At 32.1% G+C, this 576,716-nt stretch overlaps 9 protein-coding genes across 25 annotated transcripts in view; 4 read left to right on the top strand and 5 right to left on the bottom strand.

Annotated features, from left to right (window-relative positions):
- The window catches only part of LOC143226199 (uncharacterized), a 14,883-nt gene extending 8,783 nt beyond the window's left edge, over positions 1-6,100 (top strand). The window contains exon 3 of the transcript XR_013014416.1: positions 5,626-6,100. The gene's annotated coding sequence lies outside the window, so the exon portion shown is untranslated. The remainder of the gene's footprint in view (positions 1-5,625) is intronic.
- A 30,588-nt stretch (positions 6,101-36,688) lies between these two features.
- On the top strand, positions 36,689-67,009 carry LOC143226194 (uncharacterized). The gene is made up of 8 exons (XM_076456843.1): positions 36,689-36,797; positions 41,527-41,619; positions 58,201-58,356; positions 60,445-60,699; positions 60,981-61,100; positions 62,390-62,725; positions 65,561-65,684; positions 66,492-67,009. Exons 2-7 carry the CDS (start codon positions 41,535-41,537, stop codon positions 65,668-65,670), a joined length of 1,062 nt encoding a protein of 353 aa, XP_076312958.1. The 5' UTR covers positions 36,689-36,797; positions 41,527-41,534; the 3' UTR covers positions 65,671-65,684; positions 66,492-67,009.
- Positions 67,010-74,053: 7,044 nt separating this feature from the next.
- On the bottom strand, positions 74,054-94,408 carry LOC143226189 (uncharacterized). 2 transcript variants are annotated; one of them, XM_076456818.1, is made up of 2 exons: positions 92,056-94,408; positions 74,054-74,465 (listed from the first exon to the last, which is right to left on the bottom strand). In XM_076456818.1, the coding sequence occupies exons 1-2, from the start codon at positions 94,406-94,408 to the stop codon at positions 74,419-74,421; spliced, it is 2,400 nt and encodes a 799-aa protein (XP_076312933.1). In that variant the 3' UTR covers positions 74,054-74,418. The 2 variants fall into 2 exon arrangements, with proteins under 2 accessions (XP_076312933.1, XP_076312944.1); XM_076456829.1 differs by lacking the exon at positions 74,054-74,465 and adding an exon at positions 80,451-81,498.
- Positions 94,409-111,889: 17,481 nt separating this feature from the next.
- Positions 111,890-180,602, top strand: LOC143226179 (G-protein coupled receptor 143-like). Of its 3 annotated transcripts, none has more exons than XM_076456796.1 (9): positions 111,890-112,034; positions 122,392-122,647; positions 132,060-132,154; positions 138,242-138,330; positions 139,746-139,835; positions 147,234-147,343; positions 160,527-160,635; positions 170,573-170,663; positions 180,315-180,602. In XM_076456796.1, the coding sequence occupies exons 2-9, from the start codon at positions 122,392-122,394 to the stop codon at positions 180,321-180,323; spliced, it is 849 nt and encodes a 282-aa protein (XP_076312911.1). In that variant the 5' UTR covers positions 111,890-112,034; the 3' UTR covers positions 180,324-180,602. The 3 variants fall into 3 exon arrangements, with proteins under 3 accessions (XP_076312911.1, XP_076312901.1, XP_076312921.1); XM_076456786.1 differs by lacking the exon at positions 180,315-180,602 and adding an exon at positions 173,258-178,740; XM_076456806.1 differs by lacking the exons at positions 111,890-112,034; positions 180,315-180,602 and adding an exon at positions 173,258-178,740 and having other exon boundaries at positions 122,521-122,647; positions 132,043-132,154.
- A 30,883-nt stretch (positions 180,603-211,485) lies between these two features.
- ATP8A (ATPase phospholipid transporting 8A1) lies at positions 211,486-453,125 on the bottom strand. 14 transcript variants are annotated; one of them, XM_076456687.1, is made up of 44 exons: positions 452,763-453,125; positions 451,567-451,639; positions 450,104-450,295; positions 435,044-435,145; positions 429,469-429,580; positions 426,352-426,451; positions 419,687-419,785; positions 416,654-416,699; positions 403,391-403,505; positions 397,384-397,453; positions 391,391-391,518; positions 382,160-382,230; positions 378,942-378,982; positions 370,101-370,157; positions 366,388-366,496; positions 357,166-357,293; positions 352,028-352,194; positions 345,259-345,316; positions 340,396-340,507; positions 332,900-332,982; positions 324,904-324,953; positions 323,824-323,893; positions 315,563-315,650; positions 310,239-310,291; positions 303,763-303,849; positions 302,405-302,452; positions 296,856-296,946; positions 295,817-295,881; positions 292,230-292,319; positions 289,520-289,602; positions 289,257-289,362; positions 285,763-285,840; positions 278,011-278,121; positions 269,919-269,993; positions 265,230-265,352; positions 255,369-255,447; positions 254,119-254,180; positions 252,822-252,878; positions 243,610-243,717; positions 238,498-238,586; positions 234,821-234,922; positions 228,945-229,024; positions 224,362-224,405; positions 211,486-217,937 (listed from the first exon to the last, which is right to left on the bottom strand). In XM_076456687.1, exons 4-44 carry the CDS (start codon positions 435,087-435,089, stop codon positions 217,884-217,886), a joined length of 3,435 nt encoding a protein of 1,144 aa, XP_076312802.1. In that variant the 5' UTR covers positions 435,090-435,145; positions 450,104-450,295; positions 451,567-451,639; positions 452,763-453,125; the 3' UTR covers positions 211,486-217,883. The 14 variants fall into 14 exon arrangements, 13 of the variants coding, with proteins under 13 accessions (XP_076312802.1, XP_076312794.1, XP_076312811.1 ...); XM_076456679.1 differs by lacking the exon at positions 451,567-451,639 and adding an exon at positions 438,959-439,093; XM_076456696.1 differs by lacking the exon at positions 452,763-453,125 and adding an exon at positions 452,500-452,754.
- A 14,983-nt stretch (positions 453,126-468,108) lies between these two features.
- Positions 468,109-481,131, top strand: LOC143226165 (G2/mitotic-specific cyclin-A-like). The gene is made up of 9 exons (XM_076456760.1): positions 468,109-468,227; positions 468,343-469,219; positions 471,760-472,036; positions 472,515-472,645; positions 473,048-473,271; positions 476,629-476,833; positions 477,300-477,413; positions 478,235-478,368; positions 479,786-481,131. Exons 2-9 carry the CDS (start codon positions 468,968-468,970, stop codon positions 479,838-479,840), a joined length of 1,392 nt encoding a protein of 463 aa, XP_076312875.1. The 5' UTR covers positions 468,109-468,227; positions 468,343-468,967; the 3' UTR covers positions 479,841-481,131.
- An 8,210-nt stretch (positions 481,132-489,341) lies between these two features.
- RpL21 (ribosomal protein L21) lies at positions 489,342-502,001 on the bottom strand. Its single transcript, XM_076456772.1, has 5 exons — positions 501,860-502,001; positions 497,026-497,168; positions 494,928-495,040; positions 493,182-493,332; positions 489,342-489,464 (listed from the first exon to the last, which is right to left on the bottom strand). The coding sequence occupies exons 2-5, from the start codon at positions 497,152-497,154 to the stop codon at positions 489,375-489,377; spliced, it is 483 nt and encodes a 160-aa protein (XP_076312887.1). The 5' UTR covers positions 497,155-497,168; positions 501,860-502,001; the 3' UTR covers positions 489,342-489,374.
- LOC143233251 (zinc finger MYM-type protein 6-like) lies at positions 499,065-507,762 on the bottom strand. Its single transcript, XM_076469250.1, has 2 exons — positions 507,747-507,762; positions 499,065-499,717 (listed from the first exon to the last, which is right to left on the bottom strand). Exons 1-2 carry the CDS (start codon positions 507,760-507,762, stop codon positions 499,065-499,067), a joined length of 669 nt encoding a protein of 222 aa, XP_076325365.1.
- Positions 507,763-512,889: 5,127 nt separating this feature from the next.
- On the bottom strand, positions 512,890-568,097 carry Clk (circadian locomoter output cycles kaput protein Clock). Its single transcript, XM_076456653.1, is given in 15 exon segments — positions 512,890-513,822; positions 518,652-519,002; positions 525,872-526,140; positions 527,576-527,769; positions 534,334-534,481; positions 535,121-535,227; positions 538,895-538,953; positions 538,955-539,106; positions 541,908-542,030; positions 543,718-543,829; positions 545,814-545,903; positions 546,357-546,448; positions 550,611-550,759; positions 556,912-557,100; positions 567,911-568,097. Coding segments are annotated over 14 exon segments (1,983 nt in total). The 5' UTR covers positions 556,956-557,100; positions 567,911-568,097; the 3' UTR covers positions 512,890-513,729.
- Between the last annotated feature and the right edge of the window lie 8,619 nt (positions 568,098-576,716).

Here is a 576,716-nt window from a genome sequence, read left to right as displayed (position 1 = left end):
TCCTTAAGGTGGGGTATTTACCATCTTCAGTTTTTCCCTTCTGTATGTGGCTTCCTTGCTTCTGGGATCTGCTAGGGTAGGACATTCACTGCTAATAGGGACTTATGGTCAGTTCTTTTGTTTTCACTAGTCCATTTTTAGGGCTGCTCCTGAACATAGTATGGCGTGTGGTATCTGTGATAATATATATTCAATTTTTTCTGGTTGCTCTTTTGTTGCATTGTGAAACAAATAAAGTCATCTTTTATTAATTTTACGTCTGCCATCTTCCCTTTCTATACCTGTCATATCTATAGATTTCTCAGGTTTCTCCATTAATTATGTTTGCTTGTTGCTGACTTTAGTTCTATATCAATTAGTCCTGTTTGTCTCAATCAGCTCTTGGGCCTTCCCTTTTTTAATATGTAGTTTTTGATCACATTTGTGTAGCTCTCTCTGGTAGATTGAGAATGTTCATGTTACACTTTATTTTCCATTTCTCTGGATTCTGCCTTAGGTGTTTTTCATCCAACCCTCACCAAATGGCTGGGTTTTGGATTGTAGTTGACATACCAGTGGTGTGATCCTTTTCCTACTCCTGTGTGGATGTCAGTTCCCTGCAGTTTGAGTTTTGGATGCAGTTGCCATGTACAGTCCATCATGGCCTAGCTACTCTCCAGTACCTGGAGGCATGTCCTTTTACTCTCACCCACGTTGATGTACTCTGGAGAATTGAGATTACGATATTGTATGGTTTAGATTCCTATTCAACCATTGTTCTCTCTTTTTTGAATGTGCTTCTCACAGTTCATTTATGCCCATGTCTGTGACATTTCTTTCCACACTGTCTCAGAAGTATACCTAATATAGAAGTGGTACAGTTTTTCATTTATGATCCTCTACTGCAAGGATCTATTCTTCTATGGTGTCCTTTGGACACTCTTGAAACATGCTTCTCTCTTTCCCTCACACCAGTCCCTCTACTTATTCAATATGGGATTCTAGCTATTTATGTGAGTGTCAGGAAAGCAGTCACTTTTACTGGTGTAGAGTTGCTGCATGAAGATTTGCATGCAAGATACATTTGAATCAGTCAGTGTTAAAGTATGTTGGAGCTCAAAAGCTTGTAGCATGTAAAAACCTTTTTGAATATAAAGGGTAGCACTGAATGAGAGCAATTTATGTAACAGGAGGTAAGCACATATCAGAAGTATATTTTTAGCATAAGAAAACTATTAACTTCTGTAAGACCTATGACTGTATCATATTTAAAGGACTGTTACTCTTGGACTTTGAGTTAAGCAGATGTGGATTTTGTAGCCATCCCCACTTATCTGTGACTCTTACAATCAAGGTCTTTTTTTTTTTTTTCAAAATACAGAGTTGCAGGCATTCATTTCACTGTATCTAGCATACCATTACTCCAGACTACCAAATAATAGAGCTTGGGAAATCTTGCCACTTCTGGGTCCCAGTTACTGGAGTGGTGGGCTGTGGAAGTTACCTCTGGAGTTGGATTTGTACAATAAAATAAAATTCACAGTTATATGTACTTTGTGAGAAGAGGGCTATTGTCATTATATTTAATATTATAAGGTATCATAATATGCACAACCCAAGATGCTTCTCCTGAATTTTTCTTTTGCCCTGGTAGAACATACTTGTTGATCATGAAAAAAACATTTTGGGCAGTATACTTCCACTGGATGTATTCTGTCAAGATATACTACACTTGTTATTCTCAGTAAAACACAATGCACTTTTCCCAAATATTTTTGCCCAAGCTGACCTCTCTTATTGTTCGCAGGGCACTTTGTATTTTTTATACTTAAATGGACTGCATTTGATATACTCTATAATATCCCAAGGCATTTTCCCTGGATGTTTTTATCCAGTCTGGCCATACTTGTTGATCACAAAATAAACTAATAAGCATTATGCAAGGTGTTTCTACTGTTGTTTTTGCCAAGATGGACTGCACCTGGGCTTTTCTAATGCCTCCAGAGGTGCTTCCTGTGGATGGTTTTTGCTCGAGCAGATAGCACTTGGCCTATTCTTATACATTTATGGACCTTTAGCTCTTGCCCAATATTCTCATATCTGATTATAAGCACCCTCAGATATAACTAAGATTGTGTAATGTGCTTATGCTTGTTACATATGTGGATATCTTGCACAGTATCTGTTGTCCACAGATGGAATCTATATTATAAAACATGATGCTTTTGTATTAAGTTCTGCCCTATGTACCTTTGTTCGTTACTGGATTAAGAGCATACCTGTTCCAGAAATAATGCTATACCCTCCAGTTATGCTTCCCTTTATAATGGTTGCACACCTGTTATTTTATGGTGTTTGTTCTCCACTTGTTTGATTACACTGGGGAACACTCATTTTGTTGCATTTAAAAAAAGACCTTTTTATAGTCAATTTGAGTGTGTTGATTTCAAATCTGAAGTCGGTTTTTGTCTGCAAGCTACAGATTTTATGCAATTTGACATTTTTATTTATTTTTTAATGTTTCGTTATTATAGGAATAGCTTATAAATTTGTTTGTGTATTTTATTCAGGTAGGAATTTGCGTTTGTAACTTTTGCGTTTGTACACTTCATCTGGACAATCTCGTTTAATGCTCCAGCAGTAGTCAGCCATCATACTTTTGTCCCAGCGCCCTTGGTAGCGTTCTTCCATGACCTTTAGGTCTTGGTGGAATCGTTCTCCTTGTTCGTCACTCACAGCCCCCAGGTTGTCAGGGAACTTATCAAGGTGGCTGTTCAAAAAATGGACGTGAAAATGCTTATACATGGTTTACACAAGTTCACATTTGTACAATTTCATTAACCTCAAATTGCATATAAACTAGAGCTTGTAGAGAAAAACTAATTTCAGATTTGAAATCAGCGCCTAAAACTCCTTCAGAATCAGTTAAAATATCCAATGTAACTCAGAGTTACTGAAAAAGTGTTCCCCAGTGTTATTTATGTACCTTTACTAGCCCTTCCACCTTTGCAGCATGTGATTCTAGCTTTGAGTGAGTAGAAGCTAATACATTTTCAGAAGTAAAATTTTTTTATACTGAAAATGTATTTCCAGTCGGTACTTACTTGTTTTAGCAATGTTTAGGGGGCAAATTAAGGTTCAGGTAGCTTTAGGTGAGGGTGGTAAGTGTCTTCAGATGTATTATGGGTTTTACCTCCATCTAAAGAATCTATATAGTAACTTATGATGTTAACACATTCACTGCCATACACCCCACTGGTGGGCCACAACCAACTTTTAGTTATGAACTGTGTGACACACCAGTGGGTCACAGACAATTATGTTTCAGAGCCAGATATTTCTTCTTGCATGTAAATTTGGTACACTGTGACTGCTTATTGGCACCTCTGGAATGTTTAATTTTATTTATTCTTAACTTATTATACAGAAGCAAATGTGCGATTCATCTTTTACATAACAACAAATACCTTTAAATATATTGTCTAATGCTTCATTCAAAGTTATGCAGTATCTTCATGTAAATGGTTAACTGTGGCACACATTTTGTGCACAGTTATGTGTGATCTACTATATACCTAAATACATAGACATTTGGCATATAGATTCCATAACAAATATCATCATATGCAGTTTAGAGCGTATCTTCATGCATGATGTCTGGCATGCACCTTAACACTCCTAGGAAAAGTGGGGCCTAATAGGCCCCAGAGCAACTTGAAAGGTTATTAATATTAGGCTAATAATTTTGTATTTAAATGAAATTGCCATAGGAGTGTTAAAATACCTTGTGACATTTGTAACTTCATGGTTGTAGTAATGAGTACAGGTAGCAAGTACATGTATCTCTACAAATGTAAGAAATATCGTGAGGCTTCATCATCAGGTACATAATCATATATATCACATAATTTCACAAACATGGTGAGATTAGACATAATTATATATATATGTGTGTGTGTTTGTGTGTGTGTGTGTGTGTTTGTTTTTGTGTATTATCATCTTTGTGAAGCAAATGACATCTACTGTTTACACAGCAACTGGTATCATCAGGTATATAGTGGCATGTATGTTAAGTTACAAAATGATCTATTCAATAATCTTTAAATGCTTAGTACATTGTGTATTAGGTTAATAAATATTATGATGTATGCCACATATCTTCATAAGTGTTGTGATGTGTGATATATGTTTTGGAAAATTTTAGAGATGTGTGGAATTTAACTTCATGTACCCTACATAATATAGTGTTATTATTATACTCCCTAACTGTTTTAATGTTCTGTAGCATTAACAAGTACAAAATGGTTAAAAGGGTCAAATAATGAGCCTGTTATAAATAATACTGGTTGAAATGCCTCATAGTGATCATGTAGTTGTGGTGTTAACATCATTACAAGGTAGAAGATGGGTAAAAACAACAACAATTTAAAACAAAATTCCAGTTTGTGAATAATTATATTCAGGTGAAGTAATCTTTTAGCTCCTTAAATGGAAATCATTAACCATTTTCAGTCTAAGCAATACTAATAATCAACTAATGCTAATTGTGGCAGTTTTGATTTGTAGAGTGTCTGACAGAAGCCAAACTTATCAAGAAATACATTAATTAAATAATTTATATATATATATATTCTCTGAGGCAATGCCATTGAGTTATGCATAACATAGTTATAAATGCAGAATGTGGTGATGCATTATTAATTAATCTCCAATTCAGATAATACCATGAAGTTGAAAGTATCAAAGAATAGAATAACTTATTTGTTTTCTGCACTTACAGCAAATCTTGTCATTTGCCTAACATGTAATCTCTAACAATCTCATGTACAAATAAGTTCCTCTAGTTGAAGCACTGTTTTTGAATTGCCAAATTAGAAAATATTGCAAGTGGCAGAATGGAAAGGAAGTGCACTATCATGCTTTCAGTTGCTGTTTTGGAATGGTTAGGCAGGAAAAGAATCAAAATAAATGATTGATATATAATGAAGAGAATAATCAACAACATGAAGAAGCAGAAATGCATTTTTAACTACTTCTAGTTAAGATGTGCCCTTACCAGCTGCCAGACAAGAAATGATTAGCATCAAAATATGTAGCTTATAACCAACTTCTTCTAGTTGCCATAGTTCTTTTGTGTAAAGAGACAGGAAGTGTTAAATATATCAAACAACACAATAATTTGATCATTTTCTTTTGTTGTAACAATACTCAGGAATTTGACAAGCAAAAAATGACTGAGAATTTTAATATTTGAAAATATCTAGTATCAATTATTTCTGGTTAAGACTTTGTCCTTCTGATGAAACATGGAGGTATTGAATGACTGTTATATTAGAAATTGAGCTCATTATTACTTGTTTTCAGTTGATATAGTGCTATCAAGTTGCCAGGTGTTGTTTTTTATAGTAAAGTTAAATGTATCATTGATTATCTCAGATTATGTTGTTAAGTTGAAAACAATTTAAAAGTTTAAAGATTAAAATACAGGTCAGGTGATACTCTGGACATGCTAATAAGAAAGATAGTTCAGAAATAAACTTTTAGTTTCAGTAAAAATTAATTTCATTATCCAGATTTTAGCTTTATTATTAAGTTAATTCTAATTTGCTTCACTCACCAGAATTATTTAAATTCTTCATGTTGCAGGTCACCAATAAGAAGATACCCATATCAAGAGATTGTTACAAGCAATGTTGCAGCAAAGAAATTTTGTATGTTAGTTTTACACATCCAAACTTATCTGAGAGTAATTATTGTTTTTATATGTCAAGAAGGTAGTTTTTGTCATTTGAATCACTTTGATCAGTTTGAGCCTGCACAATTAATTGTAGTTATGAATACTTATGTAATAGCATGTTAAAAATAGCATATATGATTATCAGCAAAATCACTGGCTTTTATTAGTGTGTGTGTGTATGAAAGGGATAAATAAATCAAACATCATTTTACTGAAAAAAAATTTGAAAAACATAAACACTAAGAAAATGTAATGTTTTTTCCTATATTGCATTTTGTTTATAGTGTATGATTTATTAAATTTTGTACATCTCCATTTTTTATATGCAAAATTTGTTTTTCTTTTGTGTATTTTTCCTAATAAATTCTATAATATTTATTTTTATATGTAAATTGTTTTCACCTGCTTGTAGATGAATAGGGGGAGATTAAGACTGGTTATGGTTTTACAGAATTTGCTTTTCACTTAAATGGTATTGGAGATAATAAGAAGATATACTGCAATTGCATTGTGCATATTGTGTTTATTAACAGAAAAATCTATATTAGCTTTGCACATTCTCTCATTTGTGAGACACAATTATGTTTAGAACCAAAACAATCTGTAACAATGTATTTGGAGCAAAATGTAATGCTACATGGGGTATGTTGTTACAGTAAAAATAGTAGATAATTTAGAAACAGACATAACTAGCAAATTACCAAATCATATTAATAGATCTGTTTAAAGTTATAAAATCTCAGTTGGCATAACACAAAACAATAATCCATAGTTACAATATATGATGATTGTATAATTTTTGATGACAAACAAATGATTATGTGGTTGTCATGAAAAGTGTTCTGATTATAATTATAATGGGTGGCCAGGTAGGTGAGTCATTTGTGGTTCGGCTTCAATAGTATTTACAAATTAAACTTAATTAATTTTATATATGTAGTTGTGAGTGGGGTTCACAAGTTACCAACTCAAGGAAGTTCAGTTACAATACAGAATTACCCTGTTCAGTGCTGTAGACAAGATAACTCGTCCAAGCCAATTGGTAACACAGTGCCACGGACGAGTTAATTCATTCTCAATAATACCTAACATCAATGCTAGATGTTAGCACCATACATGCATTTGACCTACTTACAAATTGTTTCACTTTCAATCCAAAATGGCATCACGAAAAAAGTTACAAAATGAAGAAGCATTAGAGTTGTATTGTAGCAGCTGAAATACTTGGCAGTCAACATGTTAATTAGGTGAATGAGATTAAAACACATAAAATATTTTAATATTTATCTACATTGAAATTATAGTATATCTTGATAAACTATATTAAACTAATCAAATTCTTCATTCTGAATGAGCACCCTTTCATCAATCAATTATTCAAAAACACTTATCAAGTCTCTTGCTAAAACAAACTGATTCTCAATTAAAATATTACATAAAATATGCTGAGACATAATTTATAAGTTTTCCTTAACATTACACATTTTGGATCAGTTTCTGACTATGCTATATAACCAGAGAGGGTAGCAATAATTGCTTGCATTGAAATTGTACATCATAGGTTTTCAATGCTGTGTAAGGTAGATGTCTTGAGAAGTTGAGACTTAATAATTCTTAGAAAACTAAAAAGCAACACAGGTTTTAGCTTGTTGTCTCATTCTTCAAGATCTGAATTTTGGTCCACAATTTTTTTTTTTATCTTTTATGTATTTTAAGATGATTCGACTAACTCTACATGCTTACTCTACAAGTAGATCTTCTGTCAATTGGTTGATTCCTTTGTTTTATCAATTCAGATCAACTAATTATTAATTAGTTATGGCCAAGAGCTGTTATTCAGCTTGTATTTCTCCTTGTCTTCCTTCTGATTGAAGTTCCACCAGGGAGTTTGGTATAAAATTAACATTGATAATATAAACTTTCTGTAGCCTTTCTGTCTGCTACATCTATTTATGTAAATAATAAGACAAATTACTAATTTATACTGTAGCATGCATCTTAGTATTTGTTTAATGTATACATTTCCTTCTTTGATGAAGTGTTTTAATGCAGTTTACATTAAACATACTTTGATATACCTGCCTTTCCCTCACTTGACATGTACGTATCACACTGAACATTTATGAAAATTATATTCTTATTATGTTAAAGTATTTGCAAGCCTCGTAAACTGTCTTAAACATATCATTTCTCCCCCTCTTAAAGAAATATTTATCCTGAATAAACATTTTACCACACAACCTCCATATTTCTATCTCTCATGTCTTGCTGAACAATGCTTATCATTATTCCATGAAGTTTTATCTCACTTCACATTACTGTCTTTTCATACTAATAACCTGCAAGTTGGATGATAAATTAGTTTTATAAAGTGGCAGCTATGGCATATACAATATTTTTGTTTTGTTTTTTAAACTGAAATCACTAATTTTCTATTCTGAATATTTATTTATGTTGTGGTTCTTGTTCTACATGGAGAATGATTCATCAATTGGCTGATAACAGTATCTGTTAACAATCTCAGTTATACTTTGGTCAGAAGTATTGGTCTTTGAATATATTACAAATGTGATTTAATTAATTGCTCATGTATTCCAAGACTAATAAGTTTCACTTTTAGTGTTTCCCATAATGTCACTATAACCTTTAGGTTGTGATTATCCTCACCATGTAACATAACAGGGGATTGAGTTAAATTATCATTGAAATACAATGTTTTTCTTGTAATTTCTTCAATAATGATTCATTTTCAAGTATTACATGCATATATTTAATTTGATGTGAAATCATTAAATGACTATAATATAATACAGTTTCTTCCTGAATAAGTACAACTTTTTTACTTGAAACATATAGCAACAAAGGAAATTGAGTTACATCTTTTAAATGAAAATATATAATAATATGCTCGCAACTTAGCAGTGTTTTATTAAAATCAAAGTTAAATATAAGTCATCTTCCAGATGCTGTAAAAGTTCTTATTTTCCGTGTCACTGTGAAACAGCTGAAGAAGATCCGAGTCAACAGTTGTAGATGTGTTCCAATCCATGTTGTTATTGCTCTCATCCTTCTTTTCTCCTGAAGTCAGCCCACTTTTGTTGAAAGTATTAAAAATAGTTGATTCTTTGACAGCATTTCATGCATTTACAACTTGATGGTAAACCTTGGCATGTATAGCTTTTTTCATTTTCCTACATGCTATGTGTATTTGTGCAGGCTCTCTCTCATCCATTTTTCCTAATCTTTACAGATCTTCAGTTTGAACACACTATTTATGGTGAGGTCAAATGATTGCAGTTTCTTTGTGAGTACTCCTCATGGCTGTTTCATTGTCAATTTTTTTTTTATTTCTTCTTGACATAGTTGCACTTATGGACCAAAATAGAATGAAGTACCAGGAGTGATTTTTCTTTTGGTGAAGAAGGCCCCTGGTTGCTGCCACCAGCTGTTTTCAGCTTACTCTTTCATTTCATCTTTATTTATATACCTCTTTTTGTTTTCCCTCACAAAAAATGGCAGTTGAGAAATTATTTTTGGGCTTTTGAAGAAAGTTTAATCTTGGTCCCATCAGTAAAACAGGACAGTGCCATGGTAAAATTTGTTTCTATATTCATGATGATAATGATTGATGAATTTTTTTGTTTCATTGTTTTGTCTTTGATGGTAATGCATTATGACTAATGGACACCTGGTCCATGTTACCAAGGAAATATGATGAATGGATGTCAAAGTTTGCCTTTTGCTTTTCAACAAACTCCAAGACACTTTCCAATTTCACTTTCCAGTCCAAGTAAAGCTTGTAGCCAGTGGTCATCCTGGCTTCCACCTGTGTTAATAAAACCATATTTTAGATTTATATCAAACATCAACATGCTGTTATATCATGTAATTCTAATAACAGTTCACTTACCTCACCCAGATACTTTTTAATAGGTTTCTTATAATTTTATAGTATTCCTATCTGCATTACTCTTAGTACTCTCAGAATATTTACTCCCTGATATGTAAAGGTTCTTATTTCATCATTTGTATTTGGTTTCAGACTTGCACTGGTCTTTTGGTTAAATTATTATTCAAGTGTTACTAATTCATTTTGTAATCAACTTAACAAATTGATGTACTGAGGAAATCGAATATCTGTGTCAATTATTCATTTATCACTAGACCAGGGGTTCCCAACAGGTGGGTTGCGACCCCCCAGGAGGTCGCGAAGCCTTGGCAGGGGAGTCGCGTAGCCTTGTTAGAAGTAGCTTGGGATAACATTAATTTTATTTCATCAATTACATTTTCAAGTTGCGAGTGCCAAAAGGTTGGGAACCCCTGCACTAAACAAAATTAAATTTTTATCTTCATTAAACACTATACTCACCTTATTTTCCACTGGACCAATACTTACATTTTGTTCAGCTATAACTTCTACCATCAGTTTCACAAGGATTCTGGTATACCCAAGAATATGTCTATTTTCAAATTGCATAATTATAATATTTGTGGTTAGCAACATATTATACATGCATTATATACAACTGTAATCTACTTATTCTAGTTATAAAATTTCAAATAGTTTATCATGTTATTAAATACCTCTAATACACTTCTGAGTAATTTGTTATTGGGCCTTGTGGCCTTAAATTGTATCCATGAGTCACCATGTCCACTTGTGTTGTTACAGGCATACTTATTAGATCTTCCAGTATCTGCACTATCCTGGCTACAGTTGTCACTGATTTGAGTACCTTCTGTAGTTGTAATCTCAATCATCTAACACACAACCATCTTCTTCTAACTTAGATTCTTCCATCTCTATTACTTTGTCACTATTAGAAATTAAGTCTCATTCTCTGTTTCTTTTGGTATATTCTCACTTTGATCATCTGTTTTAGTTTCATCAGTTAATTGTTCATGCTGGTAAGGTTTATAATCCATTACTTTCTTTAACATATTATCGTGTACTAACTGTCTGTATTTTCCATATGTCTTTTCTAATCTCAAAACTAACTAGTTTAATGATGCTGAATATTTCTTTCCATAGTTTTGCTAGCATTTTAGTATTACCTCTTTTAATTACAGGTGTATTCAGTAATACTTTATCTCTTAAATTTTTATTACCAGTTTGTGCCTTCTTATTTACTGACTTTTCTTTCTGTTCAGCAGCTTTACTGAAATGTTTATTACCTAGTTGAAATCAGTTTTAACAATTTTTGATTTGTACTCCTCATCTATTGCATAATTTTCCTAGGGATAATATCTCTTGCACAGGTAACATCACATCTTTGCCATATAACAGAAAAATGGGCTATTGGGCAGATTCATATTTAGCACTTCTGTATGCTAACAATAATAATCCGACCTGTTCATCCTATGTCTTCTGATCTTTTTCACAATATTGATCCAGTAAATTCTGTTAAATATTTCCACTAATCCATTTTTTGTATTTCTAGTAATTTACAGGTTTCTTTCATTAGCTCATAAACAAAATATCTTTCTATGCTTGTTAACAGATATTATAGTATGCTATATCTAGCTACTATATGGTTTACAGTGCTTCAGCAGTTGTTTCTGCTTTTTAATCTGGTAAGCATGTTGCCTCAGGAAATCTAGTCAAATAGCATGCAATTACTAATACATATTTATTTTCTGTGTATGATGTAGGCAATAGGTCTAAATTATCTATAGCTATTAACCAATTCATATCTGTATCTGTTTATATATCATATGATCTAAATCCCAAACTACTTTCAGGTCATCCTAACTTTACCTTATTTCTTTTGTTAATAATTTGTTTTTCTTTATTTTCTGCTCTTTCAATCTTAATTATACTCCAGGCATTGCCATCAGAATGATCTCTACCTGGTCTATGTAATACTTCAAAAACCATCATTCTGTAACAATAATGACTGCCTTGCTAATCTGGGTGATTAATCTTTTAATGTCATTAACCATCTTGAGGTGTATGATCTGTGATTATGGTAAATTACCTACTATACAGATAAAATTGAAAAATGTTAGTACCAAGCACAGAACAGTTTCACATGTTAACCCCATATTCATTTGTTTGTTTTTTATAAAATCTAGGCATTCAGAAAACATTTCAGATTTGGAGTTTAGTTTCTTGTTGTATTAATTGGAATTTTATAACATTATAGCCATTAGCAGCTCTCCAAACACTTTTATGATGACTGATAACTCAATGTGAATTCCATGATATCAGCATTTACATTCTTTACTCTGTATGTCTTCCTTTTGTCTCTTTATACCATATTTGGTTCACTAAAACTAAATGAAATACAAATAAATTTTCAAACTCATTAAAACATGCAACAGAACTTGTTATGGTAGCAGATTATGGTTTGGGCAAATTGTTACAATGTGTAACAACTTGGGTCATGTTGATGATATTACTTCTGGTCATTGGTCCAAATAGTCATCTTACTTGAATATAAAAATATATACAAGAGTAACATAAACATCATGTTGTATCTGATGTTGCAAATGTAACATTAAACACAATGTGCTAATAATGTAAATTATTACTAATAGGGGTCAAAATTTGACTTGCTCTCCAATCTTTGGAAGGCCACATTGGATTTCTGTACTGCTTACAAGGTTTTAAGATAGAACATGGCATTGTATTACTCATTGTTGTATCAGTCAGTTACTCTGTGGAATAGAAGCCTTGTTATAACTTGCTTCTATAACAACTGGTCCTGATCTCACCTACACTGGTGTATGAAGTACTGTAATGATGATTATTAGCATATTTTAGTATTCTTATCATAATACAAGCTTTTGTCAAACTATAAAAATACTTGTATATATCTTTCTCTCATATAGTTAGTTATTCAGTCAATAAATAAAAAATTATATTGTTTATGATAAAATCAGATTTTTTTTCTGAATGCTGAAATTATTTTACTCAGCTGTTTTCAAGTTGATACAATTTAAGGAAATATTAATTAGAAGATGCCGTAGTTTGTTCTGTAGAGAATAGTGCAGAGTATATATATATAGCAGTTTGTGTTCGTATAACATGTACAGCATGTATATCCTGATAGATCCTCTGAGTGTGTGTGCGTGTGCTTTACTTCTTTATCATATTCTTATCTTTTTGCATGTACTTCTCAAATGTTGGTTAGTTGAAAATCAATATGAATGAAGAAATGTTAAGAGTAAGTTTTGTTCTTGAAGAAAGTGTAAATAAAAGCCTAACAATGCAATTTTGGATAAACCACTTTATATAAATGGTATTAAAATATTAAGATTTTATGTAACATTCATTTCCATTATTGGCTCATAAAATGTTAAACAAAAACATATTTGTCTTCACATTTTATTTAATTCAACATCAATAAAAAATGTAATTTATGATTTGAGTAAATTTATATATCTGTTAAAATGCTAACCTAGGGAATATTTAGTAATCTCCATTTTTTTTAGAGGGGTAAAGTTAGTTTAGAACTAATGTTAGTTTAATTAAAAATCTACATGTGGTGTATTAATCTTTCAGAATTCAAAATAATTTGGAGTACCCTTAGCAGTTAACTTTCCCATATTATATAAAACATAAATTCAGCTCACTAATATTAATTTGATAAAATATTTTTGAGTCATTGATATATTAAATGATTGTCACGAACTTGCAGAAATTTTTTTTTTCTGTAAGAACAGCTGAATTTTCATTATTTTAATAAGTAAATCTAGATTTTCTTTATTAATCAATCATTTTTGACACAGATTCTGTGTGTAATGTTTTTCTTTATTTGATTTGTACATTGGTAAGTATGTTGTCACTGCTAACTTAGAATTAGCGTCTCTTAACTGTCGGATGTCAGTTGAATTGGTTAGACAAAATATCAAGATAAGATGATGTATATTCAATTAGCAATAGATTGTTGAAAAAAAAGTATTCATAAATTGAGTCAACAAAGGCAAACAAGGTTACTTGAAACCCAGCACAGGTGCCAACAAATTATATCACAGTTAACAAAAAGAAAATGGTTAAATTTCTGAACTGGAAATCATGCCAAGCAATTGAATGATTGTATTACATTTATGTTACAAATGTACTTTGCTAACAACAACTCTTAAACTTATACTCAAGCAAAGTAATGCTGCACAACTCACTCAAATAATTTTTGTTTTGAAGATAATATTGACTGCTTATTAGACCATCATTTATAAATATCTTTATTTTTCTTAAGGTGCTGACCATATTATAGAAAACCATATGTATCATATATACTTATTAGTAAAACAAACTGTGGTTTCTATATGCCTTTTGATACATGTAATGAATTGTGTCATTTCATATTCGATGAAACAGTTAAATGTAATGTATTTAACTTGATGTTTCCAGCTTGGCTGATTTCTTCTTAAATATTTTGTAGTGGTGTTTTACCAGATTTTTGTCAATAACTGTAGGAGTTTCAGGGTGAACTAGGAAAAGATTCTAACAATTTCTGAGTAAGTAACTCTTAGTGTATTTACTTTTTATCATTTAGCAGAATTCAGAATTCAGGAAATAAAACTGATGACTAGTTGAAAAGTGTGGCAAGAAGGGTTGAGAATTTTATATTAAAAATATAAAATTCTGGGTTGAAAATATGGTGCCCAGTAAACTCTTAATGGCCAGAAAAGCTGGTCAGAAGTATGATTAAGGTTATAATGGACACATTACAACAACAATCTGCACTAAAATTTCTTTTAAGAGCAGTGTTATAAAGTATTGTTATGATTTCTAGTAGGTTGTATGTACATATGTATTACTATAGACAGTATATAATACCCAATACCAATGAATGTCTTAGTCCACTAAGGCTTTGTTGGGCCTTGCACATGAATTCATCCATGCTTTCTGCTGTTAATGTACTGTGACAAAAATACACAATTATCTTGGAACCCATACTTCTTCTGTTACTGCCAACTTGTTACACAAATCAGATACTGAGTCCAGTGAGAATGAAATAGTGGTGAGACTGTAAATTTTAGTAGCTACAAAAGTAATAACGTAAACCTGACTGACCCCTAATTTAGACTTTCAGACCATTAAACTTCATTAACGTTAACATCTTATTTTGTATTTGTCTCCTTTCAGTTAAAAATCAGTCAAGCACAAATCATTACCATAGAGGTTTTGCTTCTAGTGCACAGTCTGCATTCTTATGCACAGTTCTTTTGATACAAAACTTTAATTATGTTCACATTGTAGCTTTTTTCAACTATTACTGTTCTCTGTATGTGCAATTTTTGCTTCCCGCTAGCCTTGATGCTCCTCTTATCTCTATCTGTTTTGACATAGTGCAGCCATACTGCAACATCTAAATAAGCATGGAACACAACTTACTACCACAGTTGACTCCCTCTATGCTGTAGAATCCAATCTTCATTCTCAGTTTAGCATTCAACTGAAACTTGTTATTGCAGAATTTTTTGTACCTAGTTTGAACTTTATTATTTTTTGCAATTCATTGCAAATTCAATTTCTTTTGTAAATTTGTTTTCTTGCTTAACTAAGTCATTATTTTGACACCAAAAAGATTCACTTGCAATGTATAACCCACTTGTTTTATTGTGGTAATACTGTAATATCACTACAACTTTAACTGCTATCTATGCCACCGAACAACCACTGGTTATTAGCTGAGAAGGTTTTAACTCTCAACTTCTGGGAATTGAAATCTTTTGTTGGATCTCTTGAACCTCAGTTGTTGGCAAGATTTGGACAGCCCTTTTCCTCCTCCCCCTTTGCTGTACATTCTCAATCAATACCAGTAGCAGCACCTTGATCTTCATCCAGTTTTCTGGATTTTGTAACACATTTGTGTTTTGTCATTGTTCCCTATGTTATCTTACTCCTTTCCTTCTACATGACTCTCCTTCTTCCATTTATTTTGTTTTGCTTCCCTCTCCCTTCATCAGAGTCCATATTGATCATTTTGCCAATCAGTTACTTTTAGGGATCAGCATGCCTCATCTCCCACGTACTTTTGAGGTTCATATGTTGGCTTCTCATCATTTTGCAAGTCCTTTCCTCATCTCTCAACATTTGTATTTGCTAATCCCTCTTTGGGATTCAAACATTGATATTAATTAAATTTTCCCAGTCTCAGTTCTCCTTCCTTTGGTTAACTCTCACCACTCTCCTTCAGTACCTGTCTTTTATTCATCTCTTATCCAAGACTATCCATTGTTCCCTTTAAGAGTTTTCAGTAGGCACACATTTCTTTTCACCATATTAGCTCAACTGTCTTAATCAGCCCTTTCATTTCACACCTGTCTTCTTTGTTGTTGGGATATTTTGGGTAGAGATGCACTTTCAGCCTGTGTGCTTCTACCCCCACATCTTTATGTGACTTATGTATGGCTACCTTTTTTGTGTCAATCCACTTTTGGGATTCTTGGGGTCTCAGGAGACGTCTGCTCACCTACATAATTCTTAGTCATTTTTTACGACTTATCTCTCACAACCTTCACCTGCTCCTGTCCCTGTTTCCCATTTTTCTGCTTTCACTCTCTTGTTTGTTCCTTCCTCAGATTTCAGTGTTGTTGTTGTACTGTGCATTACTGTTCTGCATGCTTTAACAGTTTTAGTAGCTACTGAGCAGGTACAGTTACAATTGAGGCAAGACTCTTCTGTTTTGTCCCTCTCAGGTGGACCTTTACCACAGATCTTTGGGTTATTTGGGTCTTGTCAAAAGAACTCCCTTTTTGCTATCTACTTCCTTATTATCCTTTTATGTTCCTTTTTCTTACTTCACAGGTGTTTTTCTGAGGCAATTTTGGACTTTCTTTTAAGGATGCTGTAGAACTGGTTTTTTCAGTCTCTTTAGTGGTTCTATTCCCAGTTGTTCAATTTCCCCAAGTGCAGGGACTAGCATACCTCAGTTTACCACGGTGTCTTTTGTGTCTCATAGACAGGTTTATACTCCAGATATTTGGATCACGAAGGTCAATGTGTTGGATGTATAAGTTTACGTTCATGTACATATTTATGCTTCATCTAATTTTTACTTTCAGTTTGTACACAAGGATTGTGCCTATCTATTCAGATCCCTTCTGCTTGGTCTGTCATCGGCTCCCTACATTTGTTCTTGAGTAGTATAGGGTTTCATCCATGTTTTCAATTATCAAGAGCTACTTTCCCTCATTATATTGATGACTAGCTTCTTTAGGCTTCTTCTCTTCTTATTTGTTTCGTACATACTCAGTTTTTCTTAGAAAAACTGCTGTTGTGGTCAAGGGTGAGAATATCTCTTAATGTTGTCCTGTGTACCCTTACATTCCCTCCTTTCATGTATTTGTCTGCCTGTTCACTTTACAACCTTTCCTGTATGTTGCATGCATGGCTTCCTTCCACAGTTTCTGTGCCTGTCTTTTTCTCCACTGAAATCCTTCATTATCTAGAGACTTTCCTCAAGTACTTTACAGGTTGGATGTGTCAACTTATTGTGGCTAATCTAAAGGATGATCATTGCCTTCTCTGTGTTTTCTCTCACCAGGTATGCCATTCTACCATGTTCTTGGCTGCTCATTTACATCGTCCATCTAAGCTTGCTTGTAGGCTACTCGTAACACTGTTGTTTTGCTTTATCTTCATCATGGCCATCTTTCCCTCTTCCAGATTTATTTTGTCTCCTATTGCCACCTTACAATCCTTGGTTCAACTGTGAATGGATAAGTTCCTTTTTTCAATATTTTTCCTCTGCAGTGATCTCCTTTTATTTTTTGTTGGATCCTGCTTTGTAGCAAGTGGTGCTTGTCTGGGTATAGCCTTTAAATCTATAATGCACACTGTTCAGATTGGGTATTGTTTATGACTGCCTGTAGCTTCATCCTCGTGTCGTTTTGTGTTATAACTATGCCTGTCCCAGCCTTGAACACTTTTGGACAAGCACAAATAAAGCAAGGAAGGGATTGCTTCCATCTCTCCATTCTTTGCTAGATACTCCAGGTTCAGCCTGCTTCTCAAAATAGGATTCCATAGTCACTAACTGGACTTTCTGTAGTGTTCTTTTTCCCCCAGGCTGCCTGGCTAGGTTGTTAGGGTGCTCAGCCTGCAAGCTGCAGGATATTTGTTTGAATCTCTGTCCCACAAAACATGCTTTCTCTTCAACTGTGGGTTGCTATAATGAATTAATTCTGATCTACAATTTCAGGTACCAACTGATTTTGAACTGGATGAATCCATCATATGCAGTTCAAACCTCTGGGTAGGAACCCTTCTTCCTACTGCCATCTGGATGTCAATTTCCGAATGTGCTGATATCTGGAGCTGGGCTAGCCAAGATAACCCCTCATAAATGTGTTTGGACTGGGATTCTACTCCTACTATAGATTGGATGAGAGATGACCCTTCATATTACATTTCACCTTCTTACCATTGTCCAGACGTCAGGTTACCCGGGGCCTGTTTTCGGTTGTTTATTGGGTCTGCACATATTTGCCAGCTTGAATTCTTGAAATGGAAGTCTAAACATCCACCCACGTGTTTGCCGTGCGTGGTGACCCGTGAAGGGGAGGAGAGAATCCTGGTGGTTGAGGGGTCCAGCCCTAACACACCACTTTGGCCTTGAATTCCTGTAAACGGGCGGCCTTGGGGTGGCCCCTTGGGTCAATCGGCTGGTCCACTTGGGCTAGGGTCAACCAAGTTCTAGTATTGGATGTTCTCAACAGGTGTTGTGGACATTGTATCTGATGCTGGTGTTTAGGTATAGTGCTCACGAAACCCTTGCGTTGCTGCAGTGTCCTTGTTTGGCATTGTAGTAGGTCCCCTCGTGTGGGTGGAGTTTGAAAACGATTGCGGGTTTCATGGTGTTGAGTAGCCATCATCAGGATGGAATTCAGCATAGTAAGGAACCAATATTAGATGCATCAACTTAGTATGTCCTGTATGTCATATGTGAGGCAGGTGACTTTCCTAGTAGTTGTAGGAACTACTAGAACATATCTTAATCTCTCAGCGTGTCTGATTTATATTCTCTAAAGCCCTTCATTTGACAACTTGTAGCTAAATATGATGGTTTTAATGAAATGAAATAAAGTACAATGCATACAAACCAACTTATCAAATGAACCCTTGGTTAAATAAATCCTCAGAGAACATTCAAAATAAAATAAAAAACTGTAAAATAACAGGAAATTATAATTATTAATTACCGAGTAAAAAATGAAATTGTTTATGGGACAAAGCACAGACAAAAATCAATCTCAAAACGGCTTGTACGGATATTAAAACTTTTATTAAAGGAAGTAGAGAACAACGTTTCGTCCTTCTTAGATCATCTTCAGGTTAAGAAGATGGCCTAAAAAGGGCGAAACGTTGTTTTCTACTTTATTTTAATAAAAGTTTTAATATCCGTACCAGCTGTATTGAGATCCATTTTACTTCAAGTAAAAATAAAAATAAACTTAATTCTTTATAATGAATTTAACAAAAATAATATGTGGAAATGATGAATAAAATCTATACAAAGCAAAATGTGTGTCCGGGAAAGAAATAAACTGTCATATGTTTTTTTATTTCATATCTGTTCCTTATACGTTTTTACATTTCATGATAAATTGGCACTAAACGATTCAGAATGAGATGAGGTAGATCATCACTCCATTACATAAATACTGGCTGCAGGACCATACTTCAAACCAATGGTACTGTACTTTGCATCCACAACACGAGAGTTAGAGAGCAACCAGTCTATTAACATATGATAGGAACTCATTTCATTTAGCTCACACAATTTCAAATATTAACAAACATTCACTCTGTACTGTGTAAAACTTTAGTCAAATCATCAGACTGAGGATGGTATGATAAAATAGACGTTTTCGCCATTACCAAAATTCTGCAAACAGTTGTTTTCGAAGTTTGCTTCCTGACGTATGTTCGTCTTAGGTGCTCCGAATCATGTTATCTATTGTACATTTAAAGTTTCAGTGATGGGCTGTGGTAAAATATGAACCGCTTGGTAAGCTTTAACTCATTTGGTGAAGTATTAAGTGGTTAATAATCGACAGTTACCATTTTTATGTTTTTAGTAGAGAACAAACATATCTAGGGTAGTTCTATGCTACCTACCTATATGGTCGGTCAGGTGGTTAGGGTGCTCGACTCGTAACCTGAGAGTCGCAAGTTCGAATCCTCGTTACACCAAACATGCTAGTTTTTTTCTGCTATGGGGCATTATAACGTTACGGCCAATTCCACTCTTTGTTGGTAAAAATGTATCCCAAGAGTTGGCGGTGGGTGGTGGTGAATATCTGCCTTTTCTCTAGTCTGACAACGCCAAATTAGTGACAGCTAATTTAATAGAAAATTATCAATTAATCAGTAAGGATTTCGGAATGGTTCAAATACTCTAAATGTGATACAGGTAGTAACTATATACATTATTAACCACTCAGTCACCAGCTCTCCAAAGGTAGGAAGTCTTCGATACGGTGTCTGAATTGATAACACTATATAACAAAAGTTTTACTTTTTCTTGTTCCTGGGCAGAAAGTGTTATTTCCCAATTGCTTATGACTAAAGTAAATGGAAAGACTTATTTCTCTCTTCAAACTTTGCTTTTGTGGCCTGGGTAATGAAATTTTCATATTTACCCATTTTCCAAAACATTTCAGGTAGATTCAATGCTGAGTAACTGAAAGAGAATTTTCAAGAATTTTCTAGAATATTGTAGTTATTACGAGAATTTTCAAGAACCTTTTAGAATTTTCTAGAACTTTCTATCGTAATATATATATACAGGAGCTTACCACTTCAGTTTAGTTCTAGCTGCCTGCCTAAGTAAACACATAGACCTATCTGATTTTATCAGAGATGGCATCAAGAAGCTGCAAGCATTCTCCAGACGCATTCTGCTATGTATGTGGCCAATTTATCAAGACAACAGCGAAAACGTACTTTGTGACAGCATCGGGGATCAAGACAAACCCTGGGTACCTCATTTTATCTGCAAGAACTGCAAAAAAAAACTCTACAAGGTAAGACGAACAATTTTTGCTTGCTTGAATAGTAAGATTTTATATTATACAAATTTGAGATCTTTTAAAATTTAAATATTTTTCGGTGCGCCTCAAAGAGGAATACAACAGCGTCAAGACCTTGCCAGAAGCCTTGAAGTATGGTGAGTATGGCTGGGAGGTTATCGGAGACTTCAAAATGGTGGAATTCCTCATGAGTTTCCAAGGTGGCTTTACCAAGTTTCCCTGTTATCTTTTCCTTTGGGACAGCAGGGACACTGCAGCGCACTACAACAGGAAGCACTGGCCACAACGGTTTGTTTACTTTTTGAATTTCGCGCAAAGCTATACGAGTGCTATTTACGCTAGCTGTCCCTAATTTAAGTGTAAGACTAGAGGGAAGGCAGCTAATCATCACAACCTACCGACAACTCTTGAGCTACTCTTTTACCAACGAATAGTGGGATTGACTGAAACATTGTAATGACCCCACAGCTGAAAGGGCGAGCATGTTTGGTACGACGGGGATTCGAACCCGCAGCCTCAGATTACGAGTGGAACGCCTTAACCCATGAGGCCATGTCGGGCCAGACCACAACGGACCGAGTTCTTTGTGGGGAGGCACAATGTCAAGTGTGAGCCATTAGTGGGCCTCCAGAGGGTGCTGTTCCGACCATTGTACATAAAATTGGGTCTTATGATACAATTTGTCACAGCTCTTGATAAGGAGTCTGCAGCCTTCAAGTAACTTCGAGACTTCTTTCCTAAGCTGTCTGAGGCAAAGGTCAAAGCTGGTGTCTTTGTTGGACCACAAATAAAGAAGATCCTGGAGTGCACAGAATTCCCCAAGAAGCTCAGTCGGAAGGCAAAAAAAACTTGGGGTAGCTTTGCGCAGTGGTTGAGGGCTTCTTGGAGAATCACAAGGCCGAAAATTATGTGGAACTAGTTGAGGCTCTGGTGAAGAACTTCGGCAAAATGGGCTGCAGGATGTCCCTGAAAATCCATATCCTTAACGCTCATCTTAATAAATTCAAGGAGAACGTGGGAGCATACTCAGAGTAACAAGGCGTGCGCTTCCACCAAGATATACTGGACTTTGAACACCACTACCAAGAAGCTTATAACGAAAACATGATGGAAGACTATATTTGGAGCTGATATTTGAAAGTGATTTACTTTGCAGTCACAAGTCTCAAAAAACTACTCACTTCTAAACATTTTTGTATAACTTTAATATAAATACATGTAAATTTTGATTCATATGTTGTTTTATTCACACCTTATGTTAATGAAAATGCCCAAATTTGCCTGTTTTTACATAGGAAATACGTTAATTTCTAAATTTCATTATCCAGGTCACAAAAGCAACGTTTGAAGGGAATAATGGCCAGTTTCTGTACTTGTACAACATAAGCAATTAAGAAGTAACACATACTATCCAGGAACAAAATTTATGTTACATAGTGTAATTAAGTTGTATAATATAGGAGTTAGCTAGACTGATACCTACCGAGTAGACCTCGAATGGTTTAAGTAAATTTTGTTGTCAGCAACCACTTCAGAATGTTCAGTTCCTCAGGTACAGTTTTAGAACCGGTCCTATTTCTAATATTTATAAATAATATATGCAGCTTAGTAATGGACAGACAGTTAATTGCCTTCGCCAAAGATACAGTCCTGCTTTGTGCAGGTGATAATCGGTAGAAGACCCTCAGTACTACATATCGAGAACTTAACAACATTAAATACTTGTTAGATACGAAATTATCACTTAATGTCATGTAAACAAATTATATAATATTTTCGCTCTTTAATACTGGCCAACCAACTCCTGAGGTTCTCAACATTACACAAATAGAATTGTACTGAATCCTACTCCCAACCATATAAGTGGTTCAAAGTAACTGGAATAGATAAAGATAAACACGTAAAAATTACTATATATATAGATAGCTACTTAAATTGGAGAAGGCCTCATATATTAGATTTAACTTTTAAAATGTGTTAGCAAACATATTTGTAAGAGTCAGAGAATTTTAGCCGATAGATAAATTAAAGATATTATATAATGGATAAGTTAATTTTATTTTTCAATGTTGAATCACAGCTCGGGGAACGGCCGCTGTCTCTATACAAATCCAGCTAGCCATACTGCAGAAAAATATGATAAGGGTCACTCTTAGAAAAAATCAGTGGAACGGTCTGGACCTCTCTTTAAGCCGCTACCTATATCTGCGCTAGCCGTCTCTAATTTAACAGTGTAAGACTAGAGGGAAGGCAGCTAGTGATCACCACCCACCGCCAATTCTTGAGCTACTCTTTTAGTAAAAAATAGTGGGATTGACCGTCACATTAAAACGCCCCCACGGCTGAAAGGGCGAGTATGTTTGGTGTAACGGGGATTCCAACCCGCGATCCTCGGATTACGAGTCGAGTAATTTAACCACCTGGCCATGCTGGGCCTAATGAGGCAAGGAAAAAACCCATTAGAAACCAAACTAGTGCATTAAATCATTAAGAATTACTAATAAGGAAAGTTTTAACTATAGTACTCAACTGTTGCATTCTTACTGCTTGTAAACAAGGCATACCCGGGTTTCACACAGCCCTAACTCTAGAATTATTAAATAACGTAAGACTACTTTCTGCGGTATTTTGTACAATATGAAACCCTCCTTTTGGAGTTGAACCCTTCTCTAACATAATATAAAAAAAATTATTATTAATGAAGCTAAAAGGATAATACATTAAATATTATCAGCAAATCATGTTTTAAATGTATTTTATTGAAGTGTTTTAATGAAAATAATAAGAAAAAGTGGGTGGTGGTTTCTTGTAGACCGATTTCCCTCTAAAGTAATTAAATAAAGGCTAGAGAATGGCTGGACGTTTGCCAGAAAATAAATTTAAAAGCAGCTGACTAAATGTTCTAGACTTTGACTAAGTCTGATGTAAAAGTTTGTTTGTTTTGGAATTTCGCACAAAGCTACTCGAGGGCTATATGTGCTAGCCGTCCCTAATTTAGCAGTGTAAGACTAGAAGGAAGGCAGCTAGTCATCACCACCCACCGCCAATTCTTGGGCTACTCTTTTACCAACGAATAGTGGGATTGACCGTTACATTATACACCCCCACGGCTGGGAGGGCGAGCATGTTTAGCGCGACGCGGGCGCGAACCCGCGACCCTCAGATTACGAGTCGCACGCCTTACGCGCTTGGCCATGCCAGGCTACCTGATGTAAAAGAATGACACTGGATACAAGTTTGAGCACATTTACCAATCTTAGTTATTGAAAGTCAGTCAAGTTGTAAAACCATAAGTGTAAAATTTCTCCTTTCACTGGAGAAAGACATGGATTATAGGCACTATTTGAGTGACATCTATACGCAAAATGACTGTTATTTTATCACTTAAATTGTCTCAGACAAGCATTATATGGAATAAAAACAATAGTACTGGTTCTCTAAAGCTGTTATTAGAATAAGGTTTAATGTTCTTGAGGTATCATCCAACTTGTTTGTTTTAGCGCAAAGCCACTTACGACTATATGCTTTATTCACCTTAGTAAATCAAACCCCGTATTTTAGCGTTGTAAGTCCACCAACTTACTGCTGCTTCCTCCATATCATAAATTTTCTCTTCCCCTTATTTTCAGTGTGGCCGCCCATCACTTGCTTTAAAAAATTAACTCTGAATAAAGTAAACTATGTGTTAGGCTGGACGGATTTCTGAAAAGAGGGTCTTGAAAAAACATCAAAGGGCATTTTGAAATAAAATTTGGGAACCTGATTTTTGCATATAATTCAGGTGTGTTGAAACCAAAAATTTAGGGTCCTGAATTTTGAGTTTTTGACCTTCTACATATTTGTAGAAAACAAAATTACCACCAAATTAAGATTTTTAAACACTTTCTATGTTCATTTCGAGCATAGAATTTTTTGGCATTCGAATCTGTTAAAGTAAAACTAATTAGTAAATAAATATTGACTAAATAACTTTGGGCATCATGGAATTATAATGAAACCAAAAATTGTGGCACATAAGTCACATTATGAATTACTGCTTTTCTTATTATGGAGTGCAAAATGGAAAGGACACGGTTAAGACAATTCCTCAGTGTAAATTCTGAATATTGCTTTTGAAAGATCCAGTACATACCAATTTCATATCTTACTGGTAATGTCGTTTTATAATTTGGAAGATAGTAATACTTTTACAGTTTATTTTCATAGGCTCAGAATTGTTTGTTTGTTTTTGAATTTTACGCAAAGCTACTCGAGGGCTATCTGCCCTAGCCGTCCCTAATTTAGCAGTGTGAGATTGGAGAGAAGGCAGCTAGTCATCACCACCCACCGCTAACTCTTAGGCTATTCTTTTACTAACGAATAGTGGGATTGAACGTTACATTATAACGCCCCCACGGCTGAAAAGGCGAGTATATTTGGTGCGACGGGGATGCGAACCCGCGACCCTCAGATTACGAGTCGCACGCCTTAACCCACCTAGCCATGCTGGGCCTTAGCTCAGAAAATAAGTGTAGTGTATAAGTTATTCAAGCTTATGAATAATAATAAATATTTCTCCCATACACCATGTAAGCGCCTATGTATGATACCCGATACATCAAAGAAATGGTGGTATATACTCACTGATGTTGTTTTCAACAACAACAACAAAAATTCAGCAACAGCTCTTTTACAACTCTATACATTAACAGGGTGTGATAAAACTTCTTAAATCGCAAAGCATGCCAAGCAAATATCATGGAAAGTCTTCAAAGAGCATCATAAATTGTTGAAAGATTGGGAAATTGGTGAGTTCATACAGCAGAGCATCAAATCTGCTGAGAAGATTGTCTGCAGAAAAGACAAGTATCCCAAACAAGCTCTGTTGGTGAAGCACGGTATATATTGTTCTTCAAGGTTGGTAAGTATGAAGCCATGCCACTGACAAGTGAATAACTTCACTTACTTCTGTGCGTATGCACCACCAATTCATGAAATGAAGAAGTGTTGCCTTTGCCATACAAAAACTTCCTGCACTGATGGACATGAGATGGAGAAATAGTGATCCACGTCTTCAACCCATTCTGATGTTACTTGAGTTTTATCTCAAACAGCTTCCCAAAAATGATTTCTTGTTTATGCCAAAAGCAATGCAGGAGTTCCATTTGCAAATCAGGGTCAAAATGTACAGCAGTGAATGCTTGGAAACAATAGAGTGGCGAACAAAATCCTTGCATGAATACAGGGTAATTGTTTCAGGCAGGCAATTTGACATTCCCGGAGGCTGTCTGTACTCACCAGGTTTGTTGATAGAAGCCCTTTTGGGAAGTGTCTGTAAGTGGCGATACTAAAAGTGCAATTAGTCAAAATTAGAGTGAGGTACATTATGTCATACAACACTGTAAGATGCAAGATCTCTTGCTATTATAAATTGACTTACTGATAGATATTATTAAAACGTGAAGTAAATTGTCATTGTAATCATATTAGCTTTTCTTTCTGTAATCATCATTTGTCAATATTGTATGTGCGTGACTTATAATAACGTCAAAATAGAGATGATTTTTTATTATTTACTTTCTGTAGTGCATTGAGGTGTTAAATTTGTTTTTTTCGCAGTTTTCTCTTTGCATTTTATATCTTCAGAGGACTTTAGCATTACTAAGAATCGTTACTATTTACTTTATTAAAACGAGATAATTACAGACTCTTTTATTTTGAAGTCTACCATGTCAAGTTATTGAATATAACAATTGAACATACAAAGTAAACACACAGCAAATCAAAATCAAGGTATAAAATAACGTTCAATTAGAAATACTCTCTTAATAACCTCAACAGGTGCATGTATAGAATTGTTTAGTGGCGTAAAGCATTACATTGTGTCCAAAATCAGTAACATAACGATAATTGTTTTTATTTGCAGGGTCAGAAACTCAAAATTCAACTTTGAAACCACCATTTTTGGACTCGGGGTACTCAAATTATACTAAAAAAGTCAGGTTTCGAACATTTACTCTAAAATATCGGACACTGTGTAATAATTGTGACAGTGATGAATGACACTTCTGTAGTCTGTATTTGTGGGTCCATGGCCTTGTTAGTAATTTATCTATAATTCTCATGTTCAGTAATGCATCTTCATCTATGAACTCTACTAAGATGAAAATGAGACCACCTTCAGGGGTTTTCATTACCTCTGGGTACTCAGGAAGTCTTGAAAGTTACCAAACAAGCAGCTTTACCTTCTATGGTTTATGGCACTACTGGTTTGAAATTCAGCACTCTAGAATAAACGTGCAGCACTTTATTTGAAAACAAGATAACTGGAAGTGTTAATAACTTGAACTTAAATAGGATAAGTCAGGAATGATTTAAATTTAAGGTCAATAAAACTCTAATTGGTCAGAAATCTCGGGCATTGTGTACTGCAATAATGTTAAGAAAATATTCAGAAAGCAGTATCTTTTCTGTATACTTCAGTTTGGATTACAGAAAATATTTCACTAATAACCAAATAAGGCGTTACATAAAGTTTATCATTGGTATAATAACATCTTCCGTGTGTGAATTTCACTTTCTGCAGTCACTTTCATCTGCTCACAAGTATGGCCCGGCATGGCCAAGCGTGTTAAGGCGTGCGACTCGTAATCTGAGGGTCGCGGGTTCGCATCCCCATCGCGCCAAACGTGCTCGCCCTTTCAGCCGTGGGGTCTTATAAAGTAACGGTCAATCCCACTATTCGTTGGTAAAAGAGTAGCACAAGAGTTAGCGGTGGGTGGTGATGACTAGCTGCCTTCCCTCTAGTCTTACACTGATAAATTAGGGACGGCAAGCACAGATAGCCCTCGAGTAGCTTTGTGCGAAATTCCAAAACAAACAAACAAACTCACAAGTATTTCAGTTCAATCCAATTGAAATGCTCTTGGTTAAAACTAGCAGAATGACAGACAAAGCTGTTTTCTTGTTGGTATAATGTGACTGCAGCTTTCGAAGAAATCCACTATAGGCCGAACATTTTATTATCTGAACTAAAACACCTACTCATTAGCATTAATGTAAATATCAAGCTAATAACTACAGCTAACTTCATATTTCGAGATTTTTAACATTAAAACCAAATATCTTCTTTTCTATTTAACAAACTTTGGTTATAACTTCTTCTTCAATAAGATAGTTTACATCACTTGTTTTACAAAAAACTTGTTGTTTCTGTACTATCTCTATATATAGTGGGCTTGTCTTGAACAAGTTTTATTTGTTTTGCCGAATTGCCACAAATGACATTGGAATATTGTCCTTCACAAACTACATGTTTATTCCATCGTGAATAAACTGTATAATTGCCTAAGTTCAGTAATAAAGTTTTCATTTTTATCTAATTTCTAAAACCCACTTCGGAGGCAACCATTAGAAAAGTTTTATTTCACAGCCAGTTTAATATTAAAAGTAAATTGACGTTACTTAAATGAATTGAGAACTGAATACACAAGAAATTACAGCTAATCTAGTTTGTTTATAGCTCGCAGTGCGATGTTCTGAACTTAAACAAGTATCGAACTATTATACTAGATTATTAACATCTTGACTATCTAAGTGACACAAGTAGTATTTGTTCCCGTGACGGTACCAACAATTTTGTAGTCTTTGGGAGCATTCCTTTTTATCATGCAATAAACAAAACATAGTTCAATGTTTGGTCCACTCAGTGATAACACGGGTGGTTTATTTCTTTAACAGCGATTTAGTGACAAACCCTCAAATGTGAAAAAAAAGTGCAGTTAACTCGATTTTCTATCATTTTTAAGCTTACTTGTTTTCCAATATTTTACTGCATTTCGGCATTTAAACCTAAATTATATTTTCTTGAAATACAGTGCTGAACTGAAGTAATAACTAATTAACTAATAAACTCACGAACTACCCAACTCACTTATTAATTCACTCAGTGAATAGCTTGTAACGTTTTGATTTAACTATTTTATGTTTATACAATATTTGTTTTTTCCAAATCCCATGAAATTTTTAAACGTCACATCAAATTTAAACACCTTGGATACTTTTATGTATCGTACATAAATAAAGTAATAAACTTATATTTACATAATTAAATATCAAGTCACTGTTTGCAGTTAACAAAAACTATTGTGCGTCAATAGACATTACCATTAAGTCATTATTTTACTGTTTTAAAGATTTTTGCTATCCAATTTTCCGTCCATTCTCTAAATGTTTTTGGTGGTTTTCTCTTCCGAGGCTTATAGTGTAAATATCTCTTAACCTTTTTTTGTTCTTTATCAGATGTAGTCTTGTCACTGGATTGATGTTCAAGGAGAAACACAAATGGCTCAAACTTTGGATACACTCTTGTTTGTTTTAAAGATAAGTAGCTGGCTGTTCACCTGTTGACGTAATTCTAAAAAAACGATCACAACACAACTTTTAGCTTGAATCATACATATTAATAGATTATGTTCTGTTGCACTCCAAGCCACCTCTCTCTGGTACCCTATGTCTCAGTTGTTGTTGTTACTGGAACGAAGTCTGACCTCTGGTAGTGTGATTATGTAATAAAATTCCCTCGTTTAATCTGACCTCTATGTCTCTGCATCAAGTCAATTCCCAATGTACATCTTTCCCTGAGGAGAGATTTGATTTGTAGACTGTTTTTTCGAACTGTAAAGTAATAATTTATAATGTAGCAGATATTTTTCCTTTTTTAGTGTCAATGGCTGATTTATCCCAGTATACGATGCTATGACCATGTTTTCTACAATGATAATAATTCCCGTCCACTGTTATCCTTTGAAAGTATTTCTTAATAATGTGGTATTTTACATTGCAGTTGAAACACCTTCAGTTTTATGATTTATATCACTTATTGAGAATAAACAGCTCTGTAATCAAAACTTTTCCTGCATTTATCGGCAATATGCTCTTTTAAGTTCCAACTGAAGCTTCTTCCCTCGCATTGTTTACTTCTTTCATTATAGGTTAACAGTTCTATTTGATCTGAAGATCCTATAGCTTTTAGATGGTGTCCTTAGCTGTATCTGTGACTTAAACTGATATTATATATTATAATTTAGCTCGGACGAGTCTCCCATTTATTATGTTACGTACGTTACATGGTTATATTTTGAATGATCGGAAATTCTTATTTTTATTTCGAAGTTAATTAAATGTTAATATGTATTAAATTTATTATATTCGCCTACAAGATTGATACACACCGTTTTCTTTTTTTACACAAATGTATTTTAATATATAAACAATAAAAAACAACAATACAATTTACATTAATGGTTATTACTAATAGTTATTACAAATAACGATTTATATACAACAGTTTTACAAACTTAAAGACAACACTGAGTCTTATATCTGTCTAAAACTGAATGTTTTATCGCTGATACATGTCCAAGACGAGCAAATTCATTCTGAATTGATACTGTCCTTAAAGTAACGCTGTCTTTTCTTGGCTAGCCTAACACCAGTTACAATCCTACCTCTTATAGAAGTACTGAGTCTTTTATCTACGGTTCACGACGAACGAATAATCCCATGTTGATATTATCACACTTCGCTTAATGGATAGCTTCACGCTGTTTACAAACTGTCTTTTCTTCGACTAAAATATTTAACAACCTCGTAGAAATACTAACGTCGGAAGTTAATTCACTGAAGTTAAATTGTTTGTAACGTTCGCAATTTACATACGTTCCTGGTCAAATATCTGTAGTTTTCCAATTAAGAAGCGTTTATCACAAATATAGCTTCTGACGTTTACAGTAAACTGATTCTAGCAAACGCAGACAGTGAAATAGATACAAAATAGTAAATCCATCACACTGATTTTGGCTCAATTTCTAACGAGATATGTTCCTATAACAATGCACATCTACTAGTTTGCAGATTCTCAACTATCATAACAGCCATAAATACAAGTACCTACCAATCCATAATTTCGTATAGAGCATCCAGGTAATAAAAACGAGTAAACCATTCTACATCTTCTGTAAGAACCACAAAAATTTGTTTGTTTGCCTATACTCTGCTCCTAAATCTTGCTTTAGAAAATTCCTTCTGGCTTATCAAATCAGTTTGATATGGCTTAATAGTTCTTACAACTCTCATCTGAAAGGTTGCTAAATGTTATTAAAGCTAGTTTTAAATGAACAGCAAGATGAATAGAATTTTGTTTACTATTCCATCCATTTACTTTGAAAATAATTTTAAACTGATCTTGATATGTCTCTCATGGTACCTTCCCATTATAGTCTAGTTGTTTTTGTTTTCGACTGACAATGATGTAGTCCAGTAAAGTACTGCAGTAATCAGTGGCATAGCAGTAATAGTGACCAATTATTACAGACAGATTATCTTCTCTGTATTTCACATTTAATGGCGTTTGAAGCTGAAACTCAAAGAGTTCGTGAATTTTGCTTTTGCAATTCTTTCTGCAATTTGGCAATTTTTTTATTATAATATTTCTACACTTTTTACGTATTTCTCATATTTCACCTCTTTATACTTTTCTAGTAGCTTTTTGAATCTTGTTTTCTATCAAATTATTTTTGGTTTTAGCTGATTTTTGTATCTTATGCCCCATTATTTTAACTCCTCTCTTAAATTCCTGTCTCTTACCTCTTGGTCTTTTGATAATTTTTTAAAATTTCTTTAAGATCTTCTCTTAATTCTTCATTTTCACTGTTTCATCATATCATATGTATACAAACTTCGAGCACGTGTAATTTTAAACTTTAATCTAGATTCCATTTAATTTTTACTAAACCAACCCCATTTCTGACATCAGTTTTTGTCTGTTTATATTATTGGCCAGGCTTATTTTTTATTGTATAAAACTAATGCAATGCCTCGTCCATTTAAGGATAACGAAAGCGATGTATTTCTCCAACTTACATTTGTACAGTTTACTAGGTTTCACAATCTAACATATGGGTTCAACAAACTCTCTACTTTGTCAAAATACAAATACACATCATGCCAAAAATTCCCTTACCAACTAACACAAAACGACTAAATTAAAATAGAAGAGCACAGTATAAACATATTCTTGCATAATTAATTTTGAATATATAATTTGTTCAGTGATATTCAGGTAACATCTTAAAACTTTTATGCGGGTATTCTTGCATATAGTTATCCCCAGTTAGGCCAACAATAAGTTTGTGGTCTTACAACACTAAAATTCATATTTCAATTCGCCATATTAGAAAGAGCATAGAGATCCCATTGTGGGGTTTTGTAATAAAAAGCAACAACAATCTATTTAGTATCTTTTTGGTAAATTGGATGTTTAAAAATCATAATAATACATTAATCCTTTTGCTTAGGCAAAGGCTACATATCTTGACAATTATCTTGTACGAAGGTTGATTATATTAAAACAATTTTGAAAAACAAATAATGTGACAATTACACTCACATAATTTCTAGGTGGAAAAAAATGCATTAGAATTACATTTAGATATTGTTTAGCGTTTATAGGTTGTGTGATGCCTACAGAATATCGAAGAGAATATGTAACAATTCTTTTTGAAGCAAAATGTACATACTTTCAGAACATAAAGATGTGTTAAGATAAAGAATTTACGATATGTAGGATGGAGGTGTTCCTTGTACTTAATGGCATTATAAAATTACCGAATGTGGATTAAATTAAAGAACCATAACATGGTAAAAAAATGTAATTGCAAGAAGTCGTACCTCAGTCGTGGTAAGCAGTATGGCATCTTGCAACAGATGAGAACCTCTGAACACAAAAGTCAGTGGTAAAGGCTGTCCTCATACCTCTAGTAATATTACGCAATATAACCAAGAAGAAGCTTAATTAGATAGGGGGCAAACAGGGTAAAGTTCCACTAAGATATAATTGATGGATACATCCTAGAGCTGGAGATTAAATATGTATTTTTGCTTTTCCAGACAAAGGCATCCTGGTTAATGAATACTGGAAAATAAGCATTATATAACTTATGGAAAGCCAACAAAGAAGAGAGGTATGCTTTGATGTGAAATTGTTGTGGCAGACCCTTTTGCACAGGAAACTATCTTGTAAGACTATATTTAAGATGTATGGCTGTTGGACTCGACAATATGAACTGTAATGAGAAGGCGAAACTCAAAAACTGTTTTAGTTTGACGTATTCGACCATTTGCAGAAGCTTCTACGAGTTTAACTGTGTGTATGTTTATAGCTTTAAAGTGGGGGTTAGCCTTAACGATGACCTAGGTCTGACATAAAATTATCCTCTTGGTCGCTATAGCTCTTGGTTTCATTGTGCTTTCTTCTTGTAGGCCCGGCATGGCTAGGTGGGTTAAGGCATTCGACTCGTCATCTGAGGGTCACAGGTTTGAATTCCCGTCCCACCAAACATGCTCACCCTTTCAGTCATGGAGGCGTTATAATGTTACGGCCAATCCCACTATTCGTTGGTAAAAGAGTAGTCCAACAGTTGGCGTGGGTGGTGATGACAAGCTATCTTCCCTGTAGTCTTACATTGCTAAATTAGGGACAGCTAGTGCAGATAGTCTTCGTGTAGCTTTGCGCGAAATTTAAAAACAAAAACAATTCTTCTGGTATTTAAATAATTTCTACTTTACCAGCTACTAGAATGTCCATACTGCATAAAAATTTGGCCAGCCATACGAAAATCTTTTCACTTGTTCATTTGCTTTATGAATAAACAAAATGTCGTTGGTACAGTTATGTATTTTAATATCCTTTGCTCTTCGCATTTTGAATGTTATCCTTCATTAATATTTAAACGTTCAGCTTTCTAGATACTTTAGCTGTCAGATATCATAATACGTCAATATCACATTGCGCAGTGAAGGAAAAATATTTTTATTTCACGAGAATAAGAATTAGAGGTGCAGGTTTCATCCCAATCCAAGTCAAATAAAACTCTGCTCTTGTTGACGTCTCATTTCTGACTGCTAATATCTTAGCAAGAGATATTAACCATAAAATTAAATAGTTTCGTTTTGAGTTCACTTACTAATTAAGTATCATTTTATTAGAAGTTACAGCTTTTACAGTAAAGATTTTTTTAGTCTTCCTCACTGTAAAAGCTGTAATTTGTAATAAAATAACAAAATTAAGTGTTAACCTCCATCGTTGTGAACTATGAGAAACCTCAATATTTAAACTGCTCTAATCCAGTCTAAATGAACTGAATTCAACATCTCGTACCAAACACTGATATCTCTGTCATTATAATATAGTGTAGTAATACAGTATGTGTGTCCATAAAACATTAGGTAAAAAACATTAAAAAAGGCTTTTGATTAAAAAATTATTAAATTAAATCTATCATTCAATTTCTTACTTTTCAATAAGTTCCTGGTTTCGGAGAATTTCACAACTCATCAAAAACCGTGGATAAGGTTAATGGAAAGATTAAGGGTAGGCTTCGTATAATGTTGTAGTGTACACATGTGAAGTTCAAAAAATATGATTTAAAAATACAGGTTTACTGTGTGAGTAAAATACATTTCAAAACATCGTGCATAAAAGTGTTTTGCCTTTAATTAAAAAATTATCTTGACGATTAAAACCTGTTCCAAGTTTAATAAGCGGTTATGGGCAAATGAATTTACTCAGAGCTTTTCAGAAAACGCATATCATTCTATTATAACTTAAATAATCGACAGTTGTATGCAATTACCAACACTTGCAAATACTCCTGGATTTTTCTGCTTGATATTTATTTAGCAATTTTTTTCCGTACCGTTTTGGAATTTAATGGTTAGTCCTTCATTTTAATCGTTGAATATTTACAATTAACTTTAGTTTAAGCTATGAAATTCTGTTATTAAACTACCCGCAGTTTTAATTTAAGAACATATATTGGTACAATATTTGCAATGTTCTGCAGTTTTTACACTTCCCTTGTACCCAATGAGGAAGTGTTGTAAATGGATTTTGTGTCGGGTCATTCACACCAGACTTTGATTTGGGTCAGTGACCTAAGTGTAAGTGAAAGCAGAAAATATACGTTCGATAACGGCTCATACAAAGGTCAAAACAGAAGGGAAAATAGTTAGAAAATACAGAAAACGTTTTTAAAAGTCAGAATTACAAAAATAGTTAGATTAAAAGAGTGTGGCTGTTTCTTAAATAAACATTTAAACAACTTCTGTTCACAATAATGAGTCTTTTGTAATTATGAAACGTATTATATAACGTGCAGAAGTACTTCAGTATTCAATATTTCATGGAAATAAGTTCATAAATAGGAGAAATGTCATACATATATAAGTTTAATTTAAACAGGTAAGTCAAATTGTTCTGATAATTTCTTCGATTCAAGTTTCCTCTGGTTTCAGTTAATAGACCGTAACTTCACGTACTCTTTGGTGATAATTTATATACACATACATATATTTCAGCTGGATTTTATTACTTACTCGTGTTTTTAACCTTAAAAATATTACTTGTGCTTGAACACTATCGTATGTATTCTTCGGTTTCTAACGTTGTAAGTCCGCAGACATACTGCTGTTTCACCAGGGGGGCTCATTGGACTACATTATTTATGAACAGTATAATGAGTCTTCTCTTGATACATAAATAATGTAGTCCAATGAGCCCCCCTGGTGAAACAGCAGTATGTCTGCGGACTTACAACGTTAGAAACATTATTTATACATTATTTATATATCAAGAGAAGACTTATTATACTGTTCATAAATAGTACAAACTTTAATTCAAAAAACGTTTCTTTTACAGTAATAATTATTATTGCATTTTAATTAATATGCAGCACTAATTTTACTTCATTTAATTTAATAATTTATGAACGGTTGTGTAAAATTAACAGACTTATTACCTATTAAAAACTAATCTGTACGGGTAATTCTTGGAGCAGAAACTACTATAAAGGAGCTCCAGATGTGTTTAAAAGTAGGTGAGTTTGGCGTTTTATGGCGCAAAGCAAATAAGCTATCTACGTCATGTTTTAAAAGATGTCTAACGTCAGTGAATTGTAAAACGCAAATTGTTTAGAAATTAATAGCGGTGATTATAGCTTCGAAGGAAATGTAGCGATTACATTATATATAGTATCAATAGATATGAAGTCGTTTACCCACAAACTCTTACGTGTGTACCAATATATTTTATTTAGACAAAAACAAATATTATATTACTAAAAGTGTACAAACTGTGGTATATTTTACTCTCTATCCGCTACTTTCATGATATTTCAAATGTTAGTTAAGATATACTTGAATCGCTACTGTTAGAACACATGAACTAATTCTAATATCGGTGCTCTACCCACCACGGGTATCGAAACCCAGTTTTTAGCGTTGTAAATACGCAGACATACCACTGAGCCACTGGGGGCATGTCTGACAACACTAAATCTATAAATTTACAACGCAACGATTCTTCTGTGGACACAGCAGATTGCCCAATGTGGCTTTACTATATAAACATCCACATCATCCTATAATTATAATAAAAAAAACATTAAAATTGATTATGTTATTTTTGTTACTGAGAGTTCATTATATCCCAAAGTGAAATGCAATAAATAAAATTCAACTAATGATAAGTTCAATAAGTTGGGGTTCATGACGTCACATCTGCCATAATTTTAAACGATATTGGCCACGTGCCGTATTTTTTTTAAATCCGGTATTGGGAATGTAGTATATAGGTTTCACTTTTATTTTAGATTTTTTTTCTCCAAATTTTAACTTTTACCACGAGATCTAAATATTTATATTGCCAAAATAATAAGTATCGAGGGCGGGTCGAGAGAAACAAAATTTCTGAGCGCCCCCAGTTATATCCGATCCTGAGTTTCAGCTTGAAGACAGATAACTTAAAACCCAAACTCCTGCCACGCTCTCTCTCTCGCGGTGTTAGATTTCCACTAACAGTAGTATTACTTTTAACCACTACAGAATGTAGTTTGATTCATGTCCCTCACAATAAGATAACCCGGAAGATAAACAGTCCAGTGAAAAGCCAAAGGGTTATTGTTCTTTGTGATTCGCAGTTCACTATTTCCTGAAGAGGGAGTTAGTTCTGTTGACGTCGATTTAATTGCTCTTAACTGGGTGCAGGGTGAAGTAGGTAAGACTGACTTTATTAATTTCCATTGTGATAGAAATATTAAATGCAAGTCGTAAATTGAAGTTAACATAGAAACTCCTTAACGAACACGTAGATATTTACTAAGTAGTAATAAAGATGCAAGGCAAGGTTGAAAATTGGAATTGGAAGATTTATAAGTTGGTATGTTAAGATGCTTAGAAATTATGTGAATCTCTTTAACAGTGTATCATACAACGTAACTCACCGTCACTCTTGTAATGTAGCAGGCAGAAAGTTCCATCGTCCGATGTAAATTACTGTCACTCTTCTAACGAAACTTACTGTAAAAGGTAAAAGGCTCTGTTGTAAAAAGCTTACCGTAAACAGTATACAGCTCTGTTGTCCAACGTGGCTTGTTGTAACTCTTGTAAAAAAAACTTACCGAAAAAGGTAGACGGCTCTGTTGTCCAACGTGACTTGTTGTAACTCTTGAAAAAAAACTTACCGAAAAAGTTAGACGGCTCTGTTGTCCAACGTGACTTGTTGTAACTCTTGTAAAAAAACTTACCGAAAAAGTTAGACGGCTCTGTTGTCCAACGTGACTTGTTGTAACTCTTGTAAAAAACTTACCGAAAAAGGTAGACGGCTCTGTTGTCCAACGTGACTTGTTGTAACTCTTGTAAAAAAACTTACCGAAAAAGGTAGACGGCTCTGTTGTCCAACGTGACTTGTTGTAACTCTTGTAAAAAACTTACCGAAAAAGGTAGACGGCTCTGTTGTCCAACGTGACTTGTTGTAACTCTTGTAAAAAAACTTACCGAAAAAGGTAGACGGCTCTGTTGTCCAACGTGACTTGTTGTAACTCTTGTAAAAAACTTACCGAAAAAGGTAGACTACTCTGTTGTCCAACGTGACTTGTTGTAACTCTTGTAAAAAAACTTACCGAAAAAGGTAGACTACTCTGTTGTCCAACGTGACTTGTTGTAACTCTTGTAAAAAACTTACCGTAAAAGGTAGACTACTCTGTTGTCCAACCTGACATGTTGTAACTCTTGTAAAAAAACTTACCGTAAAAGGTAGACTACTCTGTTGTCCAACGTGACTTGTTGTAACTCTTGTAAAAAAACTTACCGTGAAAGGTAGACTACTCTGTTGTCCAACGTGACTTGTTGTAAGTCTTGTAAAAAAACTTACCGTAAAAGTAGACTACTCTGTTGTCCAACGTGACTTGTTGTAACTCTTGTAAAAAACTTACCGTGAAAGGTAGACTACTCTGTTGTCCAACGTGACTTGTTGTAAGTCTTGTAAAAGAACTTACCGTGAAAGGTAGACTACTCTGTTGTCCAACGTGACTTGTTGTAACTCTTGTAAAAAACTTACCGAAAAGGTAGACTACTCTGTTGTCCAACGTGACTTGTTGTAACTCTTGTAAAAAAACTTACCGAAAAGGTAGACTACTCTGTTGTCCAACGTGACTTGTTGTAACTCTTGTAAAAAACTTACCGAAAAAGGTAGACTACTCTGTTGTCCAACGTGACTTGTTGTAACTCTTGTAAAACACTTACCGAAAAAGGTAGACTACTCTGTTGTCCAACGTGACTTGTTGTAACTCTTGTAAAAAACTTACCGAAAAAGGTAGACTACTCTGTTGTCCAACGTGACTTGTTGTAACTCTTGTAAAAAACTTACCGTAAAAGGTAGACTACTCTGTTGTCCAACCTGACATGTTGTAACTCTTGTAAAAAAACTTACCGTAAAAGGTAGACTACTCTGTTGTCCAACGTGACTTGTTGTAACTCTTGTAAAAAAACTTACCGTGAAAGGTAGACTACTCTGTTGTCCAACGTGACTTGTTGTAAGTCTTGTAAAAAAACTTACCGTAAAAGTAGACTACTCTGTTGTCCAACGTGACTTGTTGTAACTCTTGTAAAAAAACTTACCGTGAAAGGTAGACTACTCTGTTGTCCAACGTGACTTGTTGTAAGTCTTGTAAAAGAACTTACCGTGAAAGGTAGACTACTCTGTTGTCCAACGTGACTTGTTGTAACTCTTGTAAAAAAACTTACCGAAAAAGGTAGACTACTCTGTTGTCCAACGTGACTTGTTGTAACTCTTGTAAAAAAACTTACCGAAAAAGGTAGACTACTCTGTTGTCCAACGTGACTTGTTGTAACTTTTGTAAAAAACTTACCGAAAAAGGTAGACTACTCTGTTGTCCAACGTGACTTGTTGTAACTCTTGTAAAAAACTTACCGAAAAAGGTAGACGGCTCTGTTGTCCAACGTGACTTGTTGTAACTCTTGTAAAAAAACTTACCGAAAAAGATAGACTACTCTGTTGTCCAACGTGACTTGTTGTAACTCTTGTAAAAAACTTACCGTAAAAGGTAGACTACTCTGTTGTCCAACGTGACTTGTTGTAACTCCTGTAAAAAAACTCTGTTGTCCAACTTACCGAAAAAAACTTACCGAAAAAGGTAGACTACTCTGTTGTCCAACGTGACTTGTAACTCTTGTAAAAAAACTTACAGAAAAAGGTAGACTACTCTGTTGTCCAACGTGACTTGTTGTAACTCTTGTAGAAAAACTTACCGTAAAAGGTAGACTACTCTGTTGTCCAACGTGACTTGTTGTAACTCTTGTAAAAAAACCGTAAAAGGTAGACTTACCGTAAAAAAAACTTACCGTAAAAGATAGACTACTCTGTTGTTCAACGTGACTTGTTGTAACTCTTGTAAAAAAACTTACCGATGAAGGTAGACTACTCTGTTGTCCAACGTGACTTGTTGTAACTCTTGTAAGAAAACTTACCGTAAAAGGTAGACTACTCTGTTGTCCAACGTGACTTGTTGTAACTCTTGTAAAAAAACTTACCGATGAAGGTAGACTACTCTGTTGTCCAACGTGACTTGTTGTAACTCTTGTAAAAAACTTATCGAAAAAGGTAGACGGCTCTGTTGTCCAACGTGACTTGTTGTAACTCTTGTAAAAAAAAACTTACCGTAAAAGGTAGACTACTCTGTTTTCCAATGAAATTCAACTTTACTCTTCTAATGACGATTAACATAACATGTGTATAGATTAAAGTGATTGATGAGTTATACAATTGTATATAGTGTATAGTTCATCATGCGATTGAGTTTCTTCTTCTTTTAGTATACAACTCACCAGACAACTGAATTTCTTATTGTAGTTATATATGACGCATAAAAAAAATCCTGTTTCTTTGTACTGCAATGCATCGTTCATCAAACACTCGTGTTTCTTCGTGCTGTAGTGCATAACTCATAAAGCACTTGTAATTCTTTGCTCTGTGGTGTATAAGTAATCAAACACTTGATTTTTTCATGATGAAATATAATTCCGTGTATATATACACATAGAATATGATATAGTGTATGATCGTACAAAAAATAAGTAGCGGTTTGATGTCATATCAGGCTTTAAATAATTTATTTGTAACAAAGGTAATAATCTGAACCATTCATGCATATAGATTTAGCAAGAGTTTATAAGTGATTAAACACTTAAATTTTAAATACAAAATATTAATATCTTATATAATTATATTTGTCATATTTTAATATTTTATGACATTAGGGAAGAAAAGTGTGACAATTTGTGGATGATAAATATTTTGTATTACCAGACGTCTTAAGTAACAATGTTGTATACATGAATATATCAGGTTGAAACTAACGTGATAAGACATTTAGTACAAAACTTTAGCGCACATAGTCCTCATACAACTCATTTTTTATACTTCGTATGTAAATCAGACCTACCTTATGTCAAAGAATATCCAAGTTAAAGTTATAATATTTACAGCATTTAAAATATTTATATTGTTACCATTTCTTAACATTGGAGCAAAATTCATTAAGTTTGTTCTTTTTGGTATGATACATTCAACGTTCCGGTGCGTTATTTATACGTTTATTTCTGAAAAGTGACATTAGATATACACGTCGTTTTCACAATCCTTTTAATAAACATATTATGACTCTATACCAATGTCTGTTAAAAACAAAAGTTCAGATCTAGCCTTAGTGTGACACAAAACATTGCCCTGAAGTACTTTTTGTATGTTAATGTTTGTGGATGAAAGTAAGAACTTCGTTATTTCAGTCCACATTTTCTGTAATGCAAGAACTGATAGAAATTGTTTGTAAAAACAACCTTACAAAATGATTTCTGACAATGAGTACTGATACAGTTTGTTCTCTTCATGCAGTATCGTGAAACCTCTGTTTAATAAACAACTGTAATATCTGTATCGAGAAACAGCTTTAGCTCTTGCGTAATAAACACTTGCAATATTGCTGTCATAATATAGCTTTAGCACTTGTTTAATAAAGGTTTGTTTTTTGTTTTTTTATTTCGCCCAAAGCAACACGAAGGATATCTGCGCTAATCGTCCCTAATTTAGCAGTGTAAGACTAGAGGGAAGGCAACTAATCATCATCACCCACCGCCAACTCTTGAGTTACTCTTTTACCAACGAATGGTGGGATTGACCGTGACTTTATAACTCCCTCACGGCTGATAGGACGAGCATGTTTGGTGTGACGGGGATGTGTTTAATAAAGAGTTGAAATATTGGCATATGTCTTTAATAAACAGATTTAATATTAGTTTAATGAAATAGTTTTTGCTTTTGTTTAATGAACAGTTGTAATAGTAGTGTCATGATGTAGCTTTCACCCCTCTTTATTAAATTATTTTAATATCATTTTTATGATAATGGAATGTTATATTTATCATTGCAGGTTTAACAATGACAAACGTATTGCATTTTTACCTTTGGTTTTGGGTACTGTTACGCATAAATGCTAAACCGAATGCTGTTAGAGAACAAAAGTGTAAGTATTTTGATTTATTCTATCTTACGAAAATACGGTTACTAAGTGAAAAAAACTATTACCCTTCTAATAAAGAAATGTATATTAGTTTCCATTGTATATATTTAGATCTATAACTTAATATCTTTGAAAATATTTCTATAGTTAACCATTCAAGGTTAACTAATATTACTTCACAGCTATAAGAATTAAGTTCGTTAAAGGTAGATTTGTTTAAGATAAGGAATCATGGAATAATATTAATATTACTAACTAACTGATACATATGTACTAAGTTAAATAATGGAACTGAACAAAAATTAATAACATAAAAATAAGTATGTATCAGATCGCCGTATTAAAGATTTAGTCAGATTGGAGTATACAAGGTTTTGTACTGTACCTTATATTGACTCATCATGGTTTCAATGCCTGGATTTGTTTTGTGTTCATTGTCTTAGGCTTGAAGAAAACCTTGTATTTATTCTGTTGGGAAGGCATTACCACGTGACCAATCATTCTGAGGACTCATACTCAGATATTAACCTCTTGATATTACCTGAAAACCCACTGAAGTACATTATTGACTTGATACTTACATAAGATGAAGGCCCTCAACTCGCAATCTGAGGTTCGTTGGTTCGAATCGCGTCACAAAGCATGCTCAAGGGCATTATAATATGACGATTAACCTCACTATTCGTTTGTAAAGAATAGACTGAGAATTGGCGATGTATGGTGCTTATTATTTGTTTACCGTGTAGTTTATCACTTCAAAATTATGGGCAACTAGAGCAGGTAGCCCTTGAGTAAATGTACTCGAAATTCAAAACAAACAAGGCCGCATTTAGTAATGTTTTACATGGGTGGTAACAGGACAACCAAAGTGTAACAATAACAAAAAAACTCAACATAAAAGTAAATAAACCTAACAAGTTTCGTTAACTATCTTATTGTATGAAATATACGTGCATTCAGAATTATGAATTTTTCAGAATCAACATTAATACTACAAAAATAAAAAAGTTGTAAATCCCTGAACTACACCTAGGAAGTGTATGTTTATCAAGTATTTGACCCAGTGCAGGGATTATAATGCATATTTCAGATTATCAGTATTGGCCTAATAGTAGAGCGTGTTTAACACATATTTTAAATCATTATATTAACCACATTATGGGAAGAGTTTGTACAACATATTTCAAGTTCCCAGTATTTTTATCAGTGAACGTACAGTATATTAATATGTAATAATACTGGCCTTAGAGGGTAATATGTTTTCAGTATATTCGTATTGGATACCACTGACACCAGTTAGAGAGAGTGCCTGTATATCGCAATACTATTTGACATTAATAGTCCTAGTGTGGTAAATATCTATATTCAGTTAAGTCATAGCTGGAACCAAAGGATTGTTTGTTTGTTTTGGAATTTCGCACAAAGCTACTCGAGGGCTATCTGTGCTAGCCGTCCCTAATTTATCAGTGTAAGACTAGAGGGAAGGCAGCTAGTCATCACTACCCACCGCCAACTCTTAGGCTATTCTTTTACCAGCGAATAGTGGGATTGACCGTCACATTATAACGCCCCCACGGCTGGGAGGGCGAGCATGTTTGGCGCGACGCGGATGCGAACCCGCGACCCTCAGATTACGAGTCGTATGCCTTGACGCGCTTGGCCATGCCGGGTCTGGAACCAAAGGAAAGAGCATGGGTAACATCTGTGCAGTGTATATTCTTAATATTTAGAGCTAATATCAGTGTATCTCAGGTTAACCTGAAAATGACCTAAGAAGGTCGAAACATTGTTCTCTGCTTTATTAGTAAAAGTGTTAATATCCATACCAGCCGTCCTGAGATACATTTTCAAATTTTTAAGCTCACCATATATTTAATCATTTGCCACGTAAATCAAACAAAAGTGTGTTACCCTAACATATATCTGAGGTTAATTCTTAACTGTGATTTTTCTTAAGTGGTGTGATATTTTTAGCCTCCATCTTTTACCTTATACATTGAACCAAAATATGTCAAATAAAAATATTAAGAATATAAGTGCAGTCACATGGTAGAGACTCCTTTCCTTTTCCCACGCGGCTCAGAGTCATCTAAAACTTACATACACTCTTAGTCTTTAAATATCTTACTTGACTATTACTTGAAAATCCTGAACCTTTATAAAGTTTTTTGGAGTACAAAAACTGGTTACATTTTCTGTTTAGACACCAAACAATCTAAACTATGAGGCATCAATAAATAATGGCGACGTCAGTCCTCAAGACTATGACGCACGCTTTAGTTGGAATTACTACCTCTCTATCTACCTTTCCATAACTAAAATATGCTTATGATCAGCACAACTCGTAAGTTAGTTAACAAATGAATCCAGAGATTTAAACTTTTACCTAATAGTTGAAAATCATCACAGTTGGAAAATTTTTAGTGTAACTAAACTTAAATTCATAAAATTTTACCATTCTTTTTATTAGTACTTAAAGCATTGCACTGGTTAAAGCAGAACATAATTAATTTTCCAAATTAAAAATGCACTTTTCGTAATATATTTATGATAAACAAAAAAATCTATTCAAAGTTATGTAACAACGTTTCAGGGACATTTGTAGGATAGGTCGTAAGGCACATGCGCGTTTATGATTTCATCATGGTGTGACAAATAAAGTTGCTAAAAGCGCTTTACTCGACAAGTTAATCTGCACTTACCTACAAAGTCTCGGATTCGTCTCGAGTGGTAAATTGAATGTTTTGAATATTTAAATATATTTCTTTATATTAACATCAATTGTTGATTAATAAAGGTGCTTTGTAATTTAGTTATATCTAGTCTACCAGTTAGGTGTTCGCCTTTCCTGGATCTTTAGAGAAATTTCGAGATCTTGGTTCTAAGCCATTTAGATAAATATATTACCGTTCAAAAAGTTAACCGTAAAATATATATATATAAGTTAATTTAAATGCCATTTTTGTGAGTAATTAAACGGATAATTTAGCCCTTAAACTAGCTATTCAAATAACATTTCTTATTTTTACCATTGGTTAATTCATTGAACTACAAGTACAGATTGTAATTCCAAAGTTTCAACACTTAAGTTTCATAACAGGTTAAATGGAAAACATTCTGTTTCGATTTATCTGCTATATTTGTATCCAGTATCATAATACCAGACATTAGATGCTCATTGTGGATCATAATACATTGAATAATCATTATATAGGTCTTTCTCTATCCTCATTTGTATGAATGCATCGATCAGACATTGATGCTATCAATTTTTTGAAATTATTGAACAGTATTTCTTTGATTGCTGCATAATCTTCTAGAGTAAGTGCAGATTAATTGACTTCTCTTTACTAAAACTAAGTTTCCACTAGTGCCAGATGTGTTTAATAGAGACAGCATAGAGACTTCAGGTTGTTAATATTGTAACTTGTATGTATCACCTTTAATTACAACTGAAATGTTTATTCAGATTTATGCAGGTAAATGTTTCTGACTTTTCTTGCAGTTGTTCTATATGCAGTATAGCATAATTATTAAACTAATATGAAAAAGCTGTAAACATGCAAATCATTTTACTCAACTAAAGGTCCAAACACCGACGACTAAAATCTGATAACATTTTGACCCTGTATCTGAACTCAGTTGGGAGGGTCAACCCACTCTTAAGTGGGATAAAGGTACTTGCACAAATTGATACGAACTCTTAACACAGGTTCTATCGATTTGACCGACCACATGACCTCTTTACACGCGTGTAAAATCTTTATAGATTTGATATTACTATTCTCTAATATTGTACGTATATTTTCACAAAAATAGGTAGACTTTCAGTTAACATTACAAGTCTTCTGCATATAAAAAATCATATTTTTGTAAAGTATTCTAAATAAACTAAACAAAAGTGTTCATGATTATATGGAGCATTTGTTTTGAATAGTCGATGTGCAAAATAGTTTTCCTATTAAGATTTGAAAAATGTTTTTCATCTGAAAAATTTCGAATTTCATCTGCATAATATTTAAAACCTCCTAAATACATATCAAATGTTTGTTTTCAATAAAACTTAATATTTTATTTGTTATTTTATCTACCTTAAGTGTTACGAGGTTGGTAAGTTTGAATGACCTCTTAATCACCAAAAAGAAAAATCGAAATAAATCTAAATTATACTTTTTTCTTTCTAAAATAGCTTCAGGTTGTAGCTATATTCGTTTATTTTAAGTAGTTTTAAACTTGCAACAGCATGCACCTTGTAGTTAACAATAAATGTTTTATTGCCATTTGAACCTCGTATAACTACTGTCAGTGCCGTTATAAGTTGAAATTATTTAGGGTTTGTTTGTTTTGTTTTTTGAATTTCGCACAAAGTTGCTCAGGGGCTATCTGCGCTATAAGTCCCTAATTTAGTAGTGTAAGACTAGAGGGGAGGCAGCTAGTCTTACCTGAGACCCTCGGATTACGAGTAGAACGCCTTAACACGTGTGGCTATGCCGGGCCCGATATTTACTTACTCACATCTTTGGATATCAGGATGATGATCCTACACGCACTGTTTGTGAAATAAGATATATTTGTAGCACATTTGAAAGCAGTGGTGTGTGATATTCAGGTCCTACGATAATCGATAGATTGTTTTTAAAGCATCTGAAGAACCCAGATCTCAAAAATGTTGATCATAAAATAAATCAAAAGGGAAACATATTTAAATACTGAAATATAAGGGTATAAAACAAAAACAAAAACTTCACGCTAATTAAGACGTCAAGGATATGGCACGTATTACCTCTGTTGTGGCTTGAACTGGCTGCTATGGAAAAGACCTACACACGATCACACAGAAAGGTTTCTTTAAACTAAGAGAAGATGAACATACAATACCATGTAAAGTAATTTAAAATAAAGTTTATATCTTTACTTGAGATTCTCTATACGTCAGAACAGCATGAAACAGAATTTAATTTTCCACCATAATTTCAAGATAACGTTAAAATGAGGTATACCAGATTCTACTGCTGCATACGCTTCCGACTAATTCAAGAAGTATTTGTAGGGAAGAAAACTCTATCTCACCCTATCACTATCCAGTTGATAAAGGCACTCGATTCGTAATCCGCGACCCTCGGATTACGAATCCCCGTTACACCAAACATGCTCACCCTTTCAGCTGTGGCGGCGTTATAATGTGTCGGTCAATCGTTGGTAAAAGAGTAGCCCAAGAATTGGCGGTGGGTGGTGGTGGTGACTAGCTGCCTTCCTACTAGTCTTACACTGCAAAATTAGGGATGACTAGTGCAGATAGCTCTCGAGTAGCTTTGCACGAAATTCAAAACAAACCAACCCACTACAGGCTTCCCTTTCAGCGCATGTTACGACGTTTTAGTGACTTACATTCAAACGTTTGTCAATCTACAACTGAGTACCATCAATAACAGACAACAAGAAAAAAGATTCTACTAAAAACTACATTTCTTGTTTTTGACATTTAATCTTTATTTATTATTATAAAAGTAATTAAAATGTAGAATTAGGGATATTTTATTAATTAAAGTCAAATTAATTAAGTCAATTTAATTAAAGTCAAATTAAGTCAAATAACTAACAATATAATAAAAATGTTTCGGGAGCCTCTCAGCTTGGGCGTAATTCAATTGCCTAAACTGAACTCCACGTTCCTTAAATAATTGGCCCGACATGGCCAAGCGTGTTAAGGCGTTCGACTCCCGGTCGTACCAAACATGCTCGCCCTCTCAGCCGTGGGGGCGTTATAATGTGACGGTCAATCCTACTATTCGTTGGTAAAGGAGTAGCCCAAGAGTTGGCGGTGGGTAGTGATGACGTTGCTGCCTTCCCTCTAGTCTTACTCTAATTGAAAACGGCTAGCCCTCGAATGGCTTTGCGTGAAATTCAAAAACAAAAAGGTAAATATCATTACTGTGTGATGAACCTGGATGTTGTGGTACTGATCTTTCTTTACAGTATCTTATGTTTTGACAATATCGCTTATTCTTGTAGTAAAATGAAACAAACATTTAAGAAACAAAATTATACCATCGCCACATTTCCATTTTTTCTTTGACATTTAGTCTTAAAGTCCCTCGAATGTTCACAATCTCAATCCATTCAGTGGTATAAATTTGAATATTTCCTTGGTAAGGACTAAATTACTTAATTCAATCGCTTACAAAAATCTTACATTTAAAAGAAACTTTAACTTCTGTGTTTTTCATATTTTTTTGTGATCTGTTGAAAAGATTAAATACTTACCCTGAAATTTTAGCTTCTTTGGTGTAATTTTTCCAAGTAAAGCAAGAGCGTCCTCAGGGTGGGTTCAGAAAGGGGAATTGCGAACAGATCTTTTTTCAGATCACAAATAAATATTAATTCCATGAACTACCGTATTTACTAGTATACTTTGCATATACATACCGTATTCAAACGTACTGACGTGAAATACTGTGGCTTTGCTAGGACAAAAACACACAAATACCCGAACTATAAAATAACGTTTCTGGCTAGGACAACTCCTTAATGTTTACATTTAGAATGTGACAGCTAAATACGCTTCAGTTTACTTATTGGCGAATATAATTTTGCACAAAGTTACTCGAAGGCTATTTGTTCTTGCTGTCTCTAATTGTGAAGTGATAGACTAGAGAGAAAGTAACTAGTCAACACCGTTAACATTTAGGCTACTAAACGAATAGTGAGATTGACCGAAACATTGTAATGTCCCGATGGGGAAAAAAAACAAAATATGTTCGATGGTGGGTTCAAACCCGAAACCCTCAGATAGCGAGATGAATGCTCTAGCCACCAGGCCATGCCAGGTTTTACACGCTTCCGAATGATATGGCTGTTTGTTAACTCTTACGTACTTTTAACCAGTACGATATGGTGTTTAAATTGAAAGATTCAATTGACAGTATGTCTACCTTATATTGCGTATTAAAGTTCAAAACGGTTAATAACATATGCGTGAATGTGGCATGCGTTTCAATTAAGTAATGAGTGGATAATATATATTTTATTTTTAAAACATGCGTAAATATGTATTTCAACGTAATTTTTCGCTATCGAATACTCGTTATAATACGTGAATTTCTGTGTGTTTGTGCACATATATATGTTCATACACCTGGGAAAGATGCAGAAGGAATAGAAACATCCTTGTGCAACACAACTACCACAGAAAATTTTGTCGATGAAGCCCATGTAAACCACATTCCTGTAGCTGCTTTCGCTACCTTTCCTCTAGTCCAGGGGTCACCAAACCTTTTTTCACAGGGGGCTAGATTACTTGGGGAATGAGAAGCACGGGCCGCATGATCATTATGTTCAATACTCATAAGCTGGAACGAAAGTTCTCTGTAAAAGACTTAACACTAAGTTTAAGATGCCACGTTAGTTATGTGGGAGTAGCATGCAATACACACATATAATAAAAAACAAACAGAAATACAACCAACATTTTTATTTACCAAAAGGTTATCAAAGAAGGTGGCATCAACAAAAACAATTGTCATATCGCACATAGTGAGTACATATCTGAATTCCACTAAGCCGCAAAAATGTTAGTTAGATTTATGAAATTGGCGTTTGGCTTTCAGAATATCTTCAATGTTCGGTTTTGAATTGCTGCATCCAATCATTAGAATTGCTTTCAAATGTTCATCAGTCAACCTTGATCGATGTACCGACTTCACATACTTCATTTTTAAAAATGCTTGTTCACAGACATAAGTTGTTCCGAACACTGATGCCATACCAGATGCCAACTGCTTCAGTTTTGGAAAATCATCTTCAGGCATGCAGCTGTAAAATTCAATAAGTTGCCTCTCTCTGTGTTTCGCTTTCAACAAGTCATTTCAAAAGGAGAATGTCACTTTTGATTCTGTCGAGATCCGAAAATCTCTCTAAAAATGCTTATTTAAATCACCAATAATCTTTTTCTGAAACTCCAGGTTGACATCTTCTGTGATTCCAGCATGAAACTCATTGAAACACTGAAAATGAGAGGTTTCTTCCTTCCAAATGTGCTTCAAACAATGACATCTTTCTCCGAAATCCTTTAGTGATTCTATAGAGATCACAGACAAGGTTATTCTTTCCCTAAAATTTCAAGTTCAATTCATTAATGTGGGATATGATTTTAACTAAAAAATGACAACTTTGACAACCAGTGGATCGGCTCTGTATTTCTCGATAAGAAATATTTCTATTTCTCTTCTCAGCTTATAAAAACGAGACAAGACTTTACCGCAGCTGAAGCACCTCGCTGCCGTGTGATAAGGCAAGTCACAGAAATCCGAATCAATTTCTTCAAGAAACGCCTTGAACTGGCGATGATTAAGTGCATGACTCCGAATGAATTTCACTGCAGAAATGACTGATTTCAGTACGCAAGAAATATCTAAGTCTTTTCCACAGAGTGCTTGCTGATGTATGATACAGTGTATGAACAGAGCGCTCGGGAGTTGAAGATCTTCCAACTGTTTCCTGATCAGCCACACCAGACCCTTCTTTACTCCAGCCATGTTTTTTCCTCCATCAACTGTTACACCTCTAAGCTGATTCCACTGAAGATTATAGTCTTGCAAAGTTTTATGCACTTTCATGAAAATGTCTTCTCTAGTTGTTCTTCCGTGCATGCTGCAAACTGATGCCAACTCTTCCGTGATCTGAAAGTCCAAATTAAATCCACGAATGAACACGAGAAGTTGTGATGTACTCGAGAGATCAGTAGACTCATCCAGTGCCAGAGGAAGTTTCTAACTTTTTGGCGTATCTGTAATGTGATGTTCTCTCCAAGTTTTTCTGCTCTCTGCACAACTGAAGAAATTGGCTTTTTCAGGACACAGCTCATTTACTGCTTCCATCATACACTCTTTGATGAAGTTGCCGTCAGTAAAAGGTTTTCCTCGCTTTGCCATCCTATGCACTATTTTGTAACTTGTACGAGTGACAGATTCATTTTCAGCAAACTTTCTCGTGAAGAGATTCTTTTGAGGTTCAAAAACACGTTTTATGGATTCAAATTTCTCATAACGGAACTTTCCTGAAAATTTCAAATATGTTGATAGATGTTTTGTTTCATAGTGATGCCGAAGATCGTACTCTTTCAAAACGGCAACACTTTCGGTGTATTTATATGCAAAACGGCTCGTTTGGGATGAGAAAACACTTTACATAGAAGAGCGAACAACGTTTCGACCTTCTTCGGTCATCGTCAGGTTCTTTCGGTGTATATCACACAAGTAGCTTTCTGGTTTTTGTTTCCACAAAGAAGTACTTTTCTCCCCATTCTTCATTGAAAACACGACACTCAGAGTCCACTTTTCTTCTTTTAAAAGCAGCCATAACGATGGGTGAAAAAAACCAACAGAATCTGGAAATGAAAAACACAGAACGCTGTGAGAAAAGTATTGTACTGGTCCAAGCACGCACAAACAAAATATATTGATACGTACGTTTGCCACGACACTTACCTAAGAACGAGTTACGAAAAGCGCATAACCCGACTACTAAGAGAAATGAGGTTGCTGAAGCGGTAACCCTCGGCCGCTGAATTTACAAGACGAGTCGATAGGACGAGGGTTAAGTCTGTACTTGTTTTCGAAATCCTAATGCTTTCATAGATTCGTACCTCGATATGAATAAACGGGCAGCAAGAACGAAAGAAGAATTTTTCCTATTGGTTAAAAATGCGCGTGACAGCCTTGTTTCTTTTTATCATAATGTCTTGTGTTTTCCAGCTTAAAGCGACCATCGGTGTGATTTATTTTGTTATGACAGTCGGACATTTGATGAAATGCCACTTTTTATTTCCAAGCAGCTAGCTGCTGGCGGGCCGGACAAAATGACGGCCGTCGAGGGCCGTAGTTTGGTGACCCCTGCTCTACATCGCTAAATTAGGGACGGCTAGTGCAAATAGCCCTCGTGTAGCTTTGCGCAAAATTCAAAACAAACCAAACCTGGTTTTGAATACATGTTTGAAGGTGGTTGTGTAACTGAGTCTAGGAATGTAGAGGGCGTGGTTAGATGTTGGATATATTAATTAATGTAGGTATACATTACTACACTCAGTTACACAACCGCCTTCAAACTTGTGGTCAGCTATTGGTCAGTCACCTCTTTCTGGTTTTGAATAGTTTTTTAATTATTCCAGCTCGAAGGCAGTTGACGTTACATTCACAGCAGTTGTGGCATTCTTTGCAAAATTCTTTCCTTGTTATGTACTCTTTATTTATCCAAAGAATCTTACAAAATTACAGGTTTCTGATAAGTGTAACCGATGTGTTGTGCTTTTGCACAATACATCAGGTCATCCCTTAAGTTATATCCGATTTTAAGTTCAGATAAAGAGAAAGGATTTCAAACGCTTTTAATGTTATTTAATTAATAATGTATGCTCATTATTATAAATTACTTCCTGTCAACAATTCACAAACTTCTGAATGCCACTTCTATAAAATTATTGGGGTTTGGAGGAAAAGAATGCAGAAAGGGTAGTTTCGACACCTTCATGTGTTCTAAGCTCTTTTCCATCAAGATAGTTCTGCAAACTTTAAAATAGATTATAATCAGATGGGGCAAGGTCTGGAGAATAAAGAGAATGTGGAATATTTTCCCAATCTAGCTCTCCAATCTTTGTAGATGTAATCCTTGCTCTATGGGGCCGTGCATTATCCTGGTGTAACACAATACCTTTACGATTAATCAAAGCAGGCCTCATTTCTTTCAGTGCAATATTCAATCGCTCTAAATGTTGATAATAGAAGTCTGATTTAATGGTTACATTGAGTAGTAGCAACTCAAAGTTGATCATACCAACAATATGCCACCAATTCTTAACAAGACTTTCCATTTTGGGCTGTGCCTTAGCCAGTTTACCTGTACTGAGCCATTGTCTGCGGCGCTTAATATTTTTATAATATATCTATTTTTCATCTCCAGTGACTAACCTGTTTAGAAAAGTGAGTTACGTTCACGAGAGTGCAGAGAAGTGCAGATGTCCACTCTTGCTCTAAGGTTGGCTTTTGTCAAATCGTGAGGGATCCATTTTCCAAGTTTCGATACCTGTCCAAGCTGTTGCAGATGATGGCGAACTGTTGAATATGTTGAATTAAGTTTCTGTACTAGTTCTTCAACTGTTACATCACAATCTTTATCAAGTGCAGCCAGCAGCAAGTCATCATTAAACTCAACAGGACGACCTGAACGTTGTGCATCATTTAAGATGTAGTACCTGATCTGAAATTCTGAAACCACCTTCAGCATTTTCTTTCACTGAGAGACTCTGTACTGTAAACATCTCGAATGCTTCGTATAGTTTCTGCTGCACTGTTGCCTTTTTTGAACTCATAAAGTATTATATGCCTAATGTGCTCCTCAGATACATCCATTTTCATAAGGGTTTATTTGATTAATGATCTGAAAATTGAAGTTGGATTAGTTTCTTTTATTTGTTTCAATATTTTTATATATGTCCTACTACATATTTTAGTCATTAAAGCCTTCTACAATGACAGAAATGATGATGCACTTTCTGTATTAAATTTTCAGGCGTTACTCAGGGGATGATCTGATAGTTCTCTGTGCTTACTACTAATTAATGAGAATGTCCATTTTACGCGCGTTCCGGTATCCTTATAAATGTTGGGGACATTACACACACTACAATATGTTAAATTTTCAGAAAATAAATAAATGGGACAAAAATATTAAATAAAACAACAATTCGCCATCATCAGGTATTTAGCACAACGAAACATACTTGAACATCATCTGAGAAATTTAACTATCATAACGTTTGCTTGTTTGAAGTTAACCACAAAGCAACGCAATGGGCTGTGTGTGCTCTACACACCATGGGTATGGAAATTCCGTTTCTTGCGTTATAAGTGTGCAAGTATATCGTTGTGTCACTGGTGAGTCTGTCATAATAGAACAACAATTAATTAAAAACCAACACTGAAAATGTCCCGGTATGACCAAATGGTTAGAGTGCTTGGTTCATAATCTGAGCGTCGCTGGTTCGAATCCCCATCACATCAAACATGCTCGCCTTTTAAGTCGTTGGGGCGTTATTGTGCTATGGTTAGTCCGACTACTCATTGATAAAAGGGTAGCCGAGGAGTTGGAAGTGGGTGGTGATGACTAGCTGTCTTCCCTCCAATCTTACATTGCTAAGTTAGGGACGGCTAGCGCAGATGGCCCTCGTGTAGCTTTGCGAGAAGTTAAAAAAAGACAGTAAATGAAACAAACTGAAAGAAATCTGATATTAGAAAAACAAGGTGTGCATCCGCTTGAGTATCACGTTTTCTTCTGGCGGGAGCAAATGAGTAAATTACACAAAATAGCCCACACTTTAGTATCAAACAAGCTCAAGCATGAAATTTAATAATTTAACAACGGTTTAACAACGTTAAAACGCAAAAGTTTAAAACATTTTCATTGGATTGTGAAGCTTGTCATCTTATAACTTAACCGAATTAGAACGAATATCCCTAAGTTATAGCTTATCCTTTTCATTTAAGAATGCGAACCTAAATATAGACTTAATATCAGACATTGTTTAAGTCAGCCAAGGAGAAAAGTGAAGATGTGAACCTCTAACGAATTGCTTACCTAGTGCATTATATAATAACTTTAAAAGTGACAACTCATCAACAAAGAAATTGAAGTTGAACAACTATGGAATTAGAAAGTCAGGCAAAACGAACCAAATCGTTTATGAAAGAAAATTAGAAGGATTTCTTATGAAAGGACATCTTTATGAAAAATTGAACTCCAATCGATTACCTAAGGTGTCCCGCTTTAACAGACATTTACATACAGTTCTTGCTAATTACCTAAACATTTAAAAGAAGTTAAAATTTATTAATCCTTCCTTGCCATATGTGAAGGGTTTGCCTAAAATATCTAAAGAAGACAGTTCTCTGAGATCCATAATTTCTAACGTGATTTCTGTCACAAACCCTTTTTCTAAATGGTTGGCAGGATATTTATCCCAAGTTCGCGAAAAAATCTCATCGTCGAACATCGAAAACAGTTTAGATTTTACGAACAAAATTAAAAAGACTGATTTAAATGAAGTTAAGTTTTCGCATTGAAGCTTTATTTATCAAACGCGTCAGTTGAATCCACCATAGAATTTTTTAAAATAAAATTGTTTGGACTGGACATATTTTTGCCTGTTCCCAATGAAACTTTTATCTTTCTTATCGAAATCTGTATAACCAACAATGTATTTACCTGTCTTTGTCACTATTTTAGACAAAAATATGAAATGGCCATATGAAACCAATTGTCATCAATACTGTGCAACCTCTTTCTGAAATATTTTGAAAACGAATTAGTTCTTTTTATAAATATAAACCTTTTAAAAATTCTGAAGTTTCGATATGTTAATGATATATTTTTTGTGTGCCCAAAAACAGAAGTGATTTGGAAAGTAGTTTGGGCAATATTAATCAGCTTTACTCATCTATCAAGTTGAATCTGAAAAGGATGATCAACATCCTTTCTTGGATATTTTGATAACCAAAAGAAACACAGAAGCAGTCCTCTAAGTATATCACAAACCAACCAATTTCTTAAGTTATGTTTATTTCTTTTTGTGTCATTACAAACAAGTCAAAACACCTTTTTTCTTTCTTCATTTTTTCCTCGAGTACATAGAATATGTTACCCAACGATACTTGACATGAAATTAAAAATATTTTCTCTATTTTTTCTACAAGACGAAAAGTGAAGCTGAAGAGGACGCACGAATATGTTGAAGCTAGTTTCTCTCATATCAGACTTCTGACAGTTTTTCCATTTGCTGTGGTTTTTCACTTTAACTTTTATATTCTTCAGGTGAATGAAAATAATGACGCACCAAAATTAAGAAGTCGCAAGTAAGTTAAGAAAACTCTGCAGCTCTTCTGTGATTCAAGTTTCACATATATAATATATTTCTGTATACGTTTCTAGTAACGTTTAGCCTTGGCTTAGCAGCTCAGAAAATGGTTCCGAGTTTCATAAGTACAAAATTTCAAGCTCATAGCTTCCTCATATTTTGACCGATTTGAGATCTAATTACAGTTTCGGACTCAGGAGGTCAAACCCTGCTGACTGATTTATTTCACCACGCTCAAGGTCCCATAGATTAATTTACTTTAAATCCTGCTTAAAATAATTTCAATTTGAGGGTAGGCTGGTAGAGATCGTGATAAGCAATAAAATCGAATAAAGTACACATTGCTTCACGCTTGCTATTGCTTTAGCACAAAAATATAGGTGACAAAAATAACAAAAAAGGTTTCATAAATTAATATACTATACTTTAAAAGAATTTCAAGTACCGCGGCTATTGAGGATTCTCTCTTGTTTGAATTAATTTACTTTCAACATTTTGAAATGGCAACATTGTCTTGTACGGATGTTTTGATTTTGATTCTTGGTACATTTTCAACGCCCAACTGCACCAAAAATTTCAAATGTTCTTTGAGTCACATCATTTGAAACACTGTTTAAGTGCACAATACACATGAGTTTTCGTTATGTAAATTAATAATTTCTGCTTATTGTTTACAGCTTATTTTCGATTATGAGGTAATTCTCAGCCATGCTGAAACTTTAGTTCTCAGAATAATGTTAACATTTCACTGCGTGTCATTATGAGAACACGTATAAATTATGAAACCCACTCAATCCACGTGTATTGGTTTTCAGTAATTAGTGTCAAAATGATGTCATGATAATATTTAGGAACTAAATAGCTTTTTATATTATAAACACAAAATACATGAGTGTAACACAAAGACGCCATAATTATCTTGCCTTGGGTATTTGTCATTTTCATAGATCAGTACATACTGTTACTAACAGAACTGATATGGTAGTAATTTTCCTTTTTCTTTATCTTGGACTATGGTAATCAAAACTATTCATATTTTCAGTAAAGGTGCTATACTAGATCCTTATTTCACCTTTCCAATTTTAAAGGAATCCCTTAAGAAGTATGCGAGATGTAAGATCTCTAATATAGATTGGATTTTTGTATTTTTTAACCCATAGTACAGAAAAACGTACTTAACATTTATGTATTTATTTTCAAACTTATAGATAGATCTTTACAACCTACTGTTAGGTGTCAAATTCAATTTAAATATAAGCCACATATACAAGATTATTCAAACAAAAACTTCTCATATTTGACTAAAATGTTCGCGCATATTTACACAAAAAAAAAATCACATGATATACTGGTCTCAAGTTTTTACTGCAGCTTCATCTAAGAGTAAGAATGAACAGTGTTTTTTCATTCGGATTAAAGGTAGCTGATTTAGAGCAGCAAAACAGTAGGGTGAAAGGACAGACAGATACATAAGTATTGACTTGACCAAGCAAACTAGGTTATCAGTGTATCTCAGAACGGATGGTATTAACACTTTTATTGATAAGCAGAGAACAACGTGTCAACCTTCCTAGGCCATCTTTAGGTTAACGAACCTTGTTCTCTGCATATCAAGTAAAGAATTAATGCCCATATCAGCCGTTCTGAAATATATTTTTATTTCAAGTGGGTTTCTCGTCATTAAGAAAAACTAGGTTATCAGTTTCTAGCTGAAGTGGACGGGTATTATTCATTTCCAGCTTTTAAGCAAACATTGGCAAAATCTGTACGAAATTCTTCTAATTAAAGACCGTTTAATTTCACGTGATATTAGCTTCAGCAGTTAGAGTAAATAATGATGCTTGATACGGCGAACGCATGCGAATGGTTACTAAATCTGTTAATCTACATTCTATTACGTTATTATAAAGGAAGTTATGAACACTGTTTTAGAGAGAAATCCCTACCACCGTATCTTTGTAAGAATCTCATTGTTTCTGTAAATTATTGGTCAATTCCGAGTAATAAGATTACAATCCTAAAGATAATTAATGTTGGTTACCATCGGGTATCATTTTCTCATTGGCTGTAATTTGTTGGTGTGTATTGACCAAAAATCATGATATTTAATCAAAAACACCTTACGTCTGCATAAAAAGGTACCATTACGATAGGACTGAGCGTACGACTTAAATGAATGAAATCGATATTGGCAGCCAAACTGGTTGATACAGTTAGTAATAGCTTTGATAATAATTTTGCAGCAAATATTCATTCGTTACGTTTGTTTTTTATCCAACATCATGCCTCAAGTTGAACAAACAAAATGTAGTCTGGCTAACAAGTGAATGAATATTTGCAGTTAAATTATTATCAAAGCTATTACTAACTGTAGCCCTCCAGTGGCACAGTAGTATGTTTGCGGACTTCCACACTAAAAACCGGGTTTCGATACCTGTGGTGGGCAGAGTACAGATAGCCCATTGTGTAGCTTTGTGCTTAATTCAAAATAAACAACCAAACAAACAAAATAACTAACTGTAGCAATCAATTTGGCCGCCAATTTTTATTTCATTCATTTAATTGAGTTGACTTATATTTATGCCCCGATTCCCATATTATCCAAGTGTACTGTTGTCATTAAATTTGCTTTAATATAACCAACACTATAATATGTATGTATATATATATATTATTTTTAGCTTTCTTCAGCATTTTCTCTTTGGTTGACTTTCCTAACGAATTGTGCCAGACAGATGATCAGCTGGTCGGAACTTGTTACACCAAATGGGAATGTAAAAATCTGGGAGGTAAAGAGAGAGGCAGCTGTGCTTCAAAGTTTGGAGTATGTTGTGTATGTAAGTTGCAGTTACCTTTTCACGTATTAATAGATAAATCGCTATCTGATTTAAAGATTCTTTGCGGTACGTTTTACATTGGAATAGCCCAGATTTTGTTTTTATTTTCATTTTCTTTTATATTCAAGTTAGTGTCGTTTGCTTACACTCTATCACACCCAGTTTTACGAGGTTGTAACAACACTGGCGAACAGATATTATGGATTATTTTATTTGGCATACCTGGTATGGCTTAGGTCGTAGGTTCGAATCCCCGTCACCGAACATTCTCACCTTCGCAGTATGAGTGTTTTGTTGTTACGGTCAATCCCACTATTCGTTGGTGAAAAGTAACCCGTGACTTGGCGATGAGTGGTGTTGACTAACTGTTTTCCCTATTGTATATTACTATTAAATTAGGCACGGCTGTTGAAGATAGCTCTCTATTATCTTTGTTGAAATTCAGAAAAAAAAATTAATTTGTTACAACCTGGTGGAATAAACCGCAATACAGTTAAATGTCTATTGAAATTTCAGGATATATCCTTTTTGTATTACAAGTAGTATTACAAAATATTTTAAAACAAAACAATTAATTTCAAGTCGTAAGCTCTGTTAAGTTAAGGACGATTCTTAATAAAAACGGCTTCATATAACCAATATGTGCAAGAGTTAGCATACAATCTTATTGAAAAAAAAAGATATTGCTCTTTGCCATATAATCGCTCATAATGCCAGGTTGTGACAAAGCAATCGCGGTAGATTATGGCTTGTAGACCTTCACGACATTAAACAGTATATGATATCAATTCATACAAATAATTTGATGGCCTGAAGTTATGAAACTTTTATTAAAATCCTGGTTAATCACTATAATGTCAGATGTGTGTTCTTATTTTGCAATACACTTCAGTGCTTACAGTGAAAGAAGCATAACTTATTTTCTGTCAATAAACAAATATTCCATGTTAATGCACTTGGTATATTAACCACACTGAAGTTTGATAAGATGGGCTGGAATGTTTCTAATGACCATACCACTAATAATTTATCAAACAGCTATTGCTCTTGAAGATTCATAATCTCTTTTTCATTGTGTTTAGTTTGGTTTAAATTTAGCGCATAGCTACACGAGGGTTATCTGCGCTAGCCGTCCCTAATTTAGCAGTGTAAGACTAGAGGGAAGGCAACTAGTCATCATCACTACTCACCGCAAACTCTTGGGCTACTCTTTTACCAACGAATAGTGAGATTGACCATTACTTTATAACGTCCCCATGGCTGAAAGGGCAAGCATGTTTTGGTGCGATGGGGATTCAAACCCGCAACCCTCGGATTATGAGTCGAGTGACTTAATCACCCTGCCATGCCGGGCCTTTTTATTGTCACATCGTGATTCTAACTGTGTGATTCTGTCACAGTTTATAAATCATTTATAGCAAGCTATGTTATTCATGTGTAAATTCAATGAAGGACGTCTTTGTTTCTCTCTTAAACTTTTTAAATGGCCATCATAGTCAATTTTGTAGAAATTCTGGTCATTAATTTCTATTGAATATAGTGCTAAAGCTGGGAGAAAACTAAAACCTAAGAACTTAAAATATCGTGTTTGTTCTTTTATATTTTTGATGTTTTTTTTTTGGAGGGGGTTCATGGATTCTGGACAAAACAAATGCATCACAAACAGAGGACAGACAAATTGTAAATTGCAAGAATAACAAACATTATAGTAATAGAGAGATATCTGCAGCTGCCCAAGCCCACGATATTCACATCTAATAATTGGAAGCTACTAATAACCAATTCCTAACAGTAACAACAGCAAAATAAAGATAAAAACAAGTAAATGAAAAGTAGATTAACGGGTGCACTAAAACTTAAGTTGACACCCTAGTTACATCCCTTACTGGTCACATCTGTGTATAAATAGCAAAAGAGGAGTTAGTTGATGTACAGCATTATTTGTATTTGAAGGGCACATTTCACTTTTAGTTCATTTAATAGTGATATTGATCGACCTCGACAACTCATGTTATAAGTAAATAAATATTACGTAATATAACTCGCGTAATACCTGAACTATTTACAATTATGATTTATCTGTTACAGTCGAGGTGGGTTGCGGTGGTGGAGTTCAACATAATAACTCTATCATCCTAAGCCCCGGCTACCCTTCTACTTTCACTGAGACTCGCCGCTGTGACATCACCATTAAAAAACTACCTAACATCTGTCAGGTTCGACTAGATTTCGTAAAGATGACCCTCGCCCAACCTAGTCACACTGTATGTGTTAATGATCAGTTTTTTGCTCCTGGCTTCCTGAATATTCCAATAATTTGTGGCGAAAACAGTGGACAGCATAGTAAGTTCACTATCTATTAATTTATACATATGAAGTTCAAATCTAACATAAACTTACTAGTGTCAGTGATACAAAACTACTGTGCTCTCAATGTTTCATGAATGTTCAATTTACTATGCTATAACAGCGATAGTTGGAACCTAAAGTTTAGTTCCATCTGCTTATAAATCCATTTTTATTAAAATATTAATTCTGTTGGAGACAGTCAAACTAACTTAAAGATTTTCTTTTTATTAAGTACTATATATATATATATCAATATAATTATTTGTCCTTTACAGTTTATATCGACTTTACGGAAAACAACGAGCTTCCCTTAAGTTTCGTAACTGCTCGTGTTTCAGTGGAACGTATATGGAACGTACAGGTTATATTTATTGGTTGCGACAGTACTGAACGTGGTGAGGCTATACAAAATATTTATATATGTATTATGTAAAGGTATGATATACAAAACTGTCGTGATCACCTCTCTGTCTGTAAACCCACATTAACATTTTATAGCTTAGAGATTATATCCAAAAATATTTTTAAATGACACTGAAATATTAAACGACACAGAAAGTAAGTTTATTTGTGTTATTAATATTCATTGGAAAAAAGATTGAGGCGATAAATAAATGTACAATAAAAACTTAAGAGAATTTAATGAGCAACTTTTTAAATGTTGCTAAACGGAAATGAACTATTTTATTACAAACTTTAGTAGTATTTATTGCAAGATGAATAATACAGATTTTAATTCACAGAACATCTTTAACAACTTTAGAAAATTATTACAAAAAACCATCTAAAGAGAAAAATATCTTCACGTATTAGATTCTTTATTTTTTAGCCGCTATATGGTGGCTCATAGAGTGTCTGTGAGTACAAAATATTTACTTATAGCTCTATTGATCGATTGAGGGCCTGGCATGGCCTAGCGCGTTAAGGCGTGCACTTCGTAATCTGAGGGTCGCGGGTTCGCGCCCGAGTCGCGCCAAAACATGCTCGCCCTCTTAGCCGTGGGGGCGTTATAATGTGACGGTCAATCCCACTTTTCGTTGGTAAAAGAGTAGCCCAAGAGTTGGCGGTGGGTGGTGATGACTAGCTGCCCTCCCTCTAGTCTTACACTACTAAATTAGGGACGGCTAGCACAGATAGCCCTCGAGTAGCTTTGTGCGAAATTCCAAAACAAACAAAATTGATCGATTGAGATCTAATTACAGTTTTGAACTCAGGATGTCAAACTCTTTCTTTTGATGCATTTGACCACGCCCCAGATATCATAGATTAATATACTATAATCTTGCCTAAACTAATTTCAAATGCCGCGAATGTTGAGGATTTCCTCTTGTTTAACTACTATTTTATACAAGGTTTGATGTTTCATAAACTCGGGGGGGGGGGTATATAAGGCTCATCGTTTGTTTGCTTTTAGCTAGTACTTTATATAAGCTTTTATATAACAGGTGATATGGCTCAGTGACGGACGTTACTAGAATTAGAAACAGTACTTTGTAGTAGAGGTTTTTACAAGAGATTTGAAATAAGATAACTGTAATTAGTTAGTAAACTGTAAAGTTAATTTTCTTGAACATGATAGATTATGTAATGGTAAATGTGAGTTTAATTTTAGTGAACTGTTTATTCTAAGTTATTATAAATATAAATATGTATAAATTACTTTAACTTTCTCCTTTCTCTCCAGCTCCTGGTGGATGTTTGCAGTATTACAAACAAACGAAAGGTTACGTGTCAAGCTTTAATTTTGAGTCCACACTCCAAAACATTCCTCGCCACTTGAGTAACCAAAACTATGCAATATGTGTACAACCAAATCCAGGATTTTGTCATATACGCTGGACACCAGAATGTTTTGAGATAACTGGTTCAGATGGAACGGCCATGCGCGGAGAACAGTGTCAGTTCGACTGGGTTTCCATCCCAAATGCCTACAAAGACGGTGGAACTCTCACCTTCGATCGATTCTGTGGCACACGACTTAATACAATGAAAAAATCTTCTGAGAGTGTTTCTTTAATAAGTGAGTCCAAGTTTAATTTTAGTAATTCACTATTTAGTACATAAAAATGCTGGCACAAAATAATTGTTTGGTACCTTCAAAAACTTAGATATTAAGTATTAAGATGACCACTATTTACTGGACTCATCAGACAGCTCAATGTGTCTTTGCTGTATGAAAACAAACAAACCAATATTTAAGATTCACCAAAGCCAATGTTGGTAATGCTCAAATTACCTCAGTGGCTAAAATACCCAAATCTCAAGGAGAAATCATGTGTTCAAATATTACTTATATATAGTTGGATTTTTTTATTATCTTTTTTTAAAGAAGTGATCATGTTTAGAGCAAGATCTTTTAATATTTTGGAAAAGACGAGTGCCATAGTATTTTAAATAAATATTTGTGAACACTTGATTTCTGGTACTAGATCTCAAAGTGTGCCAATGGTTACAACACTTTAGTCTCCGGAGGAAGTCTCTCGTTCAAACCCTAGTTTAGGCGAGATTTTACTGTTTGTGTGTGTGTGTTTTTTGTTTTTGTTTTTAATAAATTACTATAGTTGCAGCAAGCTCTTTTAGTACAATTATAGAGGGAATCAGATATTTGTTAACATTCACATTTAAAGACAACATGTTTACAGCATCAAATCACCTCAGATTTCCATTTTAATTGAACACTCCTAATACCATTCACGAAATAATTCTAAACTAAAATTCCGAATAAAATTAGTTCGAAAACAGTGCAAGATTAAGTTGCTTATCAAGAGAAAGAAAAAGTAGATCCTCGTGTACTGAAGGGTACATCAAGTAGTGTAGTTATAATTTTCTATTTTAAAAGTGATTAGTATATATATTTCAAAACCTTAAGTTTATTTGTAAATTTGATTTATTTTTACTAGTTGAAATATTGCTGCTTTGTATACTGTAGTATTTGTTCTTTATGTACAATATAAAATAAAAAGATATGTTTAAGGGGTGTATAACTCCTTAATTATATAACATTTCCTTTTCACCTGGAGAGCTAAAAATATGGATGAATTCTTGACACATTAAAATGAATGTAATTCAAAACATAAGAAGCCTTACAGTTAATGAAACCTACTGAAAAAAAATGTTGGGATAGGGATAAGTAATGAAACTAAAATTATTTTCGTTTAGGATTACATAAACACACAGTGCTGAGTACGTCATATTAAAACCATTTTCAATATACAGGTCACATAATAATCACAAGCAATATAAATTATATAATTATCGGAACAACAATATGTACGAAAACTATATCTTTTACATTGCATAGTGGTATGTGATGCCACCGAAAATCTATCGGTTTTGGAAAGGGTTTCTAACAGCTCTTTCGATCACAAAATAGTCATACATTTAGATCATAAAGATGAGTTCAGAACAGAGATTTAGAATTTTTAAGATTGGGATATCCTTTGTACTTAATGGCATTGAAAAACGAAAGGACATGGATGAATTTGGAGAGAACAATTAAGAAGGGAACTGGCAACTTTAAAATAAATGAAACAAGGGGGACTTCTTGGACTTTGAACCTATTGTTTTGAGGAGTATATTTTACCATCTAAATTATCTTCCTCTTGATCACATGTAAGATTCTTTGTACATATGTAATGTGTTGTCATTGTTTTTCTCTAGCAAACAACTGTTACATTACAGTTCAGGTATTACAAGACCTTTCACAGATGTTTTTTTCAGATTTTCAAATAGGTTTTTTTAGTAAAGTTGGTAAGTTTTCGCTCTGGGGATCTTGTGATACGGTTTTTTGCATTTGAGATGATGGTTTTTTTGCGCTTGCTATATTGTTTTGATTGTTGTTTTTTTTCTATCAAGACGAAAAAATAGCTTCCCCCCTTTTGTTATAGGACATTAATCTTATTGTATCATCCTAAAGTTATAAGAACTCAGTGACGGATTTAAGGTTGTGTGCGCCCAGAGGATAATAATTTTTGTGGGCCCTACATTCCATGTAATTTTACATGGAATGAAATTATCAATGGACTCCCATTAAGAGTGTGGACCCTAGGGCTCAGCTCTCTTTAGCCCCTACCTAAATACATCACTGTAAGAATTGGGAAACTACATTTCATTAAATTTTATAAATATATTACATGTACAAGTAATTAACAAATAATAATAACATTTTGCTGAAATTTGTAAAAGTAATAGAAAGAATTTAATGACTCGTAATCAATTTGTATTTAAAATTTTAAGTATATGTTTATAAAATTAAATGTGATAGAAAAGGAAAACAAAAGCCGCGAATAAACAGATTATATAAAGCAGTGGATCGCTAATAAGTAAAACGTGGAATTTCAAAAAATGATATTGATTGGCGCGCTTATCCTGCTGTTCTTCGACAAGTCGTGAACTACTAAATATTTAGTGGCTACTTATTGTCAAGAGCATAACATTTTAGTTCTTCAGATGTAAATCTGTCATTATAATATTTCCTATATGTTGTAATGTGTGTGTATATATTTCATTTGTAAACTTCGAGCAGAAACTAGCAATAGATATTATTTGCAGTAAATAATTAGAAGTGTTAAATATTAAAATTATTCATACTTTTTGTTTTCTACAGTGATCTTATATTCCTTGGTAATTTTGACTGTTCACTGCAAGCCTTACAAACAACTACTGCTGATCTTGATGTACATAACACAGCAGGTTATAACATTTAATTTTATAACCTTCCGTTTCGTGTAAAATTGTTATTCTCCCCAGAAACGTTTACATTGTATTTGTTGTACTACGTTAAGAGGTATTTGTAAGTCAATGCTGGTCACCTACTTTAGAATGTGTTTCATGTATTTCTTTTTTATTATTCAAGGTGCTTCGATGCCCTTCACGTTACATTTTGTGACCAACACTAAAGAACTTCCAAAGAGCAAGAACAGAGGCTTTAAATTGAAGTATGAACAACTACCGTGTGTTGTGTAGGAAAACACAAACAGGTATTCATATTACATACTTTACCAGAAAAATACTAATATCGAGAATTTTGAAAAATGCAGGTTTTTGTTACGCAACAACATCTGTAACATTACACTGGATGCTTAGATAATTCTTTAACGAAACAAAAAACAGTTCTAGGAAAATGTATAGTTGTTTCTCATCCATTTCCTAAATATTTTGCAAACCACATCAAAGGAATTTTTGTTTCTAATTAGGCTGAACAACATATAATTCCCATATCCCTTAACTTTCATTAGTTTAGTTGAAAAAGGTCCGGCATGGTCAGATGGTTAAGGCACTCGACTCGTAATTCGAGGGTCGCGGGTTTGAATCCCCGTCATACCAAATATGCTTGCCTTTTCAGCCGCGGGGGCGTTATAATGTTACGGTTAATCCCACTATTCATTGGTAAAAGAGTAACTCAAGAGTTGGCAGTGGGTGGTAATGATTAGCTGTCTTCCCTCTAGTCTTACACTGCTAAATTAAAGACGGCTAGCGCAGATAGCCCTCGTGTAGCTTTTCGCGAAATTCAAACAAATCAAAACTAAACCAGTTATTTGAAGAAAAAAATACTATGGTGTTCTCATATTCATGAGTTACCTATTAATAAGAAAAGTGCTTTAAATAACTGGATGTTCGATTAGCGAATGTATAAAAACAGCTAGCAGAAACTTTTAATTGACTGTTCATGAAACAAAAACTAAAGACAATGTAGAATACAGTAAAAAGTAGTTTTTATTTCCTTACAACAGAAGCGAAGGATGAGCGCATGAAGTAATAATGAGCACTTCTTTCTTTCTGTTTAGAGATTTTCCCACAAGAAATCCTGGATGAAGGCTGAGAGAATATAGCTATTTATACTTAAAAGAAGAGATGTTAACGTTACCACATAGACGGAAACAAGAATATAACCCCCAAATATATCTAAACATAAGATTATGTTACTAGAGAAATTAAATACAATTAAACTGAATCGTCAAATTCGTCATTCATAAGCTCAAATATATTCAAGTGAGACAATATTTTAAATGTTTATTTATTACACAGAAATGTGGTAAGTAGTCCATAAGGCGGACTTCGATGTGTCATAAAAGTGCACATACCTGAAAGACTTGGAAAATTGTGGTAAATATTTATCTTCCAAAACTTAGAAAGGAAAATATAGTACCTCAAAGATCTATACTCTACCTTTTTTTTACTAGCAGTTTTCGACTGCCTCTTACCTAACATTTTAAAGCCCAACGAAATATCCATACAGAATCAAAAACTGCAGATCCACCATACTTCGGTAATACTTTATCTCTTCCTTCTAACAAACGCAAGATGTTTAACAATGAATACTTGAGCATAAAATATTTGCAAAAAAGATACAAATCAAAATAAAATCACATGATTATAAAGTAATATAGTATCACTTTATAAACGTATTTTTTGTAAAAATATGCTGAAAATACGGAGGTAAATATCCAAGTTAATGAAAATGAATTGAAAAGTCCTATGTGGGTTTCATTGTGCGTGAATATTACAACATTAAGAATAACTGATTGTTTGTTCGTGTAGTTAAGTACAAAGCTACACAATGAGCTCTCTGTGCTCTTTCCACCATGAAACCCGATTTCAAGCATTAAGTCCGATGAAGATGAATGTGGCAATCAAAGATAAAAAGTAATATCACATACTGCTCATAAACAGCCCATACTAAAATTATCGTGCTCTTCTCCCCCTCCGTCAGTGGCACAACGGTATGTCTGAAGACTCACACCGCTAAAAACCGGGTTTCGGTACTTGTAGTGGGCAGGGTGTAAATAGCCCATTATGTAGCTTTGTACTTAATTCTAAACAAACAAATTAAAAATTATATTAACCATTCTGATTTCAGGTTGAGGCGGATTCTCGCACATATTAAAAAAGACATTTGACTATACACTCTAGTAGTAATATAAAATGTAACTTTTGAAGTTACTAAAAATGAAAAGTCTAAAGTTACATAGGTGAAGGTTGTCACGTTATCACAGATAAATTGTAAATAAGTTGGTCACAGACAACGAAAATGTAGATACACTCTTCGGTATCGATATAGTATTTAACAAAGTAATTAATTTTAAACGATTTCACAAAGCAAATACTGATTATGAAGATACACATTATATTAAGTACACTATTTATTGTTAAAAAGAAGAAAGATATGTTTGCGTGTAACTCTTACTACAATTTTACACTTACTTATCTACAAGTAATTTTAAGTGGTTTGGGACATAAACATTTTGCAGCGTTAATTGTCAGGTTCAACCTATGTGCAAGAAAAACAGAAACCACAGTTATTTTGGACTTCAGATAGATTAGAAATCTTAACAATCATTTCCAATTTGCCAAGTTATAGCATCGGCTTCCTTAGCTATGCACCCAGTGGGTGATGCACAGTTTGCTCTGCAACAATGCCAATACAACTCAGCTAGATAGTGCAAATAATTATTACAAGACATCATAAAGTGAGGGTTACAGTTTCCATTCAGTTCAGCTTTTGAACTCATAAGAACTACGTGCAACCATACAAACTGGCGTGCATCTATTAACATGAGCTTCTGTTCAGTGGCAAAGCGTCTGCCGACTTATAACGTTAGAATCCAGGTTTTCGATAGCTGTGGTGGGCATATCACAGATAGTCCCTTTTGTAGTTTCGTAATTAACTTCAAAACAAGAAATGTTAATTAAATGGCTATAGCATGATGTAGTATATACATTCTATCATGAAGTTAATTAACTGGCTATAACAGGATGTAATATATACATTCTATCATGAAGTTAATTACATGGCTATAACAGGATATAGTATATACATTCTATCATTAAAAAGCCTGCACTAAGGTAGTTTGAGGCCCTGGCGCACTCTCTTTTTTGAAGCCCTTTGAATGGGATACAAACATATTTAAAGTTAATTATAATTAATAGATATTAAGCTAATTACAGAATATGAGCTAATTATTCAAAACAAATTGCAATATCATGCATCTAACTTTTAAGAATGACATATTAAAATTAAATGATAGTAACAATTATTATTTACTCGTACAACATGGCAAGTTAGAATGAATTAGGTGAATAAAAAACTATTGTTATTGTACAAAGTTATGGAAGCATGCAAAAACATTGCCCTAAAATTGGTTTTCCCTGCTTTGACAGAAGCTAAATCTCTAATTATATCTTCATAATCTATTTGCCTGAGCAATGGCACCCTCATGGCCACGTGGTTAAGGCACTCGACTCGTAATCCGAGGGTCGCGGGTTCAAATCTCCATCTCACCAAACATGCTCGCCCTTTCAGCCATGAGAGCGTTATAATGTCACGGTCAATCCCACCATTTGTTGGTAAAAGAGTAGCCCAAGAGTTGACAGTGGGTAATGATGACAAGCTGCTTTCCATCCAGTCTTACACTGTTAAATGAGGGACATCTAGTGGAGATAGCCCTTGTGTAGCTTTGCGCGAAATTCAAAACAAACAAATAAAACCTTTCTATTGTAAGCAAGCAAAAGGCATTTAAGGGTTCATTTAACATCAAAGCTCGTAATTCATTTTTTACTCTAACCATTTTGGAAAAAGCTCTCTTTGCAACGCAATTCACGGCGAGTAAACACAGTTATATTCTTACTACTACCCCAACATTAAGAACGGAATTCAGTTTGTGTTTCTGATTGTTGTGATGCATTGCTGGGAGGATGGTATTTCATTATCAAAAATTTTGCAAACTATACCATTTTATCAAGAAAAGAGCTGTCTGGAGTGTATATGTCCTCTAATATTTTCCAAACACATTTGTAATATGTCAACGACCAGTATTAACTTTTTTACGCAAAACTTCTGATATCCATAAAAACCAATTTCATGTTCAAAACTCTCATTGTTTGCCACTTCTTTTTTCCTCTTTCTAGAAATCTCACTCATAAATTGTTCTTATGCTATATTTGAAAGCTGATAAAATTAAATTTCGATTCTACTAAATTAATCCCGTCTGTATTGAATAAAAATAGATCAAATAACAGAAGAAATATGAAGATTTATTGAGAAAAAGATTGAGCTACACTGACGGTCCAGATTATCATTATAAAACCCATACCGCTTGAAGCCCTGGAGCAACTGAGCAACGATTAATGCGGCCTTGGTCATGAAATACCACTTCATAGTTGGAAAGTAACAAACACGTTATTTTAGCTGCTCCTCTACTGATTAACCTCAAGGTTATGGGAATACCAAGGGATCCCAATATTTGGGCCCTGCTACTTGATAGCAGAGTGACAAGTTGCAGTAGACAACTAGGTCCTTTACAACTCATTGTGGTTCTAGCAGCATGCCTCCCATCTCAGAGATTTTCTATATACAATGGATACCATCATCACCTTTTAATGCTCACTGCCTTTTCTGTCAGTGAAACATTTCCAGCTAGTGGAATTAGTGCAACAGTTGATACACCTACAGTAGTCATCAGAGGATTCAATTCCACTTCATTTTACTGACTTCAGACAGAAAGTCACTCCTACAATTTTCAGTCGTTCATGCTATCTGTCATCTGAGGATTATGTTTAAGGATGCTGTCTGGTAACAGTTCTATAGATTACAAGTTGTAGTTCTCATTTTGAGTTTGGAACCAGGTACATATTGGAGACGTGACTTTTTATAGCAGTAGCAGAAATCCATCATTCAGGAGAAGACTTTTCTTGCCCTTCCCCAGCATGTCTGTGGACTCACAGCGCTAGAACCAAGCTTTGTGCTTAATTCCAAACATTCAGTTGAAAAAAAAAAGAGAGACTTTTCATTGACTTTGCTACTATTTCAGATCATGGTCTCCTCAAAATTGAACCCCTCTTTGTGCATTAAACTTTTCGGTTCGAAAATGACATTTTCAGGTTTTATAGAAGTACACAGCCTATGTGACACAAGATAACAAAGACGCATGGAAAAATACATTGTCAAAGGTTAGCATAACTCTACAAAACAGCGTGGTCATAGAAAAAGATTTCTCTCTACTTTACTCCTGATATTTTAAGATTTACTGATTACCAGAAAGAACCGGAGATTTGATAAAAAATCCATCATAAAGCTATAAGTGAATATTTGACTATATGTGTTAAAACAAACACGATTTAAAACAAGGTAAAGTCAATCTTTATTTACTTACAAGATAAATCACAAACGAGTGCATGAAGAGGATATTCAGCACTTCTCTCTTACTGTATAAAGATCTTACCAAGAATAATTCTAGATCAAGCTTATATATTATAATGTTATATACCCAAAGCAGTAACGTTATTACTCTCAAAATGCAAATGCTTTCCATATTACTGATCATCTCATAGGTCAAAGAAGTAGGACGTAGCGTCCAAACATTTCTAAAGACGATGATGTTGATAGAGGATGTAGATACACAATCAACACTAGATTTTAATGAAATTATCTCTGAAAAAAATCTCATAAATATGTAACTGGGACACACTCCTAGACTGTGTAACTAGTACATGATATAACATCCTTAATTTTTAATGCGAGTTTTCTATATATGATTGTCTGTAAATACTAGGAAATATCGTATATCTTTAAAATATTCATTTACTAATCAGTTTAGTTTTCTAGTTAGAAAGAAAGGAAAGTATGATACGTTTAAGTTCTATATTTAGTAGATCAAGAAAATTTGTTGATCGGAAAACATTCTGTAACTTGAAATCTTTAAGACGTAGATGCTATGAGTTAAATGTAATTTTATTATTTGGAACTTATGAAAACCTTTCTGATACTTCTTGGCTCATTGTATACTTGTCTTAATAAGTCAATGGTTAATTTAACTACATCATACAAAAATGGTGAAAACATATATTAATTCTGCTTTTTTTTTTTTACTAAATGCTAATCGATTACCACTCTGAGAAGCATTTTCTCAAATATATTTATGAATTATGTAAATTAATATTCAAAAATATTATGTTATTCATAAATATACATAATAACTATTTTAATACTTATAACAACTTATCTTGAATAGTTCAAAGGTTTCGTGGCAAAAACAAAATTCAAAACAACAAATAACCGGTTTTTAGCAACTTTTTATGTCTTATAATGCTGAAATTTAGATTCAATACCTACAATAGGCAGCCCAAGAAAAAGATGAAATGAATAAATTGGTTCTCGCTGGATTCGGTACTATTCTGGAGTAATTTAAAAAATTGTATGTATAAGGTGAAAAAGAAACAAACTTTTAAATTATTGTTTTTAGTATTATATTATAATTCTAATTAAAAATAAACTTATTAAGAACATATTTCTTAGATTAATGCTTGTTTTCTTTCTATATTCTGTTTATTCATCAGCTTTTTTAGTGAAGTTAACGTAGAGGAAATAGTTAAAATACTATCATGTACTCGAGCATGCTTACAAAATGTATTGATGTTGCTCTCCTTTGTAATGTTTTTATTTGAACTGATTTCTTGACAAGTTTATTTGAGAAAAATACACACGAATAGCTGCAATTTGATTCATTGATTTAAGTAAGCGTTCAAAGTATTTGACTGAGTTTTTGGAATTAATGTGTAAACGAATGAAATAAGAAAGGATAAATATTTAAAATAAAATGGGCAAAATATTTGTTTTTAAAAGCTGAAGGTTGAATTCGTACTCGCATATAGTAATTGACATTACATATTCCGATTTATTCAACTGTTAATACTGAAGTTTTCCTTGCTGTGATATGGATAACCTCAATGCGAAAAATACTGATCCAGCTTCCAAAGTCTTTTTTCTATAAAAATGGGAACAAAATTGTTACAGAGAAAGCAGCTCGATTTAAAACATCAGAATACTTTCTTTGTCCAGTGAGCAACATCAATCCGTAACATTGTTCCGTGACAGCATTGGACAACTATCAGATTCAATTGACATCATAGTTCAACCTGCCTAACATTGCAATCCTACGAGGATGATGATTGTTAACCTTCCAATTGGATTTAGCACATCATGGTGGAAGTATCTGGGTTGCACTATCCATTGCTGGAGTTCTCACTGCAGTTATTGCTGTAGACTTTTTCCTCTCCAAAGGCTGGTTTGAGGTTACTGCTTAAAAGCATATGAGTTTGATGGTGTCCAAAACTTGCATGTAATATTACCTAAGCTCCTTGAGAAGTCCCTCATTGAATTTCCCATGTAAATGGCACAAATCATTCTCTGGGTGCTGATTTTTTTTCCAAGCTTTGAAATGGGACCAATAAACAATACAATTTTTCTCTGAGAGGAAATAAGTGATGTAGCTCGTATACGAAGAATTCCAGTTGTCATCAAGCTCCTTATCCATATGTTTGACAATATCATCTAAATTCAGAACCAGGTTTTGTACAGCTTGTTCCTGAGTCGATACATTTCAAGTAGTTAACAGACTGAAACATATAAGAAACCAATCCAAATCCCATTTCACCGTCATCTGAGTAAGTGGTCTGCTTGGACCCACTCAGAGAGTTACGTTATCTCGGACATAGCCTCTCTCTCATAATTTCAATGAATTCCAAGAACATTATCATCCTGAAAGGAACCTTGTCCCATGAATGCCCATTACCTTATCTACTAGGAAATCCTCTGACTGGCAGAATTCCTTTCACCAGTGACATGCCGAGCGTCTGTACATTAATTTTTGATAGTCTTGATCAGAGCTTAAGCATTATGACTAGTAATGACCTGAGTGTTAGTACCTCCCAACATAGTCTCAAACTCCCCAGATGTCAATCTGTACTTGGAAAACCTCAATCATTAGTGCTTCTCTTTTGCCATAGGTACTAATTGTTCAAGTAGTCTGGGTGCACCAGATGTGAGCAGGTTTCTCTGAGTCAGCAAATGTCAATGGCCGTCACAACATCGGCAAAATTCCTATGTTTTTTGAAAATTTCTATGTCACTAAAGCAGGTAGAAAACGGATGATATGCCTGCATGTCACATTGCAATAGAGATATACTTCTTTCATGAACCACTCATAAATTTAGTACAGCTATTAATTCACTGTAAATTATTTATGCACAAAATCTTCCTATATAATTTATTTTAGTCATTTATTGGATCCCTGGTGGCTAATGAAACCATTATTTAGGGTTTGATTTACATAGTACACTCTGGATAGGTAATTCATTGTATAGATATTTGTTAGAAAAATAATACATTTTGGAAGACCCTACAATACACTATTGCTTTATTTTCCGGTAAATTAATTTCCCCAAAAGGAAATATGTTAATCAGATATTTGATGGGAGGGACTATAAGGTATATTGCAGAGTAATGCTCAGTTCCCCTAAAAGTAACTGAATTTGTATTATAAAGTAGCTGAACAAGTCACAAACTGTAATGTACAATGAAAACAATCTTTATTAATTTTACAAACAGACACCACATGTCTACTTGATGACTGACAGTTGACTTTACTGGAATAGTGAATTGGTCAGGCTGGACTTACGTCTTCAAGATATGTTTTTAAATTGTACAATTCACTGAAGATGATGTTCCAATATGTCTCAACTTCACGTTCCTTATTAAATATTGATAACATTAGACTTATCCAATGCAACTTGTACTGACCACATAACACAAGAAAAGTGGTAAGCTCATCTACCATTAGAGGACAATAGTGCGTTTCACAGTCATAATTCTCATGGAAACTATGTTTCGTCTCCACAGGAAAGAAAAAAGATGAAAAACAGTTTGGAAAAAGGCATCTAAACGGATTTTTTATCACTGTATTTTATGCTAAAACTGCAAGTACCTGAAATAAAAGGAAAAATGAAAAACTATTAAAATGAAGTATAAGATATAGTACACCACTAAAATGAGTACATGTAAAGAACTGAATGTTTATATTATGAATACACAGAATAGTAAGATTATTTGAACATACATTATATATTGAAAATAAAATGTTGCAGTGTAATTTTCTTGCAACACTCTTGTGTGGGGTTAGAAAATAGAAGGTTAAAAGGGAAAAGGTCATAGGATGAGATAAATTACCACATGTAAATATAAGTATATTCCACTTTAATTTTGAGGTTGACACTGATGTATAACTAGCCAACATGATTATCTCAGACTAGACTTGACTATCTCTGAAAAGATCATCATTTTATATCAGCTTCTCACAAACATAACTTCCAAACCATTAAGTTGAAGCTGGAAAGAAGTCTGCTGAAAATCTCAAAGCAAACCAAAGATATAAGTGACAACATAAAGTCAGAGTAGCTGTCAAAGAAAACTAAGAGGCCAACAGATCGTGACTGCAACGAAATTAAAATAAATTTGAAGGACAAATTGTAACCTGAAGTCAAAATAAGGATGTTAATATATATATATAAGAATAAAAGCTCATGTGCAACAACTGTAACCTCCATTTAAGTTGCTGGGTGAATACACCCATGTACTGCATAACTGTAGATGATATGATAGTATCTACAAAATATAAATAAAAGCTGGGTAGAGTATGCAGTAAGTGAATATGTGTTGGACACTGTAAGGGCAACTTTAAACCAGAATTATACATATAAAAGGCTAAAATAATGAGGAAAAATAAAATGTAAAGATCAATATAGCGTGGGAACAAGCTACAAAGTTAGTTTTAATTATAAGCTAAGTTGTTATTGTTGTAACGCTTAAAGTATAATTTATAAAATGAATGAGTTTAAAACACTGGTCGGAATAGAGTATTCTGATGTAATAATAATATCTCATACTTGAATAAATATAGACACAATGGGAGAACTTATTTTAAATCCAGTGTTATAAGTTTTTAATAGGGATGGAATACCAAAAGTAGGGGAAAAATATCTTAATGTGAGTTACAACCTGTTCAAATTGAGGATATGAAAGCTTATAGCAATGAGGTTGAACCTATTTGGGTTTCTGATAGTGATTATTAGGGAGAAGAATTATAGTTGGAATTTATTACAAGCTACGAGATGAAACTGACAAAATTAATAAGGAACTCTATGAGGAGATAAAAAATTAAGTGGCTATTTTGACTAGAAACTGTACCTACAATTTAGTGGTGTCGCAATGGGTAATAGAGTCGCTATTATTTGCTTTTAATATTTATGTCCTTGTCGCGAGTTTTCTTACCGTTTCTCCAATGTATGTATCGTTGCAGAAAAATGGAATTTCATGGATGACGTTTTTGAGATTCTCTTTGGTAGGTCGCTGTTTGTTTTTTACCAGAATGAACCTTAAGGTATTGTAGGATTTCCACCGGTATTATATGTTGAATTTTTTGGCTATGCGTTTGAGTTTTTCACTGAAATGTTGTAGGTATAGTAGGTATATGTTATGTTATTTCTAATTAACGAGAATATCGTGAAGAGAATGAAAACTGTAATCAGAAAATCTGAATTGACAATGAAAGTTGTATAACGACCAGCTTCTCCTCTGACAATTCAATTTTCCAAATGTTTGTACACTAACCTGCAATGTAACAAAGCCTAATGTCTTACAAAAACATGTCTGCAATCTTAGAATGGCTATTTTGGCGCCAATACTATTTACAAGTTTGCATGTCACATCTGCCATCACACCTACAAGAATAGAACATATTGACTTTCTTTATAAATGACAATAAGAAAGAAGTGTGGTTGCAAATCACGTTTTACCTCATCATGGACAAATAAAACCTGACATAAAATCCACCATTCTCTGTGCATATCTTTACCAAAGACATTAAGTACACTGACAGAAAATTCAAAGCTCTTCCCATTGAACAACTACAACCATAGATGAAGATGGACAAAAGGATGGCGCCAAGAATTTTAAATTTATAATTTCTGTATTTTTATAATTTTTATCTTGTATTTTGTTATTTCAGTCTTTAACTTTGATAGAGTTTTTTTTTTGCTACAGGTAACTTGTAATTAGTTCAACAACTAACATATAGATAATCAATTATAACAAGGCAAGCACTACTATCCTCACCTTATAGCATATCTTAACCTCACTTTTTATAGCTGACTAAACTAAAAGTTTTAAATCAATATTGACTAACAAAGATATAGAAAAGTGCAGTGGGTGCAGTCAAACATTGGTAAATTCCATTGAGAGTCAACCAAAATTAGGTTTGTTTTTGAATTTCGCGCAAAGATACGAGAAGATTATCAGCGTTAGCTGTCCCTAATTTAAAAGCGTAAGATTACATGGAAAACAGCTAGTCATCGCCACCCACGGCCAACTTTTGGGTTACTCTTTCACCAATAATTAAACGTACATGATAATGTCCCTACAGCTGAGAGGGTGAACATGTTTGGTGTAACGAACATTCAAACCCGCGACTCTCAGATTAGTAGTCAAGTGCCATAACCACTTTGCCATGCCGGGCCCCGAAAATTAAGAATATTCATGAAATGAATTCGTATCGTATTCATAGAATAATAATTAGTAAAAGTCGGTTAGCGTTTCGGTAACATTATTTTCCAATGATGGCTGCTTTGCCATGTTGCTAGCAACAACAGTATAACCTAATACTGTCGTAATTCTATGTACTGGAAAAATATTTGTTTATTTCTAAATGTATAGTCTCCGTTGATTAAAGAGGTTTTTGTTTTTCACTACAAATGTTGGATGTAACAGAAATAGCCTAATTCAGAAACGACTTAAGTTTAAAATTTAATCGATATTTTTACTTTCATGATAAATTTGACGCACTTGGCTCTAGGCTAAGTGATCCCACACTTCGTCTTTATTTTAGGCCACTGGTTCCAAACCTATGCGCCACTGTGCCCCAGGATATTTCAAATTTTCGAGGAAAACACAGCGATATCGACATCTGTCGGACACTGCGCGAACTACTAGCTCGAGGTAGTTCACAGTTTTAGCAGTAGATAGCGCTACATTCCTTTCGATGACGTTCTCGAATGTTTGAGATATGTTTTTGTTTAATTATACTTTCGGCTACATCAGTAACTTCTTGAACTTTGTTTCTTAGATTTTGTACATAAATACCTGTCGACTCTCCGAGTCCGTCAATAATCCAAATAACTGAAGGGTTTGTGATCAAGAGTCTGTGAGGTCTAGCAAAGTTCAGTGAATTATTTTGTTGATTTTTAGTCCTTGTGCATAAAAATGAAAAGATTTTTGAACATTAATAAGAAGTTGGTCGTGAAGAAAAGAATGGCGAACCACATACTAGTGGCAAAGTTGTGAAAAAACGGAAATATGACGATAGTTATCTAAATTTTGGTTTTACTGCAGTAGATGTCAATCATGAAAGGTGTCCACAGTGTGTATTATGTCTAAAAGATTTGGCTTCAAAATGCATGCTTCCAAGTAAATTAAAACATCAGTTAGAGATCAATCATCCTAGCACGGGTAAAAAAATCCCGTGATTATTTTACCAGAAAGTTAAAGAAATGAAAGAACAAAAAAGTACATTTTTGAAACAAGCATCAATACCAAGCAATGCTTTTCCAGCATCCTAAAAGGTGGCATATAGAGTCGTGGAATGTAAAAAGCCTCAATGATCAGCTAATTGAAACAAATGAAAGGGAAGAAATTCGGGTTACAACTATATGAGGTGACAGATGGTAACAAGGAGGCTCATTTGATCTGCTACATGCAGTCTGTGGATGGTAACAAAATTGTGAAAGACCGACTTTGTAAAAGTATCACTGCAGGTACAAAGGCTCAAGATTTGTTTGAGATCCCTGACTCATTTATGTGTGAAAACAACTTAAACTGGACTAAGTGCATTGGCATCTGTACTAATGATAGTTGCTCTATGTCTGGCTGTTATGGAGGACTGCAGGCACTCATAAGAAGCAAAGCTCTTGATGCACTGTGGACCCACTGTATAATCCACAGGGAAGCCCTTGCGTCAAAACACCTGAGTCCTCCACTGAACCTGGAAAGTGTGTTGAAAGTTGTGAACTTTATAAAAACTCGGTCACAGAAGGCGAGGTTTTAAAAAAGCTGTGTGAGGACATGGGATGTGAGCACAAATCTTTGTTGTACTATTGTAGCTCGTGATAACTCTCCAGTGTGTTCGAATTACGACAGGAGCTCTACTCTTATCTCGAAGAAGAAAAACACGAATGTGCTAAAAACTTCTTGAATACTGATTTTTTTGCCAAAATTAGTGTACCTGTGCGATATCTTCGAAAAACTGAATGCGTTGAATCTCTCTCTGCAGGGAAGTAACACACACATTTTGAAACTCACAGAGAAGGAAAAAGTTACTACTATGGAGAAGAAAAATAAATGAAGATGGTGGCAAAGGCTGTTTCCTCCTCTTGCAGTGGTTTGTTACATCTAATGAAGTTAATTTGACCCACCAACTAAATTCTGTTTTTGAGGAGCGCCTAACACAGCTCAGTGACTGCCTTGAAAATTACTTTCCAGAAGATATGGAGAAGTTTGTATGGCTACAAGACCCATTCAAGGCTAAGGCCCCATCTGAATTTACCTCTGCAGAAGAAGAAAATATTGAGCTGTATTCTGACAAGACTTTAACAGCAAAATATGACAGCATGTAACAAAGGTTTGGATATCAGTAAAATAAGAATATCCACTGCTAAGTGCTAAAGCTCAGAGAATACTAATTCCATTTGCGACGTCATATCTCTGCGAAGCTGTGTTTTCAGCGGTTGCTGTGACAACAAGCATGTACCGCAAAATATTGTACGGAACAGGAAATGAGGGTGGCGGTGTACAATCTTATTCCAAGGTTCGGGAAGTTGTGCAGTGCCTAACAGACGCATTAGTAATTGTGGTTATTTAAAAATGAAATAAAAATATTGTTTTTACTTTCAATTTACGTGCATTATTCTTTCAAACGGCTACTAAGTTGTTAGAACATCATTACTTAAGTATTACGTTGCGTGGACCTAACTGCTTAATAAACGAAACTGTTAAGTTTTTCTCTTTGCCTAGGGGCGCCGTGAAAAATTACTGAGGCACTAAAGATGTCATGAAACGAGAAAGTTTGGGATACGCTGTATTAGGCTTATTATACCAACTCTCACGAGGTTTCGCGGCAGCACCCTTCTCCCCTTCCATACGTTAAAACATATTCAGAATATCTTTTACTTTGAATTGCACTAGGACTATTTGTGCCAGCCATCCATAATTCAGTAGTGACAGACTAGAGGGAAGGCAACTAGTCAACACCACCCAGCGAACACTAATGGGCTATCTTTTTCCAATGAGTAATAAAATTGACCATAATACATAACACCCTTACGACTAAAAGGGCAAGCAAATTTGGTGTGACAGGAAATGTAGCCCGCGACTCTCATATTGTGAGTTGAGTCCCATAACTACCAGGATATGCCAGGCCCCAAGCAAAGAAATAAAGATATATTAGGGATATAGAATATTGAAGAAAATATGATTACTATAACAATCTGTTTCAACTTTTTGGGATTAAATATATAAAACGAAAATATAAGTTATAACCTGAATTATGAATTAAATCACTTAATATTCCAGTTTATATTCAATGGATACAAATATTTAATGACAAAGAGCAATTTATATAATAAATAAACTTTATCTATTCTCGTAAGCTGCACTTTTACGGAAAATGATTTTCTCCTTAATGTCAAGTAATTGGATAGATGAGAGTACCAAACTGAGAATGCAATGAATTAAGGCGTAAGTTTGTGCCAAAGAAAATTTAATATGACCTGCGGAGGGTTTCTAAAATATAATAGTAAAACTGAGCAAACCGACTTGATAAAAAGCGCCACGAACACTAAAAAGTACACTTTTAAGTTCAAAGTTGTTAAATAATAAAGTTTATTTTTGATGTGTAATTTATATTACTATACAATCAATAAACATTTTTTATAAAAATAAAAAAATGATAAGCAAATAACTTTTATATGGTATATCGTCGTAGAATCACGTTGCCATTTCCTTTCTGTTGTCGTTGTTAGGCTAGTTTCCAGGCAACAGATAAAATCTACTTAAAGCTTAAAAATTCCTGTTGGCATTACAGATTAAATTCATATTAGATTAAGAAAATCGTACAAAAATTAAATACTTTATTAATAAACTAAGCATATATTTAAAAATTTTGAAACTTAAAAATTGTAACAACAAGTTTCACAATCACAGACAGCTTCAACTTCTAACAGAATGTTATTTATCATAAAAAATTGACTAGTTTTTACCTTAAAATTTAACTTGAGCAGTAGTTTATCCAGTTCAACTAACTTCATTTTAGTTAATAATTTATTAATTTTACAATAAAAATTTTGAAATAGATATAATCCCCTGTTCTACAAGTGTAACATAAAAAATAATATATCCTATAATTATTTCTTTAAAAACTTTATTAGTACTACTTTTATTAAAGAGAAAAAAATTATGAGCTAAAACGTAGTAAATAATGTTCCTCATACATGAAATATGAAGTTTGAATTTCTCATTTTAAAAACTATATTTAAAACAATGTAAGTTAATAATCCATACTTTGTTATTATTAAAGAATTATTAGTACTTGATTCTTTGATGATTCCCACATTATTTCTGCTTATTTTCATTTATAATCATGTATCTATATCATTATGTTTTAATATGAACACTGTTGGTTCACACTACAAAATTATAAACAATGACATATTTTGCCACAAATTACAGATTAAAGATCAACATTTTGCTACTAGTTAACTGAAATAACCAGGGCAAATACACTATATTTATAAAACAAAACTGTTATGTTATTGTTTCTGAATAATATTCAAGCATGTCCACTTCATTATTTTTCCACTCAATTTTTAGCTTCTCTCTCTCTCTTGTCATGGAATTATATTTTTATAGCATTCCTGAAAAAAAAAGTGCATTAAACAAAATTATTTTATTTTTACTATTACATTAGTATGTATTCTTTTAAACCAGTTCTTTGATTTTGTAACTTTTATAAGACTTGTATGGTAAGTGTAGTAGTTTTGTGAGAGCCTATTGTGTATAACACTGACAAATATTTATACATTTTATGAAAATGGTTTAACACTAACAAAGTATTAAAAATTTAAATATACTGTAATAAAACTAGTGATCTTGTAAAAAAATCAAAGATTTCAACCAAACAAAATAAGAGTAAGTCAAGTTCAAGAAAGTGAATGAATGCCAAAGCTGTTATGTAAATGTAACCCACAGTTACAGAACTTTCCAACAAATGGAGGAAATAGAAGTAAAATATTATAAAATATCCCAACTTTATATAAATATTGGAGGTTGCAATTGGACAAGAACAGGATATAACTTAAAAGAGACCTTCATCTTCTTTTGTACATGTTTGTTACAAAAGTAACTAATTGTGATTCAAGATTTGATCTTGAATCAAATGGGTTATTTTTTCCCAACATTAACACAATTGGTATGGATTATAGTTATATCAGAAACCTAATTCAACTTGGGTTAGTTATTTAACATATAACACAAAATGACATAAATGTATGTGAATATCACTGCACTCAGATTAGGGTCATTATAACATAAACTCACCCTCCCAAAAAAAGGAACAGCATAAAATGCACATGATATCCTTTTTTTTTCCAAGCAATATCACATTTACAAGTCAAAGGACTCTGGACCTGAAATCAATTGAGACTCAATCAAACATACAATCACTACCATTTAGTCACAATATTAACACTCACACCTTCACTGGCATGCAATCCCAGTATTAACATTCACACCTTCATTAAGATGTAGTTACAATATTAACAATAAGTCCTTCACTAACATGCACTTACAATGTTGACCATCACATCTTCATTAATGTGCAGTCACAATATTAATCCACTCAAAACAGCTAGGACATATATATTTCCCAATGCTTTAACCCTTTCACACTATAACTGTTACAAATGTTTCTCATTGTCAACAGTTATGCCTTTCTCTGCTGTATCCAGGTTCATCATCTTGACAATCATCACTAGATGGAGAGCTAGCATCCTCTTATCTCATTTTCTCTTCATTACCACATAGTTAAATACTACGTGACTCACTTTCACTACCTCCTAAGTTATCTCAATTAAATGGTGCTCTAACAATGCAGATATGGTTGGCGCACAGCTACTGTACGTTCTGCTTATGAATCTTGTTGGTTACTGAAGAGATGAATGGAAAACATTGAAGGAAACCACAAATCAACATTAGCTGGAATGCCAGTAAATATTATCCAACTCATTTTACTCCCATATATCATATACAGCAATTCAGATTGACAACAGGAAATATTTATCTCAGTTGCAGTACAAGGGGGTTGAAAACACTAGGAAACATAGGTCTCATTTGCATTAAAAAGATTAAAAAGCCTTCATTAGCACATATTCACAATATTAAAAACCACACCTTTACTAGTATACAAATACTATTAACACTGGCATCTTCATTAGCATGCTATCACAATATTAACAACTGCACCTTCACTAGTATGCAGAAAATTAACAATCAACCCTTTACAAGGGTGCAGTCACAGTGTCAGTAATAATCCTTCAGTAAGATACAATGACAATATTAATAAACCTTCACTAGCATGTACATCAAACACTTTAACAAATTCCATTTCATACAATATACGGAAACTGGCGTGAAGGTATAGAAAATGTATAATGATGATTTAGCTCAGATAATCAGGGTTCTTCAGGGAATTATTATGCCTAATGATATAATACGTAATATATACAAATATTGAGAGCCAGACCATCATTTAGACCTTTCTTATAAACCTATCTTCTTGTTCACCCTTTTGTTCTCATACCTTCAAAAAGTTTCTAGATTATCAGCCATACTCAACCAAAATAATTTGTCACATGTACATACACATCCCTATTATTTCAGAACTTTCTGAAATATTGTAATATAACAATAAACATTCAAACACCAGTAATGTTTTACCTGAAAACCTGTTTATCTCACTATTCATAAACAATGTGAATATAGCTGTAAATGTTTATTGTCCATATAATCATTTAAAGCATCACAAAATAAAGAAATAACTGACCCTCAAAATAAAAATGTAATAATATTCTCTCTGAAAAAGCACAAAATACTCAGATTTGCAGTTTTAAGGAATCCAGGTATTAGAACAAATAAGAAAAAAATAATGAAAAGCTTATGTGGTACTTTTGTCCTTTCAAATTGTTTAACTGTTATAACTACACAGTAAAATATAATCTAATACCCAAATCAATAAACCCAATTAATGAAGTTACATGAACACAACATTCTAATCTATAAAACCAAAGAAAATCCATACGATAAAACCCACTATATTACAAGACAAAAAAATAAATAATCATCCATTTGAAATTACTGTTATCAGTTATTCTATGTAATAAAGTCTCATGTGACAATACTCAATTAGCTGTACGTAATCAGTTAATGAGTGTGTAAGTTAACTGTTTATCAAACTCTGCCAATCCCCCAGCTCTATGATTGAAAATAAGAAAAATATTTCTACATGTAGTTTAAGGTGGGTTGTTAAATAGGAAATGGGACAGCTACTTCAGTGAATAAAATGTCCCATTACTTTCTCATGGAAATTAAATGTACATGTTCTATATGTTGTGGAAAGCAGTGGTATCACATATTGAAAATAAACACATTTTTAATGATAATATACACTTCTTGCTACATATAGTGAATTATCTTAACCATAATTATGTCACATATTTCAGTACAAGTATCATGTAGTTTCATATCTACTAAATATCAATATTAAGTCTTGACAGTTTATACATCATGTCCAATAACTTTGTTGTTGATTTTCTTGGCACTCAGCAAGCACTGGAAACATGAACAAAGGAACCAGAGAAATAATAACCTTTTACTGCTGTTTCTTTAAGTTGTTTACAGAAAGAAAGCAATGACAGAAAACTACAGAAAGTTAAAAGTTTAATTGCATTTTAACTACACATAACTTAGAACTCACATAGAGCTTTATCAGTTTGAACCAAATGTAAAGTAAAATATTATCTTTAAACTTTCTTATAAAGTTTAACAAAATGAAAATATTAGACAAGCAAAGCTATGTCTATATACTTAAAAAACTAATTTTGATAATTTTTTTTTCATGAGAATGCAAATTATTTGTCTATAAACCTATATAAAAGATGCCTGAAAATTATTCTAATGTATTATTAAAACTGATTTCTGGATGTGTGCAAGGTTTTATCAAGTATGTTCCACCCAACCATGATATTTCATGTACATAGTGATGTATGTCTTGACAGACTGTAAGGCCACCTAATAATCATTACAACACAAACAGGTGCAAGGTCTTTCAAACATATGTAATATATTTTGTTACTTTCTGTGCACATGCACATACTCATCTATTTAAATGTAAAATGTTATCAAACATTTGTTAAGAATAGTGAAGATGTTATGCACATACAGTTTGTAAGGTGTGACAGGTGCAAGAAAATGTTTTTAGCAACTCAGAATTGAAATGCATATTTAAGGAAACAAGTAATGAAGATGTGTAACTTGTATGTAGAGTGTGCATGGTTGAAGGAGAAATTGGAGGCTATCCTAACTAGGGTACAAGCAATGGCTAAAGAAAAAGTAAGTTAATGAGAAATGGCAGCAGGATTTAAAAACTTAAGCTGTTGCATGCCATGACTTTTAGGAAGTTAAAAACAGTAGTAACAGGACTTGTACTGGTGATTTAATTATAGTGAGTAGCTTCTATTAAGTAACAGATTTCAGCCTTTCACTTGTGCAGATGAGAATCTGTGAGAGGGAAAAATAACAAAAGAAAGAGAAATGAAAAACATAAGTAGATTATTGTTGTAGGAGATTCTTTAGTACATCATGTAGACAAATTGTAGAAACTAACTGGATTATGCTATCCAGAGTCTGGGGGGATGATATAATTGATAGAGCAAGTCATATAGTAAAAAGTGTTAACAGGGATGCAGTCTTTGTCATGTACATAGAGAATAATGATGTAGGGAGGGGTAGGTCAGAGAAATTTATATTTAAGTGCAACACATTTAAAGAAAAGAGCCATGATAACTTAATTCTGTCAAGGATAATGCCAATTAAGATTTAATTGTAGAGATAAAGTTATAAACAGCTCTTTAGAGCTGAATGCTAGGCTTAGGTTAATAAGTAAGGGCAAACAGGTTTGTTGGTTGTTTGTGTGGGATCAGTTTAACGGGAAGAGAGTGCTGTTTTTGAAATTGATGATTTACATTTAAACTTGGTACATGCTGGCTTGTTTGCAAAACTCAGCTTTGATGCCAGCTTCAAGCTGTGACAAGACAGTGGTGAAGCCAAAATAATTGAAATTAGTAATAATAAGAGAAAGATATAGTGTAGAAACAAAGTACAAAGTAGTTTTAATAGCAGGATAAAGTGCTATTATTCTAATGCTACAAGTATAAGAAATAAAATGGATGATTAAAGCATTGTTCAAAACAGATGATTTTGATGTAATGGGACAACTGAAACATGGGTTTAAATGTAGATAATTTGATGACAGGAATTAATTTGAAATATAGAGTTATAGATTAATAGGGATGCAATACTTGAAAAAAAAAAAAAAGAGAGTAAGGTGTGTAAATTCATACATAAAATGTGAGTTACATCCTGTTCAAGTTGAAGATATCCAAGCTAACAGAAATGAAATTGAATTTTTTTTTAATAATATAATATTTTGGAACAACAAGGAACCTATTGGTCCATTTTGGCTATTCTGTCATTCAAAGAAAAACTATTAATAAACCAATTTTTAAAAATCTTAAAGCCAGCCCTTATCATTCTTATATTTATCAAGCTTTCTCTAAAACTCACTTAACATCCAAAAGATAACTACCCTGTTAGAAAAATCAAAATGTTTTAACCAAAAATTATTCCTACCCTGCCAAAATGCATAATTGTGTTCCCTAGTCCTACTATTCTTACTGTTAAGTATAAAAAAGACAACACATCAACACTATCAGTTTCCTTGACAATTTTAAACACATCAATGAAATCCTCCTGAACTATTCTTTTTTTTAAAAAGAGAAAACAATTTGAGAGATTTCAACCCCTCCATCCCAGGCACTATTCTAGTAACCCTTTTCTGAACCCTTTCCAACAATTCAATGGCTTTCCTAAGGTATGGGGGCCCAAGACTAAACATATTCCAAATGTGACCTAACCAGTGACCTATACAATGAAATTATAAGCTCTTTAAATTTGTTCTCAATATTTCTATAGATACAACCTAAAATCTTATTTGCTGTACCACTAGCAACAACACATTGCTTTAATGGCTTTAGAGACTAATCAGTTATTACACTAAGATACCTTTGTTTCATGACACTGTTAAGCTTATTCCTATCCAAATTATAATTCAAATTATGATAACACACAAGCATTATTTTGCATTTATTATATTTAAAACCCATTTGCTATTTATTTGCCTAACTCATTAAATGATCTAAATCCTTTTGTAAATTAGCAGCATTCTCTTCACAGTTAGCAACATCCAAGACCTTATATAATCTGCAAGTTTGGATAATTCATTGACCATTCCTTTATTTATATTGTTGTAAATTAAAAAGAGCAAAGGTCCTAACAATGAGCCTTGAAGTTCCCTACATGTGATATTAGTCAAATTTGACTGAGCTCCATTGGTAACAACCCTCTGCCTGTCCAGCCACTCTTCTATCCAATTTGCTACTTCATCCCTCACATTTATAGAGATCTTTTTTTTTTAACAAGCCTTTTATATAGCACCTTCTCAACTACTTTCTGAAAAATCCAGATACATCCCATCTATACTCTTACCCTCAGCTACAAGAGCAGTTACCTTTTCAAAATATATCAAAAGATATGTAAGATAAGATTTTCCCTTCATGAAAATACATTGACTATCCAATAAAATTCTAAATTTTGTTAAATGACTTTGCAATACATCTTTCCTCAGACTTTTGAAAACTTGTCCAACAACTAATGTAAAACTAATAGGTCTATCATTACTGGGACAATTTTTATCACTTTCCTCAGAAAAAGGAGTTACATTAGCTAACATCCAATCCTCTGGTACCTACCCACTATTCTAGAACTGACAAATAATAGCAAAAAGTGGCTCACATATCCAATCTTTAAATTCCTCCAAAACCCTTGAGAAAATGTTATTTGGCCAAGGGACATCGTTCTACAAATTTCCTAATTTTTTCTTAACTAGCTCAGAATTAATGCAGTTGTCTTGTTCAGTCTCATCTCCATCTGTTAACTGTTCAAGACTTGGAATACGAATACTGCTTAAATATTCATTAGAAAAACTCAAAATAAAGCAAAATTTAACAACAAAGCCATCTCAATCATCAGATATGAGCCATCCTTTATAATCCCTTGAGGATCCTACCCTCATTCTTACATTTATATTTACCCTTAATGTATTTAAATAAATCCTTACCATTAATTTTTATATTTTAAGCCAATCTTTTCAAATACATTCTTTTTAATGCCCTAATTTCATGTTTCACCAAATTTCTTGATCATTTAAATCTTCTGTCATATCATTGTTCTAAAGTAATGTATTTTATCTCTCATACTTCTAGCATTACAACAGTGACAATCAAACCTTCCTTATGACTTCTATGCTGAACTTTTCTCTGTTTGTTATTCTTTTTGCATTAAATTCTTCCTGACCCTTACCACTCTGCAGCCCTAGTCTAAACTTCCCTTTCACCTGAGTTAATAGCTGTAGGAAATAAGCCACCCCTACCTTATTTAAATGTAAACCATCCTTTTGAAAAAAGCTCCCTTCTTCTAATGAACTGATCCCACAAGTCCAACCAGCCAATCTGCTCATCCTCACATACTAATATAAGCTTAGTATTTAGCTCTAGTGACCTGCTTATAACTTCATCCTCACAGTTAATTCTTGGCAGGATCCCTTACAAAATTAAGTAATGAGTTTTTTCTTTAAATGGCTTTATGAAACCTCCTGTACTTATTAATTGGCTCCTCTAACCTATCTTTTTCTACATCATCAGCTCCTACATGCACCACAAAAACTGTATCTCTACTAGCTGTCTTTATTATGTCTCCTACTCTGTCAGTTTTATCTTCCACCTGTGCCTCTGGGCAGCATAATACAAGTTTCTTCCCATTTATTCCACAGACTATCCTATTTCTATTTGCATATTATCAACTTCTTATCATCCACATCCCTTATGGTTATAAGGGTATACAGCTTTTAATTGAAGCTTTTCACAGACTACCAGATGAAATTAATAAGAAACTCTACAGTGAGATAAAGAATTCCTAATAAAATTATAATCAAGAAAGGTTTCAATTTCAGGCATAATTACTATAAATCACTAGGATTAAATCATGAGGAATACAGCTTTTAAAAAAATTGTAAAGGGTGGTTTCTTCACCAATTCAGTAAGAGAACCTGTACGGAATGATGTTATTTTAGATTTATTGTTAACTTCTAGCATAAAAATGGCTGATAGTGTGAAAATTGTGGAACATCTGAGTGTGAATGATCATTATTTGATTCAATTTGATGTTCTGCTGCATATAGATATAAGGAATAATGAGACTTTTGGTTCCAAGTTTCAAAACAAAGTTTGAAGAAATTAGGCAAGAATTATTGGCTATTACTTGAGTAACTGAATCAGTTGGAGATACCAATTGGAGGTGAACATTTTTTTCTATAAATTCTGAAATATTCAAGATAGACATGTTTCATATAGAAACAAAAGAATAGCTGTAATTAAAAACCAAGTTGGTTTATACAGAGTATTAAAAATAAAATTAAATAACAGCATTATATACTTAAGAGGTTTAAAATGACTGCAGTGAAGGGAGATTTGGATGGTTACAGAAGATTAAGAAATCAAAATAAATAAATGAAAATAAATTTGTCAAAGAATGTAAAAAGTAATAATAAGAATTTTTTTTACATATATAAATGGTAAGTAAAGTTTTAAGAAATGTGTAGGGCCTTTGAGAAATGATACAGGAAGGATAATGTGTGAGGATTATAGGATGGGTGGATTATTAAAGGCTTTTTATTCAGTTTTTACTATTGAAAATTGAAGCAGTATATATTCCTCATTCAGAAAAGCTCCTAGACAGAAGCAAGATAATTACATTAGTTCTGAGCTTGTTAAAAAAATATGTGGAGTTTAAAAACAGATAAACCTCCTGGACCAGGTTTTATTTACTCGAGGGTTTTCAAGGAGTTTAAGGATTAGATATGCAAGCCATATGGTACTAGTTTCTTAAGCTTTTGAATATTGGACAGGTGCTAGAAGATAGGAAGTTGGATGATATTGCTTCTCTCTTTTTACAGAAGGTGATAAAAATTTTCCCATTATTATAGGCCTGTTAGTCTTATATCATTGTGGAAGAAAGGATGGGTTGTGAATTCTTATAATAAAGTTTAAAATTTTATTGGATAGTCAGCATGGTTTCAGTAGGGTTAAAACCTTGAAAATCTTTGAAGTGGTTATTGCTTACATAGGTAAAGGTATGGGTGTGTATGTGTGTATCTGTATTTTCAGGAAGTATTTGACAAGTTACCACTTAAAAGGTTTGTTTAAGAAGTTATCTCTCTAGGTGTAGGGAACATGGTGGTATACTGGTTAGAAAACTCACGAAGTGGAAGAAAAGGGTTAAGTTATAAACATAGTTCTATTGAACTAGAGCAATGTCATAAGTGGGGTACTTCAGGCTCAGTATTAAGACATTTACTATTTTTGATTTATATCAACAGCATGGATGAAGGATCAGGCAATAAATTTTAAATTTACTGATGATATGAAAGTTTTGGGTGCTGTTTGCCATGAAAAAGATGCTGATGTTTTACTCAATGATTCAGATTACAAATAAATGGCAGATGGAATTTAACTATAATCACAACAAGAAAGTGTGTGTGGGATATCACAAGTTGAATTATAAGTATAATTTTGATTGGAATAACCTTAACAGTGTCTTGGAAGAAAAACACTTAGTGTTTGTTTTTTTCTGAATTTTGCACAAAGCTGCAAGAGGGCTATCTGCACTAGATGTCCATAAGTTAGCAGTACAAAACTAGAGGAAAGGCAGATTTTGCATGTTTTATTTTTATTTTAGAGTTTAATACACTGAATGGACCAGTGTAGATGGACTAACAATTTCACTGTTGTCCTTAATTCACAAATATATATATACACACACACATAAATAAAAAGATCGGTATTTGTGAATTACCATCATGATATTAAAGCATATTTTGATGAGTTATTTTTCTTCATATCAGCAGTGAAATCTCTTAAATGTCACTGAAAAGCTATAACAATGCAAAAAGAGTAAAACATAAATATTAATGAGAGATCAGCAAAACTATAGATCTGTTAGTTTGGTCTTTGGAAAAGTAAGTGCTTAATATGATTCTCAACATGGTTTTTTTAAAGAAATACTTTTCAGGTTTTACAAAGTTAAGTGTGTTTGGATAGACTTCACCTTTCTAGAGGATAGTTTGACTGTTGGTTTTCTAAACTTTCTGAAAACTCTTGATAATATATCTGTAACAAATGAATTATTATGTGGGATGTTTATGAAATTACTGGAAAAAAATAAGTGGATTAAAAATTTGTTTATTGAAAATAAGACTGTTTTTACTTTTTTCCATTTAGAACAGACTCTGAGGGCTCTTGTTTTCCTGAAACTGATTTTTTTGTCATCTGTGTCAATAATATTGATAGCTTCTTCAAAATTTACATTTAAAAATTTAATGATATTAAGATGTTGAACAGATCTTACTGTGTTGAATATATTTCTCTTATTTTTTTAACATCAGTCTTACTACTTTGGTCAGAAGGTGAGAAATTTAACATTGGGAAGTTCAAGGATATGGATTCAGAGAAGTAAAATCTCTGTTAGAGGGGAACTGGTATTGTGGAATAACAAAGGAGAAGAATAAATATCTAGGTGTTATTCTTAATACAATCCTAAAACTCTTAACTGATTATTTAATTGTGATGAAGATTGCACACAGTATTCATATTTATAAGATTTTAATTTAAGACCAAAAATGTTGTTATGATCTGGTACAAGACTCTGGTAGAGCTTCCCTGATAACACAGCATAATTTTGGTTTGTTTGTTTTTTCATAAGAAAAATGTTATCAAAATGTTTGAAAGAATACAGAAATAAGCTACAGAAACTGTATTTGTGTTAAGTAATTTGATCTATGAGAAGAAGTTTAAAGATATGGACATTTTTCAAAGAGCATAGAAGAATTATAGGAAACGTTATTTATCACCTGAAGTTTAACTGTTTGGGCAGACTTCATGTTGGGTGATGGTCTGTAAATGTATATTAACACTATACTAACATTGAATCTTTTAAGATATGAATTACTTCTTTGGCATACTTACATACTATTGACAGAGCACCAGTGTATGAAAATGCTGCCCAGTTTCTCCAGCTGACATTTGCTTCAATTAACTTCAACATTGCTAATCGGAGTGCTTTTGGACCATCTCTGTCTACCAGAAAAAAACGGTAGAAATGATCCATGAAATATGGTGTAGTAGCATCACTGACCAACCAAGGGGATGATACAACACCACATGCTCCAGCAACAAGAAAAGCTCGATACAGACCAAGGATACTATCCATGGTTACCTGTCCACTTCCTGTTTTACAGCAACTGAGGGTAACAAGTGATATATTACAAGAAAGGTACTGTAAATCTCTACTGCATAACAAACCATTACGTTGATTACCATCTGGTGAAAGAAAAAGACATCCTTTCATCAAATAAGTATCAGGAAAGAAAAGGTTCAAAGGATCTTCAACAGAGCAATCTACAGGTTCCACAGTATCTCCATGAGAAACAACATGCAAAATATCCACCTCTTTCATACATTTCATAATCTCTTCTTTAGTTGCTGCATCTTTCTCAATTACACAACAATTTTCTACACCAAAAACATTCTGAACAAATTTCAATTCACTTTCTGCACCTGGAAGTTCTTCTAGTTTCCAACAAGAAGCAGTTTTAGGGTTACCAATGGCAACTACTTTAAGCTTTCTGTTTTTCAAACTTCTTTCTATTTTTTCCAACCGACAACTGAGAATCAGAAAGGTTCGTAAACTTGGGGTATAACTTATAATATAATCTTGAATTAAGTATCTTTTAGATGGGCTAATAAGAGCACAAAAAGGAACTTCAAAGAGCCAGGAACTTGGAATTACAGTAATTCTTGGGGTATTATGATCACCTGGAAGGGGTAGGAACTCTGCAACTGGAGCAATACAAACATCATAGAATAGCCGTAATGCTTCACAGCTCTCATTTTCTATGAAATTAGGAAGTATAACACGTTCCATCTTTCCTGTAGAAGTGGCTTTCTTTTCAAGAGAACATTTGGCTTCATTTGACCCTTGGTAACATTCAGCAACTGTTTTTATCCTAAACTTCTTTCCTTGTGAACTTTGTGTAGAATATCTTGATATCTTAGCAAACAACCTGTCTCGCTCTGTCTTATTGTTTGGAAATATTTTATCCCCAGAAACTTTAGTACAATGGATACTGGGTTCACCTGATTTTAAGAATTCTGTAGGTTTAATTATCCAAATGTACAACCAAGGGTGATCAGCCAACATAACAAGAGAATATACCAAAAATGTTGTATGAAATCTGTTTGCTGTGGAAATGTAGATTGAAGGTATTTCCTCTTTAAGAAACGCATCATCCAGCCCTGATTTAGAGATTATATCTTCTTCTAACAGCCGAGTTTCAATTGTTGACTCTAAGGAGCTTTTAAACTTGTTAGCTAACATATCAGTTAATGCTCTACCATGAGATAGTTCTGAAACTGAAAGAGCTTGTCTACTTTCTCTTTGAATAAGTAACAGGTAAATCAAAAAACTGAATGCTGATATTTGTCTGTTATCAAAACTAGAAACTTTTGATGTATCATCTAGTCCAATTTTTAAACGCAAAGCTTCAGCTTCAATAATACTTTCTTTGGTGTGATACACAGCCTTTACAATGTCTCCTATCAAACTTAAATCCTGTGCAAAATAAAAATTGCCTTTTGAAATATGTGCTTGATCACCATATTGTTTCATTAATCTCAATGCTTTTGCATGAAATGAAACAGCTGTATAGTAACATTTCAAATCTTGAAATATAAGTCCAAAGTTTTCATAACATATTCCAATGAAAAAATTATCTTTTACTTTTTTACTCTCATACAAAGCATCCATTAAAACTCTAGATGCTTCTTTTAAAAGGCCTAGAGAAATAAAAAAATGGCCCATATAAAGTTTTGCCAATCGAGTATCTCTCTTAAGGCCTAAAAGTTTAGTCAAGTCATGATGAGTGGCAGAACATGCCAAAGCAAATTCAACATTGTTTTCTGAAGAACTTAAAAGTTCACTAGCATTTGCAAGATATGGAAGAGTTTTTGTGAATGTTAGAAGGTCTCCATAATCAACAGCAGCCATAACCAATTTTAGATGCCGTTTAAATGCATCATTGTTTCTTCCTTCCACAGCAAAAATGGATCCTAATGAATTTTCTAATTTGAGTTTCTCATACTTTGATGTTTCATTTGCAACAGCTTGCTGAAGAATGTTTTTACTCTTCCCTAAGTCATCACCAACATCATTTGTCATCAATTTATGTTTTAATATTTCTACACTTTTGGAAGAAAAGTTATGGCTGAATGAGGAGATTTTAGTCTTAGGTGACAGCAAGTCTTCAGTGCAACCTAACATATCAGTAACAAAGAAACTGAATATTGCTGGTTCATGTATTTTTTTCCAGGAGGAACACACCAGTTTTGCATGGTTTTTCAATTGTTCATTTTCAGATTTTCAAAGCAATTTCTTTTATTTTAAATATCATTCTTTCTGAATTTTCAAAATCTTCATCTGTTTTATAAAGGCAAAAGAGAGCTGTACAGACATTAATGTACATAACAGACAAATCTGCACCTAACCTGTTATACATCCATTCTGTAAGATCATATGCTTTTGTTGCTATCACCTTTGCAACTTGAATACCCTCAAATTTTCTGTACAGTTCTTGACATTTTATCAAAAGACTAACTATTTTGAAGCCTACAGTTTCCTTTTCCAACAACCGATCCACTATTCTGGCTGCAATTGGTACTGGTAGACTGTTTAAAAACACATCAAATTCCCTTTCATTGGAACAGTCTACATCACATTCATAGTTATAATTAGTAGTACACAAAGGAACTTCTTTTAGTTCAGCAAGTTTATTCATGATCATCTCCTTTAGAAATCTCATGTTCTCACGAGTTTTGGAAAGCTTCGATTCTTCATCCCCAATATAATCCATCACTGAAAGCTTGTGATTATATAAATGTATATTATATTGTGCACTAGGTTAATTAAATGAAAATACGGATCAATCAAAGAATGATTTCAAAATATTACTATTAGTATGGCTAATAGAAAGACTGAAGCGATACAATTAGTTGGTTAGCCGTATTATTGTTTTCTAGCACAAAGTAACTAGGTTATCTGGACCGAGGAATACAGCGCCATACATCACTTTTTCCTTGCTACAGTTCAAAATCAAAACATTAGTCACGTTTTAATTGGCAACATAATCCAGGCAATTTTTAAGTTAAAATTAATTGCACTTTTCCATCTTTTAGAAAATATATATTTATATCTATCCAACACATGTTCTGGATAATAAACAGGAGAGATCCAGCTGAAATTAATCACCAAAACTTGAGGCAAAGGAAAGTTTTATATAGTTGTGTATAAAAGAATCATTTCAGATTTACGGCATTTACTTCCTATTTTAAGTTATATGTAATAGAACCATATCACATATCAAATAAAACCGTGATAAGCATTTGAAAACGTTTAAATGTTGCTTTCGGAAAGTAATTTTATACATTTAAACTTAAGTCTTATTTTTACATATTATTCCCTTCCTATAACGATGGAAAGTCATGTGCTTTCTTTCTCCGATGACAAATGTCTGAATTAACAATGGTAGAGGTAGAACTTATGTTTATTTGTAGTAAAGCGCAAAGCTATAGAGGAGGCAATCTTTGCTCTGCTTTCCACGTGTATCGAACCCCAGTTTCTAACGTTGTGCATACCATAGGTGTGTGACCCATGAAAGCAGAGGAAGCAGTGCTTTCTTAGTATATGTTTAAAAAATTAACTTTTAAGTATCAGCTAAATATGACGTTATGAACTTGCAAATGATTCATACGGAGGTACTCCACTATAATGCGGGCCGGCATGGCCAAGTGGTTAAGGCACTCGACTCGTAATCCCAGGATCGAGGGTTCGAATCCCCGTCGTACCAAACATGCTTGCCCTTTCAGCCGTGAGGGCGTTATAATGTAACGATCAATCCCACTATTCATCGGTAAAAGAGTTGGCGGTGGGTGGTTATGACTAGTTGCCTTCCCTCTAGTCTTACACTGCTAAATTACGGACGGCTAGCGCTGGTAACCCTCGACTAACCTTGCGCGAAATTCAAAACAAACCAATACTATAACGTACATAATCACCGTGTACGTGCGAAAGCACTGTTGGGTGTGACGTGACGTGACACAGCACACACTGACATTTATGTAGGTTAGATAAAGTAATATATAGTGGTATCTATATTTATCTATAATGCTAGGGCCTGGCATGGCCAAGCGCGTTAAGGCGTGCACTTCGTAATCTGAGAGTCGCGGGTTCGCGCCCGAGTCGCGCCAAAACATGCTCGCCCTCCCAGCCGTGGGGGCGTTATAATGTGACGGTCAATCCCACTTTTCGTTCGTAAAAGAGTAGCCCAAGAGTTGGCGGTGGGTGGTGATGACTAGCTGCCTTCCCTCTAGTCTTACACTGCTAAATTAGGGACGGCTAGCACAGATAGCCCTCGAGTAGCTTTGTGCGAAATTCCAAAACAAACAAACAAACAAATCTATAATGCTCTTATTATTATCGTGTCCTACCTTTACGACTGTTTTATGTTTTTTAGAAAGTATGTGTCAATGTGTGTGTTTTGTTTCTTATAGCAAAGCCATGTCAGGCTATCTGTTGAGTCCACGAGAGGAATCAAACCCCTGATTCTAGCGTTGTAAATCAGTAGACTTACAGCTGTACCGATGAGGGACATTTTGGGAAATGAGAATATGTTTTAAAATATTTTTTGACTGTTTTATCATACCACAGTATTAGAGAAAGTGCCTGGCTTCGCTCGGGTTATTAAGTTGATAGCAATTGTGTGTGTATAAATACTTATATCGAGGGGTTCGAATCCCCGTTGCACCAAACATGCTCGCCCTTGCAGATGTGAGGGCGTTATAATGTGACGGTGAGTCCCACTATTCGTTGGTAAAAGAGTAGTCCAAGAATTGGCGGGGGGTGGTGATGACTAGCTGCCTTCCCTCCACTCTTACACTGCTAAATTAGGGGCGGCGAGCGCAGATAGCCCTCGTATAGCTTTGCGCGAAATTCAAAACAAACCAAACCACCGTTATTAGGAACCGTACTGTGATTTACTGATTTAAGTTGTGCTAATAAGCCTTAAATAGGTTTTTTATGAATTTCACGCAAAGCTACACGAGTGCTGGTTGCACTAGCATCCACAATTTAACAGTGTAAGACTAGAGAGCAGGCAGCTAGTCATCACCACCCACCGCTCTAACCACCTCGCCATGCCGGGCATCCTTAAATATGTGAAACTGTAGCTCACAACAATGGGTATAACTAATCAAAGAATATATTAGTCCTCTGTAGATCACCAATGTTAGCTTTAGATGGTCCTATGTATAGTGCCGAATAATAAATTTGACAGGGAATACTATTTATATGCCTGAATTAATTTAGGTCACTAAACTGTGAGTTAAATTTTAATAACATAAGTAAAAATATACCAAAAGTACCAGCTCTGTTATACTTGGCTGTACTACATCTTTTACACTCCCATTAGTTTTAAGTTACGTTACCTAAATTTGCTTTCTTTTCTACTATAATTCATAATATCTGAATATCACACTGCTCAAGAAAATTTGTAGCTTTCATGTTCCCAAGAGGTTAATTAGATCAAATGGTACCTTCTTCTCAAATTCTCTTACGGGAATAACAATGTGTTTTTAGTTAACACAGAGAGTTATTCTTTTGCGCGAATTGAGATGTACGATTTGAGGGTTGTCAAACTGCTGGCTGAGGTAACTGAGTTATAAGATAGGTGTGTATATGGGACTTTTGGTGATGCTGCAGAAGTTTTTGCAGGTTACCTCTCTTCAACCTAGTGTTAATGGGACTGAGGAAGAATAGTTACCTGGAATAATCAAAGTGCCTGATGAAGTCTTCCTCCTGAGGCTAAGCTATGGTAGTGGATCTAATAGAAGGGAAAGATAGGAATCCTGAGACCCATTTGACTGGTCTCATCAGAAAGTCTCAGCCAATACCAATACCAATCAACAGAGTAAAAGTCCCAGCCCTCGTCACTGTCTCTTTTGAGAACAGGACAAACTACATTGGTGGTGGCAAATTAACTCCTCCACCACGAATTGTTTCATTGATAGAAATACATCGAGCACTTGCTGATGAAAAAGACTGAAGGTTAGTGGGTTCGCAAACTGCTCTGAGAGATGAAGCCAATAATTGAGACAATAAGACAAGGGGTAACTGGGAAGGTGCATTCTACCACGAGGAAGGATTTTGCAATTATCTTAGACCATGGGACTCAACAAAAGTGAGCAACAATTGTTGGTAGTCTTGAGAGCTGCCCGAGGTAGGAAATTGCCTTATCAAACTGAGAATCAAAATTTACAATGGTGAATGAAACAGGGTACAGGGTAGGAACCATATCTGAGAATAGGGAGAATGGGCTGCTGAACCTTGAGTCACAGATGGGGCTGACGGTTGACAATAGTTACTAACAAGTTTCACAGAGTTAACAGATAAGATAGAAAGCCTTCACCAGATAACATAATGATTGATGGGTTAGACAAGAATCTCTCTAAGAACAGAATACCCAGCTGCACAACTATAAGAATGTAGGTACCACAGGTGGAAAAAGCCCACACACAAACCACTGTTATGAGGCAACACAACAAGCTCCTCCGTCATTTTAAGGTTAAATTTAGAAAAGCAGGTTCATGGGGTGTCTGGATGTTCGACCAGATCTATTGAAGAAACGTGGGTCACGTGTCACTATTCAGTGACTTCAGACCCTCAAGTCAGCAGTCACACAAGTTGTAGAATAATAGGATCGTGAAATCTCGAGAGTACCGCCCTCGTACCGTGGGTATGTTTAAATCATGCCATGTGACAATCCATAAAATATTCTCATCAAAACTACGTGAACTTATACATATGGTTAATACAGAATCAGTCTCACCTACTATCTTACAGGGAACAGCAACGGAGACCTGGTTCACTTCCTTTGTAGAATCCAGCTGTTGCCTGGAACCATTTATCACAGAAACAAACGATACAGTATTTGTTACTGTGACTGAAAAGTCCAGTCTTTAAAGCTGTAAAGCAATTATTGAAGGAAAGTTGGCAGACTGAAACTTGGTTGTGTTCAAGCTTAGCTAATAGATTGACTTGCTAAAAAAGGAAGCTGTTCATGGAACTAAATTTAAGGCTCTTATATGAGGTTTCATGATTTGATGATCCATACCATCCAAACTGGAAATCTATCCTACAATGGCAGCTGTCTATTACAAAGGCGTTTTACTCAACAAATTTAACAAGGGACTATCATGTGACATAATGAGATATACTTTGGCATTTACATTAAATAAGACATTATCAGTAGCAAATAAGTTTGAGATGTTTACAGTAGGCCAAATATTGCAGAAAAGTAGAATATGATAGCAGCAGCTTTGATAGTCCCTCCAAGTTTGAATAACTCAAACAAGGATGGTGTCTAACATCAGTCTTGTTCCAACTGAAGATAAAGCCACATTTGGCACCTCAAACGTTTGGCAGGCAAGTTTCAAGTAGACACAAATCTCCACATGTGTCAAAGTGGATGGTGGTTAGACTAGCTTTTTCTCGGCTGGATATGACTTGATATACACCTCCTTGAGAGCATGATGGGCTACGAAGTTGCTGGTAGACAATGAAGCTTCAAAACCCTTGATACACGCTGCTCTGGAATAGGCACTACAAGTGAAGTCACCACAGATGAACTGATTTAAGTGGAAAGTCTTTTGCATAGTGGGTAGATAGAACATAACTGGTGGAGGAATTTGTAGTACATCTAAACATGCAAATATAGTGTCTTGATTTACTGTAGACACAGTTGTATACTTCTATGCTATGAAATACAGTTGTTAAATCAATTAAGAAGCTCACATTCTTCTGTCTGACAAGCAGGTAGTTAAAGCCTGAGTTGTGATATGTATGTTTGGTAAGGGTGATGTATCCATATTGTTTTGCTACTGAAGCCCGTTATGACTTCAGCTTTCTGCTGGAATGATCATTAGCTTGACAAGTGTTGTAAAAACGGCTAACATTAACAATGGTTAAGCACAATAGATCTTGCCTCTGGATAGTAGCAAGTCAAATTGAGCAATGAGAACAGACCAAGGACAACTATTATCATTTGAGATGGACTGTTTGAGTTCAGAGACATATTAAATGAACAATGCAATGCTTCAGCTACCTTTAAAAGATTGATGGAAATAGCACTTAAAAGTCTACAGTGGGAGAGATGCCAGATATATGTTGTTGATATCTTTGTGTCGAACTGGATGTTTGAATCTGCTGTAATAGGCCTGTTCGTGATTCTACAGATAATACAAGCATCACAATTATGGCTAAATTCTAGAAAATGCGTGCTTATTCATACACCAGTAGAGGTTCTTGATCATATTGTTGGTAAAGTAGAACGTGTAAAGATTGTAAAAATTCAAGATTGGCCCCAGCCTGTGACAAGAGAGACGTTTAAAACTTCCTTAGGGTTGCAATGTTCTTGTAACGTTTTATGGTCGATTTTTATAAAATAGAGGTACTCCTGTGTGCATGCACTAAGGCCAAAATTCTCTCCAAGTGGACTGGTGATTGCAAGCAACCATTTCTAACCCTGAATTGAGCCTTAGTGGAGGCACCAATTCTGGATTATCTTAAACAGGGCTGTGAAATCCTGTTGAATACAGCTGCCAGTGATAGTGGAGTTGGTGCTGTTGCTAGCACAAGACAGAGTGGAGCAAGCTATTGCTTATGTAAACCATATACTGACTGCTCCTGAGCAGCACTGCTGCATTAAAGTGTTTGTAAAGCATTTCTGACACTACTTGAACGGAGGAGAAGACTTCTTGTTGGATTAGAATTTTGCGAAATACGGCATGGTCATATAACATCACCTGGGAGCTCAAAGTAGCAATGCTGACATATAATCTTCTTGCACAGTGACACCACATCCATTTGTTGAATGACCTAATCTGGAACATCGAGTCAAACTCATTACCGTTTCTGCTTTCATGATGCTGAGTTACTCAAACAGTGATTTGTCAAATGACTGGCTGTTGACACTCAGCCTTCAAGAGCTCCATAAGGTCATTTGAGAGATATAGAACAAGAAAGGCATTTTTCGTCATATTACAGTACTGCTACTATTGCTTATCAAGGTGTGAACTTCGACCTGTGCTGCAGGTTGCTATTCTGCACTCCCTTTAGAGTCTGATACTCTAAATCTTGCATGATACAAGGAATGGATGTCACGAGAATGTTATCGATATACTTATCATACCTTACAATGATTATACTAGTCAAACATGAATGATGACGTTGAATGCTGGTGCTAGCACTGTAACATATGTGCAGCACAAGAGAAAGCATTGTCTTACCAGGGCAGTTTCTAGTAACGTATTGCTGGTTCCCCCCAAATAATTGCTTGGACGTAATAGGTCTTCAATAGGAAGAAGAGATAAATAATCAACATATCCTAGTTGATTGTTGATTATTTCACAAAAAAAGTCATATATCCATTGGTCGACAGACTGGCACAATCCATGTCTGATCCATTTGCAGAGCAATGTGTAACAAGTTTGGTTGCACCTAAAATTTCTTACAGATCAGAAGACTAACTTCAACAGTCAGCTGTTGAAGTAACTATGCGAGGTTATCGGTGTGGGGAAAACTCATAGTTTAGCATACTACTCCAATCTGATGGCTGAACAGGTACTATAGATAATCAAACAATGCTTGACGTGTTGGTGAACTCTGGCAAAACTCAGATGCACACCTGTTATACATCATGATAACATACCATGCAGACGATAAAAATTTAACAGTTCACCACCTAATCATAAAGCACCACAATGTCTTAGGTATATGTAGAATGACTACTAACAGCTAATACCAATGGTTTGGTTTGTTTTGAATTTCACGCAAAGCTACACGAGGGCTACCTACGCTTGCGTCCGTAATTTGGCAATGTAAGACTAGAGGTAAGACAGCTAGTCATCACTGCCCACTGCCAACTCTTGGGCTACTCTTTTACCAACGAATAGTGGAATTGACCATCACATTATAACGCCCCCACGGCTGAAAGGGCGAGCATGTTTGGTGTGACGAGGATTCGAGCCCGTGACCCTCAGATTATGAGTCGAGTGTCTTAACCACCTGGCTATGCTGGCCCGATACCAATGGACATCAGTTGAAATTAAATAAAGATGAACCCAAATATTATGCTTGGAAAAGACGATTTTCTGACATATAAGTTATAGTAGTCTGAAGATGCATGAAAAAGCATCCAATATGTTGATAAATTGAAATAATATGTGCTGAAACAGCACCTCATGTCAAGTGAATCTGGGGAAGATAAAGCAATCAATCATCTTATCAGATTAGCCAAGATGTCAACAACAACCCCTTCACTGATGTAGCTGGAATTAAAACTCTTATTAAATAGAGAGCAGTGATTTGGTTGAATATCAACACGTGATAGGAAGGAGCACTCTCCTTGTTTTCACTTTGCCTTTGTGATCTTTTGGGCAAAGATCATCACTCAGTTGAATAGTAATAGTTTTTCCACTATCTTTGTAGAGTTTCTCCTATACAAGCTAGAATGGTGATCTGGTTAAAAACCAACAACTGGAAGAAACATTACATTCCCCTAATCTCCAAGCACCCATATGATCTTCTAAGCAAAGGTGATTTCACCATGGAGTGGCAGTAACTGGTCCATAACATAAGATGCTAACAACTGAAAGTGATGTTGCACCCATTTTCTTTCTAACACTAAAATGATCTTCTGAGTGAAAATTACCAGCCTTATCAGAAAAGTAGCAACTTGTTCAAACATACAAACATATAGAGGTATAAGACTTTTATATTATACCAGGGCTTTTGTTCCTCACATGTGTGTTAATGCGCAAAATGGTAACAAGACAAAAAGTCTTAGTACTGACACACGAATTTTGGTTGAACAGTGGCTCCAATAAATTACACTAGTTTGCATCTTTACAAGTCACAAAAATCTGGACCATAACGATTAAAAAACAATTTATAAAAGTGGCCTTCATTGGTGCTATGGTAAAGGCACAACTATCTGAGCTAATCTGTTTGAGCCTACTTGTGCGCGTGGCTACGCGTTTCAGTTGAATTCTTACACCTGTGAAAATATGTGTTTATGATCAGGTCTCTGTAAGGTGACACACATGAATGAAATATTATATAAAGTTATTAATGTGTTGATCAACACAAAATAAGTCAAGCACTGAGAACACAACAAGAGGACAACCTTTTTTTTGGGAATACAAGAGTTTGATCAGGGAGTTGTTACAAAATATGAAGTTATCTGTGAATGCTGACCTGCCAAGTATAATAAAAAAAACAGTAAAACCGCTAGTTTACGTAGTTTGTTTGTTTTTTGAATTTCTGTGCTAGCCGTCCCTAATTTAGGAGTGTAAGACTAGAGGGAAGGCAGCTAGTCATCACCACCCACCGCCAACTCTTGGGCTACTCTTTTACCAACGAATAGTGGGATTGACCTCACATTATAACGCCCCCACGGCTGAAAGGGCGAGCATGTTTGGTGTGACAGGGATTCGAACCCGCGACCCTCGGATTACGAGTCGAACGCCTTAACACGCTTGGCCATGCCGAGCCGGTTTAATTAGTCTAAAGAAGGAATAATGTAGTCTTGACACCATGCATGTATTTAGTTTTATATAAAGAGATGATACTGACATATTCGACCAGTGCATGTGCACGCAAACATGATCTGAAATATGTTTTGCAATTGTTGTTTCAGTTTTAATATAATAAAACATAAATGACGAAATGAAATTGTCTATGAAATGTGGTATTCTAGAGCAGTATCTTTGAGTATGACAAATATAAAAATAGGACAACCTAGGTTTTTTCGTTATGAAGGAATATCTTGCTAAGAAAACTTGGATATTATAAAAAAATCAGTTTTTAGACTTGTTCTCAACTTAAATCAGTATGAGATAAATTGTGGATGAAAATGTAGAATGCAATGCTAGGGATGAGATATAAAATCTTTGTAAGAAGTGGTTATTCTTTCTTAGGCGAAGTTTGTTGCTGATCAAAATTAACAGAAAAAAGAAACTAAGATAATATTGCATTTTCAAAGAGAGAGAAACCATGTTTACACCTGTGTGGTATTTGATCTTTATTGCTCACCAATGTGGATATTTTCATTTCCATACATATTTATTAATGGATCTGGACTCTTTAGTTAACAGCCAGACAGTAATAGTGAGAATGAGGTGGCGTATCTAAGATATCTGCAAATTACACTGCACAACAAAGTTTTTGCATCTTGAACACTGTTGGGTGTTCCTTATAGATTTTTGGCTGCTGATCACGAAAATCACATCCAAATTTGCCCATCACGTGCCGTTTCATCGAAATCTTGGTTTCACCAGGACATTGGTACAATTGAAAAACGATATGAGGGCAACTGGAATCAATCAATGTTTGCTGACTACTGTTGGACACTGCACCGTGATGCACCGGACATTGAATACAAACGAAATTCAAGAGCAAAACACTTTTAATTATGTTGAACTTAATATCGTATTAGAAACTTAAACGCAATTAAATACGTTATTGTCGGTAAACAGTTAACTGTCTATTTCTCAGAGTTCCTACGTGATGAAGAAAAACCAAAACTATATTTGTGCATACCCACCAGGTACCTGTCACAATCAACAAAAACTTTAAAAAAATTGTTGTGCAGTGTTATTAGTGAGGCTACACAACCTTTACAAGCAGCTGAGGTGAATGTTGAGTTCACTACTTGAGGGTGATTAAACTTGCAGGTTGTAACAATTGTGTTACGATTTAGATACACATGAGAAGATACAGCTCTACCTCATGCTATTTCGAGATTTCACTTTGTCCTTACTGGGTTTCCATCATGAGGCTTATTTTTGCATTGCAGGTAGCATAGCACAGATTGCCCTCGAGTAGCTTTGTGCGAAATTCAAAACAAACAAGTAGGTACCATTGTTTTAATCCACACTCTTTACCAGGTTCCTTTGGCAAATTGAAATTTATTTGATCCTACTCTGTCCATCCTGACATTACCTATTTTAGATCAAGTTCTTAACATTAAGTGCATCATTATTTGAAGTGATTACCAGTGTTCTGAGTATTCTCTGTTGCAGATACTTTCCTTGAATTGCTTACATGAGAGTAACAAGTTGTGAGTCTTTTCTGTTTGACTCTAGCAATACCAAAAGGTTACTGAGATTGCCTTCTACATCTGAGACTACATCTACTTTCATATTCTTAAAATCAATGGATGAAAATATATTGCTGGTTAAAGCATCAGACATATGATTTCTGAAGGCAATAAATATTGGTTCGGCCTTCTGAACTGTTTATTGTCCTAAATAATAATCAGTGACCTCACCATTGTTGTCACATTAATGGCATATACTAAGAAGCCAAAAAAAAGTGATTTTGGTTAGCGGACAGTGTTCAGTTTGTTAGCCACCTAGCTGTTAACTTGATATATAATGTATTTATGATGCCCCCAGTGGCTCAGCGGTATGTCTGCATACTTACAACGCTAAAAACCGGGTTTCGATACCTGTGGTGGACAGACCACAGATAGCCCATTGTGTGACTTTGTGCTTAATTCAAAAACAACAACAACTATTTGGCCCTGCATGGCCAGGTGGGTTAAGGCGTGCGACTCGTAATGCGAGGGTGGCGGGTTCACATCCCTGTCGCGCCAAACATGCTCGCCCTTTTAACCGTGGGGGCGTTATAATGTTACCGTCAATCCCACTATTCGTTGGTAAAAGAGTAGCCCAAGCATTGGCGGTGGATGGTGATGACTAGCTATCTTCCCTCTAGTCTTACACTGCTAAATTAGGGACGGCTAACGCAAATAGCCCTCGAGTAGCTTTGCGCGAAATTAAAACAAACAAACAAATAAACAAAAGTTAAGGTTTTTTGCACCGATTACTGGTGAAGTATATCATTCAAGAGTGCGAAAACATATTATACGGTATTGTCTTCATCAAATACATTTAACATCTTTTCATAAATTCAAATACATTTTTTTGATAAATAAAATGAGGAATCGTTTTGTTGGATCCTGAATTTTTGTGCTTACAGAAGGGGTGAAAATCTTTTCTTGAAAATGTAAACCCTTGGTATATAGTTGCAGTATTTACCATAAAAATATTGTGATTGCTAAAACGAGCCTGTTTATCAATGGATATAGAAACATTGTATTTATATGTGTATTATAATCATAATTTTTAAGTAAAAACAGAATACATTAAAATTAAACAAAATACGCTACATTTTTAAAGAAAAGATCCTAGGGTTCAAGCTACAACGTGGAATTTTAAAATGTATCCTAGGTTTTGGAGGTTACTAGAGAAGTTGGACCCACATTGTGGTGAGGATACACCGTCTATCAGTCTTAAACCTTCAATTCGCTTGTCTCACATAAGAAATAGACACAATTGGATTAGAAATTAGAAGAGCAAGATGTGGATGATCAAGCCCAAAACATTCCACATCTATATCACCCTTCTAAATTTAACTTCATTTAAATGTATTTATTTAGTTTCACTAATATATATATATATATATACACACACAGAAGATTAAAATATGACATCATACTATACATAACTTGCTTTATATTTTATACCCTCTAATAAGCCATACTCTATTACATTAAAAAATGTTGGATTAATATTTAAAAATACGCATCTCTACCGTTTCTGTTTCAATGTCTCAGTATACCTTCCACAGAACAATTCTTTAAATGTAGCGTTTTATTATAAACTAGAAGAATATACAAGAATCATATCAAATGTACAGAACTTAAATATATTTATATTGATATAAGCACATACTTTCATACACTTTTGCTCAAAAAGGGTGTTACGTGTTCGAAAAATGTGATTTTTGGTCAGTTATATCATTTTAAAACTGAATTCACTTTGTGTATTGTCCTTAAACTTTCAATTATTATTCTTCTACTACTCTGCATTACCTGAATTCATTTTGAGTCGGTTTATTCCCTTGAACATGGGAGTGTTCTGAGACTTGTCCCAAACGCAGTGTCTGGGGTGAGGTATAAAAGCCAGGGATTTTGGTGTTACTCTTGTACCCTACCTGTTGGCGACGCGTTTCCAACTCTGTAAATATTTTAGATATTATGCTAGGTCCTACTAACGTAGTTTTGAAAAATCAGACGGTTGCCTTCGAGAACGCTGGGTTGAAACAAGGCGATATTGCAAGACGATTTGGTGCATCCAGGCAGACCGTCAACAGAGTTCTCAGTAGAAGAGCTGCAACCGGAAGTGTGAATCCCAGAAGACGTATGGGCCGTCCACGTGCCACTACAGCAAGCGATGATCGCCGGATTCTCGCTATTGCTCGTCGAAACCGTACGATGTCCTCCAGGTCGATTGCTTCTGAATTACGTGCGCAACAACTGATCCGGATTTCACTCCAGACGCACCGGCTCATAATGCTCGCAATGTGTAAGATTTCTTGCAACAACGTGGTGTGTTGGTACTTGAGCAACCACCTGTAAGCTCAGATACCAGCCTGATAAAGCATCTCTGGTAAAACTTGGCCGTAGAGTCAGGAATAAGAACAATCCCTCTACAGAAGTTACGCCAAGCACTGACGGAAAAGTGGAACAGAATTCCAAATAAAAGACTCGTAACGTTAATTGAGAGTATGCCACGTTGCCTAGCGGACATTATTTCAGCATGTGGGGGCCACACAAGTTATTGAGTTAAATATTCTGATGTGAATTTAATTGTTGCACGTTTACTGAAAGTTTCAGATTGATAATAAATATTTTCACAAAATGACGGTCTTATTCGTTTTAACTTAGAAGTGAAGAAAAAAAGTCCATTTCTGGTAGTACAGATCTTAAGTTTTACAAAAATTTCCACAAAAAGGAGATAATCGTGAAATATTACACGAAGTTTCATGTTATAAACATACTTACTAATAATTACTAATAGAAAGACATTGCGCACATTAAAAACACAAGAGAAGTAATAAATAAGGGACAAACAAGTTCAAATATCACATGTAACAACCTTTTTGTGCAAGACTGTATTTCTCTAGAAAAATGTGAAGATAAATTTTGTTTCCCAATTATCTCCAAATTAAAGATAAATTTACTATCATTGCCTCATTCTTCAGCTGCAGCAGAGAGGCTGTTCTCTTTAGTAAACAATATAAAGGTAAAAAATCGGTCCCGGTTAAGTACGGAAACACTAAATGCCTTATTACATGGCAAACTTCTTTTAGAAAACACGAGACATAAAGAATGGCAACCGTCTAAAATGTGTGCAAAAACAATGAAGGAAACTAAATTGTGTACCAACGGAGAAGAAAAATCACCAAGTTTTTAATTATGTGTTTTATGTGTTTTCTTATAGCAGAGCCACATAGGGCTATCTGCTCAGCCCACCGAGGGGAATCGAACCGCTGATTTTAGCGTTGTAAATCCGGAGACATACCGCTGTACTAGCGGGGGGCACCAAGTTTTTAATAAAATCAGGTTAGTTATATGCTTTTTTATTTAACTTGGTATAATCCAAGAATTTTCGGTAAATTTTAGAAAATTATTTGGTAAAATCCAAGAAAATCATCTGGCAACCCTGCTACGGTGTAGTGGGCAAGCAGCTAAATCAGAAGACCTCTTAAGGCATTCTCAGGCCCCTTATCGGGAAAATTAAATAAAACTACTGTGGCACAATTAACTTCTTAGTAGCTTATTGGCACGGGAGTTCTCATCCCATCCAACATAAATAGCCCTGGCACTGTGGAAAAAGTCTTGGCGACACTATATAACGCAGTTGTAACGTTCTCTTATGTCTTATTCAGTTTCATTAATATCTACCATTAGTAGGATGCTGATAACGGCTGGTTAGCTTTTTTGTAGTCGCTGTGTAAACCTCTTTGTCCAGATACTGTAGCTTCGAGAATAGAGGGGGTTGTCATAGAGAAGAGGTTAAGATACCTGAAATGTTTTTCAACCCTGTAAAAGTAACCACATCTCTGTAGAGTCGGAATGTGTTTGTAGAGGTTTACGTATGCAGAAGGACAAGAAACTTGACAGTCAAAGAGTTAAAAAAAATATTATTTAGCTTTAATATAAAAATACGACACCTTGTACATAATTATAAAACTCTAACGATTTCGAAAGATTATAGGATATCGAATTTTTGTGATAAATTGATTTCTTAAATGTACATGTTTTTCATATAACTTTCAATATACTCTTCATATTCTTGACCAAACATTGTTTAATTTTCAGCTTTCTCTTCATTGTCTATTTTAACGTTCATTTTATTTTGATATTCTGTTTCATGCACGTTTTTAATTCACATATTTTTTAACCCCTGCCGCTGCTGTAGCTACAGCACATACTGACACTCATCCTCTTACACATACAATCACACACACGCATATATATATTGACCATTTTTTCTCCTTTCGACTTATTCGAAATTATGCTTAGATTATCCGCGTAAGGGGTCAAACTTTCTACAGTTACTACCATTCTTTCGAGTTTGAATTTGACCTGATAAATATCTGTGCTTTCTACTGGAATAAACCTAATGTATAACTCAGTAATAACTGTCTTGCAGTCCCACAGTTTCTCTTTTATAAAGTGTTCATGAAGTACAGAGCCAGACTATCTAAATCAGAACCATGCATTGTATGGCATGTTCCAGAATCTAGGTGTTTAAGTCAGTTACCAGATTGAAACACTTCAAAAAATTGTCGAAATCTTCCTTGAATGTCATCAGAGTGATTTTTTCACCTTTCTTACGAGAAACTATGATCATAGCTTACCAAATATTACCTGACTGAGATTACCTCAGCATCATAGGACAGCATTGCAGATAATTTTAGGAACCTTAACAGTAGCTGCTTCTAGATTTACACCATAAACCACTCAACTTTCCATTCAATGCTTACTGTTTCATAGTCTCAACACCTGGTAAATAGCTAATGTTAGCAGGCTTCATCTACCAGTGTTGTCTGCAGTCTCTCTCTGATGTTTTCAGATGGTTTAGACCAAAGTGATGCCTAAATTACTATGGTTGGTATAAGTGTGGTAGTCTTATGCAGGCTGCTCTACTTGTTCTCAGACTTCAAAATACTACAACACCAGAGTGATCCAGAGAAATACATTATTCTAGTGCAGCAGAAATTGAAAACTTTCCTTCTTGTGTCATCTTCTGTAGTGAGATAGAAATCATAGATTTTTGCAGCGTTTGTAGAAACTCAACATCCAGGAAAGAATTTCTACTAGGTCCACAACTATCTCAGACAACCATTTCCCTTTATAGAGGGGGTATAAAAACAAATATATCACATTCTTAAAATAGAATATGTTAATAACATTAAATAACAATAAAATACACAACCAATTACAATATTCAAATTATAATATACTGCCCGGAAAAATACTGTTGAGACATTTGACAAATAACAAGACAGTAAATGCTCACATAAAATATTACTGCAGTTTCTCGCACAGTACATAACCCTGTAGACCCTCATTCACCAAATGGTCATGACCCCTGTAGGTATTATAAAAGTCTGATAGCTTGTCTTTGAACTTGAACTGTAGGAAATAAAATAATTTTATTTTTAAGTCGAGCTTTAAAGAAAGTTACAAGATGTGCACAAACACCATGTTGAAATCTTAGCACGTCCAGAATATACCACAAAGTGGAACAGCTTGCTATGATGTGAACTCAAACAAGATAAATATCTAACCAAAGCCACCAATCGTTTATCTTGATCTAATAAAAGATGACCCAGACCTATCTTCAACAAACTAAACACCAAATCTTACAAATCCTGTACAATAGGATACTGAAAAAACGAATAGCATATAGTTTCTCAAATACGACTACAAAAGAAATGTAGCCCTTTCGGATGTCTAGACATGTGAAATCATTTGACATTTATGGTTACCGCATGATGCCAAAGAAGATAGTCTAAATTACAGTATCGATAGCCAACTATCGATAAAAAACAGGATGAAAGTTATTTAGCAATCCACAAAATATTCTCCTCAAAGAAAGTGTAGTGTTATTCTTATAACAAAGCCACCTCGGGCTATCTGCTCAGCCCACCAAGGGGAATCGAACGCCTGATTTTAACGTTGTAATCCGGAGACATACCGCTGTACTAGCGGGGAGCCTCAAAGAAAGACTCTGAAATAAAGTAAACTCTAAACCACTATTATATGGTTTTGGTTTGTTTTGAATTTTGCGCAAAGCTACTTGAGGGCTATCTGCCGTGGGGGCGTTATAATGTGACGGTCAATCCCACTATTCGTTGGTAAAAGAGTAGCCCAAGAGTTGGCGGTGGGTGGTGATGACTAGTTGCCTTCCATCTAGTCTTACACTGCTAAATTAGGGACGGCTAGCACAGATAGCCCTCGAGTAGCTTTGTGCGAAATTAAAAAAAACAAAAAACAAACTCAATAACAGCCTATTCCAGGAGAAAATGAAGTATAACCTCATAATAAAAATGTCGAAGTCGAATGACTCCCGAAGCAACAAATTAAGAAAAATAAAACGTCTGCCCATGGTTATTTATAAAATTAGGACTAAGAAATAAAGGTTGTTCCAAAATATTAAAAAAAATTATCAGTTGGCAGATGATAAAACCCGCCTGAAAAAAAGTACATTTAATAAAGTAATGTAAATTTAACGCTGACTTAATCTTACTTTTATTATATGTTGAAGGTGGCACTGTAATAATATTATTATCTCATAGAGTTGTAACTGTGTATTACTTACTGCTCGGGAGCTTTCGTGAATGAGAATTAATAATATCTAAACAATTCAAGTATAATTTCTATTTCTCACGACTGAACTCTTGGAACTAAGACTTCCTTGTAAGTATGAAAATTTTAAACAAATGTATTAAATGTTTGGATATTTTTAACATTGTCGGTGGTGTGAGTCTGCTACAGGAAATCGTCATTTCGAACAGGAACTGCATGGTTAGAGATGCTTCAGACTTGCGTCAAACTCGAGTCATGGTCAAGCTATTTGAATATAACTTGAGCAAAGCTTTGTTTGTAACGCAGAAAAGTTATTTAAATGTTTTTAATAGCACGAAATTTAAAGCGTATTTATAGACATACGTAACAGATAAAAAAATAGTTCTCTATATAAAGTCATTGAATGTCTCGGTTAGAATACTGTGTACAGTTTTATCGTTTGGTCTTTCTAGCTGAGAAAGGTACATAATTTGATAAAAATGATATTTAAGGACAGCAAAGGAACTGTTGGTTTAGTAATGAGATCTATACTATTCCTTCAGTTAAACTGAAGTACAAGTATTAAAATGGGATTATTGTTTAAATATTTATCAAACTTTCTCTTAAAGTTAACTACCATAAGCCTTTGAAGATAAAACATTTGATCAGGATCAGTTCAAATTGCTAAATTTGACACATGAACAAATGAGCTATGTATTGTTCTTAACCATTAGGGTTGGCCAGATTTTTTTTTCAGTTCTTGTTTTTTTTTAGAGTTGGATCCTTGAAAAAAATATATATAAATTTGTAGGGAGGAGGGGTCTTGGGATTGTAGGACCACCCTCTAAATCTGCCATTGTTTACTTTCAGAAAGATAAAATATTCTTAGATAAAGATGATTCCTACCTTGCCAAAACTTGTATTTGTGTCATGAAATACTACCATCCTCAAAATTAATTATTATGAAGTATGATGCATTTACACTATAAATTCCCAATCATAAACACCACAGTCAGATTCCTTTTAACTCTTCTTTTTCCAAAAGAAAACAATTTGTGAAATTTTACCTGTCCTTATATGACAACCATTCTGTCCAAAGTACTCTATAGAGTAACCCTCCTCTGAATCTTTTCTAAAATGTGAATGTCCTTCCTAAGGTAAGTACCTAAAACTGAACAGAGTGCACCAAATGAAGGTTAACCAGTAGAAAGTATAACATAATGTATTGTTTAAGAACAAGAGACCCATTAGTCCATCCAGGCTGTCCCATCATCTAAACTAAAATAAAACTATCAAATAAATAAATAAAAAATCCTCAAATCCAGCCCTTGTCATTTATATAATTATCAAGCTTTCTCTTACACTTACTTAAATTTACCACCTTTACAACATCTGCAGGTAACATGTTTCAAAGACAACCACCCTGTTAAAAAAAATAATTATTTTTGTTGGAGATGACTACAACCTTGCTAAAATTTATATTTGTGTCTCCTAGTCCTACTCAAGTCACAATAGCCCAAATTTTTGTATTGTGCTGTTCCTGAGAGCAGAACAATTTTCTACATATTTACACCCAGAATTTACCATTGACTTTGGACAGTCATTGGTGATAGTGCTACTGTCTGTCTTCACTGTTTTTTAGTTTTTTTACAAGTCATTGGCTTTTTTAAATTCTATTTAGGTTTTACCCTTACTGGGATTTGAAAAAAAACAACACAAAACCCCTATTTTAGTATGTACTATTTTTACTTTGTTTCTTTTGACTATTTGTTGCTGTGTTTTTATCGTTTTCTTTAACTTTTATACCTTTAAGTTACATCTATGGCTTGCACCCAGCTATATACATATGCATGTTGTAGATTGTTAGGCTTCAGAGAAGCCACAGACTACATTAAAACGATTGTGTGTGAAACATTTTACAGCTGCTGTTTTATCTTAGGTAATAGAAAAAGCTTACAAACTATCCTACAAAATTTGTAATGGTGCATTTAGTAGGTTTTGTTACAATCCCTACAGTAATTTTTGCTGTAGAATGCCAGAAAATAGGAAGTTAATAATAGTAGGGTGATCTGTGATGTCGAGAAAACCCACTTGCAGAGAAATATGTGTAAAAACGGCTCATTTGGGTAAAAAATTTTCTCAACCCAAACGAGCAGTTTTTACATATATATTAGTAGGGTGATCTATATTGTGAATCACTACTATGGATCCTGATAAATTAAATTTTAATGTTGTATAAGATTTAATGTCTTAATTTGCTAAGAAAATATTTAAATACAATCTTAAATGCACCATATATGACAATCATGACATAATTTCTCTGAGTCTTCTTTGTGTGATAACTTGCCATTCTTTTTGAAATGTAAAGTATAACATGAATTGGTGATACCACTAGATAATCAAATAAACTGAAAATATATCATACACAATGTGCAATAATGCATTTAGTGTTATTTTCAAAGTTTTATTACAATGCCTACAGCTGTATTTGCTTTAGGCTGACAGAACAATATTGAATGATAAGGAACATATAGGCAATTCCTATTACGAACCATTACCATGTTTTATGATAAGTGTATTAGAAGACTGCCATTCATTGCGTCTTTCATTACCTTGTATGTCAATTTCTTTCTGAAATAATTTATGTTGTTCTCACCTTTACCTTTCTTCACATCATGAACTATAGATATTAACAAGTATGGTAAACTAGTCATGCATTTGCAAAATAGTCAGTTGGCACAAAGCATTTTTATAATATTGAATACAGTGTTAAGTTTATTGTATTTAAACATACAAAAGTAATAAAATATTACAGAAAAGGAATTAAAACTATAATATTCTGAAATTATTATTAAAAATATAAATATTAAAGTTATTCTTTATCAAACTATTTTGTGATGCCACTTTGAAAAGTAAGGTCATTTGACACCATTAAATTTAGTTTAGTTTAATTTTGTAATAATGAATAAAATTTAATTGAAAGTTATGTGAAAAACTGAAGTGGAAGAAAAACTTCTGAAGAACTATAAGTAGATATTTAATCCCTTATGCTATGAAATAAATTTGTAATGTTATGTTAGATTGAAAGAAGTACAATTATAAAATTTGCTTATCTCAAATATACTATTTTAATACTAACTAAAACTTGCTACAACAATACTTAGGATTTTCTAGTAAACAGTGTGAAAGGTTAATATTTTACAAAAAACTACATCAGTAACGTTAATTTCTTTCATGATGTTTGATAAATATGTAAATTCAAAAAACGTAATTAGACAAAAATAAAGCAACCTGAACACTTTTTAAAGGTAGACCTTTTTGCATTAGAGTAATTAGAATAAACCATCAAAACTCCAAATTTTATATTTATGACTCATAGTTTGTGAAAACTAAAAACAAAAAAAAAGGTTGTGATTATCCTGATTTCAATTTAATGTTTTAGAGTAGATTTTCTCTAATTTTACTTTACTGTTCCCCTTGTAAGTTGCACTAAAGCTGAAAGATTTTCATTTTCACTAATGATGCAAAGTTCATGGCAGCCATCATACTGCAGCCACAAATCCAGAAAGAGGAATGATGTCTTTGTAATACATTCCGAATGGCAAACAAAATTCTCCTTCTGAGGTTAAGTCTTGGAAGCAGAGTTTAGAGAATTAAGAATTTTCAAGATAACAGAAAACCTAGAGTGTCTAAGAGTGAATGGGATGGTCACTGCAGGATTCCTACATATTTGTCAGGCAGAGAGATGCAATCCCACTTCTGGTCAACACCATCCACAGAAGAGAAAGAAGTGCTAGAGGTGGACAGGTTTAACCAGTATTAACTATTTTGCAGGCAGGCAAGACAAAAAAACAGTACTGGTTAATTAAATTTGTGTTTACCGTATAGAAGAGAAGAGCCTTTCCAAACTGAATAAGCTGAGATTCTTATACTAAGTGGTGCCAGTAGACAAGTTCACACATAAGAGCTGTTTTCCCAGCATATAAGATGGAGAGCCAGTGCAAGAGAGTAACAATCATTAGGGAGCTTCTCCATGAAGGGAAACACCTCATCATGTCAAGAGTCAAGAACAAGATGTCATTGGTGGAAGAGTTCCGCTTATATGTGTTATTTCGCAGTAGGTGAAACAGTGGACACGTGCATGTAAAGAACTGTTTGCAGTTATAGTATTCATAACACATTACTTGTATGCCATGAAATTCATCTTCAGAGTGGATAATGTGTTGCTGAAATGGCTTGTGAACTTTAAAAGTCTGGAAGGGATGATCACATGTCAGATCATGTTTTAGGAATGTGACATGATCATACAGCATCATTCTGGAGTACTACAAGGAAACACAGAGGAACTATCTCACTGCATTGAAAAATCATGTACATTTGTTTAACATCCTGAAATGAGTCATCAATTAAAAATGAGATAAAGGCCATTTCAGCTCTCACAATTCAGAGTCATACAATAAGTGATTTAACTGATGAATAATACCAAAATTCTTCTCTCAAGAACTCTAGGAAGAGTAAAGCAATTGTGAGACTCAGAACTAGCTTGGGCACTCTTTACCATGCAGCAACAGATACACATAGCCTGTGGAACTTGTAGTAGCAGGTAAAGATACACAATGGCATGTTATACCAATTTTATCAACCACTCAGATGTGGTAATCATCCTGCAATGCAGCTAGAAAGTCCACAACTCCTGTGGGAGCAGATGATTAAGATTCTCTATAATAAAACTGCAGGTCATCAGGATATTAAGTTAATACTAACATTGGGCAAAAATTTTGTTGACTGAATTTAAATTCCAAAAGTCACTGTGTGTATGCAGAACAGAGAAAGTGTTGGCCTGGACAACATCCAAGAATTGTCAGTTCTACTCTCTAGAGAATAGACCTTTTTATCACTGGAACCCTTCTAGAGTCCAAGAAAGTTAATTTATGTGTTTTAGTCATCATTGGTTACTTCATTAAGTGGGGTGAATCTTATCCATTGATAAACACTTTAGCACAATCTGTTACTGATGTGTTGGCAGAGCAGTGGATATCACATTTTGGAACTCCTCAAGAAATTCAGATGAAACCAGAAACTATTTACAACAGCCAGTTATTCTCCAAGTTATGGACAGTATTGAATACACTAAAGAACAAAGTCACTTCATATGGTTTGGCAAAATGCTTGATACAAATTATAAAGCATATACTTATAAAGTTTTTTAATTCAGGCCAAATTGATTGAGATGTACATTTGGTGTATTGCACAGGAGAATAAAGGTCGACTGGTTACTCATCCAGTATGTTTAGATGAGAACTAAAAGTAAAGATTGGGTTTAAATTGTTACTGTTCCCAAGGAAGAGTTTGCAGGGAATATCTTGAAAGAGCAAATGAAAAACACGATTATTGTCCATTGATTAACAGCATCACTTAGGATGGCAGACTTTGAAATAATGGGAATAACTAAGAGTTCAATTTCAACTGTTTTCATGACAAATCTCATTGAAATACAGGATTATAATTTGTTTAACAGCATTAGAGTACTAGTAGGAGGAGAAGGAGTGGCTTCATATATAAAATGTGAGTTGCATTCTGTCAAAGTTCAATATATCTCTGAACAGTATAATCTAATTCTTTTCTATGCTTACCTCCCAGACTATCTTATTCATGTTTCATGCTAGAGCAATAAACAAAAATACCTTTTGTTTCCAACCCTATATGTCATTTTTTTATCTTTCTCTTCTGAAGTTACTCATTTGTACAAATTAAAGCCTAAAAAACATTTTTTTTAGCCATTTCACCATATAATTATATTTTACAGTCAGTCCTTAATAAGTGTTATTTCTCCATGGAAAAAATTGTAAATAGTGTTATATTTCACTTTGTTATGCATTATGATATACAATACACATTTGAATTGTATATCTTGATGTTGTGGTATTAATAATCTACATGTATTATGATAAAAATATAGAAAATAAAACAGTCAGCTGATATTGCTGTGCATGAGTGGTGTGGGTGCCTCATATTGTCTGCTGGCTGAAGCCCAAGCTGAAAGATTGGAAAAGTTGATCCTACTACAAGTTACAATTTTTCCATAGACTACAGTCACCTTCCATGATAAAATGATTAAAATAATCTGCTCATTATAATTAAATCCACTGCCTCTAGCCCTTTTAGTACTGTTTTTAACTTCCTGAAAGTTATTAATACCCACTGTATCTTTTGTATACAAAAGTACATGTTCCTCTATAAATCTTGCAACCTTTTTTCACATTATACTCTTCTCTTTATTTATCATCTTTTCCATATTTAGAATAGGATTAAGTTTCTCCTCCAAGCTACAAAATCTACATACAAGTAATACCTCTTCACTACTAGCTTCCTTAAATATGCGTAGCAGTCCAGAGATCTTAAATAAAACTCCTAATGCGTCGCATCTCACAAGTTCTGAGTGCTTAAAATGTAGCCTGGATATAAATAATCAACAAAAACAAGTAGCTTATTGACATCATGTTGAGCCTAATTTTAGAATCAAGCAATTTTTTTATCACTCCTCCATTTTTATCATTGATGTGAATAAAAAAAATAGTAATGATCTTAAAATTAAGCCTAAGAAAGTCCTTGTGACATCAATCTCTTCAGTTTCTTCTGTCCAACCATTTTTGAATTCAATGACCCAACCTAACCTTTTCATCTGTAAAGAGAATTTTTAACAAGCTTTTTATGTGGCACCTTGTTAAATGCTTTCTAAAAAATATAAATATACCAAATTCAAACTAATTTGACTAATAACTAAGTTTTTATTTCACTCTAATAACTAATATTTCAATATTTGAAACCATTTATCTAAAACATGGTACAATTAGGCCTTACTATCTCAGTATACAGTCTTTATAATTACTCTTAGCTGTACCTATGATAATAAAATCTAGAAGTGTTCAAACTAATCTGAGTAAAATAAAATAGCTGCAATGAGATATAAATAATATCAATATGACACTTGTCAGAAAAAGATTATATTTTACACATTAAATTATTTATAATTTCTTTAATTGTAGTAGAACTCCAAAATCTTCTGTCTATAACTCATAAACAATGCTCAGCAAAACTCATTTTTGCGAATATACTTATCATAGAATTATATTACAGATAAAACAATTTCTATAATAAAGGTTTATTGTGTGGCCTTGACTTGTAGGCAGAATTCCTATTGTATAAATCCTTGTCCTTAGAAGATCACTTTAAATAAATTATTGCAATATGTTGAAACATCATTATGGAAAAGCCAAAAAAGGTAGAAAAACCATTATCAAAATGTAAGATGTTAAAGCAAAGAAACAGTAAGTGTTTTACAGTAAATTTCCATTTCAGAAGTTGGTTCTTTGTCAGCCACTTATTCTTGGAAGTCAAGTCAAGCTATCATCTTCCCTCCTACATGACTTAGGCATTCATCTTTGAGTAGTGACTTATCATTGGACTCAATTCCTGGTATTTCAGGTTGAAACTTTCCTTTCGATATCACCTTCTTGCTCTACCCACTCCTTGGTCATATTTTTTGCCTCATCCCAAATGAGTCTGTGATCATATGCTAATACTCATGGGGATCAATATGCAAAGAAATCATATGATCCTCCTAATGATGGAAGGCAATAGCATTATGACAATTATGTCACAAGTTATCACAATAACTTGCACAGGAAATGTCACAACAGTTGCATGCAAGGCAGCAGCCCTTAGTGGTGCAGAGAGGTATGTTTACATCTGAAGTATATTTTCAGCTATGGGAAAGGTTAGAAAGTGAAAAAGTGATATCTATATTAAATGAAATTTTACAAAAAAAATCTCTTTTTAACAGAAAACCTAAATTTACTACTTGAAACTTTTCTGTCAAGCTTCATAAAATTAAGTTTGATAATTTTACTATTAAGAAAAAAGATTTGTTGGATTTTTTGGCACCACATAATCCAAAAAAGGTCTGAAATGCCAAAAAAAAAGTATCTTGGAAATAATAATTCACATCAACTTTTGTATCTGCTAAGAGATTGGTTTCACTGAAGCAACTGTTATATGGTTTATGCACAAGTTTGCTAATGACCTAGCAATAGTGTGTGGAATTCATAGAAAACTCATAGCATTAAAGTTTGTTTTTACAGGATATTTTCATAGAATTCAGCTAAGCCTTTTTGTTTCAGTGACTTGATTAGACTAAAAAAATGCACAGAATTTGCTTCTTTGCATGAAAAATGAAGAAAGCCCCAAGAAAATGAATTTTTGTGTACATTCCAAATAATTGAAGGGACAGTCAGTAAACTGATATAAACATGATATTATTAACCTGATCCATCACTTATACATTGGACATATGCTTTAAGAGGTGGCCATATTAACATAAATATTACAGCGACAAAGATATTTTATCAGAAATATTGCCTTAAAAGTATTTTTAATTTGTGACATAGAACAAGTTCAGTATCCTACTAGTGGTCTTAACACAGCTTATAGAATTGTTAATGTGACACCCAGTTTTCCCTAAATGAATTGGGAGAATGAAAATGTAGTATTCAGGTATACACTGATGTTGCAAAATGCAGATTTAAGACAGTTAAGTGAGGAATAAATTGGACACAGAGAGCATATTGCAATAAACAGGTGCAAGCACAATTTGAAGTTTTAGGTTGTCTAAACAGGCTGGGCTCTTTTTTTTTTTTTTTTTCATGTGATAGTTTGGGTTCAGTACTACAAAACAACAAATAGTAGCCAAGAGAAAAAATCAAGAATCAAAGAAATCCAGAGACAAAACTGTGGAAATACTTACCTTAAATGTGTTATTTTGAAAGTCTACAGGTTATATCAATCAAGTGTACACTCAGTCTTAAGTCAGATCAGTTGTACAGATTTATAAATTTCCTGGTTGAATGGGCTATCTGCTGAGAATTTAATACAGAAATATGTACATGCTAGCTTCAGTCTTATGGATAACGTTTGAAATATATAGCTTTCGTCAATATCTGGTACTTCAAATAGTTTGGTTTCAGAGGATGTTTCACTTTTTCTCCCTTATTCTGATCCCTCCACCTGTTCAATGTGTATCCTACTTCTGTGTGAGATGTAAGGTACTTTGTTGGAAGTTGTAATTTTCTTACACTGAAAATATATTTCTGACAGTTACTAATACTGCTCACACTTTCCACCCTTCCTTCTCCATTCTCTTACAGTGCTTAGTTTTCTGCCTAAATTCAGAGTGCTAGTTAGATTGAATAATTTGAGTCATGTCTTTGAGAATCATGTCTATTGATGGAGATTTGTTCAATGATAATTTGTATGTGAGAATCATTTAAACTGTGAACCAATAGGGTATGTAGTAATAGAAGGCTTGTGGTTTGTGAAAAAATTATGCAAATAGAGGGCAGCACTGAAAAAGAGTAGCCATTTATGTAAGTGGAAGTATGTAGCAATTGGAAATGTTTTATTATAGGAAAAGTATAACACATGCAAGTTTTCATGGAAAAAATTGTGGATAAATATTATACCTAAAGAACAAAATCTGAAGGAGTGAAACACTGACTTGCATGTATGAATAATATTGATTTTTTTTATATATTTAGGAATTTCATTTTATTTTAGAATATCTTTTCATGTGCAAGGTATTTTTTGCAGGAAATTAAACGATTTATGAAATCATAGGTGATATAAGTATTTTAACATGATTCTATGTGTGATGTAGATGTTTTCATAGGATTTTACATGTATGAATAAAATATCTCTAATGTCATAGTTGGTACTTTATATTAAAGCAAGCATACAGTAGAGGTTAAAGGTTTACATCAAATTACTTTTCTACTGCACAGTTACAGGCTACACTACCAATTTTTTATATACATGCTATTGTAACCCTTAACTGTTGTCACGTTTGTTATCAAGCTCTGTTGTTCAGAACATTAATGGTAACCAGCACTTCACAAAAACGGACATTTACAACAAATTATGATACTTCTGATTCTGTGTTATCACAAAGTGTACATAATAATCCCATGAAAAGTATTTTTTGTGAAGTATTTTGTTACAGTAAGTTCTTATAGTTGTAATTATTGTTCATTTATGCTGTACTTTCAATTTTAATGAAACTACATTAGTAGGTCATTAATGATAAACAACTGATCTACATCAATACAGCTCGAAATACTTTTGCATGTATGTATTTTATTAATATTTTAAATTCATTTAGTGTTATTCAATACATACACCAGTTAAAGCATTTATTCAAAGTCTTAGACTTGCTATGAAATTATAGAAATACTTACTTCATTCCTATTATTATATAATATGCAGAAGAAGCTATATTTAACAGTAATACCTTGTTCTTTAGTCAATGTTTATGAAGAAACAGATGGATAGGAAGTGGCAACTAAATCATAAACAGTCTGTATTATTCACTTAAATGTTTGTATGTACATGACCATTACTTTCTTCTACATATTTTAATTTTTTTTGTATTTTTTAGATGTCTTCTCCTTCTCTCGACACATTTTGTTGCACTGTTTCAAAAGATCACCCAAGTCTTCAAAGACAGCTTCACTTCAGTTCAACTCCTTACAATATTGTATGTGCTATATCAAGCTTATTAGGAATTCTTGGTGCAACTTATCAGATTCTTCCTTCATCAGGTGATAGTCATTCCAGACATATTTCACTATCTGGTCAAAGGCAAAAACATATTATTACTTATCTTGCAGTAGCTGATTTATTTGCTTCTTTTGGTAAGTAAAATATACATTTTAATTATTGGGAATAAATCATTAAGTTCAAATGAAATATACATTATAAAAAAATTAACTGAAGGAAGTAGGCTACAATAACTGTTTAGTGAGCAAGCACACAATCTGTTAAACAAGTGCTCCTGCCATGCTTTAGAAATATGTACAAGTTATTTTTAAGTTCTAATTACATCTTATGTCAAATGTTTAGAGGTAGCTTCATATTTTGTTTAAAAGATATTCTTGTTTTAATGAATTAATATTAACTTCTGATAAAAGCAAGCTTTGATAAATAACTAGTTATATATATATATACATAGTAATGAACGTAACTAATTAAATATTGAGATTGTATTACTAATTACAAATTTGAAAATGTTGAAAACCACCAAAATATTGCTGACATAAACCAGACATATTTTTCAGACTAGTCCCATGAGTGTAAACTTCTTCAGGCTGTTTGAAATAGCTGGTGCATTATACAGACTAAATGGCATCACACAAATTTCATAAAAGCTGTTTCTTGTGCTAGAAATAGTTGTAACCTTGCTTTCATTATAAAGCTCAAGTTTCCTGTATCCAAATGCCAGAGACATGGTGTTGAAGCCATTAGGAGCTCCCTCACTCATCCAGACCTTCATCAGTTCATGTTAAAGGAAAGGTGTCAATGATATTTACCACATTAACCCATCTGAAATTAACACAGAGCCTTGGTATTACATCATTCTTCATGATAGTCACTACTGGAGATGATCAAGTACTCTACAAAGGCTGAATGACTCTGTCCTACACCAGAAGCTTTGACTTTAGTTGTTGTAAAAAGCTATAGCAGAAGTTGCTTTGTGGGATGTGTGTTCTTGTGTTTAAGTGATACTGTGTAACTGTTGCTTCATTCAGTTAGCCATCTGGTTCCAGAAATACATCTACTTATTTGCCAAACAGATCACTATATTAGGTCTAGACTACCAGCACAATTTTTAACCAATTATCTAAGATATATTTGCTTTCAGTTTCAACATGGCAGATGCAACTCCAGTGTACCATTAACATTGATTACTTCCACTCACCATGCCTACAACCATTCCAGCATCAAGCATAATACCCTATAATCCATATTTACAAAGCAACATTGGGTTTTGGATGAATAATTATCATGTCAATGCTGCCTTCTTTCTGGATAGGAAACAATTCATATTTAGTTACTATAACTGTATTATAGCATCAAGCATAATACCCTATAATCCATATTTACAAAACAGCAGTGGGATGTCATTGGGTCTTAGATGAATAATTATCAAGTCAACAATACTTTCATACATGGAAGGACTGTTATTCACTCTTCTATGTACAATTGTTTGGTCCACCTTTTCTAGGTTTGGTCTGATTGTCATAAGATGAATTTTTTTTATGGAACATCATCTCATTACTTGCATAAGTAAAATTTAAAGGTGATCTCCACAGTGCATTCATCCTAAGAATGCAAATTCCAGATCTAAGATTAGAAACAACTACGTTCATTCTGTAAGCAACATCTAGGCTGAGCCAGAGATGTACTTTCCCTCTAATGTATAATTTAGTGCTACTTGTCAAAACAAAGTTGGTAGTAACTGGCTGAATTGGTAATCTTATCAGCTGTAGAGGCAATGAGTTACTGGGTGTGGCTCATTATACAGCTGCATACAGATATCATGACCTGCCATCAAGATCACAGGGAATTTTTTGTTATTCTCAAGAATGATAGAGCTAGAGTCATGATTAACTGTCTTATGACACCTTAAGAGTTCTGTTAATTAACCCTATTGCAACAGGTCAAGGATTAAAGGCCATGTCATCATGTTTGTTGACTTGTATTCAAAATTTTATTTTTATTAAGTTATATTAATAAAATCAGTATCAAACTGTAGATTATAATTCAGATGTTAGTGTTATACATTACCCAATTTCATAATTTAAATTTAAATATTAAAAAACAGTTAAACATCAATTTTTATGTGTTGAAAGCAGCACTGGTTTAAATTAGATTTTTGTGATGTTGAAATCCTAAGTCTAAAGTTTTGTGTGGATTAGGAAGTCAAAGTACTAATTTAAAAGCTGGAATGTAAAATAAAATTTTTTTTTTATATGCTGAGATATCAATAATGTACTGAATCAAACAAAGTGGTCGTGCTCATCTTCAGTTTTTGGAAATGGTTCCCTTAAATACACTTAGTTCTATATATTAAATGTGAATAATCAATCAAAACAGGATGTTTCTCAAGTGGTTTCTCACAGCAATTTTCAAATATTATGGTATTGTCTCTTTCAAAACAAACCCTTATACTGGTAAGTTGAGTCTAGATTGTTCAAATTTTTTTTTTATTCTTTTGCCCAAATACATCTTGCTTACTCAATGTAATAAATTGTAATGAAATTCTATGGTATTGATATAGTTATTTATGATTTTTTGGGTTATTCAAATATATATATAAAACCTAAAATAAATTATTTCATTTCACATCTTCCACATATGAAGTTTCTTAAATCTCAGTAACCAATGACAAACAGCAACTGAATCCAGATGTCATAACTGGAAGAGATAATTCTTCGCTTTACTTCTTTATGTATTGTTTTGTATTTAAAAAAAATAAGTTTAAAAACATCTCTATAAATAATGACAGTGTGTATAAACATATATAGTGCATTCTCCTAAGTGTAACTGTATTTTACAAAATACTAGTCCACTAAAACACACAACAATAATAAATGTATAATGTTATGCATTTAAGCTCTTTGAATTGAACATTTGTGTTTTTGAGTTATAATTTGTTGTATTTCCAGAAAAAAAAAGCATAACTTATATTTTATAATTTTTTGTGGTGGTTACAAGATTGGTCAGATCTTTCAAACATATACAGAAATTCTGATTTGATGGTGAAAATAATAAAGTATAAATTTCTTCTTAAAAAGCATTTGATAATTATGTGGAGGCTATAAAGATCTCACATGTGAAATTTGAAAATTTTGTAATCCATACAAGTATTTTTAATCTTAAGATGAAAATTACTTTGCATTTTGCATAGTCAACATTCCAAAATAAAATATTTTTGAGAAAAACTTTAATTAAAATATCTAAATACTTAATTCAAAAACCTGATATTTTATGTGCAAAAGCTTTGTAGTGTTTACCAGTAATCTGCAAACTTTTGTAAACATATGCATACCTTCTAAAATTCATAGTATAATAACTCTCATGGATACTTTCATGATTGAGTTAGGTGCATTCCATCCAACCTGAAATGAAGGGGTTAAGACCTCCTCATTCATAATTAAGCTCTCCAGAGCCATTCCACTTCAGTCATCTATGCTTCCTTTCTATCAAGATTTATCCTGACGGTTACCATCAGCATAAATGGTCAGTATACTCAAGATACGAATAAATCCCTCTTTATTAGTGTTTACAAGCTAATCAATGCCAGAGACTTTCATAACATAAACAGGAAAAGTGCTTTTTCTTTGCCAACACATCTTCCTGTAGTTGTCTCTTTCCACCAAACCCCTACACTTGGTCACAAGTAATTTTTTTTAAGCATACCATTTTTTAATTCTAAAGAATTACTTTAAATTTTTAGCAAACTCAAATGACCAAGCAAGAGCTAATATGCATGTTATCAAAACAAAAACTGCAGTAAATCCTGTTTATGCACTAAAGGTTCCTTTTCCTCTGTACCTCTAGTTTCTTTTAGGCAAACTAATTTTCCTGAAATATCAGATAATTAGATCCACTTACAACATCAAATGGACTAGCAGATTTGTGGAATAGTCTGTTTGAAAACTTGACTGGGTTTTCTTGTATGGAAGAACTAATAAGACTAAAGTGTTACAAAATAAAGACAGTCTGAATGAAAAACAAAGAAAATGCAGCATATGTACTTGTGCAGACAAGATTATAGTTATTATTCACTTGGTGATGTTAATTCCCATAGATTTCACATTCTCAGTATAGATATCTACAGTAATAAAACACGGTGATTTCAACTATAATCTTTACCCTACTAGAACTGAACCATGAATGAAGAAGGTGTGCTTGAATTCAACAGGTAAACTCAGTTCCTTTGTCCAGTCATTAGTATCACTTCATGACCTTTGTTTTCTGTGATAGCTGTGATCAATTTGACCAGTAAAATGTATTAGTAAGTGACTTTTTCAGTATGATTGCTGTATTACTGCAGTATCATCTCTAGCAGTATAAGCATTGTCTAATGTATAGAACAGTGAAAGTAACTCAAGATTTTCTGCTGTTTGTTTATGTTAAAACTGCCCCAAAACTAAATGAACTGTAAGTAGCCAACATACAATAACTTTATTGACATCCCTGTTTACATTGACAATACTTTTAAATGTCTACTAAGGTCTTGAATCAGGTCATAATAACCTCTGTTCACCAAAGAAAACAAGCTTAATTCTTGTAACCTTTCTTTTCAATCTAAATGTTTGAAACTGGGAAATCACTTTTTGCAAGTAAATTAATATATTTTTCATAAAATAGAATAAAAACTTAACACAACTTCAGGTGAAACCTCACTAAAGTTTTGCCTAAGGTGGTGACGACACTCTCATTAACAAACTCTAAACTAAAATAAATCACATAACCCTCCTCCTTTTTTAGAATTTCCAAATTCAAAAAGGCTTGAAGCTTTTATTTGTCATCAAGCTTAAATCCTTCTTATTTTTCATGTCACTCACAAAAAGTAGATTTTTATAAAGTTTCTACTCTTGTAGGCTGTGTTGTTAATATTCTTAGACATTTTATACTGTTTGTTAGAGAAATTGTGTCATGAAATATTGATGCTGTGTAATGCCCAAAGGTTTGTTGAGTATCTAGATTTGATGTGAAATCTGAAATTTTCATAAGATTTGAGTGCAAGTAAATAGTTGTATATAAAAACATGAGCCAGTCAGTTATACAATGAATGATTGAGTTAGTCAGTTAGTCTTTTATGGAATTGATTGTCAACTTTTGTTGAATTCGTGCCTTAGATGCAAGAAGAAACATAAACAGTAACTAATGTTATACATGCAAGTTAGACCATAATGTGCAGAACTTGTGCAATACAATCAAAGAAATAAATTACTTTCACTACATGGTGGTGTGAAATTTGTATTTTTTGCAAATAATCAAAATTAACACTGCCCAATGATAGAAACCATCACAACACTGATATTATATGTGTGATTATTCTGATAGAAATAAGATGGAATCTAGACTAAATTCAAGATGATGGCCTATTATAGATGTAAGATAAATCTGCCAGAGTTGATGAAACATTTGAAAGAAGATTTAAGAGAAAACCAGCAATAAAGAAACAGAAAATTAGAAGAATGAGAGAAAAACAAAGGAAGCTTCAAAGTGCTTCTCAATTCTTGAAATTAAAGCATTAGCAAGTGTTGACAAAAAGAGCCCCATATAGACCTTAGTTTCACTTTGAAGTAAATGGGTCATATGACAATTTTGCATTCTCTGATAAAGTTTATATCCAAAAAGTTGAAATGTATGATGCACAGCTCACCACACACTGAACTCTTTTTTTTTTCCAGTATTATGTTTTCCATACCAACTAATATGTTGTATGTTGAATTCCACTGCATAGCATAGTCAGTTAGTCTTTTATGGTATTGATTGTCAACTTTTGTTGAATTCGTGCCTTAGATGCAAGAAGAAACATAAACAGTAACTAATGTTATACATGCAAGTTAGACCATAATGTGCAGAACTTGTGCAATACAATCAAAGAAATAAATTACTTTCACTACATGGTGGTGAGAAATTTGCTTTATTTTTGCCAAATAATCAAAATTAACACTGCCCAATGATAGAAACCATCACAACACTGATATTGGATGTGTGATTATTTTGATAGAAATAAGATAGAATCTAGACTAAATTCAAGATGATGGCATGCTCTAGATGTAAGAGTAAACTTCATCAGAAGGCCTGATAAACTTTCCATTTTCTGTCATTTTCATCCACAACATTTAAGTTATGCTTTCTTGCATGCATTATGCATTAAATTTATAAATTCTGTTCTACTTGGAAACAGTTTATGCAGACTGACAAACAAACTCACTTAACCATACTTTATTTGACCATCTCGTTATGAGCATCTTTTTCTGTACATATTGTGGTTTAACTGAGGTGCATTCAAAATTTTATTCAACTACTTTATGGTCATTGCACATGAATAAATACAGTATAAAACATGACTGATAATGCATATTTTAGTAGTTTTAAGTTCTTAAGTTTCTAACTTACAGAGCAACATTCTAATAAAAATCTTGAACTTTTAGGCATCTTCTCTACCTTATTCACCACTCTTCGAAGAAGTACAAAATTCAACATAAATTACTCATTATGATTTTGTCAAGCCAATGTGTAATCTAGACACTTTAGACAAAGGCCTTTGTAACATTTAGTGATAGCGAGAAAACCCACTTGTAGAGAAAATATGTGTAAAACGGTTGGTTTGGGTTGAGAGAATTTTTTATGCTCTATAAAAATTTTCTCAAGCCAAACCAACTGTTTTTATATATCTATTTGTAACATTTGACCAAGAAATTCACAAGAAAAGATCCAGATATAAGGATTATTCATTATAAAGATTTCAATTAATATATATTATTTGTTGATGTGATAGATACTAATGAATGGAATGTATCATCAAAACACTGTAATTTACCTGATTGCCTTGACAAAGTTGGATCCATTGTTCATAGTGATCTTGGTTATCTTATTTTGAACACAATATTTGATAAGAACTGCTTATATTTCCATGGCAATCTAATTATAGGTGTGATGACCAGTGATGGCAAGCACGGCATATATCCTTTTCAGGCTTTCTGAGTCAATTTATTACACAGTCACGTCCAGGTAGAATCTGTAAAAGTAAACAATAGATGGTAGACTAGTGAAAGCAGTATGGTACACAAACTGTTCACTTCAGATGCTAGGCTGAAGCCTATTTTAAATTTCATTTCAATATTAGGTGTTTTAAATTTCAGGAACAACAATGATTTTTATTATCTGTAAAGTGAAAAATGTTAATTTAATACAACTTGTTTGTTGCAGTAGCTCCGACAGTCAGCTGTGGTCACAAGCCATTCTTCTGTGCTGTGCTTCTTTTTTACTTAATCATTTTTCTGGACAAAGTTATTGTTAATTATGTGTTTGGCTGTAATTTCTTATTGTCACTGTAAATATACTTATGGAGCAAACACAACTTACACTTCATTTTCACTTCCAAAAAAACTCAAGATAGAGTTTTATGTAAGGCTAGAGAAGATTGCTGCCACAATCACTCACTGATAAAATGTTCAGTAACAGAAATATTGTTTTTATTGGGTTTTTTTCTCAGATTCCATTTTTACAATATTAGCTAATATACACAGCAGTGCTCATAACAGTAACTTCACCATGTAACATGTTTGATTGCTTTTCTTAGCAAAATGTGATGTAATTATATACAACATATTGTACAATTATACATTTATTATATTAAGAAATATATATATATATATATATATATTTTATTAATAATATACATGTCTGGAAACTTAACTCAATATCCAGTATGAAATATAAACTAGCTGGTTCATATAAGTATCTTGTATTATTAGTTGAAACGTATTAATCAAGAAGAGTTTCTACTTGAATTATGCAGCTCAGGAATACAAGAAAATATTTAACTATACTTCTAAACTACATTTTTGCATAAAAAAGTAGTAAACCTTTTAAATTAATATTAAATATAACAATAATATAAATAAATACAAAGCACACTTGATATATATATATATATAAATATATATATATTATGTAATATTTTGTCATGAATATCCAGCAATCTCTCACTACAGACTGAATCAGTTGAATATGCTAAGTAGTGTAAGCAAGTCTAAGTATGTCTGAAGCAATAAATGTAATATATTATATAAAATTATATAATTATACAGTTGTAGAAAATATAATTATATACAATATACAAATGATTATAAGTATATTTTCTGTTTAAACTGTTGTGAATAGTGCTTTGCATAGATAAAAAATGGTGTGACACTAACTGCAGTTGCTATGAATTTTCAAATATAGCATCAGTCCTCTAGTTGCTCATAGAAACAGTTGTGTACTTCATAGTTTGTCACAGTTTGGTGCTGTTTAAAACCATTTCAGAAGTAATCCTAGTTCTATACTCACCTTAAGAATGTGAAATTCTTGAAGTCAGTAGAAAAAGGCATGTGTAAAAATCATAAAATTTTAATTAATTGAATAGTGAGGAATAAATAACATTAGAATTTGAAAATCAGGCAGAACCTTAAGAATTATATTTGATTACCTTAAATGGTGCTTTTGAAGTTGTTCATTTTTTTAGACAGTTTGTAACTTTGCTTACCTACTTTTGTGAATTATGTTGTATTAGAAAAACATTTGCTGTCAGAAAATATAAAATGAGACACAGATTTTACTGTGATTCTGATTTTAAGTTATGATATAAAAAATATATGTATTTGTTTTAAAATTCTAAATGTTAGTTTGACATTGCATAACCTCTAAAACCACCTAAATAAATATCAGTCTTTTTTTGGTGAAACTATATTTTATTTATGTTTCTGCCTCAACTCTGTAAGGACTCAGTAGAACTGAATGGCCTTGTAACCACCAATTAGAAATATTTATTATAATAAAACTTGATTGTTCTGTATTCTGCAAATGCATGCACATCTTACTATCTGAAAGTGTATGCATGCAAACTTAATTTCAGTGAATGTAAATATACATCAGTAAATATTTTGTACAACAACATATTAAAAGCTTATCAAGGTTTTTAAGGTTTAATATTAGGTCATAACATTATAAGTTTATTTATTGATAGTATTAAGTATGGTTAAGTTTAGCCCAAACTAAACTTAAGCAAAAACAGTAAACAAGTTAAAATGTTAATTCATCACTATTAAACCTAGACCATACTTAACTTTATTATAAAGGCTTAACTAATGTTAGGTCTAGTACACATAGATTTATAGATTTGTGTCTGCATTTATAAATTTTTTGTATTGTATTATTCTTCAAATTCTATATTTAAAGAAGTGCTGTTACAATAAAAATACTAATGTGACTGCACATGTTTTGTGGGTCTCTGGTGGTATACAATAAAACTAAGTTTCATTGCAGTGTACTTGATTAACTTCAATAAAAATATGGAGAATATGGTACTTTTCTAATTGTCTTTAATTAATTTACCTATTTAGCTTGACACAGTCTGAATCACATCCAAATTTATTTTCAGGTGACAACACCTGATTTGTTATGTATAAGAATTTTTTTTATTTTGTTAGTAATTTTAGGTGTTAGTAATATTGTTATATAGATTTTCATGAAATCTAGGTATCTTTCTTCGGTCTATTTTGTGGCTAACTGAAAATGAGTGGATGTCCAACATTGATTCTGAAGCTGGAAGCTCTTTCTGTGCTATTATATCGGTATGTAATGGATAACTCAAGCTTTCTATCTTATTTTACTTAATACTTGTAATATGATGTTTAACCAGAGAGTCCATTAAATATTTTTTTCAACTGACTCTGTATGGTAGCCATTATATGTAACTATCAAGAAAGAAAATTATAATATTCATTAACTGTTATATGTAGTGTTGTGTACTAAAGGAGCAAAAAAGTGTATACTTTATTCCAAGAATCATTGTAGAAATCGTGTTTATCATTTACCATCTCCATTCATAAGATATATTTATTTGTGATTGTGTTAGTGTAATACCAAGCTGTAAATAGGTCTACTGTAGGTTGACCACACTAATTAATGTTTAAAAATATTTAAAAATGATAAATGTTTAGAGACATCTTATTACTCTGTAGTTTGTGTGTTATAGTCCAAACAGGTTTGGATTATCTGGTTTTCATTGCTATAAACTTATGATTCCTAAAATGTATTAATAATAATAAAAACCTGCCAAAGAAAGTCATATTTCAGGATTTTTATTAGAGAAGTTTCAAACAGTTTAGTTAGAGGTTTTCTTGTCTATGGAATGGATATAATTTCTTGTGTTCCTAATACTTTTGTTTAGGAAGTATGTCTCAGCCTTGTTACATTGAAAATGTTATTTTTTGTATTACTGAATAATTATGTAACTTTAACAAAAGTGTAGTTGTAGTAAAACTACATGTAAGGATATTTGAAAGTTTGATAGTGATGTTGCAGCTGTTGGCAGTACAAATTTAAAATGGTCAATATTATACTCAGTTACTCGTAGACATAGGTTTGTGGCATTTATAGTTTGTTAATTAGAGGAATTTGTTAATTATGTAATATGATTAGTATCATCATGATTTCATTTTACCATGTTATAGCATTGGAATAAATAAACTTTGAATTGGCTGTGTGTATTAATTCTCCTACAATATTTAGTTGTGTTTATTTCTATAGTTATAATCCAAATTAATGAGGAGAATAAGGTGTGTCCCACCAATACATGAAATTAGGCATGCTCAGCAAGTTTAGGTGTTTATCATCATAATAAATATATATAGCATACATATTATAAAAAATAAAACATTTTTATTATAGATGTACATGCCAACAACTACATAATTATGTCAGAAAAACCAATAAAACACTGAAATTTCACCATTTAATCACAAATATAAATAGTATCATTTTAAAGGGAAAATGTCTGTGGCCATTGCACCCAAAGCCATTGTAGATGTTCTGTCTATCAGCCATAAGCAAAATAACAGATGCAAAACTACAGGTTCATTAAGGGGTTAGGATCTGGATGCTATATACCACTACCACTCACTGTATTTAACTGGTTGTGGGTATGATAGTTAACCCTGGAAATAAAATCTTATATCATCAACCATTCTTAACTTCTATGACGAAATATAATCCAATCTCAACCCATTCTTTTATAGCTCTAAAAGTATGTGCTGTTTTGATCTCACTGCTATAATAATATATATTATAATATTAGATGCACTTCTGCAGGGCCTTTGAGAGCATTTATTTTCAAGATTAAATAAAACCAAAATTTTGAGTAACAATTTTTTTTATTGTCTGCTTTTGAAGTTCATGTCTCATACTGTGTTGTAGCTTACAGAGTGCACAAGTCTTCTCGTGATTAATGATATGCATACATTTTACTGGTGTCACAACAGTACAAATTGTAACATTAAGCATACTTTATGTGATTTCATTTTAGTGTCTACGGACTGACTGGCTAATAGATAGAAAACAAACTGTGGTGTGAATGGTTAAACATTTGACCCCTCTAGATGGCTTTTGACCCTTTTTTGAGGAAACAACCTATAAACCCACCTCTATAATTCTGATACTCCTACAGTCTGATCTTTCAAGTAAACTTGGGGGAACTGAACTGGACCTGTATTCTGACATAGATATATTGAAAGTTTTGTTATAAATAATGGTAGTTTAAGATGTTATATACTAATCTCCTCTAAAATAATAATATTTCAAGTTTGAAATTGTCACATTCAAATTGTTTGTGAAAGATTTATTTTCTAAGTTGAAAAATTCATTATAAAATTATTTTAAAGCATTTACTAATTTCAAAGCTATTGTAGCCATTAGATAAAAGTATATTTTCATAGCTCTACATTATATGTGAAAAAATTACTTTTTATTAAAGACTGTTAAATATTTTTTAATTTGTGAGATGATTGTACTTTTTAACAGCAAATATGACACCACATTGTATGGGGTTGGCATTCCTTAGATTGGAAATTTGGAGATGATTTGTTTGCTTATTCACACAGAGTAGCTTGAATCTCTTCTGCAACTATCTGTGAGGATAACATACCACTAACCATGAGCTAACTTCCACCTGAAAATCACATTTAATGTGAACTGCCCCAGTGACACATTCATCATATTACAATAGCCCTTCATCAACAGAATAGAAACACATCTCTTTATGGAGTATCTTCACCCAAAACAATTGCAGTCAAAATACTTTGTTTTTTCCTTGGCATTGTCTTTAGTGGAGATGATTTTTAAAGTAATTATTTAAGTATATATGAGTCACAATAATTAAAGAAACTAAAATTTTAATTAGTTTCTTTCATTACTGAAAGAAAAGAAAAAATATATTACTCCCCCTGCTTAACTATTACAAATTCTCTAGTGACAGCAACTATCATCCTGTAATAATGACAAACAATGTTACTTACATGGGACATGTGGCTAATGGAGGTTTGTTGTCTGAGGAGGACATGAGAGTCATTGTTCAACATGTTGGCTCCCTCATACATAGTGGAGTTGTTCCATTCTATCCTTCTTCACAATTTGAGCATGATTTGGAGAACAAGAATTTTAATCAACTGACCATTTCCATCGTGAAAGTTTGCCCTGGGTAGTGCTTTATGTGTGTGAGAAAACTCCCAATCTTCTAATCTTTTTCTTTACAAGCTTTCAGAGGTATGTTCTTTTCTTTCTTTGCCTGGTATTAGGTTTTATGCTGACTAATTTTTTTAATAGTACTTTTATACTAACATACTTCATCTTCCTCTCCTGTTTGGCTCTTTTGTCCTTGTTTAAAATATCCTTCTGTTTTTATTCTCCTGTGATTCATAATTTTTCAAATCTCCTTTTACCTGATTGGAGAAACTTACCCTTTAAATGATATTTTAGTTTTTTGTACCCACTTTTCAAGACTTTCTTTCTTACCATTCTCCTACACTACATCTTATCCCATAAAATATTTCTGAAACACTTCATTGTGCTGTTTTCTTGTAAGGTTTGGTCTCTCCATTTTACCACTTTAATCATAATACTATTACTGCTTTGTCCCTCTACTTGTTCCTTTGTTGAGTTGAGATGCTCTTCTAACATATGTTTGCCTGTTTTGCTCTTATCTCTGTGATCTTTATCATGTTTCTATTTTTTTCACCTGGATGTCTTTGAGAGTGTCCCTGATTTTCTTGGAGATCTGTAACAAGGCATCCCAGCATCAGCCTTTATTTTCTTGTTTGCTTTCTTTTCTTTCTTGACCTTGCCTATTTTGTTTTTTTTTTCCTAAGCCCATTCTCATTTCAGCTTTTTCCTGACCTCCTTCTTCCCACCTCCCAGTGTCAGGGATGTCTTTTTTCTTTCTCTTCAGAAAATATCTTTTTGGGTTACCTCTCTGTCTCACTATGCCAGCCTTTGGTCTTCATTGTTGGTCAACAGTTGTAGTCTTCAGGCCCTCACCCAGGACCTTACTTTCCAGTTTCTTTCTTTTGTCTCCCCATTTCCTGATTTCTCTACTTCTTGCTTTGACCCTATTTATCTTTAGGATGCAATCTTGGATCTTTTGCCTAAAAATGTCATTGGGAGGGTATTTGCCTCCAATCTAGAATAATACTCTCATTTCTTTGTGATCCCCAAGAAGACAAGACAGAAGGATGGCATCTGATTATTGACCTGTCATTTTTCAACCAATTTTTAGTTGTCCCATGGTTCTTGATATAAAGTTTCTTTTCTTTACAGTGGTCCTTTTCACCTGGTCTGTGAATGATTAAGGTTGACATGGTGGATGCTTTTTTAATATATTCTAATTGCTCCATTATTCAGACATTTTCTATATTCCATTCATTGAAATAGTCTTTCAGTTTCTACTTTTCCCTTTGACATTGCATCCACACCTTACATCTTCAGTTGGTTCATGAGACATTCACCTGTCATGTTTAAAGATAAGACTTAGATTTTATTATTATATGGATAATTGTCAACACTTTACCTCTTCTTAGGAGGATTTTTTTTTCTTTCACACTTAGATTCTTGTACAGGAGGTTGTTTGGCTAGGCTGTATAATTAAGCATTTCTGGTCTTTTTCTCACACCAACTAGTTGGTAAATCTAGGTATGTTAATCAACTCGTAGTTCAGTTGGGCTTAGCTTTCACCACTTTTCCTGTGAGAAATGGAGCCTCTTGTTACCAAGATTTGTGCTTCTCATTTACACCCTGAACATGGGGACTCTGATGAACCATTCATTCCTTTAGATCAGTGAGATCAGTGGAACCTCTCTTGAGATCTGTTGTTCTCAGTTGTGAGCCTTAGTTCTCAATGCTTTGCCTTTTTTATTTGACCACATGAATGCCATTGTGGACACTCCTTTGCTGTTTCTCAACTGGATTTCCATCTTTTTACTAATGTTTCACTGTCAGGCTAAGGCATATATGAACCACCACATATCTTTGGGGTTGTGGGTTCTGGAGGAGCATTCATTGTACATCATTGTACTCAATTTTTCAAAGTTCATCAGATGTGTTCCTGTTTTATCCCTCTTCTCATAGAATGATTGGTCTTAATGTATAGCTGTTTTTTATATTAACTGTCAGAAGAGAGAGCTTTTTCAGGATGCTTTTCACCTTGAAAATATATCTGCTATTTTGAACTCATTCCCATTTAATACATCTATTAGCTTGTCATACGCCTAGGGTTCTGAACCTGAAAGTAGATTGCCTTTCTTGGTCAGATCTGCTTCTACTCATCTATATCTCAGTTAAGCATGCCCCTCATTGATGCCCTTTACACTTATCACAACACTAAATTTACATTCTTCTGGTTCTTCAACTCTGGTAATCAATGTTTTCTGCCAGGAATAGTCTCACCTATGACTGTATACTTATCCCCTCTTGTCCTTCTCTTGATAAACAACACTCCTTTCTAGGTCCATATGTGATATCACTTTAATCTGCACAGCATGCATTTTAATCATGTGATTTCAAAAGTATGAATATGGAAGGTTACTGAAATTATCATGAACATATTTTTTTCATTTGTCAGTGCCATGCAATTTTTGATATCTTTGTTTATGCTACATGGCATACCCAAGCTAAGTATCAGGAAATAGATACTAAGACAATAACTTTAGCTAATTTGATTTATTGGTCAGTCCACGCAATGTAATTTTGCTGCCAATGTGGATAATGGGTAGAAAGAATTGAGGTAATAGTGAAATTAAACACATGCAAACTCCAATTTTTAACTTGCATTATTCTTAATATGCCCATGATTAATACCAATGTTAGATCTTTGACTTCTAATGCTTTACAAGCTTTAGGAATTTAAATCATAACTTTTATCAGTAAAATACTTATTTTTTTTTATTATTATAGGGCATGCATCAGCAATGAGGCTCTGAAGACTGTCATTTTTAGCTTAGATACACCAGTTTCAACATAAATTGAGCATCTTTTGTTTTTTAAGTAGTTTTTATAGAAAAACACCTACATATAATTAAAAGTATTTTTAATGATTAAAAGTACAACATGACAAAAAATGTATACATGTAAATAGGATATACGCTATTAAATTTGATACATGACGTAGTTTAGTAATACGCAGTTACATTTAATTCTAGAGAAGAAGAATGTTACTAATAGCAGGGCCAAAGTTTCTTGGAAAAACTTACTATTGGTCCTTTGTTAATGCCTTAAAGTCAAGGCCTGTTGTTAGGTTTTGTATACTTGCATCTGTTTACATCTGGATAAACAAAACTCTTAAATATTTGGCAATACTTTAATACAGATTTAACTGTAGTTTTTATATTCAGGGTTGGATCCAGTTCTGTTATGGTGCTACTTATCTCTGGACCCTATGTTATGCTATTGATGCACTGAAAACTGTAAAGCAGAAAATATGGTAAGTTGAGAGTTGAAAAATAAAACTTAAAGTGTATCTCTTGATGACAAGAAACCCACTTGAAGTAAAAATGTATCTAAGAACAGCTGGTATGCATATTAACACTTTTACTAATAAAGCAGAGAACAATATTTTGACCTTCCTAGATCATCTTCAGGTTAACAAAGAGTTTGCAACTGACTGTTGCTGGACACATATCTCAGGGATGAGAGTATAAGTGGGTACAGGATTGTAGTGAGTATTGTAGTTAGATGTTAGGTTATTAATTAGTATAGGTATAAAGGTATTCAATTTATATTGGTTACATATTGGTTTTAATTGTTGTATAAGTCTTGCTTCTTTGATTTTTCATTTATTTATATTTGTTTCTCTACTTAGTATCTGGTTGTTTTCTATGGTTATGTTTATATGTTTATTTGATTTGAAGTGTTCAAAAAAATGTGTGAAGGTGTTTTTTGAATCTGGTTTTCATTTTTCTACTTGTTTCTCCAATGTAGAAGTCATGGCAGTTATTGTACTGTATTTTATAAATAATGTTTGTTGTTTTTGTCAGTATAGTTTTTTATATAGTATGAACTTTAGTTTTGTCCCTGGTTTTTGAATAAATTTGGTGTTTACTGGAATGTTGTTTTGTTACAAGTTTTTTTCCAAATGTTGGTTATATTTTTCAGCCCCCCTACAATCCTCTACCCATTTATACTTTCATTCCTAAAATGTGTCCAGCAACAGTCAGTTGTGAACTCTTTGTTAACTTGAAGGAAGACCAAGGAAGAACAAAATGTTCTCTGCTTTATCAGTAAAAGTGTTAATACCAATACCAGCTGTTCTGAGATACATTAGAATATATCTATTACCTGCTTTTAAACTTGTTTTCTAATTAATATGAATTGATAATATACTTGTCAGGTGTTTGTGGTTTTTGGAGATTTTTTTATACTGGCTAAACAAACATCACAGTGTCAGACCTGGATAATGTATATTAATATATATGTTCTTATTTTTTTCTTGTTTATTCACCTTTTTTAACATACACATTAAATTAGCATGTACAGGATGTACACATGCATGGAGTTTTCACTTATCGTTTTACTAGATTGATATTTACTTGTCTTCCATTCCGCAAAAGCACATCTAAAACTGAAAGAAGAAGAAGAAAAAAAAAGAGGTTACTCTGAATGCAGGACAAACTACCATTATCCTTAAAGTATTTTCTTGGAATGAATCATTAATGTATATTTAAAAGTTTGTATGTTTCTAACACTGAACGGAAGTACACGTTTAATTTTAATCACATTGCTGGAAAATGGTATTTTGTCTTAAGTTAGAACTGTATTTCTATTGTGTTTAAAGTTTGTTTTGATTTTTTCTTATTTTGCTATTGAAATTTAACAATTACACTTTGATTATGTAACTAGGACTCCAGTCATCTATCATTGTGTAGCATGGGGAATTCCAATGATGTTAACCATTTGTGGATTGACTGTTCTGTATGCTCCAGACTTTAAGTAAGTTTACCTGTTGTGTACTTCACCAGTTATATAAATACATTATTAGTTTATTGAAAGGAAAAGCATTGTGTGACTGGCCTTCTTTGAGACTTAATTCTTTCTGTCTGTTGATCAATACATGACAGTAATTTTGATTTAAGGTCTTTCAGACCACTGAAACAGTTGTATTTCTTCAGTCCTGCATGCAAAATTAAGGTTATAGTTCATAAAGAAATGTTAAGGGCATAGCAGATGGTATGATGCATAACAATTTTTGAAATTATTTTTAAAGCATGTTATGACTGTACTGACTTCAGTGAGGATATTAAATGATTAATTCTCATGAAGCATCCATGAAAATCCATGTATTTGGAGAGTCTGTAGAAAAGCAAAGGAAGAAGAGTGTTGAAAATGGCTGTGGAGTAATGTGACAAGGAACATGAGCATGTGGTACATGCCTGTGCTTGTTTACCCACATGATAATGACATCAGCAGTTGAAGGCTGTTGATGATGACAACATTAGTATGTATTAAAATATTTTTGATTGTAAAATGAAAAACTACTTTGCATGTTGGCTAATCAACATGCAAAAATTAAAAAAAGGCATAAGAAAAACATTGCTTAACAAACCTTAATTCACACTTTCTAATTTAAAGTCACAACATGAAAGCTGTAACAATACAAAACAGTTACAAGATCAGTCCCAAGGACTGAGCTCATGCCGAAAGAAATGTAACAAAAACACTACTATACATAATTAGTCCTGATGAGGACTGTTTTAATGCAAAATAAGTTTGAAATTGGTGGCACAGAAAGAAACACAACTGCTCAGCTCGAATTCTGAACAGAAGATGAACAAACACAACTTTATTTTTTAGTTTTTTATTCTTCTTTTTTTGTCCTTTTTTTATAGTTACATTAGTTAAAGGTTCTGTATTTAACTTACTTTTAATCAATGGTTATTTGTACCTATGAACATTTTAAACACTATATACGTTTATTAAATCATGTGTTGCTTAAAATATTTAAGATGTATTCCAAAACACTTTTTTGCTACTCTAAGCATTGTTATGAACTCTACATTGTTTGTTGCAGTCTCTGTATTCCACATAGCAATGTGACTCCCCTCACCTATGTCAATGTGCCTTATATATCTGATTCCTCTAGTAGCTCCCTGTTATTTTGTTCTTATTCAGTGTTTTTCTATGACAGAAATTACAAGATGGTATTACATGTTTACTGTTGGGTTTTTTTTCAGTACTGTTACTACATTTCTGATGTTTTTAATTTTCAGACCTCTTTTTTTTTGGGGGGGGGGGCTTGAGTTTATTCTTTTCTTGATTTTATGGGAAAAATAAATTTTGAGACATTTTTCAAATATGAATACTTCTATTCATGTCTCAGACACAAATTGGCATGTTACACCTCCTCTACAACCTCACAAGCCTAACATTAACTGGGTGTTAGGGAGGGGCAAGTACGTTTCATGGAGGATATACAGTTTATGAAATGCAGAGAGGTAGAGTCTTGTATGCAGTTTCATGCCATTTCTCCTGATAGCTCTGAGGCTACGTTTGTAGGAGAACAAGGGCAGAATAATGAGAATTTAGATTATTTTCCAGCACCATCCTTTGTTCAGACAGTTTATATTGAACTTTGAATGGACATTGCAGCTTTTTTATAACTCATATTTCATGTTTGTAATGATTTGAGTATTTCTTCTGTGGCTTATGAATCTTCATCTTCTTTATTGGGAAAAACTGATTTGTTTGATTACTTGGTCCTTGCATCTGCACCATACATTGTTGTTTATGCAAGGAAATTCACAATTCAGTGTAGGGAGGATACTGCCATGCCTTGCCCTCCTCATTTTGTGGATCAGCATACCTTGGCTGTCCATTGCCTAAAGAACGTCTTTGGGTCTCTAGACAAGATGCCACTGTTAATCTTAATCAGTCTGTTTTCCAGAGTTTATCTGTTATTTACAACAGTTTTGCATTTTTTTATCATCTTTGCAGCTATTGTCTGAAGCTTATTGTTGATCCCCAACTTAAATTTCAGAGGATCTGAGTTATTTGCAGACATCCACTTTGGTAAGGTTATTGACTTCTGCTTTCTTCTTGGTTTGTTTGTTTGCATATTTTCTTTCATTATTGGGTTACAAGTGTTGACATTTAAATGTGTTGGAGCTTCATGTTCATGAGACACTGTACCATTCCAACTATGTTTTATTGTATCCAGACAGGACCTTTCTACCTAGAACTGCAGTAGCTAGGGAAGATAAGGCTTTTATTCCTATTCATCTTCCTTCCATTTTCTATTTATACAACCTTTTGGATATGAATCATTTTTTATGCCTTGTTCAGGATCTCTAATATTATGTGATGTGTGCTAGGGTCTCATTTGTTTAGTTCAACAAAGATCAATGTCCAAAGCAGCTTAATTTATAATGCTTGTCCACTGGAGAAAATGGTAGAGGCTGGTATGTTGAACAGACCTATATATCGCAAGTATATACAAGATTTAGTAGTCTCTTTCTTAGATGAGATTCAACCCCCCCCCCAGTGGCTATACTGCACACCCTGCCCTGATTGAAACAGAGGTGTGTCACTTCATTGTTACCTAAGGTAAATTCTCCTCAACTCTCTCTTATAGTGAAGGAAGGACTCCTTACTACTCTGTTTCCTGTTGAGAGAAAGCTAAATACTTTCCCACCCTTAACCCTGGATTTTTGCAGATGTCAGGTAGGGAGCTATTCCAGCCTACACAGGAGACCCCTCGTAATTCCACTTCAGAGATGACTCTTTGCTTATCCAGTTGTGTGAGGATGACCCTTCTTTTTGGATCATTTTCTTGCTTTTTATAATCATGGAAGAGGGCCCTCAAGTCTTTGTAATTCTGCACATGGAGTGTCGCATCCACAAGTCATTGATTGAACTTCATTTGTAATTTTGTGGGCAGGAGGTTTTACCTTACCTCCCTGGTTGAAGAGTTAGAATTTCTCTTTGTAATCCCAGGTTGAATTATTTCTGTTTTTTCAGTATGAGTGAGGTATGAATTACCTGTGTAATTCCTAATTCTGTTGTTGCTTTCTAAGCTACTTCAGACTGGGGGGGAAACTTGTCAGGTTGAATGTTGCTTTCCTTCCCTTAATAATTCCATGAATTATGGCTCATATGTGATATTTTGCAACTTTCAGATTTTGTAATAACCCATAATTCCAAGTTTGGTTTGTTGAATTTTGTATTTTTACAGGCTAGAGTGCAGATTTATCCACTTAGATGTTGTGTGCCTTCTCTTTGTAATTCTGGCAGCTCAATATACAACATCCTGTAACCTTGGGGTTTGTTTCTATTCATATTATATCCCTGTTCTACAATTGTATCATAATGTGGTTTTGATACCCTAGTACCTTGGATCTAGCTTTGCATCCACAGCTCTATTGTTCCAATAATGAGATGTGAAATCATGTCTGTGTGGTTGGGGCCTGCATAAATCTCATGGTAATAAACAATATTGACTCTGTAACTAGTTGGCCTTTATCACTCATGTTTAGCTGTCACTTTCTCTGAGCAAAGAGCATACCTGTTCCAGACATAGTACAGACACTCACTTATGTGCTTATTATATCTCAAATTTGCACACCTGTTTTGTTTTTTTATACAGATGTTTTCTGTATGGATTTTGCTCTTGCAGGCTCCTCAACCTGGTTTGTGTGAGATTGTAGCTAGCATGTGAGAGGAGGTACATTTGTTTCAGAAGTTTACTTTTCCACAACCAAAAATGCATTTCTGATAATAACTCCTGGCACACTGCCCTGCCCTGTCCTTTCTCCCAACAATAGCTGGCACAATCTGATAATCTTAACATTAAAATCACTAGGGGCAATAGATTAGATTATAAGGCTGAAGCAAATAAGGTATAGTTCATGATAATGCTTAAATGAGCAAAGAAGAGAGCCTTTGATTGGAATAAAACTAAACTGTGAACAGATTAAGTATTACCAGAAATACATTTTTGATATAGGAAAATGTAAACTTTTACGTGTTACAAATAAATATATATCGTTAGATTTTAAAGTTAAAAGTGAGAAATTCTTTTCTCTTAGCTAAAACATATTTGTATAGGCTTCAAAGTTTCAGTGTTTTGCAAAATAATATGCAGAAGACATTCAGTGTTAACAAAACATTTTCATTGTAAATAAAATGCTACTGTAAAGTTTAAATGCAAAGTTAGAAAAAATCAGCTACTTTTTGTACCTTTTCTCCTTCATGTAATTATGTAGATTATGCCATATGCAAGTAAAGATAAATTATCTAAACTTTATAACTATATACACTTAATAACACAAAATAGCTTCAGATTAATAACTCAAAATTAATTTATTAACATGTAAATGTTTCAAAACAGAATAAGACATTTTCAAATCTAAATATAAACAATGTATAGTAACTATTAGTTGCAAAAACTACTCCACAATAACTTAGAGAACAATATCATTCCATTATAGTAAATGCAGAATACAACCTGGAAGTCCAAACACCTTCAGTTGTAACTATTGTATTAATAAAGCTTCACTTTTACGTGTGTTTTGTTCTCTGTTTAGAATCTTACTACCTTGAAAATTAATGTTATGTGCATGTTTTACAACTCATAAATGTGAGAGATCTTTGAAGTGGCAAGGAAAATGAATTCCAACATTTTTTTTTTCTTCTGTGTATATGGTAAATTTGGTATACTGATCCATAATTGTATTATCTGTTTTTATAAAAGTCGTTTAATGGGTCTATGATTTTTAATCTCAGAGTTTGAATGAATTTAGTATTTATTTCTGCAGTTTGTTAATAAAATTATTCCACAATGGGGTGTAGATAGGCATGCTATGATGAGGATCTATTGGCCCTCATACTGTCTAACTGAGAAATTGGATTTCTGGTCTGTGGTTCAGCCAGAGACTCTGCCTGGAAAGTATTGGACTCATTAGGGTTCTTATCCCTGCAAGGGGGCTTTTCACTCTTCTTCTGTCCATAATTTGTACATTGAGTCTTATGACTCTCATCTCAACTCAGACATTTGCAATTTTCTTTACAATATGCTGTGAAGCTACAATATTTACAGCAGCATCCGACATGACATTGTGTCTTAATGCTTCTGTGAGCTGTGCTTTTTAACAAATCAATGAGTTAGTATTTCTGTGTTTGGCCTTCATATCCAAGAACAGCTGACTAAAATGGGTCAGACATTAGATGATATTGCAGAATCCAATAATTAGTTTATCCTACCATGGCTTATTACAATCCTTACCAGTGATATTTCTCTGATTCACCTGAAAAAAAACTCCTCACTGTAAATATTGTATTTTCTTTACTGAATATGTTTTGAACTATTCTTTTCCCAATTTAATGGATTGTTTAAGTCAAGTGATTTTCTATACTTTGTCATGGATCACTGTAGTTTTGTGGTTTCTCACAGGATCACCTCTACAGATTTTGTATTCATTGCTGAGTTATATGTCATTTCAGTTGTTTTGAATCATGTGGAAGCTAAGCAATACCCTAACTGTACATTTAGTATGGACTTGCTTGACCAGATAAATCCTCCTGTTCTTGTTTGGCTATCTAGTTCCTGTAGGATTTAGAAACAAAAAGTGGTATGGATATGTCTTCACATTGGCCATAGTTTCTTTATGCATTAGTTTCTTTTACAAGGGATTTGTCTACTAATGTATAGTTTGATGCATTCAAGTCATAATTACTTGCATTCAACTCTGACTACTAGCAGAACATATAGAAACATATAGTGATTCTTTTGAGACTGTTGATGGTCTTAGAATAGTTTGTGTACTTAAGAAACATTGATCATTTGATGTTTTAATTATACTTATCTTGAATTTAAATTTTTAATAAACCATTATTTTAAGCTAGTTTGTTACTGTGAACAACATACTCACCAGATTGATGAATACCTATAACTGATAATAAATTTCCTGTTTTCTGCATTTTATGCTTGTGTCTTTGTATTTGTGTATGTGTTGGTGTGTATATTTAGAAAAGCCAAAAAAGTATAAGAAAATGATACATCATAATGAAAGATAATACAAATCTTATGCAATATATCCAAATCTTCAATGAAATAGTGAAATGTAAATTCATAAGGGAGAAAGAAATAATACCAGTCACAATACAAACATCAAACACTAAGGTACAAATTACAAGTTCTTAAAGACCTTATTTTTAACTAAAAATAAATATTAGTAATTTTAGTAAAATTTATCTGATTTGTTTTTCTTTGTATTTATTACAGAATAATGTAATAATTTTATCTTAAATTTTTTATTAAATCCACTAACTATTAATTTTTGTATCAGTTAATTAAAAATAAGGTTATTTAAGAACTTTGCACTACTTTATGTGGATGTACACTTTGAGCCACATATAAAAGCACAACAGTCACAGTAAACTTAGTATATTGATGGGGTTCAATGTTGTGTTAATTAGTGCCTCTACCATATTAGGGGCAGGAATGCTAACTTCAAGAAGTTAGTTTCATCTTACTTACCCTCAAATGGTAGTACCTTGTTTCCTTATTTTTTTATTTTTTTAATCTTTTTCTTATTCTTATTTTAACTTGGGAGACCACTCACCTTCCCACAACTGTTTGCTGAAAGTGAAAAGTGATCTAGGTGTGGTCCATTGTAGGCTTGAGCACCCACATCTTGCTCTCCTAATTTCTAGTCTAATTGTGTCTCTTTCTTAAGTTAGACTAGTAAATTGGAGGTTAAGACTGATAAAAGATGTATCCCCACTGCAATGTGGGTTCTGTTTCCACAGTCACCTCCAAAACCTAGGGTACATTTTATAATCCAACATTGTAGCTTGTACCTTAAGATCTTTTTTAAAAAATATATTTTGTTTAATTTTAATGTGTTTTGTTTTGGCTTAAAAATTATGGTTGTAATTAATCAGAAGTTGGGATTTGCTGTTTCTAACAGAGTCCTTCCTCATGATTTTGTTTACTTATTTAACTTCATTTAAATGTGTTTATTTAATTACACATATAAATTTACATAAATTTTCTCCTGTAGTTGAAAAGCTTTCCTATAAATAATTTGATTGCTTTCTTTAAAAGCTTAGTTTTAATACAATTTGTTATGTACAGCTTTGTTTCAAGCTCAGATAAGGTTTCTGATTTGATTTGTTAGCTATCATTTTTAAGGATGTAATTTAAGATTGTAAAATGTTTTCTTTTTCTTTCATTGAGGCATGTTACTAACATAGCATTTGATATATAATACAAAAGATATAAGCAATTTGTGCTTTGACAGTGTTGCAGAATAACACTATAACCCACTTATACACACTTCAGTGACAGTTGTGAAGATCTGTTGTTTGATTAAGTTATTTCTGTCTTTACAGATGTCACTCCAATGTATTTCGTGTTTTGACAAATTATCTGACTACATATATTCCTATATTAACTGTGATGATTGTGAATCCTATGCTGTATTGTATAGCATCAAACAAAGGTATGTGCATTTAGTTGTTAATCTGTAGTATTACTCTATAGACAATAATACTTATGACCTCATATTAGTTCTTTTAGAGCTAAGTTAATTTAAAATATTTTTTCGAAAATATATGTTAAATTTATCAACACTTTTTATTGTATCCAAAGTTACCTATAACAAGTGTATTGCTTGTCTGCTTGTGCATGGTATATTTTCTGTACTTATATTGTGACCCCTTTCTTAATGTTTACACAATTATATTTGTGTATTAAAACCCAAATAAAGAAAAATAAGTTAATTTTAAAGGGAACTGGCTTTAAATATGAAATAGAACATGCTGCAAGAAGGCATGAGTCGGCAACCATTACGTCTTCACTCAGCTAAAGCAATGTGCTCTAGTAACTTTCTCTAAGAGGCCAGGTCCCATCCCAAATTGTGTGGCTTTAACAATTTATCTTGCACTAAAGAGAAGAAAAAAGTTTCTGAATGTCCTGGTTAGTTTTTCAGGCCCCAAAAATCCTTTTGAAGCTTAAAGGGTATGAAACTTAAATTCTTGCCATGAATTTGTTTTTGTTACAAGAAGGTAGAGATATTCACCAAACAAAATCAATATAGTATGAAATAGTGCATTACAAGAGAGTTGGAGTTTACCCAAAAAAAGGACTTTATTTGTTTAACAAAACAGTAAGGACAATAAGGGACCTATTAGTCTATGTAGGCCATCATATACAAATAATTAATCTTTTTGTGACGAGTCACAGATCAAAAGGCACTTCATCGTGTTCATTGAACTACTGTTTTATGAATTTATGTCAGTAAATTTGGATTATAATTCAAATTTAATATTATATATGAATTAATGTTTTAAATTTAAAAATAAATATTAAAAGAACACATTTAAATATAGCTTAGTGATTCACATGGTACATTGAATAAAGCACTGGTTAAAATTAGATGTTTATGATGTCAAAATACTAAGTCTATAGTTTTGTACAAATTAGGAATTCAAATTACCAGTATTGATAAGCTAGAATATAAAATAAGAACCTCATATTTTTTTATTTTGCCGAGATGTGTCTTATGTATTGAATCAAACACAGTGGCTTTGTTCACCTCTTTATATATTATTACAAATCAACAGCTCAGAATGCCAATCTAGTGGTTTTCTCAGCCATTTTAACCTGTGAAAAAAAAGCGATCATTTCTTTTGATCCGAGATTTCAAGGAGGAAGGTGCTGTCTTTAATTTGCTCAAAGTTACATTTTTTTTAGCCTAAATACAGATTAGTTACTAAGCTTAATAAATTTTAGTGGATTTATATGGTATTAGTATAGTTATTTATCATTTTTTTTGGTTAATAAACTGTGTATCTATACAAACCTAAAAAATTATTTGATACCTTCCACATACAAAATTTTAAGTCTTGGCAATCTGTTTCCAACAGCAGTCAAAATAAAATGTCATAGCTAGAAGAGATAATTGTTTGCTTTACTTACTTATTTTTAACGTTCTATATTTTAAGTAAATTAAGTTTCATGACTTATTTCTAAATGGTAATAAGCTGCATACATATATAATGTGTAATAATTTAAATGTTATTGCATAATACAAAATGCTTGTCCAGTAAAACACAACCAAAACCAGGTCAGTTTAATGTTATTGGATACAGTAACAAAAGTGCTTGTTAGGCATAACTAGAAGGCCAGTATAATAAAAAATAATAATTATATATACATATAAAACTTTATGAAACTTAAATTACTTGGACTAAACAGTTATTTTTGTGTTATAATATATTGTCATTACAGCATGAGAAAAAAAAATCATAATTCATTTTTTTTTTTTTTATGATGGTAACAAGGTCAGTTTGTTGACAGACCCTACATAGGGTACAGAAAATAACACAAAATATAAAGTATTACTGAGAACAAATGTTTGAAATGTGTTAAGGAGGTTTTAGGGATTACACAAATAATATCTGAGATTTTTGGGGTAAAGAATAGTTTTTTTAATCATAACATGAAATCACTTCTCATTTGGCCTAATAACCAAACAGACTCAATATCTTCACAAAAATGTCTTTGGTAAAAAATATTTCATTAGAAAGTCTTGAGCTCAAAAAACTTGTGATCTTTATTAAAAGTCTGTCAAATTTTGTGAAAACACACATGCTGTGCATCATAAGCAACAATGTCCAAAGAAAAACATGCTGGCAGCAGGTGGTTACAACAAGTTGCCTTCCTCCTAGTCATTGGCATTAATGGTGATGGAAGATAGCAATAGTAACTTTGCCACAAGAAGACAGAGTGATCAAGTTTGATAGCAATAAATCAATTAGTTGATTACTTTGTGACAACCAATCTTATCTTAACTTCAATTAATGAATAGTCGGAAAAGAATAAAAAAGTGGTATTTATTAGAAATTATAATTTTTATTAGTTGATTAGTTTTATGGAAATTGATATAATTGTAATTTTAATTAAATGATTGTTGGAATAATCTAAAACAGTAATAACTAAGAGCACTAATTCTGGATCATTTAGTTGTAATTTCAGTTAGTCAACTATTACCTGACAATAATAGAAGTAACTGCTGTTCAAAGATAACTGATTATATCAATTAATTGCTTAAATCACCAAGTTCTAGCAGCAAATATTGTCATCAACTCTATGGGCTGTTACGTGCCAGCTAACAAGAAATAAACCTGCTGTCCTTGTTGCCCTACAGAAATACTTTTATCTGATGACAAAGCAGTTTTTTCTTTGGGAGCACTAGCAGAGGTACCTAATTATTACAAACTAGCATTTTGGTTATAAGGTGAAGCTTCAAAGGTAACAATTTTCTTTAAGCTTGAGTCACATTTCAACAATCTAAAGCTCAAAGAAACTTATTATCTTTCAAGTAAATTTTAAAGCAGTAATAACTGACAGCTTTGTATTTGTTGGTAACTTATTTTTCATGACCATCTAAAACCTTTAAGTTACAAAACAGTTTCACTCATAAACAACTTTCTTCTACACCCATATGGCAACATATGGATTTGCTCCTCTATCAATAACAATGAATATTTAACTGTCCAAACTCAGAATCAGGCATTGTAATTTTTGCCTTTGTCTCCAGTTATTATGAATAATTACATGTCTGAAATGCTTCAGAAATGTCAGTAGGCTAATATGTTTTGTTTTCTTTTAGATTCACTGGGTAGTGGTAATGAATAAAGTATATATGTTCAGTTTCTTTACCTCTAAATGGTTGTAATATCACAACAGTTTGTCTTGGTGCTGGAGAACTCCAGCTGTCTGAGAAAATGGAAAATATGTACAAGACTGGCAGGGTGATGTGTCATGGGAGCATACACATCATTTTTAGGTCCTATATCCTTTATGGCCTTTATATGATTCATGGTAACCAATTTTCCTGACTTGTAAAGCTTTAGGTTGCACCAGGAATTAGAAGGCAAGATGCCTGTCTCTCCACCTGGTGGTAGTGCAGCTTCTCATAGTAGACTTCATTTTGGAGGGCTGTTTCAAGTCATTTTAGGATGTCTTATTATCAAGGTAATCAGGTCTAATTATCATCTTCTTTCATATACTCCTGGTAACCATGAGAGGTTGAGCAGGTTCTGCAATTTTAGATGGCCTAAGCTGCTTGTCCCAAAACCAAACTGAGAGCATGAATACAATGATACTTGCAATGAAAATCCTTTATGAACAAGTATACTTTTCCTAGACTGCTGCATTATCTGTTAGCCCATTATAATCTTGGAAATGACCTTTTTGTTTCAATGAAATAAAACCTAAACAATATACACAAGTGGAATGAAGAACATAAAGTATGTGAGACTTCAACTCCATTAAACCAAGTCTCAATTACATCATCAATAATGAAACTACTGTATTTTCTGCCTAAATTTTGGACCTGATTTTTGGGGGTCGGCTTATTGGCCGATCACTCCTTTCGGAAATTTCTTCTTCTTAGGAAATGTTTTTCTTTTGAAAATTACCATAGGCGGTAATTTTGTCCCATCAGCAAAGCACGTTAAGACTACAGTGAAACGTTGTTTCTGGAATTTCATTGGTTACCTAATTACAGTGAGTGGAGCCAATAACAAATGACATATTGATTCCATCTCTGTCTCAATACGACACGTTCTGCTTTACTACAGAACGCCAATGATCACACACAACATGCATGCTGACGCTGAAACGAGACTAAGAAATCATTTTGAAGAAACTTGTCACTTCTTAAAATGGCTTCGCTTATTAGGCGGTAATAAGCAAAAACCCTCATTTTCAGAGCTGAAAATTGGTCTCGGCTTATTCGGCGATTCGGCTTATTAACCGGAAAATATGGTAATTAATCTAGTTTATAACATTTAAGATGCTCTTGGCCATCAGGTAATTAAGTTGAGGAACAGTGAATGAGATAAATTTGACCAAAAATAAGCAAAGACCATAAAAAACTGTCTCTCTTTAAAGAAAATAATATATCTTATTTAATGAAAAAAACCAAAAAACTTTATTAATATGTTTGCTTTCTCTATCCCCTCAACAACTAATTGATCATCAACAATGTAAGATATGCAGTGATTCTAGACTACTTTTAACAAGAATAAAGGAACAAGTGCCACCAAAACTAAGAGATGTATCTATTATTGAACAGAGAAGATTTACAAAAATCTAATAACTATTAATCTGAAGCTTTTAATCAACAGTATTTGACATGCCTTCTTATTCTCAAGCTCCAAAACTGTTTCATTTATTTTAAATGAATAGCTTTAATATCACAAACAACTGAAAATAGGTTAATTTCTGAATGAGCTTACACGACAAAAGAATAGAAAAGCCTTGATTTATTGTGCATGTTGTTGGTCTTTGTTCCACACAGAATTCAAGATGAATTGTTTACTTTACCAGCTGTGCAATAAAATATGCAGAAACATTTTGGTATGTAAAGAACTGAAGTCTAAATGTGAAGTCTGCATAATTATTTACTGCTAAAAACATGCTAAAGTAAAAATTTCAAGTGTGGAAAATGTGTTTACAGATGTTCTGTAACAATATGCTTTAATGGTTTAAAAGTACAGCAAATAACTTCATGGGGAATTTTATCAAGAAGTATAATTCTTATGATTTATAAACTAGATTAAATCCAGCCAGTAGTGGCCATCTACACAAAGATACAATAAATTCTAAAAGACAATTGCACTTACAACTATAAAATAACATGCTTACTACAATTATTGTCTTACTGGGACAAAGAATAACTTTGTTTTCTTTTGTGGTTTCTCCTTCTTTGTTTTACTTCATATCAACATAGCATTTCTTCATGTACATTTAATCTCATATATCATCTTACTTAATACAAAGCTTCTTCACATGCATCCTTTCCACCTCATTTTTTGCCAACTTACTTTCAACAAAACCAGTATTTTTTCACACACATCCAGATTTCTTTGCACAAACACAATCTCACTTCTTACAAAGCTAGTATGTATTTGTATTCATCTTTTCTTATTGTTCGTGTTTCTTCATGCAAAGCTAGTATTTATTTACTTACACCAATCTTTCTTTATAACACATCTTACTTTCAACAAAATCAGTATTTACTTATATCCATCTTTGTTTACCACACACTTAGCTCCTTACAAAGCCAGTACATAGTTCCTTACATCCAACTCTTTTATAACACAGCATTTTGACATAATACAAAGCTAGTCTTCTCTAATATTAATTCCATTTTTCATGCAGTTTTATAGCTGGTCTGACTTGATACAAAGATAATTATGTGCACCATTCACACACCTTTTATAATATATCACATTATTATACACAAAGCCAGTTTTTTTTCTCATTCCACCCAACTTTTCTTGCAGTATATTTGTTTTACTTCATATTTCCAAGACTTAACTGTGGGGATTAAATTATAAGTAGATCACTAGGACTGAATGTGGGCTTATGTTAATATAAAATGAAGAGCAAATGGGCTGATTCAATATCTTGGATATATTTAAATACCATAAGGGTTGTTTTTTTTACAAGGTCTATTAGCTCAACATTAAAACAGTATTAGTCTGTGGTGGGGTATCAGAATAATAAAGAAAAATATGATGTTCAGAGAGGTATAGTGTGGGAACAAAGTACAAAGGTAGTCTTTAATTATCATAAGCTAAATATTGTTATTATTGTAATACTAGAAATATAACTAAAATAGATAACTTTAGAGCATTGGTAAGAATACAGGATTTTGATATAATGGAATAACTGAGATATGGATAAGTGCAAGCAATTTTAATGATAGGAATTTCTTTGAAATAGAAAGCTATGAAATGTTTAATAGGGATAGAGTACCAAAAATATGGAAGGAGCAGCTTTTTATGAAAAATGTGTTATACCCTGTTCAAAGTGAGGATATCAAAGCTAATAACAGTGAGGTTGAGTCTATCTTTCTGTTAACGATTATAAGGGGGACAAGGCCTTTAAATGGAATTTGTCACAAGCCACTTTAAAATAATGACTTTCTATAGATTATAAATATTAGGGTATTAAACATCAGAGATAATGTGACAAGTGGGCATGGTAAAAAGGTTTTAATTTTATATTTTATGTCTCTTTAACCAACTAAGATTAAAGAATTTAAAACTCATGCCTGCCTGAGAAATACCAATGTTATAATGAGTGATTCATGTTAAATTCCATAATTCCTAGAGATACAGTAAATGGGTTAGAGAAGAGGTATTTACCTACCAAGAAAATGTCACAATTCTTATGCTGGGGTGAAATTTAGGATACTTTAAGAACATTTTTTCTGTAATTGAATATTTGAGGCTTATATTAAAATTTGATTTATAAATTATATTTCTGTGCCAATTTTATTTGTATACCAAGAGAATAAGATACTTCAATCAAATTTTAAACGTAACTCTTAAAAAGTTGTGATGTGCACATTGACCTGCTTACTAGCACTGCAGGCTCTCACCCATAGAAACATTATGTTATTAGGTCAAGACCTTTAATTTCAGAAGGTAATATTTTTAAAAATCCTAAAGTTTCCCAAATGCGACTCAAGTGACACATTTTCGCTAGCTACCTTCTCATCTCTATTTTATCCCCCCTCCTGCCCAAAAAACTACAAAATTAAGTATAAATTACTCTATATAAATTTGTGATTGCTCAGACACACCATCATAAGTTTTATAGCTGTCAATTTTATTTGGTTACAGAGCTATCAAACAGAAAATCCAACCTCACCTGCCACATCCTCTCTTATGTGTAACTGTATGTTAGCTATAAACAATAGAAAGTCAAGATCAAATGATGTATTTTGTTACATTGTGTTCACAATAGACAAACATCAATTTCAGTTATAATGCAATTTTGGTTTACATGGCAATTGCAATGGCTAGTTTGGACATATTCATAACAGCTCTTGTCACGTAGATAGAAAGACAGAAAAATTTTTATTGTTAAAGGAAATTATCTAACTTTGCATGTTATTAGTCTTTTCTTTGGTGCATTATTTAAGGTACTACTACCATTAATATTAATAAAAATAGAGTGAATTGTCATTAAAATTAACAGCAAGAAAAAGAAGATTGGGTAAGTACATTATTTTTATGTTTTTCATGTTTATTCTTTATTTATTACTATAAAAGTAACTAAAATATAAAAATAGAGATCTCTTATATTAGATTAGCTAAACAATAATAATAATATAATAAAAATATTTCATGAGGCATGCATGCGAGCATCTTGGAGTAGCTTGTGGGTAGTGTAATTCAATCATGTAACTTAACATGAAAATCACTTTTCACTCTGATCATTCAAAACAATAAAACTTAATTATAAATAGATGTACATTTTTATCAGTTTATAGCTGCCTAGGATAAATAAATGTAATTATATGCTACATTTAAAGCCATTCTAGAAAGAAAAGGAGGTTAATATATTCAAGGACAAATCCTTTTTTTAGTTTATTAAAAAATACTTCACTAAAAATTATTTTTTGTATGTGAAAAGCTTATGTTTAATGAATGACTGCTTGATGTTATGAAAATGTGTACACTATTTTAAAAGTTAGTAGTATCATGTCTGTAGGCTTTATATGAGTAGAAAATGTCATATGGTCAGTCAAACTGACAGCCTGTGTGTAAAGAATTAAGAACTTAAAACTTGTATATTATTAAAATATGGGTTATTAGCTAAAATATAATGCTATATTAATTGATATAATATAATTAAATAGTAATTTCATAAACATTTTGAGTTTAAAAATTAAAACCATATCTCGTGCAATAAAGGACACCTATGGTAAGAGGGTTAATGCAAGGTAATTTGTTTTTGTATTATGCATACAGTATTAGCAAGCAGGGTAGTGCTTAATATGTAGGAATGGGCTACTGCAATCAATGTTTTACTTTCTAATGCTTACAGGTAACTGATGTTAGTTGAGATGTAGCAATCTTTGAGAGCCTCCATGCCATTACTGAGTGTTTCACAGTTTGAGACTTCTAGTATCATTGATAAGTGTTGCTAAAGAGGAAAACTGGGAACTAGTTAAAGAAACATAGTGTTCACCTTTTATTTTTATTTTCATATGCTAGCCAGAAATAGTGAATTATTTTGCAGTGGTTTTAATATGATAGAAAAATATTTTAAGATTACTTGGGAGGCTATCACTAAGCACAATAGTGCTTAGTATGTAGAAGTAGGCCAAGAAAATAATGACCACCAAATTGTCTATTACTGTATAATGCTTACAAATAACTGCTAAGTATTCTATCTATAACAATCATGATTTTTTTTGTTTTCCAATTAAGCACCTAATTATCATTATCAAGTGTTTCACAGCTTGTATAACAGTAATGTTCTTATGTTTATTTACCACACGTTTTATATGGGGAAATAATACAAAAGGAAAAGTACTACTTAGCAGTGAGTTCAGTTTACAAGCATATATTATTTCCATGTTTCATAAATAAGTTTAATTTATGTTCACTAAGTGGAAGTATAAATTGTTCTCATATAAAAAATGTCCAAGTTGAAAAATGCCAGTGTTTTAATTATCAAAACAATACATTATATAGCAGCCTACATTTCTTCAAATTTTCACTGAGGCCAAGCCTGGCAGCTGTGTGTGTATATGTAGTATCTACTTCATGGCCTCAAATCTGTATGATGTCTTCCCTGTTAATCAATATGACTAACAAGTGGTGGAGTTAGTTGTATGCACATGCAAGGAGTTAGAGCAAATTTGAAACATATGAATTCTGTAAATATCCCTTTAATCTTGATCCAAGATACTTATACTGTCATAGAGGAACCACTCCAGTTTCACTGGCCCCCAGTTTAATCTAAAATTAGAGAACATGACAAAACTGATATTATATTAATAAAATATATCACTTTTGAATTATAAAAGTACAACAAATAAGTGTTCACTTATCAACTTATTTCAATGAAATTGTTTTAAATGAAACATTGTGCAAACATTAAGTATGATGTAGGGATGGCAATGTCAAAATGTACAGAAAAAAGTTAGGATGAATATTCATAACTATACAAAAATCCCTACATTAGTAGCCAATAGCCAATGATAATTGAGTCAATCTTGCAAGCTTGAGATTATTAACTACTGGAAGACTATATAGAACTATTCAGCTTAAATGCTTTTATTCAAACCTGAATTCATACAACTGAGAGGAATACATTTTGTTATAGATAAAAGTTTTTCTTAGATGGTTTGGCTACTGATGTAGTTTTTTTTTGTATGGTCTTGAATATTCATCCTTACCTTTTTCTCTGCACTTTGTGGCAGTACCATCCCTATACCATACTTAATTTTTGGAGAAAAAAATATTACTTATTTCTTTTTAATTTAAATGTCTTCAACTATAATCTAAACTTGTAAGCAATTAAAAATGGCAGTCAGCTGTACAACCATTTAGTGTTAAGAAAAAAATAAATATGTAGTAAATGATATCCTTGTGTTTAACCAAGACTTTAAAAATACAACAAATATATATATTAATAAATTAACTTCATTTCTTTTGGTATTTATGTAAAGTGACTTTATGTTTACAAACTTACACTACAGTAGATGATAACTACTAGAAAATGTTTGTATTCACAAATCATTTCTTATATCTTTATGTAACTCTGCCATGACTTATGAAACACTCATTATCATTTCTGCTAATAATAAAGCTCCATAATTAACTTTGTCACTCTGTTTCTTTGAGAAAATGTATACACATAACAAAGTAATTAAAACCAAACAGACCTTTCTTTGGTAGTCTATACTGAGTTCATATTCTTAAGAGGGTTCTTAATTTAAGAATATATATAATTCTTAAATTATATATTTATTTATGTGTTTAGTTACTAATTTTCCCTGGTTTAGAATGTTACATAGGTATTCATATATCATATTTACTATATTAAAAAGTATAGTAATAAACATAATAAACTTACTATTCCCCTTTTGCCACCCATATATGTGTTTAATTATAAGCCTGAGTAAGCTGTTACTTTATTTTTCATCTTTGCTTTAATATAGAAATCCATACTCTCATACTTATGCATTATGTATTACTCAAACATCTGTCTTTCCAAACATTTTAAGTCCAGCTTGTTGTTGGCTCGAATAGATTACACATTTGTGATCCGAGCCACAGTCAGGCATTTAACACCTTTACTAAAATGTACATAGAATTGTCAAATGACTTTTGGAAAATTTAATGTACAATTAATACATCATTTTTTCTAATATATGAAGGGAAGACTGAATGATTTACCAGGGAGCCTTTCAATTATGTGCATAGCAGAAAACAACATAAAACATAATTAATATGTTAAACATCTTTTGCTAATTCCTCTTTGCTTTTACTGAAATCTTCATTATGCTAATGTGATCATACAGTTATATTAAAGGAAACTTAATCAATATTATTTTAGATCATTATGGACATTTTTATTGGCCTGTTAACACCAAAGAGTTTTTACGTTTGTAAATGCTTGGCATAAACTACTCATTAGAGTTTTAATAAACATGTTTAATTAATCTTAATTATAGTAAAAAGAAGCTTCAAGAAATGGAAAGTAGCTATTTGAAGCAAGGTGCTTCTCTTTTAATGCATTATAAACAAGCATCTATAAGAAAGGTGTTTCATGTGAAATATGTTACATGTTGCAAATAATTTTGCATTGCATATTTTACTGTAATGTATGGATAAAGACATAGATGCAATTATTTGTTGTAAGTATTAAAACAGTAATCAACAAAGTTAATAGAGTAGATATATTTTAGTGAAGTGACTTTCACTGATTAGCGATATTTGAGATTTCAGACAATGATGTAGGTGTGTTTGTCTGTAGTATTTTCATTGCATTGATGAGTATTTTATCTGTATGGTATTTTTTAACCATTTTGTTGTAGTTCCATTATCACTTTGATCAACATTATAAAATTATTTTTATCAAGACTTCTTGGACCTACATGTTTTTTAGCACATCATAAATAACATAATATTAACCATAAGTTGTTATTTTTACTGTAAACACTGTTAGGTTTCTGTGATTTTGTGAAAGTGTATATTACTTGATTTTTGTTTTGTATGGGTTCTATGATTTCCTTTTCTAACTTTTGGTAACATACATTAGAATTTTGTCTATTACTTTTTCTGTATGAATTTTTATAGTATACAGAGTTCAGTATGTTATATGAAAATAGCTTTAAATATGGAAATCAACAAGTTATCTGTGAACCATAGCTTATATAAAGTTATGAAGAAATGGTGCATGTCGGAACTATATCTTGACATTATTTGTTATATCATACATAATGTGAAACAATTGAAAATGATCTCTTTTGGGAGAGTTGTGTAAGAGACATTTTTGACAGGGAATAATTCATATATTTAGATTGTAAAGAGTTGTTCAGAATGGGATTTAGAATTTTTAAAATGGAAAGATATCCCTTCTACTAATAGCATTGAAAATCAAAGAAAGATAAATCAAGTTGGAGTCTTAAGACCAGCTAGTGAAAGACCTAAAATAAGTCATTCCCCCAGTTATGATAAGCATAGTATGGTGATTTGTAACAGGTGAGAACCCATGAACACAGAGATCATTAGCAAAAGCTGTCCATATATCCCAGACAGCAGTATGAAAAGCAATACAAGCCACATATCCAGGAAAGGAAGACCAACTCTAGAAAATTCTATGAATGGTACCCACCCAGGGATTAATGGTAGTGCACAGTTGTGTTAGATGAAGGATATGTGTACCTTGTTAAATGTAACAAGTGTCATTTTCTACTAGTCAGTTGGTGAAACAGAATTCCAAAATTGGTATATAACCTATTGAAAAATATTTTTAAAGGATGCATGATCATTGCTTGTTACTATACCAGGAATAAGATAGGAATTATGATGATAAATGCAAAAGTCAAAGTGAACTATGTTTACTGTCAAAACAAGATATTGGATTTTATAAACCATTCAGAAGTACTGGCTTTGTACTGAAACAAGGCCAGTAAGATATGGGCTCACTGAGGTAAGGTGTTTAGTCACACACCTAATCAACTGTTGCATTCCTCATACAGATGGGGAAGAAATTGGTTGTTCATGCTGTTTCATTTGAAGACATTTTGATCAAGTCATCAGAGTCAGCATCTATGGATTTCTATGTGATCAGACTATGGATGAAGTATGGAAAACCTCCAGAGAAGAGAGATTTGCTTTTGACATGACACCCTCACAGTGCAGCCTTTCTGCAATGGAAACTACTCAAGAGGGCTACTGTCAAGATAAGTAATTGCTAGATTGGACAATGTGTTGAGGTTACAAAATGACTTTAACGTAATGTACTCAACACTCTATGTGTTGACAAAGTAACCATGCTCAATTTGCCATCACAGAGTATTATTTAGTGTAATGAATAAATTAATAACATTTCTAAATGCATATTATTGCAAAATGTGGAAAACAAAATTATCTTAATTGTTTTACATTTGCTTGGTTATATATGTTTGAAACAGCATTGTAAATTTTATACTGTTCAATTGCATTTGATGAAGAAAGTTAATATTTTGTATTTCGTTTTCAACTTTGATATATTTTGGAAATATATTTTGTTTTTTAGCTAGATTGATCAGAAGAAGACAAATTTTATGTGTTAAATGTGTGAATGCTATGTTACAGCGATGCAATTGGTGAGCAGTCTGCTAGGAAGATTTACACAGCAAGAGAGACAGAGGATGAGTGCCTTGAGAGAAAAATTTTTCTCAATTGTCTTAGTGTTTTATGTGTGGTAGGTACAAGTCTTATGTTGAATATGTAGATTTGAAAAATGACTTTTTATGGTTTATTCATCATTACCAAATTTTGTAGGGGTTTAATCCAGGTTAAAAAATATACATATAAAAGCATTGTAATTTATAAGGGTCTTAGGCTGAATTCCCATTACCATTAAACTTGCTTGACCTGTCTTTATTATTGCAAAACTACTAAGTATGATATGAGGATGACAGTGCCAAAAAGTACAAAAACAAGGTATGGATTAACATACAAAACCAAACAAAAACCTCTTCGTAAGTAGCCTGTTGGTGATGCATGTCTCATTGAAAATTGCAAAACTGTATTCCTTTAAAGTAATATAAGCAGAGCATTGATATATGGGAAGGGTCCAAACCCCTTCCCATCCATTTGTTCCATAAATGAATAACTGTATTCTGTAATGTTGTATACGTGGCCTTGGGCCAGATGAGATGTTCAGGAGGAGCCTGACAACCACTAATTTTTTATAGAAATGAATAACATTATTTTCTGACGTTGTATAAATACGTACAAATCTGGTAAGCATGCAAATCTCCCTACATTTGTTTAAAAAATAAATGAACAGCCAAATCTCCTTATGCTACCATAGAGTACCAAAATTAAGCATAAGATGTTAGGGTTTTATTTATTTGAGCTATCAATTATTATAAAAGCTTTTGGCATGTTTTGAATTTAGCACAGCTGGAGTTTACAGCAGTCCAGTTAATATCTTGGCTAATACAAAGATATGAATGTCAATTAAATGTCATCCTAGTATATTTTTACACATTGCATTTTTCCAATTGGGGCTGGAGTTTCATTATTTCATTGATGATTGGCTTCTACTTGTCCCTTCTTGGAAGAGGTCTTTATCTTATACCTACATCATTCAGACAGCTGTTCAATCTATTCCAAAAACTTTTACACGTTTTTCACAATATCCTCATCTGTGGTGGAGTACTGCCTCCCAAAAGTCACTGAAAGCTAAAAAACAGGCCTGGATATGTTTCATTGGTATCTCACAATTTCAAACTACATTGCTCTCCAATGGGCCTATGCCCATGTGTAGCAGGTAAGACATCAAAACTAGAATTGGATTAAGTTCAGAACTAACATCTCTTCTACCACCAGTGACAAAATTCAGAAGGTCAGTGGGCAGTTTGCTTTCCTCCACCTTTCAATCTTGCTCTCCAGTGGCCAGGAAGTTGTTAATGCCTGGAGCATTGCCAATACATTTGGTATTAGCTTTTCTCGTGCATCTCGCATTTCTGTTTTGCACCCTGCCTTTTTGGCCAGCAAGTCTTGAGAAAAGCAGTTGCCTCTTCCTTTTCAGGCTGATTGTCTTTATAATAATATTTGCTCCTTTACACCTGTGAAACTTAAGCTAACTCTTCATCGGTGTGGCAGTACACCAGTTGGACCTGATGATATTTACTATGAGATGCTGCACCATCTCTCTCCTGCCTGTCTTGCTATTCTTCTGGTTGTTTTTAAGTAGATTTGGCAGGAGAATGTTTTTTCCTGATGCTTGCCACCAGGCTATTGTCCTCCCTTTATCTAATTCTGGGAAGGATTCCTTTATTCCTTTTAACTGCCATCCTTTTGTTTTGACAATTGTCTCTATAAGATCCTGCAGAAGATGGTTAATGCTCATCTTGTTTGGTTTCTCGAATCATACAACTTTCTCTCACCCATCCAATATGGGTTTCGATGACAGCACTTCACCATGGACCATTTGATTCGACTTGAAATGTCAAACAGAAAAGTTTTTCTCAAGCAACAAGTTGTGCTTCCCGTGATCCCTGAGCTTCTTGAGGCTTATCTTTGACCATAAGCTAACTTTTATTCCACACATCAATTAGCTATGTGTCAAGTGTACAAGGGCACGGTACATCCTCCGTGTCCTTTCTTCCACCTCTTATGGAGCAGATTGATGTTCTGTGTTAAAAACTATCATGCCCCAATTTGATCAAAACTAGACAATGGGTCTCTGGTCCATGGCTCTGCTAGGACCTCAGCTTTGAAAATGTTGGATCCTGTTCACCATCAGGGGCATCAGCTTTGCACAGGGGCTTCCCACACTTCTCCAGTCCAGGGTTTGTACACTGAGTCTCATGAACTTTTTCTCCACCTCCAACATTTGCAAGTATCTTAACTCTGTGCTGCAAAATTTCAATCCTTACCACAGCATTATCCCACCTGGGTTTGCATTTTCCTTCCTCAGTTGGCCATGCTTTTTCAGAATAGATGGTTTGCCACTGTTCCTTTTTGCCTTCATATCCAAGTGAAGATAGCTGAATTGGGTCTGTTTTTGCATGATGTTACTGTATCTGCAGGTCATTCCATTGCACTATGGCTTATTACCATCCCCAAATGTAACCTTTCTTAGAGACATCTGAAGAATGCAGATACTCCCAATTGGAAGTACCATTTTTCCTTTGCCAAACATTTTATGAACCATCCTTCCATTTCCATTTATATGGATGGTTCAAAATCAGGTGATTCTGTGGGCTCTACCATGGTTTGTTGTGGTTTGATGGTTGCACAGGATCCCCTCTACAGTATATGTTTAATACAAACCTGTACCCCCTCACTGTGCATTCCTGTATGTGGTGAGGGGAGCCTCCCATGGAAGGTTCTGTTCTTTCAGGTTACCTACTCTGGGATCTAAACATCTACCCACGTGTTTGCTGTGCATGATGGCCCATGAAGGGAAAGAGAGGATCCTGGTGGTTGAGGGTTCCCACCCTAACACACAACTTTGGCCTTGAATTCCTACAGATGGGCAGCCTTGGGGTGGACCCCTAGGGTCATTTGGCTGGTCCATATGTGCTGGGGTATACCGGTTACCCATTTTGGATGTTCTCAACAGGTGTTGTAGACATTGTATCTGATGCTGGTGTTTGGTTATACTGCTCATGAAACCCTGGCATTGCTGTAGTGTCCTTTTTTGACATTGTAGTGCATCCCCTCGTATGACTCCATGGTGGGTGGGGTTAGCGGGCACTGAAAAATTCTTTTTATTATTGTGGATCCTCCAAGTAAACACTTAGATAAAATAGTGAAAAACAGTCCATAGGTAAATGACCATTTAGTGAAGATTCTGATCAGCAGTCTTCAGCATTTGTAACACCTATATCTGATTTTCTTAATTACATTCTCTTTCAGACAAACCTTTAGGGCAGATTTCTCCCTTTTTCATTCAGAAGGGACTAGAGGGACTTCCTGGCTTTCCAAGATCAGTAAAGAAGCTTTGCTCTGGTGACATATTAATGGAAACATCCACATCTAAATACAGTGAACTCCTCTTGCATTTAAAGGCAGTTGGGGTTATACCCATTGAAGTTATGCCCCATACTACTTTGAATTCATTGCAAGAAGTTATTGTTGAGAGGGGTTTGAAGAACATTCCTGAGTCTGAGATTCTTGCTAGTTTCTCCACCCAAAGAGTTTCTGCAGTGAGGTGTATTTCCACTCGCAAAGATGGAATTATGATGCCGACCAATGTCCTCATTTTAACATTTACATCACTGTGTCCACCTGCCATCATCAAGGCAGGTTATCTTAATTGCAATGTTCAGCCATACATTCCATACCCTCTTAGATGTTTCCAGTGCCAACAATTCAAGACGATTGAAAACATTACTTACCCTGAGGCTCAAGAAGTATTTTCCACCACTTCATCTCGGACATACGCTGTTGCACTTCATTCCACTACTACAGTGGGAGTGCAGATGGATCTCTCTGCACCTCAAAAAGAATCATTCTAAAAACACATGAAAAATCTTTGGACCTCTGTGGTTAAAAACATTGATTAATCATAATCAACACCCATCTCTGTCCTTAATATTCATTCCAACAAATCCCAAGATCCACTTCCTTTGGTCCTGGGTATGGGCATTTCCTTGGGTACCTCTTATACTCTTGGCCAAAAATGCAAAAAATGATCATTTGTTCATTTCCTCAGTGCTGGAATCTTTTTGCAACAACAAAGACCTGTCCAATCAACCCAGGGCAGGATCCATGGAGGTCAAGAGACTTCCCTCAAGTAAAGAATATAAAGAAAAAGAGGAGGTCATAAACAGAAGGGTTCTCCACCCAATTTGCTGACACAAATAAGAATGGCTAATTTGATACAAAGGAACTGTCAAGGTTTTGGCCCGCTACGCCTTGACATGCTTGGCCATGCCATGCCCAGCTAAGGCTGGGAAGGCGAGCATGTTTGGCGTGACGGGGATGTTATAATGTGATGGTCAATCCCACTATTTGTTGGTAAAAGAGTAGCCCAAGAGTTGGTGGTGGGTGATGATGACTAGCTGCCTTCCCTCTAGTCTTGCACTACTAAATTAGGGACAGTTAGCACAGATAGCCCTCGAGTAGCTTTGTGCGAAATTCAAAAAACAAACAAACAAACTGTCAAGGTTAATGTTCTAATCTGAATGATATCAAAGCAGCAATTTCTTCCAACCATCCTGTATGTCTTTTCTTACAGGAAACATTTCTGAAACCTGCTGATACACTCACCTTTTGGCAGTTTTCTTTGTGCAGAAATGATAGGTTGTGTGATGGACAAGTGCATGGAGGGGTGGCACTGTTGGTTGATCAGCATGTGCCCCCATGTCTTTGCCATTCGACTTACCCTTGAAGGCCATAGCTATCCCTGCTTCCTTTGGTTGTACCATCATTGATTTTCTCTCTTCCTGCCTCCTGAAGATTCTTATGAGCAGTTAGACCTTGATGCTCTAATTAAACAGTTGCCATCTCCCTTTTTAATCCTGGGGGACTTTAATGGAAATAATCCCCTCTGTATAGGTACTGATATTGATGGGAGGAGTAGCTCTGTAGAGTGTATGCTCTCAGATCACAACCTTTCTCTTTTCAATACCAGTTCTTACATTTATTTTCATGCACCTAGTCAGTTCTTTTCTTCTGTTGATCTCTCAATTTGCTCCCCTTCACTCTTCTCCCATTTTCATGGAGGGTTGATCATAATCCACAAGGCAGTGATCATTTTCCTCTAATTTTGAGAGAGAATAGAATTGGTCAATGCCACCTGTTCTGCATGCACCATTGGAAGCTGGCTTAAGCCAACTTGCCCTCTTTCACTGCTCTCACAGAACTTGAGCTTGCTATCATCTGTAATCCATCAATAGACAACTGCATGGCATCAGTGACTGACTGTATCAGGTAGGTCTGTCCTTGGATAACATTGCTGTAGCCACTGGTTAACCCATCCCACCATAGCTTATTACAGTCTACATATGTGACCTTTGTTTAAGTCATCTGAGAAAAGCAGATATTCCCAATTGGAAGTACCATCTGTTACTTGCTGTACATTATTTGAACCATCCTTCCATTTCTATTTATACAGATGGTTCAAAATCAGGTGACTCTGTGGGCTTTGCCATGGTTTGGTGGCTGCACACAGAATCCCCTCTGCAGTTTTGTGTACTGCTGAACTGCACACCATTTCTTTTGCCTTGGATCACAGAAGCTAAGCAGTACTCAAATTGCAATATATATACTGACTTTCTTCGATCTCTACTGGCCCTGCAACTACTTCATGTTTGTTCTCACCCTGTTCTCACAGATAATCAAAACCGACTGGCCCATTTCTCTTTAACACCTATGTCTATCCAGTTTTCCTGGATACCAGGCACATTGGTATTCACGGGAATGAGCTCGCTGACACTGCAGCTAAATCTTTCTGCTCTGGCTTTATCACAGCTATGCGTTTCATCTTTGGTCATCTTGCTTTTGTAAGGATCAGAAAGAGGAAATTGTCCTAATAGACTATGCATTGGTCACAGTTTTTTAACTCGTTTTCTTTTATCTGGGACTGATGCACCAATGTGTTGTCTGTGTGACACTCAAGTCACAATAAGTCACATTTTACTGTCTTTCCATTGTTATGACTTTCAATGACAGCACCATGTTTTGTTCCAAGGTTTATCCATAATGTAAAATAGTGTCATTGGCAATGGTGACACTGTCCACCTTACAAATGTTTTTAGTTTTTCAAAGGCCACAAATCTTTTTAATGCTATACAAGTTTTTAATTTATAAATTAAACCTTTTTTAATGTGATTCCTTTTTAAGAATTCAAGTACAACTAATTTGATTTGAAATTAGAAAATGGCCATAACATCAAATAACTCAAAACTAGAATCGGAAAGGCCAACTTCAGGTGTCTAATGCTGATGTTTGAACTTCCCTGTTAATTATCCTAGTGAGTTATAATGAGTAAAATTATACTGCAAAAAGTCTTTTATAACTTGTATTGCTGTAGTTTCTCTCTTAGTGCTGTAAACTTGATATAAAAATTGCATTTAATACTGTTTCTGTTTTTAATTCAAAAATTAAACTTTTTATCTTGACTCCTTTTTATGAATTTTAATAATTTTACTTTAATTTTAACTTTTTACTGGATGTTTGGTGTAGATAGCCTAGTTGCTTTGCGCCATAAAATTCCAAACCAACAAACCAAATTTTACGACATTTGTCTTGCCCTGGATCACATAGAAGCTATGCAGTACACAAACTGTACTATTTATACTGATTCACTAAACTCTCTTCTGGCCCTGGAATTACTTCATGTTAATTCTCACCCTGTTCGCATTGATATTCAAAACTGACTGGCACATTTCTCTTTATCATCGTTCTGGAATGTGGGAATGAGCTTGCTGACACCGTAGCTATATCTGTCTGCTCTGGTGCTATCGCAGCCATACTTGTCTTATACATGGAGTATGGTTTGGTATTCAAGGATCAGCTTCTTGCCAGTTGGCAGTAGACTTCGAGTGAGCAATGTGATAACAAACTTTTCCAGATCAAATCTACTGTTACTCTTTGGTCGTCTTGCTTCCATAAGGATTGGAAGGAGGTATTGTCCTGGCTAGACTACGCATTGACTACTGTTTTCTAACTCATAATTTTCTTTTATCTGGGACTGATGCATCAATGTGTGACACTCAAGTTACAACAGCCCACATTTTACTGTCATATCATTGTTATGATCGTGAGTGATGACACCTTTTCAGACATATTTTTACTGTGGGTTTACCCTTGACATTGGACAGTGTCATTAGCAATGGTGACACTGTCCACCTCAGTTGTGTGTTTAAATTTTTAAGAGCTATTGGACTTTTCAACTCTATTTAAGGTTTTAATTCAAAAATTGGACTTTGTTTCATTTTTTAAAATAATTGCTTTTTATATATTTAATAATTTTAACTTTATTTTTAATTTTTTACCAGTTGTTTGCTGCAGATAGCCTACTTGCTAGGTTTTGCCAGGTTCTCGGCTTGAAAATGTTGGATTCTGTTTACCATCTGGGGCTTTGGCTTTTCACTGGGTCTTTTTTGCACTTACTCAGTCCAGAGTTTGTGTACTGAATCTTGCATACTTCCTTTTCACCTCTGTCACTTACAATTTTCTTTACAATATGATTCTTACCACAGCATCCTACTTAGGTTTGTGTCTTCCTTCCTCAGTGGGCCATGCTTTTCTGGGAAAGACAGTCTGCCATTCTTCCTATTGTCCTTTATGTCCAGGCACAGCTGGCTGACAGACCTTGTTTTGCAATGGTAGTGTTTGATACTGATAACAGTAACAACTTACATACAAAGTAAATGACACATTCTGATAAAGTACCTTTCTCTGCTCATGAGGTTAGGTTTTCCCTTTTTGTGCTGCCCTCTGTATGCAAACTTGTTTTTTATAGTGTATACCACAAGCATTCTCCCCCCCCCCCTGATTTGGAAGCAAAAACTCCAGTTGGAGTTGTTTAACTTGTACTTTATTTCATTTATTTCCAAGCAGTATTCATTTTCATTTTTTAAAGCAGTTGGGTGATGGTATTAGTATGCCTCATCCCTAATGGGTTTAGGATCAGTCTGCTCTCTTTTATCCTGGGCAAAATGTCATTATCAGTCATCATACTGCCCTATATCAATCTATAGCATTCATGTCCCATGCATCACCATAGAGTCGTACCTTGCCCTTCAATGGACATTTTCTCTGAGTCTTTGGACAACCAAGATGGATTGTCTCTAATGCTTATCTACATATTACCATTTTGGAAATTTTTTATCTTCTGTTTGTCCATGGTGGGGTGGTGTACTAATTTCATGCCCTTCCCTTCAGGCAGGCTTTAAAGTTGTATGTCTTTTGTCAAGTGGTATGAACCTCTGTTCTAAATCTTCATGCATTGAGGTTGCATTTTCACTTCCACATAAACATTTGGCTTCTTGTCACTCATTCTCAACAGGAGTCAGCCTGTCATACTCATCAACTCCTTCTTGAAGTGACTGGTGGGCTGGTTGATGAAATTGGAGAAGCCCTTCCTTTATTCTATATAGTATCTTATTCACTTGGGTATTTTCTTGCTTCAAATTTCATCTCTTTTATCCAACTTTGTGGTAAGTAGTGCCTGATCAAGTATTCTTTCTTCTACACAAATCTGCACTGCATGCCATGTTGATTTGCATGCTCTTTCTATGGCTCAGCATGCTTACCTTAGTGATGGGGTGTTTCACAAGATCACTAGAGGATCAATAACCTCATGATATATGCTTCATAAATGTGCTCATCGTGGACCATAACACAGAGATAAGCAGAAGGGGATAAGTATTTGTTCCTATCATGCCTTAACAGAATAATTCAATATGATCTGCAATTCAAAATAGGGTTTTATCAGCACCCATTGCACTGTCTTAGGTGTAGTAGCAGTCTCTCCAGACTCTTCTGTGCTCTTTTACCCCTTTCTTCCAGTGGACTGTAAAAGTCTTCACTATTTAGCAGTTCCAACCATTGGAATGGTTGACCATGATGACATTCTGGTGGGTGTGTTCCACATAGATGGCTATAACCATTCAGTTCAGAATAGTGGTGGTATTCTGCTGGGGTAGAAGACATACCATCCTGTAGATTTAATGACACTTACAACAGAGTAAGATATCTCAGTACTGTTCATCCCCTTCAGTTGGATGCCTTCATCCTACCCAATATCAATGTAGCATTTCCAACATAACTGATTGTATGGATTACACTGTCAAAAATTAATAAAATGGGTTTTAATTTGTAGGAACAATTTCTGTAATTCTCTATATTTTCATTTATGTCCATCAAGTTGAACTTGCATCCTCACAGAGATTCATGTTGGACAGAGCCTTCTATTGGTTGTGTCCCTAGGTGGCTGGCTACTCCTAAAACTGCCATTGATTCAGTATGGTTTGGCTCAAGTCATTTATTTGTTTGAACAAAATAAGAAGGTAATAGTGTTGTAAATCAAAACTTCAAAAATGAAGACAAACCAGCTGAACATGGATTATGTATAATATGAAAAGTCCTCAACTAAATGTTTATATTTGCTGTCATCCTGTTCTTCACGTCAAAATTATTTTTCAGTCATAATACTACCCTATTTCTTCAGAAGTAATTTACAATGTTACATTTATTTATAAAAAAATAATTTTATTTAGATTCTATAGTCATCAGTAGTCAATAAACCTTGTTTTTGTACTTTCTAAAAGCTCATGTGTGCTTTGTGTTCTATTGAAGTTACATTGGCAGAGTTCTCTAGCAGTGTAAGAGTCATGAAAAGAACTAAGGAATGTGTACCTGGATTGAAGTAAAATTTAATTCAGAGGTGGTTATCTGCACCTTAGGTGTAACCAACATTTGACCAGGAATCTTGGTTTTAAACAGTTTGATTATTGCTAGTGATATTTTATATTTTAGTTTTGGAGATAACAGTATGTGTATCAAACAAATTGTTGACAAAGTTGGAAGCCTAAGATTTCATAAAAATGTGGCACATAAAGCTGTGCAAATACAGTAAATTAGTCTGATTATTCTGTATTTCTAAAATTTAAGTTTTTAAATCAAGTTCCTTTCTACAAAGAAATAAATATTTTTTTTTTTTCTCTCAGTTGGTTACCTAATATTTTGAATGGGTTGCTGTTATGGACAACTTGGGGACAGCTTCCAAGAACATTTATAATAGGTCTATGGTATCTGATGGTAAGCATATTGTTGTTTTTCAGCTGACAAACTGTCAGTATATTTGAAATGTATGCTAATTCCATAATGTTAAATAATATTTTATCAAAGAGACCCAGCATGACCAGGTGGTTAGGGCACTTGAGTTGTAATCTAAGGGTCAGGGGTTTAAATCCCTGTCACACTAAACATGCTCACCCTTTCAGCTGTGGGGATGTAATAATGTGATGGTCAATCCAATTATTCTTTTGTAAAAGAGTAGCCCAAGATTTTTTGCAGTGGGTAGTGATGACTAGCTGCCTTCTGTCTAGTCTTACACTGCTAAATTAGGGACAGCTAGGGCAGATATCCCTCATGTAGCTTTGCACAAAATTCAAAAACTAAGAAACACCAAATTGTTCAAAATGTATATATATTATATATTCAGTTAGAATACTGTTACATGCTTCTGCATCCCTGGTAGTTTGAAAATATTGTTTATCAAGGTGATTTCTGTTATTACAGGGACATACGAATTGTTAAACTATCTTAAAAGTATGTTACAAGTTGAGTGAAAGGTCAGTTTAAATGTATCCTTAGTATGGCAACAAAAGTTTTCATTTATTATGTATTAAAAAAAACTTGTTTAAATATCCTTGCTAAACCAATCACTAATGTAAAAAAATTGCTGGATTTCAATATCTCAGGTGATTCAAATGTTTATTGATACTCTCTTGATAAATCTTTATACATAGTTGTATTAGTCATTTAGTTTTATTACTTAAATGAAAAAGTTTATTTTTTTAAAATAAAAAGCTAGAGATTGAGAAATTATAAAACATTTAAAAAAACTAAATGTTTTGTTTTTATTATTGCAAAGCCATGTTGCTCTTTTAAGCACCAAAATATACTCTTCAAAACAAGAAAAGTAAAAGGGATATTTTTGTTATTTTAAAGAGAAATATATGTAATAATGTTACAAGCTTAGAGTACGTGATGTTACACGTGTTAAGGCACTGATTGTCAGACCAAAATGACAATAAAAGTTGTGCACTTTGAAAACGGAGGAAAACATCAGATTTTTTGTCAAAACGCATGCATGTCAAATAAATTTGTTTCAGAGATCTGCATGTTCTGCAAGTGCAACATGTGCAAAATCCCTATAAAAGTGATGGGTTCTCGGTTTCCATAGCTCAGTGTTAAGCCACCGACACGCAATACAGTTACGCCAAGACTGACTGAAGCACAACGCAACAACGCCATTGGTCGCTTGGAAGGATGCGATTCTCAATCAGATGTTGCCAGAGCTGTTAATGTCCACCCAAGCACCATCACAAGGCTATGGAATTGTCACCAACAACATGGATCAACTCATGACTGTGCACGATCTGGCAGACCTCGTGTGACCATGCCAGCACAAGATCTCAACATTAGGTTACGTCACCTTCGGGATAGGACCACCACTGCGACATCTACTTCCTCAACCATACCAGGGCTGCGTAGGATTTCCAATCAGACCGTATGCAACCGTCTACGAAATGCAGGAATCCGACCTCAACGTCCAGTCAGAGGCGTCATCCTACCCCAGCAACATCGTCAAGCACGGCTGCAGTGGACTCGGGCACATCGGGTATGGCCTCATCAACGATGGAGGCATGTTTGGTTCAGTGATGAATCATGTTTTATGCTTCGTAGGCAGGATGGAAGGACCCGTGTTTACCGTCGCCGAGGTGAACATTTTGCAGCAAACTGTGTGCAGAATGTTGACAGATTTGGTGGTGGCAGCATCATGATGTAGGCTGCCATCGCCTACAATGCCAGAACAGACCTTTTGCACATTCGAGGGAATCTCTCGGCTCAACGATACGCCGACGAGATTCTTAGGCCCCATGTGCGACCCATCATGGTGAACGTCAACGACGTTTCTCAACATGACAACGCCCCGTCCTCACACAGCCCGACTCACTACTGTCTTCTTGAGACACCACAACATCAACGTTCTTCCCTGGCCCTCCAGATCACCAGATTTAAACCCCATCGAACATCTGTGGGACAAGTTGGACCGACGTCTGCGACGGTGATAACCTCAACTGCAGACTCTACCTCAGCTTGCAGCAGCTTTGCAGGCTGAGTGGACAGCCATTACACAGGATGTGATTCATCATCTCATCGCTTCCATGGGCAGGAGATGCCAAGCAGTTATTGATGCTCACGGGGGGCATACTCGTTATTGGCGTTAAGTGGCGTTAAACTTCACCTAGTGGCGTGGACTTAGCCTTTGCAGACTTTGGATGTTCAGCAGTGAATGTGCAAAGTTTCACACGTCATACAGAACTATCCGGAATAAACTTGTTAACAATATGTCTCATATTTTGCCTTTTGCGTTTCTTTTTTTGAAGAGTATATATATTTTGTTAATCTTGGCACTGAGCAATTTAAAACTGTAATTAATTGTTGAATAATTGTTTTCTTACAAGTATTTTGTAACTTTCATGAAACAGTGGACATGTTTGATAAAGATAACCATTTAATATACAAGTCGTAGAGATAGCTATAAATACAGTTTTAGTCTTTTGTATATGATTGTTTAGAAATTTAGTTAATTATACTGTAATGCTTCTGTGTATTTTTATCAGGCTATAGTTAACCCTTTGCAAGCTGTAATGAATGCTTTTGTGTATCGTGGCTGCCAAGACCTACGTACATGGTGCTGGACCTTATGGTCACTTAGGCCATGGTCAGTTACCAGTGGAGAACCTCCTCATTCATTTTACACAGAAATTGAAGACACAGACATAGCTGCTGACTCCCCCTTTTTTACAAGCTCTTTTCGAAGTGATGCCATGATATCTACATAATTCAGTAAAAGTTTTACAAACTTAAAACATGCAAAATCAACCAATACCTTTCTCCTAGAAACAGAGTAGCATTTTTAACAATGTTAAGTTATTGATAAAAGAATGAACACAATCTAAATTAGCTGGTATTATTGTGTATTATAAGAAAATAGAAGTATGAGCTTTCTATTTTACAAATACATATATAGCTGAAATTTTAAAGATATCAAAAATTAAGGCTGAAGAGCATTATAAATATTTTGAACTACTGAAGTTGAGTAATTAAGTCCAAAAATTATAAAAAACAAATTGTTTCAGCTGCTTAATTTTTTGTGTAGCTATTCAACTTTTACTAAGTTTTTAAACAGAGATAAAAATTGACTGCCATTTGGCAGATTGCTCACATTCTGTTATCAGCTTGAACAAACTGCCTAGTTTGTTCAAGTCCAATGATAAAAATGAAGTGGGTGGCTTTTTAGACATAAATACTGTTACTAGAATTAGTTCTAAATTGCCTTGTTGCATGCAGAATTTATGCTTAACTAAAACTGATATGTGAGAGTGGCTCATTGACAGAGGCAACTAACCATAAATCACTTGTAAATCCAATTCATAAATTCCTTAAAGTGTCATAGATGATAAAAAATGATCAACATAGAGTGAGTTTTTAGTTTTCACCATTTGTTTTAACAGTATGCACTTTCATACACTTGTTTATAGTTATATAGAATACAGTGTTCTTTCATAAGATATTATTTACACCTGTGAGACCATTAAGTTGGAGCCTGAATTGGAAATATGTAGAAGACATAATCCAATGAAATTAGGGAAGATCAGGCATTTTATAAAATTCTCAGAATTTTTATCCAATAACTGATAAATATTACAAATGAAAATACATTTTTTTCTAAATTAACTGTTATAAACTTCAGAACTATTTTCAGTCTTGTAATTTAGATAATATACATATCATAAATTACATTGTCATTTTGATTGATCTAAAGATTGTGATTGTTGATTGTAATACAAAATTCGTAGATGTCATAACGTGTTGCATTCATATTAAGCATTTATTCTTATATTTTTAAAAAAAGTGTTCTATTTCTTTTCAGTTTGTTGACGTAGTAAGATATCTTTTTACTTAAATGAAACTTGAAGGTTCTATTCTGAAAACGTCAAAGAAAAAGGTTCATTATTGGCTTTTGTGATACTGACCTATGCATCATTAGCATATTCTTTTATTAATTTGAATTTATTGAAAAAATTATTGTCACAATGCATACAAATTCATGCATAAATATGCATATTATTTTAAAATATTGAGTTTATAAATGATTGATCAGTAATTTGCACTAGTGAAAACTAATGTGATAGTTATTGTTTTAAAACTTCCATTTTTGTAAATAGTTGGTAGTGATTTGGAGTTAGTTTCTCCAAGTAACTTGTTGGTGTTTACATTTTTTGTAAAGTATGTGTTATTTAAAATCCCTTGTACACTCTTCTGTTGTAAAATACTAAACTTTATTTTTTCCCATTTTCTCTACCAAACATTTTGTTATATTCATAAGAATTAAAACAATTAATGAGAAAGAAAATATTTCTACCATCTTCCATTTGTGAACTTGTTTATACTCTATTAATGAATTATTTTGAGATCTTAAGGAAGGAACAAAATAATAGTAATAACAATAATGTGTTATTCTGTGATGACGAGAAAATGTCTCACAGTTCTTGAGACACCTCTAATTTCTCGAACAATATTAATTTGGTGCAACAATTTATAAGCAGCAATTTGATTTACTCATTCATTTATCAAATTACTGAAAAACTGAGTGATTACCCAAATTTAGTTAGATCTACAGGAAGTGGACAAAAAAAATGGCCCCCTTGAAAATGATAATTTGTTATATCTTTTATAAGATAACAGAAAAATAAGTAAAACTATTATGTTTTTAAAATGTACTCAGAGATCTGTTCAAATATGATCTGAAATCCTAATTTTAATTCTGGTTTTTATAAATATCTCCCTCGGTGTGAACTCCTGTATGAGGTAAGGGGACCTCCAAGGGAAGGTTCTGTCCTTTCAGTTTACCTCCTCTGGGATCTAAGTATCACCATGTGTTTGCTGTGCATGGTGACTCATGAAAGGGAAGAGAGGATCCTGGTGGTTGAGGAGTCCAACCTTAACATGCCACTTTGGCCTTGAATTCTGTAGATGGACAGTCTTGGAGTGACCCCCTTGGGTCAATTGGCTGGTCCATTTGGACTACAGTCAGCCAAATTCTAGTGTTGGATGTTCTCAACAGGTGTTGTGGACATTGTATCTGATACTGGTGTTTGGATATAGTGCTCATGAAACCCTGGCTTCATTATAGTGTCCTTGTTTGATATTGTAGTGTGTTTCCTTGTAGGGCTCCATGGTGGGTGGGGTCAGTAGGTACCGAAATATTCATTTGTTTTATGAATCCTCCAAAGAAAAACTTAAAGTAGTGAAAAACAGTCCATAGGTAAACGAGCATGTCTTGAAGATTCTGAGCAGCAATCTTCAACACCTGTAACATCTCTTGTACCTCATTTTCTTAAACTACATTCTTTTTGAGACAAACTTTTAGGGCAGATGTTTCCCTTTTTCATTCAGAAGGGACTAGAGGGACGTGCTGGCTCTCCAAAGTCAGTAAGAAAAAGCTTCGACCTAGTGATATATTGGTGGAAACATCCACACCTCAACACAGTGAACTCCTCTTGCATTCAAAGGCAATTGGGGATATACCTATTGAGGTTACCCCTTATGCTACTTTGAATTCATCATGAGGAGTTATTGTTGAGATGAATTTGAAGAACATCCTCAAGTCAGAGATTCTCACTGGTTTCTCCACCCAAGGGGTTTCTGCAGTGAGGCGAATCTCCACTCACAAAGATGGAATTATGATTCCAACCAATGTCCTCATTCTGACATTTACATCACCACGCCCACCTGCCACCATCAAGGCAGGTTATCTTAACTGCAGAGTACAGCCATACATTTCAAGCCCTCTCAGATGTTTCCAGTGTCAGTGGTTTGGTCACTCAAAGACATGTCGTAGTCCTTGATGTGTGCTCATTGCTGCAGCAAGGACCACAATGCCTATGTGTGTGAAATGAACCCTCATTGTATCAATTGCATTGGCTCTCACCCATCCTACTTTTGTTCTTGCCCTAAATGGTTGGAAGAAAAAGAGGTGCAGCATTTGAAAACGATTCAAAACATTACTTACCCTGGGACTCGAAAGTTGCTTTCTTCCACTTCATCTCTGACATATGCTGCTGCACTTCGTTCCACTACTACAGTGGGAGTGCAGACAAATCTCTGTGTGCCTCCAAAACAATCGTTCTCAATCCAAATGAAAAGCCTTTTGACCTCCATGGTTAAAAGAGTTGATGAATCAACTTCAACACCCATCTCTGTCCCTACCATTTATTCCAACAAATCCCAAGATCCACTTCCTTTCGTTCTGGGTATGAGCATTTCCTCGGATACATCTTCTTTCACTCCAAGATACAAAACGATCATTCGTTCACGTCCTAAGTCGCTAGAATCCTCTGTCGACCTCCCTCTAATAAAGAAAAAAAGATCTCATAAACAGAAGGGCCCTCCACCCAGTTCATTAACACACAAAAAAAAATAGCCACCTTGATACAATGGAACTGTCGAGGTTTACGTTCTAATCTGGATGACATCAAAGCACTGATTGCTTCTTACTATCCTATATGTCTTTCCTTACAGGAAACATTTCTGAAACCTCCTGGTAAAGTCACCTTTCGGCGATTTTTTCGTACAGAAATGACAGACTGTGTGATGGACGAGTGACACTGTTGGCTGATCAGCATGTCCTCACCCTGTCTTTGCCACTCAACACACCTTTGGAGGCCATAGCCATTCGTGTTTCCTTGGGTAGTACCATCACTGTTTGTTCTCTATACCTGTCGCCTGGAGAGACCTATGATCAATCAGACCATGATGCTTTCGTTGAACAGTTGCCATTTCCCTTTTTAATCCTGGGAGACTTTACTAGAAATAATTCCCTCTGGAGAGGTACTGATACTGATGGGAGGAGTAGCTCCATAGAGTGTATGCTCTCTGATCACAACCTTTCTCTTTTCAATAGTGGTTCTTATACTTATTTTCATGCACCTAGTCAGTCATTTACTGCTTTTTATCTCTCAATTTGCTCCCATTCGCTCTTCTCAAACTTTTCATGGAGGGTTGACAAAAATCCACGAGACATTGATCATTTTCGTATAATTTTGAGAGAGACTGGCTGTGGTCAATGCACCCGACTCGCGTGCCACGGTAGAAGTTGGATCAAGCAAACTGGCCATCTTTCACTGCTCTTACAGAACTTGATCCTGCCATCATCTGTAAGCCATCAATAGACAACTGTGTGTCAGCAGTAACTGACTGTATTATACAGGCAGCTGCTCAGTGTATTCCTAAAACCTCGACACATTTTCCATGATATCCTCGTCCGTGGTGAAATTCTGCCTGTCACATCGCATGGAAGGCTCAAAAACGAGTCTGGGATTCTTTTAGTACCACCTGGAATGAACAACGTGAAAACAAGCTTTTCCAAATAAAATCCTCTCTTGGACTTTGGCTGTCTTGCTTCCGTAAGGGTCGGAAAGAGGAGGTTGTTTTAACTATACTACGCATTGGTCACAGTTTTTTTAACTCATCGTTTTCTTTTATCTGGGACTGATACACCAATGTGTTGTCTGTGTAACACTCAGGTCATAATGAGCCACATTTTACTATCTTGCCGTCGTTACGACTTTCAACGACGGCAACATTTTAAACATGTTCTGTCCCAAGGTTTGTTTATAACGTTAGACAGTGTTATTGGTGATGGTGATACTGTCCACCTTAGAAATGTTTTTAGTTTTTTAAAGGCCGTTAATCTTTTTAATGCTCTTTAAGTTTTTTTATTTATACATTAGACCATTTTTAATGTGATTCCCTTTTAAGAATCAGAGTACATCTAGTTCAACCTGAAATTAGAAAATCGCCGTAATGTCAAATAACTCAGGACTGGAAAGACCAACTTCAGGTGACTAACAGTGGTTTTTGAACTTAACTGTTGGTCTTCCTGGCGAGTTATGATAATTACAATTATGCTGCAGAAAGTCCTTTACAACTTATATAAATGTAGTTTTTTCTCTTACCACTGTAGACTAGATGTAAAAATCGGGTTTAATGCTATTTATGTTTTTAATTAAAAAATAAACTTTATTTTGTTTTACCTTAATTTCCTTTTATGAATTTTACTAATTTTATTTCAATTTTAACTTTTTACCGTATGTTTGGTGCAGATAGCCTAGCTGCTTTGTGCTATAAAACACCAAACAAACAAACTAATCATAAATACCTACTTTTCATGATTTTAGGTACATTTTCTCATAAAATAGTGTCGTACTAATGAGTATCTTGGTTCATTTTCTTTCAATTAGCCAACAAAATGCTCAAACAATAGCCACTGCAAATCAAATAAACACAATATAAACATAGAAAACACCTAAGTAGGGAAACAAATATAAACAAACGCAAAATCAAAGAAGCCCTATTTATATAGCAACTAAAACAAAATTAAACCAATATAAAGGAACACCTTTATTCCGATACTAATTAATAATCTAACATCCAACTGTAACGCCCCTTGCAATCCCATATCCGTTTATACTCTCGTCCCTGAAACGTATGTCAAGCAACCGTCACTTTCAAACTCTCTTTCTTAATCTGAAAGTCGAAACGTTGCTCATTTCTTATCAGTATAAGTGTTGATACCTGTACCAGCCGTTTTGAAATACACTTATTTCACGTGAATTTTTCTCGTCATCAAGATTCAGCTAGTAGCATGCGCCATCTACATTATCTTTCTTAACCGAATAACAGGGTTCACCATCATTTTTGTACTGTGTTTTCAGCTGCATATAATGACTCGAGACTTGGACCATTCAATAAATAGTCTTACGTTTTATCTCCAAGACCACATCTACTAATCATTCATATATAGAGCTTAAAAATTATTTTGAAAATGAGTCTTGTCATAAACTCTATATGACGGTATTTTATATTTGTCATTAGAGTATTGAAAACAACAATGTGTATATTTTTTTATTCTAAAGTGTCAAAAATACAAATTTTTAATTAATTAAAAGCATAATCTTAGAAAAGAACGTATTCAGTAGTAAAGAAAAGCATAAATATCCAAGTTCATAATAATAATAATTTTCACTGACGTAATTATCTAATAATTTATGCTTTATTTAAGAATGTATCCGTATATACTTACTCACTACAACCTTCACGTTAGCTTTGTATGAAGTTTGTGAAGATATTTGAAATGTTTTCCAGTCGAGCTACTTGAAAGGAGTTCCTGCGTTTTCTCGTCTTTAACAGTTTTAATGCCAGAACACTTGTGAGAAGTAGTCTGTGTTTTTGTCGGTGACCGATGTTCTAAAGATGAGTTCATGAAGTTTTCATAAGCTTTATGAGTGAAGAGTCGCTTGGATGATTTGTTTGTCGTTGATGAACGTGCATTTTGTTGATTGTCACGCTGTAGACCAACAACCTTCTTTGCTTTTCTCAAAACAACCGGTGCTTGTTGAAGGGTATACTTGAGATATTTTTAAGAATAAGTAAACTGTCTAGGATATTTTGACTGACTACACGACGTCTCTTGTGATAATTGTTTGTTGTGGTGTTGGCTTTGGTTTCCTACTACAAAATAATCAAAGTCGCAGAAGATGTCTTGTAGACTTTGACACGACGTTTCTTGTATTAATTTTTTGTTGTAATGATGGCTTTGGTTTGCTGCTATAGAATATGTAGACTGAGAGAAGACTAGCGGACCTTGAGAAGAATAAATGACTGAATACATAGGAGAGTCCTCGGTACGCGATAAAGTGCTTTGATGTAAAGAAAGTACCGTTCTACAGCAAGCTGACCATACCTTTTTATACAGTTTATCACGAACTGAAACGTCTTTTTTACTTATAGAAGCATTTATTCTTTCTAATAACACTGCTGTGTTTGAACACGACGTGTTTGCCTCCCACACATTCAAGTTAAGGTTTTCAGACAATGAAGAAGAGGAAGATATCAACACAAGGAAGTTTGATATGTTAGGATCTAATGTTATGGGGTGAAATAAGTTTAACTTATATGACAGTTTTTGTGAAAGGAGTGATGGTAACTGTAATGATACTCTCTTCCAGTAAGATGTAGAAACAGATGAGAATTGACGTTTCCTGTTTTGTTCTAACTCCATTTCTTCCATATAACTATTTTTATCTTCTGACTTTGTTGGAAAATAAACATCTCACTATTGCTTTATGTGTGTTGACATCTTTATCTGTTTTGTTGCAACATTCACAGATGACAAACTGGGAACAATTTGTAATAATTAGTTCTCTGTCTTGAGTTGGTACAGAATCACAGTGAAGTCTTGACATTGTTTCAGTGTTTTTAATGGAAGTGAAAGAAAAAGATGAAGCTTCAAGTAGTTTAGACGAAAACTGGTTTTCTTCTAAATGGCTACTCACTGTTTCACTTACGTCTCTGCGTTTTGTAAATAAATCATGTGATATTCCAAATTGTATAATATTGGAAGTGCTAAATGAGTCTGGTTACTACCATCTAGATATATGAAAAGATAAGAATAATAGATTAGACTATGCGTCCAGTGATTAATTAATGTGAGGTACAATATTAGTTGATGAATACACACACACACACATATATGTGTGTGTATGTAAATTCATAATTTATATTCAAAAGTAATAAAAAATGTTTACAACATTTTTGCCTGTGTGAGTGAGTGCTATTAGCCCTTGAAGTATGGTCCGGCATGGCCAGGTGGGCAAGAGCGTTCGACTCGTAATCTGATGGTTGCGAGTTCGAATCCATGTCACACCAAACATTCTCGCCCTTTCAGCCGTAGGAGCGTTATAATGTGATGTTAAATCCCACTATTCGTTGGTAAAAGAGTAGCCCAAGAGTTGGCGGTGGGTGGTAATGACAAGCTGTCTTACCCCTAGTTTTACATTGCTAAATTAGGGACTGCTAGCGTAAATAGCCCTTGTGTGGCTTTGCGCAGAATTCAAAACAAACCAAAACCCTCGAAGTATTTTCACTACGTTCTGAATGTGTCATATTTCGCAGACCGCTGCTTTGAGAGATAATTAGCAATCCGTTCTAGTAAGAAAGAAGTAATAATTATGAATATATCGGACATGTCCTACTTGCTCTCTTAGAAACAAGAAATATCAATGAAATTTTAAAACACTTATAGAAAGAATTAGGTTTTTATCCATTATTCTTTATTAAGCATTTTTAGCTTTCAAAACCATTCATTGAACTATCATCTGATGGAAATTAAATTTCTCTTGGTTTTATCATGAGTTTACTTATGTTTTGTATACACAAAATATAATTGATAGTTTTCATATCATTTCCTTCATCTTTCTTTTGTGCTTAATAGTCTAGCAGGAGTTAGTCTTGCCGCATTTTATGAGTTATACGGTTACATGGTCTGTTGTAAATACGATAAATTACATTTTGTTGTTCCATTAATGACCATGAAACCAAAATAAGAAACATGCTCTGAATCATGTGATATTTTCATGTGTACTGTTACTACCTATACTAAAATGTATTAAAACGTATTGATGAATTAAACACGAAAGAATCTTCTGTTTCAGGTTGCTTTTCTATGTATGGAACAACCCCTGCTGAAAGCTAAATGACAAAACTGTAAATAGACTTAGAATTTGCAACCTTACGTGTACGTAGGTTAAACAACTAAGTCAGCAGCTTAGATATAATAAATTATAACCTATTGACTAGTGAGGAAGTATTCAGCTGGAAGCATATGCTGTTAAAATGATTTTGTCCAGTTTATTAAACTGAATAATGTAATTAGCATGGCCCACAGCCATGGATGCAGTTACCTATCTTATTGGTTGGATTGGTCTCCCTCACAATAATTAACAATGATTAAGAGCTCCCATGTAATTTTGTTCCAGTTGTAGCGATGATAATGGGGTTACAGGTGAAATTTGGAACATTTTGATTTGCGGACGAGAAAGTTAGCCAGAACTGTAACCTTAACATTGGTTTGAGAAAATATAAACATTTGACATGGAAATTTAGTTTGTTTTTTTATAATGATAAAAAGGGTTCTGAAAATAATTTGTGTAGCTGTTCTAAATATGTTTGATTCAAACTTTGCGTACTCTAGTTTATAAAACAGTAGTAATTTAGAACATGTGGTCGTTCATCGATTTAAACTATCAAACAGGAAAACGAGATTTATTATTCGTTGTCCACCATCTCAAGGAACTTGAGTCCATGTAAATGTGATTGAATATCCCAACTGTAAGGTATCCACAACTGAAAGTGCACAACTTCGGACTTTTAGGTCTTCGGGCCAGAATGTTTACCACTAAACTCGAGTACTTACCTTCCATAATTGAAAGAGCATAAGACTGATTCCAATCACCAGGCAAAACGTAATTCCAAAATTCATGACTATGAAGTTGTTAATGCACGTATTCGTATTTTCTTCTAGATATTCGTGACTATCATGATTGTGACTGTCATATTCCGGGTTATGAACACTAAAATGAATACTGTCAAACCATCACTCCTGTAATTGTTATTATAAGATATAAACAATCGAAATACTTAAGTAATACAACATCACCATATAACCTTTGTTTATTTATCATTAAGTATAAATTTGCAGAAAAGGTTATCTATAATGTACTCACCATAGGGTCGAATCCAAATTTTAGCGTTATAAGCCCTTAAGTTTGCTACTAGGCCAATAAAAAAGCGTAATGGTACTATTTCCTGTCAATATATATATATATATTGATTTACATCAAGTGCCTTGTGTTAACAAGAGAAGAAAATGTTAAATGCAAGAGAAAATAAATCACTGTTCAAGCTGAAAAGCGAAATAAACAAGACGGACGTAATTAAACTGTACGGTTATAAGATCAAACTTATAAACAAAACATTAGAAAGTCAATCTTTTTTTTTTCTTTCAACTTATCTTTTCGTCAAACATTTTAATTGGTGGGCTGGGTATTTTTTATAGCTTATTATACCCATATTGTAATAAAAATAATATAAATTTAAAACACAAAATACGTTATACTGATAGGAGTGCCGAGCACGTAATTTTGAATAACTTTCCACAATACTCCTTTGTAAAACTACATCATTAATCCAAATTAAAATTCAATAGAGATATTAATGTTCTAAAAGAGATAGGCTTCTAAATGTGAAACAAAATTGATAAACAACATTGGAAGATAAACTTCCTATTGTATAAGTCTAAAACAGTTTGTTCATTTTATCCCTAAAGTGTATAATTTCACTATGATATGATTCTAGTAACTGCTGTTGAAGTATATTTTAATGTCGAACATAATTTTATTTTTTTGTTCACATTAGTATGAATATATACGTTTTGAGTCTCAAAACATCATATATTAAATTCAAATATAAACCACATTTCTCCATAAAGTGCCTCATGTTCATAGACACTACCCAGAAAAATTGATGACCACCTAGACAAAAGACTTATGTTTTCACGACAATAAATCCATGACCTGAAGGTACATCACAACATTTTGTTGTGCATTCTTTATACTGTTGTACAACCAACATAAGTTTCATACTCAGATATAATATTGTGAAAAATCAATATTTAAATGTTGACCTAAATGTGTGAAAAAGCGTTTTTCTTGCCACTCTGTTCTTAAAAGTTGTCATATTTATAAACGTTTTACTGAAAGGTACAACCTAACATTTAACAAGACTTTCATTAAAATAATTCTTCACAGCTTAATCCATTATATACAACGAGGAAAATGAGTTAATATAAATATGATAAAAAATTGTATCCAATATTTCAATAAAAAATTCCAGGAAAGTCATATCTTTGACAATAATCAGTATTACATTCTGTTATATAGAAATATGATTTCAGAATACATTACTTACCCTAATAATTTCAAATTTTAATGTGCGTTTTCAATTCAAATTGTTATATTTTTTTTTTAATTTTATTGATTTTTAGGGCAAAAAATTTATTACTGAAACCGAATTTAACTTAATTTGCTACTTTTAACATTTGTTTCATTGTGATTTCTTTTCATAATCAAACTTTACATTTTGGGAAACGTGTTCTAGAGACTGTGGTATAGTTTCTTGAAAAGAGAGTGTTCAATTATCATTAAAACTATATTTCCTGTAGGGCAAGCAAATTTATGGACTTACAACATTAAAATTCAAAGTTCAGTTTCACAAAATGGATAGAGTGCAGATAGTCCATTGTGTAGTTTTGCTTAAAAATAACCATGTTAACATTAAGGTTTTGCCAGAGGGAAAAAAGCTATTCTTGGTTTTATGTATATAACAATGGATAAGTAACACAAACAAATATACAAATGGAAGCAACTTCAAAAAAAAAAAAAAAAAACTAAAAGAAAAGACAAAAGTTATAATAATAAGATGAACACTTAAATTTTGTTTAGTTTCATAGATCGTATTTAGCAATAAACTTTTTACCCACGTTTCTAAAATATGCTGAGCTCCATATACTCCTGTAATGAGCTATTTTCTTATAGTTAAATAGCGACCTAGGTAAGCTGATGGTAAACAGTGTTGCTGCTATTCTTCATGAAGTGGGTGATTTCCACTTACATTCTTCACATCAAACCCTGCTAAGTCTCTGTACAAACGTGAACATTTTTCCTTACAGTATGCTCTTGCTTCTGGTTATAGGATCCATGGCAAAAATCAGATAATCTCTGTACTTTTCTGATTATTCAGATATGCGGTATTTAATTTTCTTAATCCAACTATTTCTGTTGGTTCACTGGTGATAGGTGAGTAATTCATGTGGTAGAGTTCTGGATTTAGTGCTGAAGAGCCGAGTTTGGATCTGTGAAACACTACAAGATAATCTTTGAACTTTCAGGCGTTGATGTCTTATATAAATGAGAGTACATCCATTGATAAATGATCTAATCAAAAACACTACGTCACATAACACTGGCTATTATTAAGTTTAGATTGATTTGATAGGTATGTTCTGCCGAAACCTTCCTTTTCTTTTGGAGGTCAGCTTATATGTGTTGATTGGTCAGGCTCTTTAAGTTTAAATTGATTCTTAAGCTATAATCTTTTAACTTGGAGCTGTTTATCAGCTCATTTTCTGAGATAACTCAATCTTTTGACATCTTTGAGATATAGAGCTATGACACTTTTTATACCTGTGCCATATTTTTTTATTTTTTCTCTGAACGCTTGTCCTTTTAGAGTTTTTTATTATTATTATATATTTGATATACCCATTTGCATCATTTCCAGTGGACCCGTATAGATCAACTGAATATATCCAGTGTGCTATTTAGTTTCCTTCCATATTTTTACCTCTCACTGTTATGTTGACTCAGTCTCTTCCACATGATCCTTGGCATCCATTTCTTTTCTAACTTATTTGGTTGTATGTTCATTTATGGATCCCACTCTAGCTAGGTAAGTTAAAACATTGCATTTATTCAATTTTTCTGGTGTTGGATGTCCAGAGTAGTAGTTTCTCTGTGTCATTATTTTTAAATGACTATTTAATTGGTTTATCAACATCTTTGATCATTTCTATGTAGACATCTTATTATGTTCAACTGGTACAACTCAATAATAGTTTATTGCATCAATCAATAGGAAAAAAAACATTCTTGCCATCTCAGCTTTTTTATTGTTTAACTTTTATTTTGGACCCATGATCACAATATCAAGCTATCCACCTTTTTTAATTGAGAGGCTTGAACTTATTGGCTGTTTAATCCCCGCTGATTTCTTCTATACAATAGGCCCAACATCCTTTTGTTTTTAGCGCTTTATTTCCATTTCTGGAGTCCTCTTTTTACTCCTATCAGTACCAGTTAATTTTTCCCTTTTTATTCATCAGGCCCAAACTCTGTGGCCCTAGTTACGTAAGCTCTGAGTTTGGATTCTTGACTAGTCTAACCTCTTTCTGTATGTCTATCTTCCTCATCCCCGTCACACCAAACATGCTCGCTCTTTCAGCCGTGGGGGGCGTTAGAATGTGACGGTCAATTCCACTATTCTTTAGTAAAAGAGTAGCCCAAGAGTTGGCGGTGGGTGGTGATGACTAGCTGCCTCCCCTCTAGTCTTACACTGCTAAGTTAGGGACGGCTAGCGTAAATAGCCCTCATGTAGCTTTGCGCAAAATTAAAAAATAAACAAAAAAAATCTTTCTCTTTAACTCTGTCTTGGAGTCATGCTTCTAATTTGCAACATTTTTTGCAGATTGCCCATTAATTTCCACTTGATACACCAGTCATGGTTTCTGCTCCTTCATCAATTGGTGATCCAAAAGTTATAGCTTGGATGTCCATCTCTTATCGACATGCATTCTTCACTTTTTGTTCAAAATATTCTCTCACAACTGAAAAAAATACACTGACTACATTAAGTTTAAGTCGGTCTTTCCAAAGACACTGTCTGTGAATATTATATACTACTGATAATTTCATGTACTCATAAACATTTTGATTTTATCCAAGTGAAATATTTTAAGCAAAAAAAAATAGATGCAGCTCGGCTGTTATTTTAATCCTTCCCAAATATTTAATGTCAGAACTTAGGAAAACAATAAGTATTCTATTCCATGAAATAATACATTATTGGTCATTAACTGCGGTTAACCTTATATTACAAGGTTTTAGCATGAATATAAAATACTTTATTTATATTCATTTGTTAAATACTCGTGTTCTTTGTATAATTGACTTGTTTTATTCCACACTCATGAATGACTTCATGTAATGTTTCTAAATGCGTATGGGACAACATACAAATATTTATTTAAACACAGATATTACCACTTATAGAAATCTTCATTACATATCGTCCTATTCATCAATAGCTTACACAAAAACCGCCTTCCATTCCCACAGAATTACTTTATAATTATCTGTGGTTACTGTTTGAAGCTACTACTTAATATCTCTAGTATTGTAAATTGCTGTCATTTAGGAACCGACAAATTAAATACAAATTTTGAATGATATAATTTCTCAATGTTTTGGGTCCCCTAGTTGTAATGCAGGCTGAGAGCCACTGCTTATTAGTTGATAACTATGGTATTACATATCTTCCTACACTCATAACTGAGCCATTTGTCACAGGTATTCGATTAGCATTCCTCAATATGGGCTGGTCATTCTTTACCTTGCTCAACAACAGTAATTGCCCATGCTAAATCTGGGTAGAAGTCAGTGTAGACATTGAATTTTTCTGTTTCTCATGGCTTCTCACACCTCTCACCCACTCATTGGTGAGGTTAAGCAGCTTTGGATCAGCTAACAGCCACGTTTGAAGGACTCTAATATGCAGTCTCGAGGTACATTATCAACTGTAGCTTGGTATAGCTACAGATAGCTAGTGTAAAATGTCCTTTTTATTCAGAAATGATTGGAGAGGCTCACTGACTCTCCAAAAAAATAAGATCTGGAGATATTCATGTTCAAACGTCAAAACTAGAACAAATCGAAAACCTCTTGAAGTTCAAGAATTTTGGGGATTTGTCTGTGAATTTACTCTCTATGCTACCCTAAGTACACCTCGAGGAGTCATTGCCAAGAGGGATCTTTTTAACATCCCCGAGTTAGAGATTCTAGGCAATCTCTCCAGTCAAGAAGTTTTGGTTGCGCGACATATCTTCACTCGCATAAATGGAGTATTTTGGCCTACCCAAATTCTAATTTTTACGTTCACTTCTCTATGTGTGGAGGTAAGTTTTACACTGGAATGTTTGACTCTATATCTCTAACTTTCTCCTGTGTTTTCAATGTCAGTAGTTTGGTCACTCTCAGCCCTCTTGCTGTGCCTCTTTGTGCTGCGCCTGTTGTGGTAGAAAAGACCACGAGGCAAATCTATGTAATCAGTAGCTTCACTGCATCAACTGTGATCGCTCCCACCCTAACTGTTTACGTTATTATCTCAAGTGGATCAAGGAAAAAGACGTACAGAACTTGAAGAATTTTAACAACATATCCTATCCTGAGGCATGGAAACTGATTTTCCACGCAATCAAAAACATATGCTGCCACTCAAGTTCTACCGCTGTTCATACCTCTGTTTTTAATGGCTGCTGGGGTCCCTTTCCATTGGCCCCGATAAGCAAAACAGTTGCGTCTACAGTCACTAAACTCGCCATCTTTTGAAAGAAATCTGCCCACTTAACGACGGTCAAAATTCCTGGAGATCGATAGACTTCAGTCTTCTAAAGAGAAGCATCGTGGTCACAAACCAAAGACTTTTCTCCCTCATCTCCCATCAAATAACAATCGAAATGATGGAACTGTTGAGGATTACGTTCCAACGTGGACAGCATTAAGGTCATGACTGATTCATACAGTCCAGTCTGTCACTTTTTATCTTCCTTCATCCTGCTGGTGCCATCGCCCTTTGCAAGTTTGACCTCTATAGGAAATATAGGTTGTGTGATGGTCGAACTCATGGTGATGTGACTTTGCTGGTCGCCCAGCACATGCCTTCTACATCTGTGCTACCAGTTGCTCTACTTGAGCCTGCGACAATTCATCTCTTTTTGGGTCATATCATCACCATTTGTTCCATTTGCCTGTCTCCAGGAAAGACAATCAGTCGGACCTTGATGTTCTTTTAGATCAGTTGCCATCTCTTACTCTCATTTTAGGTGATTTTAATGGACATAGTCCCCTCTGTGACAGTGCCAACATTGATGAAAGGGGTCATTATGTGTAGCACATGCTCTCAGATCGTAATATCTAACTACTCAATGATAGGTTTTTATTTAATTTCATACACTCAGTCAGTCTTTTGGTGCTATAGATCTATCAATGTGCTCACTCTCACTATATTCTCATGTTTTTGGAGTGTGAAGAGTGGCCCATGTGACAGGAGTAATTTTTCCATCAATGCCTAGCTCTATTACTACACACAGAGAGAGATTCTGGAGTAAAACATGTATTGTATACTAAAGAAAAATAAAGGAATACAGGCAGATAGAACAAAATCAACTTAACAGCTTTCGCGATCACAAGATTTGTGAAACACACTTACACAAAATAATAAATTCACAATAAGTGCCATAATATTTCAAGCAAATAGCAGTACAAGATGTGTGCATATACCACAGTATTAAATAGTCTTAGTATTAATGCTAGACAATTTGTAGCATTCAGCCATTTTCTAATGGGCTCTTGGGGCATGCTTCACCAGAAATGTTTTAATTCAATAGAGAAGAATAGCGTGTTTCCTGGATCTATCTTGTTGCAGTGATCAACTAGTGAAGACGCATTATAAAAAAAAAAAATTCTAACATTTTGATCAAATTATTTTACTAATGGCTGTGAGCACGACAATAGTCATAGATTTAAGAGTCCTACTTGCAATGGTTGAGTGTTGTGGCTTTATCAATGCGTAATGTGCTCTAGCTTTATCTTAGTTTATAAGCATCATTTACCGATAATATTTTATTCTGTATTGATGGTATTTTCGGTATCACTCGAAAGTGAATTATTAAATCTGAAAACATATTATTGTTGCAAAGAAAATACATCACAGTCACAATGCATCAGTACCTCTAATTTTAGTATAGTACTTGAAATGGGCTTAACTATTTAAATATATGTTCAAAAAGCTTCTTAACAAAGTATTTTGTCTGAAGAGAAGTATGGATTTGTTGTTAACTTTTTCTTTATATCGAAGGAGAAAAGGACTGAAATAATTTGATATTAAATAAAGCCCCAGATGGTTGCACTTCTTTACAAAGAACGACACCCTAAAACGCACTCTAAAATATAAACTGTAAAGTCATAAAATATTTTCTATTTTAATAGTTACCATTGAAATATTTGTGATACATGAAAAACAAGCAGGGAGTGAAAACCACATATATCATAATTCAGTAAAACTGATTCTATAATACTGTCAAAAGTATTCAGTCTATACACAATGTAACTAGTTTATTTTGAAGGTGCAATTGAAAATCTTATATGATAAGCCCCGCTGGGACAGCAGTAAGTCATCGCATTTACAACACTAAAATCAAGGGCTCGATTCCTCTCGGTGGATGCAGAAGATAGCCCTATGTGGCTTTGCTATAAGAAACACACACAGGGATAGGTTAAAATCTATTATTAGTTTTAACTTATTTTCTCCTGAAGAAAAGGACTAGGGTTGTCTTATTCAAGTTACTAAAGTTTACATGATATTATTTGGGGAATTTGTAGTATTGACTTAAGGATGCTGTTGTTAATTGGCAATCTTACTTCTAATTTAACGCTAACAATTCAAAATAGGTCAACCATACGTGAAAAATCTTAAATTTCACTCTACAGTTTCAGGCACTTATCTTAAATTATGAATCATACAGAGTTTTTGTTATCAAACAGGAAATTTTTATTTCAACCATTCTAACTGTTATTAACTTCTGATCAAAATAAGCTACCTATATAGACCAAAATTAAAAATTAACCCACTAAAAATGTAGTTAATCTGCTGTTGTTACTTTTAATTAATTTTAAAAATAAGTAAAAATGGTTGATTGGGTAATGTCTGGGTGCAAGTGATTATTGCTCTATAAGATATATTTTTTTACTGTAAATGGAGGGTAAAGAATTATGAAATTTTCGTCAAATATTTCAGTAAAACGAATTGTAAATGGTTTTCCATTTAAATTTGACAACTGAATTGGAGCTTCAAATGAAATGTTGTCTAGTTTTTAAAAACTTAAATATTTAAGATAAACATGTTTTTCGAGAAAATTAGAACAAATATTGGTTTGCAAAAAATGTGAAAGATAAAGTTTAAAATGTTATAAATTTAGGAAGTTTATGACAAATGATTTAGAGGATTACTGAAAATCAATAAAGTTGGTCAAACAAGAAATTTGGAAATCTGAAAGGGTATACCAAGAAAAGTTATCAGACAATTTAAAAATTAATAGTAAAGATTTCTTTAAATATCCAAAGGATAAACAAAATATTATGATAAGGATGGTACCTTTGAGGGATGATACAAGAAATCTTGTATTGTTGGTTATGGGATGGTTGAGTTATTAAATCCTACATTTTCTTAAATTTTTACTAATAAAGATTTATATGATATTCCTCATCTTATATACTAAGTTGCTAGATGGAAACAAGATGATCACCTTAATACTAAGTTGTGAAGAAGAAATTAGTAAGCTTAATGAATAATAAAAGTCATGGGTCATATAATTCTCAGAGTTTTGAAGAATGTTAAGGACTGAATATTTGAGCTACTTGCTATGCTACTAATTTTGTAAGTTTTTTGAGTAGGGAATAAAAGATTTGAAGTTGCCTATTATTTCTATTTTATTTTTTTTACCAAGGGAGGTGATAAAAAAAATATCAAACTGTCTATTATTATATCATTGATGGGAAAATTTTTTGGAAGTGTGATAAAAGATGCTTTGCTTATTCATTTAACAAAATTGTGTTAGATAGCATGGTTTAACTAGGAGAATATTTTGCCTTGCTAATCTTTTGGCATTCTTTGAAGACATTATTGCTTGTATAGATAAGAGTGTTGCTTGGATTTGATGTATCTAGATTTTCAAAACGTATCTGACAAGGTGCTGCATAAAATGTATGTCAAAAATATCTATATGGTATGGGGAATAAATTGACTGACTGGATAGAAAGGTAGCTGGATGAAATAAAGCAGATTAGTTATAAATAGAAGTTCACTAAAACTTGACTAATGTCACAAGTGGGTACCTGAGAGTTCATGTTAAGACCATTGCTCGTTTACATAAAGGAACAGGCAATAAACTACTTAAGTTTGTTGATTATATTAAGGTTTTTGGTGTTGTGCTATGAGATGTTGGGATTTACTTTACAAAAGGATTTAGATCATCTTATAAGTTGGGCAAGGTAATGCATATGGGATATTATAATTTCTATGGTAAGTATAATTTTCTTTGATAGATTCTTTAGGCAAAGTATTCATGATGAAACTTTGTAGAATGAACAGCAACTGCCTGTTGTGAAGACACAAGTGTAGAGGATGACGTTTCAAAAGTCTTCCGCCTTTCGTCTTCAAGTCAGTGTGTATGTGCAAAACGCAAACTAACGTGGCAGGGGTTTAGTTTAAAGAGAGAGAAATCAGAAGAATTCTCTCTCCAACTGGGGTGTTCAGGAACGCTGTGGTTCCTCTTCGTCCCCTTTCGTGGAAGGTTATTGAATTTAGCTGGATTTTGTTTTTACTCTTTTTTTGGGTGAAGGAGTGAAGTTGGTTATAATTAATATTATTCATGAACGAGGCAAAGGTAGCACCGGAGAAAACAGCCAGAACTCGTCCCGAAAGGCAGATGGCATAGTAAATGTGAACATAAACGACCCGATTCAGGGCATGGCAATAAAGTTGCCTAGGCTGGGATTTAAAGATCCAATGCCTAAGTTTTTGCTGTGGGGGTAAACGGGAGCGCCCTGAGAAAAACCCACTTTCACAGGACAGGCGCCGAAAGTTTTACCTGTCCTGTGCCCGAGACCTGAAAAAGAAAATACATAATATTTACGCGAGTTTTGCTCTTTAAGTACTTTGTTGTGTTTTTTGTGATTCCTGAAATATGTTGTATGGTGAAATAAATTTGGTTGGTGAACTGGTTAATTTACAGAGTGATGCAGTTAGTTTGTTTCTGTGTTCTGCTTTTAAATATTATTTGTGTGACATTTCTGTTAGTCTGTTTCTTAGCGTTGGTAAGTTGCTGATTTGATGTATATAATTTACTGGCGTGAATGATGGTAGACTGAATGCAGATCTTAGTATTTTGTTCTGTTGAACTTGGATTTTCTGTAGTGTGTTATTTGACATATTATATGTGACTTGACATCCATATTCTATTAGTGGATGGATGTAAGACTTGTATATTTGAATAATGGTTTTTGGTGAGCATTTTGAGTGTTTGCTGGTTAGAGTCATTAAGTGTGAAATGCGTTTTCTAATTGATGAGTGTATGCTGTTAACATGTTTTTTCCATGTTAGTTTTGTGTCGAACGTGATACCAAGGAATGTGATGTGTTTGCTCATGTTAATGGGCGTATTTCCGAGTGATAATTTTACTTTTTCTAGAGTTTTTCTTTGTCTTTTTAGTTTCCTGTAGAAGGTGATTGCTTGTGTTTTGGTTGGATTTAAAACTACTCTCCACTTGTTACTCCAGGTCGAGACGTTGTTAAGAGATTCTTGCACGCGAGACATGGCCATTACTGGGTTTCTGTAGGTGCTCCAGATAGCAATGTCGTCTGCTATGTGTATGTGAACACAAACGCAAACTAACGTGGTAGGGTTTAGTTTAGAGAGAGAGAAATCAGAAGAATTTTCTCTCCAACTGGGGTGTTCAGGAACGTTGTGGTTCCTCTTCGTCCCCTTTCGTGGAAGGGTATTGAATTTAGCTGGGTTTTTTATTTAATTAAAAAAAACTCTTTTTTGGGTGAAGGAGTGAAGTTGGTCATAATTAATATTATTCATGAACGAGGCAAAAGTAGCACCGGAGAAAACAGCCAGAACCCGTCCCGAAAGGCAGATGTCATAGTAAATGTGAACATAAACGATCTATTCAGGGCATGGCAATAAAGTTGCCTAGGCTGGGATCTAAATATCCAATGTGAACCTGACGATGACCGAAGAAGGTCGAAACGTTGTTCGCTCTTCTACGTAAAATATTTTCTCAATCCAAACGAGCCGTTTTTTCATATATATTTCTCTACAAGTGGGTTTTCCCGACGTCTCTGACTAGTGACAAAATGTTTTAGTCATTGAATGTTGTCTAGTAATATATTTTCAAATTTTTATAAAATCTTGCAAACACTTTTTATTTGCCAGTATTTAAAATCATTATTTTCTAGTTCAGTTATACAAAACATAACATTATCCATAAAGAACTTACTCGTATTACAGTTAAAATCTTTGTAACAACTCTTTTTAGCATCATACAAGAAACTATACTACTCATGGTGGGAAGACCAAGGATGGGAAAATTAAATGCTCTTCTCTAATCAAAACTATTCAATTGTACTTTAACATTTACTAATTTAATATCAAAATCTAAATAATTATCATGTACATGATCATTGTTACTGTCTTCTGTTTCAAGTTATTTTGGCTATATTAAACTCAGTGAAAAGTGCTAATTATATATACTAATTAGATCACCTAAGTATATTTATACAACTTAGGATTTGAAATCCGTTTCATAAATGCATTTTCATAAAAATACAAAGACATATTGACTAAATTTGAAGAAAAGTTTGCTCCCTTTGGAATACACACTGTTTACATAACTGTTTATTAAAAGTAATATAACAATTATATTACAGAGATGAAGAACGTTTTTACACTGAATTTTATTAAATTTGTATGTAGGAATACTTATTTCAACAGTAAATTCAGTTGGATCTCTGTGATGCATAGCTAGTTTAATCTGGCTGTTATGGATCTCTGTGATGCATAGCTAGTTTAATCTGGCTGTTATGGATCTCTGTGATACATAGCTAGTTTAATCTGGCTGTTATGGATCTCTGTGATACATAGCTAGTTTAATCTGGCTGTTATGGATCTCTGTGATGCATAGCTAGTTTAATCTGGCTGTTATGGATCTCTGTGATGCATAGCTAGTTTAATCTGGCTGTTATGGATCTCTGTGATGCATAGCTAGTTTAATCTGGCTGTTATGGATCTCTGTGATGCATAGCTAGTTTAATCTGGCTGTTATAGATCTCTGTGATACATAGCTAGTTTAATCTGGCTGTTATGGATCTCTGTGATACATAGCTAGTTTAATCTGGCTGTTATGGATCTCTGTGATGCATAGCTAGTTTAATCTGGCTGTTATGGATCTCTGTGATGCATAGCTAGTTTAATCTGGCTGCTATAGATCTCTGTGATACATAGCTAGTTTAATCTGGCTGTTATGGATCTCTGTGATGCATAGCTAGTTTAATCTGGCTGTTATGGATCTCTGTGATGCATAGCTAGTTTAATCTGGCTGTTATAGATCTCTGTGATACATAGCTAGTTTAATCTGGCTGTTATGGATCTCTGTGATATATAGCTAGTTTAATCTGGCTGTTATGGATCTCTGTGATGCATAGCTAGTTTAATCTGGCTGTTATGGATCTCTGTGATGCATAGCTAGTTTAATCTGGCTGTTATGGATCTCTGTGATGCATAGCTAGTTTAATCTGGCTGTTATAGATCTCTGTGATACATAGCTAGTTTAATCTGGCTGTTATGGATCTCTGTGATGCATAGCTAGTTTAATCTGGCTGTTATGGATCTCTGTGATGCATAGCTAGTTTAATCTGGCTGTTATAGATCTCTGTGATACATAGCTAGTTTAATCTGGCTGTTATGGATCTCTGTGATATATAGCTAGTTTAATCTGGCTGTTATGGATCTCTGTGATGCATAGCTAGTTTAATCTGGCTGTTATGGATCTCTGAGATACATAGCTAGTTTAATCTGGCTGTTATAGATTAGCATTGACTGACTCTTGTGTTTGGCAGACATCTCACCGCGTAGCTAGATCGATCAGTAATATTTACACGGACTCACCGAGAGATTATAGAAAATACAAATGCTGAAACACAAGTAATCCTTAGTTCATACTTGCAACTTATACTTTATCAATACATGTATATGTAAGTGCGTACTTTTATAAAATTTTAAATTATATTTGAATTAAATATCCATTGATATAAAATTGTATTGTTGAATGAACATGATTATATTACACTTACTGCAATTTTGTAACCAAACAAGATTGAGGTAAAAACTGTATTATATCATTCCCCTTTTTTTTTTTTGAGACCATAGGAAGTTACTTTTAATATTCGTGGTTGGTTGATGACGCATATAAAGAGTGACGAAAGAGGAAAATTGAACGATAAGTAAAATGTCTACTAATGGTAGAAATAATAAAAATATGATTTTATATGCTCAGTATTTACTTACAACTGTAATTGTAGGACTGGAAAAACCTGTGAACGTCGACGTTATCTGACCATGTTGATAGATAATTGGGGTTGGAGGGGGTTACTCTTATTTCTAAAGTATTTTTTATCTCGTGGGAGAAATAATATTGAAAAATATTGATTTCACAATTAATACTGTGTAATAAATATTTAAAAAAAAACGGCAATATCAAAAAACGAGCGTTTCGCAACTGCTTCAAATTCCATCACCTTTTTTGTTGTCCAGCCACAAAATGATGCAGGTGTCGTAATTTTAAACAGACTTGATTATGTCTCCAAACTGGAAGACATTTTAAATTACATAACAAAGTTTAAACCCCTTGATAATGTTTGGCTTAAGGAAAATCTTCAATGGAATAATATATTTAAAAAACTGTAAAACTCATCTCTGAAACCACTTTTTCTGGTACTTTATTCTATAGATTTCAGCCCTTGCCTTAATATGGCTTAACGAAAATACAAAATATAAAAGTTTTACCTTCAGACCTATCTGCTCTTGTTTCCCACGTTTACAAAATTTCTAAATATATTTAATGTGCACTAAATTCACGAACTGGGAATGAATTTACTATTACATACTTTTTCTTTTGTAATGAAGATAACTAAGTTTTCTGATGCAAGTCTATTTTTTAGGGTCAGTTAGACATTCAGTGCTTATTCACAGTAACTGCGTTTCTCATGGTGAGCTTTATGACCAGATAGACGGGATGGCGAAACATTCAATAGTTTTTATTACTCCTTTCATAGGCAAAGTTTTATACTAAAAAATAGTCCAGACTTATTAACCACAAAATAGGTTACACGTAGTATTTAAGTCAATGCTTAGAATTAAAACTTGTTTAATATTAAAGAATGGATATCAATCCATATCTGCTCGTTGGTCGTATACAAATTATTGTTTTTCTTATAGCAAAGCTACATCGAGCTATTTGCTGGGTCCACAGAGAAGAATCGAACCTCTGATATTAGCATATTAAATCCGTAGCGGAGAATCGTACACAAACATAATTATGGTAGTTGTAAAATTAACTATGTTGGTAAAATTACATGTCACTTACAAATGCATGCACGCAAGTATATGGGAATTTTAGCCAGAAGCAGATAAAAGCTAACTAATCAGTCTCAGTCTTGTATCCAAAGTCTGTTGACACTTGAAAAAGGTTTCTATGGTCAACGTTTCAAGTCGAATCAGGTGGTCCACAATGGAGCGCTGTCATTTCCTTGCCAGATCCGATAAAACAACCAAAAGATTAGCAAGAGAGATCCCACAGTGAATATCATCAGGTCTTAGTGATGCACTGCCAGACCAGTGAAGAACAAGCTTAAATTCCGCCAGTGTAAAGGGGGCGATAATCCCGAATCTTGTCCAATATGATTTAGAACTGGTGGTAGAAGAAGCTTTTAAGTCTTATCTGCCGAGCATATGCATAGGTCCACTGAAAATCGATGTGATTTGAAAGTGTACGATACCTACGAAAGGTGTATCAGGCCCATTTTTGCTTCTGTGCTATTTAGCATGTAGGATATCACAGAAGATGTATCGAGGTTTTAGGAATAGATTGAACAGCTGTCTGGACAATGTAGTCAGTCACTGCTGCCAAACAAGTCGTCTATAAACGACTTACATACGACGTCAGTATCAAGTACCAAGAGAGCAGTGAAAGAAGGCCAGTGGGCTTTGTCCAGATTCCACCAGTTTGGTTACATTCAGCATGTCTCTATTAAACCAACTCTATTTTACATAGTTTGGTTACATTTAGCATGTCATTATTAAACCAACTCTATTTTACATAGTTTAGTTACATTCAGCATGTCTTTATCAAACCAACTCTATTTTACATAGTTTAGTTACATTCACCGTGTCTTTATCAAACCACCTCTATTTTACATATTTTAGTTACATTCAGCATGTCTTTATTAAACCACCTCTATTTTACATAGTTTAGTTACATTCACCGTGTCTTTATCAAACCACCTCTATTTTACATATTTTAGTTACATTCAGCATGTCTTTATTAAACCACCTCTATTTTACATAGTTTGGTTACATACACGGTGTTTTTATTAAACCACCTCTATTTTCCTCTTTCATGTGAAGTTAACAAGTTTTTACAATTTTCATCTATCAAGGTCTCCAAACTATACGTAAAATGCATTATTTTTGTACCATTTTGAACATATAACCAGGGATGTTAAATTTGATGCAGTATTGTAATATGATAATCCTCTATTAATTCGCATACTTTAAGATCACAGTTGCCTATCGTACACATCTAACACATCTGCAAACCCAGTAGGAAATGTTAAGTGATCGTTAATGGCATGCAAAATTGGTTTCACCTCGCACAGTGCATTTTCTTGCTGCTTTAACTTCATGAAACCGTTATTACAAGGGCAAGATAGTTTAACAGCAGCAAAAATAATTAAAAGTGATCTTAGCATACTTTTTGTCAAAAGATACTTTAGAAATTTTTAGTTGATGAATTTCTGGGATTGGACAAATTAGAGAATCTGTCAAATGTAATTATAAATTTAACTGTTGCATTACATCCCTTAAAGTAGAGTAAGATCAAGTCTTTATTGCAAAATTCTGTGACATTTCCTACACTTTAATTTAAAGTTTTTGCTTTTGTTTTTCTTCTGTAGTCGAATGTATAATGATCTTATTTCATAGGCGTAAGCCTTTTTGTTTTGCAATTTGTGCCAATTATTAATGAATTGTCATTTAATATATTTATCATATTCACTTTTTAAAATTGTCTCATATGCAAAAGCGTATCGGATGAGCTTTAGTATGGGGCGTATATAAAGTAGGACATGTTTTGTATTTTTCATCACTAGGCTGGAAATGTGTGACTGTAAGGTTTTTAGTGATATATTGACATTAAGTTATTTCTACGTGAAGAATTGCAACTTGAATAATCAAAACCAGGTGCTGGGTGTACTCTCGATATCTGCAAATATTGTAGGTATATTTTCATCTACAAGTGCTCGTTACTATCCTGTCATGTTATTAGTAAAGGTACAGTCAGAAGACACCTTTCAGTTGCTGTTTAAAGAAGCAATCAATACATCGCTGGCAAGAGGAATTGTATCGTCTTCTGTGTCTACACAAACATCAAAATCCTTAAGAAATGTCTTACCTTGCTCCTCCACGTCTTTCATTAGCCATTCCATTTAACACTAAAGACAAATAAGTTTAGTAGTTCTTTTTCGTTCTTTACTATTTGGTTCAATGCATTAAATTAATCTTATGTAAAGACTGGTGCCATATTAATGTTTTAATAAAACTTTCAAATAACAGATGAAAGCAAGTGTTAGTAAACTGTAGTATTTGTTGGAGTAAAATTGCATTGTCCAAGAAAGAGACTGCAAATGTTAAGGATACGGTATGAGAGTCAGTTTCTCTTTCCTATTAACAAACAGTAATCTTTTACAGATTTATAGAGAAGTATCAAGTTAATAACATTTGTAGATGTTAAATATTCTTCTTTTTTTCATATCTTGCGCTATAACCTTTAATGAAACAACATTTCACTTAAAGCGCCTGTTCGTTTATTGTAAACTTTTCATAGCTGTGCTCAAACGGTCAATTGTTTTGTCCGCGTTTTGTGGTTACAAGAATATCACTGAAAGAGTAGTTATGATCCAGAAGTACGTCATTTTTAGCATTGTTCTGTACAGATGTTGCACTTGTCATGTCAGCTTTCTGAAATTGATGTATTTCGTTATGATGTCCTCTTTTTAACAAACTACAAATAAATCACAACATATAATTGAGTCTTTAAATTATTAAAGATATTTATATTTTTCGTTTCCTTTAATAGGTGCTTTGTTAAACGGACAAGCTGTTTTATTGCTTGGCTGTCGAAAATATTATCATATTTCTCATTAAATATTAGTATCTAAAGATTTGTTTGTTTGTTTTTTGTTTAATTTCGCGCAAAGCTACTCAAAGGCTATCTGCGCTAGCCGTCCCTAATTTAGCAGTGTTAGACTAGAGGGAAGGCAGCTAGTCATCACCACCCACCGCCAACCTTGGGCTACTCTTTTACCAACGAATAGTGGGATTGACCGTCATATTATAATGCCCCCACGGCTATAAGGGCGAGCATGTTTGGTGTGACGGGGATTCGAACTCGCGACCCTCGAATTACGAGTCGAACGCCTTAACACACTTGGCCATGCCAGGCCAAAACTTTCATTTCCATGCCGGGAATTGAACCTGAGCTTCGTTGGTTAGAGCCAGGTATCCTAGCCACTAGACCACATGGGATCCAGTACCTAAAGAAATTCAATTGTGCCATTCAAAAGATAATTATAGTTATATATATATATATATATGCAGACATAGCAACGAGTATTCCTGTTGTGATTTACATGTAAATATTCATATCTTACAAACAGTAGTAATATTATAATTGCTTAGTGAATTTCAAGTATAATATCACTGTTTTCACAGAAATGTCACGTCCTTAACCACATACAGAATATACAACTATGTATGTATTAAGTTTCTCTTTATTGTCGGGGTGACAGTGTTATCCGGCATGGCCAGGTGGGTTAAGGGGTTCGAATCGCGGTCGCATCAAACATGCTCGCGTTGGTAAAAGAGTAGCCCAAGAGTTGGCGGTGGGTGGTGATGACGAGCTGCAGTCTTACACTGCAAAATTAGGGACGGCTAGTACAGATAGTACTCGAGTAGCTTTGTGCAAAATTCAAAAATACAAACAGACAGCATTTTAGGCTTATATGGATAGTCGCCGAGATTTTATAACTCTTAGTCATGATGCTCTACTGGGTTCGGAGTCACGCATTCTTAACTATCAATGGGAAACATTTTGTAAAATAATCTATTTAAAACATTAACCTGATATATTAGAGAGTCAATATCTGTAAAGATATTGTTTAAGGTATCCATCGTAATAAAAGATACTGTGGTTAAATAATTAGAATATTTCATTTTGTCATTGACAGTATAGACCTATTGCTAATATATGCCATCACAGATGGAGTACATTGTGTAATAATATGGCACAATTGAAGTGCAAAGCTCCACTGAATACAGTAAACGTAAACCATTTACTTATAAACCTCTTGCAGGCCGTCTGACGATTACTTGCTGTTTGGGTCGACACACGGTTCTGAAGGTCATTTCGCAGTGACTGAGCCGTAGTTAACCTGTCCCGCAGAGCGGTAGTCACAATGTAGCATTCCTCTTTAGTTATTGTGCAGCAATGACGGCCTTGACCTGGTCTCTTGCCATAAAACTTCACTCGCAAGCTTAAAAAATACACTTGTAGAAAACGGATATGTTTTTCATATATAAATTTAGTTATAATAAAATATACTGAAATATGTACTTGTTCCTTTGTTTTTTTAGCAGTATATTTAAAATATTCCATGTAATTGTATAACTTATAAAATGCGATAAAACTAACGACTGCTAGACTTGTATAACGTTACTTATTTTCATTTTTATGTCAAGTACTGTAAGTCTACACATTTTTAAAATTTTGCAACGACTCATATTAAGAAGCAATATAAGAAAAACAAAGGAAAAGATATAAAAATTATCAATTATATTTTATATGTACATAACGTGTGTAAACTAATGATAAAACCAAGCGAAATTTAATTTCCTTTAGATAATAGTCCAATGCTTTAGCTTTCGAAAGCTAAAAATGCTTAATTAATAATAATCGATAAAACCAAAGTAGGTTGTTTGATCCACAGCGTAGCAATTAAAATAACGCAAGTTCATCAACGACACGGAAATCATACAAGCAACTTTACACTCATAAATCTCACGAAAACGTCAAGAACATCAGTCAAGCAGCTCGATTGGAAAACAACTAAATATCTTCATATCTTCACAAACTACATACAAAGCTAACGTGAAGGTTGTAGTGAGTGAGTATATACTGGTACATTTTTAAATAAAGCATAAATTATTAGATAATTACTTTAATGAAAATTATTATTATTATCAAATTGGATATTTATGGTTTTCTTTACTACTGAATACGTTCTTTTCTAAGATTATGCTTTTAATGAATTCAAAATTTGTATTTTTGAACGTTTATAATAAAAACAAGTTTGTTTTGAAATTTCGCACAAAGCTACTCGAGGGCTATCTGTGCTAGCCGTCCATAATTTAGCAGTGTAAGACTAGAGGGAAGGCAGCTAGTCATCACCACCCACCGCCAACTCTTGGGCTACTCTTTTACCAATGAATAGTGGGATTGACCGTCACATTATAACGCCCCCACGGCTGGGAGGGCGAGCATGTTTGGCGCGAGTCGGGCGTGAACCCGCGACCCTCAGATTACGAAGCACACGCCTTAACGCGCTAGGCCATGCCAGGCCAATAAAAACAAATTATACACGTTGTTTTCAATACTCTTATAACAAATATGAAATAATATCGTCATATAGAGTTCGTTTTGACAAGACTCAATTTTTTATTACTTTTAAGCTCTACATATAAATGATTAGGAGTGACCTAGGAGATAAAACGTGAGACTATTTATTGAAAGGTCCGAGTCTCGAGTCATCATTTGCAGTTGAGAACGGTCTGTAGTTTCAGCTGACGACACAGTACAAAAGTGATGATGAATCCAGTTATTCGGTTAAGAAATACAATGTAGATAGCGCATGCTATTGGCTGGTTGTTCTTTCTCTCGTCAGTAATTTTAAATTAGGATTGACTGTGCCTGACCTCGTAGTCTCTGACTTGACAACGTTGTTAATATATTACAGATTGAAAAGATCAAATTTAGCGACATCTGTCATTAAGAAATTCTACTCAAATCTTTAAAACCTTCAAATGAAAGAAACGATGAGTGTATTGCTTGTCAAACACACGGTGTATGTCATATCCAGTATCAACGAGGCATTTCTCTGTATATATAACTGTAATTTGTACCGAAATGTTAAGAAAATATTCAGATAATTGTGTCCTTTTATGAATATTTCAATCTGTATGACTTTCCAGTTCGCTCATAACCAAATAAAACAGTTGGTGCACCAAGTTTAACTTTAGTATCATGCCCACTATTATTTGTACATTTCACACCACTTGGATGGTTTTACATATAAGCATTTCATTTCTGTTAACCGCTACTGGCAAAATAAGTTAAACTGTGGTTTGTGTCTTAATGTAGTGTGAGTATGACCATTACTCTTAGCGTTAAGAGTAATTACCAGTTAAAGAATTCAGTGTACATCTGCAATATTATCTCTGTTCCACATTAATGACAATCAAAGAAATGCTGTAACTTCAAATAATGCTTTAGATGCCCATATCTGCAATTAATTTGATACTTCGAGATTTCAACGTCTAAATAAATGCGTTTTCATCAAAATTTGTGTTCTCAATCTTTTTCATTTGTGTAATAAGGAAGATGCTATATGAGCATGTCTAACTCTTGCAAAATTGTGATTCAACATGTTATCAGTACTTCTGAGTGTTATAGTTGAACTATGAATGGTTCACCCAAAAGGTCTATTTCTTTTTAAATACAGGTAGAGATGAAAGTGCTTCACAAATGCTTCAACTACAGTCAATAGTTTGTCTCTCATGTAATATATATTTGTGAGATTTAAGCATACGAATTTCTTATACCATTACCTATTGTACTCCATTCTGCTACAATAATCCAAATATCACTTTTGCCGGGATATACCTCGCGGGAGCTTCCATTAAAAAACATTTTAGGAACAAGTGTGGTTGTTTATGTTCCTCAGTCCACCTAAAACGTATATTGGCTTTAGTGAGAACAGACTGTAATGCACCAAACTGAAGAAATTGGTTACAAAACATCAGTAATATGAAGTAAAACCAAAAAATCTTTCACTGCAAAGATACACGAGGACTATCTGCACTAGCCGTCCCTAATTTAGCAGTGTAAGACTAGAGGGAAGGTAGCTAGTCATCACCACCCACCACCAACTCTTGGGCTACTCTTTTACCAACGAATAGTGAGATTGGCCGTAACATTATAACGCCCTCACGGCTGAAAGAGCAAGCATGTTTGGTACGACGGGGATTCGAACCGGCGACCCTTAGATTACGAGTCGAACGCCTTAACCCACCTTAACTTAGTCTCATACAGTGCTGGGGTGTATGCTATATCATAATGTGTGAGTAAGACAATTCAAAAGATTATACAATTGATATGAAATGCCGCTTTTTACACTCCTTTGATTTGAAAATACGAAAACAAAAAAACTGCAGTTTACTTTATTTTTATCAAAAATTATAGGACTAGAGTAGTAAATTATTAATTAACAAACTATGAAACAGATTGAGATTCTTGAAATAACTATAAGAGAAAACAAAAGTAGTCAGAGAGATTGTATATCTTTATCAAGCCGCTCCTTTTCGAAATGCTCGCCCTTTTTATGTGTGCTAGCCGTCCCTAGTTTAGCTGTGAAATACTAGTTTGTTAATACCACCTACCGTCTTGTGTTACTTTGACTAAGGAATAGTAGGATTTACTATTACATCATAATGCCCCCACAGCTGAAAGGAAAAGTATATTCGATGAGGGGATTCGAACTCGCAGATTACCAGTCGCTCATCCTGATCACACGTCATGCTGCACTTGAATAATGTGTGTGTGTGTGTGTGTCGTTGAGTTAGTTCTTAATTTTATAATCACGTTTAAGGAATTGCAGTTCTAAAATTAGACTTCCATCCATCCAAAGGGCACATCGCAGATAATTAATTTATGTAGTATAACAGATTTACCATTATAAATTTGTTCATGTATGGTTTTCTTTTTTTTGCGTGTGTCGCATATATTTTTGACTGTGTATCGCGCAAGAGTCGTCTATTCTCGAAATGTATAGAGAATACTTGAATGTGAAAGCAACAATACTTGTTTGACGAAAGCGTGCGAAATTTTTGTCTAAATTTCTACAAACTCGCGAGATTCTTACAAAACACGACCGGCCGAGAAAAGGAAGAGAATGTTACTGGAGAGTTACGGTCAGTACGCTATAGACCTAGGAAGCTATAATTATGGTTAACGTCTATTAATCGGAAAACAACAGAATTTGACGAGATACAGATTTCGAACATCACAAATCGTTCAACTACAATGAACCAATTCGGACGTTAGAAATTCTACGAGGACATCAAATATCTTCACTGAAAGGAGTCAACTGTTACAAGATGTTAGGCCAATCAAGAAACAACAGCCAGTCATTTTAAACGAAATGTAACAAAATCAACTGAGAATTAATTTTCTCGGCGTGGACTTGAATCGTCGATCAAATATTTAGTTATAAACCGGATATAAGATTCAGTGTTATCTATAAGTTTGTAAAACCATAATTTGTAATAACTATTAGTAATAACCGTTATTATAAATTGTATTGTTTTTATGTTTGTATATTAAAATATATTTGTGTTAAAAAAGGAAATTGTGTGTATCAACCTTTCTGGCAAATAACATAAATTTGACACATTTTAACAGTTAATTAACAACTAAATTCAAATTTTCGATTACTTGAAGTAGTTCTATATTAACATACGTATTATTATAAAATGGAGATTCGTCCGAAAATGAATAATAACTCGTGACAGTAACTTTTCGCTAAAACATAGGTTTTAGACTTCTATTTAATTTTTTTCTGTAGATACAACCTAAACTCCTATTTGTTCTGCCACAAGCAATAACAGATTGGTTGGATCGCTTAATGGACTAATTACCCAGAACACTAAACTTAAAGACAGTATGGTTTACTTATTATTATACATATACTTTTTTAGTTTAACTCAAAAATTCTTAGTAATAATTAAAGTTAACCTTGAATGACCTCAATAATCACATCATAAAAATAGGACCACAGCACTTCATTCATACCATACCACTAACATTTATTTTCCTATATTTTTTCAGTTTAGAATTATATGGATCTCAATGAACCTCTGAGTCACGTATATGCATTGTTTTCTGTATATTCAATGACACACTCAAACAAAAATTATGAAAGATTACAATCAGGCAAGTAAACAATATTACTTGAAAATTGAGTCGTGTGTGCATTTGTTAAAGCCTACAGTGATTAGTTTAGCCCAAAGTAAGAACATTGGAATATTCAATGTTAGTTGAGCATATATTTGGTTCTGTTATAAACTGTATATGATTTTTTAAATCTATACCTCACCGAGTGAAAAACATCTCCTTTAAATTATATATTAAAGAGTTATGTTAAATGTCAGTGCTGGAGTTTGACAAAAATAAAATGTTAAGGCAAATAAATACATCAGTAAATGGTTTCTAGATTATTTGGACCTGAGTTAGAACAGTCTTCCTTTATAAGAAAAGAACTACAGTATTTCACAGTAATGGTTAGGAAATATTCTATAGCTCTGTATTGCAAACTTTCTTTGTTAATCTAAATATGACCTAAGAATGTTGACACGTTGTTCTGTACTTTATTTTAATTGAAGTTTTAATACCCATAACAGCCATCTTTAGAATGCATTTTCACTTCAAGTGGGTTTATCGTCATCATGAATTCCATAGCTCTGTTTGTTAATTTGATCTAGTATAACAAGCAATAAGTTAGTGTAGCTTCTCTTGGCTAAAGTTGCAGATAATCTAGTTTTGGAGACTTCCTCCTCATTTACTGAATACTTCTTTGAAAATTTCAACATTCAGCTTTGTATATCGTTGGCCTTCTGTATAAGTACATAATGGGCCTAGTCGGTATCAGTTTCACTTCACTTGAGCCAACTTGTTCTCTCTGTAGTTTGTATAACCATATCTGATCACTACATTGGAATCTAAACTTATCAGAACTTACATTATATGATTACATCATCATGAATGTTGATTCCATTTCAACATCTTATAGGAAAACTAATTGATAATACAATATTTATAAAAGTAATATGCATTCTGTATAGGTTTGCTTAGGTTCAAGGGCATCTTAAAAAATCCAATTATTAAAACATGAAATATTTCACCATAATCTATAGTTTTCATGTACTTATACTAAAGTGTATACAATAGCTTCACATTCTATGGTACAGTAGATTATAGAGATGAACTTTGGGTTTTGTTTTTTCTGAAAGTAGCTAAACAACAGTGGCGGCGCCAGGATATTTTCGTTGAGGGGGCTGAGGTGAACTGTAGAGGGGCTTCCCAAAATGCCATCAATATGAAGTATAGATGGTAAATTATAATAATGTAAATACCAAGGTACATTTCAGAAAGATGTGCTATTTTGAACTGCGTTTTCAATGCAGTTTTCATTGAAAACTCATACCCTGATTAATAATTCATTATTACAAATTAGAAATAATCTGTTTATGAAAATATGCGTACATGTAAAAGAGAAAGCTCACCTAAATTCCACCCAAGGTAATACATAATAATAAAGAAAATCAAGATTAGCTTAGATTGAACATTTAATATACCATTAAGAGTAAAGCTACAAATTAAAAGAAATATAACATAAAGACATAGTTTACATAGCAGAAACCATGTGAAGTTAACATACTTTGAGGAAAAGTAAGGTTATCAGGCTAACTATCTTTCATCATGTTGTGTTTATAATAAATATTACTTCAGAACAATGTGCCTGGTTCTGGAGATTGGCAGCAAATGTGTCTATAACAGTATCAATATCGAGTTGTTTTGCCTTCCTGGAGTTTACTGATATGACAGCAAGGTTGCTGGTGCGGTTGTTACCACTGCTGTTGAGCAAGTATGTCTTGAGAAGCTTCAGACATGAGAATCTTTTCTCACAGGCAGCTGAAGTGACAGGCGGGCCACAGCGATGCATACAAGTTTGTGGAGATCCATGAAGGCATGTATGACTCCAGCATGGTTGCAAGCCCCAATGGTGTGGATACTTTCGGCCCCTTGTCTTTCTTCCTGGCAATTAGTTGGTTTAACTGATGGACCTCCACTGCGAGGTCATCTTCTGCCACACCATAGTTTGCTGCCATTGAAATCAACGTGGTTGTCTAATCTTCGTCAAAGCTCAAGATAGAATGGCATTGCACAGGGAGCGGTAATACAGCGCATGAGTTTCAGAGCATTCCGTACGTTGATATGGGATGCATGATACATACTTCTGTCTTAATGAAGACGTTGAGTTCTACAAATCTATGTCTCTTTGATGTTAATTGTTAAGCAACAACGACGATTATGTTTTCCATATTTTATGAATATATGCAGATAACAATATTGGGAGGGGGGTCACAAGCCTCCCCTTAGCGCCGCCACTGCTAAACAAAATTGACTATAGCCACTATACTGATAAAATATTCTTTGTAAAGACTGGAAGAAAGCTTTTATCTAAGTTTCTTTTATTACAAATATTTTTAAACAAGTTACTAAACAATACAAAGTTTTGTTCTTAAAGTTTCATAAGTTATCTATATTGATACAAAATCTGTCAGCTTCTTTACTTTGTACTGCATACGTTTCTATCTACTTCCTAAAATAGTTTACCACTAGCAAAAGTGTATTCATTTACATCAGTCAAATGTTGTAATGAACAGTAACAACTACTCCTTCAAGTTTTGTTCTATAAAATATTTATGTTACTACCTCTTAGAAAATACTTTCTTCATAACACAATTGTTATACAACTAAGGCTTATCCAAACATGAGTGTTTTATGCTTTCTTGCCAAAGTTTTTATGACATCTAAGTATCTAGTTAATGAACACTTCTTGTTTTATTGTTATTTTAGGCTTCCTGTTAGGAAATGGTAACATAAATCTCCTGTATAAAAAATACATTAGTCTACTCACTCTAAAAATATCTTCCTCTCTCACTTTCAATTTATGTAATGATAGTCTCAATACTCCTATAATTAGCCTGAGAAATATACTTGTTATTAAAATGACTCATTTTTATTAACCTCCTGGATAAATAATTACAACCATCTTGATTATAAAGTTTCTTTAATATTGCATCAAAATGTCCAATTTTTTTTATTCAAAACAATGCAGTGCTAACTTGTACACAAAAACTCATGTTAGAAAAATATTTGTTTCCAGTTATGTTTACAAATTGATGATAACAGTTAGATTGAAACTGTGATGTTCACGCAAAGAATGAATACATATTTTCTCTATCATACAGATTACTTAGTATCCTGTATATGGTACTTACTTCTACCATGAACTGTTCCTAAAACAGCAATATTGGATAAAGTCAATAGTTAATAACTCTGGCATCAAATACATATGTATACACACTTTGGCCTTACCTATGCAAGTTAGAAAAAAATATGTTGAAAATAACTTGCAGCTCAGATAATGCCAAAGGTATGTTCTAAATTATAAAGATTCTCCTTTCTAAACAACTCTAGGTTTTATGAATTGTAATTTTTAATATAGACAAAACAGCTGTTACTGCCATCTTGCTGTGTTGGAGAATGACTTCACACAAAGAAACTTATGGGTAATCACTCAAAATCTTTTGGAATTTCAACCAACTTCTTCTATATGTCCCACAAAAAGTGCAATTTGTGTTTACAAAGTAAATAGTTTTCATTGTTTTTAGTCCTGGCACTGGAAGTCTATGCATTATGAACATGGTTTGGTAATCCCACTAAAAATAACATTCTATTAATGTTACAAATGTTAGAACAGAATACTAGACTGACAACAATATGCAGGTAGGCAATCTACCAAAAATAGTCAGAATCATGAAATAGTTGGAGTGTCTAAGTATTTATGACTATTTTCATAATAAGCCTGTAACATTTAGAGATTTTGACTTTGTTGTGGTATAAGTACACAAAGTACTGAATGTAGAAAAGGGTGAGTTACTGATGCCACATAAGATTATAGCTCCTTACAGTTCCAAGATGCTTCTCAGTTTCTTCTGTTGCATTTTGTTACCAATTACCTTCAAGTAGTTTTTGATATAGTTGAGAACAGGGTTGTTGCTTTGTAAGCTTGAAACTCTTCTTTATATAGTTTGTCCTACATTAGAAGCAATGAAGTAAATCTAAAGTCTTTACAATACATCTAGAGTGAAATTTTCACTTTACTTCATGTATACTGCATAGAGTGCATAATTATTACTAACCTTTTCAGCAAAGTCATTGTGGATACGTACTGAATTGTTAGTGTAGATTATTTGGCAAACCTTTAGTTCATCCAAAGTCACAAGAGAAGAATTCTTTATAAACAAGTACTATGTCACTTTAAAGAAAATCAATTGTTTCTTAGAGTATATTGAAGTTTGATAACTAAATTTATAGTGCTTTACTTTTTCAGACAACTTCTGAAGGTATTTTTCTCATAAAATGTTTAATTTTAAAACCTTTTATATTATTCCAAAACACTTAGATGGAGTATACTATAATGATCAATAACTATTGAGACTTCCTGTGATTAGTTATTGTCAGTTTGGTGACTTATAAATAAAAATCTCCATAAATGGTTGAACAAAATGTAGGAATTTATTAAAAGTGTAAAAAGAAATATTCATAAGATAAATTAAGGAAGTGTAGTATACAGCAGACCATGTATATTGTTATGTAGAAGTTTATTACACAAAATGTTGAATCACATTATTGTAAACTCAACTTACATGGAACACCAATGTGTGATATAATTAAAGTACTAAGTCATACTGTTATCAACAATCTTGTGACTGAACACAACTGGTTTAAGTTGATCAAAAACAAGAGCTGATAAAATACGTTAAGAAATAAAACTATTAATAGCACTTTATCATATTTTAGAGCAACTCTTAATAATATGAGATATTTCCAGATAAAGTTCAAACCATAAAAACATTTTTCTACATTTTTGCTAGTTTTTGAGATGCACATTTGGCAGTAAGTTAATATGATGAATTTAGTAACTTGCAATCACAGTAGTTGAGAAAACATTAAAGAACATAAACAAGAGACATGAAAATGCAATATTATTTATTTGAACATATAAGCCATTCATTGAAACAGAAAAACAAAAGTATACCACATTGTTAATTACTCAAAAATACTTTGCCAAATGAAACAGTAAGAAGTTTTATTTTTAAACTATCAAGTATTATTGAGAAATAAAATAATGAAAGAAAAAATGTTCAATTTAGTCAGTATAAACTTATCTGGTAATTTAAATACATTAAAAATACTTTACAGCAAATTGAGAAATGAATTTAATGCTAGAACATTTGGAGTAGCAGAAATAATTTTGTGAACGTAAATGCACAAGTCTGTTTTACTTTCTATGTATTTGGTAAGTAATAAAACAAACTAACACTGGTCAAACCTCCCTCCCTTTTTTTTTCTTTTACAGAAATACATTTACATGTAGAGCATACCACTTCCTCAGGGCAAGAGGATTTGTAAAAACATGTTACACAAAATATAATTCAAGTAATTGTAAACTATTTTTTGACTAGCATGTAAACAGTACCACAATATTCATCATTATGACAAATCAGAACTTCATATCAGTAGTTTTTATAATGAACAAAACTGACTATAACCACAATCATCTACAACTAGGGATATGATCATCAAGAATTAAAGTACACGTTTTATTACATTCACAATAAATATGAAATGTTGTTTCTAAAATAACATGTACATCAACAGTAGCAAGCACTGTTTTGTAGAAAATTAGTACTGCAGGTACTTCACACACACACATGTATACCACCAGCATTACTCTGTACAACAGAATATACACATCACTGAATGATCCAACAGATACAAATACAGTTGAGTACATAGTAAAATGAGAATAATTTTCTTGTTTTCTCTACTGAATTACAATAATAATTGAATATGTAATTGTACAGAAGTATAGCAACATATTACAACACATTTAAATGCCATCAAAGTAATAATCGCATATGAATATAATAGCTTTGTTATCTAACAGTCATATTCTTGTTTTGACAATTAAGATAACCATTCAGGTCCTGGTAGTGGATTTTCACATTCAATAACATATTTGACGTTTTAATACAAGGTTATCAATGACCTGAGATGCTCAAATTTTAATACGAATATTAACTATTATTTAGAATGTCACCAGCAATGGGTAGATTATATCAATGTACATCACATATACACCTACACTAAGTGATTATATTCAATCATAAAATGTGGATATTACATTCTGGTTATACCGCTCTGTTAAGTTCAGTTAGGCTTTCAAAAAATTCAATAAAAACATGACCTTAAACTTTATTTTAATTTACCCAACTAAGTTAAGATTTCAACAAAACTGTCTCATTTATTTTTTTTTAATACTTACAAATACAAAACTTGTAATATTACATAAAATAACTTTTGTACATACAAGAAATGCAAACAGTTAAATTCAGTTTCACTGTCTTATGATTTATTACATAAATATTTAGAAGTATTTGTAATTGAAAATAAAATATTATTTATTATTTTTGTGTGTGTTTCTATTTTTCAAATTCCAAGGAAGTGTAAAAAATTACTGATGACAGTTATGATATATAGTTGGAATTTAGAATTTAATAATTGCTATTTGTTCTATTTAAGAAATTTTACCCCAATCAGGATGCTAAACTTTAAACCTCACCTGGCCATTCAACTGAATACCAGAAATATCTTTGGAAAGATTATCATGTAACATATATTGTTCCTACAATAAACAAGGTATTGTAACACAGTAGAGTTAAAGGCAATATGGTAAGGCCTTAAGCAGCAAACTACAGGCCACCTCAGCAATGCACTAAAAGAAATACACAACAGCATGTATTACATTACAATTAAAATGTGTTTTAAATTTACAAGCTACTTTTTAACAAAGCACACTTATAAAACTTCTTACCATTTTATATTATTTACTTTAAGTCTTCTTTTGGCTTGTACAAAAAAGTTTTTTTACATTTATCAAATCATTACATCATTATCCTAACTTCAAATGATGTCTGTAGGTTACCAAGATTTACTTATAATTGTTCAAATTTTGAACAAAAGAATTTCACAAGCACTAAACATACCTTTCACTGATCTCCTTATTCAACTTTTGATGCTAGAAATTTTCATTAGTATGTGCTGTTTGAGTATCTAAAACCAATATATTTAGGTAATTGATGTGTTACCAAGTAATTTTGTTACTACACTTTATATTTTATGTACATTGGTAGTCCAAAACATATTTTTCTATGTATTTATACAGGTGTTTTTATTTTTATAATGAATGTTTCAGTGTCCTTTATAATATATGTGTAGGTGTTGTGATGGTCACTACTAATGAAAAGGACAGATAAATGCCTTAACGTAAAAATAACTTAGGCAGGTTAATATTAGTGGCATTATATTATCACATATAAAACCAAAGAGTTAGATTTTTACAAAGCAAAAAACAAAACAAAAACTTGTATATTTATGTACACAGCAATTTTTTGTTTTATCAAATATGATGAAGTAGAAAGATCAGCAAAAAATGAGATGTAATAAAAATCTGAAAAAAAATAGCAAATATAGGAGATAATAAGACTACTGTGGCTCACATGTACACAAGTTAACTGAAAGAAAATACAGAAATAAGAAGTTTGGAATGATTCATGGAAAATCCAAATTATTTTGGGGGAAGTAAAATAGTGTACAAAAGTGTTTTAACATGGAACTTGCTTCAAAAACATAAGGTTCCTTGTTGTATTACATAATTACTAATATTATTGTTCAAATTATGATGTGCTGCATACTTTACACTTTAGTGTCTTTTTGTAAATTTTAGTACAATTCTCCAAAGTAATATGGTGTTACTACAATACTTCTGTCATGAAATATCACTGAATGAATAATAAAATACATGATCTAGTTACTTGAAATAACTATAAATTGGAGATCCCCAGAAAAGTATTTTGTAATTCTTGTCATTAAAAACACATTTGGGTTTGTGAATCAAGACAGATTACTGATTGTTTAACTTTAAAAAGAGATGCAATTTGAATGTTACAATATTATTTTCAGTATTATGTGCCAAACATTTGCAGTAACCATATGTATTAGTCATTAAATAAATTATTTTGTAAAAATTGTTAACCATAACTACTCATTTGTAAGAAATAAACTGATACTGATAAACAGTTCTATGCCAGTAACAAACATACATTTAACATTCTTTCTTAGACAGTCACATTTTGCTGATGTACAAAACGGACAGATTAGTGGATTCATAAGCTTGATCAGTATCACAATAAATTACATTTCAAAACATCCTTACTATGAATGAGAGAAATAATGAAAAGAAATTACCACCATACAATGTGAATCATCTGCTCAAGAATGAAATAAAGTTTTGATCTCAACATATGCCTTTTCAGTACAAAGTATATTTAAAATGGTTTTGCAAAAATTCCTAATACTTTGATAAGAACTAAATGTGAGAAAACAGTCTAAGAGAGACATTTTTTAGTTCAATGTAAAATCAGGATTAAAAAAATATTAATATATTCAATGCTCAGCATAATAATAAAAAAAAACAACTGGAAGTCAACATACTGACAGAAATTTGTAAGTATGATCAAATATCCACATATTGACAAAGCAAAAGTTTATGGTAGTTTAATTCTGAGTGAACTTTGAATTTCCTTTTTGTACTTAAATTTGTGCAATTATAGATTAATTTGAAAATCAGATACTTGTACAATTAAAGTATAACTCACCAGAAAGAACAGCTGGAGCAATGAGTAAAGTATTTACTGCAAGATCATTTCAAAACTACTCTTGTAACAGACCTTAAGTATATTCATTAATTTTGCTTGTACAGTATCTTTCATTTTTTAGTTCTGTTGCAAAATATGGTCATAAACATAATTTATATTCTTAAGGTCAAAACCAACTCGCAGAATTTAAAGTTGTGTATGAAGGCAGTGAACTTCTAATTGACTTATGAAAACAGTTGAAAACAATACTGGAAAATTATGTATAAAATAAAACATGATATGCCATTAAAGCTGCTGATTCACTAAATTGTGAAAAAAAATACAAAAGTCTAAGTCCAAAATTCTAGCTGTGAAAGTCCTTATCTGAAGTCTCAATTGATTTCTATACTAAAATAATAATTATTTTTTCAATAATGAAAAATAAAAGAAGAGTTATTTCACTACTAATTTTTACATACAGGATAATGAGCAATAAATCTTACTGTGTAGCATCACTGCCAAGTTATAAAATTATAATACTGGGTTTTCTCGTAAAATGAAATGTGAAGTAAAATAATTCACTTGGTTAGATATATTCTAAATGAAACCTTTATTAACTTGAGCCCTAATTATTAGGTGATTTAATTCCAGTGAGAACTATTCAGTTGTTACAAAGAAAGATATAAACATCAAATAAACTCTCACCCAACTTAAAGGAGAACATGATAATTATCAAAATTTCTACAAGTCTCACATCTAAGGAACCAAATAAAAAAAGGATCATGTCCATTTCTCACTGTGTATAACAATACAAGCTGGATTATATTTACAAATTTATGTATATGTATATTGTTATAAAAAAACTGAACTGCTGAGATCTATAATTTCAAACACACTGCTTTGTGTACAAAAATAAACATGAAAGCTACTGCTGCATATTAATATTACTATATATATATAACAAATATGCAGGTCACTAATAATTATATCTTAAAACAATTTTATATAAATTATTACATCAGTGAAAACTACATAGTGTTTAAATTGAAATAGGTGTAAATGTATAAGAGCACAGATAAAAAAGAAAGTGTATACTGAATCTTGGGAAATGCTTCATGCAGCAAGTTTCTGATACTAATGCAGTTAGTACTTGGTATGGAAGACTGAAAAGCAGTAGTAAAATTCTGAAATTACTGGATCAATTGTTGGGTTTGCATTTTTAAACCTTATGGTGTACTCTTTCAGGGGAGAAAAAATCCTCTAACTAATTTTTAGTATTTCTTAGGTTTAACTATCAATTTATGCAGTTCTGCAAAATATTCTGACACATTTTCACACATTCAGGTAAGCTTAGTTCTTGAAAAAAAAAAAATTAAATGATTAAGAGTAAAATGATTGGTTTTTGTTGCTTCAAATAACAGAAAAGAAATATCACAATGAATATAATTTATATGACAGTTCTAGTGAACTTTATAAGCTAGAGAACAATGGTTATCAAAATGTGTTTGCATCAACTTTACAAGACACAGAATGCAGAATCATAGTGTTCTTTTCCCTAAAGTTAATATCAGTAAAACTTAAATATTTCAGAAAAATGAATGAAATAACCAGAAAACACTGTCCAAACTTAACAAATATCCTTCTCAACCTTGCATCTATGCCTATGAAACTTAAAGATAAATTATTAGTGATTACAAAATCTAATATGTGAAAAACTTTTAAATATACAATTATTCAAACAAAACATAATTATGTTTTTTCCTCTCAATTTCTAATTTTTATCAGCTAGCTAAATATTTCATCAAATTAACATTATTTTTAAAATACTTGCATTAATGTTAAACTGATTTATTAAATGGAGAAACACCTAAATCTGAGTGCTGTTTAAGTTGTCTGAATTACAACAATATATTGTTTTTCTGTTGTTTTTTTTTAATACCATAAAAAGAGTATAGTTGAAACTCAAATCAACAGCAATTTTAGTTTGGAGTACCACTTAGTAACTAAACTACAAGATACATTTTGTGTATCTAGTTTTTAGTTCTGCTTACAAAATAATTAATTTCAGAGTTGTAGTTACTAAGCAAATTGTTTAAAGTTGAGTAAGATGTTCTTATTAAATTTTATATCTAACCCTATATTCAATACTATAATATTTTCAGTAATTTTTATGTTATTATAGATGAAACTTCTTATTTCTGTGTTCAACATTTCAGACAAAATAGCTGGTACACTTATATTTTTCACCTGGTTTATAAAAGGTACATAAACAAATTTCCTGCATATTAGTTTGGTGAAATACTTTAGACACATACAATTATATGACACTCACAATCAACAACGATTCCAATTGTTATTAATGGTTCTAGAGAAAAAACAAAAGAACATTGACAGCTATGATAGGAAGTGAATGTATCAAAAAGGACATGTTTTTGTAATTTTTAAAATAGAGAATATTAAAGAAACTTGAGGGTATACATTGTTTTTAGGCTGTCAACCAAACAACATTAGTATAAAGCTTTCAAAATACTTTTGAAACATTAAGAACTGACTAGAATATAGCTAAATTAAGGTCCTTCACACAATCTTGTCCATAGCAACCTTCCTTCCTGTCTATATAGTGTAGACATACATGAAAAGGATAAAGCTAGAATATTTAGAAGCATGAACACTTCAAACTCCTTGAGGCTTGCTTTTGGTGGTATCATATGCACGGATCACTTCAGACTACAAATATAACACAGTTAATTCAGATTAGTAATATTCAAGACAAATGGCAAATTTCGTAAGTAATATTTAAACATGTTATTAAATTAGCATAAATGTTCAATGTCTGTATATTAACAAATGAAAATTCAGTAGTGAAAACAACAGTTAATCCTGTAAGCCAAGTAAACCACCCTAGAAACCTGCATCATTGACTTAGTAATCAAATACATTATTTATATATATATATATATATATATATATGCATAATAATTATACTGTTCAAAAGAAATTTTAGTTGTAAAGTAATAAAGCTTATATTACATATAATTTACAAATAACAAGGGACCTATGGTACCAGGACAACAGCCAACATGGCAACACTCAATTTTTCAACAATATTACCAGTTGACAGACAACTTGGTGACAAACCAGTTGGCAACAATATTATCACTTACTGACAGACTCACTGACATAGCAATATTTTTTTAATGTACCAGCAGTATTGCAGATAGTAGGCTAGGCGAGTGCTTATGGCTAGCTCAACTTTTTGGCAACCCTATAACTTTTTTACTGTATAAATCATTATTAGGACTAATAATGTTGTAGAGGGATGACATAACAAATTTAACAAAATGGTGAACAAGAAAAGAGTGTTGATGTTTTCACTGATGAACAAAATACAAAAGGAGCAGCACGACACTGAAGCTACTGTACTCTGTATAGATATTGGTCAGCAAAACTTACACAAAAAGACTGTAATAAAAAATAAACGAATGTGCAATGTGGTTACACACTATCAAGAATTCTAGGGCAATGCTCAGATTCTACTCTGTCTCGGCAGCTTGGAGTTATACATATACAATTAGACATCTCAATCTTCTAACTTTTTTTTCAAGAGAAAACAACTACAGAGGTCTTAACCTGCATCATATAACTACCTTTCCATCTCAAGTATCATTCTAGTATCCTTCCTCAGAACTCTTTCAAATGTATAGATGTAAGAGCATTGTTATATAGTTACTTAAAGACATGGTTTCAAAGGATGCTCTGCTATTACATAATCTGTAAATTTACATGTTCAAGATGTAGCCATGGTTATGTGGGCTCTATAGTTTGTTGAGTTCAACAATTAAAAATGTGCAAAATACTCGATATGAAACTGATATCATTCCTACATCCCAAGATTTCATTATACTAGGAAGTGTGCAGACTGAAAGAATGCTAAGAACAAAAGAAAGTCTGCAGATTCATTAATTTTACCCAGAACTGAATATCAATCAATCAGCTTCATCTTCATTTCTAAAATGTTTCTGTAAACTACTATAATATTTTAAGTTAACAGTATCTCAACATAACAACAGAATTTGTCATTTGTATGACTCTTTTATCTTTTAACTCTCTCAAAATGGGCTCGATTGATTTGATCGGCCATGTGACCTCTTTGTACTTAATTAAAATCTTTTTACATTTAATGTTTCTTACTTCCAATATAGTGTGTATATCTACACAAAATTTCTCAGTCTTTTAATTAACATTATAAATCTTTCACATATAAAAAAATCATATATTTTACAAAGTATTTTTAATAAAATAAAATAAAGATTTGTACATAAATATATTAAGTATTTGTTTTAAGTAGTCCATCTGCAAAGTAATTTTCATGTTAAAATTAAAAATACTTTTCCATACCTCAAGAATCTCAAATTTTCTTTGTGCAATCCCTAAACCCTCCTAAATGTATTTTAAATATTTTTTTCAGTAAAACTTTATAGCTTATCTGTTATTTTCTCTATCCGATCTTAAAACAGAATCAGTCAATTTGACCAATCTTGTAGCCACAAATAATTAAATTACCTTTTTCTTTCTAGAATGAGTTCAGGTTGTAACAAGAAACTACATTTGTTTATCCTATGGAGCTCTAAGGTTTTAACAATATACATTTATTTATTATTATATGTCATCATTTTATGGTCCTTTGAACTGTATTTACCAAGTTGTAAATCATTGTAGCTCATGTTATTCCATCAAATTACATCACTCACAAGCTACTACAAGCTGCTTATCTGCATGCACCATGAAATATATTTATTATATAATTGTTGCTATATATTTTACTTAATCTAATCTAAACTGACCTAAAAAAGATATATATTTCTACATTTTAGTTACTTTTATAATTTATATAAAGAATAAAGATGAAAAGCAAGAAATAAAATATGTAGCCAATCTTCAATTGTTGATGACAGTTAAACCCAAACTTTTAATACTAATCATTGTATTGAACTTAATAATTTTTATTCAATTAATTAATGCACCAAACAATACAAACCAATAACATGCAAAAAGTAAACAAATTCCCTTATCTATCAAACTTTTTCTGGGTTTCTAACTACGTCACAAGAGTCATTACAAACTCATCCACGCTAGCTGTTAACTTTTGTCATAGGAATGATGTAAAATTGACATTTAACCATTCAGAAAATAATGTTATACAATACATCATTGGATAGATGAAAACCTTGACTTTATATTGGCTATAGGTGATATATAATTGAACATAGAGCATGTGGCAGGAGAGGCCTGATTTTCTATTCAATAGCTCTGTAACCAAACAAAGTTGAAGACTACAATTAATGTGGTTTACCTGAGCAATGATGATTTATGTTTAATTTCATAATTTTTTTAGAGTTGGTGGATAAAATAAGGATGATGACATACCAAGGGAAAATGTGTCACTAAGGGAAATTCAGGATTTTTTTCAAATATTGCTTTGTAGAATTAAAAACTTAAAACTTAAATACTTTTAAAATATGAATTATTAGTTAAGATTTTATGTTATTCTAATTATTATAACACAAACCAAAAGTAGTTTAATAAAACTATGAATGTAAGACACTAAAACTTTGTGTTGTGCAGTAAATATAACTGGGTGGATAGGGCTAATTTAACCAAATCATTATTGTTAATTAAATTAACACATTTTTTTATCTCCTAAAGTATGCAGAATATCATTCTAAAAATAAATCTAGTCACCTGCAGCAAAACTCCAAATGGCCTTACTAAAAAGTATACAAAAAACTTAAGGCCTCAGACATTGTGTAAACATTATTTCCTCAAGCTGCAAGTCCTTAATTAGACTCTCCTAAATAGACATGGAGTCAAAGTGGATTGATATAATAACTGAAGTGCCTCATGGGTCAGTTTCAGGACCTTTGCTTTTTCTGATTTACATAAATGGCAAATATGAAGGAATGGTCAATAAATTACTTAAATTTGCATATGATATTTCCTCTGGACGTTGTAGAGACAGTAAATTTAAGTGACTTTGAGAGAACTTTTGATAACTAAATGAATGATAAGGGCTGGTTTTAAGATTTTTATTTGATTTACTTTTTTAATTTATAAATCTCATAGTTTTAGTTTAGTTTCAAAGATGAGACAGCAAGATGAACTAAAAAGTCTCTTAACTCTCAGTCTTCCTAAACATTATGTATAACCATGGCTTTGACAGTGATTATATACAGATATACTTTTGATCAGATCCCAAAAGTGATGCATTTCAACCCAGTGGAAACACAATGAGAAAGTAAGTAATACTGAAATGGACAAACTATTACTTTCACCCGAAGAAGTTCATAAAACAACATTCCTGGCTCGGAATGTTGAGACCAGGTGTGCCTTACTCAATCAAAGTAACAGAAAACATATAATTTGGAATTATGAACATTCATCCTCATTACCCAACCAAGTGAACAAGGAGCATTTTACTTGCCCATGAAATTATGGAGAAGATGTGAAACACTGTGCTCAACTAAGGAAATAGGATGGGACTACTTTCCATTCAGAATTATGAGGAGATGATGGACCTCTTTCCATAAACAATAATATGAAACTGGCATTGATCAGAGAGAATGGCCATGCACACCCAAACCAGAAAACAAGTATCAAATCTGAACCAGTATTAACGAGTAGATTCACACAGAGGCTGATGCCACTCTTACTTACATCTGGGAAAAATATCTAGAGACAAAGTAGGAGGGCCCCCAACCTTCCCCTTTTCTCCAAGAGTGGAGGAACATACTCTAACACTCTAAACGACTATAAATCAGTTGTGGTAAGAACATCCTAGCTCTACTAGTAAAATCTGGGGGGTAATACACATTAGAAAGTCCTGAAACAGTGCCATAGGTGAACCAAATACCCTAATTTTCTTAATTTTTTTAAACAAACCAACTCCGATTTATTCAATTCAATGATCTGCAGAATTTCCTTTAGTTTTAAACATGATAATCCAAAAGTGGCATTCCATGAAATTATGCTAATATCATCAGGTAAGCACCTAGGTGATCTTAAGGAATATCTCATTTATACAGAACCTGTTGCAACTGGTAGTAAGAATAAGTAAACTTGTTGCTAGTGATGAATTATTGTTAAAATTGCACCTGTCTGAACAAGACTCTCCACAGAGTAGGATCCAGTGAAAACAAGATGTAAGGGACCCTGAAAATAGGGACAAGATGATGAAAAAAGTACCTCCTCCTCCTTACAATCCAGCAGATGTTAAAACAACCATGGGGATAATGAAAATCTCCCATAAAAAGCTGTTATATCATATAAAGAATGCGAAATAAAGGCATTGGGAGAAGTCTGAATACCGGCCCAAAAAACGTCTCCCATTGGATAAATGAAATGGACCTTAAAAGACATAAATGTGCTGAATCTACTGAGATGTAACCCAGAAGATTCCTCACATGTAAAGACCAGAATATGCAATATGTATATTTGTAAATCCACCTATAAGGAAATGGGGAAAACCTTGGGAACTGGAAAATCCCAACAAATGCAGAGTCCAGACTATCACCATGAAAGGAGGTAAAGAGAGTCATATAACATCTCCAGGCCTGACAGGCCAAAACAAATAGTCTGATTAAATTTATTTGCAGAGCAGTAAAATAGACAGTAAAAGCATTGTGGAGAGAGATGTATCCCCTTCCATGATCGCCAGATATGTAGCAAAAAAGGACTTATCAGGGTACAGAAGGACCTAAGAGAAGAAACAAAGATGCCAATAACTCCAACTTGTTATCCCTATATCAGCAGCCAAAAATATTTATAGAGGGAAATGTAATAAACGGTACATGAGGTTGAAAACTCAAATGGCTGTCAAGAAAAGACATGTAATACCACCCTAATATTCTGGTTAAAAAATTGAAAAAGCCATTTGGGAATAATGCTGGATAGCATTGGGGAAATCTAAAACCTTTAGATGTTTAGAATAACTAAGAATGTTTGAAAAATTTGTCTAACTTAAACAACAGACAAATCTAGACCAAAATGAAGACCAGATCAAAACAGGATGTGGTGGACATATTTGGTAAAGTGGATACAAACTCCTTCCGAGTCACATCATATGCAACTTTATACACTAAACCACAATGAGTTTGGAAAAGTCTTGATGTACGATGTGAAATGAAGATGCCTGCCTCAAGAAAGATAGCCAAGTGATTAATTGACAAAAAGAAGTATGTTTTTGATCCAAATAGGACTCATGAGAAGCCAACTTAGTAAAAAAAAAAAAAGTATCAGAAAAAGTCCAACCCAGGATGAACAAAAAGGTAACTTCAGAAGTCTCAGGAAACAAGTGCCTGCTATTGGCTGAATGTATATCTTTATATCCCAAAAGATCAAAACACGGATAGCCTCAACTGAAAGTGATCCTCCCGACTGTAGAGAGACGCTAGATAACAAAGGAGGAATAGGGGAGGTAAAAGCTGTCACGTGGACAACAGTAATACAAGAATTCATATCTGCAAATATAATGTCTAATTTGTATATACATATGTATAAAGGAAATTATAATTAAACAGAAATTAACAAGGAAACAGTGCAAAAATTGCAATTTGTAATGGAATGGCACGCAACACTTCATCAGAGAAAACCATTTCCAATGCTTTGTTGAGAAATAGTGATTACATTATCTAAATGAGGTGCCTTATATACAGTACCAGGAAAAAATGCACTGATGAGAGTGGAAGAATTTGAAAATTAAATATTACCAAGGGCATTTAAGTGGAGTAGAAAAGACTGGAGCATGCACAGCTAATGGGTAGATAGGTAAAGTCAATATCAAAGAATATTAATAAATGGTAAGTGCATTTCAGAAGTAGCCTTATTTAATGAAGATCAGATATTAACATATAATACCATTTTACAATACAGTTTCAATAAATCTGTGAGCATCAACAGCTCTAGGAATGATAAAATAAAAACATACATATATCTTACATAAATCATATCAGTTGTTTTAAGATCTATATACTTCTCAACACTTGTGTCAATTTCTTTACAATACTTAGCATTGTGTGGATGATACCACACACCTTCTTATTCAGCTAACTTGATGATGTAACTGATATATTTCAGAACAATAAAATAATTTTACCTGAGGTACAACACCATGTTCTTCCTGGGAGAAGGCAAATCCATCTAAATGTAATAAAATATTTTCAATAAATAAAATACATTTCTACTATATCCAGCTCTTGGAATATGTTAAATGTTATGGGATATCCATGATATATGCAAATTCTCACAATGTTACAAGTGAAAATACATACATGCCACTTGTACTAATACTACAATCATTTTCTTTCACTTGCTTCTTAATGCTTTAAATTATAGTACACTATAAATAAATATTTTAGAAAACAGTAATAAATCAAGCTTTTTCTTTTTTCACTGGTGCATATAACAAATTCAGTAAAATTAAAATGCATGACATCACGTTTGTAACCTCACAAACAACTGAAGTAACTACTAAAATCTCATACTGAATAGTAAATAAAACTATTGTGTGTGATCTTATTATTAGCGTGATTCATCATGAAAATAACCACATACAGAATAAAAAATGGTGTAGTTTAAACATATAGTTTCCCTGGTTACAAGGCAAAATATGAGCCCCCTTTTTATGTCAACTGTTCAATTAAATAATAAAGGGCAAAATAAAAAATACAGTTTTGATAATTGAAAAGAGAACAAAAACTGGAAGCAACATACCTATGCCACTCAATACACACTGATGAACTACTTTTTCCACATTTTAACAGTTCGTATTAGTATTATTAAGCATATTGGCCCAAGTCATAATGCAAATCAAATGGATTTTCAACTCTGCAAAGTCACCAACATCAGTATGAATTTATCTAAATACCCAAAACTGCTAAGATAATCCACTTTATATTTCTCTATAAATTAAATGAACCATCTCATCTGGTGGCTGGTTTGATAGCACTCATCAAGCCAACAATTTAATCACATGCTTTAATAGATATTTAGGAACTTATAACTTAAAATTGAGAATGTTTTTTTTTTTTCATTACTGTTATAAGATCACATTAATGGATAAAGTAATTTCAAATTTGTGTACTGTTCATGATTTAGTGTACATTAGTCTATGTAAGAATGGTAAATATCTTAATGGTAAATATTCTAATAAGTCTGTGAGTCACATGCAAAATTCTATGATACTGTGACAATTTGAACATAATAGAGTCAAATTTGGGGAATAGTGGACTATAAAGATGCAGCCCAAAGGTGTGAAGCTGGTAAATGTTCCCAAGGATGTCATGATTAACCAAGAGTAAACCCCATGAAAAAACTAGAATGTTGAGACCACTTCTTCAATAGAATATGGATTAGTTGAGATAGGTGGTCTGCCATCAAGATATAAGATCTTGGCAAATGATATGCAAGAAGATCAACCTGATGTGAATGAATCCAGAGTGGTATGTCTAATACCTGATGATGAAGGAGCCTGTAACAGGAGCCTCTTGAATGAATGGTACAAGAAACAACTATATATGAGATTAAGTAAAACATGACCAAGTGAATTACAAGCAGGGGGCAAAAAACAGAAACATTCCCAAAGAATGAAGAGAGGATTGAGCCTGAGAATGTAGAGGAAATACACGATCAGCAACAAAACATCAGATGTTCTGCTCTCAACAGAGAGGACAGTGCCGAAGAACAAAGAAAGTCTGCGTGAAAGGCAATAAGCAAGTTCAAGAAGTTGTTTGAGCATGGTCCAATCACCAAAAGTAGAGATGCACACAAAGAAGAAAACAGGTACCAAGAATGAAAACAATGGGTATGAAGGTCCTGACTTGAAGATACATTAGTGCTTTCTCTCAGAAATTTTATTTGTTTGAATTTTGCAAAAAGCTACTTAATAGCTATATGTACTATCCACCAAAAAATTTGGAAAAAGTAGAATAAAAAGAAGGCATCTAGTCTACATCACCAACTCTTGGGCTACTCTTTTACCAACAAACAGTGGGAGTGAGTCACATAATAATGCCCTCTTGGCTGAAAGGGCGATCACGTTCAGTGACAAGGATTCAAACCCACAACAAGTAGATTGCAAGTCAAGCACCCTAACCAGCAGGTCATACTTAGCTTGGCAAAGGAATGAGGGTTCTAGCAAAATAACCTCTCATATAAGAATAGAATAAGAAGAAGTTTAAAACCTGGTGACTATATATGGCATAGTTAATAGGTGAAGATAACTATATTCAGTTGAGAAAAGAAACTTCCAACAGTACTAAACATTAAATGGGTGTGAGAAAAGACACAGATCCAAGGATAAGTTACCCCTCCCCCTAAATGAGTGAAGGAAGGAAGGAAGAGGAAACATTAAAAAAAGAACTAACAAAAAAGAAATACCAGCCTCAGACCATGATTATGGCAAGTGTAGGCCCAACAATGCCAAGGAATATAAGAGGGGCCAATTCTGAGTCAAATAGAAAAACCAAAAATAGTATAAACTATGAAAAGGAGGCACAAATAGAGAAAACAACGGTAAGACAGGATGAAAAAGACCACAGGTCAGGTTGGAGAGAGGTGAAAAAAAATGAGAAGAGAAGAACAGAAAGGAAAGAGAATGAGGTGGGGGAAAGGAAAGCAACTACTGACAGAAAGCGAGACCAACTACATGGAAAAAGATACATATCAAAAAACACATGAAACTGTCACTGATAATAAATGTTATGAACTTGTCCATCAGTACAGGAAAGACAAGAAAAGGATAATGTCTGGAATTCAGAATGGGAAGTTGAGAAAGAGAAAAATCTAGACAAGGTATAAAAGCAGAGTGCAAGATCAAGAAAGAGAAAAACATAACCTGGGAAGATATCAAGAACAAAAGTATTATGACAGCATTTCAAGTCATCAGCAAGAAAGAAACACCAGAGAAGACATCTGGGCAAAGAGAGGATGCTGGACAAAAAACATTGAAACAAGGAGAAGAAAGAGTTACAGGAAAATGGAAAATAAACCAACCTAATGAGTACAACAGTAAGGAGATAAATAATGGCAGGATAACCAGAAATGAAACAGACTAAACAGAGAAGAAAACAAATGCCTACAGAATACATAAGATACATGAAGAAGTGCATCAGATAAAAGGTAGAAGAAGGAAATGGAATATGGAAGGGTAGAGAGAAGATGATGAAAAACACTAAAAGATAAAAAAAAAATTAAAATGAAAGTTCAATTAAAATGCAAGTCTCATGAAATTCAACAAAGATTCAAGATTTTAAACATGTCTGGTCAATAAGTTGCCAAGGGAGATGTTGCAAATGGTATGTTGCCCCCTTACTAGTTGATGGTTTTCTTGGATTACAACACTATCATGCAGTAAAGCAATTCACATTAGATCATGTGAGACTGGTGTAAATTACTTCAAAGCTAATGGCATGCAAATGTCTAAGGCAGATGTGTGGAAAAGATAACTCAACTGTGTGAGGTGTTGTATAATAAATCTTGGAATTTATAAATATACTCTACTCCAACACAACAAAAGTTAACAGTTATAATATATATTACATTACAAATAGGCTAATAAATCTCAAATGAAAACACGAATTCATAAATAAATTCCAAGGGTATTAGCATTACACAAGATACTTCTGAATTTGCAGGTAAGAACCTTTACAACAAAATCTGGCAGCTAAATTACTTCAAATATTAGGCATTACAGAACAAAGAGTGAAGGTCTTTATTTTCTCCTACCAAATAAATTAAACAAAATTCGAATATTATACAATTGCCAGTGTATTTATAATTTCTATCATAAATTACATATTAGCAGAGGTCAAACCAGATTATACATCAAGAATGTTTTACACAATATTAGAAGCATCAAGCAGATCTTGTACAACAGTTTCATTAACAATTAACAGCACTTATTATTGTTTCTAATACCATTAAGAGAAGAATACTGGTTAACAGTTTTCAGTGACAAATACATTGAACATGAATAACAATAGCTTAATGCACTGATTAATTTGGAGCCTGTGATAATCTATAATCCAAATTTATGATTTAATACCATCTCTAATACTGATTAAAAATCTGAGTAACTTTGGAACCTAGTATAGTTCATATATGTTTCATATTTAACATTACAATGGATCAAAAATATTACAAAGCTCATGCAAATACTAACCATGTGACCGAGTTCACGATAACCAGCTTAGAACATTTTTTGTTGATTGGTATCTTAAGCAAGAGTATTTTGAATTTTTAATATTTTCTTTTTAATTTACTTTAGATTTTAAAATAATATCTGTTTATTAACTAAAGTGAATAACTCTGTAATATATGTACATATATGATATACGTTAATCATCTGAGATAACTTTAAAAAACAACCTAAATCTGTCTAATAAACCATTCACACACTTGATTTACAACATCAGTTTAAAGACAACAAAATAACTACATTTACTAACATAACAAAAGAATCTTGAGAAACAACCTCACTATATTATTTGTACCTTTTACATAGGCAACTATGGTTAACATTTCAGTTTTAAAATGACATCTCCAAATAGTTGAGGAAATAACTGAAACAACACATCAATGTAATTTTAATAAGTATTCTATGAGAAATTAAATAAAATAAGCTTGTGACAATCAACTAAAACACACTTTTTTCTTTTTTTTTATTATTACAATACTTACGTTGTAGTTCAACTTCCAGAGGAACATGGGTAGTAGTTCGTTTGAACACATTTTTTAATAAGCGAGCTGTTTCTGTCAGCCTATGATAACATAAAAAAGAAAGGCAAAATTAAACCTACAATTACTACCTTTATTTACAACTTTACTATATTCATAACTGAATCATCTGATAATATTCAGTTTTTGGAATTATTAACTGGACACAAAATTAAGGGAAGAGAAAACCAGTGACAGTGTAACAAGAAAATTTGTATGGTTTGCAAGTTTTACCAATACTTTCTTTACAGTTAGTTTTCAATAACAGCAGAAAATAGTTTCTATATTACATATTTTAATTTATTTTTAATTATATGATTATATGTATGTGTGTATATATATACATATATATATATATATATATATACACACACACACACTTATTAAAATTAGTTTGCTCTCTTAGTTTAATATCTAAATTTACAGCTATCTTATATGTTTTAAGATGGCCAAACCACGATATATTATTTATATTATGTCTGAAAATAATTTTACCAGAAAGGGTATTAAACTGATGAACCAATGCATTCTAACTGTTATAAGTTTTGTTTTATGACTTTGCACATTCTGATCTATATATGTAGCTTGCTTTTATCAGAAATTACTGATAAAAATGCACATTTGCAAAGTCATCAATGTTTACGTAACTGACAAATAATAAGAACAGCTGTATAAGAGAGGAGTATTCTTCTAGAGTTTGTAGCTACATTAAACTGATGGATGAAATGTGCTTAGAATATATTTTTGTAGAATGCTGATACAATAAAAAATTACAATAAAACTATTATTTATATTAAATGAACTACTTACAAATATATGGATTCATACATGGATTTATATTTTTAATGTACAGGTTCTTTGTTCAATCCTCAGACAAGTTTATTTTTGTATTATTCATGATTCATCTGTGTTTTTGCACATGTAATATATTGTTAAGGATGGTGAATTTTCACATTTCATGCTTGACCAAATGTTTCTAATTTTAAAGGATCAAAAAAAGGTATACAAAATAAAGGTAGGGCAGGCTAAGAAAGATACATAGAAAGTTGTCCATCATGTCAACTATAACCAACTGCATACCAAGTGAAAAAGATGGCAAAACTTACTCTCACAAAATTTTAAATAAACGTTGTATTTAATAATAACACAAGGCAAATAATGTTCTATAACTATTATAATTTCACTGACTTTCTAATAACAGCATAAGAGCCTTAAAACAACTCCCTAAGATTTTTGATCTTAACATTGTAAAGGAATATTTCAAATTTCAAACTGAAATCAAAATATACAACATTCTGTACTTAAAATATCATTACATAACATATCATTTAATAGATTAAAACTTCCTCTTTCGGTCGGTTATAAATGATATAAAATACCAAAAAGAATTACTGGCAATTTGTGAAAGAGCATGTGTTTCAGGTAGGCATGGCAAGTGGTGTCTGACTCTCACAAGTTTATGCCTCCATAAACAATGCAAATTAAAAGTTAGAAAAAAATTATACTTTTCTTTAGTTATATTTACATTATAATGAGTAATTTACTTCAGAGAGGGATAATCAAATAAATTACAGAATGGGTGAGACCTATAGAATAAATGTCAAAATTCTCATGTAAGGAGAGACTGAGGATTTATTTAAGTATCTCCTTTAAAATTTAAGAAATTAAAACTTATATTAAAGTCTGATTTATTGCCTGGAATTTGATGCTAAATTTATTTGTATACATTGATTATAAAGCTGTTTAATTAACTTTTGAATCTCACTCTGTAAAAGGTTCCATAACATTCACAATATAATCTACATGTTGCTATAGGATTAGAAAATGAAATATCAAAAAGCTACAACGAAGCTTACTCTCAAAGGTTATCTGACAAGTCTCTTACAAGTGGTCAGTCCAATGCTCATTTGCTACGGCCATGTGTGAATTAACATATGCAATAGGAGGTATTGTAAAAAGTTAAAATAATCATCTATAATAAAACAGTTCTTTTATTACCTACATTTTAGGCCTATGCCTTTTATCAGGCTTAGCTATTATAGTCCACACATGCATAGTGATACTTGAAAAAGTTCCTCACATTAAATTTTAAAAAGCCATAATACCGTTGAATTTTCAGGGTAATTAATTTACTCAAAAGAGTAATAGGCAGGCTAGTTTTATACTAGGAGGATCATCAGGATAAATAATAGTTCAAATTAGAAATTCTTATATTAAATGAAAGCAATCTTGACTCAAGTCAATGAACAAACACAGTGTGTCTGTTTTCTTTCTGGACATTGGAATGTTACTGCTACTAGTTAAATGATCAACAGGATTTCTTTCCATTAGCCAAATAACTTGAGATCATGTGTACAATGTTTATTTTCACACTTCTTATTTAAGTCTCTTATGATGGGTTCTGCCAGATCAACCATATTCATGACCCCAACTTGACCTTTATAGTCTCCATATTATAACTTCTAATATTTTTAGTACTTTCAAGAAATTTTACAAGCTTTCAGTGGTCATTAAGAGTAAGTTATGGACAAAAAAAATCATAATTTCTAATGTTGTATTTTTACTAAAAATTTCTCCAAGTGAAAAGTAGTTTTAACGTTAAGATTAGATATACTTTTCTTCATCAGAAATAAAATCTAATTCCATTTGTGTAATATCTAAAACTTCCAAAATAAATTTCATACTTTTTGTTTCAGGTAAACTTTATATTCTCTCTGTTATTTTCTCTACACTGACTATATAAAAGTTGGTTCAATTTCACTATCAAAAAAGAAAAAGCAACAACCAAATATATATAAATTACCCCTTTTTCTTTCTAAAATCACTCTAAACTGTAATAAAAAATCACATTTATCCTAACCATATTTAAATTAATAAAAATACATTTGTTTATAATTATATTTTATTATCCTTTAAATTTAATATTCCTGTCACAAGTTGTAAATCACTTGGCAAACACATAGCTCACATTACCACATCAAATTACATAATGCACTGGCTACTTGGGAGTTCCTTACAAGCTTACTTCATAAAAAATTATTATTATTATTTATTCCATTTAATCTAACCTTTATTTAGCTTAAAAAGGCTCTACTTTTTACATCTTAATTACCTTTATAACAATATTGACTGTTGATGAAATTTAACCCTACTTTTGTTATACTAATTGCTACTACTGTACTAAATTTTTTATTTAAACAAAAATTATCCAAGGAAAGCAAAATAATAACATGAAAAAAAGCGAACAATGTCCTATAACTATCAACATTTTTCTACTCTTCTAATTATGTTACAAGAGCCATTAAAAATTTCACAAAGCTTGTCAATGTGTTTCCCATGAAAATAAAGTTGGAGCTGGAAGCAAAATATACAGTTCTCTGCACACAAACACAATGTAATATAATACAATTTTCAACAGATTAAAACCTTAGATTTGTATTGTATGGTATAAATAGTACTGTATCAAACATGACAAAGAACTATTCACAATCTATAAGAGACATAATGTGACAATCGGGCATGGCAAGACAGGTCTGGTTTTCTAGCTTATGACTTTGTCACCAAATAAGATGGAAGGGCATAAAAAATTATTATATTTTGTCTGAGTGATGACAACATAATCTCCTGTCACATCTTCTCCTTCAGAATTTATTAATAGTTCCCTCTTTCATTTCATTCTATAACTAGTAAGAAGCAAAGACTTTCATCTAACAAATGAGGCATTTTGTTATTTTCTGGACAGAGATTTGTCACTTTCTCTATTAATACAAGCTTCCTTCCCACAGAAAAGATAACAACTAGCTTTAATGATTTTATGGCTCTTGTTGCATAGTTAGAAATCCACAAAAATTATAATAGAGGAAACTGTCTGCTTTTAACATGTTATTATTCTATGTTCTTTGGTGCATTATTTATTCAAATAAAAATTATTTGGTGCATTACCACTTTTAGTATAAAAAAGTAGAGTTATGTGTCAACAATAGTCAATTGCAAAAAAAATGCTTAAGTAAGTAATTTATTTCTTGCCTTTCATATTTATTCTTTATTTATTGTTAAGTTAATATTGTACAAATAGAATTTTCTTTATGCTAGTTTAATTGTCATAAAAATGTTTCATGAGGGATGCACATGAGCAGCTTGTGGGTAACACAGTTTAATCGTTCAATGTGAGCACCATGTTTCTCAAGTGATTTACAACTTATGATGGTGTGAACAGTAGACATACATGATATACATGTCAATAAAACAATAAAATTTAATTATAAATGTATGTATACTGTTACAAGTTTAAAGCTACTTAAAATAAATGAATACATTCTTATGTTACAATTTGAAGTCATTCTAGAAAGATAAAACAGGGAACTTATTTCAATTTTCTTTTTGTGGTTATGAGTTGTGAAATTGACCAACCTTGTTTAGAGTGAGGGTAAATAAAATAACAAATAAAATATAATGTTTCACTGAAAAACAAACATCTAAAATGTATTTAGAAGGTCTTAGAGATTACACAAATGAAATTTAAGATTTTTGAGGTGAAGAAAAGTATTTTTAATCTTAATGTAAAAGTTACTTTGTACATGGACTATTCAAAACAAATACTCAATATATTCATGAATAAATCTCTTTTTGTAGTTTGTTTAAAATACTTTTTTGTAAGTGATAAGCTTTGTGTATGAACTGAGAACAGTCTTTGGATATTGCATAAAAATTATTGTACATATTTATCTTAAAGATGGGGTTACTGTTGCATATATAAGATGTTTAGTTTAAGAGTTATTATTCAGTTTATTTTGTGATTTAATATTAATTGATTATTTAGCTTTCATAACACAAATGTTATGAATTGCTTATTTTAAAAGAGATAGTTATGACAAATTTCATTGCTTAGCTTTGTGAAAGTCAAAAAATATGTTTGCAGTTTAATTATTGTACTAGATTTTTGTAATGCTGTTGATTTCATTTTACTTGAAGCTTCTAAGTTTTTGTCATTATGTTTAACACTGTTGTTACTGAAGGGGTAGATATTTCTAGATTTTCCTGTCTCATGTTATAAATACATACAGATACAGAGAGGAAGTAATTAAGTGACAATAAAAGTAGAAAAAGTGAAGTCACACTGAATGATTGTCAGTTTAGCCATAATGAGCAATTTCTGAAGTAAAAGTATCATAGCTTATATTGCATCGACACAAATAGATAAAAATTATTTGCTTTATCAACTGGGTTTCTAAAGTACTTGAATCAGCTTGTGTTGGCCTTAGACATAACAGAGACAATTATTTAAAACTCTGAATACAACTGTAACAACCAACAGTATAACAAACTTTTGTACATCCATTTTACTTATTTTGAACATATACTATCTTAAAACAAGTGAACTTTGTGCTGTTTATTGTTGCCATTTATCACCAACTAGTCACAGACACCTACCATAAAAATACAGCCCTACAAAAACCTGACACAGATCATGTGAGTAGCAGTACGTGTAAAAAAGTTAGTCTTGTTCATATTATTTTCTAATATGTTATTTTCAATAAAGCAATAATACCCATTAACCTTGCAATAACCAACAGACTCAGTTTCTTTAGTTCTTCTTTTCAAATGTGTATTCTCTCTAAAGTTGCATTCTTTGATTGTCCAGCTCACATTATTTTTGTTGTGTCTAGTAATCTTGACTGTCTTCTGTATATCAATTTCACAATATCTTATGACTCTGGTGTACATTAACTTGTATGTTGAACAGTCAAAGAGCTTCCTGACTGTGTGTAAAAAACTTAAAAAACAGGAATGCTGCAACTGCTATTATAACTCTATTATCATATTAGACAACAAAAACTGACCTGTGTTTTGTGGCTCGAACAATGACTGTAGCTGGGTCAGTGTTGGCTATTTCACTCTCACGTACTGCTTCTGCCAGGGTCTTAAACAAAGTTCTCTTAATGCTGTAAGATAAGAACATTCCATGTATTTAAAAAGTTTGAGCACATGAAACTTGACAGAAAATAATACACCATTAATACATTACAAAGATAATTAATATGTAATCAAATCATTTTATATCTTTACAAGAAATGAAGCAAATTATTTAAAATTAACTCCCAATGTTTCCTTTTCAGTTAGTGAATCAAATCTTCAATGTCAACAAGCTATCTCTATTTATATGATAGATCTTTACAGAAAAACAACACCATATTTTCTACGTAAATAGTAACAGCTGTAGCATATAACTACTATGTGCATTTATAATAAGATACCTACTTCCCCATTTACTTTCAATTTATTAATATGCATAAAAGTTATGCTGTAATAATTTAATTTCCATAATAAAAACAGAATAGCAATTCAAACAGAACTATAATAAAACTGACATGTGTAAAAATAGTATTTTTCATTCACAAATAGCACTATTCTAACAATAGTACCAGTCATCCCTTAACTTATGTAACAAATTACTCATTTCAACATTGTGAAATATATACAGTGCTCTTAAAAACATTCTCTGATTATTTATCAATGTTTGAAGTGGACTGTAAGACATTTTTAACTTAAAACTTCAAAATATTAGTGATTTAGATAATTCAATGTACATTACAAATTCAAAAACAAGCTAACTTCAGTTTATAACACTAAAGCAAAAAGTATTATTTTACAATACAAATTTCATCAGTGAAGTGTAAACAAAACTTAGAGGATAATACATTGACACAGCACAAATCTTATACCTCCCTTCAATTTGTTCTTCAACCTTCCTAATTCTCCTTACATTTATGTACTAGACAAACTCAAACGTGTGCACTGCCTACCTTATGCTGCATAAAGCATACATACTTAGTACATGTTGCTTAACAAAAATATACTTTATGTTTTAAGGCTGACGATATTCTGAATTTTAAATTAACTGTTATATTGATCTTTTACTTTAAGAACTGTAAATCTACAAAAGTATAATTTAGTATCCATTGTACTTTATTCTGTACTATTTAATAACAAATAAAATACATTTTAATTTAAAATTTAAATCTGACAGACAATATAATATCATAAAAATACATTGAAGAATAATGACAGCAAGTTTTAAGGCAACTTATCTCACTCACATATTAAATAAATAACGAACACTGAGGTAAGGATACAGTGTAGTGTAGTTATGATAAAATTCAAGCTAGCTTTCACTTAACTAAACTTAAGGTAGTTGCTTTACAATTTTTGTTTTTAAAAAAATAATCACTGAAAGCAGATTGAATATTTGCCACATTCAATAACTTTTAAATAAATTAAAACACTCACTAACAATTTCAAGTTATAATGAAATTCTTTATTCACAATATATAAAAACATTTTTTACTGGATTTATATCATAAAATAATAAACATACACACAATTTCAGAGATATATATTTTTTTAAATAATTCAAAATGTTATAGATTCATTTGCATTTTATTACACAAGGTTTTTCCATTCTATTGACCTATTTTTACACTGTGGCAAGTATCCTGTTTAAATATGGATTGCATTTTCTTTGTCATGCATACAAGAAGATTGAATTTGTTTATTTCAAGTTTTGTTTTTACAAAATTCATGTATTTTAGATATATAGAGTACTGGAGACAAGTACTCTAATTTACCATTAACAGAAGTTAGCATAACCATCTCTGCACATTGCACAGTGTGAAAGTGTACCTTTCATACTGCTATGAAAACCAATACTTGAACAAATTAGGTTACCCAGAATAGTTTAAAACTCAGTTGTTTTGAGTATGATAACAAAGTGGTAAGAACCTACATTATTTTTATAAACCATTTTAAATATAATATACTAAATACGGTATTGCCTAATTAGCTAAAACTGAAAACAGTTTTCACATGATGTCTTTTTTCCTTTGCACAACAACTTCATAACTATTCAGTTAATAAGTACTTGAACAGTTCTTTCAAATTTGCTCATATCTATTCTCAGAGTAAGACATACTTGTAGTACAAACCAATCTACATTACCTGCACTGTAAGAACTAGTAACCTGTAAACACTAAATGTTTAAAAATAAAGTGTCTGACATGAATATTATAAATCAAATATCCATTGATATTTTCTATTTAAAATGAAACAAAGAAAGCTAATAACACTGTAAGTATAAATAACAAAACAACAACACTTTTAGAGCTCTTCCCAAGTCCCATACCAGTTATCATCTGTAACAAAAATTAGAAAATAATCTCTCTGTTATAACAATTTTCATTTTAAATTGGTTTCTTTTGGTTCATGCTGAAGTCAATTAGAATCCTCTATGTACATGAAACATTGTTTTAAAGACAGGACTTGTGAAACTTCTTTACCATTTTTCTGACTATCTAATCAGTAACTTTATAAAACAACAAAACTCTTTATTTATACCTCTAAAATGACTATTTACCTATTTCAGTTTCAAAGATATAACTTTTAGTTTGCTGTGATAAACAAAATTACAAGAGATAAACAACTCAACAACAATAAACACTTCAACATATCTAAACATTTCTTTGATATGAAACTTATTGGTTTCAAATAATAATAAAAAATTAAAACTTTGAAGTAAAAGAAGCTATATGTATAAGAAAAAAAAGTTGCAGTAGTTTGTTGTTTGGCTACATAATTGGTTGTCTATGCTTTGCCAACTATGTGTATAGGAACTCAATTTTTAGTACTATAACACTCAAGACTTACTACTGAGCTACTACAGATCACAGATGTAGATGTTACAAAATCTATTAATTTGAATGCAATATTATTTGATCCTCCTGTATTTTAACCCTGTTTTACATTTAACTCTACTGCAGTATTTAACTAATTATTAAAAATTAAAATCAGTAATATTTTTAAACTGTTTACTGTCTTCATGTTTGAGGATTCTTCTTACTTCAAGATGGTAGTATCTTTATATCATTTATGTGGTAATCTGACTAGATCTGATCATTTTCAAACTTGTAATTCTCTGTAATGTCATAATATTTACTTTGTTTCCTGAAATGAGGTAATATCTTCCCTTTGTTTTGAAAAGTTATGATACTGAAAACAACAGTTAAAATGTATTGAATTTACTAAAATGTTATGTTAAACCCTTTTAATGATAATTAACTATCATATGAGCAAAAAAACTACCTTAAAAATGTTAAAAAAGTTCTTACCTTCCACTCACTTTTTTACACTAAGGTTTAACTTTGCATTTTACTGACAAGGTTTATAATTAACAAGTTGTTATTTATAAACACCAGTAATTAGAGAAAGTAAATTATAGAAAAAATTACTCTTACTGATTATAATACTGGTAATAAAATATTAATACATATAAATTATTTTTCTCTCTCTTTTTTATAGTAAATATAAGCACGTGGCAACTTGGAAGAAAAAGTCACTGTTTATTATATATACTTGCTAAGAAAATTAAATAATGATAAAATGAAAAATATGGTTTTAATACTTACTATACATATTTATTAAAAATTGAATTATGATCAAATGAAGAATATGGTTTAATACTTACACTTTATAAGTGAAATCTCCCAACAATGAAATGAAGGGAATGATAAGAAGACCAAACCAGAACACACTTGAACTAAACACCATGCGATCCTATTTGAAAATAAAAAAATTAAAAACATTATGTGACAGCAATTACAAATCTAAAATATATTTATATAGTTCACGAGACAAAATTAAATATATAATTAATATGGTGTTAATGTACATGGACTTTATTTTGTTTGTTTTTTAATTTTGCGCAAAGCTACACGAAGGCTATCTGCGCTAGCCGTCCCTAATTTTGCAGTGTAAGACCATAAGGAAGGCAACTAGTCATCACCACCCCCTACCAACTTTTGGGCTACTCTTTTACCAATGAACAGTGGGATTGACCGTCACATTATAATGCTCCCACAACTGAAAGGGTGAGCACATGGACTTTGAATCAACCTATTGTTTTAATACAATGAAGCATTATCATTAAAACAGATAACAGCAAACTGCACCTTGATTAGGAATTTTTTGTTTTTGCACATTTGCATTTAGTTAATCAAAGGCTATCTGTGCACAGCTGTCCTAAATTATAAGTGATAGGCAAGAGGTGAAGACAGCTAGTCAACAGCACTCACCATAAACTCTTAGATTTATTCTTGTCTGACTGAATAGTCAGATTTTGCCACCATTATAAAGTACTTACAGCTTCATGATGTAGAGTGTCACATTTTTTGTGGTAACTTGATATGAATGACAGACCCTACAAATCTACAAACTTGCATAGTGGTTAGTATGCAAAACTGATATTTTGTTACATTATATAATTTCTTCGTTACTAATTTAGTTTAAATAACACTACATTACTAGTCACAGATAATGAAAACAGAAAAAATATACGTCTAGAATGTTAAGGATTAAGGTTTTGATAAAATGACCAATGATTTACAGGAAAACAATTGTAACAAAGTGAGTTCCTTGGCACTGGATATAGCCTGCATCAGTGGGGTGTACCTTCTGATCAGTTGCAATGTGAAGTTAAGGGAGATTCTGTTTCATCATTCAGTCAGTGTAGCAATAAGAATTTTGATGTCAGTTTCTTGCTGAAGTAGTTCAAATCACAATACTGGTAGTATGACATTGAACATAACATGTATTGAGACAAAGCTAGTTCGGACTGTCCATATAGGTCATACAACTGGGTTCAAAACTACATCTATGTATCATCAATCAGCATATACATCCACTGGAGGTAATAAATTTGTATTAATACAATAATATTAAAGCTTCCATACACAATAACTAAATCATTATACAACCTGATATGTTTCAAAATTACTGCACGAAGAATATAATCTCTGGATAAGAATCTGTCAGTCTTCTATTTCTGATTATTCCAACAAATGTCTGTATGATCTGTGAAATACTATGTGGTGTCCAGACTTTAAAAGTGCAACTCACAAAGTCTCTTTCTTTAGTATGGTCACTGCCAATCATCCTAGATGCTGTCCTGAAGTTCATGTTGGGATCAAGACTGGAGATTCTTAACAGCCATATTGTTTAACAGTCATTATATGGTGAATTTAGATTTCTACAAACCTTTGCAAGTTGTTTAGTGTAGAGATCAATCACTTCACTGTAAATCCTCATCCTTCCCACTACAAATATAGATATGTTAAATGACCTCTTGCCTTTTCTATTTTTGTCCATTTTCAATCTTTTGAACAGCTCTTGTGTTTCAATGAAACACAGTTGTATATAAACAACAGTCAAAACTTAGGCAATACCAAAACACCATATTTTCAAATTTGAATAGAACATTATGTTGTTGTCTTTCCACGATGTACAGAGTATGTCAAACATTTGTCTCTTGTAATTTTTTACAGTAATGTATGAGAAAAATTTATTAAATGTGTGACTAGAGAAATGTTCTGTTTTGTTTTCAAATTTCAAAAAGGTTGTAATTGTACCTATTGGCCCATGCTTTTGTTTTCCAAGACCTTTAAAGTGAGACATATAAATGTTGTTCACAGTTATTTGATATTAACAATCACATACCATGCTCATATCAAAATCTATTATTTTTGGCCAACTCCTGCTCTCCCATTTTCTATTATTAAAACTAGCACATTTGACTTCCTTTCATTTTATCGAAAAAGCTTTTTACTCAAAGTGTCTAACCACCTCAACTAATTTTTCTGTTTAGAAAACAAATTCCTATCTGAAATAACAGAGAAATGCCAGTAGTTGAATGCTTCAAATAAACATGACATATAATCAACATTCACATGCAAAAGGAAGTTAATAATTAACACTTCCAATTTGTACTACTTTAAGCTAAGATTTGTGGTTATCTAGTGTAAGCAAAATATCTCTGTCAGTACTTTCTAACATCGACAGGTATGTAAAAAAGGATCACTGTAAATCACTTCTAGTTACAGTTATGCTGATAAAGTTTCAACATGTGATCTCAGGTTTTCAGTAACACCTAAAAAATTGAATTGCTTATTTAAGAAGTTCTGAATTCCCATTACAGAAGTTAGTCATTACTTACTTTCTCAATAAGTATCATTTGAAAAACATTCTAAACATAGCATATCATTTTAAAAATTCTAGTCTTCCACTCTTATAAATCTAAAATTAAAATATCTTTATAATGTACTGAAAATACCTGAAACAATTAATATCTAAATATCTTTAAAAAGCTATTCTTAAACCTGATTAAAAATCTTTTACCATTTGAAAAATAAAACTGAATATACTGTGCATTTCAAGTCTTATGTGATAATACAATACCAAAAATGTAGAATCTGATCTTACTAATCAGAAAGATTAAAAAAAAAAAGATTACAGTATATTTTCTAAAGAATGATACTAAAGTAAATTAGCACTACAATTTTTCTAACTTGATGAGTGTTTCTTGTGCTAGTTTTATGTTATTTTCTCTTGATAAATACACTGTTCAAATACAAGTCAACCAGAGATGTATCAATCTGATTTTAAAATAATAATGTTAATCATTTAACTAATTTTGCATTTGTTCATTTTCTCAAACTTATTTTCACCACAGCCCCACACTGTATTAAATGGACAAACTTATGGTAAGACTGATGTTGTAGTAAGCTTATTTTTTTATCATCAAAACATTTGTTGAAACAATGTCACCAAAACTTTAGTAATATTGTTTTTAAATACAAAACTCTTCTTCAATCATTTATAAAGCACCCAAACAGTTAACATGCTAAACTTAATGTTGAAGAAAAAAATCAAGATTCTTTTCAAAGCCTTCCCATGTAATGATGAGGATGGCATGTTTTAAATCTGATAGGCAAGTCTCTATATACCACCTAACCAGGAATCATGTTAATAATGTTTTGTAGGACACTGATTTAACAATCTTAAGATGAGAGTTATCTTTCATGGGTTCAGGTAAGGATTTAATAAAGACATCTGTTTACACTTCAAGGATACTATTAATGAACAGTCTGTGTGATTAGCTATACTTCACAGTTCATACCAATTCATGTTTCAGTCTTTGACTACTGATTTCTGGTAGAGAGAATAGGCTTTATTATGTGCAATCCTCACCTCTTTTTCAGGGATATATCTTGCCTTATTAGCAAGAACTCAGCCTGGGTTTATTGTGTGCTTTCCAGGCTATATGAATATCACTATTCCATCAGTATGGTGTTGCAAAAGTTGCTTCCCTGGTTTTGCCCAGTGGTAAAGATACTTGAAGGTATGATGGCTGCTAGAAAGCATGACATCCTTGTATAGGTCTCTCAATTGTTTTATAATACTGTCTTCCTATGTTCACATGCTCCTCATACATAAAATAGTAACTGCTGACACTGTGTCCCCAATGCTGGGTAGAAATGACATTCAGGGGCTAAAGAAATGATAAATGTCTCTTTCACATTGGCATTCAGAAACTCTTGGTGGTTCACTCAATTTCAGCAGTATAAAATTGGTGGATATACTGACACTAGTTTCCTACTGCTAGATACACAGAAGTATGATCAATCATGAACCTTAAATTTTCAACTATAGGGAAATGATAGTTTGCTGCCTACCAACACATAAAAAAAAAGACAACTAAAGCCTAATGTAGTAAATTCTTCTCATATTACCAAAACAGTATCAAAGAAAGTAATGAGAAGTTACCCAAGCAAAACCTTTTCCAGTGCTGACATAAAATAATACTAAATATTAAAACACTTTTCATTACATTATAACATTAATAACAATAATACTATCATATATGATCTGTTATTCACACTACAAATGCAATATCCAACAAATGCCAAATTATCTCTCAATAAATTAAATTATACAAGTTTTATTGTATCAATGTATAAAAAATTAATAAAGTGTATGCTATGACTCTTCAGAATTCTAGACTTTCAGGCTAACCTTTCTTGTTGGTACAAAATAATTTTCCTCCGCTGCATTACTTTTTATGTTTTTTTCAGTCTTCACAAGAGATTTTAAAAGGCACACATAATATTTCAATAACTGAATCCACTTGAAAGTTTCAGCACATACACTGTGAAAGTAGCTGAATGCAGCAAAATGCATGTGCATAATATCATAATTTCTGTATTTATTGTTATCTAGTCTATTAACAAAAATATAAAATATAATAACATATTAATGTCTTCATTTTTCCTGTGTGATATCCCGAAAATTATAGCTTTGTCACATTTTTTAACCATAATCATAAAGACTGTTCCATTTGCAAGAGGGTCATGTTGAAGATACATGTTACTCCCAATTCTGTTATTGCAAAATATAATCTACTTGTGTGGGCTATACAGTAAGTTACTGATCCTACTATTTTTATGCAATAACTGACAAAATATATAACAATCACTTCATACTTTAAAATCTTGTAAAAATCAGTCATATTTAATGTTTTATTATTAATTTAGTTTTAACTGATAAAAACACAATATTACATACCTAATTACCATAATGGTGAAACGTCAGACAAATAATTTCACTATTAAGGATGAAAATTTAATATTATTACGTTGTGCTTCACGAGAAGATTTTTTTATGGTTCTGTCCTGACATTCACAAAAATGCTTCATCTGATTTTTAAAGATCATGTAACAGGTATTATGAAAATATATTAACTTACTATTCCTCTCATGTCTGGTGCAATAGGAAATGTTGGCCAGATATTACAGTAGAAAAGAAGAAAGATAAACCAGCTTCCAATGCTGCCCCAAATAGCCAAGTGTGTGAGCTAATGAAAGATATAAAATTGGTTTTTATAATCTCATTTAGCTTAATGTAAACATTACAAGTAAGCATGTCTGGAACAGAAATAGATTATTTCAACTGGATAATGGCAATAAACAATGAATGAGTATTTTACCACAGAAGCATGGCTTTTGTATTAAAAACAACAAACAAAATAATGCAAAAATGTCTAGAATAAACCAATATTATGTTTTGATTTCATTTATTCATACAAAGGTATAATTCATAAGTTCTTATTGAACCTAAATTCATACTGAAAATTATCATAATTAGAATAACAACCTTAATCAAAGATGATATTTCAAGACTTTAAAAACTAAAATTTGAGACTAAATGCTTCTATGAAACAGTACCTTAAAACATTGGCCACAAAGCATTGAATACTGTAGTATAGGAGTATACTATGAATTTCCATCTTTTTCTAATGTTATAGTATTTACTTTTATTTAATTCCTTGTTTTGCATATGATGTGCAGGTTTCACATAATAAGCAATCAAGAAAACTGTTGAATTTTTCTAGCCATCTTTGTTCCATATTAATGCAATACTGCATGTTGTAAAAAAAAAACACTAACAGCCATGTCCTTCAATGATCATTCACATTGCATCTAGAGGCTATGGTCTCATTTATAATGTAACGAAAATGATCAGAAATGCATGTAATATTAGTTACTCTAGTTAAATGTGAATTAAAAAAAAAACACTATGGAACACTGTAATTAAACAGCCTGGTGTAGGATGCTGAAAAAAAGCAGCTGACAAAGTCCAGTAAAAGCAACAGTTACATGTCAGGAAAAGCAAATACACACACTGTATTTGTGTTAAATATCATCATAAACATTTTACGTTTCACTCTGTGTCCAACCTATTATTACACTTTACATTCCTACTCATGTCGTAAGAGATTTAGCATTATTTTGCAATTAATATCTTGATCCACTTTCCAGTTATTGACTATCTGAAAGATTCAAGATAACTAAATTCTTCCTGGTTATAATGAAGAATGGACAAGTAGGACAGAATTTTGGTGCCATGACTGCAGATTATGATATTTTGGGATTTGCTGCATTTGCCCTTCACTCCAACTCCTGTGTGATTAAGCTTTAAAAGTTTTTATAGTTAAGTAGGTGGCACATCAGTTTTTGCTAAAGTTGTGAAAGTTCACTATTTCTGTTTCACTACAACAAAAACTCGAAATGAAAAACCAGCAGTATCTGATGAATTATAATGGACATCTAAATTCATACTCTAAAGATTAATCTTAGTATGAGGGAAACACAGATGACTAAGGATCGTCATGGTTGTGTGACACTTGGCAAGTCTTGAGACTGGGAGAGAAGGTCTGTATGGGACTTCCAGTCTTAGGCATAACAAAGTAATACATCCTCAGATCTGTTAAAGCCAATCACAAATACTGAATTAAGACTGGATGTTCCACTGGTGGACAATGTCCACTAATGAGAGCTATCTCTCTAGCCAGTGAGATGGTGATCAGCAACTGGATATGTAAGTGGATTAAGAGACTCCTTGAGCCAAGAAGTAATACTATCAAGAATGGAATGTACAATGGAAGAACTTTAGTTCAAGTTAAGCAGATGAACAAACTGTCCAGTGTGTTGTATCATTCTGCCAATTTATAGCAGAGGCCTATTACTCATCAGAAATGAGGACCCCAAGAGGCCCTACCATATTATGTTCATGAGGTCAAAAACATTTCAGCCAAGTGAAGCCAGGAAGGTGGAAAGTAATGATCATGGTTCCTGTTTGCGAGTTAAAACTGGTTATTCTGCTGATATTCAAAATGGGTGGGCCCAGGTGTTTAAATAGACTAGCCCTATGCCTCATCAAACACTTCAGTGAGGAGCAATTCTGAGACCACTAGACAGAGAGATTCAGAGTGGAAAACAAAACAATCAGTCAAGCTGAATTTAAAACTTGGAAGAGGGGTACTGGAAACTTTAATACTTTCATAGATGGTTTGTACTATCTGCATAGTCAGGCTTACCCTCCAACGAACTCATCCAGCTTGTGAAATGTTGTGGTATCACCTGGGCATTATCTTACCTAACTCTTACTGAAACAGCTTTTTTCATAATGCTACATGAAGTAGGAACCTCAAAATACTCACAAGAGAGTAAGAAATATGTAGCATCAATTAGAGTGACTTTATCTCAGACATACTATCCAACCCAACCATCCAAATCACACCAAGTTCAAACCCAGCTGAGGGTTAAATAAACACCAACACATCCTAGACATGGTCTTGCCATGCAAACACGTTAATATTTAGTGAATGAGTAGGATTATCTCAGTCCTCCCATGGCCTATGCTGCTATTACCTCCATAAAGACATTATCCACGAAGTGAGGAGTGAAGCACTTCTATTCAATTTCATCGTATGCTCCTACAAATTAGCACATTAACGTATCAGTAACAGCTGTCAAATGGATACAAATAGATACAGTACACATTGATCAACTGTACATGAACAATGCTTTTCTGGCAAATTGGCTTTGCCAAGAGTCAGAAAAGGAGATAAATGAGCCACAAGGATGATATCACTATTTCTCATCATTCTGAACCAGAAGATAAGGAGAAAACAGTTATGGGTTTTTAAATGGTTGTACATGATAAGTCAACTGAGGAAGCACCAGACTGAGGAACAAGTGTCAGCTTTGATGGTCCATGGAACTGCTACCAACAACTTACCAGTCAATGTGGTTTGGATTAAACCCAATCAAGAGAGCTAGGACATTCATTGATTGTAACAACACCGATCAAAAAGAAGTGATTATTTTTCTAAGCTAAAAAATTATGTTCGACATACAATGTATGCACTATGTTGTGTAATTTTAACTTCACTACCACAAAACTAGAGTGTTAGTAGGCTTAATGCCTTATTCATCCTCTGTTTATACAATTTAAGATGATAGCTAGGAGTTTAAAAATTCAGATGAAAGAATGTTGTTACCCTTGCTTTCCAAGTTAAAGTGGTACTGTAAAGTACATTGTATAATTATACAGTACTACACTGCATGATTACCATTTTATAACCTGAAGTTAGGATTTTTGTTGATTGCAAAATGAATGGGATAAAAATGACTTTGCAACCATTACCCTCTTAGTTTATTGAACAGAATGTTGTTAAAAAGAGATACCTGAAGAATATCACATGATAGCTGCTGAATTAACATAACTTAGGAGTTTGAAAATTCAGTTGAAAAGGCTTTAAAACTGTTTTTTATACAACTTTTTGTATGACAAAATGCCCAAGATGTTTCGCAAAAATCACTCACCTGATCCAACCAAGTGTCAAGAGCTTTACAGGGAACATTGTATAATCCTCACTATATCTTTACCAGTATGCCAAAAAAGACATAACTTCTCCATATGAAGTGAGAAAGTTTTGTTGTATGACTGTATAATGATATACATTAAAATAAGAGCACAAGTGTTAATCCTGACTTACAGGAAATTTGGCTGAAAAGGCTTAATTTAGCTGAATCTGTTAGTAATTATTTATTATGTAAGTTTATTGAACTGCAGGCAGCAGCACTTTACTCGACCAAAGTCACTGAGCTTGCTTCAGGAAGCAGCTCAAGACAGTTACGAAGTAGTTAGCAAGTGGACCAAAGGCAGTCTGTTCATAGCTATTAGTATATGTGGTGACTTGCAGTAGATATACATACATACATATATATGGTAGTATACTTGTCTAAATAAATGCATGTGCATGATCCCAGAGAAGTAATAATGAAAGAATTGGTGGAATCTAGTGAAGAGAAGAAAAGGTTTGCATCACTTAATCTGAGTCAGCTCATGTGCCTTAGATCCAGTTTTACTGTTTTAACATCATTCCTTTCCTACTGGAACTGGATACTAGTTACTTAACAACCAGGTGATTGTAGAAGGCATGGATATAGGTTGAAGAGTAAACATGCTGGCCAATATCTTGGTATTAGCAACAAAAGGCAGCATGGCCAGAAAGGTATGGTCAAACAAAAACCTAATAAGGCCAATAAACTGAAACATTCATGGGCACCTGAAATATATGTTCTACATGCAATTAGAGAATGAACATGTGAACCTTGTAGAAATGTTGCTCTACCAGAGTGATCCATTAATTATTCTGTCTCTAATGGTAGGTTTTATGCAGAAGTAATAGTTGTTACCGAATATTTACGACTTTTTCAACCTCTTGACTAAGTGGAATACATCCAATCTGAACTTCACTAGTTAAGATCTGTAATTATTATTTTGTCATTAATCAGCTATATGTATTTGTTTTTCTTCTTCTGCTTTGTGTTAAAATCTTCAACTTTCTATACTTGCCACAGTATGTTATGTCTTATGACATAATGTACCCCAGAGTTCCAGAAACTATGAGGTCAGCTACTGAAAAGATAATAAGAAACCAGCAAAAAAAAACATCTCCTGACAGTGTGAGCCTCCAAAATGCAAACTGAAGGTTGTCAATGGCTTTTTCTGTGGTCCATTGAAACAGTGTGAAGTAAGCATTAAGACTTTTCATACACAGGTTTCCAAACAGAGTTTCATGTAAAAGTAGACCCATCGCAGACCTTGCCCCAACCAGCAGCCACTTCTTTATACTAATATGACAAACACTGAAAACTAACATTACTCAATTATATACTTTGAGTGTACATAGATGTCATTCAAAATTCTCAAATTTGAAATGAATTTTCACATGAGAATTCATGTCAAAATAAAGCTTATTGCAAGTTTTTCCCCAAACAACTACCATACTGAATTCCAACACTGTCACAATCAAAATTCAGTCTTATGCAAATCTACATTTTTAGTGGGTTTTCTCGGGGTACTCCCGTTTCCCCCCACATCAAAATCTTCAGGCATTGGATTTCTAGATCCCAGCCCAGGCAACCTTTTGCCAGACCCAGAATCGTTTGATTTGATCTGAACTTGAATGAATTACATTCATGTTCACATCTACCAACTTTTCTTTTGAGACAGGTCCGACCTTTCCTTCTTTCCACTGCTACCTTTGCCTCCACCCAAAGACCATTTAGTGAGACATTCCTCACCCAAAAGTCAAGAATAATAACGATAATTAATTTATTAAAATAATAATAATTAAAAACCCACCACTTAATCTAATAACAATCCACGAAGGGACGAAGAGGAACTACAAAGTTCCTGAACACTAGTTGAGAGAACTCTTGGTTCTCTCTCTCTAAACTGAACCCCTGCCACGTTAGTTTAGTTTAGTTATCTACATTTTTAACCATTTCCATACAAATCATAGGCCAAAGACTATGTCATCACGTTTGTTAACTCTCATTCAAAATTTTATTGAACTACTATCTGATTCATTTACATCATTAAGTTTGGTATTAAACTGTAGATAATTAAATTTTTATATTATACATTTTTTAATTTAAAAATGTATATAAACAAAGATAAACATCAATTTTTGTGTGTCACATATGTTGAATGCAACATTGGTTCAAATATTTTTGTTTGTGATGTCAAAATACAAAGTATATAGTTTTATATGAATTAGCAACTCATGCTACCAATATTGAAAAGCTAGAATACAAAATCAGAACCTCCTGTCTTTTCTAACGTTGAGATATTGCTCATGAACTGAATCAAATACAGTGGCCCTAATCATTTTCTGTATGTAACAAGTGAATAATTAATTAAAAAACTCAGAATGTCTCCCAAATAGTTTTTCACCCATTTTCAAATATAACAGCAGTGTCTCTTTCCTTAGAGAGACAAATCTTTGTGTTGGTAAGTTGAGTCTTTAGCCTTTTTGAAATTTCATATTTTTGTTGGACCCAAATATAATTTAATTACTAAACTTTTATTATTTTTTTTGGTTATTCCAAAAAATAACATATAAAACCTGAAAAGAATTATATAACTTCACGTCCTTCACGTGTGAAATTTCTTAAGGCTTAGCAACCCACGACAAGCAGCAACTGAGTACAAAGATCATAAGTAAAAGAGATAACTGTTTGATTTACTTCATTATTTACTGTTCAAAGTTTTAAGGAAAATAAGTTTAAAACTTATTTTTTAATAGTAATACTGTACATACACATGAAATGTATTGAAATTGAAATACCACCATATTTTACAAAACACTAGTCCACTAAAACACAACCAAGACAGATCACTATGTAAAGATTAGTTTTATATACCTGGATACAGTAATGTGAGCATATTGTAGCTTCTGTGATGTTAGCCAGCAATGGCAGAAAGATCAATATAATAAAATAATAAATATATATAAATGTATAATGTTATGACATTTAAGCTATTTAGACTAAGTAAGTATATGTAAGGTCTCAATAAAATAATATATTAATCAAGATTTACATGTATTTATACTAAAGTTATACAAAAATGTTTAGTAGTGAGTAGTTTTTCGAGATTTGCAACTCTAGTGTAAATCACTTTCATGTATCAGCCCCAAATGTAGTCTTCCATCATGTTTTTGTTATATGCTCCCAGGTCACAAAAGCAAAGTTTGAAGAGAAAAACATGTCTTTTCCATTTACTTTAGGTATAAGCAATTGGGAAATAACACTTTTTGCCCAGGAACAAGAAAAAGTAAAAATTTTGTTACATAATGTAATAATATCATTTATACTAGAATTATGATTTTCTTCTTTGAATATTATTAGTTATAATAAAAAAAAAGCAGATATTCCATTTGAAACTATGTCACTTCAGTGAAATTGGTTTACACCATTGTTTTGTCTTTTCAACTGTCATGTAATAAAGAAAGAAGAACAATAAATTTAAATTTTTGCTATGATGTTTGTACACAACTATAGAACCTGTGACTCAGACATTACATTGATGCTGTTATGAAAGGAAACACTGCATAGTATTGTAAAGTTCTGATGACCTGTTGAGGAGATATTTAAAATACTATTTCAATAAATAATCCAAGCAATCCCTAAAGAGGTAGTGCTAACACCTACCTGACAGCATATGATGTACCAGAGCATGAAACAGCAGTCACCACTGGTATAACTTATGCTATAAGACATGCACGATTCATCTGAATACATGCATAATACATAACAATATAGACAACGTAAAGTCTAGCCCTACCACTGTGGACTTTCTAAACATTAATCTTAGTTGCAAATTCAGGCACACAAATATACAGTGCAGCACAGGGCAAGGAAGTCATGTAGTGTTTTCTAAGACCTTTGCATACTTTATTGTAAAAGCAGTCTCTGCTAGAGTTATCCATAAAAAATATCCAGCCTTGGTCTGGATGCTCCCAACCCCATTTACTTGAAGTGGTACATTATCTGTTCATACACTAATGACTGCCCCTATATATAAACAGCCTGATATGCAGCTTGCATTAGAGAGATGTTTTCTCTTGTTTCTATTCCCTGAGCAAAGAGCACTTGGTTATTAACTGAGCAAGTGCAGATGTACATTAATGCAGTGCACCATTCTATCAATGTATGATCCTTCAGCATGAATTATAATAGTATTACTGAAAGATTTGTAAATGATGTGGTCATTTAAGGGTATGCTACCCATATCTCAAATTTAGTTTCCTTTCCTCATCTAAGGAAGACTGACATAGCATGGTTGCCTGATGCTGCTACCTATAACATTCCCACTGTTTAAGGATTAATATGTAAAAAAATGTCAGAGTTTTGCAGAGAAATTACTCATATGCACTGGATGTATAACTTGTGCATACGAGTAATTTCTAGAGTTACATCATCAGTGTCCATTGTAAGTGGCAAATATGAATAAAAATGGTGTACTGGTATTAACTAAGTATCTAAAACTCTACATTCATTTCAAGCACATGGGTATGTAATGTTAGTTTTTGATAGTGATCATACAGGTGGCTGTTTTGGACAAGATCTGAAATGAGACTTATCTTTATACGAATCTTTGTGAATACCTACTTTCACACTTGTAATATGAACAATTTTGGATGCTTATCTGCTGGACTAAAAGGTTATATTAATGTACCTCAATGTGATATTATAAAGGTTGTTTAATGTTGTTTTTCATGTAAATATTATAAATGGCACATTCTCTGTTAGACTGACTCTGTAAAAGGTTTACTGAGTTTGTACAATTTGAATATTTTATTATTATAACAGTTAATTTTTTTTTTTTTACATAACATTATGATCTAAAGTTAGAGGTTTCAAAATTATAATTTTCACTGTTAAAGGTTTTATACTAGTGTATATGTGGTTCCAACAGTGTTAAAAGTCTTATTTTTATATAGCATATAGAATTATTTTGTTAAAGGGCCTTTCTGTCAAATTTGATTATGTAATGGTTTCCTTTGTTCAAATGTTGCGACACCTGTGTGGTGTGTAAGGGTAGAGAAAGTTGATGCACTAGAGTACAAGTTTTAAGTTGATATATGTCAATATAAAGTTAATTATCAGCCTGAAGACAAGTATGAAGTAAACAGAAAATTATGGTATATGAACAAGAGGAAAACTTACTTCTTGTTATTACTATCTATTTACATACATCTTCTTGATTTAGTAAGATATATAGTAACTCCAATATATGTGGAAAAATGTAAGCATGTTAATATGAAATAAACTTTTAAACAAATCTACCTTTAAGACTTGATAATGATCTTGTAGTTCTAATATATACATGTTTTTTGCTTCATTTTAACCTGAGGTTAAACTGACTTGTAAACTTCTGTTTGTAATTTTCTTATCTGTTAAAAACACATTTATCTCTTAAACTACGTGGTACCCCTTGGGTAACCACAGCATTCATTCATCCTTATTAAGTAATCATGTATTATCACTGCAATATAAACACTTTCTACCAATTAAACGTCTAATTATGCCATATTCAAACAATCAAATCCAGATCAGCTCTGAGAAATACTGTAACATGAACATCTTGCAAAAAAACAATCACATTACTGATGTCCAGTGATCCACTTTAAGTCCTGCTTTAAGATATACTTAAACAGTAACATCCTGCTACAAAACATAGCTTACCCATCTATAGCAATTCCTTTTAAATCCTGCATTAAGACTTATTTCAATTAGAACACCTTGAGAAAAAACTTACCCATGTCCAAGCATTCATTTCAAGTCCTGCTTTAAGACATACTGTGACAACAACATACTGAAAAACAAACAAAATGTTTTATTTTTGAATTTTAAGATAATTATTTCCTGTAAAAGAGACAAATTGGTCAAAATGATAAGAACGATTAGCTTCTCACACCACAATATGTGTCTGTGTCTGGAAATTCAATACTTGTTGTAATCACTACTTACAGTTCGTTTATCTGTGTGAGCCAAGTCTGGAAGTTTAATATTTTCTGTAATTGGTTCTTACTGTTTATGTTTCTGTGTATGCGTCACACCTGTATGTAATAACTAAAATAATTCCGAAACAAAGATTGCTTTCCTGACTTTCTTCTAAGAGTTTGGTGCAACTGTCATTTCTGCACAGAAAGGCTATACAAGTTTAACATCATAAATTTATTTATGTATTTTTAAATTATGATGATGGTATAGGAAAAGCTGAAACTCTGTATGTTCCAAAAAATATAAATAAGTAATGTACACAAGATAATTTACAGTTTTCAGCCAACAACTGAATTTTGAATGGCTACATACAAAATATTGCTTCTTTCATTTTTTTAGGTTTTTAGAATCTTTAAAAGTAGCAAATGAAACTTTCTGTAAGAAAAGTGCCAGTTGTAAGAGAAAACTATTTAATACACCATAGGCTATATTAAGTTTTCTGACAGCTTAAAGTTAGAAAACAATTATGTAATTTGAATGTATCAAACTTTATGAAATGTTTAGAGTCACTGTTGCCATCAAGACATAAAGAGTAATTTTGATGAAGCTTTTAAACTGCTGATCTAACAACAATGTTGGAAGAAGACTGTTGTTGTTTCATACCTGTTTATCAAATATTAAAACTGTTAAATCTTAAGCTTAAAGCAGCTGCTAGAGTATAAACCTAAAGAAGATGGTAACCAGACTCACAAGACTTCCTACAAAATCAAACTAAAACATTCTGTTCCAAATATGCCTGCTACCTAGCAATTATAATGTATCTTCACTAGTTCAAATGTTTTAAAAATTAAACTTTTCACTAAAAACTGTAGGCCTTGAAGTAAACTTTTTCTGCAAACAGTAATTTAATTCATAATTTAACCTTATAAAATTACTATAAAGTCTTTTTCTAAAGATCCAGAAATAATTTATATATTATCATCATAATTAAAATTATTGTAAAAAGTAAATATGACATGAAAATAATTTGAAAGCAATTTATTGAAGATATTAATTTGGAAATATGGCAGTCTTTCAACAGACAGTGAATTACACAAAAACAATATACTTACAGTATACACCATGTTCCCAAAAACTAAGTAGTCTCCACTCATTCCACTTCCCCATTCAATATCTGTGAGAAAATCGTTTTATTAGGTTTAAGCCAAAAACACAGTAAAGGTAAGTGGTAAAACCAATCCATGATATCTAATAATATACCAATACAAAAATAATAAAATACCATAATAAAAAATCTGAAGCTTTAAAGGAAACTAAATAGTAGTCATGAACCACAAAAGGTACTACTGTATGTGTATATTTACATGTATTAACCTTATGGGAATCCTATACTGCACATGACACATCGTTTGAATGTCTTAAATTCCAAATGTTACTAAACTGCTTTTTTCTTTATGCCATACCACTTAGAATTGCATAAAATCTTAGCTAATAATCCATATTTTAAGAGAATGTAAGTTTTAAAATTCTTAATTCTATAAAGCAATTTCTCCAGTGTGACACACATTTTCTCTTAGCATGTCATCTTCCCTGTTTTATCCACCACCCTTAGAAAAAGTATGAAATTAAATGTAAATTACTCTTTATAAAATCATCATTCTTCAGACAAACCATACTTTTTATAGTCTTCAATTTTATTTAGTTATAAAGCTATCATATAAAAAATCAGATCCCTTCTGCCACATCTACCTGTCACATCCTATCATTCATAATTCTTTAATTATTGAAGGAAAGTCAACTAGAAAAATACCCAACTCTACACATATACTAAAAGGCAGAACTGTAGAGCCTAAAGAGCAGAGGCATTTAGATGTCTTACATACATATTAAAGGAAGAGACTGCACACTTACATAGAAAAGATACTAATTCTGCTGTAAATGCAGACATTCTACAAGACCTTGAAAACCACAAAATACATATAATGTGCCCATAATATGACAGGCTATCCACATCATTATAGTCATGGAAGAGTGGTAAGTAACTTACCACACTAACATGAGGAATGAAAAATGTGACAAAATAAACTAATTAAAAATATCTTTTGATCATGCAATTGTATATTTACAAAAATATTAAGGATTTCTCTATTACGCTAAGGGCTCAATAACTTTGCACCACTACACTAACAAGTACATTTATAAGTAATATGACATGTAAATATTTTTAAGATAATTTTTTGTACTTTTTAACTTTGCTCATTGAATTTGTCTTCATTAAGGACATTACCAGATAATCTACTGGACTTATATTCTATATTTTTCCTATATAGTAAACATTTATTTACAATATTAGGTACCTTACCTTGATGTATACACAGCAATGTTAAGAAAAACAGCAGCACTGAGTGTAGTATTGCATCAAAAATCCACACCCAAAATACCTGGGAGAAACCATGAAATTACTTCTCACAAACTTCTACTAGAGACAACACTACAGACTTAGGTTGCTAAGTTAAAATAATGTGAGATAAATTATTGCATGAACTATTTCTTGTTCTTTCACATTACAATTTCACTCCTGTATTAACCAACAGGAGTGAACGCGTGAAATATTTGTGACTCTCTAAGTCTTATTAGATATTTCACAATTACTTTTCATAGATTCTTCACACTTGGGAAAGCCTAATGTAGCCTATTAATATATTTATACTTTCATTGATTTTAGATACCTAGACCTAGTGTCTAAGCTATGCACATGTGTTACTGAAATCAATGCAATGTTTTAGCCATCTGAAGAGCTTTTATTCTTCAAAAATCACTACATAATTTCTTAAGTTTAATCACAGATCTTAAAATTTACAAGCAAAAGGAGTGCAAATTCTTGTTGATTAAATATGATAGATATATTTAAGAAAAAGTAATGTTCTCGCTCCCCATTATCAAAATTAGCTAGAATATTCTAGAAATAAAAAATGTACATTTATTTCAACAAAAAAGTACAGTTAGTTAGTGAACCTATTCACTAATTGAATACATTTCTCAAGTAAAGTGTCAATGTATTTTGAAATCCTAGATTGCTTTATTGTGTTGTATTAAAGAGTCTTAAAAATTGCACTAATGCCTACGACAGTGAAGGGGATCTGATATCATTTAAATATCAAACATGAAGTTTCAATTTGTAGTAAACTTAATAAAATTGCCACATGAATAAGAATATATATGCAAAATGTAAAAAATACTTAGAACATATCTGTAATATCTATGTTGACCTTCAAGCAACAAGTCAAAATAACCTGGACCTTCATTAACTACTGAGACAGAGATCTTACACATACATAATATTATTGTTTTTTAAATTCATAATAAAGGTAAAGTAGAATAGTAAAAATATACAGAGATCATTTTCAATATTAAATACTTTTCCTTTAATTGCAATTTTATTTATTCCCTCATAGATGCATTCATAAGGGAACAATGTATTGAATAACACTAATTAATGTATCTGTGAAACACTTTTTAAAAACAGGTGTGGTTTCTAAGTAACAATACTAATGGTATCTGATATCTGGTATTAAAGTTGTTCACCATGTAGGAAATGCTGAAAATGAATTATGACAAACACAAAATTAAAAGACATAAATTAAAAAATCAAAATCTCTGCTCTTCTATAACAATATAAATGCCTTATGTACTCTGTTACAAGTTAAAATTACTTGGAGCAAATGATTATACATACTGTTACACTGGACTGATTTAAACTGACAGGAGGTCTAGTTTACTTACTTTAAAAGCACCAATGTTGACTTTCAAAGCAATCAGTAATTATAACCTGGACCTCCATTAACAACTTTATGAATTAAGTCTAAAGTATTATGTTTCTTAGCTTGACCAGACAAAGAACTTACCTAATGTTTATGAAAACAATTCTGTACTCTTCAACCTTATTTAAATAAACTCTTTGTTTGGCAAGAAACTGACGTCTCACAAAACTGAAGTACTGTTCAACAATAAATACTGGATATTAACACTATTTTCTCAGGAGTTTCAAAGAGCAAAAGATATGGTCTATTACACAGTGCCATTCAACATGACATTATGCATTTCATTTCAGAGTTATAAACTATTCATTTTACCCTATACTAGACTTAGCAATAGTTTGTAATGGAGAAGAGTAAATACCACATACAATAAATAGAGATAATGAAAACAATAAATATGCATTTCAGAGAGTGTACACATGATGCATATGCACTATGCAAACTATACCATGGATAAGTGTATTTTTATTATTCAATTACCATCACCTTGTACTTAAGATTTATTAGAATCTGCATCAGACTGACATTGTCAATTCACAGTAAATACTCTTTTTCATGAATGTGAACAAAAGCCTTGTACATTTTACTAAAAGTCTGTCAAGATTCAGTAGACACATTTATTAAATTCATAAATAAAGTCAACATTCCTTCACAAACAGAGTGGATGACCACATGCACATTCAATTTAAGTTTTCAAGTACAACCTCAACATGAAACAGAATTAAGAAAATAAAATCTACACAAAAGACAAACAATTATTCACAAAAAATATGTTGTATTTGGTGAAAGTGTAATATTACACCATGTCTGAAAAGTGTGAAGAAAAAACTTTGTTGAACACTGTCAAAATTGTCAAGGACTTTTACAGATATATTTTAAAAGATTACACACCTGATTGACTGAAAAGGTTCTGTACAGGATGAGTTATGTAATATTTTCTTTATACCTTTATAATTTTATACAAGGTAAAAAATATGCAGTATAGTTCAACTACAAATGAACTTGCTTAAGCTTTAATAGTTTAGTATTCTGAAAAGCTGTACTCAGAAAATGTGTACAGTTTCGAAAAATATTTTGTATGACAAATACCATAATACTGTCAAAGAAAAAAATTGCCAGATTTTTGTCTTTTATAAGATAATATCCATATTTTCCTCTATAAGAGATATTAAAATATAATAAGCACTGAGAATATTTAGTGTGAACTCAGATTTCCTTCATACGAATACTAAGTAACAACTACGTCACAAAATCAGTTTCACTTGTTTGTTCAGAAGCTACAGTTACCTTTCAGGAATTTTATTTTTCTGATAAAATCCTTTCCATTTTCTTATGATTTTCATCATGAGTAACTTTTTTAACTCCACACACAAAACTATATAATCTGAACATAAATGAAATATTTTTCTGAGATGATACCTCATCTCTACACTCAGAATGTCTTGACTCCTTCTCAAATCTGTTTATGAGCTTTGCATGCCACTAGCCTTGGGACACCTCTCACCTAAAAAACATAAGCGTAATATAAATTGCACTAGCACATGATGATTCCATCATATGACAACAGCCCTATACCAATGGAAGGGTAACATAGCCTCCTTGCACAGTAGTTCTCCCCCAAGTACTTGCATTCAAAATAACTGCAGAATGAAGACTACTTTGTTTTACCTTCTTCACCTGAAAAAAACAACCAAAAACATCAGACCCTATATCGAATTGTTTCTCAAATAACTGCACACCTTTGTAAACATAATCTACTTGTCTCTTTTATCCTGGATTACACATTCTTAATTTCTATTTCTCAATTCACAGTCTTTGTAATTTCTTTAACTTGCTTTTTAGTGATCGATTTTCAAGCTTTCATCTCTTTCTCACCACCTTACTGTGTTACCTATCATCACTTAACCTTATGTCTGAGATACTTCGTGTCCTGAACACTCTCTTCCTTTCATCACATTGGCATGAACGTTTTTTGCTCTGTAACTCATTATTTGGTTCATTTGTTGTTGTGGCTTCTTAGGATGAGATACTCTCCTTGTCAATGTATATTTTCCTTATGTTTATCTTAACCTTCACCGACTTCACTTCTTCGTTTAGAGGCATTCAAAGGTGTTTCCAAATCACTAAAGACTTAGACTGAAGCAATCCAACATCAGTACTCTGTCTGCTTTGGTTTCTTGACTTTCACAACCTTACCATTTTGTTTTTATCACTAAACCTGCTTAATCCACACCTCCTCATCCCATTCCAGGTCTTTCTTCTACTTCTTGTTTTTCTATTTCTCAATGTCAAGGTCATTACTTATGTCACTTATTACTACTCTGTTGGGTCTTTACCATTTCTGTCCATCAGATAAGTTTTTCAGGTTCTCTCCTGCAACCCATCACTCCTCCCCTTTTCCTTTTTCTGTTTCTATTATTTTTCTCTCCGATCCCTTTTATATCTAGTACCTTAAGGAGGTGGTCTCATCCAGCTATTAACTCATCATCTCTCAACTTGTTGTTGTTGGTTGTTTTTGTTTTTTTTAATACTATTCCTCAGTTTCCTTTCTCTCTGGTAGTTTTTCTGCCAAGATTATGGATGGTCAGGATCAATCTTTTGAATGCCTTTTCACAAATTCCAATTGCTCCATCTTCCAGATGTTTTCCTCATTTCATCCAACACAACCAGGTCTTCCAATTCTTTACTCTTCCTTTTGGCACTGTATATATTTATTATATCTTTAATTAAGCCATGGGGTATTCATTCACAGATTAGGGCTGAAGATCCATCATTATATGGATGACTGGCTTCTCCTCCACCCTTTCTCAGGAAGATTATTTTTCACACACCTACTTTGTGTAGGAGACTGCTCAGTTGAAATGGCTTGTAAAACTTTCCAAGGCTTTCCTAATGTTTACCCTGTATTTGATTCATCTGTGTGTGTTCTTCAGCTCCCACCATACTTGAGCTCAGCCTACACAACTTTGCCTATGATCAATATAATGTTTTCTCAACAAAATTTGTGCTTTTCTTGAACAACCTGCCTGATTAAGTACAGAACAATATGGTGAGAAGTAGGATGGTGGTAATGGTGGCAGCAGCACTATCTGTGTAGTGCAGGGCACCCCTGAAACAGCCAGTGTGCTCATATATTTGCAGCAGGATGGGTTTGTCATGCCTATCTGCCTTTCCAGTTGACCTGAGGTCAGATACACAAAGTAACCACACTATGCATCTTGGTTTGCCAACCACTAGTGCACAGATGCTTGGTTTAGTCATGTAAAGATTCCACTCATCCTTTTGCCTTCCTTCTCTTTCCACCTAGGAAATGGATAAACTATGTTTGAAACAAAATGTGGTCCACCACAAGTGTGCCTCTACGGAGCCAATGTCATCAGATGTCACATTCTATGGACTTTTCATCTGGGTGCTTTCTGAAAGAAATTCATCTAGGTTAATTTTTGAAGCATCTCCTCCACCATTTCAATGTGGGCTTTTAGAGATTCCGAGTGAAGAGGTAAAGTACCATCTCAGCCATTACATTTTCTTTACCTAAAAATGTATTTTCAAGAGATACTCACCTCTCACACCTTCTCACCCATTCTCCATATTTTCGGTGTATTTTCTTCTTCCTTTGTCTAAGAACGAAATTATTTTACATGTAAATAATTACGGTAAACTACTGCACAAAGAGATTATGCTCCTTTTCTACTGATGGAGGGCTATCATCACATAATAGTCATCACACACTAGCATAATTCATATTAAACAGGTGTTTAGGCTGGGAAGTGGCTTAAGGTTAGAGGCATACAAATTTCATAGGCAAATATGTGAAAAAATCAAGCTATACTGTGTGTTGAGGTGAATATCTGCATATTGCTGCTTGAAACTCTCCATAACTCTTATTGATGATGTTTTTCTACTATTCACATAGGTTTCTGTAAATCTTAAAAATTTGATTTAGAATAATGAACTAAAACAAATAAAAGTACAACATATAGCTTTATAACATACTACAATAATTAAAGGCAGAAAGAGAAAATACAATTTCAATCAACTATAATGTAGATTGAATTATATGCCTGATATGTTAGTTGAGAGACTTGTTCTTAATATTTCTTCAAAAATTAAAACTTGAAACTTGTATAATATTAAAATTCAATTTATTAATTATATTTTGATCCATTGTTTATACAAATACAATAATAATAAAGTAATTTAACACTTTCAGTATGGTGTCAGTCTGTGGAACTGACCTCATAACCATTTTGTGCTTGTTATAATTTTCATTTTATTAATTTTAAATTATTAAGCATATGTTCATGAAATTTGGGAAATTATCAGTACATATTACAAGGCTTTCATGTGCAAAATATCAGATTATTTTTTTATTAAGTCTTAAGATTTGTTAAACTGTGTTTTTTATACATGTTGCCTATTTGATACACAAAGTAAATTTTCTTTTTAAGATTAAAAATGCTTGTGCACCAGAAAATGTTTAAATTTCACATATGAAATCCTTATTTCATCTAGGTAGTTTAATCAAACATTTCTTATAAAACACTTTATATTTTATGTTGTTTTAACTAACAAATCTCTGTATGGGTTCAGTCAATTTGACCAATCTCATAATCACCATAAAAAATTAGAAAATTAATATAAATTATGTCTCTTTCATTCTAGAACGACTACAGACTATAAATCAAAAACATAAATCTCATACCATTATACATTTATAAACTTTATTATATTATCCTTTCAGCTGTGCTTTGCCTGGCTAACAATACAGAAGTTACAATGATGCAGCACACATGCACTTATGTTACCATATCCAACAGTATGAAACTGAACTTAAGTTTTTACAAACTGACCTATCTTGGCATTGTTTCAGTGGATTAGTATTTGATAAAATACAGTCACATTTCAATTATTATAAATTGTATATGTATATAGATTAACCCTATTTACAAACAGGTTCTTAAACGTATTTTTTTAAGACACAGAATAGTAAATAAAGAACATAATTATTTCTTCTAGTTATGACCTTTGTACTCACAGCTGCTTGTCTTAGCTTGCTAAGCCTCAAAACTTTTGCACATGGAGGATGTGAAATGATTTTTTTTAAGGTTTTATATATGTATATATGAATAACCAAAAAATCATACATTACTTCATTGATATTATACCATTATAATTTATCAAATTTAATAATTAATCTGTATTGCAATAAAACAATTTCAAAATTGCAAACAGACTACAGGCTCGACTTACCACCTCAAAGGTTTGTTTTGAAAAAAAATGGCTGTAAAAATCACTAAGAATTGGTTATTCACATGTCGTATATAAAAGTAGGTATAGATATAAGAAACTGTTTCCAAAAATGGAAAGAAGTGTTTGAGTCACTAAATATAGTGATAGCTCACCAAATAGAAATGACAAAAGGTTTTGTTTTTAATTTATACTCTAGCTTGTTAATATTAGTAATTTAAGTTTATAATTTATATAAAAATACACACTTCATAAATTTAACATCACAAACATCTAATTTGAACCAGTACTGCATTCAACATAACATGTGACATACAAAAATATATGTTTAGGTGTGTTTAATATCTACTTTTAAATTGAGAAATGGAGTAATATATAATTTGGAAATTTGAAATATAGTCTACAGTTTGATAACTTCATAGAATAGTAGTTCAATAAAAATGTGAATACAAGTTAACAGTGCAATCACATAACATTTAACCTCTAACCCATCTGGAAAAGGTTAATAAAATTTTGAAGGAAACTTTCAAAACAGTTGTGAGATGTGCACTTTGACCTGCCTGTAGTGAGAGGATTAATATTTCTTTATTTGTATTTGACATTCAGATAGCTGAAAAAATACCGTAACCAACTTCATACCAAGTTAGATGGAAAATGTAAATACCAAATGTATGATTTAACTGCAATTTGCTCACATAAAATATACATTTGTTATAAAGTGCTGTGTCTTCCAGATGCATAACAACGATAAAAATAACACAAAGAAAATGGCAGTACTCAGCACCTGGCCTTCGCCCAAATCACTTCACATTCACTTAAAAAATTCTATATAAAATATTACTTGAGAAACATTACAACAACTATAAAAAATATAACTACTTTGCATGAAATCTGTATTCTAGTGAGTCTGTTCATGATGCTAAAACTTATCCAGGATCACATATTAAATGATACACAAAACCAACAGCACAGGCACTTTCAAGTTAACTTTATTTCATCATTCCTCATTCAACCCTGAATTACAATCCAAAAACTCAGGTTTCTTATTTTGTAACCAAGTAACTTTGTGTCATCAGTCAGCTATAGGTATAATGTAATTTAATGTACAAGGCTCCCATCTGCAAAATCAAATTACCTTTATTTTGTCTATGTAATGCAATATATCTCTCTGCACACAATTTGTTACATATTTTACTTTGTTTCAATTAAAGAAAAATATAATATAAAAATTAAAAGATGTTGTGTGTGTGTTTTCTTACAGCAAAGCCACATTGGGCTGTCTGCTGAGTCCACTGTAAAATAAAAGATACTCTTATAAGAAAATGAAGGTTTGACCTATACATATGCATCATTTACACAAAATACTGTAATTAACCCTTTCCATATAGATACACTTTTTGTGTGTCACAGCCTTTTTATAGTTACATTCAAAATAAAATTAAACTACTTTATTATAAATGTAGGTGGAGCTAATGTGGTGGCTTCCTTAAATATAATGATATCTCAACAAACAGATATTGTGAAAGGCTCTTATTTTACATTCTAGATTGTCAATATCAATAATTTGAGTTTCTAACCCATAAGAAACTATAGACATTTTATTATAGTTGTCATAAAATGTAATTTTATAAAAGCTGAAAGCAATGTATCATGTGACACACAAAAATCAATATTTAGCTATTTTTTAATGTTAACTTTTAAATTAAGTAATTAACTAATGTCTAATACAAAAAGTTGAATTACAAACTTCAACTTAATGCCAGAATTATTAACATGTACTTATAAAATTGTAGTTGAATAAGATTTTGAATGTTAGTGTACAAACATGATGACATATCCTCTGACCCCTCTTTACCCCATAGGGATAAGGTTTAGGCAACTTTATTCTTTTTTTGTGTCATATGTCTTGAATTTATGTGGTTTTGAAACAGATACAAACAATAAAAAAACTTCTATATAGTTCATGCTCATGGAAGCACTTCAGTAAGTTGACTAAGAATCATGACATTAGTAATAAGTGTGTGATAATAAGAAAACAAATCACCTCTTTAACATTAATTCTTGCACTAAAACCACAGATGAAATATTTTTAATTTTTTAAATCTTCCACTAGGTTTAAATTTTAATTATGTATTCTTAGTTGGTACTTCCAAGATATTTAGAAAAGATCTACCAAAACTAAGCTTAAACCCCAATTAATCCAATAATTTAAAAAGTAGTTACTACTTAGTTTTATATTATGATATTTAAACTTTGCTTAAATAGGTAAAGCAACTATTAACATGAATTCATAAATGTATGCATAAGTACAATAAAATATTATTCAATTCAATAACATAAGATATGCAGTTTTCCACTTGACTTACTGTGTGTTTAGTGTTGGTTATGCATGAGTGACTACAAATCATTTTATTATGTCCAACCATTATTCTGCTCTAGCCAAAAGTAATTTCTTGACAGAGAAACATATAGAATTCTTAAAATTAATTCTTCAATGTTAATACATAGGACTTGTTCTTGGCATGCACACAGATAAAAGGAAATGTCTGAGCTCTTAATTAAGTCAAATTTGAAGGTCCTAGTTCGCTTTAATGATAAAGTGTTATTCTAGTGCACCTATATTTAAGACATGAACTCGAAAGTTACCATCTCTTATTAACAGCTAGTATTAACTCTTTATCGTGATTTAGCAAGTTAACTGTGCTTTAAGAGATATGCAACTTTAACATTAAACTTAGTAAAAACATATTTTTCAAAGAACCTTTAGCTAGGACTGATATAGCATAACAATATAACTAAAAATATGAATAATTTTGATGATGCTAATAAGAGGTAAGAATAGTGTACAAAGGTGTTGGCAAAAATAACTTCATTTGTTTTGCTAAGTTTTACTCAGACTTAATGCTTCATACTTAACTACTATCCATGTTTTATCATGCGTTTTAATCATTTTCCTCACATGAGGGCAAGAGAATTTTGATATGTTTGCAAAGGAAACATTTGGATTTTATTGACAACAAATGAGGATCACATAATAGTAAGAGTTTACAGGATTCAATTCTCAAGCAAAATCTAGCATCCATAGTTCCTTTATCAAATTGTTTTTAACAAATAGCAAAAGTTAAATAAAATGAGTAAACATAATAGTATTTTACCTTTACATTAAAGAGTTTAGCACTTTGTGATGGTTTATACAAAGATGGAAAAGTCATCATAGTCTCAGCACTACATGTTCGGTCAAATAATCCCATTGCTAGAGGAGGAGCTGCTGTAAATATCTAAAAATCAAATAAAAACATAATAATCAAGCACATTATACAACAAACACTGAGTGCAACTTTTATTATAACAAATATCTAAATACAGAATATTTATTGTCAAGATTATTCATAAAACATAGTAATAAGCAATGATTAATAGCTTTTGATTTGATTACACTTTCATCTTTTCAACAAAGGACATTATTTCAAACTTACTTATAGTAACTGCTAAAAACACTAGGGATGGTTGCAAGCCTGCTTTTCCCAATCAAATAGGCACAAGATAAATCAAAAGCTTCTAAAGCTGCATAAGCGACAAGTACACAAACTCTTCTTCCAAAAGATTTTGAAATATATCCTGTGCATGACAGATGGAAGTTTGTGTGAAATCAAAATGAAACCTGAATAAGTGCAACAAAAACCAGTCTCTTCACTACTGACCACAAGTGATAAAAATATTTCAACCCTCTGCAACTGGTTTATTATAACATACACAAGTTTGTATACACATTTGTACACGATAAATATTTACATTAAAACTTCTGATACAGTATGTGTATCTTCACAAAATTTGATACATTTTTAGTAAAGATTACAAGTTTTTATGTAGACAAAAATCAATTTTTTTAATGAAATATTTTTAATAAGTATTTGTTTGTGAATATGGAGTCTGTTTCATTAACAGTCTAAGTGCAAAGTATGTTTTAAATATGGAACAATAAATCAAGAATTAAAGATCACAATTATTTCTTCCAGCTACAACATCTTCACTCAGTTGATATTGGACATAAGTTGAGGATATCAAACAAAATGTATACAAGTTTAATAACCAAAATATTTTAAATAACCACACTGATACCATATAATTCCACTATGAATTATTAAGCTTAGTAATTAAACTGTACTTAAGTCCAATAAAAATATAAAACTTACAGCAGACTAAAGACACAACCTACTTCCTTTAAATCTTGGTTCCAAAGAATGTGATAGCCTTTTTACAGATTAAAATGGTTAAGAAAACTATAAGCAGGACATTCTAAGCTGCTGGTTGGCTATTCACATGTCATATATTGAAGAAATAAAGTGTGTAAAAGGGAATGTTTCAAAAAATGGAAAGAGAGGAATAGGGCCACTGTGTTTAATTCGGTATATAAACCATATCTCAACAAAATAAAAATATATGAGGTTCTTATTTGACATTCTAGTTTGTCAAGTATTGGTAATTTTAATTCCCAATTTGTTTGAAACTACAGACTTAGTATTTTGACATCACAAACATCTTATTTTAAACAGTGCTGCATTCAACATACCATGTGAATGCACTTATCATGAGCTTTTGTATATTTAATGTAATTTAACATGGCCTTTATTACCAACATCCATGTGCTATAGGTCTTAAGAAAGAGCATTAAGATGTATGCTCAAAGTTTAATAACTGATTAACTTTTGCAGATGCCTGATGAACAGAAACTGTAGTGTTAGGCAATAATACATTGTCACAGACATCAGACAGAGTATGACCAGCAAGAGAGATAACAGTTCCAAAAGAACGTGGTCTGGAATGTTGTTACCATACAGCTCAATTAATCTTCCACTTAAAAGCTGATGCTTGATTGACACAAAGTGTATCCAAGAAAGTTCCAAATTCTACACTCAATAAACCTTCTGTATGATATTTTATAATTTATTTCCTTCATCTATAATTAATTGAATAGAAATATGCCAAAAATTACATTTCAAGATTTCTGTACATGTTATATATAATATTCATCTTTTACTAAAGATCTGCTATTCATGTAAAATTAAAATCAATAATTTTGGAATTAAATACTTATTTGTAACTGATATTTGTTCTTTTTACCATCTTTTGGAACACAGTACGTGAGTTCTGTTGAACTCTGTGATGGGCCAGAGGTATAAGTAAGCATAATCCTATAATTTTTAATGTTGGAGACAGACTGGCATACACATATAATTTAATACTTGTATGGCTATTTGATTATCAATAAACATATCTCAAAGACCAATTAGATGTTGGTTATATAACAAGCACCGAGTTGTTTGAAAATGGAGGAACTTAACTCAATTACTAAACATGCAAAGTTGTATGGCTTTCCACACATGAATCCTATATACAACAACAGAGGCAGGGTCAGATGACAAAAAGGTTGGAGGTTGAGAAAAGACACAACCACCTGGGAAGATTATCATAATCAAACTGAACCACACTCATGTTCTATTATAAACATTACTCACTTCAAAAGTAATCTTCAAAATGGAACCAGGGTTAGAGCTGTAACAGATGCAAATGGCTTCCTGAGGTAGACATCAAGTCCAGAAAAACAGCAATTCGTGTACTTCTGACACCCAACACATGGAAAAATGTTTAAGGTAGAGAATATGTCTGATGGAGCATCAGTGACTGAAAATTAGTTCTCTTCACTAACAAATATGTAGGCCATAACTTTTAAGTTATTTCAGTTTTTATTTCTATTGTGATAAATCAATAAATTTCTATATCTATGTGTCTACTAATGTATTTACAGTTTGTGCTAAACTGGTTTAATATTTAAATAAAAGATGTTCATGTATGTGTGTGTGCATACATATTTTTATATGCCATGTTGCTACTTGTGGTTCATGCTCTATCTGATGATCATGCATTTTAAAAAGAGCCCTGCAACAAAGTTTATATTGTAAAATGATCCACTGTAAGATTGTGATATCCAAAGCATGCCACCACTACCTGAAGACTTTCAATAATTCATCTAGTTTATGGTTTCCTAGTGCTTATTTAACAGTCCAAATGCATATAAAATTCACAGGTGACTAAACTAATAAATCCTTGTAGAGAACAGTATGAACATCATTTCATTCTCCAGCTGCTTGAGGTATGTGACAGTTGAATGGATATGTAGAGGAAGCAGCTTGTGTTACTTTTCTATATGTATATCCTTCATCCCTATGTTATACAGTGTTGTCTAAGATACGTGAACAGCTTTTGTCAGTGACTTTTGTGTTTACAGATTCTGAACTTTTTAAATTGACACACATTGCTTGCCATGGTTGAAAGTACAACTTACTGTAGATTTAGTTTTACTTGTACTGGTGCCTTGTGTTGATACATAATTTTTCTCCCCAATATTTGTAAGAAGGAGGGATATCCCATCATAGAAATTCTAAATATGTAATATGAACATATCTTTATCACCTGACTTTTATGAATTTTTTGCATAAGAAAGAGCTTTACAGTCTGTTTCTAAAAGTGATCAATCTTCAGTAGTATCACAAAAACTACAAACAATGTTAAAGCATTGTTTTAATAAATGACATTATATCACAACTTTATATTAGCTGAGTTGTCACATAATTTGCTGATTTAGATGCTCAAAATCTGTTTAATATAATGTACACAACCTTTTGTTAAAGAGGTAAATAAAATTAAGTTCAAATAAATCACTTTGTTTGTGTTCAATGGCCAATTCAATGCAATAATATGGAAAGTTATTGACTCGTCAATTTCAAGGGATAAGGCTAATGAATTTTGTGTATTATAAGGTTACTTCCAACAGAAATTTAAAGAATGTATCAAATTTCTTAAGATTAACTAACTTTACAGTTACATTTAACTGCAAGTAAGATAGAACTGAAAGGGCACAACTGCATATCCTTAACTGTGCCATGTTATATTATAATTATAAATCCTTGCCCTAAGCATTAACGATTCAAGATTATTCAGTGGTTTAAAATAAATATCCTCCTACTGTGTATTTTAAGTTAAAGCTTTTTCCTTTTCTTCAAAAATTAAAATCACTTTGTGTACATTTAGCACACAGTTTTGAACTTATCATATCTATTAGGTATCTAGATCAAATAATTATTTCATTTACCACAATGAACATTTTTTTATTGTTACATTTGGGTTCTAGAATAATTAATGAGACTCTCACACCACAGTTGATCTAGAGAAATCTATAACCAGAGGTTGTCAACATTTTAAGGATAACACAATGTGACCCACTTCCAACAAAAACAATTCACTAACGTAAATGTACATATGATATTTCATGAAAAACCTGTAAATTATAAAGATCAACTGATTTCTTTTTCTAATTCAGTGTATAGGGATTGCTGTAGAACTTGTAAAATTTTCAAGACAATAAAACCATCACAGACTTGTATAATTTACTGTTTGTCCTTAAGTGCACAAATTCCTAAATTACATTTGACTGCCTAAGAGAACAGCAGCATATTATTATGGATACAATTAATTTAAAACTAAACAATAAGATACATTTAACAATTAGATCAAGTGCAATTAATAATTTCTGAAGAACAGTATACAACAAGAAATAAAATATAGTACTCACAACAACATTTTGACTGCTTTCCAATAAAATCAATAAAATATAGGACTAATGTGGCAAGTTAGTTTTAAAAAATTTAACATCTGGAAAGTTTCTGCTTTCTCAGAATTACTTTCCTTTAGTGGTGTTAAATTATATGATAAAATATTTACCACAACTACGTATACATCTAAACTCTGACTATAAACATTTTAAAATTATAGTAAATATTACTCACCACATTGTATAGACCAATGGTCCATCTCTCAAACAATGTTTGACCAGACCAGCCACAGTAGATAGCAAACCACAACTATAAAACATAAAAGTTAAAATTCTGCACAGAGAGCAATATTACTTCTTCTTGATTACTGGAACAAGAAATAAACAAAATACTAAACCAATTAAAGTTTATTTTGATTATTAAAAACTTGAGACAATTGTAATCATAAATTTACTACATTAAGCAGAACTTTCATCTGAGAAATCAGTCTATCAAATGCTTGCAGTGTTTTTGAGAGAACCAGTTATCGTGTTAGTACAGTAAAAAAAAACAACAAACAATCTTCTATTATGAGTTAAAATAAATACTTCCTAAGAAAAAAGGCATTTTTTATCTAACAAAACAAATCTGAGGGCTGTCAAACTACCATATAAAAATTCAAAATTGATGATGTTTTCAAATTTGAGCTTACTTATGATGATCTCTTTTGCAAACAAGTTCAATCATAAGCACATGTACTCTACAAATAAATCAATTAATTTGCAGTTTCAACCTGAAGTTTTTAAGGTGTGTGTGTACCTACCTGAAGTATAGGAGTGGTGAGGTCTTTATTGCACTGCTGAGGATTTGTGTTTTGGTTTGGTTTAGTGTATGAGATTTCTGGTGCATCTCTCAGTGTGGTTGTGTTGTTTATAAAAATTGAGTGTGTAGTCTAAGTGATCTATTTTCTGTCTGTGCAATAATGAGTTTGTAAAGTTTTACAGATATACAACTTTAGATGATGTCAATGTTTTAGTGATGGTAGGTTTTGATAAGGAACATTTTTTAACTCTTTATTGATGGATTTGATACAGCACTGAGAATTAATGTATATTCCAGCTGAGGGTATGTCTAGTGAAAGTTATGTTCAGCAAAAGCATATTCTTCAGCTTATAATAGTCTTGTAGTATCTTTATATATTTTTAATCTCTGATTTACAGCTCATCCAATTTCTCTAACATGTGAATCTCACACTTCACAAGAAGAGAATTTTGTTAAAAAAAATATTTTTCTTTGGTTTACAGGATACCTGTATTTTAAAGTGGAACAGAATTAGATCTAGGTTTTGGTACATTCACTAATCCTATACTGACTCAATAAAATCTGGTTTACTTATGACAATCTCATTGCCGTTGTTGAAGGTTAGATCTTTAGTGGATAAAAAAATCAACTTGAAGATGTGGGCTGTATAACACTGATTATTACAGAGATGTCAACTATTTCAAATGACTGATCCCTGTAGACAGATCCCTTTATCATTTGTGGCTACTAGGCCTGATCAATGTCTCTAAGCTGTTTATTATTATATTATTATTATAACTTATTATTTATTACTGCTATAGATTGCTCATTTATGACTGTGTTTTGTGTATTTAATAAATAAATTTAAAAAATTCTTTTGAAATTATGTCTTTTATTTAGTTCAGAGCAACAAACATACTGGTAAAACAACACTGAACATGCACAAACAGTAAGCAGAAAAAGCCTTTGTATAGGGACTAGTTTATATCATGTTTATGACACTTATTGTAATAGTTTTGCAGTTGTTGAAGCCTTTGCTTTCATGTGAACATGTCTGGATGGCTGGGAGTTATATCAACATTGTCCATTTGACTGCATACACATCTTGTGTGTTATAATACTGCTTAAAACTGAGGTGCTCAAGTTTGGTCTGAACTTGCTTTTGATTTTAGTCACTAAACTAAATATCCTTTCACTGTTAGCATTAAAATGGATGACTGTAAAATTCCAAGCATAACCCTGCATTCTGTATGTCATACTTCTGGTTGCCATTTCCATCCTTACCTATAGACAGCTGAACCCAAAACTTGTCAACATTCAACTGAAGGACAGTTTCTTAGAAAGTATCAATTTGATAGTTCAAATATTGCCCTTTCAACTTGTCAATAGTGTCATGCTCATGTGTATTGACAAGAACAGGATACCTGTCTGTGAAGAAGCATAGAGAAGAGAAATCTTCGCTGACTATCAGTTTTGGATCAACAACCTCTGCGTGAATCAGAAGTTCACCGTTTAGAGGGAAATGTTTCATCATGTAATTTGTAGCTGCAATATAGTATTTCTTGACACTGGTGTAGAAGCTGATCAGGTTCTTTTCATATTTAACAATGTATTCCTTGGCAGCATTTCCAATAGAAAATGCCTCATCAGATTTGTGTAAGGATTCATTGTTGTAGTCAAGTTCAGTGATGTTGCTCTCAAGATATTCTGGCTTGATGTATCTAACAAGTATATTTTTAACTTGTGTAATCAGAGTTCTATACATAATGTGTATGCAAGGTTCTTCTCTTTGCAATATCAAATTGGCTTGCTCAAATAGAGGAATTGCAGACTGAAGAAAAAGACAAAATAAAAAGTTAATTTTGTTGTCCAAGAAAACTTATCTAACCTGCTCTGCGCATAACTTTTTTTGGTTACTTCCTTGCTAGCTTTCGTTTTCTTCTCTTTTTTCATTGATTGTCTCTTCTTTACTTCAAGGTTAGACTGCCTAAACATATATTGAGTTATATCAAATGTTTCTTTGCTTTTGGAGACTGTTGTCTTGTGTCCCTGTGTGGCTGAGAGGATATCCTGACTGCTAAAGTCTTTCTGCCTAACTGAGCTGCACGTTTAGATCCTTTTGAATCTACTTTTTCCTTTTCACAGTGAAAATACTTCTTCAATGGCTTCCACATGTCCAATATTCTGTTCAGGCACACCCCAAGTGGTAGCCATCTTGTGTTAACAAATTATAGAAACTTTCTTGTTTCTTTGTCATACAATCCTTGAAACTCTTTGATATGTTGTTTTCTGCTAGCACTTTTGTCCAGAAAATAGTAGATATCTATCAATATATCAGAAACTGGGCAGAACAGTTCTCTGGAAGCTTTCTTGGCAGCAATATTCATGAGGTGACAGGCACAGCTCATGAAGTAAATGCTAGGCTATCGTCTTGAGATGTGTCCCATCACACCTTTACCTATACCAGACATAACTGAGGCATTGTCTGAAGAAAAACAGTCTGAAGAAGACAGTTTTCCCATGGAATTTTCCTCTTTGTCAGTTCATGGTCCAAAAACTTGAAAATATTCTCTCCCGTTGAAGCTTCTTTTCATTCCACCATTGTCAAAAGAGAACAAACAATTTTACCAAGCAAAATGTCAAGATATCGTACAACCACTGGATACAGTTTTGAGTCATCGATGTCTGTGGATCTATCTGTGGCTAAACTGTAAACACTGTTAGTAAGTATGCTTGAAATCATTTTGTCATCTTCACAACCAAACATTTGTACAATGGCTGTAGTTTTGGTTCTAGCACAGCCATATTTTTTTGCTACATCAAAGTCTTGGAATATTTTTCTGAACAGATGTCCTGCATGATTGGCTACAGCTAGGGGTAAATTATGAGCAATGATGAATTGAGTGAACGTCACTTCTGCATTTATGGTTAAATATTCTGAATTCTTACTCATAAATGTTGTTATCTGCATTATTTTTGTTTTTGCATCAACCTTTTGTTGGTGAAATGCCGATTTTGTATGTCTGGGACAATCATTTATCCCGTCATGCACCACAGAAAAATCAATGTGACAAATTGTATAAAACGCATGACTGTCATTGACTTTTGATGTAATGACTGGATATTCTGCACTACACTCTTTCCTAAATTTTTGATTCACAGTTTTAGTCCTTTTAGATTTGTCAGAAACAAGACAATCTGGTGAACGAGGCCTCTTTCTTTTCCATCTTGTGAACAATCGCATTGGTGTCTCTATGCCGCTTAGAAAACTAGAAATACCCATCTACGGTGGGGTTAATGCTGATTGGCTGACAAGCACTGATGACGTAACTATGGATTCCCCCACATACCCAGTATGGAGAAGCACCGCACTCAAACTATTGGCAGATGCGGAGATACAAATATTTTTTATTATTTCAAGCACAAACATGATTATCACAAGTAGCCATTTGGACTGTGTCTTTTATTTATTATCAAAATTTATTTGTATCTCACTAGAAGTTTTCTTTTCACCCCTTTCAAGTCCTGGGGGAACAATTTATCACTTTATTGTATAGGCCTATATAATATATAAAAATTTGGGAGTTGCAACAAGTCGTAATATTTGTCTGTATGAACGTATAGTTGTAATGTATACACCAAAATCGTATTGATTATGCTCAAATCATAATGGTTGGCATCTCTGTTATTAGACAAATCCAGAAATTGTTTATACACAAATTAAATTCTCTATTTATGTTTTCTTTACATGAATTTTTTTATAGTTCATTATTCTTTCATAGGATCTCCAGTTTCAACATTTTTTTCATTTTATTTAAATGCCTTTATAGTGTCTGTGGGCACTCTGGATATTTGAAGTGTCATTTTTCAAAATTGTCTGTATACTGTAATGGATTTACTAATGTATATTTAATTTAATATAAATGTTTGTTCTGGTTAAATATATATGTTTAGAAATACATGTAACTTATACTGTTAAATGTGTATTGTGAAATTCTTGTTTATTCTATAAATTTGTAGAAGATTCTCAAGTGTAAAAATTTACAATGTACTGTGTGTATGTAGAATATTAGTGATTGCCAGTATTATTGCCAACTGAACTTTTCAGAACCTTACCTTAAAGTTTATGAATTGAAGTGAGAAGAGACAGTTTTAATATTGTTGGTTGGCTACAGTTAGTAAACTATAAACTTCAGAAGGGGTGGTGAATAAAATAGAGAAGATGGAATGCCTAGAGAAAATGTCACATGTAAAACACTTTGGGAAATTCAGGATTTTTTAAAATATTGCCTCATTAAATGAAAAATTTAAAACTTGTATTGTACTAAAACATGAATTATTAGCTATGATTTTATGCTGCACTAATTCGTATGATATAAAAAAAAAATAGTAGAATAAAAATTTAATTGTAAGCCACTAAAACCTTGTGACGTGCAGTAAAAGAAACTCAAACAAAAAGGATAAAATTCTAATGTATCATATATAGTATACATACATAGATACACAACATATATCACAAAAATACTAAGTATAATAATATATATATAATATATACAAGTTATAGAATAAGAGTATAATTTCACTAAACCATTTATTGGGACTTAAGCTGATTAGAAAATTTCTAGTTTCACAGAGCATATTTTCCCACAAAATGTTATATTGGCTTGCAATTCCACAACAGGATGTAATTTCATAATTTTATTTTCCATGATCAATTTAGAAAAAAAAAATTGAAAATTTGTATTAAACATGTTTAGTTTTATATATGATACTTCACATACCTGCAGTTTTTAGATTATGATAAATTTTAGATTTTATGTATTATTAACTGAATGTAGATAAATAACTGTTTACAGATGCTTCTGACTTTTAGAATAATTACATAATCCTGCAGTGTGAAATTGTACCATCATGACAAAAACTACACAGGCAATTAGTATAAACTCTCTAGTGAATCTTAAAATCATGATGCTGGATACACATGTATAAAGTGGGTTGTAAACTGTTAAAAGCTTAAACTGTAACTAAGAGCAGAACATTCAGAAATTTTCTGCTCCCTTTTAATTAACCACAGTGGATCGGACTGATTTTATATGGATACTGGCTACTGAAATAGTGCTACACAAAAAATAATTTGAAATATATTATTCACATAATGAAAGCACAAGAAAAAGTCTTCATAAAAATATCACTGACAACAGGTTTTTCATTATTTCCTATCATATAACTGTTTTCAAAGTATAACTGCATCTGTACCTTAAGCCAACATTGATGAAGGTGATATTTTTCAAACTATATTTTTGATCAAGTTTAATTTCTCTTAAATAATTATGGTCTGTTTTTAATAAATTAATAAAGCATTTCTTGTACAACAAATGTACTATAATACTTAAATAAAAATCTTTTTTGTTATCTGAATAATTTATTGTCTCAAAACTTCTGGTTTACTATAGTCATTAGTGCTAAATATTCATACCTTATATCTTCTTATGTATAAATATTCCAGTATTTTAAAACCTATATAACAAAAAATATTAACAAAATGAAAGTACAAAAATATAACAAAATCCAAGATTAGCCACTTGTTCCTATGAGAACTTCTGCTACTCGTATTTTCAGAAATCATGCACTACATCTTACCCCAATGTTATTTATTTTATAACTCCATACAGAAACAGGAATGTTTTCCATCTAATAATATTTAGTCACTGATTCTATCTTGTTTGGAGATTAAAATGTATTTGCTATTATGAAAATACATTAGATGTTTTTTAATTTATCATAGATTTAGATAAACGTCTTTCAACACAGACTTCTTAGAAACAGTCACTGAGAAAAAAAAGTAAAAAGACACATGAATAACAAGAGTGGGTTGTAAACTGTTAAAAGACTACTTAGAAATAATACTAGGGTTTGGGTAAATATAAGACTATACTTTAGGATGGACAGAAAACAGTAAGAGCAATGTGTAAGAACTTTGTTAGATATTTTTCAAGTTAAAAAATGTAAAAATAGGGTTAAAACTACTATTTTTACTAAAACTATGAAATATTTTACACAAGTATATTCTCAGTGTCTTCTTAACCTTGAACAGCTGCCCACCTTCCAGAAATTATTGGAAATACTAATTTTGGTTGGTTAATTATTTTTGTGACATTAATCAATATGATAATAATTTCAATTAAACTATTATTTTGTGTACCATTAATTGATATAATTGAATTGTAGACAATAGGTTATATTGATTATCTGCTCACCTTTAACTTTCAGCAGACATAAGCTGAAGTGTTCAATGACTACATTACTTTACAGCTGTTGTTTTTTCTGAAGCTTAATTTTTTTTCTATTATATGAAGGTATTGGTATTATTATTCTTCTAACACAATTAATAATGTTATTTCCTGTCTAGTCATGTTAGATTCTTCCATAAAGTTTCCAGAAAATGAAATTCACTGATCTAACGAGGACAGTTGGAATTGTGCTAAAATACCATATACATATTACTAAATTGAAAGTGTAAAGAGAAACAAACTGTACATTACATAGTGTATTATCATAACACAGTAAAGAAGAAAAAAAAGGGCAATATTTTGTTTGTTTGTTTTTTGAATTTCGCATAAAGCTACATGAGGGCCATCTGCACTAGCCATCCCTAATTTTGCACTATAAGACTAGAGGGAAGGCAGCTACTCATCACCACCCATCACCAATTCTTGGATTACTATTTTACCAACAAATAGTGGGATTGACCATAACATTATAATGACCCCATGGCTAAAAGGGCAAGCATGTTTGGCCCTACGGGGATTCCAACCTGAGACTCTCAGATTACAAGTTAAAGGCCTTAACACACCTGACCATGGCAGGCTTGCCATACTTTGAAACATAAAAATAAACAAGCAATTTTAAATTATGTGTGTCTATATATATATATATATATAGAGAGAGAGAGAGAGAGAGAGATACAACACAAGTCATATCAAGAAATTTAATTTTTGTAGGTTTTTACTAAGGAAAATATAATGTTAAAACAACAGCTTAATGTAACAGAAAAAACAAATATACTTTAAACATTCAAAAAGCATATGTATCTATAACTTTTACATAATGAGCAGTTACAATGTTTACACTTCTCTGACTAAAAGCTGAAATTTACTAAGTATAACAAACTGAAAAATGATGAACATATTATAGTTCAGGGTTAAATACTCTAACAAAACATAATTCTACTAGATATATACCTACAACTTACATTACTATTTCCTTGTTTTGAAATGTAGATCAATCAAACAAAAACAAACTGAAGTAATCTAACATAAACTGCCACAGATCACAGATGAAAGTTTGCTATGTGCAGTTACACTTAAAACAAATGCTAAGTGAAATACTGAAGACTGAATATTAAATTTATCATGATAATATGTCAAATAAAATATGGTATCCACATTAATTCTAAGTGTCTTCCATCAATTGCATATATACAAATTAGAGAAAAATAATAATGTATAATGAAATAAAAGCTCTGAAAAAAACTAATCATAGTCACCTCAATAACATATAGGCAGATGTTCTTGTGAAATGAGTACAAGATCAGCTTGCACATTCTAGCATAGCTCCAGGCTCCATGGACAAACAAAAGACGGCCAAGAAAACTGAACTAGTTATAAAAAACACAAATAAACAAACACATTTTGATTCTCAACTGGCAAAAAAAAGACACTTCATTGAGATATTTAATTAAAAGACAGAAATAAATTAATCAATATTGTTTGTGTTAGCAAACTAGTAATTTTAATTAACTACGATAAAATATCAATAACCCACTGAAAACTGGTGGGAAAGGTACACAAGACAGCTTTATTATACTTGCAATCAGAAACTAATTTTTCAATTTTCACTTTTCTGTATCACCTAACTTATTCACTGCAACATTTTAAATTGCACAAGTCATATAATCTTTCTACTTCTCTTTAAGCTTCTGTATTTTAGTGAATATTAGAAATTTAGATAACATTTTCAAGACACAATCCCACTTTACAGTCTCCAATCATCTTATTTTACTTGTATATTAACCAGAGTGTTCAATCCACAACCTCCTACCAACTACATTCTTTCAAAAAATGTCACTAATTTTTTACGACATTACATTATCTATTACAAATGTATAAAGAGAATTCTTTGATTTACTACTTTAGGAATCATGCTATCTCATTTTCAAAACAGCTTTTAAGTTATTTGGTATACAGATTCAAAGCTGTTATTGCCAAATTCAGTTCAGCCAGCTTAGGGAATTGTTTTAACACACTCATAGCTTAGTTAGAAAGTCAGTCAAACTCCAACAGTTGTTAAACATTGTATGTTTTTTGCATGTTATTATTTTGTTTTAAACTAAATATCTGAAATTATTAGAAATTCAGTAAATTACTAACAACAAATGCAGAAAAAAATAGGGTTAGCTTTTACAGATATTTCAAGTTTTCAACTTCCAAAAAGTACAAGACCAACATGTAAGTACTAAATTTCTTGGTGTTTTTATGGAGATCTTTTATTTATTGCTACACAAGTAACTAAAATATACAAATCAGAAACTTATTAGGCTAGATAAGTAAACATAAACAAAAAAAATTGAATAAAAAAATAATGTATTCATTTCTCTGTAACTGAGTTATGTATGCAAGAATCTCTTATGTTAAATAATTCAACAACTAACTTGAACTATGCACTTCTTGGATGGTTTATAGTTTTCATGCAGATTTAGTAGGGAATAAGACAATAAAATTAAATAAAAAACAGATCCAAACTGTTAAAAGCCTGAGGCTGTTTAGGATACATAACTAACCTTCTGTCACAACATGCAGTCATTCTAGAGAAAAGTGGATACTTTAATATGTGTGCGTGCGTGTGTGTGTTTTGTGGTAGTTGCAAGTTTAGTTAAATAGACCAAGCCCATGGTGTTAGGCTAAAAAAACAAAACAAAAAACTTCAAATCCACTTAGGATGTTCTAAAAGTCGTGCACATAAAAGTTGAAAACTGTATGATGAAAAAAGGGTATTATTAACTTTAACATGAAAATTACCTTCTACTCAGACCAGTCAAAATCAGACTTGGACTCCAGAAATTCACACACAATTCTAAACTAAAAATATTTAATTAAACAATCTGATATTTTATATTCATAAGACTTGTATTGTTTACTAAGGGTTTACCAAAGTTTGTGAAGATACACTTACTATATTAATTATACAATACATATTAATGATAGAAAGTCAACATTTTAATTTATCAAATGATATATTGCATAATGTTGTGTTCTGAACAGATAATAGTCAGTTTCACTCAGAATACAAGCAGTGATCCAGGGAGAAACTCAATGACTAGCTTTAATGAATTTTAACAGCTCCTGTTACATAGTTAGAAAGCCAGAAAAACTGTGAGAGTTAGAGGAAATTGTCTACTTTTTACAAGTTATCAGTTTATGTTATTTGGTGTATTATTTAATTATTTAGTGCATTACAACCATTAGTATAAAAAAACAGACTTAAGTATCCTTGACAGTCAATGGGGAAACAAATGTTTGGGTAAGTTCTTTATTTCTTGTTTTTCAGGCAACATAAACACTGTAAAGAGTTCAAACTTGTGACCTTTCAGGCAAGTTTAAGGCAACAACAGGCCATTTTTACAAGTTATTAGTTTATGTTATTTGGTGTATTATTTAATTATTTAGTGCATTACAACCATTAGTATAAAAAAACAGACTTAAGTATCCTTGACAGTCAATGGGAAACAAATGTTTGGGTAAGTTCTTTATTTCTTGTTTTTCATGTTTGTTCTTTATTTATTATTACAAAATCCACTAAAATGTGAAAATAAGGATCTCCTTATGTTAATTCAAGTTAGATTAGGTAAAACAGATAATAAAAAAATAATAAAAAGTTCATACAGGATGCATGAGAGTTGCAAACTGGTAATCTAATTTAATAGTGTGATGTAAGTTGCACATGGCTCCACATGATTTACAACTCACACTAGTGCAGATAGTATTTAGACACAGTTCAAAGGACAATAAAACAATAAAATTGAATTATATATATAAATTTACACTGTTACGAGCTTAAAGCTACTTAGAATAAATAAATGTAGTTTCATATTACAATTTGAAATCATTCTAGAAAGGGAAAAAGAGTCGTTTAGGTTTATTTTGATTTTCTTTTTAATGATTATGAGACCATTCAAACTGACTTACCTCATTTTGCATTAGGGTTAAGAAAATAATAGATAAAATATACAGTTTTACTAAAATCAATGTTTCAGTTGTATGTAAGAGGTTTTAGGAATTACACAAAGAAATTTGAGATTTTTGAGATGAGGAGAAGTGTTTTCAATCTCAAAATAAAAATTAGTTTCTACACAGACTATTCAAAACAAATACTCAATATATTATAATGGACAAATCTTTATTTTAGTTTATTAAAAAGGCTTCACTAAAAAGTATGATCTTTGTATGTTAAAAACTTATTGTGTTAACTGAAAGATTGCTAAATTTTGTGAACATATACACACTGTATTGAAAGTTAGAAGTACTGCATCTATAAATAGTTTAATCAAATACAAAGAGATCATGCAGTCAACCAAATTGACTGAGCCCATGTTGAAAGAGTTAAGATTGATGGACAACTATAAGCATATCCTGAAAGAAAGAATGTGATGGGTAAGTGTGGCAGGAATGATCTGATCTTCTACTGATAGCTTTGTAACCAAGCAAAACTGAAAGCTCTAATTTAGCAGTGTAAGACAAGATGGAAAGCAATTAGTCATTACCATTCACCACCAGCTCTTGGGTTACTATTTTACCAATGAATAGTGGTATGGACCATCACAGTATATAACATCCCCATGACTAAAAGGAAAAGCATGTTTGGTGGGATTGGAATTCAAAGCCATGACCCTCATATTACAAGTTGATCACACTAACCACCTGGCTATGCTGTAACAAAAACTCAAGTCTATTTTTTTATATTAAAGGTACTACACCACTATATAATTTTTATTTAATTAAATACTGCACCCAAGGTCATAAAACATGCAAAAAGCATGAAACAATATGCTTTATTCATATAAAAAATGTTGGGGCAAGGGAAAGGAAAAGTGCTATCCACCTATCTTCCCAAGATATTTGAAGAGACCTTCACTAATGAAGACAAACTACAGTTTCACCAGTGGTATACCATTAACAAATCAACCTTAATAAATACAAAAGTGCCCAAAAGTACTGATATTGACATACTCTATGATACAATTGATGTGTTGTGTATGCAGTACTTTCACGCCAAAGCACCATTTCTTCACCATTGACTGGATAAAGCTATCATTTTACTTGACCTTGCTGAAAATATTTCTTTTGTTACTTAGGATTCTGTACAGAGTTATTATTGAGACAGTAGTCATGCAGTTCTTCATTCAGTTGTTATTTATATAAAGAAAGGAAAAAACCTTATTGACCATGTGCTTAGTGACCATCTGGAATATTATGTTAATGCAATATACTGCATCATATTATAAATTATGAAAAAAATCAAGGAACTTTAACAAACATCAATGTTACTAGCATGATTTTCAAAAGGAATAATCAGGCAACATAAACACTGTAAAGAGTTCAAACTTGTGACCTTTCAGGCAAGTTTAAGGCAACAACAGGCCATTTTCTGATCACACTACAGCTGTATTTATTTGCAAATGATATATTTAATTTGTTTCTTTGTGATCTGAAAAAAGATTTAAGAGCTGCTGTTGGGACATGGTCACATCACCGCTTTGTGCTCATTTCCCAAGAAAAGCTAGAAATATATTACAAAATGCCCACAAAAATGGCCAGAAAGTGTAACAGAAGAAAATATATTAAAGTTTATGATATACAGTCAAACAAATATGTAGCAGTAGTGTACAATAAAGAATGATACATTAAACTTGTTTTCCAACAAGTAGATGAATATGCTAATAATCAATTAAATTTAAAGAAAACAAATAATTAAACCAAAAAGTTTCTTTGGCCATACAACTCAATGTTGTTATTTTTATAGCAAACAGACCACTAATCAAAGGCAAGAGTATTCAACAAAATGAACATAACAATGTATACCTTAATAAATACACAGGATTTCAATAAAAAGTGCCACAAAATATTAAATGTTTTTCAAAAAGGATTTAATATTTTGAAAAATATTTTAAGTTAAATATCTGTAATTATTTCTGACATACAGACATCAAACTAAATGTGAATATATAAATAACTAGTTCTACAGACAGAATGGGAAAATGAAAAAAAATATAATCTCATGATTTTTAGAAATTGTTATTTTTTAATACCTCTATCTATCCGTGTTTTACTTGCAATTTTGGGATCTAATGTACAAATTTTAGCAAATTCGAGCCTTCTAGCTTCCAACCTTGATTGGATTTTGAGAAAATGGATGTCAGAGACCCAGGCACAGCAATATCTGTTACAGCTCTGACACTAGCAATTTGATACCCCCCTTCACTTCAAGGGCCAGTATTTTTGTTAGTTTATGTAACTATCAAATAATATGTTGCACTAATATGGCATATGCTCTGCAAATACTTCTTATCAAGCTTCATCAAAATCTGTCACAGTGTGATTACAAACTCTAGTTGATTTGATATGGATAGCCCCCAATGTAGATAGCCCACAATGGAAAAGAAAATAGCAAAACACTATATAAACACTGGAAGTACACGTCCTACAAAACAGCTCCAACTGAAACTTCCTTGAAGCACTAACACTGAGATAAATCATATGTTGAAAGAAATAATCAGTTAACATACACTTAGTGCTTGATCATCTCCGTGTTGACTGTGATTAAAAAAAAAAAGAGAGAGAGAGAGAAGAGAGGGTGTATTAATATTCTTTTGGACTTCAGGCAAGTGAATACATTAGCATGTAATGATATATTTCTGTTATTGCATACAAATGCATATGCATTTATCAATAAGTTGGAAAGTTCTACTAGTCCTACTAGTTCATTTCACTAGACTTTACTCCTGGCTACTTGCAGGTTGAGCAAGATAAGGAAGGAAAAATCATAACTGCTTTCATTGTACAAAAATGACTGTATGAGTTTTACAATATTCCTTTCAGCCTGTGAAATGATCAGCTATTGAAAAATTTAAGCATAGTATTTCAATGTGTGAGACAAATTCACAGGAAATTAAGCTAGAAAAATGTTCATCTATGCAAATACACATGGAGTTTCTTTTATATATAGTGAGTACAGACAGAATGTCTACATATCCTACTAAAATATAAGTCATAGTGAAGTAACCAGAATATAAATATGAAGTTATTCAGAGCTAGGTGTTACATCACACTATAAATACTTTGTAGTCCAGTATTTTCTACACCAGTATTGATTTCAGCATTAACTGTAGTCAACTATAACTTTATACAGCATGTGGACTATAAAAATTCATTTCTAACACATAAGGACTTTGGTTGATGTATCAGTTTTAACATATCCATGTCAGGGATAGTGATATCAGAGCAATGCTACTGCAAGTATATGATGATGTAATGAACATTTTAGCATGTGAAAGTTAAATGTTATTGTCCATTGAATGCCATTACTACACAATAAAGAAACTTGCATTTGTAGCATTTGTCAAATATCTCTACTGCTATGTGTAAAGTAAAAAAAATCTATCTCTTTTTTTTTTTTTTCCATTGAACCTTTATTATAGCTTTTGAGAGGTTGTATCACCAGAAGGGTAATAACAAATTGCTCAGACTTTGTTGTAGTCACTTAAGTAAACAAACGTTTTGCCCAGTGTGATGACGTACTTCTATTTATCACATCAGATGACAGCCAGTCATCCTCTGCAAAATTTGCTTTGGAAAAAGATCATGCTCTCTCCACAGGTCCTTATTAATAATGCCATTCTACTTACCTTGACTCTCGGTCTTTCATGTCATGAATTGGAATTTTCAACCCTAACAGTATCCTATGTACCTGTGGGCTAAGCACCAAGAACACAAGTATAATCATACATAATTCTGAACTACTGAACCACAAGAAAAGCTGCTAGCCTGCAGAATCTGTCACCACATATGTTTTTGAATCCAAATTTCAAAACTGATTTTAACTTTCATAATTCATTCACAGAAGAAAGTACGAAGAACATTCAACAGCATCATGCCTAAAACGAAAGATCCTTCAACCCATAGTCTGATACATTAACTACTAAATCACACTAAGCCTTCCAAATAATTAAAATGGTCAAACACTGTCATAACTTCATGAAGTAAGTACTGCAGTATTATTTTTAAAAAAATTTGAAGAATCTTGTAGACTTGCATATAAAAGATTATTTATATTTAAAAATGTGTAGTCTGAATTAAATTTATAAATAATAAACACTAAGGTTTTATGATTCCCCAACTTTCAGGTTACAAATTTGTTTAATATCAAATTAAGGATTTGTTTCATTTTTGGTCACCTTCGTATGGATTAAAACCAAAAAGAAAAAGAAAAAAAATCACACAAAGAATGAATAAACATAAACACAATGTCAAAATCAGAGAAAGTAATTCTTTGTTCTAATCATAATTTAACATTGAAATAAGCAGAGTTGGTTTTCACAAAGGTCCTCACTTTCAGTGTATACCCATTTCAGAGTGCAAGGAAGAAATTTTAAATCCTACTATGAATAACAACGTATCAAAAACTATTATACATTTTTAAAAGCTGGATCATTTAAATGACTTATTTTACTTAATGGTCATATTTTATAACTTGTTTTTCCTGTAATTTTAAAATTAATTTTATATTTGTCATATTTTAAAATTTTGTAAAGTTTTACTCTGATGTAATAAATTTAGACTTTGATAAGAATTTATATGTAAGCATGCTTTATGCTTTTAGAACATTTATGTACTTAGATATGATATTTGTTTATTTACTGTTGCAGTAATTCAACTGATCGTAAAGCTGTTTTTAATACAATGAAAGTGAAACCATATATTTTATTATTAAAGAATAATTTTGACAGTAGTTTTGTCTTTCAAAATTTTATATTATTTCAATGCTCAGTTTTCTCTTTCTCTTTCTTGCTCTACAAACACATTTCAGTGAAAATTCTGCCACCTTTTATTAAGTCAGCAATTTAAAAACAGAAGTAACTATTATGATTTTCATGTTAATATAGCATCCAACCACTATTTAAATAAGTATATGATTAAATTTCATTTTATGATTAAAAGATCCAGCTCATATAACTAAATCATACCTGTGCTAAAGCAAAGTCTGAGGAGCATGCTGCTTGAAGTCCTTCCACACCACTTATACCCACACCAATATTTGCAGCCTGAAAAAAACTGAATAGTTAGTTTTAAAAAAGTATGCTTACAAACGGTAGGTTACAAAACTAAATGTAATGAACCTAGCTGTAACAGAGCAGTTACTTCTCAATTTAAGTAAAAACAACAATAATAGCCCCTTCACTGTAGCAACAGATGTATTTCTTAAGCAGAACACCTTTTTTTTTTTTGGTAATTCTGACATAATATTGGGGTTCTTACAACATAGTTTCAAGACCACTAAAACAGGTTGTTTACAATTTCAAAGTACTCTAATTTGTTGTGCAACTTCATGTTCACTTATATATATTTAGCACTCAAAACTTTAAGAACACGACACTTTTAGGCCAACTGTTTTCAATTACATGATTTCTCTATGTTGACATATATAGATGCAGTGCATATTTTACAAGCATCCAGTATTCAAATCCTATTTGGGATAAACCTTGAGGCTACTCTGACATTCACTGCTTAAAATTTTCTGGTATTATATTCCACAAGTGATGACATGACTGATCCTCTTTTGTTTCTAAGATTTATCATGGTTAAATTGCATTGTGATAGCATATTATCCTGCTGAAATTATCCAGTGTTTGTACAATTTTGTCATGATCTAAATACAAGTTTCCTTTTTTCCAGCTTTTAAGCACAAAATAATCCAGTCCATTATTTAAATTAATTCCTTAGGTTGTTTATTCAGCTTCTTACTTGATGCAATAATCATGCTATATGTTAGTTAATACTGTATGTTACTAGATACTATTTTGATTTGATGTAAGAGTGACTCAATATTGTATTATCAAAACAGCTGGTATGGGCCTTAGCACTTTAATTAAAATAAAGAATAGGACAATGTTGTAACCTTCTTAGGTCATCTTCAGGTTAGCAAAGAGAAAATTTGCAACTGACTGTTTCTGGGTGCATCTTATGGCTTCTTTAATTTGCACATATTTGTTTCTCTACCTTGTATCTGGGTGTTTTCTATAGTTGTGATTATTTAATGTGAAGGTATTTTTTTGTGTTCTTTGATTCTGATTTCCATTTTTCTGCTTGTCTCTTCAATATAGAAATCATGGTAGTTTTTCATTGTATTTTATACATAATGTTGGTGTTGTGTTTATCAGTGTAGTTTTTACATAGTATTGTCTTTGGTTTTTATACCTGATTTTTGAATAAATTTGGTGTTTACTGGAGTGTTGTGTTTTAAGTATTTTCCAAATGTTGGTTATTTCTTCACAGTGTAATGTTTTCTAGTTTGTTGTGTCTTGGGATTTATTATTGTTTGTTTGTTGTTGACTGTGTTGTTGATCTAAGTGCGTGTGTATAATATTTTCAACAGATTTTGGAGAAAATTTGTTGATGTTGACAAAGTGTTGTTTTAACCATTAACAGCACTTGCAGGAGATTGCAACAGAACAAGAATGTTCGACAGATCAGCATCTACAATCACTAGTGCAATTATGGAAGATACAGGACAAATTGTAAAACAGAATAGTTCAACATATGAAAGAAAATGGCACAAAAGTAGAGCTAAATTACAAATAGAAGATTTAGATAAATTATATTCTGAAAGCCTATTCTTCAATTGCCAAAAAAACAAAACTCTGAAACAAGAAAAATAAAAAGTGCCAAATATTACAAAACAATAATAATGGAGGAGCATTTGGCACTACTTGAGGAACCTGGATGAAAGTATTTAAGACACACAACATCTGTGTCTGGCACTGCTGAATGTATCAAAATAAGTATCAGAATATTTAGTGGAAAACACCATAAGTACTGAAGAAATAGTAGCTACTGGATGTCAAGGGACTCCATTAAATAACAGACCACAAGAGAGAGTCATCTGACTGCTAGAAGAACATTTCAGAAAACCATTGCAATGGATAGTATGTTACCTCCATATAACTCAGCTAGTACTGTGACATCTCGATAGACACACTAAAGGACTTTACAGCTAATCAGGTCCTACTGGCAAAAGTGTGGAAGATTGTGAGAATCTTCTTGTTACTGTGTTCTAAAAAAGTCAAAGTCCAGCTACCATCAGCAGATACTACAGATCAGCTTTTTCTGTTAGAGATGGTCAAAGTCATTGCAAGTTGTCAATACTCAGTGGAATTGTTAAGAAAGAGCCCTGGCAGACTATCTCATGAGGATAATAACTGGAAATAAACTTCGTCTACATGTGACAACTGAAGAACTGTTCAAGTTTCTTGGGGCACCACAAGATAATTCCCAATGTCAATGAAACTTTTCAAAACTACTATACATCCTACATGAAAAATCTTCTGCACTAATGGAAGTCAAATTCAGAAGAAAAAAAAATTTTGTGAAACATTCACTCCATCTTAATGTCCAAATAAAAAAGACAAAAGTATATAATTCTTATACTTCACTAAAAATGTTTCATACTAAAACTGTATGAAAATTATTCATTAACAAAATCATTTAAGGTAATCACAATGCTCAAAATAAACTGTCTGAAACTCATAAAACTGATAAGAATAATTAGTAATGAACCGTGGCAATTACATACAGTAAATGTGATCATACTTTAAGATCACCATAATATTTGTAAGCATATAATTTTGCACACATTAAAAAATAAATTGACATACATGATATATTTAACTAAGGATAATCAAGATCCTATCCAGTTGTTCCTAATTCTATATGAATTAAATGCTCATTTCTTGCGAGACTTCGAACTCTTTCAAAATATTACAAATAGCTTTAAGTTTTTTAAATTAGTCAAACCAAAATGATAATCCACATGAAGTGATATAAAAATAGCACTATAGTGTATGGTCTACACAAATACTATCATCATTTTTTAAATTTCATTTATTTGCAATTGGAAACAGTTGCTATAATTAATGATTTTAAACTAATAACAAACAAAATACAATTACATAATAGTTTGAGTGCAAATATAATCAGAATAAATAAGTTCCAATAATGAAAATGCAACTGTCACCTAAATATAAGGTACTCTTTTAGTACACACAACTTATTAAATTATTATTATTTTCTGAACAAAAATGTGGTGCATATAAACCATTTAGCAAGAAAATATGTTTTAGTGAATCATTAAAATGTGTATGATAATATTATCTGTTGACCTCATGCCATATTATGAACATCTTTGTAGACTGCATGCTTTATTAGCACCTATATCTTATAGTTGTATGTTGTAGGTGACTAAAAGGAAAACAGTATGCATGTGATAACTTTAAAAATAAGATAATGTATTTATTTCTTAATATTCAACCAATATAACATTTTTTTTTATTTAAAGTACTAGAAAATATTAAAAGACATAATAGCATTTTTGTTATTCTCTAAATTAAATTGTAATAGATTTTTACAGAAAAAATAATACTGATAATTCAAAGATGCTATTTCTAAAATGTCAGTCACATACCTGAATCATTGCTACATCATTTGCCCCATCTCCAATAGCAAGTGTCACAGAGTGAGTAGCTGCCTTCACAACATTTACAACTTCTGCTTTCTGTATTGGGGACACCCTGAAGACATACATCAGGCATGTTAAATTCTTCTACATAAAGTGCAAAATTATTCACAAATGATAATCAGAAGAAATATTGCAGCTAATAGAAAAGCAGTTTCTTCAGCTAAAAAATAAAAATAATTTGTATTATACTGTACTAAGCAGATACTCACCTGCAGCAAATTACAGACCTGCATGACAAAGCTATGTCAACAAAATCATTCCTGACATCAGATGAAAGGGCATATTTCAAGGTCTAAATCACAATAAATGAAATAAATTAATTAACTAAAGAAAAGCAAGTTAACTTAAGATTCCAAATGTTTAACAGCTATAATACAGAAGATTACTAGTTTGTACGTTATTAATAATACATATATCATCAAAAGTGCTCAAAATTTATATCGATAACTTGAAAATCTAATTTCCTAATTTCAGTTAAATTAATTCAAAATACTATATTTTTAATAGTCAGGTGAAAATTTTGGATTAGCGAAAACACATATGAAATTTTCACATGCAACTTTCTTACAAACAAAAAATATAGAATTAAAAAAATTCAAAGGTTCTGTACATGTATTATATCAGATAATTCCAAATGTATGTACAACATAAATAACTATACCCAAATATTTAACATATGTCTCAAATAATCTGAAGAGAGCATTCTTTAACTTATTCCAAAACTTTCACAATGAGAATCAGTGACTCAACAAGCTTTCAAATGTGCAATGAACAACAGAATAGTTCTTTGTAAGGTACAGTTAATGAAATAGTAATTTATTAAACTACTGAATTAAATCAATAAGATACCAGATTTAATCAGGTAAATAAAACATTACACAACATTGATATAATAAACAATAATTCAGAAACTTTGTGTGGGTTATTACAAAGATTCTGTAAATATATCATTCACCCTCAAACCTAAAGGTTTTCCATGAATTATGTACTCAATAAGCAACAGAATAGAAAAAAATAAAATATTTGTCTGTATGGTAACAAAAAGATAACATTTAGCACAAAATTTGCAATAACTCAAGATTTGTGGGCCTAGTGTACAGAAAAATAAGTGCAAGGATTCAATTTAGAGAAAATGAAAAAAAACATGAAGTTTAACAAAATAAACAGTTTATTAACTAAAACAAAACAAAGAATGCTTGATCATAGAAGTGGTAGACTAATGCACTGTTTAAGGATTGCATTAAAATAATAATCTGTGATTTAAAATAAAAAAGATAATAATTTGGTAATAGCAGCTTATTTATTTACTAACCAATCAATACTACTACAGTTATTATAACTAAAAAAATGACAACCATAAAACTGAATGTTATGAAATGCATAAAAATATACCTTATATACAGAAAACCATAATAAGCAAAAGTAGCATTATTATGACACACACAACACACACACACACACAGTAACTTACACTAGTTGAGTGCACATACATTCACAAGACACCTGACTAGAAACTTATCAAACTCACTTCTAGCATAACACAAATGAATGAAAGTTACCATACTACTGCCTGCACAGGTGAAAACAAGTTTTTGTTACAGGGATTCTTCTGTGTACATCATTAGAAATTATTATACTACCAAATATAGCTTTGATTTTTCTTAAAACATTAAAAACATTATAGCTTTAATGATGGAGTATGTTGTTATGGATTTGATACAGAATATATTTATACCAACATACTATTAGATGAGACCATAGATTTGTGTACAAAATTTGTTATTAAAATGACAATAAAGAAATGAAATTGCACTAGTATGTGATTTAGACAACCAAATTTTGTCACCAGTCTCATGTGGAATTTGACAATGATTTATATCACCTAGAAAATGATGTTGCTAACAGCATTATATTATAGAAAATATCTGAATGACAGTTTTTTTTCTCCAGAGAAGGTTAACATGCAGAAACTGTCAAACTGTATTAACTAAAGGCATCCTAATATTATCTTAACAGCAGAATATCGATAACACATTTAACTTCCATTTTCAGACATCTTTATTCATAGTAAAGATGGTAAGTTTGAGAACAAAATTTTTCCTCAGAAGAACTTCACTGGTTTAACTTTTACAGTCTTTATCTCAGTTCCTAAAAGTCTAGTTATAATATTAGTCCATGTGATATATACATTAACCAACATATATAAATTGTTTATTTAATAAAGATTTAGAAAATATCAATAAATCTTCATTAAACATTTGTTTTTCCACTAGTCATTATATATCATAATATCTAAGACTATTTTAGTCTTCCTACACAACTGAATTTGAATATTGCTATACAAAACATTTCTTTAATATTGCCATACAGAGTCAAACAGGTTGTTTTTTTATTAAAAATTAGTTATATAAGTTATGTCATAGTGCATATCCATAGGTTGAATAATGAGAAATATCTTTAAACCTGAATGTATATTACACCATTTCTTCAGATATCAGGATCAAATACCTATATCCAAAACTTTAAATGTCACACATGAATATATAAATGTCCTAAATGTTCTTTCAGTAATACTGGATCCATTACTTGGTTGTTATTAGTTAGAATATAAGAAAATACATATTAAATTCTACGTTGTTTTCCACCATAGAGTTATTGTGCACTCTTCTTGCACCGAAAGAGTGTAAGAAGCCTATAATAAAGAACAACTTGAAATCCTTGCAGTAGCAAATAATGAACATGAACTGTATATAAAGGAGTTTATTGATAAAAAGACTCAAAATGCAAGTGAATAAACAAAACTGTGAGTTTGTTTGTTATTCAGTTTCTAATAACAAATCTGTAGCAGTACAGAAATACTAAAATAGTTTTAACATAAAAAATATTTTCAAAATTACCTATATACAAGAAGAAGCTTACCTTTCCATCAATAATAAGACCAACATCATTTTCTTTTCTAAGTTGATCTCCAAAATCTAACACATGGCGTCTCACTGATTCCCTAGTTTGCTAAATAGAAAAGTGAGCATAATTTAACTTTACTTTTTTTTTTCCCATTAGCATGAATCCTACTTCCTTCAATAGCTCTACATTCAGTTAAAACATAAATGTTTGAACAATATGATCAAAGTAATATGTACAACAATCAAGTTAATAAGCTAGAAGGAACATGACTGTTACACTATAACATGAAACAATAACAACCCCTTTTTTCATCTACACTCAGGACAACACACATTAAGAACATTACAGCTAGCAGTTAGACATGAATTAATAGTTTTCTCATAATTATTACTTTTGCTAATGCTAATAATGTGTGTAAATATTTATTTCCCAAAGCTTTGAACTGTAGTAATTATAACTGATTTCCTAAATCTTTGTGTATTTGTAACTCACCAAAATCGTTTTAGTTATACATCACTCAGGGCTGGATTAATTAGCTTTCAAGAAGCCCCCAGCTAAGATACAGCAAGATTACCCGTATATCTGTATATCTATAATACATATGGACCAACAGTAGTTTATACTTAACACTTCAAATGAAACAAACAAAAAAACAGCACTGCAACAACAGAAAAACATTTATTTACTTTTCCTGTGATATTTACAGACATTCCCATAACTTGTGACTCAGTTATTACATAGATATTGTCATAAAAGAAAACACTATATGGTATTATGAAGTTCTGGTGACCTACTGAAGAGAAAAATAAAATATCATTTTGATGAACAGTCTAAATCATCCCTTTATATGCAGAGCTATCACCCACCTTATACATATACAATACATGTATTTTTTAGAACAGCAATATATAAGCAAAATTAAAAATTTTGAAAATGATTATGATTTTATCTCTATGAGGGGTCCGTAAGTACTGATGAACCATCTGATCTACAAAAACTAAATAAACTAAAATAACCTTCCAAAAAAAGAAATTCAGCTATACATCATAAGCTTGCTGGTTACATATCTCACCTATCTATGCATAACCGGTAACTTGAAACTGGCAATTCAGAAAAGGGTCGAAAAATGAAAATTATGAATTATAAACAGCAATCATAGAAGATTTTTGCCAATTCCATGGAGAAACTTCAAGCTATAGCTTGATTAGATTGTTTAATAATCTGGCCCTGACATTTCTTATAATTTCTGTTTTTACACATAGAAGATTTCCAATAAAATTCAAAAGCTCAATTTTGTTTGGTACGCAAACCTCAAAAAATAAAGTCGACATTATTTTGTTTCTAAAATATGTTTTCACTGGGCACCAAACTACTAGATTTCTTAATTTTCCTTCATATGTCTTACAATTCAATGTTTACTGAAATTTAAGTAATTATGTAAAAATAGTGCACAAATATTCTTAATATTTCTGCTTGTAATAAATCCTTGATATATAGCTGCTTAAAAATACTTTAATTCTCTCATTCACATATAATTAAGTTTTTTTTTTAATATACAATTAACAGTTGTTATCATTTAATATTTGTTAATCCACTACATGTCTACTGAAAAAAAAAAATTAAAAAGGTTTCTGTCATATTAAGAAAAACAAAAAAGTTGTGGAACCAAAACCAATTATGTGAACTTGTTATTTCAAGAAACATGGATAGCCACGTTTTTACTTAAAAGAGTGCTACAATTAATTTTCAGTTGTGTTCAGAATGGTATTACTTACAAATTTCTAAAAGGTGCAGATATTTTAATAAAGCATTATTTAAGAAACTAGTTAACTTTTCCTTAAAAACAAAAGGTGCATTGTTCTGTTTTAAACATTGTAAAAAATTAACTTTCAAGGGGGAAGTCAGCTGCTTTATTTAAGAGACAAGAGCTCTGTTCATATATTCATTTAAAAAATAATAATTTCACACACACACACACGTGTATATACAAGTACTACAGCCTATTTCTGAACTCACATGAATGAAATTATTATGACAACAAACTGATAATATTACTCCTAACTATAGTAAATTGTTAATTCTCCAGTGAATTCCAAAAATAAATAAATAAGTATTGAGATATCAACACTTGGAATTTACTTCATTAACAGAAACTTATCATTAATTTTTCAAAACATCTTTGCATTGTATTCCCTGAATCCTTTTAGTGCCACTACTGTAAGGTTTTAAAGTTAAATTTATGACCAGTCTTTCCTTTATGAATTTGAAGTACTGCTTCTCTGCAACAATTAAACAATTAAATTCATTTGCAGAAGTCTGAAGTAATGAAGAATTTGTAATTTGAAAAACAGGTCCATGTTTGGAAACAACCATATTAAAAACAGCTAAAATTTACAGTTTGAAGCCATATTAGCTGTCATCAGCATATCTTAGTTAATAATAGAGATAACCATCTATTGAAGCTTCACATGAAATTACTAATGGCTAGAAGAACAGACTTTCCAAAACTATCTCTCCAGCTAAAATTTTAGATCTTTGGAAACCTATAAATATACATGCATGGCATACTAATAATTCAACTTTTACTCATAATTCTACCTAACTAAAACTACTTTAGGATAATCTAGTTACCAAAGATAATAAAAACTTCAAGCTACTTGCTTCAGAATTAAGTACAACAAGAAAAATATGTTCTGACAAGACATTGCAACTTGAAGGAAGACAATAAAATGTTATATTTTTATATAAGAAATAATATTTGATCTAATCCATCATCACATTTAATGAGTTACAATATCATCACTAAATAATTTAACATAGGGTGACAGGAAAATAGAGTATGTTGAAACATACCAATAATGGTATTAAAGCAGGGTGATTTACTTGATTCATATCCTGTGAAATAATCAATTACCCAAATAATCTTAATATTACATTATGGCTTTCTTAATTAATTAATTAATTAAAGTTTTCAGATTAATCAGTTAGTGTCATAAGTCATGAAAATAGTTGACTAATAAAAATCAGTTTCTGAACATTTATACTGTTAGTTATATGAACAATCCACGACTCATGTGAGAATAGCTGACCAGTTGAATGTAATTAGTTAATAAGCTCAACAATTAATTGATTAGCAAATTCCATTATACACATAAGTAACATATAAATTTTCTCCAACTTCTCCAGTTTGGGAATTTTTTAAAATTTCTCTTGTTTTCTTATCACACTTTTGCAAGCTTGTGGCCATACAGAAGATGTGAAAAATGATACTGAATAATTTTTGTTCAGTTGAAAATGTAATACTAGAAGATGGATATCCAATAGCAAAATAACATAAGATCATTGCTTATTTAGTGGAGATATGTGTATCTGAATACAATGATTAGAAACAATCTCACAAATACAACATCATAAGCATCACTGAAAATAAATTACAGCAAAAATTCAAAGGTTACATGATAGCTACATTGTCCTTAAACAAAACAAGCACAGATAATAGTTTCTCTTCCTTAGGCTGTAAATGTGATGTTATGTTTGTGGCAGTTATTACAGAAATTTACATAAAAAAAAGTAATAACTGAGGAAAAGATGTACACACTTACATCCAAACTGTCTTCATTTATAATAAGTAATGGCATACTCTGAGTAAGAAGCTTGGTTGAGTAACCTGAAGTCAGAAGAATAAGATCTAATGAGGAAGTAATTAACAAAGTAACAAAGAATTTTGAAAAAGATAAAGAAATGGTTAGATTTTAAGAGAAATATAATTTATTAAAAATATGTCACATATAAAGTGTTAAAAGAACAATATAATTTTTAGTTAGATAAATATTTCAATATCATCAACAATTAAGTATAAAGTTCATATTTATATATCACAAACCTTATAAAAGGCAAAAGTTAACATTAAGCAAAATCAAGGTTTGAATTATTCAATAACCTCAAATATTGTGTATGATCATAACATTATTATGTTTTAGTAAAAATTATTGACATCCATTAAACACATTTTAATTAACATCTTGTATTATTGTAACCACAAGGTATGGTTTATTAAAGCAACTTATTTTGTCAATGTATCAGAATGAAAAAGTTGCTAGAGAAAAACATATTTTATGTAATGATCAGTGTAGCCTTACACTATTGTAATATTCAAAGATGAATATCTGAAATATCATAGTTCAAAATGTAAGTTATAGTCTCTTGTTTTTTATTTCACTAAATACTGATTCATACTAACAGCATAATGATAATATAATTAACGTGAAATCCATTATTGGAAAAAATATACATTTAATAGAGCTCAGGTGAGCTCTATAAAGAAAAAGCAATCTTCTCAAAAGAAATGTCCATTTTTAAACAAACATTTTAGTTATATTGGATGAATAATAAAATTACAAGATTTTTTATTCATTTAGCTGCTTCACTTTCTAATTTATTAGTAGTACTTATATGTACTCCCAAACTAATTAATTTCAGATCAAAATGTTTAAATTAAATTTTATATTATGAAAAATACAAAATAGTCCAACACCAGATAAAAATCCTTGAAGGTGGAAACATGTTATAAGGCAAAAGTAAACAAAAGTTAATACTGAATAAGGAACAACACTATCTTTTACTGCAGAACTTCCTACTAACCTATGTTAATTGCTGTTTCTTGCTTATCACCAGTAAGAACCCACACTTTTATGTCAGCTTTAAGAAGGTCAGTTATAGTGTGAGGAACTCCCTATGCATAGAAATATAAAGTATGAAAACCATTTAAGGACAAAAGCATTATGAAGTTTATATTATATATCTCTACTAGTGACAATTCTTTTGTCAACACAACCAAAAAATATACAAAATTAATTCAAATATACATTAAAAACTCAAGACCTAAAGCAATATATAGCATTTAAGGATTCCAAAATAATACAAAAAATACTTCTTTCTGCCATCACATTTCTTTTACAACATAAAAGGAGAAAAAATATAACGGTTATTTGAAAATTTTCAGATAAACAAAAAAGAAACTAAAATAATTTTACATAACAGTATAATAAATTACTTTTAAAATGTCCTAAATAAACTTGTGTATTTTACCTGTATGCACTCCAAGTATAATTAATTCTTAAACTAGAACATTCATTATAAAAGTATCTTTACTTAGCATATTCACTAATCAAAAAAAAAAAATTAATGTAATAAGAACACATTAATTAAATCTCAACCATAAAAATTGTTACAATGTATAAATTGTTTCACTAGCTGCATTCAATTATCAAAAATATATTATGGATTTAATGATTTGGTAGACTTAATCTAATCTGTAACAATTTAAATTATAAAAGCTACCAGTAAAAGTTACCACAAAGTTTAAATTTCCCCAAATTAATGGACAAATATTAAGTATTTTCAAATCTGATGTATATACTGATGTTCTAATGACAAAATGTAAAACTGTGTGTATGCTGTTCCACTGTTGAAACTTAAGTTTATTCTTCTACAAAAGGCTTTAAGGATAATATACATGTTGTTGATTTTACCTCGTTATAATTATATTATTGTATTTTGGTGTGTAGTAATGTTGAGTTACTCACATATTTCTTTCAAAATATATGCAGAAGCTTTTACAACAAACCCTACTGGCTCATAAATAACCAAAATAAAAAAATATTCAGTTGCTCTAATTTAAAGTGAATTTAATTGCTTATTTAACATGATATCTTTGATTCTCACAACCTAATCCCAATACAACTATAAGGAAAAGTAAATGTATAACAAGACTGTAAATGCTAAGGTGACATATGTGAAAGATGACAACTACACAAAGATGCTACCTAAATACATTTTTGATCTTTAAAGCAAAGCCACACTCAACAACAAATTTTAGTATTGCAAGTATTTTTAGTATTGTAAAAAATGAATCAAGATAAAACTAAAAAACTTCAAATATCAAATAAAAATGCTTAAATAGAATTAAAAAGGCCATGTAAGGCATACAGTGCCTCCACTGCCAATGGCATGGCCAGCATCACTGGTAAGCCCATGGAAACAAACATCTAAAATAGTGCTGTCAATAACAGTCATAACATGAGATATTACAACCTGAGTGTTAAAAATGCCATATGTTTGTGCATCAGTCCCAGATGAAAGAAAAGGATGAATTAAAAAACTGTAACCGATGCATAGCCTTGCCAGGACAACTTCCTCCTTCTGATCCTTATGGAAACAAGATGACCAAAGAGCAATAAAGGGTTTGATATGGAAAAACTTATCATGTAGCTCACTTCAAGTAGACTGCCAACTGGCATGGAGTCGAGCCTTAAACACAGGACTGTAGTCCCTATATATGATAGACATGCAGTGATAGTACCAGAACAGATGGACTTAACTGCTGTGCCAGCAAACTTGTTCCCACAAATACCATTGTGGCCTAGTATCCAAAAAAACTGAATAGAAATGGAAGATAAAGAGAAATGGGCTAGTCAGTTTTGGATATTGACAAGAACAGGGTGAGAGTTAACACAGAGTGATTACAGGGCCAGAAGAGAGGGAAGTGAGTTGGTATAAACAGTATGACTGGTATACTGCATAGCTTCTATATGATACAGGGAAAGAGAAATGGCATACAATTCAGAAATTAGAACACAAACTATAGAGGAGATCCTGTATGCAACCACTGAACCACAACCAGTCATGACAGACCCCACAGAGTCACCTGATTTTGAACCATCTATATAAATTGGATTGAAAGGACTATTCGAAAGATGTTCAGCAAACAGAAGATGGAACTTCAAATTGGGAGTATCTGCCTTCATCAGATAACTCAAAGAAAGGTCACAGGTGGGGATGATAATAAGCCATGGTGTGATGAGCTGACCAGCAGAGACAGCAACATCCTTCAAAGATGAACCCAATTCAGCCAGCTGTGCCTGGACACAAAGGCCAAAAGAAATCTAGCAGACTGTTTATTATGAAAAAAACATAGCCCACTAAGGAAGGAAGACACAGCCCAAAGTGTAATGCTGTGGTAAGGATCGAGTTTTGAAGTCCAAGAAAGTTAGAAGTGGTAAAGGTGAAGAAGAGGTTCATAAGATTTGGTGTACAAACTCTGGGCTGGAGTAGTGCAGAAAGCACCCATACAGAAATAAAGCCCCAGATGGTGAATGAGGTCCAACATCTTCTGGGCCAAGATCTTGGCAGAACCATAGACCACAGACCCATAGTCGAGTTTTGATTGAACAAGGGCACATATAAATTGTTTGTTTGTAAGAAATTAAGCACACAGTCTGGGTAGATTTTTCAGTGCTCAGGCCGTGAAAGTAGGTTTTCTTGGGATACTCCCGTTTCCCCCCCACAGCAAAATCTCTGGCATTGGATTTGTAGGTCCCAGCCACATTCTTACATGATTCTGAAAAGAGCCGTTGATTCTTTTATTCAGTTATAGTTTATCAAGTCATAGTTAATTTTAAATCAACTCGCCAGCTGCCATTGTACTCCATCCTAGGTCTGGCTCATTTCACTTATGGCGCCCTCATCCAGTTCTCCCGTGTTTCTTATCAATCTCTATTACCCCACTCCACCCTAAAAATGTCAAAATTAAAATGAAGGAAAAACCCATGGAAATTTTAACAATTTCTCACATGAGAGGACGAAGAGGAACCACAACGTTCCTGAACACCCCAGTTGGAGAGAAGATTCTTCAAATTTCTCTCTCTCTAAACTAAACCCCCTGCCACGTTAGCTTGCGTTTGCATAATTAAGCATAAAGCTCTGCCCACCACGTGTATTGGGGTGGGGAACTTTAGTATAGAGCATCACTCCACTCTCCAAGAGATGGAAGAAAGGTCACAGAAGATGTTCAGTGCCATTATACACTTGAAGAATTGCTGCAAATATCCCATTAGTATTGAAGTTCATGCAAACGGTTTTAGAGAAAGAAAATATAAAACTGTTTACTGTGGTCCACTCCAACAAACAACTTATGGTAGTATGAAGTTGCCACTCAATAAACCTCATACTCGATGACTGACACGAGATGACACTGTGATGTCATTAATCTTCACAATGAAAAGTGTGACACTAGACACAGCTCTGAGGACTTCAAGCTCCGGTGGAAAAGAACAGGAAAGCACTGAGTCCACACAGATTTGGAATTGCCTGTTTTTTAAAAAGTTCTGTATAAAAGTGGATAACTGGCCATGCAACCCACATGAGTGGAGATCTTATAAAATGCCATACCTCCACAAAGTATTGTAACTCTTCTCAAGGTTAAAGAATACAAAAACAAGATGTTTTCATTTGAGGAAGGCTTCCTTGATTGACATTTCAAGCCAAATCAGGTGGTCCATAGTAGAGCACTGTCATCAGAACCAACAGTGGGTGGGCAAGAGAAGGTTTTTGATTCCAGGAACCAAACAAGATGAGCATTAACCATCCTCTCTCAGACCTTACAGACACAGCTCATTAACAGCTGGATGATAGTTAGAAGGAATCTTGGGAATCTCCCTAGTCTTTGATAAAGAGAGAACAATAGCCCAGCACCAAGTAGTAATAAAAACATTCTCCTGTCAAATCTTGTTAAAACTAACCACAACAACAGTAAGAGATGCAGGACAGAGATGGCATAGCATCGTGTGGTGAATATCATCAGGTCCAACTGATGCACTGCCAAACAAAAGAAGAGACATGCACGACAAACACATGGACAGATGTTTAAATCCTAGAGGAGATAAACTGAAAATACAGAACCTTCTCTGGAAGACCATTACTATGTGAAAAATCCACCTTGAGAGGCCTAAATGTAAATGACATCAAGTAAATGAATACTGTTTAAAAAAATTCTGAAATTTAAAGTGAGGAAATACTTATCTAAACAATAAACTTTCCAGTTTTAATGGTTCTTGAATAATAAGTTATAACTCAATATTTGCAATTGACAATCTGAATTTTTTTTTAATTTTTGAATTCAAAATCATTATAAGAAAAAATAAATGTGCAAAGAGACTGTGCAGACTGAGGTGACACATGAAAGATGATAAAAACTTGTATGTGGTTTTCATATATCAAATGATGTATTATCTTACATTGTGTTCTGAATGGAGAACTGTTAATTTCTCTGTTGATACAAGCTTTATTCAAATGCTAAAGACAATGACCATCTTGTATGAATTTGTAAAAGGTCTTGTCACATACTTAATCAGAAAACTGTGATAGTTCGGGAAAATTGTTTGCTTTTTGCATGTTAATATTCTGTGTTCTTTGTGACATAATTTAATAAAATAAAAAATATTTAGTTGATTACTACCATTCGTATAAAAAAGGATTAAATGTCATGAACAGTTGATAGCAAGATAAAAAGAAAACTGGGTAAGTAGTTTTTTTCCTTGTTTTTCATATTTGTTCTTTATTTATTACTATAATAACTAAAAAGTAAAAACAGGGATTCTTTTAGATTAGTTAAGGTTATAATAGGTAAAACAAAGAATAACACAAATGTTTCACAAGACACGCTTGTGTGCAGCTCATGGGCAATGTAATTCAATAGCATAATGTAAGCTCTACATTCCCCAAGTGATTTACAAATTATGACGACACAAATAATAGTTAGACATGATTCAAAGGGCAATCAAACCATAAAATTTAAGTATAACTAGATATATGCTGTTAAAAATACTTAAGATTGATGAATGTAGTTTCATGTTACAATATAAAGTATTTCTAGAAAAAAAGGGTGTTTTTTTTGGTGGTTACAAGGTTGGTCCAACTGACCAATCTTGTATAGAGTTGCTGTAAAGAAAATAACAAAATATACAGCTTGTTGAAAACAAACATTTGAAATATATTTAGGTTTTAATGGTTATGAAAATGAAATTTCAGATTTCTGAGATGAAGAAAAGCATTTTTAATCTTAACATGGCCTTGTCAGAAATATTTCTCAATAAATTCATGAACAAATCTATTTTTAGTTTATTAACAATATTTCACTAAAAACTATGACTTTTTATATGTGAAAGACTTATAATGTTTACTGAAAGAGTGCCAAATTTTGTGAATATATATATATATACACTGTACTAAAGGTTAGTACTATAAAAACTTTAAATGAGTACAAACTGGTCATGTGATCAGTTAAATACATCAAGACCATGTTGAGAGAGGTAAGTAATTTCAAACAAAGTTTAAAAATAAAATATACCCACCTCCTGCAGTTTATCTTCTATAGCTGTTGCTCCTAGGAGTTGCAAATTCTAGGATACAATAAACAATACAAAAGTAATGGTTAAGTACATTCATAAACATTTTAAACATATTACAAACAGTTTCAGGTGAAATGCTTATTTGACACATTCATTAAAATAAACAAAATATATTAAAGTGCACTTACACTTCACACTGTAACTTTTGTAACTCAAGTTACTGTTACAAATGAATTAAAAAATATGAAGTGGATTTAAAATCTAACCACAGTAATAGTTATGTATTATAATGATCACAACTACTTAAAAATATGAACTTAATTTCAACTTTAGTATTATCAATGCAAATAGGAATGGTTTAGTAATTCAGTTCAACTAATGTAACTTTACATTAGAAAACAATTACTGGTAAAGAAATGGGCAATCCAATAAAAAGACACATCTTAAAATTTGCATTTACCTGGTTGTGATAAAAGATGGATAAGATAAACATTATGTGACCTGATGATAATATTAAATCAGATTGTTAACAAAATGGCTGGCTGCTAATACAGATAAATTCTGGTATGTTTGTTAATTAACATATGCCTAGCAGACTTATAAATACACACATTAATAATAAAGGTGGTATTCTGTTTCAAGTTATATTCCATTACATGAACATTTGTCAAGTAAAATGTTCGTATTATAAAAACTTTACTAGAATTACATCCATGCAACAAAATACCAATTAAACCAAACAATCATGCTTTTACAAAATAATTATAATTTTGGCCCAAAACACTTATTACAAGAGAAATAATTTAAATATACATTTATTTCATATAATTACACAGATAATAATGCCCAACAATACTGTTGAATATATGGAAGTTTAATCCACCAATGTAAACTGCTGGAATGAAACTATAGTAATTAAAATGCCTAAATAATAATACTGGTATTTAGTGAATAAAATGGAAACTGTTGACACAAATAGAGTGATAAACATTTAATTCATCTTACATGTAAAAACAACATCCAATATAATGACTACAAATCACTCTGTTTAACAGTTTGTGATCACTATTAATTTATGTTGACAACTGACTTGAGTTCTTACACTTAAAAACTGTTTGAATATTTGTCTCACCCCTAATTTCAAACAACCAGAATAGTTTCTGTGCATGCCATATTGATTAAAAATAATTGATAATCTTCAATGGCATATATCAAATGATGATTAAGGAACCTGTTATGTTCAGAGAATGGAAAAATCATTCACATTAACTTCCAACTTGAATCTGCATATACAGAACCAAATACTTTCACAGTTCTTATCAATGAAGTTGGAAATTTGGAATAAATCTACCAATTCTTACTGTCTCAATCAACTGGGCAGCATCTTCTACTTTTCTTTCCCTATACTGTAAGGCAGTGGTGGCTCTGTAATATGTATTCTTCCATTCCTAATAACAAAAATATGCAAAAGTTTTTGAACAATGAATTTCATAACACTTTAGAAGGCTGATAAATGCACCACAATCAGGGCTTGAAATCTACATACAGCATTCATAAGGCAAGCTTTTAATTCTACTCTTACAGCCATCTTCAGATTAATGAATTCACCAATGTTAAAAATATTAAAAAAGAAAAAATAGGCATAAGGTCTATTGAACGTTTTTGTGCTTTACTTATAGTCTTTCATTCTCTAATTTCAACAGCAATACTGGGCCAATACGTGGCCAAGCATGATTTAGTGGTTAGCATCTCAGGACTATGAAATTGTGAATATGAAGGTTCATGATTCATAGCCTGATACCACAAGAACTCCACTCCACACTATGGGTGTTGCTGATGTATGCACTCTAAGAGTAATGGTAAAGTCTCATTAATTGAATAGAATCTATGGCAATAGGTACTGTTTACTAGTTGCCTTATCAACTAGGTTTTAAGTTCAAAACCTGGAATGCAGACATGCCTTGTATAATTTTGCAGATAAATTCTGAAACAAACAAATAATATTAAAAAGCAAAAATGAATAAATGATATTCTTTAGAAAAATTAATTTCAAAATATGTTCTCAATCATGGCCTAATCTATTTGATAATTTTCTGGCTCTACTAGCTATTTTCATCAAAATATTACCATATGTATGAAAAGATTATAAAACAGACACAGCTAACTATCTTGCTACTTGAACTTTGTCATTAATTCTGGTATTAGCAGCTTCTCATAACATGTGGTTAAGAAAGTTAAGTTTATTTTATTCTAAGTGCTTTTGTTTCTTGTCATGTTATTCATAAGTTTTTTGAGAATTTACAATATATTAATAAATATTCGTTATAAGCAATTCCTGAATAAGTGAGCCTGATGCTAGGTTCGTGTTCTTCCGTGTGTAGTTGTACAGGAGAGAGAAGAGTTTTTGACTATTTCTATAAGACATTCCCATGTATTAAATTTGTTATTCATAGCACACATTTTTTAACTGCCACTTGGTCTTGCCAATGCAAATGGCCTCAAAGTCACCACAGGTATACTGATAAATGACTCACAACGAAACATGGATTTTATCTTTAGAGTGAAACGACTTGTGAATCACGAGAGTAAATCCCTAAACAATTCATAAATTACTTTTGTGTTTTTTTCATAGTGAACGATAATGTTCAGCTAATTAGTGTGAATAGGTTTAACTTGGTGGTGGTGTTACATTTCTTTAAAATGCCATTGTTAGAACAATGATTTCACTGTTGCTACTCTGTTCTTTCAATTTAGATAATTCTTTTTGGAAGACATATCATTTTGTGAGAACTATAACTGTATAATGATGACAGGACAATGTTTTAAAAGATTTGTAAGTGGATTCTAAAGAAAAGCCAGTAATTGTAATCTCTGATTTTAAAGGAATGGAAACAGAAATTTAGACCCTCAGTTGAAGAGGTTTTTGTAAGTTTCATTTAATATCACATTAGTACAACTAAAGGTGAATGATAAGACCAACCAATGTGTTTAAGGATGTTTCAAGAGATAATATGGTAAGCTAAACATATCAATAATGACCAGTAGTTTTAATATTAAGGCAACATACCTGTTCTGTTAGATGACTATAGCCAATATAGCAGGCTAAGCTCTTGAGTTCTTTCATAATGGCATTCTATTGGAAATTCACTTGTTTAATACATTGATGTCTGAATTTAATTTTTTCATCTGGTAATTAGTGTTGAAAAAAGTAGTATTTCTGAAGAAATTTGAATATGTTGATTTGAAGTTTGAAATAGAGAAATATGGATATTTATGTGTTTGTAGGAATTGAAGGTTAAAACTGGAGGATAATGGTTGATGATACTTAATGGCTCTCTTACTCATATTTTGGTGAAGAAGCAATCCAAGTTCATGTTTTTTTGCCACAATTAGTATGGTTTGTCATTACTGTCTTTCAAACTTGTAGCACAGACAAAGAATATAACCACAACAGTCACATTCTATTCAGAAATACAATAAAGCTGCACAACTGGTGCAAAACAATTTTAAGAGTAAGTAATGCACACTGAAAAGTTTTAGGAATATTTGAAGAAAACAGATATGACATATTTCCACCAAATAAAACTTTAACATTCCATCAACTTTTACACAAGTTTATGACAGCCAGTGTCTGCCTAGCAAAAATATCATAATAAAAATATGTTAGTAAGACTAAAGATTCAAAGATTTTTATCATCAAGGTCCATGAACAATAAAAAATGAAGGGTATAATGTTCTCTATATAAAAACTGTCTGCTAACTTCTGATAACAGCCAAGAGGGAAAAAGTATTTAACAGGCTTAAAATGTGAAACATTAGTTGTTCCTCAACAGACATTGCTTTGGAAAAACATTTCAGAATTTAACTATCCCATGATAGACATTACAAAAACTGTCACATGGTAGCTGACAACAAATTCAAATATTATAAAACATTTAACTCAGATATAAACAGAAATATAGCTGTTAGATAGATAAAAAGCAATATATATATACACATGTATAAATAGTGGACAATGAATTACTAATACATGACATGTGACAAGATCTGAAATGTCATATACGAGATGAAACATAGTAATTTGGTTTGTTGGTGTGTGTTTGGTGCAAAGCAGCTATACTATTGGTTTCAAACAAGTAGTAAAATGAAAAGTAAAAGTCTATAAAAGAGAAAAATAAAAACCAAATAAAGCTTCAAAAGCAGGTAAAAAACTTAAATAGAATTAAAAAGGTCAACAGCCCATATGAAGTTAAAACACAATTAAGTTGCATAAGGTCACCACTGATAACGATATCTGTAGAAAAGACTTTTATAAAACAGTGTCACCACTAATAGTCATAAAGAAAGCATGACAGTAAAAAATGAGCTATTGAGAGTTGAGTGTCACAAAAAAACATACTGGTGGAACAGACCTAGATGAAAGAAAATTATGAGTTAAAAAACTGTGAACAATGTGTAGCCCAGTGAGGACAACTTCCTCCTTCCAATCCTTATGGAAACAAGATAGCCAAACAGCAACAGACAGTTTAATCTGGAAAAGCTTGTTATTACATTGCTCACTTCTAGTCAACTGCCACTTGGTGTGTGAAGCCAAGACTTGAATACGGTACCATAATAGACAAACTAAGATGCAGTATCAGCAAGGTTGTTCCCACAAATATCAATGTAGCCAAGTATCCAGAAAAACTGAATATTAAAGAAAGATGAAGACAAATGGGCCAATTATTGTGAAATACTGACAAGAACAGGGTGAGAACTAATGTTATGAGATTCAATGGACATTAACAGAAATAACAGTGTCAGTTTAAATTGTACAACAAGAGTACTGCTTAGCTTTATGATCCAGGGCAAGAGAAATGGCATACAATGCAGCACTGAACACAGAAATTCTAAAGGGGATCCTGTGAGAAACCAATGAGCTGCAACAAACCATGGCAAAGCCCACAGTGTCACCTGATTTTGAACCTTCCATAAAAATAGGAATAGATGAATGGTTAAAAAATGTTAAGCAAAGAGAAGACAGTACTTTCAATTAGGAGTATTCACTTTCCTCACATAACTCAAAGAAAGGTAACAAGTGGGAATGATAATAAGTCAGTGTAGGATGGGTTGATTGTTTGAGACAGCAATGTTATCTAGTGACAGAACCAATTCAGTCATCTGTGTTTGGTTATAAAAGCCAAGAAGAAAAGTTGTAGACCATCTGTTCCAAAAGAGCATAACCCACTGAGGAAGAAAGACACAACCTTAGGTGGAATGTTGGGGTAAGAACTGAAGTTTGGTAGCATACTGCAAAGAAAGTTGTAAACAGTAAAGTTTCATTGGACTCAATATGCAATTGCTGGACTGGAAAAATGCAGAAAGATCCAGATGGTAAATGAAGTCCAGCATCTTCAAAGCAGAGGCCTGGGCAGAAGCAGAGGCCAGAGACCCATTATCCAGTTGGAAAGGAATGAGGGCACAATAGATATTAAGCAAACAACATCAATCCTCTCCCCAAGAGGTGAAAAAAGGGAACACAGAAAATGTTAAGTGCCCTCATATACTTGACATTTAGTTGCTTGATGGAGAAATGAAAATAAGTTTACAGTCAAATATAAACCACAAGAACTTTGGCTTAGGGAACATCAGAAGAATAACATCACTAAGACAAAGATCAGGATTGGGGTGTAGACCCCGTTGGTGACAAAAGTACAGGCAAATGATTTTGTAGGGAAAAAAAAGGAAAACCATTTGCTGTGGTCCACTTTAACAAGCAACTGAGGGTAGTCTGAAGTATCCTCTCAATAAACCTCAGATCTGACAACCAATAAAAGATGGGGAAGTCATCAACACAGAGCCTGTTCTCAATAGTAGGAGGAAGTTGTGTAGTGATAGCATTTATCTTGATATTAAAAAGTGTGACAATCAAGACACAGACTTGAGGAACTCCAAGTTCCTGTGTGAAAGAACAGGAAAGGATTGAATACAGATTTAGAATTGCCTGTTCAATAAAATATTATCAATGAAAATGGACAAATGGCCATGCAACAACTATTAATAGAAGTCCTGCAAAATGCCATACCTCCACATAGTGTCATATGCCTTCTCAATATTGAAGAAAACAAAAATAAGATGTTTCCTCATGAGGAAGGCTTCCCTGATTGATGTTTCAAGTCTAATCATGTGGCCCACAGTGGAGCACTGTTCACAGAATTCATATTGGATGGACAAGAGAAGGTTATTTAATTCAAAGAATGGAATTAACCATCCTCTCTAATACCTTAGAGAGAGAGCTAGTCAAAACAAATGGACAATAATTAGAAAGAATCTTGAAATCCTTCCCAGATTTAGAAAAAGGTAGAACAATAGCCTTGTGCCAAACATTTAAAAAAATGTTCTCCTGCCAGATATGGTTAAAAATAACCAGAAAAAGAGCAAGAGCAAGAGAGACAGGAGAGAAACAGCACAGCATCTCATTGTAGAGTGACTTTAATGGGTATATCCCCCCATGACCTTTGAATTCAAGAGTCTGGTGTGTTTTGGTGTAGATGCTTACACCAAGATGTCTCCAGAACACAGCTTCTTGACTGACTACAGAGAGCCTGCAAGCCCCTCTAGTCCTTTTTGAATAAAATAGGGAGGAATTTGACCTAAAAGATTATCTGACTAGTAACAAAACAAAAGGGGGGTACAGGAGCAAGATGAGTTGAGAAGTGATGTTCAAGAGTTTTCAAGACACAGTCATTTACTAATGAACTGAGTTTTCACTATTTTGAGGATCAGGGGGATCCATTATAACAATGAGAATGGTTCACTGCCCACTGATGCCACCCACCATAAAGTTCTAAGAGGGGATGTACTACAATGCCAGAGCTTTGTGAGCACTACACTCAAACATTAGCATGAAACACAATGTCAATAACACCCACTGAGAATCTCCAACACCAGCATTCAGTCAACCCTTACCCAACAGGGCCAAATAAATAGAACTGGGTAGAAGCCACCCCAAGGCTACTCATCTGGAGAAATTCAAGGCCAAAGAAGTGTGTTGTAGTGCCCTGGACCCAGCTCAACCACCAGGATCCTCTCCTTCCTTTCACAGGTTGCTTTGCATGGCAGAAATATAGGTGGATGTTTAGACCCTATAGAAGGTGAACTAAAAATACAGAACCTCCCTGGTAGGTACCCTCACCACATACAGAAATCCACCTCAAGGGAAAATGGTTCAGTCAGTGTATATACATACTAATGGAATATATTTATAACTTTTAGATCTCAACATGATATGCAAAACTTTAAAGCATTACTTTTTAACTCTGTTATATTCAACTGTTTATAGCAGTTATATTTGTTATTTGCTGAAAGCAAATATTGCTACTCGTGGCATATCTATCACCCACTACTGTTTTATTGATACCTGTGTATTACATTTAAAGCTTTAATTGATTTAACATAAGTTTAGAAAGTTAGTCCTCAGTTAAATTGACTGTATTACATTTTTTTAATGCTTCTGAGAGGGACGAAAACTATAACCTCGACTCTTATGAAAGAAATTATTAAGAGGTTAAAACATATCTGTCATAATTTGTTATTCTATAATTAAATGTTTCAAAAGTTTCTCTAAACAGTAAAGATAAAGCAATATTTTTAATCAATTTTTAATCTTGCTCAAAGTATTCTAAACCAATCATTGTTGCATTCTAAAAACAGAAAAGTACATTATAAAACTATGTTTTATACTATTTTTGAATACATCTTAATTGTTACTTAAAAATACTAATGTTTAATTCTTTCAGTGCATAATTCAGTAGTCTATTTTTTAACAATTCAGTTTGGACAACTTTAAACTAGTTACCTCATAGAAATCTTCAGATATCTCAGCTACAGCACAACACAGTGTTCTTAGTCCTGGAAAAAACATAAAATAAATTAATAATGTACTTATTACTATCATTATTATCAGATAAATCACATATTTGAGCAAAGTGTATTTTCATTATCACTATACAACAAATAGAAGAGCTTTTGAAATAATGTAGTTATTAGTAACAAAAGGATGTACTGTGTGTTACAAATCACAATGCATTAGTCTTAAACATTGTCTGTCAACCACTCTTTAAAGATTTCAAATGAGGATTTCCACCTAAAGATTCTCAAAGTTACTCAGATTATATTTAGAACAACAAACATGAACATTATTCATGATGTCACAAAAGCATGAAGGTTCATGAAGTTTTAATATAAAACAATAAAAGCCCTGTGACCCAAGCACTTTTGAAAGGTGAACCCTTTTTACCTCAAAGTAAAAATGTTCAATTTTTAGTGGTTTCAGAAAAAAAAAAACTTATTTTGCAAAATGTTACAATAAAATGTTCAGTCTTCTATAAAGGCAGTATTAAAAAAAACATTAAAAATGGCTACATCACATTTGTTTATAACCACTGTTAAAAATAAAACTATTTTTAGGGTTATCAGTAAAATTGGGCATTAGGATGCTCTAAAAATATAAAAATGAAAAATTATTGTGTATGATATTTGCCTACATTCCCTTACCAATAACAATACTGGAAATAAAAAACTGAATATATTTGCACATACTTAGAGGTGGCATAACTTGAAAACTTAAATTCTTCTATATTCTTAAACATCATAGAGAGGAAGAAGCAAAACAGATATTATGATTTTATTCAGTAACAAAAAAACAAGCTGTAACAATCACTATCAAAGTGAATGGCATATTTAACAGTGTCCTGCATATCTGAACAGCATGTAACTATAATAATAATAATACAACTTATCATATCATTTATGGCATAAAATTTTCCTTTCTGGGGATCAGAAATGTCTTTTGGTGTAATGTGTAGATTAACTTTGAGGAAAAGATATCACTTTTGATCTTCACCCTTACTGACAGAAGAATTAAAGGCTTGAATCTGAGCAATACCTCTCCCAAAAAACCTGTCATGTTATCTGGTATGATGCTGAATTGCTGCCTTTTAAATCTAGAAATCATATGGTACATGACCCATTTACAGTGAACTGGCAAAGATGCCCAGCTTCACTTGGGAAATTAGATTTATATATTCTATATGACTATGTCAATGTGTGTATTCTGAACCTAAGACTGCACAGAAGAACAGTCAAAAATATTTTAAACGTTTTTGTTTTCCACAAACATAAAAACACTGCAAAAAAAATATAGTAAAACACAAATTATTTACTGCCAAAATACTTAATTTATTAAATATTTCACATCTATACTTAATATCACAAATTTAAATTTCATCAGAAACTATTTAATTTTTTACAATTGCAGTGCTTCAGGTTAGACCAAATTGGTTGTTTCCCCCCAAAAAGCACAGACAAGCATTCAAACAGGCTGTTTAATAATATTATTATAATTATTACAATATTATACTGTAAGAGGTGGTTCCTTGTATCACAAATCATAGATATAATCTTTTCAAAAAGGCAATCTAGCAAAAGAACACATAGAAAAGAAGTGGTTCCTTATATAACAACATCTAATGTATATAGAAAAGCTAGCGCATTTTGGTAACAATGCATTCCAACAATGGTTTATATATAATGCTGCTTAGAAATTAAAGTATAACCTAACATTGTAGTCAAGAGTCTATGTGCTGCAAGTATAAAATGAAATGTATAAACTGCAAAATTGAAAAAAATGTTTTCTCGAACTATGGCAAGCACACACACACAGACATGCATGTGCACATGCACACCTGTGTGTCAGCCTGTGATTTCTATTAGTAATATAAGGAACAACTTCTTTTCTATGTGGATTCTCACTAGCTTGCTTCACTAAAAAAATGTGCCTGCATATGCGCAAATGGATAAGTAATAATACTCAAGTGCATACCCTCAGGGTCTACACTTAGCACGTGTACAAAATTTCAGACTTCTAGGTTCTCTCCTCTTGACCACACCTACATAGGTATGCACATGTGTTTTTGTACTTGCTCACCTCATTAAATAGATATGCATGCACACACTTATACATGTGACATTTCTTTTCCATATAAAAGGATGAGTAGATGCATAACTCCATGTACGCAAATATGTAATAATATCCAGGTGCAAACCTTCAAGGTCCATTTAGTATGGGTGCAAAATTTCAAGTTTCTTGGTTCTTGTCTCTTGGCAGTCACGTGGTTTTTACCAGCTTGTCTCAAAAGAAGATGCACTCATTCATGCATGCACACATAATAAGTAGTAATGCACATTTGCACAACCTCATCATCCAATTAGTTAGTACGTGTGCATAATTTCAAGTTTCTTGTCTTTTGGAATTATGGCAATCACACACAGACACACATACATGCCCACTTATTATTATACGTTTTAATATACTGAACATAATAATATAACAAACTTACAAAATCATGCAATAGTATCATTGTTCACCAACCAATAAACAAAGGGTAACTAATAAAATTAACTAAAGATGTAAATTTATGGTAAATTTCTTCAACTTTATGCCACCCACAAATATTGATGAATTTAGTTCAAACTTGAGTCTTAGATCTGTCTCTATATAAGGAATGAGAAAAATGCATCAGGAGTTATTGTTTGCACCTTTTTTATTTGTTTTACAATATACACTGCTGGCCAAAATCTTAAGACCAATGAACATAAAGAAAAATATGCATTTTGCATTGTTCGACTCAACAATCACTTATATGATTAGAGCTTCAAAGGATAAAAATAAGAAAAGGGAAAATAAAAATAAAAAACTTTTTAGCATTTAAAAGGGAAAATGTGAACACTATGAAATTAGCCTAAATACTAGCTGCTCAAAAGTTTAAGACCATACTGAAATAAAACGTTAATCGGTAAACACGTAACAAAATTTAGTCATTTGTGTTCAAGCATCAGCGTTGTCAACATCTTCCACTGACATCTCCTGTGTTACATTCAGTAAAAACATGGCAAAGGCTAAAAAGTTGACAGAATTTGAATATGGCAGAATTATCGAGCTGCAAAAGCAAGGTCTCTTTCAATGTGCCATTGCTGGTGAGATTGGGCATAGTAAAACTACTGTTGCAAATTTCTTAAAAAAAACCCTGAGGAATATGGTACAAGAATTTCAAGTGGGCAGCCCAAGAAAATTTCGCCATCATTGAGCAGGAGGATTCAACAGGTTGTTTGGCAAGACACCAGCCAATGGTCAAACCAGATTAAGGCCCTTATGGATGCAGAATGCAGCTCAAGAACAATAAGACAGCATCTACATGAGAAAGGCTTTAAAAACTGTAAACCTCTTCAAAGGCCAAGCCTCCTTCCACACCACAAAACAGCTTGGTTAAACTTTGCTGAGAAGCACCAAACATGGACATAGAAAAGTGGAAGAAGGTTTTGTTCTCTAATGAGAAAAAACTTAACCTGGACAGTCCAGATGGCTTCCAACGTTACTGGCACAATAAGAATATCCGACCGGAGACATTTTCTACATGACACAGTGGAGGAGGTTCCATCATGATCTGGGGTGCTTTCTCCTTCCATGAAACAATGGAGCTTCAGGTTATACAAGGGAATCAAACAGCAACTGGCTACATTGGCATGATGGAGAGAGCATCCTTACTGACTGAAGGCCCTTGCTTGTGTGGAAATGACTGGGTCTTTCAGCAGGACAATGCTGCAATCCACAATGCTTGTAGGACCAAAGGACTTTTTCATGGCGAATAACGTGATTCTTTTGGACCATCCAGCGTGTTTGCCCGAACTGAACCCCACTGAAAGTGTTTGGAAGTGGATGGCAAGAAAAGTCTATAGAAATGGACATCAATTCCAAACAGTGCAAGATCTTCGTGAAGCCATCTTCACTACTTGGAATAACACTCCAGCCAGCCTTCTGAAAACGCTTATATCAACCATGCAATTGCAAATGTTTGAAATCATTCGCAATGAAGGCTGTGCAATTTACTACTCAGACCTCTTGTTGGGCATTTCCTACCCTGTTTAGGACTTCCTTTGATATGGCCTTAAACTTTTGACCAGCTAGTATTTAGGCTAATTTCATAGTGTTCACTTCTTCCCTATTAAATGCTAAAAAAAGTTTTTTTTATTTTCCCTTTTCTTATTGTCATCTTTCGAAGCTCCACTCAAATAAGTGGTTGAGTCTAACAATGCAAAATCAATAATTTTTCTTTATGTTCATTGGCCTTATGATTTTGGTCAGCAGTGCATGTATGGACCAGCCTACTGGACACAACTAGTTCAGCTGTGTTTGTCTATAATTTGACTCAACTTTTATTGTATCTTTATTGAATAATCCTATTTTTTAATCATCTTGCTCTTATGTTTGGTTTATTTTGAATTTTGTGCAAAGCTACATGAGGGCCATCTGCACTAGCCATCCCTAATTTAGCAATGTAAGATGAGGGGGAAGGCAGTTAGTGCTCACCACTCACCACCAACTCTTGGGGTTACTCTTTTACCAATGAATAGTGGGATTGGCTGTCAAATTACAATGCCCCCATGGTTGAAAGGGTGACCATGTTTGGTGTGATGGGATTCAAACTTGCATCCTTCAGATTACGAGCCCAATGCCTTAACTACCTGGCCATGCTCTTATGTAAGAGTTCAAAAGCATCAAGTTAGATGCCAATACCTTACATTTAACAAAGATTTACATAAAAAGTTTACTGAATAAAATTGCACAAACATTCTAATTTTAATATGTGATAAAATCTTATGAGATAATCCAGTAAATTCAAACTTAAACTGGACATAAAAAAGTATTATAGAATTTAAAAATATTAAATAATTGAACTGTTGAATATAGTTTAATTATTTTAAATATCTAAGAAAAAGAATATATGAAGTTCCTCACTGCACAAAATCTGTAATGAGAAATTGAAAATATACAGAAAAACAATACCACTTTTATTGTCAGTTAACACATGTAAAGCATTAAAACATTATAAGTAATGGCATCAGAACCAAACAGAAAGATTTGCTGTTTTATAATATTTTTATATGAAAACTAAACTAATGAGATCAGTCACTTTTTTTTAGAGGTACTAAATTATTCACAGAGAAAGAAATGAATGATTTTAAAAGGACATCCTGAAAAGGCTTATTTCTACTTTAAGTTGATAAACATCTTTTATATGTCTTCTCAGAACAAAACTTAAATAAAATACACGACATTTATACCTTCTGTAGCAAACTCTTCAAGATGACGAAGAGTAATGTCCTTATACTGCTGATGCTGTTCATCAAGTCTTTCATATATGACTGTATCCTGTCATAAAGATAAAAATAAATTTTAAACTAATGTCAGTGTTCCTAATATTCCAGCAAAAAGCTTAAAATTCTAATTTAAATTTTACAATAGTATATTATGATGGAATATATTCTGAATTTACATCAATCTCAGTTGTACATCTTTTATTATAATAAAAATAGTAGTTACTACTTCTGTCCATTAAAACTGATTAACAATATTTTGCCTCTGTTCATTGGGCAAAACACAATGCAAATAAATTGTACTAATACAAAAAAATATTGAGAGTAAGACTGTTGCAACAATCTTTTGTGTGAAGGAAATTATGAATAAAAATAGTAGGAATAAACTACAAGTCACAGGTTTCTTGCTTCAAGTATTCCTCAGTTACTGTTTTAAATGTTGTTGCCAAATGTATGTTAAAGTTGAATAAATAAAAGAAAAATAAAATTGGTAGGGCAGTACCAATACTGGGATTTATTTGAGCTGCTTTGTCTATATCTTTTTTATTTTTCAGAAACATGTCCCACTTCAACCAGCTGGTTCCTCTAAATTTTTTTTGAAACAAATATTACTAAAAGTAGAATCAGAACAACAAATATCAATCTAAAAGATGTTTAAGAATTGTTGCAAACACTTCTGCTCAAAAATATTGTTAATAAACTTTGGTTCAAATTACAATAAAAGAAAATAAAGGATAACAAAGTGTGTCAAAATATAAACTTTGTTCTACTTATTTTGTGTGACATTTCTAAAAGACTCCTTCCTTTAGGAGGAAAGTATCATGATACATGGAAACTAAGCTAATAAAAATCCTTAAAGGGTTAGAAAATACACAGATTCTAATTACTCATGTTTTATGTGAAACATGTTAACAAAATACTCATTAAGAAAAAGTAATAATGAGCTTTTCATGTAAACATAAGTAATTAGAACCTCAATATCTTTTAACCCTTTGATAATTTTTTCTTAGCTTTGTTCCTATGTAACACAGTATTTATTGCCTGAAAAACAGTATCTCCCTTAAACATGAAACAAAATAAAACAGTACTATACTATCACAAAAAATAATATCCCATAGAAGGTAATAAAACTTGGTGACATTTATAAAAACAAAAAAATAATTAGAATTTATATAGTGCTATTAATACTCATTTCTAATTACTTTTTGGTAAAAATATCAAAAAAATATAGTTGTGACTGTAGAACACATTACAATGATTATAGTTGTTTTCCTGGTACTGACTTTTGTAAAGAGTGTACAAGATGTCAGAAACCAATTAACTTAAACTAAAGTTAGCAAAACCACCCCACTGCTTCAGGAGGACAACACTCAGACTGAGGTGGAAAAGATTACAGAAATGTCACAATCTATGATCATTAGATTGTAGTGCAGACATCAGGCCACAGGACAATACACCAGAAAGCCAGGTCAGGCTCACAGAAGAGTTACAGGTGAAGCAGATGGCTGATATTTGCAGCATTTAGAAACTGTACTTGCAGTGCTAGGAGTCTCAGGAAACTCCTTTACCAAACCCTGTGTGAATATTGCTCATGGTCATGAACAGGTTCCATCCATGATACCATTTGAAGCCTTTGTCCTAACCCCAAGGCAGCAAACAGCCTGACAAGCATTTACAGAAAAACATCTCACTTGTATCCTTGTGCTGTTCACAGATTAGAGCAGATTCATTGTTTCTTCAACTGATTGTGTAAGGGTCTAAAAACATGAAGGAGAGTAATATTTGGCCCATAATGCTGTCCATCATAATGTCTTTATAAATGGCTCAATCATGATCTGGACTAGCATCTACATGCAAGGGTATACAGACCCCTACATGACACATGGAGAACCCTTGACAACAGGATCATGCAGAAATATTTTTCTCAGGATAAAGGATTAGAGATTCTGGACTGGCCTACTAAATCACTGCATCTAAATTTGATTAAGCATGTGTGAGACCTGTAACAAAGAGCAGTTAAAGACAGACAACCTGCTGCTACAACTGTCCAGAAGCTCAGAGTTGTAGAGAACTGTGCTGCCCTACCAAGTTAACTGAGTTATCATCAGCAGTATGGGAAAAAGATGTAGAAAGTCATAGAGATGGGCTTACCATCTACTAAAGATTCATTTTTAAAGTTTGTTTATCTTAATATTTTATGATTTCTTCAATATACGAGCAACCAGATATTGGCACTTATAATTCATTTTGCTTTTTCGTTACTTGTAAATGCATCTTTCAATTTGTTAAGTCTCATTTACTTGCATTTTATACTTCAAACTTTGAAAAAAAAACATATCAGAGTGTCACTATCCTTTGATTGGTTGGTTGGTTTGGTGTTTTATGGCACAAAGCAACTAAGCTATCAGTGCCAAACATCTGGTAAAAAGTTAAATTACTAAAATTCATAAAAGGAAATTAAGATAAAACAAAAGAAAGTTTAAAAAGCATAAATAGCATTAAAACCAATTTTTACATCTAGTTTACAGCAGTAAGAGAAAAACTACAGTAATACAAGTTGTAAAGAACTTTCTGTTGTATAATTCTAATTATCATAACTCACCAGGAAGACTAACAAGTAAGTTAAAAAACCACTGTTAGTTACCTGAAGTTGGCCTTTCCAGTCCTGGTTCCGAGTTATTTGATGTTACAGCCATTTTCTAATTTCAAATTAAACTAGATGTATCTCGATTCTTGAAAGGGCATCACATTTAAAAATGTATAATGTATAAACAAAAAAACTTGTGTAGAATTAAAAAGATTAATGGCCTTTAAAAAACTAAAAACATTCCCAAGGTGGACAGTGTCACCATTGCCAATAACACTGTCTAACGTTATGGATAAACATTCAAACAGAACATGTTTAAAATGGTGCTATCGTTGAGAGTCATAACAATTGCAAGATAGTAAAACATGGCTTATTCTGACCTGAGTGTTACACAGACAAAACAGTGGTGCATCAGTCCCACATAAAAGATAATAATAAGTTAAAAAACTGTGACCAATGTATATCTATTTAAAACAACTTCCACTTTCCGATCCTTATGGCAGCAGGAAGGCCAAAGTCCAGAAGAGGATTTATTTTGAAAAGCTTGTTTTCACATTGCTCACTCCAAGTTGACTGCCAACTGGCAAGGAGCCGAGCCTTGAATCCAGGACCATAGTCCATGTATGAATACCAACGTGGCTCCAGAAAAACTGGATAGAAGTAAATGTTAAAGAGAAATGGGCCAGTCGGTTTTGAATATCGGCAAGTACAGGGTGTGAACTAACGTGAAGCAATTCCAGGACCAGTAGAAAACTAAGCAAGACAGTATAAATAGTACAATTTGAGTACTGCTTAGCTTCTATGTGATCCAGGGCAAGAGAAATGACATACAATTCAGCAGTGGACACAGAAGCTGTAGAGAGGATTCTGCACACAACCACCAAACCACAACAAACCACGGCAGAGCCCACACAGTCATCTGATTTCAAACTATCTGTATAAATAAAAATGGAAGGATGGTTCAAAAGACGTTCAGCAAATAAGACAGTATTTCTAATCAGGGATGTCTGCTTTACTCAGATGACTTAAAGATAGGTCACAATTGGGGATTGTAAGAAGCCATGGTGGGATGGGTTGACCAGTGGATACAGCAACGTTATCCAAGGACAGGTCCAATTCATCCAACTGCACCTGGATACAAAGGCCAAAAGGAGCAATGGCAGATTGTCAGTTCTGAAAAAGTATGGCTCACTGAAGAAAGAAAACACAACCCTAGGTGGGATGATTTGGTAAGGAATGAAGTTTCAAAGCATTTAGTGAAGACAGTTGCAAACAGCAGAGGTGCAAAAAGGTTCATGAGACTCTGTGTATAAGCTCTGAACTGGGAAAGTGTGGAAAGCTCAAGTGCAGAGCCGAAGTTCTTGATGATGAATGAAGTCCAGCATCTTTAAAGCCGAGGTCCTAACAAAGCCATAGACCAGTGATCCATAGTCAAGTTTCAATTGAAGGAGAGCACAATATACCTGTAACAGGGTAAGTAATGTTTTGAATCATTTTAAAATTTGCAGCTCTTTTACCTCCAACCATTTAGAGCAAAAACAAAAGTAGGATGGGTGAGAGCCTGTGCAATTAATGCAATGAGGGTCCATTTCACACTCATAAACATTGTGATCCTTGCAACCGCAAGAAGCACACGTCAAAAAACCATGACATGATGTCTCCGAGTGACTGAACCGCTGACACTGGAAACATCTGAGAGGGTTTGGAATGTATGGCCATATCCTGCAATTAAGATAACCTGCCTTGATTGTGGCAGGTGGATGTGGTAATGTTAATGTCAGAATGAAGACAATAGTCAGCATCATAATTCCATCTTTGCAAGTGGAGATATGCCTCTCTGCAGAAACTTCTTAGTTGGAGAAATCAGCAAGAATCTCTGACTTGGGGATGTTCTTCAAATCCCTCTCAACAACAACTCCTCTTGATTAATTTAAAGCAGCATGAGGTGCAACCTCAATAGGTATATCCCCAATTGCCTTTGAATGAAAGAGGAGTTCACTGTGTTGAGATGTGGATGTTTCCACCAATACGTCACCAGAGCTAAGCTTCTTTACTGACTTTGGAGAGCCAGCAACTACCTCTAGTCCCTTATAAATGGAAAAGGGAGACATCTGCCCTGAAGGTTTGTCTGACAGAGAATGTAGTTTAAGAAAATGAAGTACAACAGATACTACAGATGTTGAAGATTGCTGCTCAGAATCCTCAAGACATGGTTGTACACCTATGGACTGTTTTTCACTATTTTATTCAACTTTTTATTTGGAAGATCCATAAAAAGAAGAAATATTTCAGTGCCCACTGATCCCACCCACCATGGAGTCCTACAAGGGGATGCAATACAATTCCAAACAAGGACGCTGCAGCAACACCAGGGTTTCACGAGTACAATACCCAAATACCAGCATCAGACACAATGTTTGCAACACCTGTTGTGAACATACAACACTGGTACTTGGTTGACCTTAACCCAAATGCACCAGATAATTGACCCAAGGGGGGCCACCCCAAAGCTGCCCGTTGACAGGAATTCCAGGCTAAAGTGGTGTGTTTGAGTGGGACCCCTCAACCACCAGGATCCTCTCCTCCCCTTCATGGGTCACCATGCACGGCAATAATGTGGATGGATGTTTAGATCCCAGAGGAGGTAAAGTGAAAGAACAGAACCTTCCCTGGGAGGTCTCCTCACCACGTACAGGAATCCACACCGAGGGGCACTATCCTTTGATTTTTGTGAGTTGTGTACTTATAATAACATTATATACATGACCATTAACTTGGCTGTCAAAACATTGTCAAGAATTGCCTTTGTCACAATTTTAAAGAAATGCAATAATAAATGCAAGTTAAAAATCACAGAAAACAGTATTAATTACAGAAATGTTAACACTTTATGTAAATTGATACTTCTCAACCAAAAATAATTTTAATAATTGAGTTAAAATCATATGATATCAACAAGATTGGAAATTTAATACTTATTATCACAAATAAATGACTTTTTTAATAGATGTTGCTGTTCGTTTTTGGTCAGATTATTTCCTACATGATCCAGTGGACTGAATTCAACCCATGGTAATATTTCAAAAATTCATGTATATTGTCATTTAATAATATATTATCAGCCTATCTCATGCACTTATAAATCTTCATAATAAAAAGGCAATTTTTCATATTGCAACATTCTGGTATAAATTTCTATATAAAAAGAATGCCAATATATTCCAGTGATTTACAACTTGCATAGTGTAAATATCAAAGGGAAATAATAAAGCAATAACATTTTAGTAGAAACAGATATATACTGTTATGAGTTTAAAACTTCACATTAAAATCTGAAGTCATTCTGAAAAGAGAAAAAGGATAATTTGGATTTATTTCAATTTTTTTAATAGATACAGGGTCTGCCATTGATCAACTTCATATATAGCTATGGCAAACAAAATAACAGATAAAATTTAACTGAAAAAAGTTTTAAATTTACTCAGGCAGTTTTAGAAATTGCACAAATGACATCTGATAAATTTAAGACAAAAAAGCATTTTTAATTTTAACATGAAAATCACACTGCACTTTAAGCAGTCAACACTTTGATTCCATAAACAAAAGAAATTTTTAGTGAAAATACTTCATCAAAAATTCAGATTTTTGTTCATAAAAAAGACTCTTAATGATTACTGAAAGATTGTGAAATAGTCTGAGGATGCATAAACTATATTAAAAGTTATAGTATAAAATCTATAAAGGTCAATTTGTAGTCATGAACTCAGCTTAATTGACTGAGCCTGTACCACGAATGTTGAACATCACTGATTAAATAAACACAAATGAAAAATAAAAGTTTAATTCCAGTATCATGATAAATTCATCCCTTTATGTTACAATTATATGAACATGCAACTGTAAGGAATGAGATGTAAGTGTGCTTTAATAACCATACTTTAAAATGAAATAAAACCTTTTCCTTCTTTTACCCCTTTTAGGTTTATCCATTGCAAAGTTAAAATTTTCTTAAAATAAAAATGTATTTCCAATCATTTTTACCTCTGTTGACACTACAGCTATTTCTTGATCTCCAAGGTTACCACTTTTTGTCCATCTAAGCACTGAGGATGCTTGCTCCAGTCTTTCATACCCCACATGAATGCCTTAGGCATTCTAATTTGCAAATTTCTCCACCAATTCATCCTCTATCTAGGTACTGTATATGAGAACCTCATCAAGATAATGTAATCATTTTTTCAGAACATAAACTGGCTTTTAGTGATTATGTAAAGTGGGAGAGTGTTAGCAGAGGTAAGTATTGTTGGAAATACATTTTCATTTTAAGGAAATGTTAACTTTGAAAACATACTTACCATCCACTGATAATACAGTTGTAATCCCATACAGAAAACGTTTATATAAATCTTGCCTGCACCAAGAGAAAAAAAAAAACTGTACAAAAGTGTGGAAGTCATGCTCTTCACCTGGAACTTAGTTTCAGTATCAAAAGCAGACCAGAATATGAGTAATCATCAGTATAAACCAACCCTAACCAGATAACTCATGTTTCACAACTTAAGGTTGGAATTAAGGGGTTGTGGTACCTATATCCCATGTTGGTGGCTACAGCTATTGGACTGCATTATATATATATATACACCACATATATATACATATTTTAGTAAAATTAAATAAATACATTTAAATGAAATTAAATAAGTAAATAAAATCATGAGGAAGGAAACAGCCTTAGAAACAGCAAATCCAACCTCTGATTAATTACATTATAACCATAATTTTGTAAAAACCAAATCATGCTGCATTTTATAAAACAATCCTAGGGTACAAGCTACGACGAGGGATTATAAAATGATCCTAGGTTTTGAAGGTGACTGAAAAGTAATACCCACATTTTGGTGGGAATGCACTGTCTATAAGTCTTAACCTCTAATTCGCTAGTCTCACATATGAAATAGACAAAATTAGACTAGAAATCAGGAAAGCAAGATGTGGGATGCTGCTGGCTTCAGCCCAGGCTCCAAATGACAAGATTGCACATGCTATACTTAACCATTTTAACAGAACTCATCCAGTCTAAAATTATAAACATCCATCATCACTCCCCAACCGAGTGGACAAAGAGTATTCCCCTTGCCCATAAAGTTATGGAGAGAATGTGTAACCTGTGTGCAACCAAAGACCTAAGATGGAACTACTTTGTGTTCAGAATTATGAGAAAACAGTGGGCCACCTTTCATGAACAATGTACCAATTAATTACAGAGAAGAACCATGCACTCTCCAAATGGATAGCATGGTGTCAAATCTACACCATAATTATGAGTAAGATTCCAAAGAGGCTGGTGCCACACCTACTGACATCTGGGAAAAATATTCAGGGGCCCTATTAGGAGAAACCACTACTTTGCCATATTCTCCAAGAGTGGAAGAACACAGTGACTGGAAAACTAAGGGTGGTAACAACTACAGAGCTCCACTAGTACAGTCTTGGCAGTTAAAACTTGTTGGGGAGTCCTGAGAAATAGTGCTCTGGAAACTTTTTATACAAGTTTCTAATTCTTTTAAACTTTAAAGAAACAATTCTATTGATAATTCTACTAGAATTTTCAGTGAATTCAGCTTATAACTTCTAAACTTACAGCTCCTTTACAGTAGAGACGGATTTTTCCACAAGGAGTTCTTACTATCACAGACATTCTTTTACGAGAGCTGAAATGCACACAATGTTTAAAAAACATAATCAAATTTTTTAAAGACAAAACTCAAGCAAATAATAAAAAATGCACTATTCAATAGAAAAGGCAAACATTTTTAAATTATAAATGTTAGTACATAAAATAATATTTATTCACAGATATATCAAAATCTTCATGATATATATTTTCTTCAGCTCATATTGTAATTTATAAATATAACTAGTAAAATTTTCATGAAATAAATAATTTCTTGCTTTAAATGTATGTTGATAAGTTTCCTAAAATGATTTGTGTTCAAGTTAAATGATTCATATGAACCTGTAATATTAGCATTTTAAATATTGTATGTCACAATTTTCTATTTAGAAAAATATACTTTTCTCTCAAATAAAATTATTAAAATTTACAAAAGTGTCAACTCAATCAAATACACATTTAAATTAGACTTAACTTGTATCAACTATATAGGAAGAATAAAAAATATTTCACAGATGCAGGTATCTAGAAAAAAACTGAGATACACAAAACATTCTGAAAGTTATAACATGGAAACTCTGATAGTCATCTTCGGGTTATGTGGTATGTGTAATCCATCAAGTCAGTATGGAGAGGTTAACAAAAGAAAATATCTCTGCATAATTTTGATAACCTCTCTGCTTCAGTGCTAAAAATATATTACTCCAATACAGTTTTTTTTAATAGTTATGCAGGTTTCATATTCCTGTAACAATTAATGTAATAAGTTATATAATCACATGCATGAAAACTTCTGTTAGTACATCACACAGTTTAGCAGCTTCATACATTTGTCTTTAAACTACTTGCTTCACTTGTTTTTCACTCAGTCATTCATATCTACAAACTTGAATGTGAGTAGATAACCTATCATATGTAGTATTTGTATGTCTGTAAAGGTGAATAAATATATATTTATTTGTTTTCAGTATATTTACTTTATATTTTTATCAATATTATTAAAAACTTTACAAACTAACTTTTGATCTGTTCTGGTGCATGCCTTACCTCGTAAATTCTAGCACATTCAAAATTTCATATTTTTCCTCCTTTCCCAACTGAAAAATTGTAAAATACAAAATAAAGTTTCTATTAAAAACATCAACAAATAAAGACATATATATATATATATTATATATGGTACAAATTAAATGATTTAAACAGATCTAAATTACCAAAAAATAAATAAAAGAGATAAGAAATACCATACCATTATTTTGGATTACACCAGTATTTACAAATCCATTATAACAATATCACTAAAATAGAGTTGAAATAACCAAAAATACCAAATCAGTGACAATACAGTTGTACAAAAAGTTAACAATATTTACATAAAATGAACAAATTAAAAAAGCAATATACAAAACCACTCTTGACTTATCACAGAGGAAAAAAAAAAGATATCTTGATAAAGAGGAAATTAAAAGAATGGATGAGCCAAAGGTGTGACATTATGCAGTTCATTTTTACATCCTTTCTTCCATCTTAATCTCACACAATCCCAGAAATATCTATTATGAATGTCAGTAAAGCGAATTACAAAGAATCATATAATCTTAATACAGAATGAACAATATAAAAAGTAGATCTCTACTGCACTTCTTTAACTGGATAATGTCAACATATTTTGGGAAAAGTAAATCCACAAAATCAGTATTTTTAAGAAAAAAAATAAGAAACACACAGATTATGTGATGTGATACCCAATAGTTTACTTTCTCCAGAATTACTGATTTTGAATGATGTAGTTGAATTATTACTTAGTCATTTCAAGTTCTACTAGTCTAATGATAGTTAAAAGTGGAAATCAAACAAGTGGTCCAAACAATATAAATCATAAAATAGCACTCTCTTTATAGGAACTTAAAAATCATGATTTCTTTTACATGTGTACAAGTACTCTCATTTGGTTTAGATGCATCTTTGCAAATAGATCAACTGTGACTAAAAAGTTTCATTGTCTCAGCTATTTTTACCAAAATACAGACTTAATCTGTATACAGCATTCCACACATTTAATGTATGCCATCACAGTGATGCTCCAGTGTGTCCATAAAATGAGTTTTGCAAGAGCTTGTTACAGTCCTGTCAAGTCTATCATAATGTCTGTTGTCTTGGGCCCACTACTTATTCTTTTATTCTTATCAATAGATAAATACTTTCTGTTTCAGATATTATTTTTATTAATGTATTGCCCACACACTCAGCTGTTCTTTGTATATACAGACAAACTCATAGATACCTTAATGTGACCCCACTGGCTAATATTACTTCAACACTTTAATTTTAATTGATATAGAATAGTGATCTTACACATGAAATAATATGACATTTTCAAACTACAATGTTGTATACAAACATAATTATTTGAAGCTGAGAAAGTCAGTCAATGTTTTAAAGTCTAAATTACAAGACAGCATTATGAACTCAACTAACTTCTGCAATATCTTAACTAATATTAAGTTGAAGATCCCAACTAACCTGCAAAAAACAACCACTATCTATAATGTATCGTGTGAATATAAAAATAATACAATGAGCAGACCAAACATCTACTTAATATCAGAATGAAAAAAGAAAAACAGAGGCATCATAAAATATATACTTTAGTTTTTACATCATCTCCTAGAGAAAACCACCACAAACACTGTCCTTAAGAATATGAAAATAGCATCTAAGAACTGTTATACTATTAAAAAAAAATTGAAGTAGCCACTGGAACAGCAGTCAATGAATGTGGTTCTCCTAAAAGCACTAATGAAAATCATATTTCTTAGCTACCTTTTATTAAAGAATAAAGCCATTCATTTCCTCTAATTCTGTAAGAAAACTAACCGAAATTTTTTTCTTCTCTCTCTTTCATTTTATTTAACTTATTTTTACTATTGTTCATGTCTTTCTAGCATTGTCTTAATATGTTATAATAATATGACCTGCAATAATTTAATTAGTATTATAATTTCATTTTAACTTATTAAGCTTCACACTTATCAAAAAGATAGAGGACACAATCTTGTTTTTGTTACTGTTAACTAAACATTTTCAATGAAGATAACAAACAACTTCAGATGTTTTTTCTACTTGATATCTTAAAGTTGGTTATTGTTTTCATTTTACAATGGTATCCATCCTTCAGTCTCCAATGAAAATTAAAAAATAATAATAAAATGCTCACTAAACATCTTGCACTAATAGAAGCCTCAAGTAGTTATGCTGAAAGCTTGTGTATTAAAAACTAAACAAAAGCTAATATAACATCATAATAGAAAAATAAATTAGTTAATATAAAAGACTTCTTTATCTTTTTTCATTTTTGTGTGCTTTTCTTTCCTTTGATGTTAAAGTTTGAAACAATTCTCCGTAGCACTAACACTGATCACCAGGTTCATTTTTAGTTTAGCTCCCAGTATGTAGCTCAGTCTGATCAAAAATTAATATTAATATGCTGGAAATGTATTTTGTGGATACTTTTAAAATCATATGTAAGGCATCAGTATACCTTAATATCACATACACTTATTCAAGTGTTGAAGTTGTGTTGATCTTGCCATGAAAAAAATGAAACTATAAAGAAAAAATGATGAACATTTGTTCTGTGGACATAATATACCTCAGATTCTCAGTAACTTGTCAGCTTTCACACTTTAGGTTCTTAAGCAATCTCCATGCACTATTTCCACAAACTAGAGATGCTTGAATAATGCAAAATATTATATAAATACATCACTGTGAACTTTTACCAGGCAGCTTAAATAATAATACCAGGCAGTTCATCAACTGTAAGCATAACTTCACATCTAAATGTTAGTGGGTTTGTAGAACAGCCAATGGACTACTACTCTATTCTGTAACATCACTGATATACTATAATAACATGTAGAAAGTGATCATCCTAATAAGTTCAGTCCAAGCTTACCCACTTACAGAACCTACATTATATAGTATGGAAAAGCTGCTCAATCAAACCATCAGAATGAGAAAAACTGCATCTTACACAACTTGGTAAACAGCCAAATGTTAAAATTTTTCTCATCAATCAGTGTGGAGCTCTTCACTGTTAGGCCAAAATATCTCTGTTTGAATTAATGTAATAGTGTGAGAATATACTTTTAGCTCATTTTTTAAATTAACTAATTTTTACCAGGATATAAAGATTACCATGTTCAGTTTTAGAGAGGGGTATTGTGATATCCAAAGCTGTTATCTGGAATGAAGACTTTACTGCAGAAAGTTTAGTGTGGTATATTAAAACAATTTTGAGTATAATATCCATGTTGGAAAATCAAGAGGTAACCACAGCTAATATAAAATCAAAATGGAACAAACTGTATAAGAACTACATTTTGATACCATCTGGCATTTCATGAGTAGTGTGATCCTACTGAAACTCACCACCTTAGGGAAAGTTATGTAACAGCCCTTACTGACGTAGTCTTCACGCACTCACACCATAATGATGTTTTCTGATCTTAAATAGAGAGATACTTCTGATCAGAGAACATCATTATGGCCACAGAAGACAATGTGTACAATGTGTGGCACCTTGTAACAGGTAAGAACTTATGAACACAAAGGTCAGTACCAAAAGCTGTCCATGTGCCCCAGATAACAGTATGCAACATAATAATAATAATAAAAAAAAATATCGACACATATGGAAATGATGCAATACTTCAATTAGCTAGAGAATAAATGGTCAATTATGCTATTGTACATGAAGATATAACAATAAATTCACTGGATGTAGCACTTATAGTATTCTGTGTGACTGAAGCAAGCACTGGGAAACCACTATTTTTGTACAGTAGAGATATTATGGTAAGCACACACAAACTGGTGTATTCTGGACATGACAGCTTCACATTGAATCCTTTTGCAATGGAAACTACGCTAGAGGACTATTGTCACAATGTATGATTGTCAGATAGAGTACAAATGGACACAGTAACATTGACTATAATCACATGATGATAAGGCTCAAGAACTATTTTAATATACCATATTGAATGTCACTACTGGCTGATGGTGTTTTCTCTGGTACATAAAATTTTATCTCCGAGTGACACAGGCAGTACACTATCTATACCATCAGCTTATGTCTATACAAGAATGTAACCAGTAAAACTATTCCAGTAGATTGTCTGTACTACAAGACACTTCCTGGTGTCCACTGATGTGCACATTAATGTAATGTGAGTAGTATGTAAAATCTGAGATCTAACTGTGCCACATTAGGCATCATGCCTTAACAAAAAATGCAGCAATGCTATAGCATTCCTTTCTGTACTTCTAACTGATCACACAAATGTCTGAGTTTACATGCTTCTATGTTCATTAATCTGTGGTAGATGCATAACAAATAGAACCCAGGTTAGATCTGATTGCATCAACTGCTCTTCTCAGAGTTATTCTTTCATTGTATTCAATATCTGTCAAATAGAGAAATTGTCAATGTTTGCTCGACTTGTTGCGATGTCTAAGACTTTAGTTTTGGTGGTAGCATTATGTTTATTAGCCAAACACTCTACTACAGAATAATCAACTGTTGTACAGTGAAATTGTACTCTAGCAACAAAGTGATCTAATATGTCACCACAACTTCTGGTCTTCAAAAGTTGAACAAACATTTCAACAAAGTAAGATCTACTTAGTAAAAATTCTAAGCTATACAAAACAGTACCAAAGATATTTAACAAATAACACAAAAACAGCCTACTTCTTATAGAACTGAGGAAAATTTTACATTTCACAAATATTTCATTTATTATACTATGGTTCACCAGTAAATGTATCACCAAGTTTTCTTCTTTTCACAGTAAAAGTGTTCAGCAAACATTAGCATGTGGCTCACACACCTTACAGCAAACTCCTAAACATTTTACACTTGCAACAGTAATGCATTAATTCCACTGGTGTTGACATCTAAATCCAAAATAATTGACAAATATTTCCTTAGCCAACACCAAAACATCTGTTAAGGCACATTTCAATGAGAAATATGATTTTACAATATTTGGTTTATCTAAAATGGAACTCTACTTTAACAAATACCAGAAGCAGCAATGCTTTTGTTTAAATATTTACCACAAAGTATATACACTTTCTCTAATTACTAACTACATTCAACTCAACATGCATCCAGAATATTTTTCTAGCCTCAGTTTCAGACCTGCCTGTCACAAACATTAAAACACCATAAATAAATTTTCAACTGCAGTCTTAAATGTGTAACCAAACATCCAAATATCATTGAAGAAAATCTGTCAAAGATTCTACTGCAAACTAAGAAATGCATGTTCCATCAACCGCTCAAAAGAAACTGACATACTGAAGACACTGAATGGGCATGACACAAAAATTCATGAATGTCTATTTTATGAGTGCTAAAATAGTCTAGATTATGCTTTCTTCATCTACTTTGTCTCAACAGTTGTCAAAAGCAAAATATATTGAACTAAATCAATGAGATCCTTCTAACTCACAGCAATGAGGTTTCTGAATCTCAGTAAGAACCATTTGAGCTGAGTCAAACCATCACATGCATCTTCATACACAATGACACCTGTTGAGGCTTCTCTTCTTCCAACACATTTATTGAAGTTAAGATCTCATACCTTGTTACCACAGGTACAACTTCAGATTAGATACAAGATACTTCTAACACACAAATGGTATGCTTTAATACTTAAGTGTTGTAGTTCATTGCTTGTGCAACTAAGTTGTCATAAGCACCACATGTACAAGTCAGGCAGTCTTCCTGAAAGATAGCTCTATTTGTATTAGATCAAATCACTGATGAAACTCTATGAAAATAGTTTCCCAATCACATAATCAAAAACGTTTCAGACTTACATAGCATCTACTGCTAGACCATCCAAATTACGCAGCAGATGATGAACCACTTGTTCTTGTGTACGAATATTCCAAGTGGCTATCTTGAGAAACCACCTAAGAAAATAACTTAAGCCCTTGAAGATAGAGTTTAAGTAACTTACCTTTCTGCTTCCTGCCAGTTGTACTAATGGCAACCTACAATAGTGAATGCTATTCTTTATGAATGATGTGAAACCAGTGTTAGCACTAACACTGATTTATCTCTAGAGCCTGGACTTATGTTATGACAAATGTTACACTTATGCTCATACTAATCTAAGCTACAAGTTATCATGGTAATGAAATCATAATGCAAGGTTGCTCAAGTATTAGGTTCTGATTGGTGTAAGGCATCAACAATAACCTCATCACAAGAGAGCTACAAGCTTCTCCAAGGTATATCATATACACAATGTAGTGGTGACCACAATAATAAAAGGTGGGGAAAGTCTGGCCAGCAAATTTTATTCACCATAACATCTCATCAGAATGCTGATCTGAGTAGCTCACCATTCAGACTGCCCCATGAACACTCAGTGGCTGTTAACCTTTCAACTCTTTCTAGACAGTTTTCCATTTATGTTATCCTCAGATTTGGCTAACCAACTTAAGAATGACTACCATTATCAGCAGTTTATAATTGATCAGGCAATGATTCAGTTGATTTAGTAGATGAATGGAACATGAACTGTGAAAAAAACTGTTCAATTATGGTAGATCACTCAAAAGACAACAGAGAACTTCTCAGTCAGGAAGGTGGGGGTTCTGGTCTCAACCTCAAATTAGTTTTGTTTTACTCTTTCTCTGCTAAATGCTTAGCCATAATTAATAACTATTGGTCAACAGCACCAATCTTTGTTTGTCAATGCAAGATATGGTAATTACAATGAAAAATGTAGCACACAGTTTCCTTATTTCTCTAACACCTAGAGATTTAAAAACCCAGCATTTCAACTTACAAGTGTCTTGATTTTTTGAATTTAGAATGAAATAGAGAAAACTCAGTATGAGGACTGAGACAAAGAATAAACACTTTAGTGGCTGAAAAATAACTGAGGATGAAAGATTGATGAAAAGGAGAATATTTCACTGTAATGAATTTAATGAATAAACAAATGAACTGCGGTACATAAAAAAAGATAAAGGATTGTATTAAAACAAGAAAGCATTTAAATAAACTTTATAGTAAATAAAAAGATCAAAAGAAGATAAATAGATTGAAACATTGATGAAACTTCAAAAGCACCTCTTGACTCTTTAAAATTAGAAACAAACCTATTTGAAAATACCAAAACTGTGTCGTCAATGAGCTTTCTCTTTGCAAATGACCAATTAGGAAAGTAGATCCTAAAAATACGTGTTCCCTGCGATTTTCATGTAGATGTCCTTTATACACACATTAAAACACCATGCAACTGTTGTAAGAAACATTAAACATTTCCCACAATTGAATCCCCACTACAAAAATAGTCATTCCTAAGACTGAAATGGGATTTAGAATGTTAAAAATTAGAACTTAATATTACAGGAGAGTAAAGGATGTAATATTTACATACAAAAGCTGATCAATAATTAAACTGTGTAACCCAGGCAGACAAGAGAACAAAGAATAAAAATCATACATTCACTCAAGTTCCTGCAAGAAGTATTATTTTATATTTTACTTTATCTTATTTTCAAAACCAAATGTAATGCTTAAATATAGTAACATGTTGTATTATTTATAGTTTCTATATTTAGTTCAACAAAATTTCATTAAAGAACACTAAAATAACTGATAACCCTTGTTCCTTCAGCAACTTATCACCAGTTTCCTATTCACATGCTATGCTGTGCTATTCTTCTCGTATATATATATATATATATATCCCATAATTCATGGAATTTGGTTATAATAATAATGTATGACAGTTTTTTCTCTAATAAATGTTTACTCATTTGATACAGCAGTTTTATCATACTAATTTAATGTGTCCCAAAGAAATATGAATAAAGATTTTGTTAGCAATATGCAATATAATAAAAACACAACTCTGACCAAAGAACTTTTCATTTTTTTTATTATTTCTATTACATCTATGATAAATTATTTTTTGGAGGATTGTGTAGATTTAAATAAAATACTTACAGCATTAACAATTATATATTCAGGTGTCCTTGTGGTAAACACAAAACCCAAGTCCTTGGCTGCTCTAACTAGCGCACTTTCATCTAATGGTTGAATAAAAACATTTTTACTTTTTGTAATGCATCTTTCTCAAGCAATGTTTTTTTTTATTTTGGAACATGAGTTATACATATAGCTTCATGTGCAACATGTTATAACAACTACTCTTTTTCTTCATTTACTGATTCTCATAAATCTCTTTACAACTGACAAACCATATGAATCTATGCATTTCACCTAAATGAAATTCAACTATATTTATTTTTACATTAATCATCATTCTTTAAAATTTATTCATATACCACAACAAACAGTTAAGATTTCAAATTAAAAAGCAACAAATTTACATATTTATGGAAAAACAATATTTATTAGGCAACAGTGCTTCAAAGTGGAGAGAGGAGCTGCTATGTAGTGGTCCTTGAGTATTACCTACATAAGATGTGAAATGAGCTTTCACTAATGTATTTTATTCTTTTTTTAAATTTTGATCCAGGTTCATTCTTATTTATTATTTTGTTATTTCTGTTTTTACATTTATATAATTAAAATGAATTTCAAATAGGTAATCAACTCTGAAATATTAAAAGCCCTTCCTTATTGAATTTGTTCCCAAACTGTCAACAAACATGTCACTACAGATACCGAATCTCCTTTAATAATGCAGAGCATGTCTCAACCTATTCATAGTTTCCTATTTTTTTATATATTCCAAGCAACTTTTTACATATTCATCAGGAAGATGCATATAATAAGCTCAGCTTATCTATCACAATTCAAGTTTTTAGTTGTAGCTATGCTGGAAAATCACATATTTTGGTTTCAGGGAGGTTGGTAGTAATATGTTGCACAAGTGAGTACCTGTTAAAAATTGACATTATTTCTGAAAATGTAAAATTCTTATCAGGAAGACATACCTCTGGAATATTAAAAGTCAGAATACCAACAATGAGAGTCCTAAAGACCACTTGTTCACCAAAAACTGGTTCTTTGACAAATAGGTAACAACCTAAACAACAATAACTGAAATGTAGTCAAGAAGAGTTTGAGTAGAATCCAGAATCAGAATGAAAGTCAATGAACTGGATTCATGGAATAACAAAGTGGAAAAGACAAGTGCAATAAGAAACTGGACCAAAAAGAAGGCATTAAGAAAGAAAAGGATTCACCTATGTCAGGTTTTTAGGTATATGTAGGAGCCAGATTCTTTACAGTAGGTGTTTGTGACCTGTTAGTGACAAATTTTAACAATAAACAAGCAGCTCACTTGATTGAAAATAATGTATTAAAATACGTAAAAAATACATATAAATGTTCATCAAACAATTAATGAACACAGTTGTATCCAAAGCTTTAAATAAAAATCTCTTTCCATCAAAGTTCACACAGGCTGGTTCAGTTACTTTAGAACACAACTGACAAGACAAATTAATTCTTCTCTATTGCTTATTTCAATAAAATCTGTGATAATTAACATTTGAAATCTTCACTATACATTCTTATGATTAAACTCTGATTCACACAGACTATACTTACCTCTCAATGTAGCTAGTTTTGTCTAACTAAAGCTATATTTTATATGCATACTTGCTGCCTGACCAAGACAAAGAACTTTCCACATACACTACAAAACATTATGATGTAATAATACACAAATAAAACAGTAATAAAATTAGAACATTGTAATAACATAAAACAATCATCAATTTACAACAACTGAACTACATAACACAGTTCACACACAGTTACACAAACAAATCTGCAATAAACTATTGCAAATTTAACTCTCCTGCTATACTAAACTTTCTAAATAATAACACTTGCATTACACTTAAACAGTCATGTATATCCAACAATCTAAAAACGTATACCATTGCCCTAGACAAAACTGAATAATAAATCAAGGAAGACATGCACATTCTTTGGTTTAATCACATAATGTGCACTAACAATCAGAGAAAAATACATTATCGTATCCCTATCATGAAAATTTCCAAAAACAAAACCTGATAATAATAAATGACAGGACATTCTCCTGGGGTTAAAGCCCCATTCATTTCATCTGAAAATATTAGCTGAGCCAATGAACACCCAGAGAAAATCAAAAAGACCCAGGACATTATATTCAGTAAACCTTTGACAGAGTAGTGAGAAATAAGGTTAAGAAGAGTTAAAAATAAATCTAGAAGGTGTTGCTTATTCTCAAATGTTACTGAAATATGTGCACACAAAGATGGAAATTATAATCCTCATCAATTACCAGATGACATCCATTATCCACTACCAGATAGTATCACCCCTTTATGAAGCACTAATATGGAAGGAATAATTTATCCAGGACACTCAAAGAGGTATATGTAACATATAAGAATCACAAATTAATATATCCATTCAATCCCATTATCATATTATACAGAAGAGACAATGATTTTTTTTCACAACATAATGATTACTCAATCCCAAACACTTCTTAAAACAATAAAAAAAAAAAAGAGGTGGTTGAGTAGGGGTATTTATACCTCAATGACCATGCAAGCAATACTGTGGATCCAAATCAATAACTAAACAGATAACTGTAAACTCACCAATCCACAGGTGAACAATTGTAATGAACAATTTTAGTAGCTCTTCTCATAAAAACTATTACATAACAGATATCAGAACATATTCTGCTTGATAGAAGTAATAAGAAAAATATGGTTTACTGTATAGATGAGAGACTGGATAACCTTCAAAGGGTTTAAAAAAGTGACAAGCCAAGAAACATAAGATTAAATCCATGTCCTGCTTAGAATAATGTTTAAGAACTTGGAATCATTGAAAACAAAGGCAAGAAAGAAACCTCTGAACTGTGGAGGAACAAAAAACTTGATGGTTTCCACGACATTTGAAAATGGTAAATAAAGAAACTCTATAACCACTATGAATGATACTGAAAAGCCACAACCATGAAACATATATAAAGAAAGAAGCAATCTGCTCAGAAAATGGTAATAAACAAAATATGTTCAATGCACTAATTTTGTAAGTTAGTTCAATGATATTGACTGAAAGCCAGAAGAAAACCATGAGGAGTAGCGAACTCGCATTTAAACTACACTGGAAGAAAATCTGATGTAATAAACAAAGAACCAAACAACAGTCAGCTATGAATTTGGAAATGTTGAATATTTCTATGCAAGATGGATGCATAAGTGCACAGATGTTTCTTGGTGGTAACAGAACTTTTCTTGCAAAAAAAGTCAGTGTAATAGAAAAACCATGTTTAGGCTATCCAGAGTGTAGCAATTAAGAAGAATCCAGAAATATGAGTATTTATTCTTGCTTAGTACTTAAATAAAGAAGGTAGACATGAATATATATTAGGAAGAGGTTTTCACGTATATAACTCTAGGTATCTACTGGATATGGAAATGGAAACCATTAGAGTGTAAGAAGGTGGTTCAATAACACAGCAATTGTATCAACCACCAAACAAATAGTCTCTGGTCTTTCACATAGCTATTGAAAAGCAAATGAATAAATAACACATTCCTTCAGAAGAAGAGAACAAACTAAAGAAAGAAGTGCATGTGTGCACACCCATAGGGAATGACTCTGTGAAATTAATCCATTATTTCAAAAGCAGAAAGAATATCTTTGGTAATAGAATTAAAGACAAAAGTACATACAGGACACTCAAGTCTTGCAATACAAGTCAGTTGAAATGTTAAACTCCTAATTAGCTCCTTTTGACATGTTTCTACTGAACAGGTAACTGTGGTTGATGAAAACATCCTGCAGAAATGAAGCTAAACTGAGGCCAGCTGAAATGGGGAGATGAGCATTTTGTAAACAGCATGATGAACTAATGTGTTAAATAGACATAAGAGCCACATAGTAGTATAAACTCCCTCAGCAAGGACCACCTCTAAAGAAGCCTACAAGGTAAAACCTTGATCCTAGCTAAAGGAATCATAATAGTACGAGCTTATACCTTATAATTATTTCAAAGAAAAAATTCACACAATGAGATAAATCATAATGTGCAGGCAGATAAATGGTGATGGGTTAAAGTGAAATCTTGCATAAAAAACAAAAATTAACTTGATTGATAATAACTTAAAAAGTAAGGTGAGTAAAGAAGGATATCCCCAAAGATATTCTATTACCATTTAGTTGCTCTTTAAAACTATAAAAAATTATCCAAAAATCACGACAAAGTGGAAAATATCAAGATTTAAGAACTGAATCATTCAAAATAACATCAGTGCCATCAGGCATAGCAAGTATGAATTCCAGGTGTCAAACAGAACAACCATCGGAAAAAAAATTAATAAGCAAGGCATCTTTATAATTAGGACAGGGTGACAAATGTAATCCTGCTATTCTAAAACAATGAATGCAAACAGATATAATCAAAAGATTAGTTTTTACTTCATCATGACAAAATAGTTGGTGTTCTACAATTAAGCATCGACATTACCACGAAAACTGCCAAGGACATCAGCAGAAAATTGGAAATTAATGGCATAAATACACTGATAAATAACAGTTAACAATGCAGCCATGGGATTTCTCTGCAAATATAATTAAGTGAATAAAGTGCTGAAAAAAGTTCCAGAATTTCTGATACTGTTAGAAACACTTGCAGCAGTAGGCTGAAGGCTTGGAGGAATTTTTAAAATGAGCATTCAAGAGTTGGTTATCACAGCTGATGATTTACTACAATGCATTTATGAGTGCAATGTAGTCAGTATTTTAGAATAAATTTGTATATGGAAGTGCACAATGATAAATAAAGCAGTTAGAGTTTATTTTTTGTCTCTTTTCTTGATAACAGATATCAGTTACTAGAGTTGAACAATTAATTTGATTAACTGTTATAAATGATGACTCACGAGGTTCAATTGAATACTTTAGTATCACATAAAACAAATAATCAAATAAATTATGATTAAACTGATTAATTTCACAAAAATTTATAAAGAAATGGATAATCAGCTGTTACATTTTTTTATTATTTCTCTAAACCACGTAACTGAAACACTGCCACAATGTTTTCTCATTATTATTTTTGATTAATTCAAGGTTCTTTAGCTTAATCAACCAGTGTCATTACACATGAAAATAATCAACTAATTAAAATTAGTGTTTACAATTATTACCATTTGCCATAATTCCACCTATCTATATCTTGTGTAAATTACCAATTTCCTCAATATAACCGATTAATGTGCCCAACTGTTAATCAATTAGCAAATTCCACTAACTGTCCAGCAATATTTAGTCACTGAGATGATTTTTGTTTGTTGTTAAGTGTACAGCTACATGATGGGTTAACCATGCTCTGCCCACTACAGGTACTGAAACCAGATTTTTAGCATCATAAACTCTCAGATTTACCACTGAACCATTGGGAAGCTACTCAGATGATAAGTGGTCAAGAAAATGGTAGAGTGACCAATCAACAACAGAATATGTTACTATTCCTACTAATAAAGATTCTGTATGACAGTTATCACTAGCTCCTGTGAATAGTTCTAAGGATAACTTACATAATATACCATATAACAGTAGGAAGTACTGATTTAATTTTGTTGTTGTTTTCTTATAACCAGAAATTCTTCCAATAGAATGTTATAGTACACATGCTGTAGTCAAACCAGGTTAGTTACTTAGCCACCAAGTTAATTGGAGGTAACTATAGGTTGGAGGGTAGCCAGCAGTAGGAGCAGATACTCCAGCTGCACCATAATTCATGCATCAATGTTTAGTTTTTATGTAACTTATCCTTGTATTTGGTATTAAGAATATAAAAATTGAAACTGGAGCTAACATCAATGTGGATTATAAAAATGGTGTAAACTAATTATATTTTTGAAAAAATCCTTGGTAAAGACATAATTTGAAATGCAAGTAGGATATTTTATGTATTAACTTTAACAGTTATATTACTGTCTTAAAAAATGATTGACTTATTTCCTTTAATAATTGTTTTAAAAGAATAGTTAAGACATATATTTTGTTCTGAGAATTATGATTATTATTTCCTTCTTCCTCATGTAAATTCAAGTTGAGAACCTTTGTAAAAATTAATAAATACAGTTTTCTAAAATGTTTAATTAATATTAAGTGTAACTGGTTTGTTATTTAACATTAATATATTAATTTGAATTGTAGGCAAAATAAACAGGGTGACTGCCAACAAGAAAATCTGGATAATGCTGAGAAAGAAAAAAGTATTACATGTTCTCCTGATGCATGTCCATATGCTACATTGAAGCTGGGAGAGTGGAAAACTATGGGTAAATTACTCATGCTCTGCATTATGTGAAGGGCATTCAGAAAATAAAGTACAAAGATTGTTGGCACCATGATAACAAGCCAACAAATACAGGTTTTTACTGTTTAAAAAGTAAATTTGTCTGATTTGAAAGTGTAAAGATAAACTGATACTATGCCAACTACAATACTAACTTCAAGAAAAAACACAGATGCTACTTTTATCAAATATGTTATTTCTAATGTGATATTTGAAAAGAACACTTAATTCTTAACGTGATAATTAACCAAACATTTTGGGCTAATATTAAGTAATCCAAATTTCTCTCTGTGCATTTTAATAATAGATTAAACTCACCATTACAAATAATCCTATTTAATATCATAACGAAAATATTCAGTGAAATACTTGTTCATAACTGCTGAAAACACCAACTCACACAGTATCTTAACAATACTGCAAAAATTAAATCAAACTTATTATTTCATTAGTTAATTTTGTAGACGAAAGGATACTTCTTAATTTATATACTTTACCATGATTAAAACTTTCCAAAAAGTATGCACATATGAGATTAAAATGTAAATCTCTCAAAGTTACTAACCTCTTCCTGCCTGATTTTTATATTTTTGAGAATGTTTACTTTTGACTGGTCATGACAGAAGCCTAATGAATTGAACATAGTGTACACAGAAAAAGAATTGTTCAAGTAAAATTAATACTAAGTTACACAAAAATTTGCAAATAGTTTAAAAATTTTAACACAGCAATGTAAGATGCATCCACAAATTATAAAATCAAAATATTTTGAAATGATCAGCAACTAACTAAAGATAACAATTATAAAATTTAAATGTAGAATACTTATACTCTAAATACATTTCTTTACAGGTCTGTAGAGCAAAAAATAAACTGTGCTGCAATATTAATAGTAATTTTCTAAGCACAATGATTATTTATAGTGTACTCCATTTAGTTACAAATATTCATAACAGCAGTTTGTAAACGTTTTTTAGGTCTTTACATAAGCTGAAAAATGATTTAATCACGTGCAATTTTTTAATACTTTACTTTCCTAATTACAGATTCAAAAACATTATCTCAAACAACTCAAGTATTACCAATTTCACAGGTAAAATAATAAGTTATATTATAAAGTATTTTTTAAAACCAAAACCTTTATTTTAGTTACCAGGAGATGCTGCTTGATAATGTATAGTTTCCATATCTGGATCATATTCAGGTACTGCTGTGTGGCATACTGCCAACAATCTTACAAACTCCTTTAAAATTGACAATGATGTCTGTAATAGGAAAACAAGAATATTTTAAATAACTGTTTATTCTGTCTTACATTTATAAATCTTTCATACCCAGTTTTGAGCAGTCCATTTTGAAGGGAAAATTGTAGACATTTTTCCACTCATTAAAAGAAATAAAAATTTCACAAGTTGAAACTTATTCAGTAATAGAAATATTATTTATTTACTTTTATGCATGTGTGTCAGTTTTTAACAAAAGAGTACTACATTTCACTAATATTTTAAATTATAATGTATTTTAACACTCTCACCATTGACTTGGTTGAACCAGCAGAACTGTAATCCCAGACTTACAGATTCCCTACTATAACTTCTATTACATTTTGTGTATATTCATGAAATTTCACAAGCTTTCAGCTATTCTTTACTCATTTGATGAAAGATTTTCACCAAAACTTCTTCAAATAATATATAAAGTGTTGAGGACTTCAACTAGAAAGTGATTTTTGTGTTAAACTGAAAACACTTTTCTTCATCTGAAAATTTTAAAATTTTATTTGTGCAGTGTTACTCTCAAACCTCTTGAACAAAGTTCAATTTTTGTTTCCATTACAATGTTTATTTTATCTGTTATTTTCTTTACCCCTGCCTGGCCTTGTAATCATAAAAATAAAAATTAGTAATAAAGCTACATTACATTTTTTTCCTTTTTAAAATGACTTCAAATTGTGGCATGAAACTACATTTGTTTATTAGCTTTAAGCTTATGTCAGTATAGATCTGTTTATACTTATATTTTAATGTTTTATTATCCTTTGAACCATGTGTAACTGGCATTCTCACCAAAAAAGTTTTAAATCACTTGGTGAACATGTAGCTCACATTTCCAATTGCATAAAGCACAAGCTACCCCAACTGTATCTCATGCAAATTTATTATTATTCCTTATTTTACCTAATTTAACCTTATCTAACTTAAATAGTTTCTGAATATTTACATTTTAGTTATTTTTACAATAACAAATAGAAAATGCACATGCTATCAACTGTCAATGAAACTTAATCCTAATTTTATATATTAACAGTAGTACTATACAATCAAGTTTTGATTTAATTGAATAATGCACCAAAGAACATAGAATAATAGCCTGCATAAAGCAGACAATTTCCCATAACTATCAGTCTGTTTGGCTTTTTAACTGTAATAAGAACTGTTAAAAATTCATCTAAACTAGTCGTTATCTTTCCTGTTAGAATAAAGTTTTGAACTGGAAGCACAATAGACAATTCTCTGTGCTGAAAACAATGCATTATAACATACTGTTTAATAGTATTAAACATCAGAGAGAACTTCTGGCAATTTCTGAAAGAGAAGGTATGAGAGGTGGGCATGGCAAGAAGGGTTTGATTTTATGTTTGATGGCTCTGTATCTAAATTAGATTGAAGGCTATGAAAATTATGCATTGTCCAAGTGATGAGAACATTATAATGAAAAATTTAGGTTACAATTTAGAAGTACATCTTGGAGGGGTGATAAATAAATTAGAAAGAGAAAATGTCACAATTTTCATACTAGGTTAATTTTTTTTTAAATATTGTCTTATCAAATTAAAACATATATAATTAAAATTTGGATTATACGCTATGTTTTTAGGCCACATTTACTTTTATGTATCATGATAAGAAAGTAGTTTAATTAAATTTTGAATGTAACTTGCTAACTCTTTAACATGTACAGTAAATATGCCCATACTAAAATTGTTAATCAATGTCAATCCTTTATTCCAAGTTTGTGTGTGTGGAAGGAAGGGGGGTTCTTTTTGGCATGCAAAATGAGTTTTTGATAAATATTTAAATTTAAATAGTATAATTAAAAAAAAACACACAAAAGAACAAGTTGTAAATTCCTGCATCTATAGGCTACTTAAGAATCATTTCTACTCAAAGTTTAGTATGTTAAATATTGTGGAATCAAATAATGTACAACACTACCATATGATAGAAAAGGAAAATATATATAATTCTTATCATGATATAAATTTTGGATGTTTGTAAACAAGTTGTCATACTTTCTCTTCTACATATTTCACAGTCATCCTTACCTCTAGTTATTCCCATCAAAACTTGTTCTTAACTACTCTGTTATTACTTTAAATGCTAATTCTGGGTGATTAACAACATTAACTTTAGTTACTATATCCAAAAAGTTTGTTGTTCTGAATGTTAATAAAATACACAAATCTGATGCTGCTGTTCATCTCACATAACTTATGTGCTTAGTCACTGTCTAATCTTGGTGTATTTTATATCCATGGACAAATGCCCAGGTTTTAAATCAGATGAGCATGGTATCTCTATGTTTTGGGTGAATACTGTTTACAATTACAGAAAGTATTTTTTTAATTCACAATTTTATGCTCCTCAGCAATTTTTTAATACACCCTCATGCAAATTAATTGAAACAAATGGTCATTTTACAATATTTTCAGCATGGTGGCCGGTGTAGGCTCACTGGACCCGCTGATTTCCTTTAATAGTCATTTTTTCACACAGACGGCATCATTAGCTGTGTTTTGCAGTACGTGCAATCTATTTTTGGGATATATGACGACATTTTGAGGAATATTATGTCATTCGAAATTGCGTTAGAAGGGCAAGGAGACCAGTCAAAAAACATCTTCTTACCAACTCAATGAAGAAAAAACGGTATCAATGGGGTCTGAAATACAAGAACTGGATGCAAGAACAATGTAGGAAGGTGTTATTCAGTGACAAGACTCATTTCTTTGTACAGGGTCAAAGTAGTCTGCATGTTCGCAGATCTCCAGGTGAGAAACTTTGAGAATCTCACATCAATCAGTTCGTAAAACATCCCTTGAAGAAGATGTTTTGGGGCTTTTTCAGCTACTATGGCATCAGAGACTTACATATCATAGAAGATATGATGCAAGGACCACAGAACATCGAAGTTTTGCAGAGAATTGAAAAAGGGATTTCCAGATGGATCTGGCATTTTTCAGCAAGATCTAGCTCCGTGCCACACATCGAAACTTGTGAAGAATTTTATGACTACAACGCGAATAAAGGTGCTGAACTGGTATGGAAACTCTTTGGACTTAAATCCTATTGAAAATCTTTGGGCAATTTGTAAAGAAAGACTTCGGGGAAAAACCGTACTACAAAAGATAAGCTAATTGAGGCCATAATTGAGATATGGTACCATGATCCAAAAATTAGTAAAGATTGCAGTCAACTCATGGACTCAATGCCAAAACAAATTAACAATCTTCTGAAAAATAAAGGCGGTCGTATCATGTATTAATTTATGAGTAATTTTTGGATTCTCAGAAATAAAATGCAAAAAATTGAAAAAAATCGTAATTTTCTGTCTTGTTTTAATTAATTTGCACAAGGGTGTATGTCTTGATTTATACAAATTCAAAACACAGAAATACAAAGAAAAGTCATTACAAATGAATCCCTCTAGATATTAATTTCTAGAAATAACAGGAAAATATGTGAAAACCAGTTTTTTCAAAGATATGTAAAACTGCATAATTTGAGAATGTTTTAGCAAAAATATACTCAGACACATGACCTTTGTTAAATTAAATGCACAAAGTTGCTCCTTACATTTGTTTTATCCCAAGTCTAAACAAGAAATTAATTTGAACGTTTTAACCATTTCTAGCAAAGTAGTAGTACATTGTCATATCTACACTTCCATGCACAAAAATTAATAACTCTGAAACACAGGCACAAGAAACATAAATCATGATTACCACTGAATGTTTTTGAACATTAATTTGATTCTGCTTGTAAATTTACAGATTATAACAAAATAAAGCACACATTGTGACATTAAGCAATACACCTTTAACTGATCTAAAAGCCAGGTTTTACAGGTTTATTCTACATTATATCTTTGCACAGTCATATTATTTGTTTTTTATTTATTTCATTTGAACAAGCCTATATATATCTGAATAGCAGCAAAACCAATCACAGGCTTAATGAATTTACACTCTGGCATACTTTGCTCAAAGATATTTACAATTAAATATCATAATACTGTTAAAACTAACAAACATATTTTTCCTTACCTTACTATATCTTATTTAAAAAAGTTAACTCTGCTACATTTTAAGTTTATACTAAGATAGACGTACTATAAGATTCATTTAGTTTCAAAATAACAAATGAAGTTCTTGTAATATAAAACTTGTCAAAGTAATGACTTCAACAAAATTAATTTATTACCTTTATATTACATAAAAAAACAAAAATTTTCATTCTAATAAATAGAAGGTTATAAATTTACAATCCATATAAGGAAAAAAGAAGAGCTCTAACAAATAGATTGAACAAAACAAAATAATTATAGCTTACACACAATATATTTACAATTTTCTTTGCTTTAGAAAATTAGAACTTGTAAAACAAAAAATGCAGTTAATTGAATTTCATAGTTCTTGAAATAAGCAACAAACATACCACAGATTTACAGTTATGCTATAAATATATTGACAAGTTTTATATGTTCAGACTGAAAGTTTAAGTATTTGTAAAATTCAAATAAAAATTACAATAGGGAAAACTGAAAATAAGTGTTAATTATTTTATTACTTTATTCAAACAAGTGTTACAATTAAAAGTTTTAAACATTAACATTTCAGATATAGTTGTTTTTTATACATTATTTGAAGGGTAGGATAATTACACAGCTTGTTTTTAAACTTCTCTTAAAAAAAGGTTGGAAAGGACTAACCTACATCAACTTAGAACATAATTACCTCTTCTTGCTTGAGATAATATAACAGCTGAGACCCATCAAATTGTTTTCCTGAACCCCTATACAAAAAAGTAATTCATAATAAAGTTCAGTTATAAAAGTAATTGCAAACAGTAAGTTTACAAATGACCAGTACAATCATTAGAAGTTACCAAACAGGATAAACTACCTGTCATTCATTAGAGAAACATACTTACATATTTGGTATGGAATGTAATTCTATTTATCTAAATCTTTAAGTTTTTTTGTCTGTTATTCTACTATTGTGGTCCAATAAATAAATCACCTCACGGTTAAAACTTATAAAGTATCTATTCAAAGTCATAAAATTTTAGCAGTCTCCCTGAATGTTGATGGAGCAACTAATATTCCTTGAGAAACTAACCAATTCTTCCCAGAATTATTGTATTTATTTTGTACTTGGAGTGACTCACATTCTCTCTACTTTTCTTTAGTACAATATTTCCTTTTAAGTGTGCTCCACAAGAAGATCTTAATTTTTTCAAGTTAAAAGTTTTCCTTCTATTTCTCTAAAAAGAACAGAAAATGGACATTATGATGGTGATATCCTATCACTTTTGTAAGATTTTTCTCAAGACTTCATATGATGAGATTTTGTGTATATCTAATTATATAAACCATATTCAAGAACAAGCAAGAATAATTTCATATATTGCTTACTATAATAATTTTAAATTTTGCTATGTTTACATGGTGAAAGCCAAGATTTCTGTAGTTAAGTTTATGGATAAAAGAACAACAGTAGATGACAATTTCTACACATAAGTTATCTTGCCATGACTTATTAGGTCCAAGATTTACATAATGTTGCCAAATAGCTCCGTAACGATTGCCCTAGTTTACATAATGCAAATTGTATATCCACTGCACAGTGTAAATAATTGTAGCACATTTGTAAACACTATAATTTTCTACACATTATACGTTTTTTTCCCACAATGATATGAAAGTTATTCATACAGTTCTGTTTTTAAAAACCAAAATTATCCTTATTTTATACCAATCATCTCCATCTGTAAGATTTACAGTTGAAGCATTTGCAATGTTTTGAGGCATTTTAAACTATTTTCAAATGTTTCAAGAAATGAGAAATAATTTAATTAATTTCCATGTACAGTATACAAACAGTAAATTCAAGAAAAGTTGAGCATGTTTAATGAATGCATATGAAGAATTACACAATGATACTTGACCAACCAAAGAAATGTGTATGTCACATATAAACTACAATGCATTCCAGATAGTACTAAGAATCAACTGTTTCTCTTATCTATAAACTGATACCACAGCAACAAAGAGAATGCTATGACAAAGTTTGTATTAACTTTATTACAGACTGGACACAACTTCTATAAAAGGAATAAGCAAGAAAATTAGAAACTCTGGGCAGAACTTTGATCTAAAGAGGATAATAAGAAATATATAAAAACAGGATTCCAACTTACCATCTTCAATCATAATCAATATTTGATTTATTTTTGGTTTTAGTTCTAAGAATTACAATGAGTCAACAAAATTCATCCAATTAAGTGACAGATCTTCTTATGAGTTGGATGAGCACACTATTTGGAGAATTATAAGAATACTAAAGAAATCTCTAAAAGCCCATGTTTAAAGCTATAAGTCAGTCTCTTGGCTGATTTAAAAAAAAAAACACTAATCCTGTTGCTGGAAGAAGAACTAACGCTGCTTGATCTAACTATGTCCAAACCCATAACAATGTTGAAAATGTCCAACACTTCCTGCTCAAACTCCTGGTAAGTAACTAACTATTACTATCTCTCCAAGATTCAAATAATACAATTAGAATTTGAATGTACAATGCTTAATATTAAAAAATTAATGAAAACTATATCTGAGAAATTTTAGTCAATGTGTTAATTAACAACTTACTAATAGTATTAACCCTATGGATATGAGTAGGAGTCATAGAGCATATCATAAAAGATGTACTTATATTCAAAATTTTCTTTAAGTATTATTTTATACATGTATGTTAATAAGTTTTCCATCATAGTGTATATCATTCAAATTTTAGTATTATACATTAGTTGCTTTTTTAGTTCGAAGGTATATATATATATATATAAAGAGAGAGATTAAATATTGATTTTTCTAGGACATGTAACACATCACCTTCTGAGTTTGGTCAGACTACAGTTTATTATGTCTATAATATAATATGTGTGGCTTCTTATGAATTAGAAACTCAAATTTCCAATATTGGAAAGCTATCACATATGATTTTTATCTTATATAAAAATCTCCTAGCATTTCTATTTACAACCTAAATTTTAACAAATCCACCATATTGGCTCCACCCATTATTTCACATTTGAGAAGACTGGTTTATCTACTCATACTTTTGTATATCAACAATTTTACAACAAAATGAAAACTCAATTTCTTCTAACTAATTCTGTCACTCTTTCTAAGTTATTTATGAGATAAAACTTCTTATATCATTGGAAACTTTGAATCAAAGCTATTTCTAATTCAAAGAAATTGAATTTTTTAGCCCAAAACAAAATTTAGTTAGAATGCCAAGTAAATTGCAGTGGATATTTTGGGTATTGAAAAAATAATTTATAATTATATTATATTCCAAAATCCATATACAAAGTCGACATTTTTTTTATTTTTCCATGTCCATACATTACTTTGGTTGAGGCTTTCTACAAAGCTTGCACATCTGACTCATCATTCAAACAATGACATTGTAACAAAGTGGCAGAGATTATTATATTTTATCTCACTTTTATAAAGTACTTAAGATAATTCTTGCTACAATCAATGTACTGTAAAGAAGCTAATAAATTCTACTATACTGTTTTCAGGGTCAGGATATTAATTAAGACTCTAAGAAACATCCAGTTATCAACTTGTTGTATCAGCCAGATTTTCTACAAAGTCATAATAAAAGCATCTTATAATATTTCAGACAATTTTCATTGAAACCATTATACTGTCAACAAGTTAATAAATCCTACTCCACTTTGTTCCCAAAGCAGGAAAAAGACAGACAAAAGACATTTTGTTTTGTCCAGTTTCTAAGTCAGTTCCTAAGAATAAAAGTACTAGAAAAAATAAATGTGAAAAGCATAAACTCTGACCAGAGGTTCTTTTTAAACTAGGTAACCAGTACTAACAATACTATACATTTTATTTTGCACTTTGCAACCTTTATTTTCATTATACACTTATAAGTTATTAACGTCTTACAACCTGAAGAACCAAGTTTAAAGTTACAGTAAAGAAAATAACAAATATACAAAGATTACTAAAAAGTTATTAACGTCTTACAACCTGAAGAACCAAGTTTAGGGTTACAGTAAAGAAAATAACAAATATACAAAGATTACTAAAAAGAGTATTTGATATTTAATTAAGAAGTTCTTATTTTTCTTTTTTTATTCACTACTACAAAGTGAAAAAAAAATTAAATAGAAACTTGTTAGGTATCCTAAGGATAAAAATAATAGTTGAACACTTCATGAGTTATACTAGCTAGCAGGTGTGCATTATGATATATGATACAGTAACATGAGCTGCATGTTAGTGTCATAATTTTCAGTTTATGGTAAGGTATTTTTAGCCAGACACAGTTCAAAGGTCAAGAAAACAAATTAATAGGTATAAATGTATATTGTTACAAGAATTAAGCTAGTTAGAATAACCATCTGTGGCTTCCTATTACAATCTGCAGTCATTCTAGAACAAAAGAAAGGGTAAGTTAGACTTATTTCCAATGAGAATGGTCAAATCAATTAACACCACATAGAGTTAGGATATCTAAGAGGTTTTAGAAATTTTGCAAATGAAATTTGAGATTTTTATATGAAGAAAAGTATTTTTTATTTGAATGTGAAAATCACTTTGGGCGTAGACTAATAAAGAAACAAAGACACTATGTATTCATAGACAATTCTTTTCTTAATTTATTGACAACGCTTCACTAGAAAAACTTATTTTTTTGTATAACACAGAATCACATTTAGGGACAACAAATGACCTGTTGGTCCTCCTCAGTTGTCCCATCCTGTAAATCAAACTAAAACTATTAAGTACAAAATAAAATTTATAGCCAGCCCTTATGATTCATACATCTGTCAAGCTGTCTTTTAAACTCACTCATATTTACTGCCTCCATAGCATCTGAAGGCAACCCATAGGCCAACCACCCAGTTTAAAAAATAAACTTGTCTTAGCTGAAGAAAGCTTCTACCCTGTCTAAATCTATATTTTTGTTCCCTAGTTCTGTGAAGTATAAAAAGTGTTGATGCATCAAAATTATCAATTCCTTTTACAGTCTTAAATACTTCAATTTGATCCCTTCTAACTCTCGTCTTTTTAAGAGAAAACAATTTTAAGGGTCTTCATCTCTCCTCCTATGACAACCCTTCCATTCCAGGTACCATTTTGGTTATCCTCCTCTGAGCTCTTTCCAATAATTCAACATCTTTCCTAAGGTAAGGATCCCAAGACTGAACTCAATACTCCAAATGTGTCCAACCAGTGACGTATACCTTTAGACTAGTATTCAATATTTCTGTAGATACAACCTAAAATCCTATTTGGCCTACAGATACTGCTTGGATGGCTTAAAAGACTGATCCAACCATTACACCAAGATCCGTTTCTTTCATGACACTGTTAAGGTTATTCCCATACAAATTATGATAACTTACATGCAATAACTTGCATTTATAGTACTTAAAACCATCTGCCTTTTATTTGCCAAACTCACTAAATCATGTAAACCCTTTTGTAACACAACAGCATCCTTTTCACAGCAAAGAATACCCAGACCCTAATATCAGTAGTAAATCTAAGTAACTTACTGACCATCTCATCATCTATATCATTAATGTAAATCAAAAAGAAAAATGGTCCTAAGACTTGGCTCTGAAAGTACACCACTTGCAATGTTCAGTCTGACTGAACTCCATTAGTAACAGCCCTCTGGTTTCTTCCATAAAGCCACTCTTCTATCCAGTTAGTTAACTTATCCTACATACCTACAGAGATAGTTTCTTTACAAACCTTTATGTGGCACTTTGTCAAATAAAAATCCAAATACAACAAAACTACACCCCTTACCTTCATCTACATATGCAGTAACATTTTGAAAAGATTTGAGAGGCAAGATTTTCCCTCAGTAAAATCATATTGACTATCCAAAAAATTCTACATTTTACTAAATAATTTTGCAAAGTATTTTTTATCAGACTTTCCAAAACTTTTCCCACAACTGATATAAGAATAATACGCCTAATATTAGGACAACTTGTATTACCTCCCAAAAATAACCAGGCTCTCTGAGGAAAATGTTTTAATCATGGGAAGTAATTTGCCAACAGTTAATGACAAAAGTTACATGCAGGTAATAAATGAAAATCAATAAAAAGTTCTTAATTAAACACACTTCTCAAAACTCTTCTTGGTTAGAGGATTTAGCAAAAAAAACAGAATGTTGTCATTTCCAGCTAGAGGCCAACCTTGCCATTTCCTTCAATTGCCAAGAGAAGTAGTCGCTCTCAAACCAGGTGGCTTGGGCCTCATTCCCTTTCACTTTTAACCAACCTCTCCCATTCGATGATTAAAAAGACGTGTAAAACACTTGTAATATTTACTGAAATTCTGCTAAATTTTGTGAAAAAACAGATCCTATATTAAATATTAGTAGTATCAAAAACTATAATGACTTTAAAAGAAAAGAATATGGTCACATGATCAGTCATTTGAACCAAGCTTGTGTGGGAAGAGTTAAATAATTTAATGGATACGATAGAAAGTTCAAAGGAAGGACAGTAACAAACTCAGATTGAAGATTTAATAGTTTTAACAGTGAAAGATTTTAAAATACCTTCAGTTATTTTGATATAGTCAAGTATCTTAATATATGGCATTAAATTGTTGTTTGTGTTCTGAATCTCAGTTTTTGAGTCAATTATTCATTTTAATTGCAAGTTTCTTCAAGTTAATGACTTGTGTACTCTACTTGCAACTGTAAATATGGATTTTAAATAAACCTATTGCAAACTAGATTTAGCTCAAACTCTAACTGACTAGACCACATGGTGTTCACTTTTCACATAATCATACTATGATTTTTATAAACTTTTGATAGCAAAATGTTTCAAAATATAAAGATAACCATTAAATATGATGAGAAAAGCGAAGAGAAAATGTAATATAATATATAAAATTTGGGTTTTTTGTAAAGACACACAAAAATATCTTAAATTTTTAAAAAATCCTCACCTTATCAGAGATTTAATTTATCAAATACAAGATGTTTAGAAACAAAATTGGAAAAAATAAAATTTCAATACATTTTGGAACTATAACATGTTTATATCACTGTCACCTTTATTTCAGAATTCATGAAAAAAATCACAATAATTAATTCAGGAAAACAAGAAAAATATTATATGCCACACTAAACAAAATTTATCGGGCTTATTTATAAGTCACATAAAAAAAGAAAATATCTTATTGGTAGATTCATACACCACCTACAAATAAATAAAGGAATAGAAAAAGAGAGAAAAACTAGTTCAGGTCCTACACTTAATTAAAAAAATACAGAAAAACTTCTAATGTTCAAAAAAGAAAAAGATCAGAAATACAACAACAAAACTTCCATACTATTTATGAAAAAAATCAGAGATCGATGAAGCTTCAGACAAAAATATTTAATGAATTTGTAAATAAACAAGTTATTTTGAAATATTTATTTGGCCTACCCATATATAGTTCCAGCAATTGAACAGCATTTGAATTCCATGATATTCCTAGTGAGAGTACCAGTCTTGTCAGAAAAAACAAATTTAACCTGGCCCAGTTCTTCATTAAGATTTGATGTCCTGGCCATTGCTGGAGTGTCTGTTTCTTCATAATACATCTCAGTATCCTGACAAAAAAAAGGTTAAAAAGTCAATGCATTTAAAGCTTCATATTTACTTTATATATATTCTGTTAAAATAATTTTTTTTCTACAAATTAACCTCAACCCTATGGACATGAAAGAGGTCAAAGAGCATGTCATTGCATCTGTAGACTTCTATTCAAATTTTATTCAATCTATTTTACAAATGCATGTCAATAAGTTTGGAATCTAACTGTTGACTGTAATTTTAGTATTATTCATCAGCTGATTTTTAAAGTTTAAAGTAAATTTAAAAAGAAAAATCAGTTTTTGTATGTCATTTGGTAGTCTTCTTTGGGGTCTTGTTGGATTTATTTTTAAGACACTTACAACACAATGAATATAGCTTCTTATGAATTAGAACCTCAAATTTCTGAAACTGGCTAACTAGAATGTAAAATAAGAATCTTCCACCTTTTCCAATTGCTGAGATATCTCAATACTTAGTGAATCCACCATACTGACTCTGCCAACCACTTCTGAAGTTGACAAGACTAGATTATCTACTCACACTTTTGTACATCAAAAACTTTATAACCAACTGAACACTCCACATTTATTCTACCTAATCCTGTCACTCTCCCTAAGTTCTTTACAAGAGAAAAATCTCTTATATTATATCGTTAAAAACTTTGAAGTATTACAATCAAGGCTATTTCCCAAAATGAAATTGAACTTTTAGGTTAAAATACAATTTAGTTAGGAAGCCTGGTAAATTACAGTGGATTTTTTAAGCAATGGTGCAGTAACTTACAATTTTTTGATATTCCAAAATCCATATATAGTCTATAAAGATTATTTTTTTCTATGTCCACACACAAATTTGGTTGAGGCTTACAACAAAGTCTGCAAGTGCAACTCACAAGTGCAAACTGCAACTTTGTAGCATCATAAGTGGTAGAGATTATTGTTTCCCAAATATTTTTTTTATTATTTACTGCTGTTTTATGAAAAATTACTGACCTTTAAATATTTATTTGAAAATAATAATATAAATACATATGTAATGTGTGGTAGCCAAAATGTTACTGTATTTTGTAAATACTGGCACACTAGCACTAAGAGTAATAAGAGACCTGTACTTTGCTTTATTATAGATAAGCATAATTGTTTAATGAACATGTGTTATCTTCCTACTCATTTTCACTGAGGTAAAATAAAAACAAATTATACAAAACTAAAGAGTTGACAATTCAGAAAATGTTTGTTTATGTAAGAAAATTAAATGGCTTAAAAAAGTCAATGAAATACACTGGTAAATGTTACATTTACCAGTGAAAAACTGATCTTAACAAATGGAAAGGAACATCTTTACATACAAGTGTGTACATCAAGAAAGGTTTGTATTAAAATGTTTCAGTAAAAACAAAATTAAAATAAGGAAATAATGAAAACGTTTTAGAACATACTACTGTACACTCAAACATAAATAATTTATAAATAATTTGTTTCTAAATTGATAAGCAACAAGGCTATAAAAGTCAGAAACTCTAGCTCAACCAAAATGGATCATATTTATATTATTGGAAACTACACATCTATTAGTTACTGTGTAAGCATGGTAAAATAAATTATTTTCCACCTATACTAACAATAAATCTCAACCACCTAGGAGGTTAAATAACATCCAAATACGTAACAAGTTTATTGAATTGGACACAACTTTGAATAAAACCATATCTTACATACATTCTCTCATATTAAAAGAAACTCTTAGGAATTTTACTTTGACACTTAATGATCCATACTGAAAAAAATAGCACTATTTATTTTGTTTTGTCTGGTTCCTAAGTCAGCTTCTAACAACAAACTTTCTAACGAAAATAAGTGTGAAAACATAAGTATAAACTTTAACCATAAGTCCTTTGAAACTTTGTGATCAATATTAATAATATACATTTTATTTTGAACTTTGCAACCTTTATTTTCATTAAACTTTGATTACTTGTCTTACACTGGAGAATCAAGTATAATGTTATAGTAAAGAAAATTAACAGAAAAAATATAAAGCTTTACTGAAGTGCATGTTTGATATTTAATTATGATTTTTTTTTTTTTTTTTGTTTCCTTTATTTATTATTATAAAAGTATCTAAAATGTAAAAACTAGAAACACATTAGGTAAAATAAGGGAAAAATAATATAAATCTTCATGTGAGTAACTTGTGCATTGCATTATTTGATAGGGTAATATGAGCTGCACATGCACAATGTAATTTTGAACTTTGATCAGGGTATTTCTAGTCAGACATGATTTGAAGGTTAATAAAACAAAAAAATTAATAAATAGATATATAGTGTTACAAGAATGAAGCTATTTAAAATAAACCTCTATGGTTTCCTATTACAATTTACAATAATTCTAGAGCAAAAGAAGAAATAATTTAGACTTCCTAATTTTCATAATGGTTACGAGGGTCAGTAAAATCAACTAATACCATATAGAGTACAAAAAATAGTACAGAAAGTTTTACTAGAAAAAAATATCAGTTAAAATGTATTTAGAAGGTTTTTGAGATTATGCAAATGAAATTTGAGATTGTTTAGGGGAAGAGAAGTGTTTTAATTTTAACATAAAAATAACTTTGCACTTGGATTAGTTAAAAAAAAAGACTAATTTTATTCACTGACAATTTGTTTTTTAGTTTATTAAAAACACTTCATTAAAAAAATCTGATTTTTTGTATGTAAAAGACTTGTAATGTTTTAGAAAGTCTTCCAAAGTTTGTGAAGATATACATACTATATTAAAGTTAGTAGTATCAAAACTATAACAACTTTAAACAAGCACACAATGGTAATGTGGTCAGTAAATTTTCTCCATTGAGTATATAAAGTACTTGTAATATCTAGTAATACATCAAAATAGGTGATCTGTAAAAAAGGTTTTTATTATTATTTGTTGTTTATTGAAGTTTAAAGGTGTAAAGTATAAATGCCTATCTGGGCCAAGAGTATTTTTGACAATATTTATAGAAACACATTAATTTGTAAGTTTTGTAAAACATCAAGTAAATGTAGCTTTTACTGAAATAAACTGTAAAATGTTTTATTAAATGTAACAATTGTGTGTTTTATGCTATGTATCAGAAATGTGAAGCTATGTATATTTTGGCATTTTAAAAATAGCACGTTAGGTTAATTAAACATATATTTCTGTAAATTTCAGTTATCCAATTTTCAATCTATAAATTGTGTTTGATTCAGTCTTTCTTCATTCAGTGACTATCAATGTCTATCTATTCCTTATTAACATCATACCAATGACTACACATGCTTCATCACAGCAGCACTGACTAACTTTCTCTTGGCTTTCTCAGCTGGCTTGGGGGTGGCATCCATCACTCTCATCAAAAACAACATGCTAGCACTTCTTAACATATTCTTTTAAGCCAATTGGCTAACTAATACCACAGCTCTCTTTGTGATAAATGAAGAGAAATAAGTTTCTGACCACACTGGGTTATCTTTCAAATCTCCAACCACTTTGGGACCAGAAAGAGTTCAAATCTAAGTACAATGTTTGGTAGTTGTTCATGAACTCCATTGCTCTGGTTTCACTAGCATTTGATGTTAATTATAAAACCAAATATGCTGAACATTTTTTTTAAAGTGCAGAAGCTGCAAGGTTTGTTTGTTTTTTACCAAAAAATTGTGACTTGATGATGAAAACAAATAAATGGGAAAGACAAACTTTAATATCTTATATTCAAAATCTAAGTTTTACTTTGTTTGAATTATATAAAGTAGATATTGAAAACAGTTCTTTGAAAAACACACTACTATTTCATCATTCAAGCCCTTACAGCTCAAGACTGGTTTTTCTTATAAAATTAGAATATTTCTTCATTTCTAATAAAAAAAATGACTAATTAATACCAAAAGAATTGTACTCACTAGAAAGCAACACAGATTAAAGAAAATTATGAAATATCTGTACACTAAATCTAAAAACTATTGTTCTCACCATACAATATAGTTTCTACAATTTGGAAATAGTAAATGCAAACACTAAACTACATAAACATCCACAGTGTATACATCTGTATTTTTAAGAGAAGTTTATTATGTCTATACTTTTATTTACCAAAAAAAATGTCTTTGGATTGATAGGATCAAACCTGCACATCAATACGATCTTGAAATCCTGCTGAAAAACAAATGTATTCTACCTAGAAAATGGTACTAAAAAGTTTGCGCACACAACCAAACATGTATCAACAAACAGGAGACCAATGCACTATACAAGTCTTGAGATAATGACCAAAACTTAACTTCTGAAGTTGACATCGAAGCTCTCATTTTTGTAAGTAAAGCATTGTTGGAGCTTAAGAGTATAAGGTCAATGTACAGTTTTGAATGAAGACAAGAAATAAAATTTGCATTTTTTAGTTATTAAGATAATATAGTACATGACAAACTCTTCCCCTAACGATCATGTTCTTAAAATTTTAAATTTAGCTGTGCAAATTATTTTAAACAGCCATGAATAATACCTAACATGCATGTGCTAGTCATATATTTATCAGGAAGCAAATTTTCAACCAGATATAACAGTTAGGATTTTTTGTGTAAAACTACATCCAGTACTGTTACACTCAGAGAAAGTTTCTATATTATTCCTCAATATAACTTACATAACAAGATTCTTGGTTATTTAAATTCCTGCAGAGGTTGGTATAATAAACTTCATTAGTCTGTATTGGTTTAAATCACATGGACTAAACCATGAATCCTTCAGTACAAATCCTCAAAATTACTGCTATGTTGCAAAGGAACTAAATATAATCCTTGAATATGGATCTTTTAAAGTACTTTCTGATTTAAGATGTTTAATCAATAACAGAATAATGTAAATTTTATTAAAATGACCCAAGTTTAAAAAAATAGATACAGCTATGTTCAAAAATCATATTCACAGATACCCAAAAAAAACTACATAAAAAACAGGACTTACCATGTTTATAAAAATAGCTTGAATGAAACGAACAACCTCTAGAGTTACCTGAAGACTGATGGGTATCAAGTTGTTGTACAGAACAATGAAAGTTAAGAATGTATACCCAAAGTTTATGCTGCTTAAATCTGTAAAAAATAATTGTGAACAGTATGTTTTGAGTTCACTACTAAATGAAACTAACATATGATTACAGAGCAATTAAAAATCATTAAAGATTACAAATATCATTCACTCTTACTTCTTACATCAATAAATCTACATTATAACACTGAAATCTTCTTGAAAAGGTGTTAATCCTACAATACAAGCATCCACACAGTTATGTTAAACTTATATTATGGGACAATTAATAATAATAATAATAAAGGTTTAACAAATGCATAATCAAACAAAATGTTATTTTACTTTTGAAAAAAATTATGTATACTACTTATAAATATCAATGCCATAATAAATAACTGAAATATGATTAAACTTATCAATATAAAAACATTATAAACTGCCTGTTTTAAACTAAAACACTATAACTATAATAAAATGTGGCTGAACAACATAATAAAATGGATACAATAAGGGTGTCACAGACTGAATGACTGAAAAATCTATATTTTAATATTACCAGAAATATTAAGGACATGCTCTAATTTATTAAGAAGTATTACAACACTAGAAGTAATCAGTATGCTACAATTACCTCAAATCTAAATATCTCTACACATATATAAAGCAGAGCTGTGTAATGCAATTAAGAGCATTTGTTACTTTTGAAAATGTATGAAAACATGCACATTCATTGGATATTAACTAAATACAAGAAACATTATGCAAGTACTTCTCCTGTGTTTATTTTGTAATACTAGAAATATGTGAAATGTTACACTATTTGCCTTACATTTACTCTATACTACTAGGATGTTTCAACAATAATCACTTTGTATCCCAATAAATACACAAAAATAGTTTTTGTCTTGATCTATGTTTATGTATAATTGGAAATATGTTATAGCAATGGTTGCTTTATACCACAGTACATCATAAGAAATAAATTATACCCAAGCTTTAACTATGTTTATTATGTATTACTTAAGACATAATGTAACAAACTTTGCCTAATGCTGACGTTATACTGATATATTTTTATAGCGAGTATTTCACTATTATCAAAGTTTTTTAGTTTCAAGAAAGCACAACTCCTCCTCACTTCTTGAACAAGCAGTCAGGCTCAAGGAGGTGCAGCTAAGGAAACCAGTATAGGGTTACAATGGTAACTTACAATGGTAAGAGAGAAAGCAGAGTAAAAAAAGTTGTAAAGTACTTACTCTAGCAAAATGGTAATGATCATAACCCACCAGGAAGACTAACAGGTAAGTTCAAGAACCACCGTCAGTCACCTGAAGTTGGTCTTTCCAGTCCTGGTTCCGGGTTATGTGTCATTATGGCCAGTACTAAAAGGTAAAGTAATAAAAGTGTTAAATGATATGCAGCAAAAGTGTAATAACAACTACAAAGTTGTAAGGTATTTACTCTAGCAAAATGGTAATGATCATAACCCACCAGGAAGACTAACAGGTAAGTATAAGAATCACCGTCAGTCACCTGAAGTTGGTCTTTCCAGTCCTGGTTCCGGGTTATGTGTCATTATGGCCAGTACTAAAAGGTAAAGTAATAAAAGTGTTAAATGATATGCAGCAAAAGTGTAATAACAACTACAAAGTTGTAAAGGACTTCCTGTAGCAGAATGGTAATGATCATAACCCACCAGGAAGACTAACAGGTAAGTATAAGAATCACCGTCAGTCACCTGAAGTTGGTCTTTCCAGTCCTGGTTCCGGGTTATGTGTCATTATGGCCAGTACTAAAAGATAAAGTAATAAAAGTGTCAAATGACATGCAGCAAAAGTGTAATAACAACTCGCCAGGATGACTAACGAGTAGTTCAAACAGCAGCGTTAGTCACCTGAAGTTGGTCTTTCCAGTCCTGGTGTCGAGTTATTTAATGTTCTGGCCATTTTCCAATGTCAAATTGAACTAGAGAGAATGAAATTGTAAAAAGGAAATCACAATTAAAAAGGAATAATGATTAAATATGCAACACTTAAATGAGATTAAAAAGATTTATGGCCATTAAAAAACTAAAAACTTTATCAAGGTGGACAGTGTTACCATCACCAATAACACTGTCCAATGTTACAGATAAACCCTGGGAAAAAACATGTTTAAAATAGTGCTGCCGTTGAGAATCGTAACGATGGCAAGAAAGTAAAATGTGGCTTATAGTGATTTGCGTGTTACACAAACTACACACTGGTGCATCAGTTCCAGATAAAAGAAAATGATGAGTTAAAAAACTGTGACTAATGCGTAGTCTAGTTAGAACAACTTCCTCCTTCCGAACCTTATGGAAGCTAGATGGCCAAAGCCCAATATAGGGTTTTATTTGAAAAGCTTCTTGTTGCGTTGCTCACTCCAAGTAAACTGCCAGCTGGCATGGAGCCGAGCCTTGAATACAAGACCATAGTCCATGTACGGAATAGACACAGTGGTGATAGTGCCGGAGCAGACAGATTTAGCTGCCGTGTCTGCAAGCTTGTTCCCGTGAATACCAGCATGGCCTGGTATCCAGAAAAACTGGATAGAAGTGGCAGTTAATGTAAAATGGGCCAGTCGGTTTTGAATATTAGCGAGAACAGGGTGTGAGCCAACGTGTAGCAATTCCATGGCCAGTATAGAACTAAGCGAGTCAGTATAAATAGTGCAGTTGGAGTACTGCTCAGCTTCAATATGATCCAGGGCAAGAGATATGGCATACAGTTCAGCAGTGAACACAGAAGCTGTAGAGGGGATTCTGCGCGCAACCACCGAACTGCAGCAAACCATAGCAGAGCCCACTGAATTACCTGATTTGGAACCATCTGTATAAATGATGTTCGAAAGATGTTCAGTAAATAAATCACGGTACTTCCAATCTGGAGTATCTGCCTTTTTCAGATGACTGAAAGAAAGGTCACATTTGGGGGCTGTAATAAGCCATGGTGGGATGGGTTGACATGTGGAATCTGCAATGTCATCCAAGGACAGACCCTAGTCATCCAAATGGACCTGGATGTGAAGGCCAAACGGAGCAATGGCAGATCGTCTGTTCTGAAAAAGTACAGCCCACCGAGGAAGGAAAACACATCCCCAGGTGGGATGCTGTGGTAAGGAACAAAGTTTTGAAGAATATAGTAAAGATAGTTGCAAACGGCGAAGGTGCAGAGAAGGTTCATGAGATTCAACGTATAAGCTTTGAACTGGAAAGGTGCAGAAAGCCCCAGTGCAGAGTCAAAATCCTTGGTGATGAATGGGGTCTAGCATCTTTAAGGCCGAGGGTCTGGCAGAGCCATAGACCATTGATCCATAGTCGAGTTTTGATCAAACAAGAGCACGATATACCTTTAACACAGAACATCGATCTGCTCCCCAACTTGTAGTAGAGAAGACACGGAGGATGTTCAGTGCTCTTGTGCATTTGACCCGTAGCTGCTTTAAGTGTGGTATAAAGGTCAGCCTACGGTCAAAGATAAGCCCCAAGAACTTGGTCTCAGGGACCACTGGCAGTGAAACTTCACCATTATGAAGTTCAGGATCAAGGTGAATACCCCGTTGGCAGCAAAAGTGCATGCAAATGGTTTTAGAGAGAGAGAAATTAAAACCGTTCACCATAGTCCACTTTAGTACACGATTAAAGGCAGTTTGTAGTTGCCGCTCAATGTATCTCATGTTCGACGACTAACATGAGATGTGAAAGTCGTCGACATACAGCCCATTCGCAATAGTGAAAGGGAGTTGTTCAGTGATGGCATTTATCTTTATACTGAAAAGTGTGACACTCAAAACACAGCCCTGAGGCCTCCAAGTTCCTGTACAAAAAAACGGGAAAGTGTGGAACCCACACGAACTTGGAATCTCCTGTCCATTAAAAAATTTTTAATAAACATGGGTAAATGGCCACGTAACCCATATGTATGGAGGTCTCGCAAAACGCCATACCTCCATGTTGTGTCGTAAGCCTTCTCAATGTCAAAGAATATTGATACAAGATGTTGGCATTTGAGAAAGGCTTCTCTGATTGACGCTTCAAGTCGAATTAGGTGGTCTGTGGTGGAGTGATGTCGTCGGAACCCACACTGGGTGGGCGAGAGGAGGTTGTTTGATTCGAGGAACCAAACAAAACAAGCATTAACCATCCTTTCTAAGGTCTTACAGAGACAGCTCGTCAAAGCAACTGGACGGTAGTTTGAAGGAATCTTGGGATCTTTCCCTGGCTTAGAGAAAAATAAAATAATAGCCTGGTGCCAGGCATCAGGAAAAACATTCTCCTGCCAGATCCGGTTAAAGACAATTAGAAGGACATCAAGCAGGATTCCACCACAGACGAGAATATCGTGGAAAACGTGTCAAGGTTTTAGGAATACACTGAGCAGCTACTTGTATAATACAGCCAGTTACCGCTGCCACACACTCGTCTATTGATGGCTGATTCACGATGGCAGGATCAAGTTCTGCGAGGGCAATGAAAGTGGACCAGTCTGCCTGATCCAGCTTCCACCGGGGCACGCAGGTAGGGTGGCATTGACCACGGCCAGTCTCTCTCAAAAGTATAGGAAAATGGTCACTGCCTAGCAGATGATTGTCAACCCTCCATGAAAAATGGGAGAATAATGAAGGGGAGCAAACTGAGAGATCAATAGCAGTAAACGACTGACTAGGTGCATGAAAATAAGTGGAAGAACCAGTATTGAAAAGAGAAAGATTGTGATCAGAGAGCATACACTCTACAGAGCGACCCCTCTCATCAATAACAGCACTTCCCCAGAGGGGATGATGTCCATTAAAGTCCCCCAGGAGTAAAAAGGGAGATGGCAACTGTTCAACGAGAGCATCAAGGTCTGATTGATCATATGTCTCTCCAGGGAACAGGTAGAGAGAACAAACAGTGATGGTATGACCCAAGGAAACACAGATGGCTATGGCCTACAAGGGTGTGTTGAATGACAAAGACAGGGTGGGCACATGCTGATCAACCAATTGTGCCACCCCTCCAGGTATTTGTCCATCACACAGCGTGTCATTTCTGTACAGAGAAAACTGCCGAATGGTGACAGTATCAGCAGGTTTTAGAAATGTTTCTTGTAAGGAAAGACACACGGGATGGTTGGAAGCAATCAGTGTTTTGGTATCATCCAGATTAGAACGTAAACCTCTACAGTTCCATTGTGTCAAGGTGGCCATTTTTAATGGTGAAGTGGCTGGAAAACCCTTCTGTGTATACCACGTCTTTTTTCCTTACTGTCCTTAGTCGGAGGAGGTCTATCAACCTCCATGGATCCTGCCCTGAATCAATTGGGCAGGTCTTTGTTATTGGAAGGGGTTCCAGTGACTGAGGACACAAACGGATGATTGTTTTGCCTCTTGGGGTTGGAGAAAAAGATGTATCAGAAGAAATGCCTGTATCTGAAACTGGAAGATGTGGATCTTGAAGTTTGTTGAAATGTATGGGAGGAACAGAGATAGGTGTGGTAATTGATTCATCAACCTTTTTAACCATGGAAGTCAAAAGGCTTTTCATTTGTTTTAAAAACAATTCTCTTTGAGGTACAGAGAGATCTGTCTGCACTCCCACTGTAGTTGTGAAATGAAGTGCAGCAGCATATGTCCGTGATTTAGTGGCAGGCAGCAATTTCCGAGCCTCAGGACAACTATTGTTATGAGTCGTTTTCAAACGCTGCACCTCTTTTTCCTCCAACCATTTTGGGCAAGAACAAAAGTAGGAAGGGTGAGAACCATTGCAGTTGATGCAATGTGGGTCCATGTCACATTCATAAGCATTGTGGTCCTTGCCACCACAATGAGCACATGTCAGGGAACCACGACATGATGTCTTTGAGTGGCCGAACCTCTGACATTGGAAACATTGGAGAGGGTTTGGAATGTATGGCCATACCCTGCAAATTAGATAACCTGCCTTGATGGTGGCAGGTGCACGTGATGATGTAAATGTCAAAACGAGGGTATTTGTTGGCAGTGTAACTCCATCTCTGCTAGTGGAGAAGCGCCTCACTGCAGAAACTCCTTGAGTGAAGAGACCAGCGAGAATCTTTGACTCGAGGACATTCTTCAAATCCCTCTCAACAATAACTCCTCGTGATTAATTCAAGGTAGCATGAGGGGTAACCTCAATAGGTATATCCCCAATTGCCGTTGAATTCAAGAGGAGTTCACTGTGGTGGGTTGTGGATGTTTCAACTAATATGTCTCCAGATCGAAGCTTCTTTACTGACTTTGGAGAGCCAGCAAGACCCTCTAGTCCCTTCTGAATAAAAAGGGGGATAATTGCCCTAAAGGTTTTTCTGAAAGAGAATGTAACATAAGAAAATGAGGTACGTGTGTTACAGATGTTGAAGATTGCTGCTCAGTCTTCAAGACGTGGTCACTTACCTATTGACTGTTTTTTCACTATTTTATTTAAATTTTTTGAAGGAGGATCCATAGGAAAAAAAAATTTTGGTACCCACTGACCCCACCCACCATGAAGCCCTACGAGGGGACGCACTACAATGTCATGCAAGGACAATGCAGCAACGCCAGGGTTTCAAGAGCACTATACCCAAACACCAGCATCAGGCACATTGTCCACAACACCCGTGGAGAACTTCCAACACTGGTACTTGGTTGACTCTAGCTTGGTTGACTAAAATAAGTTTAAGAACTTGTTTATATATAGGAATAATCTAAAACCATACACATATATAGTTTATCAGGTTCTTCCATAAGTAATGTCCAAAAATTTAATACAGAAGGTTCATCATCATTTCCATCTTTGTAGAATGCTTTTATGACTAAAATATGTTGTAGGACATGTATAAAAATGTTCAGACAAACAAAAGAAACTAATCCAACTCCACTTTTTCAGATAATAAATAAAATAAACCCTTACAATGGATGTTTCTGAGGAACACATTTGGCATATACTGCTTTATGAGTTTAAAAAGGCAATAGTGCAGCAGAAACCACAAAAAACATTCAAGGTGTTTATGGTGAGGAATCTCTCAATGAAAGAAAATATCGAAGCTGGTTTCAGAAGTTCAACTCAGGTAACTACAGTTTAAATGATGTGCCACATTCAGGTCGTCTTGTTTGGCTTAATGATGACTTGCTGCTGGCTGTACTTGATGAAGATTGTGTTGTAACAGTTGAAGAACTAGCACAGAAGCTTACTTCAACTCATTCAACAGTTCAACGTCATCTGCAACAGCTTGGAAAATTGGTCCCACCATATGACAGAAGCCAACCTTAGAGCAAGAGTGGACATTTGCACTTCTCTGCATTCTCATGAATGTACCTCACCTTTTTGGACAGGTTACTGACTGGAGATGAAAAATGGAAATTTGATAAAAACGTTAAGTGCTGCAGACAATGGCTCAGTGCAGGTAAACTGGCTAAAGCACAGCCCAAAATGGACCTCCAACACTAGGAAAGTCTTGTTAAGGGTTTGGTGGGATATTGTTGGTGTGATCCACTTTGAGTTGCTGCCACTCAATGTAACCATCACATCAGACTTATACTGTCAACAGTAAGAGCACTTGAATGTTGCACTGAAAGAAAAGGAGCCTGCTTTGATCAATCGTAGAGGTGTTGTGTTACACCAGGACAATGCTTGGCTCCATACAGCAATAATCATATCCGCAAAAATTGAAGAGCTAGACTGGGATAAACTTCCACATCCTCCTTATTCTCCAGACCTTGCTCTACCTATCATCTCTTACAAGGTTTGCAGAATTATATTCATGGAAAAGAGCTTTGAACACAAGAAGATGTCAAATCTACCCTCTCTACATTCTTTTCCTCCAAACCCCAAGAATTTTATTGAAGTAGCATTCAGAAGCTTGTGAATCATTGGCAGGAAGTAATTAATAATAATGGAACATACATTATTGATTAAAATTGGACAATACTTAAGGGATAACCCGATATAATAACTGAAATACGAATATATCTGGCCAAATACTAATCCACTAAAACACAGACAAGATAGAGCATTTTGTAAAATCCAATGGTCAGTTCTATATTATTGGATACGGTAACATAAATGCATGTGCCCTGCATCACTGTAACATCTGTATTGCTAGCCAGGCACAGCCAAAAGGTCAATATAATAAAAATAATAAATCTATATAAATGAATATTATGAGATTTAAGCTATTTAGTCTAAACATTTATGCTTTTGTTTTATAATCTGTAATCACTCCAAAATGAAAAAGCCATAATTTATATTGATTTCCTAATTTTATATGATAGTTAAGAGATTAGTCAAATATATGAATACATAGAGATTTTTCCAGTGAAAATAGCATGATATATAGTTTTTCTTAAGAAACATTTGATAAAACTATCTGGACATCAAAAAATTTTTCAATGTCAAAATTGATATTAATGTGATGCATAAAAGCATTTTTAATCTCAAAATAAAAATTACTTTAGATGTCAGATAGGCAACATGTGAAAATAAAAAAGACATAAGAAAAACATTCTTTAACAAAGCTTAAGACTTAATAAAAAGAATCTGATATTTTGAGTATGAAAGCTCTGTAACATTTACCAACAATTTGCAAATTTCGTTAATATGTACTTACTAATTTTAAAGTAATAGAGTGAGAACTATAACAAGCACAAAAAGATTACAAGGCCAGTTCCATGGACCAAGTCAATACTGAAAAAGTTAAATAATGTGCAAGTGAAATAGCACAAGACTAAGTTGAAAAACAAGTTCAGACCATATACTTGCAACAACAGCATTTACATCAGCATACTTTGTGTTCTCTACAAAAAAAAGAAAGAAAAGAAGAAAAAAGGAATTGGGATTATAACTTCTAAGACACACATTTGGTTCCCTAAAAAACAAGGTTTCTCAAAAGATATTTTTATTATTGTTCTTAAGAAGTATATTCTATGCTTCAGTCAATACATACAAACAAACTCTTTTGATCAACTTACCTGATAAATTTATACATATCAAATTTACACAAAATCTCTTTGGCAACAAAGTGAGAAAACAGACACATAAAAATAATTTTTAAACTTGCTAGAGCTATCAAAGAAAAAAACATTCACTGCATCAATTAGTATTATCACACTTAAAAATTATGTGCCTTTTAGATTACCAGAAACCTTTAAACTTACCATCTAAACCTAAATACCAATCTGACTGTACATGGGCTCTTGTCCAGATCTCACTAGCAATTGAGCTGATTAGGCACAGAATTACAAGCAACAAGAACATTGTCAGAATCTGAAATTTTATCAAAATCAAGTATTAGGTATCAATCAATTTTAAAAAAATAGATGTACCATCAAAACATTAAGATCAACACAAGTATAAAGTCTCCTAATTAAGGATAAAATCTTGCAATTTTTAAGATCAGTAAATGTCATGAGTGCAAATGAAGCATTCTCAACTGTAAATCACAACATATATCTCACTGTACTTCTGAAAAATGGTTTATTAAGTTAAAGCTTTCTCAAAAGGGTTGAGAAAAATATTCATTGTGGAGTATTTGGCTTGATTTGAAATGATCCTTTGTTGTTTTAAATGGTTTAGAGAGTTACTGTTTAAACACAGATAAGCATCATGTACTGGTAAATGCTGGGGGGTGTAAATAACTAAGTTCTTTGTTATTTATTCACTTCAACAGGTTTGAGCCTATGGCTTAAAATATGTACTTGGTACAAAACAAATATATCCATAAACATACAGAAATTAATATACATTAGACAAAACACATCAATATTTAAGAACAGGCTTTTCCCTGTGTAACAAGTACATATCTTTAATTTCTAGTTTTAATATAATTACAATATTTCAGAGCATGTTAGTCAGACTGAGAAATTGTACATATTATAACCGAACTTGTTGTGTATAGTTCAATAAATCTGGCTAGCTTGTAATTAATGTTAAAAATCTGCTATACACAAAAAATAGCATTTTTTTAAACTTTTTAACACCTCTTTTTATTCAACAGTTTACTGTAGTACTTTGTGCCCATTAAAGATATTCTTGACAATAGAGATATAAATCATAGTATTGATGGAAAAGAGCTTAAAACACAAGATGTCAAAACTACCCTCTCTACATTCTTTTCTTCCAACCCCAAGAATTTTGTAAAAATGGCATTCAGAAGCTTGTGAATCATTGGCAGGAAGTAATTAATAATAATGGAACATACATTATTGATCAAATAACATTAAAAGCATTTGAAATCCCTTCTCTTTTTCTGAACCTGAAGTCAGACATTACTTAAGGGATGACCTGATACATTCAGCAGGAGAAAGGTGAATGATATTTACCTCAATGCATAACACCAACCATGAGGTAATGAGATGGTTTTGGAGTATTTGTCTACTGAGGTGACAGGAGATATTTGCAAAAATAAATAAAATAATGGGCAAGCACAAGTACCATCAGATACTGTCTATAATGGTATACCCAGTAGTTTGTGTATTACTGATAAAGGATTCTACTACCACAAAGATAATGACCTCAAAAACTCATCTAATCTATGCAAAAATTACTTAGCTCAGAAAGAAACTGCTGGAGTCATTCAAATAATGCAATGAGAGTCCCAGTCTCAATCCAAATAAGCAAATCTGGGATCTGATAAATCAGAAACTTGACAAAACAAAAGTTACTTCCAAAGAAACTTTATGAAAATGTAATAGAGATATATGGAGTAATATCTCAAAGGATACTTTGATTAAATATGTTGCAGCAATGCCTGCAAGTGTGTCTGGAATCATTAAAACAAAAGCAGCACACAAAATATAAACTGTTTCCTTGAATCAAGCACTTCCACTAATTTTCTATTATACATAGTATAAAGATTAATAAATTTTTGATTTTTCACCTATGAATAAAATTTTGAAGTTTCACATGTGATTTATCTTCCATTGTTCTTTAAAAGTAGCCTGAAATATAATTATTCACTTATCACTTCTGCACAACACTATATTTTCAAATGTATACATTCTCCAGGAAGCATTATCTCTAAACAATCACCGTTCTGTATCAAACATGTAAATTTTGTTTCCCTTGTTGCACGCATGTTGGTAAGTAGCTGGCTGTTGTATGCTTCTGGATTGAAAAATACTAAATGAAAGCAGTTTATGTAATACTGAAGAAATACACAAAATTATATTGTAAAAACCCATGAGTGAAGTTTCATTTTTTCCAGATATTAAGATAGATTTTCTACCTTAAAATAATTAAAATTCCAGTTATGTTTCATTTAAAATTCATTATGCTGTTTAATTGAAAGTAAAGTTACCTCTTCTTACTAAGCTTACAATTTAATAATACCTGAGTTTTCAAAGATCTTTACTCACCACCATCTCTGAATTCTCAACCTCTCTCTTGAATACTGATTCACTCTGATTATTCTCTCTTTTCTGACACTGACTCACTTGTAGCTTTTTCTTAATCTTGATTAAGTTAACATTACTCTTGTACCTCTAGCAAAATCCCAGCTTAACTAATGTTTATATTAACCACATATTACAGCTGTCATTTAAAAACAACAATCAACTAACACTCACAAAACAATAGAATATCTTTCATAATCTCCAATAAAAAGAATTTACAAAATAAGAAATTTGTATGCTACTGTATAACAATATACATTTTAAGTTTTAAGATAACATATTTTGTCTATCATTTTTAGTGTTTACTGTGTTTACTTCCATAACAGAGACAACTCAAAAAACATTAGCAATTCAGTTGCACAACTTGTATGTTACAACACTGATTAATTATAAATTTTACATGAATATTTAATAGTCAAACACTATCTAAAATGTTTTATGTGCAGTATTAATTATGAATACAATAAATCATTTTATAAGAGTGATGACTTAAGACTGGAAAAAAAATTAATTATTTAGGAAACCTTACTTGCTAGGATTAATTATCAGTGTATGGCATTATTCAAAATTATTTTGTACATTATTACAACACCAAGTGAGCCATTTAGGTTTCCTTCATTGTGAACGGCTGCAGTGTTATTCAACATGTGAACATTTTCAATAAATACAGTATAAAATTAATAAAATCTGAATATTTATTAATATTTATTTTAAAATATTACTTAAAATTCCAGTCAATTATAGTTTATCATGAAATAATTTTGGATGGAGTGGAAAGATGCCTATCTTAAATGTTTTATCCTTCAAAACATAAAAATGTGGAATAACCAGTGCAATAATTACATTTACATTTAACTTATATTTCATCAAATGAAGTGCAAAAAACAAAGGTTGAATATTGATAGCTTGAAACCAATTTCTCAGCCTACAGTGTAGTTCATCATATTGGGTCCATCTCTCTACTTGTGACACATGTGGAAAACACCTCTTAAAAACCTACCTTATGAATTTCAACATTCCCCAAATTGGATCTTACAAATCCATAACCACACTATCACTGAACATCAGTTTTGAGTTCAGATGTTTTATTTCTTAAATTTGTCAAAAATCAGCTACCAGTTTCATGTACTGATAATGAATGCTCAATTTGTTTACATATTACTCAAACAATAACAAAAATTGGAATCATCATCTGATACATTAAAACACATGTCAGAATAGCAAGTTCAAAAAATCAAATACCAAATTACTTAAGACACCCCTTATATCACTTCTGTATGAACATATTTAGTGTCATGGTTAGTTTAATACTGCTTACAAAATTCATATATAAATATAAAATCATAACAATGTGTGTATTTTTATGCATTACAAGAGAATACAAAATACAAATCTCTTAAACAGTATTTCATCCACATACAGTTGAAACAGCACGAAGTATAAAAATGACAAGTAAAAATAATTACCATATATCTTACCTGAGTATTAGTGATTTTGTCTACAGATGATCTTTTCAAAGGAGCAGAGGTAGAATTCTAAATAAAGAGCACAATTCATGTTAATAAGAAAAATTAATATGTTTTTATTTTATAATTCAAAAGATGTTGTATGCATAGTAATGAGTGTTTAGATCCAACATTTATACCAATTTTAAAATGATATTTGTACAGAAAATACATTTATTAAGTTTCCAAATAAAACTTGAAAACTTAAAAATGTAACTTGTGGCATATGTATAAATTCAAAAATGTGAACAAAAATCATAAATAAAAAAATTATGATTCTAGTATAGGTGTAGCAAAAATACATTGTACAAGGCCACTAGGGTACTTGAGCTTACTTCTTCATTTCTATGATTACTGGGTCATACAATTTGCAGAATCTAATGTCACTACTGTAATACTTTGTTCCAAAAATAAAAATCAGTAGATGATATTATTTGCAATAACAACTTTCTTAAAAGTAGGTAGTTTCACAAATATAAAATATTTAATTTTAATTGTTTATTGGAAAAAAACAACTAGTTACTTTATCTTTTCTATTAAATTATGAAAAAATTTAGGTTATCATATTACTGTTAATGTTTAACCCTTTCACATTAACCTACTTGCATTGTAAGTAGGTTGGTTCAGTTGCTCTCACATTTTCTTCCAAAAATAAAGCCTGCATACAAAATTGTTTGAAATTTCACAAGAACCTTCCTAAAAGTATGTATTTTCAAAAAACTTAAATATTTAATTTTTATACCATTTCTGATAAAAATTTATTATGTAATTTGGTTATTTGCATTCAGACTCTTAATAGTTCACCCGTAAGATGATTTATGTTAAAATATAAAAAATACTGTTGTTTATCTTATATTTTCACATTTCATTTGTATAATGCCTAGAACATACTAAATGTACATCAAAAGTTTTTTTGAGGTAAATGTTATATTTTATTTTCTATTTTCTCTACTAAATCATTAACTATAGCTATTAGCATCAACATACAGTGTAACAAAATGTTCAAAGTTGAAAATGGAAATATGAACTTTTATCTTTTCATATTAAAATATGTTTTTTGGGTCATATGTGTAATTTCATGTCTCACTTTTTCACTTACAGTTTTTAATGTTTTATTTTTATTTCATGTTCTTTATCTTGTTATTTATGTCAACACACATCAAAAGGTAGGTGCCTGTTGGTGATATGATGTTAACATCAGTAGAGACAGTTTATCCTCTTGCAAAATGTTGTTTGCTATCATTTGCTAGGCATTTTTAAAAGAATTCTGAATAAACTGACTAAATTCAGTTTTTAATACAACTCAGTAACACTTTTTGAAATGCACAGAAAGGTATTTAAAAAGTTTAGCAGTTGTTAAAGAGTTATAATACAACATAAAGTTGATTAACTTCACTCAAGTTGCTTCTAAGTCAATTTTGTGGAACTAAGAATAACATCTGAAAAAGAAACAGGCAACTCACAATTTCTAAATTCTGTCTGCTCCTTATGAATGATCAACAAATGACAAAAGTCACACTATATTAATCACAACTACATACCAATCTAGCAAAACCATGGATAACTAGAAGAAAGTTATGACATTTGGCTTAACTTAAGACTTAGATTCTGCTTGAGAATTGCTAAAATGCCACTAAAAGAAGTCAAAGCTCTGCAGAGAAGACTCCATGTTTCATTGAACTGAATCAATCCTGCAAGATGAAATAGCTTTGAAGAAATAAGTAGTCTAAAAGTTAGTTAAAACATCAACTAAGTTTTTCTCTTACAACTGTTTTTACTATTAATTTTTGCTATCAGTATATTATATTGTAGATTTATCTCTACATAATGTACCCCAGTTCCTAAAAATTATAAAGAAAAAAAGCATGCCCAAACCATCTTGTTTTTTTTAATGTTAGTAACAATATTAATTGTATTAAAGTTTAGTTAAAGTATGATAACTGTTTATGTGATGATTACTACAGTGAGTAATTAAGAAAAAAAATAGAGTACAATAACAAATTACATTATCAGGAAAACATAAATAAAAATTAAGAATGAATAGAAAAATCGCCAAAGCCTCTCAGCTGTCATATACTTAAAATCTATGTCTGCAGTGAAGTTGATTAATTGAATGGTCCAACATATACAACAGTATATAACAGACAGAGCAGTTAAAACTAGCATCCACCACATGCAGTTACCTATACATGTGAAATTCATAAATTGAAAGCATGACAAGAGCCTAACCATCACTACATTATCTGAAATTCTTGAGTCAAGAGCCACCAAAGTAGCATCTTACACCAACATAACACAACATCAAGCTTCCTCACTTGCATAAAAAATGGTCCACTAAATACCAAAATTATAGGAAACAAATCAAAATAATAAATATTCAACATCTTCTGAGATTAATTACAATTTCATCAACCTTTTCACAAATATTCAACATCTTCTGAGATTAATTACAATTTCATCAACCTTTTCATAAATATTCAAAATCTTCTGAGATTAATTACAATTTCATCAACCTTTTCATAAATATTCAAAATCTTCTGAGATTAATTATAATTTTCTTAATCCTTTCAATCAGACCACACTCTTTAAACTCCTTTCTGTGTTAGTCACAAGATTTTACTTAATTACATTCAAAATTTAATTAACCCTATGAGATCAGTTCACTCTTTAAATTCCTTTCTGTGCATGCCACAAAATGTTACCAAGTTACTTTCAACACTTAATTAAACCACTTCACTATCAATGTATTTTAATGAGCTTAACACTATCAAAGTTTTATATTATCTAATTTTGTTATTCCTTCACTTCAAAAGTAACCCATAAAATAATGATGAGAAATTCAGTTTGGTTGTCATGTGACCAACTTGTGGTTGAAAATATCTTAGCTTTTCTTTCTTCTGTTTCCTCTATACTGTGTGCTAGAACAGGTTTTACCAAAATAGTTGAATTACACACATATATTGTATGTTTATCACTATGTCAAATTCCAAGAATGATGTTGTATCTCCCCCAGCAGGAAATGCCTTACCTATTTAAAGTAGAAAGAAATGTTGCTTAGCAACATAAAATTTGAATAGCATGCTTATAAACAATAGTAAGAGCAGATGTTACAGTCTATTTCTAATGTAAATTTTAACTAGGAAATTATACAATTTCTAAGTTATTGTTGGAGATCATTTTCCCTAGCACTCGAAAAATTTTTCACACCTTATTCATATTAGTTTGATAGACAGTTAAACTGCACTTAGGATTTACTTTTACATTTTAGTTAATTATGTTTTTTTTTATTTTAAGTCTATTTAAAAGAAATAATGATATTTTAAATTTATTTTGTGTTTTGCCTTGCTCAATAAGCTTTCATAAAGTTAGTGATAGCAAACAACATCTTGCAAGAGGATAAACTGTCTCTTCCGATGTTAACATCATATCACCCACAGGCACCTACCTTTTGATGTATGTTGACATAAACAACAAGATAAAGAACATGAAACAAAAATAAAACATTAAAACTATAAATGAATAATTGAGACATGAAATTACACATATGACCCAAAAAACATATTTTAATATTATTCAGTGAAAAGATAAAAGTACATATTTACATTTTTCAACTTTGAACATTTCATTGCACTGTATGTTGATGCTAATAGCTAGTTAGTGATTTAGTAGAGAAAATGGAAAATGAAATACAAACATTTACCTCAAAAAACTTTTGATGTACATTTAGTAGAATCTAGGCATTATGCAATATGAAATGTGAAAATAAAAGATAAACAACAGTATTTTTATACTTAATATGAAAATCATCTTACAGGTGAACTATTAAGAGTCTGAATGCAAATAACTAAATTAAATAACAAATTTCTATTAGAAGTGGAAGAAAAAATTAAAATTAAATATTTTAGTTATTTGAAACTACATATGCTTAGAAAGGTTCTTGTGAAATTTCAAACAGTTTCACATGCTAGCTTTATTTTTGGAACAAAATTTAAAAGAGTTGCAGAACCTATTTACATTGTAAGTTAGTTAATGTGAAAAAGTTAAACATTAACATATACATGATAGACTAAACTTTCTCATAATTTAACAGAAAATGCATAGTAGCTAGATGTTTATTCCCAATAAAAAAAGTTCTCTGAGCATTAAGTTCTGCCACCTATTGTTCATCCACAAAGCATGGAAGAAAAAGGTCCTCCACCATTCACCATCTTCATGCCCAAAAAATATTTTATCCTGACTTAATACTTCAGAGTGGATGTGATGACTTTAAAATTTAAGCTGCAATTACTTTCATCATCATGTTTCATTTAAAATCTGTAATCAAGGTATCCTTTACTGAACACGATGCATAGTTTTAGTGTCTTACATTCAAAACTTTATTAAACTACCTTTTGTTTGTGTTATACAAATTAGAATAGCATAAAATCTTAGATAATAATCTATATTCTAATACAGTGGAGCGCCGTTAAGCTGCGGTATTTGGGGGGTCAACCTGCTTAACCGCGGCTTAAGTGGTCCGAGGCTTAAACCTTTGTGACTGAAAAGCCAAAGTCGCCAACAGCTCCACCGAGGAACCTCATCCAGGCCATTGCGTGATCATTATAATTAAAGCAAATCCTTTTTAAATATCCCCTTGAAGTTATAAAGCCAGGATTAAATTTGTAAGCTGCGTTTTTACACGTTCTTAAATTAGTGGTGAGCTGCGATAATCCTCGCTCACATCGCTCACAAGACTTGCTACAGCGGCTTAAGCGATTTTGCGGTTTACTGGTCCGCGGCTTAATGGAGCTCCACTGTAGTATACATGTTTTAAGTTCTTAATTCTACAAGGTAACATTTTAAAAAATCCTTAGCATGTCATCATCCCTATTTTATCCACCACCCCTCAAAAAAGTATGAAATTAATGGATTAACTCTTTTCCAAGGTTAAGAAAAAAAGAAGATTGGATAAGTATTTTATTTCTTGTTATTCATGTTTAATCTTTACATATAATTATAAAAGCAACTAAAATGTAAAGATAAGGGTATTTTTAGGTTAGTTAAGATTAAGTAAAATAAATAATATATAATAATGTTTCATGAGGCATACATGCAAACTATTTGCACTATTTTTAATAGCTTGTAGGTAATGTAATTCAATAGTGTAATGTGAGTTGCATATGTCCTAAATGACTTACAACTTTTGATAGCACAAACAGTAGTCAGTCATGCATCAAAGGGCAATAAAAGAATAAAATTTAATTATAAAATGAAATATGCTGTTATGAACTTAGAACTACTTAAAATAAATGAATATCACAATATAAAGTCATTCTACAATGAAAGGGGTGACTTTGATTTATTTATATTTTTTTGGTGGTTACAAAGTTGGCCAAATCAACAGATCCCTTTTTCAGTTTGGGTAAAGGAAATAACATATATTAAGTTTTACTGAAAACAAACATTTAAAATGTATTTATAAGGTCTTAGGGATTACATAAAGGAAATCTGAGATTTTTGAGATAAGTATTTTTACTTTTAACATTAAAATTACTTTGCACACAGACTATTCAAAACAAATACTCAATATATGCATGAACAAATCTTTTTTAAAAATACTTCACTAAAAAGAAAGATTTTTTTGTATGTTAAATTCTGTGTCAAATTTTGTGATAACATGTACAGTATATTGAACATTAGAAGTATTAAATCTAAAAAGACTTTCAATGAGTACAGAGTTCATGTGGCTGGTCACATAGACTGAGCCTGTATTAAGAAAGTTAAAAAGAGAAATATAAAAAATGTTTTGTTTTTTAAATTTATTGCTGATATTTCCTTTTATATTTATAATAATATGGCTACCTTACTTGTTTGTCAGTATGGACCACAACACAACCTAAAATTAGTTATTAGGGTTACAGCTGTTGTAATACTTTGATCCCTTCAGATGAATTGCCAAGAAGCATAACATTAACTCTTTCTCCTCCCACTGTAGGTATCTTTCTGTGCATGTCACACGGTTTTAATGATTTATATTCAACACATAATTAAACTTCTTTCTTATCACAGAATATGACTACAAACAGATAATAATTAAAATTTTAATACTGTTTAAGTTTTAAGTACTTAATTTTTATACTTAAAAAAATCCTAAATTTCCCCTACTTTGAGAATTGAGATATTTCTTCTTATCTAATTTATTTATAATCTCTCTAAGAAGTAAGAAAATTAACATTATTTACACGTTATATTATCATATCTCAAGCAAAAAATAACTTTTATAGCATTCAATCTTATTTAGTTAAAGAGCCATCAAACAGAAAATCAGATCCTTTTGCCACACTCACATCATTTCAGAAATTGTTTATAGTCCTCTCTGATGTTTAATACTACAATATTTATAATCAATATAAAACTAAAGCTTTACTTTATCAAATGATATTTTATTATACAAAGAATTGTCTATTTCCCTTCTAGTTCAAACTTTATTCCCACGAAAAACATGCTGACAAGCTTAGTTGAATTTTTAACAGTTCTTGTCACATAGTAAAAAGGCCAGAAGAAATGGAAGAGTTATGGGAAACTGTTTGCTTTTTGCATGTGATTATTCTGCGTCCTTTGGTGCATTATTAAATTACGTAAAAAATAATTTATTGCAGTAATACCATCAGTATAGAGAAGTAGGGTTGAGTGTCATTAAGAGCTACATCAAAAAGAAAAAAACTTGGCTAAATACATTATTTCTTTATTTTTTATTGTATTTTTTATTTATTGTTATAAAAAATAATTAAAGTGTAACAACTAGAAAAATTTTAGCTTACATCAGTTAAAATAAAGAATAATAATGAAATTTCTTCCTGGGGTATGCTAGCAAGAAATACACAAGTAGTTCATACACTTTGTAAATTGAAAGGGTTATGTGAACTGCATATGTTTGCCAAGTGATTTACAAATTTTATGTCTAGGATATCAATCAGTCACAGTTCAAAGGACAATAAAACAATAAAAATCATGGAGAAAAAAAGAAGTATATTGTTACAGGTTTAAAGCTATTTAGGATAAAAAGTAGTTTCCTGTTACAAATTAGTTCAATTTTTTTTAATGATTATGAGGCTGGTCAAATTAATCAAGCTCATACACTATTAGGGTAGAGACCATATTAAAAGTTATATATAAAAACCTTTTTAAATTTATTTAGAAAATTTTAGAAATTATGCATATAAAAGTTGAGATATTTCTGGTAAAGAAGAGTATTTTTAATCTTAACAAGAAAATCACCTTGGACTCAGAGCAGTCATCACTTTGACTCCATAAATACATGGAGAAATTTTTAGTGAAAACACCCCATTCAACAATTCTGATTTTTTGTCTTATTATGAATGACTTTTTCAAAATTACTGAAAACATGTGAAATTTTGAGAAGATACATGAAACATATTCAATGTTATAGTATGGAAACCACAGAGACCAATTTTGGGTCACAAACTCGGTTGATTATACCTAGCCCAAATCAGGAGAATTAACCAAGATAAACAGAATAGAAGCATTTTTTGTTTCATATTTTAAGCATGGAGAAAACAAATGCATTTTTCTTTTACTTCTGCAGAAAAAGAAAAGTAGAATAAAGAATTTGTTACACTCCTCAGCATTTTGTTTCCTACTTTTACAATATCTGTAACTTACGCATTTCATCTACATCCAGCAAATTCTGAAACTTGGATACCTTCCACTTTGAATTCTTAAGACAACATACAAAACACAATCCAAATGGGAATGGTACCAAATTGGTGATGGGTAATTTAATAATTAGCTGTGATTGTTAATTCATGGAAGTTCCATCTGACCTGATTTTACATTTTACACCTACATTTGAATAGTTAAGTGTGTGTTTGTGTGTTACAACCAGATTCTTCTAATCTAAATATAAATTAATTTAGTCCAAGAATATTCTTATAAAAGTAGTATTTTGTAACCTGACTTGACATTATATTGTAAGGTTAAACTGTACATCAACAATAACCTTCATCTGTTTATGCTATATTTTATTATTTATAGTCAGAAGAGATTACAACTATAATCATCAAAATAAAGTCTTGAAAGAAATTAATAAATAAAGTCATTAACTTAAAACTGACTGGATGCATAAAATGCAACTTTCTGATGAACAAAAAAATGAAATCTTATAGATAAAAGGAAGTATTTTGACAGTTTTTTTGAAGTATCAGAACAAAATTTTGAATTATAAAACAAAGCAAGATATGTGAATCTTTTTAAAGTAAAAAACTAAACACCATTACTAAATTTTCCTATGTTTCTTAAATATAGTTCCACTGTGATAAACAGAAAAATAAAATGTTATCAGTGGCACTACCACTAGTCCAGAAAGGATTAAAGGAGACTTTGTAGTGCAGAAGAGGAGTTCAAATCTTCCTATTTAATAAAAAGTGAACAAAATGAAATGGTTCCGATTAAATTATACAGGACATGAACCATTTTTCTCACTTGAAACTACATAAAAAATTTAATTATTTTGGTGGATGGTGATATATTCTCGAAAAAATAATTGAAAGAGAAAAAGATTAAAAAATCCTACCAGGGAAAAAGCGATCAAAATTTTAGAAATGGAAATGGCTTTTTCTATAAAGAATTAAAAGTTCATGTGAAAGGTCATCCATGTAAGTAGAAAGCTTAATTTTGAAATATATACATTGTCTAATGATAATAAGCCAATATAATCTAAGATCTCTTCAGCCAGAATCTTCAACTTACTCTGTTTTGTGATACATCTATACAACTCTATACTGAATATGCAAAAATTAGAAACACAAATCTCACCATCATCAACTTTGTTTCTGCACCTGTATAGATGACAACACCTGCAACATATTTAAAATAATTAGTCTAGATAGTAGACAAATTTATATTTAGCAAAATACTTCTTATGAACAAACAATACCATATTAATATTATAGTATTATCTTTAAAAGTTAATATAATTTCAAGACTGAGATATTTCAGGCAAGAAATCCTTCTTCAGTTATAAGAACAATAAACTCTTAATAAAACCGAACAACCAATTCCTTCTCAAATTATATATGTTTGAAGCATTACAATTTTATCACTAATATAATAATTGTCAAATTGGAGGCATCAAATATTATAAAAAAAAATTAAAAACTTCTACACTTCTGATAAACATGTTTTGATCATATAAATAAACATTTACTATAAAACTCTCAAATATTTATATTTCAACTTCTTTATTTCAAAATAGATATTTAAGTAATTAATTTTCAACCTTAATTTTCCTGACACATCTGAACTCCAACATTTCAACTTAAGAATTTTCTAACTAAAAAAACAGGCTCCTGCAGTTTCCAACTCACTAGAAACACAAATATATAATTGCAAGTGAGAATCTACAACTTTCACCTCTTACCTGCTTGGTTTCCTGAAGTATCAATACATTTCTAAATTTTTACAAAAGAATTAATCTTACTATCTCTCTCTAAATACTATATTAATAAATTCTCAGACATTCTGTTACAGTAAGTATTAGTTAAATACATTCTGTTCTTCTTTCTACTGTCATTATTTTTGCAATTAAATTAAACAAAAGAATGGAATAAGAAAACAGGAATATTCTAATTTTCCTAGATAATGCAACTTGTCACCCAAAAGTTCAACTTTCAAATGTTTGTTTAGTCTTTCTACCTCTATGTACAAGATCAGTTTTACAGCCACTAGATAATGGAATTATACAGTGTATAAAACTGATGCTTCAGCATATTATTACAAACATGGATGACTGTAAGAGAGCATTTGAAATGACCATGAAAATTGACATGTTAGATGCAATTGCATTTTTAAGTCATTCAATCAACTGCATAAAAGATCAATGTATAATAAAGTGCTTTCAAAACTGTGGATTTATTCTTGATAATGGCAGAGAATGTGGAGAAGTTGTCTGTTATGACATTCCTTGTAAAATCCAAACTCTGATTGAGAAGATTGACACAGATGATTCTGTAAACGCAGAAAGTGTTTTGAATGTTAACAAGAATGTATTAACAGAAACTGATGAAATTGATTTAAAACCTATAATAGAATTGCAAGATGGTAAGTTTTATAGATTCAAAAGATGAACAAAATGGAAAAGATAGTGAGAAAACAGAAATTCCTACTTCATCACAAATGTTAAGTTATATTAACACTATCAAACTGTATACAAAAATGAACTTCATGAAAAGGCCACAGAATTGGCATTCTCTTTTAACTGCTCGAGAAAACCCATTAAAGAAAAATGAAACAGTTGAAATTGGACACTTTCTTCGAATAAATTTGATTAAGGTTTTGTGTACTTGTGTATATTTTGAATGTCTATTTTTGTTCTTATTCTAGTAAATACAGCATAAACAGTATAATAACTTTACTGTTGTAATAAGTATGAAATTTAACATGAAACATAATATAAAATTGTTACTACTCAGACAAACTGTAATTTTTATAGACTAATTCTGTTTGGTTACAAAGCTATCAAACAAAAAATCAGGCCCTTCTTGCCTCCTATAATACCAGTATTCTGCTAACTATAGCAAAATTTCAACTACTGTACGTAACATACATATTTATAAATGTTGTTACTTATTTACAAATGCTTTAAGTTCTAGTTATTTTTCTTAAAATTTAGAAAAATAAACAAAATATATTACGAAAAATAAAGACTTCAAATGTTTACAGGAGTTACAAGAATTTTTCTCAATTGTTGTATGTGCTAAGCCTTGCTCTAAGCCTCATTTATTCTTCCAGAGCTATTAATTTGTATACTTCAAATACACATATAATATGATAAATAATATCAACTTACTATATTATTTCACACAAAACACTTGTAATTTAGTAGAGTCTAAAGAAGCTTTATGTAAATTTTAAAAAATCCCATTTCAATTCAAAGCAACAACAATTCAAGTGAAATTATCATTTTCTCTTTCAAACTGTTTACAAATGACTATAAAATGTACACACACTAGTAATTGCTCTTTCTAACGATTATAAAGTCTTAGATAAATAAAAGTAGGCAGGACTAAACAAGAGGTTTTGAAAGAATGGAGTAGCCAGAAGAATTAAACTACTAGTCTAGCTAAATATATTTATATCCCAGCAAATTAAACATGTAGGAGGTTCTTTTTTTTTTATTATAACTTGCCAACATCTCCAATTTGAGTTTCTACTGCACATGTTGTGTGGTAGGAATAATTAATTATAAATGGAACAATAACACAACAAGAAGTGTTCTGTGACATAAAAAATAGTATTTACCATATTTTTCTTTATATTTACTTTTAAATTAAGAAACTAAAACATATACAATATTAACATTTAAAATATAGCCTTTATTTTGATATGAATCCCTCCAACATAAAAACATCAAAGCCATTTAATAAAATTTTAAAAATAGCCTACTCATTCTGAAAGAGTTAAAAGAAGTAATCCTGTCTTAAAAAATAAGTCACAAATTCATCATTTTAAACTGTATATGCCTAAAAAATGAATTTTTTTCACTTCATGAATAATAAATCTCTTTTTCTTTCATACTCAAATAATGACAAAATTACCAATTAGTCACCATATGAAGGGAAAAGTTGTCACAATGGTAACATTATGCTCACAACTCATGAAATAACAAATGCTTTAAGTAGCACTATCTTTATCACTTTAAAGAATGCAGGAATATTTATGCCATATATTATGAATGAACATTGTAACAGTAAATTCACACAAAAGTCCATATATTCAATATACAGTTTTTCATCTAATTTTCTAGATAATTTGAAGAAATACTATGTTTTATAACTTAGAAAATACTAGTCCTGATAATCCAACAGCAATAAAATAAGAAATGCTTTACCCTTTGAATATTTTACACCCATGACAACTTCTACCCATTTACAATAATTCACTGTTACATACCTGAATATTTCAAACATTTCGAGAAAGCCATCTGACAACTAGATCATATTTTATGTATTTGAGAAATACATTTACTAACTTACCAAAAACCCAATTGGTGTTCATCAGCTTTGCACCACGCAAAAGAATTTGATCTGGTCCTAAAGGAAGTGTTCTGAAAAGTAAATAATTAATATCTGAAATAATTAAGGATTGTGAAGAAGAATGGTAAAAGTAACATACATTTTTCAAAATGCTATTCCTTTATCATGTAAAAAACAAACTGCACTTAGTACAGTCATATTTTTATAGTTTACATTGTGACTGATTGCCATCTAACAATCATAATGTACTATGCAAGCATAAATGCTTTCAACATACAGGCAGTCATAATATACCCAGTAGTAGCAGTGGTATGTACCAGTTATGGTTCTCAATATCAAAACAACTCCATCCAAAAAATTGTGGCAAGACTTCATGTTTCAGTAGAAACTGTTTGAAAAACTCTGAACAGGTTAAGCAAAACTGCCACTGTTAACAACAGAAGAAGTCAAAGTAAAAAACTAAAGCTCTCTAAAATAGATGTTAAGTATCTCAGGGTATGCTCTTTACAATAGACAAAGCATTCACGTACAAAACTTGCTGCATCGCTACTGTAAATACAAGTGTGAATGTTAACTTGGGACCAATGAGATATGGGCATATAAGCTGTCAAAAGCCATTACCAAAAAAGAAACATAAGCCATAACAACATGTTGTGCTTGGCAACAGCTCACACAAAAAAGAAATGAACAAAGCTGGAGATAAATGCAGAGATGAATACAAGTTTGAATTGTTAAAAAAAAATGTTATATTTTTTTAATAACGGACAATAGAGTAGTATCTTAATTAATGAAGAGCATCTACAGTGAAAAATAGCCTCAGATCAGTACAAGTTTGAGAAGTTAAAGTGTTGACTGCTCCAAGTGCAAAGTGATTTTCATGTTAAGATTAAAAAATAATTTTCTTCATCTGAAAATGTTCAAATTTCATTTACATTATCTCTAAAGCCTTTTAAATAAATCTCAAATACTGTTCAGCAAAACTATATCTGTTATTTTCTTTACCTGATCAAATTGACCTTATAATCACCATAAAAAATATGAAATAAATCTAAATTACTTTATCTTTCTGGATGACAAAAAATTCTGTTTGTTTATCCTAAATAGTTTAATGCTTGTAACAATATACATCTGTTTCAAGTTAAATTTTATTGTTTTTATTATCCTATGTACTGTGTCTAACTAATAATCCCACCATATAAGTTGTAAATAATTTGGTGAACATATAGTTCACACTACTCTATCAAATTAAGTAATGCACAAGTTACTCAGAAAAATATCTTGTAAAAAGAGTTTTTTAATCATACGTAATCTAACCTAAAAAGTTTGTATGTTATACATTTTGGGTTGCTTTTATAATGATAAAAAAGAAAAATAAATGAAAATAAAGAAACATATGACCTACTTGGGTCTCTCTTTTCTTTTCTTTCTTCTTCTTCTCTCTCTCTTTTTATATATATATATATATATATAGCTGGCACGTGTCAATGAAACATATCCATACATTTTATACTAATGGTACTACTATACTAAATAATATTTTACTTGTGTAAATGATGCACCAAATACAGAATAGTAACACATAAAAGCAGACAATGTCCTATACCTATAGCAATTTGTCTGGCTTTCTAGCTATGCAATAAAAGCTGTTAAAAATACAGCTGCCCAAAGATGTGTTTGCCATGGAAATATAGTTTGAACTGGAAGCAAAATAGATAATTCTTTTTTACAGAAAACAACATAATATATCATTTAATAAATTAATAATCTTTTGGTTTCCCATTGGTTATAAATAATATAATATTAAACATTAGAGAAAATCATTGGTAATTTGTGTGATGAGTTGGTGTGGCAAGTGGGTCTGATTTTCTATTTTATGGCTCTGTTAACAAATAAGACTGAAGATTATAAAATTTATGCTTTGTCTGAATAACTTGTTAAATTCCCTTCTCTCCAGAGAGATGGTTGATAAATTAGTGAAGTCAGAAGATCTTTTGCAGGGTAGACTGAGGGTTTTTTAAAATACTTCCTTATAAAATGAAGAACTTAAAACTTATATTATTAATATTGAAATCTGATTCATTAACGACATTTTGATGTCAAGTTTATATGTATACCATGACAATAATATAATCTAACTAAATTTGGAATTCAACTTTCTAAAAAGTCATGACATGCACATTTTGACTTGCCCATAGCAAGAGGTTTTAGACTTATTGTTTTCTGCAAAATAAGCACAAGATTAACAGCTGGCTAGCATATCCCTGAAAAAGTAGCCACATGATATTATGCTCACAAACTAAGGAGCAATTATGGTTTAATACAGTGTTGTTGTTTATCACATTAATAATCTAAGTACAAAAATTTTCCATACTATATTAAAAACTACTTTTGGAATAGTAAATTCACATAAAGTTCATGCATTCAACATACAACTCTATGTTGTTTTCTTAAAATTTTTAAGATATACTGTGTAAAAGCACAATGCAAACATAGAAACCAGTTAACAAGTTATGCTTATTATATAACATTTTCCACACATGTAAATTTTAAATATTAAATTGTACAAAATTTCTATAGTAAGATATCTTTATTACTTTGAAAAATTTATACAAGTTGAGATCTTTATCAATTCACGAAGAAACACTTCAAATAAATGGTAATAGTACAAGCATTCTCTATATCTCTCCAAGAGCATCTTATGTTACTGCTAGATGTAAAGTTAAGTTCAAGTAATGTCATTTTTAAGAAACCTTTTCACAAAGATTGCTTTTTTTTCTTTTTCTTTTACTATGGCTACGTATTTATGCCCAAAACTATGAACCTGTAAGATAGTAGCAGTGAAAATCAGGAATGGTAATGTCAAATGAGTACTCACCAGTACTGACCACATTTTCTATGTTTAACATAGTAACTAGTTTAATGCCTAGTAGCTCTAACTCAACTAGGTTAGAGGTCACGTAAAATGTACATTTATACTGTTTCTGTCTGTGAATTAGCTTATGTTGCTAAGTTTAGTAAGAATTATCTTTAAATACACAAGATATCAAGCTGAAATTAATTAAGCATAACACATTAAATTACAATCTCAACTAACTTATTATAAAAGTGACAAATCTGGAGTTTGTACGGATAAATTTTGAAATTATATTAAGAGCTTGAAGTGTTTTTTGAGCTTTTTTGTTTTTTTCACCCCAGATATTTGAGATAAATAAAAAAGGATTACCAATTTTGTACTTCCTAACCTGGAATTATCACTAAAACAGCTTGACACATCAAATAACTATGCATTTTAAAAAGCATTCCAGACAGACAATAACCACTAACAAAAATGTTACATTAGTATATCTGTGAGGGTACATCTAATAACTTTCATGTAAATAATTTGAATCTATTAACATTTATATAGGAAACTTCACCTACTTAAAGTTGTTAAAATAGGTACCAGAATGTTGAATGAAATGGTTTAAAAATGATTTGTTCAAGTTTAAAAGCAAAAATTCTAGAAAAAACAAAAGCCCTTAAATTCATTAGAACCTTTCATTAAAAACTGAGAAAACTGTTTACATGTAGGGCACAGCCTATTACATGAAATTTTAAATCATGTTTCATCAAAGTTATGGAAACTAAAGATTCATCTGCACAAACAATAAATTTTTTTTTTATTACATATTTTTCACTGGATAAATATTGATATTTCTCCTGTTAGAAACAAAAATTTTATTTCTTTCTGCTATACTGGAAATAAGATTTTAAAATATTTTAATTTATCTGTGTTAGAACAAATCTAGAGTTAAGCATATCTTCCTGTAAATGTACAAATAAATCATATATTTTGACTGAATATCATGAAGATATATACATACATAAACACACATGCACATACATACGTGTGTGTGTGGTATATAAACATACCATACATATCCTACCTTCTTGTACCAATATTTTACTATTCTAAATTTGCAAGTTCTTTCTGAGTGTGTAAAGGTTTCGCATAACATGTGATAAGAAACTAGTTAAGTTGATTTTATTCAAACTGCTTTTATTTTTTTTATCATTCTACCAAAATAACTGCAAGCTGTGAAGAAAATGTAGAGAATGTTATTGTTTAATAGCAGATTTAGTAGTATACTGAATTTACAACATCCTCTAGTTTGAATGAAAATGACTAGTCATATGGGTTACACTACTTGCTCTGGGCAAATTCATTGTGACTTGTGAAAGGTGTTGCATTTATACGATTTGATAAATGATCTTGGCTTGATAACTTTGAGAGAATAGTTTCAATGCTGTACAAACAGTCTGTCATCAAAAGCAAGCACACACACTGTGTTTGTGTCTTCTGTAATACTAAATATTGTGCTTTTTTTATTTATTTAACACCATGCCCAGTCTATGTTTTATTTTCATTTTCATAAACTCGTGTATGCAGAAAACTCAGAACTACTATGAACAAATGTCTTACTTAATATTCTTTTATTCTGTGCACTAAACTATTATTCTTAGGGATATCATTTTACCCTGTATCTTCCATAGAATAGATAAGGTAAAAGTTTTGGTAGCATGACTGTAGAATATCTATCTAATCATAAAGTTGTCTGCTTTCTGCTGATTTTTGTATTGCAATTTACTTCCTCACTTGTTTATTTACATTGAAGAGGTTTGGTGAAAATGGAAATAACATTTCTACAATTCAAAGGACTTATAGCCTAGAGGAAGTGTTAGTTGCTGAAAGCAGAAAGTTGTAAGAGAAAAGTTTGTTGAAACTAGGAAAAGACCTTTTCTTGACATTGAACTTTTGTAATACTATTAAGATATACGACTTCTATCTCATTTGCAACATGACTCAAGAAGAATAGAAGCCAATGTTTGATTTATCTAGAATGGCTATTCATACTCTCCACTGAAGATCAACCACAGAGTACAGAAAGCACAAACAACTGCAGATCAATAAGGTAGTACAGCATCTGGCAAGATCCCAACTGAAAGAAAAAGTATGTACAGAGTTCCAACACCATCATCTAGTGTAACAGAACTCCAGCTTTGGTCAAAGTCACCCAAAGATACCAGAGAGAGGCTGGAATTGCAATTAGTGAATGATATATAACAACAGCAGCTATCTCACAGCAGGCACTAAGTGGTGAAACAAATGAACCATGAAACAGTGGTGAGTCTCTAAGAGCCAAGAGGTATAATGCTGAGGCAACCATTGACCATGGAAGAGCCTGGGTTTTCCCAGAGCTGATAAACATGCTACTAATGGCAACTTGTTGTTATGCCATCCTGGCCCAGAGACATAATACTCATATAAAAGTAGAATTCCTTGAGAGTACTTACTATGCTATGCATATGATGTTGAAGACAGGTGACAGGGAAGTTTTAGCCACTAACATGATTCCCTGTGAATGTAGCTTAACAAATCATACCCCTGTCATTCAAAAGTGCACCAAATGAAGATTTGGAGCATTTTATAAAACACTTCAACCAGGTAATTGTCTGGAATGGCCATAATATGTATGACCTTCATTCTAGATAGTCTGGTCATAGAACAATAGAATTCAACTTTGGGATTATGAAACAATACGTCTTGTACCATATGTATTTTAGGCAGGTGAATATGCAATTTGGCTGACACCTTCCCACAAACAAGAACAAAGTTTCATCCAAAGAAAAACTATGCAACCCATCAGACTAAGTTCAAGATTTGGAAGAAGGTAACAAAAAAATCTTTATCATCTACATGAATGCTTTGCATCATTTTCCCAATAGTGCTAACCCTGCAACATCTTTAACCAAACATAAGAATATCCTGGTTGACAAGTTACCAAGACATTCTTTATTGTAAGGCAGTATAAGGTAGTAAGTTTGGGCCAATCACAGTACAGGAAAAAGCCTACAGTGACTGTGCCTTGAACAAACCATCCTAATCTGACATTCATATCAATGGCAACCTCAAACTCAGTCAAAGATTAAGCAACTTCTTGCACATCCTACTGCTGAGATGCAACAACATTGGTATATGCTGAATACAATCCTCCAGTGTTTGAAATGTTTCTGCCAAACATTATCCTGGAAGATAGGAGCAAGGCATTTGCTTTGCTTGTTAATTATTGGGGTTACTTTGAAATGAATTGACCTATTTTTCAGAGAAACAAGGTGAGAAAGACTGTCTATTTCAGCTGATGTCTCAGCAGTTGCAAGCAGGCAACAACAGGTGGCAAGCATTGGTGTTATAGCTCTAAGAAACTAAGAGAGCCTAAATTATATGATCTGGTTCTTGCAGGTTTGAGTCAAAGCCAATTTTGGTACATACCTAGAAGAGTGCAAAGAGTGAAAGAGAGAGTTTGCACTTGAAATGAGTGCATCCAGAATACTGGCAGACTTTGCTTAACATCAGGCACTTCTTATAAAATCACTTTTAGGTCAGTCAACATACTTTTTCCTGACAGTTGAAAATAAATTAGAAATGAATGGAGAGATCGTTATCTGGCTGCATCTAGAAGGCATTGCTCAAGGACCAAAGTTAGTCACAGATAACTTAATTTCTGGCATTGGTATTTTATGAACATAACTAACCTGATGTTTACTTGTTTGTTTTGAATTTTGTGCAATGCTACATAAGGGCTATCTGCACTGGCCATCCCTAATTTACCAGTGAAAGACTAAAAGGAAAGCAGTTAGATCTCATGACCGACTACCAATTCTTGGGCTACTCTTTTATCAATGAAAAGTGGGAATGACCATCATATTATAATATCCCTATGGCTAAAAGGGCAAGTATGTTTAGTGTAATGAAGATTTGAATTCATGACTCTCAGATTGCGAGTCAAGTGCCCCAACCACCTGACTATACTGGGATGTGAGCTGATGACACATGAAAAAGTTGTCTGAATGATGAAAGTAGAAGCATTAGCAGGATCAATATTACATCCTAAACTGGTTTTTACTATGCAATAAGGTAAATCAAGCAAAACATTTTCGTATTACTAAGGCAATTAGTTTTCATAATTTTTTCATTATAATTCCAAATTGGTGGAATCAACATGAATAGAAGTTATTTGATTTTTCAATACTCAGAATTTAATCAAAGTATAAACCTTGAAAATAGTAGGAATATTAGTTTTTTAGTTATTAGTGACCATGCAAAATCTAAAACTTTTTATATACTTTAAATATTATAAGATATAAAAAGTTTCCCAAATAACTATTATTTATCTTCTATTATAAAATCCTCACTTTATACAAATTTGTCTGAAACACAATGGTATGTTTGCACAGCACTTTATTACTTTTGCATTCCTAAAGAAAGCATTACCAGACCAAAGAAAGTATAAGGAACAAGGGATGTCTGAAGGAAAACACTTAAGTTATTAAAGTCAAAAAAAGGAGAAGGTCAAATATGGGTTTAACTCTACCAATACAGATATCCTTTTCTATAAATGTCATGAGGTTTCAACGAATTAGATTCAAATATTAAACATTACTATCCTGATATGAGAATGAACAAATTTTAACACAAGTTTTAGATTTTTAAACTTTATAAGAGGATTTAAAAAATCCTCAATATGACCCAAGTAGTAAAATTGCAAAACAAGTTCTTTAGGTCTTCCCTCTTTTCTTAGTTATTTAACACTCTTAAAAGAAATATGAAATTTAGCAGTAATTACTCATTACCATTTGTTATCACTCAAGCAAAGCACAATTCTTATAGCCTTCAATCTCATTTAGTTAGAGTACCATAAAACATAAAATCATACACCTCTTCCCATGTCCACCTGTCACATCCTTTACTTCACAACTTGCCAATAATTCTCTCTGATGTATAATGTTATATGACTTATAACCAATGAGAAGCCAAAGTTCCAATCTATCAAATGGTGAATCATATTACGTTCTTTCATGTACAGAGAACTGCCCATTTTGCCTCCAGTTCAAACTTTATTCCCTTGGGAAACACATCACTGAGTTTAAATGAATTATTAAAAACTCTTATCACATAGTTAGAAAGCCAGAAAAATTATGATAGTTATTAGACATTGTCTGCTTTTTACATATTATTATTCTCTGTTATTAGGTACATTATTTAATTAAATTTAAAATTATTTATTGCAGCTATACCATTAGTATAACAAAAGTAAGGTTAAGTTTAACTGACAGTCAACAGCATAAAAAATCCAGATAGGTATTGTTTTTCTTGTTTCTCCATATGTACTTGTTAATTATTATTATAAAAGTAACAAAAATTTAAAAACTGTAAACTTACAACATCAGATAATGAAAAATAATTATAGTAAATGATTTTCACAGGTACACTCACAAGAAGCTAGCAATTAGCCTATGCATTATGTAATGTGATAGGGCAAAACATGCTAAACATTTGCCAAATGATTTATGACTTTTCTGGTAAATTATTTAGATTTTAGAGGTTGCTCAAAAAAAATTGAAAATTTTCAGACAAATAAAAGTATTTTTAACATTAACATGAACATCACTTTCAATTCAAAACTTTGATTCAATACATTCATAGAGAAATTTTTAGTGAAATACTGTATTTAAAATTCTGAATTTCCATCTATAGTAGACTCTTTCTTAATGCTTATTAAAAGCTTGCAAATTCTTGTGATAAAATAAAGAACATAGTTGAAGTTATAGCATGTAAACTATAAAGGAGAATTGTGGGTCACAAATGCATTTAATTTGATCAAACCTTAGCAAATGTTAATTAAAACATACAAAATATTAATAGAAAAAGTGGATATAAGTTATAAACAGATTTTAATATAATGACCAATGAGGGCATTTAAAAAGAAGAGAGTTATGGCGCAAAAAAATCAAAAGGTTTTAACCAGAGGGTGACTAACGTATGAACGTTCTCCCTAAACACAGTGGAGTCAGCTTCTGTGCTAACACTCAGAGTCACCTGGATAAAAACTGAAAATACTGCTAGTGTTTATTTTGTATTACACTAAAAGGTTATTTTCAAGAATTAAAAAATGTTTTTGGAAAGGAATTAGTTTCACTTGTGAAATTTTATTTTTTACTTTTAATAGTTTTGCTGCTTCTTTTTTAATATTTTAAGTACTCAAATACCTATTGATAATTCATTCTTAATTTTCTTTTACTTGAAATAATATTTTAAGTTACAAAATTTAATTTTATTCAGTTTTTTTAAATATCTTGCATCATCTCAACTGTACTCTTTATGGTATAAAAAACATAGCTTTATCTACTTACTGTGTTCCATGCAATCTGATATTTCCTGTGAATTCGTATAAATGACGATTTGGAAGTTCACATTCCATGACACCTATCAGTTGTTGCAGGTTTTTTGTAGTTAAGAGGTCAGAAGTTTCTGGTAAGCCCTATGAAAAAAAAAAAGTAGTTGCATAATTAATAACTTTGGAATGTTCTACTACAGATTTATCTGAAACACTAAACATATATATATAAAAGCATAATATGTATCATACATGTTCCTATAAAAGATGAAGAACACTTATGGGGGAGGACTCATTACCATTATACCTTCAAAATACTTCATCTCATGAGCCTGAGAAAAACCATAAAAAGATACATAGCTTCAAAAGCTTTGATTTTTAAACATGTTTTTAACAAAAATGTCATAGAGCCAGCTATGTATATGTAGTTTGAAACTGCAATACATAAAATGTATGATGAGTGAAAACACAAATGAGTGAAAAGCAATTTTGTTACATAACATGTGTAGTTATTATTGATCTCAAAATGAAAAGCATTACCAGTATCAAAATTGAACACATAATTCCAATAAAGAAAAAAACTCAATGACTATATTATTTGTTCTTTCACTGCCTGCTGAACACAAGCTAGATCAAGTGTGGTAATCCAAGGTTATATCTGCACACAGCTACTTGTTGAAACCCAAAATAATAATAAAACACTTTATTAATCAAAGCACAGAAACTAAACAACAAAAAGAAATTAATGGAAATTAATATAAATAAATGAAATAGGTTCAACTGAGCTCACATGATCAGCAGGTAAAAATGCAACAATATCAGGGTTAGATTTCCACAGTGAATTTTGACTCACTTTAAAAAATTTGAACCATTCTCCTCAAAGCTCAATATAAATCTTTCAAAACAGCATATCCTTCCTTCCATCCTTCTTGCAGCTAGCAATTCAATTCAGAAAGAGGTACTAGTATACACAGTTCTATTGAATTAAGTGTTTCAGAATTAAGCCTCAGAGATATTTAGGCATTTCATGTATAATAAATACATATTATGATAGAGTAACAAGCATATAATTTCCATACTACAATCTTTCTCCCCTTTATATTAGACTTGTCCTTAAACCAATATTAATTTAACACCAAATAAAAAAATTCCAATACAATCCAGAGAAATTATATTATAATCACAAGTTTTAGTTACACTGGATGTGGACACTGAATTTTAATACACGGTAATGCACTAAATGGCCACTCATGCATAAAACTCGCATGCACAAAGTATGTATCAAACTAATCCACAAAACTAACTAAAATGAAGAACTAATAGCACAAAAAATTTTTAAAATTTGATACTGCAAAATAAAGATCCTCTAAATGAAAGAAACTACTAGATTAAATATGATACAAGTTAATCCTTGTAATGAAAATGTTATAAAAATACAAAAAAAACAACTGAAATGCTGACCAACCTGTTAATCACAGGAAATAATTTCAAAATAAATATCTTTTAAAATATTTTAAACAAAATATGAATATTCAAAATACTCCTAAATAAACCATAAAAGAAAAATATTTCGAAGATATCATACAAGTTAAACAAAACCCTTTAAAAGAAATATTTACATAAAAACCAATTAAACAAAAAATTTACATAGATATTAAACAAAACCTTATAAACAATTTACAATATTAAAGCCTATTACACAAGACAAAGCAGGAAGACATAATGCAACTTTTTAAATTAAGAACAAATTACACAGTAAAAACTCTGCAAAGTATGATATTAAAAATTAAAACCATTAAAACCTACAAAAATTCCAAATAAAATTGTTTCAAGTTATCATATATGCATAAAACACAAATATGTCCATTTCTACATTTTGAATGCAAAACAGATAAAACCCTTTATAAAAGCTAAAAAATTAAAATTCTTAACGAGAACCTTAAAGAACAAATCAAATAAAACAATATAAACAAACTGTAATATAAAAACTCTTTAACCCTTAAAAAGCAGCAATCATCAATTGATGCTGCTACCTACAACATTCCACTGTTTAAGGGTTAACCATACGGTTATGGGATGTTCCCAAATGGTATATGTAACTAACAAACCACAAAAGTAGTCATATTATATCTTTTAAATGCATGCATATTTCACAAAACTTTGTAGACTAACAGAAAAATAAGAAATATTTTATACACAAAAAATAAGACTTCAAATTAAATATTTTAACTAAAAATCTGTTAGTGACATTACTCTAACTTTTCACACTCAGAATGTTGACTATCCAATGCAAAGTTATTTTGATTTTATGACTGAAAAATACTCTTCCTCATGTGAGAACTTTACAGTTATATATAATTAAATAAAACTGTAAAGTTAGGTTGTTTGTGTTAATTGTGTCATATATACACACCATACTTGAAGACTACAATGTGCATAAACAATGCAAAATAGCATGTATAAATACAGTGGAGCCCTCTAAGCGACTACCCCTCAGATTCGGTCACCCCTTGAAAGAAGTCATTCAATCATAGTTCCTTCTTTTGTTTATCTAATCCCTATTTATGTACACAGTGGAACCCCTCTAATCAGGCCAGTTTGTCTCAGTCCCAAAAGTGGCTGTTTTAGAGGGGTTCCACTGTAGCACAATTAAATTAATCTGTAAAGTTCCTTTGGTCATGTTAATTGTGTTATATATACGTTTCATTTGGCATTGTTTATGCCCATTATATCTTCATTTTCAGTCTTTTACACATCGTGTACTACAGTACGTATTTACACTGTATTAATTCCTTTGAATTACACAATACATACACAGCATGTGGTTTCTGAGTTGAAGCAAATACTATTATGTTATATGGATTAGCCTGAAGATGACCTAAGAAGGTCAAAATGTTGTTCTGTGCTTTATTTTAATTGAAGTTTTAATACCCATACCATGATGAGAAAATATATGCAATCTTTTTACGTATTAAAGTTTGTACAACTTTTAATTCGCTTGAGTAGATTATCCAAGACCATTTTTGACAAAAAAAATCCCTTAGACAACAGCTTCTGTATAAATTCCATCACTTTGTGAACGTTGTATGAGACGAGCCAACTCTTTCCATGGTAGTATCCAATTTGTAGACCTTGGATCATCTTTCTCATGTTTCCAGTAGCAGTTCTCCTCACAAAGCATTCTAGCTCTTTGCTTGAGCCCAACAACAATATCTCCATTTCACCACTGCCTGCAAATCTAGCTCTTCTGGGATGCTAATATGGAGCTTCACTAGATGTGTTTTAGTCTTAGCAGTCCATAAATCCATCAACATGCTCACATTTTTTTTTTTATCCCACTAATTCTCATGACACTCTACAGGACAGTTGGCATAACAGTGAGTATTGGTGGTTAGGTTAAATTTCAGCTCCTTCTCTCCTTTTCACTGTGACTGGCTTAGTCCTGGCTCAACAACCATTCTTTAGCTGGGAACAGGAGGATCCTGATTTACTGAAAGATAAATCAGGAAGTGCATTTGCACTGGAAGAACTCCAAGGAAACCAACGTAATTGGTATGTGCTGAGCCATCTCTCTACTCTAGTAATATCCCACCTCTGACTCATTATTGCAGAGCATGATTATGCAGAATATGAGAACTGACATCAGTTTATTTAAACTCAACAGATGTGGAGTACAGACACTGTCAGGATATAATATACTTAACAGTCAGCATTTGGCAGTATACAAATCAAATCACTGAATTTGATGCTTGAATCCATGATCAGATTTAGTATAATTTTCATGGCAATAGATAAAGATTTATCTAGAACACAATTTAGATCAAGTTAATCACCACCAAATTGGTTAGCAGTCAGAAAAAGAATGGAGACATCAACTGTTCCATTGTTACAAGTCAACAATTCATGAAACCAGTGACATCAGACTGGTCAACCTATATGGAGACAGTTAAATCATTTCGGTGTTACTATGAGGTAAAACTACAATCCAACTAGATATCACAGTGCTCTTCACTATCAATGCATACCCAAATTTAATCTACAGATTTCAAAATTATTCTTGAAAAGCATATATTCTGCTACTCTAGTCTTAGCAGCCTTCTTTTTCACTCTCAAATTTATACAGTACCATCTGCATTTATGCCAACATACAATGGTTGAGCACTGTATTCCTTACAAGAAAAAATGTCTGGTTCTATGGTACTGTGAAAATGACACCCAACATGGCAATTCACCAAATGACACAAGAAAACATAAAAATGGAATTGTACTCCCAGCCTATCTGGCTAAAAATGAATGACTACAGTAAAAGTCTTGTTGAAAGTATTACATGTAGGTTAGGGTATAATGTTACCTGGCTTGTCATAAACTACCAGTCATTTATCTTTCCTCATTGACCTCAAGTTCTTTCTATTGTTTTAACATTTATATAGGGATTAAGGAAAAAAGAAAATTCAAGGTTGTAACAGTATACATCTGTTTCTACTTAACTTTTGTTTTATTACCCTATGAACCATGACTAACTATTAATCCCACCACACAAGCTGTAAATTACTAAGTGAATGCAAAACTCACAGTCTTATTGAATTATGAAATGCACAAGCAACTCTCAATCTGCTTGTAAGCATACCTTGTGAAAAAAAGGTTTTATTATTATTTGTTATTTACTTTACCAAACTTAACCTTCTATAGCCTAATAAGATTCCAATTTTTATGTTTTAGTTACTCTTATAATACATGTGAAAAACATTGTACTCATCTTGGGCCTTCCCCCCAGTTTTTGTGCTGGTGACTGTTGATGAAATTTAAAGGTACTTTTTATGCTAATGGCATTATTACAAAACAATATTTTTACTTAGTTAAATATTGCTCCTAAAATCATGGAATAATAACATACAAAAATAGACAATGTCCTATACCTATCATAATTTTTCTGGCTTTCTAACCTTGTAATAAATGATGTTAAAAATTCAGCTACCCATCAATGTGTTTCTCATAGAAATAGAGTTTGAACTGGAAGCAAAATAAGGAATTCTCTGTACAGAAAACAACATAATGTAATATTTCATTTAACAGATTAAAATCAGAGATTGAACTAGAAGCAAATTAGAGAATTCTCTGTACAGAAAAAACAATGTAATATTTCATTTAACAGATTAAAATTTTGGCTTTCTATCTGTTATACACAATACAGTCAGAAAAAACTATTGGCAATTTGTGATTATGTATCATTTCACATTTTGAGACTTTGCCTTTCTGTTGATTACAAATGATATGGTATAAAATGCCAGAGATAATTACTGATAAACTGTGAAAAAAGACTGATGATGTGAAAAGTGGACATTACAAATGGCAGATTTTCTAATTTATGATTACATAAACAAATAAGATGAATGGCTACAAAAATTAAACTTTACCTTAGGAATATCTATATTATATAGAATAATTTGCATCTTATACCATACTTCAGAGAGTGGTGATAAATAAATTAGAGTAAGATGAAGACCTATTAAACAAATGTAACACAGCCTCAAGCTCGGGAAGACTGAATATCATCTAAAACTTTTCTATATATAATATCAACACTGGATTCATTAACCACATTTTCATGCTAAGTTGATTCATATACATTAGTAATAAAGTAGTTTAATTAAATGTACACATGTACCTCCATAAAAAGACACAACATGCATACTATTGGCTATCCATTACAAGTGGGTTAATAGAACAGTAAAATACTTTAATAACATGTTCAGTAATACCATAATCAGTGAGAAGTGACAAAAAATCAGCAACCAACCAGATGAATGTTTAATAATAAAATCATTTCTTTATCTTACCTATTAAATTAGTTACCCAATCAAATTTTAACTGACAAATATACAATAATGAATTCCTGAACAGAGAAAGCTTACCTGTTTAAGTATCAAACTGATGCACTTTATTTTACAAATATTACTTTATCTAATAACTAATTATCATAGAAGAACATATGGAAAAGATTGCACTCACTTGTCTCATTTTTAAACTGGTCTCTCCATCCAAATTAGCAGTTTCAATGTAACACATTGCATGAGGTTCACTAAAATTACAAAATACAGAAAATATCCTATTTAAGATTTATAGAAACAAATGTATACAAAACTATCTTTACCAGATTTACACATAAAATCACACAGTAACAAGTCTCCCATTTACCTCTCATAAATAATAAACTATTAGATGTATCAGGCTGTGTAAAATAACAAAAGGAAATTAAAAGACTAAATCAAACTAATAATAACTATAACTTTCATTTACAGTTTTTAGCAGATTGATTTATTCTTTTAACTTGCATTCATTTTTAGAAGATATATCAAAATATCTAAAATTAACAAATAAAATAAAAAGTAAATAAATGAAATTTAAGATTGTTTATTTGCTATTTATTCAGTTTAATTTTTTTCTAAATCAAAATATATTAGTAATATGAGTTAATAAAGCCAAAATAACTCAGTAAATATTTCAAATACAAATCATTTCATTATTATCCTTTTTGTCATCAAAAACATCATCATCATCAACTACTGGTATGCTGCCAATTAAATGTTTTACAGTCATTGCAAATAACTACTTCTCTGCTGCATATATTCCATACAATTTTCAAATCACATAAAATTACTCTTTTGACTAATCATGACTACCTACAGTTCAAATTGTTCATCTATGCAATCTTGTCATTATACTACTGGTACCTTAATGTCAGTGAATTTTCCATTCTTTCACAAATTGACAATACAAACTAAAACAGCATATGAAGGAAAGCTATGACATTGCTTAAAAATTCAACTACTGATATGGTTCAATATTAAACTACTGATATCAGTGATATGCCTCAGAAAATAAAATTTGTACAGTCACTGACATCAACAACTACTGCTCTGCTGCATGTATTCCATTAAAATTTCAAATTACTTAAAATTACTCTACATGACTACCTACAGTAAAACTTGTTCATCTATACAATCTTGTCAGTAAATTACTGGTACCTCAATATCAGTATATTTTTCATTCTTTCACAATACAAACTGAAACAGCAAATCAAGGAAAGCTTTGACACTGCTTCAAAATAAAATTAATGATATGCTTTAAAATAAACCACTGGCACTGTATGCTGCAGATAATAATAAAATGTTTTTCAGTCACTGATATCAACTTCTGCTCTGCTGCATAAATTACAGTCAAATTTCAAATCACTTAATTTCCTTTAATCAATCTTGGCTACTTTCCTCTTTTTCGAGACAAGGGTTTCCAGTGCTCTCTTCCGAGCTTTTTTTCTCTCCTTCTCTGAATGGGCAGCTCTCTGTGCCTCTGCGGCTTTCTGGACTTTTTCTTTAGCCAAGGTGGCTGGGCCAGATTTCACAGAACCATAGGCCTCAAGCTTTTCTGCCCTTTTCTTCTGATTCTCCCTCAGCTTTGAGGTATACTTTGAAGCTGCTGATCTAATGTCCTTACACATTCTCTTGTCTACAGGATCAAAATGAACATCTTTCCTTTTAAACATTTCAATCGCTGTTGTTTCTTTGGAGCGTAGAGAATATTTTATCGTCTGGTATGCACACGATACCAGACCACGAGACCTGCAACAAGACGAAACGAGACTGTCTCCAATATGGCGGTCAGATTTTTTTTTTCTGCAATAAACACTGAAAAAATACAATTTCTCCTCAAAAACCACCTACCCGGCCCCCAAATCGCTCATATTTTCTCCTCGAATTTACACAAATCTCGTGGGTGATCGTTGGCCGTTTGAAAACCGCGGAAATCTGCATTTCAGCGGAAAAATGGCACGCATGTAATATGGTAAATTTTTCTTTTGCAATTACCTATATGTAGAACTTCCTTTTTCATCTAAACATAAGGTATTATTTTAATGAAAATACTCCTGCTTTTGAAATTACCTAATACAGTCAGAATTACAAAATTCTTATACCTAAGTAAACTTTAATATACAAATACACTCTTACTTATTGTTAGCACTTAAAAATCATGTTAAGTGAAAAATTAAGAGATGGAAAAAGTTACAATAAGGTTTTATTTTTCTGATATACAATTTGAGTCTAGTACAGACCTACATTATATGTGCTTGATAAAGGGTACAAGGATGACAGACAGAGCTCCAGGGGCCAAAGGAAGAGTCAGGTAGATATAATATATCAAACAGTCTGAGTAAAGTCACTATTTGGGCGTGTCAAAACAAATTTTATTCTCATGAAGAGATATAAACTAGATATAAATGAAAAAGTAACTCTCCAACTCTATCCATGAGGATGTTCACAGAACAAAGACAGTCACTGTATCTTAGAATGGCTAGCCTGGGTATTAACACTTTTACTGACAAGCAGATAATAACATTTCAACCTTCCTGGGTCATCTTCAGGTTAACCTTTTATTAACCTTATCAATAAAAGTGTTAATAGCCATTCTGAGATACATTTTTATTTCAAGTGGATTTCTCATTATCAAGAAAGACAATCACTGCCAACATTGATTTTAGTATGAGAATCTTTGAGATAGATGTACTGTAGAATTTACATGTCACTTCTGCCTGTGGAACAGGCAATGTTCCATGAGAGTATCCAATGAATCAAATAGGACCCAGGGACAGTGGCCTGCATGAGATTACACTGGAGAGCAAGTCACAATACCTCCAAATACACAAGTAGTGTTCTGTGGTTTAGTACAGATAAAGTCTAGTGTGTCACTAACATAATTGCAGAACTCATACATGAAATAAACTGTTTTTTTATCCAGAAAGCAAACAGTACTAAAATGGTCATTTTTTTAGCTGAGAAGTCCCCATACTGTTCTACAATTATAGATGACTGGTTATCCAGCTTCACACTGGAAGTGTAATTTGCTAATGCCAATTTCCAAGAGAACACATGGTTACCAACACATCTGAAATAACTAGTCAAAGACTGTGCAGCCAATCTAGACTCAATGCAATAGTAGAAACTAGGACGCATGTTGAATGAATATGTCAATGTATTTGTGGGATCAGATGGCCAAATGAGGCAAACAGTAACACAGCATCATGTAAGTACAAAACACTAAGGATATAGCTTGTGCTGAGATACAAAAAATGTTAAAAATGATATAATACAACCTTTAGAAAGTGCTTGTTCATATCCAGTAGTATTTATCAGAATGAAAGCATGCCCAGATTCTATAACTGATTTTAAATAGATGAATGCAGTAGTTTGTGTTGATACCTTTCCACTACCACAAATAAATGAATGTCTGGACACCCTTGAAGGGGCAATATGGTCCAATATTTTAGAACTGGCATCCACAAACTGTCAATTCAAGCTGGATGACAAGAGTAGGCGTAAGAGTTCTTTGAGTACCATAACTGTTTGTGTGAACTTCACATCATGTCATATGGCCTGTAGAGCATGTCCACCACTTTTACAAGACTACATGAACTTGTACTGAAAGAGTGGTGATGGTAGAAATGCCTGATCTATGTCAAAGATATTTTACTGTTTGGTCAAAAGTTCACATCTGTGTCTGAAAGCCTGGAAAAGGATATCCTAGAGTATAAATGCAGGTAGACTTGAATATGAAATTAATGTACTTTCATGCTCTCAAAACTTGCATTTCCTAGCTAAATTGTGATAATTATACTGGATAATAGAACTTCAGAAGTATGGCTAACTCATACAATATAGCCTAGGACTACAGCACAGAAGTACCAGTGAAAAAATGGCTATATAGTATACTATTCCATTAGTGGTTGATGGCTTGCAAGCTTCATGAAGAGAATCCAACAGACCCTAATCTAGCATGAATACTCTATAAAGTTCAGCAAGATACAGTGTGACATGTTCAGACTGAAGAACACTGCATGAATGCAACCTATGGCTCTTGTAGTAACAGTTAGATGTACAGAAAGTGTGTTTTACCACTGTTATCAACCACTAAGTAGTTATTTTCAGCCTGTGGTAAAGTTAAAAGACCCCAGTGTTTTGAGGCACAATATATGTGCTAGTGTTCAGTGGAAGTTCAATTGCCATATGTGAGGTTAGATATTCAGCACTGATGTCAACATTATATGGTGCTTGTCACTCACATTAAAAAAAAACTAAACAGAATAAACTCCAGTAGTAAACTGTTGGTTCTCTTCTAAAGACAGTAGTCCTGAATATCACTTGTCCATTCCAAGAGATGGTATGAGGACATCTGCATAATATTCAAATCCCTTGACAACTTAGTAAACTAGGCAAAGGTTTATCTATCTGTCAATACAACAGTACAGGTGGTGATTGATACCTTGTTTCAGCACTGCATGGCCAAGTTCAATGCACCCAAACAGTTCCACATAAGTCAAAGAGCTTACTTCAGCAGCAATCTGTTCTCTGAGCTTAGTAGTTTTGGGTATAGAGAAGATGCACATCACCTTACCCTCCCCAATCTGATAGTTTAGTAGAGTTTGGTATAGGCTGTCAAACATCTATTTTCTAAGTTTGTTAATTCTGAACTTATCAACTTGGAAAAATTTAACATATGATGATAAAATATCACATATTTCCACACAGCTAAAGAAATACATTTGCTAAATATGCTCATATTTTGCTATAAAGTCTTGCTTTTTTGTTGACATGATGTATGGTCCTTCCACTACAGTAGATGTTGCATAATATACACAAGAATATTTGAAGTAGTTACAAGAGGCAATGCATACAAGTTTGCACGTTAATAAAATAAAGACATTAGGATAGCTGGTGCCAGTAAATGTAATTTCTAGTGCACTTACAATTAGTATAAAAGGAGATGATAGCTATGAGTTTGAAAACTTACCATAAAAAGTGTTGTGACCCCTGCTTCATCAGTTATAGGATGGTATTTAATATATAATATTGCAATAAATTGAATAAGCACCACTCAATTACTAAAGAGCTAAAACAGTTTGCTGATCATAGGATCAGCTGGACCAAAAGGCCTTTACAACCCTTAATTTCCAAACTATTAAGATTTTTTACTAAAAGAAATACTTGTTAAATGACAAAAGATTACTGTTCAATGGTGCTAAGAAGCTTCAAGCTAGGTTAAAAGCATTGTATCCCTTGCTATCCAAGATAGTGATTTTTCTGAGACTTTTCATGAGAATTGTTCCTCTAATCTATCAAAGTGGCTTGAACACAATTCCTGTTAGATCCATCGTGGTATATCTAAGAATGTGACTTTTCCATGTGCACTAAGAAAGTTATTTCTTCTAAACATGTATTGAAATATGTTGTAATAACAACACATATATTTATCCTGACTAATGGGAATATTAGTTAAAAAGTCTTAGTTTAACTGAATTGTGTAATAAACTGTTTCAAGATACCTTAAAAGACAAAAACTCTTTTGGTCTCATAGTTCCTCGATAGTAGCACATGTAGTCAATACCTAGTCCATATGATGTAACTCAAGGATACTGCCAAAGTAATTTGCATGGAAGGTAGAAGTAATTTGTTTTAAGCTTTTAATATATGTGACAATATGTAATGAAGATACCTGTAAAGGCAAAATACGTACAGAGATAAATACATTATGACTGCACATCTGCTCATTTAAAAAAAAAAAGGAGGTGGGAGTTTTGAGAACTATTTTCTCTTTCACTTAACTTAAAACAATTAGCTAAGATCTAATCAGTGATACAAGTCGATTCCATCACAACTTTTCCATAAGAATTATTAGACAATTAACAGGTTTTGGTCTATCTATGCTAAATTTCACACCAATAGCCACATGAAATAGATTAACTACTATACTACTACAGAAGACAACCATTACAATAGCAAAAGTAAAGACAGTAAACAAAATTATTTTATCTGTGTTGTGAAATATCTAACAAAAAAGTAAAAAGTCTAACATTTTATTAATATTTATCTTTAAGGATGTATTTATTTCCATGACACATTCAGTTGTTCCATTTAAAGATTCTACCTTAACAGCTAACATTTACTAATTATAAATATGCAATAAAAACCTGGATGAAAGTAGTACAAGATCAGCTGGAAAAAACTGGCCATTGGTCACCTTCACAATATCACCAATAACTATTTTAGTCCATCGAACAAGCTTCCACTGGCCATCCCTCAGAGCTTAAAGAAGTAAACCAAAGGAATGTTTTAATCTTTAATGCAAGAGTATGTATAAACCTTGAAAAATTTTTAATTTTAGCCATTACACTATTTTTTTTTTACATATAACACAGTATATTAAACTGTTACAAAAGTTAACATTTTTCAGTTAAGGAATGCTACGTTTCTCTACTCTGTTGCAGTGAAGTCTTGTCATTCATTGTTCTTGGGCCCCATAAATGTGTCATTATTTTGAGACACATTAAAAATATGGTTTCTTAACCTTAATAAAATTCTTGGAACATGTTCAATTATACTTTTAATTATTCAAATATTAGAAAATTTAATTTACCATTAACTAAAATATGATAAATGATTTATAATTCTTTATTTTATACTTGTGTTTTTAAGACTAGCCACAAGAATACCTTTGTCTAATTATTAATTAGTTACTCTTTTTAACACTATTACTACATACTTATTACTAATCAGCTTATTTTAGTAACCTTAGTAATCTTTCTTGTTTCTCAAATGAGTTAATGTTTGAAATAGATGTTGTATGCATCATTTTTGTTCTAAATCAATTTTTTAGGTAGTTATATTTTTCATCGTGTGTTCAGTGTGTCCATTTTGCAAGAAGAATGGCAGTGACACAAATATCTTTGTTCTTATCTTCTGCATAAAAAATCTTCTTAATTCTGGAATCTACATAGTCTACAAGGCTCATCTCTTCACTGTTAGGATGGTTTGATCTATATTTAAGGTATTTATTAATAACTGAAAGTTCTTTGTAAACTCCAGTGGTGTACATGTTGTGTCTTGTCAACAATCACGTCTCAGTATACTTCCGTTTTTATCGTGAAATCATTAGATGTTTATTCAAGTAGTTAATCGGATCTTGTTTATGTGAGCATATTATGAATTTACTTAAAAATATTTCAGCCAAATCCTGGCCTTAAAGAGTCTGTTTTGAGAGAATTTGAAATATTTATGTAGGTAACCAAGTAATGCTGTTAGAAATGATCCTGTAGCTACACCTTCTTTTTATTTGTAGTTGTAAACTTCATGCTAGAAGCAAGTTGTGTTGTCACAGAAGGTTGAGTTCCATTAATGTAGCAATTTTCAACTGAATGAAATCTTTGAAGAGTTCTATCATTTTCAATCTGTTTTCATAATACCTATAGGTTTTCCAGAATTGGTGCATTACACTTAATAGCCTGGATGCATCAAAGCTAATTTTTGTGTTTTGTAATGTTATTGTGGTTACTTTTACATCTGCAACATGTATTGTTTTATAAGCACATGATCATTTAAGTTGTTTTATAAATGTAAATGTATAAAATAGACATTAAAATCATTTCAGTTTTAATAAAGATTTCTCTCAATATTTTGAAATTAAGTTTTACTTAACTCTGGATGGAAATATTTTCTATAAAATTTTATTAACACACTTCAAGTTGACATTATAGAAACTATGTTCACAACTGTGGTATTCTCAGGTTAAACCAATTTTCATAAAATGCATTAGGTAGGTTTGCTTTATAACAGAAGGATAAGAGGGATAATTCATCAACTAATGCTAAATTTAACTAATAAAATAAGATATTAAAAATAATGAGACTAGAAAATATGTACAATAGAAAATGATGACAATCTTTATTCACAAAAACAAAAACACAGTGTGTGTAGTTGCACTGGATGGTCAATGTTTCCCTGGACCTCTTCCCTCAAAGTATCTTTTCATCAAGCAACTCACTAAAGATCAAGAACAATGTTTTCTCTGTTGGGTTTCACTAATAAACTAATACATAGTCTGGTTAAACAACATAGTCAATTAAAGACCACTACAAAACGTAATGCTAGTAAGCATTATTCTGTTACAATAACTGAAAGCTTGTCAAACACAATAAATTCCACACATTCAAATCCTCCAGTATTAAAATTCCTCAAGAAGAAAAGATTATCTTCAGACTCTGTTTTTCCCAGGTGTTCAGTGGCAATGTTACTCGGTGTGGGTGTATGTAACTATAGATCACAGGCACAAAAAGGGTCACTTTGTACCAGCCGACATAACACATGCAGGTGAGTTTTCCTTTCTTCTAAATCAATCAAGGATATTTTATATATTGCACATAGGGCAAAAACTGAAAATTTTTCAACTTAACTGTATGTGTTTACAAAACCCACTATATTGTTCTGAAGTTAATAAAAGTACGAGTGGGTCTGAAGCATTTGTTAATAGTTCTAGCATTACTGTTCCAATTCAAGCAGTACTTATGTAGTATTCTATATGAAGCAAAGTAACATGGATATAGCAGCTACTTTACACTACTGTGAAGACCCAGGGATCCAAACTTGTCAAATTGTGTGACAAATGCAATTTGTCTTATCCAAAACATGTGAATATTCTTTTAGTTTTACTACCATTACACTAATGAAATTTACCTTTGTCACTTAACTGTGACTTTGCCAAATATCATAGTCCTTTATTCTTACACCATTAATCCTTTATCATCTCCCTCTATACATTTACACTAATTATGGCAATGAAAAAAACCCTTCCAGGTGTGATAAAAGAGTTAATGTTCAGCTTTCAAGATATTGCTATGAATCATTAAAGTAACACTGCATACATCATAAACAGGCTTGTAAAATAAGCAAAGTTATAAACAGATGAGAGTACATTACTGTACATAACAAAAAACACCTACTGTTTTGTGCAAGTTTCAGTATCATGAGTTGTTATATAAATTAAACAAGATTTTAAACTAAAATCAATGAATAAGACTTCCACTGTTGACACTCCAATATAACACCCATCTTTCTCAAGTGCATTTATCTAAAACCTTCAAAATAAGTCAAAGGTATATTAGCCTTAATAAGTGTTGAAGATAGAGCTGATTATTTATTTCCAGACTATAATGGTTAACAGTAGTATGTGAAGCAGTCACAGTTTGTTAAATGCAAGAGATGTAAGGAATGGGTTTTATCTGGAAATTTGTGGTTGGCATGCAAATATAAGGGAGCTAGTAGGGAAATTATACAATCTGTATTGTAAGTTTTTAGGTAGAAAGAGAAAATGGACACTGTTCTAAAGATAAAGAGAAAGGTAAATTTAAAAATAGTATTACAGAATAAAGTAACTAATAACAACTCTCAGGTAGTTAAAAACAGTACAAACAGAGCTAAAACTACTGGATTTAGACATAATGAGAAGGTTCTATTAAGTAATAGATTTCACCTTTTAGATTGTGTAGATGGTGGACTTGAGAATGGAAGGATAACAAAAGGAACAAATAGGACTGAGAATGAAAAACATAAGGAGGTTATTGTTATAGGAAATTTTCTGTGTAAGGTACTTGAATAGGATAGTCTATGGTGGAAAAATAGAAAAAACAATAATTGAATTATACTATCTAGGGGCAGGTGTGGATGATATAACCAACAGAGCAAGTGACATAAAGGGTTTTCACAGTAATGTAGTGTAAGTAATGCATATAAAAGCAAATGATGTAGGGAAGGATAGGTTACAGAAGCTTACTGTTAAGTACAAGATATTTAGAGAAACAACTGAAAAGATGCCACAAAAGTCTTGTTAAAAATTCTCTATAAATCTGAGTTTAGGCAGTCTCATTTGACAGAAAACTAGCCAGATGGAAAAAAGCTAAGGGTTGTTATAAATGGAATTCAGTCATACTGAAGTACTGACAAGAGTGGGGTACCTCAGGGCTATGTGTTAGTACTGTTGTTCATTTGTATTCACATAAATGTATTAGATGAAAGATTGGTTAACAGTTCATTTAAATTTACTGACTGCATTAGAGTTTTGAATGTTCTGTCTGTAAAAAAGATACTACTGCTTTACAAAAGGAGCTGAGGAAATAAATGGTAAATTACTTTTAATTATAATAAATGTAAGATAATGCTTATGGGATATCACAAGTTCTATTATGAGTATAATTTTGGTATGAATAAATTTAAAAGTGTTAAAGAAGAAAAAGATCTCGTTGTTCTGGTTCATCAATTTTAGTCAACTCCTGTTGCTAGTGAAAAGATAAAAAAATTTTAGATTGCACCTACAGAAGTACTAAAATTGGGTCTAGAGATGTTATAACATTACTACATATGTCATTGGTTAAGCCACATTTAGAACAGTGTTCAGTCTTGGGTGCTTTACTTAAGAAGAACACTGAACTGTTGGAGACAGTTCATACGAGGGCTACTTAGAAAATACCTGGGAAGAAAAGGTTCTCATATGATGATAGGTTAAAATCTCTTGAACTTGTTTTATACTGACAAAAAAAAAAAGTCGCAGGGAATCTGCCTGAAGATTTTAAGATTGTTAAGGGAAATGATAATGTTTATGCCTCATCTTTTTTTGTATTCAGCAGTAAGACCATGAGACAGATAAACTTTGGCAGGATAGGAGTCATCTTTAGCTAACACAGCTTTATTTTTCTAAGTTTTTCTTGTAGTTGATTTAAGGGAGTTCAACCCATTTACTTCATTTGAGACATACTTCCCACAGTAAAAGGGTTAAGTAAAAAACTTGATAAAATTTTTGAAAGATTATGGCTGGCTTTGAGATGTTTTGTTTTATTGTTATTGTAATTTACAGGTTTCCCAATTATTTTTTGAATTGTTGACTCCTTGACAAACCGAATTTATCATCAACCCCAAAATGTTTAGAATGTATATTATAAGTAAAATTAATTAAATAAAGATTAATTTTCAAATATGTATTTTTCACTACTATGTGTATTTATACACTGTAGAAAATTCGAGGAAAAGAATGAACATCACTTGCTCACTGTTGTTACTAGGCATGGGGCAGTTTATTTTGTCATCCCACCTTACACTAGAAGCCATTTTCAACTTCCTATCAACCTTTATCTCTTAATTAACCCCTTGTTATGTTATTCCACTTTCCTCTTCTTATGTTAACAGCAATCAGGAAGTATGTATGAAGGCTTACAAGATTTTCTATAGCAATGTTGTCTATTCAAAAACCATTGAAAATCAGGAAGTGTTGTGGACATCCACACTTGCTATTGTTTATTGATCTTCTGAAAGAACATGAAAGAGATCACTCATTTCTCTTGCAATAAGCTTTCAAGATTAATTTCCCAGATGTTCTGGTGTAGGAGTACAGAGTATGTGCTTAGTAATTTGCATATTAATGTTTTTTTTTTTTACAGGAACTATTTGTTAAAGTACTGCCTTCAAGGTGACTTTCCACAACTTGCTGGAGAAACATCAGTGAATTAGTGTTTACAGACAACCTGTCAGTTGATACATTGCTTCCAAAAAATTTCCACCAGTTTCAGATGCAGAGACAGCAGAAAATGACCCACATGATGACCATGAACTTCTTTCACATCACTCAGATCAAAAACATTCAATGTAAGATGGTGGTTCAACAAAGACCTTGTACACAGCTATTTCAGTACACCAAAATTACTTTATGAAGCAAACTTGGTATGTTCTGTTCTTGAACACATACACTGCATTTCAAATTGCTCAGAGATGCTTCAGATGAATCCATTTTAGATGAATTTGTTGATGTTTCAGATATAGATCTGAGACTATTATCTTCAAGTCATGAAATATTTTATCTGCCATCAAAGGATTGAAAGCAAACACCAAAGTTTCTTAGCCTTGATATGACTGTTCAACATCTAGCAGAGTCATGTCATTTACTCTCTATCATCAATAAGCTTGAACATTGCACTTCATGGGACACCACTCTCAGCTTTGATATCAGTCTTGCCCAGTTACAACTTATAGAGAGTCCCACTAAAATACCTTAATGTTTTGTAAAACATGTACCTACAATCTTAGTATTAGATGACACAGACTTTATGGAGAAGATATTGCCATTCCACTAATGATTTAATTATTTAGTCATGCATCAAATAAGCACACTGTCATACCAAAAATACTAGCTCTTAAAAAAGGATGCAAAAAACTGAATGTCTCATCTTGCATCTCTCTTGAGCAATAGAGGCACAAAATTCTGAATCTTCCCTTTGAGCAGAATTGTTTTTTTGACAAGTGACCACAACAAATTCTAAATATCTGCTGATGCTCTTACAGAACTTTCATGCTTGATCACAAAATACATGGATGCAGATACATGCACTGTTCCTGTATGGATGGGTTTTCATACTTCCCTTCAATAAGATTACTGTCAAGAAAGCATAGCAGTTCATTATTTGTAATTGAAGCTTACCCCACATAAATGACAACAGTAAAAACCATTTTGATGAGATTAGATACAGAATATCATTTGGAACTAAGACATAATCCTCATTTTTATAATGTCATTCATGCAAATGTGCAACAGGTTTAATGGCAAGACAGTAAAGAAATAATCAGACATTTAGCAGTGTAAATTGAGGAATTTATATATTTACATCATACCTAGGTAGTCTTGGAAAGAGGCATGGCAATATAGAATTTTGCGATATCATGAATGAATCAGAATTTGTTGCTGAAGGTTCAGTTAAAGCAGTTATGAATGGTCATTACTACAGTAGAAATAGGAAAGTACAAAAACTTGTGTGAAAGGCTTGAATATCTGTGTTTCTGAGCCTTCTTGCAGTTGCAATGACTTGCACATCATTGATGAACTGAGAAATTCATTTCCTTTCATCATCTCAGTGGTGAAAAAGACTTCATGAATATCATAACCAGATCTCACAATTTAGTTCAAAGACAAAGCATCAAAAGTGCAACATTTTGCTTTAAGAGCTCCTACATTAACTCAGTGCTGCTCCTGGTCTTGACTGTTAGAGATACTCAAGAATCTAACTGGAACTTGCATCTCTCATCCATTAGGATGATGATGCCCTAGATATTCTCATACAACTACCTTGTATGCACTAGATACCTGTCTACCTATTGCACAGAGGTTATGAATCTGCATAAAACACACCCACATTTTCAGGAACAAATTACTGTACTAAGACAGTTCAGGAATGGGTTCTTTCACAACATGAAAGAGCTGCCATTGTCAGACAGCAAAGAAATAGTACAGAAATGAGAAAAAAAATCTAAAATTGGAATGTACACAAACAAGATAACTAACAAGAAAATTATTTCTCCTATGGATGCAATTATTAATTCCTCTGAACAGCTACAAGAGAAGCTTGTTCTCATCAGTTCTGGGTGGACTGCAAACACTGACTTAACAAATGCTGCAGAAAAAGAAGAGGTAACTATGATATTTATAATTAACTACTTGCTTTCTAAAAAAAAATGTATGCACCCTTAAAATAACAAAAATTGAAGGCTTCCTCTGCAAAGAGTAAAAAAAAAGAAAAAGGCTGGTGAAGAGATTACTACATATAATAAGAAGCTTTTTGCCAAAATGTTTGTTAAAATTATTAAAACCAGAAAAATCAACATAAAAACATATGTTTTTATTTATCAAAGAACATTCTCTTTTCTACTAGTCAGTACAGGTATGACTTGTTAAAACAAGACCATACTAATGGATATCTTTGAAAGCAGAGTTGAGTGTCACACTGACAATGTACAACAAAAAGGTGTCCTTATTGTTGATTAAGGCTTTTAAAAATATTCTACCCACTTTTGTTAAACTGGCAAATAACTTTCTTGCTTAAAATGTGCATTTCTCTAATACCTACAGGTCAACTGTGATAAACAGGTATTTTACAAAAAGTATAAAGGTCCTGAGTGCTTCAAACAAGCTAGTGATAAGACAGTTCAGTACAGTGAGAAAATTTCAAATAAATGAAGAATTTCCTTGCACTTGCAAAAGGCAAAGAAGCATTAGTCAAATTTGCATGTGGTACACAAGAGGATGTTATTATTAAAAATAACAACCTCCCCATTACTGTCAACGCTGTCTCTGATCTTTCAACAATAATGAAAATTGATACCACAATACTCTTACATGCCAGCCACAAATATGATAACATCATAATCAAAAGTCATGAGAGAGCCATGATTGTGATAACTATAACACTTCATTCATTGTTCATGTCAAATTTGTTCTTTCTTACAGGAATGAGCAACTTATCCCAAACTGTTACCATTCAGAAGGTCACAGCAGCACTTGCTGATGAGGTATATGATTCACCATTTGGATTACATTCATTCATTGGCTGAGACAGCCCTAGCGCTTTTCACATCAAAGCTAAATGGAAAACATTAATGTTAGCATCACAGAATCATGAATTTCTGGCAGTATTTGCCAATGTTTAGTTTTCAATCTCAAATACTCCATCATTCTGATACTGTTTTGACTGATACAAACAAGACTAGATACAAACCATTCTCTCTAACCTAAAGCTCATTTTCAGAACAGAATTTACCAACATTGCAAGTGGGAAATCTAGCAGGCAGCAATTTGTAATTGTTTAGTATAAACTCATATGAATGCCTCATTAACTGTCAGCTATTACTGGCACAAACAGGAAACAACCTCGCCATAACAGTAATGGAAAAGGCTCTATAATCCAAGAGGTAAGTTTCATCCCACTTACCCCCAAATGGCAGTACCTTATTTCAGTTTTTTTAATCCCCCCCATCTTTTTGCTTATCTTTTTCTTATTCTTATTTTAATTTCGAAGAGCAGTCACCTTCCCATAACTGTCTGCAGGCAGTGAATGGTGATATAGATGTGGGATGTTGTGGGCTTGAGCATCCACATCTCACTCTCCTAATTTCTAATCTTCTCATGTGAGACTAGTCAATTGGAGGTTAAGACTGATAGATAGTGTATTCCCACCGTAATGTGGGTCTACTTCCATGTGTTTTGTTTTTGGCTTAAACATTTGTGGTTATAATATATATATATACACACGCTAAGCTGAATGTTCATCTTGACTAAACTAAAAAAATTTGATCTGTAAACCAACATGTACTACGTGTACATCTGAAATGTTACCTTTATGTTATCCTGGCTCAATGCAGTGTTTGAATAAGTATTCTATAGAAAATAACACCAGCTACCTGGTGAAATCCAATTAATTGAAACAAGAGGACCTGAAAGAGAAAGAGCACACATTCTTCACACAGAGAGTTGGGTGATTGGATCATTACAATCTGTTGAGAAGAAACAGACAAAAGGTGTAAAGAAGGAGATGAAAGTGTAGAGAATAGCCACACAATCATCTGTAAGAGTACATCCTAAGACCAGAGAAGAAGAGACATAAGGATATGACAAAGTGAGGAATAGAATGTGAAAAAATACAAAAGAGTATGAAACAATCACCAACCAAACTCAGCATGTCCACCAGAGGAATTGATGTACCCATCCAGTAAGGACAGAAAGAGGTTCCCATAAAAAAGGGAGAGATCCCAGGGTATGGGCAGACAAAGGTGAGGAACCCAAAAGGGGAAGATTATTATAAGGCACACCAAACAGGAAACACGAGCTTATCCAAGAATGAATAATCTGATAAGTAAGAGACAGAAGAAATGTACTGTAAACCACCTGGTTGGACAAAATTCAGGGTGGGAAAGGAATTCTGGGGAGGGGAATATACAGGTATAGAGTAAGATACATGAGAAACATCTATAAGAAAGACATTCCCACAATGATAATCATGAAAGAAGAGAAGAAGGAAAGAAGTCCACAAACAAAAACATGAAGTCAACAGAACAAATGGGGTGTACTCAAAACTGTGCAAAACCCTATTAATGACAGAGTCCAGCAAAGGAGTGTGGTGAGGAAGATGGAGAAGAACAAAGAGGCAAAACAGTGTGGAGAAAACAGTGAAAAAAATACAACTTCCAGGTACTAAGTAAGGAAAAAAATCCCAGACCTGACTACTCAACAACCAGTTAAGAAGGATACAAACAAGCCATCCACAAACAGTTACATAAAAAATGAAAAATGAAAAAAAAGTGGTTCACAGAATGAAAGTCTGGAGGAAGAGTGTGGCAAATGAAACAGGAGGACTGCCATCAAGAACAAGTATCCACTAAATGACATGCAAGAATATTAATTTGATCATAAGAGTATGAATATTGTCCAAAAGCATAAGGCCTGAAATGGATACCTTATGGATGAACAGAGCAAGAAACAACAGTAGAATAGACTGAGTGAAATATGATCAAGTGATTCACTGATAGGGTTGTTGTATTTTTTATTAAGCACAAAGCTACAAAAAGGCTATCTTGGTTTCACCTACCACGAGTATCAAAACTCAGTTTCTAGAGATCTAAAATCCACAAAAATGCCACTATACCACTGAGGATCATTAGTAGGGATAAAAAGAAGAACATGCCCAACAGATAGTGAGAAGGTTGGTCATAGTGGAATGTGGAATTAATGGTTGTTCAACATCCAAACTTCAGTCCTTCCAACCTTCAGCATATACCTTAGTCAGACAGGGAAGGATTGAAAAATGTGTATAGAAGGGCAGGATCAAAGAGTGATAATGGGATACAGAAAGCAGTGTAGTCATAGTCTAGTAGCCAAAACAATTCCAAGAGAAGAGGCACATAAAGGAGGGCAATGGACCTCAAGAAGAAAATCCTGGGTTTTTCTCAAAGTCCACTGTAGGAAACACAAAAAAAATCATGCCTGAAAGGAAGGAGTGGATTCAGAAATACCAATTTTCCCCCAGTGCAAAATAACCTCTCACCCAGATAGAAATGGGAAAATGTAAAATCAAGTAACTAGACATATTAAAACTTATTAGCAAATAAAATTGATCTTCTAAAACACCAAATACTGAGCAAGTAGTATAATTAAAGGATTAAGATTCCAGGAAAAGTCCCCCCCCAAAAAAAAAAAAGAAAGGAGATAGGGGAAGAGAAGAAAAAAAATCCAAGAGTGATCTAACAGAAGTAAATAGTCCATTAAAGGAATGCCAGCCCCAGGCAATGAATATGGTTAGCAAATGACCTCATGATGCCAATGAACACAAAAGAGACTAGCACTGAGGTGAAAGGAAGAGCAAGAAGTGGGAAGATGTGCCAAAGACAGAACATAGACAACAAAGGAAGGACAGGCTGTGGAAGATGGTGCCTGACACATCAACTATAGCTGACCACAGACCAAGTGAAAAAGATTGTAGACTGGACCAAAGAGAGAAGAAAAGAAAATGTAGAAAAGAGTGAAGAGACCAACATGAAAAAAGAAAAATTACTTAGCAGAAACTGAAAACAACAGCAGGAAAATAGATGAGTACCTACAATATTATATATTGTAATTTTTACTGACAAGAAGGGTGACAAAAAAAAAAGAGTTCTGGAGAATGGAGAAAGGAAATAAAAAGAAAGGCCTGAAACCTAAAATGGGAATATGAGAAAACTGAATCAGATAAATAGTGGTATAAAGCAAGTTTGAGAAAGAAAAAAAAACCTACAAAGATAATGTGGTTGAATGCCATACAACACTAGTCCACATTATCAAAGAGTAAAAAACTCAACAGAAGACAACTGGGCAAAGAATTGAAGCTAGATGTATAATAAATATACAAGAAAAAGGAAGGAGCATGGTAAAAAAATTGTAAACTGACCAACAAGCCCAACCAGCAAAAAATGGATAGACAAGTGGAAGCAGTGGAACAAGCCAAACAGAAAAAGGAAGTAAAATCTATAGAGGCCCATCTGAAGCATGAAAAACTGCCTCAGATAAAGGGTTGAGTAAGAAAAAATAGTAGCAGAAGGCAGAGAGAGAAAAAGTTTAACAAGAAAAATAAGGAACAGAAAGTGGTGTAGAAGGCAAAGGCTTGATAAATGGAGAGGAAGAAATTTTATAAACAGAACGAATGGAATCACAAACTTGAAAGACACAAGGCATTTTGACAAGATAAAGTTGTTATTAAAGAAAGGAAACAATATCAATTCTGATAACAAACAAGGAGAAGAGACAAGCTAAACCCAAGAAATGTAAGCCATACTGTGGAATAAATAGAAAAATTAATGAAAAGCTCAGGCAACTTATAAGGACAGTAATATACCTGAAAATAAAATTCAGAAAGAGAAAAAGAAAGATTGTTTCATGAATAGTAAAATTATACCCAAAATATAATTTTCAACTCAGGAGAAAGAAATTTGAATGATGAAATGGGAGTAGAAGGCCCAGTAATCATGTGGTAATCCATAACACATTGAACAATGGTTACAACAGCTCTGACAGAGCCTCACAGAGCAACCACAGGCACCTGTCAACTGCCAAGTATTTCAGCTGCTACGGCAACTCTGAACTAAGTTCAAAATACAACTCTAATACTTCTTCATTTTGTAACCTTTTTCGTGACGCAATTTTGGATCGAAAGTGAAACAATATGCAAGTAGGTCAAATGCATTTATGAAGCTGACATCTAGCGTTGAAGTTAGGTATTATTGAGAACAAATTAACTTGTCTGTGCACTGTGTTACCGATCAGTTTGTATGAGTTATCTCGTCTACGGCAATAAACAGGTTAAGTGTGAACGATGCTACTCACTCAGGATTAAGTATAAATGAGAATGTGTGATAAAAATTATAATTTCTGAAATAAAAGCAAAAGACGAATGAAACTCAAGGTTTCATGAGTGATGCAAAACTAAACAAATTCAACTCAGACAAGAAATTTAAACATGTTTTCTCAATACAATGCTGAAGAGGAGAATGAAGTTGATGCGAGTATAAAAGCATAGAGGGAGTAACTGTATATGGAGGTGTGTCACCATCTTATTGAAAGAAATTGACAGCTTCATCATATAATAATACATTTAATACGAAATCAAGCGAGAATTGCCTCAAGGCTAGTGCCATGCAAATCTCTTAGGCAAACATGGGAGAAAGATAGCTAAATCTGTGTGAGGAGGTGAGGTATTGTCTCCAAATATAACTTTTCAGAAAATGTTTTTTCATGGAATCTAATCAACAAACATACAAGATTAAGAACAAATTTTTAACTTACATTACACAAAATATTATAAGGTTCAAAATTATATAATTTATTTCTCAAAAGCATCATTTTTGTTTGTTTGTAATTTAGCACAAAGTTGTGCAATGAACAATCTGTGCTCTACCCACCAAAACCCAATTTCTAGCACTGATAAATTCACAGACATACTACTGTGCTACTTGGAGGTCTTATCTATAAAAAATAATTATGACTTAATAAATGTGTACTTTTCAAAGCTTTCAATACAAAGTATAAATAAAAAAATTACAAAAATCTTTGAAACACATACCATTAACCTTTCTTTTATTGACTTGTCCATCAGCACGATGTCTTTTCTGAAATAATCCAACAAGATATTTATGACCAAAAGATACTGAATTTCTATTAATACCTGAAAAGATTAGACATAATATAAAATAAAACAATTTTCATTATTACAGAAAATACAAACACAGTGAGTACTTGCTTAGACAATAGACTTGTCATTTTACTGGATCAGAATTGTTAACTATCCAAGCTATTCATTTCAAAATCTGAAAATAATGGACAAAGTAATTTTTGTAACTTCAAAGGTGCATTTTAGAAGACCAAAAATGTATAAAATTAGTATATTGGTGCACATAACACAACTGTAAGTTACCTTACTTTCTAATCAAGTTATATATGGGTTAGAAAAACATTATTTCTTTTCAGAGCAATGACTTATTCAGACTTCAACATTTTGACTGAAATTACAAATTTCCCCTTCAAGTCAATTATAAACAACAGTCTGATCTACACAGCTTATAATGTTCTCTTTCTATTGGTTATAAACATTTGCTTAAGAGAAGTAGGTACGAGTATACAAGAGGTTTCAAAACAATGCAGTAGTGGGTAGGGTTACCCTGGTAGGTTTTCACATATATTTATCTCAGTAAATGAAAAAGTTTGAAGGTTCTTAGTTTCTATTCTAGCTTTATACATCTGCAAGTTGAGTTTCTTAGCCACTGATATTGTAGACATGCTAAATTACAAATTGAGTAATAAGACAGGAAAACGTACCATATGACACAAAAAATAACAATTATCACTTTGTAATGTCTTCTTTTGAATTAAGAAATTAAAAACAACATTAAAATTTGACTTATAAACTACATTTTGATGCCAATTTCACTGACATACAATGATAAAAATTTAATTAAATTTTCAAAATAACAAAAGCCTCATAAAATTCTTCCTTTCACCTGTACATTTTGACAAGGTTAATCACACAAGCACAATAAATAATTAGACCATTGGGCAGCACTCAAGCAACCCACTCTCACAGAGATGGTCAGAAAGGAGTTTTAAGCTTAATACCTGAAGTGCACTTAAAACTTAGTGTTGAAGATAAACTTGAAAGGTGGTAATTCTCTTGCTGCATGCTCAGATAAGTTTGTGTTTACTCTATAACTTCTAATATGTTTACAATAACCCTTAAAAGTCACTTGTACACAAAAATGACAATGATTTGTTAATAGCTATGTGAGTAAAACCGATATAATTATCACTTCTAAAAATAATTTACTTTAATGCTCACACTATATAAATGATATAATATTTTCACAATAAACTTAAAATAACAGTAATGCATTTTAGAAATGTATTTCCTCTCAGAATAAAGTTTGAGCTGAAGCAAAATTGTCAATTCTCTTGAACTGTCTTTTAAACGTTTCTTTCCATTTTTATTTCTGGGAGGCACTAATGGATATTAGACTGAAATCCAAAACTTAACAGCAATCTTGCTATTCATTATTTAACTTCCTTAGACCTAAAATATCAAATGACAACTAAGAAATTAATAATTAACAGTGTCTCTGCATCTTTTCTAAATAAAAACAAGAATCTGACAAAGTGATAGGTCAACAGAAATACCTTTAATGTTAGTACAATTGAATATTTCAAATAAAGATTTTTCTCGTTTTAACCAATCTTGAAATAAGTGATAGTACTCTCCAAAACCAACTCAAGAAACAAAGTTTCTTCCAAAGAAAGTTGGACTGAAAAGAACATGTAAAGGTATCACAAGTTATAATTTTCCTAAATGAAAATGCATTTCTAATAGGTTTGTTCTGCTCTCTGTTAGAAATATTTTTTAACACATATCACAAGCCTTCAACCTTCCCTTCTGTTGGAATCCACAGTTCCACCCTATCTCTCTTGTAGCTTACTATGCATCACCTCTCCACCAATAGGAGAGAACTACAATAATGTGATGTGTGCATCTTCCTCTATGTACTACCATCTCATTGTCACTTAAAAGTCTCACAGAAAACACAAGCACCAGAACATAGTGGGAAGGAAGGGTGAGAAGTATCATAAAAGGGAAGTACCTCTAAGAAATATATTTTCATTTAAGAAGGTTATAACTTTCAATACAGTACTCTCCCTCCACCCACAAGATTAGTCTGAATCCCATAATGATTTGGATGAGAGACTAGTGTAAGAGAAGGACACATGTATTCCTAAGAAGCATCCAAATTACACTCCTTGATTGAGAGGAACAGATCAGAATATCTGAGAGGAACACCATACTACATCTGAGTCAGGTATCACTTCACTGTGAAACATAATGTCAGGGGGACCAGACATGATGGAACAAGAAGAGATCACACCAAAGTGAGAGAATGGTGCAAGAAAGATACATAAAAAGCATTGAATCACTCAATCCCATAATGGAAGGTGGGTAAGAAATGTTGTGCCCCAAAGTGTAAAGTGGCTAGGGCACAACAGACTGTACTCAGTAACTCAACTACACCCAAAACCTCATTTGCTGGATACCAACATCCTCATGAAGGTAAGAAGAGGATCTCTACCATTTTCACCTCAAGCCCTAGAGTCCAGGGGAACCTATCACAAGACTCTACAAACACAAAACTGTTTAAGATAAGACTCATACACTAAGCCTTCAACATAATTTTTCTTTAAAGTTGCATGGTAAGTAGAAATATTTATGGCAGTAACAAACACTTTTATAATAACGAAATAAAATACATTTGTATATTTTATGTTTACAGGTGCTTTTCAGAAAAATGTATTAAAATTCATAAGTAACAATACTCAATTTTTTTAACACAAGTCTAGAATTTTTTAAAATATAAACAGATTTAATAAAATCTGAACAACATAAATTCCACCATCAGTCCTTGTAAATATCTGATAAATAATATTAATGTACTAGTTACACTCATATTCAAAACTACCTGAAAAAGTATGCAGATGGCACTTAAACCACTTAAGAGTAAAAGCTTACTAAACAAGACACACACACATCAAAATGTAAAATTCACACTAATATACTCACAAAGTCTTCAACAATTTCTTTTATAGCTGAAACAGTCAATATGAACAACAATGGCACAGCTGTTGTGTAGCGACCAGTAGGAGATACATTGGGAATTTGCTATTTAAAAATAAAAACATACATCTGTGAATGAAGCGATTTGAAGTTTTGTAGGTAAGCATCTACATCAACAAACAGTTTAATAACAAAAACATGAAACAAAAAGTTTATAAAAAAATAAATATATATAATGAAATAAATATTCAATTACATATCCATGTATAAAATTACTAGTTTACTTTAGATTATCAAGTTATTCTTATGTAAACATCTGACATGTGCTAATTAGGCAACACTTTTCAGTAGTCCCATTAGTAATACAGCTGGGAGAATCACATTTATTGTATCTCTTTAAAATAAAGTATCCAAAAATGTACAGGTGATGGACAAGTGTTACAAATTTTACAGAATTAACACACAGTTCAAAGCTAAACTTGATGTCTAGACAGTACACAATAGATGTAACATTTCATAAATGTTTAATTAACTGAAAAAACATTGTTAAAACCCTTACATTAGCTCAAGACCTGGTTGGACATTTCTTATTATAACTGTAGCCAAAAGGTTTCAAGAGTTTAATTTATGCAGAAAATGAATATTATAGTCTTTATTGTGACAACCTGTGAACAAGTCTGAAATACATGCACAAATATACCAGAATGAAATTCAATAGGCCAAATGATGGCCCAAATAAAAAGGTAGCCTAGATTTGTTCAAGTGCATAAAAGATCAATTTGTTAAATCAGTAAATATTTGACCTGTTGTCAATAATGGAAAATATGAAAGAATTTATTCAGAATTTTATAGTTTCTTTAATATTCAATATTCAGCTCATTAACACAAGGTTGCTTTTGTCATTTAAAAAATAAATTCCATGCAAACTACATTTCTTTGATTTACTATTATAATGAAAAGTCCAATACCACCAGTATCAAGTAAGTAAAACTTTAAAGGTGAAACAATCTAAATCACAGAATATTATGCAGAAATGGTCAAAGTAGCAACAACAGGTAAAAGCAGTGGAACAAACAAAGAAATTTAAATGTTACTTTCACAAGAACATTGTCAGGAATTAATCATAGATAAAGAAACAAACAGTGTTTAAGTACTTAAAATAAGAGGTAAGAAACTTAAATATAGAGAAAAAGCCCATAAAGGCAAATGGAAAAAAATTCAAGTATCTGTGATAACAACAAATCCAACTCCAGGCAGAATTATGCAAGTGAAGTAGTTCCAGCAGCAAATATTAATAAATTAAGAATTATTGTAGGCAGAGTGACTTTGTCCAGTAGTAGAAGATATAAAACGTTTAATAATTAATGGTAAAGTGCACCTCAGAATGAAAACAGCATACTTCAAAGGAATATTTGTTGGTGGTGTTTGTTTGTTTGTGCAAAGCTGCTTGTGCTCTGTCAACCACATGGACTCAAATAATTTCTAAGATGTGCTCGTGTAGAAATCAGTGTTCTCTTAAGCAAATAAAACTACAACTAAGTGTTTAAATGAGTAAAATTAAAGATTAGACAAAAAAAAACCTGTTAGATCTCTTAGTAGTGATATCTTACTTTAAATACAGTAAGAAAAATAAGGTTAACCATAATATAAAAATACTTGTTTAGTTATGAGAAAAAATAACTGCAGAGGTAATAACTGAAATAAAGCAGCATGTTAAAATAAAATGAAAAACATGTAAATAATAGTGGACAACCACATACAGAGCCCTCAGATGACTTTATATCTAAGACAGGCTGAAGTGCACTCTAACAGATCAGTTTATAAAACTATTAAAAGTTGTGCATTTGCCTAAAAGAAATCACATTATCACTGAAGTTAAATCAGGTATTTTGAACAAAACTATTACATTTTGAGTAATTTAAAGTTGATGATTTAAGTATATATAGATATATTTGCATGTGTAAGTAGTGTCTGAGTAAGGCACTTTATCTATACATTTAAACCATAAATGACACTCCAGTAACTGTACCAAAATATATAATACTTTGAAAATTGAACAAAACAGAAAAATAGGCTTCAATATATAACGATAAATGAAGTGTAAGTGTAGTTAAAATGAACACGATACAATATTAAAAGATGTAACTAGCAAGCAAATAATCAATGAGCTTATTAGAAAAATATACAGCTATATTTATAGATGGTAATCTAAATAGTTGTATTAATACAGTAAAGCATGGTAATAATGAGAAGTATGCCTACAGCACAAGATTCTATTCATGTCCTTCTTTCTTAACCTGAAGATGACCTAGAAAGGTCAAAACGTTGTTCTCTCCTTATCAGTAAAAGTGTTAATACCCATACCAGCTGTTCTGAGATACAAAATTCTATTCAGTGCCAGAAAAAACATGATGATTGATATTACTTGAATAATGTTATTGTGCTGCACTCATACTTTTAATTCAAAAGAAAGATAGAAAAGTATATTTTTGTAGAAGTGTTAACAACATCATGACCAAAGATGCATATCCTTTAGTGATTATAAACAAACTCTTCAAGTTAATCAAAGCAGGAATTTTTTTAATTTATGGAAAGTTTTTCTTCCTAAAATAGTACAATGAATTAAAGCATCTTTTTATTATTATTATGTAACTATTCTAAATAGACATTTTTTTTCTTTGATAAATTTTATGTTGTAAGTATTGACCATCTATTTTTCTGTACATGATTCAGTTCCTTATTTTATGGTGTTATCTCACTTTCATACAATAATATCAATGTTTAATTATAAATAGAAAACAACACAAGTTTATTTTAAAGGCTACATTCATTACATCTACTCTTATAAAACTTCAAAGACTAATGAGCTTAAAAATCAATATACAAGATTTCATTAAAGAGGCCAACATTCACAAGCTAATGCAACATGTCTCAACCACACAAACACAACATAGCCAAATCTGACACCTGAAAAAACTTGAAAAACACATAAAAATACAAAACTGTACATATCACCAATTTGGGCCTGCAAGAACATAACCAAATCCCATTCAAGCTGGTTGACATAAACATGAATGGTTCACAAAAATCCAAGTTGTACTTTCCTCACTGAAAATCTGAGTAAAAGATAAAAATCCCAATATTGTCTATGGCTCTGCTTCAGACTGGTAAAACTTATATTTGTAGCAGATCCCATGTAAATTGGTTGAACTGGAGTGAAATAACTGTCAAAAACCCCTAATTTGTTTTTTTTTTTTTTTTGTATCTTGACCCCCTATAATTATTAAAAATGGGTAACTGCAATAGTTTTTTTGGGAGGTGGATTGATGTGCATTGCCTATAGAAAAGTATTTTTCCACCAAATTCCCTGTAAATTAGTCAAAATAAGGCTGAATAATTAACCCAAAACCCAAATATTATACTTTTATTAGTTCTGACCCCCCCCAAAAAAAAGGACTCAAAATGAAGTCAATTTGTTGAAAGCATGAAAATTTATATTTGTGTCAATTTTCATTTTGATTGCTGTAAATACAACTGAACAGAAACCTAAAATATACAGTTTTGGGTTGTTTTATCTTTGATCCTATAAAATGCTGAAAAGAACTTAAATAAAATGGTGTCTGGGCATACTGGACCAAGATATAATTCTCCCCAGTTTCAAATCAATTTGCTGAAAAACTGAGTAACGGTAGTTAGCTCAAAAATGTGTGAAACAAGAAGAAACATTAGAATAACAGTATGTCTGTCTGCAGAAACATAAATATTAAAACTTACAATATCTAGAGGACATCACAATCATTGTCATAATATAAATCAACTATGCAAGTTCATCTGAGACCATTATGGAAAAGCATTTTAAACCATAAAAACACATTCAAAATTAAATATCATGAAACACACTATTTTATGTAATTTGTATTACATATGTGATATTTAAATTTTTTCACAATATGAACACTATCATTTTGTTTTGCAAAGTAACAACTTTAAAAGCAACTTTGGGTTCCCCCTCTCATGTTATCACCAACTTGTTGTACCTTTTATTGAACACTGAAATCTTACAAGCAGCTATAGGCTAAATGATTTTTGTTCCAAACATATTCTCTACAAAAATAACATGAACTGATTTTTAATGCAGGCACTAGGGGGCTGACCAAGAATATTGCATGTCTGTGCAATTGTCAGAAACCCTTCTGGCAGTGTATTCCAAGGGTTAACCACATGCACAATTATATTAATTAAATGCCACATTAAAGATATGTCCTTAAAAATAATATATATTTTTGAAACAATATATGCCACCATTATCAAGAACACAGAATGCCACTGAAACAAGTAAAGTATTTTTCATGGACTGTACACTTTTTAATAAAGCTAATTTTAGTGTGCAAGAATTCAACATTTTATGTTTGTTTTTAACCTTTCACACACACACACACAGTTACTTGACTTTTGCAATAACAAGAGATTTTCAGTTCTATAATGTGAAAGGACACTTATTGTAATTTTTTACAAGTGGAAAAAAAAACTCAGTGAGAAAGTGAACAAAACAAACCCTTATTAACTGTAGAAAGGAAATAGACAGGATAGAACAACTAATGATCATCTAACTATAGGACTACCAAATTGTTGGTGATGAAGCTAAAATAAATAAATATATAATTGTACTTATTTTTAAAAATGAATGTAAACTATACATGAAAATAAACTGATGACTAAATGAAAAGCAAGAAGAAAGATGCAAAAAACAAAAATGCTTCTCTGCAACTTCTACATTTTCCAATACGGTGTGTTTTCTTATAGCAAAGCCACATCAAGCTATCTACTGAGCTATTTTAGCATTGTAAACCCGTAGACATACTGCTGTACTAGCAGGATTCTTTCCAAGACAGAAACAAACCTGGTTGAATGGTCTTAAAGAATACCTCAACAACTATCAATTTTGTTTGTGACTATGAAAGTAAACACTTGGAACAAGGTGTAAATTTTTATACTGTGCCAATACCTAAAAAAAAAAAAGGAAAGAGTGTTCTTTAGTAAATAACATTTACTACAGTAGTAGTTTGTGAATTTCATGACAAAGTTATAACAACTTATAAAAACAACATTATCTAAGCTTGGCTATTTTATGTCTCTTAAAAATAAATACAACTGAAGGCTTATACATCAAAAGCTCTTGATAATTTTAATCAGATTGGAACTTCATTTTTATCTTTTTAGTACTGGCAAATCATAATGCTTAATTTTTTTTTTACTCAATATAATTCTGTTGCAAGTTATGGCATGTTTCAGTTGATTCAAAAGATTTGTTGAATTTCATCACATAATAGCAGTTACACTGTGACAAAATGATATTTCAAACTAAACAAACATCTAAATGTTTTAAACTTCAGTTTATTTTAACATGATTTTTTACAAATCTTTTTATTTTTTAATAGTTGTTGATAATAAATATGGTTGAAGAGAAAGTTTCATATTGATACACCACTCTTAGAGCTAAGAAATCTAAAAAAAAGAAAAAAAACAAGTGATGTCACTAATTAAATGAAATTCATAAAGTAAAACAAAATAAGAAAATTAAATCAACCAAAACAGTTACAATATGGGATGAAATTTGTTTAATAAGAACTACAATATAATAATAAGAACAATGTCATGATATATCAAGAGTTCTTATGCCAAAATGCCATCTAAATGAGGAAAACAAAGAAAAAATAGTATGCTGTTTATTTAAAAGTGCACTTGTTGCATACAATGTAACAGACTCAAGTACAAATGAATTAAGTATTCATATTACAAGGTTAAAGCTGTTGCATACTGAACACTTTTGTGAATTTATTACAAACATATATTTACACATCTTCGTCATTTTCAAAATAACATTACCACTATAGAATTTTAATATAGCTAAATGATTTATGCATGTACATACTTTTTATTTTAAAAATGTGGTCAATCTGTTTACCTACTGTATGTCACTGCATTTAGATGACTTGTAATACATTCCAATATTAATATGGTAGCTGTAATGATTTAAGTGCAGCTGAGGGCTTGTACTAATTGACCTTTTACAAATATCACTGAACAATAACTCAATATTTCATGATCTTGTTAGCTTAGTTAATTTGTATTAAAAAATGTTAGCACTTTAACAATTTATAAAATAAATATATCAACATATTAACCATATATACACATGAATAGTAAATATTATTTGCAAAAAAAAGGGGAGCTTGTAGTTTTTATTTAGAGATATCCACTTCAGGGAAAATTCAAATCCAATATCCTTGGTAGAATATCATGTTACAGTGTGCAACTACAGTGGCCATGTAGCAAAATGTAGATTTATTTGAAATTGAACACATCACAGGTACCTTTCACAGAAAAAAATGTTTTTGTCAAACTTTATGCAAAGGCTATCTGCATGAGCTATCTCTAAATTAGAAATGATAAATTAGAGAAAAAACAGCTAGTCAACACTACCCACTACCAACTCTTGGGTTACTACTATCTACCAGTGAAAAGTAGAACTGGTCACACATTATCATGCCCCCAAGACTAAAGAGCAAGCATGTTCACCGATGGAATTTGAGCTCATAACCCACATGTTTCAAGCCAAGTACCCTAACTACCAACTCATGGCAAGTATATAAAATATCACATGAACCTACCTGTAATAGAGCAATGAACAAGAAGAAGACATTAGAATATCGTCGAAATTGTTCAAAAAGAAATTTTGGCAGGAAGGAGATGAAATTGTATTTTGCAGTGCTAAAATAGAAGAAAAATAAGACACGCAATAATTCATTAGCCAATGATCATTAATGTAATAAAATTTAATATTTCAGCATCTTTACGAACAGAAACCTAAAGTGTTGTTTTCTTTCACCTAATTTTAATTTAAAACCAAAGAAACAAGTAATAGTCTTATTTTACTTGATAATTCTTACACTTTAAGAATATAATCATTTGTGAAGTATTTCAGGCAATTACCTCTAAAAATATTTCATAATTATATGACAAGTAATGTGATATAATTAAGTAATTATGTTGCATCACATGCCTCTGTAGAAGGCTGGTAACCTTCACATTTAAATAACAGATTTCTACATGATCTAGAACATGTAACATGTTCAAAAAGTAAACATAACCACTGTTACTATAAGTTATTTTGTGTACCAAGTAACTTTATACAAAACAAAATAACATGTTTTGCAAGACAATAAGCACAATGTATTTCACAATGCAGAATATAACATTGCTCATTCTTCACATCCCATCTAAACATTCTGTTGAAGGCTCAAGTTTAAAAAATTATCACATAAATCTCTCCTTCCCCCCCAAAACAAAAGTTCTCTTCAAACAAGAAGTTAATTCATTCCCCAGCTTTCAAACCCCAAGTGAGTGCTGCACTACCATTAAGACACTTTTTTAAAATTCCTGCAAAGTCACTAAGATTTGCTAATTAAACAACCATTCTAAACATTCTCACTAACAAAACTACCTAAAGGCACATTATTGTGTTAATCCACAATTAGCACTGCAATTTACTTAACTAAGAAAAAAAAAAGTTATAAACACTGCTTTATTTTTTTAATAATGTCTAATTTTTTAGATCAAATTATATTAAAAACAAAACACTTACACAAGGATAAGCAGCTACATTCAACTTTATTACCATATAATCTACAATGTTCTTAATTCTTGAAATTCAGTACACTATGGTTTAAAAATATCCACTTTCAATCACAAACACAAAAATATGTCCTCTAAGTTATAACTCTTTTTATGTATTTACAAATGATCAGTATTATTCTCTCACATAAACACACATACTGATCCCACCATGTTTTGTAAGGATATACTTTTGCTATAGAAGCTGACAATTACTGGATTGTGACAGCAGAAGAGGATGAGCAAAAATTATAGTTTTGTGTGTCATGATTGTTAACCAAACTATAAGAGCTGTCTGTGATCTTACATTCATGACACCTTTTATGCATGCCATTAAACTTGTCAGTAAAATACATAAAAATACAAAACCAAAACAATTATGTTCAAATGGGTACTTAACTTTTAAATACAGAAAGATTTTCCTTGGTGGCTTGTTCACATGTTGTCAACACACTAGTTTTGAATGTCCTTAACATAATACAACTTATTTATAGTTCTATACTTTCCCACATTCCATATGACTTACTGCACTTGAGTCCAGAGGACATACACAAGCTCTGCTTTCCCAACAAAATACAAATTTCACAATGTAGTTATGATGGAAACCAAAACCACATACCTTCCAATTGTTCAGAGATCGATGGGAATGCACCACATCTACAAACATGACAAGTTTCTGTTACTGTTCTACATATACATAGATATCTATTTCATTTCATTTCCTTTTTCACTGTGATTGATTTAAGACTTTTAAGAACTTCATAACATATTTAAGACATTAAGACCATGGAAATACAAAACCAATCTAAGACTTTTAAAACTGTGTTGAAACCCTGCATAGGAGCCACTAAGTATCCAATATTTAGGTTTTAAGCAGAAAGGTAACAACCTAGATCCAAAATTATGAATAATACAGACGTGAAATTAAGTACAACTAAACAGCCACATATACAAGAAATATAAATATTACTGATACTATTTTGGCTTCTAAATGGATCCACAACAAACTGAATATCAGTAGAAGAAAAAACAAAGGCTTTTGCATTGAAACATCTAAGATGGCACTAGCACTCTTAAGTGCAAGAGAAATTAATTTAATTTTATAATAAAATATACATGAGAGAAAAGGGAAATTAGACCAGTAAATTTCTTTGTAATGAGGATACCATACAAATGCTATTCTCTACACTTTCAAAACAACTTGCATGATCACTGAGGTAATAACTGTCTTGCTCAAACTCATAAAAAAAAATGTTGGATATTCTATAACTTCATTGTCCACATAACTGTTAAACTCACCAGACACAAAAACAGAACAATTTGGCATTAACAGCCTGAATCAAGAAGGGTTTACCATGCAGCCACAAGACTATCATGCAAGCTAGAGGCACACTACATGAGTAAAGCCTCCAAAGAAGTCACAGAATTCTGATATCTTGCATCATAATTAACATAAACTTTCAAATTCACTGTAGTAAAGTTAATAGTACAACTGTCAACAATAAGAATTAAGGTGGAAAACTAACAGAAGTGAAATAAGTCATGTAAAAGGTGGGATAGAACTATAATTAAATTGATAAATATTCTGCAAGTCAATTTTTCATGGTCAGTCAGAACTATAATCACGTTTTCTGATAGTACAAATGTAACTAGACAAAGAAAAGCTTTTTCTATTCCAAATTTAAATCTGCCAGTTTTAAAAGCTACATTTAAACCATAAATTTACATAATATGCTTTCTTAAGGTGAAGATAATTTTTGGTTTATAATAGTCGAGCAGATCATGTAAAGTTGGCTAAGAGGAGAGTAGTTGAATTCCACTAAACCTCACATAAAAAAAAGGTAAACCAATCTTCTATTTCTAAGTATTCTGAATCATATGATATATGTACACATTAAAATGATTTTGTTTCCATAAGACAATGTTCCTCCATCATTGCCAGTTCGACAAATGAAGTAATTCTTTATTTAAAATAAACACTGCTATCAATAAATCTTCCACCAAAAATATAAAAAAATCATTCCACTTATCAATGGTTAATTAAAACACACTTCTCCTTTCCAACTGTTAAACTTACTATATTAAAAATTAGAAAGGCATCAACATTATCTCACCTTATTCTGTTGGAACAAAATTTTTGTTTTTGTGGACTATTAATATATATTATTCGATGGTTCATAACATCAGGTTGTTCTGTAATTCCAGAAGTGTGATCATCTTCATCATCTGCAATAAGAATTTCCTATTATCTTGATAAGATAAAACTGGAAGTTTGAAATTAAAACAAACAAAGAACAATAACAATGAACTAATTATTCAAAAGGACATTTGAGTCACAGTAAACAAGCCTTTTAAAAATATATTGTGTGGCTTCAAACAAAATATCTACATGTATTTACATGCACAATCTAAAAACTGAATTTTAAGTAATAATAATTATTATTATTAATAATATTGATACAATACCATTAGAAACATGCAAGTTTGAAAAGTGCAGTTTAAGTCAAACTTTACATTCAGAATATTCAATAAAATATCTTCCTTCAATGTTACAATCCTAATTTTAAAATTAAAATTCAATACAACTGTATCCTTAGATTATGTAAAAAAATAAATAAAAATATGTTACATATGTATATCATGGTTAAATTTTACCAATAGTTTCTTGTTATGTGATTACTTGTATACAGTTCAGTAGTAAAAGGTTCAATATATTAATACAGGACAACAAAAAGTGAGATATTCTAAAACATGTATAACTATGATGCAACCCTCATAAACCATAACAGGTTATACATTAAATTAAAAAAAAAAAACAATGAAGGAATTCAAAATACCTAGCCTCAATACTGATTTCAAAACACATTTTGTTCATTAATTTATAAATAAATAAATATGTATGTATTAAAGTATCATCAACCATTATGATGTTTTAATCAAAGGTACAGTGTTTATTTTTCACATTTGAGAGAAATTGAGATAAACATGTAATATGCAGACAAGTAATGTTTTCTGTCTTCTATAGGGATGTTAAAATCTTTAAAAAATTGTTACCACACTCTAATGGCAACATGGTCCAGAAAGTTGCTAACACTACTTTGTTTAAATTTCTCCACTTCTGTTCTCTTTAACAGATAACACCTCTGCCAACAAGGAGACATTTCAACACTATATAAAGAATCCTGGTTAAATGGGTTAGAACTGGAATTTCTTGCCCAGTTGATTATAACAATGACAGCTAACTAATACTGTCAGGGAAAAAGAGGCCAAAAGGTAATGCTTCCACCAGATAAAAAAATTCTGTTAACATTCTAGAAATACTGTATTTCCTGGCATCAAAGCTGCACCCCCATTTTGATCAGCTAAATTTAGAAAAAAGGAAAAAGAAAGATAAACATAAGAATTAGTTCAGAGCACTTCCAACAAACTTACCAAGATGTTTCATGGATTGTTTAGTGACTTACAGTATATAAATCCTCTTGCCCTCTTCTCATTTTTTGTGATAACTTTTTGGGGAAAAAATAGCATCTTTGATGCCAGAAAATAGGTACTTTCTTGGTTCAGTTCTCCATTAATTCTTTCCATAGGGGTATTCAGTCAAATCAATTATGTTTGTAACCATTCTGTACTCATTACAGTTTCCATACAAAAACTTGTAATAGAATATCTTTACAAAATTTAACATGTTTTCAGTAAACATTAACAAAAAATTAGATTTTCCACTTAAACATTAATAAAAATTTGTCTGTGAATACATCAAGTAGTTTTGTTTACCAGTCCAAATGCAAAGTGATTTTCAAGTTAAGATTAAAAGTACTTCAATTCATCTGAAAAATTTCAAATTTATGTAATCTCTGAAACCTAAACAATTATAAAATGTTATTTTTCAGTAAAACTTTATACTTTATCTGTTACTTTTTCTACTCTAACTCCATATGCAGGTTTGGTCAAACTGACCAGCTTTGTAATTACAAAAAAATTAAAATAAATCTAAATTATCCTTTTTTTGTTTCTAGAATGACAAATTATAACCAACAACTCCATTTGTTTATCTCAAACTCGTAACAATACACATTTGTTTATGCTTAAAATTTACTGTTTTATTGCCTTTTGAACCATGTCTAAATTAATATTTCCAATATAAAATTTATAAATCAACTGGCAAAAGTGTAGCTCATATTATCCTACTTAATTACATAATGCTACTCACAAGTTACTCTTACAAAATTCATTATTATATACCTAATCTACCCTTACTTAACCTCACAAGTTTCTAATTTTACATTTGAGTTGCTTTTATAATAGCAAATAAATACACACAAAAAACAAGAAGTAAATTACATACCTGGGTTGCCTACTTTTTTGCTGTCAACTGTCTAAAATTTAACCCTATCTTTTTTATATTAATAGTGCTACCACAATAAATAATTATTTTTATTTAATTAACTACTGCAACTAAAAACACAGAATACCAATATGTAAAAAGCAAACACTAACCTATAACTACCATAATTTTTCTGGCTTTCTAAGCATGTCATAAGAGGCTTTAAAAATTCAGCTAAGCTCATTGATGTGATTCTGTGAGAATAAATTTGAAGCAGAATAACAAAACAGACAGAAAGCATGATAACAATGTATGTCACTTGACAGATTAAAATTCTGGCTTTCTATTGGTTTAAACAATATATACTACAAAATGTCAGAGAGAATTTCTGACAATCTGTGAAAGAGAGGATGTGATAGGTAGTCATGGTAAGTAGGTCTGTTTTTAATAAGTAATTTATATCAAATTCCATATTTCTTTGAGAGGTGGCAAGTAAATTAAAAAAGAGGAAAGACCTAAAATAGCAAGTGTCACAATTCTCAAATTAGGGAAGATTGAGGATTTTTTTTTATATTTTCTTATAAAATTAAAAATTTACAACTTACATAATATTAAAATTTCATTAATTAGCTACATTTTGATGGCAAGTTTATTCATATACAATGATAGTAATGTGGTTTAACTAAATTTTGAATGTAACTCTAAATGATTGTGACTTGTGCATCTTAACCTACCTGTTATAAAAGAGTTAAATGAACTTACAATGGAACTAGATGATGAAGAAAATGTATAGTCTAATACAAATTCAGTTGATCAAATAATCAATCTAAAGCTCTAAGAAAAGTAGAACGAATGCCCTGGATTAGTATCAATATCCGTTACATTTTGCAATAAAGTCATATTGAACAGTCGAGTGAAATCAACAGTTTTCAAAAATCTTTGAAGTAACAAGTTTTGAAATTAACAGTGTTCAAGTTTAAAAGTTTGAAACCACTGTTCTACCATAATCTGTAGATTGTTTCTTTCTCTCAAAGTTAATTAGTCTTAAAATATAAGGCTGGACTGAATTTTGTCATTATTTTCATGAGTTTGAAATAAAGTTTTAAATAGTTATAGTTATCAGACATCCAACTTAGTGAAATTTTTACTTTATTTCTTTGAGAGTTTAATGTTGTATCTTTATTATGTTTGGATTTCTTGAATTAAATGGAACATGGAACAGTAGATTCTGATAGTAAATAATCTTTGAACATGAGTTACATTCACAACTGTTACCACTTTGAGTAAGTTACCAGATATAACTCAAAACACATGAAATAAAAAGTACAGACATATTTATAAATAATAATACAACTTACAGAAGATACAGGATTGGTTTCTACTGGTGTTAAAGCCATAAAACCTCAGAGTCAGAACCATTTATAATGTTTCTTTTCCAATGCTTAAATAATGTTCCCATCCCTGTTTTTATTTTAATATTATTGCATCCTTTAATTCCAGAACAATTTTAATCTTTTTGTATTTGTCATAACTATATCTTATTAGAAGCTAAAGACAATAGTATTTTGCCAGAAAGAACCACATATATGACAGCCTAATTATTAGTCACTTGTACATATAAAATCTGAAAATAAATAATAACAAAAAATAACTGAACATGAATCTATAAGCAAACTTATTATTTCAAGTTTACACAAATAAAATTTTATTCAACGACTTTAAACAAGAAACAAAATAACTCTTAAAATAATACGCATCTTCAACCAATAACAAAATAGCTTGCAGAATTTAGGATTTTGTATTGAAGAATTCTTCAACAACTGACAAAATAAGCCTTTTGTGCACAATATTATTAAATGCATGAAGGAAACACACTTCTAATATTTTTGCCTGTGCTATAAACATACCCAGAATAAATGAAGAGATAATGGATGAAAAAGAAGCACAGGTCTATTTATTCAAAAGAATGGCTTACACAGTGAGTTACTATTATCAGTAATGGAACCAAATACCTAACAAAAATTAAAAAAAAGAATAAAAAATACCATCTGGAAAAACAACATGGTTTGTTTGTTTTTTCATTTTCAGAGTGTGGATATGCATGGTCAACCTTGAAGGACCAAATGGACCATTGTGTTGATATATATCACTTTGTAGTATTATAAGAACACTTCAATGCCCGTGCCAGCACTGATGATATTACAGAAGAAGAACCATTATTATTTTAGGAATAGTTTAAGAAAATAATATGAGATTTGCCTTGAACAGTCCAAAGCCCTTATCTGAATCCCAATGAACTACACAAAGAGATTTTAAAATGTCTCCTGAAGAAAGGAATTCAGCATCACTATACCTGGAATAAATGTATAAGAGGAATGGAAGTCTAACTGTATTAAGAACAAAAGTGAGCTCCATTGAAAACATAACATCTCTTCCCAACTTTAATATAACATAATATCAAGAAACAAAAAGGGACCCATCTAGGTCACTTTATCCTCTAATGTAAGCACTAAAACACTCACATTCAGCCTTTATAAATCAAATATATATCAAGCTTTCCCCAAACTCCCATAAATTAATTGCAGCTATCACACACTGATGAATCTATTCATGCACTGATGGCACTTAATATGAACAGACAAGCAAAAAAGAAATACGAGTTTTAGTGTTAATATAATGAATCATCATGAATAGCTGTATTTTCAGTACATTATTGAACATTGCTTATTAACCTTAAATTTCAGAATGCACTTTTTTTTTATGATGCATATGGTCAAACCTAAAGTTTATTTGTGGGATTGAGGCAATATGAAATAGAACTCTACACAAGTAGACCAATTAACTTCAATATCCAAAGTCAGAATAATATTTGAAACATCAATTGTTTGTTTTTACCTAAACATAAAATAAACTGAAAAAAGTATTAATATTTGATTCACTACTGACTTTATTTCACTACATATGCAGCAAAAATATTCACTTTTTTCTCACTAGCCATATGCCTGTTTTCTCACCTTTACAATTGCATTTAGCTCAGTCTTACCATACAATGAAAATTACACAACACATATAACATAAAAAGGTATTGTGTGTGTGTGTGTGTGTGTGTGTAATATATATATATATATTAAAATGGGCAAAATTACCTTACCACATCTACATAATATTACCAATTTAAATATTATCCCAAAAATCTATTAAAGTAAAAAAGTGACATTTTAAATCTAAACGTCTATTCAGTTAGTGTATGAAATTTCTTACCGTTTTCCAATGCTTGATATTATATACTTAACAAACATCATATTTGTTACTAATACTTTTAAAAAGCTATAAGAAGTTAACTTAATATTATAGTCTGTACTCACCATCTAATCTTTCTAATTCTCCAGGTGGAAAAACCATTGGGCCCATTTCTCAAAGAAAGTAACCTGGTTGTTAACTTGAGCTTTCAAAGATTCTTTGTTTTTCTAATCAAGAGAACAACAAACCACAAAAACATTCTTGAATAAATTATTACTCTGTATTACAGGATACATGTTTTACAATCAATAAAAGCCTGTCACTACAATAGTAGTTTGCCTCTCATGCTTTAACCAGTGATGGGAATTACTTTTAAAATCATGCTTGATAATTGACCAGGCATAACCAACCAATGGTTAATTACCATTAATTTACTGGTAGTAATTTCACTAATAACTGAACAATGTAATTAATGTTTTTATTAGTATTATTAAAACATATCCTAACCCCTTCCTTCAAATGACCTCATGTTCCCAAAAATGTCATTTTTTGAGTTTTTTAAGGCATTTAGATAGGCAAAGTAAAGCACAACATGTTTTGATTACTTATCAATTTTTTTCTTTGAAAAAAACATATAATAACACTTTTGTTATGAGCCTAAGATATCTCATGAAATATAAGTGTAAAAAAAGTATGTACAGATTTATTTGCATGAAAAACCTTAAATATAAAAAAAAAAGTAAAAGGCAACATGTCAGAAAAAGATATAAAGTCTGTAACACATTCAACTAGATGTTTGCTGGAGTATGGTAGCTTTAAAAGCAAGATGTGACAAAGAATGGTATGTAACAATCATGATAAAAATACCTACTTTCCCTTCAGATTCTTTTTTTGCTCGCATCTCATTTTTAACTACACATTGCACATTTTAGCAATGTGAAAATGCAGCCTATGAAATGATACAGCTCCACCTTCTGCTGACATGCTACACACTATTAAAAAATGATGCTGCCATCTAGTGTTGAAATATGAAATTGCTGTAAAACTGAATTTCAGTCTCACATCAGGTTTACTTGAATGAAAAACAAAGAACAAGTAATTTGATTTCACATGGTATAATGGTTATTTACAAGAGTATACTCAAAATAACATGGGAAGCAGTTGAACAGAGGGCATCTTCTTATTTAGTTTAGAGTTAACTGCTATAAGGATTCAACACTGGCCACCATAATAATATAACTCAGATTCCTTTAATCTCAATTCTGCATTGACAGAGTACACTTCTTAGTCAAATTTAGGCCCTAACGTGAATAGTGACAAAGTTGGCAGTACACTCTACACTGCATGCATAATTAATAAAAGTGAAAGTTGAAGAGAATTTCTATTGTGTGATGTTTCCCCAGTGTATAATTTCATTTTTGTTGTTGGAAGCACTTCCAAACTGAATAAATTACAAAGGTTATATTTTTCATTTGGTTGTCATACTCAACTGATAATCAATCAATAATTTACTAACCTAGTGACAAAGTTGAGGCTAAAAAATAACCAATCTTGGGTATAAATGATAACTGCACATATCATTAGCTTTAAGAATCTACATTCCTAGAATTAAAATGGGATTCAATTAAGTACTTGCCTCAAGTTAGGTAATGAAATACACTGCTGGCCAAAATCTTAAGGCCAATTAACATAAAGAAAAAATATGCATTTTGCATTGTTAGATTCAACCACTTATTTGAGTAGAGCTTCGAAAGATGAAAATAAGAAAAGGGAAAATAAAAATAAAAAACATTTTTAGCATTTAATAGGGAAAATGTGAACACTATGAAATTAGCCTAAATACTAGCTGGTCAAAAGTTTAAGGCCATACCAAAAAGACGTCCTAAACAGAGTAGGAAATGCCCAACAAGAGGTCTCAGTAGTGGGTTGCATGGCCGTCATTGTGAATAACTGCAAACATTTGCTTTGGCATGGTCGAAAAAAGCGTTTGTAGAAGGCTGGCTGGAATGTTATTCCAAGTGGTGAAGATGGTTTCACGAAGATCATGCACTGTTTGAAACTGACATACATTTCTGTAGTCTTCCCTTGCCATCCACCCCCAAACATTTTTAATGGGGTCAAGTCGGGCAAACACGCTGGATGGTCCAAAAGAATCACGTTATTTGCCATGAAAAATTTCTTTGTTCTGTGGGCATTGTGGATTACAGCATTGTCCTGCTGAAAGATCCAGTCATTTCCACACAAGCAAGGGCCTTAAGTCAATAAGAATGCTCTCTCCAACATGCCAATGTAGCCAGCTGCTGTTTGACACCCCTATATAACCTGAAGCTCCATTGTTCCATGGAAGGAAAAAGCACCCCAAATCGTGATGGAACTTCATCCACTGTGTTGTGTAGAAAATGTCTCCAGTGGAATATCCTTATCATGCCAGTAATGTTGGAAGCTATCTGGACCATCCAGGTTAAATTTTTTATCACCAGAGGAAAAAAAACCTTCTTCCACTTTTCTACGTCCCATGTTTGGTACTTCTCAGCAAAGTTTAACTGAGCTGTTTCATGGTGTGGAAGGAAGCGTGGCCTTTGAAGGCATTTACGGTTTTTAAAGCCTTTTCTCGTAGATGCCATCTTATTGTTCTTGAGCTACATCCGTAAGGGCCTTAATCTGGTTCGACGATTAGCTGGTGTCTTGCTGGACAACCTGTCTAATCCTCCTGCTCAATGCCAGTGAAATTTTCTTGGGCTGACCACTTGAAATTCTCATTCCATATCCCTCAGGGTCTTTTAAGAAATTTGAAACAGCAGTTTTACTATGCCCAATCTAACCAGTAATGGCACGTTGAGAGAGACCTTGATTTTGCAGCTAGACAATTCTGCCAAGTTCAAACTCTGTCAACTTTTTAGCCTTTGCCATGTTTTTTACCCAATGTAACACAGGAGATGTCAGTGGGAGATGTTGACAATGCTAATGCTCGAACACAAATGACTAAATTTCGTTACGTGTTTACCGATTAACACTTCATTTCAGTATGGTCTTAAACTTTTGATCAGCTAGTATTTAGGCTAATTTCATAGTGTTCACATTTTCCCTGTTAAATGCTGAAAAAGTTTATTTTTATTTTCCCTTTCCTTATTTTCATCTTTCAAAACTCTACTCAAGTAAGTGGTTGAGTCTAACAATGCAAAATGCATATTTTTTCTTTATGTTCATTGGCCCTACAATTTTGGCCAGCAGTGTATATCATCAAATGATCAGTAAGCAGTTTTTTTTTCCCAGACATTTTTACCACACCACTTTGAGATATAGTTGTTCTCAAATATTTTTAGTTTATGAGAAACTCTCAGAACTACCAGTTTATAAAAAGTGTAATAGTACACAGAAATAGTAACCATTTAGGAATCTTAAAAAAAAAAAAGGTTAATTTACCTTTATTATATTACACTATCAAAATTTTAATTTTTCACATACAATACTGTATCTCTAGAGAGATGATGAAATGCATGAAAATATACACATGTTGAGAAGAAACTGAAACTGACAATCAACTATTCAAGTTTATCTTTCACAACTAAAATTATCTTTTGTAATCTGCTAACTTCTGAACATAAAATGAGAACAACAAAGGGTCTGCTGCTCCATCTAGGCTATTCCATCCATTAAATTAAACTAAATGAAATTCCAACCAAGCCTTTATCAACCACACATTTTCAAACCTTCCTTTAAAGTGACTGATAAAAGTTAAGAAAAAACAACCTGTATGCTCCAATTAAATATAAAAGAATTTATTTAGACCAACTTTTCACCTTTGTGGCTTCTTCAGAGTTAATAAAAGGTGTGTAAGTCCCTCCAGTATGCACTACAAATTTTAAAAGACCTTAAAATGACTGCATCCACCACATTTCAAGACCAACAACCTCTTCAAAAAATAAAACTTTGTAGCTGATGATAATCCCTACCCTGCCAAAATTTGTGTCCCCTAGTCCTATCATTCTCACTATTAAGTAAATGCATATACAATATATTCTCTTAACAATATTAACCACCTCAAATGGATCCATTCTAACTCTTCTTTTCTTAAGAGAAACCAATTTCACAGATCTTGACCTCTTGTGATAACCATTCCATCTCGAGTATCATTATAGTAGTCCTCTTCTGAACCCTTCCAACAATTCAGTACCCTTTTAAAAATAAGTATGCCAATAATGAACACAATACTCCAAATAAGACCTAACCAGTGCCTTGTACAATGAAATTGGAACCTCTTTACACCTGTTTTCAGTACTTCTGTAAATAAAATCTAAAAATCCTATTTTCTCTACAGCTGTCAACAGCACAGTGCTTGGGTGGCTTTAAGAGACTGATTAATCAGAATATCATGATCCTTTTTCTTCATAACACTGTTAAGTTGTTCCCATCAAAATTATCCTTATAATTCAAATTATGATAAGCTCAATGCACTTTACTGCATTTATTATAATTAAAAGCCATTTACCATTTAATTGCCAAACACACCAAATAGTTTAAAACTTTTTGTAAAGCAGCAATATCTCTCTCACAGCAAATAACACCCAAGGCTCTGATACCCTAAAATCATCAATAAATATAAATAATTTATTGAACATTCCTTCAACCACATCATTGATGGAAATCAAAAATTGCAAAGACCCTAAAACTGAGTCGTAAGTCTAAATGAACTCTATAATATTTTACAGGCAAACTCTTTATAACCTCCTAATAATCTTAAAATAATTAACAAACATCTTAGGAAAAAATGTATAATTTATAAGTTATTTTCACTATTGCATCTCTGTATGGGTTTGGTCAATTTAATTGATCTAGTAATCAGCACAAAAAATTAGGAAATAGATATAAATTACTCTTTTTCACTGTAGAATGACTTACGAATTATGACCAAAACCACAAATCTTTGGTCTAAATAGCTTAAATCTCAATACTATACTTATATATATATATATATATATGTTATTTTCATTTCACTGACCTTTCAGCTGTGTCTAACTAATATTACAAAAGTTACAATGATGTAGCACATGTGCACTCATGTTACCATATTCAATAATATAAAACTGGTCCTTATAAAGTGACTTGTCTTTGTTCATATTTTGGTTATAATACATTACATATATATAAATATCATTATTTACAAATAAGTTCTTAAATTTAAATTTTAATTATTTTACTTAAAACACAGAACAGTAAATAGGTAAGTTACTTTGAAATGATTAACTTATGTTGTCAACAACACCTACAATATATAGTTAAGTTACAAATTTATCCAGCTGTTTTCAGATCTTACTTTCAAATGATTCTTTTTTGAAGGTTTCTTTTATTATTACTGCTACCAAAATTCCCAGCCCTATTTCTCGATTTTTACCAAAGAAACAACATACTTCTAGCTTATAAAAACTTTATAAAATCAAACAGAAAAGACACTCATATATCAATAACAATGATTTCTACTGCTTATGATTGTAAATAAGTTTGTACTTGCTTGTCATACCTAGCACTGTTAAGCCTTAGCAAAGTTTGTATATGGAGGATGTAAAACAAAACTTTTTTAGGATTTACATATGCATTTTGAAACAACAAAAAATCACAAACTGCTCTATGAATATTGCAGAATTTCACTGACTTATCATGTTTACAAACTAAACTGTATGTTGGTATAAAAATATATATGTAGTCTTTCAAACAACATTTTCACTTATTCCTTCCTTCTGAGATTCAAGAAAAAAGAAATAATCTTGGGAATTTTCCACCTTCAAGAGACCAAGAAAACCATATGTGAGAAATTCTGAACATAAAGAATGTATGTAAGAATATATTTTCAAAAATGAAAAAGGTAGGTGGGACCATTGTGTTTGATTCACTAAATATAGTGACATATCAACAAATTGAAAAAAGACAGGATATTCATATTTTATATTCTAGCTTGTTAGAATTGGTAATTTGAGTTTCTAATTCATAAGAAACTGTAGTCTTTGTAGTTGAATGTCACAAACATATAATTTTAACCAAAGCAGCATCAACGTCTCATGTGACATACACAAATCTATGTTCACATTGTTTGTTTCTACATTTACTTTTAAACTATACAAGTAACTAATGTATAATACTATAATGTACAGTTTGCAACTAAATTTAAATACATACATTCATAAAATACCAGTTCAATAAAGTTTTGAATACAAGTCTAAAAATGTTATGATCAAAGGAAACCCATAGTGATAGGGTTAATATTTATGTTTCACAAGACAATTCATAATGTTGTGTCAAGTTTATGGGAACTAGATTCCTCACAGTAGGTGTATATGACTTGTTGAAGATAAATTAAGATTATAAATGAACAACACACAACCCACTTGTTTTAAAATAATGTATTTAAAACAAGTCAAACATATGAACAAAAATTATTTTCATTACAGGATATCACAGTTGCATCTAAAACTCAACAGTTATTTCTCTCTCTCTCTCTCTGTTTTTTTTATCATAATATAATTTGTGATAAGTAACTAAAGTCCACACAGAATAGTCCAGTTACCTCAGAACTCAACTGACACAGTGAAATATTTTTCCCTTCTCCATTTTTTTTTACTGTATAATCTGCAACAGATTACTTATGTTAGCCCATTGATTACTAAAGTTGTATCCAGACCTTTAAATAATTATATCCTTTTTAAGTGGGATCAATTAGTTCTGGACACCCTTAGACAAAACAAATTATTTCTCATTATCTCTGTTAAGTGTGAAACTCACCTTAAATATCATTCATTAACACTAAACTAACAATCACACAGTCTAACTTAATCTTCACTAACTTAAAAGTTTCCTCACATAACTTCATTTGCATTCACTTGATCACGTGTATGTTCATATACACTGTTCAGCTAAGACCTAAAACTATCTACAAATTACAAACTGCTATGATATAACAACACTCACTTCATGCAATGCGAAAAATACAAAAGGTTTGAGTAATGTGACATCAAATTACAACTGAACTACAAACACGATATAAGGCTTTTACGATGTTATTTAATGAAATTTGCAATAACTATCACCTTCAAAATAATTACTTTTCATCTCTTGTTATGAAAACTAAATAATCATCAAATATTAAATCACTAACATCAACTAAATAATAACTCTTATACTAGTCAGTCTCATACATCCAACATGCTGGACAAGTGGCATTCATATGCCAAGCAGTAAGCCCAGCCAAGCTCAAGTAAATTAAAGTCTACATAGTAATACCTGAAGAAGCAATATTAAACCCTCAGCTGTGGAACTCACCATAGTGTGAGACAGTAAACTTACAAGCAATTGTGGAACAAACCAGAGGTGCTCTTTAATTTCTTTTGAACAACAGCCTGGGAATGCACCCAACTCATTGCTGCATTGTCGTTTTCAATTAAACACTCCACAACTAAGGGTTTAACAAAAATTACTAACCTCTGCCATAGCAGTGTGCAGCATCACCAGTATATCATGTTTTTTAATTGCTGTGGTACAAATCAGGTCAAGTAAGAACTGTACCAGTACTTTGATATGGATGATGAATTTATGAAAATTGCAAGTTTAATTAAGCTAAACACATTTTTTTCAAGAAGTTACAAACATAAAACATAATTTAAACAAATACTTGTGCTTTTATAAAAATATAAACCATACTTTTTGCATGTCACATGATTGCCATGTGACTTGTTTATGTAAACAAAGATGATGAACAAATGAGAAATAATAATGTGGGGAGTAATTTAGGGTTAAAAAAAATAAATCTGACAGTATAATTGAAGAAAATGTTATAATTTTTGGTAGTTGTGGTGTAGTTACTAAATGTACTGGCAGTGGAACTTCAAATGTAATGATATATATTCATGGACATCATCCACTACAAATGAAAAATTATTATGTAAAAACAGTAAAGTTCAACCCTTTTTCAAAATGTTGTGGTAGCACCATTGTTGCTACAAGATCTGATGAACAAAAGTAAAATGCTCCAACTCAACAGATAATCTCTGGTATGTTTGGGAATGTGAATAAATGCAAGTCAACATCACATAGAGCAAGCGATCAGTGGCAGAACAAGCACCTCAGAGGCCTTTGCACAAAGAAACGATTGGGACCCCTTTTTTCAGATCAGGTCCCCAGGTGTTACCGGCTCCAGTATATTGCCCAATTTGCACCATGCTAGTTCTATTTTTGCTGGTGATGTTGCAACTAAAATGGCCAGCTTCACAGTAAAGGATCTTATGCCTTATCACATTGCTGAAAGTAAAGAGCTTTGGGACCTTGCTACTACTATAGATCCTAGATACTCATTATCCTCAAAAATGTTTTCAGAAGTAATAGTTTCATTGCTCTACCAGGAAGTTAAGTCAGAAGTCTTGAAAAGCCTTAAGACAGCCCATCAGAAATATTTATGGATATAATTTGTATAATTTACAGAAACATAAAAGAGAGGTTCAGTATCTATTTGAAATTTTAAAAAAATAAGAACTTAGTAAATAACGTTAACATGTTATTGATATGGCTTTAAGATTGTTATTCAATATTTTGATGCCATACTTCATAAAAGAAGTTTCAGAATTTAATGATTCAGGTTTAAAGGTCCATTATTTTAATAGATTATGCTGAAAAATAATGAGTGGAGGCCTAGGTCAGTAGATTTATATGTTACTCTTACGGCTACATTCACAGATGTAAACTGGAAATTAGTAATCTTTGTTCTCAAATACACCTACTCTCAAAAAGTCATGCGGGTAATACCCAGAAATACTTAATATAGTTCAGAAAACAATATAATAATTTAGAAAGATCAACAGAAGTATATGGTAATCAAAAGTAGAAATGTACAAGTTTTTAATGAAAAGTTAAATAGTAAAAACATTTTTTTTTAATTATCACATACAAGAGTCTAAACCATCAAGTTGAAACTTTACCAAAATCAGTTAAAACTTATTACTGATATTATATGAATGGTTATTACAGAAATTTATATATACATTTGAATAATTTGGTAAAATTAAATACTTAATAAAACATAAAATGTTTAAATAAAACTGATCATTGCAGATGCAATTTATAAATAATAATTTATATATATTTTCCAGCCTAAAATTAACTAATTGAAGTAACATAATGCTGCATACAACTTTGCGAAAATATTCAAAAAATAGAATAAAGCACTTCTCTCCATTTTCAGCAATCAACAAAGCAGCAGTCACTAAATGGAAATTCCTGAAAGCAATTGGAGTACCACCTTTAGCTTCAGAAAAAATTGCAGACATAATCAAAGTAGGAAGTTTGATGAAATGTACCCTTCTCATAGGTTACCTGGCTCACACTATAAACCCTGTAGTTCAGAAGACACTTAAATTGAAAAGTGTATTGTACATCCCTGCTCAGACACATTATATTGTCAGTTTCTTTCTGAGAAGTCTTGTGGCCACTGCACAACTTGCTAAGGCTGAGTTTTTATCCCCACTTGGTCACAAGCTTAAAACTGATGTATGTGCTGAATGGAAGCCAGCCTATGATAGGATTACAAGGTTCACAGAAATGCAGCCAGCTACTGTTGCAATCTTAAGGGCAAAAGAGTTCATTCATGTTATCAACAAAGATATAAACTGCTTAAAATATGACAGTATCTGTCTGGCAGAGAATACTGCAGTAAATTTAAAATCACTGCAATGTTGTATAGTGAATCATCTTCAACAATGTCAATTATTATGGTATTGCATTACCAGTTTAACAACAGTTTCCTTCTACCCAAGGAATGTGATCCCACAACTACAATAGAAATGGCAATTATCATAAAAGCAAAGCTTGTTGAAAGACACACTAACAATAAAACTGATATCTTAAACGTACAATCTGCTATTGACCAATACTTTAAAATGCTTCTACTTACTTGTCAAATGAAGGAAAATTCCCAGTATATAACCATTTCAAAGAGGAAGCTGTTAGATTATCCACTAAAGTGTCTAATCAAGTAACAGTAAAAACAAACACCAAGATGACTCAGTACCTTATCCAAGAAATGAACTAGTACCAGGTGTAATAAATACTCCTCCATTACCTACCTTATCTAACAATGACAACAGCAGAAATCCAGACATCTTTATTAACAATGTCACTAAGTCTGAATCTGACTGTCTTACATGATCTCATGGAGGATGGGTTTGTTATGCATATAGAATGTGTTAAGTAAATTTTAAAATTAGCACAAGTGAAAGTAATTCAATACTAAAGTGATTCATCAATAAGCCTTAAAAGTCTCCTATTTAACTGTGTGAAATAAAACTAGATCAAGTATCCTATCACTGCTCAGTTAGCAAAGTGTTTGCTTTGTATTATATCTACCAGTACATTATTAGTGTGTGCATTCTAGGCAGCTGGTGCCATTTCATAAAGACAAACTTAAAGGCTAAACACATGTACATGCTAATATCTTTATAAAAAAAATATGATGTAAATTCTGTAACTTCTATTGTACTGGAGACGTTTCTTGTAATTTATAACTGACAGACAGTCAACACTAAGAAACACTTTTGCAATTAAGCATTTTTGTACCTGTTTGTAATGGTTTTACATTTATGAACAATCAGAACTGCACAAAGGAACAGAACTGTAGTTTGAATTCTTTAAATGTTGAAAACGGTCTCAAAATTACAGCATGTTTAATCCTAGTGTTAGATAAAATGAAGCAGTCATATATGTTTAATATTAGCATTATGATTTAGATAAGTCATGCAATGTATCAGTTATTTTTAAAAGTGATAGTTATGCCAAATTTGTTTACATAACTGTTTACAAATCATTTATTGTGTAGTTCAATTGCTGTGAATTAATGTTATGATACTCGAAGCTTCTCAATTTTTCTTGTTTAACTGAGTTAGGCTATAAATATGTTAGTACTTGTCCACTATTCAAGGACTTACAAAACATTTTGGCAAGTGGCTCACATATTCAATCCTTGACCTCCTTTAAAACCCTTGGAGAAATATTGCCTGAGTCAGGAGCATTATCATTCTTTAAACTTCCCAATTTTATTTTAACAAGCTCAGAATTTATGCAATTTTCTTGTTCAACTTTGTTTTAATCTAACAACTGCTCAAGATGAAGAATAACTCCTTAAATCTTCTTTAGTAAAAACAAAATAAAAAGCAGAACTTAATAACCTTGCCATTTCATAATCATTAGATACAAGTCATCCTTTGTAATTCCTCAAGGGTCCTATCCCCATCTTAACATTTTGTTCACCCCTAATGTATTTTTAAAAATCCTTACCATTAATTTTCATGTTTGTAGTCAAGTTTTTTCATATGTCCTAATCTTCTGTTTGACCAACTTTCTTGATCTTCTACAATACCAGTTAATTTAATTTTTTTAAATTTGTGATGCATTTATTTAACTTTATCTCATACACTTTGTGAGCTAATCTACATTTTTTACTTACAACTACCCCCTTCTTTCAGTAAGAAATATATTTGTTTTGAATATTGAAAATGTTTTTTTGTTTTTAATTTTCTTCATTTCCTCAGCATCTCCAAATAACTCAGCTGTCCAATTCATATTTCTTGTCGCATCCCTTCAAAATTGGCTTTTTCTAAAATTTGTAATGAAAATATCATTATTCCCAATTTCTACATGCAGCAAAATATCATACTCAATACAGCAATGCTCACTTGTACCAAGGTGTTTACCATTTTCCACCCTCTCAACTATTTCTATATTAGAAGTTAACAATAAATCTACAATAGTATTATATCTAATAGGTTCATTGACCAAATGGTGGAGAAATACATCCTGAATAGTTTCCAGAAACTTATATGCAAGAACGGCTCGTTTGGGTTGAAAATATTTTACATAGAAGAACAATAATTTACCTTCTTAGTCATCAGGTTCACAAAGAATGAAGTAGTTTGATTGACCACATGTTTGAAAGGGTTGTGTAACTGTGTGTCGAAATGTAGAGTATTAGATGTTTGAATATATAATAATTTATTTTATTATATTAATATAGGTATAAAGGTGTTCCTTTATATTGGTTTATTTTGGGTTTAAGTTGTTGTATAAATTTCTTTGATTTTGGAATGTTTATGTTTGTTTCATTTAACAAATGAGTGTTTCTATGGTTTTTGTGTTCATTTGACTTAGTGTTGAAATATGACATTGACTTTTAGTTCTTTGAATCTGGTTTATTTTTCCTACTTGTTTCACAAATACTGAGTCTATCACATTGTATTTTATAAATAATGTTGGTGTTGTGTTTGTCAGTGTAGTTTTACATAGTATTTCAGTTTGTGCCTGGTTTTGAATAAATTTGGTAAACTGGAATGTCATATATCTGACATCAAGAAACAAATAACCAACATGGTAAACATTCAGTTTCCAAATTTATTCAAAAAAGTCACAAAACTGAGGTCTATACTATGTAAAAACACTGCAAGTCAACATAAACATTATTTATAAAATACATGTGAAAACTGCACAACTCAAATACTAAATATGGAAAAGATTCAAAACATAAACAAACTTCAAATCAAAGAAGCCTTACTTATAACAACAACTTAAATAAAGAAACAAAAACCAAACGCAAAGGAACACCTTTACACCTTATACCCAAAATAAACCAATAAAATAAATTATTATATATTCAAACAATAAAATAAATTATCTACATTTCGACACACAGTTACACAACCCTTTCAAACATGTGGTCAGCTTCCCGTCAGTTACCTCTTTCTTTGTGAACCTGACGATGACCAGAAGGTCAAACGTTGTTCGCTCTTCTATGTAAAATATTTTCTCAACCCAAACGAGCCGTTTTTGCATATAAGTTTCCAGAAACCTTTCTCCCTCATGGTTTGACTCTTAGCATTTTCCAGTCAATACCTAAAATTAAAATTAATCAGTTCATTAACAGCTGAAATCTTAATCTCACTAATTACATCAATTTCATCTGGTGGTTTGTAAAAAAATCCTACTAAGAGCTTCTTTCCTTGATATCTACTAACAGAAGTCCAACTGGACTCAGTCTCCTTACTATTATCCATAACGTTCTCAACTTCAACAGGATGTAACTCACTTTACAAAGGATGTAACCTACACTTCATCAAAATAATCTACATTTAACCATGATTCAGTTATTCCCATTATACCAAAATCTTCTATTCTTACCAGTGCATGAGTTATTTATTTCATTTCTTGTACTTCTAGTATTACAATAGTAACAATTCACCTTTTTGCGACAATTCACATGTCAAAGGCTATGTCATCGCATTTGTTGACTTGCTTTCAAATTGTTATTGAATTATTTTATGAATTCATGTCAATAATTTTGGAATTAAAGTGTAGATTATAATTCAAAATTTAATATACGAGTTAATTTCTTAATTTAAAAGTAAACATTAAAATAACACACCTAAATATAGATTTTAGTGAGTCACATGGTATGCTGAATACAGCACTGGTCAAAATTAGATGCCTGTGATGTCAAAATACTAAATCTATAGTTTCATTGAGGTATGGCTTATGTACTAAATAATTACAGTGGCTCCTTTCACCTCTTCCCATTTTGAAAACAGTCCCTTACATGACATTTGAATAACCAACTGACAATATATAAAGGTCTCCTGATGGTTTTCTCAGCCATTTTAATCTGTGAAATGGTTATCATAATCTTTACAATCAACATTTCAAGAAGGTAGGTTGTGTCTTCAGCCTGCTCAAACTTCCATATTTTTTTTAAATATATCTTTGTAACTAAGCTAAATAAAGTATAGTAGAATTTATGGTGTCAGTATAGTCAGTTAAAATAATTTTTTTGGTTATTCAACTGCACATGTAAAACTTAAAAAAATTGTATGATATCCTTCACATGCAAAATTTTTAAAAGCTCAGCAACTAATGTCCATCAACAACTAAGTTCAAAGGTGAAAAGAGAATTGTTTGCTTTACTTCTTGAATGATTGTTCTATATTTTAAGAAAAATAAGTTTAATAATTTATTTCTAAATATTAATAATCTTTATACAAATATAATGTATAATAATTAAAATGTGATTGTATATTACAAAATGCCAATCCAGTGAAACACATCCAAGACAGGGAAGACTAAAAGTCAGTTTTATATTACTGGATACTCAACTTGAGTGCACATACACCTCATCAATGCAAGTTATGTAATGTTAGCTTCAGACTGCAAAATCAATATAATAAATATATGGCATTGTGAAATTTAAGTTATTAAGAAAAGACATTTATATTTTCATATTATACGTAATCATTCTTGCACAAAAAAAAACAATTTATATTTATCTCCTAATTTTTTTACGATGGTCATGAGGTTGGTTAAATGACAGACCCAATAAAGTTAAACTATAAAAAATTAATAAAATTTAAAGTCACACTGAAAACAAACATTTGAAAAATAATTAGGTTTTGGAGATGATGCAAATAATATCCAAGATTTTGGGGATGAAGAATACTTTTTTTTAGTCATAACATAAAATCACTTTACCCTTAGACTAATAATGAAACAGACTTGATATCTTCACAAAGAAATCTTTAGTAAAAATATTTCATTGAAAAATACGATGTTTGAGAACAAAATACTTGTAATTTTTACTAAAAGTCTACCATTTCTCTAAACATTCCTCTACCTGTCAGTTTTGTTCCATTAAGTTTATCTTTGTATTCACCAACATCTAGTCCTAGTTTAAAATTTCTCTTACAGCTAAGCCCAATGATTAGTCAATTAGCAAATCCTACTTATTATCTAGCCCTAATATTTTATATAGAATTTGTGGCATCTTATGTAGCACTTAAATAAACAGTTATAATAGCATCCATACTTTGTAATACAGCATAGGTTCTCCAAGGCAGTGGTTCTAAACCTTTACTAACTCCTGAACCCCTTTCAATAATCTAATGCTGTGTGTACCTTCAATATCATATTCATGCCTGTTGGAACGTTTGTTGAATGTATGCAACTCAATCATATACAATGGAGCAATATAAATAACTATTAACAACAGAAAGCTTTTTTGTTCCATTTAGCAACAGATTAGAAAACAGTACACTCTAGTTGTAACACAGAAAATTCAAAGTACCATATGCATTTTTTTTCTACATATTTTAATATCTAGATGTTTCACTAACTTCTTGGAAAGCTGCTGTACACCCTCAATTAAGAAAAGCTGCTCTAGAGAACCATAAGTCCATTCCTGGAGCTCCATTATAACACCAGAAAACTAGTTGTTGCTTTACAGAACTTTTTTATGACTTTTAGTTGTAAGTACACTTTTGTGGTGTTCTGTCCAGAATAAGAACTTGGGAAACAAGAGTCCTTTACTAAGAAATAAAAATTGTATTAAGTTATTCTAATCCATGTTCTACAACAGTTTATTACTGTTAATTATGTTACTTTTCATTCTTTTTAAATTTCTGGTTACACTCATTTTTGCAATTTTCTTTATTAGATATTTGTTATACTTTTACTATAACCTTTGATGTCTATTTAAAGACTGTGGACACAATAAAATCTTTAACATTTCTTTCCCATTTTTCAAATGTTTTTCTTTGTGTTCTTTAGTCTACCATTTATAATTCTCCATGCCAATTTTTGCAAGAATTTCAAAACATTATCACTTTCTACGACAATTCACGATACTCTAGTCATTCTTAATTGCCAAATCCACAGTGTACACATGTCTATCTCAAACTATGAACACTTAATGACTTTATGAAAACAAAAACAAGTATAACAAATTTTCTAGTATGAGTTCCTAAATTCAACACAAGTTATTGAAGCTACTTTTCTTTCAAATATTCAAGCAAGGTAATAATCTTAACTATAATAAATGTTGTAACAAATGACTCACATAAATAGTGTTCCAACAAGAAATGTGCTTGTAACATCCCAGATAGCCTAAAAAGTTCTATATTGGGTGAAACATCATTGACAGTGGATATAATGAATAAAGTGTAGCTTGGCTAAAATATGATTATTATACATGCTTCTTATTCTAGAAATTCCCAAAGGGACTAGAGAAAGAATGAAAACATTTGAGAATATACTAGGCCTTATGATAAATATAATTAATGTTAGACTTATTTAATTTGTTTAACAAATTTTAACACATATGCATACTTAGAATGGCCTCATGGCAATTGAATGTCAACAATATTTCACCAACAAACTGCTAATTCTATATTCAAAAGGTTTTTGTTTTGTTTTTTTAATTTCGTACAAAGCTACATAAGAGCTATCTGCACTAGCCATCTCTAATTTAATTGTGTAAGATTAGAGGGAAGGCAACTAGTCACCACCACCCACCACCAGATCTTGAGCTGCTTTTACTAATGAATACTGGGATTGACCATCACATTATAATGCCCCCACGGCTGAATGGGCAAGCATGTTTGGTGTGATGAGGATTCAAACCCACGACCCTCAGATAATAAGTCAAACACCTTAACCCACCTGGCCGTATTCAAAAGAACTTTTTTTTAGTATAAATATTACCCAATATTCTAAATAGTTAATTTTTTAAAAATATCGAAATTAACAGCAGTGTGTTTCATAATGATATTTAAAAGATTATGAAAATGACAATTCAAACCAGTGAACAATTCTGGAAATAAAATACTAGAAGAAACTCATTGGTTACATCATGGATCAATAACTCTTGAAAACTGCAAGAATATAAAAAAATTATCATAAAAACATGAGAAAAACTGAAAAAAACAAATACATAATTTAAAAAAACATTAAAACTCAAACAAAAAGTCATTAAAACTTGTTAACCTAAGAGCATTACAACTAATTTCTAATTTTATATATAATAATAATAGCAGATTTTAAATATAAAAGTAAAATGAAGCCTAGATGGTACACCTAGACCTATATAATTGTCCACAACTTAGAACCTAGAAGTCCTCTAACTTCTCTAAATTTTTAATGTTTTATTCACCTGATGAAGATGAATGAATAATGAATCATACAATAGGTGATCAAGATCCTTAAATATTTAGTAAATATTGGTCTGTACCTATGCACTACAGTCCTCTAAGTAATCATGTTATCATGAGTTGTAGTAGTAGTTGCAGTAGCTGTGTAGTATTAATTTATCTTACTGTATCTTTCCTGAAGTTAACTTTAAGTTTTCTTTTAATTAAGCATTTTTTTATTCCTTTAAGTTTAAGATTACTCCAGTAGCATATATACACCACTATATTAAGTTCAATCATTCTGCAACGGGTAGGATTTAATTTTAAACTTCAACAAGCTATTTGCTCAATCACATAAGTGAATAATGTACATCTGTAGTATGACTATTATTATTATTAAACTATAAACATAATGATAAAAATTGTACATACTAGATAGAATACTGTAGTTACTAAGTTAGGCTTTCCATTACAGTCGTGCGACTCGGCAACAAAAAAACACTATCTATGTATATCGATAACTTGGCGGCATAATATCTATTATTAACAATTACTACAACCTTATAAGTTAGGGTTAAGAAGGCTGCAAAGAAACAAATACTTACGTTAATACTGTAACTTGTAATTTAACAAACAACAATTCTATCCCTCTCTTCACAGAATTATAGACGTAGTCTGTTGTGCCAATCATGTTTTGTATAATTTCTAGCTAAGTGATAAATATCATTTATACAAAGAATAGGAAATCAGACTAATAACAATACGCTAAAGTAAAAGAAACGCTATATAAAACTAAAATAATATTAATAACTTAAGGCCTAAAAATATCAATGGTTCTATTTTCAACTTGCAACTTTCATAATCTTACCTCCTACGCCGTAAAATAATGAGTGTTGCGCAATCGAGAGTACAATGTTATTGTAAACTGCTTTCTCGTTGTTATTTTGAAGTCTTTACGATACTAGTTTAAACAAACACTACCACCACATAAGTTACTATTAGTATTAACGTATTTACTACACACATCAGCTCAGCTCTATAACAGGTCAATGCGTACATCTAATTCATCCGCAAAATGTCTAGCAGTCATCGTTCAAGACGTCCTCTTCAACAAATTAATTCAAGTCTATATAAAAATAATAGTATTGCCTGTTGTTTGTCCACATAACTGATTCACATGGTGTAGATGGATCTTCACTAAAATTGATGTGGAAGTTCATTAGGTCCATGCGGAGGTATGTATAAATTTTCAGTTTTGTATTTTGCATTTTACAGTTTTTATCGGTATTTTTACCAGTATTTGCCCGTTGTTAATAGATCTTCACCAAATTTAACATGAATGTTTGTTTAGACCATAGGGATATACATATAAATTTTAAATTTTGCATCTTGCAGGGCCCGGCATGGCCAGGTGGGTTAAGGTGTTCGACTCGTAATCTGAGGGTCGCAGGTTCGAATCCCAGTGACACCAAAATATGCTCGCCCTTTTAGCCGTGGGTGCGTTATAATGTTATGGTCAATCCCACTATTCGTTGGTAAAAGATTAGCCTAAGAGTTGGCGGTGGGTGGTGATGACGAGCTGTCGTCCCTTTAGTATTACACTGCTAAATTAGAGACGGCTAACGCAGATAGCACTTAAGTAGCTTTGCGAGAATGTAAAAACAAACAAACAAAGCATCTTGCATTTTTTATGGGTGTTTTTTACCACTTCTTCGCCCCCTGTATATAGATCTTCACAAAAATTGACATGAAGGTTCACTGAATCCATACAATATTTCAGTTGTGTTTTGTTTTTTTTGCGGTTTTTATGGGTGTTTTTGCGGTTTTTACAACTACTTCCCTCCTGTAGATGAATCTTGACCAGATTGCATGTGGAGGTTCATTGGGCCTGTGGGGAGATACATAAAGTTTTCAGTTTTGAACTTTTAGTTTTTTAAGACGTTTTGCGTTTTACCACTCCCAGATATAAAAGACTGTTTAAATGTAGTTAGTATTAATTACGCCCTCTCCCCAGTAGCACAGCGGAATGTATGCGGACTTAACAGACTAAAAACCGGGTTTCGATTAGTTTGTTTGTTTGTTTGTTTTGGAATTTCGCACAAAGCTACTCGAGGGCTATCTGTGCTAGCCGTCCCTAATTTAGCAGTGTAAGACTAGAGGGAAGGCAGCTAGTCATCACCACCCACCGCCAACTCTTGGGCTACTCTTTTACCAACGAATAGTGGGATTGACCGTCAAATTATAACGCCCCCACGGCTGGGAGGGCGAGCATATTTAGCGCGACGCGGGCGCGAACCCGCGACCCTCGGATTACGAGTCGCATGCCTTACGCGCTAGGCCATGGCGGGCCATTTTCGATTAGAAGAGCATATATCGCCGTTTGTGTAGCTTTGTGCCTAATTTAAATATAACAATAACAACAGTATTAATTTATTTATTTTGTAAGCTAGTATTCTATGTTTGCTTAGTTATTGTTTTTTCACAATAAAAGAGTTAAAAGTAGAACGATTGTTGTAAGTTATTGATACCAAGGCTTTTCTTTTTTTTAATGTTTAAAACATCTGAGTGAAATAAATAAATAGTGACGACCAGATGAGAGACTACAGATTGGTAGGAGATCCAAAATAAAACCGAAAGATAGTTTCGATAAGATAAAAGTTAAAAAACGTAAAGTTAACTGTCGTAGGGGTAAATAGCCATACGATCAATATGTTAAAGTGATATTAACAGTTTCCTTTGACAAAAATCAGATAATTATTTGGACGTAGACATAAATACTAAAAAAGCAGACGAATATCAAAAGTTCACAATGCAATTGCGGTAACTCACGAGACAGCGAAAGTAAATTATATACTGATACTGTTGTGATGATAGAAGAAAAACAAGTGGATCATATACTGACAATGTTTAAGATAAAAATACGGAAAAATATTTCGGCTTGTTAACTGAATTCTAAAGCAATTTAATTGACCTAAGTAAACTTTTGACAAGAAGAAGAGAACTGTATAGTATTTAAGTTACAACTATAATATGCATAATGTAAATAAGTTTTGTACATACATTTAACTTAGTTTTCCAGTTGCCCTTGCATATCCCCCATGAGAATGAACTTGAAAACAGCAGACAATAAGTGTTAGTGAAGACTTAGATTATCTTTCTATGCTAACGTTTAGAAGCATTTCATTGTGTTTAGTTTTTTCATCAAATCAGTCAAGTCCAAGTTGTCTATTCCTCCTGTTTTTTGTTGGTGTTTGTAGTTCCTTCTTAAAAAAATAAATCACAAAGACTGAGAATACTACAAAGCAAAATAGTAAAGTGAAATGTCTGTGCCGCTACCACAGCATTTGTTTGCGGAGTTTTTTATGATTTTTGATTGGTGTATTTGTGTACGTTCCTTTGTTCTTACGTGTAACACAAGTCTTTTGATAAAACTTAAAATTGTATTTTCTATATAAAAGAATTTTTTTGTACAAGAGAAGTTTAACCTTGAAGAGTAGCACGGTCTATGAGAAGTCCTCTCTTGGACTTAGGCCTTACATCATTTTTGTCTCAAATTGGCCACAAACTCAAGAAGATCTTCAGTATAGGACCTACAGAGCTTCTGAATGGTTTCTACGTTATTTATCTAACAAAAGGCACAAACTAGTGAGAGTCAGTGAAGTAATTTTCATCCTAAGAGTCGTCAAACGTGCTGGGAGGTCTTTACAGGTCATAAGTTTATTCTCACACATAACTAGCTGAAGGACACTGGAAATTGTATTTATGAATGAAGTCTGCCAACTGAAACTGTCTCACCTCTAAGAGAGACTATAAATAGTAAATGTGAAAAATGAATACCTGTAGGACAGGTGAAGCTTCTCTAAGTTGGGAGGAAAACTGATTGGATCTCAACGAGTTGTGGAACTGGAGCTGGAATATTCTCCTGCAACATCTTATTCTTCCTCCTAGAAGCAAAGCGCAACCTTATCCCATGTATCAGCTTCATGTTACCTAAAGTGCTAATAAAAATGTTTTGTTTCTACAGCCATAGGTTTCTGAAATTGGTATTGAAATTTTCACAATGTTGCGAGAAAATGACATTGTGTACATCATTGACTGAGCCAACAAAACGAAAATATCATTTCATTATCTAATGTCTAGACAAATAGTTAGAGCTTATTCATTCGTTGAATGTCTTGATTCTGGATACCACGTGGAAGTGAAAACCGTTGAGGCAGCAGTGAGATCAAATTTTACTGGTATGTGGACATCATGAATGATGCTTCATTTTTCTAATTTTTTCAACGAGATATGAATACCACAATTAGTAATTAATATCGCATACAGCCTTCCGTAAAGCGGCATTTCTACCCGTATAGATAATGATGAAAATGATTTAGAGGTCGAACAATACTTAATTGTTCGTTTAGAGTGATACATTACTATTTTTCTGAAATATTCATTATTTTACTATAATAGAGAGTTACGTGTTATTTTCCGTGTTGTACTTGTGGCAAGACTGCTTCTACAAGTATTTCTACCAAACATAAGTGGACATTCAAGAATTGAGTACGTTAGTACAGAAATAGCATTTAATATTTCTTTAGTTTGTTAAATTATTATTCACAACCAACAATCTTCAAAACGTTCTCAGTGGGGTCAGAAAATGAACTTACAAAATGATGACAATATAATAATTTTGTAAGGAATATTCTTACCTCATTACAAGTTCATTTCCGTTAGTCAGTTCTGAACAAAATATTACGTAAATCAGTAAATACTCCCCCTCTCCTGACTATGTGTCCCAGTAAACTCATATATTGATGATGAAAAATTACACTTTTTGGGGATTTAACTTACAGTTCTCTTTCTCCAAACAATTCAGAACTTTCCTTAACCTATTATTAACCTTACCAAAGTTCTTCCCATCTGTGATTATATCATAAAAGTAGATAAATATAACGTTTGACAGTATTTTAGAGAGTTCATTCCATTAGTTGTTGAAATTTAGCAGGTACTTTACACCAAACAAATTATAACGTAGCATATTATCATAATACATTTCCTGTAATAAAGGCCGTCTTCTCTCTTTATTTGCTTCATCAACTTGCACTTTCCGATATCTTTTATTCAAATCCACTGCTGAAAAACAATTTTATAACAGTCAAAATACAGTCGATTCTCAGCAGAGAATAAGTTCCTTTCTTTATTACTTTATTTACGTTCTGGTAGGCCATGTAGAGCATTGAGTATTGATCACTCATCTTCATAAGAACAATAGGTGATGCTAAAGGGCTAGTACTCTATTCTATCAGTTCTTTTTCCTACATAGCTTTTATTTCTTTTTGAAAGTCTCAGTCTGCTTTACAAGTTGTAGTTGTCTGGCTAAGTGTTTTATTAAGGGTGTACCTCCAGGATCAATCTAATAAGACATGTTATTTATTTGATCTAAGTCATAAGGTCTACTAGAGATGATATTTTGAAAACAAGTCATGTAATATATTGCATTGGTGATATTTAAGACTTCTATATCTCTGGTTATGCAGCTCATGTGAGATAATAAGCTACCCTTATATTAGTATTTGATCTAGAATTTCCTACATCTTTCTTTAAACATGAATGCTTCTAATGTACTTTTTTGTAGATGTACAACGTGTAGAGCTTCTCATCTTACAATATCCCATCCATACTTTTCTCTAACTTTATGCTTTATTATATTCATGGCTCAAATTATAGCATCTTTGTTCTTCAAATACACAAGAGTTCTTCCAATCGTTAATCCACAGGACACACTGGAATATTTGATTGTACTACAGCTCAGCCACTGTTTACCTAATAATACTAGTATGAATATTTCACTTCTTGTTCTCACTGCAAGCTAAACATCTGATGTAGTAATTTTCGTGTAGTGCACATGAAGTTTCTGGTCATAGACTATGAAACTAGCCAAATACAGAATCCACTGTCCCCATATTAAGTGGATTTCTAATGTGTACTATTTCTCCATGTCAGTTATCCACATGTCATGAGGTATAGAGAAGCTTCCTGCAATAAGGGTAATTTACATCTCCTGATATGCTTTTTATCAGTTCATTTTCTTTCCTTATCAGTGGAAGCAATTTCCACCTTTCGTTACCTTTCAAGTTGTATAAAATAATTGTACCTATAGAAACAGTGCTGATAATAAAAAAACTGCAAAATTCCCACCAACAAACCCATAAACAAGTTTCTTAAAATAATAAGCTTATTATCTTGTTTGGGACAGGATGTGTATTTTCAAGTAAACTCTGCTACTTACATGCAGCTTCTTTTTTTTTTTTTGTTTACAATGTCTGATTAAAATTTTGTGGTTCTTCAGGTATGATTGGCTCAAAGACTCATTGTTATAATCTTGTCTTATTGGCTTATTGACAGTTATTATTTTCTCACATTCTATGAAGTAATGACAATGCTACTTTTGTGTATAATAGTTTCCTCTTTCTGATACCCTTTGGGACGAACTTTTGTTCCATCCAGGCTTCTGACTTCCATTCCAAGTTTGTGTTCTTTTTACACTAAAAACACCAATTGTCTTGTGGTTTATTTCTGAAGGTGTACAAGTGTTTAAGTTTTTAGAAACATTAAGGGGGGCAATGTGGTAAGTTATTATCATTAAATGAATTACCTATTGAATTGTTTTAAACAGATAATATAAACAAACCTACAAACGAAAAACAGTGTTACAGAATTTGGTGTTAAAAATGAGTTATTTTGGTGCAAATCAAGTAGAACTTCGTCTAAATTTCAAGTTTTGTACAAAAAGATCATGATCATAAAACCACTAACTGAGATAGGAAAACTGTTAGACATGACAAAACAATGGAATGAATAATATATAGAAAGAGATAGAGCAATTAACGAAGAAAGAGACAGAAAATTAGAAGAAAATCAGGAAGAGAAAGACAGAGTTACAACAACAAGGACAAGTAAGTATAAAAAAGGCTTTAATGACAGAATCAGTGAAGTATAAAGGAGTAGTATTGAAGTTGAAAAAATAGACAACTGTAAAATATAAAGATTAAGTCAGCCAAACATTTTTCTGTATTGTCTCAAGAACTTTGACTAAAAACACCATTTAAATCCAAATAATGAATAGCAGACCTTTTTAAGTTTACACTTACTACCTTTACTGCTGTGCTATTTGTTATAAAAGGACCTTTTCTGGGCTACTCTGAAATAACACTCATTTTGAGAATTTAATTGGCGAAGTCAGTATCAGCCAATTAAGAAACCATGTATTATGATGAAAATGTATAATGGGAGTTATACCAGGCTTAGCATTAAATCATTGCCAAAAAGAATGGGTGGAAAAGGGAAAATGAGCTATCCATATTGCTGCCCATTTAAAAGGTCGAGCTTCAACAATTTTAAGTAACCTTTCAGCAAAGTGCCATAACAACTATCGATCACTGGTAACTGCCTTATCCAGCAGGTTTGGAGTGTCGCACCGGAAAGAAATATAAAGAGCAAAGTTTTAGGACTGAGTACAGAGAAAAAGGAGATTTTAACCGAACTTGTTAAAGAGTTGAAAAGCCTAGTTCATATATCTTACCTAAATACTTGAAATGATAGATGTTTTCATATGACCAATTTAGGTATGACATAACAAATGAGTATATGAAAATTAGGCTGAAGAAAGGTATGTGTACACCATTAAAGTGTTATGCAATTGCTTATGGAGCTGTAATCTGTGAATAAGATAGCAGATGAACAATTAAAGATGCTATGTCGTAACATTAGATATGGGATAATCAGATCAAGTAGTGTTCAAACAAATAATTCCTCTGATAACAGTTTAAAAGAAATAAAAGGACTAGTGGCACAGAACAGATGGAATAAACTATAATAAATATCAGTATTTCAAGTGTGACTTGAAGAAACGGACTTACAGAGGATTCAGAAAGAGATATATGTTTATCATAATTGGTTTATAGTAGATAGAAATTTGCCTTCAGCAGTAAAGAAGGAAGAGGGATTGATATGAACAGCAGGACATATAGTTCCAGTAAAAGGGAAATTGGAAGTGTCCCTTGCTATAGAAAGCTTCTCTGTGTCTTGTGTTATGAAAGTTGACACTGATGAGGAAGGAAATTTAGGGACTAACTTTATGGATGCAAAGTCAAACAAACTTCAGGTACCTTCATAACCTTTGACCAGGAAAGCTCTGTGCACTACATAGCTGTTACTACATCAGAGTTCGAATGTCAAGTGAAAACAAGAGCGATGGACTTCACACCAACAAGAATTAATATACTCAGATATGGAGTTAATAATTATAATTAATTTAATGACTAAGGCATAGCGAAATCAAATAATCCAGCATGTTATGAGGTATTGATAGATGGAAGAGTTCTCCTGATTGTGAAGAAGAAAGGTGTCTTACATGATTTCACTCAGGCAAGACTTAGATTGGCTTGTGATAAAGTGAAAGGTAGTTATGCTTTAAATGCTCTTAAAATTGGATTTCATCGAAATAACATGGCATGGTTGAACAGTTTTTTTTTCATCAAAATAAGTTACAAACTGCAAAATTAAGTGGATATTTGAGGAGGGAGGCCAATCCAAGCTAAAGGTTATCTACTGTAATTGTCTTCAGAAGTGCATTGGTGAGAGAATGTCTAATTAAGTGGATCCAGATAAGAGCTTATCAGTGGAACCCCAATTTGTAGAGAAGTCTGCTTCTAGAGGATCATCAAGGATGGAGCTGTCAGTGAATTCACCCACCCACCTACCCAGGAAGGGCTCCCCCCAATATTAGTATGGCCAGTAACAACAAAGGATGATACACTATTCCATCTTGATTAGATACCATAAGTTCAGGAAGAGAACACCAGAAAAAATACTTGGTAAATAGGTAGTTTAATATGGTGTTTTATGAATTTTTGTAATAGGGTTGTTCAAATGACGTTACAATCCAGGAAACAACAGTACTGTAAGCTATATTTTTCTATGGTAATGTGTTGGCTAAAAAGTATAGAATGCCTAGAAAGTTTGAAGATGTAATGTCAAGTTTTCTAGTATATTCAAAATGTAGACGATAAATAGCTGTTAGATTAGTTAGAAATTGAATTCAAGATGACAATGAACCACTCACTATCTTAACTATCGCGATTATTTTGTACAAGTAATTTGATTTATTTTACATTAGTTAACATCATTTCTGAAAGAACCTGCCAACGAAAGAAAATGTTACAATATAATTATTTCATAATATTGGCATTAACAAACCTATTCATATTTATTTACTAACGTGGTACAAAAACAAACTTGAACTTACTCATGAAACTACACAGGACCAATTCTTCGTGTGTTGTTACAATTTTGTGCAATACACATTGTCACTTTTATACATTAGTTACAGGCTACAGCCTGAGAGCTTTACATTATATCATAGTCACTGAAAGTACAAAAAGGACCCATAAAACAGTTACTTTACAACTCCAAGTGGTTTTATATGGAGGTAAATTCTACAGTTCAATGGTGAAATTCAGATTTAGTGCCTTTTCTCTATTATCAAAGTTTTTTATCGTTGATTTTCAGTGAAACTTTTTGGCTTGTAATTAAGAAAAAAGCTCCATTATGAGCTGTTTGTGCTCTGCCCGCCACCAGTATCAAAACCCAGTTTCTAACGTTGTAAATCCGTAGACATATCACTCTGACACCAAGAGGCCCTTGTAGCTTGAACGTTTATTCAACACCGTCAATGGCCTGAGAAGTACTGAGATTGAAAATGAAATGACAATTTTAAAAGGAAAGTGGTACTTGTGATTTAAAATTTACTGTAAATATGGATGCAGAAACTTTTTCTTCTTAAAATAAAATCATTATAAAAACAGTGTTTATATATAAGTAAATTTATTTTATCTAGCGTCGTTTCGTGAAACTGATTTTCGTCAGACTCAAAATATCGTCACATAAAATAACTTTATAAACGAACGTTATTGTTATGTCTTTGGGTTCGCATAAAACACTTGTTATCGAGTAACAACAAAACTCAGACGTGCCACAGCTTCCTGTACTTTATTTACAATAGCCTCGCACATACAAAATACTAAGTGCTGATTGGCTAATAATGTCACATACATAACATCTCCCCCTTTCTGTTTTTTAACAGTTAAGACAATTAACTATTGTTACATAAATTTGGATTTACATATCTTATAGTTATAACATCAAAAGACATAATAAACTATGTTGTTATTAATGTCTATTTTGGTAATATGATAAATGTATTTTTCTTTTAATATGATAAGTGTAAATACACAGAAAATTAAATTTTTCTTTAACATTAAAAACTGGGCCCTTTTTTTTTTTTAACTAACTACATAACACATTATATCAATCAGATATAACAACATAATAATATATAAAATGAAGTAAAAAAATTCTACCAAATTACTACACAAATACAAGAGTATTTTAACTCTTACAAATACAAAAGTATTCTTTCTTTTACAACTCTTATTCTCAATCATTAAGTATTACATTTTTCTTGTAACATTCTTGCTCATTTTAACAATTCACATAACAAAATCTCTTAGTTTTGTAGGAGCTTTAGAAATTCTACCTGTTCTTGTTACAATTTCACTCTTTTGAGCAGGAGCAATATTTTGCATTTGATTTTTATTTTTAGCATGTGTAATACTTTGTTTCAATTGTGGAGATTCACATATATGGCTAGCTCTGGGTGACCCTGATTGAGACATATTTTGTCTTGGGGGTGTTTTAGGGATATTTGGCACATTTTCTGGGACAGACTCTTCTGCAATCAAATCATCTTGTGATTTTCTTCTAAGATATCTCTGTCGAGCACTGTGATAGACATCATCTTCATTTGTTTGCAATAAATGTCTACGATTTCTACAAATCATCCTGCCTGCTGGTGTTTGTAATATGTAGCTTCGGGGTTTCTCAGCTTGCCCTAATAACTGAGCTGGCATCCACTTGTTTTCATGTCTGTATCTTACACATTTTCAAGATCCAGTGGTGGCAGTGGTTTTGAATTCTGATCATATCTTGATTTACTTTTCTGTTTCTGAATGTCGATTTCTGACATCACTTTATCACTGTTTATCACTTGTGGAATAAGCAACTTCTCATTTATCGGTAACCTCGTTCTGGTTCTACGACTCATGCACCTTTGCACTGGTAATCCAATTTTTGCATCTTTTGGTGTATTTCGGTAGTCTAACAATACTAAATGCAGGTCTGATTTTTCTTTCAGAGATTTTATAACAAGTCTTTTCGCTGTCTGAACTGCACGTTCTGCCAGTCCATTTGCTTGTGGATATCGGGCACTGAATGTTTGGTGTTTAAACTCTTTAGCATCATACTGTGGACCATTGTCCAAATACACAATCTGAGGTATGCCATACGTAGCGAAAAGTTTCTTCAACTTCTGAACTGTTTGTTCGGATGTGATCTCTTTTTCATATTCATTGATTGATCTCCAAATATCCACTGTAATGATCAACTACTACTAGATAATGTGTTCCTTGGTTTTCAAATAAGTCTGTTGAAACATATTGCCATGGCAACGTTGGTGTAGGTGTGCTGATCATTGGTTCTTTTTGTTGTGCATTTCTCATTGTTTGACATGTGGTACATTTTGAGACAGTGTCTTCGATTTGTTTGTTCATTCCTTTCCAAAATAAAATGTCACATGCAAGCTGCTTTGATCTCACAACTCCTTGATGGCTTTGATGCACGAGTTTCAGTATGTTATGTCTCATTGACCTTGGTATCATGACTCTCTCTCCTCTGAATAATATACCATCATATACTGTCAGCTCTTCTTGGAAATCCCAATATGGCCTTGCTTCTGGTGGTACCTCCTCTCGATTTTTGGGCCATCCTTTCACAATCTGTTCTTTGAGAATACGATATTCTGTATCATTTTCTGTCGCGATCTTTAGCTCTTGTTGCTTTTCTTCGGTGAATGCAGACAAACTTGTGACTTCAGTTGCGAAAACTTGACAATCTCGCATATCATCTACCAGGCCAGGATATTCATCTTTCACTGGAAATCTGCTCAATGCATCTGCAATAGGTATGTCTTTACCTGGTTTTCCGACTAACCTGATGTTGTACGGCTGTAGTTTTAAAAGCATTTTCTGTAGTCGTAATGGAACTTGTCCCAATGGTTTGTCTTGAATATGGACCAATGGCAAATGATCTGCCTCCGCTGTGATATCATTTCGGCCATATAACAAGTGATGAAATTTTTTGCAACCAAATACAACTGCTAATAGTTCTTTCTCTATTTGTGCATAAGCTCTTTCTGTTTGTGTTAGTGTTTTAGATGCAGAGACAACTGGTTGATTGTTTTGTAATATCACAACACCTAGTCCATCTTGTGATGCGTCACATGACAATGTCAATGGTTCATTAAGTGCATAATATCTCAGAACTGGAGCTTGGCTGAGAGCAGTCTTGAGCTTTGAAAATGCCTCCTGCTGTGATAAATCAAAATAGAATCCATGCGTTTATTCTGTCTTCTTCTTGACTACTTCTCATAGAGGTTCAGTTAAATCAGAATAATTAGGTATGTATTTGGACAGGTACGTAGCCATTCCGAGCAGTGTTCTTACTTCGTCGCGATTGGTTGGAGTATGCATTTCATGTATTGCACGCACTTTTTGATCAGAAACTTTGATGCCGTTGCCTGTGATCACGTGACCTGTGTAGGCTACCTCTGGCTGGCCAAACAAACATTTTGATAGTCGAAATGTCACATCATTTTGTCTCGCGGTTTCCAACGTGTTGCGTAGCACTTTACAATGTTCAGGTAGTGTAACAGTATCGAGTAGCATATCGTCAAAAATGTTATTCACATGATCATGCTCCTGAAATATTTCTTCCATCGCTCTTTGGTACAATTCAGGACTCGACTTAATTCCCATCGGCAAACGTAAGTACATATAACGACCCCACGGAGTGTTAAAAGCAGTGAGTAACTGACTATTCTCATTGAGCCGTAGCTAATAGTATCCCATGTTCGCATCTAGGACAGTAAAATACTTGCTTCCATTAATACGGGTAAGTACATCCTCTAATGTATTGATAGGGTGGTATTCTCTCAGTAGTGCTTTATTAAGAAACTTAGGATCAATGCAAATTCTCACTGAGTTTCCGTCTTTCTTGTGTACAACATGTAGTTGACTACACCATGGTGTCGGTATACCAACTGGTACTTTCGAAATGATCCCTTGTGACTCTAAAAAGTCTAACTGTACTTTGGTTCTGTCTCTCATCGCTGCAGGAATCGGCCTAGCAGCCTGTGACACAGGGCCATCTTTGTAATCTGGGTCAATAGACAACGTTACATTTTCCGGTATTTTGCCTACTCTGTCTGTGGGAAATCTGTCTTTATACTGAAGCAAAATTTCACGAATACTCTCTGGCACTTTGTTTATATTAGGAACCCGGGCTAGGAACTCCGAGTCTGACTGAGTCTGGTTTTTAGTACACTTATTTGATTTATCAGTTGAAGGGGGGCAGTACTTGTGTTGATTCATGAGGGGGGCTTTGAACAATGGGAATCTCGGGACCTGGAGGTAGCCTATGTTGTGAACTCCGATCATGCGAGTATTTACCTTGTACATAAGTACTAATTGCATTTACTTTTGTATTAACCCCAACTTAGTACTAGATTCACCTCCAAGAAGATTAGGTACATCACCATCAACAACTTCACAATCAATATCATACATTTTCCTTTTGTGAATAACAGTAAATGTAGTTTTTCCAACAGGTGTGATCTTATGATTACCAAATGCTTTTATGGTTACCTGTGACTTAGACAAAGGTAATGAACCATGAGGTGCCATGCGATCAAAAGACTGTTTACTCAATATATTACACTCTGCCTGTGTGTCTATTTTCATACGCACTGCACCTTTACTCTGTTCATATGGGGTACTTAATATGACAGACCAATACTCAGTAGGTTTGTTTACACCAATGGAGTAAATATTCAAAGAATTCATACTTTCCTCTACATTACACATTTCATAACAATCATCATAATCATTGACATCTTGAAAATAATCATCAGATGTGTTTACAAAATGTACATTTCTATTCTTATTTCTACACATGACAGCAAAGTGACCTCTTAATTTACAATAATTACAAGTTTTCTCTAATGCTGGGCATCTTTGTTGACTGTGATGTGGTAGTTTTCCACACCGAGTACAGTTCCTCAGTGGCGGTCTCCGTGTCGTGGCTCCTCTGTAGACCTGTATGCTTCGTCTTTGCTGGTTTATGGACCTTGACTTATGTGGCGACTACGACCTCTGCTTTGACCTCGACCTCGACGTACATAGTTTACATCTGTTACGGTACTTGTGGATCCTTCGATTTCCTTCAGTGATTCTAGTTTCTGTTCATGGTGATGACATTTCTCTGTAATCTGTTTCAGTGTCAGATCCTCTGACCACAGTCTATCTCTTAATGCTCGATCACTGACGCCTACGCTGATTTGTTTACACAACTGTTGTTCGAGAGTATCACCATATTCACAGTTCTGTGCTATCTCTCTAAGTGCACTGATATACTGGGACACAGTCTCACCTGGTTGCTGCTTTCGGTCCTCAAACTTTTTCATGTACAACTTTGTTACCTTGGTTGGCTGAAAATAGTTGTCGAATTCTCTGATTACATGTTTATAGTTCTTCTGTTGAGCTTCTGTCAGTCCAAAATTGTCGAAAACTGTCGTGTATTTCGACCCGAGTTTGCCTCTGATAACCCTGATGCCATGAAGAAAATCCGCAAATCTTGTTTGAGATTCTTCCATGCCGCACTAGCATTCGTCTTGTCATTAAAAACAGGTGGCTTGAAACTTGCCTCCGCCATTTTTCTGGGTAGAACACGTGTGTTTCCGCGAGAATCGTATCTCGTACGATTATGTCAATTTACAGTTTGTGAACGTAAAGTTTGTATTTATCTTGACTGTGTGTCGCTTCTAAGGCACAATTTAAATAAAACTTACACTTCTGACAACCATGTTATGTCTTTGGGTTCGCATAAAACACTTGTTATCGAGTAACAACAAAACTCAGACGTGCCACAGCTTCCTGTACTTTATTTAGAATAGCCTCGAACATACAAAATACTAAGTGCTGATTGGCTAATAATGTCACATACATAACAGTTATGTATATTACAGTAATTTTATTTGATTGCACTTATCTGTCAACGTTGTACAATTTCAATATTTCTGAAAACATATATTTGATCCTTTTGGATAATGCCAACAAAATCTTCTAGATTTGCGGTCAATGTTAAAACAAATATGGTGTTTCAATGCTGATTAGAATCGTTAAATTTTGAAATATGCCCACGGTCATGTTCAATTCAATTCAGTATATAGATCAATGGTGGGTGTGTGGGGACAACCGAGAAAAATAAAATATACTGTCTGTATATTATATTATCTTAAGAGTGAAACACATTAAAGTAGTGTGTTGGTATCGTATGTTTGCAATTATGTGTTATTTGATATATTTGTTCGAGCTTGTTCAAATTTTTCATTACGTTGGTAATGACTGGAATATATTCGGACCGGCGAGATATTCTACTTCGAGTTGCTGGATATTTCATGTTATATAAGCAACGCTATTTACAATTAATCGTTAATTTATTCTTTTTTGAAGCAAATTAATTGACTGTGAATATAAAACATTCCTTATCTGTTTCTGTATGCTTCTGCAACTGATCTGTAAAACTGTTAATGCATTATATATCTCAAGTTAGTTTTTTCAGTTACTTAAATAAAAATCTACTCTTTCTTTTTGAGTTTCCGCAAATTCTATTTTCAACTTTATTAATTTATTGGGGTGATACAAATTAGTTGTATCTCCATTATATAAACTAGGCTGTTTTAAACATAACACGATCCTAAACTATCTGTTATGTATATTTTTACTGGGTAAGTTTAATTTAGTGTTTATGCATATTAATATCACGTGGTTACCACCCCGAATGAGGCTGCTCCATCTATGAGTTTGACATCTAAATGTTTTGATGTTTAAAACGAATTGTATGATGGCATTACCTTTTTAACAAAATATATAGAAATAAAACTATACAGATCTATATAGATAGACAGATAATTTTCTTCTGACAAAATCTGAAATAAAGCTGTCGCATTAAATTTTTAGCAAGGATTTCATGAGTCACGTGATAGTGATGTCAAATAACAAAGACTTGTGATTGGCTAATTCATAGATCCGCGGGGCTTTTAACGTTTACCCAGTCGAATCGATCCCTTTATTAAATTTGTAGCTTAGGCCTTGTTGTGAACGTTATACAGGTTTTGGTTGTTTTTTCTTATTTGTGTTTAACAAATTATTTTTAGTTAAGTGTTAGAAGATTCATTAACGTTAGAGAACTAGAAAGTTATTACAGTATGTTTTTCATGTTTTCAGGTTCTGATGAAACGAGCAACTTAAAGATTTGAAGATATTGAGACTTGCATTTACTGATTGATATTAGTAGTACTAGTAGCTGAACAATAGTTACTAGTGAATGACATGCATGGACTTGTGTAACGGCTATGCTAATATGCAACGTTACTAAACTTATTGTTTTATTCTTACTGTTTCATATCTAGGTGTTACTTAAAACTTTAAGGTTAATTCCCGTTATGTTAGGCCTTGCTATCGTAGAAATTTGATAAAAGCACCTTGATGATTATTAATGTAGTCTGTTATAATCTGGTGTTACGCTTATATTTGCAGTGGTACTACAACAGTGTTCAACTTTATATATCGTTAATTTAATGAGAACTATTTTCATTATTTAAGTAAGTTTGGGAAAAGAGCGTTTGTTAAACAATTTGCTAGTATTAACTTATGAAATTAAGAGATCAGCTGAAAAATAGTGTTGAGCTTCACAACTTAACTCAAACATAGTCAAGACTTGGAAACTAGCACTATCAGCAGCTTGGACTTCAAGTTTCAACGTAGTCCAAGTTGATAGTTGGCTGATAAAATCTAGTGGGCTACCATAGCTTTGAAATAAAAATAAGACAATATAAAATACAAATTAACAATGACAAGTAAATATGATGCAAGGTCTGGGGTCTCATTCATGGTAAAGCATAATAAAAATGCTTTCTCTGCTAAAATTGATGAAGAAAATAAACCACCTTGTAAGAGTAACCAACTAGCCATGAAGGGTTTTCAAGCTAAGTGGTCATCGACACAAGTGGGCAGAACTGGTGCTAGGCCAGCTCTATCAACTGTGGTGTGTAGTGTTGAAAATATTCCGAACTTGCAGCCAAAAATAGATAAGAAACAAGAAGTGAGTAATGTTACTTGTTTGCTTTTACATATATTGTATAGTGAAACTAAAAATAAAACTAGCTTCTTCATAGTAAGTTTACATTGTAAAATTAAATCACCTTGCAACAAATCTGTTGGGATAAGTGAAAAAAAATTAGTTGCATAAAACGTTGTATACTTGTATTTAGCATGTGATGTACTTTGACACACCAATTGAATTCTGATACCTACTTAAAATTTATGCACCATATTTTAGGAAGAGCTATATACTCGTGAAATAAGTTCTGAATGTTTTACAAATCCCTATCATTTTTATATTGGGTGGCTCCAGTTTATTAAAAACTTAAATAGAAAAATTATAACTTGTTTAGTTTTGTTATGAAATTCATATTGATTTGGAAGGTTGAAATGGTAAACTTTTAGGTTCTATACAGTTACTTAGAGGTATGTAGATCTGTTGCTGTTCTTAACTTGTCAGTAATTTTATATATATTGAATTGTAAATGTACTTTGCTTGTTAATCAAAAGTTGCATTATTGTAATTTCTAACAATTTTGTTTGGTATTTAACTTATGACAATAATTTTTAAAACTTGTATTAAATTCTCCCTGGTATTGTTTAAGATTCTATGTACTGTGTTTACTGCTGATGTGAAACAGTTGCATGAAATAAGAGTGTTGGAGATGAAACTTGATAATATTGCAGAAATGAAATTAAAACTAGCCCTTAAATTTGTTATAATGAAATCAACTTTCAATCCATTAAAGAGGGGTTAATTCTTGTGAAGGGTTGCAGGTTAAATGCAATATTTGTTGATGTCAATTCAAAATTTTATTAAACTATGAATTTTCATCAGTGAGTTGGAATCAAATCATAACTAAATCCAAACTTTAATATTGAGTTAATTTCTTAATTTAAAAGTAAATATTAAAAGAACACATTAAAACATGGATTTTAGGAAGTCACGTGGTATGTTGAGTTCAGTGATGTTTAAAATTAGATGTTTGTCATGTCCAAATACAAAGTCTGTAGTTTTGTGCAAATTAGGAACTTTGATTACTAATATTAACAAGGTAGAATATAAAATAAGATTCTGATATCCTTTTATTTTGTGGAGATATGGATATGTATTGAACTGCAATGACTTCATTCACATCTTTCCATCTTTGAAAACAGTCACTTATATACACTTCAATACATGACATGAATAACCAATCGACAGTTTAGAATTTTCTCAAGTAGTTTTTTCAGCCATTTTAATCTGGAAGTCAACAGATAGCTATAAAGCAGGTTTGTCATTAATAGCAAATATAACTATTTCATTTCATATTAGAAATAAACACTGATTTTAGTTAAGATTTTTTTCTATCACTTAATTTAGTCATAACATGAAGTATACATTTTGGAAACATTTTTAATTGCTTTGTCTTGTGTAAGACCAATTGTTTCTCAATCAGTTAAATTGCCCAGATGTAGCCATAGTTATTTCTATCTGGCATGTAACATCTGAAAATGCTGGATATAAACTTAAAAGTAATGTTTGAGATGACCTCTGTGTACTTGTTTAGTCTATATTTAATACTTTTGGTATATTGTGTATATCTTTACAAAATTTGGCTGTCTTAGTGTTATTAACAGTTCAGTAAAACAAGACTGCATTTAAAAATGGCAAATTCAAACCTAATGATAATTTTATAAACAAAAAAATTAACTCTAACAAAAATAAACTGCTCCACTGATCAGATCCTCACAACATTAAGGTATGTTGTGGAGTATAAAATCCTCCCTTTGTTTCGGAGGTGACTGTGGAAGAGGACCCACACGGTAGTGGCAATACATTATCTATCATTCATGGCCTCTGTTTGCTAGTCTCACATGAAGATAAATGAATCAAATAGAAGTTAGAAGGGTAAAATGTGGTTACTCCAGTCCATAATGTTGTACATCTATATCACCCTTCACTGCTTGCAGATAATTATGGGAAAGTGACTGCTCTCCAAAGTAAGTAAAAGGTATTACTACTTGAGGATAAATTTAAATAAACTTACTTCCTGAAGTTTACATTCTAGTCCCCATTATGGTGGTAAGGGACTAATTAGTAGTCCAGTAGATGAATTATACTAGTATGAAGGCAGTGAAATCTGCCTATCACTGACAGAAATCTTGGCCACCTCATTTTGCTGGCAAATCTGCAACTGAGTGTAGGTTAAGCTGTCTAATCATAACACTGACATATCAAGAGCCATGTAATGAAGCATTATATAGGCTTTGGCTTATTTGGAACTCAAAGTTTTTTGTTTTTTTTTTCCTTTTGAATGTAAGCAAAACTAGTTTTGTTTTCCTTTTGACATTTTATAGTTGTATGTTAGTGTATATTGTTTCAACATTTCAAATTTCCTTGTAACTTGTGCTTACTATGGTTCAAATTCATACTCAACATAATTTAGCTAGTTTAGCCAACAAACCTGTTATTTTTTAGTAATATTTGAAATGCTTTTGTTTTTGTTTATGAAATCTTAATTTTGTATTTTATGTAACATTTATGCAAATATTTGTCAGAATCATGAACTAGAACACTGGCCAGAAACTACAACCTGTGATGTTTTTACAACCAAACCATCTTTGTCATCCATTAATACAACGAAGTATGAAGATTCAAAAAACAGAATATGTATACCAAAAAAGGCTCAAGATTTCAAAATATATTATGATGAATCGGAAGAACATGAAGTAGCTGGGAATGTGGACTTGCCTGGTGAAGTTGTTAGTCTCCACAGAGCTCCACTTGCAACTATAGAGACTTGTTCTCCTTACCATATGGATGAGAGTGCCATAGGTAATCATCGAGGTCTTTGTTTTATAATAGTGACATTAATAGATTGTTTAGGCAGAGTATTCATGATGAAACTTTGTAGAATGGATGGCAACCGAAGACAAAAGGTGGAAGAATTTTGAAATACTCTCTCCAATTGTCAACAGGTAGTTGCTGTCCATTCTATAAAGGTTTTCATCATAGTGGCATTGAATTTTATGTAATATAAGGACATTTGATGTGATGTTTGTATCACCATGAAAACCAGTATAACTAAAACTTGCACAAAAATAGATATAAATTTGTTATTTTAAGGGTTTCTCTAGCATGTCTTAAACTTGCAATGAATTTTAAAGCTGATGCATGAAATGTATGTTCATTCCATATTACTGTAATATTTCATCAGATTTGTATGACTAAAGGTTCTTTGAATTGACACTTAAAATAGTGTAAAGAACATTACAAGACTCTTGTAATATGTAATTAAGAATATTCTTATTAGATTCACCTATGGTTTTGGACACAACCTGTATGAGTGAAGATGTCCATGATACTGAGAAATTGATGGCTAGGAATATCCTATATGTACCTGAATATGCTGATGATATCTATCGCCATCTGTTAGATTTTGAGGTTGGTAAATGTATGAAATTTGCAGTATTTCATTTCCTAGTGGTTACTGGGCAGAGATTTATATTTTAATTTAAAGAGAAATGCAGTTTGTGATGGTCTTTTATATAATAACTGGTAGACAAATTATATTAACCTATAGAAGAATAAATTTCAACCACTAAACTTTGGTAGTGTTTTAATTTTATTAATTCTCAAGTTAATATAGAAAAACAATTCCTCTTATTAATGAGGATGTAATCTGAATAGCATCATGGGTACATGATGGTACCTACAGTTATTAGGTCATTTTCTTATTTAACTTAATTTAGCACTTAACTTTCTCCACATACTATATATTTAGAGTAATAGTAAGGCATTTGTTCTTGGTGTGTGTGTGTGTAAAATATACTCACTGTATTTCAGAAAAAATTTTGTCCTAAGCCGAACTACATGCGAAAACAACCAGATATTACCCATGGGATGAGAAGTATTTTGGTGGATTGGTTGGTAGAAGTGGCAGAGGAGTACAAGCTACACACAGAAACTTTGTATCTAGCTGTATCCTATATTGACAGATTCCTCTCCTGTATGTCAGTATTACGGAGCAAATTGCAACTAGTTGGAACAGCAAGCATGTTTATAGCAGCGTAAGTTAAGTTATAACACAAGCTTTATAGAATTTAAATTCTTTATCATACAAATTAAAGATTTCACATTTTTTAAAGATTATTGCAATAAGTGAATTACACAAATATAAAAAATACTTCAATGATTAAAATTATGAACATATGATAAAACAAACATACTTAAAATCCAACATGGGAGTATTTGAAATTGGGTATTTTCTAAAGTAATGGAATGTTAAGTTTTTGTATATATAGATGTAACTGGTCAATATAATTGCTGAATTAAATCTCTTAAGGATATTAATTTTAAATTAATACTATGGAAATTTAAGTGAACTTAACATCAAACTAGTTTCAACATCTGACTTTTCTAGTTAACTTTTTCACTGCAGGCTTGGACTTGCATACTGACCCTCTACTCACTTTGTGCTTGTGTAGTTATAAAACTCTTGACATGAAGCATCTTTGTTAAATTTTGCAGATTATTAAACACAGATTAAATGTGCAATATAAGATTTTAAGTTGATTTTTGAAATATTTTCTCCTTTTTGAATGTCAGCTATCCAGCATGCAAAGTAATTTTAATTAAGATGAAAAAATGTTATGCATTAGAAAATTCATTTCACAGGCAAAATCCCTAAGCTTTAAATAACCTTTAGATAATTATCAAAGGTTTTTAGAAAGTCATTTTGCTACTTTATCTCTAGGTTTGGTCTGTGACTGACCTAACCATCATAAATTAGTAAATTGATTTCTACTTTTCATTGTAGAATGACTAGATTTAACGAGAAACCACAAATGTCAGTCCAAATAGCTTAAATCTTAACAGTATACATGTCTACTTATTTTGATCCTTCAGCAAAATCTAACATCACAGAAATTGTAATGATAGTGCAATTAGTCATATTACTGTCCAATAGTATTTACACATCTAATGGTAAATATTTTGTATTTGTTTCCTCTTACATACTAAGCTTTATCAAATTTCACACGTGGATGATTTGAAACTTTTTCAGGTTTTATATGCATTTTGAAATAATCATATTAAATTACTATAAGTATTTCAGAATTCCACTAATTTTTTTAGGCTTTGTAACTAGACTTTGAGTAAAAATAATTAACCTATTTTCTTTGGAAATGCAAGGTAAATCTTGAACTCTATCTCAGACTGAGAGAACCACCATGGGGATATTTTGAGCTTTTGATTGGTTATTCATATGTCATAGAAGCAGATGTATATAAGCAAATATCTTCAGAAAGGGGTGGGACCATGTTTATTCATTAAATCTAACAATATTTCAGCAAATGAAAAAGATGGGATATAAAATAAAACCTTAAGATTGTGTAACTTGAGTTTCTAATTTATATGAAATTATAAACTTTGTATCTGAATATCGTTAATATAATTTGAATCAAAGCTGTTCAACATCCCATATGGCACACAAAAATAAATTTAGAAATTTTATTTTCACTTCTCAAATTAACAATTTTGCTAAGGTCAAAGGCAGTGTCATTATATTTGACTTGCATTCAAAATTTCACTGAGTTACTATTTTATGAAATTAGGTCACTAAGTTTGTAATCAAATTGTAAATTATAACTTGAACTTTATACAAATTAATTTCATAACTTTAAAGTAAATATTAAAATGACTTAATACAAATTTTAATGACATGTATGTTGAATGGAGCATTGGTTGAAAGTGAATGTTTAATGCCGAAATACAAAATCTAGTCTTGTACAAATTAGGAACTCAATATTGGCAAGTCAGAATATCAAACAATTTTTGAGGTATATATAGCTTATTTACCACATCAAACTCTGTGGTGGGTCCCACTCTTTCCATTTGTAGAAACAGTCTTTTGTATACTCCTACTATAATAAGGTGAATGACTCAAGTCAATGTTTCCCTAGTTTTCTCACCCATCTTAATCTGAAGAGATTGCCATGTTTTTCAATCAAAAATTAAGTAGGTGGGTTGTCTAAGTTTGGTCAAAGTTTCTTACTTTTTAGACCTAAATACAGCTTAGGTACTAAGCTTAATAAATTATAGAATTGTATGTTATCAATTCTTTGTCTTTCTTATTGAACAGTATGTGAAACCTAACAATTGTGCATCCTCCACGTGATTCTATAAAGAGCTTAGCAACTTAGGTTTGACAGCAACAGTTTGAATACCATGACTAAAAGATGTAATTGTTTGCTTTTACTTTATCAGCTGTTCTATATTTCAAGAAAAATGTTTCATAACTTGTTTCTAAATAGTAATCACACACACACACACACACACACACACACACACACACACACACACACACACACACACACATGCAATGTATAATTTAAATGTTACTGTATAATACAAAATACTAGTCCATTAAGACTCAATATCGAATCATTTTTCTGTTACTGGATATGGTAATATGAGTGCACATGCATTGTCAATGTAAGCTAGGCATGACTAGAAAGTCAATGATAAAATAAAATAAATATAGCATAGAGACTTAAACTACTTAGATTAAACATTTGTATTTTTGTTGTATTCTTCATTATAGCATAAAATTTTCTAATGCTTTATGATGGTTAAAGTTAGTTGACAGACCACCAAATAGGATATAGAAAGTAACAATATAAAGTATTACTGAAAACAAACATTTGAAATGTGTAATTTCATACCTAAATACAAGTTTTGTTAGTTTTAATAACAGGAAATCACTTTGCACTTGAACTAGCAACCAAACAATATTTTCATAAACATATCTGTATTAACAAATCTTACGTGCGCGTGTGTGTGTGTGTAAAATGTAATCTTTACCAGGTCTGCCAAATTTTATGAAGGTATACTTACTGTATCAAATTATAGGGTAAATATTTACTGTGCAAATATATATGAAACCTTCTATATCATACTGAGTCCATTGCAAAAGGTTAAACTAGCTAATGTATAATACTGATATTTGAATTATGATCTATAGTGTGATATGAAACTTTTACATTTTGTAAATAGTAGATAAATAAAATTGAGTCAAACAGGATGACAGTTACTTTGCATGACTGGACTTGTAACAAGAGTTAAATAACATTGTAAACTAGTGTTAGCATGGGTGGATGAAAACTTCCTTGGCATGTTAATAGTTTTTGTAAATTGCAAATATTCATTGTTTTGCAAATATTATGTAACTTCATAAAATTGTTGCATGAAAATACATATACTAGAAATCTCATACAATAGATTTCTGTAGATTTAGAGGAACTTCATTTATGTAACAAAAGTATATCAGTTATATAACTTGAATGGAAAGTAGTTGCACTAGAGTTCTTATTTTACTAATTTCCAGAATTGACTAAACTAGTCTTCTTTTTTTTTTTTTTTTATAGAAAATATGAAGAGATTTATCCACCTGATGTGGGTGAATTTGTATACATTACTGATGACACTTACACCAAGAAGCAGGTGTTGCGTATGGAACACCTAATACTAAAGGTCTTATCTTTTGACTTAGCTGTTCCTACAATTAATTATTTCCTTCAGAGGTTTTGTCATGTTGGCCAGGTCCCTGAAATTATTGAGTATTTGGCAAAGGTATGATCACTTATTGAACTGTAATGTTTGTAGTTTAAATATAATTTGTCACGGTAAGTAATGTATAATATGCCATAAGAACATAAATACCAAGCCTTTCTCAAAGACTTGTTAAGCAAATAACATGGGGTATTGTAAATGGTTGACTTGTTTTCTTTGTTTATAAAATGTCTACCTGTTAGTAGTAATTAGTGAAAGTCTCCCTACATGTTTAGGAAATTTAAATTTCATATTAATAGCTTTCCATTGTCTGAAATCTGAACTAAGTACCTTCAAGCCATTGTTAAATCAATTATGTGGGGGCAAACCCACTTTCTCCAAAATGTTTTAAATTATCTTGATAGATACTCAGGAGAAATTTTGAAATGTAATTACATTCAACATGAAATAACAATTCATCCTTGTAAGTTATTACAAACATAAATTGTTACTTTGAGTTACTTGCACAATTTTGTTTTTGATCTAGTACATGTGTGAACTCTCCTTGGTGGAAGGGGACCAATACCTTCGTTTTCTACCTAGTGTTGTAGCAGCTGCTGCAGTTTGTTTGGCTAATCATACAGGTGGATTTATTCCCTGGGTAATCATATTTCTTTGTTTTAATTACTTTAAGAAATAAGGTTTATCAAATGCAAGACTTGTACACAATTAAGATTTTGTTAGTTTGATTGTAAACAAGGATTAAAGGCATAAAATATTTGCTTTTGTAATATCATAAAAAATTATGTACATTAAATTCCATACTTCAAAGGGGGCAAAACATTTATGGGGATAATACCTAGAAAACAAATGTTGTCATTCTCATACTAGGAGGGGTTTTAAGATTTCAATTTAAGAAATTAATCTTAATTTAGTGTTACTATTTAGATGTCAAGTTTATTTTTATACATTGGGAATAAAGTAGTTTAAATTTTGAAAGTAACTAAGATTTAACTCTAACACAAGGGTTAAGTAAACCACTAAAACTAGTTATTTTCAACTAGTCTGTTCCTTCTAGTATGATAGCTTGATAACTAACTGTAGAATTAAAGTAAAATTATTGCTAAACTTGTATTTATTCCAATTTTATTTTTTAAAGAAATGGTGTTTTATAATTCCAAGTTTTCTTTATGGCCATCATACTCTAATATGAAGTTTTTTAATAGTATTATCAATGGCACCTACAGTCTTTAAGATTAACCTTCATGTTTTGTTTTCTGGAAATTCAAGTATTTAAAAATTACTTTTGTTTATAAAGTAGTCTTGTCAGCACTACCTAATATTGCTTTTTATTGTTTGTAGAAACTTCTGTATTTAAGTTGAGTTGCAAATAATTATGTAAAACTAGTCCTTGGTTTGCACTTGGTAGTTTTTAAATGGACAAATACTCAAATTAAAATTGATTACTTGATTTTCTTCCAGGATGAAAAGCTTGCTACATCTTCTGGCTATTCATATGAAGATATTCAAGAATGTGTGAGATGTTTGTATGACAGTATTTGCAAGGCTCAAAGTTCTCCTCAGCAGGCCATTAGAGAGAAGTACAAGTCTTCAAAGTAAGCAGTACATCTATTTTAGTTCTTTGAATGAATGTGTGATTTTTTTTTTTTGTTCCTTAAATGAAAAGTCTTGGCATAAGATATTAAGAAATGTTAATTGTGAAAAACCTTTTGTAAACTATCTAAGGTTATTAGGATTCTAGAAAGTTTGTCTTGAAGTATTTTACTTTAAATGTATATTAACCCTTTATAGTTTAGGGTAGGGCTAAGGACTTTTGAACTTTACAGGCCTTTTTTTTTATTAACATTACTCGTAAATGCTGCTTAGTCAAATGGTTATTTCCAACAAATGACATACCTTGCATCTTTTTAAAATGAGTAATGTTTTGTAAACTTTTGATGTTTTAAAGCAAACAAGCATTATAGTACATTTTAAATCCCTCTAGTTAAGTAAGGAAGAAAACTTTGGTAAATAGATTGAGAAAATACCAGGTTTTCAGTAATGGATTTGTTATTTTGACAATGCTTTTGACAAATTTTCATAATTCTATATCACTTACTTGGTCCTCTTTAACACTTTGGCTGGTATAGATTACTTGCTTTTTGTTAATTGAAACACATGTAGAATGTAAGTTTTCTGGGTATAAGCAGTAATGTTTTGCACCTGTCAAAACAAGATCAAACATTTTTTGCTCAATTAAATTTACAAAATCTTTAAAAAGATGGGAGCAAGAGAAGTGTAAGTCATACTTTGAAGTAAAGGAGAGGATAGATCTGTTTAGTTAAAGCATGTAATGCTGGCTGGGGAAAAATCTTCAATGTATTTTACTCTTTAGATATGTAAATGAGTGTTACCATTAAAGGTTAATTTGTCTATGAAAAATTTATCAGTAGTAATTTACAAGTTTAAAATCTTTTATACACACTACAAAGGAACTCCTCCAGGAGAGGTTTGGATGTTCTATTAAATATAATTAAAGAATTTTGATGTACAAAACAACTTAATACAATACTTTAGATCAGTTAGTGTGATACCCATGAAATTGGTAAGATGATAAAGGATCTTTGACTAATTTCTTTTACTTGCGTTAATAGTTATGTTAGGTTTATGTATACTGTGAGGAGATGGTTTGAGCAGTTAAAATACCATGATTTATTAGTAATAACTGTTTTTGTACTCAATTATCAGTTTTATTAATCCTATTACAACTTATAAGGTTTAAATATTTTCTGTATCCCTGTAGCACAAAAAATAGCCTAAACTGATATTTATAATTTACTTAATGTATTAACCTCAATGTAAGTTTTTTTTTCAAACTTCAGGTAGATATTAATTTCAAAATGTATACCACAAATACATATCTTTCAGTATTTTGCTTTATGGTCAAGTATCTTTTATTCTGTTATAAACTTGGTTTAAAAACATTGCATCTGCTATGTAAGCATATTTTAACAACAACTTTTACTGTTGCAGGAATTATAGTGTATCTTTGATGTCACCATCACAAACAATACCATACGAGTCCTAGATCTTAGAAGCAGTCGTCAACAAATGTGTATAAACTTTAATAAAGCAGTGTTTGGCCCTTCAGGAATTGTTTAAATCTAAACAAACTACATAATTTGTTTCTTGACAATTCAGAAAGTACTGCAGCCAATTTGTTTTTATGGTGTATGTTTTTCTTTCTTACTTTTTATATCTAGACTCTTGATATCAGATAACGTTTTTGCCTAATAGTAAAAATTATGGATACATTTTCTGTTGCTAAGTTATAAAAGTAACGTGTTTCTAAGAAAATGACAAAGAAGGCAAAGAAAATATAGACAAGGTTTTAAATATTGGTTTATTTGTCTTGCATTGTTTTAATAGCTGGATACTTGCATGTTTATTCATGAATAAGATTGTGTATGTAGATATGTGATAAAATTCTCTTTATAAAGGTTTATTGATGTGATCTTTTCACCATTGTAATGTAGTACTAAAAATATTGAGCATCCTTTCGAAATTGATTTTTGGAAGTATACATGCACACAATGAGTATTCTCTGGACATATATTAGTTTTCTTTAACTGATAGGTCCATGTTTATGTAAAACTAACATTAAACTCCATCAGTTTAGGTTATAGCAATATTTAATAAACTGCTAGTTTGAACAGTCTTTTGGTAAACAATTCCTAGACTTCATTTTTCATACTTAACTACTTTTGTTCAGAAGATTCTTGTAAGTTTATGTAAATGGTTCTAAGTATATAGAAGCAGAATGCATTAACTTTTGTATTTGTAAATACATTAACTCAAATATTCAAACCAACCATAAATACTCATCAAATATATAAACTTAGATTTATATACATTTGCTTTGCTCTTAGTCTGTATCATCTGCACAATCAATTCTGCTTAGTCGTGTGAATAAAGGTCATTCATATTTCAGTTATGTAAATATTTAAACATTTTTGTGGGTTACAACTGAAAAGTAATTTTTACCATAGTATTGTATTTTAGTTACCCTAATATGATTTTAACTGGAATGGTAACTGCTGTCAAGCAGAAAATGAACAAGTTTTAAAAAAATGAATATAATTAATCTAGACAACTCGGGAAAAAACAAATGATAAATAAACAAACAATTTATAATGAATACTTAATTTGAGACTACCTATTTTGAATGTTCTAAATTCATCATAATACTGTCTGTTGGAACTACCATTAAAAATTAAACTTTATAAATCAAATATGAAATGTAACCTTACCATATTCTTCATTGGTGTTTTAAATTTCCTGGCTTTTTAAATAAAATCTACTGGATTTAACTGGTCAGACAACATTTTTGTAATTTTTTTCAATTTCTGAAGTTTAACTTAGTCATAATAAAGATAATTTATCACACCAGATTGAATAAAAAGATAACTTTACTTTTAATTTATACTCTAATATCAATCAACCCGAAACAAATTCCACTTTTGTAATTGGTTTCAAAAGCTTTTTAATTAAACTTCAATTACATACTAAATACATTATTTTAGGTAACTTGGTAGGAATAGTTTTGTGAGCTAAACTTACAATTGTTGAAACAACTTTCAATCACTAGCCAATGTACTGAACTATTTAACAATATTTTGTGAAATGCATAAATTATTTTTGTGCAGAAGTAGTTTTTAAATTTTGTAAAATCTTGTATATAATTACAAATGAGTAAAGTTGTGATGAACCAAATCAAGTTTAGGGAGATATATTTTAACACTTAATGGGGCAGAATAGCTGAGCAAAGTAACTGTCTTTTGGCTGGAAAGTTTTAGCAATAATATGGAACCTTCATAACATAACTGTAGTTTTAAACAATCCTCAAAATGTGTGGTATCAATAAAGAAATGACTGCATGTAGAATTTATAAATTAATAGGAAATAAGTGGAGATTGAGTTCAAGTGATTGTAGTGGCATGTACAACTAATGTGTGTCGTTTTTATGTAAGTTAATCTAGGTACAAACTTTGTAACAAGTAACACTGACATGACTTAATATAAAGTTAATAATAATATGGATTCAGTACAACTATTTAACCATAACACCTGCTCTTAGTTGTCAATGTTTAGGTCTTATACACTGAGTCAGGTACATTTTTCTCTTCCCTTGCAGATGGTAACTGGCTTCTGTAGAATGTTGATTTAATTGCTATGTTAGGGTCACAGTATTCAGTCAGGGACTTGTGTTTTAGGGTAATGTCCATGTGTGTAATTATTTTAGTATTTATGTGAATAAACACTTGCTTCAATTGATTTTGTTAATTCTGTGCATGATTAGTTCCATGTGTATTTACATTTAGTTTAAATAACTAAGCATTTTGCAAAAAAAATTCGTTATTAATGATGATGTAGTAGCTTAAAGTTGTAGGGGTTTCTTAGTCTAGCATATGGTGGTCTTACATATAATGTACATATTAATTGAAGAGAGGTACTGAGAACTGTCTTAATCATCCATGCAGTAATGATTTAATTTGTTATTTTTGCACTAAAATTATTAAATTCTGTAGGAGTGTACTGAAGAATACTTGTATATTTGTGCATATATTAAAGTGGATCTATAGTTAATTTTGAATAGTTTACAGTTTAATGATGTTTTAGTACAGTGTTAATCCATACCAGACATGTACATACATTTACTGGACATGTTCTTGTTTTATGGTTGTGGATTTTATTGTCAGCTGTAGTTTCGTTCTTGCCAAATAGACTTCTAGCATAATTTGTACACTTCCAAGTTTTGGTTAGTATTTGTTAAACTTGCATTAATTTAGTCACAATTAACCTAAGACTTGGCTGGTGTGATCTGGAGAAGTGCTCTTTTCAGGTATACTTCAAGTGAGTATCTTAGTTTTCCAAATGCTACCTGTTCTAGGGTACATTTAGGCAGTATTTTTGGCAATATTCCCCAACATCATTTGACATTGGGGGTGTAAATTTTGTTGCTATGCATGCACTTTTCCAAACTATAGTATCAGTAAATCGTGAATATCCTTGATCATATAACTAACTTGCATGATTAACAGAGCTGACTACCTTTCCTTCAGGGACATGTATCTCCAAGAAGGTTCCATTCACATTTTTTGTTCTGCAAAAGTTGGCAAATCTCCAAGAAGGTTCCATTCCATTTTTTTGACCATTGTGCCATATGTTATGCCTTAATGTTGAAAGCTTGCAACATTGAATTTTTATTAAAAGCCCTCTACATTTCAGTTTAGCAACATTGAATTTTTTTTATTATTAAAAGCTCTCTGCATTTCAGTTTAGCAACATTGAATTTTTTTTATTATCAAAAGCCCTCTACATATCCATTTAAGTGGACTATAGTTTATGCATTTTCTAAATCTTGTCTGGATTTAAGAATTCTGATATGCTCTTAATGTGGAGTCAGTTACTGATTATCTAAAGTTCCTACACAGCTGCTTCATTAACTTATTGGCTGACTTTCCTTTGCAAAACATTAAAATTGCTTCCTTTTTTTAAATAAATAAAAAAAAAAAACCGCGACACACACACAAACCTGGAGTACCCAGCTTCCAGTGATACCTTTTAGAAGGGTTAAGTGGTATTTAAACAGCATCTGAATGTTTTCTAAGGAAGACAACCTGACTGTTATCTATTCCTGGAGTTTTTTTTTTCATTTAACTGATCAAACATTATCCTTTCATTTGGTTCAGTACCAAATTGTTATTTCTTTAATTAGTTTTAATTGTTTGATATCTACTGTCAGTATAACTTTTTGTTTTATCGTTGTGAGTGTGGTTGCTAGAGGAAGTTGGTAAGTGATTGTTTCGGTGTAGTGTGGCTTTGAGGCACCCAGTGATTAACAGCTTATGAACATGGCATTAAGATTTTTGAATGGATGACAGGACTAATCTATATATTTATATAACATCAACCAAAATTTTCAAATTTCACATCACCTAGATAGTTATCTTTCGATTTGGTGTATTTTCAATTTCACCCCTCTCATATAAATAAAACAAATAGAAAAACTACAATATGTATGTAATCAAAACCACATATCACTAGTAGTATAAGCATCAGGTACATGTGGCATCATTCAATGATAGAATTGTTATCCACAAATTCTAGGAAGTATCTAAGAATTTTACATAATAAAACTTAAGTCTTAGACCATGAGAAACAAATCAGTTACACCTAACAAAATTACTACTGGCTACTTTCATTTTAAATTTATAGTGTTGGTGACTGCAGAAGTATTGGAATTTAGACAATGCATTTCCTGTAGGAGAGTTGCCACATACCATTCTGTCAAAAAGGGTTGAAAAAAATAGGTTATTAAAATCTATTTGTATAATATTACATGATTACTTAATGTTTGCTTAAAATGGCCCCTGATGCCTTTATTTAATTTTGGTTTGAAGTTTTTTAAATATGTCTGAACTCTATTGTGTGTAGTATTCAGCAGTAAATTAAAATTAGACAAACTTCAAATAGTGAAACATGAACATAAAAAAGGGTGAACCATTCATGTGAAAACTTGCTCCTGAGCCAAGGTATGAGAAAGAAACCCATGGTGGAAATAATTGAAATAAAGTTAGTCTTTCATCTACTTTGGGATGCATGTATATAATTAGTATGGTTCACAAGACAATGTAATGCTTCTAGTGATACTAGCAACATAGAATGTCAGAAGTCAGGCACCAAGTGATTAGGAAAAAAAGTATTTAAACATGGAAAACAAGGAAGGGCTGAATTTAGCCTATTAAACAAAAGCAGATATTTTTGTATATATAAAAATCCTAATGGCTCAGTACATAATGTCAAGCAAGATTGTAACAGTGATCAAGTGGTACATCAATTAAGCAGGCAAACAATAGAATTGAAAGGTATCCAGTATATCCTCTTCAATACCACATACACAAAATTTTAGGACAATTTGGTAATTAACAGGGGTGTGGCTACTGGCAAATTAAAACATGAACGTAAGTCATTATCTCTTTGTACATAACATTAATATGATCTAATTTGGTTTATGGAATACAATTTGTATACCAATTAGTGACTTTGCTCAAGTTTAAATTTTCTTTACCAGTTGGAAAAATTTGTAAAACTTAAAACAACCAGTGTAAAAGTGATAAGTTTGTGGCCTTATAGTGCTAAAATCTGAGGTTTGATTCCTCATGCTGAACAGCAACTGACATAATGTGGATTTGCTCTAAAACAAAAATTTAGTGTTTTGTAGGTTAGGTGAGGCAAATTAAGCTTAAAATGACCATGTGTATTTTTAAAACATGGCAATCTATTATTTGAGCCAATAAATCAGATGGTGTGAAACCCAGTTTTTAAGAATTATCCTCCAAGAATTGTACAGATTATGAGTAAATTATATTGGTTCAGCCATTGTATAATTTACAAGTGGTTAACTTTGGAAAATAGATTGTGGTTAAGCACTTGTAAAAGTTTAAAGAAATATGTGAATGTAATTCTAAAAATACTGTGAGTGGCATATCATCCACCTGCTAATGGGATAAATATTTAACAGGTTCCTTAATTTATACAAAGATCCATTCAGAAATTAAATATATTACAAGATTGAACCTGTACACATTAATTAGGTATTTAACAAATCTATGATTTTCTACTTGTAGTACAGATGTGAGGGGGGGGGGGAATACTAACTACAAATAAATGAAGTATATACTTGTTTAGTATTTCACTATTAAAATATTGGCATTCTTCAGGAAGGCAAAACAATCTTGAACATAGTAGTAATATGTTTAAATACAAATGAAGTGAGTGTACAATAAAATGTAAACAAGGAATACAGTACATTCTCAAGTGACAGTTAATAAGTAAAGTGTAAAAAAAAGTACCTCTTTATATTGGAAATACTTATTGGATTATTAAACTAAAAATATTTTTATGAAAGTTTATCAGTGAAGATGTTATTAAAACTAATATGTATTAAGAGTAGAATTACTTCCTTTTCACCTAATTTAAGACATTTATCTTATTTTGGTGATATCTACTACAAATAACAACCTTCCTAAATAAGTTCTAGAATAGGATGAGGAAGAAAAGAGAGACCTTAGCTGAACTTCCACAATTTGGAGATTTGTCTTAAATTTATATAAGCTATTATATATATAAGGATATCAGACTCAGGCTTGAATAGAGTGGATATACTTCTGTGATTATCAATAGAAGTAAAGTACAATAAAAAAAAAACATTGAAGATATGATCTAACAGAGGGGTGATCACTATGAAACAGAAGTTGCCACAATTGGGGCTACTAAAAATAACATTGGCCACACTATTCAAAAGAAAAAAAGAAAGATGTTAGTTAGTTTAATTAAAATAACTGCATTTCAATGTGAAAATTGGGGGTTTTCATTAAGTTTCATGAAATTTGGCTAAATATCTGTGCTCAACATGTTGGCTCTGCCTCTAAATTTATGTCAGTAAGCCAAGATCTGTATCTAGACTTAAGAAAATCTAGCATAGAAAATATTGACTCACCTATGTGAACCCAAACATGGAAACTAATTTTGAAATTTTTATCTGTAAATTTGGAAAACTCATTTTTCAGAATAGTGAGCCACATCTCTCTGATAGAACATTTTTTGTTTCCCTTTTGTGTTCTACATTTTACAGGGCAAGCATCTTGTCTTTAAATCTACACTTATCCAAAGATAAAAAAAATGTAATTTCTTTACTGAAATTTACCAAGTCAAATTGCCATGGATCAGGCACAAATTCGAATATCAGTTTTTGAGATTAAGTCATGATCCACTTTTCATAGTGATCATTTTTAGTATCGGACAAATCGTCCTTAGTTTCTAGTAAAGCTATTCAATTTTGTAAAATGTGTTAAATTTTTTTGTAATTGTTCTGCAAGGAGGTTGAGCTTTAAGTGGAATTCATGAATAGTGTGATTGTTCACTTATTATTTTACCTGTTCCCTGAAGCTTCGTATTCAAATCATTCAAGCAAGCATCGTGTCACACAGAAAATGCAAACACACAGCCATGACAAATTTTACATTTCAGGGAAATTTTCAATCTTACCATCTTTAACAAGATACTCTTATTTTACTCAAAGTACATACTGCTTTTATTCAAAAACTGAACCTGTCAATGATATGAAATTCCCACTTCTTATATAACTCACAATTTTTACAACAATGTTCATCAACTTTTTCAATTCATCACTTTTAGACATCTCAGCACCAAAATTTTCCTGGTACAAAATGCAATGGAAAGATGGCAGTGTGGACTTCACATTATTTTCAATTAAATGCTGCTTCAAAAGAGAAACAAATCCTAATTTCATCCCAGTTATGGAGGGAGCACTGTATGTTGTGATAGACACAAGTTTTTTAAAATCCACATTGAATTTTTTTGACATTAAGAAATTTTTAAAAGATGTTTTTCTCCACGTGTTCAATGTTGTAACCTCCAAAGGCCAAGCATTTATTCCCTCACTTAAAGATCTGAAGTTACATATCAAACCCAAAATATCAACTGTGCAATGCCACTAACATCTGTTAACTCACCTGGTGCTGAAGAAAAATAAAGTCTTTTAGATGTTCAAGCAAGTGATTTTCTATGTCTTTTGCTAACTCTAGCATTCTGCAGACAATTGTTCTTCAACTTAATTACAATTTTCCAGTCATGCACCATTCTTTTTTTGGCAGTAATGCTAGAATCAATTAGATATTTTTTATTTTCTAAGTGTTCACCTTAATCTGAATTCTTTTGTTTTTGAATTATGCACTTATTCATATTATGGGATTAAAAACAAAATATGTTTTTAAATGCTTGAAAGTTGCATGATAACAATGTTTGCAATAGTATGCAAAACAATGCATATTCGATAATAAACATCTAAACCAGACTGACGTTAAAATGGGCAGAGTCTGTTACAGTGACGAAGCTTCCAAATTATAGATGACGTGAGCAATGCAGTTGTTGATTACCACACTTGCAATAAAAAAAGTAAAGGATGGTACAAGTCGATTCCTAAACTTGAGCTGGCCAGTGGCTATGGAGTTACCCACTGCTGAACTCAAAGATACCAAATTGAAAGATAAAATAGTATTGAAGCATAAACTCCCATTGACTACAAGGATTAATAACAAAGGATGGAGGAAATAAACCACAATACAATAATGTTCATATTTCATGTGGCCCAGAACTGTTGACAAAAACTTGTAGGAAATAAAACTCTTCCCAAAGGATAAAACAAAGAAGATTGGTAGATAATGGTAAATATGACAATTGCAGCTAAAACTTGGAATATTTGGAGATGATCCCCCAAGGATACATCTTCAAATCTAACAATATTGAAGGAGCAGCCAAAATTGAATCAGAGATGAATTAGCTGAAGGTACTAGACACAGTTCAGCTGGCAATAGTTTTATCTACCTCAAATGAAATAAGAAGTTACTTGTTTCAAAAAGCCTGGCAACGAGTTTAGAAGCTGATTGATGGAAGGTATTTTAATAGGTTGATGTTATAACAATATTTCTACAGCTACTGTAATGACACATTTTGTTAATGAAAGTACACTAGAAAAAAAGGAAATAATGCAATCAGAAAGTGGAAGTTTTCAGAGAGAGGAAAAGTAGATATTATTACTATAGGAAAGTTCACTAGTCTTCATGATGGGTTGGTAAGCAGCATGAAGAAAAAGTACATTACTCTTAAATCACTAAATATTTTTGTTAAAAAGTTTAAGCAAATTATAAATTTTATTCTCCAAATCACCAACTACTACAGATTTCTTCCCCCTGCATAAAATTTAATTAGGCCCCCTACATTTACTTCCCCATAACTGTTATTACAATTCTGATTGATTGATGTCAATAACTAAAAATTAAACCATACTTAAAATTGTATCTGGTGTTTATTTTCAAACTACACCTAATTCTAGTTACACACGGAAGAAAGTAACACACAGTGTAACTATTTCTACCATTCAGTACAGAACATTAACCAAATCAGTCAGTATATGAACTCACTTTGTTCTGTCCATCCTCTAAATGTTTTTCTACAACAGAATAGCACACACACACACCCTTTAGTTGAAATACATTAAACTGTATGTCTCCCTCTTGTCAGAAATCAAGTTTATCAGGTATTTTGGTCTGGGATCCTCAACTGTGGGGATATATTTATGCCACTGCTGCAAGTATACCTACAGTTTCCAACATGAACATAAAACAATTACTTAAACAAAAACCACCTCAAATTTGAAGTCGATAATGGTAAGAAAAAATATCCCCAAATATATTGAGAACACTGCTTGTTTATTTAAGATAAGTAATAAAAATGAGATTTTAAAAGAAACAAAGTCAATTATTTTAAAATTGTGTTGTTTAAAACTAAACCACAACTGAGATATGGAAAAACCTTCAGTGAAAGTAGAAAAATTTGCTACTTTACTTAATGCATGATTTGTCATGATAATATGCTCAAACTGTAAATTTAAGTCATTCTTGTTATTTAGCAGAAGGATAAACAAAATAAATAATAGACTGAAAACTAACAGAACTAAACTTTATTTTGCCAGTTTGTTTTAGGCAATGAATTCATAAGGAACAGGTTCTAGTAATTCAGGTTCATTGTTCTTTGTGTAGACCACATGGGCTTCTCTTGGTTGGGCTGCCTAAAAATTGAAATTAACGACTTTCCATAAAGATATATAATAATGACTAATAAACAGATTGAAAATCTAGAATACCTTTAAAAAAAACACTAATATCATGTACATGAAACACAAGTTCAAGTATATGCCTACATTTGTAAAAACAATTACTGAAGTAAAAGCAGTGATGGGTGGATGGTTTTTGGCATTTCCACAAAAGCAGCATTGAAAAACTTTTGCAACCATGTGATGTGCTTCTTCTAGCATATTTATTTACTTGCAAAATTCCTAGCTTCTAATGCTTGTGTAAAACATAAATCACACTTTCCATCCTCAATTCTTTGCAGCATCTAACACTGAATTTTGAAACAAACAACCTAGAGATAAAATATTACAAGAAGCCAACTACTTGAGCTCAGTTCCCAGGAAAGCAAATTTCCCATAACAAACTGAAATATTTAATTTTACAGCTATCTGATAGGTAAAGATATTAACAAATAAATGTTAGGAATAGTTTTTAAACTCTGATATAATGCTAGCAACAAATTAAGTCTCTTAGACTTGCAAGTTATAAAAAATGGTTGTCAGAATAGGTTTAATAATAAATTGAATACATATATCAACTTCTACAGTCTCCTCTAATATTCAGTTAATCATTCAACATATTTGACCAACTATAGCAAACTCGTATTATACATCATTATATAATGCAACATATAAAGTGAAAATATTCCATTACAAAATATTCTGATCTCATACCAAAAATGTAAGACATGCAGATGTAAGGTACAATAAAAATTTAAAGTTTTATCTTAAAACTGTAATCAAGACGTACTGTAATGTGTCGGGTAACTAAAACAACCGACAAAACACACGGTTTTATTAACAGGCATGAGAATTTAGCAATTTTTCCCTTTCTGTAGTTCAGCTGTGGTAATTCATTGAAACTGTTACACATTTTCAGGGGATGTGCTCTACTGGACACTTAGTACACCTATCAAATCTATTAAGAATCACACAAGATACAAAATCTCGATCTTTACTGAATCACTCCCCTTTCACTGAAAGTACAAATGTATTTGATAGTAAAACATACTTTCATGGAGTTTTACAAATTTGATACACCAACAGATTTTTAAACTTATAATTTGGTCTAAATATATAAAGTTATTAAACAAAAACCACCCAATTTTAGCCAAACCTTTTTTGTGAATGCCTGTGCAAATTTCACAAATCACTGGTCTGAAATTTTTACTATAGCTTTACTTAAGAATAAAGGTGGACCATTTTTATCTTTTGTCATTCAAACTATAGCAACTAAATTATAAGGTGAAAGCATGTACAGATCTGTAAGCATTAGTTTGGACAAAAATTGGATTAGAAGTTTCTAACAAGATTTCAGTCATATGGATTAAAGGTTATTGTTCATTATTCACTGCTAACTCTTAAGCACAAGTTTGCTAATTTTATGAAATTCTACAATTAGTTAAAAACAATTTAGTGGCATGTGATATTAACTTAAGCAGTTAGCATAAATAATCCTTGTATCAAGTGCATGTACGTGATGACAAAATTGTTAACTCCCACCACACAGGATCAGCCTTTTTTGTTTTGATACTACTAACTTTTGATATAGTGTATATCTTCACAAGTTGACAGTCTTTCAGTAAAGTACTTTTAATAAACTGAAAAAGGTATGTCCTTGAATATACCAAGTATTTATTCTGAATAATCTGTGCTAAATAATTTTTACATTAAGATTAAAAACACTATCTCAAAAATCCCAAATGTCACTGTGTAATCCTTAAAAAATTAATCACAGAACAGACAAATAACATGCGAAAAGCAGACAAGTGTCACTTTCTTAATAACTATGGTTTTTGTTGGTATATATAGACCAAAAAGTCATTACACCAACTCAACACCTTAGGTGTGAAAGTCTAAGCACAAAACTTTAAACAATAAAATCTACTGGTAGACAAACTAGTAGTTACACTTATAGCATTGATAAGAATTTTACAACAAATACAAAACACAGCCCACTTAACTAACAAATATTTCCTGCAACATTCTTATCAATGCCACAAGTGTAGCTAAGTCACATGCTTGATCCTTTTTTCTTTTAAAACTTAGGCATTTTTGATTAGATTATTAATGCAAGGAATTCACTGTATAATTCTGTCTAGACAGACTTCATTTTTCTTTAATCCTAGTCATACTTTCTGGTTAATCTGACCAAAATGTAACCCCATATAGCTATGAGACTACATACAACTGAATTTACTGCATCTCTGTGAAATTTGGGTAGCTTGTAAGATATTACTAGTCTACTGTGCATAAAAAAAATATTAAATAAAATATCATTAAAGATGTACGTGAATATGAAACCTTTCTTAAGTCAGTCTCAGTGAAAGGTGATTTTCATGTTAAAACCAAAATGCTTCATCTTATATTCTACTTCATTTTCAAAACCTTTAGTATATCCCAAATAATATAGATTTTAATTTGGTAAAATAAATTTTACATTTTATCTATTTTGACTACCCTAACATTATTAAAAAATGGTTTGATCACAGTGAAATAAACTTGAAATTTAGGAAATAAAATCAAAAATATTTTCTTTATAGAATGACTGCAAATTGTAACAAAAACTAATTACAATAATTCATCTGACCACCCTTAGCTTACCACTAGTTTTCATTTATTTCTATGAGTTCATTGTTCTTTGACTCATCTGTACATGAAAAGTAACAACAATCAGTGGGAGATCAGTTTAAATAAACTAACCAGTTATATGATATAGCCTCAAGCAGCTCGATGTTCATGAGCAAATTATTGCAATAGCTTAATTTTATTTCATTCAAGTTTTCTTACCTAACCTAGTTTTTAATTTTTAGATTTTAGTTAGTTATGCTAAAAAATATTTAACAATCAATAAAAAAACAAAAAAAAAAATTAGGACTTAACATTAGTGTTGGGACTTACTCGTACATAGTGGCACATTTAAAAAAAAAATTACAATAGTACATTTTTCACACTACATTATCCAGAAAATAGTTAATGCTGTTTTTAAATATGCATTTCATAATACACAATTCAAAAAGCTACTTAATTTAGTTATCTAATTAAATTATGAAGTATAAATGAATTATTAGAGCTGAGAAATGATTGCACACAATAAATCTCAAGCTGCATTGTCTATTCACATCTGCCAAAATGAAAAAACCTATATAGTTATTTCCTGTAAAGAAAAATACACTCTAAATCTTGGTTATAAACACATCCAACAGTAATGTCTGGAAAATTAGATAAGTTTATTAGAAGACAGAGATGCAAGAATGTAATTTAGGCCAAAGTGGCATATCAGGAAATCAAGAAGAGATTCAAATTTTATATTTCACATTTTCAGTATCTGTAGTGTCTTAAATATTTGGACACTGAAACTTGTACCAGTGAAGTAAGAAAATCTATAAACAGGATTCCACAGCACAACCATGTCATATTACACACAAGATGACTGAAATTTTCTTTTTTAGATTAAGAAATTAAAACTTAGATAACACAAAATTCTGAATTATAAGCTGTTTTAATAAAAAGATTACTGGCATAGGTTGATAATATAGTTTAAATTCTGAATGTAACTCTGGAAATAAAGGATGTGGCAAGCACTGTAATCCTCCCACATGTATAATATTACAAATATTCCAGGTTTTTAGCTGAAAATAAAAAACATCAAACCTGTCGCTTCAGAGAAACTTTGATCCCTTTTTCTTTAGCTTCCACTTTCTTCTGATTACTTTCTTTCACTCGGTTAAGAAACTCCTGCCTACATTTTGAATGTTTTACATGTTCTATCCGAACATTGATGCGCTTCTGAATGATACGGTTCCTACAAATAAAAATAGAAGAATAAGTTTAAAAAATAATATATACACTAATAATTTCTTAATTATATTGTATCAATAACCAATGAACAAAACATTTCACACTGAGTCCATAATACTCATGTTTATAACACATGGAATAGGGCTACTGATAAAAGTATTCCAAAACAATACAAATGAAAACAAACCCATACAAGTGCACTATTTCCATCAATTTAAGGCATTTCTACAACAAATCCTAGAACTTCAGTTTCCAGTAACCTATGGATAGTAAATATAAAACAAGTATTACTTGGAAAATATTCTCAACCTCTGCATTTTTGTCCCATTCTGGTTACTGTTTTTAATTCAAACATGTCTGTGGCATTTTAATTAATTACCATTGTGTTCCAACATTATTTAACCTAATGCCCAAAAAAATAACTTGCTGTTTAAAATCTGACCTAATACCAAATAGGAAACTAACCATTCCATCTTAATATTAGGAGAACCTATGGTGTAAAGTAGTTGAGAACAATGGACTAAGCTTGTTTTCTATCTCATACTACAAATCCATACTCTGACAGATTTCTTCATGGTATAACTGGATAGTGTAAAATCTCTTTATTGGATATAAGCATGTCATTCAACTTCAAACTATCACCCGCCAACATGACATTGACTTTGAAAATGGGCATAGCTATCCTTATGCTTAGAAATATCAGATGTAAAACCGTCATCAAGAAATTCTTGGAAATTATCTAGATGCTAATTAAAGACAGGTTGAACTTCAATTTTTCCTTCTGACAGTATTTATTATCACAGTATCATGTATAATAGCTTGTAAAGTTTAACTTGTAACCATTAACAGATTACACAATAAAATAACCTGATTTTAATTCTTATTTTAAATGTTTATTTTTAAAATAAAGGAATAAAACTTAGATAATATAAAACTAAGTTATAACATACATAATAATAGTAATTTCATTAAAATACATTCATATTAAAGTGTTTTAATTAAATTTTGAATGTGACTCAGTAACATGCACAAGAGTTTAAAAATAGCATCAGTGACATCATAGTTATATCATTAAAATGAAAGTGGTCATTTTCCCAAACTATACATACCATAGCACTGAATTTACTAAGTGTCTCAAAACAGTATTGCAAGATTTTATCAAACATTGCATTGCAAGAACACACAATTATTTCTGAATGAAGCATTTCCACTAAATGTTTCTTCAATTAAGTGAGAGACAATCATCATGCTAAGAATATTTATTTTCCTCCCAGTTTTTATATTTCATTTGACTTAAGGAATATGTAAGGATTTCTTCTCTTACTAAAATTAAATGTTGTAAAATATGTAATACTATTTCCAGTACTTCCTATAGTATTGTCCAGAAAGTTCCAAAGTTGGAAATACCTTTGTTCTAGGTTTGCCATTTCTGGAAACATATCACCTGAGACAAAAATAAGTTATATTTTTCAAGATGAACCATGTACATGTTTTAGTGCACGGCACAAACACATTATGTCTACTATGACAAAACAACAATAATGAGACATAAATGCCTGGAGGGATGCAAGCACATTTTTCTTATTCTACTAATCATACCTGACACGCTTATTGACTATCACTCCAACAGCATGAGGTGTCACATTAAATACCCGTCCAGTCTTTCCATGATAGTATTTGTGAGGCATTCCCTTCTGGAAAGCTCCATTTCCCTGTAAAAGGCACGTAAAACAAAGTAAATGCATGTACAACATGCAGTACATCTTTTACTAAGTATAGCATTTTTCAAACTATAAAAACTGTTTATATTTTTTTTATAGATCTGAATCAACTTTTATTATTCTTTTGGTAAAACTATGGCACAACATGATTATAAAAATATAATATAATTAAGAAAAACAGTAGAAGCAATAATGAGAAACAATTAAATGAAGAAACTTAACAGTTGTATTTTAGTAAAATGAATGTTTATTACATCAGTAGAGTATGTATACCAAAAGACTAAGCAGAAAACTTAGTATATTTTTTGACAGCCAAGGAATAATATTGTTAGTAACTTAAACATTCCTAATAGAGCCAATTAGGAAAAAAAAAACCAAAAATGCATGTATCCTAAAAGAATATTTTTACATAATAAGATGGAAAGAAATAACTGGGCTGCCATAAAGAGTTGCAATTAGATTATAGGTCTTTACATACATTTCTAATGGCATAAGAATTATCTAACCTAATTTAAAATTACTTAAATTATTTTAACTAACAATTTGTCCATGAATAAATCAAGTATTTTTTGGACTTGTCCGAGAGCAAAATAATTTACGTTAAGATTAAAAATAGTTTTCTGTCTCAAAAATCCCAAAGTTCACTGCGCAGTTTTTAAAACCCCCTAAATATAAAGCTTTTCATCTCATCTGTCATTACCTCATATTTTATTCTTCAGCCAGTAGAGAAATCAAAGTGTGAATGAAAAGTCATAAAATCATGAGTAGCTGATGAAATTTCAAAGCACTTATATTCTGAGTTTCAAGTTCTAAATATTTCAAATTTATTTTTTGTTTATTTCAATGAAATCTGCTGAAAATAAAGTAAAAAGTCACCACTTATGTCAGACTATTTACGTGACATTGCAATGATAATGTAAAAATCAGCAAAGGAAGCATAGAAATAAGCCAAATTAACCCTTGCTCACACAGCATGTATAATGCATATATATCATACAGTATTTACTAGGAATATTCAGAGTAATAACACTGCATTTAGATTTTGGCCACCATACAGTTTTCATTCAAAAAATCTTAAATTTTAGTTATTTTTTTAAAAGGTAGAAGAATAAATAAAATATAATTAAAAACAAAAAAAGATTCTGAGTACTCATGGTGGTCAAACTTTGTTCAAGTGTCACATTTTAAATGTATTAGAAAATACAAAAAATACAACTTAATATAAGTGTACACAAAATCATCGAAATTTATGCGAGTTTCTAAACAAACTATACAAATTTTAAAAAATTCCATTTCTCTTCAAAGCAACAGCAGTTTTGGCAAAATTATTTTCTCCTTTAAGCTATTTACAAATGGTTACAAGATATACTATTGGTTATACTCTTAGTCAAAAGAAGTAGGTAGAAATAGACAAGAGGTTTTGAAAGAAAAGAGTAGTCAAACTTATTTGATTGGTTACATTATTTCAGAAAAAGAATGTTTTTATTTTTCATTACAGCTTGTTAATATCACCAATTCAAGTTCCTAATTTGTTAACCACTGCACTTGTTGAATGGTAGACTTACTAAGATATAAACAGAGCAATAAGACAATAGGTGTGTTTATAATTTAAAACTGACATTTAACAATTTTTCTTTTCATTTCCTTTTAAAAAATTAAAACATTCCAAAAAAAATTGAAATATGTACTTTTGATGCTAATTCCACTGACATAAGTAGTTGTAATTATTTACTAGAACTTTGAAAGTAATTAATATAACAAGCACTTTTTAATCTGCTGGCAGCAAAATTGTTACGCAGTTACTGAAACAATATTATAGAGCTAATGATCTAGATTAGCACAACTGTGCCCTGTCAGCCATTGTACTTTGTAAATCCATATATGCAGAGATCAGAAGTTACAGTTAAAAAGCATTTTTATATTCTGAAAAGAATCGTGTGATCACCATATAACAGATGGTTTTCTTAAAATCATACCTTTATATCAACAATATCTCCTCGTTTATAGACTTTCAAGAATGTAGAGAGAGGTTCAAGTCCTTTCTTTTTAAACCCTCTGGAGAAAAGGTATCGTGTCCCACGTCTATAACCTTTGGGATTGGTCATTGTTTAAAAATGTCCTGTAATAAGAAGCTAATGCTCAACAATGTTTTACATTTGTTTATCAAGCAGTTGCATTAAAACAAAAATAGCAACTCTTTTCAACAATAAATTTATTTCCTTAAGTACTTAACATTAATTTAGGCAAATTTAAAAACTAATATTTATTATGGTTATTCTGACTTCACACTACTTTAAATGAGTAATAATTACACTTATAAGTTTCCATTGTAACAAACAGATTCAAATGAACATACCAAGAAAATAAGATACAAACAGATTTTAAGTATAATTTTAAGAATCAAATTTACTGAAGGATTATTTTATCCAAAGTCCAAGCTAGAAACATTAGAAGAGTAGTAATAAGCAATCAAATTGGGAACTTGTATGATATAATAATTTTCAACATAAATAAAAAATTTTAATGGTCTCTGATATGGTACACTAAGATATTTTATTTTTTTTAAATTATAACTCAATAATTGTGGTACATTTCTTTTAAAAAAACATTCATTTGTGCAGTTAAAGACTTTATTTCAATTCCTAATGCCCAACACACACTTAAGGTTATGTCTGGTATTATGACATCACTAGTGCCAAGAACAGATGCTTTTCTAGTTTATCCTAAATATATTTTTCATACCACACTTGTCATTCTTCAATTTGTGCATCCACTCACAAAAAACAGTACAGAAGAGTAACATTCATTTCAAAATTACTAGAAGTTACCATAACAATTTGTCAATAATCTTTACCAATTTCTCAATAGATAAGCACAGACAAGTATGAACATGACAAGGCAGGCATACTAAAAATTTTATCTGTATGTAAAGGTGAATTACTAGGTTTTACATACAAGTTAAATAATCACAAAATTATAAATAACTATTGATACTACAGACTGAGCAGACTAAAGACACAACTTCTTGAAAACTTAGATCAAAAGAATGTGGTAGAGTTTTCACATATTAAAATGCCTAAGAAAACCACTAAGGGACATTCTGAGCTGTTGATTGGTTATTCACATGCATATACTGTAATGAGAGTATATAAGGGACCATTTCAAGATATGGACAAAGGTAAACAAGGCCACCATGTTTGATTCAATACATCAGCCATATCTCAGCAAAATAAAAGCATTCAATATTCTTTTTTGAATTCTAGCTTTTCAGTTTAGTCAAGTTTCTAATTTGTACAAAACTATACAACTAGTATTTTTATGTCAAACATTAATTTTAAACAGTGCTGCATTCAACATCCCACAACTCACTAAAATCCATAGTTAGATGTGTTCTTTTTAATATTTGCTTTTAAATTAAGAAATTAACTCACATGTAATATTAAGGTTTGAATTATAATCTACAATTTGATTCCAAACGTAGTGATATAAATTCATAAAATAGTTCAATAAATTTTGAAGCCAACAAACACGATGACATGGCATCCGACCTGTGAACTGTCATGAAAGAGTTAAGTTAAAACATTTATTTTTTTGATTTACTAACTATAATCCCACATACATGCATAACAATAATAAAAAGTGGAATGTTACTAATGGAAAATACCACTAAATTGATCTTAACTGAAATGTATTTATCCTCCCTTTTATTCACATAGTCAATGCACAACCATTTTAGTACTTTATTTCCTTACGACACTGTATAAATATTTACAATTTTTGTATGTTCAGTAGTGCAGTAATAATACAGGTCTTCTCCTAATGTTATTTTAAGATTTCTCATGTGAGTCACATGGAAGGTAATTTAATACTGGCATTCAACTGTTTCAGACATAACTTGATACATTCAGGTCATAAACAGTCTTTACAATGGGTTGCTATACAAACCTGCACAACACATGTAGTGGATATATATTTATGTGTTAGGTATTCCTCAAAAATAATTTTAGTTCATGGGTTAAAACAACTTTATTGGATGTAACAAGCTTGTGAAACAGGAGGAAACAGTTATTGCCACCATTTTCGTTCCTTTTTCTTCTCCATAGGAGTAATTTCTTCCTCCTTCAAGTTTCAAAATGTAAGTGTTGCTTCCCTGCAGAGAAAGATCCAATGCATTCAGTTTTTCAAAGATATTGCAGTATTCTAATTTTGACAAAACATCAGTATCCAAGAAGTTTTTAGCACATTTGTTTTTCTTCAAGACAAGAGTAGAGCTCCTGTCATAATTCAAACACACGTGACAGTACATTCCCACAGAAGAGCCACTGCGAGCTACAGTAGTACAAAAAAGATGTGTGCTCAGATCCCATATCCTCACAGTTTTTAAAAACCCTGCCTTTTGTGGCTCAGATTTTATAAAGTTCACCACACTTCCCAGGACTAGGTTCAGTGGAGGACTCAAGTGCTTTGATGCAAGGACATCCCTGTGGATTATACAGTATGTCCACAGTGCATCAAGAGCTTTTCTTCTTATCAGTGCCTGCAGCCCTCCATAACAACCAGACATAGAGCAACCACCATCAGTACAGATGCCAATGCACTTAGTCCAATCTAAGTTGTTTTCACACAGAAAAGTGTCAAGGATTTCAAACAGGTCTTGAGCCTTTGTACCTGCAATGATACTTTTACAATTTTTTCACCATCTATGAACCATGTGTAGCAAATCAAATGAGCATCTTTGTTACAAACCATTGCCATCCTTTTCTTCACTCCCACACTTCTTATTAATGTTCAAAAATCTTTCAATTTTTATGCACAAGGACTAAAAATCAACAAAATAATTCAATGAACTTCACTACACCTAACAGATACTTGATCACAACACCTTTCAGTTATTTCGATTACAGATGAACATAGAGAGAGTCAACAGGTATTTATACAGAAAATCTAAGAAACTAGAAAATTCAAAGTTACTGGCATAGCCAAAAGTACAAGTAAACAAAAACATATCTCAAACATTCAAGATCATCATCAAAAGGAATGTAGCACAATCTAATATTGAATTAGCAAACTACCTTAAGCTAGTAGTTTGCGTGGTGTCTAACAGATGTTGATATTGCTGCAATTTCACTTGAAAATTTGAAATATTCTGCACTGCACAGTTTGGGAACCACTGTGCTATACTATTACTACAAAATATCATACTTTAACTTAAAAACTGTTGAAATATGAGTTAGAATTAAGTTAGGCCTTGCTGGCAGTGCTCCATTGCCCTCCAACCTTTCTCAACATATGAGAAAGAGCAAAATTTAAACAAAGATATGGCAGTTATAATACAATTAACAGAATGCACCCCTTTCCATTCCCTCAAATTTTACACTATGACATACTAGATAGTATTGTCTCATCACATTACCAATGTGAAAAATTTAGATAATTTATTAGTTATTGATTTACTCCATCACAACATCAGCCAACTTTTTTGTAGTTAAGCAGAAAATTATTCTGTAGTTAGCATGTTCAATTAACTTTAAAGTGTTTTGTGGTTAATTGATGGCCAGTTTTTAAAAAATATATCAAAGAATACTGAAAGCATTTTGCTTAAGAATAGTGTGTTCTTAGTCAAAATTCTTCATTATTATCTTCGCTGATATTTGATGGATAAAGCATTCTAAACTTTGACTGGTAAATCCACAAATATATACCACTGTGGGATCCACCAGTCAAAGTTTAGAATGCTTTATCCATCAAATATCAGCAAAGATAGTAATTAAGAATTTTGATTACGAATACACTATTCTTAAGCAAAATGCTTTCAGTATTCTTTGATATATTTTTTAAAAACTGGCCATCAATTAACCATAAAACACTTTAAAGTTAATTGAACATGCTAAGGTTTAACTGTTTGCTATTCTTCTAAATAATACAGTTGCACATGCTCAACGACACCACTGAAATATTTCAGTACGAAGTACTTTTATGTACTGTAAAAACACAAAACTTCCATTTCACTAAAGTGCACAAATAAATGTAAAATTATATTAACAATAAAGAGTCACAAGTAGATTCATAATTTACTATACCTCTCAGAAACTCAAGAATGTCTAAGGTCTTACAACCTTGAAAGTCAAGTTTATATAGATAGTGTAAAAACAGCAGAGATAGCCCATTACATCTTTGAATATTACACTTTTACCATGTACTCCTTAAAATGGACTTTACCTTAGTTTGTGTTTTTTTTTCAGAATTTTATACAAAGCTACACAAGAACTATCTGCACTAGCTATCCTTAATTTAGCATTGCACGGGTAGAGGAAAGGCAGTTAGTTATCTTAATAGACAATGCAAACAGCAATTTACAGTGGTATAACATTCACTTAATCCTATTTCAAAAGAACTCCATGGATTGCTTTGTAACATTTACCTTTGCATTTGACAATTACCAACGTAATAACTTAAAGAGGAAAAAACGTGCAGACTTTCTATTCCTATTAATAACGCTAAAATATAAAATAGTCTGAGTCATTAAATTTAAATGTAAGTAGTTTAATTTTGTTCCTCCTACATCGATAATACACACACAAACGTAAAATAAGCTCTTAATAAAAAGCTAGGCCTAAGCTAAGGTCCACGTGTTTGTATTCTCCGTCCGTTTAAGTTAGGGTTTGCATTCTTTTTGGGAATAAAATACATATTTACACAAACTCTGTTTACCATTTAAGTTAAATTACAATTCTAACGTGCAACTACAACACTTTTCATAATTTCTAACTGACGCAAACAATAGAAGTGTGTTTAAACATTATTACATACCCACTCACTCAAAACTTCGACTAAATACGTTACAATGGCAGGCTAGAAAGAAAGAAAATCGATCTTTAGGCTAACGTCATTGCGTTCACATCGCCATCTATTTTATTATTACTATGCAATTTTTATTTAAAGTTTGTAAATGCATCTTACAAAATTTCGCGCAAATGTACGCAACAGCAATCTTGTTTTCGTAAGTTAAAATATGAAAAAAGTAGTAAAATAGCATGATATTTCATGATGTTAGAAAATAATTCGTGGGAGAAATTTATTTTTTAAAGGACTGTTTGTTTTTTAATTTCGCGCAAAACTGCACGAGAGCTATCTTCGTTAGCTGTCCCTAATTTAGCAGTGTAAGTTTTTGTTTTGAATTTCGCGCAAAGTTACTCGAGGGCTATCTGCGCTAGCCGTTCCTAATTGAGCAGTGTAAGACTAGAGGAAAGGCGTCTAGTCATCACCACCCACCGCCATCTCTTTTACCAACGAATAGTGGGATCGACTGTCACATTATAATGCCCCCATGGCTAAAAGGGCATATTTGGTGTGACAGGGATTCAAACCTGCGACTCTCAGATTACGAGTCGAGTGCCTTAACCACCTGGCCATGCCGGGCCTAGATGTAAAAATACTTCAATAGGCATTTTGTGTAACAATACATTAAAAGTTTATTATTTACCCCTAGTATATCTAACGGGCCGGCATGGCCAAGCGTGTTAAGGCGTTCGACTCGTAATACAAGGGCCGCGGATTCGAATCCCGGTCGCACCAAACATGCTCGCTCTTTCAGCTGTGGAGGCATTATAATGTACGGTCAATCCCACTATTCGTTAGTAAAAGAGTAGCCCAAGAGTTGGCGATGACTAACTGTCTTCCCTCTTGCCTTACACTACAAAATTAGGGACGGCTACCGCAGATAGGCCTCGAGTAGCTTTGCGCGAAATTTAAAAAACAAACAAACAAACTAGTATACCTAACATAACTTACATTTTCACACTTTGATATCTTTTTTTTTCTTTTTTAATGAAATAACGATAGGAAACTTATCAAGTCATATTGTGAAGATGAAATTTTTGTCTCCATAGCTTTGCTGAATATTGTTGTGCTTTTCAAAGGAAAAAATTTCCTTTGCAGTTCTTAAATCTACCATATTTCCCATGTAAGTGGATGAAAAAATCTAGCAAATACAGGATAACATGCTCCATAGAATTCTCACCTCTTAATTTTATTATGGGAGAGATTTTCTTAAAACATAGTGAACGTTTCTCGTCTAAAACTTTACTTACTGGCTCGTAAAGCAAAGATTCGTGATGCTCTTTTGTTTATTAGTCATTCAGCTACCTGACTTCAAGAAACTGATCAGTAGTCATAGGATATAATTCACTATTTCATTGGAACCTTCTGCGAGGAACCTTGGAGAGTATGAAACGTTACTTCCTTTCAACTATCGCATGCCTGACCTAATGATTGTCGTAGCTGCACTTTACCAATCATTCCTCTTTGTACTAGTTTGAGACTGACTGTGGTATTTTGACTGCCAATTTTGAACTGGCAATAGCTTTTATGTTTTACTGACTTATTGTGTGGATTTTCAAAAGACAAAGAATATGCTTCAGTTCATTTTGTGAAATAACTGGTGACCACGAGAATGTATTGTGTTACTTCCTATAATTTTTCTCGGTTGAGTTTCTGATTTATTATCTTAGGTATTACGATTTCAAATAGCCAGAAATTTTACTTTTAATTGATAAGTTATTTAAATGTTAATATATATCGAATTTATGATAATTGCCAACAAGATTGATACACAAAATTTTATTTCATAACACAAATATATTTAATAAACAAACAACAATACAAGTTATAATAATGGTTACTGCAAATAACGGTTTATGTACAAGTGTTTTACAAACAATATCAAGTATTCTATATGGTTTGGAACTGAATCTTTTATCGACGGTTTACGGAGAGCGAATTAATTCTATGTTGACACATGGATACGCTTCGCTTGATGGAAAAGCAAATTAGCTCTATTCTTGGCTGGTCTCACATGGTTTACAAGCTTGATTTTCCTCGAGGAAGATATCTAATATTCTCGTAGAAATACTAACGCCCGAAGTTAATTCTCTGAAGTTGAACAGTTTGTTATGTACGAAATCTAGAAACGTTTCTGATCAAATATCCATTGTTTTCCGGTTAATAAGCCTTTATCACAATTATAACTTCTGAGGTTTATTGTATACTAACTGCAGCGAACCAACAGTATCATTAAACTGCCTCTTTGCGTGTTGTGTTGGTTATCTTTTATAACTTTGAGAAATTATTTTATAGAAATGTCTGATTTTGTTTGTTTGTTTTGGAATTTCGCACAAAGCTACTCGAGGGCTATCTGTGCTAGCCGTCCCTAATTTAGCAGTGTAAGACTAGAGGGAAGGCAGCTAGTCGCCACCACCCACCGCCAACTCTTGGGCTTCTCTTTTACTAACGAATAATGACCGTCACATTATAACGCCCCCAGGGCGAGCATGTTTGGCGCGACGCGGGCGCGAACCCCGGATTACGAGTCGCACGCCTTACGCGCTAGGCCATGCCAGGCCTTATAGAAATGTCAGCTAAGGCAACAATATTGCAATGCTGGTATTTTGCTCACACAAATAGTACATTGTTGATTTTTACACTCGGGAATCTTCTAAAAATTTAAAGAACATGCGGGACTTTCGCAATATACATTTAACAATAGAAGTTACATATATTTCTAACAAATAGCCCTTTGTGTAGTTTATGCTTAATAAACAACAATAACTACATTTGTAAATATATATTTAATTAAAATATAATAGAAAATCCGTTATAAGTGGTTGCCTCTTGGAGTCTTAGTAAACAGTATGTGTGTATTTTTCTTTTAATAAAGCCACATCAGGCTATCTGCTGTGTCTACCGAGTCGAATTGAGCCCCTGATTTTAGCGTTGTAAATCCCAAGACTTATCGCTGTCCCAGTGATAGTTAGACTATCAATATCCAGCAACTTTCTGTTGGAATGTATTCTTCTTTTTTGGCTGGTTCTTTCTTTGTTCAGCTCACATTGAGCAACTTTCATATCATTGTTACCCTCCACTCCTTCAGTATGTATGCACTCACATTGCTAGAAGCTGGGTTTCGATATCGTAGTAGACAGAGTACAGCTTGCCCATTGTGTAGCTTTGTGCTTAATTCTAAACAAACAAACAAACATACCATTAAAATATCCTGACTGTCTCACGGCTAAAAAAACTGCTGTTGGATGTTAGAACAAATATGTGCCATTTCTTGGTACCTTCTAATCTTAGTGTCATGTAATGTCTGAACTTTATCTTGATACAACGTTTTATAGACTATTAGCTGTAAAATCGGCAGAGGATCATTCCTCTCAGGTTGCTAATATCTGTACAACACACATTTTGGCATTTATAACTGGATATACAAATGTCATAGGCTATGGAAGTATGTACTTTGCTACACCATTTGTGAAGGGTAAGCTATTCCTTGCAGGGCCACAAGGAACAGCTATGCTGAGTCAAGGTCACTCAACCTTTTACAGTAACTGAAGTTTAAGTTTCAGAATGCATTCAGTATTAGAGATGTCTACTTTATGCCTTATTGCTGCTGCGGCTGATACAGTGACGTGCTTCTCCACATAATGACCAAGATCAAGACATTCCTTGAAGAGACAGAGTATCATTGTGCACCTTTCTACTTTGTGAGCCTAGGCAATGTATTATAGCAAATTCATACTCTTCTAGCATTGTTATTTAATGTGTGATCATCCTTTTGGGTTTCTAAAGTTTATTAAACAATTAATCAAAGTATGATACACTCAAATGGTAAATTTTCTATCATACAAGTACTGGTAGTATTTGGTGCAGTATTTGCATTCGAAGCCATGAGCACATGACTAACCCAGAAACTCCATATTATTTATTGTAACAATATTATACAGCACTAGTGCAATGTACTTTGTTCACTTCACACTAAGGAATACAATATACATGTGAGTACTATCATTTACATTGCTGCACACTCATGTTGTTTTCTATTTCTGAGTTGAATCTGAGTGACATTCCATATTTGTTTGCATGAGTAAACACTTTCCAGACTCAAGTTTCATGTTTGCCTTTCTCAAGTGCTGGAATACAATCTTCAGTTTCTTAAATGCTATTTAAAAGTGTGGTAAAATACTAAAATATCTTCAACATAGACCAAGCATCTCTCTCGTTGCAGTCCCTTAGGTGTAAGCTCCATTAGTTTCTCAGACATGGCTGGGTTGTTAGACAGACCAAATGACATAATATAGAATTTATATAGCCCATCTATTATGCAAAAGCAATTTTTACTCTGCTTTAATTGTCCAATTTATCGTGTCAGTGACCAGAAGAAAGATACAGTGAAATACAGCCCATCTCCTATGTCAAAAGAAATTTTTGCTCTGCTGTAATTGTCCAGTTTATCTTGCTGGTAACCAAAAGATATATACAGTGGAATATTTCTAATGTATGTGGACACTTATTTGTTCTTTGTTAAAGAAATGTATTGACAAAAGTCACCATTTTTACCCACATCAAGTTTCACAGAACCTCAATGTACTTTCTTTTTGACATTTATGACTGGAGACAAAATATCACTCTTTTGCTATTGTATGGCACCCTTCTTTCAACTCTGTTGTATTGCATTGCTTGTGACTTGCCCTGTATTACACAGAAGCTGCTCTGGTTGCTTTATCGGGAATGCATTGTATATGACTATGTGATGCTGTGTTACCATTGTCCAGCCCAGTTAGCCAGTTGGTCTCACAAACACGTCAGTATACCAAATCAACAGCTTTCTGAGTTGCTTTTTCTGCATTGGATCTAGGATATCAGCACTAATCATTGACTAATCCTCTCAGATGATTCAGCAGTATTATGCTTGCTTTTGGTCGTGGTGTGAGAGATGTGACCCTAATGTTACTACTTACTTTAGCCACTTACACTTTACTCACTGTAACTATAATCATCTCAGAAATCAGATGAATGGCCAATCATTTACAGAGTAATATAAGAACTTCATCTCTGCTAGATTAAATACTTTTTTTCTAGTTCTGCTCACTTATTGGGCAGAAAACAGTTTATCTCTTATGTGGTTTCTAAAACCATATTACATAAGTCCAATGCATTGGAACTTTTCTGGATCACACCTTAGAATACCATCTCTGTGCATAGGAGTATTATCATTTTCTTTGACACATACTTTTTGATGGATGAATTGATTTTCCAAAAGGAATATCAGCTATCCCAGTAATAGAAGAGTGTATGTTATCTTTTTTGCATACACATGAGATCTTCCATCATTATCTAGTTGTTACAGAAACAAATCCTGGCTCCAAATATAGAAGTCATAGAACAGCAAATGAATACTTTAAGTCAATTACTTCATACAAGTGTATCAACACAAACTTTATCACAGAGCTCAGCAGTTAGTTCCACCTGTGCAACAGGTGAACTGATGTTGCATGGTAGGGTTACCCAATATCAATCTAACTGGCCAAAGTAATAGTGGCTTGAATTGTATGAAGAAGAGAAAATAACAGTACCCCCAATTAAAGAAGTGGTGTTCTCTTGTTCAACATGAACAATTGTTAGTATGTAGGTATCATATAACGTGGTTATTGAGCTCGTACATGAAATTTGCTGTTTTTTACCCAACAATAAGGCAGAATTAGTTTGTACGATTATCTGTACCATAGATCCTTCGATGAAATCCACCAGTGTTGTCCTGCAATTAGTTATCCAGCTAAATTTTGTAATTGCCATTAATATTGGAAGAAAAATGAACAATAGAGTAATGGAAACCTTTGTAGATCTTATGATCTTTTAATACCTGCAAGTGAAGCCATTTTTATGGCCAGTAAATACAAATTTTGTTCTGGTGAACACTACTAAACTAAGCAATAGAGAATAGACTGATCTTCAGCACAGTTTAAGAGGTGTCATCCATAGTATGGAAGTAGTTATTCTTGATCTGGCATAGAGATCCTCAGGATGGACATACTGTGAATTCTCTTATTGAACTTTACTAATTGACAGGTGCTGTTTCCAGCACAAGCATGGGTATGGCTAAAGTAAATGCATGTACATTGTTTCACATCAAGCAATGTGGATTGCAATCCATTAATGCTTGGAACAAGCATGCTTTAAAATGATACTTGTCTTCAGGACCGAATCTAGGTGCCTTGGAGATCCCATGAGCTATTATTATAAATCTAGCTCCTGCAATTTTTGATATCAATGATCAACTTCTGTGCATAAGATGAAAAAACTTTCAGTAATATTTTCCTATCAGTATCATCAATGGTGATAAATCTGATGAAAATGAGTACAACCTGATAGTGTTCATTATGTGATTCATAAGGCTTTTAGTTACACCATGGAGAGATGTTTCTCTCAGCCAAATGGTGAATGATGGCAGCAGTTCAAGTTAAAACCACTTTACAGTATTTTTCTCGTCTTATCAACTACAACTTCAAAATTCAAATCCCACCTTTCATCAGAACTGCACACTATTGTGTATGCCATTTGTTCATGTTTGTTACATCTAGTACTGAATATTTATTTTCCTTCAGTGCGATTTACAAGAAATGCTAGGAATGGTACCCCTTTGAACTTAGAGTAGAGGTTTTGAAGGTATGAGAAGAAACATTTATGAATTTGATTACCTTAAACAAGAGAATAAATTTCAAATATTTAACAGTAACTCCACCAAACAAACTGAGACAAAAGTTAAGGAGATTATGTGTAAGCTTACAAAAAAACTTTCCTAAGAAGCTACTGGATGAACTTGAACCTTCTAACAGCCACACCTCATAATTATATAGTTTTTCAAATGAGCATACGGCAGAGCTACTAAACGTTTGTCTTGGCTTATACTTATAAGATTATTGCCGTGACTAAATTATATTTCAACCCACATGATTAATAGACAAGATCCGCTATCACAAATCAAGGATGTACCTCACATAGTGACCAAAACTAACACCACTCCTTACATTGGACGTCGTAGCTCTCTACCCATCTCTACAAATAGAAGATAGCATCAATGTAGTGTGCGAATTCATGCCAAATCACAAATAATTTAGAGGTGTATAGACCAACAATAGACATATCATCCTTGATATTTTTGTTTCGAAAACAAACTGTATTTCTAAGTTAGCGGTGTCTCAACGGGTAATAGAATTGCTGTCTTTTATGCACCTTTTTGAAACAATGGCACTTCACAAGTGATGTTAAGATATCATCATCAGCCCTAACTTCTAGTTTAGATATATCAATGGCATGTTTGGACAGTAGAACCACGGTCTTTCTTCATTAATCCTATTTTTAGGCTTTCTAAAATCTATATACTCTCACATCTAATTTACACTAAATCATTTGAATTAGAAGAACAGCATAGATTTTCTTCTCGTTACCTTATTGATTGACAATGACTATAATATAATTAATCTACTTTGTTTCACAAACCAATTAATAAATCCATCTTCCTTAACTTTAACTCCCGTCATCCTAAATTCCAAGAAAGTAGTTATTGGATAATTAATTATGATCGATCGCAACTCTAATGTGAAAAACAATACACACTCTAAACTAAAACCACTTCTACTGAGCAATGAATTCCCATCTTTTTCTTATTTACATTGAAAAAGTTTCCAAGTTATACCATATGTTAACCTCTCACTCAATTCACTGGACGCAGCATATATCAGTTTCTTTGCAAACAGAATTTTGAAATATATGATGTACAAAAGTTTTCTTTGTACGCTAGATGTACTATGGCAAATATTTAACGAAGAGTAGTGTTCTTTCGACATTGCGACCTTTCGACTGAACCTTTTCCAATGGAACTAGGTTTCAGGGCTACTGAGAATGGACAATGTTATCAGATACAATAAAAAAAATTGCAACATTATATGTAACTAAATGGTAAGGCTCCAAAAACGTTTTAATAGTAACTCTAACTTCTGTATTCTAGAATAATCATGAAATTCACTAGTGGTTTTTGCAAAAAACATTTTACCTATGATCTTTATCACACACACACAGAAAAACGTGGAGGGCTATTTTCGATTGCAGCTAAGCACAAAGCTATTCAATGGACTAACTTGACTCTGTTCACAACCAGTATTGAAACCCAATTTCTAATATTTAAGTCTGCAGACATACCACTGTGCCAACAAGGGCTAAAAGAAGGAAGGTTACATCAATCCTCTTTGTAGTTTTAATCAAGATTTGTTTTCCAATGGAAATATATATACTAAGCTAAGAAACAAATTCTAATGGACTTAAATAATATTAGATTAATACAAGTATGTCGATTACCGTTTTATTCTATAATAAATGCGGCATTAAGAGAAACGTTTGTTATATTAAAAATAAAATTTTTCTTCGAAAAACTGATAAACTATTTTTAAATATATATATATCGAAATATCTATACATGGTTTTGAAAATAGCTATTTTTTATAAACCAATTAATTCTACTAAACACAAATTTTAACAGCAATCATCAACATCACTTTAAAATATTCTTTTTGTAGAGTCGAAAATTACTGAAATATTACTACGACGAATCGGTTAAAATCGGAATTGATGTTCGTGAGAATCTCTAAGGTAGGATTCTACCATTATTTTACCCTTTTACAATCAGTAGATTTACATTTTTCCGTTTTCATTCCTGCAAGCATAAAAATACGAATTTGTTAACATTTAAGCCTTAGGAAAGTAGGCTTACAAACAGATATTAGTCGTATTGTCGTTATCACTACATGGGGCATTTGTACTTGAGGTGGAGGTTACATTTTCAGTTGGATCGTGTGAATAGGAAGAAAATTCAGACTTCATGACTGTGAATGGTTAAACTTGGGAGCTAATGGTTTCTAGGTTTAGTTTTTAAAGAGAGTAAGTTGCAAGATTTGAGGTTAATTCATTTTCCCTCACTTAATTACATGCTCCGCGTATTAATTTTGTTTAATCGCTTTCTCAATTTTGCTGGCTTTTTTCTTTCTTACTAGCTTTGTGTCTATGTTCATCAAAGTAAGCACTCACTATGCGAATTGTAAGCACTTGTATGCATTTTTAAAAAAATCCGACTTTCACAGAACTAGTTACTTACGTGGAGCAGTAATCTATATGTAGTGTGGAAAATATTATGTCAGTGATCCTCCTTGAATGTTTTCTTGTTTTATACGGAATTGCAAAAAACTATTAAAGGTATCATTATATGGTCATGCCTAAGAATATTGATCTGGCCTAGGCCTTCTGAATTGAAGGAAAACACACCATCACCAAATGAGTATTGAATACTACCAAGATCATTTTGAAAATTAATTTCAGCATTTCTGATGTTTAGTGTACACCATACATTTCAAAGGCTGTATGAATCCAATATTGAGGTTAAACTGGTATGACTAGTAGAAAAGTTATTTCTCCATACAATTCAGAGAATATATAGTTCAATAAACTAGGATTCAACTGTATTTACTTCTATGTACAGAGGCTACATTGTGATGCTAGGATCTGACCTAAGCTTTAAAGGCCAGCAGCACATGTTATTAGAATGCACTCCTCATATTTAGCTAAAAGCCAGAAATGTGTGTCTAATGTAAGTGGCTATGCAGTTTTTATCAAGTCAGTGGCTTCTCTCAATACCTCAAGTATGAAAGGAAAGGTGAAGCTTGTAATCTGTAGGATGAGTAATTAAGGAAGACAAAAATAATTTCTTCAAGAAGTTGAGATAAGATATAGTTTAGAATACTTGGATATCAAACAGATAGCACTTGTACTATTAAGCTTTGACAATCCAATGCAGAATTCTCTTAGTCATGGAGATGAAACTCAGGTCTCTAATTGAGGTTCTATTGTAGTGGCATTATGTAATGTGTCAAATGTAGCCATGTACATTGCAGCTTGATGATACAGGCCTCATGGGGTTTTAAACACCTATAACAGAGGTTTCCAAACTGTGTGCTGCAGCTACTTGCTAGGAGTGTCAAAATAGCTTCATCAAATGAATAATAATTAAGAATGCAAATATTTCTACAAAAAAATAGTTTGTGGCAGTAGGGGTGTCACACAAATTAAGGTGAGTTAGCGTGTTATCAGTGAAAAAGACTGGAAACTACTGGCCTATGAAGATGACACTGCCTATATGTGTAGACATAACCCAGAAAGGCTGTGGAGAATTGTAGGTGCATTTTAGTTGATTGAATGTGTGTATCACTCTATGTGTGAAATATTTCAGTACTTACAGAAACAGTACTAGTCACAAGCACATTTAATGTGTTGACTTCAAAAATCTCCAAAAGTAAAGAAAACTTGAAGCCTCTGCTGTATTAGTTCCAAAAGCCATGCTGCTTATAGGGCAACCACACACTGAAGAGCTTGAAATAATCAATAAAGCTCAACTCCAAATATCCAGGTGGAAACCATTAAAAAGCACAACACATATTTTACAGTACATTACTAAATAAATGCTTTTTTAAACATGGTAATAAAAAAGATACAGCTGTCTTGTAACAGTTTTCTGAGCTATTTTAAAGTTTAATATCATAGTTATACATGTTTATCATAAACTTATATAGAATTTTTAAATGTCATTGACTGAGTCTTCCATTTACAGGAATAAGCTAAATGATGTGAATCAAGTTATCAACTGTTACATTTTTTAATATTTTTCTTCACTTTTTAATAAGATGACCAAAGGGTGAAATAACTATGAAATTGGATATTTTTCTATTGAAATGAAATACTAGAATACAGATTTTTCTTTTCTGTATAAAGCACAGTCGGTAATCTTTTGTTTAGCCATATATGTATCTTTCGATGACAGTTTAATGAAATTTATGTCGGTGCATATGGCTTGGAAGTCCACATTTCTGAGTGAAATCCTAAACTTCAAAACCTTTGAATTTTCTGTTAAAGTACTTGAATTAATTGGTTACATTTTTGAAAAATCAGGACAATAAAATGTAAACTGTACAAACAATAATAATAATAGTTTAATCTAGAAATTCCATTATGAAAGAAGAATTTAAGGTTTTTCATACACTGACAAAAAAGAAACAGAATTTAAATATTCTAAAAAATCAATTATGACCAACAAAGAACAATATACTCTACAAAGATATTCACAGCAGCATTATTAAATCTTTAAAACTTACAACTTCAAAAACAAATTAAATGCTCTAAACATTGAATCACAACAGTAAAATGAAAAACAAACTTATAAATGTGTTATAGCAATAACTGTAAAAATATCTTTTTATTTGGCAAGTAAAACATAAATTAAAAAAAAAATCAACAGAACAAGCTACAAAACTTAAAATTTGGCTCTAACAGTTGCAAGCTCTATATTCTCTTTACATTTAACCAAAATATAAACATTTGCTATCTTTAATTAGTGTACACCAGGTACATACATGAAGTTATTGAACAAGAAACGCATAATATTTATTCATAATCACAATGTGTCAAACTGTTTCACAAAATTATGTAGAAGCATTTTACACTATGAACTGGAAACTGATCACTGTATGACACTTAAAAGATAAAATGTGCAGTCTTAAAACACTTAGGTAAACTGGCAATAGTTAAAACAAAGGTAGTAAACATCCCACTTTTTTTTTTTTAATAACAAATTCTGAATGTTTAATACTGAAATAGCTCCAACGATATCATTCAAAAACATGTATCAGTTTCTTGAAACTTATCACATAAAAGAAGACTGTAAAGGAAACAAAACCATTTCTGATGATGATATTTAAAAAAACAAACTTGCAGTTTACAGGTAACTTGTGAGATTCTATTACAAATTACTGAGTTGATTTGGAAACACTGTTGAATATAATCTGTGACTGATCCTGGGACAACTGAAGTGGTAAAAAACCTTGGGCTTGAGAAAGCACCTACAATATATAGCAATCAGAATGTATTATGATGAAATAACACTGCATACAAACACAATGAGTTTATATTAAATAACTCTGGGGAGAAAGGAAATTGGTAACAAATTTTTTTCAACACATGCTTTTCTAATAAAGATCCTATATTATAAGTCTTAATTATAAAACCTAACATTAATTAAACAATAATAAGATTCTGCAATCTAAAAGTCAGCTAAAATAACTTAAATAAAATCACTGAAAGTTACAAAAGAATGTCACAAAATTGGATTATAAGTTTGAATATTCAAACAGATTGCATTAATCAATTTATGCACTTTCATGTCAATAGCATGAAAACCTAATTAGGTTATTATTATAAGAACCCATCTACAAAAAGATAAATTTTATTGATAATTTGAAAGAAGTTTAAGGATATTTACAAAGCAGTAACTTTTCATGTTATATTTCCATATAACACAATATAACAAAGGTTTTAGAAATGTAATTGAGTTTAGGTGTTTGTGTTTTTATATGATTGTCTTAAGAGAATGACTAAAATCACTATGACACACAGCACTACTCTTTTTTTTCTAGGTGTATGACTTAGTGGGGTATCTACAGTCAACAAAATATTTATACTACATTCCAAAAGAAATTTCCAAGTTTAACTACAAAATAACAAAGCCTGATCTTTCCTTGAAAGTCAAATACCCAGCTTTAAGTCTGTGCAGTTAAGGTGGAAGCAAAATATTTCAGTCTTGAGTAACAGAGAAGGCAAAAGAGAATTAAATGGAATAAGATCTTTACATCATTTATTGTTCCTGTAACAACCTACACAAATAACAACAATTACAATTCAAATATGTGAAACAACAAACAGAAAAATGTTAACAACTGTCAGATATAAACAAGATATAACAGACACATTTTGACATATTTCCAGTCTTAATCAGATAGAGTACAAACATCAAAATGCAGAATCCCTAGTTACATACTGTTAGTTCCTTGAAACACACCATTAATATCAATATTGAAATAATAATAACAATTGATAATATCAATTAAATATCTGAAATTTTTTGGGTAAGATGGAATTGTTTAGAGAACTAAAATGATTAATTAGATTTGGACTAATCTGATGAACAGTTCAGATTTATGACACTCCACTGCAAATTTACATATTCAGAATTGTTTGAATATAACATAATTAACCTGCTATACGGTACTGACATAAAATACAAACCAATAAATAAAATGCTGTGTGTCAAATACCGAGTTAATAACTCAATGGGTAAATTGTGAAAATATTCATCAGTTTTTACTTACTCTAGTCAAGATTCACAAAAAAGAAAGATACTTTTAAAACATTTTATAAACCTAAAGTATTAAAGTAATATTCACAACCTGTGGTTTACCAAATAACAAATGAGGTGAGACGTTACATAGCAAAAAGTTATTCACTAACTACCTTGATTAGAAATTATGTCTTATGTTGGATGGTGAAATACAGAAGCTAGTGTAACACCACTGAGAAATTTTGAAAAAAGTTTAACAAGTTGAGAAAAATAAATTTTTAGCTCAAAAAAGCAACCAAAATAAAGCCTATGGTGTCACTTATAAAAGAGATAATTTAATTTAAAACTAAATAAATCATATAAATTAAATTTTTTATTGAACTGAATATACATCAAGCATCTTTGTTCTCCAAAGCTGTCACAGTTCTGTTTAACACACATTATATAACAATTTATAAAAGACAAATTTACATAAATTTCTGAGAAGATTGCTATGTTTTTCTCAGCTTCTTACAGATCAAAATTTTTGCCAACTCTGCACAGCTTTTACTACTGGTAATTTAGACATGGGTGGAGTAGTGGGGCTCAGTGGCTTTGTGTTTTAGACTTTTAGTTGGATAGTTGTTAGTTTGAGTCTGGTCTGCACCATGATGTATACTTGAGTAAAACACTTTACCCCACTTTTATCAGTTAACCTAGCTGTATGTATGAATGGTATCAGCTGTTATTTGGAAGTTAACCTGCAACAGACTTGCATCCTTTTCAGGAGAATGTATTATTACTCTCACTTGCTTATGCCAAATAAGCCAAAGTTCAGGACCAGATCTTGTGTCCTATCTCAGTGTGGTAGGAATTTAACTGGCTTATCAATCATAGGAGTGACTTATGTCATGAAACTTCTAACATGGGTAAAAGCAATTGAAAGCTGAAAAGCTAATACAGTATTGTATAAGAGAAATTAATAAAAAAACAGATTCTGGCTGTGATGGCCACCATGAAGGAATAAAAGACATAGTTAAGAGCTAGTAATGAAAAAAAAACTACTGGTTTGAGAAGACAATATTAGTCATGGAAAGAACAATCTATGTGTAACCCTTTTAAAAATAAAAACTCGCAAGATGAGCAATGAATGGCTCTCAAAAATATTTAGAAAGGTTAAGCTTCTTGATAAAATATTGACTATAAAGAACTTTAATCCAACTAATTATAATATAGGCTGCAACAAAGATCACATGTTAGATGTGATAGAACCTAAGGGATACCCCATTTCTTGTGACACCAAAATATATATAGGCCTATATTAAAATTGGAATAAATGATTAAATGGTGTTGCTTGTTAATATCAATTAAATGTATAACTGTATGCACATGAATTGAGACATATTTTCTAATTTGTGAAAGAAATTATTACATCTGCTGCTTTGAATAATGTTTCTACTACAAGTCCAGTTTTGGGTACAATATTGTCGATTGTAAAGAAGAACAAAAACTATGTTGCTGGGCATATCAATCTCACATATAAGTAAAAGGGACAGCTAAGCACAACTCCTATTAATGGTCTCAATACAAGTTTCATCAATTTTTCGACTACGTGACCTCTGTGCACTTGTTTAAAGTCCATATAGATTTAATGCTCTTAACTTTCAATATGGTGTGTATATCTTCACAAAATTTGCTTGTCTTTCACATACACAAATCATAGTTTTTAGTGAAGTATTTTTAATGATAAGATTACAAATACTTTTCCTCATCTCAGAAATTTCACATTTCCTGTACATAAACCCTATAGCTTCCTAAACACATTTCAAACATTTTGTTTTTCAGTAAATATATTTCATCTTTTATTTTATTTACATGAACTCAAAACAGGATTGGCCAATTTGACCAACCTTGTAACTACCCAAAAAATCTAAATTACACTATTTTTCTTTCTAGCATAGTTCAAATTGTAACATGAAACTATGTTTTTTACCCCGAGTAGCTTTAAGATTGTGACAGTATACATCTATTTATAATTAAATTTTAATTATCACCCTTTGAACTGTGTCTAATTATTATCTGCACAATTATAAGTTGTAAATCACTAAGAGAATATGTAGCTCAGATCATGTCATTGAATTACATTGCCCCTGAGCTACTATAAACTGCTTGCACGTGTGCTTCAGGAAACATTTTTATTAGTATTATTTACCTAATCTTAACTAACCTAAAAAAATCCTATTTTTAAATTTTAGTTACTTTTATAATAATAAATAAAGAATAAGCATGCAAAACAAAAAAATAAAGTACTTGCCCAACCTTCTTTTTATCTTGCTATCGATGACACTTAACCCTACTTCTTTATACTAATGATAGTAATGCACTAGATAATTTTTATTTAATCAAATAATGCACTAAAGAATATAGACTAATAACATGCAAAAAAAGTAGATAGTTTCTCTTAACTCTCAAAATATTTCTGATTTCTAACTGCTCAACAAAAGCTATTTCAAATTTACCCAAGCTAGTCATTAACTTTCTCATGGGAATGTAGATTGTACTCTGAGTGAATTTAAAGCTTATATGTTCAGAACATGATGTTATACAATGTCATTTGTTAACTGAAACCTTGACTTTCTATTGGTTACACATAATTAAATAACTATATATTATTAAATGCAAGAAAGAATTATTAAAAAATCCTGAAAGAGAGGATGTGACAGGTGGGAATAGCAGGAGGATTTTCTATTGATAGCTATTTCCTGTTCCAACAGAATTGGAGGGAATAAAAGTTATGGTTTGCCTGAGCAGTGAGGATCTTATAAAGAGTAATTTACATTTATTTTCATACTTTTTCAAGGTGTGATGGATGAAATAGAAAAGATGTATAATGAAATGTGTCACATATCACACCATGGGAAGTTCAGTAATCTTTTAAAATATTGCCTTGTAGAAATAAGAACATGAATTTATATACTATCAAAATATGGATTATTAGCTAAGATTTTATGCTATACTAACTGGTATGACAAACAAAAAAATATTAATAAAATTTTGAAATTAAGGAGACAAAACTTGGTATCATGCGCAGTGAAGAATACCTGTGGTAAGAGGGTTAAATGTGTAAAGATGAAACAACATTTTCTTCAAACATCACTACCAGGCATACAGATTCACAGTACTTACATGTGTATATATAGACCTATACATCTCAGCCCCCACACTTTTAAATTTGCTCTATCTCCTATTTGTATTCATTACTGGGTGGAAGGTGGAAAAAAATTACCATATTTTACTAACCATTACAATGTTCAAGAAAATAATTCCATTAAAGCAAGCAATGAATAAAAAAAACAATATTTATGATGATAATAAATTATAAGAACACCAACTATTTAATAAATTGCTGTTATAATCTTAATTTTGTCAGCCAAAGGATAAAAAACACAAATAATAAGAATATAGGTTTAAAAAAAAAGTACTAGAAGACATGATTAGTTATGTATATAGAGACAATTATTCAAGAAATAAAAATACTAACTTACATTTATCTGATTGGAAAAAAAGCACAATTACCTGAGAGTTAAACGTGATAGACCCAGCTGAAGAGATAGCCGATTTGTTCAGAGAAGGAACTGTAGCTGTTTTAGAAATACCAGATTCTACTACTGTTGCAATTGTTGATGGGCTGACATATGCAGAAGACTGTGGGTTGCCTTCCTGGAGAGGCATTGTGGTGACAGCAAAGTTTGGAGGCACAAACTGTACTAACATTAGCTGCTCAGATACTCGACGAAGCTCTTCTTGTTGTAGGAGTATTTGTTGCTGTAGAAGTTGATGGCGTCTTTTCAGGTACTCCTGAAGCTGGGTATGGCCTGGAGTCATCACAATGGCAGGCTGAACACACTGTCCTTGGGAAACTGGTTGCTAGAATCATGGAAAAGACACTAATGATTTCATATGCTTGCAACAAAGCTAAATATTTATAGAATAGTATTCACATATCTGAATATTAAATTAATATGTAATTAATTTAATCATAAAAATTTCAGTATGCCAGTTATACAGAAGGGGCTCATAGGTTATTCATTAATAGTTCTTTGCAATTCTATTTAGACAGAAGTACCCTCCAGTCTCAGTGTTTTCAAAATTTTTCTAGAGAAAACAGTAGTTCTATTTGCTTACTCTCAAAACGTTAGTTCTTGAAATATCATTACAAACACATTTATTTCATTAACAAAGCCTCCATATTTTGATAAAATTAGTAATAGGTACTATTGAAAATATTGTAAAATACTAGATATTGGTGAAATTATATGTTTGGACCAGATAGCATATGTAACCATACAAATTACAAATATTCCACAGGTATGAGCTACCACTTAATCCAGTATATGGTTTTGTGAGACAGTACTATACAACCTAGATGAGAATGTTTTTTGTATTGTACTTACCACTATCATGACAACCTTTAGCACACAGTGGTAACACAATGCCTCTTACCTCTTTCAAACTGTTTATCTCACTCTAACATATCAAACATCAGACCATTCATTTCCATCAATGGTTAAGTTTACATTTTCTAATGTTCTACTGACCACACTTCCCTTTCACATGACAATCTTCACTCAACTGGTTGCAGCTATTTATACATCTAGCACTGAGGCTTTCTAGAAAGTTCAACAGCCTTGACATCAATGAATTACAAACATAAAATAAATAAATAAATTAATACCTCTAGTAAACAGTCTGTCTCACATAAGCCCATCTTCAAGAAAAATATTTACAATATTTTTTCACTATATACAAAGACTGTTTTCAGTTCATATACTAAGTATTTTCTTTATAATCTACACCAATGTTTACAGTTCATTTGCCTGTCTTTCTTAAAATAGTGCTCTGCTAGTACAGCAGTAAGTCTATGGGTTTACAACGCTAAAATCTGGGGTTCGATTTTCCTCGGTGGGCTCAGCAGATAGCCCAATGTGGCTTTGCTGTAAGAAAACACCCCCCTCTAAAACAGTGCCTCCAGTAGGGCTTCATCTTCATAGAATCCCTTGTTTTCATATTGATCTTGCACTTGATTTCATTTTATGTACTGTCCCAAAGTTTCTGTGGAGGAAGGTCTTCGTTCTGCACTTCTTTCAAATGTTTACTCCCTGGTGTGTCTCCCATCACCGAGGCCTATATTGGTTACTTGATACACATGACCTCAAGGTCTTCTAATGAAGTATCCATCTTTATTTTTGATGCGAGAAACTTTCTCCCCATCCAATCAATTAGCACATGAAAACATACCTTCTGGTTATCAGATACTGAACTGGTTTTTACTGCTGAACTACTGCCCCCAGTGTCTCATGGAATATTCACTTTCTTGTCTTTGATATATTAGCATATCATGAGTTGTTAGTAACTTGTTCCTGTCACTACTGATCCAATTGCTAACTTCAGCTGACCACAAGTTATGCACTGACCAATTATGAAATCTGATTATTTTCTTGATGGTGTTTCTTCTGGTGCTAGTCACTCTTTTGTTATTAAGAAGCACTATGTTTGTAAGTAGTTACAGCTGCTTATGTTGAGATTTCTGCTGTTGCTCACTGGTAATGGACTTACAATCCTTTGCAGTGTGTTCCATTTTATAACAAATATAGCAATACTTCTCCCTTCTGTCTATTAACTTGTTACCTTTGGTACACTCTTATGTCATGTCAGCCATCATTAGTTTAGAATTTAACTAGATATTTTTGGGCTTGCCAGTTATAGTACATCCATGGGCTTCCATATACTGTTCTGCCAGATTGATCATCTCCTCTGTAATGTTTGATGCTCTATCCTTGGAAAAGTGACATGTCAGTTGAGCATGTGATCACAAACTATTCATGTACTAAGAGATATGTATGACAGTCCCTCAAAACTATCATCACATTTGGTTATGTCAGTCCATCTTGTGAAGTAGTGCCATAGATATGCCACAGACCAAAATACAGTTTTCCCAGTGTCAGGTTTGACTTATTTAACTTCCTGCAAAGCCTTCTTCAGCAAGTTCATATTGTTTTCGTAAAGTCACTTTTAATTAGTCATAATCCATGGCATCTTTTGACATTAAATCTGCATATACTTAAAGGCCTTATCCCGTAAAAATTAGGATGACATAGACTGCTCAGTTACCTTTACCCCAATTCTTGATTTTTCATATCTCTTTAGGAAAGCATCTATGTCATATTTTCATTTATTAAATTTAGGCAGCTTGCACTGACTGTTTTTAATCTTGCATCTTTCTTTCTTTGGTTGGGTGAGTTTTGCAATCTACATTTGTGCACTTATTCTCTCAATTTCTAATCTCTCCTTTCTTATTCAGTTCATATTCTCATTCTTTCTATTTCCGATTAATCCTTTCTTTCATTTTTCCCTTTCAATCTTCTGTCTCTTCTCTCTTTTGTTGCTGCAATTTTTTCTCCACCTATTGTTGTTGTTCAACACTTTGTAGTTCACTATCTTTTAACCTGAACCACTTTCCTCTTTCTATCAATTTACCAAAATTTAAGATGATTATATAGCATGATTGTAATTTCCACAATATTTGCACTACTACTGTAGTTGTGCATATGTAGGTTTACTTATTTCTGCTGTCATTCACGTTTTCTTCTATGCCATTTTTAATGGTATATATTGTAACATAAATATATGGGTATGTTGAGTTAAGGATTCTTCCACAGTAGGTGCCTGTGACTTGATGGCAATAAATTCAACAATAAACAGCATACACTCCACTTGTTTTTAAATTTTATATATATAGTTTATCTTAAATACATTACACAGTTTTTTTCCTTCTTGTCAGCAATCCACTTGGACCAATTCAACTGCTTTAGAATTCAGCTGATTTTTATTGCAATATTTTCTGTGTAAAATTCACTTACGCTGTCACGAGTTACTGCAGATATTCTCCTTACCTCTTTCAAATTGTTAATCACATTCTAACATAAAGTGTTATGCTATTCACTCCCATGACAGTTAATTTTAAGTTTTCGAACTTTTCTCTAAGCCAAACTTTGGTTAATCTCATTCTAACATATCAAGTGTTATGTTATTCACTCCCATGACAGTTAATTTTAAGTTTTCAAACTTTTCTCTAAACCAAACTTCTCTCTCATGTGACTTTACTTATATTCTCTGTATGTTTCTGCTCATCTGATCACAGCTATTTATACATGAGTTACTGAGATCTTCTTGAAATTTCAATAGCCTCTGCATCAATGAATTACAAACACAAAATTAATTAATAATTCCTCCACTAAACAGTCTTTTATATCTAACAGTGTGTTATTAACCTCATACATAACAAAAACTATGGAGATAAAATGAACAAATTAACTGCAATTTTCCATTTAATCTTAATATAATTGTCACAATATGCATACAGTGGAACCCCTCTAAGCAGCCACCCCTTGAAAGGGGTCATTCAATCAGTCCCTTTTTTTGTTTACATAATCCCTAATTATGTACAGTGTAACCCCTCTAATCAGGCCAGTTTGTCACAGTCCCAGGGAGGTTCCACTGTATATGTATCAATCTGTATGATCCTGATACCATGTGGTGTCATCTACAAACAAAAGTGCATATAAAATTTCACACTGTGGATATTCAAAATTTAGACAATTATAAAAATAACTACAATATGTGCAACAACCATTTTTTATCACAGGAAACAATTTTAAAGAAAACTACTTTTCTTACAACAAGAACACAACTATCACTAAGACTGTATGAGGGTTTGATTATATCTTTATTGGTGTAATTTGTAAATATAGTTGTGCATTGTTCAATGTTTATAAACAATGTTTAATATACAAATTAGCTTTCTGGTAATTGCATACAAACAATAGGGTATGGTCCAAATTTGCTTGAAATTCTTAATGTTTATTGCAATGATCATATTAATATTACATATGTATATAGCTAAAACAAAACCAGCACAATTATTCATTACCATAGTTTCATTACACTAATTTTTTAATGTTTTATCTCAAAAAACTTTAATAAAAACTTCTAAATCCAAAAAGACATAATTGTTACAATTCCTAGTCAATTTTAGCTGAATTAAAATGAAAATTCTCAACATATCAGCTTTGTTTGGTCTTACAGTTTTTCAACATAGAACATTTCTGTAGGAATTAGGTTGCTCAAGAAACCAAAAGCTACTTTTGTTATAACTTCTTTTTCATGTCATTTGATTACTGCTAAAGCTACTGCTTAAAAGTTTCAAAGCTATCTTGTGATTAGTTAAGAAATGAAGAATATATAATTGAGAAATTGCAATTCATCTTCCACTTTTAAATTATTTTTTTTAAATATGGTAAATTCAGAGTACAAAATAATTTTAAAATAAGACCTGTAACTTTTTATCGAAATGTATGTATTTCCAGCTGGGAAGTTACTTCCTTCCCCTGATTGATGTGTATCTTAGTTTATATACTAAAATACCAGCAAAGGTTAATACGTGCTTTACTTGAACTAAAAAGTTTAACTCTATCACCAAGGGCATTTTTTATGCACATCTCAAGGATTTTGTGAATTATATTCAAATTCTAATTAAACTACTTTTTCTATGGTATATCAATAGATGTAGAATAAAATACAGCTACTATTCAATAGTTTAATTGTATGCAAGTTTTTACATTATTAATTTTATAAGGCAATTTAAAACCAATTGAGAACTTTCCCTAGTGTGAGAATTATTATATTTGCTTGCTAGGCATCCCATCTTCTCTAATTTATTTACCCCTCCTCTAAGAAGTAAGACATGTAATGTAAATTACTCATTGTAATAGCATCATTGCTCAGGCAAAGCATAATTTTCACAGCCTTCAAGTTACAGAGCCACAAAATAAAATATCAGACCCCTCTTGTCATGTCCACGTCACATCCTTTCAGCCAGAAATTTGAACTGTTCTCTCTGACAATCAATACTACATTAGTCATAAGTAATAGAAACGTAAGATTTTTATCTATCAAATGACATATCATATCACTTTGTTTTCTGTGTAAAGAACTGTCAATTTTGCTTTCAGTTCAAGCTTGAAACCCACAGATAGAAAGCTTGAAACCCACTGATATAAAGCCAGAATAACTGTGACAGTTACTGATATTATTTTGTATTCTTTAGTGCATTATTTAATTAAATAAAAAATTATTTTGTGCAATACTACCATTTGTATAAAAAGTAAGGTTATGCATCTTTGACAGTGAACAGCAAAAAAGAATGCAATCCAAATAAGAGTTTTCATTAGTCTATTATTATTATTATTATTATTAAAAGTAACTAAAATGTGAAAATAGGAAGCTTTTATGTTAGTTATGGTTAGATTACATGATATAAATAATAATATTGTACATGTTTTCATGATATATGCTTGCAAGGAACTCCTGTGCAATATAATTTGATAGAGTAACATGATGTTCACATTCATCAACTAATTTACAACTTATAATGGCATGATTAGTAGTTAGACAGGATTCAAAGAAAAACAAAAGTTAAGTAGAAATAAATGTATACTGTCACAAGTGTAAAGCTATTTAGGGTAAACATACGAAGTTTCTTATTAACATTTGAAGTAATTCTAGAAAAAAAAGGATAATTTAGAATTATTTTGATTTTTTTTTAGAGTTATGAGTTAGTCAAATCAGCCAACCTTGCATAAAGTGAGGGTAGAAAAATAATAGATAAAATATAAAAGTTTTACTGAAATTTATTCAGGAGGTGTCAGATATTGCACAAGTAAAATTTATGATTTTTGAGGCAAATAATAGTATTTTTTAATTTCAATGTGGAAATCACTTACCACTCAGACTAGTATAAAGAACTATTTTATGTTCACAGTAAAATCTTTAGCAAAAATACTTCATTAAATTATCTGATTTTTTGTTTGCAAAACTTGTAATGTTTACTAAAAGTGTGAAAACTATTCCTGAAAATAGTTACAAGGTTGGTTGATTCAACCAACTTTGTAATGACAGTTAAATGATTACCCATGAGAAGCAATTACAGTTGGTCAGTCTCATGTAAATTAAATGCTTAATCAAAATTACAATTAAGTATGTTAACTGAAATTAGTTTCCAATTATTCAATTGATTAATTAAAATTATGATTAAATTGAATGTAATGAAAATGATCAACTAATCAAAATTAGAGTCCTAATATTTATTACTTTTGATTATTCTAACTAGTCAAGTAATTACAATATTATTATATTGTCAAGCAAAACTACAAAATGAGCTGTGCTGTGTTTAATTTAAGCCCTCCGAGTGTTTTTTTTTTTTCTTCTGTACTTCAAGTATATTAAGCTTTGGTGAGTTTCAGGCACAATTTGTATTGGTACTAACTTGCTTCACCTGTCTTTGTTATGATAAAGCTACTAAGATCATCTGCTACTGTTGTTAATTTTGAACTGCTGACTAGCAGGAAGGCAACTGGGTGATAGCACTTGCTATCAATCTATTTTATTCTTTTTAAACTGCTGACAAGAGTGAAAGCAATAGGTTGTTCAGACCCATTAAGCAGCTTTTTTCATTTTCCTACCATGGTTTTAGGAACAATGTATTAATTTATTAATAGGGCCATACACTAACCAATTAACAAATACCGCTAATTGTCCAGTTCTAAACTCTGCTAACCTAACATAATATTTTCAAATTTGAAGAAGAGATATATAAAAAAATTGAACCAAATAATATCTACATTTCAGTAGTATTTACAAAAATAAATAGAAAGGTATTGAAAATAATTTATTCTTACCTGAAATGTATTAATATTGGATGATGTTAACAAAGGTGACCTGGATATTCCAACCAAAGGCTGTAGAGTAGCTATAGTTACAACAGATGATGTGTTTTGTACAGGAACAGAAGAACTTAGTTGAATAGTACTGGTCAAATGTTCAACAGAACTGCTGATGGATTTGGCAGGATGAACAGCAAGTGAAACAGCAACTGGTTGCTCGCTTCTGCTAGGTTCAGATGATCTGGAGTAAACTAATCCTTCTTGCAATGTTGAAGAGCCAATGGCTAAAACAACAAAAGAGCATTTTAATGAAACTTTTGTATGATAAATCAGTTTTGTAATAGTACATGGAAGAAAACTTCACATGGGATTTTTTATAATGAAATTACTTAAACATTATTATTAATTCAGTTAATTTATTTGGTAGCTGTTAAATAATATCAATGAATGGACCAAAGCAGTCCTTTGTTACTACATCTTTGGGCAAGTAATTTCCCACTTTCAATCACAAGAAAACTAAAGTTGTATCTTTGAAAAAATACATGAAGGAAGAATGAAAGATAAGTCAACAAATCTGTTGTTATATGCCTTTAAATTAAGTATGCTGATTGCCTGAAATTCTGTGCCCAATTAATAAAAACTGTTAAAGTTACAAGCACCAAATTTGCTTATACACATCAACCACTTCCTCCAAATTAATATCTGTTGCTGTTGAACACAAAAGGATTATTGTAAGCTTGAAGTAATTAAAAAAATCTCTTTCTATTAGTTATAAGCATTTACATTAAATAAGAACACAGTTTTAAAAACTGCCTTGAAAGTTAAGGATAAATGGTTGACGCCTTTATTACGAGTTGGGAAAAGACATTTGTGTTTAACCTGAATAGGCACTGGCATTTGTAATTTTACAAATATTTAAAGAAACTGCTGTAAATATGACAATCAATATTAAAATAAATTAAGATAAAATTTTACTTAATTGAAATTTGAAGGTGAGGCTTCCATGAGTTGAGTACCATAACCATTATGGCACTAGTCTTTGTAATCAAATTTTAATAAATAATAAAGTAAATTATCATATCACTATGGTTTTTTCCTGATGTTGTATGATTATGCTCTAAACATGCATTCTTAATGAAAAGTATAAAGAATCTCCATTCTACTGGGATTTGAATGCAAGATTTGCATCTGAGACTAAGAACTGAGCCAATGAGAATGTTAGCATAAGGAATAAAAAGTGGATTTCTCTATAATAGTTTCTTTTAACAATGCTAAAAGTTAAACATACACACACACTACATTTTATTGTCCATTATATTATATTTTTACCAAATAAGGCCGATCTTTCCAATCTTCTGATTGAATATGTAAACTTGATCAATGCTAATTTTTTCTTCTGTAGTTTGAGTATTATGAACTTTTTTTTTTGAGATATTAATGCTAATGATGGAATTGAAGGAAATTCAAAAATATCCATATTAAAGTTGTTTTTGGTATTTCTGTGTTTTTAATATTTTTTTTAAATGTATTTTTGCAATTAGCAACAGTTTTACACTAAAAGAAGAAAACATCTGTTACAAAAAGTATCCTGTATCTGTCTGTATTATATTATTTTTAAGATTTTTGCCAATTTTGAGAATAATGAGCTTGATTTCCTAACCAGAATGGACTCAGACACTTACTTGTAATAACTAATATGGGAACTAAGTACCTACTTACCTCTGGAAAGGTTATTTACTGTAGAGGATAAGCTACACCTGGAAGTAACTGAAGGAGTAGGTGATTGACATGCCCTTGCCCTTAGGGCTTGGGATGATGTAGAGCCAGGAGGACATGGAGAACTATCAATCCTGGGTGACTGTTGTTTGTTTTTCTTCATCTCCATTTCTACTGTAGCCTGGACATGGTCATAACTGGAAATGGAATGTATGGTCTTCAGAACCAATATTTATATCAATCTAACATATTTCATAACAAATATATTTCTATTTTATCAAAATTACATTTCTATGACAACAGGTTTGTGTTGATGGTATGAATATTCCAAAGCAATGGCAAGTTATGAAGTTAAAGTGGATCTTGGGCTACCCTTTTACTAATGAATAGTGGGTTTGACCATCACATTGTAACATCCCCACAGTTGAAAGGGTGAACTACAGTAAAAATATCTATTTAATTACCACATTATAGGATTGACTAATTTCATCAAGAATATAATCCCAAAGTGACAAACAGTTTCCATACTACAATGTTTAAGATGTTTTATGAATATTTATGAAATTTGGCAAGCTTTCAGTAAACATTACAAGTCATTTGTATTTAAAAAAATCAGATGTTTAAGTTAAGTATTTCTGCTTAACATTTGTCCATGACTATATGGAGGTTTACATTTTTCTATACCTAAAATGTGTTTCTGATAATACTTACTTTCTGTCACACTTTAGCTCCATTGTGACAAAAGGTTTTCTTCTTTGCTAATCTAAGAAATGGTATGAATTCTACCTCGCTCCAGTTTTTATACCCTAACTGTATCATCTCTAGTGATTTTAATCGTGGGCTCTTACTTTATGGAAAAAACATACAGAGCAAAAGCAAAGCGAAATAATTGAGCAAAAAATTAAAAAATAGAAGTCAATAAATGACTGAGATGAATAGTAGGTTTGGCCATCACTTATAACACCCCTACAGTTAAAAGGGTGAGCATGTTTGGTGTGACAATAATTCAAAACCACGAACCATAGGTTGCGAGTCAAGCACCCTAACCACCTGGTCATACTGGGCCTAATCCTCAAAATATAAAAATGATAGATTAATGACAGCTTAGGCAAAACTTACAGCAGATTGTAGATAGACTACTCACATTCAGAAATAGAGTAGTTATCACATATATTTAGACAATTAGTTTCTCCAACTGTATGATGCTGTTCTTTTGATTCAGAACTACTTACTGTGGGTGAGGTATATGTATTTTTTTTTTCCAATACACATTTATATCAGGAATTGTTATTTTGTATGCAACACAGATTCTGCTAGTACAGCAACATCTGCTTTGTAGCCAATAATAGTAGTCACATACACAATCATGCATAGTGCAACACTATAAATAAATTTTACACACACACAAGCTTTTTTTAATTCACCATGAATATATATAAGACAGTAAGTCACAAAAAATGTAACAGAAATATATGACCCATAAAATTAACTTTTTTTTATGTTTTACCTGTATTAATCATCTCATACATAAAGCCTGTATCCATTTTATGCTCAAATGTTATTAACTTTAGAAATTATTCATAATGAAACATTATTCATGTTGCAAATATAGAATGATTATTTTTAGAGAAAGTTTCACTCCATAAACTTTTTGGCATTTGTCTAAGTATTAGGAGTCGTACTGTTCCAGTTACATCATTTTAACATGACGTTTGATTTGCTTGAGCTCAAAGCTGCATAAAAGAACAAAACTTTCAATTTTAGTTTTATAAGCACCCAAGCTTACTGCTGACATAGTGAGGATCATTTTATTATTTAAAATTTGATTTTATGTTTTTCATTGTAAAATGAATAATTTATAAAAAGAAACAAATCCTCCTGGAGTTGAAGATGGGCAACAAGTAGTTTAGGTATCTTCATGCTTAAGATGCCACCTTCAATTAATTTTGATAATGACATAAACATAGGCTATTAAGATACTGTGACATTTGTAGAATTTGAAGAACTTAAAAAAAAGTGTGAGATTAATTGGTGTAATTACTGATATCCATTTACTCCTTTAACTTATCACGTTTTCCTCTTTCAAAACATATTATTCCATCTGCTATCCTCCAACATATCTTGAGTTTCATACGTAAATGTACAATTTAATTGTTTTTCTTTGTTGAATTACATGCTAATTTTGAAGTGAGATGAAAAGCAACTAGTCAACTCCTATCAAGAACTCTTGAATTACTGTATTGCTAACAAATAGTGGGATTGGCAATCATATTCTAATGCCTATAAGGATGAACATGTTTGGTAATGGGTATTGAATCTGGAAACCAAAGATTGGAGTTTAATATTCTAACTGCCAGGCCATGACAGGCCAGATTAAATGCAAAGAAAATATGGATTTAAACCAGTGGTGGGATTAAAAAATTTTAACCAGTTCTAATTTGCTTTACACACCCCCATTTTTTGCAATAAAAATTAACAAAAATATTTCACTGAAATAATTTATTTAGTATACTTTAAATATTTCTAAATTATCACTTGATTATCATTAAAATGTTTATTCCTTCCATATTTGATCCTGTTGTCATCAGCTATGTGGTTTTTTTCTTAGCCATATTTGAACTGAAGTGGGATTCCATGAATCCAATTGAAGGCCAATCAAATTAATTGCCATCAGGTATGTCACATTTTCAACTGTAAAGTGGCTTTTCTTTTCATCCGAATATATGATATTAATTCTTGAAAACCCTCTTTCTGCCTCTGAGGTAGTAAGACAAAACTTTACCAATTTTCAGAATTTCTAGTTCAGTTTCTTCTGAAATGTTGAAAAGTTCCAATTGGTTTTTGTTTGATTGGTGAAAGTTCGTGTATATTTTATCTATAGAAATTTTGAAGTGATTCACTTGTTTTATCCATGTGATAGAATAATCTAAAACCAGTTGCAAGCAGTGATTTAAGCAATACCAAATTACAATGTCAGGAAAATCATTAAGTTTAGTGCTCACCCCTGACTTGTAGCCAAGCATTATACTTGCATCTTCTGAGCAAAATGTGACTAAATTACTTTTCAAATATCCACTATCAAATCCTGCATCATGCAACTTTTTAATAGAGATGTATATACAGTTTTGGTATCTGGTCAGTTAAACTCAATCAAATCAAGAAAAATTATTGGTGACAGATCACAACCTTTAACCTTTACAAAAATTTTGTTCTCTGGTTTACTAGATATGGTTGAAGTTTCATCAATGATGACAGTGTTTTAAATTTTGTTTAGTTGTTTTAGTATATATTTCATTGTTAATTACCTTTGCAATACAATAAACTATTTTAACAGCAGTTTTCCAAGAATGGAGTCCCATTCCCATTTCCAACCCATTTTTTATTTGTAGCTCCATCTCATCTTCAACGTCAGAAAATGGCCTGCTTTGTTTTGCTACACTGTAGATTGCATTAAAAACTTTACATGTAGAACTGATATATTTTTGGTTTATTTTATCTAGGCATTTGGTAATTGCATCATCTGCACAATCTTTCAATAGGCGTCATCATGGTTATGGGTCTGTTGACATCACAGTGCGATGACGTGAGTGCTATTTATAGCGGCATGTGGATCCAGAATGTATGGGCAAACAAACTGACTCTTTGGCTGACAGAATGGCACACACAGGGTCATTTTTGAGAATACAATTGTTGAAAGAGGATCTTTCAGGAGCCAAATTTTGTTATGAAGATACAGATCAACATTCAAATACTCAGCTGAAAAGATGGTCGCAATATAATCGGCTCCCAGTCACAGGAAATTGCACAATTCTGTTAGAAAGGTAAAGAGGCTTTATCAGTTTATTTTTTTTTTATTCACACAAGTTACTTTCAATTTTCCATCATCCTATGTAACGTTAAAAACATATACCCAATGGAAAGAAACTAGTCTGTTTCCATTGTGATTATATACCCATATATATGAAATCGGCTCAGAGCAAGTAATAATTGATCTGTAGACTTGTTACACAGGTATAATTAACTTAATTATACAGAATAGTGGTTGCTCACATTTGTAGCAGTTTCACAATAGAATTCCTGTCCTTTTGGCCCAAATTCACTGTTAATTTCAGAAGTTATTTCATATAATAGTACACTGTATATTCAAAACTTATTTCTTTTGAAAGAATGAATGTAATTCCTGTAATATCTGAAAAAACGTTTGTGATGTAGAATTAATATATGTTTGATAATCAATGTTCACTAATCACAATCCAAAAGCACGTCTGGAAACGAAATTCCTTGTAGATCTGCCAGTGTTGTTACTGGGAATGTTTACCCAGTTTTTCTGGTTTGTATTCGCACATGCACACTAGTGCATTACATCATGATCTAAAAATTGCACAAGTTCACAACCATGATAAGGCCTATTGTACTGCACATATACTGTGTGCCTCTGATGAAAAATGTTTTTTTTGAAAGATGCTTGCTGGACAGTTTTATTCCTTCCCGGTGCTTCAATACTGTAGCTTCTCAGTTCCATCGATACACGAATTCCCTTCATGTTTATGGAATCAAACTTGTCACAGTGATCATGACCAAGTTTCTTGCTGCAAACAACCAAACCATCATATTTGTCCTCGAACTCCTCGGCCTGCTTCATACCTCAGCAGTCCGGAAGAGCAGTTGCTGGATCTTCAGTTTGTGCAGCATTAGAAGTGGAAGTTTCATAGTTTCTTGAAGTTGGTGATGTTAGATGTTGAATTGAATTTTGCTTTGAAGTTTCAGTTCTTGGGGGTTTTTCTTGCAAACTCCAGTATATTATGTTGCTGCTTCATTTTAGGGGCTGAAGCCTGAAATTCCATTATTCAAAAATAAATGTATTAATACCACTTCTTATTAAACTTTCACCAGAAGGGCTAAAAATATAGAATTATTTTCTAATTATTTTTGTAAATATTCACATGAAAACTATTTTTATAATCATCTTTTAAATTTTTGGCAGTATATAAACAAAGAAAATTAACTTAATGTTTAACTGTTTTTGCAAATACTGTTCTTAGATGACTCTGTTCTGTTTACATAAGGAATTTTATATGATAAGTATATATCAACAAGCACAAATTAGTGAAATATATGAAAACACCAATCCCACTAAATCTCCAATCCACAAGCTTTTAATTTTCTCTAGAATAGTAAAACCTACAAAATAACATTAAGCGTCACAGTTTAATACTAATAGTGTAGAAGTCTACATAGACTACATCATTTTTCAAACTCACCTTCTTTTCTCTGTTTGCTCCAAGTATGATAGACAACTGATATCAAATGTTCATACAGGAAGATGTAGGCCTACATTAGTCTACAGAAATGTTCTTCTTCCTTCGTCTAAGATGGCTGATCTGTCACTTGTAGAGGCCTGTGCAAATCTGGCCTCAAACGTTATCGTACTAATTTACAATTGTGCTATTGCGTGTGACTTTACACAGCAAGAATCCCCATAGTGACAGTTGATTATGTAGCATGAGTTCCCATAGTGAAAGTCAATACATTGTACATCTAGCATCAGAGGGCTAGAGCCAGTAAGAACTGGTTTGGTGAACTTGTGAAATTTTAAGAAAAGGTTCTTACGAACCAACTGAATCCCACCACTGATTTATACCAACAACATTTGGGATTTTAGAATATAAAAAGTATACAACACAAAAATATCTATGTTCAGTTAGGTCTGTAACAAAAGTTTAATTAAAGCAGAGTCAAGAGTGCCTAGTTCAATTAATTGTTAGTTTAATTTACAGCAAAGCCATATTTGCTGTGTCCACTGCATGGAATAAAACTTCAGATTTTAGAATTACAAGTTCAGAATCATACCACTCAACCACTGTCCCACTAAGAGACAAAGAGTTCAATTAAAAACATAACTAAGTTTTACTTGTTCCATCAAAATCTGAATGGAAAAACTGGTCATACTGGCCAATATACTTACTTTGAATTTCACATACTGAGAAGAAATCTGCATAAAGAATTTAAAAAGTAGTTTAAGGTGAAGTATTATTAAATTAAAAAATAATGATTATATTTTAGATATTAAAATACAGACTGGAGATTAAAAATCACAATATAAAGTCCACAATTTTTTTTTAGCCTATGCCTTTTTCAAGGGTTAAGTTGAGAAAGGTGAAACTAAAATATTGATTGTTAATAAATAAATGAATTTTGGGATTTTTATGATAATAAATTATGAAACTTACAAATGTGAAAGTTATAATTTTATTTTTACTTAAATTAAAATATTATATATTTCTTCTTGATTGAATGTTAATAATACATTATTTCTTGGTAACTGATAAAAAACATTTACTTTTGCAAGCAGTAATTCTACATGGTTTCAATGCAATTATAGGCATAAGTGCTGGGAATGGAAAATGTAAGTACATTTAAAACAACTATATTCATAAAAAAATATACTGATACACATAATTTTAGAGATGAATTATTATAGTTTTTTTTCAGTTTTAAGACGAACACACTGTCAACTTTCTTCAATAGTGGTAACAGTATCAGATAAAAAATTTAAATACCTAATGGTAAAGTAATTTTTCTGTTATAGTATCATTACTTTTCATAAAATGCTTCAACATATATGCATCTTAATACTTTAAAAGTAAAAAAAGTTACAGCAGAAAAAAAAATTAAATGGTGTGATATCTAGAACATTAAATATTTAGTTTCCTGATGTAGGACTGATGTGAGGTGTGATGAATATTGCAAAATAACTTCACCTGATGACACTGTGAGTACAGACAATAAACTCCGGCTTTGAATTCCACTGATGATAAGTAATAAAGTAACGTGTTTGGAGCCATATCCACTGTTGACCTTTGGTTAGAAATCTATAGTAACATGATGTTCCTTCTCCAGTTTGCATCACTAAAATTGAAGAAAGGTAAATGAAAAAATTAATATGAGCACCTTATAAATATCTTTTTCAACAATGTAATAAATTACATACACTTACACAGAGTAATTATTAGTTTAGAGTATTTGCTGCACCACAGCAAGTTAAAAAAAAAAGTTCACTTACACAATTAATTATAAAATACTAAAAGGAATTGTTACAAGTTTTTATTTTGTTTTGGGAAATGAGTGAATACTTCATAAAATGTATGAAATAATAGCAATATCATATTTTAAGTTGTCTTTATATGAAATATCATGCATTAAGAAGGGACCACTATTTTCATCCATGAACTTCTTCTGAAACATCTTAAAAATAATATAATGAATGTTACCACTTAGAAGTTTAAGGATAACATTGAAAAACACATACTAAATGAAAAATGAAAATAAACTACTAATTTCTCTTCTCATGAAAATATAGCAGACTCAAGAATTCAGCTATATCAAAGTAAATAAAGAACTTTCTTATTACTTACTACATGATTAATTATTGGTTGTTTGATTAACCAGTGTTATGTCATCTTGGTTTCAGCTGAAACCTCAGTGATTTAGTATAAATACTAACAACAGTACACAATATAAAAATATAGAATAAGAAAGAAAACTTACATGCTTCATGACATGCTGCTATTTGGTCTAGATCATCAACATGGTAATAATCATAGCCACATGTTCCCAAAACCTCAAAAGGAAGATATCCAATAATAGGAGGAGCCCTGTAATGCACAAATAAAAATTAATTTAAAACTATTTTGTTCTGCTATTACCTTATTTAAAAACGACTTGTATAACTTAATGTGAATTGTAGTAAAACAAAGTTATGATTCTCTTTTTATAAATACAACCTCCAAAATAGCTGAATACATCAAGTTGTCAGCTTATTCAATAGATAATTTTCAAATAATTACTGCTTGTGTATTGCATGTTTACTGTACTGTACTGCAGAAGAAAGTAAATATTTTAACCTTGGTGATATAATTTTTGCTGCCATTAGTATATGATATTCTCCAATAGAACTGTTTATCAACAAGTGAGACAAACATTCTATGATAAATTTATATAATTACTAAGCTATACAGAACCCTGAAATAAAGAAACTGAATACAAGTTTTTTTAAGTAAAAACAATATTAATTCAACCTTTATTAACTTACCACAACAAAGTATATCCTGTAAATCTACACTGAACAAATAATCATATATTCTCAATTACAATCAACTTGCCGAATTTTACAGCATGCCATTATCAGATAGAGAAAATATACTAGAATCTGTTAATTTGACCATTCATAACATCTAGTAACAGATGTAATATGTAAATTTGAACGATAATTTAAAGGAAGACTGTGTGTGCTTTCCTTATCTTCTTGTCCAGGACAATCACTTCTCAGCCTTAAAACTATGTCTTGGAAACCTAAATACTTCAGGTGTATGCTTGCATAAATAATCTTGTCCTTAGACTTGGATGTCATCGATAACATTGCTATAGTCAGACACTGTACAATACTTACCACCTTTATCATCTGTTTATAAAAATCCAAAACTGAAAGTAAAATAACTAAAATTCAAATTAATTACAGTAAACAGGGAAACTACAAATTCACAACAAAATTAAAGAGAGTTAAATATGAATGGGAAAAGTTCAAATCAGAATAAATATAACTAATGGCTAAATCATAAGTTTTTGTTTGTAGAATTTTGCACAAAACTAATTTTGAAGTAACAGACTAGAGGAAAGACTATTAGTCAACCCACAACCAAATTTTGTGCTACTCTTGTTGGATTGAATAGTGAGTTTTAACATTCACTCTTTTAATGCATAATCTCAAAATGCATAGCTAAATTGTTTCTACAGTAATGGGATGTGAACCACAGAACCACAGCATGACAAATGAACTACTAGGATGCACTTGGTCTTAAACCAGATGTAAAATAAACATAACACAAATAAATTAATAACTCATAAATAATATACAGGGTTCCCACATTTATATAAAAAAAAACAATTCAACATTTCAAAGACCTTTTTCTTACATATTCAAGGACCTAAGTTAACTGAGTGTAGAAAAAGTAAATAAAGAATTTAAAAATGCACTGTTAAGAATGGCAAAAATGAAGGTGCTTGACAAGGTTACTTCCTAATACAAACAAATATTTCACTTATTTAATACTACAATTTGCCATACACATAACCAGGAGTCTTTGGTGGACAGACAATTCTAAAAAACAGTTTCAGGCTTGATATGAATACAAGTTTCTTAATAATGTACGTGCAATTATTTGCTTTTCAGTTAAGTCAGTTTTTCTTCAAATATTTGTTCCACGTTTTTTGAATGTCACTTTCTTGTTGTTTGCTCAATAGTAAGGGTTGCTGGTCTTAGCAATAAAAATGATCTTCCCAATCATCTCAGTTTACAGGGTCAGTTTATCAGCAGGTGTTTCAATAGCGCCAGTATCATCTTGGAGCCTTCTTTTCTTCGTTTTGAGTCAACTATTTCATGAAACAAGTCCTTTTTTTCTTTGGCTTTTCTCTTCTTTCTTTTTTCTTTTCTTTTTCATTTTTGGTCATCCAGAAGCAGACTCTGTTCTATGATTACCTTTTTGATATCCCCCACTGCTCTTAGGTGATCACAGATGCATATCTGAGCAACATATGTTCCATCTTTCATATTCTCTACCTCAACTTGTCTGTTAACTGAAAACCCTCTTTCAAATGAACCTTGCCCATGTGACAGCAACAACAGCTAACAGTATAATTGTCACAGCTTTTCAAACTGTTTGCCCTTGAATATCAATCCAAACAGCAGAACCTCCACTCTGTCAAAAATAAGATCACATCACAAGACACTAAAGAGTTGCTTTACACAATATCATCAATAAATTGAGAATGCTAATGAATGATATCATCACAATTCTCCTCACTGACCTGGTGCTGGTCCACTAGGCAATTTAGAATGCTTACTGATGTATTGTTCCTTTGCTTTAGAACCTGAAATTTTGCAGGAACCCAGGAATAAAAAATTGGGCATTAAAGAATATTTCAAAGGTGACTTCTGCAATAACTTCTCAACAATGACCAGCAAATAATTTCTGCTGATCTTTCTGAATCCAAAACACTCTGCTTCCCAACTCTCTTCTCTACAACCAAAACCTTTATGACTCTCTGCAACATATCCCAGGTCAACATTTGTATAACCAAGGTGATGCTTTACCCAATTTGACATCAGTAAGCTATCAAAAGACTTGACTTCCTTTATTATGTCTAGCTACCTGAAGCTACTCATCAGTTTCTTGAGGAATTTGAACAAGTCTAATGACTTGCAATAATGGACTTATCTGACTGATATTAAGTCAGAAAAGGTGTCATGTCCTTGTTCAATGATATGATGAAACTCAGTTTTGCAGCCACAAGTGGATTCTTGGTAGCTTACTTGATGACTTCAAAGGATATTGTACAAGGATTTGAATACTTATTCTCTTCAACTGCTTTTTTACATATTTTGCTATGTTCAACAAGCCCTCTATACAGGTCATGAACCATGGAACTTCATTTTTGCAGTCTAATTAACTAACTACTAGTGAGTAATCAATATGAAAGATTAAACAAAAGACATTCGTTTTGAATTTCATGCAAATCTACATGAGGGCAATCTGCACTAACTGCCCCTAATTTAGCAGTGAAAAACTGGAGAGAAGTCAGCTAGTCATTATTACCAACTCTTGGGCTACTCTTTTACAAACAATAAGTGAGAGTAACCATCATATTACAGTGCCCCATGGCAGATTGCAAGTTAAGTGTTCTAACCACCTGGCTATGCCAAGGGTACAAGTGGTCCTAAATCAGAGTATAACAAACACAATACAAATAAGTTCTTAACTCAAAAATAACATACAACCAATTGATATCAGATAATCAGAGGACAACCCCTTTAATACAGACTGTTGAGCAATTAGATACAAGACAAATCAGTCATGGAAGCAAAGGAAAGTTCGAACTTTACATACACAGAGGTAAAAGAAAAGGTAAAACACAACTTAACACTGTAAGCATATGTTTGCTAGAATGTACACATGAACATCTTTTACAACATACATAAACTGACCCAATAGATATTGCACTATCAGACAAAATTCAATCAGGCATTTGTCTCATCCCTAACAAAATAAATTAATACAACTTAAAGTTGACTTCAATGTATATTGTTTGCAAGTATTCTTACAAAACACAAAAATTTCAAAAAAGTTAACTTAAACATGTTGTAAACAAGACATATTTATAAGCTGTAACAAGCTTCCTTACAGGTTTACTTACAGGCAAGTTTATGAACTGTTTGTAATGGTCTAGAAAGGTTTTAACATAAATTTAATAAGAATTTCTACATACCTATGATCCAAGAAAAGGAATTTCCATTCCATGCTGTGGCGTGAAGTAAATTCATTTTTTAAAATTGTCACAAAGTGTCATTTCTCTTAATAACTGTGGTGTTTGCAGTCTTGCCATGGCCACGAAACACGATTTCCACTCCATGCTATTAGAATTAAGCCGTGAATTAATGCTGTTGGATCGGGTGTCATCAGGATCTATGTTACAAATCCCTAAAATATAAAATATTCCATTGAAATATCAGAATATAAACAATTTATTGAGAAATGCAAAAACTGCATGTGTGACAAACTGATAAGAGTGTAAACACTGCATGGAAAAGGTTAAGATTTTGTACACACAATATTTTTATAAACAATAAATAAATAAAACAGCAAGGTGAGGAAGTAGGGTAAGAGTGTGTCAGTGGTAGTATTTTTCTAAATACTTTTCCAGTTTTAGAAAATGTTAACTTCCAAAATATACCCTCTGCTGACAGACAGCATCTCTACTTGATAAATTCCAACAACGAACCTGCTAGAAACTAAAGAAAGAACTGAAGAAGACAATCAACCCGAGGCAGATGTCAGCAAAATCCCTAACTCATCCCCAAATTGCTGATGTGGAACATTGACAGGCTTCTGAACAAAGAAAGGCTGGAGATAAAATGCCTTTGAACAGTCATGAGAGTAAGATTAATCAAAGAAAACTGTAATCTTGTTAAAGTGATTACAGAATTCCAATGTAGACCAACATAGGTCTGAAAGGGGATCCATCTACTGAGAATCTAAATGAACCTCCTCTTGGCAGTGATACGCCATGCATGCTGATCCTATATATGTGAAGGATAAGGCATAGCAGTCTTGCCGCTTGACCTCAGAGCAATTTTCAAAATGGAGAAGACTGTTGTCTTCTACTGCACCTTTGCCTGACAAGACTCTAGATGTCAAGATGAATCACGTATCTGGTGGGAAGTAAAGCAAGGAGTATCTGAAGGTTGCCCTACATTTCAACCAGCTCAGTGAGTTCAAGAAACCCCTGGTCATTGGCAAGTCCCTCTGCTTCTGCTGTTTCCAGAACCTGTATACCTGCAAACTCAGTCATTAGGTGTGCCAACAAGAAAATCTGAATTTCCACCACCCTATTTGAGGAATGACACAGGGATGTAACTTCTACATGTCCATCTAAGGCTGTTAAGTCATTCTCCTGCTTGACAATGCCTCATGCTACCTCCATGACCTGCAGCACAGAAATGTCAAGCTCGTCTACCTGCCTGCTAATGCCACCTCCAGCCCAGTAACCAAGGCATCATCAAGGCCATGAAGCTGCAGAACTGCTGCCACTCCCAAGCCATCTGCAAGTCCACTGATATGCACCTTGCTGTGACCTGGCTCCAGGTTGCCATCTGTGACATCAGAACCTTCAACAGTGCATAAGTGCTTCAACAGGACAGGCATCCCCCTCCTACCCACAGAGGATGATGTCCTTCTGGCAGAGTTCCTCTACCAGACAACCTCTGCCCTGAACATACCAGAGATAATGTCAGCTAAGGAGTACACAACCATGGATGACAACACCTTGATGATGGATTGGATAGCTGCTTGATCCAGGAGACTACTGCAGCATCCACTAAGCCAGAGCCTGCCAGTTGTTAGACAGAACTTGTTCCCTCTCGGCAGCTCAAAGATGGGAAGGCCCAGGATATGTTGGTTGTCCTTCAGGCCCACTTTCTGCAGAAGAATTACAGTCAAACCCTTGACCTAATGACCACCCAGCAGCAGTTACAACATGAGAAGCACACCAAGTGCACTTCACAGCCCACGCTGTACAGCCTTATGAATTGTGGGTAAAAGGAATGTGACAGGACACTTTGCGATTGGGAACTTGTTTAGGATTATGTACTTGTGATTATAAATTGTGGAAGGACACTTTTTTGTATTTGTGATGATGAAATGAGAAAGGACAATGTGTGATTATGAACTTCCAGAATGATATGTAATGATAAACTCTATTCAAGTTTCCTATGGATGTTTCCTGCAAGCTATTGTCTTTGATGCTTACTATTATTTGGTATAACAGTCACATTGTGAAACAAGTTTTTACTGAAATGTTTAGTTTGTATTTTCTATGTTTAATAAATTCCTTTTTTGTGAAGTGTGTATTGTTTATTTCATAAAACTACCCAGGTCTGGTTTACATTACAGCAGTAGCCAGGACCAGTTGACATGTGACCAGTTTGTTGACCACACCACACCTTTATTGAGAAAGAATTTTACTCATCCAAACAGGTGACTGAAATTTTAAAAGTCTGGTTCTCAACAATTTGTTGTCTATTTCTTCACGACATTTAAGTAATTGAGTCATTAAGGCTGATGATTTTGATTGCACTTGAAGTAAGTAGCCTGGGAAATATATGCTAAATTCTAGTGCTGTAATTTTTTATTACACTTTTGCCTATTCAATTGAAATCATTGTCTTCAGACTGATGAACACCACTGATACCTTAATTAATGAACACCATTCAGTGAAACTAGCAACTATAAATCATGTAATAACCACTTCTTGTCATTTGCACATCTAATACAGACATAAATAGCAAAAAGGTGTTGTTTCATAATCTGGGTATCATACTACTAGGTGTCACCACAAGTGCACATAAACAATAACATCATGCCTTGGCCTCTGATACTGTGTGGTGTAAGGAAAAATTATGGAGCTTGTTGTTATCCTAAATTTTGCATTTATTTGTTAATCAAAAGTACAGTGTAAAATTGTATTTTTTAGACAAGAAATGCAAAAATTTCTGTGTAAAGATGTTATTACAACATCTTGTATGTAACAGGAACATAGAAAGGTGAGTTGTAGGGTTACGTATTGTGCCTTTAAGGCTTCATCCTGAACCTGAGTTGATCCCATACTGTTATGCTCAGTAATACAGCCACCATGCTACATGGCCGTTAGTTGCTTAGACTGACAGCTTATCCAGTAAATGAGGCTGAACTAGTAAATATACTAAGCTAAATGTCATACTAACCTTCTGTGTATGATGGTCTCCATGTATGGAATGTTCCAATAAGTCGAATTCTCTCAAATGTTGGAGTGTCTGATGAATGAATTGGGCCATGTTTCATGTGCAGTGACAGCGTCACACAGGAATCTGATATAAGGAGGTAAAAAACCTTCACAAAATTAATTACAAGCAAAATGCACATCAAAATACACATTTTTTTTTTATTTTAACAACACCAGAATGGTCAAATGTTTAAGCAAAATATCTCTTAGCAACACAAATTAATAAACTCTTACAAGACAGCTGGGCTCTATATAAATGGTTAACATCTACTGACAAAACTCCCAGGATTGTCACGTGGTACGTAACTGAAGTTAGCATAAAAAAGTGAAAATTAAGGTCAAGAGTAGTAATAGCTCATACACTTCTTAAAATAAGTAATCACCTAGTCTCAATGTTTTTCAGAACAAAAAGTAAAATAGTTGAAAAGTATGCACATATTTCTGTTTCTTAGTATTAAACATTGCACTGTACACTGATAATAATAGCTAGAGCTAGTGATGTTGTTTATATTTTATTTATCATTTTCTCTACATGTATTTTAAAAACTTTTGATATTAATTTAGGAGGTTTTAAAGATTATGCAAGTGGAATCTGCTATTCTATATCTGGATACATTATAACCAATCAAAAGCTCTGCATTTCCTCTGTGAAAGTCTGTTAGGTTGTCTTAGTTATTTATGAGAGAAAAGCTCAGTTAGGAAACCTGGTAAATTACAACAGATTTTTTTGGTAATCAGTATAGACATTTTGGTATTCAAAAATGCATATGTAAAGTGTACAAAAATTATTTTTTCTATACCCCCATGTAAATTTGGACAAGGCTTATCAAGTATGGTTCATGAGTAAAAAAAAATCAAAACATTGTAAGTATTGGAGATTGTTATTTTCCAAATGTTTTTTATTCACTATTCCATGTTTTAAGAAAAGAACTGAAATATAAATATGTATTTGTAAATTGTAATAATATACATCTTCACATTTGTATGGTAAACAAAACCTCATTATACCTTATAAAATACTGAAAAACTTATGCATATATTGGTTGGTATGTAATTATGGTAAAATAGGAAACATGATGTTTGTAAGTATTTTCACACCTATGCCAACACTAAATCCTCACCATCCAAGTTTACTGGATCAAATACAACTTTGTACAGAGCCTTATTATAAATATTTTATCTCACTTTTATATAGTACTTCAAACAATTATTGTTGCAACAAAGGTATTGTGTAAAGAAGTTGCTAGATCTTACCCCCATCATGTTTTCATAGCCAAGATTCAAACAGACTCTAGGAAACATTCACTTATCAAACAACATTCAAATACCTACCAAGTTTACTGTATCAGTCTAGACATTTTACAAAGCTGTAGTCTAAGCATTTTATAATAAATTTAGGTATTGATAAAAATAATAAATATGTTTTATGACAAATACCATGAATTTTGGCTAGTCTATTTTTGGAAACACTAATATGTATGAAACTATAAAATTTGCTTGAAAGCAAATCCATTGCCATTAAAATATTTGTAACAAATATACATCTCATGAAAGAAATATAAATATTTTTTCTGATTTTCAATTAACCAATCAGAGTCACAAGTACAAAGCTTCAGAGCAATCTTAATTCTTGAATAATTGTTGATTGCTTACAATTCTTGATCAGGAAATGTAAAATTTACAATAAAATTTCTTTTGTTACATCATGCATGTCCACACTGATACATGGTAGTAGAAGTACTGGATTGTAATGAAAACAAAAGTAAACTTACGTTTTGTGTTATCATTCTGGTCAGTTGCAGATGGGGCACTATTTAACAATTTATACAATGGTGGTTTATCACTTTCATGAACCAAATCAAATATTGATGATGAAAGACTTCCCTGTAAGTGAATACAGAAGCCATAGCTTAGACTCTGATAAAGCAGATAAATTGAAATTCAATGTTAAAATTTGTGTGCTATAAGCACAGATTACACACTGGTAGTTATATGATGTATAGTTTAGGACATATATTGTTTACACAAAATATGTAAACCCATATTTACATATGTTGCATGTATAACATAACTGATTTTACTAATACCCATTACATACAGTTCCTTTCCAGATATACAAATGAGAATCCTTTTACTCAGCTAAAACAATAAATATAACACCTATTTTCCACTTGATATAAGCTGGATAGAATATTTACTAATTAGGGTAAGTCCCAAATTTTGATTCCTTTAGGTTAAGAACTGTGTACGACTGAAACCTTCTGAAAAAACAAGACACCTTCTGCTTTATGTTCAAAACATGCTTTCAAGGAAAAAGCCAAAACATGTAGTAGTACTAAACCCATGCCACATTAGGACAATTTCTTGGAACTTGGGGTCATCAGACAAAATGTTTGGAACAAGTACTGAACAAAGGGCACAAAAGATACTGATGACTTTTATGACATCTGAAGGTAGGTAACAGATAATGTAACTCTGCTACCAACTATGGAATAAGTTGGTAAGTCATAATCGTGAAATAAAAACAGGCAAAAACCCTATTTGGCTTCTGCTGGGATGCTTTTCAAAACAGACTGGAATGGATGAAAATTCTCCAAAGATAAACAATGCAAGGAAGAAGCTCTTTCAAGGTCATCTGAAAAGTTGGTGAGGTCACCAGAATCTTTAAAAAAAAAACAAAAAAAACCATCACATGGTAAGATCTCAGATGAACATAACAGTCTTTTGGTAATAGAAGCTGTGAGAAGGTAAACTAAAAATTTGATCCTGAATAAAAGTGTCAGGAGAATATGAGTGGCTAATATTTAATAATTCCTCTGACAAATAATGTATTACAATGAGATAAATGGAGAAAACAGAGGGCAAATAAGACATTGTGAAAGACTTCCATACTTCTACAAAATCAAACTGAATACCAAAAACTTGAGAAGCAAAATTAGTTGAGGAAGATAATCCAGCTAAAAAACCCTATCAAAATTTAGCTGATTTCTGATAGCATTAGCAAAGACCCATAAATCAAAAGGTGGAAAATATTAAGATTCAAAAACTGAATCATTCAACATGTCATTATCACTCTCAGGCAATAGAATTAATTCCAGATTTAAAAATTTAAAAATCAAATAGCATAAACTTCAGAAATATGGTTGGCTAAATAATCTTGCTTTGAACACAGTGATGGTGTTTTTTGTTTCTTTTTCAATCATCATTGTCATCATCATGAACAAGAAAGCACATGTTTTAGAACTGATTGTCAACATGGATGTGAAACTCACTAGAATATCACCAAGTGAAAAGAAGCATTTTTATTATCATGAAAATTACCTTTCACCCAGACTCACTCAGTAAAATCTTTATAAATTTCCAGAAGCATGTTTAGTAAAAATATTTTACTAAAAATAGACATTGTACATTCAGAGTTATGGTATGTACAGTTTCATGGTAACAAGGTTAGTTAAATTGACCAGCCAGAAAGCACAGTCAGAGAGAAAAATTTAATTTAATTACTATATGCATAAAACTTATTACATTATTAGCAGACTTTATCTATGTTTAAAACAAACTAAAATTATTAATTTTGAAGGAATATCAGCTCATATAATTTAACATCATCTGTTGAAGCAAGTTTGAATTACACACTATTTTCTATAACAACTTAACGTAAATTAACTAAACTTATTGTTCTTTTGTGAAAACAAACACAAGAATTAAATCATTTTTGGTCTGAAAACTTTAAATGTGTATTTTTCTATATATAAAACTTTTAAATTAAAAAATTATCTCTAAAGGGATATATATATAAATGAGCATGGTACTAATACATAAATGACGTTTTTCATTTTACATGCTGTAATGCTTATAAAGTACTCACAGGCAGGTATCCTAACAAAGTAGTTATACTTTCTGAGGCATAGAGAATTCTACCACATGATGAAAAAACCAGAATAAAACCATCCAGAGCCTAAAAGAAACAAGTAAAATTAATTTTTATTAGCTACATAACAATTTCATTCACAAATTGTATTTCACAACTTTTCTGAGACATAAAAGTATTTTTAAAAACTAAAAGTGAAAATTACTCTGCTAGTTAGATAGTTAACATTTGAGAAAAATTTTTTTTCCTTTCTTTTTGAGAAAATCTTTAATTAAAATATCTTAATGTTTAATTCAAAAACCTGATATTTTGTGTACAAAAACCTTGTAATGTTTACTAATAACCTACAAAATTTTGTAAACATGTGTACATTATAAAAAATCATAGTATAATTACTCTCATGAATACTTTTGTGGTAATGAAAGGGTTCAGAGGCATTCCCACTAAATTTTGCAAATAAACTGAAAAAAAAAAGAAAAAGAGCAGTACATACAAAATCTCTACTTTCTAAGAAAATTTAAAAACATAATCATAACTTACTTCAAGTGTTAAGTGTGTGAATTCTTCATTTGATAAAAATGAAGGCTTCCAGTTTTCCTGTATTTCCAACGATTGTGACTGAACTGATACTTCTGTAAAGAGTAAAGTTTTATTTATTTATAAAAATATATCTTTTTAATAGTTAAAATAGTATATAGCCATATAAATGTATGCATTCCTACATTACTGGCATTTTTAATAATTTCAGTTTCTCAAAATATTAAACTATTTAAAATATGCACTATAGATTAATATTTCATATTAAATTCTTAAGTTTAAAATATGTATGATGTTAGATTATACAGTAATTTTTTATCAGAAGAGACTACATTAATTATATTAAACAATATATACAATATAAGTACCAAAAGCTCTTAACTATTAATGCTAACATCTCTTCTTGTGACAACACTAACTTACTCATAAAATTCCTATCAATAAAATAGCAATTTGTGATATAAAATTAAGAATGAAATGGAAATTATATATAAAAATAAAATATGAAAAATATAATAAACAGAATAAATTAATTACAAGTGCAAGTGGTGTACAGTGTTGAGTCATACTTCATCATCAAACATCTAGACACAGAAACAGTAGCAAGGGAAGGTAGGGATAAATGAGAAGAAGAACAACAGACAGCCTCAGACAAAATATGTATGGGAGAAAAGTAACAAAGGAGTAATTTCAATGTCAGACAAAGGCAGTAAAACTGTGCATGCAAAAAATGCACAAAAGCATCAGGGTCTGATCAATAAATAGGGTTGATTGAATCCAAATGTTTATTATCCATAAAAGGATATGCTGAATGATTATAAGCCAAGGCAAGAATCTCTAGCATGCAGGAAGGATGCAGCATGCTGACCTAAACACAACAGTTGGGTTAACTGCTCGGCATAGATCCCGTCAGGTGAGAGAGGAAGGACAAATATTTAGTGTTAGGTGTTTCTGTCAAAAGGAAAGGGGATGGGTTATAAGATAAATGAAATAAAGACAATACAGAACATACTTGTAAAACTAGTTTTAAACACAGAGAAGAAGGTTGTGACATGTCCACAGTCTGAGAGGAAGACTGCAGCTCAAACAGCAGAGGAAATGGACTAAAAATCATCATCTTGTTCTGACTTCCCCAAGAAGGAGAGAAGTGTTTAAGGGTGAATGAATCCTTAGGCATACATTAAGAAAGACATCTAGAGTCATACAGGGGCTGAAATATCCTTAGCCTATAATATCAAAGCCACTGCATTAGGTTGTTGGTCACAAATAATGTCTGAAGCTGTAGTAGTCCTTAAATGGAAATATTAATTCATAGTAAGTCATTCATGGGAAAATATTCAAAATAAAAATCACTTAAAGTACCCTAAAAATAAATTCAAAGTTATTTTTCACATCCAGACAAAATACACTAGGGATGAAATTTTTTAAATCTCAAATCTTTTAAAGCTCAAAAACATTGTAAACACACACACACAAATGAAGAAACAGTGAGTGTGACATGACTGACCACTTTCATGCCAAACTGAGAAGTGAAGATTTGGGTTCTACTGTATAGAAGGAGTCAGCTGCACTAGTAGGGTGTGTGTTAGTGAAGAGCTGTCACATGCTTATTTGCATGCTACAATGCAGCTATACCATGTGAAAAAAAATGTAGAGATTAGTGCAAGTATAAAGGCTAATGGCAGGCAAAATTTTTTTATCTACAGAGGACAGGACAAATTAAGGAAAGGTGTTTTGTGAGAAAGGTAAGTTATCATATTGTAAAACTATAGTTCCCAAAACAATGAGGCAGGTACAAGTAACTGAATGAAGAGTATTGATGATGTAATCACATGACTGAAGAATTCCTACTTCAGCAGAGAAATACATTCACCTGCTAGTTTCAGCTACAACTAATGGAGCCTCTGTCAATAGTCGAGTTTACAAGGAATTACTACAAAAAAACAGAAAAATGGCTTCTAGGCATTCACTGCATTTTCCACGGAATTAAAATAGTGTTGAAAGATAGTGTATCTACGTCATTTGCTGATGTGAAATAGTTCATTACAACAATATATTACTTATTCAAACAATCTGAAAAGTTCAAAAGGCTTTGTGAGACAACTGCATTTTAATTTTCCAAAATTCATGGTAAATGATTTGTTGCAAACATAACAGAGAGTAAATCACTTACTAAGTAATTTCATAATTCTTGCTTGAGAAATACAGAATTTCCATGCCTCTTGGAAGAAGAAAATAGTATTGGCTAAACTTCATGGAGTCTTAAAAGAAAAGAAAGATTTTGCATTTCTGTCAAAATGTTGCCTGTACAAAGTTGTGCTGGATGCAAATTTCTATTCTGTCTGTGTAATTTGAAAAAGAAAACATTTTATGCCATCATATACTGCCTGTGGTAGGAAAATCAAAGGACATCTCTTACAGGAACTCAAGAAAGATACTTAACAGACACACTGAAGAAATCTTTTGAAAAAGTTCAATTTGAACAAGAAAAGCAGTTAGGTTCCTGGAATATCAAGAGCATTTTGCTTATGGCAGGGCACAAGAAAAGAAAACAAGGAACATACTTCTGTCTTGAATCAAGATTCTCTTTATTTGCTCAATTTTTCCAAAATATGCTTTGATAAAGTAAATTTAAACACTTGATTTCAATGGTGGTGTTATCCCAATTTGCTGTATCTGACACTAAAAATGAGCAATTTTGGTCAAGCTTAAATAAGCTCAGAATGGAAATAAGTCAAGAGAATGGTTATGAACTACATGAAGTACTAAAGATTTCTAAGAATATGTTTCTATACAGAAGGAAGGAATTTAAGAGTATGTATGCTGGTGGAAATAATGGTCTGCACATGTGCCAGAAATAATGTCACTGAGGCAGGGCTAATCACCTTAACTGCATGATCATTGACCAAAAGGCTTAACATAAAACATGCAACAGTGGAATAATCTCTACTGATTAAATGCTATCACTATGGGCTCAGTGCTAGAGACCAACATCATACCATTTTGTGCTTGTTACAGTTTTCATTCCATAACTTTTAACTGGGTATGTATGTCTTCAACAAATTGAAAATAAGATTTTCAATATTACATTTTAAGAGTTTTTAAGTAATAATTTACTCATTCATTCTTTCTTTTTGAATGTTGACTATCCATCATGCAAAGTAATTTTGATTTTAAGATTAATAATACTTTTACGCATCAAAAAAATTATCACATGTAATTTCACATGTAAGCATGACTTAAGGGAATAAGGGTTGGCATGGAAGACCCACTCCTAAAAGTTATAGAACCTCAAGAGCTGTAATAGAGAGACCACTAGTGGCACAGAGAACTGAAAGCTTCACAGAATGAAGCTGCAGTGGAGAAAGTTGTTTTTTACTGAGATGGGTGTTGAAAAATCACCGAAATGGACATTGGTGGGTTAAATACATGACTTCTCCAACTTAACCAGTTCACACAAGCTATCTCCATGAGCAGCTGATAAGAGTGGCAGGAAAATCCCTGTTCAGAATGAGCTAGTAGTAGCCAGTTGTCCACTGAATGATGAAAGCATACAAGTAATGAGTGAATGCTCTGATTATCTGACCAAAAACATATAAAACTGAATCACGTCCATACAAAAGATAAAAGTTTGACTGACAAGATACTGAAATATGCAAGCAAGCATTTGGGATATACATCTTTGTCATCCAGAAACCTAGAGAAAAAGCTCAGCTAAGGATAAGAAATAATTCCATGGTAAAATAAGGTAGACTGAGAAGGTGATTGAGGCAAGATTAACCTATTACAGGCTGCCAGTTTTCATTGTTCTTGCAGACAACAAACAGCTGGATAAAGAAGAAGAACAAGTGTGATGGGCTGTTGAGACAAAATGTCTTGTTCTGTCTCTGACAGGATTCTAAGGAAATGTAATCAGACAAAGGAGGGGAGGAACAGAAAAAAAAATACACACATTACTAGTGGTCAGAAGATAACAGCTTCCAGAAATAAACTGATTCTATCTATCTAGCAGTATGCATGTCAGAAAAAACATCCCATCATACATACAAGACATAACTCAACAGTAGATTCAGGATTACTTTCAGATTCATCTCAAATTAACTAAAAAATAAAGAAGCTAAACCTGTTGTTAAACTTGTCATGCAGTACCCCTTTGAGTAATGTATTTTGATATTAACTACTGACATAGCCATATATATTATTCAGACTCTCACCATTATGTATCTGCTGATGCTTTAGAAAAAATAAAAAACTCACCACTATGGCTCCTGAGAAAGGCTATGGTTGACCTTAAAACAGACGATTTGTCCATTTTTCTGTTGGTGGTTGATACCATGGAACAAAGCTCATTGATAAGCATGTTGAACTGGTCACGTCTCTTCTTTTCACTCAAGTTTCGAGACTTCCTATTATGACAATGAGAAAAAACTATTTAATATTAACAGCTTCCAAGAAAGTACAACAAATAATATATATATATAAATCTGTAAGTGATTTCTATTGAAAGTTTGGATATCACAACTCAAATACTAGAAATAAATTGTTTAAATTTGAACACAAAATTAAGTTAACCTTATGTATTTGCAAGGAGGGTCAAAGTGCACATGCCATGACCTTTTACAGAGTATTATTCTATGTGCTATTATGTATTTGATGTTAAAGGTATCAACTGTTTATGTTTGTCTATACTGATGATTTGTTAAATGTCTTGGCAGATGGGAGTAAATACCAAATACTTTACATATAGATATATATTTCAGACATTCTAGAGGTTTCACAAATGCAATATACAAATTGTATAGCTGACAAAAGTACTTTTATTCTACACATAACTATCATCATGCACTACAACTTGTCAGGTTTGGATCAGACTGATGTCAAATTCACAGACATGTCTCAAGTACAAAACCTTTTGTAACACACATCTGATTTTTTTTTTTCTAAAAGCTTGTCATATTTTGCATAGATGCACATAATAAATTTAGAATTAAACTTAACACTTTTTCCAATATGAGCTTGGTTCAATGTGCCACTTCCATACACATTGAGTTAATACTATGCATACACAATATTATTAAATGACAAGCTTTAGCTAAGTTATTTCAGAATTATTTGATGATGCAGAAATGTTTTGAAAAATTAAAACTATGTAATTTGTTACACAAAGAAATATATAACAATGGAAATTTAGAGTACATTTCACTCCATTTTGACTATTACACACAGCAGATGTATTCTTCCAATAAGTCCCACTCCATATTAAAGTGGGATCCAAGACAAAAAAAAAGGATGCACCCCTTCCCAATAATATACGTGTACATATAGTGTATAAGTACTGATTCTAGTTTACAAATAGAATATACTATGCAATTAATATTTTCTTCAAAGTTTTTCCTTTAGTATTTAATTCCTTCCTTTCCAGTAAACTTAAGAGCTTAAATGTAATTGATTATTTTTTTTAACATCTTGAACTGATATCATACCTTAATGAAAAATTCGAGAGTTCTGGCTTAACATTAAAAGATATAAAAAAAGAAATCTCAATACATTTCTACATGGAATTTGAAAAACATACATTCAAGTTTATGAGCATATAAAATCTCTATAATGAAGTATAAAGTTTTCAACTTAAAGTATCCTACCAAAAGCATATTACTGGATATTTAGAGTACATACTGAAAAACATATCAAACAACCATATTTTGTGCATAAAATTGCTGAAAACATGTATTACAATATTACAAATATTTTTACAAGTGATGCCTTGTATCAAGAGAAATCTACCATTTTCACACACACATACATACATACAACTAACAATATTATACTGCATAATAGTTATATCTAAAACATAGAGATATTATCAGACATCATTACCTACATACATGTCTATTCTTTTGAGTAGAATATAAGATCAGTCATGCACAATTATAATTGATAACTTTGAAAAAAAAAAGAAATATTAAGAATAAAAACAAATAAAAACAGCAACAAACATATGAAAAAGAGTACAACTGTAAGAGATATAGTAAAACACATTTTAGTAGAATTAAACAGTATTTAAGGGTGGCCCGTAAGTCCCTACCCATCCATATGTTATCATGTTATATTCAATTACGCATGTATTATAAATTTGTTTTTTTTTTTTTAGAGAAATATGGCCGATGTAAGCCCATTTACACTTAAAGAGTGTATTGTGCATAATATTTTGCAGCAAGAATGAGGGACAGCACACAGATACACTGGATACATAAGATATACGGATGGGTAGGGACTTACAGGCAACCCTGTATATACACTACACAAAATGCCATCACATATTAAAATCTGTTTAACTTAATCCATAATTTTACTTCTGAAACACTTTCTATATAATAGAAACTTTACTATAGAAAACAGTAACCATGAAAATCTATAAAAGCCTGAAGAAGCCTTTTAAACTCCAAATTGTATTATTTTCATTCTGGTATTCTCATTGTTAACCATACTTTTTATCCCAAAATTACTATCATTTAATAAGCTTCATATATAATAGTAAACTCGTGTTAGTAATAAATCATTATGTAAGTAATAATGTATTCATAAGTGTTCCCAATTGCAATGTAAACAAATACTTTATGCATAAACTGGCCAGTATGTACCTACTCATTTTAATGTAGAATTTTTCAAAATATTTTAACTAACTTTATCCAGTTTTTGCATAGCATGCAGTCAGAAAAATTGTTAAATCAATTTTTCCCAAGCTGCCTTTGTTTCATTGTCATTCTACGGACATAACACCTGTTGTACTCATGGAAGCATGGCTGCAATGCTGTACACTTCACAAGGATTTCATTATTTAGTGTTCTCTAATGGTACACCAAATAATATTTAAAGGTCATATAAATATACACCTGTCTGACTGCAAATCACCAGTCAAATATGTAACAAGAGTTGCTATAGATAAATCTGAAGTTTCCTGTTAAGTAGGAAATATCAGATTTAGAACATTAATTCAAGACTGATCTTTAGTGAGATGGTTAGTAGTAACACAATGAGACAAGAACATTAGTTTTATTGATTTCTGAATTCTTTGAATGGCAACAATCCAACATCCAGACTTAAAGAATGACATTTTCTGCAAGACGTACTCACAACTGAGAGGGAGAGTTACTGGAAGAGATAGTTGTTAAGCTATACAGAAGAATATTTTACTAATACTGAATATGAAGACCCTGAACACCTTGTTAGGAGCTAACTCGGAAACTAAACAAAATAAAATACATTGTACTTCTTTTTCAGTATGGATCACTATGTTTCATGTAAAATTCCTTAGAGTTTCTTCTAATCTTTATTCTACTCTTAGTGGCTGAAGTAGAAGCTTGTCAAATATAAAGCAATGAATTGCCACTCCTTACTTAGACAACACCAATATCATAAGCACACATGGAGCAATCCCAGAATTTTCCCTGCTCCGAGAACACAATGGGGTAGAATTTATCAGCTACTTGCAGTACAGTAGTTGAGACAAGAATTATCTAAAGTACTTTGTAAAAGTGAGAGAAAATATGTACGATATGGCTTTGTACAAAGTTGTAGCCAATCAAATAAACCTGTGAAGTATCTGAATGTTAGTTAACTTCCTGGGCAGCTGAGATTTAGTGTTAGTACAAGTGTTTATGAACATTGTGTTTCCTATATTACCATGCTTATACAGTAATCAAAAATGTGTGGTTTCTTCTTCAATAAGCCAAGGAGATTACACTGTGATGGAAGTGATGAGAGCTCACAAAAAAAACTAGATTAATTTGAAAAATTATTTGTGGTAACCTTGTTCAGCTGTAATATCTTTAAGCTACTTCTTTCTCTGGTTAAGTGCTTGTTGCATTATATTGTGAGAGATGAGGTGTTTGGGTATTTGTTGAAGTTTTACTTTATATAGTTATACATGAGGAGCTATTTTGTTCATGAAATGTCATGCATTGTACCATTACATATTAGGCTATTAATATAACATTTGCTTTTTTTTCATTGGTGGTTATCTTGACAAATTTTTAATAATTTTAGTGCTGGATTTAGTTGCCATAATGTGTTAAAGTGATGCATGTCAAAAAGAAGCTAAGCAATAGTTGTTAGTTGCTAATCATAAACACTAATTGGCACTTTATTCTAATCAAATCCACCAAACTATTTTGTCCCCTAAACTATATACACTATGTGTTTTAAAAATAAAGACTGTTTATTGTATCTTACAATGTGACTTATCTTTATTTCCTTTTTATATACCTGGAAAGGTAAACCAGATGTTACTTCAGCTTTTAAAACAATGATACAATATAAGCTTCGTTAGCGTACCAAGATAAATGTTGTGGAATGAACAAATCAAATCAATATAAAACTTTGGTTTAAGATAAAGTGGCTACATATTACAGATAAAATTCCATAATTATCATATCATGCACTTCTTTATGTTCCAATGGAAACTCTTAAGAGGCTGCATATTGTATGATTTGAAGGCGAGATATCCACACAACACAGTTCTCTGTATTACAAAAACATAGATGATATTACCACTACTTGGCATGACTTAGAAAAAAGTAAAAACAATTGACTTTTTTTTTAATGCACAGTCAACAACTACACAACTGTATTTTGAAATACTGCAATGTGACTGGGAATGAATAATTCAATGACCAATTTTCAGGAAAGCAATGCTTTTCTTCCCTTTTTTCCATGGTATGTTTGTTTTTATTTTATGGTATCAATTTATATATGTATATCCTAAAAGTTTGTTACCTTGTTCAGTTTTTTTACTGTCTTATATATTATTGTTTTTAAATTACAAAAAAGGCAATGATCCTTTTAACTAAGTTAATAAGGAACATTAATATGAATAAGCTACACAATTCATCCTTCAGTAGCATGGCTGTATCACAGAAAAAATATGTTAAATAGGTTTCTTGATAATCCCAACAGCAAACTTTCATCTTCAGTAAAGGTTAGACTCCCAATACTGTGAAAAGTTGCAATGGAAGTTGCCTGAACCAGTCTGCATGATGATGCTAGTTAAAATCCAATAGTAAATACACTAAAATGCATTAGGTCATTTGTTTCGAAAAAATTATGTAAAGGAATTTTATACCATATTTTCAAAGAAGAGACATTCATTAATATGTCCTTTCCTGAAAGAGGACATTCTGAAAAATGCATCTTTCTAAATCTAGAAGAGAAAAATTAGCCCAGTTCTTTTAAAATATACAATCATATGATAAAATCTCAGAAATGTGTATACAGATCTACTATGAAAAAGCAGCTAATTTTTAATACAAGTATTTAAATATGGGAGGTCAGGAATCACAATTACTGGTTTTATTATAATAATCATAATACAGTAAAGCAGTTGTAAATACATATTGCACATAAAGCTAAAAATAACTTTTTTATACTTACAATGACATAGATAAATTACTTAAATTTACTGATCAACTTAAGTTCTTGAGTGTTGCTAGCAGTGATGAGGCAGCTGCTTTCAAAATAACTTAGAGTATTTGGTGAATTGAGAGAGGAGGATAAATGGCAGGTGGCTTTTAATTATAATAAATGCAAAGTAATGCGAGATATTGTAAGTTGAATTATAAGTATAATTTTGATGTGTTATAGAAGAACAGGATCCTGGTGTTCTGGTTAATAAGTCTCCCAGGCCATCCAAGCATTATACAGTTGCTATTGGAATGGCAAAGAGGAGTTAAGATTGTATCCACAGAAATATCTGAAACAAGTATAAAGTGGTTGTAATTTTACTGTATAAATAACTGGTAATGCCACATTTGGAGTACTGTGTTCAGGTTTTGGCTCTCCTTACCTTAAGAAGGACACTGGATTGTTGGAAAAGGTTAAGATAAAGGCTGCTAGGATAAGCAAAATTAAAAGGTTGTGATATGAAGGCAGGTTAAGATTTCTGAAATTGTTTCTCTTGGAAAAAGAATAGTTATATGGGATCTAATTGAGGTGTTTAAGATTGTTGAGGGAATTGAAAGCTGATACATCTTTTTTAATACTTAATAGCGAGAAAGAATATAAGTTTTGATAAGATAAGAAGCATCTTTAGATAAAAGTTTTATTTTCCTAACAGGGAAGTTGGCTTTCAGAATAAGTTGCCTTATGATATTGTGGAAGAAGTAAATATGTGTGAGCTTAAAGAAGGGTTTGATGAATACTTGAATAAAAAGAGCTAGCTTTGAGTCTGTTTTACAAGTTTAGTTTAGTGAGTGGGAGAGCCTAAATGAACCAAAATATCTCTTTGTTCTAAATGTTGTACTACATCAATGTTTAACAAGAGTTCAGACTCATTGTTACTTTAGGCTTAATTAGTTTCATCAGCCAGATCCAACAGAAGCTGTTAAAATTATTTATCTGCAATCTTCTGTTAAATGAGTAAAAATTAACATAGTAAAAAAAAGAATTACATTCACTCTAAAAGCAAAATGTCACACTATTTAATTGTCTTTTTTAATATATTTCATATTAAGCAGAAATCTATGAAATATAGTTATATCAACAGAACTTAATCATCACTTACTCGCTTTTTGTTCTGTAATTCATTACTGGAGATGAGCACTTCATGATTACAAAAACAGATGTTCACTTGACTAGAATAATTAACAAGTTCCTAACATCATCTCTGAAAGTGTACAGCTGTTAGATTTTAACGTCTTCTCACCATGTCCACAGTGTTGAAATCAAAAGTCAAACATATCCTGAAGTACAACTGAAGAGAAGAAGGTCTGTCATTATATTTTTAAACATAAAAAACAAACATTTATTCTTACCACCTACTTTTAGTTAGGTTTATATAAAGAATTTTGTAAGTGGCAAAATAGCAACTGCTAAATTTATGCAATTCTGACAGAACATATTCATAAACCAAAGACATATAATTGTGAATGTAGAAAACTGACATACAATAATAAGCCTTGTATACATATCATTTCTTACCTTCTATGTCAAATCTTACTTTTAAACAAATTTTATGTTTTTGCTTTACAAACAGGCAACTTTTGTTCGAAACAGGCACGTCATAATTGTAATTGTGAAAAATGTTACAAAGTTAGCAATATTTAAAAATTTAAAAACAGCTTGAGAGCAATGTATTTTCATTAGTAAATAATGATATTATCAATAATGCAATGTGTTCTGTAATCTCATAATAAATTTCAAACCAGAACCAGATTGATAAGTATGAGACTAGATAAAACTAGAAGAACTGATTTGCGAGAATTGGCTTCTATTGAGACTGGACCATAAATTGGACAGTTGAAAAGAACAGCATGCTTTGCAGTAGAGGATCTTTTCACCTTAAATGCTCTTTATTTAAAATATAAAAGGTCAAGTGACAAGGACATACCCAGCTTGCTATGCATATTCTTAAGTGTGGGTTTTAGGTGGAGGCTAGACTGGTATCATTGGTGAAGGCACAATAACTTGTCCTGTACTTCATAAGGAAGATTCTCTGTGAAGACTAATAATTTAGTCATCACTGGATGGAATTCTAAGGCTAAATAATGTTCATTTAATATAGAATTGAAAAGTTGATAAGTGCAGCTTTGCAATTAACTCAATTAAGCAATTACCCATGATTTGCTTATTATATTATTTAAATATAATTAAATTGATTAATTTTATGAAACAATAAGCTATCTGAAATTAGTGCTTCTGATTATTACTGTTCTTTTAGCATTATAGCTATTCAATTAATCAAAATATTATATGATTTTTCATTATTCCAACTAACTAAGTCTCATGTGAGAAATAACCACTGAAAAGTAAATAGAATGAGTGATAAATTTAATTAAGTATCCATCCAAAGCATCTAAAGAATACCTTATAGTGATGTTCTTCATAATAAAGAAAAACCTCACTGGGAGACTGTACCACTTCTGTACTTTATAACCATGAATACTCTTTGCCAATGTTAAAATAAGTGCCATAGACAAAGGTGAAAAATATTAATAGTCCAACCAAAAGAGAGAGAAAATTGTGGGATTGGAATTTGAGCCTCCAAAAACATACTCTCAATCTTGATGAAGAATGAAAAGAAGTTGTACATGAATCCTTTAAAGACAGTGATATGGAGGAAAGTGAAATTGGGTGTGCTCCAAGACATACAGTAGTGTTCCCTATAAGTTGCACAGCTGTGTGACTGACTACACAACAACCAATTAAGGCTACACTCTTAATTATTCCATCCATGTACATCTGTAGTGGCAAGGAATTTCAATATGCTGACAACATTAATAACCCAAGCAGTGAATATATCTAAAACCCCAATAACCAACTAGCAGCATTGCAAAGTGGCTTAATGATCCAATAGCTATCCCCTTCTGTGTTAATCATGTAAATCCAAGAGTTAGTATGGTCCAGAAAAGGCATATTTATGAAACAAGTATATCACAAAGGGAAAACCTAGGAGCAATCTTGTGGAAGGCCCCATCTCAACAGTATGCATGACAGTAATTTATGATAGCAGCCTGACCATACAGTACAAATTTGTTATGCATTAAGCAGGATTCTAACAGTATAAAAGAAGCATGCATCTGAAAGAAAGTAAAATGTATATTAAAAAAAACAAACTTTCCTATTACAGACTCACTGAAGTTTGAAGCATGGAAACAGGTAGAAGACATTATCCTGACAAAGAAGAAACAGACACATGGTGAAGATGAGACCTGCATCTATAAAAACAATGAACAGTGGAACCTCTAGTAGGAGAAAGAGATAAAGGATATGATATTGTTAAAACGAAACAGGGGTTTGCAATGGCTGAAGTTAAAATAAACAAGCAACCAAAGATGACAAGATGAGACACCAAGAAAAAGGTAAGGTGTCTGATCTGATGTAAAAGCAACTGAAACAAATTTCAGAATGAATACAGGAATAAATAAGGCAATCAAATTGAAAGCCAAACTCAATTGGTAGGTGTTGAAGAAGAAAGATTATAAACATAAGAATGTTGCCAGGAACCAAAAAGAGGTAATTTGATGCTGAGAAAGGTGGCAAATGCATCTAGATGAGGTGTAGTCCACTTTGAGCATAGTTACTAGAAAACATGAGGTTTCAGGGTCCAATCCATGGGATAAATTTTGTCTGGTCTGGAAAGATGATTCACCACAAGGTTTACAGTACCCAGAACAGGACACATCAAATATCATATCCCAAGTACATGAGCCCAAAAAAGGAGATCCAAAATTTGACCAGAGGTAAAAAGAATGGTTGCCACCTTGATGGTTGATATGAGCTACTACAGTAGAATTGTTAGATTAGATCATGACAATTTTATTCCCTATAATAAAAAAAAAAAAGATCTAACATCCATTGTACCACCAGAAACTCTAAGGTGTTAATATGGTGGGATGATAGTCCAAAACATCCTGCTGACTGACTCATACATCCCCAACCAAGAAGGGAAGCATCAGTAATGAATTGCAAATCAAGACAAGGACAAGGAAGTAGTATGCTCAATGATGCACAAATCTGGTTCAACTACCAATCCACATCATTGATGAGAGAAGAAAGAAGGAAAATAGGTAAATCCATGGGAATCAGAGTAAGATTCCAATGAAAAAACTACTTATGTGCCTGACCTAAGAGATAGGAGCATCCAAAGAAGATTGCATCCCCAAAAGTAATAGAACCTTGCAAACAGTATGAGAGGGAGAGCAGCAAGAATGTAGAAAACTGAAGGCTTCATCAAATGTAGTTAAGGAGGAGAAAGTTGCACCCAAGTGAGGTAAAAGTTGAAAAAAGACCCCCCAAGTGTAGAAGACAATACTGACTTCTCTCTTTTCATTATACAACCTACTCCAGTAGCTTTTAAAAGGAGAAGATGAGCATGATGGGAAGATTTCACTTTGGAATGAGGTAAAAAAAACATTCATTCACTTAGTGATGAAAGTGCAATCTCCAGAGCATGTATAAGTTAGGCAAAGCATGGACCACCTGACAAAAGGCATACAGAGCTGAAGCAAGGTGAAAAACTGATACTCAATCCTATGATGGACAAACTGAAGAAATCATGTGCACCAAGGAGAAACAGGAATGTATAAATAGGCATTTGAGACATCTACCTTTGTCCTCCCCAGTCCCAAAGAGAAAGCCCATTGTAGTGTGAGAAAAGTCTCCCCTGTGAAACAGGAAAAACCTGAAATTAATTAAGGCAGGATAGATTGATCACAGAACACCAGTCTCCAATTTTTTGTGGTACTACAAATAGCCTAGAGTAAAAGATTGGCTGACAGCTCTCTGTGATAGAAGAGTCTGGACCACCTTGGAAAATATGCTGATTGGTAATAAGATCATGAGGTAATAGAAAGGATTTGAATATGGGAGATAATGGAGGTGGAGAAAGGAATTATGAGGTCATCCCATAAGTACTGTCTGAAAATGTAATACAGAAAGTGCACCATAATTTCTGTCTTTCTAGAAGGCTTTAAAATATGTAGTAGAACATGTATTAAAATGTTCAGACAAATAAAAAAAACTAACCCAACTCCACTTTTTCAGATCATTAATCACATAAGCCCTTATGAAGATGGATGTGTCTGAGGAGCACATAAGGCATATAATGCTTTATGAGTTTAACAAAGGCAATAGTGCAGCAGAAACCACATGAAACATTCAAGGTGTTTATGGTGCAGAGTCTCTCAGTGAAAGAAAACATCAATGGTGGTTTCAAAGGTTCAGATTGTACTGTAACAGTTGAAGAACTACCACAGAAGCTTAATTCAACCCATTCAACAGTTCACTGTCATCTGCAACAGCTTAAAAAGGTATCAATACTTGGAAAATGGGTCCCCCCCATGATTTGACAAAAGCCAACCTCAGAGCAAGAGTGAATATTTGCACTTCTTTGCACTCTTGTGAATGTAGCTCACCTTTTGTACAGGTTAGGACTGGAGATGAAAAATGGAAATTTGATGAAAATGTTAAGCACCACAGACAATAGCTCAGTGCAGGTAAACTGGCACAGCCCAAAATGGACCTCCACACTAGGAAAGTCTTGTTAAGGGTTTGGTGGGATATTGTTGGTGTGATCCAGTTTGAGTTGCTGCCACTCAATGTAACGATTACATTAGACTTCTATTGTCAACAGTAAGAGCACTTGAATGTTGCACTAAAAGAAACGAGGCCTGCTTTGATCAATTATAAAGGTGTTGTGCATGGCCCCCATACAGCAAGGACCACATCTGCAAAGATTGAAGAGCTAGACTGGGAAAAACTTCCACATCCTCCTTATTCTCCAAACCTTGTCCCATCTGATTGAAATTTTCAAATTTACTTATTTTCCAGAACATTCTGGGTAAACTCAGTGCTGAGTAGCTGATAGAGAATTTTCTTGAACTTATAAGAATTTTCAAGAATCTTTTAGAATTTTCTAAAGCTTTCCATTGTAATATATATACAGGGGCTCACCACTCACCACTTCAGTTTAGTTCTAGCTACCTAAGTGAACACACAGACTTATCTGAAGGTGTTCTTCTCACCATTGCACATAAAATTGGGTCTTATGAAACAATTTGTCACAGCTCTTGATAAAAAGTCTGCAGCCTTCAAGCACCTTCAAAACTTCTTCCCTAAGCTGTCTGAGGCAAAGGTCAAAGCTGGCATTTTTGTTAGACCACAAATAAAGATGATCCTGGAGTGCACATAATTTCCCAAGAAGCTCAATAGGAAGGAAAAAACCTTGGGGCAGGTTTGTCACAGTGGTTTGGGGCTTCTTGGGCAATCACAAGGCCAAAACTTATGTGGAACTGGTTGAAGCTCTGGTGAAGTACTACAGCAAAATGGGCTGCTAGATGTCCCTGAAAGTCCATATACTCATCTTGATAAATTCAAGAAGAACATGGAAACAGGTATAAAAGGTCAGGATGGTGTTGAATACAGAACAAGAGTTTGTAAGGGCTCAGGTTGAGAGAAATGAGGAACCCTGGACAAAATGACTGATGTCGCTTCACAGATTTCACACATGGTTCCAAAGTTTCAGGAGTATCCCTCCAAAATGAACAGGGAAAATGAACATGGGACAAGACAGTGTCAATTTCCAGATGGTTTCAACAGTAAAGAAATTACATGTAGAGAGAGAGAGAGAGCTAAGGAAGACAATTTAGCCAATTTAGTAATAATGAGGGAGAAAGTATCTCCCTCAAATCCCTCAGGATAATAGTGGAATGTTCCAGAAAGGAAGTGTATTGTGGACAAGTACCACAGAAGGCTTAGAATAAATGGACAGGATTCTCAGGGGAAGCCCACCAAACTGGCAAAAGTGACTCTGTTATAAATCAAATAAGGGGAAAAACTGTCCAATCGTAAGCCAAGGCAAATTATTCTGTGAAGGGTGAGGCATGTTACCAACAGTTCACCACTGGCAACCAAAATACTCACTATGAATTCTGATGTAAGGAGAAGAAAACAAATTACTGAGAAGAAGGAGTGCCCTGGAATAAGGAAGTAAATGAATTATAGGAAATTAGAAATATGGATCAAACAGAACATAACTAAGAAATCATGTCTAAAAAAGCTGAATTAGGCCTGACAGATTCCACAGAAAAGACATAGGAAGCAATGGTGTAATTACACTGTCAAAATCCTCATCATCAAGGAAAGGTTCAGCTTGTTCAGGAAGAAGTTAAACACTATCAGAAGAAAAAGACTGAGTCAGGAGATTGAGCTTTATCTGAGGAATAAAAGCTAAAAATTCTTCAGTCAAGTCCTCCACACTTGAAGTCACTGTAAATGTGGTAACAGCAGGTGGTATAACCTCTGAAGTAGTCACATTAACTTCAGTATTCACCATGAATTGAGGATGAAAGTTTGAACTTTATTTAAATGAAAAAGAATAAGAAAGGAAAATTTGCACAGAAAATTATAAAATTGCAAACAGTAGTAAAATTTACAAATGCTCTTTCCACTTTGTATGATATTAAAGAAAAAAAAAAAAGCATCAACAGAGCACAATCAAAATACATCTTGACTGTAGCACTGTAAAACAAGTGGTGGTGTTTGGTAGAATTAGAGAGACGGAGCTACAAGTGTTGTGTCACACTCCAATTGGTGGAGGACTGTCACATGACAATTTGCATGTGACATCCAGTAGAACCTCAATAATTATGGGTAAGTGGATAAGTGGAAATGCAAGGCCTTAACCATACAAAAAATTTTGCATATAGAGGATAGCACTAATTGAGAATATCTACAGATGTGAAAGGAGGTAACATAGAAATTTGCTCTTATTTGAATTATTCAAAAACCCAAGCTACAATAACCCTCTCTTAATCACTGTGTAGAAGTGGATTAGATACATCATAAAACATTAGCCTTTATTATCATATTATAAGGGTTATAAACCAATGATATGCCAATGTATCCTGTAGTCATAATTATAGTACTTCAAAGAGCAACATGCATGTTGTTGGAATGGCAGATATGTTTTTTTAAACACATTTATGGATCTGTTACTTTCAAGTTTTGAACATACTGAACTTTTACTATTTCATCAAAAATATAGACTAGTAGGTTCTACATATTGGCAAACAACAATCTCCTGTTTCTTCAAGTAACAGATCAAAAATAAACAAACAGAAGAATCCTTAAAACATGGTGATAACAAAGAACAAAGTGATTGCTTTGTAGTTGTACCAAGCATTTCTTTAGTTTCTGTCAGTAAGCTGAACATTAAACCAAAACCAAGTGCACAAGCACCTAAATATTTATTTAAAATTTCGTTTCACTAAGAGTTAATGATGAACAACTACAATACGTTATTTGCTCACAGGTTTCAGCTAATGACAGCATGAAGCCAAATACACCTATGAGGCATTTGCTGCAAATTCAGCTCAGCTTCTGTTATTTGTACAATGCTGTTACAAAGTGCATGAAGAGTGTTTGTTTAGCAAGCACCAGAAGCGAATTAAGGTAAATCTATCTTCTCTTTGACTAATGAGCTCTTACTCAAAAACAATCTTTCTTGTATTAATTGTGTTAGAAAATACACAGATGGGGCAGCTGCATTCATGGGAAACAAGAATGGGTATCAACTGTTTTGTTCTTCTATTTCCATAGTGAAATGAATTCTTTTGTCTATGGAATTGAGATGTTCTAAGAAGGTTGGAAAGTTTTCATGACCGTGGGGCCAAATAACGAAGGTCATGAAAACTTACCAGCCTTCTTAGAACATCTCATTTCTGTAGACAAAAGAATCCACTTCACTACTGAAATAGGGGAACAAAACAGTCTTACAGTTTCTTGACATACTCATCAGCAAACAAGTAAGACAACCACAACTGTATACAGAAAACCCACCCACACGGACAGATTCTTACACTTCCAGTCCTAACATCCAACTTCGATAAAATGTGGTATAATTCAATGCCTAAACAAGAGAGCAGAAAACATTTCTGATAAGACATCCATCAAAGCAGAATGCCAAAAGATCATTGAGAGTTTTAAACCAAATGGTTACACTTCCTCCTTCATCAAAAACTCCTTGAAGACCATGACAGAAAGGAAAGATCAGGAAGTTACTACCACTACCATCATTTACCTATCATATCTACAACATTTCAGTGAAAAACTCAAATGCATAGCCAAAAATTTCAACATAGAAGTCTGGTGGAAATCCTACAATACCTTAAGGTCCATTCTGGTAAAAAACAAACAGCAACCTACCAAAGAGAATCTCAAATACGTCATCTATGAAATTCCTTGTTCCTGCAACGATACATTCATTGGAGAAAGGGGAAGAAAACTCACAACAAGAATAAAAGAACATTAAAGATAGTACAAGACTCATGAAAACACAAAATTAAGCTGTGGTAAAGAGTGCCACGTCAACTGGAAACAGAATAACCTGGGAGATAACTAGAATCATCAACACAGACAAATTCCGCGAAAGACAAGAAAAATCAAAGAATCATTTTATATTAACACTATTAAACCTTCACTTAACAGAGATTCTGGATTAGAGATGAGTAACCTGTGGCTCCCATTGGTTGAATCTTCAGGAGTTCTCTCCTTCAATCATAAACAGGGATAATACAACCAATCACATCACGTTCTCCACAATCCACCAGGATATTATAAAAGACCATCAGCACCTACACATACACACTGACTTGAAGACAAAAGGCGGAAGACTTTTGAAACGTCATCCTCTACACTTGTGTCTCCACAACAGGTAGTTGCCATCCATTCTACAAAGTTTCATCATGAATACTCTGCCTAAACAATCTATCAAAGAAAATTATACTTACCATAGAAATTATAACATCCCATATGCATTACCTTGTCCAACTTAACAAATGATATAAATCCTTTTGTAAAGTAACATCCCAACTCCTCATAGCACAACACCAAAAATCTTAATTTCATCAACAAATTTTAGTAGTTTATTGCCTGTTCCTTTATGTAAACGAGCAATGGTCTTAACATGAACTCTCAAGTACCCACTTGTGACATTAGTCAAGTTTTAGTGAACTTCTATTTATAACTAATCTGCTTTATTTCATCCAGCTACCTTTCTATCCAGTCAGTCAATTTATTCCCCATACCATATAGATATTTTTGACATACATTTTATGCAGCACCTTGTCAGATACTTTTTTGAAAATCTAGAAACATCAAATCCAAGCAACACTCTTATCTATACAAGCAATAATGTCTTCAAAGAATGCCAAAAGATTAGCAAGGCAAAATATTCTCCTAGTTAAACCATGCTATCTAACACAATTTTGTTAAATGAATTAGCAAAGCATCTTTTATCAGACTTCCAAAAATTTTCCCATCAATGATATAATAATAGACAGTTTGATATTTTTTTTATAACCTCCCTTGGAAAAAAAAAAGAAAATAGAAATAATAGGCAACTTCAAATCTTTTATCCACTACTCAAAAAAAAAACTTATAAAATTAGTAGCATAGCAAGTAGCTCAAATATTCAGTCCTTAACATCCTTCAAAACTATTTGGGAATTATATGACCCATGAGTTTTATTATTCATTAAGCTTACTAATTTCTTCTTCACAACTTAGTATTAAGGTGATCATCTTGTTTCCATCTAGCAAATTAGTATATAAGATGAGGAATATCATCTAAATCTTTATTAGTAAAAATTTAAGAAAATGTAGGATTTAATAACTCAACCATCCCATAACCAACAATACAAGATTTCTTGTATCATCCCTCAAAGGTACCATCCTTATCATAATATTTTGTTTATCCTTTGGATATTTAAAGAAATCTTTACTATTAATTTTTAAATTGTCTGATAACTTTTCTTGCTATACCCTTTCAGATTTCCAAATTTCTTGTTTGACCAGCTTTATTGATTTTCAATAATCCTCTAAATCATTTGTCATAAACTTCCTAATTTTATAACATTTTAAACTTTATCTTTCACATTTTTTGCAAACCAATATTTGTTCTAATTTTCTCTAAAAACATGTTTATCTTAAATATTTAAGTTTTTAAAAACTAGACAACATTTCATTTGAAGCTCCAATTCAGTTGTCAAATTTAAATGGAAAACTATTTACAATTCGTTTTACTGAAATATTTGACGAAAATTTCATAATTCTTTACCCTCCATTTACAGTAAAAAAATATATCTTATAGAGCAATAATCACTTGCACCCAGACATTACCCAATCAACCATTTTTACTTATTTTTAAAATTAATTAAAAGTAACAACAGCAGATTAACTACATTTTTAGTGGGTTAATTTTTAATTTTGGTCTATATAGGTAGCTTATTTTGATCAGAAGTTAATAACAGTTAGAATGGTTGAAATAAAAATTTCCTGTTTGATAACAAAAACTCTGTATGATTCATAATTTAAGATAAGTGCCTGAAACTGTAGAGTGAAATTTAAGATTTTTCACGTATGGTTGACCTATTTTGAATTGTTAGCGTTAAATTAGAAGTAAGATTGGCAATTAACAACAGCATCCTTAAGTCAATACTACAAATTCCCCAAATAATATCATGTAAACTTTAGTAACTTGAATAAGACAACCCTAGTCCTTTTCTTCAGGAGAAAATAAGTTAAAACTAATAATAGATTTTAACCTATCCCTGTAAGATGACTCTTCCAATGTTTCATACCAGAAATCTTACTAGTTGTAGTGGTAGTCTTCCTCTATATTGCTAATTTACTTATACTGTCAGTGTCAGTACAACTAAGATTATCCAGTGAAACTAGAGTAACGCGAACACCTACTATTTGTATTAATAATTTAGCAAAATAAATATTAGTGTTCCTAATAACAGTATACAGTTGCACTAGATATTTACAAATAAGCTTAACATAGTGCTCCATTAGAAAGATATATTATGTTACGTATAGTACTAGCTACTACTAATAATACTATACTACATAGCACTGTAAAGTATAATTAATACTGGGCTAGGCCTATACTTTGTTAACACAAGTTGCAACTGCATATGTATATACAGATATAAAACTTATAAGCTACAAATTTATACAACTAACTACACAGTAGCATTGACATTAACCAAACTCACCTACCTCAAAATGTTATATTATTTTCTTTGAAAAATTTCAATCACAAGAATAAAACGTAAAATCACAATAATACATAAGTTTCTCAGCTTAAATAATTCCAATTATAAGCTTAATTAAAATATATCGTTTTAAATTCTATTCCGTGAGGTTATCTTTTATGAAAAGTAAAATAGGTCACTCGTTTGTATATGAGTGGGTTTAGGAGAGATTTATGAAAAGCAAAATGAGTCACTAAAGAAAACATTAATAAAATTTTTGTTATTTAGTTATAACTAAAAGTGTTATGTTTCGAGATAAATTTATCTTTAGCAGTGGCATAGCGACTCACAGGATGGATGTGAGATTTTATTTGCCGCATAACGGCTCATAGAACAGCCCTGTTTTTTGTTTGTTTTTCAAGGACAAACTTTCAACTTATAGCTCCATCATTTCGTGACCGATTTGAGATATAATTACAGTTTTGGACTCTGGAGGTTAAACCTTTTTGACTGACCTATTTGACCACGTTCAAGGCCTCATGGACTATTTTACTCTAATCCTGTCTTAAAAAATTTCATTTTGAGGTTAGGCTGGTAGAGGTTATAATAAGTAATAAAATCAAATCTGATATATGCGCATCCCACTCTTAATATTGCTAGCGCACAAAAATATAGCTAATAAAAAGGTCTCATGAATTAATTTACTCTACTTATTCCTAAAAGAATTTCAATTACAGAGCTATTTAGATTTCACCTTGTTTTTTAAATATTAAGATACATCCCTACGCACATTTGCTCAACTCGTTTATAGTCATTTGATTTGAAAAGACACCGAATACAGCTATAGTAGAGCAGTCGAAAGTTTACACATACGAAAAGATCCTCCAGGTGAGACAACGATAAATTTACTGACTTACTAAAAATTCAGGTCTCAATTCTCCACGGTAGACAAAGTAGGTATAGTTTTGTGATAAAACAAAACAAGCCTCACGTGTAAAATAAATAGTACGTATTAAACATGTAGATATCTATTACTCACGTTTTGAGCCTCAAATAATATCTAGGTTAAATTCTTATTGAAAGTACACCAATGAACAAATTTATATACGTGTGTATGGAAAATTAAACAAAATAAAATAAAAAGAAAGGACTGCGTTAAAAACAAGAGATCCAATCATGTGATAAACGACATTTAAATGAATAAAAGCAAGTTGGTTTTTGGAATTTCGCACAAAGCTACTCGAGGGCTATCTGTGCTAGCCGTCCCTAATTTCGCAGTGTATGACTAGAGGGAAGGCAGCTAGTCATCACCACCCACCGCCAACTCTTGGGCTTCTCTTTTACCAACGAAAAGCTGGATTGACCGTCACATTATAACGCCCCCACGGCTAGGAGGGCGAGCATGTTTGGCGCGACGGGGATGCGAACCCGCGACCCTCGGATTACGAGTCGCACGCCTTAACACGCTTGGCCATGCCAGGCCCCGTATCGTTATTAACAATATATATATATTTATAATTGTGTTATATAATTTTATATAATCTATAATTATATTTATTCTGCATTTTGTTTACGAAAAATAATCATACGTGTTACAGCTACTGTTGTGAACTTGTGTCAGGATTAAATTTGTTCTCTATTGCAACCGTACGTCATTTTCTCCTTATTTCTACTCTAATTCCGTCAAAGCAGCACATAGCGCGTGGTTGTGGCTGGAAGTATGTTAGTTAATGTCAGAAAATGGAATACGGAAAAAAAAGATAATATTTCTTTTACAGAAGCTTCTAACATAGACTCTAATCCTGGAAATAGCCACCCTTGGAATTACATAAGAGACTATTTTGAATTTGCTAGTAGGGAAAGTGGATCCCAAAATGATTTGTTGCAGAGTAAGTTGTGTTTGTCCCAACGTAATATTAACCGTGCCAATAAAAAATCGTTTTTTAATCACAAGAAACACATAATTTACAAGCGTTCCCATAAATTCGAGTGATTTTGAAGCGTGCATTAAGAGAGGAGCATTGGTAAACAGGTCAAGCAAGTGGTCAGTTGAAACAGAAAGATAGGGGTATCGTACCTCTGGTGAAAGAGAAACTGAGAAAACGAAGCAGAACAACCACCTCTTGGAACTTTCATTGTTGGAAGTGTTGGGAAAGTTAATCAATGTAAAATAAATGCACTAGTAACTGACTTTGTCATTGATCACTGAAACTGTTTGTATCGAGAGCGTAATACTTAAACGAGTGGTTTAAAATGGCAAAATTTATCATGTGAAATATCAATGAAACTAACGATTGAACTCTTCTGTTAACAAGCTTCTGATGCATCTTTCTTTTCTATATTTTACTTATGAAATTATTTTAGAGAATTTTCTAATCTGTTTAGTCAAACTACATTACTGAGCAAAAGTGTTAGGACAAAGTGAATAATTTGATTTCAGGCTTCTTTCAAAAATAATGGAAAGTAAATCACAGGTGAAACACCAAAATTTTATTCATCTTCTTATTTAATACAATAGAAACTCAGGTGGAACTGCTTGAGTTCAGCAAACAATTAATACTTTGTGTCTCCCTTTTGCTTTAATAATTGCATACAGTCTCTTGGGTATTGTCTCTAGTACACTTCCATAAAGTTTCTTTGGAAGTAACTTTTGATTTGTCAAGTTTCTGACCTATCAAATTCCACATCTACTTCTATGAGTTGAGATTGGTACTCTCATTTGAATGACTCCAACAGCTGCTTTCTTAGCTAAGTAATTTCTGCATAAGTTGGATGAGTGTTCGGGGTCATTATCCTCTTGGAAATAGAATTCTTGACCAATAATATACAAACCACTGGGTGTACCATAACGGATCATATTGACGGTACTTTCGCCAGTCCATCTATTTTGCAAATATCTCCTGTAACTGCAGTACAAAACCACTCCAAACCATCACACTACCTCCCACATCCTTCGTGGTAAGTGTTATGCACTGAGATAAGTATCTTTCACCTTTCTACCGATAGGTGTACAACTTACGCTTTAAACCAAATATTTCAAACTTAAGATTATCCGTCAATAACACCCTTTTCTACTCAACAGTCCATTTTTGTACTTTTAACAAATTTTAGTCTCATCACAAAAATTCGAAGATCGAGGTAATAGTTTTTTAACTGTTACGTGACCAAGTACTCTATTCTCATTAAGTCTTCTTGATACTCTAGAGTTGGACACTTTCCTGTACTTTGGTACATGGTTATTTTTCTCATGCTTGAGATCTCTGGCAGTTTCCCTTATGTTCCAAAGGTTGCTTAAACGAAGATACTTAACACCAGTATCATTAAGTTTAAGCGTTCTGCCTCTTCCTTTACTATTTTCAAATTTACCTTTCTCGGTTTCACGATCTTTGACGTATTTGACATTGTTTGGGGAGTCTGCAACAATTTGTTGGAGAATCCAACCAGCATCATGTAAAGTATTTTATGCGAACTCTCTGCTCTATTAACAATTCTCTACGCCATTTGAGCCGTGACGTGGCAACAAAACTTGATGTATAGTGTGAAACACTGTTTTTGTAGATTCTTCTTTGTAGATTGCGATTAAACTAATTTCTTCTAGCATATAATGGTACCACATGCTAGCTCCTTGCTTCTTTCTATTTAGTTAAGAAACTGTATTGGGTACCATGACATTTATTTCAGACCCTAAATTTGAACATTATATTCATTCAAGCAGAATCATTATGACATGATCTTGCTACAAGAATATGGGGATTCTAAAGAAAGATGAGCATTCTTACCCTGACTCATTCAGTTGTGAACAGGAATTAGTGAAGCATTACCATAATGTTGAAATTTACATTCTGTAATGAATGACATGGAAGAATTAGCCTCATAACATGGAGAGAATGACACAATATTTACTTGTCTTAACATTTTTGCACGCTACTGTACTTTTAATGAATCATGGCAGATGTATTATAAATGCAAAAGAGAACTGCAGGTCTAGAGAAAGTAAATATTTCGTTAATTAATGAGTTGTAGTAATTAATTTGTAACATTTATTAGATTTTTAAACGCCCAAGGTTGGCGAAGATTAAAAACCAATAAGCCTAAAATTTGTGATAAAATTCATGCTCCCTAATGGGAAGCACAGTGATGTGTCTGCGGACATCCAACAATAGAAACATTTTTTATATAACCCTCGTGTAGCTTTGTAGTAGAATTTTTTTTGCTTTTACTTCATATTACTGATGTTTTGTAACCAATTTCTTCAGTTTGGTGCGTTACAGTCTGTTCTCAGTAAAGCCAATATACATTTTAGGCGGTCTGAGGAACATAAACAACCACACTTGTTCCTAAAATGTTCTTTAATGGAAGCTCCCACGAGGTATATCTAGGCACAAGATATTTGGATTATTGTAGCAGAACGGAGTACAACAGGTAATAGTATATGAAAATCGTATACTCACGTCTCATAAATATATACTATATGAGAAGTAAATAACTAATTGTAGTTGAGGTATTTGTGAAGCACTTTCACCTCTACCTGTATTTAAAAAGAAATAGACATTTTTGGGTGGACCATTCATAGCTCAAATGGTGTGATAACTACAGCACTCAGAAGTATTGATAACATGTTGGATCACAATTATGCAAGAGTTAGACATGCTCATATAGCATCTTTATAACACAAATGAATAAGATTGAGAGCAAAATTTTGATGAAAACGCGTTTATTTAGACGTTGAAATCCGAAGCATCAAATTAATTGCAGTTATGAGCATCTAAAGCATTATTTGAAGTTACAGCATTTCTTTGATTGTCATTAATGTGGAACAGAGATAATATTGCAGATGCACACTGAATTCTTTAACTGGTAATTACTCTTAACGCTAAGAGTAATGGTTATACTCACACTACATTAAGACACAAACCACAGTTTAACTTATTTTGCCAGTAGCGGTTAACAGAAATGAAATGCTTATATGAAAAACCATCCAAGTGATGTGAAATGTACAAATAATAGTGGGTGTAATACAAAAATTACACTTGGTGCACCAACTGTTTTATTTGGTTAGGACCGAACTGGAAAGTCATACAGATTAAAATATTCATGAAAGGACACATCTGAATACTTTCTTAACATTTCGGTACAAATTACAGTTATTTATACAGTGAATGACCTCGTTGATAAAGGATATGACATATACAGTGTGTTTGACAAGCAATACATTCATCGTTTATTTCACTCGTAGATTCTAAAGATTTGACCATTTTTTTTTTAATAACAAATGTCATTCTTTTCCATCTGTAACATATTGCCTACGTGGTCAAGTCGGAGACTACGATGTCAATCCTTATTTGAAACTACTGACCAGAGAAAGAGCAACCAGCTAATAACATGCGCCATCTACATTGTTTTTCTTAACCGAATAACTGGATGACCAGTTATTCATCATCACTTTTGTACTGTGTCGTCAGCTGAAAGTACAGACCGTTCTCAGCTGCATATGATGACTCGAGACTTGGACCTTTCAATAAATAGTCTTACGTTTTATCTCCTAGGTCACTCCTAATCATTTATATATAGAGCTTAAAATAATAAAAAATTGAGTCTTGTCATGACAAACTCTATATGACAGTATTATTTTATATTTGTCATAAGAGTATTGAAAACAACAATGTGTATAATTCTAAACTTTCAAAAACAAAATTTTGAATTCATTAAAAGCGTAATATTACAAAAGAACGTATTCAGTAGTAAAGAAAACCATAAATATCCAAGTTCATAATAATAATAATTTTCACTGACGTAATTATCTAATAATTTATGCTTTATTTAAGAATGTATCCGTATATACTCACTCACTACAACCTTCACGTTAGCTTTGTATGAAGTTTGTGAAGATATTTGAAATGTTTTCCAGTCGAGCTACTTGAAAGGAGTTCCTGCGTTTTCTCGTCTTTAACAGTTTTAATGCCAGAACACTTGTGAGAAGTAGTCTGTGTTTTTGTCGGTGACTGATGTTCTAAAGATGAGTTCATGAAGTTTTCATAAGCTTTATGAGTGAAGAGTCGCTTGGATGATTTGTTTGTCGTTGATGAACGTGCATTTTGTTGATTGTCACGCTGTAGACCAACAACCTTCTTTGCTTTTCTCAAAACAGTCGGTGCTTGTTGAAGGGTATACTTGAGATATTTTTAAGAATAAGTAAACTGTCTAGGATATTTTGACTGACTGTACACGACGTCTCTTGTGATAATTGTTTGTTGTGGTGTTGGCTTTGGTTTCCTACTACAAAATAATCAAAGTCGCAGAAGATGTCTTGTAGACTTTGACTGGAAGAAGTCTCTGGACACGACGTCTCTTGTACAAATTGTTTGTTATGATGATGACTTTGGTTTGCTGCTATAGAATATGTAGACTGAGAGAAGACTAGCGGACCTTGAGAAGAATAACTGACTGGATACATAGGAGAGTCCTTGGTACGCGATAAAGTGCTTTGATGTAAAGAAAGTACCGTTCTACAGCAAGCTGACCATACCTTTTTATACAGTTTATCATAAATTGAATCGTCTTTTTTACTTATAGAAGCACTTATTCCTTCTAATAACACTGCTGTGTTTGAACACGACGTGTTTGCCTCCCACACATTCAAGTTAAGGTTTTCAGACAATGAAGAAGAAGAAGATATCAACACAAGGAAGTTTGATATGTTAGGATCTAATGTTATGGGGTGAAATAAGTTTAACTTATATGACAGTTTTTGTGAAAGGAGTGATGGTGACTGTAATGATACTCTCTTCCAGTAAGATGTAGAAACAGATGAGAATTGACGTTTCCTGTTTTGTTCTAACTTCATTTCTTCCATATAACTATTTTTATCTTTTTACTTTGTTCGAAAATAAACATCTTACTATTGCTTTATGTGTGTTGACATCTTTATCTGTTTTGTTGCAACATTCACAGATGACAAACTGAGGAACAATTTGAAATAATTAGTTCTCTGTCTTGAGTTGGTACAGAATCACAGTGAAGTCTTGTCATTGTTTCAGTGTTTTTAATGGAAGTGAAAGAAAAAGATGAAGCTTTAAGTAGTTTAGACGAAAACTGGTTTTCTTCTAAATGGCTACTCACTGTTTCACTTACGTCTCTGCATTTTGTAAGGAAATCATGTGATATTCCAAATTGTATGATATTGGAAATGCTAACTGAATATGGTTTAGTATCATCTAGATACATGAAAAAGTAAAAAATAATAGATTTGACTATGCGTCCAAAATCAGTGATTAATCAATGTGAAATACAGTATTATTTGATGAATTTTTAAAGCTGTCTTTTCTATTGTTTCTCATACACACACATAAATACAGATAAATTTAATAATTTATACTCAAAATTAATGCAAACAATTTGTTTTTAAACATTCTTAACAACATTTCTAACCGTGTAAGTGAGTGCTATTGGTCCTGGAATTATTTTCACTACGTCCTGAATGTGTCATATTTCGAAGACTGCTGCTTTGGCGAGATAATTAGCAATCCGTTCTAGTGAGAAAGAAATAATAATTATTACAATTATGAATATATCGGACGTGTCCTAATTGCTCTCTTAGAAACAAGAAACATAAAAGAAATTTTAAAACAGTTATAAAAAGAATCGGAGTTTAATCCATTATTATTTATTAAGCATTTTTAGCTTTCAAGTCATTCCATTGAGCTATCAGCTGACGGAAATTAAATTTCGCTTGGTCTTATCATTAGTTTACACACGTTATGTATATATCAAATATAATTGATAGTTTTTGGATCTTTTCCTTCATCTTTCTAATATTGCTTCTTGATATGATTCGTTGCAAAACTTTAAAAATTTATAGATTTACATTACTTGACATAAAAGTTAAAATAAGTAACATTATACAAGTCTAGCAGAAGTTAGTCTTAACGCATTTTATGAATTATACAGTTACATGGACTATTGTAAATACGATAAATTACATTTTGTTGTTCCATTAATGACCATGAAAAACAGAATAGAAAACATGCTCTGAATCATTGAATTATGTGATATTTTCATGTTTCCTGGTACTACCCATACTAAATTGTATTAAAACGTATTAATACAGTAAACAAGAAAGAATCTTATATGTATGGAACAACCCCTGCTGAAAGCTAAATGACAAAACTGTAAATAGACTTAGAATTTACAACCTTATGTGTACGTAGGTTAAACAGCTAAGTCAACAATTCAGATATAATAAATTATAATTATCAACTATTGACTAGTGAGGAATAATTCAGCTAGAAGCGTATGTTGTTAAAATGATTTTGTCCAGTTTATTGAGCTGAATAATGTAATTAACATGGCCCACAGCCATGGACGCAGTTACCTATCTTACTGGTTCGATTAAATCCACCAGTCTCCCTTACTTAATCTTTTATAGCCCTCACAATAATTAACAATGATTAAGAGCTCCCATGTAATTTTGTTCCAGGTGTAGTGATGATAATGGGATTACAGGTGAAATTTGGAACATTTTGATTTGCGGGCGAGAAAGTTAGCCAGAACTGAACGGCATACCTAGTAACCTTAACATTGGTTGAGGAAAATAGAAATTTTCATCGTAGAAATTTAGTTTATTTTTTATAATGATAAAAATGGAATCTGAAAATAATTTGTGTAGCTGTTCTAAATATGTTTGATACAAACTTTACGTACTCTGGCTTATAAAACAGTAGTAATTCGGGACAGGTGGTCGCTCATCGATTTAAACTATCAAACAGAATGACGAGATCTGTTATTTGTTGCCCACCATCTCAAAGAATTTGAATTGCATATAAATGTGATTC

The sequence above is a fragment of the Tachypleus tridentatus genome, chromosome 1 (genome assembly GCF_004210375.1).
Source record: "Tachypleus tridentatus isolate NWPU-2018 chromosome 1, ASM421037v1, whole genome shotgun sequence".
Classification (NCBI taxonomy): domain Eukaryota; kingdom Metazoa; phylum Arthropoda; class Merostomata; order Xiphosura; family Limulidae; genus Tachypleus; species Tachypleus tridentatus.
Note: the sequence above shows the minus strand (reverse complement) of the source record. Positions and strands in the feature narration are given on the sequence as shown.

Coding starts and splice junctions, on each gene's coding strand:
- LOC143226194 (XM_076456843.1), top strand. CDS start 41,535: ATGACAAACGTATTGCATTTTTACCTTTGGTTTTGGGTACTGTTACGC. Junction 41,620..58,200: donor TGCTGTTAGAGAACAAAAGT/GTAAGTATTTTG, acceptor TATTATTTTTAG/CTTTCTTCAGCATTTTCTCT. Junction 62,726..65,560: donor TGAGAGTGTTTCTTTAATAA/GTGAGTCCAAGT, acceptor TTATTATTCAAG/GTGCTTCGATGCCCTTCACG.
- LOC143226189 (XM_076456818.1), bottom strand. CDS start 94,408: ATGTTAGGTTGCACTGAAGACTTGCTGTCACCTAAGACTAAAATCTCC. Junction 74,466..92,055: donor TGGTGCTCTGTCAATAGTAT/GTAAGTATGCCA, acceptor CTTTTATTTCAG/GTACTTGCAGTTTTAGCATA.
- LOC143226179 (XM_076456786.1), top strand. CDS start 122,392: ATGTCTTCTCCTTCTCTCGACACATTTTGTTGCACTGTTTCAAAAGAT. Junction 138,331..139,745: donor ACTGTAAAGCAGAAAATATG/GTAAGTTGAGAG, acceptor TTATGTAACTAG/GACTCCAGTCATCTATCATT. Junction 160,636..170,572: donor GTCTTAGTGTTTTATGTGTG/GTAGGTACAAGT, acceptor TTTTTCTCTCAG/TTGGTTACCTAATATTTTGA.
- ATP8A (XM_076456687.1), bottom strand. CDS start 435,089: ATGGGCCCAATGGTTTTTCCACCTGGAGAATTAGAAAGATTAGATG. Junction 332,983..340,395: donor TTATCAAGCAGCATCTCCTG/GTAACTAAAATA, acceptor TTCAACCATTAG/ATGAAAGTGCGCTAGTTAGA. Junction 315,651..323,823: donor GTCTCTACTGTAAAGGAGCT/GTAAGTTTAGAA, acceptor TCTTTATGACAG/GATACAGTCATATATGAAAG.
- LOC143226165 (XM_076456760.1), top strand. CDS start 468,968: ATGACAAGTAAATATGATGCAAGGTCTGGGGTCTCATTCATGGTAAAG. Junction 476,834..477,299: donor TTATTGAGTATTTGGCAAAG/GTATGATCACTT, acceptor TTTTTGATCTAG/TACATGTGTGAACTCTCCTT. Junction 477,414..478,234: donor CAGGTGGATTTATTCCCTGG/GTAATCATATTT, acceptor ATTTTCTTCCAG/GATGAAAAGCTTGCTACATC.
- RpL21 (XM_076456772.1), bottom strand. CDS start 497,154: ATGACCAATCCCAAAGGTTATAGACGTGGGACACGATACCTTTTCTCC. Junction 493,333..494,927: donor ATAGTCAATAAGCGTGTCAG/GTATGATTAGTA, acceptor TTTTATTTGTAG/GAACCGTATCATTCAGAAGC. Junction 489,465..493,181: donor AAGTTTCTCTGAAGCGACAG/GTTTGATGTTTT, acceptor TTCAATTTTTAG/GCAGCCCAACCAAGAGAAGC.